The sequence below is a fragment of the Schistocerca piceifrons genome, chromosome 1, assembly GCF_021461385.2.
Source record: "Schistocerca piceifrons isolate TAMUIC-IGC-003096 chromosome 1, iqSchPice1.1, whole genome shotgun sequence".
Lineage (NCBI taxonomy): Eukaryota > Metazoa > Arthropoda > Insecta > Orthoptera > Acrididae > Schistocerca > Schistocerca piceifrons.
In genome coordinates, this window is record NC_060138.1 from 1,163,455,129 (window position 1) to 1,164,031,844 (window position 576,716).

The 576,716-nt window shown below is 42.3% G+C and overlaps 1 protein-coding gene and 1 non-coding gene across 2 annotated transcripts; one reads left to right on the top strand and one right to left on the bottom strand.

Moving 5' to 3' along the window:
• The first annotated feature begins 112,710 nt into the window (after positions 1 to 112,710).
• On the top strand, positions 112,711 to 438,717 carry LOC124778838. Its single transcript, XM_047253671.1, has 11 exons — positions 112,711 to 112,837; positions 129,118 to 129,473; positions 165,722 to 165,850; positions 303,891 to 304,073; positions 325,990 to 326,286; positions 361,164 to 361,658; positions 379,255 to 379,552; positions 382,019 to 382,284; positions 405,858 to 406,082; positions 416,893 to 416,906; positions 438,342 to 438,717. Exons 1-11 carry the CDS (start codon positions 112,711 to 112,713, stop codon positions 438,715 to 438,717), a joined length of 2,766 nt encoding a protein of 921 aa, XP_047109627.1.
• A 32,220-nt stretch (positions 438,718 to 470,937) lies between these two features.
• Trnas-cga lies at positions 470,938 to 471,011 on the bottom strand. The gene has a single exon. It is a non-coding gene; the product is annotated as a tRNA-Ser (tRNA).
• Positions 471,012 to 576,716: the final 105,705 nt, after the last annotated feature.

A 576,716-nucleotide genomic window follows, 5' to 3' on the forward strand; every position in this document is an offset into this window, starting at 1 on the left:
AATGAAAGTGAAACATGGACGATAAATAGTTTTGACAAGAATTGAATATAAGCTTTCGACGTGTGGTGCTACAGAAGAATGCTGAACATTAGATGGGTGATCACGTGACTAATGAGGAGGTACTGAATAGAATTGGGGAGGAGTTTGTGGCACAACTTGACTAGAAGAAATGATCGGTTGGTAGGACATGTTCTGACGCATCAAGGGATCACCAATTTAGTACTGCAGGGCAGCGTGGAGGGTAAAAATCGTAGAGGGAGACCAATAGATGAATACACTAAGCAGATTCCGAAGGATGTAGGTTCCAGTAGTTACTTGGAGATGAAGCTTGAACAGGATGGATTAGCGTGGAGAGCTACATCAAATCAGTCTCTGGACTGAAGCCCACAACAACAACATTATTATTATTATTATTATTATTATGTTCCTGTACGAATACAAATGAATAAATACGCATATTCATACCATCAAGCCTTTAACAGCAGCTATTCAATAATAATAATAATAATAATAATCAATAATAATGGTTTGTACATGCATTTGCCACCACATTCGTGACACGTACTAAGTTCAGCAGATTTGCAGTTTTTCATATGTCTGAGTCATTGGGAAAAGGGGCAGGATCCTGAAGAATATCTTCGTTTTCTTGCAACTCGTCAAACGACGCTGTAATGTTAGAAAACGTACACGGTTCCCTCTTGGAGGCAGCCATTTTACTTTTCGCTTTCCGCAGCAGGGAGCCACTGCGTTTACCATGAAGCGTGGCACCGATGTATATTGAGTGGCCGAGCGGCTCTAGGCGCTACAGTCTGGGACCGCGCGACCGCTACGGTCGCAGGTTCGAATCCTGCCTCGGGTGTGGATGTGTGTGATGTCCTTAGGTTAGTTAGGTTTAAGTACTTCTAAGTTCTAGGGGAATGATGACCTCAGATGTTAAGTCCCATAGTGCTCAGAGCCATTTGAACCATATATTGAGTGAAATTATTACTTTTTCCTGGTGTATTGTACTACTCATAGGCGACAGAGATTGTTCTGTAACTGAAAATATACGGCAGTGGAGCTTGCCACTGTGTTCCCCCATGCTACTCAATTACTTTTGTGGTGTCAGCTAGTTCCTTTATGTTGCGAAGTTTCTGGTTCATTGGAAGAACTACTTGAATTCGGAGAAAGCGTTTTCAGGTTTAAGCACGTAATATTTATGTATCCATTTACTGTTACAGATCCATGGTACGAAGTATGTATGTAATCGGTGCACCATGTTGCGAAGACGTTCATACATTCGTTTCACAAGCAGTAAACGCTACCACTTTGATTTATACGTCAATGCTTGCATTTGAAGTTTTTAAAAAAATGTAAGTATTGGAAACTTATGCTATCAGTATTACAGTGTTCCGAAATGATATTTTAAAAAATAATTTAGTTTCGTGATCGAAACACAATTCAACTCTTTAGTTTTTCCCTTTCAGAAAATTTCATTTTAACCCCGATGTTGGGAACCACTGGGCTATACGTATCTGTGTCGTTTCTGTTTTCTAATGACTTGAGTCGACCTTCCATTAAATGGTTCAAAAATGGTTCAAATGGCTCTGAGCACTATGGGACTTACCATCTATGGTCGTCAGTCCCCTAGAACTTAGAACTACTTAAACATAACTAACCTAAGGACATCACACAACACCCAGTCATCAAGAGGCAGAGAAACATTAAATGGTTATCTTTATTTTTCCCACCTGTTGGATTCCAGCAAAGAACCCCCTTTATCCATCAAGCACTCATTATCTTTTCCACTCCAGTATGTTCCTCATTGATTTGCTTGTGCAAAACTATAAGGGGAGATCAAAAGGTTTCTGTTTGAGAGCGTTGCTCAGCCAATATGCAGCGTAGCGCGACTCCGATGCGGGCATATAAGCACCGACATGTAGGAAAGGGATTAGTGTGGCATTCGAAACTTTCTGATGTGCCTGTGCAAATGCGGAAACGTGAAGTACGCACTACTAAATGCATCCAAATAGTGCCAATGTGCTATTACCTTTTCATTGTCTGCAGAAGTATAAACACTGGTAGATATCCATCGCAGAATGAAGAATCTGTGTGGGGCAGAATGTCCGTCGAAAACCACGTTCGAGGAATGGTGCGTAAAGTTCCGTGCTAGTCGCTACGCGACCCAAAAGAGGGTCGATCTCGGAGGCCAGCCTCACTAGAGTGGGAAACAGTAGTGTACCAGCCCTAGAGCCCTGATCTCTCCCCATTCGATTATCGTGCCTTATGTCCTTTGAACTGTCGACGATACCTGTCTAACGAGTATGTGCAGCACGCAGTTACGGACTGCTTCACGCGGCCGCACACGATGTTTTACCAAATGGGTATCTTCAACCTACTGTGTCAGAAAGATGATTGCCTCAGAGGTTATGGCGGTTTTGCATGTTTAGTGTACTGCTTCTGGACTGTACGGCCTTCAAACGGCAATTTTTTGATCACCGCTAATATTTCACAATCATTTTGGTGCAGGCAGCCCAACTTAACAACATCCGCCCCAGATGCGGATGATGTAAGTTGGGTTGCCTGTCTTAAGGTGCATGATATATTTTCCACATTTTATTTCTCTCTCTAAGGTATCTCTCCATCTCTTCCTAAGTCAGTATGCGTCTACCTTAAGTGAAAAGTGACAGCACAAACCCACTGCATACTTTCCTTTACAGGCAGCTGGGATTCTTCAGTTTGATCATTCTGTTTACTTCAGCAGGAGCACTCGAAACCGTCATATACTCTTCTGTTCACTTCTTTTCTCATCCATGCAGTCGTCTTCAGCTGTCCTACGTACAAATATTCATCAACTTGACCTTATTGTTAATTTACACTATTTACGTTTCGATTTGTTGCTCATACTTTATTTTAGGTTCTTTTGACCTAATTTTCAAATCTACTTGCAAAATTACTCTGTTAAGCTCATCCATCAGTTTCTGGATATCTTAGGCTGCTGAATTCATTGGCACAACTTTTACTTCAACATTTATTTTACGTTACTAGCCAGTTTCGAACCCTGGTAATTTTCAAATACAGATGAACGTCGATTACTTGTCACAGTTAGTGCTATGAGGGAACAGTAATTTGTTCCCTCCCATGGCGAGTTTTCTTCTGTATTAAGCATTATCGAAACTGGCTAGTGATTTAAATGCTGTAATAGTGCAAAATAAATGTTGGAGAAATATTTAAAATTTTTCCAGTACATTAAACAGCCTACGGTAGACAAAATTCTTTTAATATCCATAAAATACACCAAATATGAGGAAAATAATTAAACCAGTATGACGCAGGCTTCCGCTCTTGTCATCTTCACAAAACGTTCCGCCCATGTGTCTGCGTCGTCGTGTTTATAAAGCTAACGGAGGGAGGGTAATGTTCTGAAACACCATTATTTGTTCACCTGACCATTAATTGATATTGGCGCTAATTTGAAGGTTTCTTGATGATTCCTTCATATTGTCGTGCTTTCCTAATCTAGCAGTGTATAATATAACTTGAGTAACAATACACTTTCTGTGTTGAGATTAGTTTACTATTTGTTTCTTTTGTTTTAAAAATTTTAGTTATTGACGCAGAGCTATGGAACGCAAGTATGGAAGGTGAATACTCGACTTCGGTTTATTTCCTAGGAAAGTGTAGCTCATTCATAAAGAAGACTGCACACAGAACACCAGTGCGACCTATGCTTGAGTATACTGCTGGGAAGTCTGGGATTCCCACCAGGTCAAATTAAAGAAAGACATAGAATCATTACCGGGCCCTGCTGCTAGTTTTGTTGCCGGTAGGGTCATTCAACACGCAAGTATTGAGGAAAGGCACCGTGGACTCAAATGTGAACCCCTGGAGGGGAGAAGACGTTCTTCCTGCAAGACACAGCATTTGCGGCTGGCTGCAGAGCGATTATACTGACACCAGCATAAATTTCGCGTAAGGCTCAAATGGTTCGGAGCACTATGGGACTTAACATCTGAGGTCATCGGTCCCCTAGACTTAGAACTACTTAAACCTAACTAACCTAAGGACGTCACACACATCCACGCCCCAGGCAGGATTCGAACCTGCGACTGTAGCAGCAGCGCGGTTCCGGAATGAAGCGTCTAGAACCGCTCGGCCACCGCGGCCGGCTTACGAGTGGAATAGGAAAGGGGAAAACTAGTAGTTATACAAGGCACTCTCCGCCATGCGCCGTGCATATGCTTCCGAAATGCATGTGGATAGAGATGTAGATGATGTTCAAGCACGGATTAATCGTGTAGTGATGTCAGAAGTAGGTATAGTTATCTTCAAAGTACACAGTTTTCAACCTGCGTTGAGTGGTATGAAGAGAAAGCACTGATGAATGTAGGAATATAATACAGCCCTCTGCACGTCTTTCCGAAAGCATCACGAAAAGGAGGCTATACTGATAATACACTCTTTGGAAATGGAAAAAAGAACACATTGACACCGGTGTGTCAGACCCACCATACTTGCTCCGGACACTGCGAGAGGGCTGTACAAGCAATGATCACACGCACGGCACAGCGGACACACCAGGAACCGCGGTGTTGGCCGTCGAATGGCGCTAGCTGCGCAGCATTTGTGCACCGCCGCCGTCAGTGTCAGCCAGTTTGCCGTGGCATACGGAGCTCCATCGCAGTCTTTAACACTGGTAGCATGCCGCGACAGCGTGGACGTGAACCGTATGTGCAGTTGACGGACTTTGAGCGAGGGCGTCTAGTGGGCATGCGGGAGGCCGGGTGGACGTACCGCCGAATTGCTCAACACGTGGGGCATGAGGTCTCCACAGTGCATCGATGTTGTCGCCAGTGGTCGGCGGAAGGTGCACGTGCCCGTCGACCTGGGACCGGACCGTAGCGGCGCACGGATGCACGCCAAAACCGTAGGATCCTACGCAGTGCCGTAGGGGACCGCACCGCCACTTCCCAGCAAATTAGGGACACTGTTGCTCCTGGGGTATCGGCGAGGACCATTCGCAACCGTCTCCATGAAGCTGGGCTACGGTCCCGCACACCGTTAGGCCGTCTTCCGCTCACGCCCCAACATCGTGCAGCCCGCCTCCAGTGGTATCGCGACAGGCGTGAATGGAGGGACGAATGGAGACGTGTCGTCCTCAGCGATGAGAGTCGCTTCTGCCTTGGTGCCAATGATGGTCGTATGCGTGTTTGGCGCCGTGCAGGTGAGCGCCACAATCAGGACTGCATACGACCGAGGCACACAGGGCCAACACCCGGCATCATGGTGTGGGGAGCGATCTCCTACACTGGCCGTACACCACTGGTGATCGTCGAGGGGACACTGAATAGTGCACGGTACATCCAAACCGTCATCGAACCCATCGATCTACCATTCCTAGACCGGCAAGGGGACTTGCTGTTCCAACAGGACAATGCACGTCCGCATGTATCCCGTGCCACCCAACGTGCTCTAGAAGGTGTAAGTCAACTACCCTGGCCAGCAAGATCTCCGGATCTGTCCCCCATTGAGCGTGTTTGGGACTGGATGAAGCGTCGTCTCACGCGGTCTGCACGTCCAGCACGAACGCTGGTCCAACTGAGGCGCCAGGTGGAAATGGCATGGCAAGCCGTTCCACAGAACTACATCCAGCATCTCTACGATCGTCTCCATGGGAGAATAGCAGCCTGCATTGCTGCGAAAGGTGGATATACACTGTACTAGTGCCGACATTGTGCATGCTCTGTTGCCTGTGTCTATGTGCCTGTGGTTCTGTCAGTGTGATCATGTGATGTATCTGACCCCAGGAATGTGTCAATAAATTATCCCCTTCCTGGGACAATGAATTCACGGTGTTCTTATTTCAATTTCCAGGAGTGTAGCATGGACAAATATAATAGAAATGACTTCAAAAATGCTTGTTGGTTGCTGAGAAAATCGAGTAGCTGTTTTTGGAGATTTTTTTTTATTTCCACATTCGCAACATGTTTTGGGCCCAGCTCATCGTCTGTTTTTTCCCCCTTTATTGAGTTTCGATTCCCTCCGAAGGGGATGGGCTCGCAGCAGCCTTGTACGCCGCTCTTCAGCCAACAGAATTTTTAAAACATAAGAAGAAGATAATAAACAGTAAAAGCAGGCCATAAAAACGGTGACTTAATTTGTAAAATGGCGGAAAATTGTGGAAGTTAAAACATAAAACAAACGGTTGGCGAAGCTAAAAAAATACACAGGAAGCAGACAGGTAAAATACTAGACAGGCAATTAAAAAACATGGCGACAGTCTGGTTTCTGTTCGCAAGAGATATAAAAATCACACCCACCGACAGTATGATTTCCGTTCACAACGCTTCGAAAAAGATGCACAACACTTAACACTCACTTGAAACACTGCATTAACAAGTTGGTATGAAGATGACAGACCACAGTCAAAGGCAGATGGGAGGGTGGGGGGTACCTGCTCAGATGAAGGGAAAAAAAGGGGGAGGAGATGATAAACGAAGTGGGGGGGGAGGGAGAACCGACGGAGGGAGAGGACTCATAATGGGGGCAGAGCAAACGCGAGAGGGAGTGGGGAAAGGCAGAGGAGGGAAATGCAAAAGGACTTGGGGGAGAGAAGTGAGGCAGGAAGAGGGTAGGTGGGGAAAAAGCAGGATGGAAGGGGGGAGAGGGAACCCAGGAAAAGGACAGAGGAAGGGAGGGGTAGGGGAGGGTCAGAGCTGATAGGAGGGATAAGTGGAGGGAGAGAGGGCATTATCTCCGAGGGGAGTCGACAGCAGCCACCTTGGGAAAGGAGATGAAGGGTGTAGAGGTGGAGTGGAGGGGGGACACAATAGTGAAGGTGTGGCAGAGGGTAGGAGTTGGAGAGGAGAGGAGAGGAGCAACCAGGGGATGAGGGGGATCAAGGTGGTGGGAGGTTTAGAGGATGCAGATATGTTCGAGGAATAGGAGCAGATGGGGGAAAGGAATCAGGTCGTAGAGGATCTGCGTGGGTGATGGGAGACGTATACAGAAGGTGAGGCAGTGTGCATGGTGCTTGAGAATCTGGAGGGACTCTCAGAATTTGGGGAGTGGGTGTTGGCCAGATATCCAGGCGGGGCTGGCATAACAGAGGATGTGACGGATTAAGGATTTGTATGTGTGGAGGATGGTGGAGGGGTTCAACCCCCACGTCCAGCCAGAGAGGAGTTTGAGGAGTCGGAGGCAGTTGTGGGCTTTGGATTGGATAGAGTGGAGATGAGGGATCCAGGTGAGGTGATGGTCAATGGTGAGGCCAAGGTAGGTGAGGGTGGGGGAGAGGCGAACAGGACATGCACAGATGGTAAGGGAGAAATCTAGGACCCGGAAGGAGTGAGTGGTACAACCTACGATAATTGCCTGGATCTTGGAAGGATTGATTTTGAGGCACCACGTATGAATATAATAAAAATTTGGAGATGTCAAAACAGGCAAAAAGGTCAAGGTGATCCTGAGGAAGGTGTTGGGACTGTTGAAGGGGAGGAGTGAGGGCAAGGAAGGCGATGTCATTGGCATACTGCAGAAGGTGTACTGGAGGAGGGTATGGGGCATATCTGCCGTGTACAGGAGTTAGAGGAGAGAGGAGAGGACAGAGTCCTGGGGCACACCTGCGGAGGGGTAGAAGGTGTGGGAATCGGCGTTATGGGTGAAACTTCCTGGCAGATTAAAACTGTGTGCCGGACCAAGACTCTAACTCGGGTCTCGGTCCGGCACACAGTTTTAATCTGCCAGGAAGTTTCATATCAGCGCACTCTCCGTTGCAGAGTGAAAATCTCATTCTGGCGGTATGGATGGTTAACATAGGAGGGGCGGCGGGAGAGGAAGGAGGCAATCAGACGGATATAGTTGACAGGAAGGGCGTAGGTGTGGACCCATCGTCTGGTGACCTGTCAGTATTCAAAATTTGACATTACAAACTCTTCTCACGATACAAATGAAAGTGTATTCAATTGCAAGGTTCAGAAACGTATAAAAATAATAAAAATTTGGAGATGTCAAAACAGGCAAAAAAGGTACATATTATACGCAATTACATATGCCCAAGAGGCAGCTGTAAATGCCGTACATCAAGAAACGCATATTGCATATCAGGTACAATAACGTTTCACTCGCACAGACAGAAATCAGAAGTACCAGCGCCAAAGCGGCAGTTACCACGCACCGTGACCTGAGTTAATATAATACCATGTGGCGGAACCGCAAGTATCAAAAGGAAATTTAATAAAATTTGTATATCAAGATTACTAAGAACGATAAAATTAAAGCTCAAAGACAAACTCATACAAGATATGACAGCAACTATTACATATGTGACAAATACGGCATATTAAAAAATAAATTTGCTACAAACATCACCGAACATTTCGGGTTATAAACAGTGGCCGCAAAGTACTTTCGATTTTTGCTTCCAGTTGCAATTGGAGACATTATCAAAAATATCAGAACACCAGTCTCTTATTCCACTGGTATGCTCATTAAGCAATCGGTCATGGGAACACCGTCTATGTACGAAAATTTCTAGGTATTCCAAAATATCCAGTTAATTGCCTTTATTCTCGTAATGAAGAATCTGTAATTTGTTTTAGATGTCACGAAGCTGATGATTGCACTGACGTAAATGAGCTAAGTTCACCTACCACAACTAGGGTAACTGTGTTCCATATATCGCGTTCTGAACTCACTCCCAGTCTATCCCATATAAAATGTCTCACGAGGTACATGCTTAATCTTATAACCAACCATTGCAAAACTTATTGACTGGCTGCCCTATACTATGTCTGAGGCACTTGTCCAGTTTGTTTATAGTATTACAACCGACCACAACATTATGCTTTTTAAACTCATTACTAATCTTCAGAGCGGGTGGGCCAACATACGTCATAGTAGTGTATCTAGCTTCTTCGTTCTGCACTCCGGTTTCTTTGTCAGTCTGTGACATAATTTTTTCACCCACTTTCCTAATATCACTCTCTTTCAAATCATTTGCAATTCCTATCTGTTCAATTGAGGCTATTTCCACCTAGGTGGCCTCATAACCAAACGCAAATTTTAATTTGCGGAACATGGAACTAAAAAATGATTTCTTCTGTGATGGAGGATGATTGGAACTCGCAGCAATAATGACATCTGTTGTTGTCGGCTTATCAAACATCTCGTATTCTGAACACCGGCCATTCCTACTTATCCATTAATCCAAAAAGTTAAGAGAACTCTTAACTTCAAACTCCATAGTGAAATGTAAATTATGGTGTAAAGTGTTACAAATTTCTTGCAGCCTTAACGTCTCGTCCTTCCTGTCGTTATAAACAACAAAATATCGTCAACATAACGTTTGTACAGAATAATATTATGAACTAGCTCAGCGAGAACAGTGACATTTAAACAGTCGTTCTTGTCAAAATCCATACGTAATCGGAACGTGAGTATCCCTAACATCTTCATCATGACTGAGTCCGTTGCTACGAAGTTTTTTTTAAATTATTTTTGATTCCTCCAGCTGACATTTTCTTTATTTGATGTATGATTGTATAGTTTCACCCTTAGGCCATTTTCAAGTATGTAAAGCGTAAGCATTACACATTGAATACATCACTATCTCTTGTGAATATAACACAAGAAAAAGTCATATCCCAATGTTACCTACGAAAATTAAAACTTACTTTTTAGAAGAATCGGTGATCGTGCATTAATGCCATATACGTCTTCGCTACTGTGTTGTAATTTTGACTGCACGTAATTGTCATAAAATAAACTGAAAATAGGTTTTCGTTACTATGCGAACACGTTACTTTTGAGCAGTTGCTGCAAAGCCTGTACATATAAAGTCGTTTATTAAAGTACGTATACTAAGAAGATTGTAACTTATTTTGCAGAGAATTAGTTGATTTGGCATTATGCAATATAAGTCCTTGCTCTAATGGATATTTACTTATAGTTCATTGTTGTTGTACATAGGACTGCATGTAATTTCGATCAAATAATTTGGAAATATTTGTTGTATTATTATGGGAGACGACAGTTTTGAACAATTGTTACGAAGATCTCGTGCATAAAGTGTATGTATTCACGCGTATAGATGATGGCTAAGGCATGCTTTTTTATGTAGATGTAAAGTATCAAGACTTCAGTTATAAAGCTAGAGTTTAGAATTTACATTTCGAACATATACATGGTTGTAGCGGTGCTTTCACAGCCGAGTGATGAAGCAGTAATGAAAAACATGAAACTCTAATAAACTTCAATGACCTACTATATCACTATATGATCTTTCACACTGCGCTTACATTTTTAACGAATGTAGTGATGACTAAGCGTTCTATAGTTCTATAATGCTTCGTAGTAGAAACGATCAAAAGTTATCTACAGATTTCCCATTTCGCAGGTCTACTCATTTATTTAAACACACAGGCATATCGGTCATGAAGCGAAGGCTGAATTCAGTTTTAACGGAACTCCGAACAATAATTGCTGTATCTGCATATTTAATAGAGAAAACTGCAACCGCGGAGACTACGTCTGCACCTGAGGAGCAATGTGTTGAAATAGAAGGGTCGTTAACTTAAGTCTCCAAAGTGCTCGAATATTGTAGTATATCTGCATAACCGGGTTCATCTCTTTCTAACATCTGAAATGGGAAAATAGTGCTGCGAAGTTTAAAAGCAAAGAAAAACAGCAGAAGCATTTTATGAATTCAGTATTTAGCTTCTCTGCTTTGCGCTGCAGAAAAAGACCTTCAAAAGAGTTGGTGGAACAGTGAATTCAACCATGCGTTCTAGCAGAAAGAAAAACTCTCTGCTGCAAAAAACGCAAAGAAAAACAAAGAAGGGAGTGCTCTACTAGAGAGAGATCTCTTCACATCGGACTGTTTGCCCCGCCCTCAGTAGAGAGTCAACCCAGCCGATCACGTAAAATAAATGTTTCTTACACCTTACCGGCTATAATTATGAATTCTCAGGTGTTAAATAATAATAACTTATTATGGGAAGGAAAGTCACGTAAGTAATTCTTATAGGCATCATTTTCAACCGTTTCGGTAAACAATGAAAAAATATTAACACAACGTGGGAATTTGAACAAGGATATTTAAAGCATTTTGATTGTTTCCTGCCACTTTAGTTACCTTGGTACAACAAAGACAGTTGAGAAAGTAATGGCCACTATTTTTTCTCACTAAATGTTTAGTTTTAGAATCTACAGTTTGTTAATAATATAAGTCGAATTTTCTTTTAAGTGTACTATATTTCTACATAGCATTCTTCATGTTCTATAGCCTTATACCAGCGTTGTGTAAGAGCATGTAATCCTTCATGGTAAATGCTTTCACTGCATGAATGAGGCTCTCATTGAAATCCCTAAAGATAGGATGGAGTAAGGCAAGGAAAGGATGTAAGGGGGAACCCAGAATAGAATGGTTATTTATTTAACCACCACATAATAGCCTGAATTAAGGGGATACGGAATCGGATTTTGGGTTAAAAAATCGAATTTTTTTTTATTGGCGTATTATATTCTGCCATGTTTCCTCTTTAAAATGACGTATCATACATAGCTCTACTACAATTATAACTATTTTATTTTTATATATTTGTGAGATCGGGTATTGCGCTTTAGTTATACACGTCTCTCGTGGCTGACCATGAACTTTTTGGCAGTACCTTTAAAGTGACATGAATTCAAATATCCCGGTTTCCAGCGACTATCTATACACTAGTTGCCCGAAAATGTTTCTCTCTGGTTTCCTCAAGTTACTCTTTGACTTTGTGGCGGGACTGTTTTGTAAACAGTGTGATATAAGAAAGTAGTTGTTGTTGAGTTATTTCGTATTTAGTGCTTCATTTTTTGCAGTGAAAATGCCTAGAGCTAAAGCAAAAGTATTTAAAAAGCGTGTGAACTGGCAAAAGAAAAGAAATAATGATTCATTAGCAAAGCAAAGCAGGTCATCATCATCACTGTTGGAAAATGTGAATCCACTTATTACTGATTTGCCGAACGAACTTACACCAAATGAAAACAGTGCTTCTCATAAAAAACTAAGAGATTTGGAAGAGAAATATAATTTACTTGATAGAGGGAATGAAGTTTTTGAACTCATTGATACGAATATATTGTGTGAAGCTCTTGAAAACAGTTTGTGCTGCAAAAAATGTCATGGAAACGTTTCTCTGAAAGTAGAATCCCATGTTGGCCTGGCTGCCCAGTTTAATTTAATATGCAGTGTTTGTAAATACAGCTGTAAGTTTCCAAGTTCGGTTTCAGTAACTGTAAATAATGGATACAAGAAAACTGAACTTTATAGTGTAAATATTAGGTTAGTTTATGGATTGCGAGCAATTGGTAAGGGCAAAGCAGCTGGTGATATGCTATGTGGTGTTCTAAATCTTCCAAGTGCACCTTCAAAGTTTGAAGCTTACAATTATGTACTAGGATCTGCAGTTGAAGATGTAGCACAGAAGTCAATGCAGGTTGCTGTGGAAGAAGCAGTGGAAGAAAATGACGGCAGTCGTGACCTCACAGTGGCGTTTGATGGCACGTGGCAGAAAAGGGGCCACACCTCCAACAATGGTGTTGTAACAGCAACTAGTGTTGATACTGGCAAGGTTATTGATGTTGCAATAATGTCTAAATACTGTAGGTGCACAGGCAGGCTGAAAAATGAACACAGTGATGACTGTATTGCTAATTATTATGGTAGTAGTGGTGGCATGGAGGTTGCTGGGGTGAAGAAAATTTTTCATCGCTCTTCACAGTGGTATAATGTTCGCTATGTCAAATATCTGGGAGATGGTGACTCTAAAGCATTCAAAGAAGTTTTGGAAAGCAAACCATATGGGAACAGTGTAAATATAAGCAAACTTGAATGTATAGGACATGTGCAGAAGAGAATGGGTGCCAGGCTGAGAAGGTTAAAATCAGTTATGAAAGGGAAAAAACTAGATGATGGGAAAACCTTGGATGGCAGAGGAAGATTGACTGATTCCATAATAGACCACATTCAGAACTGCTATGGCCTTGCAATCAGGCAAAATACAGGCAATCTTGAAGAAATGAGGAGAGCTATATGGGCTTTGTATTTCCACACCGCATCCACGGATGAGCATCCACAACATGGTTTGTGCCCCAAAGGTGAAAACAGCTGGTGTAAATACAATAGGGGACTAACAACAGGAGAGAAATACATTCACCACCACAGTCTACCATCAGCCATCATGGCAGAAATAAAGCCCATTTTCAGAGATCTGGCTGACAGAAGTCTTCTGATGAAATGTCTTCACGGAAAAACGCAGAACCCCAACGAGTGCTTGAATAGTGTGATATGGCATCGTCTCCCAAAAACAGTGTTTGTCGGAATTAATACACTACATTTTGGTGTGTATGATGCTGTGGCAACCTTCAATCTTGGAAATATAACTAAATGCCAGGTCCTTCAAAAGTTGGGTATGTGTGTTGGTTCCCGTACGGTACGTGCTATGTTCTTTTTAGATCAGCACAGACTAAGGCATGCTGATAATATAATCAAGACATTAGTGAAAAAAGCAAGACAGGTGCAGAGGGGTGCCAAAAGAAGACTTGAAGATGATTATGAAGACTGTGAAGGGGGTATTAGCTACGGATCAGGAATGTTTTAATCTTCTTTCTCCGTTTCCCGTAAGTTTACTTTTTACTTCATCTAGGAACATTATCTCAGGTACTGGTCAACCTAGAAGTCTGAAATTTTTATGACGTAGTGACATAGGTCCCTATTACATACTGAACAACGATTTTTTAATTACTTGATTTACAAAAGACTTAGGGGTGATAGTCTAGTAAAAAGCGATGGAAAAAATTTACTTAAAAATAAATGTACAATATCTCTGTAAGAAAATACTTTGACAATAAACTGTTGTTTCAGTATTGTTGTAACATATGAATGCACATACAGTAAAATTTTTACCTCTCTGTCTCCAGTAGTTTGTGAGAAAATGTTCCCTATAGTAGGCATATATTAACATTGCGGGGATAGGTGATTCCGTATCCCCTTAATACATGCAATAATCACAAATAATTATGAGCGACAGAATAAGGCTAATTAGTTCCACATAGCAATAATCGGCTTTAACAAATGATTTTACCTTAACAAGTCACAAACCACAGTGCCAGAATATATATAAAACAGTAAAAATTTAATTTAAAAAAACCTACGTTCCTTATAAAACAGAACTGCTCACAGGGAAACATCAAAGATATCTTTAAGACAATTTAAGAAAAGGTCACTTAAGTCCGTCAAAGGATTTTGGAAAAACTAATTTTTTTTACTAAACAGGCCCTTAACAAACAAGAGGGAAAGCGCAAATCAGCACAAAATCCACTGACAATTTTATGAAGTACCAAAACAGCAAAATATACTAAGGTTGTCCACATGTGAGGCAAGTAAATTCCCAGTTTAGGCTGAAATTAGTAATTATGGTTAAATTATTAGGAAATATTCACGTAACATAATAATCAAGACAGTACCTTGTGCTTAAGCAAGTTCAGAAACAGCTACGCGAAATTCATAACATTGGCGATACAAACATATTCCAAATGAAGATATATGACTAAGTAAAATTTTAAATAAGGTTTCATAGATCAGAACATTAAGTAATATAGCCACAAAGTCAAAATTTACTGCCGGCCGGGGTGGCCGAGCGGTTCTAGGCGCTACAGACTGGAACCGCGAGACCGCTACGATTGCAGGTTCGAATCCTGCCTCGGGCATGGATGTGTGTGATGTCCTCAGGTTAGTTAGGTTTAAGTAGATATAAGATCTAGGGGACTGATGAACTTAGAAGTTAAGTCCCACTGTGCTCAGAGCCATTTGAACCATTTTTTTAAACTTACTATCAGGCGGTGCGAAACACCGCGCTTAGGTGATCGGGAACGCGCCTCAAAGGCAGCCAATAAACACCGAGGCGCTGCGTAATAGCAACAAGCCCGCTCGCTGAAAAACCGGCCACGGAGCTCAAACGACTAAGTAAGACTTGTAACAAACACCAATTACGTAAAATATAGGCCAAAGAAACAAGTTAAGCAAATCTGAATGGGAACCTTCTGGAGAAATGGTCAGCATAAGATCTCTTAACATGCCACCAAATTTCAAAAAATTATCTTTAACCAAATTTACAAGATACCAAGAATGTGAACTAGTGGCGAAGTAATGTGTCTCAAATCATTTAGCTGAATAAAATTTGATAAAAGAAAACGTAATAAAAGCCCAGAGAATAAGATTAACCTTGTGTGAACCAAACAGTATGTAAGGAAAATGACAAACTTGCCTCTATGGGGCGGTAATTAATAATTAGATCTTACAAACAATTCTTCATTCCGTGATATTTATACATGGAAATCTACAAACACTTTCAAAAATGGTTAAAATGGCTCTGAGCACTAAGGGACTTCATCTGAGGTCATCAGTCCCCTAGAACTTAGAACTACTTAAACCTAAGTCACCTAAGGACATCACACACATCGATGCCCGAGACAGGATTCGAACCTGCGCCCGTAGCGGTCGCACGGTTCCAGACTGAACCGCTCGGCAACACCGGCCGGCAACACACTTTCAACATATTCACTAAATACAGGAAATTTCTGTCAAAGCAAAGCAAACCAAACCAAACTTTAAAAAAAGATTACGTACAAAACCCTTAAAAACGCTTAAAATCATAATTGAACTAGCAACATTTCTGACATGGCTTATTGCCAAAACATTTTCACAGAACACGACAGCACAAGAAAGCCGATATCAATGGGAAATTTAGGATTAAGCTCAAACACTGAATTTAGTCTTTCACATTGCGTACAGCCAACACAAATACATTAAAGTGAAGCTCTCCGTAACACAGAGAAAACCGCAATACTGGCACAATTACGTATACAGCCAAATATTTGACTGATCATAAATATAAATAAAATGAATGAAAAGCGCCTTATCTCAGATAATTACGCTCAAACAAATATTTCTGTAAGCGACCAAACGCAGGCAATAGAAGTGAGTGTATCTTAGTGTGAGAAATACTGACCATAAATGCACGATGTGGCAGGTGTTTGATAATCCTGGTAATATCCAGTGTGGCTCCCAGCACCCAGTCCTGCACAGGGTGGAATATCAAATCAGGGGGCGTAGACAGAAGGACGCCATACTCAGCTCAGTGTTTATAGCTCAGCAGTTACACCAAGTCTCGACATAAACAGAGCTAACGGCGGCCGACTGACCCACTATGTCCGGAGCTCCGCCCGTGGTGCCCTCCAGTCCTTTAGGACTCGCTCCGCCAGAGATAATCAGCGCCAAGCTACAATTGAATCTCGCTGCATGCGAATATTGCCGGAAAGCAAGCCACACGTTGACGACTGTAAGCCCCCTACTGTTCATTCATCATGTTCAAAATGTGATGTACGTAGAGAATACTTAAACTACCCAAACAGATTTCAGTCCGAGAGACTTACTCTTTGCTGTAGGGAGAATGAGCCATTGATGTCCAACATGATTTGGAGATACATTCCTGGGTTCTGTGATTTGCGTACGTGCGTGCGTTGTTGTGCTGGTGTAAGGATTTTTTTTTCAATTCTTATTAGACCGAATATGTCAAATAGTTTATCAGCTTGGAGTTTATTACATATGCTTCTGGCTTAGTGGTTGATCCCTTTGGCAACACTGCCAAAAGAATGACATCATGAATTTACCAAAGGAATGTTATCACGACAGTTGGATTCCCAGCCCGGTCGCAGATTTTCCCCGCTCGAGGACAGAGTGTTGGGTTGTCTTCATCATCATTTCTTCCTTATCAACACGGAAGTCGCTGAAGTGGCGCCAACTAAAAGACTTGCACCAGGTGACCGGTCTACCCGATGGGAGGCCCTTGCCACTCGTACATTTTACTAAGGACACTTGCCTTAAAAAAGGATTGTTAATTTCCTTAAGGGTACAGGGAAAAGTCTGTCGTTTTTGACTGTACTGCCTATGATTAAATTTCAAGAATAATGTGAATTGATAATATAAATATGTCTAATTATTTTTACGCTTATTTTTTAAAACTTTTCTGTGGAAGAATTGTGGCTGCTTCCGATTTTGCTTCTGAAGATATGTATTTATGTGCTTTCTCCATAAAATTGACAACACAATATAAATATGTGTTTTAGATGGGTATTGTGCGGAATTAGTATTTAATTTAGGAGCGATTAGGCCCTTTAACAAGAACATCATACAACAGGATTAGCGTTGCCACAACATAACAAATAGCACCTTGTCCCCTAACGTTACATCAATGCCCGTTCCCAACTGGACATGGTTGATTGGCTAATGTAGATGGGTGCCTTCAATAACAGCTGACACAATTTTACTGATTTACGTAATTTATTAATAATAGTTCACTGAAAAACAAGTCTTAAAACACTTCATAGAAAGGCTGGCTAAATAATTGTTCCTTTGATTAATCGAATAATAAATTGTGAACCAATAACAGTAGCAAACAACATGACTTCCAAATAAAAACTTACAAAGTCGTAATGGTAGAAAGGTACCTTACAGACTTCAAAATTCACTTTCATTTAACACGCAGATTTAAAAACACATCCAAAACTCACAGTTAGCATATTTGTCAAACTCCAGTATTTATAACCCGCTGAACTACAGCGCAAAAATGACAATTTCAAATCTGTCCAATGAATAATCCTGATAACAGAAAATTATGTTTACAAATAAGAAATATTGTCACGTAGAGGAAGGTGTAAGTAGATGAATGACGATCACTAACTTCACTTAACGAAGGTTTATTCAGCACTTGCACATAAAAAAGCGCGGAGCGAACTGCCTCCGGCCAGAATACATACGGTATATGTACAGCTACAGAACATTCCAGTACAATGCTGCTTGCCATTTTTGGATACTTCTAGAATGTACTCGAACCGAATATAGAAATTAAAATTTTTCAGTTCACCCTTCATGCAACAATCTAGTATTAAAATCACTAGACTACGGCGATTATGCTACTCTGCTTCTTCTGCGACAATATAATAACTTTATGACAACGCCCAACCGGCATTGGCCACACTTTTACACAATCATAAATTCCGTTGAAAAGTGACTTTTACTGCTCAATCTCCACACAGTTAAGTAAGTTAACACCACAAAAGTCACTGAAGCTTAATACACGTACCGTATTCCACTGCTTTCTTCTCCAATATCATCACATTCTGGGCGAACATGCTACAGCACAGCGTGTTCAGGTTGGGCCCACGCTGTCTTGTTTATCTGCCGTGGCTGTTGTGGACTGGCAAGACAGCCAATCCACTATAACAGGTAGCCGAAAGGCACGCGTTTAAGCTCACGCAGGCTGGTGTGAGGTCTGGAAAATGACAAGGTCTTTATAGTAGCAAAAATAGTACGTAGCTTCTGGAATACTTAACTTTAATCCATAACTGGTGAACATTGGTCTGACGGTACATGCATCACAAGATAAATAGCAATTGATAATGGCGCCTTGCTAGGTCGTAGCAAATGACGTAGTCTGAAGGCACAGTCTGGTTCACTGAGAGGACCTGATTTACTATAGACAAGTTAAACAACTGAAATAAATCGAAACCAAACAAGTTCACTGCAGAAGAAGAACGAAGGACGTAAAATGACACAAGTTTTGTTTGTCCCTTGTATGTTGCAAGAAGGCTGCACTGTCCTAACACAGGGATTGCTTGTCCTGAATAACTACTTAACTTAACATTTGCGGCACGCAATGGAGGGGTGCCCAGCTGTTTGTACGTGTCATGATTGATCAGTGAAACTGCAGCTCTGGTATCGAGCTGGAATGGTATCACTTTGCCGTGAATGTCCAAGTCGACAAAAAGTTTATTGTCCAGCTGACGACAAGAGCGACTGTCTCGAGCAACGTGAACTGACACTGGTACAAAATCACTTGCGACTTGACGGGATTTCCGGCGATGTCGACGCACACTATTTGTGGTACGAACACAGTCACTGTTAGAGAGAGTGGCACTGGGCGGAGTGGAATGAACTACATGAATTTCCATGGGCGAAGGTTCACGAGCTGGAGTATCCTTGGTTCGATTCCGATTCCGGCGCAAAGCAAAGGGCCTGGAATGGTTGTGAGCGTCCGATCTGAGCTTTTTTGGCAAACATTTTGAACATGTCCTTTTTTATTACAGAAAAAGCAAATAGCCTGGCGTGACGGGCAATTCTCACGTGAATGTCTAGTAGCACACCGCGGGCATGATTTTATGACTGCATTTGCTCGCTTGCGCGGCACACGTGGCTGAGAGCTTGGCGGCAGCTGCGCAGACAGGCGCGGGGGCTGTTTACTGTTCCGTGCAGCGCGCCCGGTGGGCCGGTTAATTCCTGAGCAAAGTCGATCCAATATGTCCATCACTTGTTGAAGAGAGGGGTTGACTAGTTTCAAAATCTGTTCTCTTATACGAACATCAGAAACGTTCTGTGCAATTGCATCACGTACCATAGTATCTGAATAAGGGAGGCCACATTGACACTCAAAAGCGCAATCCCTAGTAAGGCCTTGCAAGGTTGCAACCCACTCCCTATTAGTCTGACCGGCCATACATTTTGTACGAAAGAAGGTATACCTTTTTGCAACTACATTGACTGATTCTTTGAAATATGCATCCAATGCAGACAAAATTTCGTCATAGGACAGAGTGCTATGCACGCGTGGGTTCGTATCCCATCCTCGTTGCCAACTGTTGTGGACTGGCAAGACAGCCAATCCACTATGACAGGTAGCCAAAAGGCACGCGTTTAAGCTCACGCAGGCTGGCGTGAGGTCTGGAAAATGACAAGGTCTTTATAGTAGCAAAAATAGTACGTAGCTTCTGGAATACTTAACTTTAATCCATAATTGGTGAACATCGGTCTGACGGTACATGCATCACAAGATAAATAGCAATTGATAATGGCGCCTTGCTAGGTCGTAGAAAATGACGTAGCTGAAGGCTATGCTAACTATCGTCTCGGCAAATGAGAGCGTAATTTGTCAGTGAACCATCGCTAGCAAAGTCGGCTGCACAACTGGGGCGAGTGCTAGGAAGTCTCTCTAGACCTGCCGTGTGGCGGCGCTCGGTCTGCAATCACTGATAGTGGCGACACGCGGATCCGACGTATACTACCGGACCGCGGCCGATTTAAAGGCTACCACCTAGCAAGTGTGGTGTCTGGCGGTGACACCACAGTGGCAAAACACCCACAAACGACATCGGCCACAGCTCGCCGTAGATTGCGTCCATACAATTGCAGAGCCCACGGCTCTTCGTTCCACAGCAGCGTTGAATTCCCAAGCGTCTCGGTTTCACCGTCAGTTCATTCCCACAGAGTGCCAAAATTATTAATGCACAATTCCGACCATCCGCAACCCAACACTGCCGTCCCGTCCTTTTCGCTCGGTACTCTCCAACGCTCCTCTCCTCGTCGCCAGAGGGCCGCTCGCCGCCAGCTCGGCGCACCAGTATCTCTGGTGAGGTCAATATCGACCTTAACACTCACGGCCGGAACACAATCGTGCCGAAAATCGGCACAGTATGTAAAACATAGATTCTGGGAGGACAAATAAAAAACATTCACCCCATCCCACCGCGCCTCGCCAATGTCCGTGGATGCTGTGAGGAGCGGCTTGTCCGTTATTTGCATCTAATGTTGTTGTTGTTGCATATGTTGTTTGTTGTTACCTGTGTGTGTGTACGTGTGTGTGTTCCAGAGGGGCGCCGCGCCGTGACGGCCTCAGTGCGCACCTCGCCTGACATGTGACGATCACACTCACGTTCACAGGTCAGTAGACTGCTTTAGTACCACCACGAGGGCTCATTCTCAAATCATGCTGCATAAACTGTTTTTATAAACTTCAACTGCGTCTCCCGCTGTACGCTACCGGAGTGATCATGAACAGAATCTCTCTGAAGAAGTGTTTATATTTTATGTTTGCAAAGTGTGCTACAGTATAGATACGTGCAAAGATATGTTTAAATGTGACACGTGTGACAGAAATATGTGAAGTCTGCACGATCTGTCAGCCGAGTAGAGTCGTCGTCTCGTAGCAACGTTTCGATGGAATGCGTCTCCTTCATCTTCAGGCGAAGTTCGCCTCAAGATGATGGAGACGTATTCCATCGAAAAGTTGCTACGAGACGACGACGCTACTCGGCTGACAACCCTTGAAGACTTCATATATGAAATTCGCCGAGAAAGCCTGCACTCACATATAACATGTGACAGAAATCTATACTATGTGCGTGTAGTACATATATAACGACACCTTGTAACACTTATATCGATTAGGAGTACCTTTATTTAAGTAACTGTGTACCTGCAATTTATCAAGTGTGCAGTCTGTGTTGTCTGAAATCCTTGATGTATGGCAAGAAAATTAGAGTTTTGTGATATATATACAGTGGCGGTCAAAATAATAGAGCCACCTGGCAAAGGTTTGGAATAAAGTGCACATTTATTACTAGACATGTTTGAACTATGATGGAAACCATTACAACCGAGTCACATTGTACTATAGTCAGTTATATCGATAACACAACACAAAATAATCAGTAATAATCAATAATATTCAAAAGAATACCAGACCACAGGGTCAAAAAAATAGAGCCAATTGAAACAAATATACTGTACTTGATCTCAGTCTTATGAAACGTACAGGAACAGTCTTTTTTGCATAGGACTGCATTAGTACTTCGTGGGGTAACTCTTATTTTTGAGGATTGCCCTGCACCTCTTACCCATAGAGTCTACTAAACGCCTGCATTCGTCACTACTGATCGCATACCAGGCTCTCTGGATTTCTTCCCACAGTTTTTCTGAAGATGTAGCTTTTGAGCGGTCAATTCTCTTGTCTAAGATCTCCCATAAGTTCTCAATGGGTGATGCGTCAGGGGACTGAGGTGGCCACTCTAATACTTCGATATTGTGCTCTTGAACAAACTGCCTTATGATCCTTGCAGTATGCTTTGGATCGTTATCGTGCTGAAATTTCCATTTCAGCGGCATTTCCTCTTCAGCATAAGGCAGCATCACATTTGCCAAGATGTCTTTGTACATTTCTGCGTTCATTATGCCGTTGATACGGTGTATTGGACCAATGCCGTACCACGAAAAACATCCCCATACCATAACACTTCCGCCACCGTATTTCACAGTTTTTAAAGTGTACTTGGGATTAAATTCCTGGTTTGGTGGGCGGCGCACATAGACTTTTCCGTCTGAAGCAAACCTATTAAACTTGGATTCATCGGACCAAAGGATGTTCCTCCACCAAGTATTAGGTTTTTGTTCATTTCTCCGGGCAAAGGCTAACCTTTTCCGAACATTAGCTTGTGAAACATGTGGCTTCTTTCTTGCAATGCGCCCATTCAATTTTGCAGATCTCAGTCGTCTTTGAATCGTTGAGGTTGATGGTTGAACATCATGTTCGTCGCTAAACAAAATGGCTTTCAGTCGTGGTGTTGACAAAAATGGGTCTTTCTTCACTTCCCTAGTGATGAGTCTGTCTACGCGAGGAGTAGTTACACGAGGTCGCCCCCTGTTCTCCACCTGCGGCTTTGTTTGTTTTGACCGTCTCATGGCGTTCTGGACTCGTTTTCGCGAAACGTGCAAGACATTGGCTATTTTATTCATGGACATCCCACTTTTGAACATCCGGAACATTACTATACGCTCATCTTCACTGGTATGCTTTGCTCTGCCCATCTAGACGAATGTAAACAAAACCACACGTCAATTTACATACAAAACAACTGCATAAAAATCAATTTAAAGGCACATGTGTAAAGCGGCTCTATTATTTTGACCCATAAGATTCTTACCTTTATGCCTCTTTTCACACGTCTAGCTCAAACGCTTCCTTTCGGACGACTAAAGATAGCAGCAACGTCTTCCCTGATGTTGTCTACAAGGGACTGACAACACGGCACTCGTGGCGATTTCGCGAACTAATAGACATCCTAGTTCTTAATCTCGTCAATAGAGGTGGCTCTATTATTTCGACCGCCACTGTATATATATATATATATATATATATATATATATATATATATATATATATGAAAAAAAAGCAAAAGAAGATGTTGAAATTTTAAATTATTGTAATATGAATATGTTTATGAAAGAAGTGTGTTTGTTACAAGCTGGTTCATGCTTAGGGCGCTCGTATTTGTAACAAGAAAACGCTGCAGAGAAGTCCCTTCGCAACGAAAGTGACATGGCGAGATGTAAAAGGTGGGTTTGGCGGTCGAACTGAGCGGTTCCTTTGTGTGAACGGCACGCAGTGTGTGGCTAGCCTTAGCATGGTACACCTCGATGGTGCTAAGAGAGGCAATTGGAAGCTGCATTAGAAGAGATTTGTCTCGGATGTGGATCTGGCTATTATTTAGTATTCACGGAATAATGGAGTGGCTCTAATATGTAAAAAATCCGACGCCAAGAAGAGATTTTATAGAGCATTTGCACATCAAGAGTCTTGAGTACAGCTAGCCGTCATTTCGCCTGCCACTAATCTTCACCACTGCTTCACAGACTTCATATACTCAGTTACGTAATGTATATTGGCATTGGACCAATTAATTTTTGTGTCGTTTCAATAATAACCACATAAAACGTCAATTCGTGTTCGAAACCATCCTGGTCACGAGCCTTCGCTGGGTCCTCACCTAAGTGCTACTATAACTGTGTATCCTGATTTAAATGAAAAATTCTGGCATTCATGTGTTTAAAAGTGATTTTTTTTCTTCTAAAGTATAAGGAGTAGCAAAAGTTAAAGTTAGAGTAAAGTGAAATTGTTACGGTAGGAAGTTTAAGTACAAAAATTTAAAGATTAATCAATGGAAAAGTGAAAACCTCAATTGTTTAAAAACTAAAACCATAAAAGTGAAGTTGGATAGGCTTTCGCTAAAGTATCCTCAGTTTATATATAAGGCTCGCCGGCCATTTGACCATCTTCTTCTTCTGCGCGGATGAACAAACAGCGCCTAAACTCCTACGGGAATCGGCAAAAATCCGCGAGTAATGAGTATAATTAGCAGGGGCACTATGAATACATTGCAGGACAATAAGTTGGGAATGTGGATCATTAGATTGTTTCCTTCTCCTGTTTTGGCCAGTGCTGAAGAGAGTTCTCCATTAAGCGTACAAACTTACTGTCGTAGCATAAAATTTCGACTTTCGATTTCTACACATAACACGGCTGCTGCCACACTTACAGCATTTAGCCAATACAGTACGCTAAATCCAAATCATATTTGCTGCAAGGATGCCAGAAATGTATCCCTTTCGTACTTGGCGAAAGAGGAATTTCTCTGTAAGTAAGAAGTTGTTTCTACAAGTGCCTCTCACAGGCCAAAGTTCTTTTCAATATATGTGTAGTTCTCTTCTTGGATATTCCAAACTTGTTTTCTTCTGCATACAGTTTGACCATCAGCACCACATTTCATCTCCTTTATAACCGGTTGTAAACTGTTTCCTAACACTAAATTTTGTTGTGCTTGGATAATTCTCTGACGTATATTACGGGACCACTGAAATGTTACTGACGTTTTTATGGACTTTCAAATTCTGTATGTGTATTCCAATATATTTAACATTTTTTTGGGATTCCTATTTAACAGGAAACATTTGAAGTAATCGTTACACACAATTCGAGACGAACTGTCAGTAGTTAACATGCAATAAAAGTAACTCAATGAACGGAACGCCGCATCAGACTTTTCATCCACATTGCTTGAATGGTATGAAAACTAACTTCGACCTACACCACATGGCCAATACAGTATGGTGGGCGGAAAAGCCTGCCAATTGTGTAAATAATGGGTCGTAATTGTACGCGAAAATTGCTAACGAGCAACTGTTATGGTTTTAGTTTGTTGGTAATAAGTGTCATACCTATCGTGGAAATTATAGTATGAAAGGTTATAGACAAGTATCGTGGAGTATTCCAACTTCTCATAAAGACTGTGGTTATGTGTGTGGAAAGGAAAGGACAGGACACGTTGGCTACCCAGTGAATTCGACAAGAACCCGGAAGTCGTTTGTTAAGAGCAGCTAAGTTACATGGTGTATTAGAAAATGTGTGCCGCATGCAGTCTGTGATATGCAGAATTACGACGTACGTGTATAGGTTCAAAAATGGCTCTGAGCACTATAGGACTTAACATCTATGGTCATCAGTCCCCTAGAACTTAGAACTACTTAAACCTAACCAACCTAAGGACATCACACAACACCCAGTCATCACGAGACAGAGAAAATCCCTGACCCCGCCGGGAATCGAACCCGGGAACCCGGGCGCGGGATAACTAAACTAAGGGCATCACACAACACCCAGTCATCACGAGACAGAGAAAATCCCTGACCCCGCCGGGAATCGAACCCGGGAACCCGGGCGCGGGATAAGTGTATAGGAAATTATGTCTGTTTCAAAAGTGACACACGCATCATCGACGCAACTGTAAATAATCTAACAACTACAATACATGTGTAAAGATGTTATATACGTGGCTTGTCTATTTACTTGTTGGTATAATTATTAGAGGCATTTTAAAATAGCCACCGGCCGAAACTGGTCATAATGGAATGCCGGCACGGTAGCTCAGTGTGTTCGACCAGAGATGCGCTAGCCCTCTGTAATAAAAAAAGGAGTAAAGGAAACAACGATCAACTTGAACAGATATCCTGTGACGTCCGCCAGTTGAAACGCAACGAACGATACCGAACAAAAAGAAAAGAAAAAGAACAGAATAAAAGATGGATAGAGCGTCTGCCTTGTAAGCACGTGATCCAGGGTTCGAGGCCCGGTCTGGGCACACATTTTCAACTGTCCCCGTTGACTTATATCAACGCCTGAATGCTGCTACGGGTATTCATTTCATTGTAATTTTATCCTCAGTTTATTATAAAATGTAATTTTGTAGGATTACAGTACAAGATTGTGTAAATATTATTGCAAGAATACCTGCTTCACAGGTGATTAAAGTACAAGTACATATAAATCATAAATGAAACTATTTGCGGTAGTACTATGAGAAGTGAAGTTATGCACATTTTCAAAGATAGTGCAGTTTTGGTGCCCATCATGAATGGTTCCTTCTGGAGTTAATTAAGACCAGGGTTGCATTCTATTACCTTGCAAAGTAATTTAAATGAATGATTATCTTTTAGATATAGGTTTTACTTATGGGTCCCCATCATATTGTCCTCCTATTAAGAAAAAAATGAACTATTACTGCTACTAAGGAAAATTGCTACATGCAAAGGAGCTTAAACAGTGTATTTAAGATATTATTTTTCTTGATTTGTGTTATTTATGTCAGTTAAAATAGAAGCACCTAATGCCCAAAATTAGTTCAGCACTTCATGCAGTGATGTTCCAGTATTTTGATTAAGTATACTATTGATTGTGGCCATCATTAGTATGAGTTCGGTGCAGTTTCGCTCCCCATAATTGACTGGTGTGTGTGTGTGTGTGTGTGTGTGTGTGTGTGTGTGTGTGTGTGTGTGTGTGTGTGTGTGTGTCATTGGTAACTGCTGCCACATACAGTACATGTGCACTGTGTCAGTCTGTATCCTGTTTGCTATTCATAGGGAAATCTTAACACAAGTATCTGCAATAACTAATATCCAATTTTCTCAAATGTATATTTCCAAATGAATGTGCCTAATTCGGCTGGTGACTGTCCATTATTTTTCATTCACTTATAATTGTACCACTTCCGTTAATTCCCAAGGTTAAGGCCTGTTTGGTTTTACTGTCAACTTCACAAAATTCGAAATTGTAGTCCGATACCCCTTTACATTAGACACACGCACGCTCTAACTTTGAAATCCTCTCAGACGGTAACATTAGCGTGTTTCACGGCACGATAGTGTTATACGTGACTTTTCCAGTGACCGAACTAAAGGATCAGTTACTAGGGATTAATGTTATAGCCCCTGCATGCATGAAAAGGACCAAAAATGAATGTAAAAATACACAACCATACAGTTTCAAATAGAAATAGATTTAAATGAGATATCAATAATCACAACAAATCTATTAATATATGATAATTAGATAATTTTCTTCGTGCTAATAACTACTGAAGATTCCTGTCACGAATAGGTTGCGACACACAACCGAGACAATGTTTTCAAATATCAACAATATTGTTATCAATGTAACATTATTTGTTAAATCTGTTCATGAAATTATAAAATTTGTTAAATCTCTGTATGAAAAAATGTTTCAAGAAAGTAGTTTCACGAACAGGGGAGGCGTGGGGAGGTGGGGAGGCGGGACGCAGATGGGAGGAAAAATGATGGTGGACGCTTAGCTTCGCCAGCTGTAGCGGGGTCAAGCGAAATCAATGACTTTAAAAAGTTAAACGAAGCGAAAATAAGCTTAAGGAGAGCAACACGACAACTGTTCATTCAATTCTAAAGTGAAGTTTTGCCCAACTATCATACCGAAAATCCTGTAAGGGTAATAAGCGAATTGAAATGTTTTACTCAGTCGCTCACTGAATACACTGGCATCGAAACTAAACAAACAGAGAGGGCTCAATTACTGAATTTGGTCTTTAAATATTATTTCATTGCGGAAAGTCGTAATGCGGTTCGCTCCTTCAGTCATAGCACAAACGATGCAGTTGTATTGTCGCAAATATTGAGATAAATGGTCACGGAATACAAATTCAATTAAAACTGCATAAGAGTGGAAAGGCATCGGGACCGGACGAGATTCTTGTAGGGGTTCGCTGAGATTTTGCCAAAGACCTTGCCTCCCTATAGCCGTAGTTTTTCAGCCGCTGGAGTAACGAAGGATGGAAAAAACGCATATCATTCTCTTTTAGACAAGGGTTGTCGATAGATGCATATAGTGGTGCGTCTATACCATTGTTCACGTTGGTGTCTAGAATCTACGAGTTGCGATATAGCATCCGATTTTTGGAAAAACGTCATCCACACAGTTCCTAAGATCGCAAGACATGACAAGTGCGAGAATTACCACACCATCACCTTAACAGCCAATGCATCCAAGATGCTGACAAAAGAAATATACAGAAGAATGGAAAAGAAAACTGAGGATTTGTTAGATGATGATAAGTCTCGCTTTAGGAAAGATAAAGGCACCAGGGAGGCAGTTCCGACTTTATGGTTGATAATGGAAGCAAGACTGAAGAAAAATAAGACACGCTCATATGATTTGTGGCCCTGGAAAAAGCGTTCGACAACGTAAAATGGTGCAAGCTGTCCGAAATCCTCAGAAAATTAAGCCTAAGCTATAAGAAAAGGCGAGTAGTATACAATACGCACAAGAACCAAGGTAAAGTACGAAGTGCACGGATAAAAAAAGGCATTGACAGAAATAAAATAAAGGTTCAAGAGTGAGATTACAGTTCAAGATGAAAGGATATCAATAATAAGATTCGCTGACGGCATTGCTATCCTCAATGAAAGTAAAGAAGAATATCAGAATCTTCTGAATAAAATTCAAAGTCTGACGAGTACAGAATATGGATTAGAGTAAATAAAAAAAAGACGAAAGTAATGACAAGTAACAGAAATGAGATCAGCGAGAAACTTAACATCAGGATTGGTGATCGCGAAATGGATGAAGTTAAGGATTTCTCCTGCCTATGCACCAAAAAATCTATGACGGATTGGGCAAGGTCTTCATTTGAGGAAAAAATATCTGAAAATTCACGTTTGGCGCACAGCATTGTGTGGTAGTGAAACATGTACTATGAGAAAACCGGAACATAAGAGAATCGAAGCATTTGAGATGTGATGGTGCAGAACAATGATGACAATTAGGTGGATTGATAAGGTAAGGAATGAGGTCCTCCGCGAAATTGGCGAGTAGAGGAATACATGGAAAACACTGACTCTCCCGGTAGAGAACCAATTAAGACGTCAGAGAATGACTTCCACGGTGCTCGAGGGAACCGGAGAGGGTAAAAACTAAAAACTGTAGAGGAAGTTAGAGACTGGGATACATCCATCAAATAATCGCAACTGCTACTCTGATACAAAAAGGATGTAAAAGGATGGCACAGGAGAGGACTAGACAGACAGAGATAGAGTGATTGGTTCGCCTCCATGTTCGAGTGCTCATCGCGGCTGACTGCCGTGTTCAGGACTTCCTTCCAGATAGAACCCAAAACATCCTTAAGGAACAAATTCCATAAATATGAGGGTAACATCAAGAGTGTCCTAAGCAGGTGTAATAGTGCGTATACTGTTCACAGTACATATTAAAGATCCACCGTGAAACTATTCACCGGTGATACACCGTCTTATATGCGACATGATCACCCGTGAATATTCTCATCCATAAGGGATGTGAGATGTAGCCTTCGTACGTTACAGGCGAGTTCCTGAATGTAGCACTTCTCGCCCAAAAGAAATGCCAGGTGCAAAATACACAGTGGATTGAGCGCTGATGTTGCTCTCACTGGATCGGCGCCCATTTCTCCTATCACAACTGGAAACAATTTGCTTATCATTTGTTTCGTAAAGGTGACACGTTTTTGCCTCCTTTCGGCTTCTTCTCCGCCGACCGCTGGCTCTAATATGCATGCAATAAACATTGAATACAGGAATGGCACGTTATTACCGTGAGAATTGTGAAATATTAGCATGAAACCTGATTTTCTTTCTATTTATAACATCACAAAATCAGAAAAACGATTTCTAGAACCAGTTTAACATTAATGTAAGCAACGATGTTCCCGGTCAATAATCATTTCTCGATCACCATAAAAAGTTATAGAAAATTTTAAAAAATACGAGTTCGCATACGTACGTTTTCCGAGGCAACTTACAACAAATAGTTCCTTTTTCACTCGAAATCACACTTCACACGCGGACTAACGTATTGCCTATTGGGAAACCGGTCGTAGACTCCTTGTGAACTATCTTTACTGTTTACTCCGGCAGCTCTTGTGATTGGTTGATTCTGTTCACCAATGATATCAACATTAACTGAAAGTTGAAGATTTTTTTTATGAATTTAGAGATTTTGAAATTATTGTTAAAATATTGCCAAATCAAATAACATCAGCAGCACTGTTGGGGACTTCATGATTGTTTAAACAGCAAATCTTGGCGCGAAGCCTCGTAGGCAAATCACCGCTGTATCTATTGCCTACAACTCGCCCCATCATTCTCACGCTCTGAGACCGCCTGTCGCGTAGTGGTATGGTTAAGTCTTAGGATCCTAACTTCTTGGCAGCGTACAGAGACTGAATCTTCCTATACTCCACAGTGAAGCGTAGTAACAAAACGCAGGAAAATGCCACAAAGGTAGAAACGCAAGAAGACTGTACCAAAATGCAGGAAGTCCTGCAGAGAATCGGCGATTGATGTTGGGACCAAGATTGGCGTCTGAACATAAATAAATATAATTATTGCAAATAAACAGGCAAACAGGCAGTGAAAATCGGATGACACTACCGGGTGATCAAAAAGTCAGTATAAATTTGAAAACTTAATAAACCACGGAATAATGTAGATAGAGAGGTAAAAATTGACACACATACTTGGAATGACATGGGGTTTTATTAGAACAAAAAAAAAACACAAAGTTCACAAAATGTCCGACGGATGGCGCTGGACAGGAAAACGTCAGTAACTGCTACCGTGACGGGTGAGAGGTACGCCGATATGTTACAGAATCGCATCATCCCCAGCCTGGCTGATAAGCACCTGCTGGAACGTACAATGTTTATGCAGGATGGCGCCCCACCTCATATTGCTAGACGTGTGAAAGATCTCTTGCGCGCGTCGTTCGGTGATGGTCGTGTGCTCAGCCGCCACTTTCGTCATGCTTGGCCTCCCAGGTCCCCAGACCTCAGTCCGTGCGATTATTGGTTTTGGGGTTACCTGAAGTCGCAAGTGTATCGTGATCGACCGACATCTCTAGGGATGCTCAAGGACAACATCCGACGCCAATGCCTCACCATAACTCCGGACATGCTTTACAGTGCTGTTCACAACACTATTCCTCGACTACAGCTATTGTTAAGGAATGATCGTGGACATATTGAGCATTTCGTGTAAATAACATCATCTTTGCTTTGTCTTGCTTTGTTATGCCAATTATTGCTATTATGATCAGGTGAAGCGCCATCTGTCGGACATTTCTGAACTTTTGTATTTTTTTTTTTTTGTTCTAATAAAACCCCATGTCATTCCAAGATTGTGTGTCAACTAGTACCTCTCTATCTACATTATTCGGTGATTTATTCAGTTTTAAATTTATACTGACTTTTTGATCACCCGCTACATCTACCTATGTACTCCACAAACTGCTGTAGTGTGCGTCATTTCCACTCGCAAGTAGCGGGGGGCAAAAACCACCATCTATATGCCTCCGTATGAGCCCTAATTTCTCATAATCCTATCCACGTGATCCTTACGCGCAATGCACGTTGGCGACAGCAGAATTGTTCGGCAGTCAGCTTCAAATGCCAGTTCTCTAAATTTTCTCAGTAGTGTTTCTCGAAAAGAACGTCGCTTTCCTTCCAGGGATTCCCATTTGAGTCCCCGAAGCATTTCAGTAACACCTGCGTGTTATTCAAACCAATCACTTACAAACCTAGCAGACCGCTTCTGAATTGCCTCGATGTCGTCCTTCAATACGATCTATTACAGATTCCAAACACTCGAGCAGTACTCAAGAATAGGTCGCACCAACGTCCTGTACGCGGTTCCCTAACAGGTGAACCACTCTTCCCTAAAATTCTACAATATATCGAAGTCGCTCATTCGGCTTTCCTAATACAGTTTTAAAATGCTCGTTCCATTTCATATCGCTCTGCAACGTTATGCCCAGATATTTAATCGACTTGACTGTATCAGGCAGAGCGCTATTGGTAGTGGAGTCTGTACATTACAGGTTTGATTTTCCTACTCATCAGCATTAACTGAAGTTTTTCCACATTTAAAGCTAGCTGCCATTCATCACGCCAACTAGAGATTTTATCTAAGTCGTCTCGTATCTTCCTAAAGTAACTTAACTTCTACACCTTACCGTACACCACAGCATCACCAGCAAACAATCGTAGATTGCTACCCACCCTGTACGCCTAATTATTATGTATATAGGGAACAACAGCAGTCCTACCACACTTCCCTGCACCACTCCTGACGATACGCTTGTCTCTGACGAACACTCGCCGTCGAGGACAACATACTGGCCTCTATTACTTAAGAAATCTTCGAGACAGTCACAAATCTGTGAACTTATTCCATATGCTCGTACTTTCGTCAAGTCTGCAATGACGTATCGTGTCAAATGATTTCCGGAAACCTAAAAATATGGAATGTGCCTTTTGCCCTTCATTCAGTGTTCGCAGTATATCATCTAAGAAAAGGGCAAGATAAGTTTCTCACGAGCACTGCTTTCTAAGACCATGCTGATTCGTGGACATAAGCTTCTCAATCTCAAGAAAGTTTAATATATTCGAACCGAGAATATGTTCAAGGATTCTGTAGCGACCTGAAGTTAGGGATATTGGTCTGTAATTTTACGGGTCTGATCTTTTAACCTTCTTATATACTGGAGCCAACTGCGCTTTCTTCCAGTCACTTGAGACTTCGTGTTGGGCGAGAGATTCACGATAAATGTGGTCTAGCTAAGAGGCCAATGCCCTAGGGTACTCTTTGTAAAACGGAATTTGGATTTCATATGCACGTGGTAATTTTTTTTCTTTCAAATACTTCAGTTGTTTCTCTAGCCCAGCGATGCTTATTACTATGTCGCCCATACGGGAGTCTGTCCGAAGATCAATTGACGGTATCTTTGCACGATACTCCTGTGTGAACTATTTCTTAAATGTTAAATTTAAAACTTCGCCTTTTGTTTCGCTGTCTTCCGCCGGCGCAACAGTCTGGTCAATAAGGGGCTGAATGGAAGCTTTATACTCGATTAGAGATTTTACATAAGACCAGAATTTTCTCGGGTTATCTGCCAGATCTTTTGCTATTAGCTACAAATCACAAGAAACAGTGACTATCTAAAATATCTGCCAGCAGCCATCTGAGCATGAACGACCCCTTTAAAGTTGTGAATGTTAGGAAAACTATTTTACATTCACTGGGAGAATCTTAAGGTAATCTAATTCATCCATGGGATAAGTGGCACACATTAAACCTGTTTGACCAATTGTGCTACCAAGCCGGCCGGAGTGGCCGTGTGGTTCTAGGCGCTACAGTCTGGAACCGAGCGACCGCTACGGTCGCAGTTTCGAATCCTGCCTCGGGCATGGATGTGTGTGATGTCCTTAGGGTAGTTAGGTTTAATTAGTTCTAAGTTCTAGGTGACTGATGACCTCAGAAGTTAAGTCGCATAGTGCTCAGAGCCACTTGAACCATTTTTTGTGCTACCAAGGGTCGTGTGCCAGAGATATCAAAGGTACCTCAAGTAGTACTTTTTCTTCATGTGGATACTTTCTTATGTTCTGGAAGTACAGGATCTGCCACTAATCGTTGTCTCGACTGTAAATGGTGATTTAATGATAGGTCTAGGTGCCCTGTAGAGAGGGACAGGAACCAGGGAAAACTCACAGTGTAACACCCATCAACGGCCATCACCCTAAACACGAATTTCGAAGTGTTGCCATCCACTGAAAATCAAACGGAGGCACGAAGATGCACTGCACCTCTTCAGAAACATTCTGTATCTGTATTGACTCGTTCCATGACCATGGAGACTTCTCCTTAATTTGGTTCCACCGAACAATAAATAAATAAAATAAATCACGTGTCGAAGGAAAGTGCACCCAAAACAGCAGGGGTCTATTAATCATCGGTAGTTAAAATTGCGGCCAATAATGCTGACTCTTAGGGAAAATGCTGCGAAAGACATAACGCAACACGATGTGCACTTAGTGTATATCTCTGTGGACTTCATTCAACATATTGAAGACGAAATGTTGGCTGCGAAAGAGAAACTATACAAATGTGACGGGGTTGAAAAATCAGCCAACCAGTTGCAAAACAAAGATTTATTAGCCCTTGACCGAGGTTTCGATTTTTATTTAATATATTCTTCAAGAGGAGTGGACCTTGTTACACCAAATTCGCTTCATCTAATCTATTGTATCATCATGAGATGTAACAAGGCTCACTCCTTTTGAAGAAGATATTTTTTTAAAAAATATCGAAACCCAGGTCAAGGGCTCATAAACGTTTGTTTTGCTAGTGGTTGGTTGATTTTTCAACCTCTTCATACTGAAGACGTTCTTCTGGCAGCCAGTAATACAACAGGGTGCAGCCAACCCCAGGTAAAAACGTAGTACTGCCTGAAGTATCAACCACCACACAAAGTAAGGACCGCTGTGTATTATTGATATAGATATAGGCAATACAATAATGGGCATTCGGGACGACCATGCCGATTTGCGATCCATGGTGCACCCCACTCCATTCATCCCCGAGGAACCACTAGAAATTGATCAAGGTCAACCAGAGGAACCATCACAAGCCTTAGGCAATTGTGCGAGCTGTGTTCAAGAAGTAACTCTGTAGTCGTCAAGTGACATAAAATTGGCGGGAAACCCCTCTCAGCCAATGGGAGCACAATTAAATGGTGGGAAACACCTTCCCCGTGGGCCAATGAGGATAAAGCATCCCCTCCAACCCCTCCGCATCTTTTTCTTCTATAACTGGGACGCTTTGATGGGCGAAGTTCCTTCAGGAGCTGGCAGTGTAGGGAGAGGATAATGATGTGTGTACTCGTTAAGCCGCAGGGATTAGCCGAGCGGTCTGGGGCGCTGCAGTCATGGACTGTGCGGCTGGTCCCGGAGGAGGTTCAAGTCCTCCCTCGGGCATGGGTGTGTGTGTTTGTCCTTGGGGTAATTTAGGTTAAGTAGTGTGTAACCTTAGCAGTTAAGTCCCAAAATATCTCACACACATTTGAACATTTTTCTACTCGTTAATAACAAATTACGGTAAGTCATAGCTATTCTCCCATAATATCTGAGATGAACACCTTCAGTGTCTAAATTTCCACTTTTATTTTATTTATGCTGAAAATTGAGACGCCTGAAGGTGTTTTGGTATGACACTTACATTCAACAGTCGACGTCAGCAACTATCTTCTACAAAGATGAACTTACAGAGGTCCCCCATGATGCTCAGACCTCGAATGAGGGGGACCTGCGCAGCTGGAGTCATAATGTAAGAAAGTGAGAGGAGGAGAGAGCTCAGTTCCAATTGATTAATTGGTTTCCCGCCACTTTATTGCTCTCCAATTGACTGAGATAGATGGGTAGGGAGTTCCTCGACAATTTTATATCGCATGGCCACTATAGAATTACGTCATGACCTTGAATATAATTTGAGCAATTGTCTAAGACTTTGGTAGTTCCCCTTGATGACCTTGATCAATTTCTAGTGGTTCTCTGGGGAACAGGACTGGGGAGCACGAAGAACATACTTAATAGTGTAACGTGACATTCAATGTCGAGGTCGTCCCTTGTACCCATTCTTAACCCCCGATGGAAATGTAGGTGAATAGGGTCCCATAGGTATTGCACTGCTCCGCTTCACTGACCATATTGCTATTTTAATTGGTGGTGTGTCATCCAAGCTGAATTATTCGTGAGGAATATCTTAACGTGAGATAAGTGCAAGCATATGAGAGACAATAACGTCTCTTTGTCAATAATACTGTACCACAATGGAGAGCTTGTTTGTGGCGGATGCTTACGAGGAAGAACTGCTGTGCCACGAGTAGGAACATTGTTTCCTGAAAGTCTCTACCCGCATATATTTCGTGTGTGAGAGAAAAGGCCCCTCACCAAGTCCTTTCCTCTCAGCTACTCAACAAGCAGCATCTCCTGGTAGTAAGCATAAAGGATGTAATTTTCTCTTGTCACTGAAGGTGTAGATAGTAATCGGAGCAAAGACAGATATCTCTTGTGTTGCTGCAGGCACCCTCAGACGGACAAAGGATGACACAAAATTTCCATTCTCGTCCAGCGGCGGGCGGAAATTACAGCCGGTACCACCTCGTCTGCATACCTGGGGGGACAGACGGCCCACCTTTAATGCAGTCCGCCTGTGTTTGCTTTGGAGCGGTTAACGAGGTGGAAGACGCATTCGGTGTGTGCGCGTGCGTGAGGAGGCGTGTTTGTGCGTACTCCGCCGCAGCGGGCGCTCAAAGCCGGGTAACAGCGTTTGTGGCCTCTTCCTGCGAGGACAGCTTCGACCGTCACAGACACAGCACGTATTGCTGCAAGCGTCGTCAGAACAGTTGTGGGGTAGGCTGTCCGCTGGACGACCACAGCTGTCGCTGCAACAACGATTCTACTGTTATCACGTTAAATACGTCGTTTGTCATTTCGTAGGCTGTCGTACATGTTGTTAATACTGGTCAAATAATGGAATATACTGAGCGAAGTACTTGGTTTAGAAAGGACGAAAGGCACCTGCTAATGGACCTGCGTGTCGTAGGTGCAGTATTGTGATTAAAATTCGTGGTGAAACGATATCAGCGATTCGCTGACGACAGACACTGATGCAGTGTTAGGATCTGGAAATGAGGGCGGGGGTTGAGGGGGTGCCGCGGCGCGGTTCTTTCCGTCTCTTTAAGACGAACCTGCACCTACCTGTGAACATTGTCTCAGCATATCATCAGTAGGGAAGCCGTGGGAAACCTACTGTACTTCGACGTGAATCAGGTTGGCAATTAAAGTCACTAATCTACGTTTCGGGAGAAAGTTTTTACACCAAATGAAAGGTTGGAAATTTTGTCCTTAATTAATAAATTCTGAAACTTAGGTGAACAAGTATTACTGCCAAGCCCGTGGTAGTCTTAACGCAGTCACTCACTATCACTTTCACTCACGTTAGCAAGTTTATGGTGTCGCACTTCCCGAAAACGTAATAGCTACAAAAAGACGTATTGTTTTCAGTTGAGAATGCTCGCCTAGTATTAAGTCTGTCGGTACCAATTGCAGTCACAGTTTTTAGCCACCGACCTGCTCAATACGGCACGCGGAATATATGTCTTTTCTCGTCACAAAATTCACTTAAAAATTCCGAAATTTCTACACACATATCGGAATAATTATGCCGTCACTTTACCACACTTTTGGTGTATGAAACACTGCTAGATCCGGCAACTTATCATTTCCATCGGGACTACTACTACTACTACTACACACGTTCGAACTGTTTCATGGCTAGGCTCCGACTCCTCTCTAGAATACTCTAAGTCTTGTCTACCAGCAGAGAAAAGCGCGCGAAGAATATTGCTTTACCATTGGTCAGTTTACTCAACAGCCAATAGCAAAACAACATTCTCCCGCCGTCAGTCCGCGCTTTACATCAATAACCAATCGCAAAATAGTAAACCTAACGACTGCACTATTTACCGACGTAATTATCTAACATGCTGAAGTTTTAGTTATGCATAAAGTTATTTACTATTTTTATTTATACCTGAATTAACTTCCCCTTTACCATAAACTTACTTTAAAAAATCTATTCTACAAAAATACCCTTTGTCCACATCCATACTTCTTCGAAATGTACCCACACTAAATCCCACTACATAACTCGTTAAACAATTATCTTCATATTAACCTTAAACCACACTCACCCATCATTCATACTGCTAAAACACATTTATAACATTTTACCTACACAAAAAGACATAATAACACTTTATCAAAATACTAGAACAGTTTATGAAAAACATTCTATTACTTTAGTGCACTCTAGTGGCCACAATAGAAACTAAATCAGTCCCCTATCCAATATTGTCCTCTATCGGCTGATACATAAACTACGTGCGCGTCCAGTCTCGCGTCACCATCTGTCACTATCCAGCTCTGAGACACATCTCCCACTGAACCGCCTCCAAGGCAGGATCGGTATGCGGCGCTACGCCTCAGGGTTGTGGGTGGGGGGGGGGGGGGGGGGGGGGGAGTTGGTGTTACAGTATATTCGATTCTCTGACGCACCATTCCTCCACCTCCTCATAAAATCTAACACGTTGTCACGAATACTGTCATAATTCCCCGCCTAGGAAATGAAGAGCATTCGCTGGGCAGCATTACAGCATTCGAGGGGAAAGAGTGGTTGCTGTCGAATTTAGAGGAAGTTGAAAGCTTTTGCGCTCCAAGAGACGAATGCGTCAGCGTTAAATGAGAAGACGGAAGCATCCAAGGAACATTTCTGGGCCCGCTTCAGCGATGTCCTTCTTGAGAATCAGCTACCAACTTACTTCACTTAGCGGCGTTAGGTCTCAAGTATTGTACAGTAGACATTAGCATCGTTTGGGGCTGTGTTATGTGCGGTAGATGATAGGATATATTTGTTTGGTGAAGGCAGCTGCCTTCAGTTTACCACTGAACCTATGCGTCAACATGAGCTGTTCAGGAGGACTTTTATATCTGGCAATCCATCTTTGCCGCTGGCTTTTTACTTTCGACGGTGCCTAGCGGCCTAGAAACGTTGAGTATTATTCTGTAGAACAATATAGAGTTTTACATGGTTGTCAGTGTGTGTATTGTTTCAACGTATTGATTTATTTCCTTGCTTCGTAGCACTTGATAGTGGGATAATATAGTCCCGAAACATGTTGTGGTAAATGTATCACACATTTGAAAACCGGTGCTTAACGTTCTCAGTACTGGTGTACAACATTTCTGTAAATTTAGAGCTTGTTACGAAAAGTTCATAAGTAAGCTAGAATGTTGACGATTTTTACCTTATATGTTGATAAGAATGTAATCAAAAATACATTCTAGGGTTCTTTAAGCAACTCAGTACAGTCACTTTCGCACACTGTGTTATTGCGAGCTTAGGAAGACACAAATAACACATTGCACATAAGAGTGCCTGAAGAATAATACATGGGGCTCACCATCAACCATCTTGTATACAACGGTTTAAGAAGTTAAGTATTTTAACTGTGGCATCAGAGTACATTTGTCGTAGATCACTAGAGTTTATCAGGAACTATGACCTCCATCATACCTTCATTAATCTTCATTAAAATGACCTTATCACAGAAAGGAGTGAATAATACTGCTACCAAAATCTTTGATTACTTACTCGGTGACAATAAATTCCTGAAAGCCAAGGTAAATTTGAAAATAAGATGCTACTGGACGACTTCTTCTGTAGTATAGCAGAATTTGTATTTAGATACATGTGTTATTTCATAACTTATTTTATTAAACCAAATATTAACTTCTGTTTCCTTAACTTGTCTGTGAATGGTCAGCATGCAGACATATTTATGTCAAGATTCTGTAAACTGACTTCCAACGTTTCATTGATATATGTCGTGCAAACTGGACCACAGGACATACATGTAATTAACTTACTCTGTTAGTTGCTCATACTCTGCTTCAGTAAGCATATTAAGCATATCACAATATGTTCATAAAACAGAGTTTCTGTGCTGGTGATGACAACATACTACCCCAAAAAGATCATTTTCTTATTTTAGCTCAGAATTTACTGTTGGTCACATCACTGGACTCTAAAACTCTATACTACAAATAACGACCTTAAAGAAAATCAAAAGATGCAGATCATATCAGTGGAAGGAAACTTACTGACTTCTGTGTGTTCAATAGTATCAGACAGATATCGGTCTTCACTTGAGGAAAAAATTTCTGTGTAAGTTCGTTTGTAGCACGGCATTGTATGGAAGTGATTAGATTAGATTAGTTTTTCGAACCATAGATCCGTGCTGAAGAGATGCTCGTGGATGCAGAACACGTATTTTTTGAAAGCTGTAATAACAATACTAATAGTATGAGTATATACAACACATCATTTTAAAGCTGAAATGTATGAGTATATACAATACATCATTTGTTTCTATTAAATAATTCGTCAATGGAGTAGACGGAGTTGGCCACTAGTAAGTCTTTCAGACTCCTTTTGAACTGATCTTTATTAGTAACTAAATTTTTTGTGTGTGCTGGCAAATTATTGAAGATAAGTGTTCCTGAGTAGTGGACCCCTTTTTCAACTAAAGTAAATGCTTTTAAGTCCTTGTGCAGATCATTTTTGTTCCTGGTATCGAATGTATGAACTGAGCTGTTTGTTGGAAAAAGAGATATATTATTTAAGACAAATTTCATTGAGGAGTAAATATACTGAGAGGCAGTAGTTAGAATACCCAGTTCTTTGAAGAGGTTTCTACAGGACGTCCGTGAATTTACTCCACAAATAATATGTATTACATGCTTTTGGACTCTGAAAACTTTTGGTTGACTTGTAGAGTTACCCTAAAATATTGCACCATATGACATTATGGAATGAAAGTAGGCCAAGTATGCAAGCTTTTTCATTTTTATGTCGCCTATGTCTGCTAACACTCGAATTGCAAATGCAGATTTGTTAAGGCGTTTCTGCAGTTCTGTGGTGTGCTCCTCCCAACTCAATTTATTATCAAGTTGTAATCCCAGGAATTTAAGACTGTCAACCTCTTCTATCTGCTCTTCTTCATACTTTATGCATATGCTGGGTGGAAACCTCTTACAGCTTCTGAATTGCATATAGTGAGTCTTTTCGAAGTTTAATGTCAGTGAGTTGGCTTTAAACCATCTATTAATATCCATGAAAATATCATTACCAAATCTTTCTAGAACTACACTCGACATACTATTTATTGCAATACTTGTGTCATCCGCAAACAAAACGAACTGTGCTTTTGGCAGTGTAACTGATGAGGGATAATTAATGTACACAAGAAAAAGCAATGGCCCTAAGATGGATCCTTGTGGGACACCACATGTAATTTCTTCCCATTCTCATGATGACTGATGATTTAATTCACTAGTCATGTAGACTGTGGGAAAACAGGAAAAGAACAGAATCAGAGCATCTGAGTTGCGGTGCTACAGAAAAATGTTGAAAATTAGGTTGACTGATAAGATAAGGAATGATGAGATTCTCCGCAGACTACGTGAGGAAAGGAATATATTTAAGAGACTGGCAATAAGAACGGACAGGACGATAGGACATCTGCTACAACATCGGGGAATAGCTTCCATGATACTGTGGGTATCTGTATAGGGTACAGACTATAGAGGAAGACAGAGATTGAAATACGTCAAACGAATTATTGAGAATTCAGGTTGCAAGCCCTACTCTGGATGAAGACGTTGGCACAAGAGGAATTCATAGCTGCATCAGACAAGACAAGGCAAGAAGACTGATGAGTCCAAAACAAATCGTCATTGTATGGAAAAGATATCTGTCGAGCAGAGTAAGGGACTTGAAAGTGTAACATAGAAAAATCTGAGACAAAGAAACAGGAAGTATTTGATATTTGAAGCTATTGAAGTATATTAAAACCTGTACTGACGGATCAAGTTCGTAATGTACCAATAAAGGTAATAAAAATTTCTGCACGGAAAAAAATCGGGAGAAGCTCTTGCCAGAAGTAGAGACAGGTTGCTGGAGCCTGTACTGTCGCATCGTACATAAGTAGACTTGAAGGAATCAGTAAATAGAAAAACTGTGGGAACATAAAAAGAGTCCAATATGAAGAAAGTAGTCCCATTTCGGAAAAAAAAGTAGATAGTGCGAGGTCGCATTTGCTCCCACATTATAAATACAACCTCTCGGTTTGAGACAGCTGAGTCGCTAAAAGCGATGGTTTGATATTTTCGGGCTGGGGCAAGCGTTGTTCAACAACGTGTTATGCAGTATAACTGGGGCAAGCGTTGTTCAACAACGTGTTATGCAGTATAACACATTTTATTACCACAAAACTTACTCCTCATTAAATTCAATAGACGTGCATGAGTTACGTATTTCGGAAAAATCTGAATGAGTACGGAGTAAAGCATACCAACAACGAATGTGGGAAGATCTACAGAAGTATGAAAAAATAATCGAGAGAAAATTAATAATTGCTTTAGTGTACATATATACTTTACATTTTTGTGAAATGTTTATTTACGTGTGTTATTAAAGCCATGTGTTAGTGTCTCATTACCAGCAGAAATATTTTCCCATGTAGCTTAATTATACTGAAGGAGAGCATTGTCTCTTGCCGGCATTACGGACGGTCCATGAGCTCAAGCGATCAAAGGTGGGATTAGGTAAAGGCCACTGCCTCTACACAACATTCCCCGACGTGGCACAAACGTTGATCGGGATGGACGCACTGGGAATGGAACCTCCATGGTTTGGATGAATGTCCATAGCCTTACATTAATTGCGGACTGGAGTACCATTGCTGATTGCTGATCATGTGTCCAGCTGCTTAATCCCTGCACATCTCTGATGAGTCGCGAGGTGGAATTGCTCACCGATTAATCATTTGGTTAAACTGTGGCTAATGACTTAACAAAAAAGCATCAGCCAATTTGTTCAGAGAGCTACACGTTTCCTTGCCAGCGTAAGCAATCAGAACTTGGCATTGCAATGCGCATAACAAGCCTAATTTTCAAACCAAAAGTGGCGGAGCTCTTAGACGACCCGTTTAATGTATATTTTACTGACGAAGCATGTAGATTTAGGACTATTGCCCATTAACCCTTCGGTGGGAGCGCCTGCGGCAGATAGCCGGAAGATTTAGTTTTCTGTTAGTATCACAGATAGCTTTACATTTGCGTCCACGTCCAGATAGGTATTTGTTGTTCTCAACGGATGTCACCACTTACTACATTTGCGCTATTCATGCTTTCAGCAGTTTGGTCGCTATTGTTGTTTGAAATGTGAGTGTTGCGTTTGCGCTGTGTTTGCCCCTACGCGCCTTGTGATGTAAGTATTTTCTGTACTTGTGTTTTTCTTTCGCCTCAAGGCATTCTTTCTTTTATATTAGTGTATAATGAACATTCGAATCGAATCAAAGATCCAATATGCAATTTTCATTACTTTTTACAGTTGATTTGCTACAATACATTACTTTTACAAAATCATGTGTTTCATTAGGTCTCATAAAAGCGTTGAAATGGAGAAAACGAAGGCATTTGACAGGCACCGTCGAACTGTACGTCCTGAAGACTATGAGAAAGTACTGCGAGAACTGTCAGAAGAAGTATTACAAGAATTGTCAGATTCGTGTGAATCTGAGTCGGAAGAGGAAGTTATTGAAGAAGAAAACCACAGCAGTGACTCCGAACAATCAACAGTGGAAACAGATGACCACCTGGTTGAAGAGGGGAGACAACAAACAGAGGATTACCAATTTTACGTAGGAAAAGATAAATAAATTGTTTGGATAAGTGAACCACTTCCTTCTTCTGCTAAAACCAAGGCCAAGAACATCCTAAAAGTTTTGCCAGGTCCAAAAGCAAGTGCTGAAATTACGGAAAAGAAATTGATTCATTTTACCTATTTATTACTGATGCGATGATTATTTTTCCATAGGTTAAAAACTAATTGCGGTGAAAAAGCCGCAACTTGCCCACCGAAGGGTTAAATTTACTACTCCAGTTAGCAGAGCACAGTAATATAGGCTAGTTTTACCTATGATGCGTATAGAGTGAGGAACACATTTCAGACTTTCGTCTCTAGCCAGCCCTGTAATAGAAATTTTACACATTTCCTTATCCCTCTTTTAAATGATGGCATCCACTTTTTGTACCTGTGCCGTGCACGCAAGTTTTCTGGCAAGGCGCCGGCGATCGGTAGATCGTATGCCGTTTCCTGATTTTAGCCTGGAGATTCGCCGAGTTGAGAAGGCCGTCAGCTGCCGAAAAGGCGGTTATAAAGGCTCGAGCAGAGGGTAGGTGGAGACAGTGTGGAGGCTCCTCGTCGTGTGTTGGACAGTGCGCGCTGCTCCTAACATCGGCCGAGCGAGGTCGTGAGGAGGCGGCAAATACTAAATACTGGAATAGGCGGTTGTCATGCCGTGGCAGTCAGGCTGGAAAGCCGTTTGAAATTCCACAGACGGCGGCTGAGTGTCAATTTGCCGATTATGTTACAGACTGGACCTTATGGTGAGTATCCCAGCGTCTGGTCATTAAGTATATTTACGTGGGACTTCATATAACAATACTACATACGCGCGAGGCTGCTTTTACCTTATACTACAACACTCAGGCTCCGCCATCGCTCCACCACGACCGGCCCAGCCAACACGATACACCAGACTGCTCGCTAGCAACTACTTACTCCAACTACTACACAGTTCCTACTGCAGTCAACACTGCTCTTTGGTCTCAGATTCTCTTATAGCTTACATATCGCATCGAAATTACATCTGCTCGAGTGCGCTAGCAACAAATTCCTTAATCATGGACCTCTTACATAACCCTCCACTGGGGGGGGGGGGGGGGGGGGGCAAAAATTTGGCAGCGATGGTGAGTCAATTGGACTTGCCATGAGCAACAAATTTTTCTATAAACTATTTAATTTACTAAGTCTAAAGTCACAGAGTATATACAGTATTGATAAGTGCAGAACATATTAAGAAATGAAATAGAGTGCACATGCACTGAGTTCAGAACATATTAAGAAATGACAAAATGTATACGCAATGAATACAAAATATGTTAACAAATTACATAAAGTGCACACGCACTGTAAAACTCTTTAGCATTTTTACAAGAACTGGATACATTAAGAAATGAAATAAAGTGCACACACATTACAAAAGTCTTTAGCATATTTGGGACAACTAATCATATTAACAAATGAAATGAAGTGTACACGCACTGTAAAAGTCTTTAACATTTTGCAAAAACTGAATACATTAAGAAAAGAAAAAAAGTGCACACGCACTGTATAGGTCTCTAACATTTTACAAGAACTAGGAAAGCAATGGGAAGGACAGCATCATGGTTGTAGCGCAGTAAGTTGCACGTAGCTGCACTGAAAGTCCATATCTTTCTACAGAAGCACAACACCAAGTGAGCCACTCTGAAGTTCTCTTCCCTGAAGTATTTATCAGTGTAGCCAAGACACTGAAATGATGTATTAATATTCAATGTTATCATTTTGGTAGTACATTAGGTACGCCAAACAGTAAGACCATAATAACACCTCCATCGTTCAAGGTGGTGGACAGCTTGATGTCAACACCACATTCTTGTAGAATCCATACTCTTACATCAACGTAGAATTAGTGCAAAAACCAAATATAGTGCTCCATGATCATGAGAATGGGCAGGACATACGGATACAGCATTAATTGGTGGTAATTAGGTCAGAATGTGAAGGACATTAAGTCTTATGCTAGTCATCATTTATAATTACATTAGTGTATCAACCGATTTGAATAATTATTGGCACTCATTGGCTAGTTACTAAAGACGTAGTAAGTATTGAGTATTACAAAACACTATTCATAACTCATCTCATTGCAGTAATTATTGGCATAGCATTTATGCATAAGTCATCTCATTACAGTTATTATTGGCATTCATTTATGCAGTGTTACGAAACATCATTCATAAGTCATCTCATTACAGTAATCACTGGCATTCATTTATGCATAAGTCATCTCATTACTGTAATTATTAGCACAGTATTTATGCATACATCATCTAATTACAGTAATCATTGGCGTCATAAGTCATCTCATTACAGTAATTATTGGCACTCATTGGCCAGCTACAAAGCATTTTTTATGCAGTATTCAGAAGTCATCATTCTAAACAAGAGTTAATTATTGACATAGCATTTATGAATAAGTCATCATATTACAGTAATCATTGGCATACCATTTATGCAGTGTTACAAAACATCATTCATAACTCATCTCATTACAGTAATTATTGGCATCATGTCATCTCATTACAGTAATCATTGGCTTCATAAGACATCTCATTACAGTAATCACTGGCATTTATTGGCCAGTTACTAAACATGTAGCAAGTACTGAGTATTACAAAACACTATTCATAACTCATCTGATTGCAATAATTATTGGCACTCATTGGCCAGTTACAAAGTATTCATATAGTTTTACAAAACAGTATTCAGTATTATTCACAAGTCATCATTCAAAACAGGAGTTACTGAGTGTAGCATCAAGCTACTGGTGTTTATACATATATGATATCATGTAAGTGACATAAGACATATTTAATATTTAAGACATCATAACTATTACTCAAGGTCGGTAGTCGACTAATACATAGACATAATGGAATCAATACATCAGAAAAATTTGCATTATATTTAGGACTAGAAATATATCTTAAACTGGTAGCATTATTTAGTTGTATACTGATAATAGTTGTGACTGATAATAAAAAATGGTTTGTACTAGCAATGCATTGCGTTGGGATCGATAGTCAATTGCCGGGGCATGAAAATATTTGCTTTTGACTTATTGCTGGAAATAAGGATTAATAACATCATTCGTCATGAGTCAGCTGTAGCAAGGTTAAGAAACAAGTACAGTATATCTCATCACATTCATAAATGATAGACACAACTGGGAAAATAAAATGCAAGTATTAGAACAGGTTTCATAATAAGTCTTGTAGCATATTAATATCATGAAAAGCTTCTCCTGGAAAAAATACAAAATGGGTTATTGACCTGAGAGAAAAAAATGTATATTATAGTGAAAAGTAAAACTTCGAATTAACAGGTAATGAAATGTGTACTCAATATGTATGTACTCTAGCTGTCTTTCTCAAAACATTCAGTCATTATACAATGCAACATAAGACGTACTGTCAAAACGACCTGCAACAAATACTTAAATAACTACATAGCATTTCTTAACTAATAGAAAATATATAAACTTCATCATTATCATCATCTGCAAAGAAAAACTTCATTATTCATATTACCATATGCTTCATATAACTATTCATCACCATTTATTATCATATGCAAAAAATAGACACTTCATTATTCATATTCATATTACCATTTACTTCATACAACTATTCATAGTATAGAGTTCCTTACTTCTAGCATATTTCATCACTAAAATTAACATGTGTAGTTCTGTCTGACAGCCTGCATAAATCGCCTCGTATTCTGAAAGAAAAATAATTAGTCAAGACTGCTATCATACAGTGTGTATAGTATATTCTTGTTAATGCTTGTTAATTCTGATCCAGTTACTCTTCATGACAAGGTATTGCACTTTCTTTCTTTCATTCCAGTTGTGAAATTTCCATTTCATAGGAAACCACTATGGTTGTATAATTTATTTCCTTTACATGGTATTGCTTTCTGAAAATGATGAATATGGATTAATATTTTGCATTTAATTCATACAGCCATTAAATAAAAACTTGTTTCTCGTGATATAACTAAGCATACAGCATACCATGACAGAAAACGTATTATGTCAAAAACATAGACAGTTTTCAAGTGCAAAAAATGTACACACAGTATCATAATGTAGTAGCAAAAAATGTAGAATAGTCAAGGTATTGAGATATCATAAGGAAAAACGTCAAAGTCAACTGGTGTTTGTTACATCTTAAAGATTTCATAGCGCATGCAGAGAAAAATTCTGCTTTCGGTAGGAAAACAATCATACATACACAAAACACCTGCTAACCTTACCTTGCCGAGCACTTGCCAAGAAAAACAAATACGATCATTATCAGCAAGTAGTCACATAAATATAATTGCATAAGTGGATATATATATATATATATATATATATATATATATATATATATATATATATATATATATATATATCAGGAAATGGCATTACAGTGTGACAAATCATAAAGTACGTTCATTCAATAAAGGGTTTAATATTGGAGACATGGTGATTGCCTTTGCTTTTTCTGGTTCTCAAAGTTTCGACATGTACTACATTGGGATGAGGAATGCTACGAATTCTATATGGACCTTCGTATAGAAGCTCAAATTTACTGCATCTACTCTTTCCTCTGTTGGATAAATAGTGTGCGTACTAATATTTTCTGTCCAATGTGAAAGTCACAGCGTGTACAAAACTGTTTTTGCTGTCTCGTCCGGCGCTCTGCGTCACGTTTGATGCTGTTCAGTGCAATGTCAATTATTTCATGGTGGCGTAGTCGACCAGATGTAGGAAAGGATATTAATTCTTTAATTTTGTTAGGTGGTTCACCATTTTTCAATATAACAGTCGGAGATAGCATAGTAGATTCATTTGGTATGGAGTTAATTACATCCTGGAATGAGAGTATGTGCGTATCCCAATCAATATGTTTTTTATGGCAGTATATTCTACATAGTTGACCAATTTCTTTCATCAGTCGCTCAGAAGGGTTCGAAGAAGCGTGATACTTGGATATGTAGATCGGAGAAATGTTTCTAGCTAGTAACATACGTGTCCATATCGCAGATCGAAATTGTGGTCCATTGTCGGAAATTACTTTCAATACATGCCCTACATGAAATAAAAAATGTTTTACAAATGCATTCGAAATAGATTTAGCCGTAGCTTTGCGTAACGGAGCGAAGGTTACAAATTTCGAAGTGAGTTCAACAGTGACAAAGATGCAGCAAAAACCTCTATTAGATCTGGGAATCTGGCCAAAAATGTCTACAGCGGCCATGTGTCTCAATTTAACGGGTACAATGGGATGTAACGGAGGAATATGTGAAGTCGTGTCTGATTTAGCTTTCTGGCAGATTTTACATGACGCTAAAACTCGTCGAATACGTTTCTCCATGTTAGCAAAATAACAGTTCTGTCTCAGTATAAGAAAACATTTTCTGACTCCATAATGTGCGTAACTTAAATGAGTATACCAAATTAATTTGTTAACAAGTTCGTCAAGAACGCATAATAACCAGTTGTTGCTGTCAGGCTGAGAGCGGCGAAACAGAATGTTATTGCGTACAGTGTAATGGTTTCTAATGGTAACGTTATGCTTATCTTGCTAAAGGTGTTTAATTTCTTTCCAAACGTTGTCTTTGCACTGCTCCTGTGCTATGTCTCGTAATGACGACGAAATGAAATTTTCAAATGCAACTTGTTGGATATACATGACGCTAAAATTTGCTTGGCAGAAGTTGGTTGCGATGTCTTGCTGATTGTTGCTGAGAGAACGGGATAGTGCGTCTGCTACAACATTTTGTGTACCGGGAATGTGAACAATTGTAAAATTAAATTCCTGTAAGTAAAGTTTCCATCTGCTTAATCTGTCATGTGTAAATTTAGCGGAAAGTAAAAACTGTATAGCTCTATGGTCTGCGTAAACGGTAGTATGTCTTCCATAAAGAAAATGCCTAAATCTGGTAAATGCCCGTACAACACATAATGTTTCAAGTTCTGTAGCAGAATAATTGCGTTCAGCAGGCGACAGAATGCGACTTGCAAAGGCGATGTTTTTAATTACTGTATTACCGTCTTCTTCAATTTCCTGAAAAATGTGTACACCTAAAGCTGTGTTAGAACTGTCGGTGGCAATGGAAAAATTTCTGGTAGGATCAGGGTGTGATAAAAGTGGTGCGTTCAACAAAGCTTGTTTTAGATTGACAAATTCAGTCTGTGCTTGGCTATCCCACGACCAAATAGCGTTTTTACCCGTCAACTGGCATAATCTAGGGGTGTCTAAAGCAGAGTAATGAATACATTTACGGAAAAAGTTAATTAAACCCAAAAAGCTGCGTAGTTGTTTCTTCGTCGTAGGAACGGTAATGTCACGTAAAGCTTGAAGTTTTTCCGGGTCAGGCGCAATGCCTTCTGCTGAAATTACATGTCCAAGAAATTTTATGGAAGTTTTGCCAAAGTGTGATTTGCTAAGATTAACTGTGAGTCCTTGTGCACGAAAAGTTTGCAACAGTTGTTCAAGAATCAGATTTTGTTCAGACCAGTTAGCTTCTGCGATAAGAATGTCGTCTACATACGTTGTGATTCTGTCTTTAAGTTCTGTCGGAAGTATAGTATTTAAACCGCGAATAAATGCTGCTGAAGAAATTGTTAAACCGAACGGTAGTTTGCAAAATTGATAACAATCACCAAAACAGAGAAATGCTGTGTACTTTCTGCAGTTCGGATGGAGCTGAATTTGCCAAAATCCCGATTTCAAATCTAATGTAGAATATACAGCAGTACCATGAAATTTCTGTAAAAGTTCTTCTAGTGTCTGTGGGCGATCTGTTTCATTAATAATAATGTCGTTGACATGACGCGAATCAAGCACGAGTCGAAGTGAACCATCCTTTTTCTTAACAATATGGAGCGGATTTATGTACGGACTAGCTGCCGGTTCAATAATTCCTTGGTCTAGCGTAGCTTGTAATTCTTTCTTAACTTGTTCTCTGTGGATATAAGGAATGGGATAATGTTCAGCTTTAAATGTGTCGTGCTGTTTAACTTGAAATTCATACATATAACTGGACATAGTACCAGGGATGTTGTAAAAAACTGGAGCTTGCTGTAAAAGAATATTGCGTAGTTGAGTACGTTCGACGTCTGTATTTGCACTGCTTTGTTTTACTTTATCACAAATCATCTGCATAACGTCGTAGTCAGCTTCGTCTGGTGTATTATAATTGTGCACGTACGTATCTGAACAATGTGGAATGACAGTCTGTGTTACGCGATGTAGAAAAAGACCTGCGTTCGGTTAATTGCCTGTTCATCTGCAGATAAAGCGTGCTGAAATTCTAATGCCAGTTGTACGTTCTCATCCTTTAACATTAAACAGGAATTTTGAAAGTCAATAATTGCGTCATGTTGTACCAGAAAATTCGTACCTAAAATAACGTCTGTTGTCAATAAGGGAACAATCCAAAAATTTGAGTGGAACGTATGACCTGCAATACAAAACAATGAGTGTGTCTGTAATTTTACATCTACTCCTTTACCAGATACTGCTCCTTTTACTTTAGTTTTGCCTAATGATAACGTAGGATAAATATTCTCTTTGTTACATTCGTTGAAGGTTTCTTCATTTATAACTGACATAGGTGATCCAGAATCGATTACTGCTGAAAATGTGGATGATCCAATCTTTACTTCAGTGACAGTGTGGGAAATGGTTTTTTGAATAACTGGTTTTTCATGCAAAAGAGTGTCTCGGATGTCGTCAAAAGTAATAACATTTTCGTGAACAAGAGTCTGTGTGTCAAAAGTATTGCTTACGTTGCTGGAGGTTGCAACCTGTACTGTATCTAGTCAAATTCTATCCGACGTGCTATTATTTGCGGGAGGATGCTGTGGCATTTCGACTATTTATACTGTTCTGTTATTTCGTCCTGATGTATTACGTTCGGGATGATATCTACTGTCTGGTTCATTCATGATAATCTGTTATTGTGGATGATTCTGCTGCTGGTAAGACCGACTGTTACGCTGAAAACTGCTCATTACTTTTACGTCTGTCATTATAATCATTGCTATACGGCGCGTTGCGATACAAGTTGAAATGATGTGTCTTCTGTACGTAGTGATTTCCTTGTTGCTGTGCGTTACTGTTTGGTGTGGCCGACACTATACGTGTAGGCGGCGAAACATTAACGCTTGGTTGACCTTGTAAACCACATTGTTGGTTAGGTATGCTAACCGGCTGGTTTTGTTGCTGTTGTGGGGGAAAGCCTCTATTGTTACCAAAATGCGTTTGCTGTTGCTGATAATTTTGACGGTACTGATAATCAAAATTTTGTCTGCTATTAAAATTCTAATGGTTGTCATTCCTAGATCGTCTATCACCTTTGCTATTAAAATAGCGTGGCTGGTAGTAATTACTGTATGCTTGTTGGCCTTGGTTATGATGTGAAAAATTTTTGTTTATGAAAGAATAGTCTGATTGCTGAACTTCCAAAAGCTTTAGCAGATCTCTAATATTTTCTTTCTGCTGTCCTGTTAAAAGTGATACTCTTAACGATCGCGGTAATTTCGAAATACATAACTGGATAAGTACTGATTCACTGTATGGCTCACTTAAGTATTGGTTTTGTTGGACCATGTGTTCAAAAAATTGCGTGACAGTGGGAAAATTTGAGTTCTCGTAATTCGGTAAGCTAATTAATTGATCCTTGATTCCGCGCTGTGTCGTCTTCGACCAACACGCTGACAGAAAAGCATTCTGAAATTCTTCTACCGAGTAACATTGTCTCGCGATCGGTCTCATACGAGTTGCCGGTTCGCCTTCCAAGAAACTGCAAATAAATTCAAGTTTGTGTGTTACGGGCCAAGTTGGTGGAAAAGCAAAGCTAAATTGTTGTATCCAAGCCAAGGGGTGAATCTGCGTTCTGTCATTCTTAAATACCTTAAATTTACTCACGAATAGAAAGTGCTTATAATCAAAATTATCGTCTCTGTATGACTGAGCGGGTTCGAGATTGTATGATAATCTGTTTGTCTGTGACTGTTCGGAATCTAAGTCACGTACACTCTGTAAATTTCCTAAATTACACTGGCTGTGTGAATGTGACAAATCTTCACAGTGTGGCGTATGCTGTGACGTGTTAGAGGCTGAAACATTCTTCATTTCTGTCACTTCTTGCTGTAAAGACGACACTTTTCTACGCATTGTATTATTGGACGAACGTATCTCACTGATTGTCTGCTGTAAATTTTGGAATTCGGGTGTTTGATTGAAAGAAATTGATGACGTATCGTCTGATTTGGTGTCATTGTTATTTTCGATAACGTCAATACGACTGGACAATTCATAAAATTTTTCAGTCAGTGCTTTTACGTGGTCGTCGTTTTTAGTGTCACAAGCATTAATTTGTTTTTGTATTTTACGTGTGGTTTTGTTCAATTTCTTAACGTCTGCTTTGATGGCATCAGGATCCTGTATTAATTCTAATTGTTCAAGTCTGTTGGTCACTATCTGAAAGGCTACTGTGTGTGTGTCTGTTTTTGTTTTAAGATCGGAGATTTCGTCATGCAATTCGGTGTTCAGCTGTTTGATTTCGTCTGATACTGTAGCAATATTGTTGTCTACGTATGTTTTTGCCTTCGTAAACATTTTACGCTTATCTTCCTGTCTCTGTGTAGTAGTTTTTTCCATGACTTGTTTCTTTACTTTGTTCTGTTCCTGTATGAATTTACGGTAACGCGTTTCACTGTTTTGCAAGTGGTGATTAAAACGTTCGTCAATTAGGCTGTTTTGTTGTTCAAATTTCTTGTCGACTTTCGCGTCCAGCGTGTGTGAAAGTTCTGCTGACATTAATTTAAACTCGTCGCGTAACTGTGTTGCGTTTTCAGAACGTTGTTTAGCGACTGCACTAATTTCATCTCTTAAGTAATTTCATTGTGGCTGCATGTGTATTGCGTATCTCTTCACTATTATTCCTGGCACAGGCCTTAATTTCCTCACGTAATTGTCTTTAAGTTTCACTACATTGCTCCGCAACGGCTGTAATCTGTTCAGTAAGCTGTTCAATAGAGGTGTCAAGTTTTTCATTAATTTGTTTGAACGACATGTCGTGTTTTTCATTCGACTGTTTGAAACTTTCATTAAGTTGTTTGAAATTGTTGTCTTGTTTTTCATTCGACTGTTTAAGATTTTCATTAAGTTGTTGTTTGAGATTTTCATTAATTTGTTGTTTGAGATTTTCATTAAGTTGAAGCAATAGTGCCATAACTCGATCCATGCCAAAATTAGCTGCTGTATTCTCTGTGCTGTGTGATGGTGTATCTGCAAGTGTCTCGTTTTGTGTACCGGTAACCATTTGGTCATTGTCTGATTCACAAAAAGGTTTGCTAATAGTATGTGCACTGTTGGTCACTATATCGGAATCAAATAAATTTGACGTGTTTTGTATATATTGTTCACCTTCGTTAGAAGTATTTGTCTGTTCACTGTGTAAATTTTGCAAATCAGGTGTGTTAAACTGGGCAGCGTTCATTGTAACGGAAAGTGCCGCGTCATCAATTGTTGTTAAATTTACAGTGGACGCCATTGAATTTGTTTGCTCATCATTTAGATTAGAATCATTACTAGTGATCGGCATGCACTGATTATCTGTAATTAGAGGATAATCACTATTACACCGAGTGTCGCTAGTATTGTCGGTCAAATTATTCGAGTCGGCTTTTTCACTCATTGCACATCGCGATGTACTGTTAGTAGTTTTTCGCGGCATTTTTCACAACTCAAAGTTAAGCAGAAAATCAAACAAAGACAAAGCAAAATGGAACAAATACAATTACAACAAAGAGCAATAAATTGCCGATGATCTGTGAAAGAAAGAATGACAAGTTAGTAAATGCGTTGCGCCAGATGCAAACTAGTGTAAATAAGAGCAGATATATGACTGACTACTTCTCATAAATTCACAAAAATACGATCCTGGCTGGTGGTCGCCAAGTGTAACCTCCCCATAGTAAAACACTATAAATAATATTCTAATTTAGTGTAACCTCCCAGTAAATAAATTGCGCAACCTATCAATAATAAAATGCGACTAATCTCCCAATAAAATTGCGACTCACTTATAACCTTTCAGTTATTGACTGTGAATTTAAACTGGTAAATTTTGGACGTCAGCAATGCTGCGTCATGGCCCTGAAAATTCATTCTGAATAAATAGAAAAATCTTACCTTAATTAGGTCGCCGGATAACGCGTATATATCTGCTCCTATAAGAAATTTTTCTGGCGCAGTGCAATGCTGGCCGATAGATTTGTCATGTATAAAAAGAAACAACTGATTTTTCTTTTCAATAATCAGGATGACCAAGGATTGGAGAATATAGTAAATTCTTTAAATTGAAATGAATGATTGTCAAAAGTTACTTTTTATGAGAAAGATTATTATTAAGAGATTTTTTAAAAAACATTTACATGGGACATGATATAACAATACTACATATGCGCGAGGCTGCTTTTACCCTATACTACAACGCTCAGGCTCCGCCATCGCTCCACCACGACCGGCCCAGCCAACACGATACACCAGACTGCTCTCTAGCAACTACTTTCTCCAACTACTACACAGTTCCTACTGCTGACAACACTGCTCTCTGGTCTGAGATTCTCTTATAGCTTACATATCGCAGGCAGCGCGTGAGCAATCCATCGAAATTACATCTGCTCGAGTGCGCTAGCAACAAATTCCTTAATCATGGACCTCTTACAAGCACTTAGAATAAGTGTAATAAGAATATTGGGAAGCGTAAACTGACTTCTATATTTAAATTTGGTTCTGTCAGTTTGTATGTGATGTTACATTATTCTCCCAGGAGTCTTCCCATTCTAAGTTTTTTTTTATAAGTTTATGATCCTTAATGCCCTCTTCCTTATTTACATGTCCCTGAATACACAATTCAAACTTAACGAAACCGGTAGTACTATTAAACGATCATACAGCCGCTGTCTGCGATTTATTTTTCAAGCATCCAAATATATGAGTTGACATATATGACGATACTGTAATATTGGCACAGACAAGGTATCTGAAACCTTTATGGTCAAAAGTGTACAAGCGAAAGAGATCCTATACTGAGAACTTAGATACAAACGTTTAATGGTTGATAACGAATATTTAGTTTTCATATTAAGGCTATAAGCTTTTCAGGGCAATAGTTTAGGTATCGCTGAGTTTACGCATTTGTTGATTACTGATAGAATGTTCAAGTCACGTACGGGTTAATCTGCCAAGTAATATTACAGTTAAAACAGTGCACTGTTTTCATCTCTGCGTAATTACCATTACAAACACATTACTACGGACAGCTGTTCAGTTTCATATAGGACACGATGTTATTGAAATCCCTACTGCCGTTTGATACTTCTACGACTGAGCTACGTTACTGCGTAGGGCAATGAGCCTATTTTTCTACATTTGTTGTTGATATCAAGTCTTCGCTTCCTCTCCGTGTCTTCCGTTCCGGAGACCCATGTCTGTAGCACTTTGAAGGGCTGCACAATCGTTTACATCTTTAGAGTCTGCCGTAGGCGTTAGACTGTATTAGAAAACTACATTCACACGTACCAAACGGTCTCCAACATCAGCAAGTCTGTTAGCGGAATGTCGGAACGCGTACTTCACCGAAATAAAATGGGACGTTTTTGTAATTATATCTAGATTTTCCCAATGAATGCAGAATCCAGACCGTCATTACGAATTCAAGGCTGTTAGAGCTACTTTTCTTATGCAAATGTCTGCCATTTTACGCAATATCTGTGATCCAGTATCTCGTAACCGTTATCGTAGCGAACTATCGAAAAATTGTTAGGAGTGACCACTAGAAAGTTCTGGAATGTGTGGAAACTTCAGGAGAGCTATCATTACCAGACTGCAATCACCATCTTGATAGGGATGCAACACTTAGTGCAATGACATTTGGCGCCATTGGATACAAGTCAGCATCACCTTCCGTTCGCATAGCAGATAATTTGGTAGTTGGAGGCGACTTTAACCTACCGAATATGCAATGAGACATCTGTGGATTCATTGCAGGGACTACAGACAGACAGACAGTCTTGCGAAGTTCTTTTTGATACGCTTTCCGGAAACTGTCTGGAGTGTGTAGTTCATTAGCCCAGAAGCATTGAAAAAAATTTAGATCTCGTAGCTACAAATTGGCCCGACGTAATCGACGGAGTCAGTATAGAGACAAGTGATAGCGACAATGATGTCATCATAGTGGCTCAGGTTATTTAAGTTAGTAAATCAGTCAAGAAGCCTCGGAGGCCTCGGAGAGTTTTTCTGCTAACAAGAGCAGACAGTTGTTAGCATCCCACTTAGACAATGAACAGACATCATTTAGTTCCTTTACGACGGGTGTAGAGGAATTATGGGCAAAACTGAAACGGATTGCAAATAATGCTCTGTAAAAGTATGTGCCGAGCAACTGGATTAAGGACGGAAACACCCACCGTGGTTTCACAACAAAACTCGAAAATGCTGATGAAGCAGAGGTTGTTGCACTCTAGGTTCAAAAGAGAACGCTAAACGGCTGTAACACCTATTTTTGACCTGTTTTGCATCTGTATCGATAGTTCTATGTCTATTTGTAATATTGCTTATTTATACTGTTGTATCTTCATGGAAATTCTTTGAATAAGTATACATGTTTCAGTGATGTGAAACTTTTGAACGATGTTGTTTTAATTATGCTTATGGATTTAAATAACTAATTGAATGATTGTTATGTACTGTAAATGACGTGGTCCATAGTTAGGGTACATAGGGTTGAATGTAAAAGACGTGGGAAAGCCCCGCAACTACGGAAGTAGCCTGGCAGTGTGGAAAAGGTGTGATTGGTGCGCAAATGGCAAATCGTCCTTTGTGAAGGGTAAGGAGTCTGGGCTGAGCAGTGCTGTGGTTAACATTTCGTTAGAAGTAGCGGATAGCTATGGCTCATAATCCTGGAGTTTTGAGGCCAGAAGACCTTAAGGGCAATATTTATGGGCCTCGGATGCTGCATTTGATGATACCATTATCATGGCATGCTTTTTGGCCCTATAAAAATATAATTCGGCAGCGAAGAAGGTATGTAACAGGGCAAGGCCAACAGTATTGCTATGAGTGCATCGCCGCCAGGTTAACACACACTGCAAGTTGCGCAACCAGTGCCATCAGCCTTGCGCTAAATTGTTTATATTTGGCACTCTGTAAATGGACCAAGTATTTATTAAATTTGGTTGATTTTATAATAACAGTCATGGTGTTATTAAAAACTCTATCTTACACCCGTGATTATCCCAAATCACAAACCTGGACAGGAATGCTCTTCTAGTGAATTTAATTCCGAGTGTCCTAATTTATTGTGAGAAAATAGTTGAACTTTAATTTGATGTTGTGTTGTCATTTGCAAAGACAATTATACTTTTTAGTAGGTCAAAAAGACTGCTTATGAAAGCACTTTTGTTATTTAAATAGTTAAAGTTTGTTGTGCTTTACTTAATTAATAATTAATTATAAGAATACTTACTATTTCTCTAACATACTGGTGTAGTTTTCTTAATGAATATGGTTCTTCAAACCATGAACTAGGCTAGTTAGTTATTGAAGTAATGGAAAGGCTCCTTCAGAGCCAGTGTAGTTAGATTTGCCTTATGTCTGGTTGCATCAAACAGAGTTTAAGGAAGAACTATTTACTGTGTTATCTATTCTAACGCACCTTGGTTAATGCACAGGCATAGATACCGTGTAATAAGCAATGAAGCTATAGATTATGGTGATTAGCAGACCCCTTGAGTTAAATTCAGAATCATTTCAAGTTTTTCCCTGTTCAGTATTGTTACTACTTTCATGTGTGTCGGTAATCGGTTTTATAAACTGTTGCACCTTGTTCAATTACGGTACGTGTTGTCGAGAGGCGTATGTTACCGATCACTATTTCATTGGACATTTGTTTGTTAGTAAAGCTTTTATCTGCAAGGTTAGGTTACCGTGTTGTAGTATGAACAGATTTAAGGAAAGAGTTTAGTGTGTGTGTATCAAGGAAAGTTAGGCAAGCCTTAACACTGCCTTCTGCTTTATCATTTTGCTTGACACAAGAATGCCTAATTATGCTGGCGACCGGTTTTAATATGTCACGTTACAACTTGCTTTTGTGGTGGGAGAACGACTGTTCCAGGCCCACCGTTTACTATTGTTTATGCTCTGCTGGAGTGCTTCGGAAGTGAATCCCAGTTTTATTCTTCTGTTTCCATTAGGTTATCTCACCGTCACATCTCAAAAATTCCTCGCAGAGGTATAACGCTAGCATCGATTGCCATTTAAGGTCGTCAGTGGTACCGTTACACGGCGAGAGGCAAAAGTCAATACAAGTTCATGCATCTGTATAAAGATCTAAGCACGAAGCTTACAACAAATACCGCGGTCATACCTTAGCAACAGATCTCGCCGAGAAACCGAGAAAATTCCGGTCGTACGTAAAATCGCTATGTGGGTCTAAGGCTTGTATCCAGTCACTCGTTGACCAGTCTGGTGTGGCAGTAGAAAATAACAAAACGAAAGCCGAAGTTTTAAATGTCGCATGCCGAAAATCGTTTGACCGCAACTGGAAGACTTGGAAACAAGTAAGTCGCCAGGTGCGGATGGAATCCCAATTCGGTTTTATAAAGAGAACTCTATGGCACTGGGCCCTTACTTAGCTTGCATTTATCGCGAATCTCTCGCCAAGCGCTAAGTCCCAAGCATCTGGAAAAAAATTTATGTGACTCCTGTACATCAGAAGGGTAAAAAAAATGAACCCGCAAAATTACAAAAAATGGTTCAAATGGCTCTGAGCACTATGGGACTTAACTTCTGTGGACATCAGTCCCCTAGAACTTAGAACTACTTAAACCTAACTAAACTAAGGACATCACACACATCCATGCCCGAGACAGGATTCAAACCTGCGACCGTAGCAGTCGCGCGGTTCCGGACTGAGCGCCTTAACCGCGAGACCACCGCGGCCGGCGCAAAATTACAGACCAGTATCATTGCCATCGGTCTGCTGCAGACTCCTCGAATATATCCTCAGTTCGAATATAATAAATTTCCTGTCTGCATATTAGCACAGTGTTAGAAAGAATCCCTCTTGCTGAACTCAGGTTGACCTTATCTCATATGAGATCCTGTTTGGCATGGATGAGGGGCAAAAGGCGGATTCCATAGTCCTAGATTTTCGTAAAACATTTGACAGGCGCCCAAAGTGAATAATGTTAAGGAAGGTAAATGCAGACGAAATGGGTTACCAGGTGTTTGAGTGGCTCTAAGACTTCTTAAGTAACAGAGCCCAGTATTTTGTTCTCGAGGGCGAGTGTTCATCAGAGACACGGGTATCGTCAGGAGTGCCCCTGGGAACTTTGATAAGACCGCTGTTGCATTCTGTATACATAAATGATCTGGCGGCCAGGGTAAGCAGCAGACTGCGTCTGTTTGGTGATGATGCTATATTGTATGGGAAAGTGGCACCGTTGAGTGACTGCGGGAGGATATAAAATGACTTAGTCAAACTTTGTAGTTGATGTGATGAATGGCAGCTACACTATGTGATCAAAAGTATCCGGACACCTGGTTAGAAATGACTTACAAGTTCGTGGCACCCTCCATCGGTAATGCTGGAATTTAATATGGTGTTGGCCCATCCTTAGCCTTGATGACAGCTTCCACTATCGCAGAAATACGTTCAATCAGGTGGTGGAAGGTTTCTTGGGGAATGGCAGCTGATCCTTCATGGAGTGCTGCAATGAGGAGAGGTATCAATGTCGGTCGGTGAGGCCTGACACGAAGTCGGCGTTCCACAGCATCCCAAAGGTGTTCTATAGGACGCAGGTCAGGACCCTGTGTAGGCCAGTCCGTTACAGGGACGTTGTTGTCGTGTAACCGGTCCGCCACAGGCTGTGCATTGTGAACAGGTGCTCGATCGTGTTGAAAAAATACAATAAGTGCGGTGGTGCGGTCTGACCTATCTCGTCGTATTCTACGGCCTTCCGTGAACCATTCTCCACACGCCCGTTGCACTAACGAAACACTTGGTCCCAAACGAGCAGCAGTTTCCCGGATGGATGCATCACATTCTGTCATGTCAGTAATGCATCCTCTTTCAGACTCATTGCTTTGGCGGTACGTTCCAGGCATACGTCTACGAGACATCCTGCACTTCTGCTCAAGTCACACTGATCCATTACCTTCGGTTATAGCGACAACGAGAGGAGCACGCACATTTTGCGGGCAGGTGTTGTTGTACCGCGATATCGATGTTTGCTTTGAATCCGAGTGTCGACGTGGTTGAAATGCTAATCGTTTCTGCAGAACATACTAATGTACGTGTCCTGTGAATATGAACGTCCTATATCTAGTCGTTCAAGGTGTTTTGTTTATTTCTGAACATGAATGTATATGTCGCATTAAAAACCGGATACCTGCTAGTCGCTCGCAGTGATCAAGCAGCTGAGTTATCCGAGCAAGCCTCACGTTCTAAGATTTTCCACTCCCCCTTGTCACTGTAGGTTTCAGGGATGGAACTAAGTCTCAGTGTGCGACATATAGTCAACACTACGTAAAATGAGTAAAAAAGTGGAATAACTCCATCTACGTGACAATCCCGAGGCTGTGTCTAAGCCTGTCTCCTATATTACACAATGCTTTCATAGGTACTGCTGTCACGGTCGAGGGGCGGGAGGGGAGGGGATGGGGATGGCTAATTAATGATTTGCGTTGATCTGTGATGCGTATTCAAATGGCACATTCAGTTGTGCACTGGGCACGAAACGAATGCTTCTAGATTCTAATAGCTGACCACCGCACAATTTATCTCGTCATTTACCGGGGTTTCAAGAGCAGTGGTAAATATTTTAGGGTGTGGTAGTATAAACTAATTCAAAAATACTTCAAATGGCTCTGAGCACTATGGGACTTAACTTCTGAGGTCATCAGTCCCCTAGAACTTAGAACTACTTAAACCTAACTAAGGACATCACACACACCCATGCCCGAGGCAGGATTCGAACCTGCGCCCGTAGCGGTCGCGCGGTTCCAGACCGTAGTGCCTAGAACCGCTCGGCCACCCGGCCGGCTAAACTAATTCAAAAAAATTACATGTAACGTGTCCAGTTGTTATTAGTTACAGAGATACAACTGTCAGAATGTAACCCAAACAGTCACAGAATGTGTTAAACAACGGCAAATGATTTTCAAAGTTGAATTTCATTAATTCCGCCGAGTTCAATAAACTTTCGAATCCTCTTGACAAAACCACGTGCAGTTCTTCTGAAGTCATCTTGTAGTCCCTTCGTGAAGGCGCTACTGTTCATAAGCCGAACGATCAATTCGTCTCTGGCGTTTACTTTTTCTTTGTAGATGTCGCCTCTCAAACACGCCCAAAGGGAAAATTCTAAAGGGATAAGGTCGGGGGTCGTTGGTAACCAGAAAGCGTGACAGTTTCTGTCGATCCATGTCCCGGAAAATGTTAGGCTTAATTAGGTGTTACCTGACGACTACAATGTGCTGGCACCCTGTCATAATCGAAGAACACGTCCATGCTTCTAGACAAAGAAACATCTTTCGATCATGCTCGAAGCTCGTTTTCAAGAAAGTCTAAGTAGCGGAGCCCTACAAGACGATGCGGTAACACAACAGGTCTAACCGACTTATTCTGTGTGATACCACACCACACGTTTACAGAGAAACGTTCTTGAAAATATGTCTCCATAAAGGCATTCGGGCTTCCGACGGACCATCGATGTGTCTTACGAGTGTTATTGAATGAAGCCGCCATGAATGGACGTGGTTTCAACAGTAAACAGTATTTATGGATTTAGCCATCCCTTTGCAACTAGCCAATAACAAATTTCCGGTCGTTTACCTAACGTCTTTCTCGAAGATGCTGGATGTGGTGTAAATTACAAGGATAGCGGCTGCGTATACTTAATGTTAGCCAAACCCCTGTGCATGTCATGCCAATACATTTAGAAATTTTGCATGTGCTCCTTGAACTACGTTCTGCCAACTAGCTAATATTTTCCATTGCATCCGTACTCCGCTCATTTACACGCTCTGATGAGATATGACTGCTGAGCACGCATCTCAGCGAAAACAGGAGTGAGCATTCGGAAATCTGGTACTCTGTGATTAGGAAATCGTCTACAGAGTTCTCTACAAGCTGGAACAACAGCCTTTGTATTACAAAGCCCGTCCGCCAATTCCATGTTGGACGTGCAGCATGCTTAGACGAGACGATAGAACTAGCCAACAAGTCACAATCATAGTTGAAAAATTCGGTTTTGTAAACTCAAGCACAACTTAACAATTTAAACTTCAAAATAGAAAAGACAACCGCTAAATGTACCCATAAGAGACTAACAGGCGAAATTAAACCGTCGTAACTTGACATGTCTCCGTAATTAATATAAATTATACTTATTTTATACGTATCCTGGAGATCCAAGTTCTAAACCTAGGCAGGGATGGGGACTTTTCTCTAGCCAGTCCATCGAGGGTGGTCTCAGCTCCGCTCAGTTTGGAGTCAGAATGAGTACTGGCGACTTTTCCGGGAGAGGGGGTGAGGGGGGAGGGGAGGGAGAGGAGGAAGGCCACCACTCCACCCCCTCATAGTGCCTCAACGAATGGAAAGGCTGATCCTGGCGTTAGACGGATAGTACTGTTACAGGATCGTGCCACAGACTTATCTAACATTACCGAATTCTTAAATATGCACTCTTCATTATGGAACACCCTGTGTAAGCAACACAATAGGAAATTCCAATTTATTGGAAGCCTCCGTTTCAATTGAAACATCTTCACTACTATATAAATTGCACCATCAGAACTACCAGTCACATTTTTACTAAGCTATTGTGCAGTTCAGATCCCGATCGTTACCATAGACAACCTTTCCGTGAATTATAGCTTCTTTTTCTTTAATTTCCTTAGTACCATCTGCACGAAACAATTAGGTTATTCAAATGAACTGCTGGAGTTTTACTCCAAGGAACGCGGACCCGTTTAACGGACGTGTGAGTGTTAAAATATTCGCAGAACACGTGATTCAGAGCACCTCATTAATGTGGAATGGGAAGATAAAGAGGACAGTGGGGCGTGACTTTGCATGCAGGGACGGCTCCCATGGCGGGCGGTTAAGGAACACTTCACTGCGTGGTGGTGATCTTGTTCGATAAAGCGCATTGCTCCGTATGATGAATTTTAGTGCAACATACATAGACCGACGAGATTCGATGCTCGTTTGTCTTAACCACCCATACCGGCCAACAATGTGTAACTGTTTTATTCGTATCCGTAACTTTTTGCCAACGTAAATGTTTAACAGTGAAGGTGTTGCAATGTGTGGTTAGAACCAGCAACATATCAGTCTCAAATTTATTTACAAGTATCCCATTTTTTTCTCCTGTGTGAGCTATATAATTAAAACAATGAATTAAATACGCAACTGAATACTTCATCTTTCAGCCGTGCAATCGGCATATAAATATGGGACCGATGACCATGCAGTTCGGTCCCATTAAACTTGAAACCCACCACCACCATATAAATATTTCTTTTCCGATATTTCGGCTGCCAACCTACAACCATTTTCAAGATGTATCGGCGAGTGAATTAAAACCACACTATGGCTTCAATTCAGTCGGAGACTCACATTGCAGATGTTTGTACGATTATCAGAAAAAATATCGGAAGCTGAAATATTGCTGCTCGGGAAGCACACCCGAAAGATGATGCAATATTCACTTCGCTGCGAAAACTTACAGAAACACAGAGCTGAAGTTATTGAATCTGGTACAAAGACCGTCTGGATTTTAGTAACCGTTCATTTGTGCTTTCCCATAATACACTTCCAGGTAAAAATCACTGAAGCATACAGAGGACATGATCAGATGTCGATGTAAATTTGTTCATGGACACACTATCAACAGGTATGTAAATGATTATAGAGATGCAATTTTCTGTGACGAGCAGGGCGTCCACCAGAGTGCAATAGTGTTGTCCCTGTTTACTGTTTTTGCCAGACCAGGCCAGGCCGGATAGGCTACCTGTCAGCGTTTGAAAGGGGTCTCATTGTGGATCTCCTTCCGGCCAGTTGGTCGAATAATGCATTACCCAGATTTGTCGGGCATTTGGATGTTACATTCGCCCAGTGGTGGATTGCATAGGAATCTGAAGCAGGCATACTTGTCAAGTTTCTGGTCGACCTAGTCTCACCACCACACGGGACGACCACCGGTATTGCGCACCAAGGACATTGAAATCCCCTTTATATATGCTTCTCTTGTCAGAAAACAAATAAAGGAGCCTCTGCTTTATTAAACGTCATCTTACACCATTGGTCGCTGACTAACCGGAGCTGGTTTAGGGAATTACTGTTCCATGTCTAAGCTGCAATCAACACCATAAACAAGCGGCCTTATTTACGGTGGTGCCGCATTCTGTTCAGCGATGATTGGCGATTCTGCACTACCCTGGATGTTCATCGTCAGCGAGTATAGCGGCAGTCTGGGGAGAGGTTCGATTCTTCTAATGTTTCCGAGAGGCAGAACAGTGCTACTCCTGGCGTCGTAATGTGGGGAACCATCGCATATGACTACAGGTAGATGCAGAAAAAGAATCATTTCTAGACTGTGATGGAGAAAGTTGGAAATGGCATCCCAATAATATATTTATCCTCGGCTCCTTTTGCAGTATGATATATGGCTGTCATACGTGCAATCACAACGCAAGAGTATCTGTGAAAAGAAAATAGACTTTAGTTCCTCAATAGGGGCATCTGTGTTATAAGTAGCTGTAGTGAAAACAATGATCGACTGTTCTGGTTTCGTAAAGTTAACCTACATAACCTAGCTGAGCTGCTACTGCAAACGGTTGAAAGCAAGGAGGAAGTTAAGCCACCATTCTTCTCAGGGGCATACAGCTGTACTGCGTTGTTAAATATGATGGCATTCTCTTGGGTAAAATATTCCAGAGGTGAAACAGATCCATTCGGATCACCAGTTGGCGTTGTCGTTATGAGTATAAACGAAACTGTCATTCTATGGGTCGGAGAGTGGAATGTTGGATGTCTAAGTGACTGGATGGGCTAGACAATTTATAGGCGAAATGGATGTGTTGAACTTAAATATAGTGAGTATTAATGAAGTTCGGTGGCAGGGTTTCTGGTCAGATGAGGAGGGAGTCTCGTCCGGCACACAGTTTTAATCTGCCAGGAAGTTTCAGTATTTACTTCATTCGCAGACAATTAATTATATCTATTATGAGTAGTATGTGTTTATATCGATTATTACCTTCAGATATGCAACGCACAAACAAGCCATTAATTTTTACTTTACCCTGGGGAACAGGTCAGGTATTGAAAGATGGGCCTATGCACGCAAAACGGTTTGTCTGCACCGACAGCTCCCAGGGCGAGATGTGGATTCTCACCAGATTTGTTGGTTATGAACTCAAGATTAAAACTAAAGAAACTGCAAAAATGTAGGAAATTAAAGTGACGGGATCTGGATAAACTGATGGAGCCAGAAGGTGCTGAGAGTTTCAAATCGAACGTTAGGCAACATTTGACTGAAATTGGGAGAAGGAATACAACAGAAGACGAATGGGTAGCTTTTAGACACGAAATACTGAAGGCAGCGTAGGTAAAATACGTGAAAAGATAAGTTCTAATAGGTATCCCCGAATGGCACAGCAGATATTGATGTAAAAGGCGAAAGAAGAAAATATACAAATGCATCAAATGAAGGGCGAAACGGAATACAGACCCCTAAAATACGATATTGGCAGAAAATGCAAACTGGCTGAGCAGGAATCTCAAAGAGACAGCTGCGATGCTGTGGAACCAAGCTTGACTAGAGGAAAGATAAATGATGCCTACAGTAAAATTAGAAAGAAAGTATATTGAGCAACGATAAGCAGTTTTGTGATAATGAGGTGCTCAAATGGAAAACCAATACTAAACGAATGCGAAAGGTGGAAGGAGTAAATAGAGGAGCTATACAAGTAAATTAAATTGAAGATTACATTGTAGAAAGGGAAGAGTGAGAAAATGAAGATGCAATGAAAGATATGGTACTGTGACAGGAGTTTGACAGTGCACTGAAAGTGAAAGAAAGATTCTGGAATAGATGACATTCCCTCAGAACTAAAATCGCCTGGAAAGCCAACCATGAAAAAACTATTCCACCTGCTGTGCAAGAAACTTGAGACAGACTAAATACCATCAGACGTCAACAACATTGTAATAATTTCTAATCCAAAGAAGGCAGCTACTGACGGGTATGAATCCTACCGAACCATCAATTTGAGAAGTCAGAGTTTAAAATACTGACACGATTTACTTAAATAAGAATGGAAACACTGGTTGAAGTCGATTTTCTGGAAGATCACTTTGTGTTAAAGAGAAGATAAACTGAAGAAAGAGAAACCTATATTCTTAATATTTGTAGGTTTACAGAATGCTGTTGACAGTGTTGACTGGCATACATTCTTTGAAATTCTGAAGGTATCAGGGATCCTTAATAAAGAGCAAAAAGTTGTCAACAATTTGTACAGAAACCAGATGGTTTGAAGGATATGAAAAGGGAGGATTAATTTAGAAGATAGTGAGCATTATAGGCCCTCCCCGGTGTTATTTAATCCGTACTTTGAGCAAACAGTAAAGGAAACCACGAGGAAAACTGGAAAGGGACATGGAGCTGAGGAAAAAAATAACTTTTAAGTTTGTCAAAGTAATTAGAGAGGAGAAAGGATATGGAAGAACAGTTGAACGAAATGGATATTTACTTGAAAGGAGATTATAAGATGAATATCAATAAAAGTAAAATAAGGGCAATGAAATGTAGCTGAATTAAATCAGACGATGCTGAGGGAATGAGATTAGGAAAACGGGCACTAAGAGATAGAGACAAGTTTTGCTGTTTGGCGTAACTAAATAGCTGACGCTGCTACAAATAAAGAGACTGCAAAATAACCATTGGCAGTAGGCAGAATAAACTTTTTCACACTTACAACAAATTTAAATTTTAAAAAAATTTTCTCGAAGTACTTTTCTGAAAGACTTACAGGGACTGAAATATGGACGGTTACGGTGTTTTTTTTTTTTTTTTTTTTTTTTTTTTTTAACTATGGGACTTAACTTCTGAGGTCATCAGTCCCTTAGAACTTAGAATGACTTAAACCTAACTAACCTAAGGACATCACACACATCCATACCCGAGGCAGGATTCGAACCTGCGAGTGTAGCGGTCGCGCGGTTCCAGACTGTAGCGCTTAGAACCGCTCGGCCACTCCGGCCGGCTAGGTTACGGTATATTCATAATTTTTACATATGGATCGTCTGACAGCGACTGAATAAAATACGATTCTAGTGCCATACGCGTTTCGCCTTTATTTTCTGCACGGCGTCATCAGTGGCCTGGAATATGTACATATGTTTGTTATTCAATTTACATTTTGGTGACTGTACCTATAGGTTATAAACAGTTCTGGTGGTTGGTAATGTTTTGAACTGTACTTACAGGTTGCGTGGACGATTTCCTACATATTACGCTCCTGTTGCATTTTTGGTGTTGTTCTTCTTATAAATGCCAATTTGCGGTTTTTTCCCACGTTCCACAGCACTATGAACTAAACACTTGTTTCGATGCAATGTTTTGGTTTCTGTTGCCGACTGTCAGATGTTTTTTCCAAAGATATAATGTTATTCCCAAACTTTCGAGTGCAATTATTGAAGTATCTGCGATCGTATGTTAGTGTATGCATTCGTCTGAGGTCATCAGTCCCTTAGAACTTAGAATGACTTAAACCTAACTAACCTAAGGACATCACACACATCCATACCCGAGGCAGGATTCGAACCTGCGAGTGTAGCGGTCGCGCGGTTCCAGACTGTAGCGCTTAGAACCGCTCGGCCACTCCGCGCGCGCGCGTGTGTGTGTGTGTGTGTGTGTGTGTGTGTGTGTGTGTGTGTGTGTGTGTGTGTGTTTAGAAGGCGAAGGGGGAAGAGTGCTTCTTTTCCTGGTTGTGTAAGAGGAACGTTTGGTTTCTTTTTTTAATATCATTTCTTTTATTAAGTGTATTAGGAGTCTGCGCTGATGTGTGTTTGTTCATTCATCACATGTTTGTTTTCAGCGATGGCTTTCTGAATGTGGAAGTTTTCTTGCATTTGTATAAGATGTTTGTCATGGTTGCTTATTTTCATTATTTTCATTTCTTGTTCCATGTTTGTAGGATGGTGGCTATGGTGTTTTAAATGTTCTGCAAATGTGGTTTGTTTCGTACTTCCAACACCTGATATGTTCTTTGTATCGTGTTTTAAAATTCCTATGTATACTACATCACAACTTTGACATTCACGTTTCTATATTCCTGATTGTTGGAATTTGTCCCTCTTGGTAGCTGGTGTTTCGCTGTGGTGTTGTCATTGTGTGTGTTTGTTGAGTGTGTTTGTAAGTTTTCAGCTTGTGAATTCTCCTGTGTTCTGGATATGTTGTGTTTGTTTTATATTAGTGTTTTTATTTTTTGATTGAGCTTGAGTACTACATATGGGTCATACCCATTGTTCCTAGCTATTTGTATGATTGTACACATTTCTTTTTCATAGTGTCTCTTGTTGAGTGGGATTCTGTTTAATCTATGTAACATATGTGATAGTGCTGTAAGTTTGTAGCTATGGGGATGGTTTGAGGTGGAATGTATTAGTGTGTCTGTGCCTGCAGATTTTGTAAACATATTAAATGTGTGATTGCCATTTTCCTTTTTATTGTAAAACCAAGAAAATTTATTTGATTTTCTTTTTCAAGTATGAATTTTCTGTTCTGATCAGCGTCTTTGGTTTCCGAATGGAGTTTATCTATTTTTTCACTTGGCTCGTCTACCAGACAAATAATGTCATCCACATATCTGTACCAATATATAATTTTGAAACTTTCATCAGTGGTTATCTTTTCAAATATCTGATTTTCTAAATGACTGTTGAAAATGTTTGCTAATGTTCCTGATATTGGGGATCCCATGGGCAGTCCATCACTTTGTAGAAAATATTCTTTCTCAAACTGTAAGTAGTTTTGTTCAGTTGCCAGTCTGAGCACATCGGTTATTTCTTTTATTGCGTCTGTGGTGAGGTTGCTGTGGGATGAGAGATTTTGTTCTATGATTTCTATCGTTCTGTGATAGGGATGGAGGTATACACATTTTCTATGTCAAATGAAATCAGTAATGCTGTGTGTGGTACCTGTATGTTCTGTATGTTTTCTATTAGGTTTCCTGTGTTTATCACTGTTCTGTTGTTTTCTACTTTATAGTGTTTTGTAACTATTGGAGGTGTTTGGCTATGTGGTATGTTGATTCTTTCTTGAAGTTGATAAAAGCTCTCATTGGCATTCCGCTTCATGTACTTTTGGTTGACTGCAGAGTGTTGGTGCTTGTGGGTTTTTCTGTGTTATGTAGTATTTCTGTTTGTTTGTGAGTGTGTGTTCAATGTTTTTCAGTGTTCGTTTCACGTTTGCCTGGAATCGTGTAGTTGGGTCTAACTTCAGTTTTTGTATGTGTTTGGTTTTTATGTATTCCTTGGTTTTGTGATGTATTGCTCTTTATCCTTGAGTACTGTTACATTTCCCTTGTCTGCTCTCGTCATTAATAGGTTATTGTCGGGTAACTTGTATTAAAGACAAGGTGTACCGCAATGACCCCAAAACCAGTGCTGAGCTGAAAACAACCTTTCATCGTGTAACCCCTTTACTATTATTGTAATTTAGTATGCTTTTACCTAAATACCAGAACACCTGTCTCTATGTTGCCATTACCTAAATCCGAATATCTGTAGTGAAGTTCACTTGTTGAATAAAGTGTGTTTATAACTAATTTACGTTTTTTTCGTATAGTTCAATAACTGTCACCCTGTAAGTCATAGGGTCAGTATTGCCTTGCATATTCCTACATTTCTACAGAATCCAAACTGACCTTCCCCTACGTCGGCTTCTATAAGTTTTTCCATTCGTCATCTATTAGAAACTAGAGAGCAAATACTAGAAGAAACAAAGACAAAACACACTCATGCTGCTGCTCCGACTACTGCGTTCCGTAGGCTTATTTGTATAACTGAGCACCAGATGGCAGCGCCAATCAGATAAGACTAGCTCTCACTGTCGAAAACATATTGACGTGAGTCACTTTACCTTCTGCGCCAAATTCCCCCACTCTTCCCTAAAGGCACTAGAGAGGCAGTTCTGACGTTGCAGTTGATAATGGAAGCAAGGCTAAAGCAAAATCAAGGCAGGTACGGTTTGTCGACATAGAAAATCGGTCGACAACGTAGGATCGTGCAAGGCGTTCGAAATTCTGAGAAAAATAGGGGTAAACTATTGGGAAAAGTGCGTAATATACAATATGTACATGAACCAAGAGAGAATATTGAGAGTGGAAGACCGAGTACGAAGTGCTTGTATTGAAAAGCGTGTACGACAGGAACGTAGTCTTTCACCCCTGCTGTTCAATCTCCACATCGATGAAGTAATGACGGAGATAAAAGGAAGGTTGAAGCGTGGAATGAAAATTCAAGATGAAAGGATATCAATCATGAGATTCGCTGACATTGCCAGCCTAAATTAAAGTGAAGAAGAATTATAGGATTTCATGAGTGGAATCAACAGTATAATGAGTAAAGAATATGGACTGAGAGTAAATAGAAGAGAGAGAAAAGTAACGAGAAGTAGTAGAAATTAGATCAGCGAGAAACTTAACATCAGAACAGGTGAAGGAATTGTGCTGCCTAGTCAGCAAAATAACCCATGACGGACGGAGCAAAGAGGGCATAAAAAGCAGATTAGCACTAGAAAAAACAATCATTCCTGTCCAAGAGAAACTAGTATCAAAAATAGACCTTAATTTGAGTAATAAATTTCGGAGAATGTACGTTAGGAGCACAACATTGTATGGTAGTGAAACATGGACTGAGGAAAAACCGGAAAAGAAGAGTCAAAGAGTTTGAGATATGGTGCTACAGAAGAACGTTGAAAATTAGGTGGACTGATATGGAATGAGGAGGTTCTCCGAATAATTTGTGAGGAAAGGAATGTATGGAAAAGGCAGGAAGAAGGAACAGGATGATAGGACATCAGTTAAAACATCAGGGAATGACTTCCATCTCACTAGACGGAGCTGTAGAGGGTAAAAATTGTAGAGGAAGACAAAGATTGGAATGCATCCACCAAATAACTGACGACATACGTTGCGAGTGCTGTTCCAAGATGAACAGGTTAAAAATTACGCCTATTTGTTGACTCGCCATCCGAACTTAGAATAATATACAAAGGCTATTCCGAAATTAAGGAACGATAGGTCGCGAAATGGAAACCACAGTGAAAATCAAAACTGTTTTATTTGCAACAGTTAGCTACAACTTCCATCTACTTATCTCCATAGTCGCTGATCCGACTTAGACGTTTGTCGTAGCGTTGTACCAACTTTCTAATACCCTCGCTATAGAAGGCACCCGCCAGTGCTTTCTACCAATCCTCTACGCTGCCCTACAGCTCGTTGTCTGTGCCAAAATGTTGTCTTCATAGCCAGCGGTTCATGTGAGCAGAGATGAAACTCAGAGGGAGACAGTTACGGGATGTATTGTGGGTAATCAAACGTTTCGAATTGAAAACGATGCAGTAGCATCTTCATTGCCCCTGCAAAATGCGCCTGAGAATTGTCCTGAAGAAGAAACCGCACGACAGTTATGTAATGTTTGCTGCATAGCTTCAGGCGAAATTTCCCACCAGGCCCTCGTACTTGGCGGGAGACACTATTGATCAAGATATCTTTATGTGCTCCCTGTGAGCTCAGAACTAAAAAGAACAACGTAACGTGATCGACGCGCATACTAGAGGCACTGCCCAACACGCCTGTGCAAAACTTCATCGGATTTTCACTGTGGTTTCCATTTCGCGAACGATCGTTGCTTACTTTCCAAATAACCCACGTAAATTTAATTGCAGATGACATGCTACAAATATACGGTAACCAGTGGAAATGGTCTCCTATCGGAGCACAAAAAATGCGAATAGGGTCCTGTTTATTTGAATGACTGATTGAAAAGTGGGGCACCAGTAGCCTTATTCTACCTTGTTCAACATCAACAATATTTCCCCAGTAATCTGGTCATGCGAACATGTTGACGCTCTTTTTAACATTCAGCTCACCTCTCACTCGCTCAAGCTTCCATATATGTAACTCGCTCACACCCTCAAGTCCATCGCTTTAAATTGCTCATACCCGTCCGCTCCCTGTTGCCCTTTCTCACTCACTCACTGAACCCAATTCATTATCATTATCTCTCTGTGGATCTCACTGTCATTGTCTCATGTGTCACAGCCACAGTCTCCTTCATTCTGCCCTACTACTACAGACTCCTCTCATTCTCACGATCTCTGTCACTCACTTTTGCTCTCTCTTACTCCTAACATCTCATTCCTTCCTCCCTATTGCTGCTGCCTCTTCTCACTGTCACAATCTCTCTTTCTCTTTGATACTATCATATACTCTGTCTCCCGTTATCACTGGCAATCAACCGTTACCACTTTCTCTCCCCCCCCCTCCCCACAGCCCCTAGTATTGTCTTGTCCCTCTTTTCCTACCAGTGCTCTATCACTGTCAACTATGTTCCACTGCCACGATATTCCTCTCTTTCTTTCATACTTACGTTCTCAGTTTACTCTTTCTATAACACAGCTTCTGTATATTATCGTCCAGTATATGTTACTTTTCCGTCTCTTTTGCCACGGCCACTGTCGTCTTCTCTATCATCATGAGAAATTGGGAATACGTACGCAGGACAAAATTGTAAGAAAACTTTTAAATAAATAGAAACACATTAATATTTTTTGTGCTCCGATTGGAGCAGTTTTACCCTCGTTTCCTTCTTTTTCCTGCTGCAGTATGGCACTTGAATCATATAGAAAGAAATAAACTGGTCAGTAAAATTTAGGTAGTTTACTTATGCAAAACTGAAATAACGCAAAACTAATTTTGCATCTCAGACCGTATTTTACGAGCAAAAAAGTGTTTCATGTGCTTCAATAATACACTACTGGCCATTAAAATTGCTACACCAAGAAGAAATGCAGATGATAAACTGGTATTCATTCGACAAATATATTATACTAGAACTGACAGGTGATTACATTTTCACGCAATTTCGGTGCATAGATCCTGAGCAATCAGTACTCATAACAATCACCTCTGGTCGTAATAACGGCCTTGATACACCTGGGCATTGAGTCAAACAGAGCTTGGATGGTGTGTACAGGTACAGCTGTCCATGTAACTTCAACACCATACCACAGTTCATCAAGAGTAGTGACTGGTGTATTGTGACGAGAAAGTTGCTCGGCCACTATTGACCAGATGTTTTCAATTGCTGAGAGGTCTGGAGAATGTGCTGGCCAGGGCAGGAGTCGAACATTTTCTTTATCCAGAAAGGCCCGTACAGGACCTGCAACATGTGGTCGTGCATTGTCCTGCTGAAATGTAGGCTTTCGCAGGAATCGAATGAAGGGTAGAGCCACGGGTCGAAACACATCTGAAATGTAACGTCCACTGTTAAAAGTGTCGTCAATGCGAACTAGAGGTGACCGAGACGTGTAACCAATGACACCCCATACCATCACGCCTGGTGATACGCCAGTGTGGCGATGACGAATACACGCTTCCAATGTGCGTTCACCGCGATGTCGCCAAACAGGGATGCGACCATCATGATGCTGTAAACAGAACCTGGATTCATCCGAAAAAATTACGTTTTGCCATTCGTGCACCCAGGTTCGTCGTTGAGTGCACCATCGCAGGCGCTCCTGTCTGTGAGGCAGCTCAAGGGTAACCGCAGCCATGGTCTCCGAGCTGATAGTCCATGCTGCTGCAAACGTCGTCGAACTGTTCGTGCAGATGGTTGTTATCTTGCAAACGTCCCCATCTGTTGACTCAGTCATCGAGACGTGGCTGCACGATACGTTACAGCCATGCGTATAAGATGCCTGTCATCTCGACTGCTAGTGATACGAGGCCGTTGGGATCCAGCACGGCGTTCCATATTACCCTCCTGAACCCACTGATTCCATATTCTGCTAACAGTCATTGGATCTCGACCAAAGCGAGCAGCAATGTAGCGATACGACAAACCGCAATCGCGACAGGCTACAATCCGACCTTTATCAAAGTCGGAAACGTGATGGTACTCATTTCTCCTCCTTACACGAGGCATCACAACGACGTTTCACCAGGCAACGCCGGTCAACTGCTGTTTGTGTATGAGAAATCGGTTGGAAACTTTTCTCATGTCAGCACGTTGTAGGTGTCGCCACCGGCGCCAACCTTGTGTGAATGCTCTGAAAAGCTAATCATTTGCATATCACAGCATCTTCTTCCTCTCGGTTAAATTTCGCGTCTATAGCACGTCATCTTCGTGGTGTAGCAAATTTAATGGCCAGTAGTGTACAAAATGTGATTCCCAGATGATGAGACACTTTACGGCGTATTTCTCCATGTCACGTTACTTTAAAAACTGCGTTTTCGCCTGCTACCGGTCTTTGCGTGCGTATTTTTTGTCTGTATGTAGGGTAACTTTGAACCTCTACACATCGGAAATGGATAAGCGTATTAAGAAAAGTTACAGGGGTATTCCAAATCGGGATCTTAGGAATACATCGTAAAAATTACAGCTATTTGCTGTTCTTGGCCGTCTCAGAAAACGCGGCTGGGTTTCGATACCCAAGCAACACGCTCCTCGGTAATGGACAAAGATTTTTGAAAACTGGATCAGTTTGCAGCGGTTGTTTATTATTTAGATTTCACTTCATACCGGATTTTACGTGTAGAAATAGGTTTACATCGAACGTCTGTATTTTAGAAACGGATAAAGATACCAAGGAAGTTTTCAAGGTTTTGAGAGATCTGGTTCTTAGGAATATATTGTAAAGATTTAAGTCATATGCTGTGCTTAGCCGTCATGTAACCCTCGGCTGGCACGCTGCTCACGAGGAAAATACACTCCTGGAAATTGAAATAAGAACACCGTGAATTCATTGTCCCAGGAAGGGGAAACTTTATTGACACATTCCTGGAGTCAGATACATCACATGATCACACTGACAGAACCACAGGCACATAGACACAGGCAACAGAGCATGCACAATGTCGGAACTAGTACAGTGTATATCTACCTTTCGCAGCAATGCAGGCTGCTATTCTCCCATGGAGACGATCGTAGAGATGCTGGATGTAGTCCTGTGGAACGGCTTGCCATGCCATTTCCACCTGGCGCCTCAGTTGGACCAGCGTTCGTGCTGGACGTGCAGACCGCGTGAGACGACGCTTCATCCAGTCCCAAACATGCTCAATGGGGGACAGATCCGGAGATCTTGCTGGCCAGGGTAGTTGACTTAGACCTTCTAGAGCACGTTGGGTGGCACGGGATACATGCGGACGTGCATTGTCCTGTTGGAACAGCAAGTTCCCTTGCCGGTCTAGGAATGGTAGAACGATGGGTTCGATGACGGTTTGGATGTACCGTGCACTATTCAGTGTCCCCTCGACGATCACCAGTGGTGTACGGCCAGTGTAGGAGATCGCTCCCCACACCATGACGCCGGGTGTTGGCCCTGTGTGCCTCGGTCGTATGCAGTCCTGATTGTGGCGCTCACCTGCACGGCGCCAAACACGCATACGACCATTATTGGCACCAAGGCAGAAGCGACTCTCATCGCTGAAGACGACACGTCTCCATTCGTCCCTCCATTCACGCCTGTCGCGACACCACTGGAGGCGGGCTGCACGATGTTGGGGCGTGAGCGGAAGACGGCCTAACGGTGTGCGGGAGCGTAGCCCAGCTTCATGGAGACGGTTGCGAATGGTCCTCGCCGATATCCCAGGAGCGACAGTGTCCCTAATTTGTTGGGAAGTGGCGGTGCGGTCCCCTACGGCACTGCGTAGGATCCTACGGTCTTGGCATGCATCCGTGCGTCGCTGCGGTCCGGTCCCAGGTCGACGGGCACGTGCACCTTCCGCCGACCACTGGCGACAACACCGATGTACTGTGGAGACTTCACGCCCCACGTGTTGAGCAATTCGGCGGTACGTCCACCCGGCCTCCCGCATGCCCACTAGACGCCCTCGCTCAAAGTCCGTCAACTGCACATACGGTTCACGTCCACGCTGTCGCGGCATGCTACCAGTGTTAAAGACTGCGATGGAGCTCCGTATGCCACGGCAAACTGGCTGACACTGACGGCGGCGGTGCACAAATGCTGCGCAGCTAGCGCCATTCGACGGCCAACACCGCGGTTCCTGGTGTGTCCGCTGTGCCGTGCGTGTGATCATTGCTTGTACAGCCCTCTCGCAGTGTCCGGAGCAAGTATGGTGGGTTCTTTTTTCCATTTCCAGGAGTATACATTAAAAACCCTTTTTTTGTAGTTTTTCGAGGAAGCGCTCTTGAACTAATGATGTCTCCATTAGTCTCATAAAGCCCAGAGTATACCACATGTGATGCAAAAAGAACCAACCGATTTGCTTCTTTTGCCTAAGCAAGAGTAATGTGCATAGTATTCATAATTTGACCACCTACTGTAGGATACTGATACTAAGACGACCCTTCTGTTGCATATACAAACGGCCCTGAGCTCTAGAGTTATACAAATCCCTTGTCGCTACATTTTCATCACCAATAGAAGCGGAAGTATGGGCAACGAAAAATCCCGCTTTTTTCCGTGGCATCTTGGAACAGGTTACGTACGTTTGCTTTCGGATACATACAATGAACAGAGAGGCCTACATAAATTAACAGCGTAAAAAAAATGATAATGACAACACAAAAAACTGTTTTGGTCCTAATTCTTTTTTAAAATGGTTATTAATGAAAACATGTACCAACAATGACACAAATCTGGTGATCAAGTTTGGATTCATATAAACCTGGACATTAATCCAGTAAATTTGTTTGCAAACACGGCTACTGCAGGAGTTTCAAAACCAAATGACAAATAAACCACGGCTTTGCTTAGAATCGTCACGATTAACCTAGTTAACATTTACGGAAAATTCCATCGATAATTTGAGGACCATAGACGTTAATTTTCCACGATGATACTTAATTTATATTTTGGTGTGAACTGGCTTCCGGGATTCTAAGTCATCGTCACATGTCCTCATCGAGAGCTTCTAGCTGTATAAGACTGTTATTTGCAAAGATATGTAACATTGAAGGACTTTGAATCTGCACGAAAATTATTCTTCCCTTCCGGGATATGGAGAATCCGACGTAACGAATTGTGTTGGTACCCGTTAGTCGCTATCTGTATGCCGCAAAATGCTGTTTACTTGTAAATGCACACATTAAACAATGGACGACGGGAACCACACGTCCGTCTCAAAGCATGCTACACTGTACGTGTTAGTCATCGGTGACATAATAGAGTGTGACCACCTATCCGGAATTCCGCAATGGCCAGCGAGTTGGGCTGGAAAGTGGGGTGGGAGGGAGGGGAGCTTGCGAAAGCTAATGCTGAACCCACTACAGGAGGACTGTTTCTTGTCCGTACATTACAGGAGAGATTGTAACAGTAGTACGATATAGGAAAGGGTTAGTATACTACTTCACAAACTTTGCTAGTGTATCATCATTCAACTGCAACTTAGTTCTGTGCCAGTGCTGTGTACGAACTGTAATGACCGATCCTGGATAATGGCCATGCATTGTCATGTACCCTAACAGTCTTAAATAAAACATTCAACATAGATAATTACAATTGGTTTTTAGCGCGTTTAACAGCTAGCTTTACACTATATGTTTTTCTGTGGGAAGAACAATAATTATAAATATCAGTCAAGCTATTTACTCTTTTCTAGTGCTCTGGTAGATGGTTTCGAGGTGTCTACAGTGTTTATTTAAGGCGGGTTTAACGAATTTCCGAACACGATATACAGGGTGCGTCAGAACTGAAGTCATTATTTTTATGTGGCCAACAATATCTTTATCGATCTATACACCTACAAATTCTTTTCTTAATTAGTAGGGGTATTGACTGTTCCGTTAACGGAATGTAGCCCACTAGCAAGACACATTTCAGAATGCTATCAATTTAAATTAAAAAAATTATAACTATATCAGAGTTATTGGTCCCAATCGTACAGATGATTAATTCGGTTTAAAGGTTGGCAAGTATACTTGAAAGTTTGGAAACCAGACTGAACAGCTGTAAATCGCCATAGAAAACCTAGCAGTGAAGGGTGTACAAAGAGGAAAAGGAGCAACTGCACATCTTCTCTGTGATAAACAGTACATCTCCTCTGTTTACTGTTGCCGAGGATATACAACACCAAGCGACAGTAGAGAGCCGTCAAGGTGCACCGAAGCGAGGTCAGGCAGCATTGACCCGCCATCCGACAGCACCTCGCACCGAATAACCTGTGTAACGATCGGCGTTATAAAATTCCCGATTAACTCGTGTCGGCGACCGTGAAAATCCTGTTAGGCGCGAGTGGCCGGCCGGTTATCGCTTTATCGCTCATTACGGCCTGACCTGGCGCGAAGTGCCCGCGGGCGACGCAGCGAATTAGTGGCCTCGCGTGACGCCTCGTTACAAAGTAGAGTACGTCGCCGCCTCTCCGAAACCCCGTCTCCAGTGGCAGGGCGAAGAAATGTCAGGCGATGTTATCGGTCGCTTAATGTAACGATACTGTGCAGAAGAAGGGAAAAGAAAATGAGGGTGTATCAGATGTGTATAAGTTTGTGTTTAAGTAAGTTAAGAGCACGAGGGAGGCTGTTCTGATGCACTTCGTAATGGACGCAAAGTTGTGGGTGAAAGGATGTCAGTAATCAGATTCGTTGATGACACTGCTACCTTCATCAAAACTGAAGAAACCAGACTGAAATTATCACTCTGCAGTGGAATGTGCGCCGATTTGAAACTTCCTGGCAGATGAAAACTGTGTGCCGGACCGAGACTCGAAATCGGGACCTTTGTCTTTCGCGGGCAAGTGCTCTACCATCTGAGCTACCCAAGCACGACACACACCCCGTCCTCACAGCTTTACTTCTGCCAGTATCACGTCTCCTACCTTCCAAACTGCAAGTGCTCTGTTAACTGGGCTACCCAAGTACCACTCACGCCCCGTCCTCACAATTCTACTTCCGCCAGTAGAGCACTTCCCCGAGAAAAAAAAAGGTCCCGAGTTCGAGTCTTGGTCCGGCACACAGTTTTAATCTGCCAGGAAGTTTCAAATCAGCGTACACTCCGCTGTAGAGTGAAAATTTCATTCTGGAAACATCCCCCAGCTATGTCTCCGCAATATCCTTTCTTCCAGTAGTGCTAGTCCTGCAGGTTTCGCAGGAGAACTTCTGTGAAGTTTGAAAGGTAGGAGACGATGTTCTGGCGGAAGTAAAATTGTGAGGACGGGGCGTGAGTCGTGCTTGAGTAGCTTGGTTAGTAGAGCACTTGCCCACGAAAGACAAAAAACCCGAAGTCGAGTCTTGGTCCGACACACAGTTTTAATCTGCCAGGAAGTTAGTTTTAAAATTTAAGATGAATTACAGAATCTGCTGAGTGGAATGAACAGTCTAATGAGTACAGAATGTGGATCGTGAGTATAACGAATAAAGGCGAAAGTAACAGAAAGTACAATAAATGAGATTAGCGATAAATCAAGACAAGAATTCCATACACTATAAAATATATGCATTCATGCACTATCAAACTACAATTCATGCCTGCTCAAGTGAAGAATGCATAAAAATTTGCGCTATCATTTTTGTTCTAAATTAATTTTTTTCACTCCCCTCTTTGCACAGTTAACAACTAACAGCACATCTAAATTAGTTTCTGTGAGGTTGCCGAGCTCACCAGTTAAAATATTTTTGTAGGTAGTCAATGACCTCTCCATAACACAAGATGTTATAGGCGATAATTTGAACGAACTTATTTGTGACAGTATCCTGCGAAGTTCTTTATTCACGCTTCCACCACAAAATGCCTTCTTCACTGAATAAAAGAATCCTTACTTTTTGTTCTTTCTTACGACATAGCCCAATTTGTTCTTTACATCTACTCCCACTTTCCCTTGGACATGACTGAGGCATCTCTGGAATTCAACAACTGACATTAAGTGGCAGACACGTGGCTTCTGATTTTGTCATTGTAAAGAAAAATTTAGAGAAGTTTCTCTTAATGTTAATTAAATCCTGCTAAACATTTTTGCATTTAAATGCTCCTTGTGTATCTCTGATACATACGGCGTCATCTGCCGAGAAACTGTTCACCACCTAAAATGAAAGAAGTGTTTACTTGAAAAATAAGTATTGAAGTATTAATTTTGTTACAATTAACTACGTGTCAGTTTTACTTCATACGAATTTAATGGCATCTAAAACTGTCAGAGCAAAATATTGCAGTTTCCAACCAGGACCCCTGTGTAGTAAGGATGGGCTCAGGGTGTAACGGTAATTCAAGTAGGCCCTTTTTGTAAACAGCTACACGTGGAGGGGCTTTTGAAAACGCCTGTACAGAACAAAATAACATCTATTTTTATAGCTTTCAGACCATTAACACTGATATATCCCTAAACTTCACACATACCTTTTTAGTTGAGTATATCAAATTATTGACATCTGCATCTAAATCTGCATCTCTACTCTGCAGACCACCGTGAGATCCCTGGCAGATAGTACGTCCCATTCTACCAGTTACTAGGGTTCCTTCCTGTACAATTCCCGTATGGTGGCAGGGAAAAATGGTTGTCCAAATGCAGCTGTGTATGCGGTGATTAGAATAATCTTATATTCGCGATCCCTATGTGAGCGATACGTAGGGGGTTGTGGTATATTACTAGAGTCGTCCTCTGAAACCAGTTCTTGAAACTTTGTTAATAGACTCATGATAGTTCGCGTCTATCTTCTAGAGTCTTCCAGTTCAGTTCCTTCAGTACCTCTGTGACGGTTCAAACAAACCTGTGACCATTCATGCTGCGCTTCACTCTATATTTCAGTATTCCTTGGTAGTCCTATTTGGTACGGTTCCCTATGTTATGTTCTTTATATTATTGTTTTAATAAAAGCATTAACAACTGTAAACTAATAAGATTGTAACAATGAGAAGTCTTTTCTGTTAGATTCAGAAGCATCCGACCGACCTTACATTTCAAGGCGGTGGGTTACCCTGTACTGTTAATGAAATAAATAAAATAAATAAATGTTCGGTCATGCAGAAGGAATCTGGAGTAGAAATCAATTTGTCACGGAGAGGGGGGGGGGAGAATGAATGGAGTAAAATTAGAAGAAAATCTGAAGAAAAGAAGAAAAACGAGAAGAGTTAGTGTTGAAGAAAGCTATAACGGCATTCACAATGAGACAGATATTCGATCGACGACCAACAACAGGAAGACTGTTGGGATATGCAAAAGTTGGCCAGATGATAAGAGGGAAGACGCAAATCTCATTTTGAATGCAAGGTAGTGTTGGGGCACAGGGTAGCTACTCATATGGGTATACGGGAGAAAGATTTAACGTTAACCGTAAGTGCACATTTTCTATGCAGTTATGGTATGATGACAAATATTTTAATTGGGTGGTGAAGTACTGAACACAAACGACTAAGAAACCGATGAAGAAAAAGGAGCATGAGAAAACCTCGTCACCTTTTCGGTCGAGTACACCAAACCAGAGCTTAAGGAGCGACGCACTGAAACTAATGAATGTTGCACACATATCATACGCAAGTAGTCGTGGATAGACCAAATTACTTGGGACTTCCATTATTTGTACCGTTTTGAAAAACGTCACTATCTAAAGTACACGGACGCCCTCATGTGACGCGGAATTGTTCACTAGGAGCCACGAAAGGTCAAAAACGAGCAACGAAATCGGACAGTGGATGATTTCGAGCGATGAATCACGCTGCACGCTGTTGTAATCCGATGGAAGGGTTCAGGATTGGCGAATCCTGGAGAACATAAAGTGCCTTCATGTGCAATGCCAGCAGCGAAGTATGGAGGTAGAGGTTTTCGTGATTGGGATGCCTTCCGCTTATTGAGCTTAAGAAAACACGAAATGAGGAAGTGTATGAACACGTCTTACAGCCTTGAGTACTGCGTACCGTAGAGGAACAGTTCCGAGACGATTATTGTTTGTATCATCATGAAAACGTACCCTGTCATATAGCAGCATCCGTGAGGCAACGGTTTGTAGACAATAATATTTGAGAAATAGACTGCCCCGCCTGGCTGCCAACCTGAACCCAACGGAACACCTTTGGAATGGGTCAGAACGTCGACGTGGCCTCAGGGCCCGGCCTCCAACGTCATTCCATCTCTGGTTTCGGCTCTTGACGAAAAATGGGCTGCCGTTCTTCCAAAAACATTCAAACACCTTATTGGAACGTCAGCGAGATTTCAAGTCGTCGTTATGGCGAAGGGTGAACACTCCCCATATTTGTATATATATATTTCATCATATAGCGTATATTCTGCTGCACTAACGACGTTATTAGTTTTCATTTTCCTTCCAGCTAATAATTATTTCTGAAAACATTACTGGAGAAATCAATGATCACAACATAATCCTTGAAATTAATTATAACAGACTAGATCGCAGGGCACATATGTTAAAAGTGACACGTTTCGAATATCACATGATCTTCCTCAAAATAAGGATGGAAAAACAGAGCAGTTAGAACTAATTTTAGTTCTGAACAATCGGTACTTTTCGGTATTTGTTTCGTATAGGTTCTAATAGATTTTTTAATTCTTTATTAATAAATAAGTAAAAATCCGAAATATAAATTTTGCGTTGTTAAGTTAATTTTTTTTTAAAGAATGAGTAACTTTTATTCGTAATGTGTGCATTGGTTTGAAATATTACATTATTATAAAAAACGTGAAAAGTTATCAGTGGTAGTTTAACAACACTGCGGAGAAACACGAGCAACAAACATTGGGATAAGACCAGGTACAGCATTGTTGAGACAATAATGTCCCTGTTTTGTGATTAGGTACCTGTGTGAATGCAGTGTGCAAGACATCTCACCATCTAGTCTATACAGTATGCAGTAGTTTCTCGCTCTGGTCACCGAACATTCATTATATTGCAGAATGGTGCCAACTTTATTGTCGAAATAATTTTATGAAGTGAACGTAGCAATGAAGTACAATGTTTTACTTGCTATAAAAGATTAAAGATTTGTCTGCCATTTCTATTTCTATTAAATAATACGGGGGAAATTATGGTAACCGTAATGAATTAATAACTTGATAACAATTCATTCATAGCATATAATAAAGACAGAAAGCAGGAGATCTGGTGCCTGTGTGACACAATAAGCCTTAATCTGCTTGCAGCCCTTGAAAAAGACAGAGTTCCTCAACCTTAGTTTTCACCGTTTAGCACTGACTGTTCGTAACGCTCAGACGGTGGTATGATCCCACATTTACATGATTTTTTAATAGCGTTTCAAAAAATTAGTAACAGAATACTGGTGATTTTTTTTTTTGTAGCATCCACCCGCAATTGACGAATGGTGGGCGGGCAAAATTTTCTTTTATTTGCCTGTTTAATGTAATATTTTGATTTTATGTATGAGAGTGTAAAAAATTATGAATCTTTGTTCTAGTTATACGTTTATTAAGGAAATAATACGAATAAAAAACCGAAAATCGTTTATTTCAGAAATCGGTTATTCTGAACGGGCGAAAGTCAGGTGAAATTGGCGTGAGAAGAAAACAAATAAACCTAAAACCGATTGTTTCATAGATAAATGCCATAGTTCTGAAGATGATCTTGGGGTGATTGAAACCGGTCACCTTCCAGTAAACCTGCCTTGCGATCTAGACTTTTATAATTAATCTCAAAGATAAACCAAATAAACTGACTGAAATAAAAATTTCACACTTGGAACGCTTTCACTGAATGCTATACAGCTAACACTCCAGTACTTCCACGCCTGAGCAATACGATAACTATAATTTTATCCTTATGCGAGTTTATGTTAATCGCAGAAAAAAGTCATTCCTACAGCTGAAGAATAGTGTGAGCACGTGAATGCTATTGGGGTTCCTAAAGTTACCGGAAATTTTCACGTGGAGATCACACGACAGTACGTTCAGAGGACATGCATGTAAGGCTAACCAGAATGTTGCGGATTAGAGAAAGATCGAATCATTAGCATATGGTATTGGCATTCGCTATAGCCATAGTACGATGACTGGAGGCGATGACATGGATTCTCTGTAGAACAGACAAATGAGTTAGTGGAGTTGAAATCTCGTGTACCAATACGTGGTTTGCCTCTCACATCGTACCAAGAAGAAAAAAGTAATAAAAAAAGAGGAAGATTCGGAAGATGTAAAAGCAAAGTGAAATGGGACACTGCATGGAATTCGGGGGCTTCTGTTTCTGGCAGCGAGAAACCCATACCTGCGTACGGGTAGACGACCTATTGGAAAGGTGACAATAGGCCACATTTCTTGGTTCAAATGGCTCTGAGCACTATGGGACTTAACATCGGTGGTCCTCAGTCCCCTAGAACTTAGAACCACTTAAACCTAACTAACGTAAGGACATCACACACATCCATGCCCGAGGCAGGATTCGAACCTGCGACCGTAGCGGTCACGCGGTTCCAGACTGAAGCGCCTAGAACCGCACGGCCACACCGGCCGGCCACATTTCTTGAACACGTACCTTTCCAGCTCTGGTAACCATCGTGTGGAGAGTTATGATATATATAAACAGGAATGGTTTGGTACTCGATGAGGCTGAATGATTGCCAATATGTGACGAGAATGATCCAATATGTGACGAGAATGATGAATCTTTCTTTACCAGGTTCCCAAGAGAATAATGTAAGACCCCAAAATTCAGTCCCACTACCAGCTATGTGCTGTGTCGAAGGGCACAGCCTTTCTCCCCAACGCCAGCGGTCGTGATCTTGGGAGTGCGGCACTGGTGCTGCATGAGAGCGGCGGATGTGGGAAACGTGATGCACTCGGGAGCCGTCGTCTTGCAGCTCGGACAGTGCACGGACTGCGGTTGTCATTTCGAGTGGGATGAGGAGGAACTGACAGGACAGAGCTGTCGTTGCAATGAAAGCGGCTAACAATCACCTGGCGCGGCGTCTGGGGCCGGGCATTGTCGCAATGACTGACGTCCGATAGGGAGACCGAACCTGGAGGTGTTGGAGTCTGCTGTACAGAGAGGAATCGGCAACGTCGACTTGAGCCGCGTTAGAGGTCGCTGCAGGTAGTGGCTGACAAGTTGTGAGCCAGTGCTGGGGCGTTGTATGGCGCTCTGGCCACACTTGTTTCTCTTTGGCGTTTCTGATCTAAGTAGTTGCCTCAGAGGATCTGTTTCTGATCATGCACAAGGCTGGTCTGTGATGTTGAAAGCCCACGGGGCTTTCTTGTTGTGGGGCCTTGCAAGATGGACTATGGTCAGCACATACAGCGGCCATGCAGTTAGCAGAAAGAGCAGGTGCTGTCTTCTTTAGTCACACACACGACGCCGCAGTGAAAATGAGTAATGGCTTCGACAGATTACAAGGAGCACAGTCAGAGTGTTTTTGCAGTTATTGTTGGTATTTTTGATGAAGTTGGGATCGAGGCATGGTATTGGCTTTGAGCACTATGGGACTCAACAGCTTAGGTCATAAATCCCCTAGAACCTAGAACTACTTAAACCTAACTAACCTAAGGACATCACACACACCCATGCCCGAGGCAGGATTCGAACCTGCGACCGTAGCAGTCCCGCTGTTCCGGACTGCAGCGTCAGAACCGCACGGCCACCGCGGCCGGCGAGGCATTGTATTATGTACAACTAAGTGAAGTTGGATTACATGCTGCCAACTGTATTTCATTGTGCTACAGGGCATGCGATAGTGAATCTAATGTCAGTAAGCAAGGCTTTCAAGTCAGTATTCACTGAGTGCGTGACTACTGACTGAATGAGAGTTTAAATAGCTTTGTTCTGCGGAAGGTGATTTTGGGACAGTGCTGTAATTTGGTTGTGATTGAATTGAGCGTACCGATACTTGTTGTAATGGCTTGTGTGACCGATTTATGGTATGTGTGACTATTTCATTTGGACACAAGCTTGGGTATTTGTGTAGTATTGTTGGCCACTGGTGTCTTTGCTTGGATGTAATTAGTAGTTAGAGAGCAAGCGGTAGTTAGTGGATATGTTACTGTCCGAGATAACTGAATGTTTTCTGGTACGAGTACTCGCTACTGTCGCTACCATTGAGAGAGGAGGGCCATACACTGTTACTTGTTGTGTTGTGTTAATTATCTGTTATAGACGCAGATTTTTATTACATATTTGAGCCGTGCGTGGCTCATGTTCCCGCCATCATATATTTTACACCCTGTTTTTAAAGTACTTCCACCTCACTACGTTAAATTACTGGTGTCACTAAGTTGCTGCTTTGCCTGAACGTGAGCAGCGGTAGCACCGCGTATCAATATGTCCCCTCTCGTAGTATCTTTGCTCAACTGCTATTACTTCCCGGTCGCTGTCTGTCGTAAGCGAGTTCGGGTCGCGAATTCGGGTCTGTCAATCTGTTGGAACGTGTCTGGAGCGCAGTCCGGACCTTCCAGTCGAGGAGTTGTAATGCGGCACTAGTACAGTCGGGTTGGTGCCGTGAGGTCTGCGTCGACATGGCTCGCCCGACCATTGCCGCCACGCATCACTTGAGCCGGGCCACGGTCTCGGTGGATCGGCGGTCGGTCGTCCTACCGGATCTCGCGTTTTGGCTCGCTGATCGTTCATGAGTCGGCTGTGTGCGTGTGCATAGACTCCCGATTTGTCTTCGTGCGTGCTTAATTACTGTTGGGTATCGTTCAGGTCTTCGTGCAAGTGTTCGTCAGGTTGTGTGTGTACTTGGCGTTATTTCCACTGACGAATATTTTAGATGTTTGTAACACTGCGCTATTGGCACACGATACTCTTTAAAGCCTGTACTATGGTAAGTTCACGGGCTTCACCTTAAGAGAAAGGATTTTTGTATAGATTTTGACCGCGTGTACCTGAATGGAGGCAAAATCAGACTTACACCCACTCAGTAATAACAACGATACATCAAGCAAGTCCGAAGTGCAACTACACGTTAGGACGGACAAGAAACAACACAGCAGATGCTACCAATTTGTTAATAATACGGTCGCCAGCCTAATTAGGCATTAACTGAGTTTCTTTCCTGTACAAGTTGGTGTACGTGCATGCAAAACAACACGTAATAACACTGCATAATATGGTAAATTTTAGAACCAGAAAATCTACTGAACTGATAATTTCACTTTCTGTACTAATACGGATGAACCATAAATACATAACATTACACTATAAAGTTCACTACAAAACTTCGTACTGTCCATTGATCTGATTGAAATCGGGCATAGGCTACCCTAGAAATAGCACTTTCGAAACACACACACAATGTCAATTTTGATAAATGTAAAACACTGATAAATTTTGGTTTTATATTGACTTTAACTTTGCTGGTCAAATCAGTTCAGTACACTTCAGAATTCAAATGAATAAGAAAGAGGGCGGGGGGGAGGGGGGGGGGTGACCCTGGAACTGTTATGATCACTGTATTGAAAATTCTGATTATTGAAATCATTAAGCACTCAAGATTACCAATATATGAATTACTACTCTTTTTATCTTATTTCCTGCTCATTTAAAATACCATTATATCTGCCTCAAAATAATTAAACTTCACTACTAAACCAATTTCAAAATTATCTTCCAACTTTGTCAGACCTTTGTTAATTACCTATAGATTCATTAACAACAAAGTTCTTTAAACATCATTCTAACATAGCTAGGTCTGCAGGTAATTATTATTAATTAAAACTTTAAATCTTCATCTCGGGACACTCGGATTGCACAACATGTGGAAAGGAACCTGTCTAGGTTAGTTGTGAGGATAATTAAACGATAGGACAGTTCTGGTAAAATTTAAGTTGTTATTGAACAGCATGGAACAAAAGTAACACTGGTCCACACGAAAACAGTACTAAAAGTTTCAACCTGTTCGTATCGATGTGGCGGTTGGCGGGCGGCGAGATGGCGAGGCACCGAGCACACATACAATCACAGCAATGGCTCTTGATGTATCGGCACTTTGCTTCTTCATAGCGTCGCAATACTTTTCCATTTAGTGCCTATGGAATTTTGCCATGCTGTATAGGCGTCGGGACGGCACATCCGAGGCTCAATGAAACTGCGTCTTCCAGGAGAGCCTCTTCGATTCAAAACGTGTTTTTCAGACCAATGCCCAACTCCGACTACTACTGCTGAGCCCGTTATGCCGTGCAGCGCCCGTGTGCATTTTCCCGCGCTCGCCTGCCATCCACCTTTCACCGCTCCCCTACAGACAGGGTATTCACACGAGGTTTTGCATTCTACATATCCTAATACATTGCCTACGTATGGACCAGACGCACAGTTACAACTTTGACATCTTACAATAGTTTCAACGTTTCTTACATTTCAATTCTGTTACAATATTGCTTGAAATTTGACATAAACACTAATATTCACATCGAAATTTGTTTACAGTTTCCTTAACATAATGGCGTGAAACAAAAAAGAAATGAAATCAGAACATCGATTACACTAATTTATCGAAAGTCAGAAGAAAAAATTATTACGTGTACAATAGTACAGCGTTGTTGTTGTTACATGTTGTCGCCATTCTGAGGGGAGTCGGTCGTTTGGTGCGGACCAGGGAAGTTATCTCCACACGGTGCAGTCGGCTGGGTCCGCTGCTGGTCCCTGCGCAGTGTCGGAGCGTGCGTGGAGCTGTCCGATCGCTACGAGCTTCGTGGCTCACCGACCCAGGACGTCAAAGTTGGGTTAGTGGTTCCAACTACCCAAGCCACCTCCGTTCATGTTGTGTCGTTCTTTCTGGTGGTTAGCTGTTTGCGAGGTTTTCCTGTGAGCAACACCGAGTGTTTGTATTGCTGAAATTTAGCCGCCATGCGGTGGAATTAACTATATTGGTTGATTTCAAATTCAAGTGTACCAGCAGAGTTTTCTGCCTTGTGGCCGTTAGTATACCACTAACGTAATATCAGGCAGTGTCCTTTCCTCACTTGTTGTCACTGTCCAACACGGTGTGTAGTTTGGACAGCTTAATACATATTTCATTGTGGATAATCACGTCCGTAACAGTTTGGCCCTTGAGTTCTCATTTACCGATTGGTGGCAACAATGTCCTTTTGTCAGTCGGTCCGTGGCTGTCCCTTGGTTGCGTTACCGACGGATCAAGTGTAGTTGGGCTCACCACCTGTCTCACCTAAGTGAACGAGTGCAGACCGACCCCCTGGAGGCTTCTGAGTGCTGTTGTCTTTACTTTCTCACCAGTGCTTAATTGTATGTTTATAATCTATCATAGCCAATGATTAAAAAATTCTTGGTTTTACTGTGTTTTATACAAGTAAGTTTGAATCCCGGCAAGTGGATATTTGCTGAAAGGTTATTGTCGTTGTGTTGTCTTTTTAGTCCGGTTTCAGCTACTTAAAACTTAAGGCTTATGGTTATATTTTTTTTTTATTTTGGAAAATTAATTGTGGGCCTTCAGCCTTGGAACCTTATTCTTAAAATTACCTTTCAAGCTTAAGCATTGCGGCTTGGAATCATATTCTGAAAATTACCTTTCAAGCTTGAACATTGCGGCCTTCTGCATTTGAAAGGTTATGGTAATTTATTTTAAAATCTTGAAAATTTTATTGTGGGACTTTGTAGTAGTAGTAGTAGTAGTAGTAGTAGTAGTAGTAGCTTTATTCAACCGTGGATATCTTTTTACAAGGATGTAGGATATGTCAAAGTATTTACAAATTTAGGTCAATTTAAAATAAGCTAATTCGTATTCACATATATTTACAGACGTCTAGTTAGAGACAATCATTAGACTTACTCCTGGTACACAATACTTTTTACAAATAACTTATTATTTAATGTAACGCCACATTGTTCACTCATATCTCACTACCAGTCACTGCACACACGTTGTTTCATAACACTTCACTCACCACACACACACACACACACACACACACACACACACACACACACACACACACTGGTGATCTCTGGTCCATTTTCTGTATGTATTGCATCTTGTTTATGTCTCTCTATCCATCCGTGCCTTGAGGCTTTCAGACTAGCTGTGATATATACTTAATTAAATTATTTTATTTGTAATTGTAACTGCGTGTTTTCAGTCACTTGAAATTTACCTTCTTGGTTTTTAAGATTTCTTGTTTGGAGGCCTTCAGCCGTGAAAGATTTGGAGTTTGAAACTCGTAGTTGTAAAAGTTCGGCTCAGTGCCGCTTGGTTGTAAATATGTTATTAAATTACAATACGTTACAACTTTAAGGTGAAACTGATCCCAACCTTACTTGGCCCTTTCCACAATCCTAATCACCTGTTCTGCCCAGCGGGTTTAGCGGGCGTTTCAATATCGGATATTGTTATTTTAAAGATGATATTTTGTGTAGTAATTCGAGCACTACTGATGTTTTGTGTAAAGTTCTTAACTAAACATTTTTTGTTATGTTAGCTCTTGAAGTTATAATTAATTTGAAATTTTAACTTAACATTTTGTTGATTGTCTTTTTGGTTCTTGAATTTTCACTGCTGTACTGTGTTCACTGCAGGAACTTTTTGTTTAATGGTATAATACTGAACACAGTCCTAGAAATTTAATTAAGTTTGCTTAGTGATTGTTATCTTTTTTGTGGCTAACATTTTCTTGTGCTTAAGGAGTATAATTCATTATAATTTAGCATATTGTGTTATTATTAAACCAATATTATTTTACAGATTACTCAGTCGATGCCACACTTTTATTTTTCAAAATTCAGATGGCTCTGAGCACTATGGGACTTAACTTCTGAGGTCATCAGTCCCCTAGACGTAGAACTACTTAAACCTAAATAACCTAAGGACATCACACACATCCATTCCCGAGGCAGGATTCTAACCTGCGTCCGTAGCAGCAGCGCGGTTGCGAATTGAAGCGCCCCTCGGCCACCGCGGCCGGCTTTTGCCTATGAGACTTCTTGCACATCACAGTTTATTTGGGCTACAAATAATTTCATTGCTTTGCCACTGTACTTTCTATTTTATGCATTGGTACTGTGCTTGTTTCATAAATTGTTATTAAAATTGAGTCCGGCATATGCACAATCACCAGACACAACCCCACTCCTCCTAAATCCCACACACCAGCGAGTTGAGGGATATTTGGATCCTTGACGTACCTTCTGTGTGCTCTGATACGTCTGGGTTGCGATGGAAAGACGTATACCTTAATGCCTGCTTCCAGCTAACAGTGTCCATAAACTGGCACAGCATGTTTCCAGAATGGAATTTTCACTTCCTGGCAGATTAAAACTGTGTGCCGGACCGAGACTCGAACTCGGGACCTTTGCCTTTCACAGGCAAGTTCTCTGCCGACTGAGCTTTACAAGCATGACTCGCGATCTTTCCTCACAGCTTAATTCCTTTCAGACAGTCAAGAAATTCCTTAAGATGACATTCATGCGCTATTTGCTTTTGTACCACCCTAAATACGCATTGTGTGGTGCATGTGGATGATAGACATTATTTTCGAAAGGAATGATAGTTTAATCATCAACTACCTGTAATGTGGTGAGCATAGATGTATAGTTTGATAAACAGCGTGTTGGTGTTTCATGATGTAATAATTTTCATTTCTCTTAGTGTAACATTGTAAGAACAGCTAAATTATGCTACTAACGAAGAGTTATTCTATGGAATGAAAAAGCAGCTAGGAAAAGAAAAGAATTTTCGAAAACAAAAGCTTTTTATTACTACAGCCCATATGGGACTACCTTCTAACGGCATAATTTTTATACAAGCCCACAGTCACTGCGTCATGGCCGACATTCGCCTACTGCCTTCTTCGTCCGCCAGGAGATGGCGCTCACAGTGCAGACGTCTTCCCCGAAACCTATCTGATGGCGCATCGGTTTGTTCGATTGTAGCGCAGGTTCGCGTGTAGAAGCTAGAGCAACCAATTCTGACTGCCGAATCTGATCGGTATACTGAGAAGCCGTCAGGGAGTTCGATTCACATTTTAAATAGCTATCTACGCCGCTTAACCGAATTTCTGTGGCGCAATTGTGTCAGATTTCTTGCTAGAAAGTTTCATATCACACTTCTGGGAACAATAACTGAAACTGAGTAGACATTATGGAAATGAAAACTGTCTTAGATATATTTCTTTATTTTGTTACAGATTGTTTTTGAATGCTTCCGTAGGCTGTTTTAAATTTTACTTATTTTGAACGCAAGGTCGTTGTATACTTCACTGTTATTATGTCATACTTCATCAAAATGTAGAAGCTCCATTGTGTACCTTAAAGTCGCACACTGACGCGAAACATTTAATTATGTAAGGACGGTAGACCTGACTTCTTCTTGACATAGATGTTTTTTACATACAGACTATTGGCTGACAAGAGACGACTTCAACTGGAACTTCGGCTTATGAAGTGTGTAAAGAGCGTTATGCAGGGAATTCACAACGGATAGATAGGTGTTTTTGTTGGTAAATTGATATTACCGAGGGGAACAAAATGTATAATGACACTTTAGTCTACTGCCGATAGTTTACCTAATAAATTACGTAATTTATTTTGCTATGGCGCTGTGTCATCAGCATTAAAGTCCAGACGAGATGCCACTCTAGCAGATACAACGAGTTGGGCGTACAAACGTGCTTTCAGTTCGCTTTACAACCAGCTACAAGATTCACTTGACGATCAGCTGTAAGACAAGTGGAAACGAATTCACGAACATTGTCTTTGTGTCGCACAGGGTAAGACGATAAATGTACAGTGTGCCCCGAAGGTCTTACATAGTACAGGGGAAATCGCGAAGGACATGGCAGGACCATTGTCCCACGAAGAGAAGCAGATCGGAGAATTTACGCAATATACTGGAGACGTAAAGGTCGATATATTTCACAGGAAAAGTGACGAAGGAGTTAAAATGGTGGTGTCGAAGAAGGGAGTGGTATTCAAAAAGAAAGTTACAAGTTATTTTGACACGCCAGGCCACTTTTATTCAATGCCTATAAAGCGACATCCTCCTCTAGCATTACTTTTCCTCAACATTAGTAGTCGATTCCAGAAATATTTTTCGAATTTTGGCCAGATCAATATTATCTCAGCCGTTTTTCTGAAAAATTTCATATAATTTTATACACAATGTTACATTTCAAGTTAAAATTTATGAAAAGGTATCACTTTATTTTCGTTGTAACACTCTATGTGTGTACTAGCTCCGAATGTACCGAATGTACACTTAATTTTTTTTCTTACATTCATTCGAAATTACAAAATATTTGGCACACTTAAAATTTCTATTATTAATTATCAATCTAGTACTTTGTATTATGTTTATTTCTGGGTTTATTTCTAAAACAAGACTCTACTGGCCATTAAAATTGCTACACCAAGAAGATATGCAGATGGTGAACGGGTATTCATTGGACAAATATATTATACTGGAACTGACATGTGATTACATTTTCACGCAGTTTGGGTGCATTGATCCTGAGAAACCAGTACCTCGAACAACCACCTCTGGCCGTAATAACGGCCTTGATATGCCTGGGCATTGAGTCAAACAGAGCTCGGATCGCGTGTACAGGTACAGCTGCCCATGCACCTTCAACACGATACCACAGTTCATCCAGAGTAGTTACCGGCATATTGTGACGAGCCAGTTGCTCGGCCACTATTGACCAGACGTTTTCAATTGGAGAGAGATCTGGAGAATGTGCTGGCCAGGGCAGCAGTAAAACATTTTCTGTATCCAGAAAGGCCCGTCCAGGACCTGCAACATGCGGTCGTGCATTATCCTGCTGAAATGTAGGATTTCACAGGGATCGAATGAAGGGTAGAGCCACGGGTCGTAACACATCTGAAATTTAACGTCCACTGTTCAAAGTGCCGTCAATGCGAACTAGACGTGACCGAGACGTGTAACCAATGGCAACCCATACCATCACGCCGGGTGATACGGCAGTATGGCGATGACGAATACACGCTTCCAATGTGCGTTCACCGCGATGTTGCCAAACACGGATGCGACCATCGTGGTGCTGTAAACAGAACCTGGATTCATCCGAAAAAATGACGTTTTGCCATTCGTGCACCCAGGTTTGTCGCTGAGTACACCATCGCAAGCGATCCTGTCTGTGATGCAGCGTCAAGTGTAACCGCAGCCATGGTCTCCGAGCTGATAGTCCTTGCTGCTGCAAACGTCGTCGAACTGTTCGTGCAGATCGTTGTTGTCTTGCAAACGTCCCCATCTGTTGACTCAGGGATCGAGACGTGGCTGCACGATTCTTTACAGCCATGCGGATAAGATGCCTGTCATCTCCACTGGTAGTGATGCGAGGCCGTTGAAATCGAGCAAGGCGTTCCGTATTACCCTTCTGAACCCACCGATTCTATATTCAGCTAACAGTCATTGGATCTCGACCAACGCGAGCAGTAATGTCGTGATACGATAAAAGCGTAATCGCGATAAGCTACAATCCAACCTTTATCAAAGTCGGAAACGTGATGATACGCATTTCTCCTCCTTACACGAGGCATCACAACAACGTTTCACCAGGCAACGCCGGTCAACTGCTGTTTGTGTAAGTTGGAAACTTTCCTCATGTCAGCACGTTGTAGGTGTCGCCACCGGCGCCAACCTTGTGTGAATGCTCTGAAAAGCTAATCATTTGCATATCACAGCATCTTCTTCATGTCGGTTAAATTTCGCGTCTGTAGCACGTCATCTTCGTGTTGTATCAATTGTAATAGCCAGTAGTGTAATCTAAACCCAAAGAAATACATTTTTTAAGAAAAATTGTAAACCCTTTGGAATATCGTTGTTACCGCAGAGTGAAGTAGTAGTAAGCATGCCTGTGATGTGATGGGACGTGTTTTTGTGTTTAGGACGAATAATGTAATTTCGGATTTGTTAATGTGAAAAGTCAAAAGAGAGTGTCATAGAGTAAAATGTGAGACAAAAATTATCGTGAAATCAAATATTCTGCGAAGACATTCTTCAAAATTATTTAGATGAACCGAACTACGAAATTCTAAAATGTGAGAATTTCAGCTTCAAGCATCAGACCCCTAGACGTGAAGTGGAGCAAATTGTGCGAGAAAAGATAAGTAAAAGGTTTATTGCAAATCTTACTTCTCTCGAATCTTCTAAAAAAGAATTCACCATCGTGAACAGTAGCAACAACAAGAAAGGGAGGGTAGATTACATGCTGCACTAACTTTTAAAGTCACACACACATACGCGCGCGCTGTGTGAACTTCGTCATTGGATAATTTGTTAGCCCCTAGATGTTCTTTCGGTTCGCCGAAAAGATTGAAATCCCGTGGTGGTATATCTGGACTGTATGGCGGATAGTTCCAAACCTCCCATCGCAAACGTTGTGCAAAGGTATGTCTCAATTCCGTGTACGCTTTCTTTGTTGCAGGTTTGAAAAGATGGACCCATGTCTCATCGCTCGTAATGATACCATTTAGGACATCACTTCCTTCCAAGGAGTAAAGCTCAAAAAAAGTCCAAAGACGCCATAAACCGTCGCGACTTTGTGTGCAGCTGACAGCAACCGTGCAACCCAGCGTGAGCACTATTTCCGGTACTTTTTTTCACTTGCTGCTGTTTTCTTTATGACCTACCTGCTGATTGCTTATGGCGGACCGCCATTGTCTTATAGCCCTTCCGCCGTTGCGATGGGTCGTAGTGCCTGAGATGATAGGTACAGATCGTGCCAGGTCCCAACTCCTATGCACCGTTGCCAGTGTCCGCATCGTGGAAGCGGGATTTTGAATGTCTTTTTGTTTTCTTTATCTTTTTTATTTTTTTCTTTATTTTAATTTTGCTTGTTGATTATCTTTCGTTGTTTGTGTCTGCAGCAGAGAGAAACATTAATGAAATTAAGAAAATTTTGAAAAAATCGAAATATAAACCACAACCAAATTTTTTGGAAGAATAAAAACAGAAGATAGGGAATTTGATAGTGAAAGTATGTCCCTTCACCAAGTGTGTATGACGGTGAGTGTCCTTGTATTGCCCATAACAGTTGTCTTTACAATATGTTTTCAGTACGTTCTTTTTCTTCTTGGATACAGAGTTGTTGAAATTATTGTCATTTTTCAGCTATTGTGTTGTCTGTTTACAGTGGGTCTTTATTTTCGTTAATGGTCGTGTCGGGATCAGTATCATCACCTGATTCCATGTCGGTTTCAGTGCTGTTTTCCACCCTCGGGTTTCCTTCCTGTCTATGCATATAAGCTCTTTGTCTCACTCGGACTTACTCTCTATAGGTCGCTTTGGATATATTGTCAGCGAGCGTGTTTAACATGGTTCATTGGTCTTCGTCTCTGAGAATGGTAAATATGGTCTCTTGAATGTTGTTGAAGTTTAAATGTAATATTCATCAATTTGCTTTGCTGCTCCTTGTGTTGGCCGTGTTTGCAGTTAAAATTGTTGGATGTGAGGTCTGCCAGTTATGCAAAACACCGTTTTTTCTCAGTACCCAAACATGTTTCGGCACAACTGTGCCATCATCCATGGGTTTGCGTTTCTATTTCTTCTGTAATGTGAACATTTTTCTTAAATGACTATAAAACTGTGTGGATGTTTAGTTCAAACAATTCATGCACACCAAATGTAAAGGTATTTACAAAAATAAACGATTTATTGTTTGAACTAAACATTCACATAATTTTATCCTGTTAATAATTGGACCATACCGTGGCTGGGATCGATATGTCTTTTAAGCTCTCCCGTACATCGGGAAAGAACTGGTGTAGCCTGCGGCCCTTATCACCTGCAGACGATGTCGGATGATGGAATGAGCACTGCCTAGTCAGATGCGCACGGGCCGAGGAATGTCTGCGATAGTCAGTCTGAAATTCCTGCGAATCGGTTCCTGCCTGAACATTGTCGTCTGCAGTCACTGTCTTCCTTCCCAATCATCAAGAGCCACGTCTGTGAGAACTTTGCCAAATTGTTGGCGCCTTTTCACTACAGCAGGACGCGACATTCCGTTTGGTCCACATAGCGCCAGAATTTCGCGCCGAATCAGTGTGCAATTTAGGCACTATTCCGCCCATTTCAGCTCTCCAGTACGTTCCCAGCTGCCGCGCCATTTACTCAAGGTGCACTTGTTATCCGTACTGAAGAAGAACCGTTTCTGCAGGAAAGTAGGTGCATGCACTGTCTTCCGACAATGTGCCTCTCTTGTTGCTGGGTGGTCTTAGCATGGGACACGTGTGACTTATTTTGTTGCATCTCTACATAGGATCACATGTATTCGGCTTCACACACGGAAATAGACTCTAAAAATAGCACTCACCACAAACGGGAAGCCGGCCGGAGTGGCCGTGCGGTTCTAGGCGCTACAGTCTGGAACCGAGCGACCGTTACGGTCGCAGGTTCGAATCCTGCCTCAGGCATGGATGTGTGTGATCTCCTTAGGTTAGTTAGGTTTAATTAGTTCTAAGTTCTAGGCGACTGATGACCTCAGAAGTTAAGTCGCATAGTGCTCAGAGCCATTTGACCCAAAAAACGGGAAAGGAATAACATGCCACGGTACCTTGGGATGTAACACTCTTTTCTTTGTGCACTGTTCAAAAAATGTTCAAATGTGTGTGAAATCTTATGGGACTTAACTGGTAAGGTCATCAGTCCATAAGCTTACACACTACTTAACCTAAATTATCATAAGGATAAACACGCACACCCATGCCCGAGGACTCGAACCTCCGCCGGGAGCAGCCGCACAGTCCATGACTGCAGCGCCCCACACCGCTGGGCTAATCCCGGGCGGCACACTCTTCCGAAGAAGCTATTTGATAATATAAACAGGTTGCTTGGATTAATAAAGTAAACAGCCAGTCTGTTGCCGGAAACTTATTTATTTAACGCTGATCTATGTTTCAATAATACTATGGGCATCTTCTTCAGAAGTACACGATGTTACTTGATCAAATTATTTTAAGCATGCTGCATGTATCACGTCTTATTAAGTAACGTAAACAAGTAACATGTGCTTGTATTTCTGAAGAAGGTACTCATAGTAGTACCGAAACCTAGATCAATATTAAATAGATAAGCTTCCGGTGACTGACTGGCTGTTTACTTTGTTAATCGAAGCTTACATACAGTTACTGCTAACAGCCATGTTCAAAACTGAAAAAAGCTTGTACTGTACACTTTTCCATTTCTCAACACCAGTCACTGCACACACTTTAAAAACCATACAAACTGATATGCTTGCCAGAAAAACTGAGTCGGCGTTCCTCAGCAATAAGAGAGATGGTGGGCTCACAAAGAGGATAAATTCATTGTCTAAAAGGCAGTAAGTTGTCACAGGAGAAGTCAACGATCCTGTTTTATTATTGTATAAACACAACAATCTAGGTCGCATTTCACTAACTGTTATGACAGGTTTCGACCAGGCCGTTTTTTGATTAATGTTAGAACAACATTAGTTATTTCTTGTCATCTAAACGATTTGTAGTAAGGTACAAGAAAACTAGTGGGGGTAGACACTGAAGCAGATTTGCCACTCAGTGCCTTGATAGTGGAATATTTACCGCAGAATGAGGAACTGAACAACGTGCAATTTCGTGTGCGTTGTAGCGTCTCATGTACGCAGGAGGTTGACAGGAATTGGGAAGTGCCTATAAGCTGGGATCATTAAGGTTCATAGTCCCTACCTGTATTGGTAGCGTCTTACCTAGTACTGGATCTCGGATTCGATTCCAGCCACTGTTACAATTTCGAATAATCAGCAGTGGCAGCGGAAGACTAACGTTTAAGTTGGCTTTCTGATTGACAGATTGATCGATTGCTTTTGAGGAGGGGACCAAACAGCGAGGTCATAAGTCCCATCGGAAAGGCGAAGGATCGGGAAGGAAGTCGGCCGTGCCCTTTCAAAGGAACCATCCTGACATTTTCCTGAAGCGATTTAGGGAAACACGGAAAACCTAAACCCGGATGGCCGGACGCAGGTTTGGACCGTCGTCCTCCTGAACGCGAGCCCAATGTGATGACCACTGCGCCACCTCGCTCGGTGGAAAGAAATTTGGAAATTTGTGGTAAGGTCTTATGGGACCAAACTTCTGAGGTCATCGGCCACTAAGCTTACACACTACTTAAACAATCTTTAACTTACGCTAAGGACAACACACACACCCGAGGAGCACTCAAACCTCCGACGGGGGGGAGGAGCCGAGCGAACCGTGACAAGACGCTCAAGACCAAGCGGCTACTACGTGCGGTAATTGTCTTTCTGCCAATGCCCTTGTGAGAGAGGGAAAAAGAGCAGGCAGAAGCTTGGGACACCCTCTTGTCCTTCGAGTGGGAACATGCTCCTGAAAGATGGAGGAATCTGTGGCATGAGGTTGCAGAAGGCAATGGAAACCAATGCTTTAAAGACACACAATTTGTATCGACAAGGCGGACAGCCTGTGTTTGACAAAGTGTCACGATGATCTCTCCATTGCTAAAACATTCTGGATTAGTTCCACATTCGGAATTATGAGTGAAGACTGCCAAAGAGGATGTGGCCATGGGGAAACGATTGGATAACCAGCAAACGGGTAAAATTCTACGAGTCGGAGAGTGCTTGTGAAAGCTAGAAAATTTAAAAAGGGAAGTGCAAAAGCTCAGTCTCCTCTGTAGTAACAAAACTAGTCACGGGAAAGCGGCCTAAGAGCAGTTAAAATCCTCAAGCCGAAAACCCCATCAGCCATCACTTTTTTCGCGACATAAAATTACAGGCATCGAAAAAGTATAATGTACAACTACATTTCCAACTGCTTCACGAGAAACTAGTCATCAATTCTAATATTGTAGTAAGGAAAGCAAATCTTTTCATGCAGCCACATACGTCATTTTCGAAATTATTACTGTTATTGATCATGCATTTTGTGATTTTGCCCTAGGTGTTACGTTCTCCTTTTAACATACTTACAGGAAGAAAAAATGTGATGCACAACTGTGCTGTGACGAAATTGGGTTATCATATATCTCTCAAAACAGAGAATGTTGGGCATCTTTCAGCAACGGAGAATTTTTAAAATAACGCTTTGTGACTGCCTCAGGAATTTTAAGCCCAGTAGAAATTCCTCTCTTCGAAATACATCCTCTTTCAACGTACGTAAAAGACATGACATTATTCAGGGACGCGAGAAGATACTCATTGTCAGTAAAAGAGTTTGACGCTTCTCAGTGGATGCTGGATCTCGCTTTTCTAACTGATCTGCCATGCAGAGGCAACAATAATCGTCTATATATGTGGTGTATATTTTTTCGTACATGTCCAAAAGCCAGACAACACACACACATTATACATTTGTGGTAAGGTGAGGACGCCCAATGATCTCTCCAGCGCAAATGCACACCTGCCCCGAACTTTTCAGGCCACGAGCGATGAGGATACTGGGCAAGGGGCACTACATTAGTAGCGTGTGGACAAGTTGAGAATTTGGGTTTGACCGGAGGCGTAGTAGGCTAAGCCGTGCAGCTGTGTTGACCACTGTGTGCGGATGGCACAGTTGTTACCGCAACTGCCTAGTAAGCGGTAGATCTGGCTTCGAATCGCGATCCAGCATAGACTTTCACTTACCCTCATTCATTTCATTCAGTGCCCACTCACAACCAATATCTCTAATTCCTGTGCGTCTTGACAGTAATTTTCTCTTGGAACCACCTGGTGTCGAGCACTCCGATAATTAATTCATGTTTGCATGTAAATATTTGCTGTTCAAAAATGGTTCAAATGGCTCTGAGCACTATGGGACTCAACTGCTGTGGTCATAAGTCCCCTAGAACTTAGAACTACTTAAACCTAACTAACCTAAGGATAGCACACAACACCCAGCCATCACGAGGCAGAGAAAATCCCTGACCCCGCCGGGAATCGAACCCGGAAACCCGGGCGTGGGAAGCGAGAACGCTACCGCACGACCACGAGATGCGGGCTAAATATTTGCTGTCGACAACGTGTTTTTCAGGAAGTGCATGTACGCACTTTGCAATCGACGGACTAAATATAAGTGGGAAAACGTCTGCTAAAGGAGTCACTGACCGAATATTTCGACATACTTTAGTCCTACTGTACTGTACGTTCTGAGTGAAAACTTAGACGTGGATTTAGTGACCCAAATCAGTTATAATTTGATATTAATGTTTCCACAATACCTTCAGCACTGGAAATTGGAAAGGCCTCTGCTGAAATACTGTTTCAGCTCATTGAACTTTATTGCAGTTGTATGGAGAATGGAGAGCTTTCGCATTGCAGAAAATTTGATAATATTCTGCGAGAATATCCTCGTGATTGTTTTCCTCAGCGGTTTAAAATAGTCAGCAGTGTGTTCAGAACGAAATAAATGTTGACAACGTCCTCTCAGTAATAAAATTAATGAACTTTTCTCACTTAAGTTCATGTGACTGGAGTAATCTGTATGGTGATCAGTAAATTCAGTCCAAGCATCGAGATGTAAACAAAGAAAGTTGAGTACGTAAAAAAAGTTTTCTCGTTTCCTTGTCAAAAAATTTAACTTCAGATTGTTAGTGTTTGCCGAAACATGTTTCTTGTTTTATCTATCACACAAGATTCTTCCAGTATTTGACACATAGGTGCTCAGTCAGCAGAGTTTGTGCCTTTTTGAAGTCCATACGACATGTATTTTGCAATTCTTTCTTGAATTATGAGCTACCTCCTTCCATTCCTCAACCACTAGTGTTCAGTTATTACAGCCCATCAGTATCACGGTACAAACATGTGCGTTTAGGAGCCTTTACCTGACTTGTAGATTATGGCTTTTGAGATTATTAATTGTCTCTATTTATTGAAGACACATTTTACTGTGCAATTCTAATTGCACTTCTTCTTTATTCTCCATTTCTCGTTGCGTCCCAAGTAAGAAAATGTGCGAACTTCGAGTGTACTGCCATTTACGTGTACCGGAGCGTTGACTTGCCCGCCCTCGTTTTGGACTCGTTTACTTCCCCATGGAATTCTTTTCGAGCTCCATACATTCTTTTTAAGATTGCATCTTCACTGTCAGTTAAGACAGCTGTGTTATGGGCTTATCTGTTCTTTCGCCATGTATTACTGCAGCTACTCCTAAATGTTCTCTGGTTTTCTTAAGTGTTTTCCCGTAGTATATATTAACCAGCAATCTGTGGGGCGGCTGGTTCAGTAGTAAAACAATGCTTCACTGTTTTTAGAAGAGCCTGAAAATTATTTCTGCGGTCAGCCAGAAACCGACGAAGGACATACTGACCATACCCTCCAGTCTGCAAATCCACATTCTTCTTGTGCTCACTTAAAGAAAATGTTCCTACTAGCTATTTACTCAGCAGGATCAGAACTATGATTATAAACAAAAGTTTTCAGTTATAACTGATTAATATATTCAATAAAAGTTGACAACCACCCACATAATAAAATTTCTGATAATAATGATAATAATGTCCCTATCATAAACGGGACTATTAGCAGTTAAAAGGAGACCTCTACGGTAATTTCTCATTAAAATGATCTATCGCACTGACTTCTAATCATCAGAGTTAATTGCTCGCCACAGAAGCGGAAAATAAACTCATCACTTGCCACACGCTTTTGTCAACATTACGGGCGGCACACAAACAGTTGCTTCCGTGAAATCTAAGCGATCCAGGACGGTGTACAGTCCTCGCGAGTTCACGTCCTACTTTTCCCGTAATCGCGCTTGGTGGCTACCTGGCTGTGACGTCATCTGAGGCAGAGCGTACGCCGGCGTTTGACTGACACGGACAGATTGATAGTTCAGTGCGAAGTGTCTCCTCACTGCCTCTCTGGCTGTATTTATCTACGGGCGCAGCAGACCGCCGAATGGAACATCTGTTGTCAACCGCTCGAGGTGCAGTCAGCAGCATCTAAATGGCTGCTCCCTAGGACACGTATTATTTAACGACTCTCTTGTGTATGAGTTTACAGTCTTCATTATTTTTATAGGGATGAAGTTAATTTGTCTTCAGTTGCTGAAAAAGTTTCAGTTCGTCTGCATTTAAATTTTGCCAGCTACAATTTTTAGAACGGAACCGACAGTAGAACATGATCTTGGACTGCTTGTTACGAGGGTCACTCCAAAGGAACTGCACACTATTTTTTTAATCCATCTTTTATTCTCCATGTTTGAAAGTTTTACGGTGTGTACATTCATCCTTTAGGAACAATATTTTCATTTCTCCACATAATTTCCATCCCTCTGAACTGCCTTACGCCATATTGGAACCAGCGGCTGTATATCCGCATTTTAAAATTCTGGCCACTGTTTGGCAGCTTGCACAAGGCAGTCATCATCTTCAAACCTTGTTCACGAAGAGAGTCTTTCAGTTTCCCAAATTGATAATAGTCACATGGAGCCAGGTCAGGACTGTAAGGCAGGTGTTTCACTGTTGTCCATTCGAGTTTTGTGATCGCTTCCATGGTTTTTTGACTGACATGTGGCCGTGCATTGTCGAGAAACAGCAAAACATCCTGCTTTTGCCGATGTGGTCGAACACGACTCAGTTGAACTTAAAGTTTCTTCAGCGTCGTCACATATGCATCAGAATTTATGGTGGTTTCACTTGGCATGATGTCTACAAGAAAGAGTCCTCCCGAATCGAAAAACACCGCAGCCATAACTTTTCCAGCAGAAGGTGTGGTTTTGAATTTTTTTTTTCTTGGGTGAATTTGCATGATGCCACTCCATTTATTGCCTCTTCATCTCTGATGAAAAATGATGGAGCCACGTTTATCTCCTGTAACAATTCCTCCAAGAAATTCGTCTCCACTATTCTCATACTGTTCCAAAAGTTTGCTGCATACCGTTTTTCTTGTTTCTTTGTGAGCTACTGTCAACATCCTGGAAACCCACCTAGCACAAACCTTTTTTATCGCCAACACTTTCAGTATTCTGCAAACACTTCCTTCCCCTATCCCAACGTAGCGTGACAATTCGTTCACTGTGATACGTCTGTCAGCAGTCACCGATTCGTTAACTCTCTGCACATCGTCTGGAGTGTGTGCAGTACGAGGCTTGCCGCTGCGACAATCCTCAATATTGCCGTGCCCGCTTTCATCACGTAACCTGCTTGCCCAACGACTAACTGTACTGCGGTCGACAGCAGCATCTCCGCACACCTTTTTCAATCTCTTGTGGATGTTTCCCACTGTCTCGTTTTCACACCACAGGAATTCTATGACAGCACGTTGCCTCTGATGAACGTCAAGTGTAGCAGCCATCTGCAAGACATGCTGTGACGGCGCCACACACGGGAACAGGTTGAACTAAGTTTGACAACAAGCGGGAAGGATGTATCTACACACTGTACAACTTTCACACATGCAGAATGAAAACTGCATTTTTACAAAAATAGTGTGCATTTCTTTTGGAGTGACCCTTGTATATTGATTGTTATTTACACGTAAGTCTTGAAACTTGGTTCAAATGTATTATTTCCTTAATGTAACCGAGTGCTGTAATTATAACCTTCTATCATAAATTCAAACGATACTTAATCTGTTATGGATAAAGACATTTCTGTTTCAAGTTTAGTTTTTAGTAAATTACTTGGCAACTATTGGGTTTAGCTTAATGGAGTCACATACTTAATGATTTTTTTATGAAACTGAAGCTACATAAGGATATTCATCTTTCTTTTCTAATATTTAGTGTCTTCAATTTTTCTTAAAAATACCGATTTTGACCAAAATATTGCTCCGGTCAAGTTGAGGCTCGTAACTTTTGACTGTGAGATACATTTGCACATTATGTTTAATTTTAGTCTTTCTAGTTTCGTTATTTAGCTCCATTTTTTTTCTTTAGGTAATATTTTTAGTGAAACATATTCATCTTACCCTCCTGATATTTAGTAATTTTAACATTAATCAACTGAAGCATACAATGACAAAGTTTGGAAAAGCTATTTTAATTTTTAATTTCGTTCATAGACTATGGCGCAAGGCTTTGTATGTTACGCACAGGCGCGTTATAATGACGTGGTGCTAGTAGCAGGAACTGGGTTAAGCCCCGGGACACACGCCCGCCACTGTATGTCTCATATGATACAGTCCTTGTTATGCGACATATCCGTCTGAACTAGAGAGTAAAAGAGATATTCACGTCACTGGAAGAAAAAATGATCAGCATTATCTTTTAATGAATCTAACGTTGGCTAAAAATGCGTGAAATATGCAGCTGTGAAACTCTTAGCCAATCTCCCCACGGGAGTAAAATATCCAATAGAAAGGAGAAGTGGTTTCAGATGTAGATTACAGTTGTTTCTTCTTACTTACGAACTTCTTCTGAATAGTACCACAGAGTTCTTAAATAGAAATAATTAGTTATATATACAAATACGCACACACAGAAGTACCCAGAAGTTGAAGAGGAAACGAAATTTCATGGATTGAGAGAGCATGTGATGTTATTCCAATTATTGCAAAATCAAGCCAAAGTTATTAAGAATTGCAAAATCAAGCCAAAGTTATTCAGAACTTGACAGTATATGCTCATCAGTATGATGTTGCACTCCCTCTGGACTGGATGCGTGCATTGTTTTGCTTAGGTAGGGTGCCGTAATGCCATTGTATTCTTTCCTCAGGCAAGATGGGCCACAACTGTTGTAAATGGTACTTTTAGTATCCTCAATACCAGCAGTGGGACGGGGTTGACATCCAACCTGATCCCACATAGGGGAAAGTCGGGAAAGAGTAGGCATATGGGGTAACGGGCGAGTTGTAGCGCCTTGAAAATATACTAAGTTCGGATTTGGCGTGGCCGCACGGGACGCTCGGCAAACCGGGGCTCGTCAGCGACCGCGTGGTGCTGAACATTAGCTGGAACTAGAGGGATAGCCCCAGCACGTGGTTCAGGCCATCTGCGTGGCTGGGAATTCCATGCTGACACTGTGTCGAGGACTGTGCTTTGTGCCGACGAAGGATATTTGTATGCCGGGGTGCCAAAGATGGCGGACTTTGTGAAACCATAATGGCAGACGTTTCACAGTTCATGTAGAAATTAATAATAGCCAGAGGAATCATGATACCTTAAAAAGAAAAATATTCATTACCATTATTTGCACAACGATTCTGATGGTGTAATCAGATTTTCAATATCTTTATTAGTTTAAAGTTTAGTATCTGACTGTAAATTATACAAGTAACATCCAGCAACGAATTTCCAAAATCTAAACGGTTCATCCGATTTTGTCGATCGACGTGTCTTTAGAAAACTATTAGTGTAAACCTAAATTGGTATGAATTACAGGCATGTAACTTGAATAGTACATGCGTTATTGGAGGTCAAAGTGTGGCCAATTATTCTTGATTGCGTCAGGCCATAAGTACTCCACAGTTACACAAAAAAACGGTAGCAGCATGCTTATAAATACATTTATTCATTTATGCCTTTGTTTATATCCTGAATATACTATTCATGAAGAAATTGGTCAAATATTTACTGTGTTTTAAAAAGCACAGAGGCATTAGGCTACTGGCCTACTTTTGTTTCTGTTCCTTTGATATATGTTTATTTAATCTGTTTATGTGTTTAATAATGTGTGTTAGAGCGCGTTTTCGGTCCAGCCGTAGGAATATTTATTTATTTTCAAGTTATTTAAATGTAAATCCAGTATTTTGTATGTGTTTCAATATGTTTGTGAGTGTGCATTGGCTTGAAGACATGGCGGGAGCGCTCTAGCCAATCACAGTTACCGAAGTCAATGGAGAGTCTGTATGGAAGTGGGGGAGGAGCATCGGGTGGCACAGGACGCGGGGGAGTGCTGGACAGGAAAGCGCGACGGACGGTCGCAGGAAATACTTGGATACTTGGAGAGTGCTGAGCAGTTTTCGCTTGGTCGCGGGAGATAAAAATATTTCGTAGTGCCGGCACTTGTGAGATTTCCGTGGCTTCTGCAGTGATGACATAGTATGCGTTCAGAAGTGAATATCTCGCGAGCTATGTAACTAATTATGTGAAGTAGGGATCTATGGTTTCCCTGTTATTCAACCTATATTTTATTTAATTGCTGGACCGTCGACACCAATAAGTGTTTCGCAGAAATATACCGCATTCTCAAAAGTGGTTCAAATGGTTCAAATGGCTCTGAGCACTATGGGACTTAACATCTGAGGTCATCAGTCCCCTAGAACTTAGAACTACTTAAACCTAACTAACCTAAGGACATCACACACATCCATGCCCGAGGCGGGATTCGAACCTACGATCGTACCAGTCGCGCGGTTCCAGATTGAAGCGCCTAGAACCGCATGGCCACCGCGGCCGGCGTTCTCAACAGTACTTCTGCTATTTTGCTCATCATTTAAAGTTGTTTAGATAGTACCTGCAGATTTTATTTAATTGCAATTGTTCATTAATAAATTTCTATCTTACATTCAAAACTGAGTTATAGGAACCTTCGACCAGTCGATTCATGTACATTCGTATTGTATACTGTAGACTCAGCAGTATTTGGCTTGTAATGCGGCAACTACGTATCCCAGGCCCTAGACAACGAAACCAGCCTAAACTTTTAATATTTCAACTCTGTGTGTGGGGGTACATAGCTGAGGCTCACATTTTTTATTCGAAAGCCCACACGCACTTAGTATTTAACCGCTCATATCTAGTAGATAATGAGGTTAAAACAACTTTTCTTATAACGAATTACTGCTGGTTGATTCAGGAACAACATATGTGCATTCTCCATGCCTCCTTTGGGAGCAATTATCAAACTTCATCGAGTCTTCCGTGGTATGCTCCTTGTACGGTTCACTACGCCCTGGGCTATTCAGAATATCAGACCCTCCTTGGATTTGGACCTGGTTGTTCAGTGAAGTCCACATTAGCCACAGAGATTCTACGTTGTTCGTTACTGGTTTTTGTCTATTCATGGTTTCGTTTTAGCTTCTTTTCACAACAATATATTTTTATGCGGAGATCCAGAAAGAATCTCGTAATTTGTTGCCATTTTTTTCTTTGCTGTGGGTCGATCATATTTTAGCAGTGGATAAACACTAGACAGGTCTACATCTGTAAGTACATCAGCACTCTGAGCTTCATTTGTGTCATGTTCTTAGTTTTTTTCCTGCTGACTGCACAGACAAATCACCTCTCACTGAGGAGCAGCATTTGTCCGTGGGCTTCTGTTGAACTCCTTTGCCTTCTTCCGTTGTTGGAAATTCGGCCCTCTAAGTGATTTCTGATGGAGCAAAGTCTTCTGCTGTGAAGACATCAGGAGTGGACGGGAATTTTCTCGATGACTCAAAGGATTTTCCAGCTGTTGGGACTGCGGCTACTCTACAATATGCACCTCGAATCAGACACTCACATCTGCATGCCTGTTGCGTCTTCCAGGATTAGTAACTGATAGAAACAAAGAGGGAGGGAGGGGGGTGGTGGGGAGACGTCAATAGTTCATGCGTAGTCTTAACCGCAATCTTACAGCGTACTCTTAATCAACGCGCCACGCAGTTCAAAAAAACGTAACAAATCGCAGTCACTGCTTGGTTCCTCTGTTTGCCGTGCCTTGGTTTCTTCCCCAGAGAACGGTGATTCTCTTAGCAAATAATTTTATTTTCTAGTGCTTACCTAGATAGACGAATGAGAAAATTGGTAGAAGCCGACCTCGGGGAAGATCAGTTTGGATTCCGTAGAAATGTTGGAACACGTGAGGCAATACTGACCCTAAGACTTATCTTAGAAAATAGATTAAGGACAGGCAAACCTACGTTTCTAGCATTTGTAGACTTAGAGAAAGCTTTCGAAAATGTTGACTGGAATACTCTCTTTCAAATTCTGAAGGTGGCAGGGGTAAAATACAGGGAGCGAAAGGCTATTTACAATTTGTATAGAAACGAGATGGCAGTTATAAGAGTCGAGGGGCATGAAAGGGAAGCAGTGGTTGGGAAGGAAGTGAGACAGAAGGGAGTGAGACAGGGTTGTAGCCTATACCTGATGTTATTCAATCTGTATATTGAGCAAGCAGTAAAGAAAACAAAAGAAAAATTCGGAGTAGGAATTAAAGTTCATGGAGGAGAAATAAAAGCTTTAAGGTTCGCCGATGACATTGTAATTCTGTCAGAGACAGCAAAGGACCTGGAAGAGCAGCTGAACGGAATGGAGAGTGTCTTGAAAGGAAGATATAAGATGAACATCAACAAAAGCAAAACGAGGATAATGGAATTCAGTCGAATTAAGTCGGGTGTTGCTGAGGGAATTAGATTAGGAAATGAGACACTTAAAGTAGTAAAGGAGTTTCGCTATTTGGGGAGTAAAATAACTGATGATGGTCGAAGTAGAGCGGATATAAAATGTAGACTGGCAATGCCAAGGAAAGCATTTCTGAAGAAATTTGTTAGCATATAGTACAGATTTAAGTGCGAGGAAGCCGTTTCTGGAAGTATTTGTATGGAGTGTTGCCATGTATGGAAGTGAAACATGGACGATAAATAGTTTAGACAAGAAGAGAATAGAAGCTTTCGAAATGTGGTGCTACAGAAGAATGATTAGATGGGTAGATCACATAATTAATGAGGAGAATTGGAGAGAAGAGAAATTTGTAGCACAACTTGACTAGAAGAAGGGATCGGTTGGTAGGGCATATTCTGAGGCATCAAGGGATCACCAATTTAGTATTGGAGGGCAGCGTGGAGGGTAAAAATCGTAGAGGGAGACCAAGAGATGAATACAGTAAACAGATTCAGAAGGATGTAGGTTGCAGTCGGTACTGGGAGACGAAGAAGCTTGCACAGGATAGAGTAGCATGGAGAGCTACATCAAACCATTCTCTGGACTGAAGACCACAACAAAAACAACTTAGGTAGTGTTTACTGTTTATGATATACAACTTAAAAGGTTACATAATTCGAAACAAAAACTTATATTTACTTGCTAGAACAAACAAATCTGGCAGAGCTCTTCAAGATTACATGCGATAGCATCGCTATAGAAGCAACAACTGAATGTAGTTTTTCGTTGTCTTCACTGTTGCCTATGTAGAGAAAATGTCACTGCGAATTGTTACCAGATGCGTAGTCTTTCCCGACCTTACCCTATGGTCTATAGGGAACAGATCTGGGTATCTTTTTGATCACGAGAGTACCTCGACTTCACGCAGACCGTTGTTGGAGACATCTACCATTTGTGGTAAGAGAAGTAACACTGAATACGCAGGATTTTCGTTGCGCCACCAGAGTACCCTCAGTCACTAGCTGCCGTTGTAATGTTCTTAAAAAAGTTCTTCTTTGTATTTTATTACATGAATGCCTTAACTGGCTGGAGTTACCGTGTAGCGTGTTGTAACTGCAAGCAGTGTACTTTGTGTTACTGTTAGAAAAAACCTTAAACAAACTGATTGGGCAATGCAATTCCCAATACCAATAAAGAAATACAGTCACTGCAAAATACATTCAGGCCCTTAGGCACTGAATCGTCTGGCGTTGTTCAAAACTGGTAACTTTGGTCCCTGTGCTCATAACAGGTAAATAAAGTTGTGTTACCTCTAAAGCACCAACGGTGGATCGCGATATATTCTGGTCTCTCATGAAGAAGGAAAAATATACTAGCTACAGGCTCAGCGGTGTGCAATGCTGGCAGTATTACTTTGAAATGTACATGAAATTCCTTTGGCTGATAAATGAAAACATTTAAGAAAAATTGAATGTCTTTGAAAAATATACGACCTGGACAGGGGAGTGTTAATGAATTAGGTGAATTACTAACACTGGCCTTTTCAACAGTGAAATTGTATTCGAAGTTGAGCTTGGCCTTCCAAAACATCTGACATTTGAAATTACATTACCCAGAAAAATTACATCGTTTTTACTAACTGAGTCATAAACAATGAGATTTATACAAGTATTATCTAACGTCCCTAAAAAAGCATAAAGACGAATCTTCAGATTGCGTAGATCCATGTTAACAAATCTTAGAAACATCACAAAAGGGAAATATCTAAGTAGCCTTTCATTAAATCTGTTTACGTGGATTCTGAGATTACTCAACATTTGCCAATTATCAGCCAACTCTTGTACACTAACGCGCTGGCAAAACGAGAGTACCTTGCTTGGGAGAAGACTTCTGCTTCCACATTTGTATTTTCAGTAACATACATCCTCGGAATTCCTCCATTATAATCCAACATTTGGTGGTTTCACAGAGCACACCACAAAAACTACATACTGCATCCTCTTTCGCTCACAGACAGCTACCCTCCACTGTGCACCAAGCACTCTCGTACTCCTAAAGCGCAATCTCAGATCAGAAGCAGTATCTTTGGCTCTGCGGTCATGCACAGTCAGCGATCCGCTTTATAGAGCCCGTCAAGGACTTACATCATTAATAATATGTTTAATTTTAGTTTACATTAGTATCATAGTTTACATTAGTATCATTACAATATTCGAGTGTCACATAAAAGTGTACTCCAAAGACTCATTTCACCGTGACCTGAAGTCATACCTTACGACTCCGTTCACCAGGTGACGCCTGAAGTAACACCGCTGTGCGTCCAAAAACATTGGCAGTCTGGGACTTCTCCCCAGGTGGCCGCCGTTTCCTGACGATGGTCGTCCGGGGTAGGGCAGAACCGCGATTCGTAGCTGAGCAGATCGACGCCACCCCAAACGCAGCCGTTTGTGTTGGGGTCTTAACGGCAGCCTACACATGTTACTGTAATTTTTTATTCCGTCTGCTGAGAGTGTAAAAACATAGAATATTGCTGGAAATCGGTTGCTTACTACTGGATGGCAAGGGCAGGTGTGATGGGATTACGAAGTGCCTGATACACAATATGACGGTCCCCTCTCGTGTTGGTCAGACGTGGTCCACCGGAACTTTGACGACGAGATGACTGCCCTCATGTTCCCGTACTGTCTAAAATAGGTCAACTTATCGTATATTTAAAAAATGCAACACCTGAAAGTAACAGAAACCTGAACGAAAACGTCTCCTAGAAAGTATTCGGAATACAAAGGAGAGAAGTCTTTCAAAAACATTCTTCAGATTTTTTCTTAAGCTTAAAATTTTTACTTCCTACTCCATTCCCTTAACTAGCAAAAGAAGAAACTTGATTCATGTGTGCATTTCTTAAGCACTTGACACGTTCAACATCACAACTGTTACCGTGATATTGATCAATCGAACAAGTAACTAACTAACGAATTAACTAACTACAGTCTCGTGAAATCGGAAGAATGTTTTTGAAACCCTTCTCGTGACTTCAAGAAGGGGACTGGTTTTGGCGTTGGCCAGAAATGTCAAGGAAGCTCATGGGGTATCATGTGCGCTGCAGTTACGAGCCGCCCGTTGCGGCAGTGTCCGGAATCGCCAATATGGAAAGGGCGGCGTGGCCGGCTGCGCAATCAAAGGCGGAGGCCGCTTACCCCATGAGGGAGTTCAGTACAGATAGTGGTCCAGGAAGAACATTTGTGTTCGTCAAGCCTGGTGTCTGGACTTACAGTATTCGCTCTGGCTCTGCTCGTGTTCATACACTACTGGTCATTTAAATTGCTACAGAGGCAAAATTTAACCGACAGGAAGAAGATGCTGTGATATGCAAATGATTAGCTTTTCAGAGCATTCACACAAGGTTGGCACCTACAAAGTTCTGACACGAGGAAAGTTTCCAAGCGATATCTCATGCACAAACAGCAGTTGACCGGCGTTGCCTGGTGAAAAGTTGTTGTGATGCCTCGTGTAAGGACGAGAAATGCGTACCATCATGTTTCCGACTTTGATAAAGGTCGGATTGTAGCATATCGCGATTGCGGTTTATCGTATCGCGACATTGCTGCTCGCGTTGGACGAGATCCAATGACTGTTAGTAGAATATGGAATCGGTGGGTTCAGGAGGGTAACACGGAACGCCGTGCTGGATCCCAACGGCCTCGTATCACTAGCAGTCGAGATGACAGGCATCTTATCCGCATGGCTGTAACGGATAGTGCAGCCACGTCTCGACCCCTGAGTCAACAGATGGGGACGTTTGCAAGACAACAACCATCTGCACGAACAGTTCGACGACGTTTAGAGCAGCATGGACTATCAGCTCGGAGACCACGGCTGCGGTTACCCTTGACGCTGCATCTCTGACAGGAGCGCCTGCGATGGTGTACTCAACGACGAACTTGGGTGCACGAATGGCCAACGTGATTTTTTCTGATGAATCCAGGTTCTGTTTAATGCATCGTGATGGTCGGACCCGTGTTTGGCGACATCGCGGTGAACGCACATTGGAAACGTGTTTTCGTCATCGCCATACTGGTGTATCACCCGGCGTGAAGTTATGGTGTGCCATTGGTTACACGTCCCGATCACCTCTTGTTCGCATTGACGGCACTTTTAAGTGGACGTTACATTTCAGATCTGTTACGACCCGTGGCTCTACCCTTCATTCGATCCCTGCGAAACCCTACATTTCAGCAGGATAACGCACGACCGCATGTTGCAGGTCCTGTACGGGTCTTTTGGATACAGAAAATGTTTTACTGCTGCCCTGGCCATCACATTCTAGAAATCTCTCACCAATTGAAAACATCTGGTCAATGGTGGCCGAGCAACTGGCTCGTCACAATACGCCAGTCACTACTGTTGATGAACTGTGGTATCGTGTTGAAGCTGCATGGGCAGCTGTACCTGTACACGTCATCCAAACTCTGACTCAATGCCCAGGCGTATCAAGGCCGTTATTACCGCCAGGGGTGGTCGTTATGGGTACTGATTTCTCAGGATCTATGCATCCGAATTGCGTGAAAATGTAATTATATGTTAGTTCTAGTATAATTTGTCCAATGAATACCCGTTTATCATCTGCATTTCTTCTTGGTGTAACAATTGAGCTGTGAACCTCCCTCCATGGGATTTTGCAAATCAGGAGCAGTTTCACTCATTCAAGTCATTATCTAATTCTTGCTCTGATGAGCAATTAAAGAGTGTAGTCATTCACGCCTTGCTTTGTTCCATTGTTTCCCGACCGAGTTCCATAAGTCTTTCAAACTTCCAATTAGCTATCTCCACGTTGGCTGACTGGACAGAAGTTCTCCAGTCTGGAGTGTCATGGAGCATCCACACCGCTTGCTGAACGCGACGCACTATCACATGCGAATTCCCGACACATCTGCATACTGCGTGATTCGATCAGCCGGCCAAAAGGAGACTCACAGTGAGGCCTCTTCCAAATTTTTTCAGTTGCTTACAGTGTTGTCTCACACGACTCCGTGCCGCATCCTTCATACCGATTATTCAACACCTCACACACTTCACCCCCTTGTACGAGGTCTACTCAAAAATTCCGGAACATTCGTAATGTCGCGCCAGTGGTGCGTTGGAGCGAAATGCGATTGGCATCCCTGCACACGCCTGCGTTTAATGATTAACTGCCTGTAGTTTCATTGCAGCATGTCTGTTAGTTATGCTCAGAGCAACGAGTCTGCATTAAATTTTGCATGAAGGTCAACAAAACCCTTACAGAGACACACCAAATGATGCAGGAAGCCTACGGTGACGAGTGCTTAAGATCTACTCGGTGTTATGGCAGAAGTTAGAGATGGCCTTCGTTCAGGACCCCCTTCGACGTCTGCCGGCAACGCTTATGTCAGGAACGTCAACGAAATTGTGTGTGTCAGCTACAGACTGCTTGTCGCAGAGATTGAAGAAGAATGTTCATATCAGTTCGATCATTTAATGAAATCATGAAAAGCACTTTGGAATGCATCGTGTTGCCGCCAAGTTCGTCCCACGACTCATGAGTGAAGACCAGAAAGACCTTCGCGTCATAATCAGTCAAGAGCTTTTGGATCTCGCAAGCGAGAATGAGATGTTGCAGAAGAGAATCATATATGATGATGAAGACGTGGGTCTACGGTTATGATGTTGAGACCAAGTTCAGTCTTCACAATTGGTCGGGGAAGGCTCTCCAGGATCAAAAGTAAACTCGTCACGTCAGCTCAAATATCAGGGCCATGGTGATAGTTTCCTTTGCCACAGGGACAAACTGTTAATCGATGGTTGCGACGCCTGCGAGAAAATGTGAGAAGGAAACGGCCTGAAATGTGGCGAGACAATCCATGGTTCTCACATCACGATAATGCAACCGTGTAGGCGTAGGTATAAATGAAAAAAGCAGGTAAGTCGACATGCAGTGTTTCAGACAAATCCGATATGTGACGAAACCGAACTGCGGACCCATTGGACATATTTCACTGTGCCACTTACATGCAGTTACCATTGTTATCAAAGTGGTTATCGCCAAGAGTAAACGTCTATCGTTTTCATTTCAGTTCTTGCTCTAAGGAGGAGAGGCAGGCTGCTATCTTATTGATGTACAGAAAATCTAATATATATCAATACTTAAATACACAGCTCTAAAAATAAAAAAAATAAAAAAATGGCTCAAATGGCTCTGAGCACTATGGGACTTAACTTCTGAGGTCATCAGTTCCCTAGAACTTAGAACTACTTAAACATAACTAACCTAAGGACATCACACACATCCATGCCCGAGGCATGATTCGAACCCGCGACCGTAGCGGTCTCGCGGTTCTAGACTGTAGTGCGTAGAACCGCTCGGCCACCCCGGCCGGCCAGCTCTAAAACTGGTAGTATATTTACAATGTGCAGCCGATATTTTTATAGGCCGGTACGCCGCTACTACTTCTCTCGGTATATCGAAAATTATTTTCGATTTATTTTATCGGTAATGATATTTTCTAAAATATCGATATATCCAATTCATGAAATTTTTAAAAAAATATCAACAGTCCTATTATACTCACATCCGACAATACTTTGTGGTTGATTCACTTTCTCTGTCTGGTTGTGTATTTAGTGGTAGTGCACATGCCTGCTGAATTCTTTTCCGAATATGTGCTCTTTGTGTTCATCGCTCACTAATAACATCCGCCACATTTTCGTAAAAGTTCCATGCTAGTTGTCGATCGCTTTAGTTTATTTCTGCTTTCTTCAGTACATCAAACATTTTCCCCTTCCACATTATCAAAGTCTTCCAGTACTTCTTTGAAAGTTACGTACGAGGTGTGTTCAAAACGTATCGGGAGTTTTCATTTTATTTATTCGTCTACATTAATGTTATCTCCTTAAACTTTAAATATTATACTCCGATGCCAACGCTTCTTCCAATCCCCAAAACACTTCTGGGACTCGAGTGTTTAGCTCTTTCAGAAATTCGCTTTTAATCTCATCCATGTTTCTAAAACGAAGAACTTTGTGTTTGGAGACAGCAAACATTCAAGAACAGGCGATAAAGTGTGGTATGGTCATGGAAGAACCGCGATTTGCTTAGCCACAAATCTGGGCGTCTTTCTTCGGACTGCTTCCCACAAACGGCGTTAAACTTGTAGGTAGCATCCCTTGCTGATCTTTTAACCTTCTCCGCAAGTTATAATGATTCACCGTGCCGTTAAAATCGAAGAAAACATTGAGCAAAATCTTCACAGTCGACAGCACTTGCCGAGCTTTTTTCGGCTTTGGCGATCCTGGATACTCCCACTGGGGCGACTGAGTCTTAATTTCGACACCCATGTTCCGTCACTTGTTATGATACGTCTCACTAGTTTTGCATCGTTGTTGGCTCAGTTAGCGACTCCTGAGCAACTTCCGTTTGCCGCTCTTTTTGCACGAAATTCAACACCTTTGGCATAAATTCTTCTGTCACACGTTTCATATCCAAAGCACCCAAAAAGATTTTATGGCATGAACCAGTTGATATGTCAACATCATCAACAACGTCTCTGATTGTGATCATTCATAATCATTTCTTTTGCTTGTTCCCACGTTTACATCGGTTACTGACGTGCTGGGGTGTCCAGAAGACATCCTTGAGCGTCCAATATGCCCACATGAAACTATTTTAGGTATAAATACAAGAATTTCGAGAACATCTACCTGTAACCTTCGTGTCTCACGTGAGTGTATGTTGTTGTTAGAGTTGAAACATTGCTTTAAAACGTACAGCAAAATTTTTCGAATATGAGCTATGCTATAATGAATTTTGTTTGATCAGAACAGGTTCAGATACACATAACAGTACTGTAGAATGGTTTGTAACTACGGTCCTATATTAATGTGTATCGTTACTCTTCCATATCCATTTGAGGATTTATTTTGTATTTAGATTTGAATGTATATTACGCTCTAAATTTAAAGCATGCCATAAGAAAACACTGGAAATTTGGTTTATAAGTTAGTGTAACGACAGTTTAAAACTCGTATAGTTGAGACGCACATGTAAATGGCTTTTGAACGCAAAATAAAAGCGACAGGGCCTCAGCGGCAACGTGTCCCTATCAATGTAATTTAAATTACGAGCCCTCTAACTAAATCGCTTTAGGGGTACGAATTCCAATAATTGCGCTTCAGTTATTTACGGCCTGAAAACGATCCCCTGGGCCTAAGGGCATCACCCAACTTTCTGGGTCGGCAGCTGTGCACATCGAATCTAAACCGGTACGTAATCACTTCCCACATCAGTAAATCGGTCATTAATGTCAAAAGCCGTAAAATTTTTCACAGCAACACACAGTTTTCAAGTGAGACCATGAGCCATTTAACTTGTTTTAAGATCTCAGAAAAAAATGAAGTATTTCCACTGCTATAAAAAGCAATCATCAACAATCTTGTTCGACTGAATTAATATTCGTCATAATGCACAAGAAAGCTTCATTCCTTTGTTAAGACGATCCTCAGTTAGTATGTCAACAAATAAACATTCGAACATGACTTTGCACACGGTTTTCAGGTAGGGGGACGGGGTGGAGGTGCTGTAAAGTGATTCTCGTGTACCACCTCAAATGTTGACGTACGCTTTATTCTTCTGTTCATCTTCTTATCATCATTATACTCTGCCACTAATCTGTTATGCGATTTCCACTCGTCAGGTCTTCCGATCTGAGTTTCCGTTAATTTAAATAGTAGCAGTACGAAAAGAAAGAACTGTTCTACTACGTAATCCCATTACTTTTTCTTTTGTTACGTTCTGTAACGTATCAGTCTAGAAACTGGAACGTCCGTTTCCAAGAAAGCCAGCTTGCGTGATTCTGTGGTAATTCTGATCAACAGAAGTGGTCCAGATATTATTCGAGACAGTCGTCAATTAACAGATGTTCTCCATTCTACAGCTTTCTCTATGTGGCTACCATCGTATAACACTTTAACAGAAAGATGGCATATGTAAAGTAACAGAAATTTGTAATACCCTGTTAACACCATTCCACCGTTATTAAAATAACTGTTTTCGTATTTCAGTGGAATCGAGATTACTTCGGTAGAACAGTATAGTAATACCATTGCAATTAAATGTAGTGTTCGTAGATATACAAATAACGTTCAAGTGTTCTTGCCAGAATGAGAATAACTTTCTTAACTTGTTAGTAGAACGCTGTACGGTTCATGACAAATTTCGATCTACACTATGTGATAAAAAGTATCCGGACACCCAAAAAACATACGTTTTTCATATTAGGTGCATTGTGCTGCCACCTACTGCCAAATACTCCATATCAGCGACCTCAGTAGTCATATACATGGTGAGAGAGCAGAATGGGGCGCTCCGCGGAACTCGAGGACTTCGAACGTGGTCAGGTGACTGGTGTCACTTGTGTCATACGTTTCTACGCGAGATTTCCACACTCCTAAAAATCCATGGGTCCACTGTTTCCCATGTTATAATGAAGTGGAAACGTGAATGGACACATACAACACAAAAGCGTACAGGTCGACTTCGTCTGTTGACTGACAGAGACCACCGACAGTTGAAGAGGGTCGTAATGTGTAATAGGCAGACATCTATCCAGACCATCACACAGGAATTCCAAACTACATCAGGATCCACTGCAAGTACTATGACAGTTAGGCGAGAGGTGAGAAAACTTGGATCTCATGTTCGAGCGGCTGCTCATATGCCACACATCACTCGAGTAAATGCCGAACGATCCCTGACTTGGTGTAAGGGGGTAAACATTGGACGGTTGAACAGTGGAAATAACTTTGTGTAGAGTTACGAATCACGGTACACAATGTGGCGATCCGATGAGAGAGTGTGGGTGTGACGAATGCCCGGTGAACGTCATCTGCCAGCGTGTATAGTGCCAACAGTAAAATTCGGACGCGGTGGTGCTATGGTGTGCTTGCAACCCTTGCTGTTTTGCGTGGCACTATCGCAGCACACTCTGACGTTTTAAGCACTTAGAGCTTCCCACTGTTGAAGAGCAATTCCAGGATGGCCATTACATCTTTCAATACGATCGAGAACGTGTTCATAATGCACGGCCTATGGCGGAGTGGTTACACGATAATAACATCGCTGTAATGGACTAGCCTGCACAGAGTGCTGACCTACTATAGAGCATCTTTGGGATGTTTTTGAACGCCAACTTTGTACCAGGCGTCACCGATCGGCATCGATACCTCTCCACATTGCAGCACTCCGTGAAGAATGGGCTGCCATTCCCCAAGAAACCTTTCAGTACCTGATAGAATATATGATTGCGAGAGTGGAACCTGTTATCAAGTCTATGGGTGGGCTAATACCATACTGAATTCCAACATTACCAATGGAGGGCGCCAAAACTTGTAAGTCATTTTCAGCCAGGGGTCTGGATACTTTTGATCACATAGTGTATGTATAAGCGGCAGAGCACTGAAAAAGAGATGAATGGAAAAATATAAGTTAATTGTTTAGTATTTCGAAATTAATCGCCATAATTGTTAATATTTTTATCCCATTGTGAGATAAGACGGTCAATGACTTCATGGAAAAATGTTTGCAGTTGACTTCGGAAGCATGATTGTACCCAGCGTTCGCCTCTTCTTCTGAAGCAAATCGGCGGTCACGAATGTCTTTCTCCAGGGCTCCGAAATTACGGCAGTCTCTTGGGGAGATAACGGGACTGTATGGGGACTGAGTCAGGGTTTCCCAACGAAACTACTGTAGCGTAGTCGTAACAAGCTGCCAAAAAAATGACCGCCCGCCATGGTGCCAAAGTTGTTTCAACTTTCTGCAGAAGTTTCACTGGGAAGCTCTTAAAATACACCCCCATCCCACTCCTCCTCTCCACAGTCCCAATCTTTCCACATGCGACTGCCATACTCTTAGGTCCTTGAATAAGGACATTGAGAGCCATCGCTTTGCTTCGTACGAAGAGGTGCAAGCCTGGGTACAATCATGGTTCCGTAGGCAACCGTAGACATTTTTCCATGAAGGTACCGACCATCTTGTTTCACAGTGGGATAGATGTGTTAAAAGTTGTAAGTATTGCGTTTGAAATAATAAACAGTTCAGTTACTTTTTTCCACCACTCTCATTTTCTTTCGACTGTCCCCTATACACTGAGGATACCGATACTTGGGATACCGATATGCTCATACACAAATGTCGGTAGTATCACGTAGAAAAGGTGTAAAATGGTGGTGCGTTGGTGGAGCTACCATTTCCATTAAGGTGATGCATGCAAAAACTTCAAGACACGGTTGTGTCAGCACGAAGGGAATTAACATACTTCTAACGCGGAATAGTAGCTGGAGGTTGACGTATGGGACATTCCATTTGGGACATCGTTAGGAAATTCAGTATTCCGAGATCCATATTATCCAGCGTGTGCCGTGAATGCCATATTTCAGGCACTATCTCTCACCCACGGACAACGCAGCTTCCGACGGCCTTCACTTAACCGAGAGCAGGAGGGCTTGCGTAGAGTTGTCAGTGCTGACAGACAAGCAACACTGCGTGCAATAACTGCAGTAATCAATGTTGGACGTACCAGGAACTTATCTGTTAGGACAGTGCGGCGAAATATGGCGTTAGTGGATTAAGGCCTTTGCTAACAGCACGACATCCCCTGCGGGGCCCTTCCTGTTATGTCGGTTGGACCCTAGACGACTGAAGAACCGTAGCCTGGTCAGATGAGTCTCGATTTCAGTTGGTAAGAGCTGATGGTAGGGTAGGAGAGAGAGAGAGAGAGAGAGAGAGAGAGAGAGAGAGAGAGAGAGAGAGGGAGAGAGGAGGAAGTGGATGTAAGACACTGTGCAACAACCTAGTGGTGGCTCCATAATGGCATGGGCTGTGTGTGCATGGAATAGATTGGATCCTGTGGTCCAACTGTACCGATCATTGGCTGGAAATAGTTATGCTCTGCTAACTGGAACCAATTTGCATTCATAGATGCTCTTCGTGTAACAGAGGGGCTGCAGTTGTTCGCAATTGGTTTAATGAACATTCTGGACAATTTGAGCGAATGGTTTGGCCATCCAGATCTTCAGAAATGCATCCCATCGAACATTTACAGGACACAGTCGGGAGGTCACTCCGTGCACAAAATACTGCACCGGCAATACTTGCGCAGTTTCGGACAGCTGTAGATATAGTACGTCTGAATATTCCTACAAGGGGCCATTTGTTGGGTCCGTGCCAAGTTGAGTTGCTCCAAGATACCAGGCAAAAAGAAGTCCGACGCCGTATGAGCAAATATCCCATGGCTTTTGTCACCTCAGTGTACAAGAAAATAAGCTCCAGTTCCAAGGAGATAAAAATAGTGGATAATTTGGTTTAGTGCTAATTTGTAGTTAAATTGAAATACCGAATTTTAGAGGTCTAACATATTACTGTTTGGTTCTCCAAGCGGTTTCTGCTAACGTAAGAGAATCGAGAACAAGCTGTGATTTTCCGGCCTCTGTGGCCGAGCGGTTCTAGGCGCTTTAGTCTGGCACCGCGCGACCGCTACGGTCGCAGGTTCGCATCCTGCCTCGGGCGTGGATGTGTGTGATGTCCTTAGGTTAGTTAGGTTTAAGTAGTTCCAAGTTCTAGGGAACTGATGACCTCAGATGTTAAATTCCATAGTGTACAGAGTCATTTAAACCAAGCTGTCACTTGATTGATGTCACATACGTAGGTAAACAGTTCTACAAATCTTACATCTTCCAAATAAAAATTCTCATTTGTCATTTTATTTGACGTGGATCTTAATTTCGTGTTTCATGTCTATAGGCAACTTGACTGTATTAATGATGTAAGAATTAGGTTGAAGGGACGACACGGCTGTTACAGACAGAAGGAAACGGACGATACACTTTTTAAAGAAATCCTCTCAGATATTCCTTAAGTGATTTACGCTAAGTCACCCACGGAAAAGTTTATATTGGTGGTTGAACGAGGAATTGAAATGCAGTCCTCGTGATTTCTTGTCCAGTGTGGAAACCTTCTGAAGCCACTGATACGTGATTAGACCCCATAAAAGCTACAAAATTTCGGGGGAGTTGATACCTACATTTCACCTAGTGTTCAAAATAATCTCAGATTTTTTCTGTGGGATTAAGTGCCAGTGAATAGTCAGTCCAATTGAGGTGCGATAGGATGCTTGTGTGATTTCAACCAACCTTTGCTACACATACTACTTATTGTCTGGAAAGATGTAATGCGTTTGTAAGAACCACTTAGCTCCCATAGAAGGGGGGAGGGGGGGGAGGTGATAACGGTAACACCTGACTTCTCGGCTGATCTGCAAGAGTAACATGTTGTGCAGGTGGTGTCACAATGAGTTTCATGTGGCACATGACTCGACAGGCATAACTGAACAGTGAGAGGGTGTTAGGAGAAGGTAGATAGAAAGAGTGGGGAGGAGGAGATCGACAGAGGGGGAAGGAGAAAATGGACAGTAAAAGGGGAGCGGGAGTAATCAGGGAGATGGAGAGAAAGAGAGAGAGAGAGAGAGAGAGAGAGAGAGAGGAGGAAGTGGATAGATGGAGGAAGAAGGAGGAGATGGACTAATAAAAGATTGGAATAAATAAGTAACCCACCACCTACTAGTTTATCAGCTAGTACTGAGATAAACATTCTGGTAACCTGAATGAGTAGTCCCTAAGCTGGTCGGTGTGACCGAGCGGTCCTAGGCACTATCGTCTGGAACACCGAGACCGCTAGGGTGGCAGGTCCGAATCCTGCCTCGGGCATGGATGTTTGTGATGTCCTTAGGTTAGTTAGGTTTAACTAGTTCAAAATTCTAGGGGACTGATGACCTCAGACGTTAAATCCCATAGTGCTCAGAGCCAGTAGTCCTCAGTCGTGCTACGAAAAACACCCCCAAAACATCACCGAATCATCTCCAACCTGAGGTACACCCCTCACACACTACGCGTTCAATGTCACATTTGGCTGTCGGTGCACTTGACACCAGTACCACTAAAAAAAAGGGTGGGGAGGGGGGGGGGGGAAATGATGACTGGAAAGATTACAATCCACGCCTCTAGTGCTCAGTTTCGGAGTTGTTAGGCAACTGAAGACATGCAGCATTATAGGCAGCTTTGAGTAATGGAGTTTTTCGAGGTTCCCATCTCCAAATGTACGTTGCAGGCATTTATTTCACAATCTTTACTCGAAAGGCGATTATAGCAGCATTTCCTATTCGGAATGAAGTCGATTTTCATACATGAGTCCTGCCTTTTGGAACCGAAACCCGCAGCTTAGGAGCTTCTTACGAGCACTTCTCTTAAGCCGCGTTAGATGAATATGAAACGTTCCGTGATAGGTTTTTTCTCATCAAACCAACACAACAGAAACTGTTAAGGTATACGTGCCAACGACACAAGCAGAAGATGTGACAGAGAATGTATACATGTATACGAAAACACTGAACAGATAATTCGGTAAGTAAAGGAAAATGATAATCAAACAATCGTGAGGGGTTGAACGTGGTGGTACGAGAAAGAATAGAAGACAGGCTTACAGCAGGATGTGGGCTCGGAACTAGCAATGAGAGAGGAGAGACACTGAGTACTACAGTAAATTGCAGCAAGTAATAGCGAATAGGCTACGTTGTTAAAAAATCATAAGTGGAGGAAGTAAACTTGGAGAAAGCCCCAACGTAGGAAGATCCCAGCTGCAGTATATCATGATGAGACAGACATTCCGAAATCAGATACTGGATTTTAAGGAAACCCAGAGTCACAAATTAGCAATGTTGAAGAGTAGACGGATGTTTAAGAAAATCGTCCGGAAGAATCAGTCAAGAAACACTTGAGATACTGAAGTATTGGACAGTTACGAAATGCATCTGAAATTACATAAGGCTGTAGGTACTGCAATAATGAATGCTACAGCAGAAATATCAGTTGATGAGGAATGGACGTCTCTAAAAATGGAAATCATAGGAGTTGGGCGGGTAAACGTATGTACCTGGAAGGTAATCTAGAAGCAAGTTTGGGCAATAGAAGAAATGCTTCAATTTATTGGCGCAGCTGGGAAGTACGTTAAGGGAAATTCAGGAGTACAGCAATATAAGTCATTTAGCGATGAAATAAATATTAAAGGCAGGGAACCCAGATGTAATAGTTCCAGGAAAAATGTGAAGAAATCGAAAAATAAATGGTCATCGGAAGGAGAGATTCAACGTGTAGAAAAGTCAAAACAACTTCGGTGAAATTAAAATCAAGGGCATCAAAATTAAAAATGAATTTGTAATTTCATTCTTAGAGAGGAAATGGTTGGGAAGAGTGCAATGAAGACCTCTAAGAGGTCTAATGACGTATTGAGAAAAAAATAAACGTCAATATGGAAGACATATGTGATCTAGTATTAGGGTCAGAGTATAATACGGCTTTGGAAGACTTGCAAACAGATAAGGAGCAGGGGTATAGGACTATAACACCCCCTTGGTTTTTCTGAACTCATTAGCACAAGTGGCAACGAAATGATTGTTCAGATTGGTGCGTACATGCGGCCGCGACTGTTTTACTGAATGTTCACATTTTCTGAAAAATATCCACATAATGCCGAAGATAGCAAGGACGTATCCATGAGAAAACTATCGGACAATTAGCCTAACAACTTAGGTATCAATGTGACTCACAAGAATTACTTACAGAATGATAGAAAAAAATATCTCTATATATTAGATGATGATTAGTTAAAGCCACCAGAGAGGGATTTATAAAGTTTTGTTTGGGAAGCAAAGCAAGACAGAAGAGAAATCAAGACACTTTCGTAGGATCTGCCGCTTTAGAAAGAGCGTTAGACAATATAAACTGCTACAAGATGTTCGAAATTCTGAGAAAAAGAGGGCGTAAGACAGGGAAGTAGACACAAATAAAATAAAGTTTCCAGAGTTTGATTAAGAATCATTTTTAAAGTATATCAATGACAAGATGCGTTGACGACTTTGCTGTCCTCAGTGAAGGTGAAGAACAATTACAGGACCTGTTCAATTGGATGAGTAGTCTAATGAGGACAGAAAGCCAAGAAAGACAAAATAATGAATAAAACTAGAAATGCGATTAGTGATAAACTTAGCACAAAAATAGAGGACCACCAACTAGACGAATTTAAGGAATCCAGTTACCTTGAAAGCGAAGTGACAAACGACGGACGAAGCAAGGAGGACATAAAAACGTTAGTAAATAGTTTTGTACGTCGAACACTCCGCTAAGCTTAGATATTTTGAAAGTGGCGTTGATAGCCTTCATTACATTAACAGTAAACAATTTTTAACATCAAAAACTATTTCTCAACATTTTCTGAAACTTTCTTCAGGAAAATGGCGATCTCAGGTATATCGACAAAATTTGCTAAAAACAGTCTTGATTTCATAAGTATTATTTAAATTGGGGACCGGTTTCTATCTATTGTACTCAGATCATCTTCGACTTTGTACAACACAATGGTGATTAAATCTCTCTAGAGCAGCCTGCTCAACCAGTCCATCTCCTGTCACAATCATGGAGTACAAGGTATGAAGATAATTCATGTACAATACATCGAAACCGGTCACCAGTTTAAATAAAATATTTAAGCGATCAAGACTGTTTTTAGCAAATTTTATTTTGCACGCAAATTTCTAACTCACAACCTAGTCAGTTTGTTAGTTATTTGTTCAGTTGATTATATTCACGATAAGTGTTGTGATGTGTAATGTGTCAGCAAAATAAACAAAGAACACACACAGATCACAGATGCTCTCCCTCTCTCTCTCTCTCTCCCTCCCTCCCTCCCTCCCTCCCTCCCTCCCTCCCTCCCTCTCTCTCTCTCTCTCTCTCTCTTTGTCTGTCTGTACACACACAAATTGCTTATATGACTACATGCTGCCGATTTACAGATTTTCCTGTAAGAATTACTAATTATTTCTACTCAAGTATTTGTCTGTTATAGAAGTTGGTATGAAGACACATCCTTAACTAATATTTGAAAAGTCTTCTGCCATATATTCCCGGGATCCTACAGATCATTCTTTTCTTCTAGCGCTGTACTCGTACTTGTGAATATTTGTTAGTCTTAGATGGGCTGTTGATAATAAATTCCATAAGTGAATAAATGAACTAGAATTAATATTTCCAGGTGCCTCCAAGAAATACGTCCGTGAACCCCACACATTATTCCAATTACTTTCTTTTGTGTAGTGAATACTTTTGCTTAAGTGCAGAGCTACCCCAAAATACTGTCTCACAATACGTTAAGTTACAGACTTCCGTATCCTCATTGTTAGCAATTATGTTTACAGCAAAAGTTGCCGAACGTTTTAGTAGTCTACTATCCAATTACTCCAGATTAACTTTTCATCAATATGCACACCTACGAAGTTAAAACTATATAACCTGTTTAATGTTGGTTTGGTGTACTAGGTTAAGAGGAGGTGAGATATTTTTGCTCTACAAATTTAGCATACGTAAAACCAACTCTGAGTATGGGGAAGAGACTACTTCAAATTTTATCTCTCGTACTTTCCGCATCGTCAATTCCGAAGGAATAGTGTGTTTTTCAAGGCGATCTACCTTAGTATCTATTACGTCGATTATGATTGGTTTTTCTACTGTGAGCTTAAGACGGAAAAACCAATGATAACTGACAGAGCCACTTCGCATAATAGTCAGTCATTGGCGATTTGTTTCTGAAGATGTCTCCCGCGCATGGGAACGACATAGTTACTTATTTATTTAGTTAGTATTCCTTGGATCATTTGCACGATAAATTGTAATGACGTGGAACGAGTCATTTTATATACACATCAGAAATTAATTTGTAAATGTGATCACATCCTCAACAGCCGTAATTTCTATTGTTTTTGTTTTCTGTAATTATTATTTATATCAAATATAAATATGTGAGTTAGTAATTTCTCCCCACTACCTTTTACACATTACTATAACAGAAATTGCTCTACAGAATATAAGCGGTTGCCAAGGAGATATTTTTCTAGAATGTTTTCAAATTTTTCTTTGCTGTGTATCAGACATTTTATATCATTGCATAAGTGATCAAAAAATTTTGTTGCAGCATTCTGCCCACCTTCTTGTGCTGAAGACAACCTTAATGTGGAGCAGTGTATGTCATTTTTGCTCCTGTTATTGTAATTATGCACATCATTGTTCCTTTTGAACTGCAGCGAATTATTTGCAACGAACTTCATGAGCGAATAAACAGACTTTGATGCAGAAGTTGATATGCCCACCTCCTAAACAGGTGTCTTCAAAATTAACGTAGGTGAAAACTACATATTATTCTTACAGCCGGCTGGTACCGGCGGAGGTTCGAGTCCTCCCTCCAGCATGGGTGTGTGTGTTTGTCCTTAGGATAATTTAGGTTAAGTAGTGTGTAAGCTTAGAGACTGATGACCTTAGCAGTCAAGTCCCATAAGATTTCACACACATTTTGAATATTCTTACAGCACGTTTCTAAGCAAGGAAGAAATCAAATGGCTCTAAACACTATGGGACTTAACATCGGAGGTCATCAGTTCCCTAGGTTTAGAACTACTTAAAACTGACTAACCAAAGGACATCACACACATGCATGCCCGAGGCAGGATTCGAACCTACGATCGTAGCAGTAGCGCGGTTGCGGACTAAAGCTCCTAGAACCGCTCCGCCAAAGCAATGAAGACTTTCTGTCATTATTGCATGTGACATTATTGAATGAAAATGTGCAACATATGTCAGCTTACTGATTTGTCTTTGCCGAAGTCCAAATGTGATTGGAGGAGGAGATTAGTGTTTAACGTCCCGTCGACAACGAGGTCATTAGAGACGGAGCGCAAGTTCGGGTGAGGGAAGGATGGGGAAGGAAATCGGCCGTGCCCTTTCAAAGGAACCATCCCGGCATTTGCCTGAAGCGATTTAGGGAAATCAAGGAAAACCTAAATCAGGATGGCCGGAGACGGGATTGAACCGTCGTCCTCCCGAATGCGAGCCCAGTGTGCTAACCACTGCGCCACCTCGCTCGGTAAATGTGATTGAACTAAATTGTTGTAGATGTTCCAAAATGTGCCTTTTGCTGTTTAAATTCTCATCAGTATGGACATCTAAGAATCCTGAAGTTACCACCCTATTTACTATTTCTACACCGTGCGTTACACTTATTATTGGTGTAGTACCTGTAGACGTGCGAAACAGAATATGTTGCCTTTTTAAAATTGAGAGAGAGACCATTCGCAGAAGACCAGTCAATGACACTGTTGAGAAGATTGCTTACAACTTCTTCTGTTGCTGGATATACGCTTGGGATTGGTTAGAGTACTAGTATCATGTGCTAAAGGAACTAATTCTGATTGTTGTATATTAGACGGAAGGTCGTTTACATATATGACAAACAATTGCGGACCTAGGATTGAGCCTTAGGGAGCTCCACACGGGATTTCTCCCCAGTCAGAAAAATCTCCCCTGCAGACGCGTCAGGCCACTCCATTGACGTACAAAATCCCAGAAAGAACAAACGCCGTTAGCGTGTAACGGCGCACCGTCTGCAGAGAGCTGCAAGTGCTGCGTACGCCCGCACAGTTCGCGTCCGTTCGTGGGCCACCCGTTGCGTGGACTGGCGGCGACTGTTACGGTGGAGCCGCAGCTGGGCCCCTTACGTAAGGGCCGCATCGACCTCACCCCATCCCACCCCACCAAGCAACCCCTTGTATATTTGATGCGCCGCGTCGGCCCCACGCCCTACGTGCGGTCCCTCCACCCGTTCCTCACCTGCCCGCAGATCAATCACAAATTCACTTTATTGTCACGGAAGGAGCCCGGCCTTGCGACGGGGGAAGACTCATTTATTGATGGCGACCTTGCCAGGAACGACCAGCAGGGAGGCCAGACCTATTTCCTACAGCGGGTCAGGGATCGGTTCGACACTGTGCACTGCTTACGGTTCATTAACATCTGAATCAGAGAATGACACCATTCAGAGCAATCAGTATCTATCGAAAAACGAATTTGTGGATATTAAATTATTGACTTTTATAATGTCGATTTTTCGTTCTTTTTTTACGAAATAATCATTCTCGCAGTTACGAATATGAAATATGTGCTCTAGCACTGAATACTGTCACTTCAGTACATGTTTATTATTACAGGGAAGAACGACAATAAGTAAAGTTCATAAAAGAATTGTAATTTCAGTAATATTTTGTACTAATCCCTATAGTAGTTCCAATTTCGAGGCTTATTGTCTTCATTGTATAGGAATGATACAGAAGTCCTGGATTTTATATTTTGTAGTAAAGAAGCTTTTTTAGAATGAAACAATTCTACAATTTATTTCACATTTCTGTTTATTGTTAGAACACCAAAATTTCACAGTGATAACTCTTTTTATACTAGAGAGAATTTCTCTACAGCTACGGATTTGTCACTATAAACACAATTCACAGTTCACGCATGTCGAGACATGAAGCAATATTTGCACATATATGTTGCCAACTACTGAGTGAGACAAAGAATACGTGCTTACTGTATAAATTACAAAGTAGATGTCATCTCAGGAGAGACTGTGAACCATCTAACACACTTTAGCACGCAATGCGTTCATGGGATTCTGGTATGTTCTAAAAACGGCAATGGTTCAAATTACTATAAGTAATGATTTCCTGTTTTTAAGAGCGAATAACTAAAACAAAATTATATCTTTTGAATTTTATGAAAAAATGAGGATAAATGTCTAAAAGTAGTCTCGAAAAGATTTGAAATAACGCTATTGGCCTTAAAATTGCTACACCAAGAAGAAATGCAGATGATAAACCCGTATTTATTACACAAATATAATATACTAGAACTGACATGTGATTACTTTTCACGCAATTTGGGTTCATAGATCCTGAGAAATCAGTACCCAGAACAACCACCTCGGGCCGTAATAACGGCCTTGATACGCCTGGGCATTGAGTCAAACAGAGCTTGGATGGCGTGTACAGGTACAGCTGCCCATGCAGCTTCAACACGATACCACAGTTCATCAAGAGTAGTGACTGGCGTATTGTGACGAGCCAGTTGCACGGCCACCATTTCTTTTTTTTTTTTTTCAATTGGTGAGAGATGTGGAGAATGCGCTGGCCAGGGCAGCAGTGGAACATTTTCTGTATCCAGACAGGCCCGTACAGGACATGCAACATGCGGTCGTGCATTATCCTGCTGAAATGTAGGGTTTCGCAGGGATCGAATGAAGGGTAGAGCGACGGGTCGTAACACACCTGAAATGTAACGTGCACTGTTCAAGGGGCGTCAATGCGAACAAGAGGTGACAGAGACGTGTAACCAATGGCACCCCACACCATCACGCCGGGTGATACGCCAGTATGGCGATGACGAATACACGCTTCCAATGTCCGTTCACCGCGATGTCGCCAAACACGGATCCGACCATCATCATGCTGTAAACAGAACCTGGATTCATCGGAAAAAATGACGTTTTGCCATCGCAGGCGTTCCTGTCTGTCATGCAGCGTCAAGGGTAACCCAGCCATGGTCTCCGAGCTGATAGTCGATGCTGCTGCAAACGTCGTCGAACTGTTCGTGCAGATGGTTGTTGTCTTGCAAACGTTCCCATATGTTGACTCAGGGATCGAGACGTGGCTGCGCAATCCGTTACAGCCATCCGCCTGAGATGCCTGTCATCTCGACTGCTAGTGATACGGAGCCGTTGGGATCCAGCACGGCGTTCCGTATTACCCTCCTGAAGACACCGATTTCATATTCTGCTAACAGTCAACGCGAGTAGCAATGTCGTGATACGATAAACCGCAATCGTGATGGGCTACAATCCAACCTTTATCAAAGTCGGAAACGTGATGGTACGCATTTCTCCTCCTTACACGAAGCACCACAACAACGTTTCACCAGGCAACGCCGGTTAACTGCTGTATGTGCATGAGAAATAGGTTGGAAACTTTCCTCATGTCAGCACGTTGTAGGTGTCGCCACCGGCGCCAACCTTGTGTGAATGCTCTGAAAAGCTAATCATTTGCATATCACAGCATCATCTTCCTGTCGGTTAAATTTCGCGTCTGTAACACGTCATCAACGTGGTGTACGAATTTTAATGGCCAGTAGTGTATGTGTAAATTTCTTTGAAAGTAACTTAGTGCACTCATCATAAATTGCTTGAAGAATGTACACTGACGGAAAAAATTGCAGCACCAAAAAATAATTAATGTAGAGTAACGCAATTTCAGGAAGACCTTTGTCTAGGTGACATATTTAAGTGATTAACAACGCAAGATCACAGCTTAATGTAAGCGAGCGACGAGCCAGGGCAAATGTTAAATGGTGTACATTAATAATAATAGCTATAATCACCAAAATAATAAATACAAGCACACAAACGGGTGTGTATTGTGTTGTGAGGATGCTAGTTGTCAGTTTTTGAGATGGAGTGCCTGTTGCACGTGGACGGGCGATATGCGGACAGTTAATGCTAATTGTGGATAACGCTGGAGTTGTTGTCCAATGATGGCCCCTATAGACTCATTTGGAGACGGCCAGCAAGTCTACACTCAATAGAGCATGTTGTGTTACAACAGCGGTATGTGGGCGATCGTTACCCTGTTGGAAAACACCCACCGGAATGATGATCATGAACGGCAGCACAACAGGTAGAATCACGAGATTCACGAACTGATTTGTACTCAGACTGCGTGGGATAACCACTAGATTGTTCCTGCTGCCACACGAAACCGCAGCCGAACCATTACTCTATGTGTAGCTGCAGTCTGTCTAGCACGCAGACAGGTAGGTTGGAGGCCCTCAACTGTCTTCCTCCTAACCAATACACGGCCATCACTGGTACTGAGATAGAATCAGGTTACATCAGAAAACGCAACATTACCTCTACCCTATTCTGTCAGAGACAGCAAACGACTTGGAAGAACAGTTGAACGGAATGGTCAGTGTCTTGACAGTGGGGTATAAGATGAACGTCAACAAAAGCGATACGAGGATAATGGAATGCAGTCGAATTAAGTCGGGTGATGCTGAGGGATTTAGATTAGGAAATGAGACAGAGTAGTAAAGGATTTTTGCTATTTGGGGAGCAAAATAACTGATGATGGTCGAAGTAGGGAGGATATGAAATGTAGATTGGCAATGGCAAGGAAAGCGTTTCTGAAGAAGAGAAATTTGTTAACATCGAGTATAGGTTTAAGTGTCAGGAAGTCGTTTCTGAAAGTATTTGTATGGAGTGTAGCCATGTATGGAAGTGAAACATGGACGATAAATAGTTTGGACAAGAAGAGAATAGAAGCTTTCGAAATGTGGTGCTAGAGAAGAATGCTGAAGATTAGATGGGTAGATCACATAACTAATGAGGAGGTATTGAATAGAATTGGGGAGAAGAGGAGCTTGTGGCACAACTTGACTAGAAGAAGGGATCTGTTGGTAGGACATGTTCTGAGGCATCGAGGGATCACCAATTTAGTACTGGAGGGCTGTGTGGAGGGTAAAAATAGTAGAGGGCGACCAAGAGATGAATACACTAAGCAGATTCAGAAGGATGTAGGTTGCAGTAGGTACTGGGAGATGAAGAAGCTTGCACAGGATAGAGTAGCATGGAGAGCTGCATCAAACCAGTCTCAGGACTGAAGACCATAACAACAACAACCTCTACCCTGCCCTTCAATGTGCTCTCGCTTGGCACCACTTATTTAAGCCACAAATGGCGGTGGTTTTGGGTCTATCGAATGCGTGCGTCAGGGCGGCAGGCTCGGAACTTTGAAGTAACTGAGTTGTAGTTCTTCGTAGTGTCACTGTGATACCAAATGCTACTCAAATTGCTGCTCCCGATGCAGGGTGCTAACTGCTGCTCAGATGCAATACGATGCGCCAGAACCATACGCCGAACACGACAATCTTCCCTCTCGGTAGTGCCAGTTGCCGTCTGGAGCCCCGTCTTCTTGCGATCGTACATTCTCGTGACAACTGCCTCCAAGTCTTTTTGCAGTGTGGCAGAAGGAGCATCCAGCTTCCCGTAGCCGTATTACACGACCTCGTTCAAACTCAGTGGGATGCTGTAATGCCGTCTTTGTCGCCTTAAAGGCGTTCTTGACCAACATAAACTCACCACATTCGAACTGAAAGGTAACTAACTCTCACGATCGTTACAACATATGTTTAAACCAAGCATAGTTTGCATCCTCGTGGTGGCACCATTATAACCACTGTTACGCGACTGGCGGGAAGTTTGAATATACATCATGTTTCAGATGTAGGACACACCTACCAGCTTTCGTTTATGTTGCACAACTTCTTTCTGGGGTTGCGATCTTTTTCCGTCTGTGTAAAGTGGCTATTTTCGTGTCATCGGCTACGCTCCTTTTTCACCCCAACCCCAAACCTTCTGAGAAGTAGGTGGTTCTTATCCCCACAGTGGTTCCTTCTGGACCGTAAGTAATACCTGTACCAAGTTTTATTGAAATCGTTCCATTGCTTTAGGAGGAGATGTGGAGTATACATGCATACATCCACTTTTATAATACGTATGGATTCCATAGGTACGTGGTTGCTGTCTAGTCCGGGCGTGAAGATTACTTTAGAGGAATACATGTTCGTTTAATGTGAATCACAAGTACCACTAAAGATTTTCCTAATGGTATCTTGTTATATACCCAAACTGATTAGGTTCTTCTCCTTAGAATCCTTAGCATTTTTCGATCCAACAGAAGCTGCTGTATTTTAGAACACGTTTTGAGTGGAAGGGGTACGTTATATTCGAAAGACGAATATTGTAAGGAACCTCAATTCTAGATTACTCTAAGTTTACTTTGTCTAGTGTTATTGGTTTCTTGTAAAGCATCAGCACTTGAAGTTAGGAGTTCATACCATTGCAATAAAATGCCTCTTACGAAACGTCCCCTTAGAAAAATTTATGAATGACTGTGCTGATAAACCTCTTACATTATTTGCTTTTCAAACAGCTGAGCGAAACTGAACGTACTCAGACATTACTCTCTTTACTTATTCTGATCAACACTAAACTGACACACAATATTTTTAGCGCAACGCAATCTGACTTTCAAAAATCCCTACAAAAGAATGGCCCTGACTAACAGTAACCTATACCTTTCATGAATCAACCGCACAAAAATCTTCGTTACTCGAACTACTGCAATGCAGCGAGGGCTACAATAGCGACTATTGCAACATTGCCCATCAGCCTCAGACTTCACACAGCACAGCCAGTGATTTTCAACAGAGCGCTACGTGGCGTTACCAACATTAAAACCTAAACAGCCTACTTACACACTCTACGTATAGAGCCACAACCATAAACGAAATTCTCTTAATACACGCCTGCCGCATACTGAAATACTACAGTCATACTGTGGAACATGCTGACATACGTCCTCCCGCTACTAGAGAAATATTTTTTCAGTATCGTGGGCGGGATGACAGATTTAATTTTTGTTTTCCACTTTGTACGTCTGCTTGCTTTCAAGGTGCAACCTCCTTATTAGCAATTATTCTCAGTATGTTTCATATCAAAGAATCTCTTCGACGTCGCTAAAAATAAGCGAAAACTGCTCTTTGCATCTACAAGGTCTTAATTAAGAATTGTGCTTTCATCGTTAGCAATACGTCACGTGGCGCAGCTGTTGGTCATTAAACAGTTCTCCAACGTACAGAAAGTCTCATTAAACGTAATTCTCTGTACGCCTCTTTAATTATAAACTTCTCTCTGCCCGCCGTGCTTTTTAATTGTCATTTGAAACGTAATTATTTACCCTCCGCGAGCGAGAAAGCTCATTTAGAAACGCACGGACGAGTAAAATTTCTGACAACGTGTAATACGGTTACGTCAAGCATATACGGCTGATAAAATCGTCACGGGAAAATAACTTTCGCGGTTTCTCCGTAGATAACAAAGTGTATTAATTTCGTGTATTGATATCTAATATTTAATTAACACATCTGGAGTGACGTAGGTCATTACTAGCGCCTAGATTTTAATGACAAGTCATATATTTTTCCTGAACTTCAGGGCGAATTTTACAAAAATTTATGCACGATATAGCTGATGGTTGTTCATATTCGCATCTTCGAATACATTTCATAATGGCTATAGTCGCCGCAGTGCATGCATGTCTTACGGAATGTTGCATCGTAATTGAGAGTAACATAAGACACTGCAGTGTCGTATTAATGCACGAATCCGGCTATTGTAAAATAGAAAAATATGATTTTACTCTGCATATAAAGTCCCACTTTCACCTTTATTAGTAACAGGTCATATAGCGGCTAACGTCCGCCTTTATAATTCTCTTTTCGTCAACGTTTGCCAAAATCCATACGTTTGTCGTATCTTTAAGGACATGAGAATAGTAACATGAAAATGTAACTGGAATGGTAATGTTTCAAGTGACACTCTCACAAGTAAACACAGCAATTACTAGAAAGCTTTGTTTATCAGCACTGTAGTAGACAAGCAGAGTAAAACAGAAGTCGGTTCCTTGACATAAGACATTGTTTTTTGTACGAGGTTGAGAAAACGCTCTCGAAGCCAACAAAGGCAGTTTCCGACATAATAAACTTCGCGCACATGGTCACATTATTCAATCTGAATGCAAACTCGGTTTAGTTCAACACACCGAAAGTGCTCCAACAGCATGAAGTGACGTTTTGTTCCTGATTTAGAGAAAAGTTCTTCAGCACCGACGGGCAAATATTATTTTGTAAACTATGTGATGCCAAAGTTAGTGGCGAAAAGCGTTTTAACGTGCATCAACAATCTAATACCTCCAAAGTCAGCAGTTGTGTGAAGCGGCTGAAAATGACAGCAGACAAACGCTGTTACTTGGACAGGTCCAGCTTCAACCGCGCTATCATTCTTGAAGAACTTACGTGAGACGATGAGATCTTGCAATATCCCATTGGAGAAGCCGAAGAATCCGTGTTTCTTCGAGAAGTACACAACACATCCAGTTCCAAATGAATCTACACTGGGAAAGAACGGTTTATTCTTGTGCTATGGGGTGGTGCTCAGAAACATATGAATTTGTGCTGCTGACCAGGTGGTCAGTGTGTCCGTGGGTGAAACCATCGATGTGTGTGGGGGTTATGCTGCAAATGATGTTGTTGGTATTGTCAAAGTTGACAGGTCGGGATAAATGATTCTCCTAACGAGTGAAGCTCTCGAGAGACTAAAAACAACTTGACAATTGCCATTTTGTTTGACAACCCCAGGAACTGCAGTGGCCGGAGGGTGTGAAGAGAGAGAACATATTTCTGCTAGTAACACATGGTGCTTCATACACGGCTAAAGCAGCCAAGGGGTTTCAGAATCTCTACCACAATATGTTGCGGGTAGTTTGAATTACACGTGGGTTACACATATTTATAGAAGGGATTGGATCAGATTACCCTCATGTGGACGAATTAATTTCTAGTGACAAGAAAATCTATTTGAAAGCTGCTCTGTAAGTGCAAAAGTTCAAGCAAGAAGCACCTTCAGTGCCTTTCCCACCTAAGGATGGGTTTCTTGGCTTAATGCTCCTGAATATTACTGCACCAGCTGCACCAAAATGAAGACAATCTATTGCGAGCTTGTTATAGATGAAGTGCTATCAAAGCTTTGAAGACGTCTTTACTGATACCGTGTCTGGACATGTCGCATACATCAACTTTTCAGTGGTATCAGTAGCCATCATACGACTGGAGGCTGCTGTGACGCCCTGGATACTTGCAACATGTGCGGAATGGGTGGGGTAGAGCTCATGGTCATGTGCCTGACAAAGTGAGCAACAAAATTCAAAGTGTTCTCCAGCGCACTACTGGATATTACACAGTCTCCAAAGTTACTGACACTTTCTGGGAATGCCACAACATGTGAAGATAATGAACCAAAACTGGCCTGCAGTGGTCCCACTGCCTTCAAACCCGTTCTGTGAAGTCTTACGATGTGGAGAGGAGCTTTTCCGGTTGCAAAACTATCCTCAGCGCCAACCGTAGATTTTTAAAACGGAAAACGTGACGATGCACCTTGCGATCCAGTGTAACTTGCAGAAACTGGTGACTGACAGTACGTGTTAAGTAATTTGGAAGTTGAATGGAGTTAAGTAGGCTTTAATTACAGGAAAAGTTTTAGCTATCCTGCATTGAAACTTTGCCGTCTAGAATTTATAGAACGTAACTGACATTAGAATAAGACCCCTGAACTACAACTTTAAGAGACCTTGTATTGATTGTTATTTACATCAAAGTCTTAAAACTTGTTATAGCTCCAATAATTAATGGATTTCATCAGGTACTCTAATCAAAACCTGCTATCATTACTATAAGTGATACTTAATCTACTACAAATAAGGACGTTTTTGTTCCAAATTTAGTTTTCAGTAAATTACTCGAAAACTATCAGTCTAATTTTGTTCCGATCAAATTGAAACTTGTAACAGTTAATTCCGACATACGTTTGCACATTCTGACTAATTTTTGGCTTTGTAGCTTTATTATTTAGCACCACTTACTTTTTTCTTAAAACAATGTATGTAGGGGAAAAAATGGTTCAAATGACTCTGAGTACTATGAGACTTAACTTCTGAGGTCATCAGTCGCCAAGAACTTAGAACTAATTAAACCTAACTAACCTAAGGACATCACACACATCCACGCCAGAGGCAGGATTCGAACTTGCGACCATAGCTGTCGCTCGGCTCGGCCCCAGACTGTAGCGCCTAGAACCGCACGGCCACTCCGGCCGGCTACGTAGGGAAAGATATTCACCAGATCACTCTGAGATTTGACAGTTTCCACATTAATATACTGAAGCATGTGTTGATAAAGTTTGGAAAAGCAATTTTTGTTTTTCCTTTCTTTTTTAAATTATGGCGGAATACTTGTATGTCATACACAGGCGCGTTATAACGACGTGGCACTAGTAGCAGTTGCACTGGGGTACGTCCCGGCACACTCTTTCGCCTCTGTATCTCTGAAATGATACAGCGCTTATTTCGCCACAATCGGACGACAATAAATCGATACACAAAAATTTTAGAATTGTCGTTTTATGGAACTAAATAGTACGGACGGTGCCAAATGAAATTTTCCTTAAAGAATTTCTTCGTTACCATAGTGGAGGAACAATTAGTAGAACAAAAAAAAAGAAGAAATGATACAAAAATAATCCGTAATATGCCTTTGGTCCACGGCTTGGTAGAAGAAATTTAAGGGCCGCGTGGGATTAGCCGAAAGGTCTAGGGCGCTGCAGTCATGGACTGTGCGGCTGGTCCCGGCGGAGGTTCGAGTCCTCCCTCGGGCATCGGTGTGTGTGTTTGTCCTTAGGATAATTTAGGTTAAGTAGTGTGTAAGCTTAGGGACTGATGACCTTATCAGTTAAGTCCCATAAGATTTCACACACATTTGAACACACAACATTTGAACATTTGAAGAAATATGAAGATTCGATATTTCCTTCTGACGTCATCATAAACTAACAAGAAGCTGCGTAAAGCTGTCATGGCTGTAAGCAAGGCAGCTAAAGTCGCTTCTTTAACTTCTTTTTTATTTATTGCTCATTCCGTGGGACCACGCCCGTGAAGTCGGTATATTTTAATCCCATAATCCTCCAGATTCTGTGGCAGCTAAATTTTAATGCCCCGTGTGCACAGAGGCGGCGTCTATGTCGAGTCGTAGCACTGATGGCTTTCAGCCACAAAAAGGAAACCGCTTTAGTGCACATTTAAAGCTCTCGCTGTTTCATCATCCCTCGCAAAAGTACCGCACCGCGGAGCTAATTACGGAGTTTACGGTATCTGGCAGGCATCGCCTGGATGGAGCGCCTCCCCGCTTTTTATGGCTCCCCTGCCTTCGCCATGTCTCCCCTTAGTCATAGTGGAAGACGTTTCAGCATCACTCTGAGGATCTTTAGAGCCAATCTACGGACGTGTCTCGTTAATGAGTTAGCAGGTATCACTACGTATGATTACGACCGCGTTAAGCAGGCGGATCTAACTTTGCCGAACGTGCTGTACCTCTGATGTCAGATTGGGATTGCTCCCAGGAACAAGTTTATCATGTGTTTCATCAGCAAATTAGGCGCGAATACGTAAAACAGTTTCATTCGCAGCGCGCTAGAAACATCAACGTGCTTGTATTATAAGCGATAAGGTGAATAGAAGAAGCAGTAATCATTTGGAGGGTAACATAAATAAATTTGCAATGGAAGCATCCTGTGCTCTTCTGACAACTGTTTACGACCTTTAGAAGTTTGTCATCCATCAACGTGCTATTTGTAACAACTCGTTCCTTTAAGTTTTGTTCAGTGTTAAGTTTTTCACATGCAGCGGCCTGATTCTGAAATCAGTGCACTCGTATGATATGCAGATTTCTTGTATCAAAGATGGGCGTACTTGTCACAGAAAGTTACCCGCAATATTTATTTGTAAAAAAAGGCTTGTTTTCCGTCTTTTGACGCTGTTTCCGGCAGTGTTGCGCGTCTTCAGATCTGTTAAACAATCTAAGCATTATGAAAATGAATTTAACAGAATGATTGTAATTTATTTTGATATTATTTAACAGTATTTAACAGAACTGAAGTTGGGCATCAAGACCTAAAACTGGCCAGTTACATATAATACAGCCGGCTGGAGTGGCCGAGTGGTTCTAGGCGCTACAGTCTGGAACGGCGTGACCGCTTCGCTCGCAGATTCGAATCCTACCTCTGGCATGGCTGTGTGTGATGTCCTTAGCTTCGTTAGGTTTAAGTAGTTCTAAGTTCAAGGAGACTGGCGACCTCAAAAGTTAAGTCCCGTAGTGCTCAGACCCATTTGAACCATTTTAACATGTAATACAAACAACAATCGACACAGGAAACATGTCTATTTTCAATTAAGCTATTGTTTCTGAACGTGATGATTCAAATAATACTGCCAGCTTTGCTTTCGCAAATGACAACTTATTAAGTTATCATGTTTGTTAAAGGAGCCTCAAAATGGTTCAAATGGCTGTGGGCACTATGGGACTTAACTTCTGAGGTCATCAGTCCCCTAGAACTTAGAACTACTCAAACCTAACTAACCTAAGGACATCACACACATCCATGCCCGAGGTAGGATTCGAACCTGCGACCGTATCACTCGCACGGTTCCAGACTGTAGCGTCTAGAACCGCTCGGCCACCCAGACGGCAAAGGAGCCTCCCCTATTAGTAATTTGGAACCAAGTTTCTGACTTACTGTCTATAACTCTTCCTATCTACCGCAACTTCGAGAGGCCCCTTCCCCTTTTGCCTCTTCATGCCCTCTTATTCGCTTCCCCTCCTCCTCATCTCTCCCCTTTCCCTATCTCCCCTTCTCCTCCCTCCTCTCTCTCTCTCTCTCTCTCTCTCTCTCTCTCTCTCTCCCCCCTTCATCTCCCTATTCCAATTTCTGTTTCTCACCCTCTTCCCTCTTCCTGTTCTTTTCAGTTTGTTTGTGTTTCACTTTATTACAAGACTTACATACAGTCCTTACCTATGAATCCATGATTTATATTTGCAGACGCATATTCTTCATGAAATTGAGTAGTGTTGTCGTTTTGGATTTAATTTTTTTCCTCAGTTCTCTGCCGTCTCCTCTGACCATTTTGATGTTTAGTTTGAAGTCATATTTCTTGTTACTGCTCTCCATCATTTCGTATTTCCTTTTATAAGTTTAAGTTTTCATTAGGTTTCCGTCACTTATGTTCTGACTTTTTCTACAATACTTATATCTTCTAAAATTAGCAGTGACAGTAATCAGTAGTCAGTATACAGTCTTGATAATACAGTGGTCTAATTGCAACATTGTGCCATATTCCACTCGGTCATTTGAGTACTATTAGCAACGTGATCTTTCATTTACAGACGAGCGTCGACATACATACACTGAAGCTCGAAAGAAACTAATATAGGCATGAGTATTCAAATACAGAGACATATAACTTGTCAGAAAGCGGCGCTGCGATCGGCAACGCCTCTATAAGACTATAAGTGTCTGGTGCACTTGTTAGATCTTATTGCTGCTACAGTGCCAGGTTATCAAGATTTGAGTGAGTTTGAGCGTGGTGGTATAGTCGGCGCACGAGCGATGAGACACAGTATCTCCGAGATAGTGATAAAGAGGGGATATTCCTGCACGACCATTTCACGTGTGTATCGTGAATATGAGGAATCCGGTAAAGCATCAAATCTCCGGCATCAATGCGACCGGAAAAAGATCCTGCAAGAACGGGACCAACGGCGACTGAAAAGAATCGTTCAACCTGACAGAAGTAAGTCCCTTCAGGAAATCTCTGGGAATTTCAGTGATGGGCCGTCAGAAAGTGTTAGCGTGCGGACCATTCAACGAAACATCATCGGAGCAGAATGCCCACTCGTGTACCCTTGAGGACTGCACGATACAAAGCTTTACGCCTCGCACGGGCCCCCCAACAGCGACATTGTACTGTTGAAGACTGGAAACATGTTGCCTGGTCGGACGAGTCTCGTTTCAAATTGTATCGAGCAGATGGACGTGTACGGGTATGGAGACAACCTTATGAATCCACGGACCCTGCAAGTCAGCAGAGGACTGTTCAAGATGGTGAAGGCGCTGTTATGGTGTGGGGTAAGTGCAGTTGGAGTGATATGGGACCCTTGACACGTCTAGATACGACTCTGGCAGGTGAAACGTACGTAAGCATCCTGTCTGATCACCTGCATCCATTCATGTCCATTGTGCATTCCGACGGACTTGGGCAACTCCAGCAGGACAATGCGACACCCCACACGTCCGGAATTGCTACAGAGTAGCTCCAGGAACACTCTTCTGAGTTTAAACACTTCCGCTGGCCTCCAAACTCCCCAGAGATAAACATTATTGACTATATCTGGGATGCCTTGCAACGTGTTATCCAAAAATGGTTCAAATGGCTCTGAGCACTATGGGACTCAACTGCTGAGGTCATTAGTCCCCTAGAACTTAGAACTAGTTAAACCTAACTAACCTAAGGACATCACAAACATCCATGCCCGAGGCAGGATTCGAACCTGCGACCGTAGCGGTCTTGCGGTTCCAGACTGCAGCGCCTTTAACCGCACGGCCACTTCGGCCGGCCGTGTTATCCAGAAGAGACCCCCACCCCCTTGTACTCCTATGGATTTGTGGACAGCCCGGCAGGATTCATGGTGTTACTTGCCTCCAGCACTAATTCAGACGTTAGTCGAGTCCAAGCCACGTCGTGTTGCAGCTCTTCTGCATGCTCGCGGGGGCCCAACACGATATTATGCAGGTGTACCAGTCTCGTTGGCTCTTCAGTGTATGTCTACCATAAGCCAACGTGACCTCTACACATAGTTGTTGGTGCCTGAATCTCGTATCTACACAGTTTGAAGCCTGAAAGCCTCTTCACCACTTCATGAATACTGCAACCTACTTCCATTTGAACGTGTTTATTGTTATCAAGTCTTCGTTTCCCTCTGTTACTGTTACTCTCTATGATTTCCTTAGCTATCAAATTGACTTTCAGTGATGTTTCCGAGTGTATCCTATAATATAGTCATTTCTGTTATTCTAATTGTGACACAAGCCCCTTCCCATTAAGATTTTTGCTACCATCGTTTCTTTTCTATCTTGTGGCACGGTCTCATATGACGCCTGCGCCCTTTGATGCCCCCCACCGCTCTCAGCAGCTCAGCTCCTCTGGTCAGCAGATGTAACGCACCGCAGCTAAGCCGCTACACGGACCTCCTGCCGCCACCCCTAACCACGGGGTTAGCATTAGTCCCACCACACGTACCACAGCTCTCTCATCCCTTTTGCGCACCACTGTTCCATTATTGAATTCATTTGTCTGACCATACTAACACAAGGGCTCCTGAATGCAAGCACAGGAAACGACTCTCAAGCGCTACGTTGTTAAAGGAGAAGCCATTGTCCAGTTTGCACGCTCTCAAAAATAATTCCCTTTTCGTATTATGAAATTTCTGACAAATGAAAGTTGCCAACTCAGGACTATTGTACAGGTGCTGAAACTGATACGCAACGATACGTCCACCATGCATCATACTATGACTTGCAGAGTTCAGATGATGGTGTAGAAGTAGAACAGACTAGCAAGTCAGGGACAAAAAATCAGAAGGAGAAGCAAAACTTGTTCAGAAAGAAAAGCCACAGATGGAGAACCAGCTACTCTGACCGGTAACAAATGTGATTCTACACACAACGGTTCTTGCTTATTGATGAACTGTATCGTTCCCGTAGTACTGAATGCACACAAATCTGAAGGCTGTAAATTCAGCTGAATACTTAGGGATTGCAATTGCAAATACCCTAAATTGGAACGATGACATAGATAATACTGTGGGTAGAGAAAACCAAAGTCTGCGATTCACTGGCAGAACACTTAGAAGGTGCAACAGGTCTACTAAAGAGACTGCTTACACCACGCTTGCCGGCCCTATTCTGGTGTGTTGCTGTGCGGTGTGGGATCCGCATCAGGTGAGACTAACGGATGACATCGAAAAAGTACAAAGAAGGACAGCTCGTTTTGTATTATCGCGAAATAGGGGAGATAGTGTCACAGACATGATACGTGAATTGGAGTGGCGTTTCTAGTTGCGACGGGATCTTCTCATGAAATTTCAGTTACCAGTTTTCTCCTCCAATTGCAAAAACATTCTGTTGGCACCCACCTACATAGGTGGAAATGATCATCACGATAAAATGAGAGAAATCAGGGCTCGCACAGAAAGAATTAAGTGCTCGTTTTTCCCGTGTACCTTTCAAGAGTGGAACGGTGAAGAGACAGCTTGAAGGTGGTTCACTGAACCCTCTGCCAGGCACTTAAATGTGAATAGCAGAGTAATCACGTAAATGTAGATGTAGATAACTTCTGTGTACACATGTCAACATATCATTTCGCGAATTTTCTGAGAGGAGAATCAACAGCTAAAGACGCTCCCCTTTAAGGGTCCACATACTAACTACAGGAGAAGAGACATAAACTAGAAAGCTGTGGAGGAATAAGCATTGCTGAAATACTGTTTCCTCTGCCTGGGGGACACTTTTATTGGCCATTCGCACGAGTTCCCGTTTCTTTCGACAGTTCTATCCACTAACAGTCAATTCCCTCAATTGAAATAATCCACTGATTATTTGGCGTCGCGTGCAACACGGAAGAACACTCAACGATATTACTCCAGTATTTCCCTTGGAAAGAAATCGATTCTATCCCGTCCCAGAAGCATTTATGCATGTAAATTTACTCACTTACAGTGATTAGGCGAGTTCTGTATCTTAAACATGCACGTACCACGATAATGTAAAACTGAAAACTGCCCTAGCGTTTGCGGAACACGCGGCAACAATTTATTTTAGGCTACAGCATCATACTTTTTCTAAAGAGTTTAGAATGACAAATTCAAACAATGAATCAACGATTTCACTTTGAAAAATAGAGAAAAAATAATTATACGCTCTATAACGTAAAATAAAAAGTGGAAGATAGCGAAAGTTTTCTTAAGCTCTATCCATCTCATATCTGTAAGAGACTTCGAAAATGGTATATAATCAACGAGACGCCATGTAAAATCTAAAACAAAAGCACAGCAGAATATAAGAAAATAGTCGCCTTGGACGTCGCAAGGTATCGCATATGTAGAACAGGGAGTGAAGCCACACAGTGTAGTGAATGCGAGTGAAGTAGGAGTGTAATGTATAGAAAGTGAGATCAGTGGCAAAATTATTCTTGTGGTCTTTATGATCAAGGGGTCCACTTTGTCACCAACACTCACACTTAAAAACGCTGCTCAAATAATTAACAGAAGTGCTGTAACCATACCTAGCGGAGACAGAACACTTCGGTTTGGGTAACTATAAATTTGTTTTATACTTTAATAATCCTAGCTATAATATATCTCTTTCGTGAAATTCAGTTGAAACTCTACAATGCCCCATGATCACTAACAGCAGACAACAGTAGACAACAATAGAATGCAGCCAGCTATCCCCTTTTTTTTTTTTTTTTTTTGCTGTCTCTCAGGGAGATATCCTCAGTTTTTCTGCATACCTTTTATATTACGTAGTTATAAGGTGCTCAAAAGATTTACACAACTACCATTCTTTACATTTTTACTGCACTATCAAACAAAATTGCATGCAAAAATTATAAACGAATGTGACAATTGTATAGCATTTCATTACTGTAATTATCCTTTTTAGTTGTGGAGTTATAGGATACAGGATATGTCATAGCATCCACACGGCGACCCATGAAGTACATGCAGCAAATAAAGATCTAAGTTCATGGAACGTTGTAAACAAAATCGTACATTTCCAAATTATTATTTTTCCTTTTTTGTAGGGATGAAACCTTTTCCTGAAGACAGTCTCCAAATCGTTATTAAACCAAAAATTTCCATACACGTTGCACTTGGAGCTAAACACATTATTTTTGACACATTCTTCTCGGACCTGTCCTGTGAACAATGTTTCACTGATCACGAAATACGGACGGAAAGTAAACATTTCGTGGCGGCATAACATCTCTGACTGGGTAAAAGGAGGATCGCTGCCCTGTGAGGCACGCTCAGTACCCTCATAACGATTACACGAGTTATGTGTATTGTGCTTACCAGTAAATAGTGTGGAAATCGTATCTCTACGTTGTGTCATTATTCTGCTACCACACCGCCGGTACCCCTTTCTCACACATTCTTTCTGACTCAGATCTACCCCATCTCAAGTTCGAACTCCTGAAAAATCACCAACGTATACCAGGTCTCAAAAAGGGTCGAATGTTTTGAGAGAAAAAAATCCAGTAAACATGTGTCCAGAAGCGAATGCCTTCTGAGATATGAGCACTTGTTCATAGTAGGGACCTACAGAAATCTGATAGCGGGTAAGAACACTGTCATTGTGTTGACTCTCGATCAACGGCATTAAAAGAGTGCTTTTACGGCAGTCTAGGTACATATTAATCTGAACATTTGGTGGTCTTCGGTCATTTCCATTGTTCGAGTTATGTAGCATCCTAATTTCATTGGAATTTATGTGTATTATTATTTTGTAAATTCTCGTAAATCTAGATATGTATGATGCTGTCTTACTACCTGCATAAATAATTTCAATTGTTTTCTTATTGTTACAACGATGTGTGTATGCCTTTCATACCCTGTGGCTACAATAGTGCACATTTATTGTGTCTTAGCTGCAACATAAGTATTTATTCCAAATGAAAATCTAAGGTACACATTTGTGAATGTTCAACCTTTCCATCATACGCAAGAGCTGCAAACTGTTGGGCATCACTATTAAAATATCAGCAAGTCAACGAAGCACTGCGCTACAGCTCGTGAAAACTGGAATTTGGGTGTGATTGGTTCGCTACATTGCACTGTATACTTGAATATTGTTGTTATCTTGTATGATAATTATTAAATGATTATTTTACTACTTATTACAATGGCGACTATTTTGTAATTCGATATTTTAGTCCAGAAAATGAAGCCAAGTGTACAAAGTATGATTCGAAAACGGGTACATATTTTTGTATAAATCTTGCATCTAAAATAATTAATAATTAAATCACCACAAATAAAAATTTTCCTTCCTTCATAAAAAAATTCAGATCTGAAAGGGGTATGTAAGAATGGTTCAGTACATTTTTTTTCCTTTCTTAATATTTGCAGCCATTTTCCTCAGTAACTAATAATAAATTCATTTATGTTCTATCATAAAGCTAAGAAATCTTCCGTCCTCTGAAACTGAAATTTATTCTTCAATACTCGATGTGTTTCGCCTCTTCATGTTAGTCATCTATAATGGTCTAAATACATATGCAGTTATTTAATTGTAAATATCTTGGTATGGCTGCGCAGGGAAACAACGAGTTTGCTGTCGTATGCCGCTGTTGGGATGTTGCCTGGCTGCGCGCGGAAAACGCACACTTGCTCTGCGATCTTCTTAATCATTCGCGAAGAACGCTTGGTTTATGCTTAACTATATTCTCGTTTGGGATCGTCAAATTGCTGTAACTCTCATTTGCTGGATATGAGTGCTATATGTGAAGGTCAGTTCTTTATTTCTCTATTTGGCTAGTTCATTTCGAACTCAGTGCATGATCTGCTTGCTATTAATTCATCAGAATGGCAATACATTAAATTTGCTGTCTCTTTGAGTGAATCTTCGTAAATAATTTACGATGTATATTTGACCATACTTGGTCAATTTTCTTGCACTTCGGCCATCTCCAGAGACAGGTAATACTTGTGCCGTTGTGACTCTTTCACTTTGCTGAAATCAATTACATGAGTTTATATTAAAACATTCTTTAAATTCTCCTTGTCATGCATTTTCCTATTTAAGCAAATTAGCCCAGTTTCTATTGAACAGTTAGTACACCGTCACTTGGTCTAAATTCGTGTTACATGACTACCTTCCGTGGTATAACTTCGTGATTTTCCTATTGCAGTTTAAGTTAACAACAGCCGTAATCAATCCGAATATTATTCTTTACATTTCAGTGCATACCTTCAGCTTTCAGCTTGGAACTAATACAGGAAGCAGAGACCCAGTGCATGTACTACAGAAAATGTGATTGTCCAGTTTCTTGTGTTTTGTGTATCACTGCGGCAAACAAGGGCGTACTTACCATTTCAAGGAAAATGCCTATAATACTCGTTCCTTAAATATTTTTATCCTTGTGAGATATCTGGTATGATTGCTCATACCTACTTAGATTCAGCTTCTTTTTGCTTCGACCACCGTAAACCGTTGCATTTGCAAAGTAATTGTTAACTGCCTAGATAAATTTCTATATGTTCTTTGTGGTCAGGCGGAGATCTTAAATTTGAATCATGGATGAAAATTTTTTTATATGACAGGGCATAGTTTCGCAGTCAGGGCATATTCGGATTTACTTTCCAACTTTTATGTCAGCGAGCAGTTATTTTCCGTGCTGCTAGTTCCGTTCGTTTTTTGTTTGTTTCTCCTTTCAGCAGATCCAAGTCTTCCACCCAGACAGAATTTTATGTCGTCTGTGATCCTATGAACATCAGCATTGCACTTTCCCGCAAAGGGCAAAGGTCCCGAGTTCAAGTCTCTGTCTATACACAGTTTTAAGCTGCCTGGAAGTTCCATATCAGCGCACACTCCGCTCTAAAGTGAAAAACTCATTCTGGATAAGCATTGCAGTTTGTAAACTTTGGACTTTTTTTCCTCTTCCGTAATAGGGAACGTATCTTGTAATCAGTACTGTTAAATGATAAATGGTTCAAATGGCTCTGAGCACTATGGGACATAACAGCTGTGGTCATCAGTCCCCTAGAACTTAGAACTACTTAAACCTAACTAAGCTAAGGACATCACACACATCCATGCCCGAGGCAGGATTCGAACCTGCGACCGTAGCAGTCGCGCGGTTCCGGACTGCGCGCCTAGAACCGCGAGACCACCGCGGCCGGCTGTTAAATGATATCAAGTGTCAAATAACCACTAATTTATAGAAAAGTGCAATGTAAGGCGGACGACTTAATACATCCAGGAGAAGAAATACACACGTAAACTGAATTATAAGGAAACACTTGCTTAGGCTGTCGTCGGGTCACAGCTGAATATCGCAATCATAGATAAGGTGACGTGCGACTTATATAGATAGTACTGATACATATGCACGTGATGCTTGAAATGATGAGATACGGAATATTTACAAAAGGAAGTGTTTAGTCTTCATATTATATAAAAATCGCAACATTTAACATAAAACTTAAAACGAATGTAGAATTTGCTATTCTAATCATTTTCAGAACTGTTGCAAAATTTAACAGGGGGGGGGGGAGATAATTATATTGTATTGGGTTTTTTAAAACTAAGCTGCCATTGCGTGCCATATGTTTATTGATCGCAAGTATTTCCGATAGTGTCATTTTTCAGCTATTATCAACAGTATGTAAAACGACATGATACATCGTATGTATGGTTTTCTTTTTGAAAGATATTCTGCAGAGATTGACTATGTCTTTCCTACTCTCAAGTTTCTGCATGTTCCGGTAATCTAAATGCCACAGGTCTGCCTGAACGACCAACATGTATTTCTCCACAATTCTTGGAAGTGAAATTATACACACCGAACTGTGGCAAAAGTTTCATTGTGTCTTCACTATTGTATTATAGTTCAGCTGTGCTGTTGTTACTGTAAAACACCGGTTTATAGTTGCGAGACTTCGATTCCATAAGGCTTTCTAATTTAGCCAACATATGGGATAATGCACAAGTTTGTGTTAACTTTACGAATTTCCTGTTTTCGTAAAATGTCATCAGTCGAGTCACAAATATACCCACCACTGAGAGTTTCGGTTTTAACTCCAGGCTTGTGTAATAGAACTGACGCGCCATCGAATGGAAAGCTGAACTTTCGGTACTTTATGGGTGCTGTAAGGTTTCTTGGATTACGATATAAGTATTTCTTCTTGCAACAAATTTATTAAGATCCTCCCAGTTCCTCTGTGTTGAGAGTTTAAATGTTGTAAGAGTATAATTGGCTAGTGGTGCATGTCCATAAACCCAGAACGTCATTCTTATGCCTTATCCGGTATTCATTAATATTAAAACTCAGTGGTGCTTTCAGTAAGAAAATTTGGTTAAAATTGTGCTAGAAAATTTGAAATAGTTTGTGACAAAGAAAGGAAATCATAGATAGGCCTTCACACTGTCTATAATAACTGCTCTGAAATTGCAAATAATTCTGTTTTACACATATGTGAGTAGCAAAGATTATGTCACGTAATTCTGGAGGATTTATTTCAGATTTGCGCAGAATATCCGTTGAAATATTTACACACTCATCTGAGGAGTCATTTATATTTAATCTAGTGACATGAAGAATTACTAGTGTATAACTAGGTGGGAGCAGATGTCATCCTAATCATAATCATCCTCTTGATATATTAGGATTTGCCTATTACGCCTAGTTAAAAAGAGTAGCGTAAGATATTCAATCCAGTTTCGGGTGTTTCTACATCTCCTCTTCTTGTTCTATTTGTCTAATATTTTTGGTAACTTCATTTCCCTCCTATTTTTTTCATTTGAGACATTCTTAATTCTGCTCTTATTTGCATATTTTGCTTTCTCTCTGGTCTTATTTATCTTGTTATATGTCTGAGAAATCTCACTCTGAGCTCTTAATGTATTCAAGTTGTATTTCCATACATTAAAACTGGGAGTTACCTTGTTTCGAAAAATGTGAAGCGTATCTCTTCCCATACTGCTCTTTACAGAGTTCCTCTAGTATTACTAGCCACTAAGTTAAATTTCTCTATCCGTTTTGAAAATCAGCTTTCACTAATTTGATTCATTGCATCCTAAGTATTTAGAATCTTTCAGTTTCTCTAATATTTCTGAGTCTACTTTTGGACCCAGTTTTGTTTTGACCATAATATTATACCAGCTTTCTCTTGTTATCCGATATCTGCAAGTTGTGTGAAATTTCAGATTGAAAGAGAGGGCGATAGTGGTGGAGCAGTTTAATTTTATTCACACCAGTAAACCTCTGTATCCACCGGAGAATGAGAGTGCAATCCCTCGAAATGAGTTAAGAAAAAAAAAAAGAAGTTGTTTAGTTTGTGCCTCTCGGGATTAGCCGAGCGATCTGAGGCGCTGCAGTCATGGGCAGTGCGGCTGGTCCCGGCGGAGGTTCGAGTCCTCCCTCGGGCATAGGTGTGTATGTTTGTCCTTAGGATAATTTAGGTTAAGTAGTGTGTAAGCTTAGGGACTGATGACCTTAGCAGTTAAGTCCCATAAGATTTCACACACATTTGAACATTTTCGTTTAGTTTGTCTTTCTTATTAAATGGCTCTGAGCACTATGGGACGTAACTTCTGAGGTCATCATGAGGCGGCGAAGTTCCTTCCGTCCCTTTACGATTAACCTGTACCTACCTGTAAACATTGTCTCAGCAGATCATCAGTAGGGAAGCCGAGCGAAACTTATTGTATTTCGACGTCAACCAGGCTGCAATTAAAGTCACTAATCTACGTTTCGGGAGAAAGTTTTCACACGAAATGAAAGGTTCGAAATTTTGTCCTTAATTGATATATTCTGAAACTTAGGTGAACTAGTATCACTGCCAAGCCAGTGCTAGTCTTAACACAGTCACTCACAATCCCTTTCACTCACGTTAGCAAATTTATGGTGTTGCATTTCCGGAAAACGTAATAGCTACAAAAATACGTATTGTTTTTGGTTGAGGATGCTGGCCAAATATTAAGTCTGTCGGTACCTAATGCAGTCACAGTTTTTAGCCAGCGACATCCTCAATACGCCACGCGGAATATATGTCTTTTCTCATCACAAAATTCACTTAAAAATTCCGAAATTTCTACACACCCATCGGGAAAATTATGCCGTCACTTTACTACACTTTTGATGTATGACTAGATCCACTGCTAGATCCGGCAACTTATCATTTCCAACGGAATTACTACTACACACGTCAGAACTGTTTCATGGCTAGGCTCCAACTCTTCCCTAGAATACTTCTTCTCTACCAGCAAAGAAAGGCGCGCAAAGAATATTGCTTTACCATTGGTCAGTTTACTCAACAGCCAATAACAAAACAACATTCTCCCGCGTCAGTCCGCTCTTTTCATCAATAACCAGTCGCAAAGTAGTAAACCTAACGACTGCACTTTTTACCGACGTTATTATCTAATATGCTGAAGTTTTTTTATGCATAAAGTTATTTACTATTGTTATTTATACCTGAATTAACTTTCCTTTTACCATAAACTTACTTTACAAATCTATTCTACAAAAATCCCCTTTCTCCACATCCATACTTCTTCGAAATGTTCCCACACTAAATCCCACTACATAACTCGTTAAACAGTTATCTTCATACTAACCTTAAACCACACATCATTCATACTGCTAAAACACATTTATAACATTTTGCATACACAAAAAGACATAATAACACTTTATTAAACTACTAGAACAGTTTATGAAAAACATTTTATTACTTTAGTGCACTCTAGTGGGCACAATCGAAACTAAATCAGTCCTCCATCCAATATTGTCCTCTATCGGCTGATACATAAACTACGTGCGCGTCCAGTCTCGCGTCACCATCTGTCACTATCCAGCTCTGAGACACATCTCCCACTTAACCGCCTCCAAGGCAGGATCGGTAGACGACGCTATGCCTCAATCAGTCCCCTAGAACTTAGAACTATTTAAACCTAATTAACCTAAGGACATCACACACATTCATGCCCGAGGTAGGATTCGAACCTGCGACCGTAGCACTCGCGCCGTTCCGGACTGAAGCGCCTAGAACCGCTAGACCAGCGCGGTCGCCCTCTCTTATTATTTTACTGGCCAAATAACTGGGCAGATGCCTGCCATAAGTAAAAATAAATGAATTTTACCAGACAGGTGAGTGAAGACAGACAGGCAGGCAGGCAGCTAGTTATAGTTCCGTGGTTGGAGATTAGCTTCGTCGTCACCGAGGCACGGGGACCCACCTAGCCGCGGACAGTTATCGCAGAGCTCCAGCGCCCGGCAGGGGAGGGGGGGAGGCGCCTTTGTGGGGGCGAGATTAGCCGCCAGTGCAGGCGCCTCACTGAATGCTGGGACCTCCCTCCCCAGGCTTTGGCAGAGCAGTCGCGCTACGTCCACCTCAGCACGGTAGGGCCCTCACCGCTTAATTGTCACCATACAGGTCCCAACGGGTGTGTGTGTGTGTGTGTGTGTGTGTGTGTGTGTGTTTGTGTGTGTGTGTGTGCGTATGCTCCAAAGCAGCTACAAGCTCCAGCCTACAGTGTAATGTTCTCGGTACTACTGTCTACTTCTGTTTTCTGCAGACCACTATGACATGCATGGAGAGGGTACTTCAAATTATACCATGTGCTAATACTTCCTAACACTCCATCCGAGTATGGAGCGTGGGAAAAATGATTGCACATGTGCCTCTGGGTGCACTTCCGTTAACCCTATAAATGGTATGAAGGGGCTGAGCACACTTTTATATTTCTCATTTAACACTATTTCTTCGAAACTTTGTAAATAGCCTTTGCTGAATTTTTGACGTCAGTCTTCAAGTGTATGCTAGTTACGTTTCTTCAACAACTCAGTGACGCTCTTCCGTAGGTCAAACAAACATGTGATCATCCATGCTGCCCTTGTTTGTATAGCTTCAATATCCCCAGTTAATTCATTTTGGTATGGATCCCACAAGCCTGAGTTAATATTCTAGGGTGCGTCCCACAGGTGTTTTATAAGCATTTCATTAGCCGCATTGCAGGATATTACACCCTGGTAATCGTGTTGACTTGACTGATTCCAGTTGGGAGTCATAGATATTGTAATACCATAACACATTTCTTCGTTTCTCGAAGTGAAAAATTTTACATTACTGAACATTTAAAGAAAGTTTTCAGTCTTTGCACCATCCTGGAGACTTCTGAGATCTGACTGAATGTTAATGCAGCATTGTTTAGAAATACTTCTTTGTATACAGCTGCGTCATTTTCAAAAAGTCTGAGGTTGTTATTGAAATTGTATACCACTACATCAGTATACAACACTAAACACAAGGGTCCCAACACACTTCCCTGAGGTGCACCTGATGTTACTTATACCTCTGTCAATGATTTTTCATCAAAAATAACAAGCCATCCTCAATCCAGTAAGAACTCTTATTTGATACCATATATAATCACACATCTGGATAGGGCGCGGTAGGCCGATGGCATGGCCTGCACGTTCCACAGTCTTCAAACCCACTGCTTTTTTTTTTTCTTCTTGGGCAAGAAGACCCATTTAGTCTGACGCACTTGATAGCGCGCATCGTGGCAGCCTCAGATGCAATTTCCACTTTGCCATGAGTGTTTGAAAGAGGGCGTCAGTCACTCCAGGCCCGTTGCACAGCTTGTATTCAAGCAGGAGGGCATAATTTCGAGCACTTTTTGTGGCTGTTTTCAAATAAAGGTTATAAAACTTGATCCCGTCTTCCCATTTACCTTGATGCCACAAATACATCGAAAATCGTACATTGCAGAGTTGCTGCCATGACAGCTCGAACGGCGTGTTGTGCGCCTGCCCTCTTGGCGATGCACGATGATGTTCTACGAAGCCTAGCGCCGTAGACTGAGGGATGCGGACAAGGGTTGCTATGTGGGATATGCTTTTTACGACCAGCTCTACCAGCCCTCTCATTTTCTACATTCATTTCAGATAAACCCTGCATAGACAGAAGAAAGGATCGGGAACTATGTAATAGACGAAGTCAGCGACTAATGCTACCTTGGTAGGGAAACGGTACACAGTGGACGAAGCAAGGAAGCCTACTACTATATTTGACAATGTGGTTCATAGTTAAAAGCGAAATCTGGTACAGATGGAAGTGTAAAATAAGAGAAGCTGAAATCTTGCACCAAACATCAGTCCAAAACCGCCTATTTGCAGAATAATAGTGAATTTGTAGGTGACAGGGAGTCACACCTAGTGATACGTGGCTGGCGACCACGGGGCCCCGAGCTGAGTCCTGGCATTGCTTCCACTTACTTATGCCAGGCTCCTCGCTCTTATCTTTCCTATCTGGCCACCCTCGGCCAGCTCTTGTTCTTTTCCGACCCTGACGCTATTAGGTTTCGAGGGCTAGGGGTCTTTCATTTTCCAACCTATACTTCTCATGCAGCGTCTGACCCGGAGCGGGCGGCTGCAAAAGGCGTCTGTATCCCATGTTAGGGGCGGCCTCCAGAACTGCGGAAGGCAACGGAATACCACCGCAGATTATCTTCCCTGCATAATGCAGTCTCCATTTTATGCACAAAAAATGGCTTCCTCTCATGTTAAATCAGTGTCCGGAGGTAAAATAGTCCTCCATTCGGATCTCCGGGGGGGACAACTTGAAAGGAGGCAATAAATCAAAACGAGAATTGGTACCTGGAATGTCAGAACTCTGCTACAAGCAGGAAAACTAGAAAACCTTAAAAGAGAGATGGAAAAGAATCATATGGACCTCGTAGGAGTTGCTGAAGTAAGATGGAATGGACATGGAGAGTTGCAGTCAGATGAATATGTATTCTACTACTCAGGAGGAGAAGTAAAAGGAATTAATGGAGTAGGAATGATTATGACAAAGGAATTGGCTAAATGTGTGGAATATGTAGACTATGCAAATGACTGGGTTATTGGTGTAAGGCTGAAAGGAGCACAAAAAGATTTACTGATTGTCCAGGTGTATATGCCAACTTCAGAACATGATGACCAAATTGTAGAGGAAACGTACAATGTAATAGAGAGAATAATGGACGAAAATAAAAAATGCTGCAAAATAGTAATGGGAGACTGGAACGCCATTGTGGGAGAAGGGAAAGAGGGAAACATAGTAGGCAGTCATGGTCTTGGGAAGAGAAATGACAGAGGTGAATGGTTAATTGACTTCTGCAGGGAAAGGCAGCTGATAGTGGCAAACACATGGTTCAAGAACCATAAGAGGAGGCTCTACACTTGGAAATCACCAGGGGATAAATATAGAAACCAAATCGATCTTATACTGGTAGAAGAAAGATACAGGAATGGAATCAAGAAGGTGCACACATTACCAGGTGCAGATATTAATAGTGACCACAACTTACTTATGGCAGAAATAGAAATAAGAATGAAAAAACTGAAAAAGGCGACAATGGTGAAGAAATGGGATCTAGAGAAGATAAGGTCCAACAAAGAACAAATTACAGAAATGCTGTCTCGGGACTTTCTAAACACATTACGAGACAAAGAAGCACCTGATAATGCCAACGAGTACTGGAATATGCTGAAAGAAGGAATCATTAAAGCAGGACAGCAAAATATAGGATATGTAAAAGGGAAAAGATCAAAAAAACCATGGGTCACACAAGAAATGATTTCCAAGATGGAGGAGAGAAGAAAATTGAAAAACAAGAACACTGAAGATGCAAGAAAGATATACCGAAGGTTAAATAACGAACTGCGAAGAGAAACAGAGCAGGCTAGAAAAAAATGGCTAAAAGAGGAATGTGATGAAATTGAAGAACTGGACAGGAAAGGAAGATATGACTTACTATACAACAGAGTAAACACTATGACATGGGAACAAAACAGAGCAGGAAGTGCTACTATGGAAATTTTGAGTAAAGACGAAGAGGTAGTGTATAAAGATCGTGACGATGTCCTCCAGAGATGGGAAGAATATATAAAAGAGCTATATGACACAAATAGCAAACCAGAAACTCTGGAACTTGAATCACACAACAGTGTAGGTGATGAAGAGAAAGGACCGACCATCATAATGGAAGAAGTAAAGTCTGCCATTGCTGCAATGAAAAATGGCAAAGCAGTAGGTACAGATACAATACCGGGAGAAATACTAAAATGCTTGAACCACAATGGAATAAGAGAAATATTGAGGTTATGTAATAAAATATACACTCCTGGAAATGGAAAAAAGAACACATTGACACCGGTGTGTCAGACCCACCATACTTGCTCCGGACACTGCGAGAGGGCTGTACAAGCAATGATCACACGCACGGCACAGCGGACACACCAGGAACCGCGGTGTTGGCCGTCGAATGGCGCTAGCTGCGCAGCATTTGTGCACCGCCGCCGTCAGTGTCAGCCAGTTTGCCGTGGCATACGGAGCTCCATCGCAGTCTTTAACACTGGTAGCATGCCGCGACAGCGTGGCCGTGAACCGTATGTGCAGTTGACGGACTTTGAGCGAGGGCGTATAGTGGGCATGCGGGAGGCCGGGTGGACGTACCGCCGAATTGCTCAACACGTGGGGCGTGAGGTCTCCACAGTACATCGATGTTGTCGCCAGTGGTCGGCGGAAGGTGCACGTGCCCGTCGACCTGGGACCGGACCGCAGCGACGCACGGATGCACGCCAAGACCGTAGGATCCTACGCAGTGCCGTAGGGGACCGCACCGCCACTTCCCAGCAAATTAGGGACACTGTTGCTCCTGGGGTATCGGCGAGGACCATTCGCAACCGTCTCCATGAAGCTGGGCTACGGTCCCGCACACCATTAGGCCGTCTTCCGCTCACGCCCCAACACCTTGCAGCCCGCCTCCAGTGGTGTCGCGACAGGCGTGAACGGAGGGACGAATGGAGACGTGTCGTCTTCAGCGATGAGAGTCGCTTCTGCCTTGGTGCCAATGATGGTCGTATGCGTGTTTGGCGCCGTGCAGGTGAGCGCCACAATCAGGACTGCATACGACCGAGGCACACAGGGCCAACACCCGGCATCATGGTGTGGGGAGCGATCTCCTACACTGGCCGTACACCACTGGTGATCGTCGAGGGGACACTGAATAGTGCACGGAACATCCAAACCGTCATCGAACCCATCGTTCTACCATTCCTAGACCGGCAAGGGAACTTGCTGTTCCAACAGGACAATGCACGTCCGCATGTATCCCGTGCCACCCAACGTGCTCTAGAAGGTGTAAGTCAACTACCCTGGCCAGCAAGATCTCCGGATCTGTTCCCCATTGAGCATGTTTGGGACTGGATGAAGCGTCGTCTCACGCGGTCTGCACGTCCAGCACGAACGCTGGTCCAACTGAGGCGCCAGGTGGAAATGGCATGGCAAGCCGTTCCACAGGACTACATCCAGCATCTCTACGATCGTCTCCATGGGAGAATAGCAGCCTGCATTGCTGCGAAAGGTGGATATACACTGTACTAGTGCCGACATTGTGCATGCTCTGTTGCCCGTGTCTATGTGCCTGTGGTTCTGTCAGTGTGATCATGTGATGTATCTGATCCCAGGAATGTGTCAATAAAGTTTCCCCTTCCTGGGACAATGAATTCACGGTGTTCTTATTTCAATTTCCAGGAGTGTATGACAGTGGTGAATGGCCTGAGGACTTTTTGACAACAGTAATGATTCCATTGCCGAAAAAACAAGGAACCAAGAAATGCAGCGAGCACAGGACAATCAGCCTCATTTCACATGCAGCCAAAGTGATGTTAAGAATAATTAATAAAAGACTTGAAAAAGTAATAGAGGAGAATCTCGGCGAGGAGCAGTTTGGCTTTAGACGGAATACGGGCACCAGAGATGCTATAGGGCTCCTACGAATCTTGGGAGAAAGGTTTATTGAAAAAGGAAGAGACCTATGTATGTGCTTCATCGATTTAGAAAAGGCATTTGACAATGTGGTTTGGGACAAGCTGGCGACTATTATAAGGGAAAAGAGAGTGGACTGGAAAACCAGAAGACTTATAAACTCATTGTACCTTAATCAAAAAGTTTCGGTTAAAGTGAGAGGAGAAAGTACAAACTGGATCAGACTAGGGAAAGGAGTAAGACCAGGATGCTGTTTATCACCTACTCTTTTCAACCTGTACTTGGAAAATATGATTGAGCAATGCTCATTAGATGACAAAGGAGTAGAAATTGGAGGAAGAAGAGTAGGGTGCTTGAGATTTGCTGATGACATGGTCCTTCTAGCCACAGGGGAAAAAGAATTACAGGATTTGGTGGACACCATTGCAACTAACGGAAAAAAATATGGAATGAAAATTAACACAAATAAAACAAAAGTATTGGCAATAGAAGGAAATAAGGAAATAAAAATTGTGCTGAATGGAGAAACACTAGAACAGGTGCAAAATTTTAAGTATCTTGGAAGCAGGATAGACACCGACTGGAAGTGCACCACAGAAATTAAAACAAGGATAGCAATGGCAAAAGAGGCGTTTTATAAGAAAAGGAGAATCTTCTGCAGCGGTATGGACAGGGAACTCAGAAAGAGACTCATAAAATGTCTTGTATGGAGTGTTCTTCTATATGGCGCTGAAACATGGACTATGAGGAAAAAAGACAGAGAAAGGCTGGAGGCTTTTGAGATCTGGACATGGGGGAAGATAGAAGGAATAAGTTGGATGGACAGAGTAAAAAATGAAGAGGTACTGAGAAGAGTGGGAGAGAAAAGGCAGTTACTAGATGTAATAAAGAGAAGAAAAAGAAATTGGATTGGGCATATATTAAGAAAGAATGACGGACTGATAAAAACAGTTTTAGAAGGTTATGTAGAAGGGAAAAGGAAGCGAGGAAGGAAGAGATTCCAGATACTGGATGACATGATGGACGGTACAACATGCAGCAGCCTTAAGAAGGAAGCAATGGATCGCAGAAAATGGAGAGGCAAAGGATCTGCTAATATAGCAGATAACTGATGATGATGATGAGGTGACAGACGCCAATGACTACAGTACGAACTTAACTGAAGCGCCAAAGAAACTGGTATAGGCATGCGTATTCAAATACAGAGATAAGTAATAAACAGTTCGGTTCTGCGGTCGGCAACGCCTATATAAGACAACAAGTGTCTGCCACAGTGGCAGGTTATCAAGATTTAAGTAAGTTTGAACGTGATTTTATAGTCGGCGCACGAGCGATGGGACACAGCATCTCCGTGATAGCGATGATTTGGAGATTTTCCCGTACGACCATTTCACGAGTGTACCGTGAATATCAGGGAATCCGGTAAAACATCAAATCTCCGACATGGCTGCGGCTGGAGAAGTACCCTGCAAGAACGGAACTAACGACGACTGAAGAGAATCATTCAACGTGACAGAAGTGCAACCCTTCCGCTAATTGCTGCGGATTTCAATGCTAGGCCATCAATAAGTCTCAGCGTGTGAACCATTCAACGAAACATCATCGATATGGGCTTTTGGAGCCGAAGGTCCGCTCGTGTACTTTGGATGACCGCACGATACAAGGCTTTACGCTTCGCCTGGGCCCAACACCGACATTGGACTGTTGTTGATTGGAAATATGTTGTCTGGTCGGACGAGTCTCGTTTCAAATTGTATCGAGCTGATGGACGTGTATGGGAATGGAGACAACCTCATCAATCCATGGACCCTGCATGTCACCAGGGAACTGTTCAAGTTGGTGGAGGCTCTGTAAATTGTATGGCGCATGTACAGTTGGAGTGATATGGGACCCCTGATACGTATAGATACTACTCTGACAGGTGACACGTACGTACGCATCCTGTATGATCACCTGCGTACATTCATATACATTGTGGATTCCGACGAACTTCGGTAATTTCAGCAGGACAATGCGACACCCCACACGTCCAGGATTGCTACAGAGTGGCTCCAGGAGCACACTCCTGAAATTTAACACTTCCGCTGGCCACCAAACTCCCGAGACATGAACATTATTGAGCATATATTGGATGCCTTGCAACGTACTGTTCAGAAGAGATCTCCACCCCCCTCGCTCTCTTACGCATTTATGGACAGCCCCGCAGAATTCATGGTGTCAGTTTCCTCCAGCACTACTTCAGACATGCCAAGTCGTGTTGCGGCTTCTGCGTTCTCGCGGGAGTCCTACACGATATTAGGCAGGTGTACCAGTTTCTTTGGCTCTTCAATGTATTACACTGCATAATACAAACGTATTTGAAATGTAAAATTTTCGATTAAATCTCTTTCTAATTTTACACGTTGCCCATTGTTAGGGAAACAGTAGATACACGGTGGAGCAGTGATATATTTTGGGGCTATTGTAAGCCGATAACGGTATCTAATACGTCAATACGGGTGTAAGACATGGATGTAATCTATCCCCCCTACTGTTCAATCTATACATAGAAGAAGCAATGATCGAAATAATAGATAGGCTCAGAAGTGGGATTAAGATTCAAAGTGAAAGATTCGCCGCTGTCACTGATATCCTTAACAAGACAGTGGAGAAACTGCAGGATCTACTGAGTGAACAGTCTAATGAATACAAAATATGGACTGAGAGTAAAACGAAGAAAGTCGAAAGTAATAAGAAGTAGCAGGAATGAGAACAGCGAGGAACTGAATAGCAGGACTGGTGATGACGAAGTAGAAGTAGTTAAGGAATATTGCTACCTAGACAGGACAGAGCAAGGAGTACATCAGAAGAAGACTAGCTTTGGCAAAAAGGGCATTCCTGGCCAAGAGAAGTGTGCTACTATCAAACATAGGCCTTAATTTGAGGAAGAAATTTCTGAGAATGTACGTTTGGAGCATAGCATTATATGCTAGTGAAACATGGACTGTGTCAAAACCAGAACAGAAGACAATCGAAGCATTTGATGTGTGGTGCTACAGAATAATGTTGAAAGTTAGTTGGACTGATAAGGTAAGGAATGAGATGGTTCGCCGGAGAATCGGCGAGGAATGGAATATATGGAAAACATTGAACACTGACAAGAAGAAGATGGTAGGATATCTGTTAACTTCGATGGTACTAGAGGACCTGTACAGGGTAAAAACTGTAAAGGAAGACAGAGATTGGAATACGTCCAGCAAATAACTGAGAACGTAAGTTGCAAGTGCTACTCTGAGATGAAGAGTTTGGCATAGGAGAGGAGTTCGTGGTGGGCCGCATCAAACCATTCAGAAGACTGATGACTCAAAAAAAAAAAAAAAAAAAAAAAAATTAATGGCCTTACCGAGGCAGCATTGATTCATGTGAGGTTTCTTAGAAAACCCTTAAAAAGGGTACCAAGACGGAGCCACGGATTTAGAGATCCCTATGCGCAGAGGGCTGAAATTTTTTACTGTGTTAACCTAGTATCCTCACCTCGCACAATCTTGAAAATTTATTGACATCATTATCCATTGCCGAGATACAAAGATTCAAAGATAGCCTACTTGTACATGTAAAATACGCACGTAAAGTCCGGTGTGAGGCGAAAATGTAGTGTAAAGAGGCTAAAATGTAATAAATGCTGGGCGACAGTAGACAGTAGACAGTGGTTATGGTATAGAAGGAGCGATAGAGAGAACGGCAGTATGAGAGAAATGGAGGGACACAGTAACAGTGAAACCTAGTTGGCAGTAACAAAACAGTGCTAGGAAAAAAGTGGAGGAGCCAGTGGGAGAGGAATAATGAGAAGGAGAAAGTGGAAGTGGATGAGAGGCAATGATAACGAGAGAGAGAGAGAGAGTGTCTATGACAGTGACAAGGAGGAAGGGAAACAGTGACAGTGAGAAGTGACGGCGACAGAGGGAAGGAATGAGTGAGATAGTAGCAGAAAGAGAGAGCTAGAGGGAGATAATGGCACTGAGAGGAGACTGTAGCAGAAGGACAAGACGAAGGAGACTGTGACTGTGAGAGGGGACAGTGGCAGCTGGAGAGACAGTGAGCTGGGCTAAGTGAGTGGATGGATATGAGGCACTTACAATGATGGTCTACTGGGTGTGAGCGCGCTATAGTTAAGGAATGTAAGTTGCATGTTAAAGAGAGCGCAAATATGTTTGCAAGCCATAATTTTTGAAAATATTTTTAAGGGCGCTAAGGAAGCTAGAATGAGGCAGATGGTACGCCACTTCACTGTCAGGGTCTTGTAAACAGGAGCATATTTGCCTATTCCTGCTGGAGCGTTTCTCCGCTGGTCATTAATCATAAAAAGCGAAGTGCAGCGTGTCTGTATTAAGCAGGCGGCAGACAACGGACGTTAAAGCGTGGGCGCAGGTGCGGCATGCTGGACGCACTGCTGTGAAAATTTCTCGAAGAGGCGGTCCAGTAGCAAGCGATCTTGCTAACAGCACATTCCCGCCGTTGGCTGTTGCTGCGACATGACGGAGTGACCGTCTCAGTTTCCTCCCACGGAGGAGTTCGACACACAGCGTACGTCAGTGCATAGCCCAGACATGGCAATGATCCGCTCAGCCAGTCTACGGAGATGTATATGGTCAGAGCGGACTTGATAGTACAGAAGAATAATTCTGCCACTTATTTCGGTGCTCGAACTATCAGTTTAATAAGTCACAGCTGCAAAATACTAACGCGAATTCTTTACAGACGAATGGAAAAACTGGTAGAAGCGGACCTCGGGGAAGATCAGTTTGGATTCCGTAGAAATGTTGGAACACGTGAGGCAATACTAACCTTACGACTTATCTTAGAAGAAAGATTAAGAAAAGGCAAACCTACGTTTCTAGCATTTGTAGACTTAGAGAAAGCTTTTGACAACTTTAACTGGAATACTCTCTTTCAAATTCTGAAGGTGGCAGGGGTAAAATACAGGGAGCGAAAGGCTATTTACAATTTGTACAGAAACCAGATGGCAGTTATAAGAGTCGAGGGGCATGAAAGGGAAGCAGTGGTTGGGAAAGGAGTGAGACAGGGTTGTAGCCTCTCCCCGATGTTATTCAATCTGTATATTGAGCAAGCAGTAAAGGAAACAAAAGAAAAATTCGGAGTAGGTATTAAAATCCATGGAGAAGAAATAAAAATTTTGAGGTTCGCCGATGACATTGTAATTCTGTCAGAGACTGCAAAGGACTTGGAAGAGCAGTTGAACGGAATGGACAGTGTCTTTAAAGGAGGATATAAGATGAACATCAACAAAAGCAAAACGAGGATAGTGGAATATAGTCAAATTAAATCGGGTGATGCTGAGGGGATTAGATTAGAAAATGATACACTTAAAGCAGTAAAGGATTTTTGCTATTTAGGGAGTAAAATAACTGATGATGGTCGAAGTAGAGAGGATATAAAATGTAGACTGGCAATGGCAAGGAAATCGTTTCTGAAGAAGAGAAATTTGTTAACATCGAGTGTAGATTTGTCAGGAAGTCGTTTCTGAAAGTATTTGTATGGAGTGTAGCCATGTATGGAAGTGAAACATGGACGATAACCAGTTTGGACAAGAAGAGAATAGAAGCTTTCGAAATGTGGTGCTACAGAAGAATGCTGAAGATAAGGTGGGTAGATCACGTAACTAATGAGGAGGTATTGAATAGGATTGGGGAGAAGAGAAGTTTGTGGCACAACTTGACTAGAAGAAGGGATCGGTTGGTAGGACATGTTTTGAGGCAACAAGGGATCACAAATTTAGCATTGGAGGGCAGCGTGGAGGGTAAAAATCGTAGAGGGAGACCAAGAGATCAATACACTAAGCAGATTCAGAAGGATGTAGGTTGCAGTAGGTACTGGGAGATGAAGAAGCTTGCACAGGATAGAGCAGCATGGAGAGCTGCATCAAACCAGTCTCAGGACTGAAGACCACAACAACAACAACAACAACTTCGCTGCTGTTTGAATTCCCTGAGGCTGATCACTGCCCGGAGAATAGAGTCACTATTCAGGATGATACATGCTGTGACTCACGCCTGGATACAGCACTGGATATTGTGTTGTTGCAGACGACTCCACATTCACAATTATCTCGCAAACGGCTGCTTTGTGGACGCATATTTACCAGATCGTTTTTCTTCCTGTTACTGCGTACTTTCATCCACGTTTCGGTAAACGAATCTGGATTGTTTGCGTTTTCCTGACGAGTATTCTACCGACTAAGCTGTCTACGCAGGATTCACAATACTGCCTCATAGCTTTACTTCCACCAGTACTTCTTCTCCTACCTTCCAAACCTTAGAGAAGTTATGTTGCTTGCCTTGTGGAACTCCCTGGAGCAAGTTTCAAAACAGTGCACACTCCGGTGCAAAGAGAAAATTAATTCACGATGCATCCTCCGTAACTCGTCAGTAATGTCATTATTTCCGTTATTAATGGTTCATAACTATACCATAATAAGGATGCATCACCTATAAGAAATGTCCACGTTACCACGCCCTTGAGTAACGTCTAGTTTAGTTCTTTTGTCCACTTGCGTAGCCGAGTGGTCAGCGTTGCTGACTGCCGTGCAGCGGACCTGGGGTGCTGCCAAGGATTTTTCGTTGCTGGAAGGAATGGAACGTGGTCTGCTAAGACTCGTGATGCCAGTTGAGAAGCTACTTGAACGAGAAGTAACTGCTCCAAGGTCTGCGAAGATGAGAAAGGTCGGGAGAGCGGTGTACTGACCATATGCAAATCCATACCGCATCCAAATGATGCCACATGGCAGAGGGTGCTCCCCATTGCCCGTCTGTGTCCAGAACGACGGAGGTACACGACTAAGTATTCTTCTTTTAGTGCTAAGTTAGAGCACTGGTTGGCGGCATTCGAGAGGGCATCAGATCGTCAGTCAAAAGGAGCATGGATGCAGTGTGATCTTTGCACATGGCCCGGCCACAGTTGTTTATGAGTTGTGTGATCATTCAAAAGACTTCGATAGGCAGTACTTGTTAAGACGGGATTGTGCAACAGAGGTGCCTGACTGGTGGTGCGGTGTCGGTGTTTCAGGAGGAGCGGCCCACCGTCAGGGAAGCGGTGATGAGCCCCCTCGCCCTGGGCGTGCCCCTCACCGTGGTCAACGTGCTGGGGCTGCTCGTCAACGGCTACATCCTCCTCGTCGTCCTCATCACCAAGCAGGTCAGTCACCGTGTGCTGTGCTGCGAGGAACGAACCGCATGCCCAATTTTTGTGCTTGACGTTTACGTCTGAATCTACACCAGCATGACTACTCTGCAATTCACACTTAACACTCTGCCGTCTGGTGACACCACAGTAGTGTCGTGCGCGAAATAGTGGTCAATGGCCGGCAACACCACAGAGGTGTCGTATGCATAGTATCGCTCACTGGCTGGCGACACCACAGTGATGTCGTGTGCATAGAATCGCTCACTGGCTGGCGACACCACAGTGGTGTCGTGTGCATAGTATCGCTCACTGGCCAGCGACACCATAGTGGTGTCGTGTGCATGGTATCACTCAGTGGCCGGCGATACCACAGTGGTGTCATGTGCATAGTATCGCTCAGTGGCCGGCGTCACCGCAGTGGTGTCGTGTGCATAGTATCGCTCACTGGCCGGCAACACCACAGAGGTGTCGTATGTATAGTATCGCTCACTGGCTGGCGATACCACAGTGGTGTTGTATGCATAGTATCGCTCACTGGCTGGCGACACCACAGTGATGTCGTGTGCATAGAATCGCTCACTGGCTGGCGACACCACAGTGGTGTCGTGTGCATAGTATCGCTCACTGGCCAGCGACACCATAGTGGTGTCGTGTGCATGGTATCACTCAGTGGCCGGCGATACCACAGTGGTGTCGTGTGCATAGTATCGCTCAGTGGCCGGCGTCACTGCAGTGGTGTCGTATGCATAGTATCGCTCACTGGCCGGCGACACCACAGTGGTGTCGTGTGCATAGTATCGCTCACTGGCCGGCGACACCACAGTGGTGTCGTGTGCATAGAATCGCTCACTGGCCGGCGACACCACAGTGGTATCGTGTGCATAGTATCGCTCAGTGGCTGGCGACACCACAGTGGTGTCGTGTGCATACTACTGCTCAGTGACTGGCGACACCATAGTGGTGTCATGTGCATAGTATCGCTCAGTGGCTGGCGACAGTGGTGTTCTGTGCATAGCATCGCTCAGGGGCCGGTGATACCACAGTGGTGTCGTGTGCATAGTATCACTCAGTGGCCAACGACGGCACTTTAGTATCTTTTGCATTCTGTTGGTGTTTTGTTTAGGTAACAATAATTTAGACACGTCATCAAGTTTTTTTTGTTTTCATAAGTACTTGAGCACTTTCATCATAGCAGAGGAAAGAGACGATACGATTATTTACGATGAATGCGGGAGCAAAACTTGGAGGTTGCCCCTACATCGCGTACGTCTCATCATGATCCGGTTGACAGACTTTCCGGTCACATAATGCATCAACAACTAATAGGCCTACGTATTTACGAAACGAAGAAACGTAATGAAGAAACTGCCATGTATGTTCCAAAACAAAACAAAAAAGCAACAAACTTAATGTGCAAGTTTTGTCGGGTTGCATTACATCTTTGTTTTTCTGCATATCATATGAAAGAGAAATACTAAATACCAAAGACAATGCAAATAAACAAATATACGAAACAAACAAATTTTGTGTTTATTTACATATGTATATCTTCGAAATTTCATGAAAGTAGGGGAATATGGTTGAGAACTTATGAGAACTAACGATGAGATTAGTAAAATGTTAACAAATTATAATCTCCACATAACGTCAAGAACGGCCTGCGACAAGCCAAGTAATCCGAATTAGCGCTGCCGGCGCCAAGCGAATAAATTTGTACGAGACGTGCGGACGACAAAGTGTTAAGTGTCTGGCAGAGGGTTCTTCGAACCAGCTGCAGACTATTTCCCTACCTTTCCGCTAGCTGCGTACAAGGAAAAATGGACTCTTGAATCATTCCATACTAGCTCTGATTTCTCACATGTCTTCCTATGTATATTGGCCACAGTAAAATATTTCCTCATACAGAGAAGGAAGGAGGTGATTCTAATTTCTTGAGACGATCCTGCCTTTGTTTTAATAATTGCCACCTCAACTCACTTATTTCCGTGAAATACTCTCCCCTTTTTCGCGACAATACGAAACTAGTTTCCCTGCTTTAAACGTTTTCAATGGCCTCTGTCAGTTCTATTTGATAAAGATCCCATACAGCCAGCAGTAATCTATTTGAGAATGAACAAGCTTAGGCAGTCTCTTTAGCAGACCTTTTTTCTGCCAATGAAACATAGTTTTTGGTTTGCATTTCGCACTACATTATCTATGTGATCGTTTCAAGTTGTTCACCGAGCGAGGTGGCGCCGTGGGTAGCACACTGGACTATCATTCGCAGACGGTTCAAACCCGCGTCCGGCCATCTTGATTTAGGGTTTCAGTGATTTTTCCTAAATCACTGCAGGCAAATACCGGGATGGTTCCTTTGAAAGGGTAGGGCCAACTTCCTTCCCCAACCTTCCCTAATCAGATGGGGCCGATGACCTCGCTGTTTGGTCCCCTCCAAACAGCGAGGTCATAGGTCCCATCTGATCAGCGAAGGATGAGGAATGAAGTGGTTCATGCCCTTTCAAAGGTACAATCCCAAATCAACCAACCATTAAGTATCAATTTTTAAAATTTTTCTTTATTACTATTCGTTTGCAACCAAACTTTAAGACAAACACCTATTTTCAAGTACTGCCGAGAAATTACAAATTTTAGGCCAGTGTTCGAGAGGGGATCGTGACACCTCCCAATCTATTCTCGATGCCATTGTTGAAAGAATTCCATTCGTGGTCCCGTATCCCATTTTTAGCATTGGTTTCTTACATTGTTCTTACATAGTGTATGTTTCCTCTGTTTGCTTATTCCTGTGCGTTGAAAATTGTGTTTTCCAGATATTTTAATGTCTATACCATATTTGCTTGAGAAGTTGGCGAAGTATATCTGAATTGTCTTTTCTGGATCAAATATTGGCGAAAGAGAGAGAAACAAGTCCTGGTAACCACCGTTGCAGTAGGGAAATGTTACCTTTAACGAGGTTTTGGATGACTCTTGGATTGTCAACTGTGGAGAGTGAAATGAAACATCTTGTCGGCAGTAGATTTGTTTAATCAACTTTTTTATTCCAACCCTCGGCCCGTAGTACTTCAGGAATAGCTTGGTGGAGTCGTCCAGTTGCCTCTTATGCGAAACAATAGACGTCTGGCATTGCTGATAGCGGAAATTGTGGAGCCGCGAGTGGAATCCCTCGAAGGCCGCTGTCAGTGACGTCTCTGGCTGCGACCGTGATGACAGCATGGGAGTGCAGCTGTCAACACCGCGGAGGGGGCTGTGACCTCCCTCGAGCAAGTGGGCGACTATATGCTCTGGCGGTGACTGCTCTCTTAACTCAGGGCTGGCTGCCCCATCCCACGGTCAAACAGCAGAGCCCATACAGTATTCCAGGATGTCGCTCCAGGTGTCACAGGCTCATTCTGTGGGCTGTGGTACTGAGATTGGAATAATTTTGTGCACGAATGGCTGAGTGCTTATAAGCTCCAGACTATGTTCGTTTAGGGCATGTACTCTAAACACTTTCGTGATGGCAAGTGAGGAAAGTCTTCTATCCTTCCACTAATATATTACAGCATCAGCCACATACTATACCGCGCCCAGCTGGGTCTGTTCGCAATGCCTGTTGGCCTTGCTTTGCTTTGCAACGCATAACACTCTTGTCTGCCTGCTGATGGCTCTGTCACAATTCACTTTTGCGCTGGGATTTTTTTAACCGAATATGATCGATAAGCCGCAGAGTCAAAACAGCACATGAGATTTCACCAGTACTACGGCAACGACATTTCTTAGCAAAGGGAAGTATTATTTTTTATCTCTTATTCTGTATTTTTTGTCGCTCTAATCCAACTTGTTCACTCCTTACTTATGCTTGTTGTATTCTATGTTCAATTTAGGTTGGGCGGTATAAACACACTTCCTTTCTGCCCTACTCCATAGCTTCACTTGTGAGAGAGGCTCAGTGGTTTCATGATTGGATAATAGTTGTTCTCAGTCCAAGTGACACCCAGAACTTCATTTTATGAATCATACATGTAGGCAGGTATTCCACGGTCTTTTTTCTTCGTCTCCTTGTCTGTAAAAGTGGAGCACTTGTACATCCTGTTGAAAGTTTCATCAGAGAAAACCCCTTGAAGAAACTGCAAAACTAAAATTTGTGCGTCTTTGGTGTCTAAAAATAGAACTCATTCTCAACACAACCTATGATCCAAGACCAGACAGGCTCGTATTATCATCTCCTGGATTCTTTTCCTTTGCAATTAGACATCTCCATATGCCAATCGACAGACTGTTTCTGAGCAGTAGATCGCCGACTGCTTGACCGCAAAATTGACGGATTTACCATATATAAACTGCTTGAGATAGTGATGACTGTATTATCGAACCATTTGTTCATCATTGCTCAGATAGAGTACATGCCAAATTTCAGAAAGTTTTCGGTTTAGTTTGTCGACGATGAATGGGTAAGTCTTGAAAAGATTTTCCCGTTCTTCTGCTAAAATACCTGAGAGCTCCCTGTTGTGGCTGATATCGAGAAACGGCTTGATTTCAAACCATGTACTTTCCCATGCATTGGATGTCCATGCCACCATCCACACATCAACAGAAATGCTCTTTAGAAAGAAGGTAAAAGGAAGAGTTCCAATGGATTTCTTGATGCATTTCAAAGCTGAAAGATACGCTTGTTCCTCTGTGTGGCAGAAGTCTTAGTCTGCTGGACAATGTGTGAGGCAGTTGAATCATCAAACTGCCTCTGAAAACACTCTACCGGGTTTTTCCCTTGGATTTCGCTAACGAGATCATTTCTTTTTATCTTTACAGCATCCGATTTTCCGCACACTTCTGAGTAACTTTCTTTGTTTTCGTTCAACTTCGAATTTAAAAACCATTTCGGTTTTTGGGAAGTTGTGTGGATGCACTACCTTGTCGATAGTACGGCCAAGTTCACAGGGGATTCATCCTTCTCTGCCATACAGTGAATTTCGGTACCTACAGGAACTATTGGTTCTTCGTCATCGATAGTGTCGTCAGTATCTTTTAAATGCAACGACCCGTTCTGGAGGCTATTCCACAATTAATGTGAAACCATTGTTACCATCGACTTCACAGTCAGGATCCCAGAAGTTTGTGGCATTCACGATACTCTCAAGCTCTTTCAAAGGAAGACTCTGTTATCGAGCTATATCTTGTAAAATGCAGTTTACAAAATATTTGCTGAAAATGTAGTGAGTACCAGACGTGATCCCCGAATGGGGTTTCAAGTATTTGTGTCCATTGTGCCCATATAAATTACACTGATATGAAAAAAGTGCTTTTGCAGTAAATAACAACCACCAACAATCAATAAAAAATCGCGACGACAGACATAAACATCGAGCGGCAACGTCTGATCTGCCTTCAAAACTCCTGTTTCGCGATTACGATAGGTGAGCGGAGCAGGAAAATCAGGAAATGGGCTCTGTTTCAAACACGCACGTAGTAATTTAGATTCGCTGCTACACACGACCTCCTGTGTAACAACTGAACGGTCTAGATTTCTCCTAAACATAGTGTTACTAAAACGGTTCAAATGGCTCTGAGCTCTATGGGACTTATCTTCGGAGGTCATCAGTCCCCTAGAACTTAGAACTACTTAAACCTAACTAACTTGAGGACATCACACACATCCATGCCCGAGGCAGGATTCGAACCTGCGACCGTAGCAGTCGCGCGGTTCCGGACTGAAGCGCCTAGAACGACTCGGCCACCGCGGCCGGCATAGTGTTACTAGGAGGACTAAAGTGTGCGATTTCCCAGTGGATAATGATAATGAGCGTATGGCATTGGTGGCCGGGAGACCCCTCGCGGGGCGGTTCGGCCGCCGCTCCACTTAACGCCACTACGGCGACTTACGAGTGAATGAGGATGAAATGATGATGAAAGACACACAACACCCAGTCATCTCGAAGCAGAGAAAATCCCTGACCCCGCCGGGAATCGAACCCACTACCCCGTGTCCTGGAAGCGAGAACGCTATCGCAAGACCACGAGCCGCGGACTTCCCAGTGGAAATTGGGCAGCTAAGGGATTATTTTGTGGAAGTAATTTCTGAGAATGTACGTTTGGAGTAAAACATTGTAAAGAAGTCACTCGTGGGCTGTGGTAAAAATGGAAAAAAAATCGAAACGTTTGGAATGCGGTAGAATAGTAGGATTGTGAAACTTAGTGTATGGACAGGATAAGAAATGAGGGCGGTTCGAAGCAGAAATGGCGAGGAGAGTACGGGAGGCTGTGGCGTGCCACACAAAATTAGTTAGAAAAAAGAGCCCTCTATGGCGACGACACATCCATTTCTTTAGGAATTATCAATCTAAATTGATAATCGGAAATCTCCAGTAGCATCTAGGCAAAATGCATGGAAAATAAAAAACGCATCAGTCTGAAAGCCCAAACCGACAATTCGCCATTGATAGCTGGAACATGGCCTGGTTAAAAAATGTCAGACACATAAGACTGCACGTAGATAAGCTAACACAGTGCATGTACACTGGAAACATGTGTAGTAAAGGCTTATCTCCTGCCTCTACCCAACATTGAACAGCGGTAGTTTCTCGACACATGAGCTACTCGCTGCTCTGAAAAAAAAAAAAAAAAAAAATTATACTTCCAGCCATCTTCTCGGATGGTTAGTACTGAACATCGTATTTGCGCTTGTCTCTTTAAATGATACGATCTATGCAGAGGACATACACATAAGAAACGCCAGGACGGAATGGCGTCCCAGGTTTCGCGAAGGTCGCAAGGCGAGCAAGGCCACGGAAATGGCCGCCAGTGACTGCTGCTGATGTATTGCTCGCGGCAGGGACGGGCCCCTGTGGGTTCCCCGCCAGCTGCCGGCCACGACTCAATAAGTTACGGCCAATAAATGGACGTGCGCTGGTCACGGTCACCCCACTGCCGACACGCACGGATCCACCGCGTCTCACACACACACACACACACACACACACACACACACACAACTCTGGGACAGGAACGCAGGAAACAGCTGTCAGGTCGTACTAGGAAAACTACTCCAGGAATTCCATCAGAAAGTCCAGACTCAGTCGCGGCAAATCCCATTGCTGCGGTGACTAACGTCCTCGCAGGGTCACCACACATCGTCGTGATGGGGAACATCTTTCCATGCATGAGTCTTGTAGTCTCATGTAGATGTCTTTACTGGTAATACCATTTTCGGTCAAGACTGGAACAGCTAAACAGATGAGATTGCACTCTTTTCAGCCTTATATTTACTACAGCGATGGGTAAGCCTAGTAAAGCCCTGCATTTTCAACAGGAGCTTTCTTTGGAATAGCGGAGCCACATGGAGAACATAAGATAAACTATAATGGAAATCAGTTAAGAGATTTTTCTTGCTTCAACCACTTAACGATAACAAATAGGTTTTTCCCTCCTAAATATGTCGATAAATTTACTTGTAGTGCTAGGCGCACTATATCTATAGTAGGCTATGTTATTGCCAATGAGGAAGCTATCCCATTAATAGAATAATAGAATAAATTATTATTTGTGGGGATTGCAATGTATATTTTCTGAAAGAATCCGATTGAAGGATTGACCTTGAAGTATTACTTGGTTCTTCCAATTTGACATCAGTTATTGATTTTCCTACTCGGGTAGTACAGGAAAGCAGCACACTAACATATAATGTTTTCTTAGACTGAGATAAACTTAATCAAATAAAAACTTTTCCCATTAAGAACGGTCTGTCTGATCATGACACACAGCTAGTTACAGTATATAATATTGTTCCATACAGTAATGCAAAGCCCTCCAAAACAATGTGTTCAGTTAACGATTTAACAATTCAAAATTTTAGGGAAAGCCTGCAACAGTTAAATTGGGATGAGGTGTGCAGGGAACATGATGCTAATTTAGAATTTAACCTATTTCATGATACCTTTGTGGGCATATTTGAAACAGTTTCCCTAAGAAAACAGTGAAACATAGTTGTAAGAAACTATGTAAAAAGCCATGGCTTACTAAAGGGATAAAAGTATCTTGTAAACAGAAAGGGGAAATATATCTTATAGCTAGGAGTGGTAATGATCCCAAAATCGTGAAACATTATAAAAACCACTGCACTGTACTAAGAAAAGATATTAAAAAGTCCAGAAGTATATGCATTATGTCTGAGCTTAGCACAAGTGATACTAAAATTAAAACAATTTGGAATATTGATAAAAGGGAAACAGTTCAACCTAGAGCACAGGAAGACTGTATTTCTATCAAACTCAATGAAAAGTTTGTTAACAAAAAGTCAGTATAAAACATTTTCAATAGTCATTTTTTAAATGTTGTAGGGAAAATAGGATCCAGTTATTCATTAGAAAATGCAAGGCAGTATATGGAAGAAGCAGTATCTATGCAATTTGATAAAACTGAAATTCAGCCCACATCTCCTACTGAAATTAGGAAAGTAATAAATTCACTCAAATGTAAAAGCTCGTATGGAACAGATGGCATTTCAAAAAATAAGTAGGATTCTCACCCACATACGTAGTAGCTGACTGAAACAGGGAATTTTTCCAGATAGAATGAAATACGCTATTGTTAAACCATCACATAAAAAGGGGATAGCTGTGATGCTAACAACTACTGCCCAGTCTCAATTCTGACAGCTTTATACCAAATTATTGAAGAAGTAATGTATTCGAGAGTAGCATCACATATTTGTAAAAATGAAGTACTAATGATTTGCCAATTTGGTTTTCAGAAAGGCTTTTCAACGGAAAATGCTATATACACTTTCACGTATCAAGTCAGATAATTAATTCTGACTTGATCAGTGAAAGTGTATATAGCATTTTCCGTTGAAAAGCCTTTCTGAAAACCAAATTGGCAAATCATTAGTACTTCATTTTTACAAATATGTGATGCTACTCTCGAATACATTACTTCTTCAAGAATTTGGTATAAAGTATTAAATGCATTGAATAACTGAACATCACCCATTAGGATATTTTGTGATCTCTCAAAGGCTTTTGATTGTGTGAATCATGAAATTCTTCTAGATAAGCTTAAGCATTGTGGTATGAGTGGGACATTGCACAAATGATTTAATTTATACTTCATTGGAAGAATGCAGAAGGTTGAAATTAACAGTACAGACAATCTACAAAAACCAGCAGAGTCCTCTAACTGGGGAGGTATCAAGAATGGTGTCCCACAAGGTTCAGTCTTGAGTCCCTTATTGTTCTTAATATATATTGACGACTTGCCACTCTATATTCATGAAGATACAAAGTTAGTTCTTTTTGCTGATGATACAAATATAGTAATCACACCCAAGAAGCAAGAATCAGCTGAGTAAATTGCAAATAATGTCATTCAGAAAATTATTAAGTGGTCTCCGCAAATGGACTCTCACTAAATTGAGAGAAAACACAGTTTATACAATTCTGTACAGTAAATGGGTAACAGCATTGATAAATATAGACTATGAACAGAAGTCTGTTGCTAAGGTAGACTAGTCAAAATTTCTGGGTATGTGCATTGATGAGAAATTGAACTGGAAGAAACACATCGATAATCTGCTGAATCGGTTAGGTTCAGCTCCTTAAGCTATTAGGGTTATTGCGAATTTTGTTGATAAACATATCAGTAAGTTAGTCTACTATGCCTATTTTCATTCACTGCTTTCGTATGGCATCATATTTTGGGGCAATTCGTCATTAAGAGAGAAAGTATTCATTGAACAAAAGCATGTAATCAGAATAATTGCTGGAGCCCACCCAAGATTACCTTGCAGATATTTATTTAAGGAACTCAGGATATTCGCAGTACCTTTGCAATACATATATTCACTTATGAAATTTGTCATTAATAACCAATCCAAATTCAAAAATAACAGTGTAGTGCATAGCTACAACACTATAAGAAAGAATGATCATCACTATTCTTGATTAAATCTCACTTTGGCGCAGAAAGGGGTGAATTATGGTGCCACAAAAATATTTGGTCATTTGCCAAATAGTATTAAAAGTCTGACAGATAGTCAACCAACATTTAAAAGAAAATTAAAAGAATTTCTCAATGATAACTACCTCTACTCAATAGGTGAATTCTTAGACATGAAGTAGTTACAGTAAACAAATAAAAAATAAAAATAAATTAATTATTTTGTGTAAAGAAAACTTATGTTAAAGTGACATGTTCCACATCATCACAAAATGTTGTATTCATTATCTATGAAACAATGATTAATGCATATATATATATATATATATATATATATATATGTGTGTGTGTGTGTGTGTGTGTGTGTGTGTGTATGTATGTACATAAAAGTCTGCAGAGGATATGATGTTAGTACTGATTATTTTCTGGTAATATCAAAACTAAGAATTCCATTGTGTAACAATAAAAGCACAACCAAAAAACAAACAGGAGAAGAAGTCTATAGAAAATATTTTCTGCAAGATCTAAGTATTAGATGGTAACAAAGCTTAGATGAAGTACTAAAACATGTGCAAGAAAAAATAGAACATTAATGAAGAGTTGAAAGAAATAATAAGAATAAAACACATAGCTGCTGGTGAAGCTTTAGGGAAAAGCCCAAAATATAAAAACTAAAGGAGATTCCCAATCTGGAACCAAGTTCTGTCAGACATCATAAAATCTAAGAAACATGGCTACCTGAAATATTTACAATCAAAGAAACAAGAAGACTATATCGAGTATAAGTGACACAAGGCAGTGATTCGAAGAAGGACAAGAAAAAAAAAAAAACAAATCTAGGAACACTTTCTGATTGGAAGGGAACCTGATGTACATAGGAAACAAACTAAAGCCTGTAGGATGCTGAAACAACTTAACAAATATGAAAGACATAGAGTCCAAACTAGCCACATTTCAGAAAATGAATAATTGGATTATTTTCAAAATCTATGGGCAGCTGACGTTAGAAAATGTGAAAAGTGCAGTTAGGGACAATAATGTTGATCTTATATCAGTGGCAGAACTAAAAGCTGTGTTAAAACATCTAAAAACGGAAAATCCCCATGGGAAGACAACCTCAATGTGGAATTATTTAAATATAATTCAGAAAAATATTCAGAAAACTATTGAATTTTGGAAATATTTGTTCGAAATACAGCAACTTAGCCAAGGACTAGCAAACAGCAGTTTTATACCTTTATTTAAAAACAGAAATAGCGTAAAATATGACAGTTATTGAGGTATTAATCTTCTTACCTCTAGATATAAGATAACTGCAAAGCTAAAAAAAAGTAGTCTGGGAAAGGTTTCTTACTGAAGAATGGAATGTGTTTCTTCAGTCTGCAAATTATTGAAAAAAAAACAGAAAATACAATCATCACACATACATAGCCTTTGTTGACTACAAGAAAGCTTTCGATAAAGTTAATAGAATTAAATTACGAGAAATTTTGGAAAAGAATAGTATACTCCAGCGTCTAACAAGAGTAGTTCAAATTATGTATATACACAACAAAATCAAAGTACAAAAAGAAGTTCGTTTGTGAGAAATATCTGTCAGGGAGTGAGACAAGGGTGTCCTTTATCACCCACATTATTTAACATATACTTAGACGACGTCACAAAGACATAGCAATATAAAGTAGCACACCACTGTAAGCTTAATAATAATGTTATAAATATATTCCTATTTGCAGACGAACAAATACTCTTAATGGACTCAGAAGATATATCACAGAGAGCAGTTTGGTCCTTGCACAAAGTAGAAAATATAACATTATAACATTTTAAAAGTGAAAATAAGATAATGGCATTCCATGGTAAGGAGTATTTAAAAGCAGAAATAAAAAACTGCTGATAAACCGGCAGAATAAATAAATACTAATAAATACCTGGGATGTAAGGTCGCATATATCACACACAGTGATCAGGAATACAAACTGCAAAAATTTCAGCAGTTGGTAGGTACTTTTAATCGCACCCTCCTCAAAAAAGTTAGAAAAGAACCACTACTAGGATTGTATAGTATGATGGCAGAATCACTTTCAATGTATGGGTCAGAGCTTTGGACTCTAACCACCAGTCGAAGGAGGAGGATTGAGGCACTGGAGATAAGACTCCTAAGACCTCTAGATGATACAAACTCATAGCTCAGATACAAAATAATGAAATAAAGAATGAACTAGATGTCAAAAGAATACTTCAGAAAATAGAGTACTACAGAGAGAAATAGCATAAACACATTCAAAGTATGTCAGAAGAATGAATACCTGAATTAATACATAAACATACACCTCAAGGGAAAAGGAATATTGGGCATCCTAAGAAGGGTTAGAAAGATTAGCTGCATTCTCCTTGAAAGTGGAACAGTCACAAACGCCTAAACCAAAACTAGATATGATGATGATGCTCTCTTTGTAACAAAATTAAATACAATTCTTCAGGTCATGTGACCACGTTGTCAGTGTGTAATATTGCAACGTTTCAGCCACTGTTGCAAATAGCCATACTCAGGGTGTAAGCAAAACATTGTGAAGAAGGTCATTTCAAATAAGTGGCCGAATAGTTGGAGAATTTTGAACATTGGCAATACTGTCACTTACGCTGAAGGATTTTATTAACACTGACAACAGCTACAGACGTCTAAGCTTACAAAAAAGTAAATGCAGTACTTAGCACAGGTCGCGGTTTCCCTGCTACTGGCATGCCGGAAGCCTCGTGTCGCACGCACACACACACACACACACACACACACACACACACACTCACACACACACACACCAACACACAGAAGCTCTCTGGAGCAGGAAACAGCTGTCACATCACACTAGCAAAACTACTTCAGAAACTGCGCTTGCTGAAACTCCTGACTTTGTCACTGCGAATATCCCATTGCTGCTCCAGACAAACGTCCTGTCACATTCCATATGGTGCATGAATGCTTCCTTGCATCACTCTTAATGTAGCTTCCTGCTGTTAATATACTTCATGATTCAAGGTTCACAGTAGGTATAAATGGAAAGAGGTAAGGCTTGTTGAATAACTGGCTAACCAAGAACTCCTTTATGTAGGCAGGTTAGGGGAAAGCGTTGCACCTTGGAACGCTTTCCAGACTTGCATCTCTAGCCAGCCCTATAGTAGAAATTTAACGTATTTTCTTGTTTAATTTTTAAATTGTGGAATTCAATTTTTAAACTATGTAGCAGCATTTTCCTAAAATTACAAAAATTATTACTCAAAATTAAAATTTTTGCAAATGCGAAAACATATTCTAAGGTACATATCGAAATTAAAAAGCATTATAATCGAGAAGAATCTTATCAATTTCATATCTGTTGCATTATTACTACAAATTAATAACCTGTAAGTGAAACGAAATTAAGCAAAGATACCATCAAAAATCTGTTACAACTTAAATACAGTTTGAAATCAATACTGGAAAACAAAAGAAATTTCCATTTTGAAGACAAGTAAAAGTATTAAAGTATTATTAAGTAAGTATAAGATGTTCCATGGCAAAAGGCCTCCTGTTTCGTGGTGCAAAATGGTTCAAGATCGAAGAAGTATGGTTTAACTGTCCTCACGTTAAATGTATAGTTCTAAAAATATGTAGTGTTTTACTCACCATAAAATTGTATACCTGAAAAAATCAATAACATCCTCCAAACAGCTTTAACATACTATGCAACACTTAAGTATGCAAAACACATTATATCTACAAATGTTGCACAAAACACAACTTCATGGCTAACAACAATAAAAATTGCACAAAATGATGGAAACTGCTCGCGGATGTGTCTAGTGCACATTCCCTCACGTGATTCTAAAATCGGTCACTACACAGAAGTACTAAGCAAAAAAATCTTGTGTTCCTAGATACACTATACTCTAGTTGCAACACTTTCCCCTGTCATTCAGTTCCTCTAAGATGTATCAGGGGAAACAGTGGGGAGCGCCCTCTTCTTGTAGATAAAATCTCTCATCCCCAGATGCCTCTGCAACCAAGTTGAAAAGACGGTGGTTGAAGGATATCGAAACACTCCGGACGAAATGCGGTTCTTTGAAAAAAAGAAGACATAAAATTGCAAAGTATCACACTATACTCTTCGGAAAGCCGATATAATCAGAACGAGAGCGTAGTGCTTTGAAGTTCAGTCTTGATTTCCGTATTACGGTAGCTAGCAAAACGTGTCTGCCTGCTGCGAAGATAACGATAAAATAAACGAGTCCTGTACAACAGTAGGATGTGATTTCGTTTGGTCGGAGAGTTTGGAATTATATTTGTAAATACGACACAGGCTCATATACAAATAAAATTATGCTGTTCGCATTATTAAACTATTTTTTGGCGCGTAATAGTGTGCGACTATTTTTGGACCATAAAATGTATTCTTCCGCTGCAACAAATTTTAAACGTCTTCAACATTTGTAGTTCAGTCGTCCTCAGCTGCGTGTAATATTACAATACGTTGATAATTTTTACTTTTGGACCATCTACTGAACGGTCTGTGTACATGACGACTTTTGTGCCCAACGTTACTTTAACTTTCAAATGAAGATCGCAACACAGCAAGCCCAGATAACATGTACTCCATATTTCGGACTTTTAAGAATCCCGAATCATTGCCATTATAGCCCTACCACTACTATTATAATTTAGTATGCTTTTAACTAAATAACAGAATACCCTGTCTCCATGTTTAGTTTCCAAATAAGGTACACTATGGGAGGATAGTGCTGTTAATAGTAAAAGCTAATCAATAGAGTTACCCTTCTTACAGGACTTGACCATGTGTTGTGTCTAATGGATAAGTAAATCAGGCTATTCAATTCTTTTCCTACTATCTTACCCAGCTTTTAGAAAGAATCGCAGTATGAATAGTATTATATTGAAGCTAGGACAACTCAGTTCCGAGTTCATTTAGTGGTTTAAAATATATACTAACGGTCGCCAACCTGTTCAGGCAAAGAACAGTGATTGAAAAAGCAGAAGTATGACTTTTGCCTACTTTCTTTCTACTCCTTAAGTTGCTTCTTAAAATAAATATTACTCCACGTAAACTATGGTGGTTAGACACTTTTTATACTGAACATTCCACTACAAGAAAATCTCTTTCTTACCAAAATTTACTTTCAAAAGCTATTACTCTCATTATTTACACAAAAACAATTTAAATGTTGCCTCTTTGTATTATGTAGACACTTCATAAGCCTGTAAAACAGGATACTCGGATTAATCAAAACCAGGAAGGAACCCTATATAGGTGTACGATTAGGACGAAATAACAGGGTGAACCAGCTTCTTTAAATGTCAAGAATTTAAATTAATGGTTCACGCTGTACAAAAGTAGAATAAAAAAAATCTTATTTGGTGGCTGTAGGCTTGGGTGTGGCAGACAATTTAGCGGCTATACTACCCCAGTACGGCTTGCAGGTATCTTGCTGTATGAGTTCAATTTCTCTTCTTGGAGTCGTTCAGTTGTACGTACAGTACCCAACAACTCGCATCTATGCCGTAAGCCGTTTGCAGTCTGCATCCGAGGCAATTTTGTGCAAATCTGAAGGCAAAGCCTCTCCTGCTCCACAAGGGTGTTGCCTCAACCCCCGCTGCCTACGGACTGTGCGACTTACTTCCCGTGCTTGCTCTAGGTAGCGCGCCAATTCGCCCTTGCCACCTTTTCCACTGCACAGAGCCACTTTCGTTTCAAACAAAAGCACACTGGCTTTTACGTAACACCTATTTCTTACATTTTTCCTAAGCGTGACCATTTCTTACAATTGTCAAACTTAGATCAACAAGAACAGTTTAAACACACAAATATTATTAAATACAAAATGTCATCAGAAAATTATTTAACATAATAAACAATTCACATATTATTTTACATTCATTACTAAAATACAATGCAAAGAACTTCAACCTCCAGTATAGTACACATTACTTTACGTATACGGAAAATACAATACCGGTATGGGAAAATTTTAAAGCAAAAAATAATAAATTTAGATGAACCGTAAACAAATAGTGTCATACCATGATGAACACGAGAATAATACACAAGAGATCGCACTGTCAGTTTGTTGCAGCACAATGACAATTATCTCTGACGAACTGGCGGATGACTTCACCTGAAATCCGGGCGAATTTTACGGCAGAATATCATGATTACTGCGCTTGTATTTTAGGACGCAAACTTGTCTGCAGACCACCTGGTGGAAGGAAGCAGCGATTCCCGTTAGCCATACCTCTCCAGCTCCAGGAATCATGGAATGGTGAGATACTGAATGTTGCAACAGAACTGATTTGTTAACTGTCGAAGGGGAGTTATGCTCTCCAGTATATAACAAGAATGGTGAACTCTGTTGTGAAGGGTACCAAAAGACGTATTCCAGCAGGATAATGCAAGATCCCACCGTGCAGTTCATATCACACGCGTACGGATCCTCGACTGGTCTACCCAGTCTACTACTTTGTCATCGATAGAACATGTCACCCATAGAACATGTCACACCAGTGTCCTGCCAGAAATATTCATCATCTGACACAGCATCTGTTTGAAGCACGGCAAAAAATTCCCCACGAGGTTTCCGCTTCCACGCCACAACGAATGCAAGTGCGCATTCATGTCTACGTGCTGATAACTGACATGGGTTCCGAATGCACGCAATGAACATCTCCAAAATGATAAAAATCAGTCTGTTGCTTTCTATCTCCGTCAGTGGATGTAATGAATCATTTTTAGAAATTCAGAATCTCAGACTTCGTCATACGACTCCACTGAGCACCCCGGATGTTAGTTTAATTTCCGTTGAACTTTACTTGTCCAGTACGTCATTCAAGAATTCATCGTTCCTTCACGTATCTAGGTATCTATGAAGAAGGACCCTAACTCATCTGTATCCACTATTTGTAAAGTCCCAGGTATGAATAATCCAAAGGTAAGGCTACCGTATTTTCTGCATCCATTTTGAATTTTTTGAGAGAAGGTTCTTCTCCCCCAGAAAATCGTAATATTTTAGCGAGGGACGTTCAATAAGTAACACAACATATTTTTTTCTGGCCCAGTTTCGTTTGAAAAATGGGGAATTTGCTGTGGGACATCGTGGAATATTCCTGCTTCAGCCCATAGAGTTTCGTGAAGTTCCGATAGTCTACAAAATGTCGTCGTTTTTGGAGGTGCTTTCCAAGCAGAAAGCTGCCAGTGAATTTCTTTAGGCGGGAAACCAGAGCATCGCTGATACTCATGGGCGCTTGCTTAATGTCTACGGATACCTAGCAGTGAACAAAAGCACGGTGAGTCGTTAGGTGAGGTGTCTGTCATCATCTCGCGCGTTACGAGGCGGATTGTGACAATTTTTTGTCAAACATATTCACAGGCGATGGGTTCATCCTTCCTAACCAGAAAGAAAACGGCAAATGATGGAATGGCATCATACCATCTCTCCTCTGAAGATAAAGTTCAAAGCCGCTCCCTCAGCTGACAAAGTCATGGCGACGGTTTTCTGAGACTCCGAAGGGGTTATTGTGGTTGATGCTCTACCTCATGATGCAACTATCAAGTCTGAAGTGTATTGTACTACCTTCATGAAATTGAACCAATGACTTCAGTGTGTTCGTCACCACAAAATCGTAAACGAACTTTTCCCTCTCCTTGACAACGCAAGGCCTCACGCAACTCTACGCGCCCGAGAAGAGATCGCACAACTTCGCTTGACAGTTTCGACTCAAACACCCTGCAGCCCCGATCTCGCACCTTCCGACTTCCACCTGTTTGGCCGAATGAAGGAGACACTCCGTGGGAAGCAGTCCATGCTGATTGGAAGGTTACTGATGTAGCAAGACGTTGGTTTCGCCGTCGACCAGCGAAGAGGTCCCATGCGGGCATACAGGCCCCCTCAGTAAGGTGGCGTAAGGCCGTCGCATTGAAAGGTAATTATATTGAAAAGAAGAGTGGAGAATGAAAAGGTCATCCACTTTTAGAATAAAAGTATGTTGCATTTTTTATTGAACGCTCCTCGTACTTAAACATGGACAAATGTCAGTAGTATTTATCTACCATTCAGTGCCTCCACCCTTCTTTTACCCTTTTTTTTGTAAAATACAGTGACCCGCACTCTTTTTCATGAGTGTACCTTGATTAATGTATCCTAAAATAGCTGATTACCACAGCAAACTTTTATTTGCTTACAAAATACGAGGATAATTCGACAAATAATTCCCTACAATTTTTTGTCTGAACACACATATTCTTAAGAGCTGTAATTTGCTGAAAATATCAGCCAACATGTCAATTACATGTAGTATTTCTCTTCATAATCTTTACATTCTATGGTATTTCATCAGTCTTATGTCTCTTGGCAAAACCTCTTTTCCTGTGCTCGTAGCCGTGTCTCCGATTAGTATCCCAAACAGATGGAAGTCCGAGGGCGCCAGGGCTGGACTATAGGGTGAATAAGGTAATGACGTCCAACCCAATTTGCAGATGTGTTCCCTGAGATTTCTGCGTGGGCCAGCGTTGCCGTTGACTCTTGTGAGATCGAGCACGTCGCAAATGATTCTAGCCTTTGTTCCTTCCTCACATTTGCCTGTGAATTATTGTTTGCTCCTTTCGGAAACACATCTACTTGAATGACATCACTATCCCAAAACATTGACTTTGCCAGCTTAGGAAGCTGCATGGGATTTCTTCCTTTTCGGCGATTGCGGTTGGTGCCAGTCCAGTGATTGCTTTTGTGTTTCCGACTCAAAGCGAAACACCCAGGTTTTGTCACCTGTAACGATAGATGACAGAAAGACCTCTTCATGGCCTCAAATTGCTCCAACAATTCAGATGCAATGTTTTATCCTCGAATCTGGTGGTGTGTTGTGACTTTCTGGAACTCATCTTGAGGACACCTTCGTGTATCCTAGAGTCTCAATTATTGTATATGCATTTCCAATGATTACCAATACCTACAAAGCCAACTGTTGAGCTGTTAAGCGCTGATCTGCACGTTCAGTGGCTTCCGCGCGATTCATTATGCCGGGAGTAGTGGCTGTGACATGACCTCCGAATATCGCCGGTCGTGAGAGCTTGATTTCTGCTCTTCTTGACGCTCGAAGTATCTATATCCATTGCCCAACAACACTCCTATCACCTACATCATAACACACGCTGCACACAAATGTTTCTGTGTGTTTTTGCCACTGTTTCTTTTCCAGAAGCAAGAATTCAGTTGCAGGACGTAGTAGGCGCCATTCTGACGTTTCACTGTGTTCGTGCCATCTGTTGGAATTGTTCGAAACTTCAGTCACCTGAAGAAGAAACATTAAATTTGACTCACGTATAAGGACTTTCCTTATATATATTAACGGCTGTAATCTTTTTTATGGGGGGGGGGGGGAAGCATTATTTGGTAAACGACCCCAGTAATATACTGTGATACAGTCGTGTGTTCTTGGTGAAACACAGTGAATTGTATTAACTAAACGAAACACATTTTTACCCTTGTTTCACATATTCCATTTGTACGATAGGACCTAGGTATCGGGTTATAAGACCATTTTTCCGGTACAGAACTGATCCCAAAGACGGGAACCAACCTAAGATAAACAAGACCACTTCTTAATATATCGATTCTTGATTTCTTCTATAATAGGTACCTTTGCTAACGACACACATTGACATAAAGATTTACAAAATTCATTAGCACATCCTTCAAAATAACAATGACTATACATAATTTGGAGTACATTTATGCACGGCAATGAAATTTTTGTCATTATCTACACATGAGTAAAAGCACCAAGGTTCTTATCCTGCATAGAAAATGCAGTAAGGTCCAAATAGATGAATAATAGAACTGAGTTTGTTCAGCTAATAACAAATGTGGGGATACGCACATCTGTCTCTTAATTTCTAATATTTCTAACTGAGATGAAATTATAAACCCCAATTCTCATTAAGGCTGGCTGTTTATCTTTTGAAATAAGCATCTGCAAAGAACAGAGAACACAGATTTAAGAAGCCAGATTCTTCCTCTGCTGAACTTTCTTAAAAGAAAACCACAAAAGCTATGTAGATATACAACCCCTACACATAGTTAAAATGTAGAAATTAAGAAACAAGTGTGTGCGTCCCTACATTTATTCATCAATGAACAAACTCAATTCAGCCAGTCACCCTTTTCAGTCAATGCTACGAACTCTGCGTAGGAGAACCTTTGTGCCTTCTTTCATGAGAAGATAATGACAGACAGCCGCTCGGAGTGGCCGCGCGGTTTCAGGCACCGTGTCACGAATTGCACGGCCGCTCCCGCCGGAGTTTCGAGTCCCCCCTCGGGCATGGGTGTGTGTGTTGTTCTTACCGTAAGTTACTTTAAGTAGTGTATAAGTGTAGAGACTGGTGACATCAGCAGTTTGGTCCCTTAAAGATTCATACACATTTGAACAATGACACACATCCCATTCCTGTGCATAGCTCTACTCCAAGTTAATAACTGTCGTGCTGAAGACCTTTGTAAATCCACTTGTAACTGTCAAAATTGATAAGAGAGACAACTTTTGTAGCTTATTTCAAGAATGGATAGATTAAGGTGTTGACATTTTTATCTTTGGTTGGTTCTTGTGTTTGAGATCAGCTGTGTACTAGTTCGGAATGGACTGAAGTGAGACATGGTAAGGGAAATGTTATTCAGAAAGCAGCGACACTTACGCCTCGATGCTTACTTTCGTGTTGCTTTCTGCCCGTCACAGAATTTATTGAGGCACAACTCAGCTGCAGATCTTCCGCTTTCCCGAGTTTTACGTGAACGCCAAATGCTTCCAGTGTTTTTCTGATAGCGCAGTAACATTCCTTGTTCCCCGAATGTGTGCTACTACATCCCCATTCACTCACCGACCACACAAAAGTCACTGTCGCCGTACGCTATGCGCTCACACCGCTTTGCTTCCCAGCGGCTTTTGGTCTCGCATGAATTCTCGAGTCAGCAGCCAGCCCTCCCAGATTACTGTTCGGCAGACGGCAAGCGCTGTCAGAGCGCGGTGCCAGCAGTCATAACCCATTTTCTCGCGTTTCCAGAAGTTACAGCCCTGGAAAGAAAAATGGGCCGTAAAACGCATGTTGCCGTCTGCCTCATTGCTCCTTTCCACTCTCGCAGAGCGCATGCAGAGCACACCCTCTCTCCCCTACGCATGTTCTGCTCCCGAATAACTTTGAAGCTTGTGACGGGGTGCATGAGAAGTGTTTCAAAAACATTCTTCCGATTTTACGAGACAATAGTTAGTTAATTAGATAATTAGTTAGTTACTTGTTCCATTGCTCAATCTCACGGTAATAGTTATGATGCTGAACGTGTCAAGTGCTTAAGAAATGCACACATGAATCAAGTTTTTTTTTCTTTAAGCTTGAAATTTTTACTACCTACCCCATTCCCTTATCTGGAACAAGGCACAAAATGCATTTATTATACCTATAGATTTCTTAATTCCTATTCGAAACTTCATCTGTATTATAGAAGGGGTTGTCAAGGACATATGATATAAATTTATTTTTGAAACTACTACTGCTGTCTGTCATACATTTTATTCCATCTGGTAACTTATTGAAAAGTTTTACCGCAGCATTTTTTATCATTTTCTGTGCCAAAGATAGGTTAAGTAGAGGATAGTGTGATTCTTTCTTTCTTCTGGTATTATAATCATGAATGTCGCTGTTGTTTTTAAACTGGTCCACGTTGTTGAGAGAAAATGTCATTACTCAGTAAATGACTGTGAGGCTGTTGCACGAATTCCTAAATTTCAAGCAGATGGCTACAAGATGTGCGACTGTGAGTCCGACACGTTATTCTAACCACTTTCTTTTGAGCAGTAATACTTTTTGCCTAAGTGTTGAATTACCTCAAAATATTATTCCATGTGACATCAGAGAGTGAATGTATGCAAAGTATGTTAGCTTACTAATTTCCATATCCTAAAAATTGGCAAATTATTCTGATTGCAAAAGTTGCTGAATCCAGTGGATTTAGGAGATCCAAAATATGAATTTTTCCGATTAAGATTCTCATCTCTATGTACACCCAAAAACATAGTATGCTCTACCCTGGCTATTGACTTTGCTAACGTGTTACATTTATTGAAGCCGCCGTACGCCTTACGGCAGAAAATTGGATGTACTGTGTTTTTTTTCAGTACAGAGCAAGTCCATTCGCAGAAAACCAATTAATAACTTTTCCAAAGACATTATATGTATCATTTTCTATTGGAGTTTCTTTTACTGGATTAATAATGATGTTTATATAATCAGCAAACAGTGTCAGTTTAGCTTCTTGTTTCAGATAAGAAGGGAGGTAATGCACATACAGAAAGAACACCTAATGTAATTTCCTCTCACTTAGATAAAGTGGAAAACTTCTTTAAATCGGTTAAACCATATAAAAAAACTTTTTGCTTCCAGTTCTGTAGATTTGAATTAAACCACTCATATGCTGTTCCATTTATACTGCAGAATTGTGATTTCTGTAACATACCAATGATTCACACAGTCAAATGCTTTGGATAAGTCACACGAAATTCCTGGTGGTGACATTCTACTAATTAAAGACTCTATTATGCTGATAGTGAAACTGTATATTGCTGTCTCAGTGGAACAGCATGTCTGAAATCCGAACTGTGACTTACTAAGTATCCCATTACTGATGAGATGGTTAACCACTCTTCAGTACATTATTTTCTCGATGATTTTTGAAAATGCTGTGAGCAAGGATACTGGTCGGTAATTATTGACATCTGTGATGTCACCTTTTTTGTAGAGAGGCATGACAAAGGCATATTTTAACCTGTTTGGGAAAATAAGTTGAGTTTGTGATGTGTTACATACATTACTCGGAACATCAGCTGGAACTGCTCCACATTGTTTTAATATCTTGTTAGAGATGTCATCTATTCGAAGAGAACATTTGTTTTTCAAAGATTCCTGGTTTCACAAGAGGTTATTAGGAGAAAATTAATGTGACTAAGATTTCTCAAAACTGACCCTTCCACGAACTGCTTGGCTTCTTCTTTTGAACTATTCCCACGAATTCTTTCACCTACACTGCAGAAATGGTTGTTGAATACATTAGCTGTTTGTGTGCTGTTGGTTAAGATTGTCTCATTCTGTTTAATAGTAATACCACCCATCCCAGTGGCTACTTTTCCTGTCTCCCTTCTGACAACATTACATATTGATATCATTTCGTTGGCCGACTTGTTAATTTCATCTCTAACATACATATTTCTTGATTTTCTGACAACTTTTCTCAGTATGATACAGTAATTTTATCGTGTAAAACTACTTCTGGGTCTTTTCTAAATCTTCCTATCTCATACAGTTTTCTTTTTCTTTCTGAAGACACTTTAATACCTGCAGTAATCCAAGGTTTCTTTGAAACTGTTTGGTGTTACATTTAGTAATTTTTACGGCAACAATGTTCAAAAACGGACATAAATTTATTAAGAAATATGTGGTATTTATGATTAGCATTTGACTCATTATGTACATCTCCCCAATTAACATTTCTTGAACTTTCTCTGAAGCTACACTTCTACTTATTAGTTTCTGAACTGTACACCCTGCTATGTACTGTAAGTTAATCAATTGTGTATCACGGTCTGATAATTCATTTGTCACAGGGAAGGCATACATTAGCCTTACATCCTCTTGCTGTACAAATATATTATCTATTAGAGTGCTACTGTCTTCAGCTATATGTGAAGGGAATTCATCACTGATTTAAGTTACGTCTCATTAATAACACTTCTAGTTCACTTTTCCTATCAGAATTGCTTAGAAAGTTTACAATGAGATCACCATAGGTTAATAACTTCTTCTTTTCGTCTGACAGACAGCATAATAGAGAGTCAAACTTTTTTATGAATAGCTAACAATCTCCTAATGCGGACCTGTACATTGTTTCTAACATCAACACTACATTATCTAGCTGTAGTTCACATGTGCAAGCCTCACACTGCTGATCGACACAAAATTTGCTTACTTCTACAGTTTTGTATTTATGCTCTTGTTTTGTGTAAATGGCAACTCTATCCTTATCCATGCTAGAACTGCAAGTTTAATATCCTAAATTATACCTATTTACACTGACACTTTCCATCCTCACAGTTTCATGGTGTTCATACAGACAAAGTATTTCAATCTCATTCTTATTTTTGAGATCATCTAAACACACTAATAGCTCATCTACTTTATTTTTTATTCCCCTGATATTTTGACGAAATAAGTTGATACTACACTTACCTTTATCTCCACTGTACTCCTGCAGCTTCTTTTATTCTATTTTTCTTGACAGTTGTCTCTGGACCTTGGCTTTAACCTAAAAAACCTTTGTGATTTCGGTGCTGGTTTTATCACTGACGTGTGGCCGGGCGCTAGCAAAAAAAAAAAAAAAAAGATAGGTTCAAATGGCTCTGAGCACTATGGGACTTAACATCTATGATCATCAGTCCCCTAGAACTTAGAACTACTTAAACCTAACTAACCTAAGGACATCACACAACACCAAGTCATCACGAGGCAGAGAAAATCCCTGACCCCGCCGGGAATCGAACGCGGGAGCCTGGGCGTGGGAAGCGAGAACGCTACCGCACGACCACGAGCTGCGGACTCGTTAGCATGTAACCGTTAAACATCATTTCTTTGACAATATCGTCGAATTCGACAGCTTCGAGCATGAAAATATTTTGCGATTGCCACATACGTGGCATAACTGACGGTGTTTCAGTGCGGCATAATGCTCACAAGCAAGACACCTTCTGCACAGAAAAACGCACTAGCCACCACTTCTCCTGCTGAAGGCGTACTTTTTGAGTTTCATTTTCTTCGGCGACTTTGCATGATGCCATTTCATCGATTGCATTTTCGTCTTTAGTTCAAAGCAATGCAAACTTGTTTCACCTCTATCACAAGTCTTCCAAGGAAGTCATCTCAAGAATTATTGTACTGTTCCAAAGTTCGCTGCACAATGTTCTGAGCAATCCGCAACATAGAGTTTTTTATCGTGAGCCCTAGGTACCAGCAGCTATAACATATTCTAATGTAAACTTTGTTGTAATTTACACCAGGTTTCTACATACTCGTAGAAGATATAGTCTTGCGAAACAGTATGTGTTGTGTAATCTGACTACCCCTGCAAGGTACATCCCTTCCCACATCGCTGTGCGCCGGGTTGCCGGCCACGCCTGCAACGCAGCTAGCAGCGCCAGTCCGACGGCTGCTCAAAAGAGGTCGCCCTCGGTGGAAGAACAACTTTCGCTGCGGCTCATGCAGATGCCAATCCGAGGCTACGATGACATCCGGCCAAGAAAGCCAACCAGCGAAGAGCTCGAGCTCTTCCATTGCAGCGGCCAATCACGCGACTCCACTGCATTCATCCGTGCAGTTCTGTAACTATGGACCGAGAGCTCCAGTGGTAGACTCTTTAGCAGTCTCATCACATAGTCCAATATGGAGTTGTATCATGGAGTCGCAACTAGAAGCTCTTTAGTCATCGTGGATTAATTGAGAAGCTGTCGGGGAATACACTGTGGTAGCGACTAATTCGTTGTTGTAATCAGCACAGGCAAGTGCTGTATCGCTATTTGAACTTGACCTCAGGCGGAAATTATATTACTGGAAGTATTATGTACTTTTATTCAGAGTTATGAGCCAACCGCTTACAACTTTTGTTTTCCTTTTTTTGTTTTGTTTTGATTTTACATAATCGGACGAAGTTTCGTATTGGGATTTGATTTTTCTATATGATTTTTCTCCTTGTAGAATGAATCCGTGAACTAAATATCTTCCACGAAAGTGCTCTTGCTTGTGCGTAAGAATGCCATTGAAAATTAAAACTGTCTTGACGTTTGGATTTCTTTGACCTCTAGCTTCTTTAAGGGTGCTGAACCACTGGCTAATGTAATGAATGATATAATTTGAGGCAATCTCTAGAGACGCAGATGTGAATTTTATAGACTGGTAACCAGTTTCGGCTATTTAACCAGACGGCTGATGGTGTGATGCATAAATAAACGAAACGCCTCTGAGTAAAACTGACAGTTGTGGCTCTATACTTAACTACGTCGTATATTAAGCCATAGTCGCCTGTTCCATGGTCATGTTAAAATTTTCGTAGGTACACCCCCAAAAACATACGTTTATCCTGTTAAATGCATTGTGCTACCACTTATTGCCGGGTGCTCCATACCAGCGACCTCAGTAGTGATTAGACATTGTGAGAGAGCAGAAAGGGGCGCTCCACGGAGCTCAAGGTGATTGGGTGTCACTTGCGTCGTACGTCTGCACGCTAGATTTCCACACTCCTAAACATCCATAGGTCCACTGTAGCCGATGTAATAATGGAAACGTGAAGGGTCACGTACAGCACAAAAGCGTACAGGCCGACCTCGTCTGTTGACTGACAGAGACCGCAGACAGTTGAAAAATGTCGTAATGTGTAATAGACAGACATCTATCCAGACCATCATACAGGAATTCCAAACTGCGTCAGGATCCACTGCAAGTACTATGACAGGCGGGAGGTCAGAAAACTTTGATTTCATGGTCGAACGGCTGCTCATAAGCCACACATCACGCCGGTAAAGGCCAAACGACACCTCGCTTAGTGTAAGGAGCGTAAACATTGGACAACTGAACAGTGGAAAAACGTTGTGTGAAGTGACGAATGGCAGGTTGTGGGTATGGCGAATGCCCGATGAACGACATCTGCCAGCGTTTGTAGTGCCAACAGCAAAATTCAGAGGCGGTGGTGTTATTCTATGGTCGTGTTTTTCATGGAGGCGGCTTGCATCCCTTGTTGTTTTACGTGGCACTATTACAGCACAGGTCTACATTGATATTTTAAGCACCTTCTTGCTTCCCACTGTTGAAGAGCAATTCGGGGATGGCGATTGCATCTTTCACATAATGCACGGCCTGTTTCGGAGTGGTTACACGACAACATCCTTGTAATAGACAGGCCTGCGCAGATTCCTGATCTGAATCCTATATAAAACCTTTAGGATGTTTTGGAACACCGACTTCGTGCCAGGCCTCACCGTCTGACATCGATACCTCTCCTCAGTGCAGCAGAACCCAAAGAATTGGCTGCCATTCCCCAAGAAACCTTCCAGCAGCTGACTGAACGTATGCCTGCGAAAGTGGAAGGTGTCACCAAGGCTAAGTGTGGGACTGCTCCATATTTACTTCCAGGATTACCGATGGAGGGCGCCACGAACTTGTAAGTCATTTTCAGCCAGGTGTCCGGATACTTTTGATCACATAGTGTCTGTTTTTTTCATGATTATTGAAAACGTAGAGACATTAGTAACAGATATAAAATAACTGATGTCATCAAGAGCGTGAGCAGTACGTGCAAAAACGTACCTCTGATATGTCATCCAGAATGATTTTCTTACGTTTTTCCCAATAATGTAACTAAAAGGTCAGCTTGAACACAACGAAGTACAAAAGTTTATTTAACGAATATCCACAGCTAAGAAGCTTCATGTTGAATAAAAACTCCGCTGAAGCTGTATGCTTAACTTATTACAATTATTACAGAAGATCGGCCGGTTTCGTAACGTTTGTTACATCATCAGGTGAAGTCCTGAATGGAAATAGAACATGAAATAATATTCGAAAGTGCCAACCTTGGACACAAAGGATTTCAGATCTTTTGCCACAAGTAGCTGAATGCAAGTAATATGAAATATAGCAGGGATCAATACTTACAATTACAACTTGAGGCTGGAGTATTTTCCCTCTGATTCCTAGAATTTTACTCCACTTTAAAAATCATATTACCATCAACCTGCCCCCCACCGAAAAAAAGTAAACTAATGCTGAAGGGAATCCTCAGTGGGAAAGTAAAAGTGTATGTAAACAAACGGTTAAAATACGAGGTAATGGTGGAAGGGGGTGAGGGGGACGGATGGAAACAGATAAAAGAACGAACCGGAGAAAACCGTACCGTGTTACAGTGCAAACAACACGTGGCATACAGGGCAGCACCGTGTCTGACCACAGACCAGAGCGGAAGACGTACAGTGGGCCACTAGGCTGGTGGTGCAAGCGTAGAAGCACTAGGCGCCCTCTCGGCGTGAGAAAATTACTAGGAATCGGTTGCACATTAGGTTACCGTGTCAACTACTGCAGTAGAAAGTATAAAATGAAAACTATTGGAGAGCCTAAATGGCGTTCTGTGGGAAACTATAAAAAAACGTTATAATTCTTTGAAAACTAAGAGGAAATGGGTCCATAAAGTATCAAACCATTAAGAGACCGCAGAGTTCTGAGGAGTGGGGTGGGGGGAGGTAGGAGGAAGATTACCCCCCCCCCCCCCTCAGTCACTGCGGTCTTTTTACAGTCTCATACTTTATGGATCTATGCAACGTCGTTCGGACATGCACTTTGTGTTGACTCTTTCTGTTACCAAGCAGTTGTGGTCCGTATGTTTCCACGGTACCTCATAGACAAATAACAGCGTTAACGCCTATTACAGTTATAACACGAATACGTACATTACCTAGAGTAGTTTTGCAGACTGATGATGTAGTTTATACTACGATATGATAACAGTATCTAATACATGGCTTTATCATTTAACGCTAATGATTTTGTATTTCAGCTAACATGAAGCTGTGAATATTTTTATGAACGTGATGGTCAGTCGACCGAAATTGGTTATGTAAATAAATAACAACAGCTCAAAGCAGTCTCAGAGCATATTTTAGAAATAAATCAATAAATAAACAACTACCTAATATACAATATTTCTCACTGTCTTGCTTCCATATCTTTCCACAACTAAAGATATTTGTTGCCAGAAATATTTTTCAGTACTACCACCCACGTATGTGTGCAGACACATATTGCGAGAGTAATTACATCCTACAGACAGATGTTATCATTGTGCCACGTGTGTTATCCGCAATGTATTACTTTTCGTGCTTGAAGCATGTTCTACCCCTCCTAGCTGTACTTGATAGTACAGGAAGACCAGGTGTGTTTCGTATTCAGTATAGTATGTACAGGCAATTCGCACACCCTCCACTGGGGTGTGTCTTTGTTGCAGTTCCCTAATACTTTCATTTCTAGTACTTACTATTGCATCTTACACTTCTATACACAACGAGAGAGTTGGCACAGCGGTTAGCACCCTGTACTCGCATTCGGGAGGACGACGGTTCAAACCACGCGTCCAGCCATCCTGATTTAAGTTTTCCGCGATTTCCGTAAATCACTTCAGGCAATTAACGGGATGGTTTCTTTGAAATGACATGGCCGATTTCCTTCCCCATCCTTCCCTAATCCGATGGGACCGATTGCCTCACGACGACGAAGGTGACGAAAGTCATGGAATACCTTCTAATATCGTGAAGGACTTCCTTTTCCTGCTGTAGTGCAGTAATACTGTTGACATGGACTCAACAATTCGTTGGGAGTCCCCTGCAGAGATACTGAGCCATGCTGCCTCTATAGCCGTCCACAATTGCGGAAGTGTTGCAGCTGCAGGATTTTGAGCACGAACTGACCTCTCGATTACGACCCATAAACGGTCGAAGGGATTCACGTCGGGCGGTTAGGGTGGCCAGTTCATTCCCTTGAACTGTCCAGAATATTCTTCAAGAAACCACGAACAATTGTGGCTTGGTGACATGGTGCGTTATCATCCATAGAATTTCCATCCTTTTTTGGGGACGTGACGTCAGTGAATGACACCAAATGGTCTCCAGGTAGCCAAACATCAGGAGGTCCCAGTGCATTCCATGTAAACACAGCCCACACCATTATAGAGCAAACACCAGTTTGCACAGAGCGTTGTTGGCAACTTGGGCCCATTGCTTCGTGGGATCTGCGCCACACTCCAATCCTACTATCACCCCTTACAGTTGAAATCGGGACTCGTCTGACCAGGCCACGGTTTTTCAATCTTCCAGGGTCCTACCGATATGGTCACGAGCCCGGGAGAGATGCTGCAGGCTGTGTCGTGCTGTTAACAATGGCACTCGTGTCGATTGTCTGCTGCTATAGCCCATTAACGCCAGAATTCGCCATAGTATCCTAATGGATACTTTGTACGTCCACCATTGATTTCTGTGGTTGTTTCACGTAGTGTTGCTTGTCTGATATCACTGACAACTCAACACAAAAGCCGCTGTTCTCGGTCGTTAAGTAAAGGCCACAATTTTGCAAATGAAATGTCCCATGCGTCTAGCTCCAACTACCATTCCGCGTTCAGAGTTTGTTAATTTCCGTCGTGTGGCCGTAATACGTCGGAAACCTTTTCATGTGAATCACCGGAGTAGAAATGACAGCTCCGCCAACGCACTGCCCTTTCATGCATTGTGTACGCTATACTACCGCCATCTGTATGTGTGCACATCGCTACCCAACGACTTTCAGACTTAAGTGTTCAGTTCTATGAATTTGCACACCATGTTGATTGGTTCAAATGGTTCAAATGGCTCTGAGCACTATGCGACTGAACTTCTGAGGTCATCAGTCGCCTAGAACTTAGAACTAATTAAACCTAACTAACCTAAGGACATCACACACATCCATGCCCGAGGCAGAATTCGAACCTGCGACCGTAGCGGTCGCTCGGCTCCAGACTGTAGCGCCTAGAACCGCACGGCCACTCCGGCCGGCACACCATGTTGAATCTAGTTCCAAGTGCATATAAAATTTGATCTCCTAACTTTGCTCTAATTTTTAATTTGACACTGGTTGTTTATTTATTCCATCACGTAGTTTTCACATGGGCAGTTTCATCAGCGTCTCATGTTACTTTCAGGGTGGCTAGAAGCTCACATCATTCTACGGGCGCACCGGCCGTTTTATTGTCCGCTGTCGGTCTAGACAGTGCACAACTTAATTATTTACTGACTCAACTCGTTATGATATCATAGGGGGCGGTTATGCAACATAGCTTTAAACCCATAAATTTATTACAGAATTGTTCATTAACCTTTTTAAGTAAATCGACAAGTCACTGAATAATATATGTATAAATGAACAATATGACTCGGTTAAGTTTTTAAGATTAACGTTTTTGATGAAAACACTGGATTATAACCTAAACAAAACAAATATTTTTTTAATAACATCCACACGTGTGTAATTGGAGGTCTCACACTCATTGCGAATAAAATTTTTAAAAAGTTGACCAGCAATTAACGCATGTAGCGTTAGCGAAGCATAGAATACAGAAACACGGGCGAGCAAATTGCACATTAATTCACGAAAAATTAACAGCAAACGATCTAAGTCCATAGTATCCCGTTATAAAAAAATAATTACGGTTCACCTTTGCCTCAGGCGTGGTAAACAAAGTCAAATTTCGTGAAGTCACGAAAAATCAGTCACCGACAACACAGTCAGATCATCTAAGTGCAGTGAAAATAATTCCAACGAATCGTTAAAGTGTACAAGATATTGCTTCCGTGAGGACCCACAGCTGTAAGTCTTTAATAAAAGACTACATTGTCCGTTGTAGGCTCTTCTAAATAATGCAGTCCACAATGGACAACGTACTCTTTTATTAAAGTGTATAACTCACACGGTTACTCGGTCGCACACTCCTCTTGAGTGAGTAGCCAACAACGACCAACGACAGTACAATGACCACTGACCAACAAAAGACCAAAGATGACATGTACCCTACTTCTTGCCCTTAAATACTTTCTTTTATTTAGTTAGTTAGCTAGTTATATGCTCCACAGATCATCTGAACGATTGTTTAGCGAAATGACGTGGAACGAGTCAGTTTACAGGAAATGTATACGTGATTACGTTAAGGAACACATTGTTTTTAGTACTACTCATGCAACCATGCTTACTTCTTTTTTTTAACGTCACACTATTTCATCGATTCATATACCAGAATACGGTTAAAATTATTGCGGTTATTTTGCACTCTTGTATTGAAATGGCAAAACAATATGGAACACCTTATTAACGAAGTTCACAAAGCATGCCTCCATCGGATAGTACAATGTGACAAAACGAAAATAAAATTATAGATACATACCGCAGATTTTTTTTTTAAACGAGAGTCCTTCTGCTCTTTAGTTTGAATATCTTTTATGTTCATGTTTTATTCATTACAATTGACGTCTCCACAGCTGTTTCCCACAATTTTCTTGATGGCCTTTTGAAACTTTAATGTGCAAATAATCGTCTTAAAATTCGTAATTCAAAAGTGTGTGGTTTTCAGACTTCGATTACGATGTCGGCCACGTATTATGACTTAGAATAGCCTTTGCTACTGTACTTTTGAAAACCACCATCAGCTGCGAAAATTAGTTTTGATTTTCATGGTGCCAATTACTCTAAGCTAAATCTGACATCTGTAAATGAAACTGAACACAAAGAACGGCTATTAACGTACGCAGAATGCCTCCCTCATCAAACAATCACAACACTTTGGCTAATTGTCTCGCACTGAAACTTGTCCTGCCAAAAATGCACCTACCGAACTAAATGAAAATTTTACAATTTTACATTTCAGAAAGCGCGCTTAGGCCCTACAAATATTTCTTGCCTGCAACGGACAGGTCAGCTCTGTTCTGTCTGCTTAACTTCGTAATAAGAAGTACCGAGCTGCAGGGTCCTGAAGTAAATCACTGCGTGGCTAATTGCCTGATCATTTACTTTAAGGTTGTTTTCCCAAATGAGAATTTCGCTATCTTTCCAAAAATGCGGCTAGCTGTCCACCTAGTAGAACAATGCGTGACCGTGACCTAACGTTATGATCTGCATTCAAAATGTAAAGATAAACTTAGCGAAATGTTTGCAAAAAAATGAAAAGGCCGCTTTAAAATGAAATGTTGTTACATTTCTTTTATAGCACTGAAATGGATCAAATTAACTTGAGGACTATATTCTTTTTTCGACATTGTGAACGATGAAAACTGATTCAGTCAAACAGTATTTAAGTTACAAATGTACTCTTTACATTTCCTTCAAAATGCTGCTAACTGAAAGAAGAGGGTAAGGAATAATAAAATACTGCACACACATATCCGATAACTCATCCTGGATACCAAAACGTAGACTTTTTCAACAAAACGGAATCTTTCCAGTACAATAATTACACGGCTAGCGCTTGTAGCAAATAAGTACTCTGTTTATGCTATCCTTTTCAAAACATGCCGTCTCTCCACGAAATCATCTCAGAATCATCCTCTGTCTTCAGTCACACCAGGGATCATCTTACATAAAACTAAATCTCTGTCCAACATGTCCTCGTCCAGAGTTCCTCAGTCAGCAGGCTTCCTAGCATCAACTTCTACTACTAATACAAACTCTGACAGCCACAAGTAAGGTATTAATCAGCTACTCAGGCATTCAAAGACGCTCGTAATGGCAAATATTCCAAACAACTGTTATCTCTCATGATATATAATCCTTTCACATTCACATAACTAATAAATCAGCATATATCAACTAGTAAACTATGAGTATCTATCTACTAGGCAGGTAAGGTAATGATTTGTAAAACACGTGTTGCCTTCACCATGTGTAAACAGTATGAACACATTTGCATATAAACCTTTAATAAACTCTTCTGTAATTCATTTTATACGTGCATGATTTGAACGAAAGCTTGTTGTGATGTTGTCGTCGTCATCTTTCATTTTACTCTCCATCTGTCTATGTCGCTCCACGGGTTCTGTTCTTTGTAATTTTATAATGTATCGTAATTGAAACAATTATAACGTTTGAATGGTGGGCTCCATGTGGTTCCCAAGTCGTGCAACGACCGTAAATCATAAAATTACCAAATATGCAGCAACTAGTCGCAAAATCATGTTTTATTCATTCACTTTTCCAAATCGATTTCAACTGATTAACAGTTATCATTGGTGCTTGCAACACATTTGCCCTGAGTAGTAATAATGTATCACTTTATGTTTGACCTCTGCTTAAGACAGTATTACTATTCGGGGCACATGTGTTGAAAGCATCCATGATGGCTGTTAATCAGTTGAAATCGATTTGCAAAAGTGAATAAATAAAACATGATTTTACGACTGGTTGCTGCATATTTGGTAATTTTAATTATAACGTTCTTAATACCTGTGGTAGAGTCATACATAAAGTTTCAATGAGCTCGTCTCATCACCGGCGATTTTTCTGGTGTACTTGATTTTTCTGTATCATGTCTGTAGGGTCTCTGAAGTAGTTTCGCCATCTCTCGTTTCGTCCACCTTAGCCGCCATTGGTGGTCTCCACCCTTCAGTCAAGTGCGCACGCTCCGACCCCCCGGGGGAAATCCCGCATTCATTGCTCAACCACCCCCCTACCTGCATCTCTCGCCCGTTCGCTAGCCACAGTGCGTGAAAGAGAACTGCAGTGTTATAGATCAAAGCAGTCACCACTGCATCTCGCTCCGACAGCCGGCTTCTCGAAATGTCGCAATCTTTTATATGTGATTCCTAGATGTAAAGAAGCTGTTTTAATATTTTCGCTGAAGCCTCCAAGAGTCTTTCAAATCGGCTTAGGTTTTCAAGAGATGTACAAAAAAATGGTGAACTGTGCACGATAACATCCGCCGTGTCTCCCTCTGATAAAACGCCCACTCGTTTCTCGTATTCATATAAGTGGGCTAAAGAAACTTTACGTCCATGTTTTCGTAACACGCTCCAGCCACGTAAAAGAATGAAATATATTATGCAGGTCTACCGTAGTACGATACAACTTTTCTTCTTTTTCCTTCATTTTTCTGTTCACATCAAAACAGAACTGCGATACTACAGATTTTGTATTGCTGTCTATATGCTAGGTACTTTGGCACTATCATATCACAATTCCCCAAACTTGACAACCATGATGTGTAGACGGGTAAATAACGTGATTTCTGAGAACGGCTTTTGGTGTGTACCATGGACTGTGAACTTGATGCACGTGCAGGTCAAAGCAAAGTCAATTTTGTTATAAACTATTATTTCATAAAATAATGATCTGATGGCTGCAGGGGAGTAGTTCATTTGCTGAGTTGACTGATTTCGAGGTGTAATGCGAACTTTGCACTTAAGGGACGTATAGCTCAAAGTTATTCTCTTTGTAAACTGTTATATTAGAACAATAATGTGCAAACAAAATCAACATTTCACTGATTTCAATGCGCAGTGCGAACTGATAAGTTCAAGTTCAAATATGCTTCCTGCCATGGACTAACATATGATGCATTCAAAAAGAAAGGAACTGGAGGCTGTAAAATGAAAGTCGGTGTACTGGTCGTAATGCCACTTCATAAACGAGAAGGTGTGCACCCAGTGAGACCGGCAAGACGAGAAACTCTCCGCTAGATAGCACACCCACATGAATTTTGTTTTGTATGGGAACAGATCACTATTCGTGTTCCACAGTGTTCAATCATGGAACCACTATTGTTCTTGCTATAAAAAATGACATTCCCTCTCACACTGGAAAGGTAGAAATATACCTCCATACTAATGATACAAGTATCATAATTAAGCCCAACAGAGTTGCACCACTTTAAGCAATGTATAAAATATCCAAAGTACTGTTGGTTGATTAATGGCCTACTACTTAACTTAGAAAAAATTACACGTTTCATTGAATTCAGTACAACCAAGGTACCATTAAAAGCTGTACAGCACGGAAGAAAGAAAATACGTGAACAGTACAGATCTTCTCACGCGTTTAAGTTTGGTGACATTTAAACTACGTGTAATTGCTGGTTGTAATGATGAAAACATTACAGCATTATCTTACTTTGCATACCCTCCCCCCCCCCTCCTCCATGGCATTGTTGTCACATGGAACAGTTTTCTGGGTAAATCTACTCATAGACACAAACTACTCATTTCACAGAAACGTTCTGAGAGGATAATACTTTGAACTTCACATAGGCAACTGCTTAAAAAATTTGGCATGCTAATAACAACTTCGAACTATATTTATACTGTAATGAGTTTCATTGGGTAGACTCAAGCTCAATTAGAAAATAACAGTAGCAACAACACTTCACGTAGGCGACTGGTTAAAAAATTGTGTATAATAACAATAGCATATATTTACCCTCTAATGAATTAAGTTGTGAAGAATCAAGCTCAAATAGAAAATAATAGTAGCATCCATTAATATAGCAATATGAAAAAAATGCCTCCAATATCCACCATTTAACTGTACTCTTGCATAGAAAGAAGCCAGGTATACAGCAATAAAAATGTTTTATCATCTCCCTAGTGTCTTAAAGATGTTGAAATAATTAAAGGTTTAAAAACAAATTGAAATGAGTTCCATTTCACAACTTCCTCTGCTACATGACGTATTTCAGAGTAGACAAAGTTACGGTTACCAAATTTTGTTGTAGATTAAGAGTGAAAGATAAAATTCAGTTCCGTAAATGGCTAGTACGTAGCCGAGTCTTCTCAGAGAATGTGTGCATTATCTGTAGACCTACTGGCATAATCCACATCCTGGCCAGTAAGAAACTAAACTGAACTAGAACCGCCAAATGAAATGAAAACATGAAATGAAGTGTGCCACTGAGACATTTCAGCTTGTACATGGCATGATACTAGGTAGTGATTTTAGTGTGGAACTAGTAGATAGGAGTGCGCCATTAGTAACGTATCGGCCTCGGAGGATAAAAGGTAGCCACAAAAAAGGCTGTTCATATAGTTCTAACAAATTGTCCTTAAAGCATATTTACATTTGCATGAGCAATAACTCTAGCGATGACAACCATCATGCCTGCATGGTCATAATGGAGCCACCTAGCTTCATTCCCTGTAGTGCTGCAACCAGTCCACGATTGATGTTTTTATTTTCATTTCATTTGCTATTGGCTCTTTATAGTTTCAGTACAAAAGTAGCCTGGATACCTGCAGGATCGGTAACCAAGAAACGCAAGTTATTTTTTATTACCTTGTTGTTGCAGAATCTACAGCCTGCACTTCCAGCCTTGTTTCAGATTTTTCCCTGGGAAGCAAAAAATATCTGTTTTGGAAACAGAAGCTGCTCTTTCTAAGAATTAAAATCACGCGTTCTGAAAAAATTATGACAAATTCAAAGGTTGTTTATTATTAGAACTTCTTAAAAATAACATCTACTATTTTTGAAAACTAAAAATTTTTCTGTTCTTGAGGATTACAACATTCTGCGTGGTCCAGTAAACAGCATAGTACTCGAGGAATTTCGTAGGCTCTGATCGCTTTATTCCTTACTTTCCTCGTTAATACGAAATGAGAGGAAAGATTAAAAATTTGTATAGTTCCTCGTAAATGATAGAGGTGTAACAGCAAACTAGTCATATCTGTGTGAGTTTTTACTTCTCAGAGTTTCAGTTGCTTTCCTGCCGAAGCTAGTGGTAGATGTTGTCGAAAGATCGGATTTTCATAGAGAGGTAACACCGCGAAAGTGCACTGAAACATTAAATAATCCTGTAAGAGTCCTGCTCGGTTTAAAGTTGGGTTACTGGTAAGCAAATCCTAACATACCCAAATTTGCAAAGCAGTGCCCCTTCATACACAAAATTTGACCCACGTATTTTATGAGCGCACTCTGACTAAAACACGTTAAAAGAGTTACCTGTGCCGTTGACACTTAAAGAGCGCAACAGTTAACGATGGGCATAGCAATTAGAACTGAATTTGACTGAATATGCAAAATCGTATCTAATATCTGAACAATAATTTGCAATGGGGATGAGAGACCCAGTCTACAATAATAATAGTCAAATACTGCACAGCAAACAAAAGTATATAAACTTCCATGGAACCAAGTCCAAGTTGCACTATCGTCGCAACTTACCTTATCTGCTGAAAAATGGCCGCAGAGAACGGGATAGATATATTCAGAATAGTGGGTGGTAGCTTGATGTGAAGTGTGTGACGATAATCATAAAATGTATCAATCACCGAGGACAAAGATTGCGTTTTTCAACACGCTGTCGCATAATAGCTACAGAACAGAAATCATGCCAAAGCATTTGGAAATTTGTGGTAAGGTCTTACGAGACCAAACTGCTCAGGTCATCAGTCCCAAAGCTTACACACACTACTTAATCTAACTTAAACTTACTTATGCTAAGGAGACACACACACACACACCCATGCCCGAGGGAGGATCGAATGTCCGATAGGGAAAGCCGCACGGACCGTGACAAGAAGTCCTAGACCGCGCGGCTACCCCTCGCGGCCCAAAGCATTCAGATAGCAAATAAGCAACAAGGGGGATTAAAACAAGAATGAATATTTAGATACGACCTGATATAATTACGTTTAGAAAACCATATCAACATGATAATACACATCGTATCAGTGCACACGCAACACCTGGCAGCTAGTATACGTGGTCACCATACAAACAGAAACTCCATACAGATTACAAACGACATAGGAAGCGAATCTGAAGGGATGAGTGACTGAACTGACTCTTCGGATTCACTGACTATGAACAGATTCTGTACGAAGCATCGAAGCTACGGCTCTTCTCGCCCTCCCCCCTCTCTCACCCCCCCCCTCCCCCCCGACCGCCACACTCCAAATAAAAGCGTCGGTAACAGCCACTCGAGCTAGTCATAAGAAGTTCGCAACGTGATGTAGTCAGAGTTTAGCCATGAAATGTAAGTACGTCACGAATGATGATTGAGAGAATAGTATCGCAGATTTTCATTGTCCACACAGAACGCATCAAACCGATTTGCCTATGCCACCGAAAACATGAGAAGAGAATGCATTTGAAATCAAGGTGTAGTATACTCTGCGAGCGGACTGCACTCCCACTCTTAATTATAGGCTGCACCTTGGCCTGAAACATTTTACAATTATAAATCTTGAGAATTATAACTCTAAATAGATTCTCTGATAACGGAGACATACAAAGAAGTAAATTAAGTAGAATAAATCGTGTATTTTCAATCACGTATCCGTACTACTGGAACCCTCACACACTAAACTTCTAAAGATACCAGCGACTCATAATCGATACCTTGTATTGAGTGGTTTTGCGAGATAAATGAAATATAGAAACAATGAAACTGCATTTTAAAAGCGCCTATTTAACAAGCAACTTTCAACACAGTAAATACGAATCGAAAGACTTTGTGGCTACGTAAGCAATTCTTGTACGTGGTCCATAGTTGGCCGGCATCGGCACAAAAACGTGTATATAATTGTAATAGTATTTGGTACCTACTAATATTACAGTAGGAAGCAATACTATTTCAGAACTCGAGCGCCACAAAAAAAAGGAACTATAGTCAGCGATACGTCACTCTTCACTTTTAGAGCGAGAAGAGAGAAGGCCACTCCTCCTGAATGCACGAATGGGACCGTACTTTTTGTGAGGATGCGCCGAGCACTTTGCGTAGTCTCCCTCGCCGAGCAGCGGATACTGAATGCGGAGTACGACTCCACTGTCCCAGACGTCGGACGTGCGCACGCCACGCGCCAAAAGATATGCAAAATGCATTCCGCTCTTGTCGGGAGACAAGTCTGTAGGCGACTCACATCTCGCATGCAGCGCGGAAAAGCACACGAAGTTCTGCAGCAACGCTTCGGGGGTCCGTAGTAAGTTTCGCTGAATCCTAGCTCGGCAGCCAGCGTAAGGCGCATACCTGGCACGAAGTGTTGTTTCGGCCAAGAATCAAAGAGATACGAGTGGGATCGTGACAAAACATCGTGCAAAAGAGAACTCTTTTAAACGATTCGGCAACTTATTAGTTAAACATGGATACAATAATTGTAAGCTGAGCTCACAATGAATTTTTGTAGATAAACGCAGCAGCGAAAGTCCCGATGAATTATTTTCCCTGAAAATGGCATTAAAAAAAATGTTTCACTCAACAGAGTTTTCAAAGGGTTTTCCATGGCGTCGCTAGAAACTTTTCGATAGTCTGCCAGATTCGCTGCTGCAGAATCCTTGAACATACTCTGAGTTTGAATATAATAAATTTTCTTGAGACCGATAGCTTCACGTCCACTAATCAGCACAGTTATAGAAATTATCTCTCGGATGAAACTCAACTTCCCTTTTCTCATATGATAAACTACGCACTATGGATGAAGGGCTGCAGGCATATTCCATTTTTATAGGTTTCCGGAAAGCATTTGACTCGATGCCCCGCTGCTGACTGCTAACCAAGGTACGATCATACAGAATTGGTTCCCAGATGGGACTCATACGCCTCTTAAGTAACAGAGTCCAGTATGTTGTCCTCGACGCCGGCTGGTCATCAGACACAACGGCATCATCAGGAAGGCTCCAGGGAAGTATGGCATGACCGGTATTACTCTTTGCATACATAAATGATTTGGCGGACAGGGTTGGCAGCAATTAACGGTTGTTACTGCTGACGACGCTGTGGTATATGGTGAGGTGTTGAACTTGTGTGACTGTAGGACGATACAAGGTGACTTTGACAAAAAATTGTGTTAGTGTGATGAATGTTAGCTAGTTCCAAGTGTAGATAAATGTAATTTAATTTAATGTGGATGAGTATCAAAACCAAAACCGAACTGTTTTGATACAACGTTAGCAGTGTCCTGAGGGATAAAGGATGGGGACCCTCCACGCCCACGCCATCGTCGTGACCAAACCAAAAGTTCTAGTGTCGCTTCCGTATAACATGTTAGTTTTCGAATCATGAGTCACAGGATGCGGCCTGTGATGTTATCCATGCGTCTGGGTAGAATTACTCATTGACATGGTCCATCAGGAGACGGAAAGTGGACGAAAGCGATCGAAGGGTAGCGGTCTGTAAGGGCAGAGGGAAAAAAGTGCCAATGCGAGCGCCAAGGGAAAAAAACCTCTGCGACAGTAGGACTGGTAGTAAGGGCAGTAGCGGCTTGCTAGCTGCGACAGTGCAAGCAAGGTGTGGTTATGTTAGTGCGAGGTATCGTGCATCGTTACCTTTGTCGTTGCAGAAGCTCGTTGTAGGGCTTGCTGCAGCTGCTGCTCCCCTGCAACAATTCAAGGTCGTCATACATTAGTGGGCGATCGGTCATAGATCAGCTCACAGTGTGGGGGTGTGTCTGGCTGGTTCGGGTGCTGTGTACAGTACGGTTTCCGTGCGATTGCTGTTTTTCGGCGGGTCGAGCATCTGGGGTTGCCAGAAGTAGTTGTGTTGCTGGGGCTCGCCAGTACTGTCGTGTTAGCGTGCTATGGACCATAGATGTTTAGTTTCTTGCTAATAGTGTCTTTGGTCTATTATGTTTCCATCTACGGTTGTGATCGTAATTACCCAGAGAAAGGATAAACAGGTTGCGCGAGAGTCTCGTGTTTCTGTACAGTCTTGTGGAAAGTTTCGGGAATACCTGAAAGATGGTATCTAGCCGATATTCCAGGTGAAGATCCGCGGTGCGTGTGTAGCGAGGAGCGTTGCTTATGATTTTGAGTACTTTGTTCTGTATGAGCTGCAGACGGCGCAGTCGCGTGGGCGCAGCGCATCCCCAGACAAGGGCTGCGTACGTCATCAGGGGTCGAATAAGTGTCATGTACGTGGACCTGGACACCCTCCTATTCAGTGTGCTACGCCTGTTGAGCATAGGGTAGAGGTGTTCGAGCCTCGCGTTTGCTTTGTTGGTCACGTGTTGAATGTGGTCCCCCCAGAGTAGTTTCCGGTCCAGCCGGACACCGAGGTATTTGACCTTCTCACGGAAACCTATTGGGCGTGCATGTAGTGTTATTGGGTTGCAGTTCTGATGTTTGCGCAGTAGTTTTGGTCTTCACACTTGTCGACGTTTACTCTAACACGCCATTTCACCGGCCAAGGCTCTGCCGCTCTGAGTGCAGTCTGTAGTCGTGAGTTAATGTCAGACGGCTTCCAATCTAGCGCAGGGATGGCAGTGTCATCCGCGTAGATTGCCACCGTCGTGTTGTGTGAAGCTGGGAGGTCATTAATGTAGAGGTTAAACAGTAACGGCCCTAGGATACTTCCTTGCGGTGCTCCTGCCTGGATACCATGTCGTGTCGATTGTTTGCCCTGCAGGCCGGTGGTCACGCCGTTTAAATATCTGGGTGTAGTGTTGCAAAGCAATACGAAATGGAACGAGCATATGACAATTGTGTTAGGGAAGGCGAATAGTATGGTTTCTTGGAAGAATTTTAGGAACGTATGATTCATCTGTATAGGAGACCGCATATAGGGCGCTAGTGTGACCTATTCTTGAGTACTGCGTGAGTGTTTGGGATCAGTTCTAAACATTCTGCATGGTGTCTGTTTGTTCTATATCGTATCTCCCTACCACTTTCGCGCAATGACGCTCTGAGCGTGTTTTTTAGGGAATTGACTAGTTTGAACCTGGGACCTGTTGCTGGTAAGGAGACGCCAGACCACACATGACATGTAGAATTCAGAAGAGTTCAGTGAGACTAGCGATGATATAACCAAATACTTAATGATTTCAGCTGTCAGCTCCACTGCACTCCCTGTAAAAGAATCTTAATACTAACAAAATATAGTGGAAGGGGTTCAAGGCTTTCCTATTTTTAGTTAGCTGGTAAAATAACGTCGAAAAAGCAGTTAAGTTTACCATTGGAAATTTTATTCTACTCACAAAACATTGTTTATAAATTGCGCTATTGATAAAAGGAAATGTTTTAATACAGGAGGGTAAAAACCAACTGCGTTCAACAAAAATGTGAACGAAAATTCCCTGAATGGGTTTCTAAGTTCTACAATGGATCAAAGAATGTCCTATGCCATATCACATCTATAATCTAGGTTTAAATTAAGTTTCACAAGAGAGAAAACTATCAAAATGGTCTACAGTGACCCTCAATTATCTTTAATTACTTATCTAACTTGTCGTAAATTACAGTGGCTGATGTGGCTTCTCAATAACTATATAACAGAAAAATCATCGAGTTTCAGATTTTTGCTTCAAGTGGCAAATGTGAACACCATGAGCTTTAATTGACGATCGACACTAGTATTACGTAAAGGGGATGTAACAGATGAGACTTCTGCAGTTCTGAGTGAAGCCTTATGCGCTCAAAAATGCGGCATCGTGTGCGTTCATTACCTTGTCGGTGTTCGTCAGGGGGCGGCGGCCGGCGCAGCTCCGTCCAGCTCGCCCTCTCGGAAGCAACTCTCCCCTAACATCTCCTTACTACAATTTACCGAAGTTGGTTTAAAAAAAAACTATCTGGCTGTGTTTTCATCTGACCAATCAGGGTCTCAATGTTAACCTTAAGCTCCACCTACAAAAATTCTACCTATCCAATGAGAAACGTTATACTTTTCGTGGTGGGGCAATGTTTTTAAAGTTTGCAACGTAACAGAGACGCGAAAAAGTCTCACGCTAAAAGTTGCAGCTGGTGTGGTCCTTTTAGCGTTATCGTAAGATCTATACTGTTGTTCTGGAGGGCTCTGTCTTTTAACATAGGCTGGGGGGGTGGCCCTGATGTAACAGAGACGCGAAAAAGTCTCACGCTAAAAACTTGTGGGTGGTGTGGTCGTAGCGGTTAGCTGGCGACGTGGGTGTCCGTCCCTTATCGTAGGGCCTTCTCGCTTAACACGGTTCTGCTCTCGGCTTCTGTTCTCGTTTCTCCCCTCGGAACTGCGTGTGTCTCACGGTGGGAAGGTATGACATGCATTTAGGCATTCTTGTGTTAGTCTGTGGTATTCCATTTGCTCACTCGTTACTCGTATTACTTTGGTTAATTTAATGTCACGATTTATTCGGAGCTATGTGACATATTACTGGATTTGCTTATCATGTCAGGTTTTTCATGGAAGGTGTTGGATTTGCCTGACACCTTACACAGTACCAGGTCGGATTAAAAGAAGACATGAAAGCAGTTCAGAGGCTGGTTGCTAGATTTGTTACCAGTAGGTTCGAACAACACGAAAGAGTTATGGAGCTGCTTTGGGAACTCAAATGGGAACTCTTGGAGTGAAGGCGACGTTCTTTTCGAGGAACGCTATTGGGAAAATTTAGAGAACTGGCATTTGCAGCTGACTGCAGACCGATTCTACTGCCACCAACATAAGTTTCGCGTAAGGACCACGAACATAAGATGCGGGAAATTAGGGTTCATACGAAGACGTATAAACAGTCGTTTTCCCTCGCTCTATTCGCGAGTGGCACAGGAAACGAAATGATTAGTAGTAGTATAGGGTACTCTCCTGTGCCCACCATATGGTGGCTTGCTGAGTGTGTATGTAGATGTAGAAGTTGATTCTGGTAAAATTAAGCATGACGGACGAAGGAAGTAGGTTATTCGAAGCAGAACTTACAAAAAAGGGCATACTTCGCTAAAAGGGGTCTGCTGTTGTGAAACAGAGGCCTAAAATTGTACGTCTGGAGTAGAGCATTGTGCGAAACTGAAAACAGGAAGAGAATCGAAGCGGTGGTGTTGTGGTCTTACAAAACGGTGGTGAAAATCAGGTGGCCTGATCAGAAGTCAGGAGGTTCTCAGCAGAATTGAGAACTGGAATGTGTGGAACCCATGGAACACAAGGAGGGGCGGGATGACAGCCCGTTTGTTACGACATCAGACAAAAGAACATTCACGGTACTACGCGGAGCCGTAAAGGATAAAACTGTACGTGAAAACGGTGACAGAATTATTCCCAATAAACAACTGTTAGATGTAAGTGCTACATGCTACGAGTCGTAAAACAGGGGTAGATAAACCAATGAGAATGATGCTCCTGAGCAGTATGCAAGCCATGCTCTCTGCTGCGTCATAATAATAAACATTCTAAGCTTCTTAATCAGCATGTTTAACAAATTTCGGGAGGAAAGACGCCAGGTCTAGTGGACTCGAGCGCGTACGCAAGCAGCTGCTATCGTTCGCCAACAGCGTACGCTGCTTGCTAATAGCTGGAAGAAATATCTAAAGAGGAAACCGTCTTGGCCAGGTTTGTTAAAAAGAAACTAAATCATATTATTCTGAGTAAATTGGAGTGTTTCGTCATGGAAGGACTTCCTGATTTTTCTTGATCTTGAAGTATTATCCCGACGTTATTGTCTTCGGTAAGATTGCCGGGGATGTTACAAGGAGCTGCTTTCGGCTTCAGTAGGGGATAAAAGCGGCGTACAATTCAGTGATGGGAATTACAGTACTTCTCCGAGTGCAATCAGATTGCTACACGAGAGTGATCACTAAGGACAGAATTCCGATTACGTAAGTTTGTCCCGAGGGTCAAAACGAAGATACTGACCCTTACCAAAGGCTGTTTCATAAACGCGTTAATTCCGATACAGAGAGCTGATCTCGATCTGGTGATCATTTAACTGATGTAACTGAAGGCTGCGCAATGATTTCTCAGAATGAAGCTGGCACACTGCGGCGATGACGCAATGGAGATTACGTACAATTAACAAAGACGAGCGTGGGCATTACTACACCTTTATCTACAATATTTCTTTTGTCTTTAGAATATATGAGTCTGGCGACATACCATGTGACTTTCGGAAAAATATCATCCACACAATTTCGAAGACTGCAAGAGCTGAGAAGTGTGAGAATTACCGTACATCAGCTTAACAGCTCATGCGTCCAAGTTGCTGACGAGAATAATATACAGAAGAGTGGAAATGAAAATTAATGGCTATCAGTTTGTCTTTGGGAAAGGTAAAGGCACCAGAAAGTCAATTCTGACGTTGCGGTTGGCAATGGAAGCAAGACTAAAGAAAAATCAAGATAAGATTTGTCGACCTGGAAAAAGCGTTTGACTGTGTAAAGTGGTGAAAGATTTTCGAAATTCTGAGAAAAACGAGGGTAAGCTATAGTGAGACACGGGTAATATACAATTTGTACAAGAGCCAAGTGGGAATAACAAGAACGAAGTACTCGAATTAAAAACGGGTGTAAGACAGGAATGTAGTTTTTCGCTTCTACTGTTCAATCTGTACATCGAAGAAGCAATGATGGAGTGTGATTAGAATTAAAAATGAAAGCATCTGCCCTGAGCGAAAGTGAAGTTGAATTACAGGATCTGCTGAATGGAATGAACAGTGTAATGAGGACAGAATATGGACTGAGAGTAAATCGAAGAAAGATGCAAGTAATGAGAAGTACCAGAAATGAGAACAGCGAGAAACTTAACATCAAGACTTATGGTCACGAAGTAGATGAAATTAAGAAATTCTATTGCCTACGCAGTAAAATAACTAATAACGGCGGTGCAAGGAGGACATGAAAAGCAGACTACCACTGACAAAAAGGGCGTTCCTGGCCAAGAGGCTTTAATTTGAGGAAAAAATTTCTGAGAATGTACGTTTGGAGCACGGCAGTGTACGATAGTGAAAGATGGACTGTGGGAAACCCGGAAAAAGGGAATCGAAGCATTTCAGATGTGGCACTACAGACGAATGTTGAGAATTAGGTGGACCGATAAGGTAACGAATGAGGAGATTCTGGGCAGAATCGGAGAGGAAAGGGAAATGTGGAAAACACTCACAAGGAGAAGGGACAGGATGATAGAACATCTGTGAAGACATCAGGGAATGACTTCCATGGTATAGAGGGAGTTGCAGAGGGCAAAAACTGTAGAGGAAGACAGTTTAGAATACATCCAGCAAATAACTGAGGTTGCAAGTGCTACTCTGAGATGAAGAGGTTGGCACAGATGAGAAATTAGTTTTGGGCCGCATCAAACCAGTCAGAAGAGTGATGACTAAAAATAATCTACAATTTTTTGTATCTCTATTCCAGATTTACTTTCTAAATTTCATGTACAGAATGTGTCACGTCATAAATTGTCCCCATACCATAATGGCAAAAGTCGGATCGCTGTGCTTTTCCAAAACATGGGAAGAGTGGGATCTGTCTGCAGGGCGCCGACTTCCTCACCGAGAACTGGCATCCAGGGTAACGCACAATGCACCGCTCCACTTCAGTAGTCCATGATTCGTGGTGACGGCATCACTGCAATGACGGCCGCTTTTGTTATGGTTTGACGTAGCCTACAGTTGTCGCGGTATTTCCCCAGTCCGGCTGCGGCAGTGATGAGGTATTACACAGAATGTTGCGTGGAGTCCATTACTTTTTCTCGGGAGGCAGGCCCGGATGTGAACGGGTTACGATATGCTCGGTACACAATACCGCGATCTTCCCATTTGGCGATCTGAAGTCATCGAACGGAGCCTTGACGCCGGCCCCTGTGACCGAGTTGTTCTAGGCGCTTCAGTCTGGAACCGCGCGACCGCTACGGTCGAAGGTGCGAATCCTGCCTCTGGCATGTATGTATGTGATGTCCTCAGGTTAGTTAGGTTTAAGTAGTTCTAAGTTCTGATGACCTGATATGTTAAGTCCCATAGTGCTCAGAGCCATTTGAACCATTTGGAGCCTTACGATGAGTATATGCGTGCCCTGACGTTTCCATGCAGCTCAAAATCGGGCCACTGTCAAATCCAAATACCTCACCAATGTAGATACTGTAAGATACAACCACTAGGTCAAAGGCGCACAAGGCAGTCCTTTCAAACTCTTTCATATGTTGATAACACTGAGGCACGGGAGTGCGCGACATCCCCGTGTCCTTCAAAATCATCACACCTGACACTCCTTGTGTACCGTAGCAGTCCTAATGGTCTCTGGTAATAGTACTGCCTCTCACAGAAAACTACAACTCTAATACTTTACATAGCTTCCAGTTGTGCGTACATATACCAGGTTTCATTGACATCTAATCACGTCGTCTAAGTTCAAAAATGGTTCAAATGGCTCTGAGCACTATGGGACTTAACATCTGTGGTCATCAGTCCCCTAGAACTTAGAACTACTTAAACCTAACTAACCTAAGGACATCACACATATCCATGCAGGATTCGAGCCAGGATTCGAACCTGCGACCGTAGCGGTCGCGCGGTTCCAGACTAAAGCGCCTAGAACCGTTCGGCCATCCCGGCCGGCGGTAAATCACAATACAGTTATTTCTCATACAGAAAATCGACACTTTTGCACCGGCCGCTGTGGCCAATCGGTTCTAGGCACTTCAGTCCGGAACCGCGTGACCGCTACGGTCGCAGGTTCGAATCCTGCCTCGGGCATGGATGTGTGTGATGTCCTTATGTTAGTTAGGTTTAAGTAGTTCCGAGTTCTGGGGGACTGATGACCACAGATGTTAAGTCCCATAGGGCTCAGAGCCATTTGAACCATCGGGTCGCCTACACTTAATGTAATAAGTACTCGCTCCCTTGTCGTTTTTCACAAGACTCACTTAAGTTTTTGTGCGGTGAACCTCCGGCAAAGCAATTCATTCGTTCAGTTCTTTCCTTAATCAAACACTTCCTGTGTACTTGTTTTTGTAATCCGAACTGTTCACGTTACACTCTTACTATCCGGTCTATCAACTAAAGAAGAGCAGTAACATTCTCCAGCATTATATGACGTATCTCCATGTTTTAGTAGCAAACGTCGTTACCGATAGAAGTACATCGACCTTTTTCACACAAAATTGCTTTAAATTGAATGAGCTCTTCATTGCTTTAATTTGTTACATTATATCATTCTGGACTGATGTATCTTCAAATATGGTAAGACAAAGTAATTATGACAATAGTGCTCTGAAAATTAATTTTCGTTTTTCCTGTATGTTCCATATATCCCCAGGGCAGAGCTGCGAGAGAAGTCAAATGCTCAGTCTCCCCTTTAATACACAAATACACACTTTTCCCTATGTTTCACGAAGTTCTTTTCCACACGATGAGCGTTTCATAAGAAATTAGATTGTAACCGGAAATCCTGTTTGTGTCCAATAAAAGTTTGTGAAACATAGGAAAAGCATACTCAATTTTTTTACAATCGCAGTGGTTCACAAAACATATTAAGTTTTGATGTGACCCATGATAATCCCATTTTTTTGCTTACAGTGGCATTTTCCCTGGTGGCGTAGATCTCGAGGAAAACTAATATTTGTCTTAATCTATTTATCTGACTTTCCACTTCACATCTCCTTCCTTTGTAACTGTTCTGTGAAAACTTATCTATCTCAGTGTATTGCCACATCTTATGTCCTCTGTACTTTTGCATTTTCCTACGTATATTTCTCCTGCATGTTGTTATCCTCCGTTGTCCTCTCCTTAAAAGAAAAGTAAACTGTGACAAAGCGGAGCATTTGGACACTCTGGTCACCATATGAATAGCATGGAAGAGCGTACGTCACAGTTACACTAAGAACGGTCCTTTTCGGTTATTGCGTCTTCTGACCTCAGTCTCCCAGCGTTAATGAGGAGTGACTGGGCTAATAGAGATGGAAGAGAATAAATGACGTTAAATGCCAAAAAACAACGTTACACAAACTGGAATCCTTAGGGCACGCGTTTTTAGTCTAACGCACTGCTTGACTTCAACACATCTGCTGTCAACCTATCTCCTGTGGCGAGTTTGTCCCATGAACCTGTTTTCTAGCACGTACTGTCCAGTAACACTTCACTGACGGTGTACAGGGAGCCTGGTACATCTGTGACGTAGCGCGATGGTGCACGCCCCGACAACTTTTATTGCGGCCGATGTTATCAGAGAACAGTTACACAAGGGGGGCGAGTATCAATCCTCTGCTAGACACGTGCAGTTCTCTGGCTCGCGTGTGGCCGTTAGGCCACCATACCTCTTCCCCTATCTCTGCACATGTGTCACAGTTTTCTGCGCTATGCTTCTTCTCTGCTGCTCAGGCTTTATCTACTTTCGTTTCTAACTGCCTAGAATCATAAAACATGTAAGAGTGTTCAGGTCGCTATTACGGTCGAAAATAAGATGTGATGAAGCAACAGACAATACTAGTGTTTACTGAGAAGAGACTAAAACAATAATTTATTTCATAACATCCACCAAATACAAATATCAACAGACTGAGAACTCTCCACGCAAGTAGTTCGAATCTTTTAGAGAGTTCTGATGTAGTTTCTCTTTTTACAATGGTACCTCTTACTGATTCGTTGGCACCGATTGGTAAACAGTTTCGGTCGGGCATCACTGTTTTGTTTCGACACTCTCTTTCCTCAACCTATTTTATGTTTAACCAAGAATATTTTGAGCAGGCTGACGTCATCGCCATGGGCGGCCCCTCTTCTCCCATGGTGGCTAACTTTTTTAGGAGGATTTTGAAGATAGAGCACTTGACTCAGTAGCTCTTAAACAACTGTTCTTTGGAGGTACGTCGATGATAATTTCATCGTATGGCCCCAAGGACAAGATAAGGTAATGGAGTTTTTACGCCATCTTAACTCCATTCATGAGAACATTCGATTTACTGTAGAATTAGAGAAAGATCGATGCCTGCCATTCATAGATGTTTTGGTTAGACGGAAGAGTTTGGGCCTCTGGGACATTCCGTTTATCTAAGTGCTCTCACGTTGATCTGTATTTACAATCTTCAAATTGTCATCACCCATCGCAAACCATGAATGTTCTTAAAACCCATGTACACATGACCCATACAGCTTCGGATGCAGATAGTTTACCTAAAGAACTTGCACGTTTAAGGACAGTGTTCAGCGAGTATGGATAATAGACCCTGCAAATTAACACGGCGTTCTCAGCTAAAACCAAGTACCCGAAAGCGGATAAAGAGGAGAGCGCGCAATCAAAGCCCATACCTTTTCTTCCCTTCGTTGGAAGAATCCTTAGAAATTTTCGGGTGAAAGAGATTTTCTATCCGCCGTCTAAGATTTCGGACATGCTGGGATCAGCGAAGGATAACTTGTTATTGCGGAAGGCGGGAATTTACAAAATTCCTTGCCAGCATGATGTGGCCTACATGGGACAAACAACACGCACAGTGGGACAAAGTTGCACAGGACATAAACGTTACACTCGCCTTCTGCAACCCAGAAAGTCTGCGGTTGCGAAATGTCGTATCTCCAACGGACTTTCAATGTAGTATGACAAAACATTAACTTTGGGCACAGCAACATCTTCTTGGGACTCCATTGTCAAAGAATACGTTGAAATACGCATCGCGGAAAATCTAATGAACCAGGACAGCGGCTACAAGCTAGATAATGCGTGAAATCCCGTCATCTCCGAGATTTTCTCCAGATGAAGACGCCAGAGTACTCCGATGGCTACAGCGAGCGGCAGCGCCTAAGACGGCTGATCCTTGCAGTTCTGCCAGTGAGGGCGCTGTCGCTGGGAAGTGTGGTCCTTCTGTAACCGTGACTCTGACGCGTGTGCGGCAATACTATCAGCGCGCTATATAAGGCGGAGCGGAGAACGTCTTCGTCAGTCTTCGATGATGACTGGCAGGTGTTCAGTTAAAACGTGATGGAGTGAAAATTAGGACGACCACCTGCAATCCCGAAATCTATTCGAACAATCCAACTAGTCCAGCGTTGTTCCAGTGTTTCTAGTTCCATCGGAAAATATATTTATATTCAGCTTTGCACTATGTTGTTTTCCTTACCTTAAAGTCACTTTCAGATATTTACGCAGTGATAATAGCACTTTGCAATGACACTTGCATTTCCTACGAATTACATATAGTACGAGGTGTTTGAAATAAGCATAAACTCCGTCCACAGGCCCTGGCTACCCTATTGGTACAGACCGACCGCCGTGTCATCCTACACCAGTTGCATCATTAGCTGCGGAATGGAGGGGAGAACCCCGCTGTCCCCGTCGTTGTCAGTTTTCGTGACCTGGAGCCGCTACTAATTGCCCAAGTAGCTCCTCACTTGGCATTACGAGGTTAAGTGCCCAGCTGATTGAGCTATACGTTCATCCACGGCCTATCTTACCAGATATATGACACTGTTTCAGCACATTACATGTTACAAGGTACTATCATGTGACAGGCAAGGTATTCTACAGGTCGTATTCCCATTTGGACGCAATACTGTACAGATCTACGAGCTACGAATTCCTTGAAACCCCCCTTGATTATTTCGTAAACCTTGACGTCACTGTACAATTCGCTTCTCCGATTCTTCAGTCCTATAAATTGGAATGTTGTGTTTTACAGAAGTGCTTTAAAGATGATCTCAGACAAATAAAAAGAGAGATTTGAGCTCGGGTCGTGTTGGCGGCCGCGGTACAGGCAATATCTGACCTATCCATCTTGATAAATTTAGACAACATCGTCCGTCGAGAGCAACAATCTAGTACTATACTTTAGTTAATACAAATAGTCGAGATGACCGGTTTCGGCCTATGTTAAAGTCACCCTCAGATTTTTTGGGCCCCCTATAGGTGATGCTAGCGGCTCCTCGGTTTTTCACCTGATGCCACGATCATACAGCGAAAAACAGCCATAGGGGGCCCAAAAAATCTGAGGATGAGTTTAACATAGGCCGAAACCACCCATAATAATAAAAATAATGTTATTGCGATCTCGACTGTTTATTTTAACCAAACTATCCATGTTTTACTGTTTGGATGTCACCTTTCATCACGACTAAACTGTCCCAGAGCCCCTTCTCACATCTTCCACATACCCTAACCATGGGCCTTGAGGTTGGCGATAAAGTTAACATTTCAAATAAACTGTCTGACCAGAAAATAGATGCACACAGAAGTCGTGGTTGGATGTTGTCTAACTTCGTAGACGCACACAACATCGAAGAGTTTCGAAATGATTAGGACTGTAATTATCTGCAACACATATAATGGCCACCAGAGTAGCGTCAGTGTTGTTCACGTTTATTTTTGTTACTAGGCTAGGAATGGAATATAAGTGGAGTGAACAACGTCAGGATTTACTGTGAAAGACACGGAAATGCCGGGTACGCGTATGAGACAGCAGGTGTTCTCTACATCTGAAATATGACGCCTATTCAGATGTAGCACCAGTATGAGTATCCACATCTGGTTTGCTTTACACGCTTTAACGGACCGTGAGCATTATTTACCTTTAAGATTGGACCTGGTGAGTTGATGTTAGTCACGAATGCCTTTAAGGCGGCTAAGACGCCGTTATCAGCACTTCATTAAGTTTGAATGAGATCTTGTGATAGGGCTACGAGAAGCTGGATGGAAGACTTGGCAGGAATGTAGCCACTGTACATGACTGCTGGCGGAGGTGGTCACGTGATATTAACGAGGGTGAAGACCATCGTGTTCAGTGCATGGCTCTCACAACTCGTATTGCATCTGCAGCAGCAATTTGAGCAGCAGTTGGCACCACAATTACATTATGAACTGTTACAAATCGTTTACTTCTAGGAGAACTTCGAGCCAGACGCCCTGTGGCGTACATTCCACTGAGCAAAACAACCGTCGCTTGCGGTTTCAATGGTATCAAGCGATAGCTCATTGGACGGCGGAGTGGAGGTCTGTTTTGTTTTCTCATGAAAGCTTATTCTGCCTTTGTGCCAGTGATGGCCATGTGTTGATTAGGAGCAAGCCAGCTCAGGGCTTGTTAGGCACACTGCACCTAATCCTGGAGTTATGGTCTCAGGTGCAATTTCGTATGACAACAGAAACACTCTCTTGGTTAACCAGCGCATTTCGACTGCAAATTTATACTTCAGTCTGGTTATCTGACCTGCTGTACGGCCTTTCACGAACAGCATTCCTGGACATGTTTTCCCACACAATAACGCTCGCCCACATATCCGTGTTATAACCCAACATGCTCTACAGTGTTTCTACATGCTGCCTTGGCCTGCTCGATCACCAGACCTGTCTCCAGTAGACCACATATGGGACATCATGGGACAACAACACCAGTGTCATCCACAAAAAGCATCCTTGCATTGACCGACCAACTACAACAGGCATAGAACTCAATCCCACATATAGATATCCGCACCTGTACAACACATTTCATGCACGTTTGCATGCTTGCATCAACTTTCTGGCGCCTACACCGATTATTAATGTACCAGAATTCCACTTTCTTAGTGGCCTATCTCGAGCTTAGATTAACCTGTGGTCTTGCAGTAATAATCACTGAAATATGTTATCCAGCAAGTCATTACTCTACACTCATAACTTTTCGGTGTTGCAATTTTTTATTCCGTCAGTGCACGATTAGTAACGAGGCTTATTAATGGACAACCCGCAGACATATGCTCTCTGCAGGTTGGCAGACGTCGGTATACAGTGCGTGGGGTCCGCAGGACCGCCGTAGCTGCCTTCTCACCCGATGGCTGGGCAGCGTGCCGATGCTTGTCACGCGCTTTCTCCAATTACTTTTCATTAGCGGCGCTTGTTGTTGCCGAGTTCTTGGAGGATATTGGCTGCCGACCATTGCGTCCGCTTCCTCTCAAGGCTCCGCCTCTCCACACGCAGACCAAGGTCGAAAACTCACAAGCTCTGCCGAGGAAACCAATACTCTCTTTCCTGGTCTCTTCCACAACTCATCTATTCGCCTTTCGATTGGTTATTCAGTTCTGCACCTCTTCGTATATGGAGTTAACCACTCAATCAACGTCTACCTACTACACACAGTATACTACACACATTTTATGTGTTGTAGGTACTTCTTAAAATAATTCATTTTCGGTCACAGGACTTTTTTAACATTGCAAATAAATATTTTATTTCGTCAACAACGATTAGTTAATTTCGCCCCATCATCAAACTACGGCACAATAAAGATGTTATTCTTGCGACATGTTATGATCTAAGCAGAACGGTGCGATTTTTTTGTTTCTCATTCGACTCTCTGCTCGAATGCTTAGAGGGGCTGTTTGTGATCTGTTTTATTACACAGTCTGGAATCTTTTCAGTCAGATACCAGGCGAGCTCGTAGGAGCCAAGGTACTCCCAAATGGGAGTGACTAAATAAAAGACTACAAGAGATTATGAGTTCCAGCATTTGCCTAAGAATCTACATCCACATCTACATCTACATTTATACTCCGCAAGCCACCCAACGGTGTGTGGCGGAGGGCACTTTACGTGCCACTGTCATTACCTCCCTTTCCTGTTCCAGTCGCGTATGGTTCGCGGGAAGAACGACTGTCTGAAAGCCTCCGTGCGCGCTCTAATCTCTCTAATTTTACATTCGTGATCTCCTCGGGAGGTATAAGTAGGGGGAAGCAATATATTCGATACCTCATCCAGAAACGCACCCACTCGAAACCTGGCGAGCAATCTACACCGCGATGCAGAGCGCCTCTCTTGCAGAGTCTGCCACTTGAGTTTGTTAAACATCTCCGTAACGCTATCACGGTTACCAAATAACCCTGTGACGAAACGCGCCGCTCTTCTTTGGATCTTCTCTATCTCCTCCGTCAAACCGATCTGGTACGGACCCCACACTGATGAGCAATACTCAAGTATAGGTCGAAGCCACCTCCTTTGTTGATGGACTACATTTTCTAAGCACTCTCCCAATGAATCTCAACCTGGTACCCGCCATACCAACAATTAATTTTATATGATCATTCCACTTCAAATCGTTCCGCACGCATACTCATAGATATTTTACAGAAGTAACTGCTACCAGTGTTTGTTCCGCTATCATATAATCATACAATAAAGGATCCTTCTTTCTATGTATTCGCAATACATTACATTTGTCTATGTTAAGGGACAGTTGCCACTCCCTGCACCAAGTGCCTATCCGCTGCAGATCTTCCTGCATTTCGCTACAATTTTCTAATGCTGCAACTTCTATGTATACTACAGCATCATCCGCGAAAAGCCGCATGGAACTTCCGACACTATCTACTAGGTCATTTATATATATTGTGAAAAGCAATGCTCCCATAACACTCCCCTGTGGCACGCCAGAGGTTACTTTAACGTCTGTAGACGTCTCTCCATTGATAACAACATGCTGTGTTCTGTTTGCTAAAAACTCTTCCATCCAGCCACACAGCTGGTCTGATATTCCGTAGGCTCTTACTTTGTTTATCAGGCGACAGTGCGGAACTGTATCGAATGCCTTCCGGAAGTCAAGAAAAATAGCACCTACCTGGGAGCCTGTATCTAATATTTGGATCTCACACGATCGCTGTTTCCGGAATCCATGTTGATTCCTATATAGTAGATTCTGGGTTTCCAAAACGACATGATACTCGAGCAAAAAACATGTTCTAAAATTCTACAATAGATCGACGTCAGAGATATAGGTCTATAGTTTTGCGCATCTGCTCGATGACCCTTCTTGAAGACTGGGACTACCTGTGCTCTTTTCCAATCATTTGGAACCCTCCGTTCCTCTAGAGACTTGCGGTACACGGCTGTTAGAAGGGGGGCAAGTTCTTTCGCGTACTCTGTGTAGAATCGAATTGGTATCCCGTCAGGTCCAGTGGACTTTCCTCTATTGAGTGATTCCAGTTGCTTTTCTATTACTTGGACACTTATTTCGATGTCAGCCATTTTTTCGTTTGTGCGAGGATTTAGAGAAGGAACTGCAGTGCGGTCTTCCTCTGTGAAACAGCTTTGGAAAAAGGTGTTTAGTATTTCAGCTTTACGCGTGTCATCTTCTGTTTCAATGCCATCATCATCCCGGAGTGTCTGGATATGCTGTTTCGAGCCGCTTACTGATTTAACGTAAGACCAGAACTCCCTAGGATTTTCTGTCAAGTCGGTACATAGAATTTTACTTTCGAATTCACTGAACGCTTCACGCGTAGCCCTCCTTACGCTAACTTTGACATCGTTTAGCTTCTGTTTGTCTGAGAGGTTTTGGCTGCGTTTAAACTTGGAGTGAAGCTCTCTTTGCTTTCGCAGTAGTTTCCTAACTTTGTTGTTGTACCACGGTGGGTTTTTCCCGTCCCTCACAGTTTTACTCGGCACGTACCTGTCTAAACGCATTTTACGATTGCCTTGAACTTTTTCCATAAACACTCAACATTGTCACTGTCGGAACAGAAATTTTCGTTTTGATCTGCTAGGTAGTCTGAAATCTGCCTTCTATTACTCTTGCTAAACAGATAAACCGTCCTCCCATTTTTTATATTCCTATTAACTTACATATTCAGGGATGCTGCAACGGCCTTATGATCACCGATTCCCTGTTCTGCACTTAAAGAGTCGGAAAGTTCGGGTCTGTTTGTTATCAGTAGGTCCAAGATGTTATCTCCACGAGTCGGTTCTCTGTTTAATTGATCGAGGTAATTTTCGGATAGTGCACTCAGTATAATGTCACTCGATGCTCTGTCCCTACCACCCGTCCTAAACATCTGAGTGTCCCAGTCTATATCTGGTAAATTGAAATCTCCACCTAAGACTACAACATGCTGAGAAAATTTATGTGAAATATATTCCAAATTTTCTCTCAGTTGTTCTGCCACTAATGCTGCTGAGTCGGGAGGTCGGTAAAAGGAGCCAATTATTAACCTAGCTCGGTTGTTGAGTGTAACCTCCACCCATAATAATTCACAGGAACTATCCACTTCTACTTCACTACAGGATAAACTACTACTAACAGCGACGAACACTCCACCACCGGTTGCATGCAATCTATCCTTTCTAAACACCGTCTGTACCTTTGTAAAAATTTCGGCAGAATTTATCTCTGGCTTAAGCCAGCTTTCTGTACCTATAACGATTTCAGCTTCGGTGCTTTGTATCAGCGCTTGAAGTTCCGGTACTTTACCAACACAGCTTCGACAGTTGACAATTACAGTACCGATTGCTGCTTGGTCCCCGCATGTCCTGACTTTGCCCCGCACCCGTTGAGGCTGTTGCCCTTTCTGTACTTGCCCAAGGCCATGTAACCTAAAAAACCGCCCAGCCCCCGCCACACAACCCCTGCTACCCGTGCAGCCGCTTGTTGCGTGTAGTCGACTCCTGACCTATCCAGCGGAACCCGAAACCCCACCCCCCTATGGCGCAAGTCGAGGAATCTGCAGTCCACACGGTCGCATAACCGTCTCAGCCTCTGATTCAGACCCTCCACTCGGCTCTGTACCAAAGGTCTGCAGTCAGTCCTGTCGACGATGCTGCAGATGGTGAGCTCTGCTTTCATCCCGCTAGCGAGACTGGCAGTCTTCACCAAATCATATAGCCGCCGGAAGCCAGAGAGGATTTCCTCCGATCCATAGCGACACACATCATTGGTGCCGACATGAGCGACCACCTGCAGATGGGTGCACCCTGTACCCTTCATGGCATCCGGAAGGACCCTTTCCACATCTGGAATGACTCCCCCCGGTATGCACACGGAGTGCACATTGGTTTTCTTCCCCTCTCTTGCTGCCATTTCCCTAAGGGGCCCCATTACGCGCCTGACGTTGGAGCTCCCAACTACCAGTAAGCCCACCCTCTGCGACCGCCGGATCTTGCAGACTGAGGGGCAACCTCTGGAACAGGACAAGCAGCCATGTCAGGCTGAAGATCAGTATCAGCCTGAGACAGAGCCTGAAACCGGTTCGTCAGACAAACTGGAGAGGCCTTCCGTTTGGCCCTCCGGAATGTCTTTCGCCCCCTGCCACACCTTGAGACGACCTCCCACTCTACCACAGGTGAGGGATCAGCCTCAATGCGGGCAGTATCCCGGGCAACCACAGTCGTAGTCCGATCGGGGGATGCGTGGGACGAGCTGGCCGTCCCCGACAAACCCCCATCCGGACCCCCACAGTGATGCCCATTGGCAACAGCCTCAAGCTGTGTGACCGAAGCCAACACTGCCTGAAGCTGGGAGCGAAGGGATGCCAACTCAGCCTGCATCCGAACACAGCAGTTGCAGCCCCTATCCATGCTAAAAAACTGTTTTGCAAAGAACGTCTGAACTAATCTACAGAGAGCGCAAACAAATCGACAAAATTTAAACGGTTATTGAAATACAAGATTGCCTAGTAAATGCAGTAATGCTGCTACTTGCGCACTGCTGACACTGCTCGGCGGCGGAAGGAGACTACGCGAATTTACACTATTCAGGTACTAAAACGCGATGCTACAACTCTCAAATACTATAATACGCCCGAAATTTATGAATTAAACAATGCAAGTACCAAAAACACGCAAAGAAATTAAGAATTAAACTATGTAACAAATGAGTGAGCTAGGAGTATACGACTTGCTGCTGCAGCAATGAAGGGAAAGCTCTAAAACTTGGTTAAGACGTAAATTCGATGGTTTGCTCAGCAAGTGCAATGTACTTTCCCACCCCGTCTCCCCACCCTGTGCATTGGAGTGGGCCCTCAGCGGCCATGTTGCCGCACTTCAGCCATTGATTTTAATGTGTTAATTCAATAACTCAATAAGCATTTATTAAGGTTAAATTCTAAATGATACTGTTTGTGACGCGATGTATGTTCTAAATCGCAATGTGAATTACATGATGTGGGAATTGGAATGTGGGATTTATTGTGGGAGGATGTTGGCTGGAAAAGGATAAGGGATGGCTTTGTTGGAAGGGACCGATAGAAGGGATACAAGTGTTAGGATTGGAGTTGGATGCCAGCCGGACGAGGAAAAGGTGAATTGAACCTTATTTGGAATGGGTTGGTAGGTTAGGTTATGGTTCGAAGGAGGGGTAGATCTTTGGGACGAGTTTATGAAATTACAGGGGGAGGCAATTTAAATTTCGCTGGGGAAGGCTATGAGTCTATGGGCTTGGAGATAAGGTGGGACTTGTTGATAGAACCCCGTTGTCTTTCCACTTTTGTTCATCCTCCTCGCCCCATATGGACGGCGGGTAGCGCTGCCAGCGGTAAAATACATCACTGGTCAGCTAAAGGCCTTTAAAATGTAAACAACTACAATTTCGTAATTTAAGGATGAAAATGTAAACACGTCTTCCAAATCTATAGGGAGATGACAGTCTGATGCTGTTTGCCTAAACGCAAAGCTCTTTTGATTCCCTCTTTAAATTAAAATAAAAAAGACAGATGAAAATGAAAAGGAAAAACAGATATAACTCCAATGACGGTCATTAAAAAGGAATACCGCACTTGCACGAAAAGGCTGAATGACTTGCACTAGAGAAGGAGAATCGTGTGGTGAGACTACGTTAAGTGTTCTGTAGCGGGGAGGGGACCGTTGCTTAATATCTCCGAAATGTAAAAGTGTTAGCGTGGATAGTGGGAAACCGGAAAGGGAGGAGGAGTCTTTTTTGAGTAGGTAGGGTGGTACTATGGAGAGGGAAGAGGGAGAGGGCAGCCGTGATGTAATAGTTGGTAGGACGGATAAATATAAGGACAGATTTCACTCCTTAGGAGAGTGAGTCGGTTGAACTTGCTTTGGGATAGGATAAAGAGTGTGTGTGTGTGTGTGTGTGTGTGTGTGTGTGTGTGTGTGTGTGTGTGTGTAAGGTGTAGGGATGGTAGGATGCATTTGTAAAGGCGCAGTAGCATACCAGGATTGGTAATCAGAAGGAAAAAGATGAGCTGAGGACAGCGCAGGATATGTGAAGCTGTTCGGTGCGGGTGGGGTGGGTGGGAATGTGATAGGATGCTGTAGGATCCATGTGGTGGAACGTAACAAAATGCGAAATCCGAGGTGGATTGAATGACGTTCATTGATTTGGAGGCTATGATAGAACAGGTGGAGCGAATATCCATGCAACATTTGCATAAGAAGATAAAGGTTTTATAGGTGTGGAGGACAATAAAGGGGTCTAATACCCAACTTCGGCCAGTATGTATTTATTAGCTTTCTAATGAAATAAATTCTTAAATTCTTATAATTCTTCGCATTAAATTCAGTTAATATTATTATCTTTCTGTTGGAGATGAAATTTCCATGTTACCTGCCGGTCGGGGATTCGTCCAACATGGTTCACTTTATTAGTTGACTGGATAGGACGATTGTAAATGATGAGATAGAAGTCATGTAGCCGGAGCCGCTTCTTTGATGGTCTTCCTAACGAGTTCAACACTATCATAGCAGGTATTAACAAAACCATTGCATATATGAAGCCCAAATGCAAGACGATAAATGTGATCCAAATGCGGGTTTTGTCGCTGTACCAGGCTAGATAACACAGTAAAATGATCAGCGTGACGCGCTTCACATGTAACAAGGATATGATCCTCTTTCACCGAATGCTGTAGTCAAAAAATTCCTCACAGTTTGAAGCTCGCGGTGGACAACGATGACCATAAATGTCACGACTGTGCTATTACTACCAACTAATTCTACATCTACATCTACATGGCTACTCCGCAAATCACATTTAAGTGCCTGTCAGAGGGTTCATCGAACCACCTTCGCACTCTTACTCTGTTATTTCACACCTGAATAATACGCGAAAAGAAAGAACTATATCTATCCGTGAGAGCTTGAATTCCCTTACTTTATTATGATGATCGTTTCTCACTATATAGGTCGGCGACAACAAAATATTTTCGCATTCGGAGGAGAGAGTTGGTAATTGAAATTTTGTGGGTAGTTCCCGTCGGAAAGGAAAATGCATTTGCTTTAATGATTTCCACACCAAATCCTGTATCATGCTCGTGACACTCTCTCCTACATTTCTCGATAGTACAATACATGCTGCCCTTCTTTGAAAGGTCTCAGTGTACTTCGTTAATCCAAAAGAGGACAGACAAGCGTAGTGTAGGCAGTCTCTGTAGTAGATCTGTTGCATCTATGAGTTCTGCCAATAAATCTCAGTCTTTGGTTTGCCTTTCCCATAACATTTTCTGTACGTTCTTTCCAATTTAAGTTGTTCGTAGTTGTAACTCCTAGAAATTTAGTCGAATTTACGGTCTTTAGATGTGACTGATTTATCGTGTAACTGAACTTTAACGGATTCCTTTTAGCACTCATGTGGATGACCACACACGTTTCATTATTTAGGGTCAGTTGCCAATTTTCACACCATATAGATATCTTATCTAAATCGTTTTGCAATTAGTTTGGATGACTTTGCTAGACGATAAATAACAGCATTATCTAAGGCAGCTGCTCAGATTGTCTCCTAAGTCGTTTTTGATAGTAACAAACAGCAGAGGGCCTATAACACTACCTTGGGAGACGCCAGAAATCACTTCTGTTTTACTCTATGACTTTTCATCAATTACTGCGATCTGTGGACTACCTGACAGGAAATCGCGAATCCAGACGCATAAATGAGACGATATTCCATAAGAACGCAGTATGATTTCAAGCCACTTCTGTGATAATGTGTCAAAAGCCTTCTCGAAATCTAAAAATACGGACTCAATTAGGAATCCCTTGTCGACAGCACTTAACACTATGTGTGAGTACTAGTTGTGTTTCAATAGAATGATGTTTTCTGTGTCCGTGTTCACTACCTGTCAATAGAGCGTTCTGTTCGAGGTAATTTATAATGTTAGACCACAATATACGTTTTAAAATCTTGGTGCAGATCAACGTTAGCGTTATGCACCTGTAATTTAGTGGATTACCCTCATTGCCTATTTTGAATGTTGGTGTGACCTGAGCAACTTTTAAGTCTTTCGGTACGGATCTTTCGTCCAGCGACCGGTTGTGTAAGATCGTTAATTATGGAGCTATTGCACCATTATACTCTGAAAGGAACCTAACTTGTATACAATCCGGACCGGAAGACATACTTATATTAAGTGATTTAAGTTTGGTCACTACTCCGAGGATATCTACTGCTAAGTTGCTCACGACATTTTGTTCTTGATTCGAATTCTGGAATATTTACTTCGTCTTCTTTGATGAAGGAATTTCAGAAGGCTGTGTTTAGTAACTCTGCTTTAGCAGCACTGTCAACTATAGTATTTCCATTGCTATCGCGCAGACAAGGTGTTGATTATGTCTTGCCGCTAGTATATTTTTAAAATGGCTCTGAGCACTATGGGACTTAACTGCTGTGGTCATCAGTCCCCTAGAACGTAGAACTACTTAAACCTAACTAACCTAAGGACATCACACACACCCATTCCCGAGGCAGGATTCGAACCTGCGACAGTAGCGGTCGCGCGGTTCCAGACTGTAGTGCCTAGAACCGCTCGGCCACCCCAATCCCTTTGGGTTTTCTGCCGGGTTTCGAGAGAAAGTCTCGTTGTCGAAACTATTATAGATATGCGTGCTAACTGTCGAGTACCTGTGAAATTTTGCGTTCATTTAAATTTGGTACGCTTTTTTCTTTGTTGCTACAATAGTGCTCTAATCTGTTTTGCGTACCATACAGGATCAGCTCCGTCGTTTGTTAATTTGTTTGGTATTATCTCTCAACTGCTGTAGATACTGTTTCTTTGAATTCAAGCCACATATGGTCGGCACTTACACAGTTAATTTCGAAGGAGTGGAGGTAGAGTCTAAAGATGACGTCAAGCAGAAATTTCATCTGCTTCTTTGAATACACATATTTTTCGTTTATTTTCGTGGGGAGTTAAGGTATTCAGCCTCGCTACGACAACCCTGTGTTCACCATTCCCAGTAAAAAAAAAATGTAAATTTGTGGTAAGATCTTGTGGGACCAAACTGCTTAGATCATCGGTCCCTACGCTTACACAATACTTAACCTAACTTAGATTAACTTACGCTATGTACAACACACACACCCATGCTCGAGGGAGCACTCGAACCTCCGACTGGAGGAGCCGCACCAATCCTAGTATCCATTTTGATCCTCGTTATTAGCTCACGATTATTTGTTGCTAAAATGGCAAGCGGATTGTCACAAACGTTTAGCATGCAGACGATTCTATTTACTTGTGACATGATTTCAACAACTGGCGTAGGCACTCCGCCCACGACAGCTGTGCGTAAGAATGGAAGGCATTCCGTTTCTGCAGGAGGCAGTAGTCCTAGATGCAGTCCATTGCTTGTCAGACGACATTTTGGCATACCTGGTTTAACCGTTGGCAGTGGAGAAAAATTGAGCGAGAGTGGGGTATGATGAAAAAAAAGCCGCCACTAACAAATAGTCCAAACAAACCTGGCCGTCTTATAATGGACTTCTCCAAGGCCAAATGAACATAACAGCTAAATGTGGGACTTCCTTTTTGATCATCAATCTTGTGACTGTTTTGATGCGGCAAGCCACGAATTCCTCTTCATCTCAGATTAGCACTTGCAACCTATGACCTCAATTATTTGCTAGATGTATTCCAGTCTCTGTCTTCTTCTACTGTTTCTGCCCTCTACAGCTCCCTCTAGTACGAAGGAAGTCATTCCCTGATGTCTTAATAGATGTCCTATCATCCTGACCCTTGTCCTTGTCAGTGTTTTCCACATATTCCTTTCCTATCCGATTCTGCACGGAACCTCATCATTCCACCTAATTTTCAACATTCATCTGTAGCACTGCATCTCAAATGCTTCGATTCTCTTCCTTTCCGATTTTTCACAGTCCATGTTTCACTAATATACACTCCTGGAAATGGAAAAAAGAACACATTGACACCGGTGTGTCAGACCCACCATACTTGCTCCGGACACTGCGAGAGGGCTGTACAAGCAATGATCACACGCACGGCACAGCGGACACACCAGGAACCGCGGTGTTGGCCGTCGAATGGCGCTAGCTGCGCAGCATTTGTGCACCGCCGCCGTCAGTGTCAGCCAGTTTGCCGTGGCATACGGAGCTCCATCGCAGTCTTTAACACTGGTTGCATGCCGCGACAGCGTGGACGTGAACCGTATTTGCAGTTGACGGACTTTGAGCGAGGGCGTATAGTGGGCATGCGGGAGGCCGGGTGGACGTACCGCCGAATTGCTCAACACGTGGGGCGTGAGGTCTCCACAGTACATCGATGTTGTCGCCAGTGGTCGGCGGAAGGTGCACGTGCCCGTCGACCTGGGACCGGACCGCAGCGGCGCACGGATGCACGCCAAGACCGTAGGATCCTACGCAGTGCCGTAGGGGACCGCACCGCCACTTCCCAGCAAATTAGGGACACTGTTGCTCCTGGGGTATCGGCGAGGACCATTCGCAACCGTCTCCATGAAGATGGGCTACGGTCCCGCACACCGTTAGGCCGTCTTCCGCTCACGCCCCAACATCGTGCAGCCCGCCTCCAGTGGTGTCGCGACAGGCGTGAATGGAGGGACGAATGGAGACGTGTCGTCTTCAGCGATGAGAGTCGCTTCTGCCTTGGTGCCAATGATGGTCGTATGCGTGTTTGGCGCCGTGCAGGTGAGCGCCACAATCAGGACTGCATACGACCGAGGCACACAGGGCCAACACCCGGCATCATGGTGTGGGGAGCGATCTCCTACACTGGCCGTACACCACTGGTGATCGTCGAGGGGACACATCCAAACCGTCATCGAACCCATCGCTCTACAATTCCTAGACCGGCAAGGGAACTTGCTGTTCCAACAGGACAATGCACGTCCGCATGTACCCCGTGCCACCCAACGTGCTCTAGAAGGTGTAAGTCAACTACCCTGGCCAGCAAGATCTCCGGATCTGTCCCCCATTGAGCATGTTTGGGACTGGATGAAGCGTCGTCTCACGCGGTCTGCACGTCCAGCACGAACGCTAGTCCAACTGAGGCGCCAGGTGAAAATGGCATGGCAAGCCGTTCCACAGGACTACATCCAGCATCTCTACGATCGTCTCCATGGGAGAATAGCAGCCTGCATTGCTGCGAAAGGTGGATATACACTGTACTAGTGCCGACATTGTGCATGCTCTGTTGCCTGTGTCTATGTGCCTGTGGTTCTGTCAGTGTGATCATGTGATGTATCTGATTAAGGTCTATGTTTGATACTAGTGGTCTTATTCTGGTCAGCAATGCTCTATTTGCCAGTGATAGTCTGATTTTGATGTCCTACGTGCTCCATCGGTCACTACTTAGTTTGCTGCTAAGTTGCAGAATTCCTTAACTTCATCCACTTCTTGACCATCAATCCTACAGACACTCGCTTCTCTCATTTGTTGTACTTGTCACTACTTTCGTCTTTGTTCCATTTACTTTCAATCCATATTCTGTTCTCATTACATTGTTTATTCCATTCAGCACATACCGTAGTTCGTCTTCACTTACACTCAGGAAAGCAATGTCATCAGCGAATTGATATCCCTTCACCTTGAATTTTAATTCAACTCCTGAACCTGTTTTCTATTGCCATCTTTGCTTCTTCGATGTACACATTCAACACTAAGGAGGAATGACTACATACCTGTCTTACACCCTTTTTAACCTGAGCACTTCGTTCTTGGTCGTCCAGTCTTATTATTCCCTCTTGACTCTTGTACATATTGCGTACTACCCGTCTGTCCCTATAGCTTATCTCTATTTTTCACAGAATTTCAGACATCTTCCATAATTTTACATTATCGAAAGCGTTTTCCAGATCTACAAATCCTGTGAACATGTATTGATTCTTTAATATTGCTTCCATTATCACCCACAACGTCAGAATTGCTTCTCTGGTGCATTTACCTTTCCTGAAGCCAAACTGATCGTCATCTAAGAAATTTTCTTTTCCATTCTTATATATATACCGGGTGATCAAAAAGTCAGTATAAATTTGAAAACTTAATAAATCACGGAATAATGTAGATAGAGAGGTAAAAATTGACACACATGCTTGGAATGACATGGGGTTTTATGAGAACCAAAACGAAAACCACTCCATATTGCTAGACGCGTGAAAGATCTCTTGCCCTCGTCGTTTGGTGATGATCGTGTGCTCAGCCGCCACTTTCGTCATGCTTGTCCTCCCAGGTCCCCAGACCTCAGTCCGTCCGATTATTGGATTTGGGGTTACCTGAAGACGCAAGTGTATCGTGATCGACCGACATCTCTAGGGATGCTGAAAGACAACATCCGACGCCAATGCCTCACCATAACTCTGGACATGCTTTACTGTGCTGTTCACAACATTATTCCTCCACTACAGCTATTGTTGAGGAATGATGGTGGACATATTGAGCATTTCCTGTAAAGAACCTCATCTTTGCTTTGTCTCACTTTGTTATGCTAATCACTGCTATTCTGATCAGATGAAGCGCCATCTGTTGGACATTTTTGAACGTTTGTATTGTTTTGGTTCTAATAAAACCCCATGTGATTCCAAGCATGTGTGTCAATTTGTACCTCTCTATCTACATTATTCCGTGATTTATTCAGTTTTCAAATTTATACTGACCTTTTGATCACCCGGTGTATATATAATGTGCGTCAGCAGCTTGAATGCATGAGCTGTTACGCTGATTGTGCAATAATTCTTGCACTTGTCAACTCTTGCAGTGTTCAGAATTATGCGGATGATGTTTTTCCAAAAGTCAGATGGTATGTCGCTAGACTCATACATTCTACATACCAATGTGAATAGTCGTTTTGTTGCCTCTTTCCCAATGACTTTAGAGATTCTGATGGAATGTTATCTATCCCTTCTGCCTTATTTGAGCTTAAGTCCTCAAAACCTCTTTTACATTCTGATTCCAGTTCTGGATCCCCTTCCTCTCCTAAATCGACTCCTGTTCCTTTTTCTACAATATCAGACAAATCTCCCTCATACAGGCCGTCAGTATACTCTTTTTACCTTTCTGCTCTCTCCTCTGCATTTAACAGTGGAACTCCTGTTCCTCTCCTAATGTTACCAACCTTGCTTTAATTTCACAGAAGGTTGTTTTGACTTTCCTATATCCTGAATCACTCCTTCCGACAATTATTTCCTTTTCGATTTCTTCCCATTTTTCATGCACCCATTTCGCCTTAGGTTCCCTGCGCTTCCTGTTTATTTCATTCCTAAAGGACTTGTATTTCTGTATTGCTGAAACTTCCTGAACATTATTGTGCTTCCTTCATACCTCAGTGTACTGAAATATTTCTTCTGTTACCCATGGTTTCTTCACAGTTGCTCTCTTTGTTTTTCTTTCTAACGTTTCTGCTGCCTTTTTAGAAACGTTCATTCCTTTTCAACTGTACTCTCTACTGAGCTTTTCCTTGTTGCTGTACCTATAGCCGAAGAGAACTTTAAGCGTATCTCATCATTCCTTAGTACTTCCATACCCACTTCTTTGTATTGATTCCTCTTGACTAATCTCTTAAACATCAGCCTACGTTGTGATCTGAGTCTATATCTACTCCTGGGTATGTCTTACAATCCAGGATCTGATTTCAGAATCTTTTTCGCTCAGTTATGTAATATAACTGAAACCTTCCCGTATGACCCGGCCTTTTCCAAGTATACCTCCTCCCCTTGTGATTCTTGTACAGGGTATTCTTTACTTTGTAACGCCGGAAATGCGTATCCTCCTATTTCCATCTATTGTACTATAATCTGTTTTCCTTATTTTTGCTGCCTGAATATATGATATTTCTGTGTCTTTACATATTGTAATTGTTTTACTATTTGTATATATTTATTTATGCATTTATGTCGATGTATAATTGGTTTTTTTGTGTAAAGATTATTTGTATTTTTACGCTGGGTCTTGCCTAGGGAAAACTGCTATCGAACGATTACATCGATAGGTCGTGTGAAGAATCAAAGTGTGTAGGATCTTTGGTAGTGTTAACTCTGCCGCGTGGAGCGCGGGCAGGGCAAGAGGGAGTCCGGCTGGAGTAGCGAGTGGAGCAGGTGTGTTGTGAGAAGCTCCCGCGAGTTGCCGCGCTTTCGGGGTTTGGCAGCATGTAATTGCGCTCGACTTGCGATGATAGTTTCTGACATGGTGTCGCGGACGGGAAGCATTAGCTGGCGCACATCAAGAGCCCGTTTCGCCTGGTGACCGTGTCGAGAAGAAGGCGCGCCAACATCCAGCTTCTGCAACAGCGACGGCCGACAATGAGTGACTGTCGTCACATCCTCGATCGACGGCTTCAAACCTTCAATCAACCAACAAGGAAGACTGGAAGCACGTAAAGTTTCAGAACTGTATGGCAGACGTCAGCTTTTCAAACTGTTCCATTTGCCTCGGCAAATTATAGCAACTTAGCATGAACTTTTGTTGCTCATTGTCCCAATTGCATTACCAAGCAGGGTCCCTTCCTTTTCCGAAATGAACCCGAGTGTCGTTGAAGTTCAAACGCCAGCATAATTCCATTTCACTGCTTTAATTTCAAAGTTCAGTTTAAATATTCATAGCTGGCTACAATATTTAGATTACGCAAGCACAAATTAAGAGTGCGAGTTTAGTTACCGTATTTTAGCTTACCTGTGACTGCAGCTCAGCTTGGTACGTACTAAATCTTACTATTGTTAATTGTTCAGAATCATTTAATTCAAGTTCAAAGCTAAATCTCTTATTTCTAAATTGCGTAGATTCAAGTAGCCTTTGAAATGATTGTTGAGGTAGTCCAAGACTAACCGTATTTTACTGAATTTCGACGTGCTTCAGAAAGATTTTCCGGTTTTATTAATTCTTTTGCTAAATTAAGTCAAAGTGCAGCGAAAGTTATTACTTCTGACAAACTTTCAGTTTTCACACTACACGTGTCAACCTTCAGTTGCCACGCTTCTAGTGCTAATTATATGTGTAATTACCTTTCTTTTTCAGTTACTATAGTAATTGTCCTTAGGACTGGCGACTGTAATTTCCCCCAAATCTCAAATATCTAATTACCGCTAGTTAATTGTTAACGTAACGGCCGCACATTTACTTTCTTCATTAACTTTACCCCTTTTCAAAATTAATTTTCACCAGTTTCATTTGCATTTTTCCTTTCATTTAGATGTAACCCTTTCCTCCCTCTTTACCGACAGATTAACTTCGGTGACGATTGCTTTTCCCAAATTTCCATTAGGTACACGCGGTTTAATTTTTCACTGTCATTAAGGTCGATAAGTGAGGGGGAGGTTACAACTTCTAGCTGAAATTTATTAAAGAACTCAATTAGACTTTCTTCTCTCTCATTCCTTGTCCGAAGCCCATATTGTCCTGCAACCTTTTCTTCTACTCCCCCTACAACAGCATTCCAGTCCCCCATGACTACTAGATTTTCATCTTCCTTTATTTACCGTATTAACATTTCAATATCCTCATTTACTTTCCCTATCTCTTCATCTTCAGCTTGTGACGTCGACTTGTACACCTAAACTATCTGGTCAGAACAACCCTTTCATTGAACTCTTCACAGTAATACACTCTGTCCTATCTTCCTATTCATAACGACTCCTACACCCGTTACACCATTTTCTGCTGCTGATGACATTACCCTATACTCACATGACGAGAAATCCTTTCACCTCACTGATCCCTACTACATCTTTTCAGATTTTATAGCTTCCCTACTACGTTAAAACTTCTGATATTTCACATTCTGACTCGTAAGGACGTTATCCTTCCCTTGTTATTCAATGTTTTTCTCATGGTCACTTGGCAGTCCCCTCCCTTAGATTCGAATGGGGGACTATTCCGGAATCTTTTGCCAATGGAGAGATCATTATGATAATTTTTCAGCTGTAGCCACTTGTCCTGTAGATACACGTTATGCAGTCGTTTCCATTGCCTTCTGCATTCTCTTGCCGCTGATCACTGCCACTTCTTCCGCCATGAGAGGCAGTTCCCCACCCTAAATCCCTGTCCGTCCCTCCGTCTTCTTTACTGTTGAGTAAAATAGCATTAGGAATAAGCACAAGATCTTGTTTTAGCAGACAAGGATTCTAGCCCATGTTAGGTACCAGTGAAACTTATTCATCAAAGAGGCTATTGAAATTTCGCTGAGTGGAAAAAATTCATGTGATACCTCCTAATGCCGTGTCGGACGCGACTCAGCGTGGACTCGACAAGTCGTTTGAAGTCCGCTGCAGAAATATTGAGCACATCTGCCTCTACAGCCGTCCACAGTTGCGAAAGTGTTGTGTGTTCAATGGGATTCACGTCGTGCGATCTGGGTGGCTAAATCATTCGCTCGAAATGTCCAGAATGTTCTTCCAACCAATGGGGAAGGGTTGTGACATAAAAATTCTATCGTTGATTTGGAACATGAAGTCAACAAATGGCTGCGAATGGTCTCCATGAAGCCGAACATAACCACTTACAGGCAATCATAGGTTCACTTGGACCAGAGGACTCAGTCCATTACAAGAAAACACGGCCCACACAATTGTGGGGCCACCACCAACCTGTACAGTGATTTGATAGCTTACTGTTAAGCAAAGGCCCTCGCGTCGATCGTCTGCTGCCGTAGCCCATTAACGCCCGATTTCGCCACACTATCCTAACGCATACGTTCGTCATACCCCCCCCCCCTCCCCCACCCATAGATTTCACGCAGTGTTGCTTGTCTGTTAGCCCTGACTAATCAGACGCCTATGCTCTCCGTAGTTAAGTGAATTCCGTCGACCACTGCATTGTCCGTGATGAGAGTTATGCCTGGCATTTGGTATTCTCTGCATAGTCTTGACGCTGCGGATCTCGGAATATTGAATTCCCTAACGATTCTCGAAATGGAATGTCCCATGCGTCTAGCTCCATCTACCATTCTGCATTCAAAGTCTGTTAATCCCAGTCGTGCGGGCACAATCACGTCGGAAACCTGTTCGCATTAATCAACTGAGTACAAATGACAGTTCGGCCAATGCAGTTTCGTTTTATACCTTGTGTAACTGGTACTAACACCATCTGGAAATGCGCATATCGTTACCCTCGACCTTTTTCGCCTCCCTCTTCAATGTGTGTCAACAGCTTTCACAGAGACACTGGCTACGTACTCAGGAATGCATGAAAGTGGACACTTCATACGGAGCGACTGCATACGAATATGTCCTTCACTACCCATCGTGATCTAATCAAAGCCGCGGCGGAGGATATTTCATTGTTCGCACCATTGTAATATCTTGGGGGCTGCTTCATGTGTGTCATCTATGTGATTCCAATACTTCTTTCATTGTTTCTTTCTTAATGAAGATGTCTATGGGCATTATCGAAAGCTCGCATTTTAAAGCGACACATGCACCGAGAACATTTAATACGACTACTCTGTATCGGTAGATCTTGTGGTTACGTCCCTGTTTGTACCGCTGACTTCGGTCAGGTTACATTGTAATACAGTAGTAGCTTGTAAGGATTGGAAACACATGGGTCAGTACAGGTACCTACAGTGAGCTACCTCTCAATGCTCAATAAAAGACGTGGAGTGTTTGTTGTATTATTTTTAACTTAGTCATAAACACATCGTATTCCCATAATATCACTAAGTAGCCACACAAAACAATTGTGATCCATAAGAGCCCAAAGCACAGAAACAAAGTTTGAGAAAAACAAATGTTTGTGAAAATCAAATTTGTAGACAAACTACAAGTCTCAAAGATCTGATTTTTTTTTTTTTTTACCAAGTCTCAGAAACCTGTACTTCAATATTTCCATTTATAGGCTAGTGTCTCTCTACAGCTGTAAAGTTTATCACTCTCTCTCTCTCTCTCTCTCTCTCACACACACACACACACAATATGTTATGACGTGTTCCAACACTTCATGGTCCCCTTTTGCCATGCTTTTCATAAAGCACATTCTGTGGCTTGCTGCCAATACACCTCCGAGTATGAAGTATTATTACTACGTACATGATGCAAACACTAAATTATGATGTGTACACTAGACAACAATTGAGCACTGGAGAAAACAAAATTTGTACTTTGGACCAATGTTGTTGTGGTCTTCAGTCCTGAGACTGGTTTGATGCAGCTCTCCATGCTACTCTATCCTGTGCAAGCTTTTTCATCTCCCAGTACCTACTGCAACCTACATCCTTCTGAATCTGCTTAGTGTATTCATCTCTTGGTCTCCCTCTACGATTTTTACCCTCCACGCTGCCCTCCAATACTAAATTGGTGATCCCTTGATGCCTCAGAACATGTCCTACCAACCGATCCCTTCTTCTGGTCAAGTTGTGCCACAAACTTCTCTTCTCCCCAATCCTATTCAATACTTCCTCATTAGTTATGTGATCTACCCATCTAATCTTCAGCATTCTTCTGTAGCACCACATTTCGAAAGCTTCTATTCTCTTCTTGTCCAAACTATTTATCGTCCATGTTTCACTTCCATACATGGCTACACTCCATACGAATACTTTCAGAAATGACTTCCTGACACTTAAATCTATACTCGATGTTAACAAATTTCTCTTCTTCAGAAACGCTTTCCTTGCCATTGCCAGCCTACATTTTATATCCTCTCTACTTCGACCATCATCAGTTATTTTGCTCCCCAAATAGCAAAACTCCTTTACTACTTTAAGTGCCTCATTTCCTAATCTAATTCCCTCAGCATCACCCGACTTAATTAGACTACATTCCATTATCCTTGTTTTGCTTTTGTTGATGTTCATCTTATATCCTCCTTTCAAGACACTGTCCATTCCATTCAACTGCTCTTGCAAGTCCTTTGCTGTCTCTGACAGAATTACAATGTCATCGGCGAACCTCAAAGTTTTTATTTCTTCTCCATGAATTTTGATACCTACTCCGAATTTTTCTTTTGTTTCCTTTACTGCTTGCTCAATATACAGATTGAACAACATCGGGGACAGGCTACAACCCTGTCTTACCCCCTTCCCAACCACTGCTTCCCTTTCATGTCCCTCGACTCTTATAACTGCCATCTGGTTTCTGTACAAATTGTAAATAGCCTTTCTCTCCCTGTATTTTACCCCTGCCACCTTTAGAATTTGAAAGAGAGTATTCCAGTCAACATTGTCAAAAGCTTTCTCTAAGTCTACAAATGCTAGAAACGTAGGTTTGCCTTTCCTTAATCTTTCTTCTAAGATAAGTCGTAAGGTCAGTATTGCCTCACGTGTTCCAGTGTTTCTACGGAATCCAAACTGATCTTCCCCGAGGTTGGCTTCTACTAGTTTTTCCATTCGTCTGTAAAGAATTCGTGTTAGTATTTTGTTGGACCAATATGGAAATGAATATGCAAGAAATCGGTCAGGCAGCTTTTCGTAAATGTTCATACATACAGTGTGGGGTTACAGATATACTCGTAGATAAAGCCGGTTCACGACAAGACAAATGTCAGGAACATCCATACATGCTAAAATCTCAAAATCGATGACAGTGTGCTTCAGGCCCTTATGGTTGTCAGAGCTTCAATTCATGAACGATTCGGAACGAGTGTTTCTTCCCATACTCCTAGATATTTAAAGATCGTAAGCGATTCCAAGAAACAATCACTCACACAGTCTTCTGTTTGATGCTTTCCATTTGTTTTTGATGCGAGTGAGTTGCGTCACACGTCGAACTTCCTCAGGTCTTCTTTCTTTTAGTTAATATTTTTAGTCGCTGCGACTTCCATATACTTGAGAAACAGGCCGTATTGCTTTGTCTGAAAGAATGAAAAGCGGTTCTGGAAATATCTTCCCTTAGGAGTGCCACAGAGCTTGCCTTATGCTCACTTTTCTTTTCCTTTTATGTCAATGACATTTCGTGGGTTCTGTCTTTCTGTACATATCATTTCTGCGCCGACGATCTCCATCGCTGCCTAAGTATCATACCTAAAGATATAAATATGACCGACTGCCTTTATTGGTGGCGAGAGTGAAACACCTGGGAATTAAACTAAATGCAAAAATGTCGCAAGTAATCTTAGTGGCCCATCATAAATTAATAACACCAGATTTCCGCGATAAACTGCGCCTCATTACACCTGACGGTAATCGAACACGGTATCTGAAAGCAGCGAAACACTTGGGTGTAGCTCTCGATCAGCATTTTAACTGGGCAGAGAGTACTGCTGCCATGCGGAATGGTATAAACATACTGTCATTTGAACGTCGGACACACCCTTGAGTGGGCGACATAGCAGTAAGCGTACCTGGCGAAGAGAATCAACTTAAAGATTTGAAGCAAATAAATCACAAGGTCCGGATAGAATTCCAGTTAGATTTTACAAAGAGTACTCTACACCATTGACCCCTCACCTAGCTTGCATTCATCGTGAACCTCTCGCCCAGCAAAAGGTCCCAAGCCACTCGAAAAAAGCGCAGGTGACTCCAGTATATAAGAAGGGTAAAAGAACGGAAAAAAAGGAAATTCGTGGTAGCGTCTTATGGGACCAAACTACTGAGGTCATCGGTCCCTAAGCTTACACACTACTTAATCTAATTTAAACTAACTTACGCAAAATGCGACACACACACACACACACACACACACACACACACCAATGCCCGATGGAGGACTCGAACCTCCAACGGGGGTAGCCGCGCGTACCGTGACCGGACGCCCTGTAAAAGAACGGAATCACAAAATTACAGACCAATAGCCTTAAATTCTGATTGCTGCAGGTCCTTGAAAATATTCTCAGTTCGAATATAATAAACTTTCTTGAGACTGAGAAGCTTATGTCCACGAATTAGCATAGTTTCAGAAAGCATAGCTCACCTTCCCCTTTTCTCACATGATAGGCTGCAAACTGTGAATAAAAGGCAATAGGCAGACTCCATGCTTCTAGATTTCCAGAAACCATTGGCAAGATGCCCCATTGCAAGCAATTAACGAAGGTACGAGCACATGGAATAAGTTCACAGATATGTGAGTGGCTCGAAGACATTTTAAATAACAGAACGCAGTATGTTGTTGTCGACGGTGAGTGTTCATCAGAGAGAATGGTATTGTCTGGAGTGCCCCAGGGAAGTGTGATAGGACCGCTGTTGTTCGCTGTATACGTAAATGGGTTGGCGGAGTTCGTGCGACACAATCTGCGATTGCTTGTTGATGATGCCGTGGTGTACGGTACGGTGTCGAAATTGAGTGATCGTAGGAAGATACAAGACGACTGAGACAAAATTTCCAGTTGGAGTGATAAATGGCAGTTAGATCTAAATGTGGAAAAATGTAAGTTGATGCGGATGAGTAGGAAGATCAAACCTGTAATGATCGGATACATTATTATAAGTGTCCTTTTTGACACAGTCACGACGTTGAAATATCTGGGACTTGCGTTGAGTCTGGAACCGCGTGACCGCTACGGTCGCAGGTTCGAATCCTGCCTCTGGCATGGATGTGTGTGATGTCCTTAGGTTAGGTTTAAGTAGTTCTAAGTTCTAGGGGACTTATGACCACAGATGATAAGTCCCATAGTGCTCAGAGCCATTTGAACCATTTTTGAGCTTACGTTGAAAAGCGACATGACATGAAACGAGCATGTGTGAACTGTGGTAGGGAAGGCGAATGGTCGACTTTGATTTATTGGGCAATTTTAGGAAAGAGTGGTTCACCTGTAAAGGAGACTGCATATAGGACGCTGGTGCGACCTGTTCTTGAGTACTGATCGAGTGTTTGGGATCGGTACCAGGTCAGATTGAAGGAAGACATCGAAGCAACCCAGAGGCGGGCTGCTAGATTTGTTACCGGTAGGTTCGAACAACACATGTTACAGCGATGCGTTGGGAACTCATATGCGAATCCCTGGAGGGAAGGCGACGTTCTTTTCGAGAAACACTACTGAGGAAATTTAGAGAACCGGCATTTGAAGCTGACTGCCGAACGATTCCACTGCCGCCAACATACACTGCTCTTAAGAGCCACGAAGAGGAGACACGAGAAATCAGGGCTCATACGGAAGCGTATAAACAATCGTTTTTTCCTCGCTCTATTTGCGAGTGGAACAGGAAAGGAAATCACTAGTAGTGGTAAAGGGTACACTCCGCCACGCACCGCGCGGTGACTTGTGGAGTATCTATGTAGATGTAGATGTGCCGGAAGACTTTCGCTTGCCTCTGTGATCTCAAAACGTTTCGGACATACACTCCTGGAAATGGAAAAAAGAACACATTGACACCGGTGTGCCAGACCCACCATACTTGCTCCGGACACTGCGAGAGGGCTGTACAAGCAATGATCACACGCACGGCACAGCGGACACACCAGGAACCGCGGTGTTGGCCGTCGAATGGCGCTAGCTGCGCAGCATTTGTGCACCGCCGCCGTCAGTGTCAGCCAGTTTGCCGTGGCATACGGAGCTCCATCGCAGTCTTTAACACTGGTAGCATGCCGCGACAGCGTGGACGTGAACCGTATGTGCAGTTGACGGACTTTGAGCGAGGGCGTATAGTGGGCATGCGGGAGGCCGGGTGGACGTACCGCCGAATTGCTCAACACGTGGGGCGTGAGGTCTCCACAGTACATCGATGTTGTCGCCAGTGGTCGGCGGAAGGTGCACGTGCCCGTCGACCTGGGACCGGACCGCAGCGACGCACGGATGCACGCCAAGAGCGTAGGATCCTACGCAGTGCCGTAGGGGACCGCACCGCCACTTCCCAGCAAATTATGGACACTGTTGCTCCTGGGGTATCGGCGAGGACCATTCGCAACCGTCTCCATGAAGCTGGGCTACGGTCCCGCACACCGTTAGGCCGTCTTCCGCTCACGCCCCAACATCGTGCAGCCCGCCTCCAGTGGTGTCGCGACAGGCGTGAATGGAGGGACGAATGGAGACGTGTCGTCTTCAGCGATGAGAGTCGCTTCTGCCTTGGTGCCAATGATGGTCGTATGCGTGTTTGGCGCCGTGCAGGTGAGCGCCACAATCAGGACTGCATACGACCGAGGCACACAGGGCCAACACCCGGCATCATGGTGTGGAGAGCGATCTCCTACACTGGCCGTACACCACTGGTGATCGTCGAGGGGACACTGAATAGTGCACGGTACATCCAAACCGTCATCGAACCCATCGTTCTACCATTCCTAGACCGGCAAGGGAACTTGCTGTTCCAACAGGACAATGCACGTCCGCATGTATCCCGTGCCACCCAACGTGCTCTAGAAGGTGTAAGTCAACTACCCTGGCCAGCAAGATCACCGGATCTGTCCCCCATTGAGCATGTTTGGGACTGGATGAAGCGTCGTCTCACGCGGTCTGCACGTCCAGCACGAACGCTGGTCCAACTGAGGCGCCAGGTGGAAATGGCAAGGCAAGCCGTTCCACAGGACTACATCCAGCATCTCTACGATCGTCTCCATGGGAGAATAGCAGCCTGCATTGCTGCGAAAGGTGGATATACAATGTACTAGTGCCGACATTGTACATGCTCTGTTGCCTGTGCCTATGTGCCTGTGGTTCTGTCAGTGTGATCATGTGATGTATCTGACCCCAGGAATGTGTCAATAAAGTTTCCCCTTCCTGGGACAATGAATTCACGATGTTCTTATTTCAATTTCCAGGAGTGTATTTCCGTAGGATTTTAAATTGCAAAGTCCTTCCATCATTGGTTCTACAGAACTGCTACTATTGTGATGTAATTCAGCATGGCACGAGTAGTGAAAACACAAGACGGTTAGATGTAACATGAATGCTTGTGTGCGATACAACAGTGGCATACGTCGACATGGCCACGCCAGCGCTCCATATGCCAAGTAGCCAGAGGAGTTACGGGACTCCCACACACCGTGCCTACTTCAGCGGCTGCTCAGGCGCAAGCACCCCAGTATCTCGCCTCAGAAATTAAACACCTTTCAAGCCGTCGTAATCGAAAAACAATATCTAAGTTATATAATGGGCAAGGGCACTATGAATATAGTGCGGGACAATAAGTTGGGAATTTGTGTCTCACGGGAGGCGTGTCAGAGATGAGACCCTGTAGTCGCACTGTCCTCTGTGTCCTCGGTGGCTCGGATGGATAGAGCGTCTGCCATGTAAGCAGGAGATCCCGGATTCCAGTCCCGGTCGGAGCACACATTTTCAGCTGTCCCTGTTGACTTATATCAACGCCTGTATGCAGCTAGGGGTATTCAATTCATTGTAATTTCAATCTCTAAGTTATCTAGTATCCAATTCGGGTTCACTCCTAGCACAAAAACATTTGGAAACTCTTTCGCGTCGCTGCCGTCCGCCTGTGAAATGAGCTGCCTTGCTCTCCTCGCACAATTCGAAATCCCGCTACTTTTAAGAAGTTGAAGCAGTACCTTCTGTCAACGTCACAGCGTCTCTACAAAACTTGAGGCATATGGCCAATCTTCTCTCTCTCAAATGGCAAAGCGAATACTCCTAGACCTCTTTCTCCCTTCCCTTCTGGTACGAGTCATGTCACCTTCTCTTCCCATGTATTCATTAACTGTATGTTATCACATTCCTCTTTGCCTCCCTCCTCTACCTCTTTCTCTATTCCTATTTTCGCTAGCACTTATAATTAAAAATCAGCTCTACCGTAATCTCTAATTCTTGTTGTACGTATCATGTTCGAATATAAACTGTATTTTGTATGTGTGTTTTTGTAGTTTTTAATTTTCTACGTTTAGTACAGCATGGATATTGCAATACATGCAACGTAAAATATGCAGTACGCTTGGTTAGGTCTAAGACAGGGGCCTGATGGCTCAGAACTTGCCAAGTTAAATAAATAAATATGTAACGACATCATCCATGATCAGAATCATGCAGCTTCCGACGTTACCCCTATCTACATTACGAATAGTTAGAGTCTTAATAAAACTAAAATCATCTTCTATTCCTGACGATTCCTTCCGGTTATGAACAGACGTTCTGAATTGTACTTGCTTGTCTTACCCAGGCACATACCTGGTCCGATGTTCCGTAAGCTCGAATTTTGTTCAGCGATCAACAATGCTGTCCAGTTTAGAAATCTTTTCGAAATTCATGGGCAAATAGAGTGCGCTGAGTTCTCTAACATCGTTATCTGTATAATCTGTATTAATCTCTTCATACAGTATTTTCATTCACCAAAATAGTTATAGCAAGCGAACGTAAAACGTGTCCTATAAAATTTTCGGGTTAACTCTTCGCCTGCATGAAGTCATTTGATTTGATAGAAAAATTCTGTGTATAGCTAACAGGTTGAGTTATCGGACATCAGTTCATGTCAGGAATACGCCCATTTCCATGTTACATAAATTCCCTTTCGTCATCCGACGCAAATCGACGCGGCGTGAATTATTTATTCCTCTTTCGCCGACGACAGTGATGACGTCAGGGTCACATTCATGCCTATCGATCAAGGTTAGCCGTTTTGAAGCAAGGAGTGAGGGAGGCTCACGTCGGAAGGTCAGTATGAGAGTGGAAGGCTGCATTCCCGCCAGTCCTTAAATAGCATGGCACTGTGGAAACATTTTGCCCTAGTAAGCAGATGCGTGGATAAATCATTTCTCTGTATAGTTCGGCATTAGGCAACGTTGAAAACAAGGCTCTTAGAAACGAAAGCGATTTTAAAAGCTTATTAGTCAGAAAACGCATATAGGTAGCTCTAGCCAAGTAGTAGGACAGGGTTTCGTCCGTCACTCACAATAGTTAGCTTTTTTTTCGTCAATATCTGTTTTGTACCTTAACTGTTACTATTTAGTGGATTTGTCTTTGATAACTACATCCAGATTGTATTTCTAATGACAGAGTGATGAGAGATTGGACTGTGATGATACCACTCAGCGTTGCTACCTGACACGCCTTTTGAAATTATTGCTTACGAACTGGAGGGTGTATAAATGAATATACGATCTATTTTTCCAAGTTTTGGAGTCTACGTAACTGGTAAACGCCAGATTCCTGGAGAACTTTGGTCGAATACAAGATACCATAGAGCTTTGAGGTTTTTATTTTTTTTTTTCGTTCGAATAACCCATTTGGAGGGTACGATAAATCAACTTTGGCTACTCTTCATTGTATCAGATTTCTTCAGTTTCCAAATTTCCTTCATCCTTTTAGGGTGTTGTTCCCTTTCTTCTTGAGTCCACTTTCGTCTAGTTATTTTCTTTCTCTCCTGAAATTCTGCCTTTTGAACTGCCTTTCTGAAATGTGTTCTGTTTTCTATTGTGACTATCGTAACTCCAGCATTTTCAAAATCCTTTTCAGCCTCTATGAACCATGCTGGCTTGGATTTGTAGCTATTGAGTAATGTGAATATCCGCTTGGTTAGTCTGTTGTTATCCATTCTGAATATATCTCCAAAAAACTGTAGTCTCCTCTTTGAGGTTTTATTAGTTAACTTCACATACTGCACTAACTGTATATACTGCTTTGCATTCATCTTGCATTCCCGCAGGAATACCCCTAGATGTAATGCTGCGTAGCTCAAGCAAGCGCACTGTGTTGGTTTCCTTCTGTTATCTGTCTCTTTACAGCAAGTGAAAGATAGCAAAATTATAGTGTATTTAAACTCTACCGTTCGTATGGTCTCTTGCCAGTTTGCTTTACATTTGAGGTAGTCATTCAGCGACTACATACTTCAAATTGTCTTACAATCGATAGAACTTAGAATATCTTTCTGCTTTCTGGTCTTGGGTTCCATGTCTTGTATGATTTTGCATTACGGGATTACGACCAATAACGGCTGACTCATCGTAGTACTTCTATTATACACATACACTGATCAGCCAGAACATCATGACCACCGACCTAGTACCGATATAAACCCGTCCAGGCGATAGCAGTGTCACATAACGAGGAATGACTGCTAGTCAGACACACGCACGGTGCCTGTAGTGTCACAGAGCTTGCCGTCCATATCTAGAAAGGGGAAGACGTGCGATCTATCAAAGTTTGACAGTGGGTAGATTGTGATGGCCCGGAGGCCTCGGCATGAGCATTTCGGAAACTGTAAGGCTTGTAGGGTGTTTGGAGGAGTGCTGTGGTGAGTGTCTTCAACACGTGACAATACCAAGGTGAAACCACGTCCAGGCTTTGTGGGGTTGGGCAACTACCTCTCATTACAGATGTGGGACGTCGGAGGGTGGACCGACTGGTAAAACAGGACATACAGCGAACTTTTTGGAATTAACATCAGACTTTAATGCTGGGCTGAGTGCAAGTGTGTCTGAACACATAGTGTCCTGAAAACTCCTAACGATGAGCATCCGCAGCCGACGATCCATGCATGTGCCAATGTTACCACCACGACATCGGCAACTACGACTGAAATTGGCACGTGACTATCGTCACTGGACGTTGTTGCAGTGGCACAGCCTTGCATGGTCTAATAAACCACGACATCTTCTTCACAGTCACGGCACAGTCCATTCAGCTCAGGATATTGAACAGAATCTGTGCCTGTATGCTGGGAGGATATCGGCGTAATAGTGATTTTCGAAATTATTAAGAGTTTCGTGGACTTCCAGTTTCTCCCCTCCCACATGCAGTGCAACGCTTTCCGTCTGTGTCTCAGATGAACGTGACGGAATAAGACCTCTTTCCTTTATCTCCTTTATCACAAACGATTACCTCAGTAACGCAGTCTCGAGTGCATTTCCGGTCGTTTTAAATTACTGTTCTACTAAATATAAAAATGGAGTGTTAGGGGACCACTTGACGTTTAGTGTGGATGTTCTGCTTGTTAAGGTAAAGACACGATAAACAAAGAGAAACAAAAAGTTTTCATTGAAAATTTCAGTGACATTTCACCGTTTACGTAAAAATATCCCGAGCATTCCCTAGGTTTTCCTCATACCACACCTTTTATCATAAAAAGAGTAAGAGTGGTTGCATAGTGATATCCTTTTCCTATACAACCACGTCAACATTGAATTGTGTGGAATATATTTGCTCTTTGTGTGCGCTCTGTCGGTCATTTTTCACCACCTGTTCGTATATAAGAAATTATTCCGTTCCAATAAATTGGATTGATAGTTCATTTGGTCGTATATAAGTGTTATCTCGTCGCAATCATTAATGCAACAGGTAAGGAAAACGACCAAAGGAAGCAAAGGAAACTACGTAAGAAAAGGTTAAGCTTTCAATACATTCATTAACATGATGACTTCTTCTCGGGTTATCAGCCGAGTGGTGGCGTCGTCTTGTCGCAACGTTTCCATGAGTTTCGTATCCATCATCTTCTCGGTCCTTCGCCAGAAGATGATGGGTGAGAAACTCTTCGAAACGTTGCGACAAGACGACGCCACCACTCGGCTGATAACCCGAGAAGAATTCATCATTGGAATACGCCGAGAAAGACTGCAATCTCATACATTCATTAATATCTTTGTCTATAATAATAATTCTTTCCAAAAACTTCTGAGTGTGATGATGATGCTAGACAAAAACAGTTGCTGTAAGAAATGAATATGTGTATGATTTTTTTCCTTTCTTTTTACTCATTTTCTCCATAAGTGAGCAGGACAGGCAGTTCTAGAAGTGTCGGATCTCTCGACCCACGTCCCGGTGAAGTGGCAATGGGTCAGTAGGATTACCTAATGGGATCTTTTGTAAGGGTGTTGCCTGTTCCGGTATTTACCTCCTAACCGAGGGAAACAACCCGAAAACTATCGTCTGAACAGGGATAAAGGAGATAATTTTGTTTCTTCAACTCTAAATCAGACGAAGTTCAGCTTATAAAAATCTTTACAAGTCTTTTTGTCTTTATACACATGTGAAATTATCAAGATTATATATATATATATATATATATATATATATATATATATATATATAGAGAGAGAGAGAGAGAGAGAGAGAGAGAGAGAGAGTGTGTGTGTGTGTATATGTGTGTGTGTGTGTGTGTGTGTGTGTGTGTGTAAACAATATTTTTTTTTTTTTACTTTATTGTTATTTTAAAACCTGTACAACAGGCAGGCTGTCAGCAGCACACTACGCTGCTCTTCAGCCATAGAAGACACAAGCAGCAAAAACAGTGAGAAGACACATAAGGCACAGAGCGGTGGGCAATAAAACAGGAGACACATAGAGACAATCACGGAGCCGTTCACACTCGTCGATAATCCACACTGCTAGCTGATGAGACGATGCACAACCACTGAAGATGATGATGGCACTGGTGAACGATGGAGGGGACGGAGAACACTAAACACTAAACACTAAACACACAAAACACTGATGGCGGCGACCTCCGGCGCGCGAATGTCCACATAACGTGTGCGAGTCCGGGGACCTGCCAAGAGGGGTAGAAGGGGGAGGTGGGGGAGAGGGGAGAAAAAGGATGCCAATGGCTGAGGAGTCGGGGGCAGGAGGAGAGGAACAGGGGAGGGGAGGCCTGGGGGAGGAGGGGGGCAGAAAAGGAGGAGGGAGGGAAAAGGGAGAAGAGGGAGGGAGGGTTCCCGGAGGAATAAGTACAGGAGGAGGGCGGGAGGATCAAAGTTGGTAGGAGGGGTAGATGGAAGGGAGGAGGGCATCATCAGGGAGGGGGAGCTGGCGGAAGCCACCGTGGGAGAGGGTAAGGAGGGTGGAGAGATGGAGACCGGGTGGGACGTGCGAATACAGGCGCGGCAGCGGGCGGGGGTGGGAGAGGATCGGGGAGACGAGCGGGTGAGGAGGATCGAGTTTGCGGGAGGTGTACAGGATCCGTGTCCTTTCAAGGAAAAGGAGGAGGTGGGGGAAGGGGATGAGATCGTAGAGGATCCGCGTGGGGGAGGGGAGACGGATGCGATAGGCGAGGCGGAGAGCATGGCGTTCAAGGATTTGGAGGGATTTATAAAAGGTAGGGGGAGCAGAGATCCATGCTGGATGGGCATAACATAGGGCGGATGAGGGATTTATAGGTGTGGAGGATGGTGGAGGGGTCCAGACCCCACGTACGGCCGGAAAGGAGCTTGGGGAGACGGAGGCGGGAACGTGCCTTAGCTTGGATTGTCTGGAGATGGGGAGTCCAGGAGAGGCGACGGTCGAGGGTGACGCCAAGGTACTTAAGGGTGGGAGTGAGGGCGATAGGACGACCATAGACGGTGAGATAGAAATCAAGGAGGCGGAAGGAAGGGGTGGTTTTGCCTACAATGATCGCCTGGGTTTTGGAAGGATTGACCTTGAGCAACCACTGGTTGCACCAAGCGGTGAACCGGTCAAGATGGGATTGGAGAAGGCGTTGGGAGCGCTGTAGGGTGGAGGCAAGGGCAAGGAAGGCGGTGTCATCGGCAAACTGGAGAAGGTGGACGGGGGGTGACGGCGGCGGCATGTCCGCCGTGTACAACAGGTACAGAAGGGGGGAGAGGACAAAGCCTTGGGGCACACCGGCGGAGGGGAAAAAGGTGTAGGAATCGGTGTTATGGATGGTGACATAGGAAGGACGGCGGGAGAGAAAGGAGCCGATCAGACGGACGTAGTTAATGGGAAGGGCGAAGGTTTGGAGCTTGAAGAGGAGACCGGAATGCCATACGCGGTCATATGCACGTTCGAGGTCCAGGGAGAGGAAGATTGCGGAGCGACGGGAATTAAGCTGTTCAGATAGGAGATGAGTGAGGTGAAGGAGAAGGTCGTCGGAAGAGAAGGACGGCCGAAAGCCACACTGGGTGACGGGAAGGAGGCGGTGCTGGCGGAGATGCTGGTGGATGCGACGGGTGAGGATAGATTCCAGGACCTTGCTGAAGACCGTGGTAAGGCTGATGGGACGGTAGGAGGAGACGGCGGACGGCGGTTTGCCAGGTTTAAGGAACATGAGGATACGGGAGGTTTTCCACAGGTCGGGGTAGTAACCGGTGGACAGGACTACATTGTAGAGCCTGGCCAGGGTGGAGAGGAAAGAGACAGGAGCTTCACGAAGGTGACGGTAGGTGACACGATCATGACCAGGAGCGGTGTTGCGTTTGGTGCGGAGTGTAACAATGATATCCTGTGCAGTGATAGGGGCATTGAGTTCCATGTGTGTAATGTTGTCCAAGTACTGGAAACCAGGAGCGAGGGGAGGGACAGAGGTGTCAGTTCGATCGCGGATATCCGGGAAGAGGGAGTAATCGAACTGGGGATCGTCGGGGATGGAGAAGACATCGGAGAGGTAGGAGGCAAAGTGATTGGCCTTACTAAGGGTGTCAGGGAAGGGGTGATCATCGTGGAGAAGAGGATAGTAGGGGGAGGGTTTAGTTCCGGTAAGGCGACGGAAGGCCGACCAGAACTTGGACGAGTTGATCGGTAGGGTTGCATTTAAACGGGTGCAAGTCTGTCGCCAGTCCCGGTGTTTCTTAGCCGCGAGCAAATTACGAACGTGTCGCTGGAGTTGCTGGTGGCGTCGTAGTGTGTCCGGGTCACGCGTGCGGAGGAAGGCACGGTAGAGACGACGGGATTCACGGAGGAGGAGAACGGCCTGTGGGGGTAAGGTAGGACGGTGGGGGTGGATGTCGACAGTAGGAACGTGGGCCTCCACGGCCTCAGACAAGGTCTGCTGGAGAAAGGAGGCGGCATGGGTGACATCGTCAGGGTGGTGGTAGGTGAGAGGGTGGCTATCGACCTGGGTGGAAAGGGTATCCCGGTAGGCATTCCAGTCGGCTCGGGAATAGTCGTGGACATACTTAGGGGGAGGGTCAGTACGAGGGTCGGGGCGAAGGCGACGACCGTCTGAAACGGTGAGGAGGACAGGGAGATGGTCGCTACCAATAGGCTCCAGGACATCCACCGTTATGCGGCCAAGGAGGTTGGGGGAGGAGAGGATAACATCAGGAGTGGAGTTGGATTCAGGACGGGTATGCCGGGGGATGGGGACGAGGTCACCTTGAAGGGTGGAGAGGAACCGATGCCATCGCCGTAACTGGGCAGCGGAACGACTATGGATGTTGAGGTCGGCGGCGATCACGTAGGAGGAAAAGGTATGATCGACGTGGGAGAGGAAGTCGAAGGGAATAGGAGCGTTTGGGCGGACATAGATGGTGGCGCAGGTAACGGTAAGGCCGGGGAAGAAGAGACTAAGGATCAGGTGTTCGGTGGGGTCGGGAAGGAGAGGTTGGAGCCGAACGGGGATCTGGCGGTGGTGACCAATGGCAACTCCGCTACGCGCAATTGGGAGGGGATTATCGGAGCGGTGGAGGAGGTAGGGCAAAGTGTGAATGGTGTGGTGGGGTTGGAGGAAGGTTTCATTAAGGAGGAAGGCATCCACGCGGTGGGTGGCAAGGGTGTGCAGGAAGAGGTTCCTGTTGGCGGGTAGGGAGCGGATGTTGTTGAAAAGGATACGTTGCTGTCGCGCCATGATAGGGATTTAGACGAGGGTGTCGAGGCGGGAGAAGGTGAAATGGGCCTGGTTGTTGGAGTAGGTGGCGTACATCTTGAGTTGGAAGATGGAACGGGCGGCGAGGGAGATCTGTTGGAGGGTGTGTGGGCGCTGAAAGGGATGGACATTCTGGAGGACGATGGTAAGGAACCTGATGATGTCCTCAGCGGTGGGGGGGGGGGGGGGGGGACGAAGGGAATTGCCAGGAGGGGTGGGGGCGTCCAGGGGACGGACAGGGACGGTGAGTTCAGGAGTGGTTGGAGGGGGTCGGGCTTTACACTTTTGGGAGGAGGTGGGATGGGGGAGATTGCAGGTATTGCAGGAAGGAGGGGACTGGAGGTTAGGGCACTGCCTGAGGAAGTGCACTTGCCGACAATGCGGGCAGGTGGGGGCCTCGCGGCGCTCAGCTGTGGGGTGCGCGTTATAGCGCAGACACCTCTGGCAGCGCAGGGATTGAGGAGGGGAACGGGAGGGGTCGACCTTGTACCGCTGGTTAAAAAGGAGGGCACCCTCCTTCAGGAGACGGTCAATGGAGGGGGCGTGCTCAGAAAAAACCTGCATAAGGCGGGTGGGGCCGGCAGCGTTATGTATGCGGCGAACCGCACGCACCTCCAAATGGGGATGCGCCTTGAGCTCCGCCAACACCTCCTCCTCCGCGATCACTGGACTAAGCCAAGTGATCACAGCGGTGAGAGTTGGCGGGCGACGCGGAGGTTGGGGTTGGCGGTAGGGAGGTGGTGAAGGAGCAGGGGTGAGAGAGGCATGAGGGCCAAAGCGGGTGACAGGGATGCGGGAAAGGAGGTAGGTGTGGAGGGTTGGGCTGGGGGAGGAGATGAGGACTGAATCTCGGCGAGGAGTGAGGAGGGAGATGGGGGCACCAGGACAATGCTGGCGAAGGAAGAGGGTGAGGTTCCGGGCTTCAAGGAGAGAGGGATCAGGACGGGAGAGGAGGTAGCGGTAGGAGGAAGGGGGAGAGGAGGAGGATGAGGGGGCAGGGACAGGCGGGGATACTTCCATGGCATCATGGGTGGGGGAAGGAGGACGAGGCGCAGCCTTTTTGGAAGCAGAGGAAGCAGGAGTGCCACTGGGGCGCTTGACGGCGGTGGAGGAGGTGTGGGGGATGGGAACAACGGGAATGTGGCGGGGAGGGGCAGGTCCCGGGGCCGGAGTCGGCGCCGGAGATGGTGACGGTGACGGTGAAGGCGATGGCGACGGCGACGATGACGATGACGGTGGCAGTGGCGGCGGTGATGGCGAAGGTGACGGGGAGAGCTGGGCGTGGGCAGTGGCCCGACGGGCCACCACCCGAGCCGGAGCTGCAGTGACAGGCCGGGGGAGTGGGGGGAATGGATCAGAACGAGAGGAGCGGGAGGAAGAAGCGGGAGAGGGGGCGACAAAGATAGAGGGTGAAGGGAGAGTGAGGAGAGGTGGAATGGAAGGAGGGGGGTGGGACTGGGCACACCAAGTTATAGTGGTGGAGGCGGCGGAAGGGGAGGTATAGACAATGGCGGTGGTGGTAGTAGTGACAGTGGTGGTGGGGGCGGACATGACGGTAGAGAGAAGCAATAACGAATAGAACGAAGAGGAAAGGACAGAAACTGGGGACAGACAAAGACGAAGACGGATGAAGACGAAGACGGCCGTAGACCAGGATCAGGACGGCGGCGATGGCGGCACCGGATGGCGGCGGCGGCGGGCACCGGCTGGCGGCGGCGAGCCCCGGCAGGCGGCGACGGCGGCGGCGGCGTCGGCGGCGGCGGCGGCGGCGGCGATCAGCAGGCGGCGGCGGCGAGCACCGGCAGGCGGCGACCAGGCGGGGGCGGCGAGCCCCGGCAGGCGGCGACGGCGGCGGCGGCGGCGAGGACCGGAAGGCGGCGACCAAGCGGCGGCGGCGGCGGCGGCGGCGAGCACCGGCAGGCAGTATGGACGGCAAGCAGACGACACGGCAGGGAAACGGCGGGGATCTTCCACGTCGAAGGTGCACCCTGAGAGTAGCCCAGGCAGTGAAACTCTTCGGTGAAGAAGAGAGGGAATCCAACCCTCGAATGTGTAAACAATACCTTGCAATGCATTTTTACGCTGGTTTTATGTGACATGTAACTTGAGTTTTTATACGTCAGATAGGTTTTTTTAAGTGTGTGGTCAAGCAATTTTTAACTTTTATAAACTTTCACGCACTTTCGACAATTGTTTCTTAAAAATTTAACCTTAATAAGTATATTTGCCACGAGTCTGTGTGGCGCTCTTTGAACGTGCAGCGACACGGCTACGTCGCCTGGTGTGGCCGGAGCACACAGGGCGGCGCTGGCCGTGCCTTGGATGGTACTTCAACAGTTAGGGTCGAGCTGTGCAGCTAATGCTCCTACCCGTTATTCGTCATACTAGTAATGACAGTATTTGACGTCTTCATCGAAGCCTCATATATTTGTTTATAAAATGTATGTATTTTTGTATCAAAAAGCGTTTTGTTCTTGAATATTATTCGTGTAGAATTGACTTTTGTAAGAAATTTGCGTTTATGTAAAATTTGTAACATAATATCTGTTGTTTCTGTTTGCTTATAAGAGGCAGTTAAATGAAGGGTTAAACCAGCAACGCATTAAGACCGTTAATAAACAAATTCAGAGAAAGCCAACGACTGTTTTTAAACCACTACGTACGTTTTTTAAATTGCTACCAACGATAGTTATTTTTCTTGTTATTTTCCAACCAAAAAAATGCATATATATATATATATATATATATATATATATATATATGTGTGTGTGTGTGTGTGTGTGTGTGTGTGAGTAACGAGCTGTGCAAATTCGAAGAGTATTTTAACAGGGTGTACTTACGAAAATACTGCTAGCTACAATTTATATGTTCTAATTTTTGGTAACTTGGAATTTTTTCCGCTTGCCATAGACTCTTCTCGGTGGGGTCTATGCATCACGATTCCTGTAGTGCCATGTAGTACTCAGTGCATACCAACACATACTAATGGTCTCGTTTAGCCTATGTGAGTAAACTAAGCGCAGAGATTGGGTCTTGATGTTGTGAAGAATTACAAAGTTTCTTAATACTGCGTCTAAGGGCTGCCGAGATATTAACAGATGGGCTTGCTACGTAACACCTGCCACATTACGAAAATATATGCCGGCCATATTTCATCTAAATAGCGTTACGACCCAAGAACAATCTGCGGCAATTTATTAACAAATTTCAGAGGTAAATATCAATTTTGGGTAATAATACCGTAAGTAGCAGTCATCGTAAAATGTTTTGCGCAGTTCAGACTAAGCGACAAGTCATATTACTTTTATGAATTTATCTTAACATAACAGTTTCTCCTAAAATGATGGCGTTGTCATAAGTTTTCAAAGTGTTCAAAATATGTATACATAAACCCCTCTCTAAAAGCAGGAATTTTAGTGTATGTGTTCCTCCAGAATAATGAAAAAACTCGATCTACGCAGTCAGGTATGAATCGAACCATGTACGTTCCGCAACTGGGAAGAAAAAATATAAACGTTATGCTTTCAAAAGTTGTTGTCACGCATAAAGGAACACCATCAGCCTCAAATGTATGCAAATGAGAAAATTCGGTAGAACAGGAAATCACCTTCATCAACCATTTGCCATCCATCTCTCAATAAGTCCTCCTCCAGACATATCCACGAATAGTTAAAACTTTAAGCCAGACATGTAAAAAAGAAAGAGGGTGATACGAATGAAATACAGAACGGAACACTAGTTTATCACAAAAGTAACACATGTCACGAGGAACGAGGCACCAGCAGCTAATGTCATCCGAGTTTTCGATAAAATAACGATGTGATTGTACTCCTCCAGTAATAGTTATTCAGTCTGGTGTACGAAGTCTGAGCAGTGGGGCAGTCAGTAGTGCTCAAAAAATATTTTCGAACGATGAATATGAACGGTGAGGAGGTAAATCTAAGAATTACATACGCTTGCTGACACTGGTTTTATGCCTGCAGAATCAATGTTACCGAGGGTGTAACTACCGATCGCGAAGTTCTGAATTATTGATAATAATTACATAGTTAGCAACATAACTGAAGAAGTGAGAATTAGGAGAAAGGTGAAGCGAAAATTAACGTTTAAAATTCCAAAAATACTGCACCAGATGTTTAAAGAGAAGCAGGTCAGAGTACAGACAGTAAACAAGTGAGAAGGATAAGAAAAATAGTGAGACATTAGGTTGTGAAAAGTGATTAAGAAAGGAAATTCACCATTCCTAGTTTCGACGTTATTCTGAAGAGATAATGAATGTGGTGAGAAGTTGTGAAAACGGGTACTAGTGGAAAGGTATGACAAGGGAGGACGGCACGGCGTTTTTGTCGGGTAGACTCCGAGAGGTTCTCTTACACAACGCACAACGCTTCCTTCCCTCAGTGTGGTATGTGAAGTCTTGAGTACATCTATTGAGTGTGATTGACGGCAATGAGTGTGTGTAGAGTAGTGTCATGTATGGTTTATGTAAGTATGGGAGAAGGAGGAGTCCGCAGCTCGTGGTCTAGTGGTTAGCGTTGCTGCCTCTGATCACGGAGTGCCGGCTTCGATTCCCGGCTGTCTCGGGGATTTTCTCCGCCCGGAGATTAAGTGTGTGTGTGTCTCCTCTCATTTCATTATCATTCAGGGAAAATAGTGAGACTAGACAGTGAAAAGATTGGGAATTTGTATAGGCGTTGATAACCACACCGTTGGGTGCCCCACGTACCAAAATCATCATCATCATCAGGATGAGAGAAGGAAGAGGGTGAAATCAGGTGTCGGCGCATTGCCTTCTTGCTCTTGAGTACCACCAACGTCCCCATCCGTCGGATGGATCACCATCAACAGTGCCACACACCCTAACCCATAAGACACTGAGAAGAAGTTTTGAATTTAATCAACGACATTAGTGAAAAGCGTGGTGATCAGGAACTTGACATCTCTCCTCCCCTTTCCGACCAAATATTGACACTGAAAAATTCTGTTGCCATCTCGATTCGAATCGATTACATCCGACAAGAGCTTAAGTTGTCTTTCTCAGACAGGGAGGCGTGTTTACAAATACACTGAGATTCGGGAGTAACATTTTTATTGCTGGCTCGGAGTAGATCCGCGTAAACTCGAACGTAATTAAAAAGTTTGTGCAGTTTTCGCTCCATGGTGGAAATTGTTTGTGAGTCGGCGTTGTTCCAAAGCTAGGTGCCTCTCCATGTGGTGTAAATGTATCCCGAATAGTCCAACGACACCGCTGTAAATAACCGCTGTGGTGCCGTGGTTCCTACGCTCCTCTGATGTCTGTGACTGACGTCGACTAGAAAGGGCATAAGACAACGGTACCAAGTGTTCCCAGGTGGTCATCCATCCTAGTATTAACTGGACCCGACGCCGCTTAACTTCAGTGTTTGGGAGAGAATTTGTGCATCCAACGTGGCAAAGCCATTGGCTAAACTGGGGGTGGAAGGATATCAACGATAACCTTCACTGATGACATTGGTATCTTCAGTGAATTTGAGCGAAAACTACAAAACGTTCTGAGTGGTACGAACAGACTAATGAGCACTCAATATGGAGTGGGAATACGATGAAGAAAGTCCAAAGCAATGAAGAGTAGCAAAAATGAGACTGGCGGTGAACATGAATGTTCACGAACACGAAGTAGACAAATTTAAGGAATTCTGCGTCCTTCGAAGGAAAATAACAGATGCTGGACGAAGCAAACTAGTACAGGCAAAGGAGACATACTTACCAAAATAAACCCATTCTCAAACGTAGGCTTATATTTGAGGAAGAAAATACTGAGAATCTACGTCTAGAGAACTCTATTTTATAAGGGTGAATCGTGGACTATGGGACAACAAGAAAGAAGAGTAGAAGCGTTTGGGATGCGGCTCTACACAAAAATCTTAAAAACTAGATAGACTGTTCAGACAAGAAAAGAGGATACTCTCCGCAGTAGTGGCAAGGTGATGAACATGTGGGTAACATTGACAAGAAAAAGGGCAAAACATGTTAAGACATCAAGGAATAACCTTCTTGGTACCCGAGGGAGCTGTAGAGGGTAGACAGTGTTGGGGGAGACAGAGACTTGAAGTTATACGACTACTAACTGCGGACGTTGGTCCGAGTGCTAACCATCAGTCATCGCAGAACGCGTGAAAGATACGGTTGCTGCACCATTAAACGTCATACACGTAGGCTTAGTGATGCACACGAACTGCCTAAAGGCTTTGCGAATGACGATAATTTTAGAAGCTGCATAGCACTGGTTAGATTACCAGATAACCATATGGAACAAAAGTTTCTCTGTTCAATTAGCGTCGAGCAGGTTTAGTCAAGAGAAATTTGACAAGAACTACGGGACTACTCAAAGAGAAGTAACGGATTTGAAATATTTATTGCTTCCAAACTACAAAAGGTAGAAACACAATTCCAACGTTCCTGGAAAGAGAAAAGTTCAAATTTGTGTTGCATTCAATGTGAGCGCCTTGTGTTACATAACAAATATCAAAACGGTGTTTCATTTCCTCCACACACGAAATATCTAGTCTCTCGTTATCGAATTCACAGCTTCAGCAATGCCATGTTGCAGACTTTCAAGAGTGTCGGGCATTGGACGGATAAAAGGGCGGCGTTTCATGAAATCTCACAGTTAAAAGTCACAACGTGTGAGATCTGGAGAGCTGGGAGGCCACCGGCGATGACGTTAATCTCCTGCTCCTTCTCCTCTAACCCAGCATCCTGGAATGGTGTCATTCAGGTAGAGAAATTCTGTAAGCACGAAGTTACCTGAATGACACCATTCCAGAACGTTGCACTGGAAGAGGAGGAGCAGAAAATGAACTTTATCGCCGGTGGTCTCCCAGTTCTCCAGACCTCACACCGTGTGACTTTTATCTGTAGGGTTACGTAAAAGACCGCGTTTTTATCCTAGTGGGTACCCTCGGTAATTCTGCGGGATAGCATTGCTGAAGCTGTAAATTCGGTACCGAGAGACCAGCTGCTTCGTTTGTGGCAGGACGTGAGCCACCGTTTTGATATTTGTCATGTAACACATGGCGCTCACATTGAACTCAAAAATATGTGAACATTTCTCTTTCCAGAAACGTTGGAATTGTGTTTCTATCTTTCGTAGTATGGAAGCAGAAAGTATTTGAAATTTGTTCCTTCTTTTAGAATAGCGGTGTATATTCAAATATCCTGAAAAACATGAGCATGCTGCTTTTTAATGAACGTATTAGTACGAGGAAACATTATTCACTCCGATGGAATGCAACGTATTTCACGAGATTACTTTTGTGCGGCGATATGAACTACAGAATTTTAAATTAAACGAAGCAGACAGTATGGTTCTTGGAGTTTACTGCTATAGACAGAATAGTGCATCATTTTCATGTGTGTATCACAGTCCATCGTTGGTGTCCTTAACGCATGCCCCAAAAATAGTGAAAAAAGACACTGTCAGAATTTTCTTGGCTACTTCTTAGTTGTAGATCTCTAACCTTTTTTTGTCTACGGGCAATAAATTTTTGAGATATCGTCCAACTGAAACGCTCTTCTTCTTGGGAAAACAAAATTCTTAACTTAGCGCCAGAGCTGTAAACGTTCTGCAAATGTTTTCTTCATCATAGTAAAGAGGAACTATACAAAGAAACTTTTAGAATAGAACATCGATATCAGTTTGTAAACTGCAGAGCTATTTCCGTTGAACAACACTGTATCGCTCTGACACTTATTTCGAAAGTTTGGTTCTGTATTTTTTTGTGAGCCGCGAGGCAGTGCCTTAAAGTTCCCCACCGCTGCTGTGCGATAGACTGCCGCATAAACATTTATCTACGTGCTCACAGGCAGGAGAAGTACCGTAAAATAAGCACGTGAGGAACGCTTCGGCCGGTTACCATCCGTTCAGGGCGTCTGTCCATTAGCTAGTGGGTTTCTCGTGGCGCGTTTCAATTCGTGTAATGGTTGTTGGCGTCCCACGGTTTACATACTAGAGGAAATAGCCAGAAACAAAAAATACTTGCGTTGCATAATTCTTTCCCTATATAATAATCTAGCTCCCACAAGCAGCCTGGTATTTTTTTAGGATAATTAAATGTACTGTCTGTATTCAATCTACTTGTGACTTGTTGTTCGAGCAATTACATTGCTCTTTTTTTTTTAAACATTTATTATAAAATGAAAGGAATAACCCTACAGTACACTTGTGACAACATAACGTTGAGCCTAGAATTTTGTGTAAACCGATTCGATCCATTGAACGATGATATTTAGAGCTGATTATTCACAAGTTGTGAAAAGTCAAAAGGCATCTAGCATTTTTGAGTAGCATGGTGGATTCCACGGGATCTTGTCCCAAGGGTAGTACAGTGCTGTTCTGTTTACTTTATAGCTTATGATCATGTTATTTTTAAAGAATTTTAGCGTTTTGCAACTCGAGATTAATCATTCCTGGCGATGATCATCAAATTTGATCGAAACTAGTTATCAAGTGTGACTAATTGCAACTGACGCATTTACAATAAATATTTAAAAAATACTCGTACAGTTACAGCATCTCTCGTGACAATACGTGAACCTTTATTAGTATTATTTGGTGTATTTCAGTGACGCTATTCTCCATCAGATGCCGTGAACATTTAACACAGTAGCTGAAAACTGTTGGCCGCTTTCTATGCAGACATATTTTTCTTAAAATCTTAACAGAGAGGCAAGTACGCACTACTAAATTGAACACTATACTGCTGATTACATGTGTGAGCGTACACAAATCGCAGAGTGCCGAGGTGCAATTTTGAAGACGGTGGTTCAAATCCTCGTCTGGGCATTACTGTAAGTCTTAGGTTTTCTCGGTTTCCCAAAACTGCTTCAGAAAATGGCGGGATGTTTCCTTTGAAAAGAACACGTGTGATTTTATTTCCATTCTTTCCCAATCCAAAGATGATTTCATATCGTCTTCTGGACATTAAACCGAATACTTTTTCATGAATTACAATTACAGGATGCTTTCTCACTCTGGAAATTAAGTTTAGTGCACTCGTGTTTCAATTAGAGCCTCATGAGTCATGCCTTGTAGTCATATGCGATTTACATCTGTTCCTAGGGCTTGCGCAGATCCTAGATGGTTCAAATGGCTCTGAGCACTGTGGGACTCAACTGCTGAGGTCATTAGTCCCCTAGAACTTAGAACTAGTTAAACCTAACTAACCTAAGGACATCACAAACATCCATGCCCGAGGCAGGATTCGAACCTGCGACCGTAGCGGTCTTGCGGTTCCAGACTGCAGCGCCTTTAACCGCACGGCCACTTCGGCCGGCTAGATCCTAGATGAGCCCATGTGCGATCAATATTGGTTGCTGGAGAACTGCGACGATCTACTTGCGAGTCTTCCATACGTCTTATGTAGAAGGAAGAGAGTAATATTAGCTTTGAGTGTCCCGTCGACGACGAGCTATTAGAGACTGTATACCTTATATATTGAGACTGGCGCATGTTCGGATTGGCGAACGACACCGAAAGACATCGGCCGTGTAGTTCCATCCTGGAGTTCGTTCCGGATTTACTATCCTCCCCGGCATTTTCAATGGGTCACTTATCAGGCGAATCAGTAAGACAGGCAAACAGTAGACCCGTCTGTCTTTGGTACAATTCTCGCTGACTGAGGCCGTGTATTCTCTAGCTGAAATATGCTCCCAGGATGTTTGTAAAATTTCATGAAGATGTTCATTTGAGACACATGTCCGTCATCAACGTCAGAATGAGGTGTAATTCACATTCGTTGTGCCATGGAAGTAAACAGCCTCTGACTGTCATCTTGGAGAATTTCTTGCCATGCCCGGACCACAAGTTGTGCCAGTTCATGGAGGTTCGTGGCTGTGGGATGGCATGAAAGCATACGCCCTCCCTTCGGATCCTGAATATCCTCTATGGGTGTAAAATCGAGGAACTGAACCAACTGGTCATGAATTCGAACATTCCTGAGTGCATTTTTATTGTGTGTTACGGTTTTATTCTCGTATTATCTTCCTGGAATAAACCAAGGGTGTGACAAACCGCGTTTATCGTTATTGTCACATACTGGTGGGCATTCGAGCTCTCTTTATACCAGCTCAGTCATTCGCAAGTCCAGTAGCTACCTACAACGTGTCCAGGATTTGGAAAGGAGAATCATTGCTTCCTGTGACCTTTCACTTTGTTTACGGACACAATGGCGTCTATTTGCCTGCTGAACGCAACAGAACGCCAATCGTTGCCCCACATGCCTCTATTGTCTGTGGTACAGTGTCCGCGGTAAACTTCAACCTAAATTCGAGGACTCTTTTTCCCGACGGTTCTTGTTGACATTACCTATAACTTCTGCCTGGACTACAGCTGCTGGCATCAGTCAGTCAAATAATTCTTTGATCTTATCGCTGTGTGGCCTTCCTGAAAAAATCGGTGTCTATCCTTCTTCCCATACTGTTGTCCTAAGTCCATCTTGTCACGATTCGCATTACTATTATAGCGCTACAGCCAATTCTCTGTGCGATCCGTCGCGTCCATCACACCAATAATTCGACCTTTCCCAAAGTCTGTAAGATGGCTAAAACGTGTACGTGAACTTGTCTGAGCAAGCTGTGCCGTGATCCTCATCTAAAAAATGCCAGTAACGTTACATAAATAATTTATCCATCGTGTAATGACACCACTCGCATTGTGTAGCAATGCATTTTTATTTCCTGGTAATATTGGAGATAAGCTAGCTGTTGCGTCACGAGCTAGTGTGGAGCATTGAAATGTCTCGCACTAATGCAGCAAAGCGACGTCATAAGAAGAGAGGTGCCATCATTATGATGACCACACGCTGTGAAGTAAGAAGACACATTAGAGTACAAGAGTATCCATTCAGTATGGCGACGGTGCAATAAGGCCCAAAACCGCTTCTGAAAAGTGACACCTTTCAGCTATGACAGGGCATCTAGAAAATCTCTACGAATTAGAACCGTAGGTGAAGTGAGATCACTATTGTTTCATGGCAGTGAGCGAGCACACTAACATGTTTTGCTTTCCAGGCTACAGCGCTGCCGAGAGGAAAATATTAGCTGGCCTGGTTCACATAAATATTACTTGAATGAGACCCTCTCGCTCATTGTGCCCGTATTTTCTCAGACAGTATCCACCGAGCTATGCTGCCAGCGTCAACCTCTGCCTTGAAGACGCAGACCGTTTGAAGTACCGATGATGCAGCCAGTCAGCTATGTACTCTGAACTTTGGCTCCAGAAGCTGTAGGCACCTGCCTCACTAGAAGACTGTCTGTACATCTGAGATATGAAAACACACATATCCTGCGTGAGACACATAGATGTGATTCGGCTACTGTAAACTGTCAAACAGTGTTTAAAATAATTACATGCAATACGTAAATTTCTGAACATTCTTGGGCGTTATCCTTCGATGAAGAAGAATAGACTGTCTGCTAAACTAAGCTTCTGAAGATTACAATTAATTTGTCGAAACCGGTACAGCATAATAAAATTTATTTGCAGCTGGTGACTCAATTAGTATGTTGTCCTGCTCCTCGTGGAAAGTGCTCTCTCAAAGTTTCAATAGTAAACCCATCAGTGATGCACAATGCCTCTCTTTTGACGTCTGCTAATGGAGATTGCTGAGCATTTCTGTAACTCTCGCGCGGCGGCTAAACGATACCTTGATGAAACGCGCCGCTCTTCGTTGCATCTTCTCTATCTCTTCTATCGGTCCTACCTGATAAGGATCCAAGATAGATGACCAATTCTCAAGAATCGGTCGAACAGGTGGCTTGTACGCCAGATCCTTCGTGGATCAGTTATATTTCCTTAAGATTCTTATAATGAATCTGAATTGGCATCTGCTTTTCCCACTATTTATTTTATCTGGCCATTCCACTTAAGGTCGCTATCGAGAGTTGCTCTTACAAATTTTACAGCAAACACTGTTTCCAAGAATTTGTCATCAATAGTGTAGTGGTACAGTGGTGGCCTTCTTTTCCTCTGTAAGCGGTACATGTTTACATTTATTTCCGGTCAAGGTCAACTGCCAGAGCCTGCACCATTCATCAATCCTTCGCAGGCCATTCTGCAAATCGACACTGTCTTCTGGCGTTGCTGCTTTCTTATAGGCAACCGCATCATCTACGAACAGCATTACAGAGCTTCCAACGCTCTCTACTAGATCTTTTATACACATTGTAAACACTACCGGCTTCATAACACTTCCTTACGGTGCTCCGGAAATTACCATTACATCTGCCGATTTCGTTCCGTTAAGAGCGACGTATGTGTCCTACCTCCAAAGATGTCCTCAGTCAGCTTGCAAATCTACTCCGATACTCGGTGAGCTCGTGTAATTTTTTTACTAAACGGTACTACATTTTTCCGCTAGTCAAAAATGTGAATATATAGATTGTGGCCACCTCGTGAGTGTCTAAACCGTGTATAGGATAGATTGTAGTGGTATTCGCCCTAAAGCCACCAGCGGCCTTCAGGTGACGGTTGCAGTACGGCGCATTGTGTATTGTGCACGGTGGATGTAGGACACAATGCGGTCCACACACTTCGCAGCTTAAAGCTGATGTTGTGGACGATGCTGTAAAGCCTTTCGCAGTTAGGTGCAGATACGTAGCATAGTACCTACTCGTCGCTCCCATCCTCCTGTCCACACACGCAGCTCTTACGTCACATCACTTTCTGACCTAGCAGCAGCGTACCTAAGCACACCGATAACGTGACGCTAATACCGTGTAACACCGCCTCTAGCCATACTAATAGCATGACTTCCAGGGAGAAAGACTCAAAAGGTTTCTTCAGATGCGCCATATCCGACTGAAGTTACTCTAATACTTGTGCAAGAAAAACTACCGAATTGCGGGGGTACTGACTTGAGCGTTTCACCTGTTGTGTAACGACGAGACATCTGAACATTATTTCTTTCCAATATAAGTTGTTAGTGATTGTAATTCCTAGGTATTTAGTTTAATTTACGGCCTTTAGACTCGACTGATTTATCGTGCTACCGAAGTTTAACGGATTCCTTTTAGCACTCATGTGGACGACCTCACAAGTTTCGTTATTTGGGGTCAGTTGCCATTTTCGACCATACAGATATCTTTTCTAATCGTTTTGCAATTTGTTTTGATATTTTGATAATTTTATTAGTCGATAAACGACAGTGTTGTCCGCAAACAACCTAAGACGGCTGCTTATATTGTCTTCCAAATCGTTTATATAGACAAGGAACAGCAAAGGGGCAGAAATCACTTCTGTTTTACTCGATGACTTCCGTCAGGCACTACGAACTGGGGCCTCACTGACAGGAAATCATGAATCCAGTCACATAACTGAGACGGTATCCCATAAGCACGCAGTTTCACTACGAGCCGTTTGTGTGGTACAGTGCTAAAGCCTACCGGAAATGCACAATCAATCTGAAATTCCTTTTCAATAGCACTCAACACTTCATGTGAATAAAGAGCTAGTTGTGCTTCACAAGAACGACGTAAATCCATGTTGACTGTGTGTCAATAGTCCGTTTTATTCGAGGTAATTCATAGTGTTCGAACTCAATACATGTTCCAAAATCCTGTAGCATATTGACGTTAATGATATGGGCCAATAAGTTAGTGAATTTAGTCCCAATAATTTTCTTGAATGTTGGAGTGACCTGTGCAACTTTCCAGTCTTTGGGTACGGATCTTTCATCGATTGTTAAGTATGGAGCTATTGCAATAGCATACTCTGAAAGGAACCTAATTGGTACACAGTCTGGACCAGAAGACTTGCTTTTATTAAGTGATTTAAGTTGCTTCGCTACCCAGAGGATATTTACTTCTACGTTACTGATGTTTGCAGCTGTTCTTAATTCGAATCCTAGAATATTTACTTCGTCTTCTTTTATGAAGGCATTTCGGAAGGCTGAGTTTAGTAACTCTGCATTGGCAGCACTGTCTTCGATAGTATCTCCATTGCTATCGCACAGAGAATACATTTATTGTGTCTTGCCGCTAACATGCTTCACATGCAGCCAGAATATCTTTGTATTTTCTGCCATGCATTCTACGATGCTGTATCCGTGACGGCCGCAAGCGACGCCTGGCTGCATTACGGCGGTAGATGCCCGACACGGCGGGATGCCAGTCTGACGGCGGCTATCGTACACGGGGTGCGATCCGCTGCCACCTGGGCAGGAATTTGCCGTGCTGCTGGAGGTGACCTGGGATGGCCAGCTGCACCATGGCACTCTCTGGAGGGACATGGTGCGTGGTGCTGTTGTCCTGCCGTGGCCTCGAACCAATGACACCTACTGGCAGGTTCATATGGCATCCTCCTCCGGCACAGTCCCGTCATCCTGTTTGGGCTGCGAGACTCAGAACAATTCTGTTACAAAATGACCTGTACTTGTTGTCGGAAGCAGCGTGCTTGTTGTGCATATGCGTCACTACAATGGGTACGCACAGCGGTGGCTGCCACCAAGGAGAGACTGAAAGTGGTACAGAACAGCGCCCATCCACTGCACGGGAATAACCCACACATCAACGCCTGAGCTCGCGAAAGAGCTTCCTGAGGACATCCGAGAAGCTCACCGTTTCACCAGAGACGGCAAGGCTGGAGTTATGGAAGAAGTCGACGTCAAACCTGCGCGGATGGACGCCAGAGCTGAAGTAGTACTACCTCGACACGATGAAAGGTGGCTGGTGTGGAAATCTTTAAACAGATTGAGACCAGGAGTTGGACGATTCAGAGGCAATCTGAAGAGACGGGGTTCATTACAGAATACACGTCCTCTGATTGTGGACAAGGACAAACTACAAGCCACATGCTTCAGTGTCCTTTGCGCCCTACATGCTGCACGAAGAATTATTTCCTGCAAGCCACTCCAAGCGCCTTGGAGGTTGCACAGTACTGGGCACATGTAATATATTCTATATCTATATATATATATATATATATATATATATATATATATATATATATATATATATATATATATGTGTGTGTGTGTGTGTGTGTGTGTGTGTATGGTTACTGTAAATTTGTATGTTTCTTACTCGAGAATAATAATAACTACCAGCCACGAATCCTGAAGAGTCACTCCCACTGCCAGTCTGGAAAGCTGCCTTGCTCCTTGCTGCAGTATCGCTGACTTCGCAGTTTTCAGCAAGTTCACTAGCTTCACAATATTGTAGGTACTGTTTAATTATTACAGTTACAACGTTCTGCGCTAGCCTTTTGTCAGCACTGCATACACCATTCAGTCTCACATGAAATATAATCGTGTATGGTCGTTACGCTGCACATCTATTCTTCCAAATAGCCCCATACATTTCACGCTGGCGTGGAGATAGGACGATTTAGCGTGCCATTTGAGGTACAATAAGGTCCCTGAGCGTTCATCAAAACTCTAAGGTTTGCGCGCATCCCTGTGGGCACGGTTTGTAACACCGAAATGCAGATAAATTAGCCTCTGCACCGTCCAAAATTTTTCCCCGTTTAATATCCGTTGATAACTTATAATACGCTGCTAATTCTGAGTCTGTAAGTTTTATTACATAAACTATATTTACACGTAATGGGTGTAATAGTTTATTTTTGAATGTATAGAATTGATTCTAATTATAATGTATATATTGTAAATTGCTGGGTATCGATAGCAACGACGAAGTGGCAGTAGCTGTGCCGTTACTTATCTTTGCGTATCGTCAGTCTCTGTTACGCTGCGAGCAGGGAGGGAGCAGAGCAGCTTCAGTCTTGAGAAAGTGCGGAAGTGTTTGTTGGGTGCTGCCGCAGACGCGGTGTGCAGCTATGATCACGCCTGCGTTTGCACACCTCCTTTGTTAACACACGAGTATTCAGAGCACGGTGGGAGTGGACGGGCGGAGGAAGCTGCGATTCTAACTATTGGCTGTCTGACAATCATCCGTGTCTCTGGAAACGATCCGTGGTTCGCAACCAGCAGCAACAGCAGCAGTTCAGCATTATCATCGGCTACATTCTACGTCGCCCGCGTAGCTACAGCATCGTAAGACAGTTAATGGGCAAAGTATAACTAATATTGCACATGCATTACCTAGTGGCATTTCTTTCACAAACTTTAGTAACTATCTTTCTTGAATAATAGCCTGCCATAGTTAAAACTGCCAGGGTACCTGTGTTGTCATTGTCCTCAGACATTATCACCAAGCATTGTCCCTTCCCTTTCCGTGCAAGCGCTGGGTGTCGTAAGAATATGAACACCGATTAACTATATAGCGCCAGTTTTGTTTGTTTGCTAATGACCAGTTTCAGTCTAAAATTTGCTGCCTCAGTAACTGCGCTCATTCTTGTATTGCATAACAGAGGTTTAATTAATTTACAGTTTTGAGTATTAACTTCATTCACTTAAAGTTAGATAAAATTTCGCTGGCGAAACTAATAACTAAAGATACAGCACAAATTAAGAGTGCGCAATTTCATTTAATCTGTATTTAGCTTAGCAAGTGTCTTCTGCTGGCTTGGTATGTATTTTATTGTTGTTATATTAAAAGTAACATCAGTTGATCATTTGCTTAAAATAAATTCAGCTCGTTCTTTCAATAAACAAAAGTAAACTGAAGTTAAAATCTTCTGGGTTATTAGGCCGCGTCATATTTCTTCTAAAATGATCGACGTTTCGACCCCTCTGCTGGGAGTTTCCTCAGGATCTTCTGGTGTCCACTACTGCTAGAACACCAGAAGATCCTGAGGAAGATGAGGGGTCGAAACGTCGATCATTTTAGAAGAAATATGACGCGGTCTAATAACCCAGAAGATTTTAACTTCAGTGACAACGGCCACGAAAGCCTGTACACTTACACAAAAGTAAATTGCTGCCTTTTATAAATTTTGCATTACGTTACACTAAGGTTACTGAAAGTCATTTTTTACATTATAAAGCTTCAGTTACTGTCAGTTATTTATTTAACCAGCAACTTCATGTAACTTTTCTTTCAAAATTTAGTATTTCAGATTAAGTAAGCGTAAACTCAGTGTTTTCTGATTCATTTATTTGTTCGTGAAGTGTTATGTTGTGGAAAAGCGTAACAACCCTCTGTTGCACGCCAGTGATTATTTCCATAATTTTCTTCGCCATTATCTTTGGATATTCTTTGCCCTAGTAGACTGGCGACTGTTTAATTATTCCTTTTTTGCTGATCAGTATTTTTTGCATTAAATATTACGTGGTACCCTTTTTCCCCACTGTGAAGTTCGTGAGCAGTTGCACTATATTCCACCACTTCACTATTGTCAATATTTAGATTAGCTTTATATTAGATTATTCCTTCAGAAGAGTATGTTGTACACTTTGCTCCTACTAATCGGCATTATTTTCCTTCGGTAACGATAGCCTTACTCACTTTAAAATGTAATTAGGCACACGCGATCACGGTCATATATATCCCAATCCAATAGACCAATTAGAAAGGGGGAGGTTACAGATTGTCCTCATTTTGGAATACTGGAGTGTCCACAACATACTTATCAAGAAGATGATCAAAGCGTACCACCTGGTCGCCGAGAATGTTGAAATAAATACCCTGCTCTGCATCCACTATAATCTGAATTAAAGGGACTAACTTATTCTACGACGAAAACCCCCAAAACAACACGGAGCCGCCTTCGGTGCACTCGATGCCTTCCATCACATGAAAAAAATGCCAAACAGCCCCTCGTCGCTTCACACAGCATGCCTCCAGCCAGATATTGCTATCTAGTTTTTGTATCGTTTGGGCCATTGAAGACGTGCCGTCTTAACAAATGGCCTTTGGAACGGCAATACTCTTGTCTTGGTTACCAACATATTTTTTTGTTTATTATGTCTGTATGTTTCGGGCTAATCCATCATCAGATCTGTGTTGTGAAAGATATGACAAGATATGGAAGGCATACATTGTAACAACACAGCGAAACTGAGAAACGTACCTGTCAGAATCGGTACAAAATATCCTGTCACCTCCTACTCCATTCCGCAACAGCATCAGTGTCTCAATTAACAGAAGCAATTCAATATTGCACAAAATAAACAATTTCGCGTGTAGGTGGCGTTAGTGACAACAGGCAATGTGTTATATGACAACGCTTGCTAATCAAGTACATGTATTTTTGACAAAGGAATTGGATTGTAATACAGTTACATTGTTACATTACACATTGCTTGATTTTGGACATACAGTTCGAAATCGCTCAGTGTATAAATTTCACCAGTGCTACAACGCGCTTCAGAATTACATATTGCTCAATAAAAGTAAACATTAAAAATGTGGAATGAGCGAGGAACCCTGACATTTATGGCTTATAGAAGGTACTGCTTGTAACATCGAGATCAGTCATTACCATTGCACTCTGAAAGCTGTCAGTAATTGCAGTTACAAATTGCTACAACCAATGACACAGATGTACCGCTTCAGACTGTTGGTTTTGAACCTAGAAATACAGCATATACACGACAGTTCAATAAACCAATTTCAACCAGTGGTCTTTTGTCAAATACTCTTGCACCAATTCCTGGTAGACATGAAACTGTTGTGAGGGGTTAACTGACAATTAGTATGTTACCTCAATACGACTGGGTCAACGCAATGTCAGGAACAGCAAAGCAAGGAGGAAACCAAATAGACACACATTTATTCGAGCTTTCAATCTCAGAAGAACATAATACAAAGAAAGTTACGAAAAGGCTTCAGACCAGAGGTCCAAAGACTCCGGCTGCAGAATCACTAAAGAACACCAAAATATCAGAAGTGCAAGGCCCATGTTAATATGCGGGAACGGGCTTTAGCGCTCCGATGCGACGTGGCAGTGAACTTCGAATTCGGTCAGGTACGGCGCGATAATTTGTTTTCTTGCTTTGCGAAATAAGAGTACTAGAGGATAATATTTTTCATTTATACGTTTTGGGTGGCCCTGGTAGTTATGTGTATCTGGTTGCAAAACACAATTTGCAGTTTCGACCGTGTGACTACTATCAAGTGGAAATTAAGTTCCTCATTACGATCTTCTTGTGCGCATTGTACTCTTTGAATATCCTTGTAAATATGTTGCTCTCTTCCGTAATATTTGGTGGGGTAAATAAGGTACTGAAGTACACCAAAGCCAGATAGGGTAACAGAGAAAATAAGAGAAAGAAACTTGATTGCTTTCAAATTGTGTGATTATGTGTTTACGTATATTCTTACTGCTTATGAATCTGTATCGGAACTGCTCGATTTAAATACATTGCTAGTATTCTGCATTATTTTATTATTTTTGTTCCCATCCGTTTTTCGTACTCGTGCATTTCATGGAGACCACCGAAATATTCACTGACTTCTGCTAAAATATACTGTTTCCAGTACCTCCAAACAATGTGTGAACGCATTTGCGTAAGTACTGTTGTATTCTTAGCATTTACAACAGAGAATACTCCAGTCATCAAGACTATATAGCATACTCATCGATGTCTACATCCATACTCCGTAAGCCCCTGTGGAACGCACGGTACTCAGTGGCAAGAGCAACACCATTCAAAGTAGAATTACATACCCATTCCGTGACAGGATGAAATAAAGTTTAATAGCAGTACTGTCAAAAACTGCTAACATGGAGTCCTGCATTACATGTAAGAATGCACAGGAAACGAATACGAACAAAAATAAAGTAGGATAAAAGCAGTATAATTAACATGCATTTAAACTGAGCAGTTCACACACAGATTTGTATTCAGTAGCAAATATACAAAAGTTCACAGAACACCATCAGACGAAACTAGCTTCTATTTTGTATGAAACAAAAACAAATATGGAACCGTTTACGCCACCAAATATTTTGGACACGAGCAGAACACAGTCAGAATACGAACAACATAGTTACAATGCAATTCAAAAAGCACAATACACACGTGAACTCATAATCAGAAGCACAACTTGGTATCTATGAAATGAGAACAAACATGGCAGACTAAAAATCAGCCAATAAGAAAGCGAGATGATGGACTGATAAACTTGCAGCGCTCTAGGAGGCATGGCAGCGAACCAAGGTCGTGTTACCGAAAGTCCCTATACGAGATTCACCACAGTCTAATAAATTCAGTCACGACACTCTCTGTTATCGTTTGACAGCTGGAGCGACACTTGTGCTCCAAGAGGCGAGAAAACTCACGTTCATATGCGCCGTAAGGGCAATATTCATTTTTAATTACTTCCTACCTAATTAACGAAATAGTTGTTATAATTGTGCGTTCGCTGCATTAGTAAATTACCAATTAAACCAGCCGAATTATACTGATTCAATGACATAAGCTACAACTTATTCATGAAGAAATGTTTCCGAATATGTGTATATCTACAGCTAACTCCGCTGAGAGCAAGAGAATGCAAACATATATCTCATGCATGTGGAGACTATGTTCCTTTTTTTCTATTGTTATCATCATAAGCACTTCCCATTTTCATGCAGTCTAATGATTTGCACTTTCTTACGCTTCAGTTGGCTTCTAAAAAAACAAATAATTTTGTAAATGTAATTAATTTTGCTTCAAAATAGAACGTCTTGAAGATTCCTGCCGTTTGTGGCTCAAATGTAGCAACAATTGTGGAATTGGTTTCTTCTGTGCTGGGAAACAGTTGTGTAGGTTTTGACGATTTATTATCACTGTGTCTGTTACCCTCAAGCTACACCTGTGGTTGCTTAGTTCCTACATAAAATAATCTAGGTATTACATTCCATATAAATTTCCTATTTTGAAAGTCACTGATTTCGCTGAAAGCGCAGCAACAAAAATGCACTTTGTCTGGTAGATATAAAATGTCTTTCTGCAAAAGGGCAGGTCTTTCGGAGTTTACTAGTAATTTCTTTTTTTTAGTTTTAGAGGAAAACGACGCTATTCCGTAAATATCTTTACGTAATAAGAGAACAGTAAATGAATTGTTCTGTAATGCTGTAATGTACCGTTTCGTACCTTCTAGGGTCCTTAATAAGATAAAGAACGACAAATGTGGTGTCATTCTGTAGGTATTGCCGATTTTTATTTTTACTACATAGACTCCCTATTGTAAAGACTATGTTACAAGTCAGTATAAATATCACTATTCGGACTCACGCGATATCGTATTCAGAAGTATCACTTGCTGGCCGCTTGAGGCACTGCTATCGCTGTGGGTAATAAAAAGGCGTCGCACCGTAGATGTCTTCCGCAATGAATGGTCACGCCTGCGATGTAGGTCGTCGGTGGCAACAGGACGTGTGGAGGGATATCGTCCGGCAAGGCGCCGGGATGTAATAGAAACCGATGGTCGGTGACTTGTCGTGAAAGTCCTTTCCACCATTCAGTCACTTCTGCTCGTCGACCCAAATTACTACATTCATTCCCTAAAACTGACTACTAAATGCTCACCACCTCACTGCCATGACTTACATCAGCGGTGGAGTGTCACATGACCACTTGGTACCAGTTGTACACCATCTGCATCTTTCCAAACTGACCAAGATTCTCTTTCCATGGCTCAGCCAATATTCTATTTCATAAGCTTGCTTCCTGTTTATCTATCATTCTGCTCGTTCAGTTTTACTAATGCCGTGAAGTAACGCCCTGTAATTTGGAAATTTGTGGTAAGGACTATGACCTGCTGAGGTCATCGGTTCCTAGGCTTACACACTCATTAACCTAACAACCTAGCTTAAGGTAAGGACAACACACACATCCATGCCGAAGGGAGGACTCGAACCTCCTATGGGGGTTAGCCACGCGAACCGGGACAAGACGCCCTAGACCGCGCGGCTACCCCACACGGCTAACGCCCTCTAATGACGACTCATACTGGCATTTATACTCTACGACAAAAAAAAAAAACACCACTGAGGAATCATCCGAATGTAACGGAAATCGGTAGATGTGACGTTCAAGTACAGACAAATGATCACCGCTTCAGAAAAATTGGATGATTAATTCAAGAGGAAGAGTTTCTCAAATTGAGATAGTCAATAACACGTTTGTTCCACCTCCAGCCCTTATGCAAGAAGTTATTCGCCTGGGCATAGATTGAATTGATAGATGTCCTCCTCAGGGATATTGTGCGAAATTATGTCCAATTGATGCCTTGCTAGACGAGTACGAAGACTAACAGTAGAAACCCTCGCTCTGTGCGAGCTGCTATTATCTTGCTGAATTGTAAGCCCGGGATAGGTTGCTATGAAGGGCAATAAAACGAGACGTAGAATATCGTCGATGCACCGCTGTGCTGTGCCAAGGCTCGCATTTCAGCAAGATAATATCCGCCCCCAAACGGCGAGAGTTTCTACTGCTCGTGTTCATGCTTGCCAAATCCTATCTTGACCAACAACGTCACCACATCTCTGCCCAATTGAGAACGTTTGGAGCATTATGGGAAAGGTATTCCAACCAACTCTGAATTGTCACGATATAATAAACGGAATTTGGCCCCACATCTCTCAGGAGCCCTCAGGAGGACATCCAATAACCCTATCAATCAATGTCCAGCCAAATGGTGTGACGTTGCCCCGGTATCTTTCTTTTTTTCCTATGGCGTATTCTAATTTTTCATATCGTCTTCCGCCTCTTCACCAATTTAGCAAGCCGTTACGCCTTTCTGTTAACACACGAGAGAAGTGAGGTCGCAGTCGTGTCTACCTATACGCCACCTGTCATTAGTTTTAATGTTATTCGTGGTACAGTGTTACACATGCCTGATGCTGGATAGTCCGGACTACTTTTGTTGTTATGCCGATTTTTACATACTGCTGTTGCATCCATTTCATGCACACACATGGCTAGCACACCCACATCATTCAGACGGCCGCCAGTTAGCTGTAAATATCTACGATGTCCCACTGGCAGAAGTACGCTTCAAACGTAAACATATTTAGTAAGGAGGAGAGTAATCCTCTCAGATGAACTTACATGAAAAATTGTCAGTTAACTGAATATTTTGTAACATTATTGTATCGTGGTCAAACATGTGAAAACCTTGTAACAGGAAGTGGAAATATGTGCTGCAGAAGCAATACGAAATGAATGGCAACTGGAAAGCACTTATGGAAAGTCCATACTAAGAATAGGTTGAGGGAAGTCGAAGCCCTATGTAAAGCCTTTTATCAACATTGCATTTACATTAGAAAAACCAGCAGAGGGGATACACTGCAGAGGTTCGAAAAGGTATCTTACTCAAAGTACGGAGAAAGTTTGGTGTAACAGATAGATAGACATTCAGCGATCACAGGCCCTGCAGACCACGCGCTGTTTCCACAAACTGCCTCCATTCCTTTCTGTTTTGTGCCCGATTCCTCCAGGCACAATTCCCAGGGCTGCTAGGTCCTTCGCCAGGTCATCCATCCAGCCCTGCCTTGGTCGTCCAATGGGACGTTTGGTGATTGGTTTTCCCGCTAGTGCCATCTTCACCTGTCTTCCATCTGGTATACGGGCCACATAGCCCACCCATTGTATTCTTTTGCTCTTTATCTTCTGTGGGATAGGTTGTCGCATCAGAAGGTAAATTTCCTCGTTTTTCCTCCTCCTCCATTCTGCTTTATCTAAAACGGGTCCCCATATCTTCCTCTTTACTCTTGTTTCAAATATTACTAGTTTTTCCCTTTCTCGCTTAGTCATGCTCCATGCTTCTGAACCGTACATTACTGCTGTGCATATCACTGTGTTGTAGATTTTCATCTTAGTGTTCACTGAGATCGATTTAGAGCCAAGCGTCTCTCTGAGGGTATACATGAATTTCGTTCCAACTGCTATTCTTTCCTTGATGTCCATTTTTATGTTGTTGTCCGTGGTAAACCACGATCCCAAGTATTTGAACTGGTCTACTCTCTTGAACCTCTTGCCATCTATCTCAAGAAATTCTATCTGCTCTTGTCTTCTTCCTAATTGCAATTGGTGTAACAGGGGAAATGATTAATACGGGATAAGAAGAAATAAAGGACAGCATTACATCATTCCGAAGCCAGAGCGGGTAAGAGATCAGGAAAAGACAGATAAATATACATGTTAACTCTCAGATCATATGATTGATGAATAAAGTGATATATATTTCTCCATACGAAAATTTTCTGAATAAAATCATCAGATTCCTTTTCGTCCCAATAAGGAGTTCTTTATTGATCTCCCCGCCGAAAGGTATGAGTAGGTATGAGATTTTACGTCAACTTCTTCAATTCAGTTACAATTAAGTTTTCTGTAACTGTGGAAGTAAAAATTGTATCTCGTTTATGGCTATACTTTTGTTTTCGTTGGCCGTTACGGTTTTTGCCCTACGGTAGGTTTAATTCCAAACGGATGTTCTTGTTTTCTCAGACAGTTAGACACCAGTCCACCAACGTCCGGTGCAGAGGTAAAGATGTTCGTCCTGTGGGTAGTGTCCACTTGATGTTGACACTGTTGCCTCATTGGCAAGAGCGGAGCAATACTACTGCATTGTCCGTTGTACACAGAGACCTCAGCAAACTCTCCGGCGTTGTTTGCACGCCGGTCTGTCTGGGTCCTTCAGCCGAGACTTGAGAGCTCCTGGCACTACCCTTCATATCGATCGGTCTCCGCTGCTTCACGGGTAAGTGCTGCTAATAATTGTTTCTGCGCCAAGGAACGGCCACGGACTCGCAGACATGTGAATCCGTGCTATGAAAGGTGATTACCAGCCACGGTAGCATAGTATCAAACGTCCCATCTGTCTGCTTAGGACTTGTCTGGGTACCTTCGTTTGGTTTACAAATAATTCCATGGTGGATTCGCTATCGAGACTGAAGTACAGAAATATTGCACAATAATCCAATATGTATAACATTCGTTTGCGACCAACTTTATAGTATAGTATAAAGTATAAAGCGGCAAATCTGTAAGGACTATTTACAATATTACACTACTCAGAAAAGTATAAATTTTAAAAAAGACGAATAAATTAATATTATTAGAAGAAAAATTCCGTTTTTGGAACTGAATATTTATTTTATTTTTAACCAAACCCGTCTCGCTTATTCATACGAGACATGATCAGTGATTTTTATTTTTGTATTCTTTTTGTATGTCAAATGGCTCTTCTGTACGCACTAGACCCACAGAGTAGATATTTACAGTTGATAGTGGATCATATTTATACTTTTCACTATACGTAACCTTTCGTATTACACACTGAACATGGGCTTGCTCATTTGTCGTAGGATTAAATATAAAATGAGAACCACTGATGTAACTTAGTATGAATAGACGAAACATGTTTCGTTAAAAATAAAATAAAAATCCAGTTGCAAAATACGGAATTTTCTTATCTAGATGACTAGCATATTTGAATGGCTGCAAATATTAAAGGTCGAAATGACTAAAGATCAGAGTTTAACGTCTCGTGGATGACATGGTCATTAAATTAAATATTGACCATAATGGGAAAATCGCTTTATTTCTCAAAGTACCCATTCCGATATCCATATTAATTATCTGTCCGCCCCTGGTAGCTGAGTGGTCAGCGCGACGGAATGTCAAACCTAATGGCCCGGATTCGATTACCCCCCGGGTCGGAGATTTTCTCCGCTCAGGGACTGGGTGTTGTGTTGTCCTTATCATCATTTCATCGGCATCGACACGCAAGTCGCCGAAGTGGCTTCAACTCGAAAGACTTGCACCGGGCGAACGGTCTACCCGACGGCAGGCCCTATCCACACGGTATTTCCATTAGTTACTTTACAGAAATCGTCATCTTCGGACGTGTAATCATTATTGATTTTCTCTTATTATGATTTATTGTAATCGTGTGTGGAAGGAATCAAGAGGGCCACAAGCATGACAGATTGCTTTATGTTCTGAAACTATGTTACCTTCTTAATTTGACATTCCATTTCTCCTTCTACGATCAACAGTAATAACTGGTATCTCGGAATTCCTATGTTGCCCAAATAAGCAGATTTTCTTTTCCCTATTATGAGCCACAACCTCTTTTTTCATTTGCCGTAAAATTTTTTATATGTTATTCCCACTATCAGTACGATTTTTAGCAGCCGAGGATAGATTCAGATCTCAGATGTTGTTTACTTTCTCATACCGGAAAATTTCAACGTCTTGCCTTTCGAACCACTATCGATCATACACAGCATTTTAACTGTTCAATGCTGGCAGCTAGTCTGAAATCTGTATTAGCGAGCACATACTTAAATTCCAAAAAATGTAATACGAAAAACTTATATAATGTCCAGTCACACATAGCAATGTGCCAAATCAGTATCAGTTGCCAAAGTACGAAAAGACAAGGGGATATGAGCAAATAACTCCTTCAGTCTTATCACAAATTTTGTTTTACATTATCGGCATCATAATTGCAACACCATGAAAGTGGTATACAACAAAACTCAAACTGGTATGAAATATACTGCGAACTTCGACGTGAAACTTACTGAGTCTATTTGTGGGTGTTGCATACTACTATTGAATGGAAATGGCCATGTAGCCAAAGAACACTAGAACTTTGTTAACATAACACTTCAAACAAATTCAAGATACAGCAGCTTCAAGTAACCCAAGTAAAACATCGTCCAGGTGTTATACGAGAATACCACGATAGACACTAACAGTTTCTCAGAACGCACGACCCAGATCGTTAAGGCTAATCGCAGTCACCAAGTTAAGTATACCTGTCTGTCCTAAGGGGACTTTCTGGTCTATAAGTTTCAAACAAACTACTTATAATTGCATATTTAGATACTTTATATTATGGAGGATATGGGGGCGAAACAGTTTTGCCCGTAAAGTAACGGACATAGTCGAAATACGCGGTCATCAGACCCGCAGTCCCGCGTCGTCGACCGCCTACGGACGACGCTCAGAGGCAATCAGACCTGTATGCGACTCAAAATTATACCATCGGCGGGATTCGAACCCGGGATATAAAACGTTTTGATTATGAATCAAAGACGCTACCACTTTTTTTATTTTTTTAAATCTCATTTTGTTCGATATTTTTCGTTGCATTTGTTCGGTGCGGATGTCCCATGACATGCCTTCAAGTGCCGGCCGAAGTGGCCGTGCGGTTCTAGGAGCTACAGTCTGGAGCCGAGCGACCGCTACGGTCGCATGTTCGAATCCTGCCTCGCGCATGGATGTGTGTGATGTCCTTGGTTAGTTAGGTTTAATTAGTTCTAAGTTCTAGGCGACTGATGACCTCAGAAGTTTAGTCGGATAGTGCTCAGAGCCATTTGAACCATTTGCGTTCAAGTTCAGTGTTCAGCCGTTGACTCAGTTTTTTATTACAGAGGGCAGCTAACCCTCTGACCAAACACGCTGAGCTACCGTGCACGCGCAGCTCGTCATGTTATTTCCTTCGATTCACATCCCCACAAGCTCCTCAAGTACCGCAAGTCTGAAAGTCTCGAGACGCTACGCCCCTAGACCATAACTGAGTTTAAATAACACGCCTTGACTCACAAAAGGGACCCAACGAACCCAACGAAGCGAACAAGCGTCTGGTCATTGATGGCGGGATGGGGAATGTCTGAGCCACGTGCGAGATTCGTGACGCGTCATAAACCTTAGCAAACCGGGTCCTTTGCAGCATGTCCAGGGTTCGGAGTCGATAGTCACAGAGCTCTGCTCGGATCCGTTGTAATAAGCGCCTACTGTTAAGGGCCACTGATCGCCGCAAGTCTGCTGTAAAATCAATACCCGGACATCGTATCACGTCGCAGAACCTGCAGGGGAGCGAAGCATCCACCGGACAGCCCACGGCGTATGGGCAGTGCGCGAGATTTGCCAGCATTAAGGACGCAGTCCGAAGCAGCACCTTAGGACTCCACCCAGTCCAGCCCTGCCTGAACATCGTTGCCGTTGCGCAGGAAGAGGACCAGCTCGTCCGCTTAGGCCGTGCAACAAAAAGTGTGTCCGCCAAGAGTCATCCCGGTGAGGCGTTGGCCGAAGCCGCGTAGTAACGGTTCCATGGCGAGAGCGTACAGGAACGCAGAAAAAAGGCATCCTAACCGTACCGATTGTTGCACGAGGATTTGAGGCGTTAGACGACCATTCTACAGAACCCTAGATGTCGCGCCCCGGAGTAGATACATTATGACCTCCACAAAGCTGTCTGGAAATCCAATTCAAATGGTTCAAATGGCTCTGAGTACTGTGGGACTTAAGATCTGAGGTCATCAGTCCCCTAGACATAGAACTACTTAAACCTAACTAACCTAAGGACATCACACAAACCCATGCCCGAGGCAGGATTCGAACCTGCGACCGAAGCAGCAGCGGGGTTCCGGACTGAAGCACCTAGAACCGCTCGGCCACAACGTCCGGCTGGAAATCTCATATTGCGCATCACCGCTGTCAGATAGAAGCGATCAACCCTGTCGAAGACCTGACTGAAATCAAGGGAGGCAGAACCCCAATGATGCGACGTGTCCGCACACGCGCTGTGTTGTCACGGTATCGACATAATGCACTCCGCATGTTGTGATCACCTCTTAAAGAGGGCTGATCGTGGGGCACCACGTATAGGGCGACCTTCCTGAGACGCGCTGCCAAAAGCGGGGTAAAGATGTTCATACCACAGTTCAGGAGCGACAGGGAGCGATAGTCACTGACAGAAGCTGCAGATGTCGGTCCAGGCAGGTGTCAGTAATGAACCGTCAATTAGGGCGGCTCACAAACAACAACTCAAGCACACATGTTATTCCAAAACATTATAGTGGAAGTAGGGGCCAGGAGTTGCTGGTGAAATAACACACACTGCTAAAGATACCTTTTTATTTCAAAAGACTTATTCAATAATAAATTTTTACGTCTGGCATTTTTTTTAAAAAATAATTTCAATAACACTTTCCAATATCTGACAAATTTTCTTTATAAAAAGGAGATTGCAATGTATGACGTTAACAATGTCCCAATAATAAGATTTTAAACTTGACGTATATATATAAAAGACAACAATTTAAAAAAACTCTTTTAAACAGCTGGCAAATTTTCTCTATGTAAAGATATTGCAAGCTATGACGTTAATAACTTTCCAATAATAAGATTTTAAACTTATCATATGTAACACTTCCTTAAAAAAACCTCTAAGTAGCTAGTTTGTACTAAAGTTAAAACAGTTGCCTCTTGCCAATTAAATAGCTTATATTCCACCTGCTAGTTGTTAGAAGATAAATGTGAATAAGCCGGCACACAAACCTTCACATTAAAGGCAGTTCCCCCCAAAATTTTCCTTAGCTCGGTGAGGGAGTGACACGCCTAAAGGGCCCCAGATTACAATAGTCGGAATAGTTATTGGTGGTCTGCAGGGCCACAGTAGATCAGCCCCAAAACTTTCATTACAAGCCACCATCTCCCCGATTCACCCAAAACCAGAAGATGTAGCAAGGGCGGTGTGTGCACAGACTCCGAACTACAGAGACACGCGACACCGAGCCTAAATCACCCAATCGAGCTGTGAATGAAACGGCCCGACCAAGGAAGCAATTACCAAACGAAAACTGTGGTGAGAAGACCCCCAACAAAACCACTGGTGAAGAAACTCATACACTTCACTAAAACTTGAAAAACCCCTTTATATAACGCTGTTACATAAAAACACTACTCAACGTCTCACACTCCACCACAGCGCAGGGAACATGTTGCACTTCCAAATGCTCGTCAGAGCCAACTGCTGTCAGTGGTTTCAACGGCCGATAAGAAGACATACGGCCCCACGCGCTGATCTCCTGCACCACGGCTTCTAAGCTTCATAAGCTTCATAAGCCACGTACATGCGGGTAAGGCAGACTTAGCCCCTGACAGACAAGAGGTCGGGCAAAGCACATGGCGAGCAGTTGACGACCCCAACAACAGGGCCCCGCTCGCGTCACCACCTCTCTCGGTCACCGCCCACTACGTACTCCACCATCGTCATGCCACCGAACACTTGCTCCACCTCCCGCCAGAGGGCGGTAGCGATCCAAATAGCGCGCCAAACCGAAAGCGCCACCTCAAACACTAGACGCGAAGCGAAAGCACTCCGCCTGGGGCGCTTTCCGAAGAGCCGGACACAACTACGGCTCAAGTAATTGGCAGTAGTTCCTGTAAAACTTTAAAGGGAGGAGTCCTGGAGACTTGAGACGCGCTGGCCAGTGTAGCTGCAGTGACCTCAGTCAAGTCCTCAAGTAACGCCATTTGCGCGTCCCGCGGTAATGTGCCATACTCAAGGCGAGAGATTTCTTCAATCGCGTCTGGTGGATGTTGGTGGTCCGCAAACAGTTGACTATAGTGAGCGTGGAGAACATTTCCGATCGCACGTCGTGTTGCGACACAGCGACCGTCGGCTAAATTTACAGCATGAATCAGCACCTGTCGCCGATGCCTGTGTTCCACGATGGTGTGATACATCGACGGCCCTACGTGGTCCATTGTTTCCATGGTGCGCGCACGAGCAATTGTCCTTCCGAGGTGCTGCCTCGTGAGTGCTGCGATCCGCATTTTTGCGCGTTTCATTGGTCGCTGATGGGCAGGTGAGTGCGCCATTGCGGAACAATCACGCAGTATACGGTAATAAAAATCTAGTGAGCGGCGATATCCCTGGCGTGCCCAGTCAACACCTTCCTAAGAAACCGGCTAGGCGCATAGCAGCCATCATGAGAGTGCGGTCAGGTAAGCCTCTCGTCGACGAACGGATGACGTCCACGTTGCCTCCATGAGCTGTCAGTGAATGTAGGGGTGTCACATTTAGTTTCCAAGGGCCTTTGTAACGCCGGAAATGCATATACTCCTATTTCCATCTATTGTACTATTATTTTTTTCCCTTGTTTTGTTACCTCAAGATATGACATTTCTGTCTCTTTATATATTGTAATTGTTTTACTGTTTGTATATATATATTTATGCACTCATGTCGATGTATAATTGGTTTGTTTCGTAAATATTATTTGTATTTTTACGCTGGGTCTTGCCTAGGGAAAACTGCTATCGAACGATTACGTCGATAGGTCGTGTGACGAATCAAAGTGTGTAGGATCTTTGGTAGTGTTAACTCTGCCGCGTGGAGCGCGGGCAGAACAGTGAGAGTGTGGCGGGAGTAGCGAGTGGAGCAGGTGTGTTGTGAGAAGCTCCCGCGAGTTGCCGCGCTTTCGGGGTTTGGCAGCATGTAATTGCGCTCGACTCGCGATGATAGTTTCTGACATGGTGTCGCGGACGGGAAGCATTAGCTGGCGCACATCAAGAGCCCGTTTCGCCTGGTAACCGTGTCGAGAAGAAGGCGCGCCAACATCCAGCTTCTGCAACAGCGACGGCCGACAATGAGTGACTGTCGCCACCTCCTCGATCGACGGCTTCAAACCTTCAATCAACCAACAAGGAAGACTAAAAGCACGTAAAGTTTCAGAACTGTATGGCAGACCTCAGCTTTTCAAATTGTTCCATTTGCCTCGCAAAATTACAGCAACTTAGCATGAACCTTTGTTGCTCATTGTCCCAATTGCATTGCCAAGCAGGGTCCCTTCCTTTTCCGAAATGAACCCGAGTGTCGTTGAAATTCAAACGCCAGCATTAAAATAATATGATTAGATTTCACTGCTTTAATTTCAAAGTTCAGTAGCTGGCTACAATATTTAGGTTACACGAGCACAAATTTAGAGTGCGAGTTTTGTTAGCATAATTTAGCTTACCTGTGACTGCAGCTCAGCTTGGTACGTACTAAATTTTACTATTGTTAACAGTTCAGAATCATTTAATTCAAGTTCAAAGTTAAATCTCTCGTTTCTAAATTGCGTAGAGTCAAGTAATTTTTGAAATGATTGTTGAGGTAGTCCAAGACTAACCGTATTTTACTGAATTTCGATGTGCTTCAGAAAGAAAGCTCACTATTCACTTCAGTCACTAAATTAACTTTCGATTTTCCGGTTATTAATTCTTTTGCTAAATTAAGTCAGGGTGTAGCGAAATTTATTACTTCTGACAAACTTTCAGTTTTCACACTACACGTGTCAACCTTCAGTTGCCACGCTTCTAGTGCTAATTATATGTGTAATAACCTTTCTTTTTCAGTTACTATAGTAATTATCCTTAGGACTGGCGACCGTGATTTCCCCCAAATCTCAAATACCTAATTACCGCTAGTTAATTATTAACGTAACGGCTGCACATTTACCTTCTTTATTAACTTTACCCCTTTTCAAAATTAATTTCCACCAGTTTCATTAGCACATTTCCTTTCATTTAGATGTAACCCTTTCCTCCCTCTTTACCGACAGGTTAACTTCGGTGACGATTGCTTTTCCAAAACTCCCATTAGGTACACGCGGTTTCATTTTTCACTGTCATTAAGGTCGGTAAGTGAGGGGGAGGTTACACGTGGCGACCTGGTGACAGGACAATCTTCAAATTTGAGGTTGTTCTGGACACGAATTTTGCATTGTGCAAATCTCGTAACAAAGTACTGGTTACGTACAGGCCGTTACGTCAGCGAGAATAAGTAGTGGGAGTAATCCTAATTACATTTGAGATTTGTCATTTATATTGAAAATTATTAAAATGAGTGAAGGCAACAATTACCAAAATTTGGTAGACTTGGATACGGAATAATCGGTCGAACAGTGGGAAACGCGCACGGCGGTTCCCATTGTTCAGGGGCAGTCGCCTAGCATGAAAGACGCGACCGCCGAAACGCAACAAAGAGCAGAAATGGAATTCCAAACTTTAGAAAATGTTTCGGAATCGGAAGCGAAAATCAAATCTGTACCCCTTGATGATGAATACGGGGGAACATGTATAGAGGAACCAGCTACGGAAGTAAAACCGGTAGTCTCCGGGAATTTAACTGATTTATTGAATGTTTTGATTAATGAAATCAAGAGTCAATCGGCAGAAATTATAGCTCTGTCTGCCAAGCAAGAAGCTCAGTCTGAAAAGATTGAACGAAAGCTAGACAATCAGAACAAAGCTATTAATGTTGTTAACAACAATGTTGGAGTTGTTAATACAAAAGTTGATAAAATCAAAGAAGATATTGTTGTAATTAATACCGAAATCGGTAATCTTAAACAGGAAATAATAGGCGTTCAGGCGGAAATTGCGAGCATAAATACTCGTTTTGATTCCGAAATTAGCAGAATCGAGAAAAGTGTAGGAGAAGCAGTTGCTCCGATCATCGAGAATAAGGTGACGGAACAAATTCAATTAGTGAAAAAAGAGGATCAACAGAAGGTGGAAACTTTAAAGGCTTTAGTGTCCGAAGTAGACACTAAAGTGAGGGAGCAGGCTAATACCTGCGAAGAGAAAAAGAGGGAAGTGGAAACGCTTGCGACAACCACTTGCCAAGTAATTACGAGAGTGTCGGAATTAGAAAAGAAACTTGACGAAAAACAGAGCTATGTGCCAATCTGTGCACATAGTTCGGAATTGTTGACGAAAGAGGAGCGGTTCGACCCCTTGAAAAAAGGCGGTATACACGCGACGGATTTCATTAAAAATTGTGAAAGAGTTTTACCCAGATCATGGACTAATGAGAGAAAAATTAATGCGGTTATTGATGTGCTGGCTGGTGATGCCAAGCGTTGGGGCTTAAACCTCGACATTACGAACCTGACTTTTGACGAGTTTAAAAATTTGTTTCTGGCTGAATACTGGTCAGAGCAAAAACAGCAAAGTGTCTGGCGCGAATTTGTCGTATCGAGGCCTTACGATGCGAATTCGCGCGGTTCGATGAGGGAGTTTTGTGAGGGCTGGATCCGCAAGTTGGAATATTTGCGTGATCGCCGCACGGAATCCGAAATAGTCTGGGAACTCTACAAGAAGCTTCCAGATGATACAAAACGCTACGTAGGAACAATCAATGATTTCCTGGAAAGAGTTGAGGACGAGGACAATTGGCGCAATAATCGCGACAGTGGTAGAGGCCGTGGTAACAACAACGGGTACCACCCCAACCATAACAACGATAACCATGGGAATAATGCATACCGCAGCAATGACAATAATGGTTCGGACCGTAATAACAATCGGTACAATGCAAATAATAACCGGAATGACGGAAACCAGTATCATACTAGCGTGATACGGGCTGCGCAGAATAGTAATAACGCCAGAGGGTGTGACCAGCCGCCTCAGCAGTATCCGGGGAGCGTATCTGCTGGGACGAGACAGGGAAACCATTAGCCGCGCCGGTGAGGGGCCGACCGGGCGTGGAGAAAGTTTGGCGGCCCAATAACAGGAGAAAACCCAGGTGTCGTCGTTATGAAAATTCCGTGTGGAATAATCAACGGCGGGAGAGTGTGCCAGTGTTAAGAGAAAGGAGTGCGCCCACAAGTAGTAGATCAGCTGTATACACGGCAGTAGAAGGTACATTCACTGTCAGTGAGAACAATTTAAGTAGTGTTCCGGAAATCGATTATAAGGTGCCAGCTGTAATACCCACAGCGGAACTGGAGATTGAGTTTAAGAATGATTCGCAATTGTTGAGAGAAGATCAGATGTCGGATAAAACGTCCGTCATCGAGCGAGGGGATGCAGAGAGGGATGAGGTCTGGTTAAGGCAGTTCGGTCGCTTATACGACGAACTAAGAGATTATAGGGGTCTGTGTGGGAGAAGTGTTTATGGGGAGCGCGTGCAGTATTTGCCGCGTCTCGTCCCACAGGAAGATAGTATTTGTGAAGTGATGGAAAGTTCTGGCCCTAACCGGCAGACTTTACCAGAAATAGTTGATGTTAATGGGGAGCACGAGCAAGATTCGTCGTGTTTCGTCCCGCAGGAGTTAGAAGTTGAAGTAGTAACGGAAAGTTCTGGCCCTAACCGGCAGACTTTACCGAAAGTTATAGTAGTAGAAGTAGCCGACCCATCCGACGCAAACCTCCAGTTTAAACATTGCGAGAGTATTAAGGAGAAAGATTACGAAAATTTTAGTGATAGCCGGACACGATTGGTAGAAAAGCACGTAGATTACAGCGTGTATGAGGTTAGAGCTGACGTTATACGGTCAGACGGTAGCAGTGTGGGTTGCGCAGATCCAGAGGAAGTAATTTCAGATGCTACTGGGCACATTCTTCCAGGTAGATTGGCAGATGAGATCAATCTGACCAAAGTGGAATCAACGAAGGTGACAATTAGTGAAGTGATAGCAAAGCAGCACTCACTAGTTGACGAGTTACAGGAAAAGGTTTCGGTATTGGAGGCGAAGCTACAGACTAAGCCTCAGGACAAACGTGTTGAAATTAAAACTGTATTTGAACAGAGGCTGAAAAAGCCGCCAGATAAACTGGATTTAGGATCAAAGCCGGATGGTTTTTTCTGGAATGACCTGGATATAGACGAGGATTTACTGTGGGAAAATAAAGAAACAGTCGAGGACAAGTGTAGACAGATAGTAGTGTCTGTTAATATGCACGACCTACAACTAAACGTGTTGATTGACACCGGGGCAGAATTGAGTGCTGTATCTGGGAAAATATTTGAGTTACTGAAAGACAGACCTGGCATCGTAGTTATGCCAGTAACAGGAGTGAAAATTATCGGTGCTACTGGGAAGGCCAGTAAACCGGTCACAAAACAGATTTTTGTCAACTTCGAGATATGTGGGGCACGATTTGAACAAGAGTTTGTCGTCGTGCCAGACTTAACTACGGAAGTAATTATCGGGTTAGATTGGCTATTAAAGTACCGTGCAGTGATTAACTGCGAAAGCAAAACTTTGACATGTATGTCACTAGATAAAACAATGGTAGTTGGTTTTGACGAGGCAGGAGACGGTGTGCATAGGCAATACCAGCCTATACACATTGTTAACTGGCCGGATGACATTGACATAGGAATGAGTTTGAACTGCCATAACATGAGGAATTTCGGCATTGACAAAAGTGTAGAAAGTGAATTGGAAGAGATAATCAAATTCCCTCCACGGATTAACATTAGTATTGGTGTGAAAAGGGATCGTTTGCGAGAAGTAATGAAGCTAAAAGGCGATGCTCGCATACGTCGTCATGACGCTAAAGCGCGTTTTGCTAAGTTTGCAATCGGAGACTTAGTACTTGTAAAAGCTCATGAGAAATCGAGCGAGATAGACAATGAAATCTCTAAATTTAAGTTTGTTTATAATGGACCATATAAAGTCATTGGTATACCTCACACAAATGCTTATTGCTTAGAGTATCCAAGCTCTGGAAAGCTATTAGGTATACGAAATATAATAGATTTGAAATTGTACCAACCTAGGATCGATTAATACCACACAATATGTAGATATAGAGTGTAAGATTTAAGGATGTGCCATGTGGTGATGATTTTGCCTGACCTAGAGGTCATTAAAGAAGTTGTAATTAATAAGTAATTTATGTTGATTAAATGATTTAAGAGTTACTGAATATTAATCAATTTAAAAATCCAAGCTGCTAGTTTAAGTTTTCAGCTGAGTCACAGTAGATTAAGCAATGTAAATATGATTTTGTAACTAGCTGTAAGATTTCATGAATATGTGTTTTACTAGTCATTGCCGATGTACTTAGACGCTGTTTTAAGTTTCAGACTAGTACATGCGTGTGATGATGGACAGTGTTGAGTTATCCACTGTGATAGTATTAAGGGACTCCTTGAGATTACTCGGGAGTGAGTTTTTCCTAAAGAATTCAGTGAAACGGACGTTCTGGAAACGCCGTCACAAGGGCGAGTGAGATCAAGCGTGCCGCACACGCGGGCGCAACAATACTGGCGAGGCGAGCCGCTGTCGGCTCTTGTGCCGCTGTTGGCTCTTGTGCCGCTGTCGGCATTCTTTGTACTTGTGAGTACGAAAGGCGGAATAGTTTTTCTTCCCGGACAGCTGATGTGAAAGAATTCTGCTGTCAATATTTATGTTTTTTTCGATCTACTGAATATTATTTTCTTGTTTAGCGTTAAGTGGAATCTCATGACGAGATATTAATTATGAAAAGGTTATGTAAAAATGTGTATTCTATGTAATTAATTATTAATTTGCGTATTTTGATCTACCTGTTTTTATTACCATGTACTCTGATTAATTTTGCAAATAGTATTCCATTTCTCATAGTGTTACGAATTTTAATGATTTTGGAATAGCTAAACCATTTTCTATATCTTCTATGAATTTTAATATGTTGTCAACCTGTTTTATTTTGTGCAAGATGACAGAGTGGAATAAGATTAGGAGTGTCCCCACTCAATTATTATGGTCTAAAAATTGATTTATGATTAATTAGACGAATGCTAAATTTTGTTGATGTTTTGAGCATATGCATTTCCGCTGTTTCTTTTTTGGGACATTTTCTGAGTCTGTTTACGTTACACGAACATCCTCAGACAATGTGGGGCACGTGTAACGCCGGAAATGCATATACTCCTATTTCCATCTATTGTACTATTATTTTTTTCCCTTGTTTTGTTACCTCAAGATATGACATTTCTGTCTCTTTATATATTGTAATTGTTTTACTGTTTGTATATATATATTTATGCACTCATGTCGATGTATAATTGGTTTGTTTCGTAAATATTATTTGTATTTTTACGCTGGGTCTTGCCTAGGGAAAACTGCTATCGAACGATTACGTCGATAGGTCGTGTGACGAATCAAAGTGTGTAGGATCTTTGGTAGTGTTAACTCTGCCGCGTGGAGCGCGGGCAGAACAGTGAGAGTGTGGCGGGAGTAGCGAGTGGAGCAGGTGTGTTGTGAGAAGCTCCCGCGAGTTGCCGCGCTTTCGGGGTTTGGCAGCATGTAATTGCGCTCGACTCGCGATGATAGTTTCTGACATGGTGTCGCGGACGGGAAGCATTAGCTGGCGCACATCAAGAGCCCGTTTCGCCTGGTAACCGTGTCGAGAAGAAGGCGCGCCAACATCCAGCTTCTGCAACAGCGACGGCCGACAATGAGTGACTGTCGCCACCTCCTCGATCGACGGCTTCAAACCTTCAATCAACCAACAAGGAAGACTAAAAGCACGTAAAGTTTCAGAACTGTATGGCAGACCTCAGCTTTTCAAATTGTTCCATTTGCCTCGCAAAATTACAGCAACTTAGCATGAACCTTTGTTGCTCATTGTCCCAATTGCATTGCCAAGCAGGGTCCCTTCCTTTTCCGAAATGAACCCGAGTGTCGTTGAAATTCAAACACCAGCATTAAAATAATATGATTAGATTTCACTGCTTTAATTTCAAAGTTCAGTAGCTGGCTACAATATTTAGGTTACACGAGCACAAATTTAGAGTGCGAGTTTTGTTAGCATAATTTAGCTTACCTGTGACTGCAGCTCAGCTTGGTACGTACTAAATTTTACTATTGTTAACAGTTCAGAATCATTTAATTCAAGTTCAAAGTTAAATCTCTCGTTTCTAAATTGCGTAGAGTCAAGTAATTTTTGAAATGATTGTTGAGGTAGTCCAAGACTAACCGTATTTTACTGAATTTCGATGTGCTTCAGAAAGAAAGCTCACTATTCACTTCAGTCACTAAATTAACTTTCGATTTTCCGGTTATTAATTCTTTTGCTAAATTAAGTCAGGGTGTAGCGAAATTTATTACTTCTGACAAACTTTCAGTTTTCACACTACACGTGTCAACCTTCAGTTGCCACGCTTCTAGTGCTAATTATATGTGTAATAACCTTTCTTTTTCAGTTACTATAGTAATTGTCCTTAGGACTGGCGACCGTGATTTCCCCCAAATCTCAAATACCTAATTACCGCTAGTTAATTATTAACGTAACGGCTGCACATTTACCTTCTTTATTAACTTTATCCCTTTTCAAAATTAATTTCCACCAGTTTCATTAGCACATTTCCTTTCATTTAGATGTAACCCTTTCCTCCCTCTTTACCGACAGGTTAACTTCGGTGACGATTGCTTTTCCAAAACTCCCATTAGGTACACGCGGTTTCATTTTTCACTGTCATTAAGGTCGGTAAGTGAGGGGGAGGTTACACCTTGTCCATGCCATACCAATCTGGCGGCGTAAGGCGACTGTGCATATATAGGTCGCATGGTCGGAAAAAGCAGCGGGCCACATTTCAGCGGCCCGCGTGCTCCGAACAATGGTGCAAGAGAGATAGTGACGTGGAAAGTGTTGGATTAGTGTCCACGACGGTAGTCATCACCTGCAACGGGTCGCACGGAAGATCGGCAGTTGGTGCTGTGACCGCTTCTTAGGTGACAGGAAGAACTGTGGATGGCGCAGTGGAAGCACCGTCTTTGGGTGGTGTCTGCGCAATCCAGCGCTGGAGACAGTTTCGGCGCGCATGCCCTTCCTGACCGCAGCCAGCACAGGTACGGGGCTGTTCGTCATACATAATGATGGCTCTGCTTACAACCAAGTAAGACGGCACATGCTTCACAAATTGACGGACGCCGTTGAGTACCCCGAGTAGGTTAAAAAAGGTTTTCCATTTTTCAGATAGGTTACTGAGTACATTGCCAGAAGGCTTAAAAACCGACATGACGAAGTCCGGCGGGACTTCGAACGGGAGTTCAAAAACCCTGATCGTACGCAGGCCATAACCCGTTTGGTCAATCATTACGTCACCTATATTCCCGTCGGGGTGCTTAAACTTGAGGCTTCGCTCGTGGTGGCTCGCAATTTCGGTACATATTTCTCCGGTGCGAATCCTGACATATACGGTATGTCCAGTGATGGAAAAGTGGATGCCACTGACATTTACATCCATACTCCGCAAGCCACCTGACGGTGTGTGCCCGAGGATACCTTGAGTACCTCTATCGGTTCTCCCTTCTATTTCAGTCTCGTATTGTTCGTGGAAAGAAAGATAGTCGGCATGCCTCTGTGTGGGCTCCATCTCTCACATTTTATGCTCATGGTCTCTTCGCGAGATATACGCAGGAGGGAGCAATATACTGCTTGACTCCTCGGTGAAGGTAAGCATCTGCTTTACCGACGATTAATTTTATATGGCCATTCCATTTTAAATCACTCCTAATACCTACTCCCAGATAATTTATGAAATTAACTGCTTCCACTTGCTGACCTGCTATATTGTAGCTAAATGATAAAGGAAATTTCTTTCTATGTATTCGCAGCACATTACACTTGTCTACATTGATATTCAATTGCCATTCCCTGCACCATGCATCAATTCACTGCAGATCCTCCTGCAATTCAATACAATTTTCCATTGTTACAACCTCTGGATATACTACAGCATCATCCGCATAAAGGCTCAGTAAACTTCAAATGTTGTCTGCAAGGTCATTTACAAACATTGTGAATAGCAACGGTCCAAGACACTCCCCTGCGGCACACCTGAAATCACTCTTACTTCGGAAGACTTCTCTCCATTGAGAATGACATGCTGCGTTCTGTTACCTAGGAACTCTTCAATTCAATCACACAAATGGTCTGGTAGTTCATATGCTCTTACTTTGTTCATTAAACGACTGTGGGGAACTGTATCAAACGCCTTGTGGAAGTCAAGAAACGGCATCTATCTGGGACCCCTTGTCTATGCCCCTATGAGTCTCGAGGACGAATAGCGCCGGCTGGGTTTCACACGATCGTCTTTTTCGAAATCCATGCTGATTCCTACAGCGTAGATTTCTAGTCTCCAGAAAAGTCATTATACTCGAACATAATACGTGTTCCAAAATTATACAACTGATCGACGTTAGGTCTATAGTTCTGCACATCTGTTCGACGTCCCTTCTAGAAAACGGGGATGACCTGTGCCCTTTACCAATCCTTTGGAACGCTACGCTCTTCTAGAGACCTACGGTACACAGCTGCATTGAAGGGGGGGGGGGGGGGGGCAAGTGTCTTCGAGTATTCTGTGTAAAATCGAACTGGTATCCCAGCAGTTCCAGCGCTCTTTCCTCTTTTGAGCGATTGTAATTGTTTTTCTATCCCTCTGTCATCTGTTTCGATATCTACCATTTTGTCATCTGTCATTTGTCTAGAGGAGGATCCAGAAATCGAGGTAAGGATTATCCGGCATAAAGTTCTCAATTTCGTAAGGTATTGGTCGTGCATATTCTGCTTGGAAAGCGATCTTGATCGTTGTCCGACGGTAAGTTTGTGACGTGGTTCTCTCGTAAAGCGGACTCAATAAACGAAAACGCGGCGAGGAGCAAACAATTACTCGCTCGAGATCCTCAACAGCGGACGTCCACGCCTCACAGTTGCGCGAGCCGAACTTCACGACGCCATTGCTCCCTAAGGCTCAGCTATGTGGAACTTGCTGTCCTTGAACCGTTCACTGTTTCTATTTTGCTTCTTTCACAGTTCAGTAAACCTTCTTCTTGTTTTCAATCTTGATTTGTGTTCAGTTTTTGAAGGTCTGTCCACTGGGCCATGTTACCACTAAATCTAACGAGGCTGCGAGGAGGAGAATGAGGAATTCTGCCTGTTTCTATACACTTTGTATTTAGTGGGACATGTGTGCCCCTGAGAACCTTACAGAATGTGGAAAGCTTTGGTGTGTGATGTGTCAAAACTATTCGAAATTTTATGTCGGTAATTTGTTTCCGAGTGTTTATAATTTTCATTGTCACCAGAATAAATGTGTTTCAGTAATGATTTGTTATATTTTGTCCACATTGCCATCGATATAAAATCACTACACAAACAAAAGTTAACTTTGAAAATCCTAGGCTCGTATGAAAATATGGATGTACGAGGTTGTTAGGTATGTGGGACACATGGGTCCCACTTCACCTATTTTCTAAGTCATCATCTCAAAATTTTCTGAGAGTGTGTTATTGATCATAACAGAAGGAGTTTCCAACGTTTTTATTTTTCACATATATTTGAAATAAATTTTAACCACGAAATGATTAACAATAGATATTACTTATTTGCAAAATAGAGTACATACGCTATATCCAAAACGAAGGCAACGATCATCAACTGCGCTATTAGTTTAAGTACATAGATTAATATGAACTAACCTACAACTAAAGATTTTTCAAATGAAGTTTAAAGCAACAAAGACACAGTGTCTGTTCTAGAACGATCGTTTTAAATGTCTGCAGTGGAGGGAGGGGGGAAGGGGGGGGGGGGGAGAATGCCAAATTAAAATGAAAGCATCTAAGAAATGGCCAAGGAGTAGTTGTTCTTTAACTGATGGCATCAAATACTATTCTAAACCAACGTATCGGAAACGACAAAACACATCGAGTGATTGTGGCAAGTAAAGTGTCCATTTAGATCTTTGAAAGAGCCATAGCCGTACCATCAAGTACAATAACAGTCAGTCTGATTTAAAGAAACTTTTAGACTTACTAGCGGTAGCACTGAATGTAAAGGGAGACACCGGTTTAATGGGAGGTACTCATGCTACAGTACGTTGGAGCTATATCAATAACCGTAAAGCTCCCGGAAATAATAGCCCATTGCTTTTGCGTCGTTTGTTACCAATCTTTCCTAAGATCTTTTCTGCGTCATACGCGCAGCCAGTAACGGGCTGTGGATCGCTCACAGCCATTCAGTAGAAAAGTATCCACGTTACATTGACTGAAACTCATTACACGTCAAGTTATCAGGTTTTCTTGATATAAAAGCCGATCAGCTTGGCTCTTCATCAGGTTTAGCAGTTGTTGGTGCCCTGACAGGACTTCGGATAGTGAATCGCACTGCCGAAGGACGCGTTTTGGCTTTAACAGCATTTCTGCCATTTCCATATCCTCTTGAGTTCATGCTGTCCCTTTGAGCATCGAGTTAGCTGACTCACTTGGACATTTCTTTTTCTACTTCCTAAATGTGATCTAATGTGCGAGCCAAAAAGGAGCAGAATGCACTGAAAAGTCTGTGGCAGCTTTCAGCCTAACTTGGTTCAGCGACAAGTTACACACGCACGTAACTAAAATAATGCTCCTGGAATTTACATAAATCTTCGAAGATTTATAGAATGTATACGGACAAGAACGCGCATTCCATTCCGTTTCTCAATGAGCAGGGAACAATTTGTCACTTGGGTTAACTCTGTAAATGAACTGTGCTGGAACACCAACAAAGTAAGCATTAAGTGCTGTATCTGTAGAGAGCACCATTAACTTCCATATGCTGTTTGTAAAATAATACGCGTAGATTTCAAAACAAAAAAGATCATTCCAAGAAAGATGGATTTACTTACAATGACAGCTAATAGATACAGCAGTCGATAAGTGTAAGTAAAGAAAACCTATGCAGTCCTTATCGGTGCTCACAAATACCAAAATGCAGCTGGATGTTTCAGAAAATTCTGGGACTGATCATTCAGGAGTATGGGATACACAATTTTTTGTTAGTTATTTGTCTTAATTCGATGCGGCCCACCACGAATTCTTTGCTTATGCCAATATTTTCATCTCAGGGTAGCACTTACAGCCTAAGTTGTTAGATACATACATCAAAAAAAGTTTTGCATCACTTCGGTTCCGAGAGTTCCGGAGCCTGGAATTGAGACCAACATAAGCATCATTTTCGCCCTTTTCATTGCTCATTAAGACCACACATTGCATGTTGTACGACCATACAGCGAGACCTTCAGAAGTGGAGGTGCAAATTGCTGTACACACCGGTACCTCTAATACCCAGTAGCACGTCCTCTTTCATTGATGCGCATGCCTGTATTCGTCGTGGCATACTATCCACGAGTTCATCAAGGCACTGTTGGTCCAGATTGTCCCACTCCTCCACGGTGATTGTGTCCCTCAGAGTGGTTGGTGGGCCACGTCGTCCATAAACAGTCCTTTTCAGTCCATCCCAGGTGTTGATGTCTGGAGAACAAGCTGGCCACTCTAGTCGAGTGACGTCGTTGTACTGAAGGAAGTCATTCACAAGATGTACAAGATGGGGATGCGAATTGTCGCTGATGAAAACGAATGCCTCGCCAATGTGCTACCAATATGGTTCACTATCGGTCGGAGGATGGCATTCACGTATCGTACAGCCGTTACGGGGCCTTCCATCACCACCAGTGGCGTACGTCGGCCCCACATAATGCCAACCCAAAACATAAGGGAATCCCCACCTTGATGCACTCGCTGGACAGTTCGTCTAAGGCGTTCAGCCTGACCGTGTTGCCTCCAAACACGTATCCGACGATTGTCTGGTTGAAGGCATATGCGACACTCATCGTTGAAGAGAACATGATGCCAATCCCGAGCGGTCCATTCGGCATGTTGTTGGATCCAACTGCACCGCTCTGCATCGGGTCGTGGTTGCAAAGATGGACCTCTCCAAGGACGTCGGGAGTGAAGTTGCGTATCATGCAGCCTATTGCGCACGGTTTCAGTCGTAACACAATGTCCTGTGGCTTCACGAATAGCATTATTCAACATGGTGGCGTTCCTGTCAGAGTTCCTCCGAGCCATAATCCGTAGGTAGCGGTCATCCACTGCAGTAGTAGCCCTTAGGCGGCCTGAGCGAGGCATGTCATCGACAGTTCCTGTCTCTCTGTCTCTCCTCCATGTCCGAACAACATCGCTTTGGTTCACTCCGAGACACCTGGACTCTTCCCTTGTTGAGAGCCCTTCCTGGCACAAAATGACAATGCGGACGCGATCGAACCGCGGTATTGACCGTCTAGGCATGATTGAACTACAGACAACACGAGCCGTGTGCCTCCTTCCTGGTGGAATGACTGGAACTGATCGGCTGTCGGACCCCCTCCTTCTAACAGGTGGTGCTCATTCGTGGTTGTTTACATCTTTGGACGGGTTTAGTGACATCTCTGAACAGCAAAGGGTCTGTGTCTGCGATACAATATCGACAGTCAACCTCTACCTTCAGAATTTCTGGGAACCGGGGTGATGCAAAACTTTTTGATGTGTGTGTGTATATACCAATCTCTGTGTTTAGGCTCCATAGCGTACTCTAGTAGCATAGAAGTTACTCGCTGCTGTCGTTAAGACAGATGTTGTAGCATCCTGTCGCTCCTTCTTGTCAGTGTTTTCCATATGTTACTCTCCTCTTCGATTCTACTGAGAAGCTCTTCAGATCTTATCTGATCAATCCACATAATTTTATCCTTATGTGAACTCATTGTCAGTATGTTCAGTGCACAAAAATGTCATCACTGCAAATGAAGATTAATGTGAGTACCTGATGGCCAATGCGTCTGCCTAATGTTACCAGAACTTTACAAGTGTACATCGCAACACAGCATGTACAGAGGACGTGCACGTACAATTTATCACCGTGTTTCGCACTATGAAAAAGGCTGAATCATTGACACGGGGAAGATGGGAGTATCGTAACCAAACATCATACAGACAGTTTGATGTAGTTAAACGATGTACTACGAATGACTGTGTGGTGACAAGAGCAGACACGAGTTCTTCCAGAAGGATTACACCACAGAAAGGAAGTAAGATTGTTCGATTTTCTGTGAAGAATAGACGGATGACAAAAACTGAAATCCCGGAAGAGGTTAGAGACGTTCTCCATGAACAGTCGAGACTCGGGCACAGGAAGCTGGATTGAGCAGATCTCCATGTTTCATGCGTCGTTTGCCGCTGACACCATACCACAGGCAACAGAAACTGCCGTAGTGTAGATCCGGAATACATTGATTGGTATTCCGTGGTTTCTGCTAATATGCCCGTTGACAGCCCGGAACAGGACACACAAAGCAGTGATTCTCGAGACCCATTCGTTTGCATCTCCTCGAATCATAGTGTGAGGAGGTATTAAAGACGACTCCATGTTTTTGGTGTTTGTTGAAGAGGTCCTAAATACTTTCGTACCAGCCTACAGGCAGCAGTATTCATGAACTGATAGAATGTGTGTTTACGGCATGGCAACAAATCCTTCTGGGTGGCTTTGAGAGGCTGTTTGCTTCTCTGCTACTACAAGCTCAAGAGAGTATTCCTGATCATGGGAATCACGCCTCATACTCATGATGTGGTGAGCCTAAGTTCCATGGAATGAATGTTTAATTATGTAAGGCTCGTTGTGTGACGAACATCTCCATGAAGTTTGTTTAATATTGTGCATCATGGTATAGCGGTTTGCATTTCCGTCATTATTACCCAAAAAATAAAAAGAAACACGGATAATGGGAGGAGGAAACGAAATAAGACTTCACGGGCTGAGAGGTTATGCGATGTTATTTTGATTATTACAAAATCTATTGAAATTTACAAGCGGCTTAGGAATATGACCCTAAGTATCCATATGAAGTTGCTCCCCCGCCCCTCACTCTCCCCGCCCCCCTCTGTCATGAATGCGTGTACTGATTCAGTTGGGAGGTATCCTCACCTGGGGCAATCTGGCCCACACCGGTCTTTGATATCCTGGATATTGGCACTGGGACACAGTGGATGTCCAAGCTGGTCCTACATGTCTTCTGTCGGGACAGACCTGCAGATCTTGTTAGCCATAGGATTGCCCCTGCCTCAGGCAAACAGTTCAGTGCCATTTGCCACGTGTATACGAGCATTGTCCTGTGGAAAAATGATACTATGTGTCCTAACACAGTGGAAGATGGACGATGTACGTTAGGTAACGCTGTGCCGTCAGAGTTCCCTGGGTGACTGATAGCGGTGGCCTGAAGTCAAACCTGATGGCTAGGGATCCACACCAAGTTGCCAAGAGTAACACTGCTGTGCCTTTGCAAAATATTGGCAGTGGGACCTCTCTACAGGTCACTTCTGACTGTCATCTGGGGTGATGCAGGACCGCGATTCTTCTCTGAACACAATGCCATGCTATTCATCGACAGTCCGTGCTTCCTTATTATAGTACCGTTCCAAACGCAGCCGTTTATGGTATGGTATTAACACCTACTTAGATTTGGAATGCTAAGTCCTTTGCCCAGTTACTGATAGTCTCCGACCAATGATACAGGATGACCCATAACGTCGCAGGGAGTCGATAACTTGTTCTCGGATGGCAGATGCATCAGTGGAAGGGTTACGATGCCCTTGGTGGGTAATACAACAATCTTCCCCTTGTGGTGATCACACATTGTCGGACGGAACCTTGACAATTAGCATGGCTGCCCTCAAGTTCCGCTGCAGTCAACCATCAGGTCACTGTCACATCTGATTGTCTCACAATTATGGAAACTGTACGATTCTACTAGCCAGCCTAATGTAGACCCATGCTGAGGCACCTTTCATATTCTGCCTCACAGTAGTATGGTTGTCCACACTACATGCGGTATAAATCTGTATATTGGACAATTCAGCCGGCCAACTGGAGACCAGCAATGGTCACTTTCAAACTCTGTCAGGTGCCGGTAAAGGCGTCTCAGACAAGTAAAAGGTATCTTTCTCTCTTTCACAGTGATCATTCATCATCTGATGCTGTTCACCTCCCTTATATATGTTACTATATCTGGTAACAACGTTAAACAATACTTTAAAAGTGGACACAGGCAGTCCTGACTGCAAAAACATTTATATCAATGGTAACCGGTTTCTGTCAGCTTTCGCCATCCCCAGACCCTGATACTATGTTGGTAGGCGGTGGTGGTGAATGGAGCAGGTGTTGTAACGCCACGAAAGTCAAGTGCTGATGATAAAATACCTGCTCCAACCACTATGGTACAAGGTTCTGAGGATGGTCAGAAATAAATGTTTTAGCGGTCGATACTGTGTCTGTTTTTAAAGTAATTTTAGCCAAACTGCTGTTTCTCCACGAGAAATGTTGTAGAAAATTATTAAACAGTACATTCTTGTGGTCACACAGATATAATATGAATGCATTGTATCTGTCCTTCGGGCACGTCCGAAAGAACAGACGCCACGTAAAATCCGCTGCTATGACACGTATTATGAAAATTGAAGACAGAGGCGGGAGACAGGAAAGGAAAGAGAAGAAACTATTGATCTCAGCTACATTGAGACTTTATGTGGAAGCAGTAGTGGCAAGTGGAAAAGTGTGCCAGACCGAGGTTCGAACCGGGATATCCTGCTTCGTAGGCAGCTGCGTAGAACACTGCACCGCACAGACACAGTGTTTATCGCAATTACGTTGATTATTTCGGCACGCCTCTCCGCCGCTTCACACTCTCACCTAGCACCACCTGTCTGTATCCCCTGTCCGTGTCCTCCATACACGCTGATTTGAGACTGTTGCGGGAGGTCGAACGTAATAGTGCATCCGTACTGAAGGTCATGGATTCATAGCCTGTCACAACACAACTGCCTAGTAAGTGCGTTCGAGTCCCAGTACGGCACAGGTTTTCACTCGTTGCCATTGATTCCGCATAAAGTTCCAATGCAGCTGACATCAATAGTTCCTTCCCTTTCCTTTCCTCCTCCTCGCCCCCTGCAACTTTAATTTACGTAACTTTTACAGAGAATTGCAGCTCCAGTCATTTACATACACGCCGATGGTATGTACGTGAGGGAAGTTGTACTGGCATCCGGCTCTATCTTCTGAATGCTTCACTTTCTTTGACATGCTGTGTATTTGAATATTTTAGCTGTCGCATTTTAAACAAAGGGGGGCAGCAGCAGTTCGTAATATCTTGTTTTGGAATTCAGATACTACACGATCCAAGGTTATCCAGTTACCTGGAGATGTGGACACACTGGCTGCTCGTGTGTGTACATTATGGGTGTTCACAATTTTTTTGATTCAGATAAATTTGAGAATACGAACTTAATAGCATCTGCTGTACAGCAGTTAAGCTTATCAACAGGTTTATACACCTACAGCCACTGCCAATAATAACAACAGTAATAATAATATGCATAACTTATCTGACCAAAGAAACAATTGTTTTTGTGGAATTTCGTGCATAATTATGTGCAGTTTAGGGCAATAACGAAATAATGTGTAAGCTTTCGCAACTCTCCATTTCGCATTTTTCTGTAAGTGGGAATTTTCGAGCTTTTCCACTTCTTTTGAACAATGTGCGAGATCCATAACAGATGTATTAGTTGACCTATTTACTTGTGGGCTGAATATTAGACATTCTTATGCTGCACCCACATAACTTTTGCAAACTGTACACTTCTTTGTTGAATGTTCGCTCGTAGTCACGCTTATTTGAATCCGTCACTCTCTCGATCAAAGAATCTGTCCTCGGAAGCCCTAATTCCTTTGAGGCTAACTTTTCCTTGTAATTTATTCTTCTGTTTCCATATTGAGATTTTCTCTCTGCAGAGGGGTGTGCGTTGATACGAAGCTTCCTGGTAGATTAAACTTGCGTGTACCGGACCGAGACTCGAACTCGTGACCTTTGCCGTTCACTGGCAAGTGCTCTACCGACTGAGCTACCAAAGGACGATTGACGACCCATCCTCATAGCATTACTTTTCTGTTAGCATTTAAAATAGATTCAACGTAGTTGACGTTTACACTGCCCACAAAAATCGATCCCTGCACAGTAAACAACCAGCTCCAAACGCAAAGTACAGTTTGTGGAAATGATTAAACTCAAGTAATGTCTACCAACATAGTGAAAGACACGCTGAGATTCATAAGGGCCTAAAGCACACTGCCGCCGCTCCCACGTTTAACGGAATATCAGAGAAACCAGTGACATAGCTTTGTGTGACTTTTCGTATATACAGTGTGGGCCCACAGCACAGATAAACCCAACTCACATTAAGAACAATAGATTTCAGATGCATGAATAAATGCGACAATCCTCGACGGATTACTGTAGGACAAAATTCATAACTTAACACACTACAACTCCTTCAGGAACCCAAAAAATAAGTTTACTGTCAGTACATCTTTAACATATACTGACGTCGATATAATTTTACAACAGTATGTAGTGCGTGAATTAGTTTATCTGAGGAGTGTGGACTGATGACCAAAGATGTTAAGTCCCATAGTTCTCAGAGCCATTTGAGGAGTGTGCTGTCATCTAGCAGAATTTGTGCCGAGCGAACGGGGATAAAAGCCTGGTGCAGTGCGCTACCACCTGGTGGCATTGAAGTAAACTGCTAGTTGAGTGCAAGGATTACCTGTTCACATCGTTAACCGTGTACATTGTTTAGCAAATCCGTATATATTTGGCACGTAAGGCAATTACGTCTCGCGAGTTGCGCATGCGCAAAAGCTCCTCAAAACGTGTGCAACTGAAGATGTGCTGCCGACCCTGAAGCCAAGATTCACAAGTTTACAGCAGTAGTGCGTTGGATTGAAGTGCCGTATCTTTCAGATTGCAGCATCTACACTACTGGCCATTAAAATTGCTACAACAAGAAGAAATGCAGATGACAAACGGTTATTCATTGAACAAATATATTATACTAGAACTGACATGTGATTACATTTTCACGCAATTTGTGTGCATATATCCTGAGAAATCAGTACCTAGAACAACCTCCTCTGGCCGTATTATCGGCCTTGATACGCCTGGGCATTGAGTCAAACAGAACTTGGATGGCGTGTACAGGAACAGCTTCCCATGCAGCTTCAACACGATACCACAGTTCATCAAGAGTAGTGACTGGCGTATTGTGACGAATCAGTTGCTCGACCACCATTGGCCAGACGTTTTCATTTGGTGAGAGATCTGGAGAATGTGCAGGCCAGGGCAGCAGTTGAACATTTTCTGTATCCAGAAAGGCCCGTACAGGGCCTGCAACATGCGGTCGTGCATTAGCCTGCTGAAATTTAAGGTTTCACAGGGAGCGAATGAAGGGTAGAGTCACGGGTGGTAACACATCTGAAACGTAACGTCCACTGTTCACAGTGCCGCCAATGCGAGCAAGAGGTGACCGAGACGTGTAACCAATGGCATCCCATACCATCACGCCTGTGATACGCCAGCATGGCGATGACGAATACACGCTTCCAATGTGCGTTCACCGCGATGTCGCCAAACACGGATGCGACCATCATGATGCTGTAAACAGAACCTTGATTCATCCGAAAAAATGACGTTTAGCCATTCGTGCAATTAGGTTCGTCGTTGAGAACACCATCGCATGCGCTCCTGTCTGTGATGCAACGTCAAGGGTAACCGAAGCCATGGTCTCCGAGCTGATAGTCCATGCTGCTGCAAACGTCGTCGAAGTGTTGGTGCAGATGGTTGTTGTCTTGCAAACGTCCCCATCTGTTGACTCAGGGATCGAGACGTGGCTGCACGATCCGTTACAGCCATGAGGTTAAGATGCATGTCATCTCGACTGCTAGTGATGCGAGGCCGTTGGGATCCAGCACGGCGTTCCGTATTACCCTCCTGAACCCACCGATTCCATATTCCGCTAACAGTGATTGGATCTCGACCAACGCGAGCATTTATGTCGCGATACGATAAACCGCAATCGCGATAGGCTACAATCCGACCTTAATCAAAGTCGGAAACGTGATGGTACACATGTCTCCTCCCAACACGAGGCATCACAACAACGTTTCACCAGGCAACGCCGGGCAATGCTGTTTGTGTATGAGAAATCGGTTGGAAACTTTCCTCACGTCAGCACGTTGTAGGTGTGGCCACCGGTGTCAACTTTGTGTGAATGCTCTGAAAAGCTACTCATTTGCATATCACAGCATCTTCTTCCTGTCGGTTAAATTTCGTATCTGTAGCACGTCATCTTCGTGGTGTAGCAAGTATAATGGCCAGTAGTGTATGTTGCGTGTAACAGAATCCAAAGAAAAATTACCAATAAATTCGAAAGGCGTCGAAAAGGCGTTCTCTTACACAGCAGCCGCCACTGTGTGGGCGTGCCCTGTCGCTCCCCGCTGCCCCACGGTGCTAGTGCCCCGCCTACATGTAGGTGAGCAGGTTCGCCACCTGTTGTTGCAGGCGCACACGGCCAACAGCCTGCTGCTGCTACACCTGGGCGCCGTGGACGCGCTGCTGTGCGCCGTCTTTCTGCTCTTCCCGGCTCCGGGACTCCTGCTACGCTCCGGCACCGGCGCCGCCTGGCTGGGGGCCGGGTCTGCAGCCTGCGCCACGCACGGCTTCCTCATCACGCTCCTACACCCGGTGAGTACCTGCTGCACAGCTTCCTCATCATGCTTCTACACCCGGTGAGTACCGGCTGCACAGCTTCTTCATCACACTCCTACACCCGGTGAGTACCTGCTGCACGGGTTCCTCATCATGCTTCTACACCCGGTGAGTACCTGCTGCACAGCTTCCTCATCACACTCCTACACCCGGTGAGTAACTGCTGCATGGCTTCCTCATCACACTCCTACACCCAGTGAGTACCTGCTGCATGGCTTCCTCATCACACTCCTACACCCAGTGAGTACCTGCTGCACGGCTTCCTCATCACACTCCTACACCCGGTGAGTACCTGCTGCACAGCTTTCTCATCACACTCCTACACCCGGTGAGTACCTGCTGCACAGCTTCCTCATCATCCTCCTACACCCAGTGAGTACCTGCTGCACAGCTTCCTCATCATCCTCCTACACCCAGTGAGTACCTGCTGCACAGCTTCCTCATCATGCTGCTACATGCTGTGAGTGCCTGCTACACCACCCCACAGTCACAGACGCTTAATTCATAGTAAAATTTATGCAACGAATTTTCTGTTTGTTTGCAGCTATATGCTTGCGGTCCTCGTGCACATTGGGATCCATGCCGCACAATACCATAGCAAACCATTTTAGGAGCTACAACGAAATGGCGGAACCCATAGATAAAACAGATGGCATACACACCATTTTGTTTTGGTTCCTTTGGTGGCGTACTACGATACTGTGTAGCAGGGTTTCCAATGTTCAAATAACATACGGGTTTGCTGGCGGGTGACATCGTCGACCACCGCCGATATTTCGACAGGAGCACACCCTGCCATTCTCAAGGCACAACTGCAAGGAGGAAGCAATGTGCAAGGGAATTAAATACCTCGGTTCACAGAGGAGAAACATGGAAGATACCACACACAGAACAAGTAACCGCAGAGTCAACACACAAACAAAGGTAACCAACATCAGAAATATCGATAGTGACTATTAATCAACAGATGAGGTAGCACTAATTCTGTCCCTCTGTTTTTTGATGACAGACAGAACCGGATTCCAAGCAGCATTTAAACAAAATTCGCTATCTCTGTTTATAAGGTTGCTTGATAGTTTGATTTCAACAGCTTCCTTGTTAACACTATCCCAATAGCTCGACGTGCAAGTCAGAATCTCCGTGTTGTTGTATTCCATAGGATGACCGGTGTCAAGGCAACGTTCTGCAATAGCGCATTGGCTCTGCTGTTGTAAGCGTGTGTGACGCTTATATTCAATACACTGGTCTTCCACAGTCCTGATTGTCTGACCAATATATGACATGCCACAACTGCAAGGAATACGATAGACACCAGCCTTACGCAAACCAAGATCATCTTTTACGGACGCCAACAGGGCCTTAGTCTTAGAAGGTGGTCGAAAAACACATTTCACATCACATTTCCGCAAAATACGGTCAATCCTGTTGAAAATGCTTCCTGCGTAAGGCAAAAAGGCCGTAGACTTAAGTGCCTCTTCGTTGCTATCGTCACTCACCCGTTGCACAGAAGGCTGATAGCGCAACGCATGTTTGATTTGCCTCTCATTATAACCATTCTGACGAAAGGTGACTTCGAGATGTGATAGCTCAGCTGCCAAACTTTCAGAGTCTGAGATAACGTGGGCCCTGTGAACCAAGGTACGAAGTACTTCTTCACGCTGAGCTAAATGGTGACAACTATCAGCTAACAGATACAAGTCAGAGTGAGTGGGCTTCCTATAAACAGAATGTCCCAACGTACCATCAGTCTTCCTTCTGAGAAACAGGAAGGGAAGACATCCATTCTTTTCCACCTCCATAGTGAACTGAATATTCGGGTGGATTGAATTCAGGTGTTCCAAAAACCGGTTTAAATTCTCACTACCATGAGGTCAAACAACAAAAGTATCGTCTACATATCTCAAAAACCTCTCCTCTGTGAGCCGAGGTATTAAATTCCCTTGCACATTGCTTCCTCCTTGCAGTTGTGCCTTGAGAATGGCAGGGTGTGCTCCTGTCGAAATATCGGCGGTGGTCGACGACGTCACCCGTCAGCAAACACGTCAGTTATCTGAACATTCAGTTCGCTGAGAAAAGTTAAGGTCTCACAGGGTTTCCAACGTCTAGTGGCACTGCAGGCATGAGCTATTAGACGGCAGTATTATCGCATCTGGGTCCAGGGGCGCTTCGGTCGGCTTGTCCCCGGTTTTTATCACAATATTGCACAAGGACACTCTGAACCCTTTGATAGTATTTGCCCAACTGCCTTGAAAACATTCACAATGCGATGCGTTTTCCTTAGTCACCACTGTACTTGCTTACTGCAACGCCATCACATGTTTCTGACAATGGCCACAGCAGGCCAAGTGCAATAATACTGTAGTCGGGTAGTACTAGCAGGATGGTTTACCAGTAGCTATATTCTGGGCAGTGGAAGTAATTGGGATTTACGAGGTCGCAAAAATATTTCTAAAGACACACAGATTATTACCAATTAACTTTCACATATACCAAAAATGAAGAAAAGCAACTCTATGAAAGGTATATACCGAGATGAACACATAAAAACCGTTATAATTGAATCATAAATGAAAAACAAATTTTTGCGTGGTTGTCTGTAATTTCAATTCCCATATCAATTCTGCGACTGAACAAACAGTCATTAACTATGATTCATTTAACTGCGTAAGTAAATCACACTTGAACAGAGGTCGCAAATCCTCAAAAACAAAATAAATAAATCAAAATAAGAACATTTAGCAACGTACTCTGTAACAAGGACAGGAAGTTACACTACTGAATAAAGAAACACAACAATTAAAAAAGGAAATTAAGTTCTAGTACGAACCGGCTATCATTGTGAATATATTGAGCATAAATCGGTCTACATCGCTATTATTTTTTTACTTATTGCACATTTTTGGCTGTTGCTATCATCTGATATCTGCAGTTAACATTAGGAGGGACGCGAAGAGCAACAGGAGTTTTTTATGTTACAACGAGGTACAAAATATGAAAAATTAAAAAGTTAAAAAAGTCTTTAAAAGTATACTCACAGAAAAGCTTAGAATTTGCATAGCAAGGGTCAGTGACAGTATTAAAATCTATGCCCTATTGGAACGTCAACTAACAGATGGCTCAAAAATTTGTAGAAGGCTGCAAGTCCTAGCTGGCAGGTGGCGCTACTGTGGGGGACGTTCCCTTCAAATTTCATTTCATTATTTAAATTTTCCTCTCTCTTCGTACTTATAAAAAGACAGATAGTCTTTAAAAAATAAGCATTCGAATTCAAATTTTAATAGTGATCTAGACGGTTTCACTCACAAAGTACAAAGCCATCGAAAAAAGTATTCATACTTCTTTGTTCATGTACAATAAATTTATTTATTGGGCTTAAAGATCACAACCAGGTAGGTTATTTGGTAAACGAACAGTATGGATTTTCCTCCATAGTCTGCATAAATACAGTAACTAAATTAGCTTTCTGACATGATATATACAAATTCTGCCCCAGCAGGTTTCACGCTGTGTGGAAAAAGGTATTCATATATTCGAAGAAAATCATAAGGTATGTAATTATAATGATGATGTATAATATATAATGACAACGTAGGCAGTCCTCTCCTTTCTATCATTTCTGTTAATCAGTTTGGCATGGAATAAACCAGTTTTTTGGTAGTCTCTGAGTTAACATTTTGCCATTCTTGTTGTAGACAATGTGTAAAACAGTCTTACTTCGTATTACATGTTTTCTCACTATTCTTTCAACCGAACCCCTAACATGTTCTGAGGGACTAGTGACTGAACTCTGTAAGAAAACTTGAGAACATGTGGCGTATGGTACAACACCCACAACCAACAATTTCCGCTGTATGCTTAGGGTTACTGTCTTGTTGAAAGTAGTGATCCGTGCCTAAATCTATATCCGTGTTAACCTTCAACAAAATTAAGCTGCTCGTCACCAGATGTAGCCATGCATCCCCATGCAATAATTCCTCCACCATCGTGCTTTCCTGTGGGTTCAATGTGTTTCGGATCGAGCACAGTAACTGATCGTCTACACACCAAAACTCTGTCACCATTTAATTTCTTTTTTTTGACTGGTTTGACACGGCCGCCATGAATTCCTCTCCTATGCCAACCTCATCATCTCAGAATAGCACTTGAATCTTACGTCCTAGATTATTTGCTGGGTGTATTCGAATCTCTGTTTTCCTCTACAGTTTTTACCCTCTACAGCTCCCTCCAGAACCATGGAAGTTATTCTGTGATGTTAAACAGATGTCCTACCAGCCTGTCCATTCTCCTCATCAGTGTTTTCTGTCTATTCCTTTCCCTCAACGATTCTACGCAGAACCTCCAGTCCACCCAATTTACGACATTCTTCTGTAGCACCACATCTCATATGCTTCTATTCTTTTCTTATCTCGTTTTCCCACAACCATGTTTCACTACATCCTCAAATTAAGGCGTATGGCTGAGACTTCTCTTGGACAGAAATGCCTTTTGTGACAGTGCTAGTCTGCTCTCCATGTCATCCTTGCTCTGCGCATCATGGGTTATTTTGCTGCCTCGGTAGCAAAATTCCATAACCTCATCTACTTCGTGATAACCAATCCTGATATTAAGTTTCTCACTGCTCTGATGTTTGCTTCTTCTCAGTATTTTCATCTTTCTTCACTTGCGGTCTTCGATGTACACACTGAACAGTAGGGATGAAATACTAGATCTCTGTCTTAGACTTTTTTACGCCGAGCGCTTCGTTCTTGGTCTTCCACTCTTGTTGGTTGTTCGTTCTTGGCTCTTATACACATTGTATATTACCCGTCTTTCCCTATAGCTAACCTCCATTTTTGTCAGAATTTCGAACATCTTGCACTATTTTACATTGTCGAACGTTTTTTCCAGGTCGACGTATCCTATGAACGTGTCTTAATTTTTCTTTATTCTTGCTTCCATTATCAACCTCAACGTCAGAACTGCCTCTCTGGTACCGTTACCTTCCCTAAAGCCAAACTGGTCGATATCTAACACATTATCAGTTTTCTTTTCCATTATTCTTGTAGGCAGGTTGGATGTTGTTAAGCTGACTGTGCTATAATTCTTACACTTGTTATCCCTTGCAGTGTTTAGAATTGTGCAGATGATATTTTTTCCGGAAGTCAAATGGTATATTGCCAAACCCATACTTTCTACACACCGAGGTAAATAGTCGTTTGGTTGCCACTTTCCAAGTGATTTTAGAAATTCTGATGAATGTCATCTGTCACTTTTGCCTTATTCAATTTTAATCTTTCAAAGCTCTTTTAAATTCTGATTTTAATACTGTATTCCATATCTCTTCTATATCTACTCCTGTTTCTTCTTCTATCACGCCATCAGACAAGTCGTCCCTCTCAGAGAGACCTTCAGTCTACTCTTTCCACCTTTCATCTCTCCCTTCTGCGCTCAACAGTGGAATTCCCACTGAAATCTTAATGCTATCACTTTTGCTTTTAATTTTACCGCAGGTTATTTGACTTTTCTGCATGCTGAATCGGTTCTTCCGCTAATCATTTTTTCTGGTTTCTTCACTTTTTCATGCAGTTCCTATATATTTCGTTCCTAAGCGACGATCAACTTAAGCATCTCTTCTGTTAGCCATGGTTTCTTTACTGTTACCTTCTTTGTACCTATATATTTCTTTCTTATTTCTGTGAGTGCCCTTTTTAGAGATGTACATTCCTCTTCAACTGAACTGCATAGTGAGCTACTCCTTCTCGCAGTATCGACAGCCTCAGAGAATTTCAAGCACATCTCTTCATTCCTTACAATGTCAGTACCTCATTTCCTTGTGCACTGACTAGTCTCTTAAACATCAGCCTACTTTTCATCACAACTAAATTGTGATCTGGCTCTATATCTGTTCCTGGGAGTCGCCATACAGTCCAATATCTGATTTCGGAACCTCTGTTTGACCACGATGAAACATAATAGAAATCTTCCCCTATCGCCTTTTCCTAATATACGTCCGCCTCTTGTGAGTCTTGAACAGAGCATCCGCTATTATAAGCTGAAATTTATTGAAGAACTCCTCTCTCATTCCTAATGCCAAGCCCATATTCTCTTGTAAGTATGTCATCTACTCCTTCCCCTATAACCGCATTCCCTTCCCCCATGACATATTTTCACCCCCCTTTACAAATATGTCAAATTTACTTTCATTTGCCAACAGTAGCTTATCCCAGAAACTGTATTCTTGTTTATATGATCTCGATCACATTCAGGTCGCAAATTTCTTGTTCTTCTTACTGACGTATGGTTCCTTGTAGGTAGCCTAGCTCCATAATCTGCACTCCTTCTAATAATTGAACAGCTATTGGAGTGATTCTCTTCCCGAACTGATCGTTAACATGTGCAGGCAATGCAGAAGCTGCCAATTTAGCATCTTCTTTGATCATCCTTATTAATATATTTCATAGACTTTGCATTAACTTCTGTGGTCGACCCCTTCTTTCGCTATTAATGAGAGAATTTCTTTTTCTAAATTGCTATATTATGGCCTCCACGTTTTCCTGGCTTCTTCCAATAATGTCAGTTATTTCTCGAAATGGTTTTCAAATTGGGAGATAACTATTTGTCTTTTCTGTACAACTGTTTCCTTCCATTTTCCGTCCACGGCATTCACCGCATGTCAGAACCAACATGCAGGATATGCAGCTTGCCTCTGAAGGTGTTCCTTGATACAAGTGGTTCGTTAGTCCTTTCTATGTTTACATTTCTAGTAGTGAATGAATACTTTTGTCCTCGCTGTACGAAGCCAGCAGGTACGAAATTTTCATTTTACTTTTAGCAGAAGCCTAACTTATTTAATGGGAGACAGGAGGCAAACGAGCTCAAAAAATCGGTTTTTAGTTTTTTTCATATTTGAAATGGCGCTATTTACTGCGCAAAGCAGCTTTTGTTTCGTGTAAATACAGCAATTTTTCCGTTAGTTAGGATGGTTCTTCTGATGCCCTGTGCGATCTGCCATTTAAGTGCCACGCATTCTTTTTTCCACCATGCAGAGATAATGCACAGGTTTCTCTTACTCCTTGTACGTTGTTTCCTGCTTCCGTTGTTTTATCTTGTCAAAGTTTCCTACCCTGTATCTACTATCGATAAGTATCGTTCCTATCGTGTTTGTTATCGTTTTCGAGTGCTATTGGTTGAACTAAGTGAAGTCTGTTGCAAGTGAAATAAGTGCAGATTTATATTTTCTATAGTTTCGCACGTTTTCATAGAAATATCGCGAATAAAGAAATCTTCGCCTAAATTAAAATTCATAGGAAACAAATACATAAAGATAAATGAGGTTAACGGATCAAAGGAACCAAGAATGTTAGTCGTAAAGACGATCAGCACCTCAAGAAAGTAACTGCAGTGTCTTCACGCAGTTTCCACTCAGTCATCTTGTGGAGAGAGACACTTGTTTGGAAATACCGTGGCGAACATTAACATGCTCTGTGATTTCATTACCAAAAACGCTGGATGCAGATATGTGGTGGTGGCGTATCCTTGGGAGAGAAACAGTGTCTTCGCAAAGGGTCGTGTCAAACGTGTCGTTGAGTTGTACAAAATGTGGTGCAGTTGCTGTAACAATGACATCAGAAATGGCAAATAATAATTTTTATCAGAAAAACATGATTCTAGTTTATGGCCTCAGATTATGGTAATGGGATGGAGGCAGGCAGACTTATGTGCGTTACTTGACTTTCCAAATCTACCTGCGAAATTTATGACTTACAATAAAACTATTAGCGTTGTTGTTGCTGAAGTTTGTAACATTTCAATGAAGGAAGCAGTTATGGAAGCACTCAAGGAAAGTGAGGACAGTGAAAGTGAGGAAGAGGATGAACATAACTGTCAGATGAATTAAGCTGCTCCAAGTGGTGGGACGGAAGAAGCAAGAGTTCTCAGGATTTTTACTCGTTCAGTGGAAAACAAAGTTGGCAGATACACAAAGTATTTACGGGACAGTGACAGCACTTCTTATGACTGGATATGTGCAGAACAACCCTACTGTGCTAATGTCACAATTTCTAAATTATAATGCATTAGTCATGTCCAGAAGGGAATGGGGTACAGGTTGATAAGATTATTAAAAGATAAATCAAAAATAGTACTGGAAGATGGTAAGAAGATAGGTGCTAAAAGTCGTCTGACAAATGTTGAAATAGATAGAGTACAGAATTATTATAGCTCGATTGTAAGAAGAAATATTCAGAATGTAGGAAACATGGAAAGAGCTGTATGGGTATCTTTTTCCATAAGCTTTCCACAAATGAAAATCCTCTTTACCTGAATGATACTGGTAATTGGTGCAAGTACAGGAGAAGTGCAACGTACGACCACAAACATTCTTCACCTGCAGCAGTAATGATTGAAGTTAAACCTATATTTAGAGATCTTTCTAAAGAGACATTGTTGAAGAAATGGCTTCATGGGGAAACGCAAAATTTAAATTGAAGTGTGAATTCTGTCATTTGGACCCGGTTACCGAAAATTGTATTTGCTCGGATTACAACCCTAAAATTTGGAATTCATTATGCTATTTTATGCTTCAGTGATGGCGTAACAAGAAAACGGGAGGTTTTGGAGATATTGGGCTTAAAATGTAGTGGAAATACTGCAGTACCCTTGGTGCAAATAGATAAAGAGAGAATCTGCAGAGCATAAATTGCAAATTTAAAATACACTAAAGAAGCTAGACAGAAAAGAAGAGGGACTAAGAGAAGAAATGATGATCAATATCATTTAGATAATGCTCAGTATGGTGCAGTAAAATATTAATTGTGATTAATTCTCATCATTAACTGTACTATAACTGCAATATTAAACTTTAAATTGACTTTTCTGAAAATCACTTTTATTTTACTTTCAGATATCATTATTTTCTAAACTAATTGGGTTAGTAATATGAAATTTGGCCAGTTTCTATTCAGGATGGTAATAATTTGCTACAAGTAAATTGAGAACCACCAACCCAACAGAAACTGTTTTATAGTAATTAATGTGTTTTAAAAACTTAAATTTTATTAGTGAAAAAAAATTTCTTCAGGTCCGTAAGAAGTATTTTGTTAATTTTACTTGTAAATGCAGCCATGTATGTTGTGTACATTCACTGGAAGTTTCATTTTTTCTTATCACTCATACTTCTTTTGAAAAGTGTACCTATTCAAAGGGAGAAAGAGCATTGGTAGAATAGGGACAAAAAATTGCTAATGTCTTTCGTTAACCCTTTCGTATATACAGATTAGGAGGGAAACCCATATTCTTAATTTACCAAGTAGCATATCTGGTTGTGATCTTTATTTATTTATGCATTTATTTTACCTGGCAAGATTACGGCCTTCAGGCCCTCTCTTATACCTAACCAGGCATACTCAGATTGGACGAATTTCAGTTTCTACAGAACTTTAAGGACATATAACGTGTTATACAGTATTAATGTTAAAGAAAAAAATAGAGATTATAATAGTAGTATAATGATAATTATGACAATCAAAGAAATAATTATAACAATCAATAATAATAATAATAATAATAATAATAATAATAATAATAATAGTAATAATAATAATAATAGTAATAGTAATAACTATGTATATGAAAGTAAACATATTTTTCTTTTATGAATGTCAGCCCTATTGCTAGTTGGGAATTTTCTCGTTATGTTCTTGCAGCTTGTGAGTTATTCTCATCGAGAAGAGACATAAGACGATAGAATGGGGTGAAAGAGATATAGAAGAGGTAGATAGGTTAAAGGAAGAGAAATAGAATGGTAAAATTCGAAGCTATGATGGAGAGGAGAAAGAAAGAGATGAGAAGGGCACAACAATGGTGGCTATACCGACCCTAATATGTATGTTTTGATTTCCATCTTGAATGTTGAGTGGTTCTGGATAAGACGCAGATCACAGGGTAGCGCGTTCCATAGTCGTATGGCTGAGATGGAGAATGACACGGAGAAAGATTTTGTGTTATGTAAAGGTACAGCCAAGATGCTAGACGTATCCCATCTGGTATTGCGGTTGTGGAATGATGATAGGTGTTTAATGTGAGAAGATAAGTATTGGGGGCACCAGTGGCTAAGAAATCGATGAAGTAAGCACATCGTGTGGAGATCGCGTGCCTTATGTGGGCGTATCCAACCTAGCTGGGAGTATGAAGGACTGATATGATCATACAACCGTATATTGCACACGTATCTAACGCAAGCATTCATCACTTGCTCGATGCATCTCGAATTTTCACTATTTGTGCCGTGTTGAACTACATCACAGTAGTAAAGATTAGGCAAGACTAGTGTTTGGACTAATTTTTGTTTAACATGGGTTGGAAGTATTTCTCTAAATTTTTGAATTGCATGTAGGGAGGAGAGCGATTTCTGGCAAGCTGTGACTGTTTGTTCTTCCCAGTTTAGGTGTTCATCCAAGATTATTCCAAGGTCTTTTACTGTTTTTGGTATGGTATTTGGGTACCATTGAGGAGTATTTGAGGGATTGCTTCGCGAAAGTACCAGCTGATTAACTTTGGATGAGATATAAGTATGACCTGGGATTTCTTGGGGTTTAGTTTCAGACGTAGGTTCTGTGCCCATCGAGAAACAGAGCAAAGGTCTGCGTTCATACTCGCTACTGCGTCAGCAATGTTCTTGGGGCTTGCACTTATGTACAGTTGGATGTCGTCGGCATATAGATGGTAGCTGCAGGAGTGAATCACTGAAGAAATATCATTAATGTACAGTGAGAAGAGTAATGGACCAAGGACGGAGCCTTGGGGAACTCCAGAGCGCACATTTTTCCATGATGACTTTTCCGACCCACAAAAGAGTTGTTGACTTCTGTTTTTGAGGTAGCTGTCGAACCAGTGTATTGCGCTGTTTGAGAAATTTACCTGTTTCATTTTAATTTGTAATATATCAAAGTCAACTGTATCAAAAGCCTTGCTCAAGTCAAGCAGTGTTAGGATGGTAGCTTCACGTCTGTCCATAGCATGTTTAATGTCATCAGTTACTTTGATTAATGCAGTTGCTGTACTATGGTGCTTTCGAAAGCCTGACTGATATTTGTCATGGATGTTATGAGTTTTGAGGTAATCCGTCAGCTGTTCATGGTAGTTCGAATACATAAAGTTATTGTATATGAATATTTTTTCCATGGCTGTAGGTAACATAGATAACACTGCCAGGTGACAAAGGCAGGCAATTCATTGTCTGAGCAGCAAAGCAGAGTCTGACGTGCAAAAAGCACAGCACAGGGCGCGGTCCCTCCTCTTGCACTTATAGCTCGGGCATATCGAGCACCAGACCAACAGCGGCCGGGCGCTTCTCCACGGAGTCGGCTTCGCTACCTCTTGCTGTACTCCTGCTCAGCCGCCAGCGCCTATTGTCTTCATCGGCTGTTGTCCCCAGCTCTCTGCGCGTTCACCTCTTCGCGGTCATACTGACCTCGGACCCCGCCCCCCGCCCAACCCCCACCTCCTTAGTCACTCAACTCGTCGACAATGGCTGCATTTACAGCAGGCTTCTACGGCGTCTATGCCCACTCGCTGCAGGGTCAAATTCAAGCGCTGCCTGCTGTGAGTGGCGGATCTTGAACCGTGTTCTAAATCACGGCGCAGTACCTACAAACAAACAAAATATTCTACATCTACATCCATACTCCGCAAGCCACCTGACGGTGTGTGGCGCAGGGTACCTTAAGTACCTCTATCCGTTCTCCCTTCTATTCCAGTCTCGTACTGTTCGTGGAAAGAAGGATTGTCGGTATGCCTCTGTATGGGCTCTAATCTCTCTGATTTTATCCTCATGGTGACTTCGCGAGACATACGTAGGAGGGAGCAATATACTTCCACTGGAGTTTATCTATCATCTCCGTAACGCCTTCGCGATTTCTAAATGATCCTGTAACTAAGCGCGCTGCTCTCCGTTGGACCTTCTCTATCTCTTCTATCAACCCTGTCTGGTACGGATCCCACACTGCTGAGCAGTATTCAAGCAGTGGGCGAACAAGCGTAGTGTAACCTACTTCCTTTGTTTTCGGATTGAATTTCCTTACGATTCTTCCAATGAATCTCAGTCTGGCATCTGCTTTACCGACGATCAACTTTATATGTTCATTCCATTTTAAATCACTCCTAATGTGTACTCCCAGATAATTTATGGAATTAACTGCTTCCAGTTGCTGACCTGCTATATTGTAGCTAAATGATATGGGATCTTTCTTTCTATGTATTCGCAGCACATTACACTTGTCTGCATTGAGATTCAATTGCCATTCCCTGCACCATGCGTCAATTCGCTGCAGATCCTGCTGCATTTCAGTACAATTTTCCATTGTTACAACCTCTCGATATACCCCAGCAACACCAGCAAAAAGCCTCAGTGAACTTCCGATGTCATCCACAAGGTCATTTATGTATATTGTGAATAGCAACGGTGCTACCACACTCCCCTGCAGCACACCTGAAATCACTCTTACTTCGGAAGACTTCTCTCCATTGAGAATGACATGCTACGTTCTGTTATCTAGGAACTCTTCAATCCAATCTCACAATTGGTCTGATAGTCCATATGCTCTTACTTTGTTCATTAAACGACTGTGGGGAACTGTATAGAACGCCTTGTAGAAGTCAAGAAACACGGCATGTACCTGTGAACCCATGTCTATGACCCTCTGAGTCTCGTGGACGAATAGCGCGAGCTGGGTTTCACACGACCGTCTTTTTCGAAACCCATGCTGATTCCTACAGAGCAGATTTCTAGTCTCCAGAAAAGTCATTATACTCGAACATAATACGTGTTCCAAATTCTACAATTGATCGACGTTAGAGATATAGGTCTATAGGTGTGGCACAGTCTGCGTGGAGGTGGCGTATTTTCAGCATTCAACTTTGTGCCAGTGACGACTGAGACACTGCAACTGGTGGAATGTACCGAGCCACGAAGCAAATCGCAGCTGCCACGTGAACCGCAGGTAAAGTCAATAGTTATTGCGTGTCGAATTCTGAAATTCCCCTTCAAGTGGCCTCTTAAAGGCGATCCATGGCGTGACGATTGATCAGGTTTGTTTTTATTTCACAGCTATAGTACAAATAAAAGCATTGCTATTAACAACACCCAACAAGCAGTCGGGCAGTTGCTCCATTTGAAAGAGAAAAACGGGACGAGGAAACAGGTCTAAAGGCCGGCTTTGTAGTTTGAACAGTAAGTCGGCTACAGGGAAGAGTACATCAACTAGAGTCGAACAAGAACGTAGATTTTTGTTTTTCAAGAGTTTATAATTTCTAAACTCTTCCAGCGATCAAAACTGGGAGCACTTGGCCAGTAATATCGAAAACCAAAACCATCATCTTGTAAAATAAACACATTTTGAGTAATGAGACGGATACTGGCTACAACGATTACAAGAAAACTGATTTAGATAAAGACAAATTTGAAAAACAGTACTTATAGCTTATAGCATACAGTTGTATTTTCTTCTTATATTCAAACAATTAATTAATAGTAATGCTAATTTTGTCTGAAGTAAGTGAAGCGAAAAAGCCGACACCACGTAAACTCTGGTGTAATTCTAGTACAGACCGACATGTAACACATGTGGTAGCGATAAGTTTTAATACAGCACATGTTCATTGAAAACTCTGCGCTTGGCAGGCGAGCGATAACATACAAAATTTACCTGTGAATAATAATGAAACTGGCGTTTTTTGCGAAATGTTAAGAGGCATCAAAGCGTATGCACGGTTTGTGTTGTATATTTAGATGTACGGTTTTAGTAATGTATTTCTTGTGGCTTGCAGCTACAAATTGCCGGTTTTGTGAGGCCCGCGACCGTATTGGTCTCCAGCAATCTGTTTTATGCAGTCAACGAGGTAAAACATCTCTTAGTGAAAAAATTGTAGACGTGCAACCTATCAATCGCTTCTAAATGTGTTTAATGTTTCTCGAGCGACAGTTTTAGGGGCTGCAAAATTTCGTAGTGTGATAGCGAACTTAAAGTTTTCTACTGTAGATTTTGCCAACTCATCACTATGAACTGATTCAACACTTAGTATGTTCTTTCACGAGTTTGCGGATTTGTAATACTTTCCGAAGTGGTTTCAACAGACATCACAGATCATCCGGGTGGAAAGAACTTATTATTCACACAAAATGTTGTGTGATAGTACTTAAATGTGGATTAAAAGGAAAAATATACATCTGTCATTGCAATTATAGTAAATACAAACGAGTGAGGTAAATAAATTTAGTGAATTGCAGCCATATGGCAATGAGGACGTTTATACTCCGCTAGCCATATTGTGCCTTCTGTTAAGCAGCTTCCTAAAGTATCTGAACAGTAACTGGCCAAAGTAGCAAAGCAGAACTGTATACTTATACGGATATGGTGTCTGTTCTTTCGGACATATCCATATAAGAATATAGTTCTGGCAATACCGAGCGTGACCTCCTTCTGTGCGGATGCACACATATTCCCCGAACTCTTACGGGACTTCGTAAGAATGTCTTCCACGAGTGATGAGTGTGTTCGGGTTGGACACTACGAATGTAGTGTGAGCACATATAAGGAGAGAATGTGGGTCTCGCGGGAGGAAGCATGCGCGAGATAGTCCCTGCAGTCGTACTATCCTCTCAGCCCTCGGTGGCTCACATGCATAGAGCGTCTGCCATGTAAGCAGGAGATTCCGTGTTCGAGTCCCGGTCGGGGCAGACATTTTCACCTGTCCCCGTTGATATACACTACTGGCCATTAAAATTTCCACACCAAGAAGAAATGCAGATGATAAACGGGTATTCATTGGACAAATATATTATACTAGATCTGACATGTGATTACATTTTCACGCAATTTGGGTGCATAGATCCTGAGAAATCAGTACCCAGAACAACCACCTCTGGCCGTAATAACGGCCTTGATACGCCTGTGCATTGAGTCAAACAGAGCTTGGATGGTGTGTACAGGTACAGCTGTCCATGCAACTTCAACGCCATATCACAGTTCATCAAGAGTAGTGACTGGCGTATTGTGACGAGCCAGTTGCTCGGCCACTATTGACCAGACGTTTTCAATTGCTGAGAGATCTGGAGACTGTGCTGGCCAGGGCAGCAGTCGAACATTTTCTGTATCCAGTTATGCCCGTACAGGATCTGCAACATGCGGTCGTGCATTATCCTACTGAAATTTAAGGTTTCGCAGGGAGCGAATGAAGGGTAGAGCCACGGGTCGTAACACATCTGAAATGTAACGTCCACTGTTCAAAGTGCCGTCAATGCGAACAAGAGGTGACCGAGACGTGTAACCAATGGCATCCCATACCATCACGCCGGGTGATACGCCAGTATGGCGATGACAAATACACGCTTCCAATGTGCGTTCACCGCGATGTCGCGAAACATGCATGCGACCATCATAATGCTGTAAACAGAATCTGGATTCATCCGAAAAAATGACGTTTTGCCATTCGTGCACCCAGGTTTTTCATTGAGTACACCATTGCAGGCCCATCTGTCTGTGATGCAGCGTCAAGGGTAACCGCAGCCATGGTCTCCGAGATGATAGTCCATGCTGCCGCAAACGTCGTCGAATTGTTCGTATAGATGGCTGTTGTCTTGCAAACGACCCCATATGTTGACTCCGGGATCGAGACGTGGCTACACGATCCATTTACAGCCATGCGGATAAGGTGCATGTCATCTCGACTGCTAGTGATGCGAGGCCGTTGGGATCCAGCACGGCGTTCCGTATTACCCTCCTGAACCCACCGATTCCACATACTGCCAACAGTCATTGGATCTCGACCAACGCGAGCAGCAATGTCGCGATACGATAAATCGCAATCGCGATAGGCTACAATCCGACCTTTATCAAAGCCGGAAACGTGATGGCACGCATTTCTCCTCCTTACACGAGGTATCACAACAACGTTTCACCAGGCAACGTCGGCCAACTGCTGTTTGTGTATGAGTAATCGGTTGGAAACTTTCCTCATGTCAGCACGTTGTAGGTGTCACCACCGGTGCCAACTTTGTGTGAATGCTCTGAAAAACTAATCATTTGCATATCACAGCATCTTCTTCTTGTCGGTTAAATTTCGCGTCTGTAGCACGTCATCTTCGTGGTGTAGCAATTTTAATGGCCAGTAGTGTATATCAACGCCCGTCAGCAGCTGAAAGTATTAATATATAATTTTAATTTCGTTCTAGACGGCTGCAGGTCAACAATGGTGTCTGTTCGTTCGGACATGTCCGACTGAGCAGACACCATATCCATATATGTATATACCTCTGCACGAAGTCAGATTAGCTGTTGCGAACCGGTGAAGCGTCTTCCACGCTAGTAAAGCATTATTAGAATTCAATCATTTATGCACACTGTTTACAATTCATCGTCCTTCCGCACCTGTCTCATTCAGGTGCGTGTTGGATCCTAGATGATGTCTGTCGAGAGCTCAAATCTGCATACGCAGGCAAGATGTTAGCAAACCTCGGGCCACGATAGAATGCCGCCGAGCAGGAATGGTTGTTGTCCAATGTGAAGTTGTTTCATGCTGGCTGCTTGAATATCCTTGGTCCCACTACAAATTCTATGATGACCGTGCATGACCCATCAGCAGTGTACCTGGTGTCCGTAGTGTGTAGTCGGTTGATCTACTGCCTACTGGCTTGGTAGGTTTCAGCACCTCAGAGGCGCCTTGATGTTGAGGAGGAATGCAAACCCCAAGGGGCCCTGTTGCTGGCTTCCACGTTGAAGTTCTGTGCCGGCAGCACCCTGAGATATGGTGTTGTCAGAAGACAGTAAGTTTTACATCAGTAGATGATAGTTGGCGAGCAGCAGGAAGTTGATCAGATGACCATCATCTTGAGTACATTTTCAGTTAGTTCAAAGCCCGTGCTGTAGCACCTGGGATATAGATTCACAACAGTATCATAACCATGGAATCAAGTGCTATCACTGTGAATGCCATCGATCCCAACACATCATGAAAACTTGAACGCTGGAGTATATAAAGGGAGGTAGTGTGAGACTATGACGTGGTTTGTAATTACCGCAAGTGTCCACCTTATTCTGCTGTCTTCAAGCTGTTAATCCTCACCTATGTGTAAAGTGTGCTAACCACTAATAAAAACTTCCTGGCATATTAAAACTGTGTGCCGGACTGAGACTCGAAATCAGGACCTTTGCCTTTCGCGGGCGAGTGCTCTACCAACTGAGCTACCCAAGCACAACTCACGCCCCGTCCTCACAGCTTCACCTCTGCCAGTACCTCCTGGAAACCACTAATAACATTGGCTTGTACCATTTCACTGTTGTTTTAGAGTTGTGATTCCTTACCCATTCCTTCATTATTGCTTTAGTTAATACTGTGATGAGTTGTGTTGCCGTGTGTCCAACTGAGTAGCAGTAATACAAAATAAACGGCATGCTAGGTGACAAAAAAATTTATGATATGTGCAAGAAAATGCTCCAGATTCCGAGCTAGCAGCACAATCCCACAATACCAGTTGTCTGTGAGATAATTAGGGAGTGAATAGATGTTAGCAGGGATCTGATACAACTCCACTGTTTAGTGCTCTGAACAAGTTACTAGGTTGTGGTAACACTTGTATCCAATAATAGAATGATGCAATGAAAGTTTGTTTTATTATTGTTTCATTTAACACTAATTCAGCTCATATAATACAGATTTATTTTATCATTGTTTGGTTAAACAGAGATACAACTGTGATTTTCCTCATACATGATTACGATCTGTTCTGTACATAGTTCCGCGTAGGCAGCGCGTACACAACTTTCCCACTAGAGCGCAACTAAGCACAACAGCGCAGGCGCAGCGCTCGTCCGCCTCCGCACTACGAGATGGCGCTGCCATAGAGACGGACCAAATTCTGCTTCCGCCGATCCACGTATTAATAGGTAACGCAGCCAATGAGATTGCTGCTAATGTAGAACATTTTCTCCTTGCGGATCACACTCGCGCAGTGATACATGAACGCGCGAGGTATTATAACAAGTGACAGACCTCCAATTAGTCAGTCTGCATTAGTTGGTACAAGTCTGTATGAGTTCTACATTTGTCTGTACCAGTCTATAGTCAAGTTTCAGTCTGCGCCTAATAATATTACCATATTCCTGTACGTAGCCATGAAGATAAATGTATAGACACTTTTGTCAAGTATCCGAGATATATGTGAGAATAAGATTAACGTACCAGTACCAAAGGAACTTCAGACTGTCAATTGGAAATAGCATCCAGAGCCAAGTTAAGTAATTTTTATGCTTGTTATTATTTTAATAAATGTGGGTGCATTATTAATCAAGTTCTGTTTAAAGTTGGTCACCGTCAATCTGCTACTCTAAGCGTGCAAGTGGCATTTCTGTCGTCTGACCTAATGGCAGAAGATAAACACACCATGATAAGACCACGAGACATATTGACGACACTCACCTACTTCGTTAGAGCGACAAGTCAAATAATCTGATTGTGTGTGTACTGAAGGTCTTACAGTACGCACACCACACCATCACAATATAAAGACAGTTATTCTCCACATGTATCGAAAGTATGCTATGCTTCTGCTGTTGTTACAAGGGTTAACTGCTCTGTCAGTTCCTCACGGCATCCTGTTTTGTAAGAGATAGAGCTTCTTATAACAGGTCCTGCGAGCTAACGAACGTGCTTCTCTCGCTTCCTTTGGTTTTCTGTCACAGCCTTCTTTCAGCTGAATGCCTATTCTCACTCGGCGTGCGGTGTCGTAATGTGTTGAGGCCCTGACTCACTCGTGACATACTGGCTCGCTTCCTACTGGTGCCTCTGTCTCTGGCAGTCTTGATTTTGCCTTTTCTCCTAATTTCTTTCCCCTTAGTGATCTGTGTCATAGCAGTATAAACGTGACTTATCCTGGTGATGAGAAATTTACTGCCCGGTACGCTTACAAGGGAACCACCCCATTGCACCCCACTCAGATCAATCGAGAAAACAGGAAGAAGTTGTGTGGAACAACGAAAAAAAAAAAAAGCAAAATATACAAACTGAGTAGCCCATGCACAAGATAGGCAACATCAAGGATAACGGGAGCCCAGGAGCGCCGTGGTCCCGTGGTTAGCGTGAGCGGCTGCGGAACGAGAGGTCCTTGATTCAAGTCTTACCTCGAGTGAAAAGTTTAATTTTTTATATTCAGACGTGATCGTGTGTCAATTATCAAAGTTCAGGCACTCACACATAATCAACTTCGCTCTCCAAAATTCCAGGACATGTTCAGATTTGCTTGGAAATATGCAGGATTTGACGGTCTACACACGGAAAAATTTGAAAACGTTAAAAAAATATGTTTTGACAGAGCACAGGGAAAATTGTGCGACTGTGAAACTGTTGCAGTTTATGTAACAAACACTTATGTTTTCATTCACTTTTTTGGGAGTGATTATCACATCCACTAGAAAACCTAAATCTGGCAAAGTAGAAGAATCTTTTTACCCATTCGCCAAGTGTACAAGTTAGGTGGGTCGACAACACATTCCAGTCATGTGACGCACATGCCGTCACCAGTGTCGTATAAAATATATCAGACGTGTTTTGCTGTGGAATAATCGGCTGACCTATGACCTTGCGAACAAATGTTTTCGGTTCCCATTGGAGAGGCACGTCCTTTCGTCTACTAATCGCTCGGTTTGCGGTGCGGTCGCAAAACACAGGCACTAAACTTCTTACAGTGAACAGAGACGTCAATGAACGAACGGACAGATCATAACTTTGCGAAAATAAAGAAAGTCTAACATTCTGCGTGGTGTCTGTTTGTTCTAAGTCGTGTCTCCCTACCACTTTCGCGCAACGACGCTCTGAGCGTGTTTTTTAGGGAATTGACTGGTTTGAACCTGGGACCCGTTGCTGGTAAGGAGACGCCAGACCACACATGACACGTAGAGTTCAGAAGAGTTCAGTGAGGCTAGGGATGATATAATCAAATACTTAATGATTTCAGCGTCAGCTCCACTGCACTCCCTGTAAAAGAATCTTAATACTAACTAAATTTAGTGGAAGGGGTTCAAGGCTTTCCTATTTTTAGATAGCTGGTAAAATAACGTCGAAAAAGCAGTTAAGTTTACCATGGAAATTTTATTCTACTCACAAAACATTGTTTATAAATTGCACTATTGATAAAAAGAAATATTTTAATACAGGATAATAAAAACCAACTGCGTTCAACAAAAATGTTAACGAATATTCCCTGAATGGGTTTCCAAGTTCTATAATGGATCGAAGGATGACCTATGCAATATCATATCTATAATCTAGATTTATGTTAAGTTTCATAAAAGAGGAAACTATCAAAATGGTCTACAGTGACCCTCAGTTATCTTTAATTACTTATTTAATTTGTTGTAAATTACAATGGCTGATGTGGCTTCTCAATAATTATATAGCAGAAAAATCATCGCGTTTAAGATTTTAAACTAGACTCGCATTCGGGAGGACGACGGTTCAATCCCATCTCCGGCCATCCTGATTTAGGTTTTCCGTGATTTCCCTAAATCGTTTCAGACAAATGCTGGGATGGTTCCTTTGAAAGGGCACGGCCGATTTCCTTCCCAATCCTTCCCTAACCCGAGCTTGCACTCCGTCTCTAATGTCCTCGTTGTCGACGGGACGTTAAACACTACCCACCACCACCACCACCACCACCACCACAGATTTTAACTTATGTAGCAAATGTGAATACCATGAGCTTTAATTGACGATCGACACTAGTATTACGCAAAAAGGGGGTGTAACAGATGAGTCTTCTGCAGTTCTGAGCGAAGCTTTATGCGCTGTTATGCGCCATTGCGTGCGTTCATTACCTTGTCGTTGGTTAGGCAGCGTTGGGGGGTGGCGGGCGGCGCAGCTCCATACAGCTCGCCGTCTCGGAAGCAACTCTCTCCTAACTTCTCCTTACTACAATTTGCCGAAGTTGGTTTAAAAAAAACTATCTGGCTGTGTTTTCATCTGACCAGTCAGGGTCTCAATGTTAACCTTAAGCTGTGCCTACAAAATTCTGTCTGTCCAATGAGAAACGTTATACTTTTCGTTGTGGGGCAATGTTTTTAACGTTTGCAACGTAGCAGAGACGCGAAAAAGTCTCACGCTAAAAGTTGCAGCTGGTGTGGCCCTTTTAGTGTTATCGTAAGATCTATACTGTTGTTCTGGAGGGCTCTATCTTTTAACATGTGCTGGGGGGTGGTTCTGGCGGTCAGCTGGCGACGTGGGTGTCCGTCCCTTATCGTAGGGCCTTCTAGCTTAACACGGTTCTGCTCTCGGCTTCTGTTCTCGTTTCTTTCCTCGGAACTGCGTCTGTTTCACGGTGGGAAGGTATGACATGCATTTAGGTATTCTTGTGTTAGTCTGTGGTATTCCATTTGCTCACTCGTTGATCGTATTACTATGGTTAATTTAATGTCACGATTTATTTGGAGCTATGTGACATACTGCTGGATTTTCTTATCATGTCGGGGTTTTCATGGAAGGTGTTGGATTTGCCTGACACCTTACAAAAGTAAACTTTTCACTCGAGGGAAGACTTGAACCAGGGACCTCTCGTTCCCCAGCGGCTCACGCTAACCACGGTACCACGGCGCTCCTAAGATTGACTATCATTGCTGTTGCCTATCGTGCTCATGGACTACTCAGTTTGTATATTTTGCTTATTTTTTTCATAGTTCCACACAACTTCTTCCTGTTTTCTCGATCGATCTGTGTTCAGTTTTTCGAGGCCTATCCGCTGTGCCAACTTATAACTAAATCTGAGGGGGAGGGTGCGATGGGGAGGGCCTCTTGTTGGAAGCACTCGCTTTGCTCTGCCCGTGTCGCGCCTCGGCAGACGAGCTGCGCTGGTACCCGCGGCTGCCGGCAGGTGGCGCTGTGGACGGTGTGCGGGCTGCACTGCGACCGGTACTGCGCGATCGCGGCGCCGCTGCACTACGGCGCGCTGGTGAGCGCGCGGCGCGTCGCGGCCGGGCTGGCGGCTGCGTGGGCGGCGTCGCTGGCGCTGGCGCTGCCGCCGCTCTTCCTGGCGGCGCCCGCCTACCGCTACAGCGCCGCGCAGGCCGGCTGCGCGCCCGACGGCGGCGCCGCCCTCTGGTACTCCGCCGCCTACGCCGTGCTCGCCCTGCTGCTGCCCACCGCCGTCATCCTCGCCTGCAACGTCAAGGTATGACGCACACCAGTGTAGTGTAACGACGCGTATTACTCAACGATTTTTAAAAAAAACTTCCTGGCAGATTAAAACTGGTGCCGGACCGCGACTCGAACTCGGGACCTTTGCCTTTCGCGGGCAAGTGCTCTACCAACTGAGCTACCCAAGCACGACTCACGCTCCGTCCTCACAGCTTTACTTCTGCCGGTACCTCGCCTCCTACCTTCCAAACTTTACAGAAGCTCTCCTGCGAACCTTGCAGAGTGAAATTTTCATTCTAGAAACATTCCCCAGGCTGTGGCTAAGCCATGTCTCCGCAATATCCGTTCTTTCAGGAGTGCTAGTTCTGCAAGGTTCGCAGGAGAGCTTCTGTGAAGTTTGGAAGGTAGGAGGCGAGGTACTGGCAGAAGTAAAGCTGTGAGGACGGGGCTTGGGTAGCTCAGTTGTTAGAGCACTTGCCCGCGAAAGGCAAGGGTCCCGATTTCGAGTCTCGGTCCGGTACACAGTTTTAATCTGCCAGGAAGTTTCATATCAGCGCACACTCCGCTGTAGAGTGAAAATTTCATTCTAGAATCAATTATTTTTGTTTGAATATGACCATGTGCAGACTTCCTCACCTACGTCGTTTACAAATCACTTCAAAAAAAATTATTTAAATTCTTTTAAAGTTCTCTATAAAAGATTCTTGAACTAAACTGTAATTAAAAACCTTCAGTTGAGTCGTTTGTGCAAAATTAATTCACTCAGTCCAACTGGTTTGCGCCAACTTTTGAAATTTAGATGTCGTTTGTTTCTTCTAGGAAATTATATTCTTGCAAGTTATCTAATTTCTCCCCATATTAAAATCAGACTGTAAAACCTTTAAGATCCAGTGAAATTTTTTAAGTGCCTTATCTGAAAGCTACCTTGCGCAGTTAAACAGAGAATCGACTCGTGGCGATAACATATTAGACCTTCTGGTGACAAACAGACCCGAACTATTTGAAACGGTTAACGCAGAACAAGGAATCAGCGATCATAAAGCGGTTACTGCATCGATGATTACAGCCGTAAATAGAAATATTAAAAAAAGGTAGGAAGATTTTTCTGTTTAGCAAAAGTGACAAAAAGCAGATTTCAGAGTACCTGGTGGCTCAACAAAAAGTTTTGTCTCAAGTACAGTTAGTGTTGAGCATCAGTGGACAAAGTTCAAAACCATCGTACAATATGCGTTAGGTGAGTATGTGCCAAGCAAGATCGTAAGAGATGGAAAAGAGCCACCGTGGTACAACAACCGAGTTAGGAAACTACTGCGGAAGCAAAGGGAACTTCACAGCAAACATAAACATAGCCAAAGCCTTGCAGACAAACAAAAATTACGCGAAGCGAAATGTAGTGTGAGGAGGGCTATGCGAGAGGCGTTCAATGAATTCGAAAGTAAAATTCTATGTACTGACTTGGCAGAAAATCCTAAGAAATTTTGGTCTTATGTGAAAGCGGTAGGTGGATCAAAACAAAATGTTCAGACACACTGTGACCAAAATGGTAAAGAAACAGAGGATGAGAGACTAAAGGCCTAAATACTAAATGTCTTTTTCAAAGCTGTTTCACAGAGGAAGACTGCACTGTAGTTCTTTCTCTAGATTATCGTACAGATGACAAAATGGTAGATATCGAAATAGACGACAGAGGGATAGAGAAACAATTAAAATCGCTCAAAAGAGGAAAGACTGCTAGACCTGATGGGATACCAGTTCGATTTTACAACAGAGTACGCGAAGGAACTTGCCCCCCCCCCCCTTCTTGCAGCGGTGTACCGTAGTTGTCTAGAAGAGCGTACCGTTCCAAAGGATTGGAAAAGGGTACATGTCATCCCCGTTTTCAAGAAGGGACGTCGAACAGATGTGCCTAACTATAGACCTACATTGCATGGGGGCTTAATAATTTATTATGCAAATACTTTTTAATTTTTTGATTTAATAGCTGTATGTCCGATTACGTAGTATCGTAAACGGTTGGCCCTGACTAGTTTTAGTACGCAATCTGACTGCATAGAACAACAACAAAGAATGAAATGAAAATTTCCGTTAATACAATCAATTAATTAAGTCCCCAGCAACTATAAAACCTACGAACCCAACAAAGCACAAGTATAACTGTTCTGTGTGTGGAAGTGTGATTCAACGTACGCATCTGGCACGGTTCTTCTTCAATAAGACAAGAAATTTTAAATATCATTTATACTGAAGTAATTAAAAAATAGAAATACTATAATTGCGCAAGAAAACCAGAATTACACTCTAATACAAGAACACAAGCCAGATGCTTTGTTGACTGAACCTGTAATGACGCATTATTCAAGATATTGAAATAATGAGAAAAAAAACGAGTTTTGTTACCTTCATATATACTGACGAAAAGCACTCTGATCATTACAACATCTCCATTAGAACAACATCTGCTATCTAGCCCATCAAATAACTACATAAAACATGGAACAAGCACTCACTACTACGACATCTCGACAACAACTTTTCACTACCACATCTCAGCAAGCACTGATTACTACGAGTTCTCAACAAGCACTGCACTCCGCTACTTCTCAATAATCACTGCCAGTGGAGGCGGCCGAACAAAACTCTCTGGCGCGATCTCTGGCGCTGTGGCTCAGTGTAGCCACCTTTCAACATCTCAAACGTCTATCAGTTGTAGAATTTTGGAACACGTATTATGTTCGAGTATAATGACTTTTCTGGAGACTAGAAATCTACTCTGTAGGAATCAGCATGGGTTTCGAAAAAAGACGGTCCTGTGAAACCCAGGTCGCGCTATTCGTCCACGAGACTCAGAGGGCCATAGATACGGGTTCACAGGTAGATGCCGTGTTTCTTGACTTCCACAAGGCGTTCGATACAGTTCCCCACAGTCGTTTAATGAACAAAGTAAGAGCATATGGACTATCAGACCAATTGTGTGATTGGATTGTAGAGTTCCTAGATAACAGAACGCAGCATATCATTCTCAATGGAGAGAAGTCTTCCGAAGTACGAGTGATTTCAGGTGTGCCGCAGGGGAGTGTCATAAGACCGTTGCTATTCACAATCTATATAAGTGACCTTGTGGATGACATCGGAAGTTCACTGAGGCTTTTTGCAGATGATGCTGTGGTCTATCGAGAGGTTGTAACAATGGAAAATTGTACTGAAATGCAGAAGGATCTGCAGCGAATTGACGCATGGTGCAGGGAATGGCAATTGAATCTCAATGCAGAGAAGTGTAATGTGCTGCGAATACATAGAAAGATAGATCCCTTATCATTTAGCTACAAAATAGCAGGTCAGTAACTGGAAGCAGTTAATTCCATAAATTCTCTGGGAGTACGCATTAGGAGTGATTTAAAATGGAATGATCATATAAAGTTGATCGTCCGTAAAGCAGATGCCAGACTGAGATTTATTGGAACAATCCTAAGGAAATTCAATCCGAAAACAAAGGAAGTAGGTTACAGTACGCTTGTTCACCCAGTGCTTGAATACTGCTCAGCAGTGTGGGATCCGTACCAGATAGGGTTGATAGAAGAGATAGAGAAGATCCAACGGAGAGCAGCGCGCTTCGTTACAGGATCATTTAGTAATCGCGAAAGCGTTACGGAGATGACAGATAAACTCCAGTGGAAGACTCTGCAGGAGAGACGCTCAGTAGCTCGGTCCGGGCTTTTGTTAGAGTTACGAGAACATACCTTCACCAAAGAGTCAAGTAGTATATTGCTCCCTCCTACGTATATCTCGCGAAGAGACCATGAGGATAATATCAGAGAGATTAGAGCCCACACAGAAGCATACCGACAATCCTTCTTTCCACGAACAATACGAGACTGAAATAGAAGGGAGAAAAAATAGAGGTACTTAAAGTACCCTCCGCCACACACCGTCAGGTGGCTTGCGGAGTAAGGTTGTAGATGTAGATGTAGAAGATTCAAAAAATCGATATCATACTCTTCTGAAAATTAATATCTTGTAAAAATTCTGTAATAATTCTTCCTCAATATAATTCTTCATAAATAATTCTCGAACACGTATTTAAGCTTTAGAGCATACACTGTTTTATTGTCTTCGTATATGCTACATTCAGATGTGAACATCAGACTCGACAAAACAGAACTGAACAAAATACAACATGAACTAAACATTCTGTGACGTCATTACAGTGGAAAATTTCAAATTTTTATTTATTTGAATGTTGGAGGTTCGACGCAACAACCCGGTCACAGCATCTTCTGCTGCTCTCTGGCCGTTGGCCCGCGACTTCCAGTGGCCAGCAATTTTCTTTCTGGTTCCGGCAGTGAAGATGCTGTTTCCGCGAGTTGCGATGCTCTCTCCAAACATGAAAGATTCAAAACAAAAATACAAAACTTTAAATATTTTACAAACATAACAAAATAAGTTCTATAAACATAGTAACTACTTTATTAATTATTACTGAAGCATATTTATTTGTTAGACCTTATTTTGGTCGTATGTGTAGGTGGCGCACAGATTTATCTATTAGTTTGCTATCTCATACAAAGCTACACGTTGATCTTGCCAAAAGCCGAGAAGCGATTCTTCTTGGTGTTTTAGCTCACTGGGGCACTCTGGGCGTGAGGTCGGTCGCTTGACGGCGCGTTTCGGCGCGGGCCCGCCCGTTGCCGGCGCGCCGTAAGGCACGAAAGCTCGCACTGGGGCGTATCGCTTCCAGTCGGGCGTGCCGCGGCAGTCCTCACTCGGGGAAGTGAAGCGTCTCTCATAGCCTCTCCTTCGCAAGTGGCTCTTTCCGCCTTCCCGTGGTGCCAGATGTTAAGCTCGGCATTTCGCCTTGCGTCAAAAGGGAGAGCTGCGACCCAACCCGATGCGAAAGCGAAGGGTGCGTGTCACAGGGGGAGCTGTGTGCAGGGACCGAACATCAGTCCCTTCTGTTCGCAGGGTACAGACCAGCACGTGCTCTGCAAGCCGGCGATCTCGTTTGTCGGCGTGGGATCGCGGCGCGAGTCGGCAAGGGCGCTTCGCCGCGCCCCTGGGTAACCAGGGCGTGTTCTGCCAAACCTAGGAGGTGGTGACATCGCCTGGGCCAGGTTAGATGGGTTCAGACCGCCGAACGTCCGGGGGACCGGCCCGCCACCTGAGTAGGAGTGGGTCCTTGGTCAAGAGGTGGAAACTCGGGCAAGTAGGCGGCGAAGGGCGAGAGGTGCATCCGCCTCTCCGGAGTGCGGGGTGCAGTTGCCGAGGAGCGTCGCGTGAAATCGTCGATGACGGGGACACCGAGGAGGACCAGTGCACAGGCGACGGTGCGCTGAACCTGGCAGCTCGGAAATGCCCTTGACCTAGGGGCGAGGTCGGTGGGCGAGCTGCAGAAGTCCCCCCCCCCCCGCCCCCCCAATGCCAGAGGAGCCGGTCCGGGGCAAGAGACGGGCTCCCACCTTTTTTCATCACTCGTTCAATCATGGCTACAAACGAAACGAGTGATTCGTGTGCGCCTCAACGGGCTTCCGCTGCGCCTGATCCCTCTCCCCAGGACGAGCAGGGACAGGCAGAGAATGAGTCAGTAATGCAAAGATATACTAGAATCACGTCGCTCATGGAGCAACAAATCAAAAATGGCAAGATAAGCCAAGCTGGACTTGCCATCATTAAGAATGAGCTGGCAGCATGGGCTATTGCCCACGCTAAACTTGAAGGTAGGGTGGAAGAACTTGAAAAGGAGAATGACAGACTAAGGAGGCAACTAGCAAAGACGTGGGCGGCCGTGGCCGCGCAAGCGCCCACTAAGCGCCCACAAAACACGACCAGAGACACTACCGACAAAAGGACAAAAAGAACAGATACAGCTGTCTTCCTTAGGACACTGCCTGGGCAGGATACAAGTGTTAAGAAAATTCAAGAATTATTCACAAAATGTATAGACCCCGTAAAAGATAAAATCAGAATTAAAAAGGTAAAACCGAGCAGAAATTCCGTTATAGTTGAAGTTGCCTCTGAGGAAGATAAAGACAAACTGCTGAATAACCAAAAACTGAACTCGGTGGTCAAATGCGAACCACCGAGGAAAAGAAATCATCTCGTTATACTATATGACGTTCCCACAATCATGACTAACGAAGAACTCCTAGAAACAGTTAGACAACAAAACTTTGAGGAAATAAATGAAGAAGAATTTAAGAACTGCTCTAAATTAAAATTTAAGACTGGGCCACGGGGTCGTGATGTTGTTCATCATGTCGCCGAGGTGTCAGCGCAAATGTGGAAGAACATAACAACAATGGGCAGATTATATGTTGGCTTTCACGCCATAAATACAAGAGATTATGTCGTGGTACCTCGTTGCCACAGCTGTGGTGACTTGTATCACGTCTTAAGGCTGTGCACCAGGGAGCCGGCGTGCTCTAAGTGTGGAGAAAAAGGTCACAGCCGAAAAGACTGCAAGGCGGCGGCAGTTTGCATACCATGCAAGAATCGAGGGAAGAAGTCTTGCGGAGCCACAGGCAGGAATTGCCCGACATACAAAATGTTGGAGCAGAGATTAATCTCCAGAACTGACTATGGTTGAGCCCGGCATACTCTGTCTACAGGAGCCATACTCCCTGGCTGGAAAAAGAGCTTTTGCTGCAGCGAGCTGGCAAATAGTCAGCAGAGGGGATGACCCGAAGGCGGCGATTATAATCATAAATAAACTCTTGAGAGTCGCCACACTCTCACAATTCACAACCAGCCACTGTAACGTCGTGGAGCTGCAAACCCCTATGCGAACCATAATTCTCATAAACATGTATTTTCAGTATGGGGACAACATAGAACACTACATAGACCACCTAGCGAGAGTTACCATGGCGTTGCAGGGAATAAAAGTTGTAATAACAGCTGACATTAATGCCAAATCCCCCCTGTGGTACAGTGGCACAAGAGATGCTAACGGTGAAAAAGTCGAGGAACTTATAATGGCATCACAACTTGTGGTGGCAAACAGGCCTGGCAATCCTCCTACCTACGGTGCAGGAGGAGGACAGGGCACAAATATTGACGTCACCCTTGTAACTCCAAATACGGCTAACATTATTCAAAATTGGAGAGTCACAGAGAATGCCACCACAAGCGACCACAATTTGATACCTTTCACCTTGGGAGAAAGAGAGTGCCACTGGGCCACGGGGTAGGAGGTGCAACTAAATTACAGAAAAGCCGACTGGGAACGCCTAGCGAGGGAGTGTGACATTCCTCCATCACCGGAAGGTAACATGCATCTGGACATGGACGTACACCAGAGAGCAGAGGAACTGGTGAATGCAGTGACAAGAGCGGTGAAGGCAGCCGTACCTACAAGGAGGAGGGCCATGGCGGCTTGGTATTGGGCCAAGAAGGGAAATTATGAGAAGATTGCGGATATTATGTGTATTAGGGTGGGGGATAAAAGAGAGATAAGGAAACGAGGGGAGGAGCTCTGGCAGGAAATTTGGGAGGTAGAAGAGGCTGGACGAAGAACCTTCCAGTTTCTACCTGATGTGAGGGAACGACTTGGACTGAAGTACTTTGAGCCTACACGAGGTCTGATCCACTTTCTCACTGGCCATGAACCCTACCCGACTTATCTATGTCGATTTGGGAAGAGGGCAACACCATCGTGCGACTGTGGCGATCCGGAGGGTACACCCGAGCATGTAGTTTACGAATGTCCCCTCTTCAATGATATCGCAAACACACTACGAGACAGACTACCCAACCGTGACACATACCAACTACTCAGACGAGAGGAAACTTTTCAGACCTTAAACACCTTGGCAAACGAGGTATCTCGAAAAGTTCTACTTGACTATTTAGTAGAGATACACTAAAATGTCAATAACCACCGATTGCGTCCAAGAGCCCTACTTCCATGCCGCCTGTGCGTGGACTGTCCGACTACATCTAAGTTGGAATCCGTCACGTGCAGGACTAGGGGGAGTAGGGAACAACCACCGATTGTGACACACACCAGATCTGACGTAGGATAAGTTAGTTAGTAGGACTTAGTTATAGGAAATTAAGATAGGGACTGCAGCGAATTAACATCGAGGCCTGCCCAGTGCCAGGGGCATGCTCTTCGGGGTTAGCTCGAAGAGCAAGGCATGTGAAAGTAGGTTTATATCTTCACTGGCACACATGTGACGCTGCAGAATACATATACAAATTAAATTAGTTATAGGAATTAGGTATAAACAGTATATGTAGATATTAGATGCCATTGTTTACTAATAACTGTAGCTCACTTACTAAAACTAAACTAGCTGCAAATTTTAATATAAATGTATAACTGTTAGGACCCACTAATGGATTAAGGAAGTGGGTTAATTTGTATAAATATAATGGTTTAATAATAAAGATTTTTTTTAAAAAAAACACATAAACAAAACACTAAATTAAACTTATATTTACCTGCAAACTGAGCTGATCCTTGTGGATGGGTGACGCTTTAATTCCGCGTGCCATTACACCAGCTCATTACTCTGTAAACCTGGCGCAATAAATATTTTGTGGACCTTGAGATAGGCAACCCAACTTACGTAATCAACGAGGTAGCATATGATGTAAGTTGGGTTACCCATCCTAAGGGGGGCGAAATGTGCTCTAAGAAAAAAAAGAAGCCGCACAAGGAAGGAATTATCCGAATGGGACGGAAATCGTTAGTTGTCGCGTAAATATACAGACAAACAAACGATAACAATATCAGAAAAAATGGATGATTTATTCAGAAGAAAGAGCTTCACAAATTGTGTTGATCAGTAACACATTGGCCCACCTCTAGTCCTTACGCAAGCAGTTATTACTCTTGGCATTGATTTATATGCACTACTGGCCATTAAAATTGCTACACCACGAAGATGACGTGCTACAGACGCGAAATTTGATGAGCTTTTCAGAGCATTCACACAAGGTTGGCGCCAGTGCTGATATGAGGAAAGTTTCCAACCGATTTCTCATACACAAACAGCAGCTGACCGGAGTTGCCTGGTGAAACGTTGTTGTGGTGTCTCGTGTAAGGAGAAGAAATGCATACCATCACGTTTCCGATTTTGATAAAGGACGGATTTTAGCCTATCGTGATTCGCGACCTTGGTGCTCGAGTTGGTCGAGATCCAATGACTGCTAGCAGAATATGGAATCGGTGGGTTCATGAGGGTAATACGGAACGACGTACTGGATCCCAATGGCCTCGTATCACTAGCAGTCGAGATGACAGGCATCTTATCCGCATGGATCTAACGGATCGTGCAGCCACCTCTCGATCCCTGAGTTAACAGATGGGGACGTTTGCAAGACAATAACCATCTGCACGAACAGTTCGACGACGTTTGCAGCAGCATGGACCATCATCTCGGAGACCATGGCTGCGTTTACCCCTGACGCTGCATCACAGACAGGAGCGCCTGCGACGGTATACTCAACGACGAACCTGGATGCACGAATGGCAAAACGTCGTTTGTGCAGATGAATCCGGGTTCTGTTTACAGCATCATGATGGTCGCATCCATGTTTGGCGACATCGCGGTGAACGCACAATGGAAGCGTGTATTCGTCATCGCCATACTGGCGTATCACCCGGAGTAATGGTACGGGGTGCCATTGGGTACAAGTCTCGGTCACCTCTTGTTCGCATTGACGGCACTTTGAACAGTGGACGTCCCATTTCAAATGTGTTACGACCCGTGGCTCTACCCTTCATTCGATCCCTGTGAAATCCTACATTTCAGCAGGATAATGCACGACCGCATGTTGCAGGTCCTGTACGGCCCTTTCTGGATACAGAAAATGTTAGATTGCTGCACTGGCCAGCACATTCTCCAGATCTCTCACCAATTGAAAACGTCTGGTCAATGGTGGCCTAGCAACTGGCTCGTCACAATACGCCAGTCACTACCCTTGATGAACTATGGTATCGTGTTGAAGCTGCATGGGCAGCTGTACCTGTACACGCCATCCATGCTCTGTTTGACTCAATGCCCAGGCGTATCAAGGCCGTTATTACGGCCAGAGGTGGTTGTTCTGGGTACTGATTTCTCAGGATCTTTGCACCCTAATTGCGTGAAAATGGAATCACACGTCAGATCTAGTATAATATATTTGTCCAATGCATACCCGTTTATCATATGCATTTCTTCTTGGTGTAGCAATTTTAATGGCCAGTAGTGTAGTTGTTGGATGGATCCTGAAGGATATCGTGCCAAATTTTGTCCAATTGGCGCGTTACATTGTCAAAATCCCTAGCTGTTTGGAGAGCCCTGCCCGTAATGCTGCGCAGTTCTCGGTTAACAAGAGATCGTGCGAGCTTTCTGGCCAAGGAAGTGTCTGGTTAGCTAGAAGACGAGCATAGAAATTCTCTGCGGAAGGGCAATATCTTGCTGTAAGATGTCGTCGACGTACCACTGTGCTGTAAGGGTGCTGCTTACAGCAGCCAAAGGATTCCTGCTATGACAACTCCTGGTTGTCAGGCCGTATGGTGGGTGAAGATCAGATAGTCAGGAAGTATCCCACAACGGTCCTGGTCGTCTCAAGACAAGGCTCGCTAGTCATCGGATCCAATTCAAAGTGACACTCATCACTGAAGACCATTCTACGCCAGTCGATAAGACTTCAGGCACCAATGAAGAGTTAAGACATTTCTGGAGACACCCTGACACCCATGGAGACGGAAAACCACGTGTGATGATCTGCAGTATCATTTCATTTTATAGCATGATCCCTATGGTCGTCATCTGCGCACCCTTTCAGCATAGAGGTACGTTGATGATGCTCTACGCCCCGTTTTGTTACCTTTCATGTCAAGCCATTCTGGACTTAACATTTCACCAAGACAATACCCTTCCACACATACTGACAGCTTCCACTTTTTGTCTTCGTGCTGCCAGAACCTATCTTCACCACCGTCCCGTCCCATTCGGATGATTCCTCCTTGGTGCTTAGTTTTTCTCGTGTTTTTGTAATGCCCAGCCTGCACATACTCCTTAAGCCACCATCCACAGTCCCTCCCAAAACGTTCGAGACCACAAGGGTGGCAGCTTGAAATATCAGTTGTAAACAACCATTGTGCAGTCGATCAGTCAGTTGCGAGTAGGCAGTATTAAGCAGTGGAATTTCGGCCATACTGTGTCAATGTTGTTATGCCACAAATCTCAGTGGAGCAACATCTCTGAATCAAATGTTCAAGACGCCCTCTAGAATATTTTGAAGATGAGAAAAGTGTGTGGAAAGTTTGTTCTACATACATCTGACTTCCGAACAAAAACAACGACGTGTTGACACCTGCCACGACTTGACTGAAACGAAAAAGACGAAAAATTCTGTTCTGGAAAGACTCGTTAGCTGTGAAGAGTCATGGTGTGATAAATATGAACCTACTATAAAACGCAAAATTGCAGTAATTCGCATGAAGAGCCAACGCTTCGATGACATAACCGATATTCAAGCCAACGTGACGCGCGAGTCGAACAACATCCCAAAGAATCTCCTTTACGACTATTTCACACAGCTGTATGAAGGTTCTATGCGTTGTGCGCCAGTGGGGAAGACTATGTAGGCCACCTGCAGTATTAACGCCACCGTCTCACCATTCCTCTATTTTTTATTAATCCAGTCTTGAAACAATTTGTGCTGGCGGGATACGCTACATGGCGTAGCATACGTTGTACCACTGCCGGTCACTTCATTTTCTGTTCCACTCGCTCGCAAATGGCTCTAGGAAAAAGCGACAATGTTCTTCTGTATGAACCCGATATCTTCACTTTCCTTGAGTGAGGTGTATACTGTGCTAAAGAAATGATGGGTCACTTTTTCAAACCATGTCATATTTTCCCATTAGGATGCAGAAGTATGAAATTTGGATTATAGGTGCCTACAGTCGACACATGGGGAAAGAAAGGCCAGAACTCAGAAAGCCATCGGAGGAGCAAGGTGTCTTAATTACCCGTGTCCTCGGAGTCTTTCACTGTGCCAAGCTTGAATAAAGTATAAGCAGAACACCACGCCAGACCCGACAATCAACGTTTTTAACTCCTTATGACGTTGGCGAAGACAACTGTCGATAGTTCCTGGGGGTTTCAAATGGCTCTGAGTACTATGGGACTTAACATCTATGGTCATTAGTCCCCTAGAACTACTTAAACGTAACTAACCTAAGGACAACACACAATACCCAGTCATCACGAGGCAGAGAAAATCCCTGACCCCGCCGGAAATCGAACCCGGGAACCCGGGCGCGGGAAGCGAGAACGCAACCGCACGGCCACGAGCTGCGGACTCCTGGGGGTTTATTCGAAGTAATTTTGGTGGGTTAATGATTTCACGTTAGCACCAAATTTCACTACTATTCTGACCAATACTACCTTGGACATCTCACGTGATGGGAACGTTGTCACATTTCCCCACAGCCGCTCATAATCGACGCTAGAAGGTCTCAGGAGGTGGTATAAAGGGCGTTAACAAAACCACCTCTTCCATTGGGGGAGTTCATTTACACACATTTCGCTGTCGAAAAAGATAGTTTGCAGTCTGAAGTGCAACAGAATGACGTTCTGAACAACCTTCGACATCACTGACATCTCCCAGACGATTCACCCCTTTTCCAAGAACGTCGTAGTGATGCAACCCCCTTGACTATGATCTGACCCCTTGTGGTGTAATGCGACCACAATTCTGGGCGTGGTACACAGTAAATATTCAGTTAGTAACAGCAAATACTCTGTTGAAGAACCACAAGAAGACGATGTATACTTGAAAAAGGCCGGGAGATACGGGAAGATTACAGTTACACAACATCGCCGTCAGGCATCAGATATCCTAAATCGGATACTGGATTCTAGGGTGTACTCAGGAGTAGGTATAGCCTCAGATAATTTAGTAATGATGAAGAGTACGCCAAAGTTTGAGAGACTAGTCGGAAGAGTAAATGGGAGAAGAAGTGGAATGCGGAAGTACTAAGGAATGAAGAGATACGCTCTCTGAGGCTATAGATATTACGAGAATGAATTGGTCTGTACGCAGTTCAGTTATAGAGGAATGGACATATCTAAAAAAGGGAATCACAGAAGTTGGAAACAAAAACGCAGGTACAAGGAAGTTAACAGCAAAGAAGCCATGGATAAAAGAAGCAATATTTCAGTTGAAGACATTTAGGACTGAAATAAATAGGAAGTGCTGAGAAGCTAAGGTGAAAGGGCTACATGAAAAAGCAAAGAAATCGAAAAAGAAATGATTATTAGAAAGACTGCCCCAGGATAGAGAAAAGTCGAAACAATTTTCAGTGAAATAAAAAGCAAGAGCGGTAACATTAAGAGAGGAATGGAAATTCCTCTGTTAAATGCATTTGGGAGAGCAGATAAACGGAGAAAGTACACTGAAGATCTGTGTGAGGGGCAGGATTGTCTAATGACGTGATACAAGAAGAAACAGAAGTCGATGACACAGAGATAGAGAATGCAGTATTAGAATCACAATTTATACTGAAGCGCCAAAGAAACTGGTATAGGCATGAGTATTCCAATAAAGAGAGATGTAAATATGTAATACGGCGCTGTGGTCAGCAAGGCCTATATAAGACAACAAGTGTCTGGAGCAGTTGTTAGATAGGTTATTGCTGCTACAATGGTAGGTTATCAAGATTTAACTGATTTTGAACGTGGTGTTACAGTCAGCGCTCGAGCGAAGGGACACAGCATCTCCGAGGCAGCGATGAAGTGTGGATTTTCCCGTACGACCACTTCACGAGCGTACCGTGAACATCAGGAATCCGGTAAAACATCAAATCTCCGATGTCGCTGCGGCCGAAAAAAGATTCTGCAAGAATGAGACCAACGACGACTGGAGACAATCGTTCAGCGTGACATAAGTTGCTGCCGATTTCAGTGTTGGGCCATCAACACGGGTCAGCGTGCGAACCAGTCAACGAAACATCATCGATATTGGCCTTCGGAGCCGAAGGCCCACTCGTGTATCCTTGATGACTACACGACACAAAACGTTACACCTCGTCTGCACCCGTCTACACCGATATTGGACTGTTGATGACTGAAAACATGTTGCCTGGTCGGACGACTTTCGTTTCAAATTGTATCGAGCGTATGGACGTGTACGGGTATGGAGACAACCTTATGAATCCATGGACACTGTATGGCAACAGGGGACTGTTCAAGCTGATGGAGGATCTGTAACGGTGTGTGGCGTGTGCAGTTGGAGTCATATGGGACCCCTGATACGTCTAGATACGACTCTGACAGGTGACACGTAAGTACGCATTCTGTCTGTTCAACTGCTCCATTCAAGTCCATTGTGCATTCTGCCGGACTTGTGCAATTCCAGCAGGACAATGCGACACCCAACACGTCCAGAATTGCTACAGAGTGGCTCCAGGAACACTCTTCTGAATTTAAATACTTCCGCTGCCCACCAGACTCCCCAGGCGTGAACATTATTGAACATGTCTGGAATGCCTTGCAACGTGCTGTTCGGAAGAGATCTCCACCCCCTCGTACTAGCCGGCCGAAGTGGCCGTGCGGTTAAAGGCGCTGCAGTCTGGAACCGCAAGACCGCTTCGGTCGCAGGTTCGAATCCTGCCTCGGGCATGGATGTTTGTGATGTCTTTAGGTTAGTTAGGTTTAACTAGTTCTAAGTTCTAGGGGACTAATGACCTCAGCAGTTGAGTCCCATAGTGCTCAGAGCCATTTGAACCATTTGAACTCCCTCGTACTCTTACGAATTTATGGACAGCCCTGCGGGATTCATGGTGTCGGTTCCCTCCAGCACTACTTCAGGCATTAGTCGAGTCCATGGCATGTCATGATGCGGCACTTCTCCGCACTCGCGTGGGCCCTACACGGTATTAGGCAGGTGTACCCGTTCCTTTGGCTCTTCAGTGTAAAAGGGCTTTTTAAAGACTTAAGACCAAATAAGGCAGAAGGGCCAGATAACATTAATTCGGAATTTCTAAAATCATTGCAGGAAGCGCTCCAAAGACCGTCCCCATGCCATGGATTTGGACGCTTAGCGCAAGCAAAGACGTAAGCTTGACGCTTTTAGGAGCGCAGGATCGGCATTTTCAAAGGTGGTGCCGGCCGCTCGCACCACGTGACGTCACTCTGTCCTGGGCAAGGCCTACGAGAAAGACAGGCTGCGTCGCATACGTCACGAAGGTAGTCCTGCGCTCGCTCGCTCAGATCAGCAGACAAACTACTATTCTACACATGTTAACACGTAATTAGGCGTGTCTGTACAAATGAAAACTGAATCTTCTGCTGGAATCCGCTGTTATAGAATCTTACTTTTATTAGTCCTAGAATAATGAGAAGTCCACGTGTAACCTCCCCCTTACCAATTGACCTATCCAGCTTGCGATATAAAATATGACCGTGGATCGCGTGTATACCTAATGGAATTTTTCTAATATTATAAGACTATCTTTCCCGAAGAAGTAATACCGATAAGTAGGGGGAAAGTGTACAACCGATCTTTCTGATAGAAAAGTCTACTAAAAATAAAAATAAAGTAATTAAACCGAGCAGGGCTACAATTTGGAAAAATGAAAGTTATTTTGTGCATTCACTCGCGAAAAACACTGGACAGAAAAGGGGTGCCACTGGTCATGAATCCAAAAGTTACACTAATGAACGCCCACTAGGGCGATTTACATCCAAAATCCTGTACAAGATGATGGGAAAGAAAAACATTTATTATTAAACACTGACGTGGCAACTGAAGGTTGTCACGTTTTTGACACTAATTTTAAGTGAGTATGTAATGATGAAGAAAACTGAGAAGTCACTTTTATGTTAAGTTTGTCATTAAATTTTGAAAAAGGCAATCGAGTAATGATTTGAAAATATCCACTTAAATTGTATGTTAGTATTGAACTTCGTTACGTGAAGAATGACTTTCAGAGACCTCAACATAACGTCATCAAAGAAATTTAGAGAAAGGCAAACCCTTTTTACTTTGCAGTTACTTAATTTTCAAATTGGATTTCATATTATTGTCTGAACAACTGAGCCTTTTTTTTTACTGACTTGAATAGAATTAAATACTACAATACGTACCAAACCAAAGAACCATGTGCTTCAAGCTATAAGTAAAATAAATAAAACTTCCGCTGTCTCAATTTGTGCGTTTTCTTTAGATCTGTTTTTTCCAGTGATAGATTCTCAAACTTCGGTTAGCATATAAGGAAATAAGGAAACAACGACCCTGCTTGGTAACAATGTCTGGGGGCAATGAGGACACAATCGCCCTAAATTTAACTGATTATTATTTAAATAAAGTTCATTAATCAAATCAAATTCAGTTGTGCTGCTGGGTTAGTCGTTAATACTTTCTACCAATGAACAGTCTTACTTCAGTGCTGTGCGTGCGACGGAACTCGGAGCCGACAGCGAATCTGTGTTGCTGGAACTTCTGGTGTTGTTGAAGACGGTAGCACCTTGTGGGGCCACAACTAATTACAGGAACGGGCAATTGTAATTAATACAGCCTCTTCCGCCTGTCCACTGCCCTTCCTCCTGCAACTAGTCATCTGGCCGGCGCGCGTATATGAAGCCGCCGAAATGGTACTCTCTACTGCGAGAGTGTTAACACCACACTTCCGCACACTACAAGCGCTGGAACCCGTCTCCCGGTCTCTCCGCGCGCTCTGCGCAACAACTCCCTACCCAAAGACTTTAAAAGCACCGCTATTATCGTTGCTACTCGATGCAAATAACAATTCCTTTGGCTTTTTCCCAGAGCTTATAAGTTTTACAGTAAAATACAATGAAATGTCAACAGACTTCTACCTAAATGTAATACAGTGAAGCAATGTCCTTGCTTATTAAAAGAAAGCATTTAAATTACAAATATTTACATACAATTTAAAAAAATTGTATATCGGTAGCAGGCGCCATGCATCCTGCATTTTCGGAGCTACACATGGGCCCACTTACAATTTGTCACGGCTGTAATGGTGTACAATAAAATAAAATCATACTAAAATGATTATCAGTTGCGTAAGGCACCACTTCCAGCATGTAATGAGTACTGTTAGCAGAAGAGACTAAATGCTATAAACAAGCCGTTATACCATTTATATCGGGTACTGAAATTAAATTTTGCTGTAGTACTGTTAATCAGTAAGAATTCATAATAGCAGATTCCAATGGAAGATTCAATTCTCGTTAGTACTTACACGCCCAGCTGCAAGTTAACAGGTTTAAAAACGCATTGTGTCTGCTGAGCTGAGCGAGCGAGCGAGTTCAGGCCTACCTTCGTGACGTACGCGCCGCGGCCTGTCTTTCTCGTGGGCCTCGCCTCGCGCCCGGGGCGGGACGCAGTCGCTAGGAGCTGCTGCCCAACACGCCTTCCGCGCATGCGTCACACTGGCCCTCTGTGGAAGGTTCCAGACACTGCCGTTACATCTGTGTAAGCAGAACACCGCACTTGCCCCGGCAGCTAGTGATTTCAAGTCGTGATGGGGATGGCGGAAATAGCAGTCGAAAACTCGAGTGTGTTATTCGAAATCTCGCGGCTTGTAAATAGAGATTTTATTGTACATGCTTATTGCATTAAAATAGATACAGAAACTAATAACTTGTTTTGAAAAGATTTATTTTATTAGATCACTTGACTTAGTTAAGCAGAACGAGCTATAATACCGTATTTTTGTTGACGAAATTTCAAAGAGAATAGGAGATACACTCTGAGAGTTTGCATTTTTTTAGGGGAAGCAACTGTTTCCTTCAAGATCTCTCAAGCAAACAGTACGTACATGTGCCTCTATTTAAGTCCAGTAACTCATTACAAAGTGAAAAACAGTAATTCATTACAAAGTGTGTAAGCAACACAGTGTAGAGTGCTTACTTGATACCTTCTGTAACATCAGGTCCGCTGACTGCGCCTCATGCGCTCACATCTTGCAACTAACTCGTCGAGCTTGTTCACTCGCTAACTTTCGAGTTAGCGCCTCGTCTAACTGATCAACTCCGGGACGTACTCCCTCCCGCCAGACGCGGCAGTCGAAGGAAAAAAAACAGAGCACAGGTTAAATCTCACTTTGGAAACAGAGAGTGTTCGGCTTACCTTGTTTTCAGTTACTTTCTCGTTTGAAGCGCATCTCTCTTTTCGACTATGTTGCAATCCTCTATTCGTGAATGGATGGCTGCGAGCCGTTTACAGCCATTCCCGAGAAGATATGGAAGGGTAAATGTGAGATCTGTGTTTGCGAAAGTATATTGTGTGGAATATATCACCAAATTACTAAATAAAACCAAACATTGAACCTGGGAAACGGAAGAAGTATGTACAAAGATTTCTCAGTATTTGTTTTACTTTAAGCATCGTTCTTATACAAGTGTCCCACACCAATGTAATTTCTCAAATGAGTTGGGCTCAAGCTGGGAGTTGTGCACACGTGTACTTAATTTTATAAACAATTTACTGAACATAAATATTCTTCTTGACAAATGACTATAAGTGATACAACTGAAGCTACTCTGCAGCGCCGGCCGGTGTGGCCGAGCGGTTCTAGGTGCTTCCGTCTGGAACCGTGCGACCGCTACAGTCGCAGGTTCGAATTCTGCCTCGGGCATGGATGTGTGTGATGTCCTTAGGTTAGTTAGGTTTAACTAGTTCTATGTTCTAGGGGACTAATGACCTCAGCAGTTGAGTCCCATAGTGCTCTGAGCCATTGAACCATTCTAGGGGACTGATGACCTCAGATGTTAAGTCCCCCAGTGCTCGGAGCCATTGAACCATTACTCTCTAGCCAAATTATAGTTTTTGTAGAAAGGGGTGAAAGTAACCCTAAAAGGGCCTACACCATTTTTTTGGTTTCTCAAAAAATGGCTCTGAGCACTATGGGACTTAACATCTGAGGTCATCAGTCCCCTAGACTTAGAAATACTTAAACCTAACTAACCTAAGAACATCACACGCATCCGTGCCCGAGGCAGGATTCGAACCTGCGACAGTAGCAGCAGCGTGGTTCCGGACTGAAGCGCCAAGAAACTCTGGGCTGCAGCGGCCGGCTTGTGCCAACAACAATATTTTACAATATATGGCCTTTGGCCGGATACACCCAAGCAGCAAATGGAAACAGCTTCGCAAATATCCATTATACTTACATTTGCAATTAGCACCCAACCAAATCTACTACCATCACAAATAACGCACCAGGACAGTACTAGTATCAACTCGCTATAGTGCTACCTGTGCAGCTATAATTTCCTATACAGTGGCACATACGAAATCAATCACGCTGACAGCGTAATAATGACAAAGTGATTAGCTATATAATGATACACACACACTCTATCACTCTGTCAGGGTAATAATAATAAAGTAAATTTCCGTAAGGCACATACAAAATCAATCACTCTCACAGCGCAAAATTAATGGGATCTATATAGCTTTCGCTTAAGAAAACACTCGCACACGCAGTTTGCCATCCCCAGAATAAAAACAAGCCGCACTGTACACAGGGACTTTCCTTATGAAATATTACTGACAATGGGTTGCACTGAATGCAGCGCCTGCACTCTTTACTGTACGCTATGCTGCATCACTCAACCGATCAAAATACTGCTGTCGGTCGCTAAAGCACGCTCCTAGTGCTCCACTTGCAATGTGGAAGCCGTTGTCTGAATCTCCTTTGGAATCGCCGTCCTCTCGCCCGGAAAAAGACACGAATTTCCCCACTGGGTTGCTTGTGTCAAAACAGTGGCCACACCCCACACTGAGCGTCAGTGAAGTCCCGTACGTAGCTCCCGGGTGCACCAGCTTTGGAGGAGACTTCCCGTACTTGGATGGTCTGCGGACTGATTTCATGGTCAACTTCTCCTCGTGCCTCGGCCCCAGTGGCGCTCGTGTCATTCACGTGCGAGGGCAGCCCATCCCCATACGGTGCACCACAGCGACAAGCCGACAAGCTTAACTCGGGCCCATGCAAAATACACGTGCCGCTCGGCACGGTATCATCTCCCTCTCCCCCTCCCCCTCCGAAACTCTCCCCTCCACCCCTGCCAACTGACTAACAGAGCCACCACATTCTGTAAAGCAATAATGATACAAAAATGATGTGTTGGCAGAAGAGCCAACACCGTATTGCTAGAGGAGGCCGAAATGCACGCGTTTACGCTCACGCAGACTGGCGTGAGGTCTGGAACAATTAAAGGAGTTGAGTCTAATAAATAAAGAACGTAGTTCCTGGAATACTTAACTTTAGTCCAAAATTGGAGAACATCGCTCTTGTTGATACATGAATTATAATCTCAATATAAACTGGTAATGGCGCCTTGCTAGGTCGTAGCAAATGACGTAGCTGAAGACTAAGCTAACTATCGTCTCGGCAAATGAGAGCGTATTTGTCAGGGTAGCATCGCTAGCAAAGTCGTCCGTACAACTGGGGCGAGTGCTAGGAAGTCTCTCTAGACCTGCCGTGTGGCGGCGCTCGGTCTGCAATCACTGACAGTTGCGTATACTAACGGACCGCGGTCGATTTAAAGGCTACCACCTAGCAAGTGTGGTGTCTGGCGGTGACACCACAAAAAAATTGTGCCAATATAACAATGTCGCACATTTCACTTGTTACGATATAACTCACTGATCATATGTCGCTTTAATTGGTGATGTACGTATTTTATATTCCCTTGCTGCAGAAACGTAGTTGAAACAGTGACCGAGGCCACACCGAATAATTTCAAAAGTCCACTTTAAATGTGGCAGGCCCTTTCCCATCAGCATGGATTATCTTTTGCTCATCTTACCGAAAATTCTGATGTACATCCGGTCCCCAGCTCTAAACGGATTAATGCGTCTTTTTTTTTTCCTTGGTCATCAGTCTTCTGATTGGTTCGATGCGACCCTCCACGAATCCTTCTCCTGTGCTGACCTCTTTATCTCAGACCAGCATTTACTGGATGTATTCCAAACTCTGTGTTCCTCTATAGGTTTTGCCCTCTACAGCTCCCTCTAGTACTGTGGAAGTCATTCGCTGATGTCTTAACAGATATCCTGTCACCCTGTCGCTTCTCCTTATCAGTGTTTTCCACATATTCCTTTCCTCTCCGATTCTGCGCAGAACGTTCTCATTCTTTACCTTATCAGTCCACCTAATTTACAACATTCGTCTGCAGCACCACATCTCAAATGCTTCGATTCTCTTCTCTTCCGATTTTCTCGCTGAACTTGTTTCACTACAATACAATGCTGTACTCCAGACGTAGATTCTCAGAAATTTCTTCCTCAAATTAAGGCTTATATTAGTAGACTTCTCTTGGCCAGCAATGCCCTTTTTGTTATCGCTAGTCTGCTTTTGATGCCCTCCTTGCACCGTCCATCGTGGGTTATTTTGCTGCATAGGTAGCCGAACTCCTTAACTTCATCTACTTTGTGACCATCAATCCTGATTTTAAGTTTCTCGCTATTCTCATTTCTACACTTTTCATTACCTTCGTCTTTCTTCGATTTACTCTCAATCTATACTCTGTACTCATTAAATTGTTCACTACGTTCAGCAGATCATGTAACTCTTCCTCACTTTCACTCAAGACAGTAATGACATCAGCTAATCCTATCATTGATATTCTCTCACCTTGAATTTTAATTCCACTCTTTAATCTTTCTTTTATTTCTGTCATTGCTTCCTCAATGTACAGATTGAACAGTAGGGGCGAAAGGCTACATCCTTGTCTTACACCCTTTTTAATACGACCACTTCGTTTTTGGTCGTCTACTCTTAATACTCCCTCTTGGCTGTTGTACAAATTGCATATTATCCGTGTCTCACTATAGCTTACCCCTAATTTTCTCGCCGGCTGAAGTGGCCGTGCGGTTAAAGGCGCTGCAGTCCGGAACCGAGCGACTGATACGGTCGCGGGTTAGAATCCTGCCTCGGGCATGGATGTTTGTGATGTCCATAGGTTAGTTAGGTTTAACTAGTTCTAAGTTCTAGGGGACTAATGACCTCAGCAGTTGAGTCCCATAGTGCTCAGAACCATTTGAACCTAATTTTCTCAGAATTTCGAACATCTTGCACCATTTTACATTGTCGAACGCTTTTTCCAGGTCAACAAATCCTATGAACGTGTCTTGATTTTTTTTTTTTTTTTAGTATTGATTCTATTGTCAACCAAAATGTCAGAATTGCCTCTCTCGTGCCTTTACCTTTCCTAAAGCCAAACTGGTCATCTAACACCTCCTCAATTTTATGTTCAATTCTTGTATATATTATTCTTTTCAGCAGCTTGGGTACATGAGATGTTAAGCGAATTTTGCGATAACTCTCGCATTTGTCGGTTCTTGCAATATTCGGAATTGTGTGATGATGTTTTTCCGAAAGTCTGATGGCATACCGCCAGTTTTATACATTATACACACCAACGTGAATAGTGGTTTTGTTGCCACTTCCCCAGTTGTATTCTTTCCACCTATCCGCTCTCTCCTCTGCATTTATCAGTGGGATTCCAGTTGCACTCTTAATGTTATGACCATTGCTTTTAATGTCACCGAAGGTTGTTTTAACTTTCCTGTATGCTGAGTCTGTACTTCCGGCAATCATTTCTTTTTCGATGTCTTCACATTTTTCCTGCACGTCCTATTTACTTCATTCCTCAGCGACTTGTATTTCTCTATTCCTGAGTTTCCCGGAACATTTTTGTACTTCCTCTTTTCATCGATCAATTGAATTATTTCTTCTGTTACCCATGGTTTCTTCGCAGTTACCGTCTTTCTACCTAGGTTTTCCTTTCCAACTTCAGTGATGACCATTTTTAGAGATGTCCGTTCCTCTTCAACTGTTCTGTCCACTGAGCTATTTCTTATTGCCGTATCTATAGCCTTAGAGAACTTCAACCGTATCTCGCCATTGCTTAGCACTTCCGTATCCCACTTGTTTGCTTATTGATTCTTCATGACTAATGTCTTATACTTCAGCCTACTATATTGTAATCTGAGCATACCATACATCTGTTCCTGGGCACACCTTACAATCCAGTGTCTGATTTCGGAATCTGTGTCTGACCATGATGTAGTCTAACTGAAATCTTCCCGTGTCACCCGCCTTTTCCAAGTATACCTTCTCCTCTTGTGATTCTTGAACAGAGTATTCACTATTACTAGCTGAAACTTGTTACAGAACTCAATTAGTCTTTCTCCTCTCTCTTCCCTTGTCAAAAGCCCATATTCTCCTTTAACCTTTTCTTCTACTCCTTCCCCTACAACTGTATTCCCGTCACCCATGACTATTAGATTTTCATATCTCTTTACAAACTGTATTACCCTTTCAATATCCTCATACACTTTTTCTATCTCTTCATCTTCAGCCTGCGACGTCGGCATACATACCTGAGCTATCGTTGTCGGTGCTGGTTTGCTGTCGATTCTGATAAGAACAATCCTTTCACTGAACTGTTCACAGTAACACACTCTCTGTCCTACCTCCCTATTCATAACGAATCCCACTCCTGTTATACAATTTTCTGCTGCTGTTGATAATACCCTTTACTCATCTGACCAGAAATCCTTGTCTTCTTTCCACTTCACTTCACTCACCCCTACTATATCTAGATTGAACCTTTGCATATCCATTTTCAGATTTTCTAGTTTCCCTATGACGTTCAAGCGTCTGACATTCCAAACCCCGACTCGTAAAACGTTATCGTTTCGTTGATTATTCAATCTTACCCGATTGTAATCCTGAGTTCCTTGGTACAAATCGCCAATAAATTTTTCCAGGCCATACACCATCTCTCTCTCTGATCTGCTTGCGTGATATGTTACTAAGAAAGAAACCCTCAGCTGACCCGTTTTAGTGTATCCAGAGGTAGATACTGACTCGGATCACAACTTGATAATGATAAAATGCAGGCTGAAGTTAAAGAGTGTAGTCAGGAATAATCAGTGAGCAAGGAACCGGAATATGGGTATTCTGAGGAAAGAAGAGATACGCTTGAAGTTCTCTGAAGCTACAGATACTGTAATAATGAATCGCTCAGCAGGCAGTTCAGTTGAGGAAGAATGGATATATCTATGAAGAAGAATCGCAGAAGTTGGAAAGAAAAATTTAGCTATAAGGAAGGAAACAGCGGAGAAACCATTTGTAACAGAAGAAATCAATTTATCGATGAAAAAAGGAAGTGCAAAAATGTCCACTGAAATTCAGGAATAAAGACATGCAAGTCACTTAGGAATGAAATAAATAGGAAGTGCAGGAATGCAAAGGCACAATGGCTGCATAAAAATGTGAAGAAACAGAAAAGGAATTGATTGTCAGAAGTGCTGACTCAGCCCATACGGAAGTCAAAACAACCTCCGTTGAAATTAAAAGCATGGCCGGTAACATTAAGAGTGCAATGGAAATTCCACCGTTACGTACAGAGAAGAGAGTGGATAGGTGGAAATAGTACATTGAGGGCATGTATGAGGAGGAAGACTTGTCTGATAATGTGAAAGAAGAAGAAACAGGAGTCGATTTAGAAGAGATAGGAGATCCAGTATTAGAATTGGAATTTAATAGAACTTTGGAAGGCTTAAGATCAAATAAGGCAGAAGGGATAGATAAAATTCCATCAGAATTTCTAGAATCATTGGGGACCGTGGCAACAAAACGACTATTCACGATGGTATGTAGAATGCATAAAATTGACGATATACCATCTGACTTTCAGAGAAACAACATCCACACAATCCTGAATATTGAAAGAGCCAACAACTGCGAGGGTTATAGCACAATCCGCTTATCAGCTCACACACCCAAGCTGCTGAAAAGAATAGAACACACAAGAATTGAAAATAAAATTGAGGGTGTGTTAGATGACTATCAGTCTGGCTTTAGAAAAGGTAGAGGCACCAGAGAGGCAGTTCTGAAGTTTCTGTTGATAATGGGAGCAATACTGAAGACAAATCAAGACACGTTCATAAGATTCTACGACCTTGGAAAAGCGTTCGACAACGTCTAATGGTGCAAGATTTCGGAAATTCTGAGAAAAATGGGGGTCAGCTATGGGGAAACACGGGTAATATGCAATATGCATAAAAGACCACATGGAACAATAAGAGAGAAAAACAAGAGGAAAGTGCTGGGATTAAAAGGGTGTAAGACAGAGAAGTAGTCTTTTGCCCCACTGTCCAGCCTATGCACCGAAGAAGCAATGACGGATATAAAAGAAAGTTTCAAGTGCGGAATTAAAATCCACGATGAAAGGATATCAGTGGTAATACTGCTTCTCTCAGTGAAAGTGAAGAAGAATTACAGGATCTGCTGAATGGAATGAACGATGCAGAATATAGATTGAGATTAAATCGAAGAAAGACGAAAGTAATGACAATTAGGAGAAATGAAAACAGTGAGAAACTTAACATCAGGATTGGTGATCACGAAGTAGATGAAGTTAATGAATTTTGCTACATGTGCAGCAAAAATCCCACGACGGACTTAGCAAGGAAGACATAAAAAGCAGACTAGCATTGACAAAAAACGCATGCCTGGCCAAGAGAAGCCTTCTAGTATCAAACTAGGCCTTAAATTGAGGAATAAATTTCTGGAACTGTACGTTTGGAGCACAGGAGGGAGAAATTTCTGAGTCTGTACGTTGGGAGCATAGTGAAACGTGGTCTGTGGGAAAACCGGAAAAGAAGTGAATAGAAGCATTTGAGACGTAGTGTTACAGAAGAATGACCTAATAAAGTAAGAAATGAGATGGTACACCAGAGAATCGGCGAGGAAAGGAGTATATGGTAAACACTGAAAAGTCTTTTTGACAGATGGTAGGACATAAGCTAAGACATCGCGGAATAACTATCATAATACTAGAGGGACTTGTAGAGGGTAAAAAACTGTAGAAGAAGACAGAGATTGGAATACATCTAACAAATATTTGACGATATAGGTTGCATGTGCTACTCCGAGTTGAGGTTGACACAGGAGGGGACAAACTAGTCAGACGGCAGACGACAAAAAAAAAAAAGAAAGAAAGAAAGAAAGAAACTCAGAAAAGTACCGGAAACTCGCTTGACCCAATACATCGTAGCTTGTTTGGTCACTGATCTAACAGCAAACAACCAAGAGAACCTTGAAAAGGCATCCACGCATACCACTGGATACTTGTTTCCCGCACGCGACCTGGGTAATGGACCTTCGAAATTGATATACATCCACCTCGGAGTGTCTACAGGTTTCGGAGCTAGCGTACTATGTTTTGTATCCTGTGGGGGGTTTAGTAACGCAACAAGTTAGGTTACCTTCCATTCGGAAAGTGGATGCACTCAGCGACTTTATATGACTTATAAATTATAGTGTGCAGCAATCTAAAAAGGACGACTGATTGCTGCACTCTGTAATTTATAATGCATCAGGTTTGGCACTCTTGGCTTGATGTCCTAACATCACCGTCCATACCCTTCTAAATGAATTCTTTGCGGATCTTAGCAATTCTTTTTAAAAAAGTAAGTGCCTTCTACCTCGCTGCTGTCCTCCCGCCGCCTCTCTCTCTCTCTCTCTCTCTCTCTCTCTCTCTCTCACACACACACACACACACACACACACACACACACACACTCGAAACCGGTGATAACAGGCGAATAACATTGGTACAACGTCCGCGGGTACTGCTATCCTGGGTCGACCTGTATCCCTAGTATTAGCCTACCATTCCTCAAAGTACAGCAACATTGTCACTCCTGCTGAAATGTCTGACCTCAAACTGAAAGGCTGAAATTCGTGAAACCCACCTGGCGATGTGGCCCGTGCATCTCGGCCAGGCCAACACCCAGTTCAGTGTTTGACTGTATCTAACTGCGAGGGTTAAAGTTCCAAATAAAACCTGAATTGTTTCAGAGTGGACATAACCGCCAGTGATCCAAGTTCACAAAGTACTTCCTCTTCAAACGCTTTAGTCCTCTAAGAAGCATACGATTCGGCCTTCTCCTTTCTGGGTACACTTAAAGTAATACAGACGCTTCATCAGCGTCTACATCTATGTCTATACTCCGCAAAGCATCGTGAAGCACTTGGCAGAGGGTACGTCCCATTGTATCAGTTATTAGGGTTTCTTCCCGTTCCATTGACGTACGTAACGCTGGAAGAATGATTGTTCGAATGCCTCTGTTTCTGCTGCAATTATTCTAATCTTACCCTCATGATCCCTATGTGAGCGATACGAAAGGGGCTGTAATATATTCCCCGAGTCATCATTTAAAGACGGTTCTTGAAATTTTATTAATAGACTTTCTCTGGATAGTTTACGTCTACCTTTAAGAGTCTGCTAATTCAGTTTCTCCATTATCCTGTGACACACTTCCACAGATCAAACAAACCTGTGACCATCCGTGCTGCTCTTCTCTCTATACGTTGAATACACCCTGTTAGTCATGTTTGATACGGGTCTCAAACACTCGAGCAATAGTCTAGAACCAGTCCCACGAGTAATTTCTAAGCAATATCTTTTGTAGACTGATTGCACTTTCTAGCAATAAACCAAAGTCTACCACCTGCTCTGCCACATGACTGTGATCATCCCATTTCATCCCTAAAGAATGTTACACCCAGGTATTAGCGCGAATTGACCGATTCCAACAGTGAATCATTGATATTTTAGTCGTAGAACATTACAGTTTTTCGTTTTGTGAAGTGCCCAATTTTACATTTCTAACATTTAAATCAAGTTGCTGATCTTTGCACCACTTTGAAATCTTATAGAGATCTGTTTGAATATTTATGCAGCTTCTTTCGGACAGGACTTCATCCCAAATTGCATCATCTGCATAAAGTCTGAGGTTAATATTAATTTATATTTGTGACTAGGTGGGGCCTTACAGCTGCAAATAACTGAAACTTCATTGTACACGACCATCAGCTGCTTATTTTTATGTTCGGTGCTACCGATTTCGTTATCAAGACGAATCCTAACATACAGATACAACATTTATAATGCACAGGTTCCAATATGCTCACAAAATAAAAATTGTATCGTTACATAACTTAGGAATTACTTTAAAAAGCATAACCAGCTTGTCACTACAACATTTGAAGTGAACAACTTCGATGTAGGTAGAAAAACGTAGCTTCTGTTACAATAAATAATCCCCAAAAAACACAGATATGTAGAAGATGCACACAAGACTATCACACATTGCCAACTGAAGAAAATTGTAACTAAATAAAATATTTAAGAGCGAAGAACAAAGACAAATGGCTATGAATCTAGGAAGAGATCGAAATAGAGTGTCTGTAGCCGTGACATCGATAATATATACATATTACAGGTGCATTTGAGATCTTTGTAGTATTTTGTGATACATCGATTTAACAACGATGTAAAGAATGAAGTGGCTCAATGGAAAACTTAATTAACAAAGAGTATCAGCAAAGCATAATCATAAAAAATCATATAGTAAAGTGACATGTATCGTGAAGGAAAGCGTTACACAACAATCAATTCAAATTAATAAAAATAAACAAAAAAACATGGAATTAAACTCTTTTGGGTTATGTGCCATACTTACGTGAATTTGAGGGAACTAGTGTTTTTCAATCATACCAATCAAATGGGTACGTAAAAAAAATAAAGGTTAAATCTATGGACTAACTGCCTTCCTGGAAATATATAGGAATGGTTAACTACACAATGTGTGGTAGGTTTATAAATAAGCAGCTTTTAAGATGCCACCCTGTGTATGTGACCTCTGTTTCCTGCTCTAAAACTGCTTTTTGTAAGCTAATTTTGTCTTTCCCTGTATGTTTATTGCAATTGTTATGACAAAGTTTTATAAAATTTGGAATTTAGTACTGTGCGTTAACAAATGTTATAACGAGTACAGAATATTATAATACACTATCATGTACCTCTTAACCAGTTAGCTAAATGTCTACGTCTAATGTTAAAGTTGATTGTATCTTTACTTTTTGTCATGGTTGCTACAACAGTTACTTTTTTTTTGCTCAATGTTGCAGTACGTGTGTAACCTGTTCTTATTTATTGTAGTATTTATTATTTTGTTGAACCACAGCCCTCTCTGTAGGTTGTTAATGAGTAATTAGTGATCTTATTATAGCAAACTAATAGATGCCTCCTTTATTTTATTGTTTATAGATATCTTCTCTCCCCCCACACTTTTTCACCTCTCATCACCTTCCCCCCTCCTCATTAGCAACATCTCCTTATATTTTAACACATTTGTTATTCCTTATTAAGCTCATCTTTGATTCCATAACATACATTCCTAACTATTAAATATTTCTATCACAGCCACCCGTCTCCCCTTGCATCTACATTTCATGCTGTATTTAATTTTTCAGTAAATAATTGTCTAATTCATACAGTAACCTTTATATACAATCTCTAGCCCCTCATATTCAGGTTTTATTTCTGTGACGTGGCTTTATAGTTGTTATACGATGTTTTATTACATTTTTTTGACATTTGTTTATGTAAGGTATCCCTTTACAAGTTTCCTATTTTGAATATGTTATTTTAACACATTTTTCAATAGCTAATTGACTATTTCAATTATTAAGTAACCGATGTGATATAAAATCCCTTCATTGTTTGTGTGGTTGTAGCTTTGTTAAGATGACACTGTTTGAGACCCAACTGTTGACATGCTCGTTTGATATGAATAAAAAATATAGCTTCCCTCAGATTTTCTTCTGTATGACACATAGCCTTAAAGGAGGTTAATTCGATGCTTTCTCATTTACTTCTTATTAGTTTGACCTCGCACGTTGTGTAAAGCACTATATGCGTCTTTATGATTATGCTTTGTTGATACTGTTTGTCAACTACTAAATATCTGTGCCTTATGAAGATTATTTATTGAATCGGAAGCTATTTTTTTCTGACTGCATCAAAGTTACTCACTTCAAATGTTGTAGTGACAAGCTGGTTACGCATTGTAATTTCTTTGGTATTTACGCCATAATTTTTATTTTGTCAGCATACTATAACCTGTGCACTTTAAACGTTTCGTCTGTCGGTTAGCCTTCGAATTGATAATGGTCTGCTGACCGATAGCATTGAACATAAAAATAAACAGCTTTTGGTGACCTACATCGAAGTTTTGCAATTACTGTTAGTAATGTCAACAAGGTCATTAATATACACCACGAACAGCAAGGATCCCAACACACTTCTCTGAGTCACACCTGAAGTTACCTCTACGTCTGACAATGTCATCTCTTCCCACTAAAAAGTCCTCAGTACAGTCACAAATATCACTTGATACCCCATATTATCGTAATTTTGACAATAAGCGTAGGTGTAGTACTGAGTCAAATGCTTTTCGCAAATCAAGAAATACTGCAGCTACCCGAATGCCTTAATCGAAAACTTTCAGAATGTCATGTGAGAAAAGTGTGGGATGGTTTCACAAGATCAATGTTTTCGGGTTTCATGCTGGTTGGCACTGAGGTGGTCACTGTATTTAAGATACCTTATTTGAGCTCAGAATATGTCCTAAGATTCTACAATGAACTGATGTCAAGGATACTGGGCGGTAGTTTTATGGATCACTTCTACTACCATTCTTGTAGATGGCTGTGACCTGTGTCTTTTATTTTATTTTATTCTTTTCAAGAACTGGCCACTACTTTTCGCTCGAGGGATCTACGACAGATTATAGCAGAGGAGCTAACCCAGCCGCAAACTGATTATAGAACCTCACAGGGATTGCATCGGATAATGGTGCTTTGTTCAATTTTAACAATTTCAGCCGTTTCTCAAGACCACTGACACTAATACTGATTTCACTCATCTTTTCAGTGGCACGAGGATTAAATTTTCGCGGTTCTCCTGGGTTTTCCTTTGTAAAGCAACATTTGAAAACGGAGTTAAGCATGTGAGCTTTTTCATTGGTACCCCCAGTTGCAGTTCTGTCTCAGTCGACAGGGACTGGACAGTAACTTTTGCGCTACTAATAACCCTTACATGCCCCGCTAGGCTAGCCGCGCGGTCTAACGCGCTGCTTCCCGAGCGGGAAGCCGTGCCAATCCCCGGCACGAATCCCCCAGTGGATTAGTGTCACGGTCCGAAGTGCCGGCCAGCATGTGGATGGTTTTTAAGGCGGTTTTCCATCTGCCTCGTCGAATGCGGCCTGGTTCTCCTTGTTCCACCTCAGTTACACTATATCGGCGATTGCTGCACACACTGTCACAGAAGAAAACACACCGTAATCATTGGTGGAGACTTTAATCATCCAAAAATTAATTGGGAAAATTACTCTACCACGCAAACATTTGGAGTTGGAGTTACACTTGTCTGGTATGAGACGTTTCAGGGAGGGGAGGGGGGTTGTCCACCGGGGGCCGAACCACACAATAACCCTGGGTTCGGTGTGGGGCGGCGGTGGAGCAAATTGGAAATTTGTGGTAAGTTCGATGGGACCAAACTGCTGAGTTCATCGGTCCCTAGGGTGACACACTACTTAATCTAACTTAAACGAACTTACGCTAAGGACAATACACACACCCATGCCCAAAGGAGGACTCAAACCTCCGACAGGGGCAGCCGTGCGAACCGTATCAAGGCGCCCTAGGCCGCACGGCTACCCCGCGTGGCAGGAGGTGGAGCAAGTGGACTGCTGCGGCCTGTTGTGGGGTTGTGAACCACTGAGGGCCACGGCGGGACGAAGGGTCTTCGTCGTTTCTGGGTCCCCGGTTCAATACAAACGCCCACACACACACACATACACACACACACACACACACACACACACACACACACACACACACACACACACCCTTACATGCGACCAGAATTTCGTTGGGTTTTGTGAAATATCATTTGATAATATTCTGCTACAGCAGTCATTGAAGGCATCTCACATTGCTCTCTAGACGGCCAAACGCATTTCATTCAGCATCTTTCTATCTATAGCCATCCGCTTTGTTTTACATCTGTTATGCAGTAGTCTCTGTTTCTTTAGAAGTTTCTTTACAGGCTGTATACCGTGGAGGTTCCCTCCCACTATGAACTATTCTACTGGTTACATATCTGTCCAGTTCATGGTCAACTACTCTTTTAAATTTGACCCACAGTTCCTCTACACGCTCCTGCCCTGTGCTGAAAGTTTCTAGTTCCGCATTGAGATATAAGAGTATTGATTTTTTATCTTGTTTACTGAACGTATGTATCTTTCTGATAGTTTTAGTTGTTCTTTGTACTTTGTTTATAATTGTAGCCAGAGTTGCTTCCTGATCATTGATACCATCCTCAAGGAGATCAGGTCTGTTTGTTGCCATTAGATCCAATATATCTTCATCGTGAGTGAGGTTTCCTTCTATCTGTTCTAGGCAGTTTTCAGAGAAGGCATTTAGTAATGTTTCAAAGGATGTCTTACCATGCCCACCACTAACAAAACTGTAATTTTGCCAGTTAATTGTTGGATAATTAAAGTCTCCACCAATGATTACAGTGTGTTTTCTACTGTGACAAATACACCATCTCCATTTCCCATTTGCCTGCCCTTTCGATATACACTTAAATCTTCCCCAGTCTCACTTATGGCAATTTTAGGGTTTAACCGGCTATCTATACCCAGCATTATGTGAGTTTCAGTGCTTTCAGTCGTGCTTCGAACTCTGGTACTTAGTTGAGAATGGTTCGGCAGTTAACCACTAGGATTTTAATTCTCTCACCTGTGGGAGGCGTTCCTTTCGATCTTACACTGATACCTCTGGATTTCCTGCAACCATCGTTATCTATATTGGACGGAGAGTAGCCTAACCTACAAAAAGCCTTATGTGCACCACACACACACTCAGCTACCTGAGTAGCAGCCCCTGACCCATTTAGGGGGACCCTAGAGTTCTCAACTCTATGGCACTAGTTCAGCCTAGCTTGTGACAGAACCTTCTAAGGCTCTGTTTCAGTCCTTCCACTCGACTCAGAACCAAAGGTCCACAATCAGTTCTGGGGACAATACTGCAAATTGTGAGCTTCGCTGAAACTCCATGCACAAGGTTGATCTTTTCAGCTTTCTCTTCCAGTCCCTGGAATGACCCAAGTACGACCGCAGGGCCCAGATGACAGGCACCATTTTTTCTAACGTGCGCCACAATCTGCTGTTGGTTGCATGCTGTTCCCTCAGTGGCTGCTGAAGTAGCCTCTTCGGCATGTTGACTGACGACCCCAGGCATACACACTGGGAACACCTGGTGTCCTTTCCTGTCCTTGGCTGCCATTTCCCTGAGGGGTACTATCATTCGCAATAATTTGAATTGTTGATGATTAATAGACTCCTACCCGTTTTTGTTTGCTTCCTCTTCTCACCATACAAAACATGTATCCCCAAAACAAGTGAAGTGAGTCCCACTGGTTCGGATTCAGTCAAAGACAGCACCCCACACTTGCTGGTTAGGGGGATCAGTACAAAACCCTGAGTCCTTCCTGGTCAGCATCCACCCTGTACAGGACGCCTAGATATACCATTGATATGTCACTCGCATTCAGATCCTGTACTTTTTTGCCGGGGAGACGGGATCCACAGAATATGATAATACTTGACGTACATCTGGTACTGGTGTCACAGGTACACGCCGGGAGCTCTTCCAGCAGCTGCCAATCGTTTGATAGTAGTCCTGGCGGAATCCAGCTGCTTACGAGCGTCAACCACCTCATCGAGTGTTCGAAAGCAACATTCACAGTGGGGCTGGATTTTAGTTGGTGCAACGTATTACAGGGAAGTGAACAAGTAACTTAACCCGCTAACTGGTCATCGAGGCATTGATATGCATGATGAATTCTTTATCGAAGATCGGTGTTGCTAAGAGGTGGGCACCTATCAAGGTCTCCTCAACCTCTCCAATGCTGCTTGCTGGGATTCGCCCCACTCGGTCCCTAAGTCTACAGATGGGGACGTTTGCAAGACATCAATCATCTGCACGAACAGTTCGACGACGTTTGCAGCAGCATGGACTATCAGCTCGGAAACCATGGCTGCGTTTACCCCTGACGCTGCATCACAGACATGAGCGCCTGCAATGGTGTACTCAACGACGAACCTGGGTGCACGAATGGCAAAACGTCATTTTTTCGGATGAATCCAGGTTCTGTTTACAGCATCATGATGGTCACATCCGTGTTTGGCGACATCGCGGTGAACGCACAATGGAAGCGTGTATTCGTCATCTCCATACTGGCGTATCACCCGGCGTGATGGTATGGCGTGCCGTTGGTTACACGTCTCGGTCACCTCTTGTTCGCATTGACGGTACTTTGAACAGTGGACGTTACATTTAAGATATGTTACGACTCGTGGCTCTACCTTCATTCGACCCCTGTGAAACCCTACATTTCAGCAGGATAATGCACGACCGCATGTTGCAGGTCCTGTACGGGCCTTTCTGGATACAGAAAATGTTCGACTGCTGCCCTGGCCAGCAGATTCTCCAGATCTCTCACCAACTGGTCAATGGTGGCCAAGCAACTGGCTCGTCACAATACGCCAGTCACTACTCTTGATGAACTGTGGTATCGTGTTGAAGCTGCATGGGCAGCTGTACATGTACACGCCATCCAAGCTCTGTTTGACTCAATGCCCAGGCGTATCAAGACCGTTATTACGGCCAGAGGTGGTTGTTCTGGGTACTGATTTCTCAGGTTCTCTGCACCCAAATTGCGTGAAAATGTCATCACATGTCAGTTCTAGTACAATATATTTGTCGAATGATCAACCGTTTATCATCTGCATTTCTTCTTGATGTAGCAATTTTAATGGCCAGTAGTGTACCTCCGAATGAGTCTTCTCTACTACATAAAGATACAATAACAGTTGCCGTCTCATGATCTGTCGGAAGAGAGACATAAGGAGATACGTCATCGCGCTTCTGTCCGTGACATAGCTGCCAGTGTGTGCTGAAAGTGTCGCCAGCACAGCATGACGTGGTGATTCCGTGTCGGGCAGGTGCTGATGATCGCGCGCTACCACCGGCACCGCATCGCGTCGGCCATCTTCGAGGTGGCGCTGTCGGCGCAGGTGACCATCATGCACCAGCGCAACCCGCTGGCGGGGGCGGCGACGCCGGCGGCGGTGGCGGCGCGCAGTCTCTACCGGGGGCGCAACGCCGTGCCCACGGTGCTGCAGCTGGTGGCGGCCTGCATCCTGCTGTACGTGCCCTGGCACGCCGCCATCCTCTGGGAGGCGGCTGCCGCCGCAGCCTCCGCCTCCGCAGCCGCCTCCGCCGTGACCACCGCCGCCCCCGGCGCCGCCTCCGCCGCCCCCGGCGCGGCCGCAGTGGCCGTGCGGCCGCCCCCGCCGCCGCTGCTGGCCCTGTCGGCCGCGCTGCTGGCGTGCGCGCCCTCCGTCAACGGGGTGCTGTACGGCGTGCGCAGCAAACTGCTGCGGAAGACCTTCCAGAACTACTGGCGCAAGCAGATGTCCAAGAGCGAGATGAACCAGGTAACGCCGCGCTGCTGCCTCGAGCTGTGCCAAACCACATGGAGTGTATCAGGCAAACCGACCTGCGTTTACACAAGCCACGTATACAGAATGTTTCATAATGACGTTTTAAAAATTTGGAGACAGGTTCCTTACACTAGCAGGAAATTGTCCAATCGACATACACGCACACACTCACTGGTCATACCGGACTCGAGAGTCCATTACCGCAGCAACGTATTTTTGCCATCTGTCCCTGTCTTGGGCTATTTCCTTCCATTCATCTTCAATACCTAGGTTCCTCAAATCAGCCTTCACATTGTCCTCCCATCTACGCCTCGGTCTCTCCACAGGACGTTTTCCCTCCAGGTGCCCTACCAGTACTCTGCGCGCTGCCCTGTCCTCATCCATTCGAGCTACGTGACCCGCCCATCTCAGCCCACGGGATTTAATAATACTGATTAGGTCAGGGTTTGAATAGAGTTCGTGAACCTCTTCGTTATGCAGTTTTCGCCACTCTCCGCTAATGTCATCCCTTTTTGCTCCGAAAATTTTCCTCAAAGTTTTGTTTTCAAATACTCGAAACGGCTTTTCATTTTGCACAGTGTCAGACCAAGTCTCACACCCATACAGCATAACTGGTAGAATAATAGTTTTGTATATTCTAATCTTTAAACTCTAGACAATATCCGTGATGAAAGTAATTTATTCAGTAAGAAGTTTAGATCATCTACATACCCTAATATCTTAATATTTCTATTTAACTCCACACCCTCTGAATTATCTGCTGCCATTCGTACAATATATTCTAGGAATAAATTAATAAGTAGCGGAGACAGGTCATCTCCCTGCTTAAGTCCGTTCTTTATTACAAATTCTTCTGATTCCAATTTCCCCACGCGTACTCTGCCTTTTCCTTTTTTCAAACTTGCTTCCATAAGTCTAACATACTTCTTTGGCATTCCAAGTTCCAAAAGAATTCTGTACAATTTTGATTGCAATACTGAATCATATGCTTTTGTAAAATCTATGAAAAGATTGTTAATTGTATTCCCATTTCTTTTCCAGAATTTGACACAGGATGAATATTTGATCTATAGTTGATCTATTCGTCCGAAAGCCAGCTTGGTAATCCTCCACAATTTCATCTGGATATGGTGTAAGCCTGCTTGGCAGAATATTCGAGAAAATTTTGTAACGTACTGGTAATAGCGATATCCCTCTATAATTACTACAATCCATTTTGTCGGCCTTCTTAAAAATTGGGATCAGAATCGACTCCTGCCACTCTTCAGCTATCATCTCTGAGTTCCATACTTTAGTTATCACTTTGTGAACTACTTCCACCAATTTCTGTCGCCCATTTTTAACTAATTCTGCAGTTATGCAATCTGATCCTGGTGCTTCATGGTTTTTCAATTTGTTGATTGCATCTCTTACTTCCTTTAACGTTTTAAAACTTCATTCTCAACCAACCTACATTTACTATGCCGTCATCATAACTGTCAGAAAAAAAATCTATAAATTTTAGCACTAATAGGTTGAACAACACGAATCGATTCTTGACGATGTGGACTACCTTTGCAACTAGATGGAAGGCACTCTGTTTTGTGCAACATGCGTTTCGCTTCTTTTTATTTGTGAAGCGTCTTCATTGACTTGTAATACATGTTTGTTTCGTGTATATGATAACTGCGTTGTATAATCATTTGAGATACGTTATTATATTACAGCTTTTTGTTGTTACTGTTAGATAAGAAACAACTTTTGGAGCACTAATTTTGTATGGTTGAATTACTATTTGGATATGATTAAGATTTTGTTATCGTATTATTGTATATGTGTCGTCCTGGAGTTGTACTTAGATGGCCTGCAAATGCCAGTCTTTTAGATTTTCGGCTTTCTTAAACACATCTCAGTTGAACACTACACTTTCACTGTCTGTTGGTTGTGTGTTTCCTGTGTATAGTGTTGCAAACTGTTGCTGTGTGTTTAGCGTTCCTTTTTGTTTGTTTGTGTTGTACTGTCTGTATGTATTTTGTATCCGTTTGTTTGTCATTAGTGCGCTTGTGTTATCGCATGCAGTGAGGCCTGTACTGGGACAAGGTGAGAATCTGTAGCTAACGACAAACATCATCTCGAAGAACAAAGACGCAACTGAGGAACAACAGAAAACATAAAAAATTGGCCAGTTGACAGTAGGACTCGCGCACTGGGGCTTCCGTTCAAACTTAATTATGTACATAAACAGCTCATCCTTTCCGGGAATCGAAGATCTCGACCATTTTTCCCTGTTATCGACACTGATACAGGCAAGATAGTAAATCCCAGATATTCCAAGAGTTTCGAGAATGATTTCATTTCAAGTTTGAAGACAGATAAAAAATGACAAAAGAAATACTTTTTTTCGTGTGATAGAAATACAAATTAACAATTACCCGTTTTCCTTTACTTGTATCGTGAAACCTTCCTTCTTGCCACATTTTACGATTGTACGTCAAGGGGAAGTACCCTTTAAGTTTTAGTGATTGAGTTTGCAAGTATCGAAATATGTGACATGAATCACCATATCTTTTGACTGCATTGAGTTACAACCTTAACGTTTTTAAAGTACCAAACGCCTATAGACCTCATTATGTGGCACACATTTAAACTTGATACGTCTACCCATTCCTTAGGAAGAAATGGGCTTATAAGACTAAGGACAGACAAATGACAAAAAAAATTTTTGTGCGATATAATTACAAATGAACAATTTTCGGATCTTTTTTCTTCGCCTGTAGTGTGTAACCTTCCTCCTTACCAAATTTAATGATTATGGGTTAACGGGAAGTACGTTGTAAGTTTTGATGACTGAGTTTGTGAGTATCAAAGTGTTGTTGTGGTCTACAGTCCGAAGACTGATCTGCTCTCGATTCTACTCTATCCTCTCCATCTCCGAATGTCTACTGCAAGCTACAGCCTTCTGTATTGATGTATTGGTCTCCCTTTACGATTTTTGCCCCCACATTTCCCTCCAATATTAAACTCATGATCCCTTGAAGTCTCAGAATGTGTCCTTTTCAACAGATCTCTTCTTTTGATCAAGTTGTTTTTAATTTCACCGAATGTTGTTTTGACTTTCCCATATACTGAGTCAGACCTTTCGACAATCATTTCTTTTTCGATTTCTTCACATATTTCATGCATCCATTTCGTCTTAGCTTCCCTACACTTCCTATTTATTTCATTCCTCAGCGACTTCTATTTCTTTATTCCAGAATTTTCCTGAACATTTTTGTTTTTTGTTCTTTCACTGATCAACTGAAGTATTTCTTCTGTTACCCGTGGTTTCTTCGTGGTTACCTTCTCTGTTCGTAGGGTTTTCTTTCTGACATCTGTGATTGCCCTTTTTAGAGATGTCCATTCCTCTTCAACAGTACTGCCTACTGAGCTATTACCTAGTGCCGTATCTGTAGCCTTAGAGAACTCAAAAAATGTTCAAGTGTGTGTGAAATCTTATGGGACTTAGCTGCTAAGGTCATCAGTCCCTAAGCTTACACACTACTTAACCTAAATTATCTCAAGGACAAACACACACACCCATGCCCGAGTGAGGACTCGAACCTCCGCCGGGACCAGCCGCACAGTCCATGACTGCAGCGCCCAAGACTGCTCGGCTAATCCCGCGCGGCCCTTAGAGAACTGCAACCGTATCTCGTCATTCCTTAGTATTTCCGTATTCGACTTCTTTGCTACTACTCTTCATCACATCTACATTGTGATCTGAGTCTATATCTGCTCCGGGTACACCTTACAACCCAGTATCTGATTTCGGAATCTTTGTCTGACCATGATGTAACCTGACTGAAATCTTTCCGTATCCCCCGGTCTTTTCCAAGTATCTTAAACAGATTATTAGCTGTCACTGCCTGAAATTTGTTACAAAACTCAATTAGTCTTTCTTCTCTCTCATTCTTTGTCCCAAGACCATATTCTCCTGTGACTTTTTCTTCTACTTCTTCCCCCTCCAACTGCTTTCGAGTCCTCCATCTCCCTTTACGTACTGTACTACCCTTTCAATATTATCATATACTTTTTCTGTCTCTTCATTTTCAGCTTGCGACGTCGGCATGTACTGCTTAGACTATCGTTGTCGATGTTGGTTTGCTGTCAATTTGAATAAAAGCAACCCCATCATCGAACTGTTCACACTAACACACTCTACGCCCTACCTTCCTATCTCTAACGAATCTTCCTTCCGTTATACCATTTTCTGCTGCTGGTGATATTACCCTATACTCATCTGACCATAAATCTTTGTCTTCTTTCCGTTTCATTACACTGACGCCTACTGTATCTAGATTGAGCCTTTTCACATCCCTTTTCAGATTTTCTAGCTTCCCTGACACTTTCAAGCTTCTGACACTTCACGCCCTGATTCGTAGAACGTTATGTTTTCGTTGGTTATTCAATCTTTTACTGATGATTACTTCCCCCTTGGCAGTCCTCTCCTGGAGATCCGAATGGGAGACTATTCCGGAATCTTTTGCCAGTGGTGTGATCATCGTGACACTTTAATTACAGGCCACATGTCCTGTGGATACACGTTATGTGTCTTTAATCCAGTGGTTTCCATTGCCTTTGCATCCTCACGCAGTTGACCATTGCTGATTCTTCCGCCTTTGGGGGCAGTTTTCCATACCAAGGATAAGAGAGTGCCCTGAACCTCTGTACGCTCCTCCGTCACCTTTGACATGCCGTTGGCAGAATGAGAGTGTCTTCCTATGCCGGAAATCTTCGGCCGCCAATGGTGATTGTGAATCAAAGTTTAAGCGATAGCGGGTTTCGAACCGGGGACCAAGGATGTTTTGATTACCAATCAAAGACGCTACCTTTTCTATCTTCAGTTTTTTCGGTATCGTTCGTTGAGTTTCGTCTGGATGGACGTGACACGACATCCGTTCAAGTTCATCGTTGACTCCTTTGCTCGTTTTCCTTTTCTTTTTTTTTCATGTTTGAACATGACTCCTGTTTCTTTCTCCAGGATATTTTGCTCTTATTTTCCCACTGTTTCTACCATGTAATCCTAGTAGAACTGACACACTCATGAGGAAAATATTTAATTTTTGCTTATTCTCTTTTTGTTTTGTTCAGTCCTTAACCTCTTCAATCCGTATTTTGTCAGATCGGTTTTTTTCTCCTCTATTCATCTACTAATTCTGATATACTCCGGTACTGCTTCATAATATCCTTTGAACTTAACATTTTCCTCATATTTGTTTCATTAGTATTTCTAATTTATCAATTTGTAATACTCTGCTAATCATTTGATTAGCAGAGTTCAGTTTTACAGTGTGTTGTTTTTTAGTTTCTCAGTATATATATAGCTAACGGTAAATATTTTTGGTCATTCCGAATATAAAATTCTCAAATTTGCTATCCTATCATTGTGGCAGATTTTTCTAAATCACTTTCTAGGATTTCTTCTAACGTTTTCGACACTTTCTACTTCTGAAATGTCTTTTGCTAAAATTATTCTGTTCTTTAGATATTCTTAAGCTATTTATTGAACTCTGCACAAAAATTCCAATAGTTATCATAATTCCTCCTTTTACCAGACACTGATTTCAATTTCTGCATCTGTTAGATTTTCTGAAACTATGACACACCATTCCTTAACGAAGTTTTCTTCAGATATTTCACATTCTCGCCTACAATTGCATAAAGGTTTAGCCAATAGGCTGTACGCCAGAAGCGGGTTGGCATTCGATGTTTAGGAGATGGTTGCAGGGTATGAAATTAGAAATGCCCATGTTTACTATTGAAACTGAATAATGGGAGGATTTATTGCATATGTCTACCCCGATAACTGAGTGGTCAGCGCGGCGGTCTGTCACAGCAAGGGGCCCGGGTTCGATTCCCGGCTGCATAGGAGATTTTCTCCGCTCAGGGTCTGGGTGTTGTGTTGTCCCCATTATCATTTCTTCACCATCAGTGGAAGGCAACGGGAAACCGCCACTGGAATCATTTCCCTAGACGCTCATGTGGTGGACCTCTCTGACGAGGCTTCCTTCATGAGAAGACCTGCTGCGAGGTAGAACACAAAGTTTTTTATTGCACACTTCTTAGCGGTACAGAAATGAAGTCTGAAATCTTTTGTAAAAGGTGGGGACCTCACGGCCAGACGGAAGCAAAAGGTGGACCTGAACAGTCCGAGAGCTGGACAAGAATAGAGCAACAGAACTTCACTCGCTCACACTTCTCCGACCCCTCCTCTTCCTGTGATTGGCTTCGCCCAGTACACTTGGTGGTTTCACGGCGTCAGCGGCGCTTCGTCGTAAAACGACTGTTCACTGATTTATTCGTTTTGCATGCAGGTTATATAGTGAATTAAAACAAACTAGATAGAGAAAAAGGAGTGCAAGGGGGGGGGGGGCAGTCGTAATAGACAATAAAATGATTTATTTCTTTAAATTGCCCTGTCAGCACAGCTTCACACTTGCACCACGTGAACAGAGCGTAAAGTGAATGGCATCCGACTAATATCAGGTTTCAGCCAGCCCAGGCTCTCCTGCAGCTTAAGAAAAACTTCACAAGCTATCCACGAACGAAAATCTAAAGAAATAAATCATTTTATTGTCTATTATGCCTGCCCTTCCCCTTTTGTACTCCTTTTTCTCTTTCCAGTTTTTTTTATTCACTATATAGCCTGAATGCAATACGAATAAATCAGTGAACAGTCGTTTATACTGCAGTGATTCATTCCTGATCATCACTTGTGATAGAAAACCGTGTATGTAGAACGGTCAATACTTCTTCATTAGGAACTGAATTTAATAATATGATGTGAGCCGGTTTAAGGTTTCGATGCTAGATGTTTAACGAGTTCTTTATTACTTAATTCCAGATTTTGAATACGACCGATTATCAGCTGTGAACTCGTAGGTATTCTTGCAGTGACAAAGTTCCATCAATGTTTTATAATTTTGTGTATCTATTTAGAGAGGTCATTATTGTTACTTTATTTTATTTGTAGATCAAATATTACAGAAACTAGTCAGCCACCACATATTTCGTGCAACTGTAACAGTAAAAGTAAATACTTCTTAAAATATATTTTCTGTACCATTACCTCTCTATACGAATGTCGTCGATTTTTTAAAACATATTTTCGCCCACAAATTTTTCTCCATAAGATATACGTCTAATTTTAATTAGAATAATGAGTATGTGTGCACGAATAGTTTCTAGTAAGAGCCAAGACAGTGCACTATAGCAAAATAGATTTCTTACTATCCTCATGAAACGCAAATGAAAAGTAACGAACTTGCAGGAGAATAATAATGTTTTAGATATTTTTCGAATAGATCTGCAGCGTAACTGAGCGTCTTTTGTCATATATAGGGTGGTCCATTGATAGTGACCGGGCCAAATATCTCACTAAATAAGTATCAAACGAAAAAACTACAAAGAACGAAACTCGTCTAGCTTGAAGGGGGAAACCAGATGGCGCTATGGTTGGCCCTCTAGATGGCGCTGCCATAGGTCAAACGGATATCAACTGCGTTTTTTAAATAGGTAAATAGGAACCCCCATTTTTATTACATATTCTGAAACGTCCCCTTTGAACAATTATACATGACTGTGCTTAAACTGACACACAATATTTTGTTAGCGCAACGCAATCTGACTTTCAAAATTCCCTACAAAAGAATGGCCCTGACTAACATTAAACTATACCTTTCACAAATCACTTACCTCACAAAAATCTTCGCTGCTCAAGCTACTGCAATACAGCGAGCGCCACTACTGCCAGCTAGATAAAAGATTCAAACTATGGAAGGCACTAACTACTGATAGGGATAGTTAGCAAATGAAAGATATTAATAGAGAACAAACAATGTATTTACCTTGATATCATCATATATAAATATAGCAGTTCATGACAAATTTCAAAACTCCGCCATCTCTCTCTCCACATCCACCACTGCTGGCGGCTCACCTCCAACTGCGCAACGCTACGCGCTGTTCACAGCCAGCTGCCTAACACTACAATGGTGAGTATTACAACAATGCAAAGCAGCCACAGACTGCACACAGCACAGCCAGTGATTTTCATACAGAGGTGGCGTTACCAATAAAAAAACCTAAACAGCCTACTTACATAGCCCCCATGCTCCCCACAAAAAATTTTACAAATTGGATTGGGCAGTGGCCAATACAGATTTGAAAATTTTTTTTCATAATTACAATAACAAAGAAATCAAATGCACACACTTATTGATACAATGTTGGTCAAAAGCTAAAATTGTCTGACAGTCCATAAAGACAGTCCTAATCGTACATAACAGGAGAATAGCAGTGTTTTTCTCAAAGTCTGAGCAGTAAAAGAAAATGCACATGGAAGTAGTGGATTTCCATGCAGTCTTGAAGAAGTAGTGTTGTCCTTCCAATGGAAAGACAGTGCTGACTCTCGACATGCAGACAGGTAATGGGCCACAACAGAGCAAACCCACAGCAGAGTCAGTCGAAATTTTGAAGAGTATTGGTAGGTAGGTCATCACAGAGGAGACCCACTGTAGTCCTGGTAGAGATTACGGTATTGGTGGGCCACCAGAGGTGCAGACCCACTGCAGTCCTTGTAGAAATAATGGCGTTGGTAGGTCATCATAGATGCAGACCCACTGTAGTCCTTGTAGAGATAATGGTATTGGTGGGCCACCAGAGGTGCAGACCCACTGTAGTCCTGGTAGAGACGGCCAGCAGCCATCCGTTGCCACTGTGCAGGTGCACAATCACCGTTGAAGAGTCTTGCGGATAATATAGCAAGTCCATAAACCACCACTTGTGCACTCACAAAGTTTTTGAAATTGTCCTTAGAACCAGCAATGCTGTTATCCAGTCCCTTGCTGAATCATTAACACATGTGCAAACACTATCAGTCCCTACTTCTCACATATTGTCCATATACTATGACCAACAGAAACGTGTGCAGTGAAATGTAACTAACTAGTTAATAATATCATGAACTGGTGACAATTACAATTTTATAACATAAGAATACAATAACAAAGGTACAAAACACATCATTAAAAACATAATAATACAGATAACGTTTGTGGTAATAGGGGCTTTACAAAAGAATAGAAATAAACATATACATCAGTGTTACAGGAATTATGACATAAGTAAATACATAAAAGATCAGAATAACTTTTGAAACATCAACTTTACACATGAGCATTAAAACAAAACAGAATTAATAATGTCTAACATCTTTACAAAGTAAATAACATATTATTAACGCAAATTATATTTGAGGATAACAGTATTCCTCATCATAGTTCATGTAGCTGAGTATGAGAAAAATTCTACAACAAAAGTCTGATGAGGTAAACATATAAAGACAGGAAGAACATATATACACAAGGGTACCCAAACACATAGTGGGATAACACAAAAGGAAAGGACAGGGTTTGTTTCATTGCAGTATTTTGCAAACAAAACTTTCTTTGCTCCTTGGAGATCTCCCATCATTCATCATTATTCCCAAAAGTCCTATCTAAGCCTGTCTTCTGTATTTCGTTCACATCCTCTGTCAAAAATAGTTTTTCTCTCTGCTTTCTGTATTCTGTTCACATCCTCTGTCAATAATAGTTTTTCTCCACTATACAGTATCCTTTTTATTTTGCCAGACCATTTTCTGATAGCTTCTCAATGCATTTCTTATAAATTTATAATAGTTAGTTTCTTATATAGTCTCCTCTTAAGCTAACTTAAATCTACTGAGCTCAGATACTAAACTAAGGGACGAGGCAATGCAGCAGCACATAACAAATTAACACAAACAGCAATGCAAAAAAAATGGAAAATTGCAAAGCAAGCTACAGTAAATATAAATTACCAAGCAATGCAACATTACAACTAATATGAGCCAATGCACAGTAGCAAGAAAAATAAGTCAGTAGTAAAATTAGCTTAACAGAGTAACACAATTTAAAATTCAGTAGCACTATGCCTGGCAAACAGCAGCAGCAAATATAAAAAATATAAAAAATATAAAACTTATATCTATACATGACAAAGCTCAAGCAGAAAAAATATTACAGTAAAAACAACAATGCAGATAAGGGAAATGTATATTCACATCTTAATATCTATGTAATTAAAGTGGTGCACCACAACAACTGATTGTAAAAAGAAATATTACCATGTACTTGAAAAGAAAATTATGTGTTACTGTTACTAGTTCCTTCTTATTGTTCTTTCCTTTCCAAGTGCTCCTTTTTTAAAGAATGTGGATCATAAAATAATTATTTAATAGATCTGTTGACAGAAAGTGTTCACATTAGCAAATGCATTTTATTTTATAAAAGCAATGCTGCAACACAGCTGGAAACCAGATATCAAGTGAAATAAGCAACTACGAAAAGCAAAGCATAAAAATATCATTCAATAGTCATGTGGCATTTCGTAAGTCAGTAGCTCTCAACTCTCATAGAAAGACACTTGTCATAATCAGGTGTGCAGATGTACGAATATTTCCCATCAATTCATAAGCATTGCAGTAATTAGCACAAAGTACGAGTAATCATATGTTTTCAGGTAATGAGCGTGTAATATTTGCGATGCTTTCTACAAAGGAACGTCAATAGCAAGGTTAATGGAAGTAATGAGGGTGTCGCATTTGCAATATTTTCTCTAAAGGAATGCCAATGGCGAGGATAAAGGCCTGCCTTTTTTTCTTTTTTTTTTTCTACCTGTGCTTCTGGAAAGGCACACCCTAATGGCTTGTTCTCCAGGTGTTTGACACAGCTGCGTGCCCACGACGCATTACGTGCAGGTGGTCACTTAACTTTCTTACGGAAATATTTACGACACCAGTTTCCGCTACAGTGACAGTCTCACATAAAAATATTTCACAGGTCAAGAATTAGCGTTACAAATCTGTAGAAACAAAATGCTATTGATATAACAGTGTCCAAAAAAATTTTCGTCTGCATTGTAATACATTCACGCATATACACACACATTTCATAACTTTTAAAGTACGTTTCTTGGTTTCCAACATCCTTTTCATAAATCAGAGTCCCTAAACACTACTCATTATTCCTTACCTCATTATACATATACATATTCGTCGACACTTCTTCAATATTTCATCATGAGAAATACGTAGCATAATAAACATTCCTCAACAACATAATACACATCGTCGTCGTAATAATAACACCATAACACTTCAGTCAAATCTCAAAATCGTCGTAACTTCCTCCAATAATTTCTAAGCCTAAAAAAATTCTATGCTCATGTCAAAAGTGTCAGCTGCCTCAAACGTACTTTAAAAATCATGATCTCATACCAAATACATCATTCAAAGCTCTCATAGTATCACAATGATTCCGAAAAAATATGAACAGTTTACAAAGTACAGACAAAATACAGTTTCATAAGTGTGAAGTTATCCAACTGTGTAATTACGTAAACATCTGTCACTGATATAGTAAAATAAATGTTTGTCTCTTTCAGTTAAATGATCAGATAGCTGTGTAATTTGTGTGTTAGAGAAATATGGTACCAATGTTTAAAGTTGTATAAGCAAATACCATATTAGCTAGGGTTCGTTGTGCTTGCCAAACACGTGGTACACAAAGTAGGTGTGTACCCCCCTGAGGATTAATGTAATTATACCCTCAGGTGTTACAGATTACAGCAATAGAATGAAGTGTATCACGGAAAACTTTCTTTGTAATTCAAAAATCTTGAAAAATAAATGGCTTAAGTACAAAATCTCTCAAATGCGTGTCCTGTAGCGCTAAATGTGCGTCTTGCTGTAAGATAATTCTGTGGAAGTGTCGTACTTATCGTCCTCTGAAAGCTAAGTTCTGCAGAAGTCAATGTACTTACCTCATGATAAACAAAAGTGAAATGCTTTATGTATAGATATCTTAGTTATTACGCTTATTGCCATGATGAAGAAAGTACTGTGCTGTAACGTATTGTTGTGCTACGGAAAAGGCAATCTCATTATAGCTATACCACAAAAGTTACTACTAAAACATGTTTTACTTTGCAGAATAAAACAGAAAAACTGTGCAGATATAAAACAGAAACACCGCAAAAGCAACATTGTATATTGTCACTCATTAGTAGCATCGTGATAAAATCGTGCAGCTGTCACATAAACCAACCACCGTGTCATCTGGTATCTCACAGAATGTACTTTAAATCCAGAATATATTTTCAAGTAAACCGAAATGTTGCATTAGAATCTCATTAGCAGTACCAGTATATGTTCGAAGTATGTGAGCCTTATAGATGTTACGTAATCGTGCAACTAACAGGCAAGAATGTACAAATAACAACATTGTGTCGTCTGTTCACTATAACAATGCATTCATAATTTCTGTTGAAATAAGTTCTCTTGGTTCTTGATTGGATATTTAACTTCAAACATTGTTGTATGTTAACAGATTCTAAGTCTGACAAAGCGTACTAGTAGCGTCAATTGAAAAGTTTTATGGCAAAGACAAAGTTAAAAAGCAGATTATTTTTCAATAAACGGTTTTACATGTGAAATGTGGTGTAAACCTTTACTCTTCATAGTACTCAGAGTTTGAACTTGAATGCAATTGTCATGCGGTATACGTCGGTAAAGAATACTGGAATTTTTCTCAAGGTTAGCGTCTATGTTATTTTTCTCTGAGCCAGCCGGCGCACGCGGATGCCTGCGGTGCGAGTCATTGTCTGTTCCTTTGTTGGCGCGCGTCATTATTGGGATTTGGAGACCTAACTTCTACAAATTCACTCTGACGAGAAGGCCCTGCTCTGTTTGAATCCCGCCAGTTCTGATGCAATTCAGGTCTGTCGTTACGATCACATCGTCTGTCGTCATGTCGGTAGTTCCTGTAGTTTCTTTCTTGTCGGTTAAGTGGTGGAGAATTTCTCCCTGAATCGTAACTGCGCGCTGGACCGTTGCGTCTAAAGTTATTCTGTCTCCCGTAATAATAATTATTTTGGTTCCCATATTGTCTGTTTCTCTGATTGTCTCTGTAATAGTCATTACTGCGGAGAGGTGATCTTTCCCTGTAATTATTACTACTCTGCCAACGGTTGTCATACGGGTGGTGTCTGTTTTGGTCACGATTTGTGTGGTGAGAATAGCCTTGTCGCGTCCAGTTATCATTTCTGTCGTCACGGAATTGTGACGGATGTGACCTGTAGTGATTGTTTTCCTGTTTTCGCATCCCGCGACTGTCAGTGTCAATTTCCAGCTCTTGTAACAGTCCCTGAAAAGCTTCAATGTCGTCTTTGCAACGTCCTGCCAAAATAATGTGTCGTAAATGTTCAGGCAATTTGATTAAGCAAATGCGGATAAGTTCTGAGGGGCTGTATGGGTTTGAAAGATACTGATTGTTATGCAACATGTCTTCAAAATATTTGACAAGACTGGAAAATTCAGATTGTTCAAAGTGTTTCATCATCATGATGCTATGTTTTACACGGTCTTGTGTGGCTTGAGACCAATATGCTGAGAGGAAGGCATGGTAAAACTCTCCTTCACTGTGGCAATCGTGAATTACCGATCGCATTCTTACAGCTGGTTCATTCTCCAAGTAGCCACACATAAATTCTAATCTGTGTTCTAATGACCAGTTCGGAGGAAAACAATGAGAGAATTGTTGGAGCCACGCTTGTGGATGAATGTCGTTGGCAGAATTCTTAAATGTTTTGAATTTACGTGTAGTAATGAACAGCTTATAGTCAAAGTCATCATGTCGGCGAGTCGCATATCGGTCATTGTTACGTCGTTTCGGCGGTTCCATTTCAAAATTCGGTGCACCTTGCCAATTTCTTTCATAACTTTCGAAGTGTCCTGTGTTATTATTTTGTGGTTGTTCCGTATTTCTATGTCCCTCTTCCCGTATTGGAGCGCGAGTGGCCTCTGAAATACGTAATTCTTGTATTACCTGAGTCAGCTGATCTTGTACTTCCCGGATTTCTCTTTGGTGTTGCGTATTAATTTGATTCTGATTTTGTTTGAATTTCCTAATTTGTTCGCACTCTTCTGTGTCATTAAAGACTACCGGTTTTGTGTCGTTCAGATTATCGTCTACCTTCGTAGATAAGTTAGTGAACTGATCCGAAAGTTCGGCTACTTTCTCCGATAGTGAACACATTTCCTCAATGTGTTTTTCTGAACCAAGTTTCAGAGTGTCCATTTGTGTTGAAATCGAATCTACTGTGTTCTTTAAGTTTTCCTGAGTTTTTGCAAGTTGCGTAACCGAATCGGTAGATGCAACTGAGTCAAATTTAGCTTGCAAGGTCTCATGATTTTCATGAACAATAATTTGCAGTTCTTTTATGGCTGCTTCGTGATTCTGTAATGCCTTTTCATGCCGCGAAAAAAAAGGTTGAAAATGCTCACAAATTTGAGTTTTTACGTCATTACAGACTTTTTGACATTTCGATTCAATGTTATGTAACTCAGTAGTTAAATCTTCACGCGTTTGTTCAAGAGTTTGTTCCAATGAGTCTAACTTTTGAAGCTGTTGCTGTGTTTGTCTCTGATTTTGTTCCAGTGTGTCTAACTGTTGCTGTGTTTGTCTCTGATTTTGTTCCATTGTGTCTAACTTTTTAAGATTTTGTTCCACTGTGTCTAACTTTTTGAGATTTTGTTCCACTGTGTCTAACTGTTGCTGTGTTTGTCTCTGGTGTTGTTCCATTGTGTCTAACTTTTCAAGCTTTTGTCCCATTTGTTGCATTAATTGTAATAACAATGCACTGGTGTCTGAAACATGTTCCTCAGTGCTTTTCGGCAGTGAAGTTGCACCGGCAACATTCACATTTTGACAAGCGGAAAATGTGTCTTTACTCATTTGAGAAAACGGTGAGAACCCAAAACCTGAGTCTGCAGTATTTGCAATATTGTGTTCTGTCATTCCCGATTCCTGAGGCGAGCTGTTTCCGACCAATCGATCGATAACGCTTCCCTGTTCACTACCTGTTTCACTGTCTACACCATTGTTTGCCGCCCGCTCCATTTCCCTATGCGCAATTACCAAATTACTACTTTGAACATTAGTTAATTCATTACTCTGCGGCGCTAACACACTGCTTTCGTCTTCACTGTCATTTCTCAGTTTACTTTGGAGCCTAGTATTACGTTTTTCACACGCCATAGTTGTCACAATATTTCACACGATAACACAGAAAAGCACAATTTGAAGAGCAAAATAAAATAACATAGCAATGGAAATAATGTCTACTTAATTGCCAGCGCAGCTGCGAAATACTTGGTGCAAATCTACATGCATGCCACAACTGTTTTACTGTACAACAATGAAAAACTACAACTACAAAGGAAATTCTCTCTATGATTACGCGCTATCAATAAACAAAATCTACACTAATTACACAAACTACAAGAAAAAAAATCAGAAGATTCCAGTGAGTTATCCTCGGCTAAGGGTCGACATATGAAACGTCCCCTTTGAACAATTATACATGACTGTGCTTAAACTGACACACAATATTTTGTTAGCGCAACGCAATCTGACTTTCAAAATTCCCTACAAAAGAATGGCCCTGACTAACATTAAACTATACCTTTCACAAATCACTTACCTCACAAAAATCTTCGCTGCTCAAGCTACTGCAATACAGCGAGCGCCACTACTGCCAGCTAAATAAAAGATTCAAACTATGGAAGGCACTAACTACTGATAGGGATAGTTAGCAAATGAAAGATATTAATAGAGAACAAACAATGTATTTACCTTGATATCATCATATATAAATATAGCAGTTCATGACAAATTTCAAAACTCCGCCATCTCTCTCCCCACATCCACCACTGCTGGCGGCTCACCTCCAACTGCGCAACGCTACGCGCTGTTCACAGCCAGCTGCCTAACACTACAATGGCGAGTATTACAACAATGCAAAGCAGCCACAGACTGCACACAGCACAGCCAGTGATTTTCATACAGAGGTGGCGTTACCAATAAAAAAACCTAAACAGCCTACTTACAATTCGTGTAGTACGTAAAGAAATATGAATATTTTAGTTGGACCGCTTTTTTCGCTTTGTGATAGATGGCGCTGTAATAGTCACAAACGTCACCAACAGCGGTAACGTAAACCGGCATAATATGGACTGTTGGGCAACGGAAAATCCACGATGGCTGCAACAAGTGGAACATCAGCGACCTTGACGAGCTAATGTAAGGTGCGGCATTATGGGAGGAAGGATAATTGGTCCCCATTTTATCGATGGCAATCTAAATGGTGCAATGTATGCTGATTTCCTACGTAATGTTCCACCGGTGTTACTACAAGATGTTTCACTGCATGACAGGATGTCGATGTACTTCCAACATGACGGATGTCCGGCACATAGCTCGCATGCGGTTGAAGCGGTATTGAACAGCATATTTCATGATGGGTGGATTGGTCGTCGAAGCAGCATACGATGGGCCGCACGTTCACCGGATCTGACGTCCCCGGATTTCTTTCTGTGGGGAAAGTTGAAGGATATTTGCTATCATGATCCACCGACAACGCCTGACAACATGTGTCAGCGCATTGTCAATGGATGTGCGAACATTACGGAAGGCGAACTACTCTCTGTTGAGAGTAATGTCGTTACACGTATTGCAAAACGCATTGAGGCTGAAGGGCATCATTTTCAGCATTTATTGCATTAATGTGGTATTTACAGGTAATCACGCTGTAAGAGCATGCGTTCTCAGAAATGATAAGTTCACAAAGGTACATGTATCACATTGTAACAACCGAAATAAAATGTTCAAACGTACCTACGGTCTGTAGTTTAATTTAAAAAAACCTACCTGTTACCAACTGTTCGCCTAAAATTGTGAGCCATATATTTGTGACTATTACAGCGCCATCTTTCACAAAGCGAAAAATGTGGTCCAAGTAAAACATTCATATTTCTTTACGTTCTACACGAATATATAATAAAAATGGGGGTTCCTATTTAAAAAAACGCAGTTGATATCCGTTTGACCTATGGCAGCGCCATCTAGCGGGCCAACCATAGCGCCAACTGGTTTCCCCCTTTAAGCTACACGAGTTTCGTTCTTTGCAGGTTTTTCGTTTGACCCTTATTTCGTGAGATATTTGGTCCATATATATATATATATATATATATATATATATATATATATATATATATATATATATATGTATATGTGTGTGTGTGGGGGGGGGGGTGTATTTGTGGACGGTGAAACAGAAATTGTGTCTACTGCGTTTCATCTAGTCTTTGTCTTCTTCACACGTCAACGTAATGAAATAAATTTCTCATTTTCTGACGTTTCATGAAAACCAAAAAAACACCTCTTGTTTCGGTCAAGCTAATGACGCAACACATTCATTGAGGCACGGTTATTCTGAAGCACAATGTGAAGGCAGAAGGCATTGCCTGCGTTGTCAGCAGCCCCCTCGTCTGCTGACATTGAGTGTAACAAGTGCTGGTGAGCGAGATGTTGACTGGCGCCAGTAGTATATCCAGGAGTGCATGCTTTCCACCTGTGACTCACAGTGATCTTTCGCTGACGCTAACTATGACAGGTGTTTGTGAGTAAGGCGGTGTGTGTGGTGCCGACAGGAGATCCAGGCGCGGACGCCGTCGGCGTGCGGCTCTCGCCGGCCGTCGCTGACGCCGCTGGGCCTGCTGACGCGGCCGTGCGCCGCCACGCTGCAGCGCCGCCTGTCGGAGGCCCTGCTCGACCCCAGCCAGCGCACCAGCCCGCACGCCAGGGACCGGCCGCGCATCCAGCGCATCGCTTCAGAGCTCGACTGGCGGCCCGTCGGGCTAGCCGCCGGTAATCACACCACTCCTCAGTTTTCCGCAGATTTGTGTATACAGGGTGTTCAGAAGTTAGCATTACAGTTGAAACCTGGTGGTAAGGGGCAGGCAGGATTTGGTTACGATTGTGGACGGGGCTGCAATCAATTACTGCTGGCTGCCTTTTACAGTTACACACATTTATTTTTAAAACAGTAATTCCAGACTCAACAATAAAAAAATACCACACGTTATTAATGAAAGAATAAACAACTGTCTAAATAATAGTGCTTCAATGTGTTACAATAAAAAAAAAAAGAGCCACTGTGATCACGGCTGAAGGCCTTACACTCCAAGAATGGCAATATATTAAGAATTTTTAAGAACTCGCTGCAGTTACAACATACAGGTATTGAAATATTAAAAAGTAAGTGGCCACAAACACAGCAGAGGGTATCAGAGGCCAGGAATGGCCGGTAACTGGAGAGTTAGCGGCCACCGGGCAGGGAAAATACCGCTGGTTGTACTTAACAAATTGTAACAAGCTGAGGAAAGCTAAACAGATCCGCTTTCCCCAAGCACTCCACTCGCTGCTCTTCGCCTCGGCGACACTACGAGCTGCAATACGAAACCAAGTTGGAAAATCGCGAGATGTCACAATGGGTGAGGTTTATCTACTTGAAATGAAATGCACTCATCTTAAAACCTGCATGATCTAGTTTACGACGGGATCGCGCACCCTCGTGACCACAGCCATTACATTATAAAGTTTGCCGATATTGTAATTCTGTCAGAGGCAGCGAAGGACTTAAAAGAGTAGTTGAAAGGAATGGGTTATACCTAGGAAAGTGACTATAAGATAAATATTAGCAAAAGTGAAAGAATGGTAATGCAATGTAGTCGAATTAAACATTGTGATTCTAGTAAAAGAGACATTAAAAGTACCAGACGAGTTCTGCTACGTGGACAGCAAAACAACTGGTAAGAGCCGAAGAGTGCAGACTGGAAATAGCAACTATTTCTGGAGAAGAGAAATCTGATAACACCTAACATCAATGTAATTTTTTTAAAGTATTTGGACCATAGCCTTGTATGTAAGTGAGAAGTTGACGATAAGCTGTTCATAGAAAAAAAGAATACAACCTTGTGTAGTAGTATAGAAGAATGATGAAGTTAGATAGGTAGATAGAATAACAGATGAGGAGATGAAACTGCCTGGCAGATTAAAACTGTGTGCCGGACCGAGACTCGAACTCGGGACCTTTCCCCTTCGCGGGCAAGTGCTCTACCATCTGAGCTACCCAAGCACGACTCACGCCCCGTCCTCACAGCTTTATTTCTGCCAGTATCTCGCCTCCTACCTTCCAAACTTTACAGAAGCTCTCCTGCGAACCTTGCAGAACTAGCACTCATGGAAGAAAGGATATCGCGAAGGCGTTAACACACCTTTCAGCACCTGTCTTCTTTGAGACTGGATGGTATTTTGTAACCCATATTTCCAGTACCCTTCTGCCTCTTAGTCAAATGTTCTGTATCCTTTATGTATGTGTTACCCTTTCTCACGTGGGACTGAAAGAGAGAGGCCAAGTGTTTCTAAACAGAAACAGTCTAGGGAATGTTTCCAGAATGAGATTTTCACTCTACAGCGGAGTGTCCACTGATATGAAACTTCCTGGCAGATTAAAACTGTGTGCCGGACCGAGACTCAAACTCATATCAACGCACACTCCGCTGCATAGTGAAAATCTCATTCTGGAAACATCTCCCAGGCTGTGGCTAAGCCATGTCTCCGCAGTATCCTTTCTTCCAGGAGTGCTAGTTCTGCAAGGTTCGCAGGAGATGGTTCAAATGGCTCTGAGCACTATGGGACTTAACATCGGAGGTCATCAGTCCCCTAGAACGTAGAATTACTTAAACCTAACTAACCTAAGGACATCAGACACATCCATGCCCGAGGCAGGATTCGAACCTGTGACCGTAGCGGTATCGCCGTTCTAGACTGAAGTTCCTAGAACAGACCGGACAGCTTCGCAGGAGAGCTTCTGTGAAGTCTGGAAAGTAGGAGACGAAATACTGGCATAAGTAAAGCTGTGAGGATGGGGCGTGAGTTGTGCTTGGGTAGCTCAGATGGTAGAGCACTTGCTCGCGGAAGGCAAAGGTCCCGAGTTCGTGTCTAGGTCCCGAGTTCGAGTCTTGGTCCGGCACACAGTTTTAATCTGCCAGGAAGTTTCATATCAGCGCACATTCCGCTGCAGAGTGAAAATCTCATTCTAGATGAGGAGATGTAGGTTGCGGTTGTTATACAGAGAAGCTTGCGCGGTATAGACTATCATGGAGAGCCACATAAAACCTCTTCTCGGAGGCAAGACCACAACAACATCCACGAAAGGAAAGGTGTTTGGGAAGCGTGATAATGCTGGTACACCATGAACTGTCTGTGAAGAGTAGATGTAGGCGGTCTCTGCAGAAGCAATATGCCGGCCCCTTAGGAGAACAGACAGATTCTGCTACGGAAAGGGACAGAGCTGGCTGCGTGTGCTGCAGTGTCAGTTTCCTAGCTGAAGCACTGCGCGCATGCCTGCAGGCCTGGAGCGCGGCGGCCGCGCGCACGCGGCGTCTTGCAACACGCTGCGGGTGCCGGACAGCGAGGCGTCGCCGCTGACACTGCAGCCGGTGGCCGCCCCCGCCCCCACGTCCGCCCCCACTCCACGTGTCACCGTGAGGGCCGCGCCGGCCGCCTCCTGCGGCCCGGCCAACCTCTTCCTGCAGAGGGTGTTCGGCGCCGGCGCAGCCGCCGGGACCGGCGGCGCAGACAAGGAGGTCTCGCTCAAGAGAGCCGCCGCTATACAGGTGACTCACCTCATCACACTCCTCGTCATCACCATCATCATCATCACCATCAACTGCTGCTGCTATTAACTGACGTCCACTGCTGGATGACCCTATCTAGTATTCTGCAAGCATTACAGTTCTATTTTGGATCTGCATCTCTTGTCTTTCTTTCCGTATCTGCAATTGACTTATACTATATAGATATCCGCCTTTTTGCAAACACACTGTACATCCCGTTTTTCCTTTTTGCCCAAAGATGTTTCAGCACCTCTGTGCCATCACCAGTGGGTTTTTGTTCAAATGGTTCAAAATGGCTCTGAGCGCTATGGGACTTAACATCTGAGCTCATCAGTCCCCTAGAACTTAGAACTACTTAAACCCAACTAACCTTAGGACATCACACACATCCATGCCCGAGGCAGAATTCGAACCTGCGACCGTAGCAGTCGTGCGGTTCCAGACTGTAGCGCCTAGAACCGCTCGGTCACTCTGACCGGCGGGTTTTTGTTTATTGAAAACTGTACATTTTTTAGGTTGTAACTGATTTAACAAAGTGAGGCCTAAAGAAATTTTTTGTTACGTTTTGCTTCGTACCATGATTTTACATTATATGGTTCTGCATGACGACTGTATGGTGTCCTACACCGATAGTTGGTCATCTACAAACCAAATGACGTAAATGTGAAATTCGAACTTTCTTTACTCCTCTCTTTGTTAGACCAGTTACAATCTAAAGTATGTTCACTTTTTACAGTTTTCAATAAACAAAAACCTGTTGATGATGGCACAGACGTGGTGAAACTTGTTGGGGTTAAAACGAAAAACAAGGTGTTTGCAAGAAAAGGCGGAAATCTATATCCTACAATTATAGTCCTCACTTACACACATCCACCTTGTGAAGCCTGAGATTTTCCAGGGGTACAGAATTTTCAAATAACTTAATGGAATGCAGGCTGGTAACACATTCGACAACCGCCGTTTTTTCGATTTTTCAACCTCGGTTTGCAGAGCACACACACACACACACACACACACACACACACACACACACACACACACACACACACACACTAACGACAACACAAAACCAAAGATGATCTACTCAAAAGTTATCGACAAGGAGTGAGGCATCAGTACACAACCAACGAGTGAGCTATCAGTAACTCTGTCCCTCGGCTTTTATTGTTATTATTATTATTATTTATTTTTTCAAGGGAGAGAGCAGCTTACACGCTTAATTTAAGGAAAAACCTTCATCTCTGTTTATATGGTCACTCGCTAATTCAATGCAACTACTTCCTTAACAACATTATCCCAATAGCTGGAATGCATGCCAGATTCTTTGTGTTATGTTTCGTAGGATGAGCGCTGCTACTAAAGCAGTGTTCTGCAGTAGTGGACTTGCTCGGCTGTTGTACGCGTGTGTGACGCTTACGCTCAGTACACCGCTGCTACACGGTCCCGATACTCCAACCAATAAATGACATGCCACAGGCGCGAGGAATACGATAGATATCCGCCTTACGCAGGTCAAGATCAACCTTTACGGTTCCTATAAGTGCCTTAATCATAGGTAGTGGTCGAAAAACAAGTTTCACATCATGTTTCCGCAGAATACGACAAATGCTGTTGGAAATGCTTCCCGCGTAAGGCAAAAAGGCCGTAGACTTAGATGCCACCTCGATACCAACACCACATGCACGGTTGATAGATAGGGCAACGCGCGTCTGATCTGCCTTTCATTGTAAACGTTCTGACGAAGTGAGACTTCAAGATGGGCTAACTCAGCTGACAAACTCTCAGCATCCGATATGACGTGGGCGCTGTGAACCAGGGTACGAAGTACCACTTCACTTTGGGTCAGATGGTCACAGCCATCGGCCTGCAGATACGAGTCGGTTTGAGTTGGCTTCCTATAAAAAGTGTGTCCCAACATACCATCAACCTTCCTTCCTGCAAACACATGAAGGAACGGAAGGCAGCCATACTTTTGCACTTCCATCATGAAACAAATATTCGGGTGGATTCAATTAAGATTCTCTAAAAAGCCACTTAAACGCTCATTACCATAACGCTACACAACAGAAATACCGTCTACATATCTGCAAAAATTCGCAAGTTTCAATGCCGTCGACTCCAAAACAGCTTCCTCAGAGTCTTTCATAAACAAATTGGCAATACTAGCTGACAGCAGGCTTCCCGCTGCAACTCTATACGTCTGTTTGGACTACTAGCTATAGAATAAAAAGTAAGTGTAAGTCAACACATACCGAAATACGTTCGTCAAATCAACACCAAACCTAACTCCAATTAACCGAAACGAGTCATAAGAACGCTAGTGACGGGAGAGACCACATCGAAACTCACTAAAATATGACAGTCATCCAGACAGAATCCCTCTAATAATCGTAAGAAATCCGCCGAGTTCTTAATGTGATGCTCACGCCGACCTACTGGTGGGCTCAATGGAGTAAGAAGATGTGTTGCTACACGATATGTTAGAGCACTGATGTTACTCACAATCTGCCTAAAAGGAACACAATCCTTGTTGATCTGTAGAACATATGATCTAGGGACGACGCCACAATAAGAGTTAAGACTTGTTAGCTTTTCTCTCAACACATTTTGTAGGGTTAACATCGATACTAGAATACGTTGGATCAGCTCTTCCTTGCTGCTTTTGTGCCTTCAAAATGACAGAGTGTGCGCCTCCGAAAGATCGGCGGTTGTGGAAGGCGTCACATAGCTGCATTCCCGTAACTTATCTGAACATGAACCTTGGTTCTACAAGTTTTGGAATGCAATCTACTGCCGTAAACTGGAAATTAATCATGGCATGTAAATATTGCTCAAACGGTATAAATTCAAATTAATAACGCAAGGAAAAAACTAGACTTATTATTATATACTATTCGACTGTACAAAAAACTTCACGGCCATTATGACTGGGTACAGACACCACTGTATTTCATCACATGACCGAATTGGTGTTATGTGCAAGCGTGGGCGGCTGCTGTAATGTCGGCACACGCGACAATCTCCTGCTGAATTCCTCTTTGTATCCCGTAGGAGTGGACTGACGGGCAGCAGCTTTCATCTCCGTGTACCGTGGCTTTAGAGGAGACGCTCAGAGCAGCTTAACGCCTTCCTCATTCTGTGTTTTCCGCCTAATCACTTTTCCTGTAGAACTCCGCCCAATAGCCGAAGAGGTACTATTGTCCTCGCCGGCCGCTAATAGCATTTATTGTCTGCAGTAATGAGATTGCAGAGGCGGTGTCAATGTTGTAATCTGAAGTTGAGGTCAGACAAGGGGAAAATTGTCGGCTGCTTAAAGATTCGAGAATCAGATCACAAGAAAGACTATCCGACATTGAATGAAAAATGAGGATGTCACAGTGTGACCGCAGACATCAGAATGAATTCAGGTATCACACTCTGAAAACCGAATAGTAAAATGGTGACTTTTTCTCCAGAATGCAATGTCAGAAAGCTTTATGCAAAACAACAATGAGAATCACTTGAGAAGATGCATGAGAATCTCCTGAAAGGATCTCCTGCGCAATCCTTGAACCACCCCAAAATGAACTCTCGCGGATCTCAGAATGCTCTTCCAATCATCTCCGAGTCACAGTGTCACATTGTGAACTCCAAACCATCTCCGGAAAACTTCCAAATGACAAAATCCTTTAAATCTTCTATGATTTCACAATGCCCCACTTCGAGGATGCCCCTGTTCTGCATTTTTGTTCATTTGTAGATTTCTCTGATGTCCACGAGGTCGCATCGTAAGTTTCCATAATACTGTATTTCAGTAGAGAGACATGTTGTCATTTTCATTTTTCAATATTTGGCTCTGAGTACTATGGGACTTAACTTCTGAGGTCATCAGCCCCCTAGAACTTAGAACTAATTAAACCTAACCAACCTAAGGACATCACACACATCCATGCCCGAGGCAGGATTCGAACCTGCGACCGTAGCGGTCGCTCGGTTCCAGACTGTAGCGCCTAGAACCGCACGGCCACTCCTGCCGGCGAATGTAAGGAATGACAATGCTGGGAAAACTCTTACGTTATTTGATTTTCAAACAGCTGAGCAAAACTGAACGTACTCAGACATTTCTCACTTCACTTATTCTGATCATCATTAAACTGACACACAATATTTTTAGCGCAACGCAATCTGACTTTCAATAATTTCTACAAAAGAATGGCTCTGACTAACAATAACATATACCTTTCATGAATGACTTACCTCACAAAAATGTTTGTTACTCGAACTACTGCAATACAGCGAGCGCCAATACTGTCAGCTAAATAAAAGATTCTAACTACTGAAGCCACTAACTACTGATAGGCATAGTTAGCAAATGAAAGATTTTGATACAGAACAAACAATGTATTTACCTCAACAGCGTTCAAAAGTCATTATATATAATTTTGTGACATGCAGTTAACGAAATTTCCTTTTTCTGCCTGATACACGTCCAGATCGTGCTCTCATAGTAACCTCTCAAAACTCTGCCATCTCTCTCCCCACATCCACCATTGCTGGCGACTCACCTCCAACTGCTCAACACTACACTAGCGAATATTCCAACAGTGAGTCCAACCAGCCACAGACTACACACAGCGCAGTCAGCGATTTTCATACACAGCGCTACATGGCATTACCAACCTAAAAACCTAAATTGTCTACTTACACCATGAACAAATTCGCTACAACTGGTGATAAGCGACGCACCAAGACGACGCTGTCCGTGTAGTCATAATAATTCCCATTGCACAGGAAGTAAGCTGAATTGAATACAAACTCAGGTAGTTTCCAATATTTCTCTTATCACTACCATTGATAGCCTTAACGGTACCCTTGTGATCTTGGACACTACTTCAAAAATCAGGCCACTATCATTGAGGAGAAGTTCTTGTACGTGTGTTACGGATGTGATGTTGGCTTTTCACCGCAGATGGAGAGCAGTCAGATGTTTGGCCAAGCCGTATGCTCTGTTCCTATATTGATAATGATAGGCAACAGTGATAAGACTTCTTTGAGGACTTTTGACATTCCATAAAGTCTCAGTGGAGCAGCTTGCGGTCGAAGTTTCTTGACATAGGTCGCGCGAAGACGTTCGGTAGTTATTCCCTGAAAGCAACTTGACATGTCTTCTTCTATTGTATGCTTCGTCATTGAGAATATAAATTTTCTGAGGGCAGGAGCAACACCGAAAAGCACAGCACGACCAAATTTGATTCGTTACACAACTCGCGGATGGCCGCTCTTTCCTTCTTTGATACGTTGCTCTTGGGTGGTGTGACTCTGGTGAGCACGCAGGACGTTTCACGGTGTATTCCCTCGGCCTTGTTGATTCATCGAGCGTAGGTGGGCTGTTCCACATTGCTTATATGTCCACGGTCGATAGTGATGTTGGAGTCGGCAAAGTTGAGTCCTTTCACGCGCACCGACACTGCTGCATCGTTGATTGCCTTTTAAGGTTGAACACAGTTTGCTCAGGTGGTGCTCGCATTGTTTTATGTCAAGCTACAAGACGGTCATACTGCGATGTCTTTTTCGTTGTAGATTTTCTTCGTTCGTTATTGGCCAGTGCTCAAGTAAAAGCGTCCACTCAGGCCCCAGAAGGGGTAAAGAATGTGAGGCTACCTTCAAGTGACCACTTTATAGGCTGCTCGGCCATCGATTGTTTGTTAGTTTTCCGGATGGTTCGAGCCTTCAACACTTCCAGATAGGGGGAGCATCGCCGAAGAATTACACTTAGGAATATTGTTCCGAAGGAATGGGTACTGTGGTCGCGATACTGAAAGAGCGTTGCAGTAAAAATCAAGTACGCCTGAGTAAAATGTTGTAACTGCGATTGCGGAAGAGAAGCCAAACCCTCCAAGCTCTCCCTTATACTGGTCCAGTCTCCTGGAGGATCGGTAGACTTCTGCGGCAACATGACATCCATAGTATTTCGCTCACTTCGTATAAGATTGTCTTCGCAAGTTGCGACATTGTCGCGAATAAAACAGTGACCCGTATGTACAATAAGTTTCCTTTAATTTACGTCTATGGTCACAAACATAGGACTTCGTTTTTATAAAACAGATCTGATGCTGGACATTATAGACTGAAACCGGTAATCTGTTAGCTCAAATGGTTCAAATGACTCTGAGCATTATGGGACTTAACTTCTGAGGTCATCAGTCCCCTAGAACTTAGAACTACTTAAACCTAACTAACCTAAGGACATCACACACATCCATGCCCGAGGCACGATTCGAACCTGTGACCGTAGCGGTCACGCGGTTCCCGACTGTAGCGCCTAGAACCGCTCGGCCACACCGGCCGGCAATCTGTTAGCAAAACGTTTGTGGCCATAGACGTAAATTAAAGGAAAGATTGTCTTCTTTGTAATGTTTGACGATGTAGGCCAACGAAGCGGTGTGTGTGTGTGTATGTGTGTGTGTGTGTGTGTGTGTGTGTGTATTGAATTCCAAGCAACGTGGCATGTTTTTGTGGGGCAAACTATCAGAACAGTCGAGGAGTAATACAAAGAACACAGTGACAAATCTGGCTAAAACAAAGAAGCAAAAAAGCTTTCTGAGGGTATTTTCATTCTATCGTTGCAACTACAAAAAATGCGTGTTTTTTCACCAGATGCGTTTTCCTTTATTGAGGTAAAGCATCATCACTGGTCTGTAACTTGCGATATTTATAATTTTATTTGTTTTTAAGATCGAAAAACATTTCGTTAAAAATATGTTGCTTTTTACTAAGGGTGATTTCCATTTGGTTTCTCCCCTACATCGGGAATTGCTGTCTGCTAGCACATCCTTGTTGTTTTCCTTCGTTAGACACTGTTACTTGTAGTCTAATTTTTAGTTACTCTGCTGAACTATGCATTTCTCACGTTTTACACAGCACATGATTTCCCACACCATTGTTTTCTGTTTACTTTTATACTTCGAAGTACAAATTGGTTTGTGTTTTGTAATATTTCGAAAATAACATTGCCACTAGTTTGTCATTGACCTATACTCCTTTTTTGTATTTTGATTGATTGTATTTATGCAGTTCTATTTCATTATGTTGCTGTTTACTTATATTCTGTGTAAGGGTAGTGAACGAATAGTGACGCTTTTTTGTGGGGAGGGAGAAGTCATGATGAGTGGACATAAGTGTATAGTAGTGTGATAGATTGCGAGTTGGAAATTAGACTACAAGTATCAGTGTCTAACGAAGAAATACGCCAAAGATGTGCTAGCAGACGCTATTTCCCGGCGTTGGCGAGACACCAAACGAAAATCACAGTAAATAAAAAGCTGAATATTTTTAACTAACTGTTTTTCGATCTTAAAAAACAAATCAAATTATAAATATCTTTAATTAGAGACCACTGATGACGCTTTACCTCAATAAAACGAATCGCGTCTGCTGAAAAAAACGCGCACTTTCTTGTAGTTGCAGCGACAGAACGAAAATACCCTCAGGAATTGTATAGCAGCTGCGGCCAATATGGCCACACAAATGAAGAAAAAAAGTTTTCGCGGGCAGTCACTCAAACATAATTGTGAAACGAAATACGGTGAGACCAGAATCGTATGGTAAACACCTAAGTTTCTGAGACAGCATAATTAAGGGCCCAATCGAAATAAATCTAATCTGTCCGATTAGAAGACTCCGAATCTTTCTCAACAGTATCTAGGTTCTCGTATTTCTCTTCCAAGACTTCATTGCTTACTAGTTTTATCAGTCCAAACTATCTGTGTAGTTATCAAGAGAAAATAAGTATATATTGTGTCATGAGGAGTGAACGTCTAATTTTATTTTCAGTTATTTATATTTCCCCAAGGAAGGTTGCAATTCTGCTGCACGCGCGGCAGGCTCACAAAGCTTCAACACATGACTTAACATTCACTTGCTTTCATAACCTTAAACATATTAGCAAACGAGTTCATTCCTCCTCAGCTTTTCTTGTGACTGCATTATCTAGTATTTTTTTTACGCTTAACTGTTTGCCAAGAATGTCTCAGATAGTAATAGCTTTTGTTTCCGACTGTTTGCACTCAAGAAAAACTTCCTTTGTCAAGGGACTTAAATTAATTTTTCTCACAGTGGTTTACGTACGCTCCTCTTCTCTGAAGTTTACATTTTCTCTCTCTCCCTCCCTCCCTCTCTCCCTCTCTCCCTCTCCCTCTCTCTCCCTCTCCCCCTCTCCCTCCCCCCCCCCCCCTCTCTCTCTCTCTCTCTCTCTCTCTCTCTCTCTCTCTCTCTCTCTCTCTCTCTCTCTCTCTCACACACACACACACACACACACACGCACACCACACATACACACACTCACACAAATGCAGACTCTTTTGTAAGCTGAGAGGGAAAGAGAAGTGGTGTATACATATGGAATCTGGCACTGTTGCATCTCAAGCAAGCAAACGAAAAAGAAGTGTAACAGAAGACGTGGGGTTGTAGTTCACAGTGAATACGTCTTTCCCTTTAGCTCGGTGTGTGTTTCTCGTTCATTTTAAGGGGGGAACGACAGGATGACGAACCAAAATATTGCTCAAATTCGGGATATTTCTCTACATACTGAAATGTAGTAGACAATTAGTTTTGCTGCAATGAATGAAGAAAACACTGAAGTTTTCATTGGCATTTGTATTCAAAAACACAAATATCTTCACTGTATATTTGGGGGTTTTCAGGAGGCAGATCTGAAAGGAGGTAGTTCGACGGTTGTCGCCGTAACTCCGGTTGTGGTTATCTGAAATATGAAATTATCATATCACCCTGAGCCTTACAGATGTAATTTTAGTTCATCGTTGGGCTATGCAAAAAAAAAAAAAAGAATTGGTGGAAATTATAGATATTTGAAAAAAATGACCGTTTTATGATTCCTCTATTCGCCGAAATAAATACTAAGTACCAATATAAAAAATCGGCTACGGTGAACCGAAGGGAATTCAGTTTGCTTCAAGGGAGACCAAAAATCATTAAAATCGGATGAAAATTGTAGCGTGGTCGACGACAACCTTGCTGAAAAACATTGTTTTGAGAAAAATGTATTTAAAGTTCGAAGCATAAGGGATATAATCGATGCGCGGTCCATAACAACTCTCTCTCCGGCTAGTGGATGGCCGCTTCTTTCTACTTTGACCTAATAAACCCTCCTTTTCGTCTTCAAACCCATTTTCGTCGCTGAGCGCATCGCCGCTGGTGTCTCTGTTTTCACAGAATCGGCGCATTTCATCGCCGATTGTGAATTGAAGGGTATTTACCACGTGCATTAATGCAATATGGCCTACATTGAATAGACAAATTTGAAGCAATGTTGACAATCTCGTTTTTCTGAGTGTTACTTTTGGAGCGTGTCTCCAAATGAGACTACTGAAACTTTCGTTCACATTTTGAGTAAAACCACCCAAACAAAGCTCCAGCAAATCAGGTTTACTCAAATCGGTATTAATAGGTGTGATGGCATCGGTAGCGATTTGTGGCAACCGGTTCTCTAACGCCGAGCGGCGTCATACACACTCGGCTTCAAATGCTCAGAGAATTGTTACTCTTTGGAGTTCGCGCATGATATTTTGGGCAATAGTTCCTCAATGTATATACATTCGAATTGCGTAATAAAAAAATCCAAGTTTTTTCGACCGCCACCCAGTAGTTCCCCCTTAAAACTCCAACTCCATGGAGCAATATGTCTCAATTTATAGTACTGCGCACGCAGTTTGTTGAAATACAACTTGTGGTGTCACCGCCAGACAGCACATTTGCTGGGTGGTAGCCTTTAAATCGGCCGCGGTCCGTTAGTATAGGTCGGACCCGCATGTCGCCACTATCAGTGATTGCAGACCGAGCGCCGCCACACGGCAGGTCTAGAGACACTTCCTAGCACTCGCCCCAGTTGTACAACCGACTTTGCTAGCGATGGTTTACTGACAAAATACGCTCTCATTTGCCAAGACGATAGTTTAGCATAGCCTTCAGCTACGTCATTTGCTACGACCTAGCAAGGCGCCATTATCAGTTACTATTGATATTGATTCATGTACCGTCAAGACCGACGTTCTTCATTAACGGATTAAAGTTAAGTATTCCACCAGCCACGTCCGTTTTTCTAAATTCTAGTTTCCTTGTCCTATTCCAGACCTCACGTCAGCCTGCGTGAGCTAAAACGCGTGCCTTTCGGCCTCTTCCTAGTAACACGGTGTAGGCTCTTCTGCCAACCAAAACACAACTCGCATACTAGTTACTCACTCTAGTGTTAGGGTTCCAAACATACTTCACTGCGCAGTGATAGCAGTGTTGTGGCGCAGTGTGTACACGGCGAAAGTAACACCGAGCGCAGTGGTGCGATCGTAACACGCTGGATTCGCCTTCGGGCGGACAGCGATTCGAATCCCCGTCTGACCGTCCTGTTTTAAGTTTTCCTTGGCTTTACTAAATCGCTTCAGGCAGGTACGTGAGTATTTCTTTTGAAAAGGACAGAGCCAATTTCCACCCTCATCCTTCCTCAGTCGAAGATTGTGCTCCGACTCTAACGACCAAGTTGTCGACGCGAAGTTTGATCCACATCAGATTTCGAAAGAAATATGTACTTCTTATCCTATCGTATGGCATATTGCAATTGCCAAATCTTCCTCTTCGTTAAGCGCGAAACTGGTTACCTTCCATTAAAAGATTGTAGAGACAAAAAAAAAATCCTATTTCACAGTTTCTCATTAGCTTCCCAGATACACGCCAATTTTTAGTGCGACATGCACCAAAAAGTAACAAAAAGAAGTCTTGAAACAATAAAGATCTTCTTATTACGAGAACACGCTCAAGAAATAATGATTAATGTTCAAAATGTGGAAATGTGTGTGAATTCCTAAGGAACCATACTGCTGAGGTCATCGGTCCCTAGACTTACACACTACTTAAACTAACTTATGCTAAGAACAACACACACACCCATGCCCTAGGGTCGAATCGAACCTCTGGCGGGAGGGGCCGCGCAATCCGTGACATGGCGCCTCAAACCGCGCAGCCACTCCGCACCTCAGTGGTTAATGCAATTAATTGCAAGTAACTAGCGAAGACTGTACTGTTCACCCGGGAAGAATTGCATGAAACGTACCAGCAGCTTAAATCAGATGTTAATGGAAGATTATAAATCAGGATAAAATAAATTTTCGTTACTTGTGGTAATTTAAGTCAAGAGGCTGCCGCCTGAAATTTTTTCTTGACAGGAGGAGATATGTGCACTATGCTACTGACCATATCTTTCTCTGGCCGGAATGGTGCATTCACATCTCAGTACTGTCCAGAAAAGCATCTCAGTGCATGACAAGGGCTTTCTCTGCCCCAGATTCTTGCAATCATTGTGCAACTGACCTGTTAACCACGTGATACAAACTTTCCTAGATCCATTACGGATTACATTGCACTGCTTGCTAACAAGGGAACCTCCCCATCGCACCCCCCTCAGATTTAGTTATAAGTTGGCAAAGTGGATAGGCCTTGAAAAACTGAACACAGATCAATCGAGAAAACAGGAAGAAGTTGTGTGGAACTATGAAAATAAGCAAAGTATACAAACTGAGTAGTCCATGTGTAAGATAGGCAACATCAAGGAGAATGTGAGCTCAGGAGCGCCGTGGTCACATGGCTAGCGTGAGCAACTGCAGAATAAGAGGTCCTTGGTTCAAGCCTTCCCTCGAAAGAAAAGTTTTTCTTTATTTTCGCAAAGTTATGATCTGTCCATTCCTTCATTGACGTCTCTGTTCACTGTAGTAAGTTTAGTGTCTGTGTTTTGCGACCGCACCGCAAAACCGTGCGATTAGTAGACGAAAGGACGTGCCTCTCCAATGGGAACAGAAAACACTTGATCGCAAAGTCATAGGTCAACCGATTCCTCCACAGGAAAACACGTCTGATGTATTCTATACGACACTGGACAGGAATATGTTGTCGACCCACCTAACTTGTACACTTGGCGAATGGGTAAAAAGATTCTTCTACATTGCCCGATTTAGGTTTTCTTGTGGATGTGAGAATTACTCCCAAAAAAGTGATGAAAACACAAGAGTTTGTCACATAAACTGCAACAAATGAATCCAACAGTTTCACAGTCGTACACTTTTCTCTGTGCTCTGTCAAAACATATGTTTTTAACGTTTCAAATTTTTCCATGTGTAGACCGTCAAATCCTGCATAAGTCCAAGCAAATCTGGAGAGTTTCTGGAATTTTGAAGATCTAAGTTGATTATGTGTGAGTGCCTGAACTTTGATAATAGTCTGAAAATAAAAAAAAATTTCACTCGAGGGAGGCTTGGACCAAAGATCTTTCGTTCCGCAGTTGCTCACGCTAACCACGGGGCCACGGCGCTCCTGTGTTCGCATCATCCTTGATGTTGCCTATCTTCGGATGGACTACTCAGTTTGTATATTTTGCTTATTTTTTTCATAGTTCCACAGAACTTCTTCCTGTTTTCTCGATTGATCTGTGTTCAGTTTTTCAAGGCCTATCCACTGTGCCAACTTATAACTAAATCTGAGGGGGGTGCGATGGGGAGGTTCCCTTGTAAGGAACACCTGACACTTGTTATGCAACAACTGCCAGTTGCAACGAAACAACCGAATATTGCTAGGGGCACCCGGCCAACGACAATAAAAGGAAATGTAGAAGTTGAGAAGTGTTAACTGCAGCGAATCCTGGGCACGAGCGTTCTGTATGCCTTCAACAGTTCACACAGTGCGGTGTTTGACGAAGGTTGTTGTGGAACCGATGATTACGACATTTCGCGTGGTGCGGCAACATGTCTGCAAGACATGATTTGAGTGTATTCGATGGTGGACCACCAGCTGGACGATCAAAGTGTGGGTGTGTGCAAAAGTGTCATCTCGCTATTAGAAAAGGCCACTGAATGTATAAATGCTATACAAAGCATGCCCGTGATCACAGACGGACCAACGCACAGCAACAGAGTCGACACGTAGCCCTAGTGACGAAAACGAACAGACATCTAATTTGTAGTCACATCGCTACAGACCTTGCAGCTGCTATCGGTACACGTGTCTCTGCCAGAATCAATTTACGGTGACTAAATCAGGCTGGTTTGTATGCCTGGAAGACTGTTAAATGAATCTCACTTCAAAGTCGCCACCGTCGAGAAAGTGTTCGTTGCTATAGGGAGCAGTTTGGTTGGACTCAGCAACAATGTTCCAAAGTGGTCCAACTAAGCCCGCTTCACTGTGAGGAGTGGTACACTATGATACATTTTTGAATAGGTCTTTAGGAGAGGAAATGAATTGCCGAATAAAAAACACAGGGTATCATTTAAAAAAGTCATACCGCTGTTCATATATTTGTAAAAAACAAAGCTACAACGAAGGCCATCATACTGATTGATGTCCCCCTGATGGCTAAAGAACATTTGCTTGAAACATTTTTTTAATTTTCATCTAGACAAACAGTTATTTAGGGTAGTCAAGATAAATGGGACGCCCTGTATATGCAAATCTGCAATCATCTGAATTCCGCAAGTAATTTCATCCATCCTTCAGATGTTACATTGTCACAGTTGGTAAGCAAACCGGTATTCAATTCCAGAGTTTCAGTCTTATGCCTGCCTGTCTGTAGAAATCAGCCTCTATTTCTGATGACTACTTGTAACGGGAACGACAAAAAGGCATGGTCATGTGGAAAACGCCATACAGACAAGTAACTTACAGGCATTTCACTCTCTCTTGTATGCTCACATCGTGCAGCATTGATTACAAGTTGTAAGAGACATTCGTCGATGGCAGATTTTCCTACATTTCTGGGTCTACCACCAGCCACAAGCACAGGCAGTATTAAGGGTGTTTCATACACTACTACTGCTGCTGCTACTACCCAGCCAGAAATACTCAGCACGTTCATTGTGGTCTGCGTGGAGAATACTCCGGGTCCAAGCGTATTTTTTCGTATCCAAACCCATTTGCTGTACGATACATCGACGGCATGTTCCTTTATGCACGGTTTGAGAACACATCATGTTTCACGTGTGACCAGCATCTAGCCGTGTTGCACTGCTCACTGCTAGTTACCCTTGCGTAACTGTGTTCTTCCCCTTTGCACTTGGCATACCGTTAAAATGAATGATCACAGGTTCCATATTATGTGTAGTACACACCGAGGCCCGTTGTTTCGTATTGTATGAGTGGTGGCACAGCCGTCTCCGCAACAAATGTATTGTCGTAGTAAAATACTTAAGCATGTTACTAAACCACCTTTTCTTTAAACGTTTGTCGATACCTGTCAATAAACGACATATAATCATAGGAAAAGTTTTACTTCTATTAGTCGTGGGCATAAACACAATTCCCCTCAGTTGTTTGACAAATGTTTAGAAGCACTTCGTACAATTTGAATGATGGATGTAACATCAAGAAGTGGGCAGGCTGCTGAAAATTATACATCGAATCATGTTGTCTGGCAGCTTTGTCGAAGAAAAGGACGGTGTAGAATTTCACTAGATAAAAGCTTCTTTATGCGTCATTTTCTGTTGATGCCACAGCTTCGTTTCAGTTACACTGGCGCTATACCGCCCGAAATTTCTCTCGGAGAATAGACCCCTTTTGCATCTTAATGAACGATCAGCGTAAGGACGAGAAACTGGTAGGAGAGAATGATGCTTCTGGCTGTATCACTAGATTAGCTGTTCCCCATGGCATATAAAACGATGGACACCGTTACCCCACGTAATTCAGAACGATGCAACAAAATTCCTCCATTTATACAAGCCTATTAACTATAGAAAATTCACATATTCAAAGAGAGGTGGAAATTAAATTTACTCCCCGTAATCACGCAATCCCTGAATGCCACAATTGCAATACTTCAGTCTGTTATTCTATTTTAAGACCAATACCTTTGTGTTGAACTGATTATATTGCGAGTCATTTGTTGTCCAGGTAGTTGCTCAGTAGTTCTATTACCAAGTGAAATACAAAGCCTTGTATGATACAGTTAGGTGATTCTACACTGTCATCGGTACAACGAGTTCGGACGGCACACCGTTTTCGTATGTCTTCACTCTAAGTGAGAAGCGTATTCCTATTTCTGCATAGCAGCTTCAAAGAGCTGATATTCCTTTCATAGTAACAAAGATTGTGTCCCCAAAATTTTAATAACGAGTCTTCTACTAAATTCGCGCATCTGTATTCCTCTTGGCAGATGCATCTGTAGGATAATATTTGTGTTGACGTCCTCATCTTGGTGAAATCTGCATCTGCCCCTTGAGGGGCTGCCAGAGTTTCTGAAAAATATGAACTGATGGACAGTCAAAGAAAAAGCCTCATATCTTGCGAAAACCGGCTTAGAAAATTCTAAGAACAAATTTACTGGCACGATTCTATGAATGTTCTTCAAAGGCCTTATTAATTCACGGAGTTCTCTGCGAAGTCACCTGAAGTTAATCAAGTCGTGTACTTTGTGCGCCACCTAAACGCGATGTAGGAAAAAGCAGAAAGTAACATTCTAGTTTTTTAAAGTATTTACAGATTTATTTTACTTTTTATTCTATTTTACTCGCCCAGTACCGTAGGACCAAATTGAGAAGAAAATCCGCAGGGTCATGTAACAATTACATGAAATTAACATCAGAGAAGCTAATAATAGAGAAAATAGAATTTACACGAATCCTATGCAGACAACGAGCTATTGACTATATACTAGGAAAATCAACAATATAGCACAGGAATTTTCTTAGTTTTTTTCCAGGTACTCAGCGACAAAACAGGAGGAATGAAGCATCAGGAAAATCTTCGAATAGGGCTTGAAAGTGTGAGGATTACTGCTAAACCTTTTTTCATTCTTGTGGTAACCTTAATGAAGCATCAGGAAAATCTTCGAATAGGGCTTGAAAGTGTGAGGATTCCTGCTAAACCTTTTTTCATTCTTGTGGTAACCTTATGAAAATGAACGCGGCAGAATAATGCGCGCCTTTCTGCTCAAGAGTTACGGAGGGCGATCCAAATATAGATAGGAATCTATAGATTGGAATCTGCCTAGTATTAAATGAGTCAAAGCTGCTAATTCTTGGGAATAAGCTCATTTTGTTATCAACAAACGACATTAAAGGAAACATTTGTTGAGAACAATTCGCAGACTCATGAGGAGGGATCGACAAGAGGTTCGCGAACTTACACCATATATTGCTCGAATTGACAATTTCTGAGCCAGAAATACCATTTAAAGAGTTCCCTTTAAATATAATGCCGTTTTTCAAAGCGAGTGAAAGTAAGCAAAGCAGAATAATTTTCGTGTTGGACTTTCTGTTAAAATAAATACAGCAACATTAGTTTTTTGAACAAGATTCCTAACATGGGCTCTCGGTGACAACTTACGATTTATCTCAGTGGTTGCCAATCTTTCTTGCTATGAGCGAATACTAACATTATTGGATGAGACATCGGGCCGCGCGTATACTGACATTATTAATTGGTAACCTACATAAATTAGTATGTTATGAGTCGCCGTTAGACTAGCTATCGTGAGGGTGCGATAAGTTGGTCCTCGATCCCCAAGTACTGATCGTTAGAAGTCTGCCCCATTCGGGTCGACTGTTCTCCGTTTCAGATTTCTGCCAGCCTCGGTGATTTAACGGTTGTGACACTATAGTTGCGTGGCGAAGTGTTGGTATTTTTACTACGTGCGCGAATTGCTTTGATTAATAATAGTATTTGTACTAACATTTAAATGCACTTCTAAGTGTAAGAAGCCATCACAAAGGTTTTATGAGCGATAAAGGCCATTTTTTTATACTCACTGCATTGTATTACAACAGTCTAATTGCTTTAGTGCTTCTTGCTACAAATAAGTACCGCATTTGAAGATGAGTGTCTCTGTAATAACGCACTCACCAAACGTAGTTTGATCGGTAAGAGTCGCGCACACGTGTGTGTTGTCAGTACTGGAAAACAAGCAAAAAATCGTTTCTCCCTATCACATCCTCTAGCCCCGCAGTGGTCGCCCTACTTACCCCTCTGCAACTCAGGTAAGCAGTGAACTTTACTTACCTCAGAGACTAATTTACGAACGTCAATTTAAAGTAGGCACATCTTAAAGTCTTAGCCCCTCTAAGTACTTTCGTTCTTTACTTAATAGAAAAGCTACATTCTTAAGAGGCTCATAGCGTTAGTTGATGTTTCTATCGACTGCTAGTTACCAGACGCATATCATAAAATACGGTTAGAATAGTGGACCGCATGAAGACTTGACTCGGGCTGTATGTGGTACTGATCTTTATGAGCACCTGGGGATTTGGACTGTTCAGACTCATTAATCACTTGCCCATTCTGTGTACTCATAATGTTAGTTTTATTTGAATTGCGTGTTAAAAACTGTAAAAACTGAGTCATGCTTTGATTTAGTATCAATTTATTTTGTAGAAGCCACGAACTTTTATCTTGGAATGCACTATGTGATATTGCCTATGCTGCACTCAACATCCTTCACTACGAAGTTAGTCTCATCAGCAAACAGCAATATTTTAAAATCACGTGTCATGTTAGAAGGCATCTTATAAAGTAGATGTCCCAGCACCTATCCCTGAGGCAGTCCCAGTCGTACGCCAACTCATAGCCGTTCTCATTAATGTGGTTTTCCCCTCTGTTTTTCAAAGTATGAGGCGAACCAGCTATCAACTACGACACTTATTCTATAATGGTCCGTTAACGTTTCATAATCAACACAATAAAACAAATTTTTTAGATCACAGAACATGCCTAGTGTTCACAGCTTTTTGCTTAATTCATCCAGTGTCTCGCAGAGAAAAGAGGATATACCATCTTCAGTTGTTAAACAACTTTTAAACCAAACCAAACTATACGTTCGACAGTAAATTATGTGAACCAAAATGATCAAATACCTTTGTGTATCTAGCCTTTGCAATAGCTTTTGGTAACACTGGGAAGGTCTAAAATTATCTACAATACCCCTTTCCAACAATGGGTGCAAGCCCCCTCCACGAAAAAACACGACCACACCGTAACACCACCGCTTCCAAATGTTACTGTTGGCACTACACACACTGGCAGATGACGTTCACCGGGCACTCGCTATACCCGCACCCTGCCATCGGATCGCCACATTTTGTACCGTTATTCGTCACTGCACACAACGTTTTTCCACTGTAAAGTCATCCAGTGTTTACGCTCCTTACACCAAGCGAGGCAATTGGCATTTATCGGCGTGATGTGTGGCTTATGAGCAGCCGCTCAACCATGAAATCCAAGTTCTCTCACCACCCGCCTAACTGTCATAGTACGTGCAGTGGATCCAGATGCAGTTTGAAATTCCTGTGTGATGGTTTGGATAGATGTCTGCCTATTACACATTACGATCCTCTTCAACTGTCGACGGACTTCGTCAGCCAACAGACGAGGTAGGCCTGTACGCTTTTGTGCTGTACGTGTCCCTTCACTATACATCGGAAACAGTGCACCTACGGATGTTTAGGGGCGTGGAAATCTCGCGTACAGACTTATAACACAAGTGACACCCAATCACCTGACCACGTTCGCAGTCCGTGAGTTCCGCGGAGCGCCCCATTCTTCTCTCCCTCGATGTCTAATTACTACTGAGATCGCTGATATGGAGTACCTGGCAGTAGGTGGCAGCACAGCGCACCTAATATGAAAAACGTTTGTTTTTGGGGTTGTCCGGTTACTTTTGATCACATAGTGTAAGTGGCAAAGTCTACTACAGGGCGTGCTCGCGCAAAGTAAGTTGGCACTTGCGCAGAAAAGCATTTTCGTTCACATTACTGACCGAGCAGTACTGACCGGGCAGTAGTACCCTCAAGTTTTATCAGCTGATTCGGTGCTCTGGTCAGAGGCTACTGAGTTACCGAGTTCGTCATGCTGACGTAACCTGTTAATACTTATACAATAGCTTGCAAACTCACTAACTTCAAAAATGGTTCAAATGGCTCTGAGCACTATGGGACTTGACATCTGAGGTCATCAGTCCCCTAGAACTTAGAACTACTTAAACCTAACTAACCTAAGGACATCACACACATCCATGCCCGATGCAGGATTCGAACCTGCGACCGTAGCAGTAGAGCGGTTCCGGACTGCAGCGCCTAGAACCCCGTGGCCACCGCGGTCGGCAAACTCACTAACTGTAGCTCAGAAGATCCGCTTGTGAATAGGTGTCAGCGGTTCACCTGCACATCCCCTCCCGCTCGCTGGTCGCACACAACGAAGCCCCCACCTCCACCTTCGCCACCTCCTTTATAATACCGTCTGCGCAGGTACGGGCCAAGTTATATTATGCACGCACTATTGTCGGCCTACTTCATCAGTGGAGCCACGATGAATAATGGCCACTTGTCAGGTGCAGTATATGAGACTCAATACGCATATTGCAACTTGGTGAGTGAATGACTGCCGGAGACAGAGTTAGCGTCTGTGAAGTGAATCAGTATAGCTGATTAGAATCTCCTTGCCACCTGACAGACCAGAAATGAAGTCTGTGTACTGCCTTTAAACTTAAAAACGAGTCATCTCCGAATTCGCCGTCTGCGTCCGCTTCGAGACCCGATTCGCCTGCTCATTTAACTGAAAACTTTTCGCTTGCGACTGTTATCAGGTACGTGTGGACTATAGCAAAGCAGAAAGGAAAGCGATTACAAGAGATCACAAGAATAACAAAGAATTCGTCGCATTGCCATTACATACACAATTGGCCACCAAGACGATTATTATTTAGAAATATATTGATCAATTGGTTCGCAGTCAATATTGTTATGTTCATATACCCTGTGTTACCAATGAAGGGCAGATTTTTAATGTGTGTTACCTTGATGTGCACACACACACATCAACATGTTGGTTGTTCTTTTCTCTGCATCCAACAGTCTTCCCGCAAATACCTCATATATTTTACTACCGCATGTTGTTAAGACTATCGTGACTACACCAGTAAGTTTCACCAACTGCGACATAATCGCGTATAGAGACACTGATCCAATACTGTCAAATGTTTTTTATTCCAGTCTCTGATCACAATAGCAATTCTTTAGACGATGATCGGTTTCAGTCCGTAATGACCATCCTCAGATCTAAAATATATAAATATATACATCTAGTGAGCAGTGTGTCTTTCAACATAAAGCAGCAATATGTATCACAATATACTGTCATACAACTAGGGAAATGTATAGATAAAATATAGTACAAGATACCTGTTTTACACCATGTTCTAAAGTGATAAGGCCATAATGGCATCGTCAAAACATATAAATATAATCAGCACAGCATCGTCACATATATCGAAAATAAGGTGTAGAATAGGCCACATCGTCCACATAGTGATTATTGCTACTGGCTACTGAAGTACAGTAGCAACCAGAAACCTGTTTGCCTACATCCTCCCTAGATGTCGCTACTGTGGGCTTACTTATATGTAGTCATCATTTATGCAAAAAACATAATCTGATTAAAACACATTAAGTAAAATGCATGTAGCAGACTTCTTAAAATTGGTGACTATCACAGAAACCAATTGTAATACGTTAAGAGATGAATGCAGTTACCCATATAAAATTATTAAAAGAAAATATATGAAGAGAATAGGTCCGATCCTTTTTTATGGTGAATTTACGGTCAACAATTAATATACGTAATACATTGCCTTTGGCAACCTATAAATTGCTTATGAAAGATACAATGTCTATATGATAGCTGAAAAAGAGACAGATCAATGATCAGCGCCCTCTGTTGGGTCGGCCGCTAGGATGTTATGTAGGTGCGCACCGATCGTAGAGAATTTAACCACTAGAGGGCTTTACATACATCGTGACATGTCTCCCACAGAAAACGTTTAAACAACATATAAGCAGTCAATAAATAAAATTATATAGTCTGGCTATACATTCCATGAATAGGTAGGAGATTATCAGTTACAGAATTAGAGCGACTACTGTGCGGAAGTAAGGCAAATGCCTTCTGTTCTCAACATAATTCATCAAGTAAGGCTAGGTATAAGTACGCGAGGAATTATTTGGTTATCTGGTTGCTCCTCTCCTCTCCCATCCTCGCCCCCTGCCCCGTCTTCACCGTTGTGTCCCCCCTACCCACCATCTCTACACCCTCCATCTCCTTTCCCAAGGTGGCTTCCGTCAACTCCCCCTCCCGGATGATGCCCTCTCTCCCTCCATTTATCCTTCCTATCAACTCTGATCCTCCCTCCCCCTCCTTTCCTCTGTCCTTTCCCTGGGCTCCCTCTTCCCCCCCCCTTCCGTCCTGTTTCCTCCCCACTACACCTCTCCCTACCTCCCTTCTCCCCCCCAGTCCTTTTGTATTCCCCTCCTCTGCCTACCCCCCTCCCTGTCGCGTCTGCCCCCCACCCCTCTTATGGGTCCTCATCCTCCATCAGCTCCTTTCCCGGTTCCCCCCCCCTTCGCTTTTACTCTCCTTTCCCCCCCTTTTTGTTTTCCCATCTCCTGTTCAGTTTCCCCCCACCTGCTCTCGACTGTGGTGTCACCTTTGCCGACTTTTTCGTGCTGTGTTCTAGTGACTATTCAGTGTTGTGTTGCGAACAGAAACCATGCTGTCGCTGGGTGTGCGTTTTATATACTTTGCGAACAGAATCCAGACTGTCGCCGTGTTTTTTTTAATTGTCTATTGTTTCCCCTGTCTGCTCCGTATGTATTTTTATTCGCTTCATCATCCCTCTGTTATTTGTTTTCATTTCCCCATTTTCTTTTCACCTTGTTACTCAATGAGTCCCCGATTTTATCGCCTGTTTTTTATTATTATTTATTCTCCTGCTCTTTGTCAGAAAACCTGTAGGCTGCAGAGCGGCGTCCTAAGCTGCTGCCAGCCCGCCCCCTTCGGGGGGAATTGAAATTCAATAAAGGAAAAAAAAAAAAAAAAAATATTTGGTTATCGTAGTATGTTATCAAATAAAGCAAAGTAGGCACTGAGCACAAAACCGCTTCGTAGATTCAGTATGCTAGTGGGTCATGCTTTTTGCCTTTGTAAATCTCTAACTGCTTCAACAAGTCGAGAGCGCGACCCTTCTCTGCACTGTGTAAAATACGCACACAACTCTCGATATTGCCTACAGTGTGGCCGTTTTCTGTTAAATGCATTCCTAATACAGTTTTGGTCTGTGCTTGCAAATGCTCCCTGAATCTAATTTTAAAAGAGCGGCCAGTTTTGCCGATGTAAAATTTGTCACAACTACTACAAATGATTTTGTAAACCCCAAAACCGTCAAATTTATCAGAGTCTTTACTCATACTATGTTTAAAACGGAGTTTCAGAGTGTTGTTAACTTGGAAACCACATCTAACATTAGATTTATTGAAACACTTTTCTATTTGTTGGGACATTTTTCCGTAAAATTTTATTGGGATAGTTTTCAGGTTTTCTTTATTCTTTCTTTTTTCTAGATGATTGTGGGTCTGCCTATTATTTACTTTCTGATTTTTATCCTATTGGATGGGCGCATAACATCTTTAGCTGAAAAGACGTTGGCTACTGCAATTTGCTTTCATATACTAAGTTTTTGGCGTATTTCACTGTCGGCCAATGGTAATCTAAATAGTCGGTGGATCATAGAGGTGAAAAAGGCGCTTTTATATCGAGATGGATGCCATGAACTGGCTCCGATAATAGTATCTGTACATGTAGGCTTTCTGAAAATCAAAAATTTATGTCTGTTATCAACCTTCTTAATGGTAAGGTCTAAATAGTTAATGGAACCCGCGTCTTCTATTTCTGTAGTAAACACTATTTTTTGGTGCATGTTGCCTATGGCTTGAGCAAATGCGGTAACCTCATTTTTCGTCCCCCTTTAACAGTAACAAGATGTCATCGAAATAACGTTTATAATTTATGGTCTTGTCTTTCAGTCGTGGGAACTTAGCAAAGAACTTACATTCTAAGTCGTTCATGAAAATATCTGCAAACGTACCAGCCAAACTGTTACCCATCCCAATACGATCTATTTGTTGATATATGTTGTCATTGAATGTAAAATAGTTACAAGTTAATGCAAATTCTAAAAGTTCTATTAATTCTGTGTATTCTGCAGTACTAATCTTGTTATGAGTTAGCAGATTACGTTTAATAATCTGAATCGTTTCCTTTATGGGGACACTACTGTAGAGGTTTTTTACATCTAGGGAAACTAGTGTCCCATTATTTGGAATAGGTATATCCTTAATCGCCTTAGCAAGGTCAGAATTTTTTTTTGAGCCCAAAATTGGTAGAGAAAGTGTACACTGCTTCAAGTTTGTTGTTAAGAAACTTATTTAGTTTACAACATGGTGATGACAAATTTTTAACAGTTGGACGGACTGTTTCCTTTCTTATGTATCTTAACCTGCGATCTCAGTTGGGGGAGCTTAGGATTCATCATTTTGGCGATTTCTTTTCGTAATCGTTAAGCAGAAATTGGGAAGATGCTCATTACGGACTGAAACTGGACATCGTCTAAAGATCTGCTATTGTGATCAGAGACTGGAATAAAAAACATTTGTCTCGATTTATCACGTATGCAACCCTCAACACCGGACTCGCACTTGCACCGTACCGCTACTGACTCGCAGACGGTCCTGTCGACGCCGCGACGCTCGCCGCGCATCCTCATCACGCGCGCCTTCTCGGAGGAGAGCGACCACTCGCCGCCGGCGTCGGCCGCGGCCGGCGACCTCGGCGACGGCGGCGCCGGCGTCGGGCTGGGCCGCAAGTACTCCACGTCGACCACGTCGCTGCTGGACCGCCGCTGGCGGCTCGCGCTCGACGCCAAGGAGCGAGAGGCGGCCGCGGGCATGGTGGCTGCGGAGGCGGTGGCGGCGGCGGGCAGTAGCGGCGACGACCAGAGCTGCGGCAGCGCCGTCGCCAGCAGCGACGACGAGGGCGACGACGCGGGAGCGGAGGAGGCGGGGGCGGCGGCCGAGGCGGAGCGCCGCTGTCTGCGGTGGGGCGACGCGGCCGACTGCGGCAGCGCCAGCGGCTCGCTCGTGCTCAACGACTGCGACGCCAGGTAACGGCCAGCCCGTACCCAAGTGGCGGGCTCAAGCCGTCACGTTAGTTTGTTTATGACCATTGCCGTTTTTGTGACGGCTCCCAACCCAAGGTCCTCGGTGGTACTTTTGGGGCAGCCACCACAAATTGTATAAAGCGTGGGTAGTGACCAGGATGTAGCCATATCTGTTGGCCGAAAAATAATTAGTGACAAGAATTGTGCCAGCTAGAATGAAGAGATAACTTATCTTTATTTCTGATGAAACGTGCACCAGCAATACAAGTCCAAGTAATATCCAGGAGTAATCCGTGTACTGAGCCTAGTCTAATGTAATAGCAAATATCACACTGCAATGGCTCCGCTGTAAACTCCACGAAAGGCTAGCAATAGACAATCGACAGTAGACTGTCCGTCTCGGGGTTTTTTTTTTTCTTTATTGTTATTTTCAAACCCGTACAAACAGGCAGGCTGTCAGCAGCATGGTACGCCGCTCTTCAGCCGTAGAGGAGATAAAGAAAGAACAGAAAGAATACACAAATGTGACATAACGGTGGGTAATAAAACAGTAGACACATAAAGACAAACACGGAGCCGTTCACACTTGACGAGAATTCACTAAAAACTGTTGTCACGACGCACTAACACTGAAGATGGCGATGGCACAGGTGAACGATGGAGGATGACGGGAACACTGAACACGAAACACGACGGCACTCACGAGACACTGATGGCGATGATCTCCAGCGCGCGAATGTCCACTCAGCGTGTACGAGTCCGGGGACCTGCCAAGAGAGGTGGTGGAGGAGGAGGAATGGGAAATGGGAGAGGGGAGAGCAGAGACGCCATGGGCAAAGGAGAGAGGGGGAGGGAGGAAGGGGGAGTGAAGCCCGGAGGAGAGGGTAGGAGGGAGGGGGGAAAGGAAAGAGAAGGGAAGGGAAAGGGGGGGGGAGGGAGGGTGCCTGAAGGAAAGGACACAGGAGGGGGGGGGGAGGATCAAAGTTGATAGGAGGGGTAGATGCAGGGGAGGAGGACATCATCAGGGAGGGGGAGCTGGCGGAAGCCACCTTGGGAGAGGGTAAGGCGTCTCGGGGCCAGCGCTCCTCCTTATATGCAAAAGGCACAGGGCGCTGCGGACTCGAGCTCAGCCGTGGCGCGACCTCTTCCGTCGGCGGTAACGCCCTGAGACGCCGACGGCCGCGACGGGAACTGTGGCCAGCGACGTCACGGTCAAGGCGCGCGTGCGCGAGTTGGTTGGTTGGTTGGTTGGGTCCGTGGATACAACAGCCGTCTGCTAAGGGCTGACAAATTTTAAATAAATGGATAAACTTAATTCAATAGTATGTATGTCACCCAGTAACAGACTTTTTTTTGTAGTAAGTGTAAGTAGGCTGTTTAGGTTTTTATGTTGGTAACGCCACGTAGCGCTCTGTATGAAAACCACTGACTGTGCTGTGTGCAATCTGTGGTTGGTTTCCATTGCTGGAAACAGCCTACTTACAAAAGGTGTCTTGAATGAGACGTCCCCCAGGCTGTGGCAAGAGTTATGTCTCCGCACTATACTTTCTACCGTGTCCTAGTTCCGCAAGTTTCGCAGGGTAGTTTCTGTGAAGTTTAGAAGGTACGAGACGAGGTACTGCGGAAGGAAAACTGTGGGGACGGGATATGAGCCGTGCTTGGGTAGCTCAGTTAGTAGAGCACTTTCCCGAAAAAGGCAAAGTTCCTGAGTTCGAGTGTCGGTCCGGCACAGTTTTAATCTGCCAGGAAGCTTCAAAAAGTATCTTTATAAGAAAACACCCATTACATACTAAATGAGAAAAAACATAGAGGAGACTGTTGTACTGTGAAACTCTTTTCAGACATACTCTGTAACAGAATTTCCTGTAATAGCAGTTTTATATATTTTTATAACATTTTGAAATGACAGCATTCATTATAAGTGTGCAGTCTCTTTCTGAACTCACAAAATTCAGTCTACAAAAATAAGTACAAGGTACAACTCGGTAATGTACGATCTGACATATAAAACCTGGCCGCTAGCTAGCCACAGCATACACCAGGTCTGAGCCTTCACTTCAGGCAGCAGTAAAACCAGCTACCCCTTCAAACTTTTAAGTTCAGCCATATTCACGATTTCGCAACTCTGTAGTATACGGAAGGGTCTGGAGGAAGTGTTGTCTTCTTGTTAAGTTGTTGCACTGCTGCATCACCTCGTGGTCTAGTGGTAAACGTCATGCATTGTAGCTACAAAGTCGTGACTTCGAGTCCACACCTTCCTCTATATTTAACCCAGTTTTCGGCTGTCTCCTAAAGCTGCTAGTGTGATATAACTACAAAGAAATTCGCTTCACTTCCTGACCCAACAGTAGGAGCAAAAACTTGTAAGATTGATACTTTAATTTGCTATGATGAAAGCGGTACTGATGGACAATAAATGCGAGTTAAAAGCTGTGAGCTGTCTGGGGAAGTTAACCTTGCATTACTGCGCAACTGTTTCACCAGGTAACTAGTCTAGGTTTACCAAATTTCCAAACAGACTAACATTAATTATAATCTTTTAATAGTCATACAACTTCCGGTAATATATATATATATATATATATATAAAAGGAGAATTTAAATAAAAAGAAAGAAATCGGTTTATATTTGGAAATTTATTTTAAGATTGATCATTGAAATTTCAGCATATTAAACGTGAGTTGTAACTGAGCTGGTGCCTTATTTAGGATTGTGAAAATATGAAATTGTAATCTTACGGAACACATAAAATATGGAGCCAAGATTGTGAGACTGCATACAACACTGCATTCATAAAATAACACATGAAGAACGTTGAAAGATAAGCAAGAGGAAATTAACCACAACCAACCGATTCAGTTTTTACCCAAAGAAATTACGTTCGTAGCACAATCCTGTCCGTCATGTAATTACCACACACTGGTATACTAAATTCATACTAACTCTCTGTGAAATCTTCCCAAAAAGAATAGCTGAGGGCTACTTTAATGATTACACCACATGCTTCACGTGGTCAACTTGGTTTATACAAAGCGTATAACTCCACAATAATTTTGATAATTAAAATAAATTTACAAAAGAAAAACCTCGAACTGGTTACTATCGTCTTACTATTAACCTGACGGGTCAAACAATTGTATAGGCACGTGGTACTGGCCTCACAAAGTACGCCCCACGTGGGTTGAACATAAAGAAAAGTTGGTATATTGAAAAATATTGTCAAGACGAGACGTTATAATCAGACTAGCATGCGCATTTAAGATTGATGATCTTAGTTAGAGTTACTGATCAACACGTGGTTCCACTTTACTCACAAAGTAGTGACAAAGCAACTACCGGAAGATATTCTGAACTACTTCACACGCGAATTACACTGCGTTGCAATTTAAGATAACATTAGATATTTTAGAGCTAAACCTGAAATAAAGGTGATTAAATTTTCAGTTAGGCTGAACTTAAGAAATCCATTGTCCTACGGACTTAGCAGACACGCGCTTAGCCGGAGATCTTACCACTTCAGACGCTCGCCACGGACAGACTGACCTGCGCTCCTACCGAGCGTGTCTCCCAATTACCAACGGAAGTGACCAGAGGGGCAGCTTCCTATACCAACATGACAAGGGATGACCAGGACCATGCTAAGAATGGAAACCTCTCTGCTTTTAGAAAGCGTAGCTACCTGTTCCGACGTTGGTCCTACTGTTCTCTAGCAGACAGGCTTGTCTGCTACCCTCAAGCATGCAACTAGAAACACATTTGCTCATTCATCCTCTCACACAGAAGGGAAGGGGGATGACAGTATCTTATCATATACAGTATATACAAGAAAGCGGATGTAGGTTCCGTATGAGACTGTGTGACATGAATTACATATAAACTGTGTTTTAAAGTGTAGTAGTGTGACAGATCGTTCTTGTTTATGTGTAAAAGTAACACGTTCCACTACTCAATCTCCACCCAGATAGTCAGAAACGCCACAGTAAATTTAGAAGAGGAATTTATGCCGTAAATGACAACAGATTTAAGAAATCAAACATGAAAGGAATCCAACAGAGACCTTTCATAACCCCAACGCTCCGGGAAAAGACTGTGCAGGGAATTTTCTGGCCATGCCAGGACATTCCCAAGCTGGCTTCTCACACCCTACTTAAACCAAAAGTGAAAAGAAAAGGCAAAAGGTCACCAGCTACTTGCTAAAACACAATAATTTCAACAAATCTTTAAAATCTACTAATTTCAAACAGAAAAAAAGAACACAATCTGTGACACCTATTTAAAAGATAGTGTAGACCTAATTCGGTCAGCAAGTAAAAACAATGGTTCCTGTGTCATTAATATGAAAACAATTTGTGGTTGTTACCCTTATGGAGTTCACCAGTATTTGCCCATTGCAAGAGCCAACTGATCACAGGAAAATTTATGACTGTTTATTAACAAGCAAAATTTATGAAAATAGCAAAGGTTCCACAGCAATTAAAAAAGAACATCAAATAACATCGGTATTAAAAAGCAGAACATTACAATGCACAATCCGCAAAAGCGAAAAAAATGATAAGAGAAAAAAAACATGTTTTACAAAGTGGTTATCGCAAAAAATTCTATATCTTATAAAACTAATAATTTGTAGAATTAAAATAACTATGTGGCACTAATTTAATCACTCTACTATATTTCAATTAGTTAGCAAACAATGAGCACTATGTCATTATACTGAAACTACAATAATTATGTGATTGTTACCCTTAAGGGGTTCCTCACAATAAATATGCCCCATGCAAAGGCTAATCGATCACAGTCCAATGAGAATGAATAGCAAACTGACTGATAAACGAAGCAATGCCACTTGAATGAATTTACGAAACAAAATATCACCAATCTAATACATCACACAAGAACAAACATTGATCAATAAAACAGTACAATAGTCAACATCTAAAAAAAACACCAATAAATAAAACACCTGCAAAATACAAGAGTCAAAGTCTAAAAAAAAAACAATAAATAGAACACCTGCAAAATACAAGAGTCAGTCTAATAAACACCAATAAATCGAACCCCTGCAAAACACACGAGTCAAAGTTTCTGTGACAGAAACACACTTATATGCATTGAACTAAGAACCGTATAATCACTGTTCACTGACACACTCAGTAGTTCCACTGTTCCGAGGCACAATATAAGGGGTAGGGAGGAGGGTTCGTCGCCGCAGCTGTCAGTAGGGATTTTTTTTTGTCCATCTGTTGCGTGCAATCCCGCCGTCTCTGCCCTCTCATGAAGTTTCTGTTGGTGGCCCGTGTCACGTACATCTCGATTTGGTTCCATGTTTGTGTTGTCAAATTCGTGCGGTATCCTCGTTTGACACGCCAGGTTGATATTCCTGGGCAAGGATGACACTTAATGGCTCTTCTTTTGTGCCACCCTTAGCGACCAGAGAACATCGAACCATGATTTACTGTCGCTTGACAGTAGGCATCCGTCAGGAAATGTCGATAGGCGTCGTTGACGTCTGCAAGTTTCTCTGGACAGTACCTGTCAAAAGGCTCCACGCCCCTTGTGTTGTTTCACCGCGGCCGTCTCGTCACGGTCGCGTGCGTGTGTTGCGTTGCCAGCAGATGGATTTCTGCGCGGTGGACCGCTCGCCCATCTCAGGTCATCGCCTCCACGACTGGGGCGGCCGCCCATTAGCTCCAGGTGCAAGGGAAAGTGTTTGTCGCGTGCCCTTCTTTTGTTGTCGACCGCGCTCCCGAAGTGGCCTGGTTGACAGCGTGTCCTGCTGGGAAACCCGCTAGTTTACAACTAGCCCTTCTCCTCGCTGCTCCCGCTGTCTCGTAAGAGTTTAGTCGGTTTGCTTTCACGTTCTCAACTGCATTTAAAGACATTGTTCATCATAGTTATGTGATTACAAAATGTCATACATAATACCGCTTAGTATTGTATTTCACAATTTTTAAGAACGAAAGTGAGACTTATTTTTAAAAAAAAAAAAAATACATGAATCGACAATATAAAAATAAAAGTTAAATGACTTGACAATATAAAAAAATAAAAGTGAAATGACTTGACAGTATGAAATAAAAATTAAATGAAATGACAATATAATATTTAAATCCACATCACTAATGTGGTTCACTTACGTTTTAATAAATCAAATGCTACTTATTAATTCACTAAAATGAATAGGATTATGCCTTGTGCAAGTATAGGTCAGGACAGCATAGGGTTCACATGTTACTTACACACACACACACACACACACACACACACACATGCACACCTGTTGTCTATTCTACAAACTAACTACCCATAAACATGCATTACTCAAAATTTTACTTCAATCCACTACTAGTTAAGCCAATAAGCTACTTCAATGCTATTTCAACACCGTGTATATACCACTACAACATAGTTCTAATTCGTCCTCTTCTTGACGCTCGCGGCATACGTCTTGTCACAAGATAAACATGGAGAAACGTTCCTTAAACATACAAAGTAGAAAGAACAATGGTTATTTGCAAATCAAAACATTTATACCAGTTAACACACCTGATAAGAGACTCGCAATTATACATTTATCATACTTATATATTCACACATAAAACAGTAAGAAAATTTCATCTAAAATTACGTTATCACAAGAGTTAATCACGCAGATGACTCTGAGAAGGTTATTTTTTTTTTTTACCCATTTTGTTCCAATTTCGTTCCTTCTTTAAGTTACCTTTCGCTTCCAAATCAGTTATTTCGCCTGTGGTGGTTATTCTGGATTCATTTCTCATGAATGGCAAAATAGTGGTCTCCTCTATTCTGTAAAACAGTTTCATCTTAACATATTGAACTTACAACAGACACAAAAGATCCGAATCCTCCTGTAGTTTAAATGACAAATGTTTTGCTTCATCCTTATTACCTTAAACCAAGCTTTCCTTCGGTCCCATAATCAAAATTATTTAATCTTCCTCTACCTTCAAGAGGGAAATTTCCTCAGTACAAATCACATAGGCTGCAGTGCATCCCGCACCCGCGAAAACAGTAAGCTGTAATGCTCACAGCATCAGCAAAACACATAAACGTCTCTTTTCTTGGACAAGTATTAACGCAGAATAATTTTTCAGGCTTTGGCTCAACATCAATCAAGACTACAGAAGGGATCCATATTTCTGTTCCATTCTCCATTTGCTGAAAAACTGCTCGTATTTGACTACCACAATAATATTTCAGGGCGACGTAAATTACACAAACCACAATTCTTCTTTCACCTTGAAGGGAATCAATATACTTACGAAATCCACAGACAGCACTTTACGTACTCAGCTATAAAGAACAAAAAAAAAAGACATATATCATCAATATTAACATATCATCACATATTGGGAAGCCAGTGGTTTAACAATCGTATTATTGCATCCTGTTTTCAAGATTCCAGATTTACTCATTCCTTTCTCAGAGTTCTCCTATCTTAAAATATTCATACAGCACGCATACTATAGTAAGAGATCCTCATTTATACTGACAGATATAGAACAGTAATAGATAGATAGTAGCACTGAAAGCAGAAAATCGGAAACACGGCTACTAACAGCTGGGGACCTGGGTTTGCCAGACCCATAGTACCCACAGATCGGATATTCCCCTGAGTTTTGCATTAATTCAACACAGATCTAGCTTCTCTCAGGAGCGACTCTTTTCAATTTACACAAAAAAAAACATAAACAGCATTTCACTCGTTCACAAAGAAACCTTTTATCTTCACATTTGAACCAACCTAAATCCTAATTACACAAGGAAAGAAAAAAAAATTAAAACATAACTTCAATCAATCACATAGAAACATCTTTATCATTTTTACCAACATATTATTCAAAATGCATACGTCACAAATTTAAACTAATCAATTCCTTCTCCTCACCGTCCTCTCTACTTCTCGCTGTCCTTTCTACTCATTTACCATGTCGCTCACTTGTTCCGATTGGGCGCCTTCTGCGCTGATCGTTTGTCATTGCCGGTTTTGTTCATTTCCATTTGCTGGATTATGTCTGGGGTTAGCCGGCCGAATTTCAACATCATGAGGTGCTCCGCCTGCAGTCCTATTCCCACCGTGTTCATCGTAGTATCGATTCTGGTTGCCGTAACTGTTGCGTTCACGATTCTGTCCACGTCCTCGATCATTTCCGTTGTTCCACCTGTGTTCGCGACTGTTACCCCAGTTTCTATACGGCCGGTCCCGATTATTGTTCCGTTCGCGTCGCGACGACCAGTCACGCCGTTGATTAGTACGACGGCCACGACTGCGATCGCGCTGCTGTGCCCCATAATAACTTTGTGCCTGATTAGGCGGGCATTCTGCTGTATTGTATTCCAACTCTTGGAGAAGCGTCTTGAACGTTTCCACGTCCTCTTTGCATCGTCCCGCAAGAATGACGTGGCGCAAGTGCATCGGCAATTTGGTGATGCATATCCTAATTAGTTCCGCAGGCCCGTATGGGTCGTATAAAAATTGATTTGCCTGCAGCATGTGGTCGAATAGGCGTGCTGGGCTGCCGAAACCAGACTGGTTCAAATTTGGCAGCATAATTATGCCATGCTTGACCCTATCTTGTGCCGCTTCCGACCAATAGGCGGAGAGAAAGGCTTGACGAAACTCCCGAGTGAAGTTGCAGTGACGCGCTGCTGACCTCATGCGAATCGCCGGTTCGCCTTCCAAATAGCCACACATATATTCTATCTTATGTGAACTTGCCCAGTCGGGGGGAAGACAAAACTCAAATTGCTCGAGCCATGCACGTGGATATATTCCTTTTTGCGAATTTCGAAATATCTCAAACTTTCTCACCGTAAGGAAATGTTTGAAATCAAATCCCCGCATTTCCTTCCGGCGAGGCCCTTGTATGTTTCTATTCGTCTCATGTCTGCCCCTCAAAATACATTCTTCCCTATCGTCAAAATCTCCCTCATGGCCGGAGTGCTATTGGCGAGTTCGGAGTCACACGCCATGCGGTTTTCCAGATGCGCCACGCGTTCTTGTAATTCGCCTGTTACAGCTTTGTGCTGCCTGTTCACTTCGAACTGTCCCTTCTGAAATCTAAGAAGCGAACGCACTTCTTCGGTCTCTGCGGCCGCTACCGGTGTAGTATTGTTCTCGCTTTCCGTCAGCTTCATAGTGCCTACAATGTCCGCTAATGCCGCAATCTTATCATGTATTTGTCTCTTGTCCTCCACCCCAGTCTGCTTCAATTGTTCTACTTGCTGTTTCAACGCATGAATCGCTAGACTGTTGTCGCTATTGTGTTGCTAACGGACGTGGGACAATGCGTTTCCGCCTCTTGGACCCTCGAGAGTACCTGCTGGTGTTCCCTTTGGCATTCTTCTCTCAGCGCCTGGAAATTCCTCAGTAGCTGTTCTTCGCTCTCTTTAGATTCGGCATCGCCACTCCGCTTGCCCTGTTCTAAGGCTTGCAGACGGTCATCGATTTGTTCAAATGTACGGCCTAATTCTTTCATAATATCACTTTTTATTTCACTTGCCAGATTGTTTATACTTTGTGAGATATCATCGGACACTCTCTGCATCGACTTGTCGGCTTTATTTGTCTGCTGGATTAGTTTTTCGTCTATTTGTTCGCCTAGCTCTCGGATCGATTTTTCTGATTTCTGCGTCATTTGTTCGCCTAGCTCGCGGATCGATATTTCAGATTTCTGCGTCATTTGTTCGCCTAGCTCTCGGATCGATTTTTCTGATTTATGCATCATTTGTTTGCCTAGCTCGCGGATCGATTTTTCAGATTTCTGTGCATTTTCTTTGTTTTGTTGCAATAAGGCAATGAGTTCTGCCAAATCAATTTGGTTAGTAGGAGGCAAATTTATTTCTGTCTCCGCTGTGAGCCCGTTCGTCCTGTTTTGCATTTCGTCTGAAGTATTTCCCATTGTATTTTCGGAACTGTCCGACGCATTAACATTCGAAATCAAATTATCCCCTCGGTCCATGTTGCTTAAGTTGTCGGACCGCTTACTTTTAGCTTGGTTACGTGTCTGCATTAGTGCAATTTATACCCGGTACGCGACACACTAATCAAAATAAATGTGTCCCCCAAAATTTACGACAGTCACACGAAAGATACCCAACCGAGTACGCACTTCACACGCAAAACAAATTTTTATCTTTGATCGAAACAGTGGAATTTACAAGCGAGAAAAAAAACACACACACACACATATAAAACACACAAATATAGAAAACGAAACAACAAGACAAACAACACAACGCCGTTCAACAACGCAGTGAATATTTTGAAAGTCTCCTCAGAAACAACGCAGAAGTTGTTTGAGTGCTGTAGGGAAAAAAATTAAGATTATACAACGCTTGCAATCTAACGTTCCAGAGATTCCAGAGTCTAGCGGAATCACAGAACAGGATCGCCATGTGTAAGACTGATACTTTAATTTGCTATGATGAATGCGGTACTGATGGACAATAAATGCGGGTTAAAAGCTGTGAGCTGTCTGGGGAAGTTAACCTTGCATTACTGCGCAACTGTTTCACCAGGTAACTAGTCTAGGTTTACCAAATTCCCAAACAGACTAACATTAATTATAATCTTTTAATAGTCGTACAACAACCGGTAATATATATATATATATATATATATATATATATATATAAAAAAGGAGTATTTAAATAAAAAGAAAGAAATCGGTTTATATTTGGAAATTTATTTTAAGATTGATCATTGAAATTTCAGCATATTAAACGTGAGTTATAACTGAGCTGGTGCCTTATTTAGGATTGTGAAAATATGAGATTGTAATCTTACGGAACACATAAAATATGGAGCCAAGATTGTGAGACTGCATACAACACTGCATTCATAAAATAACACGCGAAGAACGTTGAAAGATAAGCAAGAGGAAATTAACCACAACCAACCGATTCAGTTTTCACCCAAAGAAATTACGTTCGTAGCACAATCCTGTCCGTCATGTAATTACCACACACTGGTATACTAAATTCATGCTAACTCTCTCTGAAATCTTCCCAAAAAGAATAGCTGAGGGCTACTTTGATGATTACACCACATGCTTCACGTGGTCAACTTGGTTTACACAAAGCGTATAACTCCACAATAATTTTGATAATTAAAATAAATTAGATCGAAAAGCAATTTACAAAAGAAAAACCTCGAACTGGTTACTATCGTCTTACTATTAACCTGACGGGTCAAACAATTGTTTAAGCACGTGGTACTGGCCTCACAAAGTACGCCCCACGTGGGTTGAACATAAAGAAAAGTTGGTATATTGAAAAATATTGTCAAGACGAGACGTTATAATCAGACTAGCATTCGCATTTAAGATTGATGATCTTAGTTAGAGTTACTGATCAACACGTGGTTCCACTTTACTCACAAAGTAGTGACAAAGCAACTACCGGAAGATATTCTGAACTACTTCACACGCGAATTACACTGCGTTGCAATTTAAGATAACATTAGATATTTTAGAGCTAAACCTGAAATAAAGGTGATTAAATTTTCAGTTAGGCTGAACTTAAGAAATCCATTGTCCTACGGACTTAGCAGACACGCGCTTAGCCGGAGATCTTACCACTTCAGACGCTCGCCACGGACAGACTGACCTGCGCTCCTACCGAGCGTGTCTCCCAGATACCAACGGAAGTGACCAGAGGGGCAGCTTCCTATACCAACATGACAAGGGACGGCCAGGACCATACTAAGAATGGAAAGCTCTCTGCTTTTAGAAAGCGTAGCTACCTGTTCCGACGTTGGTCCTACTGTTCTCTAGCAGACAGGCTTGTCTGCTACCCTCAAGCATGCAACTAGAAACACATTTGCTCATTCATCCTCTCACACAGAAGGGAAGGGGGATGACAGTATCTTATCATATACAGTATATACAAGAAAGCGGATGTAGGTTCCGTATGAGACTGTGTGACATGAATTACATATAAACTGTGTTTTAAAGTGTAGTAGTGTGACAGATCGTTCTTGTTTATGTGTAAAAGTAACACGTTCCACAACTCAGTCTCCTCCCAGATAGTCAGAAACGCCACAGTAAATTTAGAAGAGGAATTTATGCCGTAAATGACAACAGATTTAAGAAATTAAACATGAAAGGAATCCAACAGAGACCTTTCAAACTTCCAGAATCAATTCCGCAAAGTAACTTGTGGCAGCTTCAACAGCAGAACAGTCCGCATTCGAAGTTTCCTCGCCTTACAGCGACCTCCGGCTACTGGCGACACAATCCTCGCCAGCTGATACCAGGCACCATCTGACCACATGGCCACAGCGTGGTGCTATGAATGTACACTAACAGGAAAAAGAATAGCCGACCCAAAAATAATTAAAGTACAGTAATGAATTTCGATAATATATTTGCCTAGTTAACATATTTAAGTAATTAATATTGCAATATCACAGGTTACTGAAAGCGTGAGATAAGCCATCGCAAATGTAAAATGTTTTTATATTAATAATTTTACATTAATAACTGGCTTAACCGCAAACATGCAAAGCTGCATGTTTTGTGTTGTACAGTATCGGATGTCAGTTTGTGGGATGGAGTTCCTTGCCTGTTGCACTTCATTTCAATACAGGGACGTTTAACGCTGGTTGTGTATGACGGTGGAGCTGTTTTCAATAATGTCACATATGTGCTCGATTGGAGACAGATCTAGCGATCCAGCACGCTAAGGCAACGTGTCGACGTTACAACAGCAGTATGTGGGCAAGCTTTATCCTGTTGGAAATCACCACTTGGAATCCTCTTCAAGAATGGCAGCACAACAGGTCGAATCACAATATTGACATACAAATTGGCACTGGAGCGCACGAGAGTGCTCCTGCAGTCATACGAAATCGAACCCCAGTCCATAACTCCAGGTGTAGATCCAGTGTGTCTAGTATGTAGACAGGTTGGTTGCAGGCCTTCTAACCAACACGGGGCTATCACTGGCGCCGAGGCAGAACCAGATTTCATAAGAAAGGACAGCAGACCTCCGCCCTGCCCTCCAATGTGCTCTCGCTTGACACCACTGAAGTCGCAAATGGCCATGGTGTGGGGTCAATTGAATGCACACTACACTGGTTCGGAGCTGTCCTTGAAGTAACCGATTTGTAACAGTTTGTTGTGTCCCCATGGCGCCAACTGCTGTTCAAACTGCTGCTGCACATGCAGTACGATGCTCCAGAGCCACAAGCTTAACACGTTGGTCTCTCCTCTCGGTAGTGTCACTTGGCCATCCGGAGCCCGGTGTACTCGCTAACGCACATTCTCGTGACCACCGCTGCCAGCAAAAGTATACACTGGCTACATTCCAGCCAAGTCTCTCTGCAGTATTGCAGAATGAACATTCAGCTTCTGATAGCCCTATTCCATGACCTCGTTCAAACTCAGTGCGGTGTTGATAATGGCGTTTTTGTAACCTTAAAAGCATTATTGACCAACATCATCTCAAAGGTAAATAACGCTCACAACCGTTACTGCGCGTATTTAAAACAAACCTGATTTGCAACCTCTGAGCCGGCCGGGGTGGCCGAGCGGTTCTAGGCACTACAGTCTGGAACCGCGAGACCGCTATGGTCGCAGGTTCGAATCTTGACTCGGGCATGGGTGTATGTGATGCCCTTAGGTTGGTTAGGTTTAAGTAGTTCTAAGTTCTAGGGGACTGATGACCTCAGAAGTTAAGTCCCATAGTGCTCAGAGTCATTTGAACCATTTTGCATCCTCTGGTTTGCACTCTTATGCGACAGGTGTGAAATTTTAATAGACTCATGCTTCAGATATAGAAACATGTCTACCAACTTGCTTTTATATCTCACTGTTCCTTCTTGGTTCTGCGATTCTTTTTCCGTCGCTGTGTTTATCAACTGGCCTTTTCTTATTTGAAGATCTAGTATTTATGTTGCAGTTACGTTTGCGTACTTGAAATTTATGATTGTTGTTTAAGTAATTTAAAACAGTCGCAAGTGGATAAAGATCTAACATTTGCGATATACATTTAGCTTTGGGTTTGATAGAGGGGTGAGGGCAGCGGAAGCTGCTAGTAACCTTTTTATGGTGAGTGGGGCAAGCAAAAAAAGGATTTTCTGTTTTGAAGAAAGATCGTTCTGGAATGAATGATTTTCCACATTTAGGAAATTTCGATAACTAATAGATGTGATGTACTGCAACCATTTAACCGTCGGGCGAAATTTGGATTCGGTAGGCAAGTTTCAGAAGTTGGTTGTAGGAGTATTGCAAGCTCTAATTTGAACTAACAAATATTAGATGGGTAACACTGCATTTTTGCTTGAATTTCATCAGTTCACTCATTGACTATTTCTCTGTCAGTGTGAGAAAAACCACCAACAAAACTGCATTGGGAAGTCATCCCTTACGCACATTTTATTCTGATCCTATGGACTAAAATGTTTCCCTTCCCGGCTCCTTATCAAACAGCTGCCAAGAAAATTCCTTTTCAAATAAAAATTAATTTCAAACCTGCTTTGACGACATTTTAACTCAGAACCAGTAGGTTTCTACGGCGTAGCATCGGTCAACTGCCTGAGGATTGTGACACCGATTTAGATAATATGAGAGACTGCAGTGTTGAAGATTAATTTCTCTCTGATGTTTACTCTTGTGGTATAATTTATTATAAAACGCTTTTAAAATACGCACAGTACTAATGAAAATGAAATACAACTTACTACGATAGCCTTACGATGAAAATGTATTTTAATAAAACATAAAGTATCTGTAACACTTGCGTGCCTATAATGGTATAAATTAGTAATATACGAGGGTAAGTCAATTATTATCCGCAAAGTAGTTATAAAATTTTATTGTATCAAATAGAAAACTTACAAGAACATCATTTTCCGACATAGTCTCCTTGCATTTCAACGCACTTGGTGCATCGTTGTATACAAGCTTCCTGATGCCCTCATAAAAGAAGGTTCTCGGTTGAGCTGAGAACCAGGAATGCACCGCTTCTTTCTTCAAATTTGAGTTTCTGGAGCGTTTCAGCAGTGTGGGCAGCAATATCCGAACGGGAATTGTCGTGCAACAACACAACAACTTTTGACAGCAATCCCCGGCGTTTGCTTCGAATTGCAGGCTTTAGCCTGGCAGTAAGCATCTCACTGTAACGTACACTGTTTATTGTTGTGCCCCTTTCCCCATAATGTTCCACTGCTGGACCTTGTGCGTCCCAAAAACCGTAAGCATCAGTTTTCCTGTGGACGGTTGGGTCTTGAGCTATTTCTTACACGGCGAATTTGGATGTTGCTATTCCATACTCTGCGTTTACTCTCCGACTGGTAATGATGGATCCATGTTTCATCACCAGTAATGAACCTGTCTAAGAAGTTGTCCCCTTCGTTACCATAGCGATCCAAATGTTTTTCGCAGATGTCCATGCGCGTTTGTTTGTGCAATTGTGTGAGTTGTTTTGGGACCCATCTTGCACAAACTTTACGAAAGCCAAGTCTGTTGTGGATGATTTTGTAGGCAGAAACGTGAATAATTTGCAGACGATGTGCCACTTCGTCTGCCTAAGAGAATCATTTCACGTGAATGTTCAATGGTTTCTTCATTTGTGGCGGTAAACGGTCGTCGGGCTCCTTCATCGTAACACTTGTGCGACCATTTCGGAATTTTTCAATCCAATCGTAGATATTCCGTTGTGGCAAAACACTGTTCCCGTACTGTAACGAAAGTTGTCGATGAATTTCGGCCCTTCATACGCCTTCCGACCACAAGAAAACGGATCACTGAACGTTACTCTTCTTTGGTGCAAATAAACAGCGGAGCAGCCATGATTAACAGCACAATACCGATAACGAAACTAACCTGGCAGCTTCAAAATTGCATAGATATAACAACAAATAAACAAAGCATGTGTCATCAACGTAAAATGACAGTATTACCAAAATAAACAAAAATATAACTAACCTGCGGACAATAATTGACTTAGTTGCTGTCTTGCGTGATACTCAAATACTATTGAAATGTGATTTTTCATAAATAAAATTGTGTATTCTCAGAAGTCAAAAATTATGTCGGCAGAATCGGTAGGGGCATTGTCATTTGTTTAGTATCGTTAAGTTTTTTAGTCTATGAAACAGAGCGACGTGACACGATGGTTAGCACCGGGCTCGCACTCTGGAGGAGGAGAGTTCAAACCCACGTTCGGCCATCCTAGTTTAATTTTTCCGAGGTTTCCCTAAATCGCTTCAGGCAGAACCCGGGATGGTTCCTTTGAAAGGGCACAGTCGACTTCCTTCCCCTCCTTCCCTAATTCGATGGGACCGATGACCTAGCTGCTTGCTACCTCTCCCCAAATCAACCATCTAACCAACACTGAGATACTGGAAGTAGCGAAACAACTTTTGGTGAAGGAGTTTTCTTAGGATTTCATTACTGACTTTCGACGTAGCTGCTTGTAGCTCAGTAATACAACAGCTAAATATCTGGTCTTCAGTTAGACTATTTACGCGAGTTCCTATTAAGAGCTGTATAGATCTCCTCTCCCAATTATCTGATAGTACAGTTGTGGGACTGTTCGAGGACACGTTGACACCGTCTTATTTACCCTATGGCGGAGAGTGTTTCGACCAGTTGGACGACGTGGCGATAGGAAGTCTGTTAGCTCCATCCATAGCCACCCTTTCTATGGATAAATTTTAAGACATCGCTTTGGACACGACTCCAGTTAAGCCAAGCTGGTTTTATCGTTACGTCAACATTTTTATCATAGGGCCCAATGGAAGTAAGAAACTGGGAGATTTCTGAGGGCACCTGAACGGCATTCACGACCACAGTCGGTTTACCATGAAAGTACAGATAGATGGTACATTGCCCTTTATTGACGTTCTCCTTCGATGGAATATCAATGAGCATCTTCACCAGACACAAGGGTCAGTATCTGCACGTTCTCAGCAATCACCATCCGACACAAAAACGTGGCATTCTGAATACCCTAGTTCACCGTGCTAAAGTCTCTCAGACGATGGAAATCTACCCATGGAACTAAGCCATCTCTGAATAGTCTTCCGTGAAAATGTCTACGATCACCGCTAGATATCATAAGTTATTTCTGGTAAGACACACAAGAAAAAACCACCAAAAAAGGGAGCAAGAAAAGAGTTTTTGCCTTTCTATACACAGTGATGGAAAAGATTTGCCGGCTACCGAAGAGAAACAACACTTAATCAGTGTTCGGACCACCAGTAAAAATAAGACAGCTCATGAACAGAGTTGAGGGTCTGAATTAGAGGTTGAGGCGGTTCTGCGACCATGCAGGTTACATGTACCTCGACTTGCGCCATGGAGAGGTGAGTTTCCGGGTTCCGCTAAATAGGCCAGGAGTCCATTACACACAGGAAACGGCTACAGAGTAACGGGCACTGAGTGGTGGGACTGGGCGGCTTTTTAGTCAGAAAATCTCGAGGAAGTGCAGAAGGGACTTCTGCTTCAAACGGTGCAGGACGAACACAGGATCAAGGTAGACACAACAGTAACCACTATTGTCAACCGGCGTAGCTGTACTGGAAAATAACAAGAGCTCCAGGTGCTAATAGAAAGCACAGAACCTCAACTCGTTATATGTATGTAAAGGAGGCTGAACGGACGATTTGGATGGGATTCGCTTAATGAAAAGGGGACATACAATTCAAGGTTTATTTCCCCAAAACAATTAATTAATTGTAATAAATTACACTGTGGCTTACAAATTACAGTGACACAAACAAATCAAGCTGCTTACAATATGAGGTAATAAACATGTTATATACCACAGGTAAACAGAGAAACTTCAAAACTGTTTACAATTTGATACATTAACAAATAATGGTAGTGCATTAAACTACATACTTTCACCTAATACAGTTAAATTTTTAAATGTGAAGCACAAATGTATAATTTACAATTAAATTTTTAGTTGAAGTAACTTCTTCCTGTACCTTCCTTAAAAGAGTGATAAAATTTTCAACAGATATCTCAGTTAAAAATGCCCTAAAATCCTTAACACAACAACACGTACATGACTAAATATATGTACGGCAAAGCCCAACATCAACAACGCAAAACACAGTCAAACAAAACATGTTACGACTACAGCAGCGGGCAAACTTACATAGGTAATAACACAGGCCACCTAGCAATTTTGCCAAAATCAGTTTACACGAAGGACGAAGAAGTTGGGGGGGGGGGGGGGGGGGAGGGGTAAACACCCAGACTCCGGCTAAAACGGAATCACGCATAAAATATAAACAACAGCTGAAGTAAGGTGAAACGAACCCCGCCACGCAGACCGGACAAACATACAGAAAACCTGCCCTGCAGTCCTTACAACTCCTGGGTGCGGAAACCCAAGCAATATCGTGGCACCCTTTTCAGAGGCTGAGAACCTCAAGCGATTTCGTGTGGGAATCCATCAGCTGTCCACTACACCACATCATCAACACGCCACACTGCCCAATGCCCAAATCAACGAGGCCCGCCAACAACGAGACCACACCTCCGTGCCGGGGCGGAAGGAGCTAAGCGTAAATAAAATGAGTGTATGGCATCGGTGGACGGGAGGCCCCTATTCGGGGAAGTTCGGCCGCCACATGCAAGTCTTATTTCATTCGACGTCACATTGGGCGACTTGCCCGTCGGTGATGAGGATGAAATGATGATGATGACAGCACAGCACCCAGTCCCAGAGCGGCGAAAATCTCGAACCCGGGCCCGCTTGCATGGGAGGCGAGAACGTTACTATCCAGCTAAGCAGGCGGACGGAACTAACCGTGTTCGGCAAGGATAGATTAAATACAGTTGGGGGTGGAGTGTTTATTGTTGTCAGAAGTAGTTTATCTTGCAGGGAAACTGAACTATATAGTTTCTGTGAGTTAGTAAGGATAGAGGCTATACTTGACAATCGGAATAAATTAATAATAGGTTCCTTTTACCGACTCTCCTCACTCAGATGATACACTTGCTGAATAGTTCGAATAAAACTTAAGTCTCATTTCAAATAGGTATCCGATTCATACTATTATAGTTGTTGGTGACTTCAATCTACTCTCGATATGTTGGCGAAAATACATGCTGAAAGTCAATGGAAGGCACAAAACGTCGTACGAAATCGTACTGAGTGCCTTATCAAAAAATTATATTGAACAGTCAGTTCAGGAGACCACTCGAAGTGTAAATGGTTGCGAAAACATGCTTGATGACTTAGCAACAAATAATATTGACCAAATTAGGAGCTTCATGACAGGTACTGGGATCAATGACCACAATGTTGTTGTTGCTAGACACCCAGACCTACCAAAAGTAAACGCAAAATACATGTATTTAAAAAGCAGAAAAAAGTCCGCTTAACACATTAGGAAAGAGTCTCCACTTCTTACAGTCTGGATATAAGCGTAGACCAGATGTGGTTTAAATACAAATAAATAGTATCGACGGGAATTGAGAGATATATATACCAAATAATTTAATAAGATGTGGTCCTAGTCCCAATGGTACACAAAACAGGTTAGAACGTTGTTGCAGAAGCAACGAACAAAGTATGCCAAATTTATAAGAACGCAAAATCCCCGAATTGGTGAATTTTACCGAAGCTCGAAATTTAACACGAACTTCAGTGTGAGATGCTTTTGATAGTTTCCACAACAAAACTCTGTCTAGGAACCTGGCAGAAAACGCAAGGAGATCGCGGTCGTACGTAAAGTACACCAGTGGCAATACGCAATCACAGCGCGACAGCATTGGTAATGTTATTGACGACAGCGCCACTAAAGCAGAGCAACGAAACACGGTTTTCCGAAATTCCCCCAAAAAATACGACGAAGTAAACTTCCAGAATTCAAATCAAGAACAACTGCCAACAAGAGTAACTTAGATTTCCTAGGTGTAGCGAAGCAGCTTAAAACACTTAAGAAAGACAAGGCCTCCTGTTCATATTGTATACGTCACCTTTTTTTCAGAATATGCTGATACAGTAGCTCCACACTTAGCAATCATCCACAACCGCTCGCTTGCAGAAAGATCCTTACCCAAAGACTAGAAAGTTCCCCAAGTCACACCAACACCAAAGAAAGATAATAGGAGTAATCCGCTGAATTGCAGACCCATATCGCTAACGTCGATTTGCAATAGGATTTTGGAACATTTATTGTGCTCGAACGTTATGAACTACCTCGAAGAAAACGATATATTGGCAAATAGACAACAGAGATTAAGAAAATACTGTTCATTATTCTCATGAAGTAATGAGTGCTGTCGATAGGGGACGTCAAATTGATTCCATATTTTCATTTTCCAGAAGAATTTTCACTCTAATTCTCACACGCAACTTCTAATTAAATTGTGTGCTTACGGAGTATCGTCTCAGTTGTGTGACTGTATTAGTAATTTCCTGTCAGAAAGGTCACAGTTCATAGTAACTGATGAAAAGTCATCGAGTAAAACAGAAGTAATATCTGGCATTCCCCAAGGAATTACAGGGTGTCCCACTCAAACCTCCCTGATTTCAAAGACCCGAGTAAAAAACACAGTAGAGACGACAATCAAAAATACACCACATTGTAGAGCATCTCAAAGATGTTCTTTGTAACGTTTGTAACGTTTCCTCTGTTATTGTTGCAAGCGCATTAGTGATACGATCTGGCAATTTCGGAATATCGTCCACTTTGGTCTCATACACGAGGTCCTTCACAAATCCTCACATGAAGAAATCAAGCGGCGTAATGTCGGGTGAACGTGGTGGCCAGGCAATGGGTCCTCCGCGTCCGATCCAACGATTGGGAAATTTCCTATCCTGGAACTTGCAAACAGTCGTTGACCAATGTGGCGGAGCTCCATCTTGCTGAAAAATTATGTTGGGTTGCAAGTCTTGTATCTGAGCGTACACAAACTGCTCCAATATGTCCACATACACTGACCCATTTACTGTTGGTTCCGCAAGGAAGATGGTCCAACAATCCTCATGTGCATTAACCAGCATCAGACGTTTAGTTTAGGGCTATCATGAACATGTTCAATGACAACGTGAGGATTTTGCAAACCCCAAATCCAAACATTATGCCTATGAACCCTTCCTGATAGATGAAAGGTTGTCTCATCTCAGAACAAACATCTTTCCAGGAAGCTGGCATCCATATCAATACACTGCAGCATATCCGCAGCAAGTTGTTGTTGGCGTGGTTTGTCGTTCGGCGTCAACTGTTGCAGAATTTGCACTTTGTAAGCGTCCTCTTGGGTAAAATATTCCGGAGGTAAAATAGTCCCCCATTCGGATCTCCGGGCGGGGACTACTCAAGAGGATGTCGTTATCAGGAGAAAGAAAACTGGCGTTCTACGGATCGGAGCGTGGAATGTCAGATCCCTTAATCGGGCAGGTAGGTTAGAAAATTTAAAAAGGGAAATGGATAGGTTGAAGTTAGATATAGTGGGAATTAGTGAAGTTCGGTGACAGGAGGAACAAGACTTCTGGTCAGGTGACTACAGGGTTATAAACACAAAATCAAATAGGGGTAATGCAGGAGTAGGTTTAATAATGAATAGGAAAATAGGAATGCGGGTAAGCTACTACAAACAGCATAGTGAACGCATTATTGTGGCCAAGATAGATACGAAGCCCACACCTACTACAGTAGTACAAGTTTATATGCCAACTAGCTCTGCAGATGACGAAGAAATTGAAGAAATGTATGATGAAATAAAAGAAATTATTCAGATTGTGAAGGGAGACGAAAATTTAATAGTCATGGGTGACTGGAATTCGAGTGTAGGAAAAGGGAGAGAAGGAAACATAGTAGGTGAATATGGATTGGGGGACAGAAATGAAAGAGGAAGCCGCCTGGTAGAATTTTGCACAGAGCACAACATAATCATAACTAACACTTGGTTTAAGAATCATGAAAGAAGGTTGTATACATGGAAGAACCCTGGAGATACTAAAAGGTATCAGATAGATTATATAATGGTAAGACAGAGATTTAGGAACCAGGTTTTAAATTGTAAGACATTTCCAGGGGCAGATGTGGACTCTGACCACAATCTATTGGTTATGACCTGTAGATTAAAACTGAAGAAACTGCAAAAAGGTGGGAATTTAAGGAGATGGGACCTGGATAAACTGAAAGAACCAGAGGTTGTACAGAGATTCAGGGAGAGCATAAGGGAGCAATTGACAGGAATGGGGGAAATAAATACAGTAGAAGAAGAATGGGTAGCTTTGAGGGATGAAGTAGTGAAGGCAGCAGAGGATCAAGTAGGTAAAAAGACGAGGGCTAGTAGAAATCCTTGGGTAACAGAAGAAATATTGAATTTAATTGATGAAAGGAGAAAATATAAAAATGCAGTAAGTGAAACAGGCAAAAAGGAATACAAACGTCTCAAAAATGAGATCGACAGGAAGTGCAAAATGGCTAAACAGGGATGGCTAGAGGACAAATGTAAGGATGTAGAGGCCTATCTCACTAGGGGTAAGATAGATACCGCCTACAGGAAAATTAAAGAGACCTTTGGAGATAAGAGAACGACTTGTATGAATATCAAGAGCTCAGATGGAAACCCAGTTCTAAGCAAAGAAGGGAAAGCAGAAAGGTGGAAGGAGTATATAGAGGGTCTATACAAGGGCGATGTACTTGAGGACAATATTATGGAAATGGAAGAGGATGTAGATGAAGATGAAATGGGAGATACGATACTGCGGGAAGAGTTTGACAGAGCACTGAAGGACCTGAGTCGAAACAAGGCCCCCGGAGTAGACAATATTCCATTGGAACTACTGACGGCCGTGGGAGAGCCAGTCCTGACAAAACTCTACCATCTGGTGAGCAAGATGTATGAAACAGGCGAAATACCCTCAGACTTCAAGAAGAATATAATAATTCCAATCCCGAAGAAAGCAGGTGTTGACAGATGTGAAAATTACCGAACTATCAGCTTAATAAGTCACAGCTGCAAAATACTAACACGAATTCTTTACAGACGAATGGAAAAACTAGTAGAAGCCAACCTCGGGGAAGATCAGTTTGGATTCCGTAGAAACACTGGAACACGTGAGGCAATACTGACCTTACGACTTATCTTAGAAGAAAGATTAAGGAAAGGCAAACCTACGTTTCTAGCATTTGTAGACTTAGAGAAAGCTTTTGACAGTGTTGACTGGAATACTCTCTTTCAAATTCTAAAGGTGGCAGGGGTAAAATACAGGGAGCGAAAGGCTATTTACAATTTGTACAGAAACCAGATGGCAGTTATAAGAGTCGAGGGACATGAAAGGGAAGCAGTGGTTGGGAAGGGAGTAAGACAGGGTTGTAGCCTCTCCCCGATGTTGTTCAATCTGTATATTGAGCAAGCAGTAAAGGAAACAAAAGAAAAATTCGGGGTAGGTATTAAAATTCATGGAGAAGAAATAAAAACTTTGAGGTTCGCCGATGACATTGTAATTCTGTCAGAGACAGCAAAGGACTTGGAAGAGCAGTTGAATGGAATGGACAGTGTCTTGAAAGGAGGATATAAGATGAACATCAACAAAAGCAAAACGAGAGTAATGGAATGTAGTCTAATTAAGTCGGGTGATGCTGAGGGAATTAGATTAGGAAATGAGGCACTTAAAGTAGTAAAGGAGTTTCGCTATTTGGGGAGCAAAATAACTGATGATGGTCGAAGTAGAGAGGATATAAAATGTAGGCTGGCAATGGCAAGGAAAGCGTTTCTGAAGAAGAGGAATTTGTTAACATCCAGTATTGATTTAAGTGTCAGGAAGTCATTTCTGAAAGTATTCGTATGGAGTGTAGCCATGTATGGAAGTGAAACATGGACGATAAATAGTTTGGACAAGAAGAGAATAGAAGCTTTCGAAATGTGGTGCTACAGAAGAATGCTGAAGATTAGATGGGTAGATCACATAACTAATGAGGAAGTATTGAATAGGATTGGGGAGAAGAGAAGTTTGTGGCACAACTTGACCAGAAGAAGGGATCGGTTGGTAGGACATGTTCTGAGGCATCAAGGGATCACCAATTTAGTATTGGAGGGCAGCGTGGAGGGTAAAAATCGTAGAGGGAGACCAAGAGATGAATACACTAAGCAGATTCAGAAGGATGTAGGTTGCAGTAGGTACTGGGAGATGAAAAAGCTTGCACAGGATAGAGTAGCATGGAGAGCTGCATCAAACCAGTCTCAGGACTGAAGACCACAACAACAACAACAACAAGCACAAATACGAATACGCTGGTGAACTACACGGTGCAATGTTGATCGAGGTACATCAAGTTGCCCAGATGCTTGACGAATTGACTTACGTGGGCTTCAAAGAAACGTTTGTGTGATATCCTCCACTGTCTCTTCTGAAACTCCTTAGTGTGCACCACCAGAGTGTTTCAGAACACTGTCTATTGCCGGAAACTTCCTACACAATTCCTTAATTGTTTTCACATCAGGTGGATCAAATTCATACACACGACTATAATTTCTTTGCACAGAATCGGCGATTTTGTTTGTGCTAAAGCACACTACTTCTTGCGCGCGCTGCTGTGGAGTCGCCATTTTCACTTCATGCGACCATGCTGCACTTTGGCGACGAGACTTTGCACTTCTGACGCGGGAATATAAATTCTTTGAGATGGTCTCCAATGTGTGGTTCATTTTTCACTGTCATATCTACTGTGGTTTTTCTGTCCTGGGTCCTTGAAATCAGGGATATTTGAGTGGGACATGCTGTATTATAGGCCCTCTGTTATTTTTGACTTAGATTGTTTGCTGTTATGTATCATCTTGCAAAATCATCAGAGGATCAAAACGAGTTTAAGTATGATTTAGACAAGATATCTATATGACGCAAAAAGTGACAGTAGACTCCAAATAATGAAAAGTGTGAAGACATCCACATGAGTACTAAAAAGAATTCGCTAAATTTAGGTTACACGAAAAATCGCACAAACCTAAAGGCTGTAACCCCAATTAAATACATAGGCATTACAATTACAAATAACTTAAATTGGAATGATCACATAGATAATGTTGTGGTCAACGCAAACCAGCAACGCAATTTATAGGCGGAAAAATGTAACAGGTGTACTACAGACACTGGTTGTCCCCAGTTTCAGGGAGCATTGCTGTCCGGTGTGTGTCGACATCAGATAGGACTGACCGAGGATATCGAAAAAGTTCAAAGAATGGCAGGACATGTTGCACTATCGCGAAATAAGGAAGAGAGTGCCATGGATGTAATACACGAATTCGGGAGGCAGTGATTAAAACAAAGGCGTTTCTCGCTGCGTCATGAAATTTCGATGGCCAGCTATCTCCTCAGAGTGCGAAAATATTTTGTTGGCGTCCACCTACATAGGGAGAAATGATTATCATAATTAAATAAGAGAAATCAGAACTCGCACGGAAAGATTTAAGTGTTCGATTTGGCCGCGCGCTGTTCAAAGTGGTTCAAATGGCTGTGACCACTATGGGACTTAACATCTGAGGTCATCAGTTCCCTAGAACTTACAACTACTTAAACCTAACTAACCTAAGGACATCACACACATCCATGCCCGAGGCAGGATTCTAACCTGCGAGCGCAGCAGCCGTGTGGTTCCAGACTGAAGCGGCTAGAACCGCCGGCGCAGTGCTTATTTGCTCGCTGACTTCAAACAGAGGCGGTGTGGTCATATTAATGCGACTTGACCTACACTGAGGTGACAAAAGTTACGGAATAACTCCTAATATCCTATCGGACCTTCTTTTGCCCTCGTAGCGCAGTAACTCGCCGCGTCATGCGCTCAAAAGGTCGTTAGAAGTCCCTTTTATAAATATTTATCCATGCTGCCTCTATAGCCGTCCATAATCATGAATGTGTAGCCCGTGCCGGATTTTGAGCACGTGTGATCTCGCAATTATATCCCATAAATGTTCGATGGGATGCATGCTGGGCGATCTGGGTGGCCATTTCATTCGCTCGAATTGTCCAGAATGTTCCACAAACTAATCGTCAACAATTGTGGCCCAGTGACTTGGCGCATTGTCATCCACAAAAATTCCATCGCTTTTTGGGGGCAGGAAGTCCTTGAATGGCTGCAAATGGTCTCCAAGTAGCTGAACACAACAACTTCCAGTCAATGCTCGATTCACATGGACCATATGACCCATTCCATTCCATGTCAACACAGCCCACATCATTATGGAGCAACACTGAATCGTTGACAACATGGGTCCATGGTTTCGAGGGGTAGGCGCCACTTTGGCGCTCTACCATCAGCTGTCGCCAACTGAAATGGGGACTCATAACACCAGGCCACGGTTTTTCAGTCCGTCCAGGTCTAACCGATACGGTCACGAACCGAGGAGAGATGCTGGAGGCGATGTCGTGCTGTTAGAAAAGGCACTGGCGTCCGTCATTTACTGCCATAGCCCGCTAACCCCAAATTTCGCGCCGGCCCGAGTGTCCGAGCGGTTCTAGGCGCTTTAGTCTGGAACCGCGCGACCACTACGGTCGCAGGTTCGAATCCTGCCTCGGGCATGGATGTGTGTGATGTACTTAGGTTAGTTAGGTTTAAGTAGTTCTAAGTTCTAGGGGACTGATGACCTCAGAAGTTAAGTCCCATAGTGCTCAGAGCCATTTTTTTGAACACTCTCGACACTGTGGATCTCGGAATACTGAATTCCTTGACAATTTCCGAAACTGAATGTCCCATGCGTCTGTTAATTCCGGCCGTGCGCCATAGCACCCCGGAAACGTTTCCACGTGACTCATCCGTGTACAAATGACAGCTCCGCCAATTCACTGCCCTTTTCCACCTTGCGTACGCGATACTACCGCCATTCGTATATGTGCATTTGGCTATCCCATGACTTCCGTACCCTGTGTGTAAAGCATATATGGAAAAAAACCTTGTGAAAGTGTCTGGTGTCGCATATTTGTGTTTCCTATGTGTGACAATTGGAGGCCGGGTTGGGGTTGTGGTGTTTGGGGGAAGAGACCAAACAGCTAGGTCATCGGTCTCATTGGATTAGGGAAGGACTGGGAAGGAAGTCAGCCGTGACCTTTCAAAGGAACCATCCCGGCATTTGCCTGGAGCGATTTAGGGAAATCACGGAAAACCTACATCAGGATGGCCGGACGCGGGATTGAACCGTCGTCCTCCTGAATGCGAGTCCAGTGTGCTAACCACTGCGTTGGAGGCCGGCGCTGAAGGAAAATGATGGCCTGTGTGGCGCGGCCGACGAAGGCAAAATTGGCGAGCGTAGTGTGGGACTGTGAGGGGGAGGACAAAGACCCTGAAAAAAAAAAACAATCGGTTGAGTACTTGCACTTGAAATCAAAGGATCCAGTTTCGAGGTTTGCACAGTCTGCCAGAAAGTTTCAGTTCTGAACCTGTTTCAGTCCTTTGATTTTTGTAAAGTGGTTCTCAGAACTTTTTTTTTAACATACGAGGGTTGCCCAGAAAGCAATGTGCCGCATTCCTTTTTCTCAGCCGAAAACAATACTACGAATGCGAAACGTTACGTACGCATTATTTGAAGTCTCCTGAGTGAGTGGGCCAAGTTTCCGTCACTTCCGACAGATAGGAAGCAGATGGCGTCTGTAGGAGGACGCACGTCACTAGCAACGTGCCGTCATTGAATTTTTCACTGCGGAGAAAGAAGCTGTGGGGAATACTCACAAACGCTTGTGCAAAGTCTGTGGAGCATCTGCTGTCGACATAAGTGCAGTTAGTCGCTGGCCACGGAGGGTGAGGTCTTCAGAAGGCGGTTCGGCGTAGCTCCACGATTTCCGCCGCGCGGAGTGGCCGCGCGGTTTGAGGCGCCATGTCACGGGCTACGCGGCCCTTCCCACCGGAGGTTCGAGTCCTCCTTCGGGCATGGGTGTGTGTGTTGTTCTCAGCATAAGTTAGTTTAAGTAGTGTGTAAGTCTAGGGACTGATGACCTTATCAGTTTGGTCCCTTAGGAATTCACACACATTTCAACATTTTTCCACGATTTCCAGCGGTCGGGGAGACCATCCACGGCTGTCACACTTGACGCACCTGACCTAGCGCCCTCGGACTTTTACTTGTTTGGGTCATTAAAGGATACCATTTTTGGAAGACATTTTGAGGACTATGAGGAGGTGATCCACACAGTGAAGCACTCGTTCCGCCACCAGGACAAGGATTGGTACCGACGGGGCACAGACGCTCTTGTTTCGCGCTGGAGGAAGGCCATAGAACGGGATGGCGATTATGTGAAAAAGTTGGGTGTGTAGACAAAACACCATTCTTCCGTATTGGATAAAATCAGTCTTGGTTGCAATTTTAGTTTTCTTTTTTTCTTTTTTCTTTTTTTTTTTTTTTTTCAACTACGCGTTTCGCCTTATTTAGGCATCTTCAGGTTAATCTTAATTTGGTATTTCTTAGAACGGTCCTTTAGGCAAGGTAGCCAAAGGGCATGGACGCGAGTGAGAGTAATCTTACTACCTGAGCCCCATCTTATTCTGTTACTAGCTCCTATGAACGGGAACGCTTTATGCAGATCTTGGAGTCACTAGCGTCCATCTAGAAAAGTTTTTACTGAGTTTAACGAAGGCGTTTGTTGGCATGATGTATTCGACGATGCCCTTTGGCTACACTGTCTAAAGGATCGTTCTAAGAAATACCCAATTAAGATCTACCTGAAGATCCCTAAATAAGGCGAAACGCGTAAAAAAACTAAAATTGCAACCAAGACTGTTTTTAACCAGTACTGTTAAGTGCTGGTTTGCTGTATGCCACATCTGGATTGGAAGAATGCCATTCTTTCGTGTGTGTAGTTCTCATTATGTTCAGTAACGAATTGTTGGAGAAAAAGATGCGTTGCATTACTACTTAATGGGCAACCCTCGTACGTCCATATTCCTTGACTTCCGGAAAGCGTTTGACTCGGTTCCCCACTGCAGACTCCTAACTAAGGTACGAGCATATGGGATTGGTTCCCAAATATGTGAGTGGCTCGAAGACTTCTTAAGTAATAGAACCCAGTACGTTGTCCTCGATGGTGAGTGTTCAACGGAGGTGAGGGTATCACCTGGAGTGCCCCAGGGAAGTGTGGTAGGTCCGCTGTTGTTTTCTATCTACATAAATGATCTTTTGGATAGAGTGGATACCAATGTGCTGCTGTTTCCTGATGATGCTGTGGTGTACGGGAAGGTGTCGTCGTTGAGTGACTGTAGGAGGATACAAGATGACTTGGACAGGATTTGTGATTGGTGTAAAGAATGGCAGCTAACTCTAAATATGGATAAATGTAAATTAATGCAGATGAATAGGAAAAAGAATCCTGTAATGTTTGAATACTCTATTAGTAGTGTAGTGCTTGACACAGTCGATTAAATATTTAAGTGTAACATTGCAGAGCGATATGAAGTGGGACAAGCATGTAATGGCAGTTGTGGGAAAGGCGGATAGTCGTCTTTGGTTCATTGGTAGAATTTTGGGAAGATGTGGTTCATCTGCAAAGGAGACCGCTTATAAAACACTAATAGGACCTATTCTTGAGTACTGCTCAAGTGTTTGAGTTCCCTATCAGTTCGGATTGAGGGAGGACGTAGAAGCAATTCAGAGGCGGGCTGCTAGGTTTGCTACTGGTAGGTTTGATCGTCACGCGGGTGTTACGGAAATGCTTCAGGAACTCGGGTGGTAGTCTCTGGAGGAAAGGAGGCGTTCTTTTCGTGAATCGCTACTGAGGAAATTTAGAGAACCAGCATTTGAGGCTGACTACAGAACAATTTTACTGCCACCAGCTTGTATTTCGCGGAAAGACCACAAAGATAAGAGAGATTAGGGCTCGTACAGAGGCAGATGTTTGGGAGTGTATAACACTCCTGTCCGCTACTGCTATACCATAACCTCGAAGCTGGAGGCAGTTTGCAAAACAGAATTATTTTGTTAGAGTAATTATGGTATAAAGCAACAGAGCAGTGTTACCCTCTGAGAGGAATTTTGTTATGTTGACCGTGTTGTATCTAATGGAGATGGCTTATCGGAAATAAAAGTCAGAATTACGTAAATATTCGAACAGTAACAAACAATATTTTTGCTTGTCTACACTGTTTAAAGAATAAAGAAAACGGTCGCCAGCCTAATTAGGCAAGAGAATGATTAACTTTCTTGTTTAAGAAAATAGATATGAGTAACTTCAACGGACAAACACAACCTATATTTTGCCACACGCGAATGCAATGAACTCTGACACCTGCATATGTTCGCGGTTAAGATTGGAATCTGTCAGAGGACAGACTATTTGCATAAATATAACAGATAACGGAACACACTATTACTTTTAGGGCTTATTCAAACCGAATAAGTTTTATAACATTACTATTAATATTCACTGCAGAATCATTAATTGGACATTATTGCTCAAATATTTTCCTAGCTGACATAAAATTATAAATGTAGTTCACTGCATTATTGTGAACTGGTCACAGGTTAAATATCTCTCAACTAAATACTATTCCATTTAGAATGAAAGTTAAATGGAATTCACTAACAGGTTACTTCTGACTGTCTTTTGAATAAAGAAATTATGGTTTTCATAAATAGTGGTCTTCCTGTTACTTGTTACATAGCATTAGCACAATAGACAAACTGTGGATCCTGTTATACTATTAATATGCACTTCCAATACACAAGAGAGACAAACACTTAGCAATCATGAACATATAACTTTCTACTATTGCAGTTTTCCACTTTTACTACAGTGAAACACAATGTTGACAAATTTGCAAGAAACTGGCTCACCTTTTAAAATTTACTACAGGCAGCACTATGATCATTAACTAAGCAAAACTTTATAAGCCTCAATTTTAAGAACTTTTAATCTTTAAAAGAAACAGCAAATTGTCTTTATTACCACAGTCTTCTATTTTCAAGTAAATGATTAAATAGGTGACTTTGAAGCTTCACAAAACTACATTTACTACCTCCCACAATTTCACTAAATCCACAGTAAATCTGAATATTCTCTTCTTCCCAAAGGTCAGACAACGTTATTTGATTAAATATTTGGCTTTGAGGCTTTCATTTTTTCCCCTATCTAGGACACTCGGTAATCATAGTTCAAATGGAGAGGAACCTGAGAGGTGTTGTGATAGGGAAAAAATCAAGGTAGGTACATGAATTCATTTATAAGTTACCATATATTTGTGCACACTAAAACATCCAACAAGTTGATCCTTCACTGTACTTATTATAGTATTCCGTTACAGTGATTGCGCAATGTGGTGGCAACTGCATGTTGGTAGGTGAATTTGCAGGCAGAATTGCTGGACTCTGTCCCTTCTTGGTGGCGATGATGGATACCAATTCCAGAATCGTTCCACCTATTTATCCATCCATCCGAGGCATCGGTAAGCGGCAGGAAAAGCCTCTCTCGGAACCAGCACAAATACAACTTTTACATGGCAGTGCACAGTTTGGTAGTTCGTCCCGACTGACTCTTGTTCCACCTTTTCTACCTAAGCCAACCACAACTTGCCCGCGCTACTCAGTTCCGTTCCCGAGGGGAACGACTCTATCCCTTACATAAAATTTAGCTAAGAACCATAAGTGAAGGTCAGCAGTTTACATAACAGAGAACAAACATTTTAAATAAAACAGAACCTTTGCACATATTGACATTCCTAAAAAAATTGTTTAAACAAATTCCAAATATATACAGTAAGTTTTGTCCCTCTCCAACTGGGACAAAGAATTTAAATGACAGATATACTACATTGCTTAGAATCAAACCATGGCATCAAAGTTTTTACAAAGAGAGGAGTATATAATTCTGTGTTATCGATTCAATCAAACAACATTTACAGAATCTCAACAATGTAACATTAAATAAGAAAACAAAATAAGCCAGTAGAGTATTAGAGATATGGTGTTACAAGTGGAACAGGGAGAGAAGAAGCTAGTTGTGGTACGAGGTACCCTCCGCCACGCACCGTATGGTGGATTGCGGAGTATGTATGTAGATGTAGATGTAGATCGTAGCCACCGAGTACCTGTAATCCTGTAATAATACCAGTTAATTCCGATATCCTCCCCCGCAGATGTATCGACAGTTCGTCAGACGACGAGTGCGACTGCTCTGACGCCTCGTCGGGGCGGCTGTTCTTCTCGCTGGATTGCGCCTCTGGCGCCAGCACGACGCCGCTCGTCCCCAACAACACGACCAGCAGCGCCAGCAACAATAGCAGCGGCTGCGGCGGCGTCGCCACCAACCACGTGCAGCTGCAGCAGCAGGCCGCGGGCGCTCCACCGCCGGCGCCCAAGCGCCACCAGCTGCAGCTGCAGCTGCACGACCACGACCAGGGCGGCGTGGGGTCGTGGCCGACCGCGCGACGACCCGCCCCCGCCTCCCACAGCATGGTGCAGCTCGCCAGGAGCCTCAACGACGTGCCCAGCGCGCCAGAGTTCGTGCTCTAGCACAGGCGGACGCCCAGCACGGGGACCGGCGCCAGTCCACCGCGGCCGCCACTGTCCCAGCGTCTCAACAGACAGTCCAAACGTTCCGTCGACGAGTGTTGGCTTTGAAGGCAGTGCACGGTGTTCGTCACAGCTACCACAGGACGATGGCAAACGGACGACGACAGTGTCTTTGGGACCCACTATCAATACTCAGCAGCTGTACCAAATACGAACGTGGATGTCCAAAACAGCCATTGGGCTGCTCTCAGGGCAGTGGGATGACTTGCTCACACTCTTTCAATACTATGTATGACCATTTCTAGTGGAATTCAGTGAGACTCTCCGCAACTAAAAGTGGCGCCAGAGAGTGTCTGTAGTTTCAGCTACATCAGAGAAACTGTTTAGTGCACTACATACTAGTTACAAGTTGGACTTCAAGACGGGAACGTAGTCATTAGTCTCCACTTTGTCTGAACAGATCACGTTCACCACTTGACGGAGTAACTCGATATAATTATGATTTCCTTCCGTCCCGAACCTCAGTCCTTCTCTATCATGTTTTGAACCATTCAACTTCACTCTAATATTTTCGCTTTCATTGACATTTCATTCTTCCGTACTCATGGAGAGTGAGACAACTTTATTACCTATGTCATGCAGTATACTTCCGAAAAAAACTACACCTCATAAAAATCATAAATATCTAACAAGAATATTTCATGGAGGGGGTAACTTCTCAAATAAAATGAGTAATCGAGTTGAAAATTGTACCTGAAATGACTCAGCTGTCTGTTGCAAGACTTGCCGTGTGCCTGAGTCGTATTATACGAGCTGATCAAGCGTCTCTGTATGACATTCTGCTTACTTAGTATTGATGAAGATAATCGATTGACATTATTCTTAAATCCGCTACATATAGCGCAAGCCTCCTACTGTGGATGGCGCAATATTGCTACTTGTCTGAGAGTCAAGAATCTTAACCAGTTTAACCTGTTTCTTTCGTGACAGTACCAGGTAATACTGTATTATCCATTCCTCGTTGACGGCCTATTATTATCATACATAGCTGTCGCTAGTCTCACCTTCATCATCTCATTCCGTTTGTGATGTCTGTGCCAATCAATATTTGGCGCTATTCTAGAATACATGACGTAAGAGACGTATTTACAAAAACTTACCTCTTGCATGGATTAGCATGACCTCTTTTAAAGTTTGATATTAAGTATTACAGTCCGTCTGTATAAATTTCCTTGATCTCTACTCTCCTATTGGCAGTGTGAATGTCATTGAGTCATTGACTGAAATTAAAAGCAATCAATACCGTGTTCCTCAAAAGTATACTCTCGCTAATATTATCTCAAATTAATAAAAGTTAACTTTCTCAAAAATTAGGAAATGCAAGTGATGGGATTTTCTGGATAAAATTCAATGAATTCTTGTCAGGAGAAACGGTAAAATGTCAAATATTTGAAATAGGAGAGATGTGCAGCAAATTTAGCTTGATTGAGCATTACAAAATGTAGTACCTTATTATTTCATCAGATCTCAATAGATAATTTCAACCATACTACGCACTAAGACACAGAAAAAACGACGCATCACGAAGGAATTATTCCAATAGGACGGATATCGGTAGATGTGACGTATATGTAGAGAAAAACAAATTATTACAAATCCAGAAAAGCTGGATGATTTATTCAAGACGAAGAGCTTCACAAATTCAGCTAGCCAATAACGAGTTGGTCCACCTATGCGCCTTATGTAAGCAGTTATTCGATTTGTCATTCATTGACGAAGTTTTTGGATGTCCTCCTGCGGGATGTCGTGCCGCATTCTATCCAATTGGTGCGTTACATCGTCAAAATCCGTAGCTGGTAATAGGGCGCTGCCCATAATGCTCCAAACGTTCTCAATTAGGGAGAGATCCAGCGACTTTGCTGGCCAAGGTAGGATTCAGCAAACATGAAGGCAATCAGTAGAGACTCTGGCCGTGTGTGGGCTAGTTTATCCTGCTGAAATGCAGCGTAGAATATCACCTGCATACCGCTGTGCTGTAGGATGGCTCGGCTGATAACCAAAGGTGTCCTGCTATGAAACGAAATTGTAGTCCCACTCCATCACCCCTGGTTGTAGGACCGTATGGCGGGCAGTATTCAGGTTGCTACCACAACGCTGTCAGGCACGTGTGCAGACACGTCTTCGGTGGTCATCGGAGTTCATTTCGAAGCGGAACTCATCACTGAAGACAATTCATTTCCAATTCATTCACAGGCTTCAGAGCAGTGGGGCATCGGTCTGACTGCCGCCCGCTATTCAGTCTGACAACCAGGAATGATGGTCTGCGTACAATTTTATTTATAGCAGTATGCCTTTGAATAAATCATTCTTTGGCCTATACATGTACATCATAACCTATTTCCGTCCCATTCGGAAAATTACTTCGTGATGCGTCTTTTTTTCCTTTAACGTATATTCAGAATAAATGAAACGATAAAATGACTGCATCGATGTTCGGGTATTATCCCACATACAGTAGCATTGTACAAATTTAACCCTAGCTCCAACCTTGTAGATAACTTTTTCTCGATGGAATACATATAAAAGAAACGTATTAATTCCTGATGCCGAAAATGGAGCAGTATTTCTATTTCTATTAACTCACAAATTAACTTTGCGTATCAGATAATTAAAGGTAGGAACTAGATCCGCCCATATCAATTTTCTTAAGGAATTAGTACTGTTTTTATTCACTTACTCAAACATTTTTTCGAAAATTTTATCAAATATCCCTGGCCAGTTGCCCGTCTGATGCAGTTTCATGAATAATTAGACATATAGGCTATAAAAATTAGAGGGTAATTGACATTAAATAATTGTTTGTCATAACAAATTCCGAACTCATACCGATGAATAAAAACACGAATGGCTATATCTAATCACCAATACGCTGACTTCATAAAAAGCTAGATTTCTGTCATAATTGACCTATGTCACACAACTATCCATCAACATTTGTGCCTACCCTAGAAACCACCAGTAAGACTTTATTTCATATATCTAAAGTCATCCAAAAATTCATAGCCTGTTACAACAAAAATGGTCTTGCTAGTATTAACATTTGATTAATTCATTTCATATAATTACTTATCCAGACTTCAGTATGTACAGGCTATAACAAAGTTTACACAAAGAATAAGTGGTTACATATTAACTTAATTCGAAATGCAGTGTGTGCGGCATATTCTCCAAACGAGCGTAACTTTTTAAAAATACCAGTTGCTAATTCTGTTAGGGGTAACTCCTAACTCCATAAATTACACTTTGTTACCATCTAGATGTCGAAACGTGTATTTCCGTGTGTTGTTACATTTGCTTCATACCAGTATCACGTTATCATTGTCTATTGAGCTGGATTTTATCTCCTATAATTGCCTTTATTTATTCATTCCGCCAGCCCTTCATTCTGCAGCTTTTATCTTTTATTTTTATCTGCGTGTCTTTCGTCCTTCCCATCACCTGCCAAACCCCCCCCCCCCCTTCCCCCGGGCGATCTCTTTCTCTTTACCTCTGTCCATTATTGACATTATGCAGCCTCTTAATTATTTACACTGCTGTCCCATTCTTTAACTCTGTGAACATCACTGACTGGCTCTTTAAACTGTTCCCCGTTGTCAGTGATACTGCTAAACTGTCCTGGCATCGTGCCTCTAGTCCCAGTCACTCTCTTGAAAACTGTTGCACTGTTCTTTACAGTCCCATGCAGTCTTTCGGCTCATTCTATAGTAATAGAAAGCTTCCTGGCGCCAGTCCTTGTCCCCACGTTCCTACTAGTGAGGAACGCCTCTTCTCATGTGGATGTGGTTTTCTCCTCACAGTCTCTTCTCTGACGTCACGAATGAACCATGATGCCCCAACCATTAGTCAGCAGCTTGCAGTCGTTTTTTCTACGTTCCTAGTGAAACAATCAGGAGGTAGTTAACGATTTTTTGCCCTCGCAAATGAACTTCTTATTCGTATATGACTAAACGTAATTAGTAGAACAGGTCATTGAGAAGAACATTTTTTAAGAAATACACAGTATAATTTATTTCTATCAACAATTGTGTGAAAGTTTCAGATATTCTGCGTTTTATAAAAACTGTGCTTTGCTTCTGTGCCATGTGTCATGATAAGGAAAGATACTACTTGACAATGATGTATTCAGTTCAGAATAGGAAGAATATGGAACGACGTTCTCAAACAGCATGTATTGGAGACCCAAAGTTCGTTTGGTCACAGCAAATGTTAGAAACGAGCTGTTTCATAAAATCTGATGTTTGAATGTGTTAACTGTAGTTGATGTTCGACAATCGCGCGATAACTATTCGTCCGAATAAAAGTGTAATAGCATATGTGTTTTAGCACTACTTGCTGCATGATTCCTTTGATGTTCTAGTCACAACTAGCTAAAGCAACACTTTAGAAGCTTAAGAAAAGAAGATAAACTAATGTGCATGTCCGAAATAACTGAATGGCAGGTAGAGTAACTGCTTCTGAAACAACCATCCGTCACTTCAAAAGTTGTGCTTCTGTATTAATTTCGCATTAGAGATCAATGGTTGAATCCCATGATTGTGAATGTTAGAATTTAGAGATGTGCGCAGAGGCGTGAATGTGAAGTTGTTATTTTTGTAATGCTCTTTTTATTACAGGGTAATCAGCAAGAACTTATTTATTTTGACGAGGCATCCACGTTGTTTCCTACTACCCAAGCGGACCCACTGACATATCTATAGTATTTTTGTATGTTAGATTATTGTTGAAAGTTGAAAATTCTAGTCCACTGTAAAAAAAAAAGAGTTTATTTTTACCTCCGCATATGTACAAGAATGAGTGCTGTGTTAGTTATACGAGTGAATGTTCAATGTTTCCCACATTCCTGGTATAAGTAGACGCTATTTAATGTGCAGACGTTATGTGAGATTATCTTCAAATACAACCACATTATTTTTCAAAATATTTATTGTGGTGTGTAATAAATAAGGCAGCTTTAATTTTGTCTGCAAATAAATGAAATGGTATTATTTAATTAAATTCCTGTTCCTAAGTGCCCTTGCTGCTGGTGAAAAGGACATCAACGGACATACTTCTAATTCTGTACAATAGTACTGTATTTTGTATCCCTCAAAAATTGATTTTACTGATTTTAAGTAGTGATATTACTTAATATCTATGATTGCATTTTTGATTTACGATTAGTATGGTCTGGAAAGAGTATTCGTAAAAGCTATGCCAACGATACAGTCGTAGACTTGGTATTACGACTCAGTAGATTAGTGTCCAATTTGTACTGCTGTTGGGGCATTGCGATCAACCCAGTTTTGATAGTGATGTCAGGCAAGTTAATATAGGACTTGAGGCTAATGACAGCTGACAAAGCACAAATTTCAGTGGTGCCAGTTGAGGTTATCCATAGGGTGGGTCTTACATACACACGGCATACAACTGAATCGCACCGGAAAAGTTTTGATGACTAAACTTATATGTAGCAGTACAGATGGTGGATCAGGCCTCACTCAGAGCCTGTGATAGCATGTAGAGGGGCAGGAACGTTTTTTAGAATGACTAATAAAGGATTCTTTAACGCTTCAGTATAATTTAGTAAATGGGAAATGCGGATAAGAAGACTCGGCAAGCTTATTTCATCAAAACATTATGGGAATTAGAGGTAAAATAGATATATTGCTAATATCTCTTAACTCTGACCCTATCTGTGTGTCGGAGCATCATTTATGTGGTGAAGAAATACTAAAGCTTCTCTTGTAAAGTACATCTTTCTGATTTCTATGCAAAGAGTGAGTTGCAGGTGAGAGGCATGGCCACTTACGCCAGATGTAATTCTCCATTCAAAGTAGCTGATTTACCAAATATTGTCAAGGCTGAACCTTTGTAACCTTTTACTATAAACTGACTGCGCATGTTTGATGACAGTGATGATTTCCAGGTAGCCTTCAAGAACATATTTACTTGGAAGGAGAAACAGTCTTGGTCGTATTTTTTTTTTTTTTTTTTTTTTTTTTTTTTTTTTTTTTTTTTTATCCGCAAAATCGATTTTCGGTCACTTAGTGATCATCCTCAGTGCTAGAAGTTAAAAATTTCACATAACGATCAGAGAGTATAAAACAGAAAATCACAACTACACCTGCGTATGAACATAACAGTCGGTAGGAACATACCTGTAAGATACAACTAAAATTGTTAGGCACTGGTATTATCAAGCTTAGAGCGATCACATAAACTGAGGCCGCTGTTTGCATGCACCTGTGGTAATATGTGTGTTAATATCTCGCAAAACCGGTAATATTAAGTTTTCACGTGACACGTGTCACATAGAGGGCGTTCCAAGCCCTGGCACACAGAGGTCTGCTGAACAGGTGCAGAGGTCGAGAATTTGCGTTGCAAATGTGTGGATACAAAATCTTATGAATATAACAGTGTCCAAAAAATTTTCGCCGGCATTGTGATACATTCACGCATTTACACACATTTCATAACTCTTAAAGTACGATTCTTGGTTTCCATCATCCTTTTCCACAAATCAGAGTCCCTAACCACTACTCATTATTCCTTACCTTACTCGTCGACACTTCTACAATATTTCATCATAAAAGATATGTAGCATAATCAAATAACTCATATAGCATCAGCTTATTGATCATAAACATACCGCAACAGCATAATACACATAGTCATCGTAATAATAACATCATAACACCTCAGTCAACTCTCAAAATCGTCGTAGCTTCCTCCAATAATTAAAAAAATTCTCTGCTCATGTCAAAAGTGTCATCTGCCTCAAACGTACTTTAAAAATCGTGATCCCATACCAAATATATCATTCAAAGCTCTCATAATATCACAATGCGGTCTCCTTTACAGATGAACCACAGTTTCCTAGGAGTCTCCCAATAAACCGAAGTCGACCATTCGTCTTTCTTACCACAATTCTCACATGCTCCTCCTATTTCATACCGCTCTGCAACGTTATACCCAGATATTTAAACGACGTGACAGAGCCAAGCACGACACTAGTAATTCTGTATCCGAACACCACAGGTTTGTTCTTCCTACTCATCCGCATTAACTTACATATTTGTACATGTAGAGATAGCTGTCATTCATCACACCAAACAGAAATTTTGTCTGTCTTGTATCCTCCTACAGTCACTCAACGACGAACCTTACCATCCAGGACAGCATCATCAGAAAACAACAGCAGATTGCAGCCCATACTCACCGCCAAATGATGTATGTATATGTATGTATGTATGTATGTAGAGAATAACAGAGGTCCTGTCCCACGTCCCTGGGGCACCCTTAACGACACGCGTCTCCCTGATGAACATTCTCCGTCGAGGACAACATACTTGGTTCTATAATTTAAGAAGTGTTGGAGCCACTCACATATCTGTGAACCTATTCAGTATGCTCGTACCTTCTTTAACAGCCTTCAGTAGGCAAACGTGTAAAATCCTTTTTGGAAATCTAGAAATATGGAATATGCCTGTTGCCCTTCGTCCATAGTTCTCAGTATATCATCGCGATGAACGCACATTGGAAGCGTGTATTTGTCATCGCCATACTGGCGTATCACCTGTCGTGATGGTATGGGGTGCCATTGGTTACACGTCTCGGTTACCTCTTGTTCGCATTGACGGCACTTTGAACAGTGGACGTTACATTTCAGATGTGTTACGACCCGTGGGTCTACCCTTTATTCAATCCCTGCGAAACCCTACATTTCAGCAGGATAATGCACGACCGCATGTTTCAGGTCCTGTATGGGCCTTTCTGGATACAGAAAATATTCAACTGCTGCCCTGGCCAGCACATTCTCCAGATCTCTCACCAACTGAAAACGTCTGGTCAATGGTGGCCGAGCAACTGGCTCGTCACAACACGCCAGTCACTACTCTTGATGAACTGTGGTATCGTGCTGAAGCTGCATGGGTAGCTGTACCTGTACACACCATCCAAGCTCTGTTTGACTCAATGCCCAGGCGTTATTACGGCCAGAGGTGGTTGTTCTGGGCACTGATTTCTCAGGATCTATGCACCCAAACTGCGTGAAAATGTAATCACATGTCAGTTCTATTATAATATATCTGTCCAATGAATACCCGTTTACCATCTGCATTTCTTCTTGGTGTAGCAATTTTAATGGCCAGTAGTGTAGATACGCGCGCGTAGAACACGAGAGAATGGTCAAATACGACGGAAGTTGACACAGTACCCGTAACGCGGAAACAGACGGCGTTGCATGGCTAGATGCGCAGCTGTCTGCTGCGCATCCCCGGCCCAGATGCCATAAATGCTGACGTGGACTGTCCCTCCCGCCACTGCTGACGCCCTCGCTGCATATGAGCGACAATAGTGCCTCTCGTGGCTCGTGCTAGCATTTAGCCTCTCAACACATTTCAATGGCAATAAACTGTACAAACAGCCGTACACTCAAAGATATTTTATTTTATTCTGAAAGCAACCAGTTTCGGCAATTCATTTTTGCCGAAATTGGTTGCTTTCAGAATAAAATAAAATATCTTTGAGTGTACGGCTGTTGGTAAAGTTTATGGACGTTGAAAAGTACATACTAGCCGATATCCCCTGGCCGTGATGCACCAACAGAAATTGTCAACACATTGTTCGTCAGTACTGTGTCCACAACGCACAAACGTACTACCGAGGTACGAATGCAGTCCGAAGGAGTAGTACCTGCTGCCCTTAACAGCTTGTTCCTGGCATTGTACCCGAAGAAGGAATTTCTGACGAATGGCCGGATACTATACAAATATTTGAAGACGAACGTTTGAAAACGGTGGGTGAGGGTTTTAATTTTCAAGCAAAACGGTTAATTATATGCCTCTAAAGATCCTGAAGGTCAGACTAAATAGTTTTATTCCCACGACCTGAGAATGTAATAGGCTTGGCGTATGTTTTTGTGGGAATTTCATTATAATGTTATGTTTTTATGGATTTCATTATGATCACTGTCACTGATCTGTCTTGAAATAAAAATGTCAATGAATTTACAACGTGGTACTGACAGTGAACATTCCAACACGAGTTCAAGGAAACAAGGCTACAGACACAGGCAGTATCTTCATAGACTGTTCTCTAGTTGATTGGCAGAGTACGATAAAGTTTTTTATAAGGCAGATGTACAGTTTTAATAATCAGTCAGTTTGGATATCTATTGCTATGTTGTATTGAGAAAACGGGAGTTGTATAATATGTTAAGCATATTAACAGACTTGTTCCAGAATATCACTACAGAGTGCAAGGTGCTAAAGAATGTCATCATTCACCTAGGGAATAGAAAGCTCTCTGACAAAAAGTAAAAGAGTCAGCTTTAAAAGACTGGAATGAAGGTGTTCAATATGTTACACCTAACACGTTTGAGAATGAAACTGTTAGTTATGACTCAAGTTATATAAAATATTAAATAATCACCTTGTGTCAATGGTCAGGAGCTATCATCAAAATGTTATTGGCAAAAGTGTATGTGCAGAACTCTTAAAAGCCGATTTTTTACTTATACCACACGCAGCTGCATTACGTATGCAGACAGCTACATTTATTTGAGGACATAAAATGTACCTCTACACAATTTCTTTTCCAGAGTACTTTTCCAAGTCTACATGGGGATTTTTTGACATCTTGGGATGCACATCTTGCAGCATGCCTTACCACCGCCCTTTCTCCCCTCTCAGAAAGGTGATACTTCAAGAGAAGACACACAAAGTTCAGAGTGAATGAAGATCTTGACCAACAACGCAAGAGGAAAATGAAACAGTGTTGGCAATAACTCAAGCATCTGGTTCCTGTGAGACATTGGACGTTGCTCAGAATACTAAGTTCTTAGAGGCCTTTTAGACATTACACACACCTTCCACTCACTGCTCTATTCTATTCTGAATTTATTTATTGCATCGTAACATGTTATCTGTAATTCAAACACAGACTGTATTCTTACACAGATTCTCACACAAAGTATCCAATATACATCATTATCTCCTACACAATACTACCTCCTATCACCATAACTACTTCTATTATTAATAGTAATAATAATAATAATTATTATTATTATTATTATTATTTATCATTATTATTGGTGTTTTACCCTTAAAGAGCGCAAGCGCAGTTGGACTAAACTATATGCCCAATTCCTTTTGCTGCCGTCCTTGCTGCCCGAACTTCCCTCATCCGCTCGCTGTGTTTTTGTTTCCGGTCCTCTGTCCATGCTTCTTGCCGCCTTCGTGTCTTCGGCTTCGTCTTGATTGCCTTTTTGGTTGCCCATATTTCTTTCATCTTCCGGCTGCGATCTTGCTTGCGTTCTTCGGTCCATTTTAGGCCTGCTCGTTTGTCACAGTGTATCACATGTAGTTTACTTTTCTTAACGATGTTTCTGAATTTTATTCTGTCGTTTATTGTGTTTGCTGTGATGCTGAATTTGTTCAGGTCATTTTATACCTCTGCCACCCATTTGTTGTTTGTAGTGGTTACCCAGTCAATGATCTGTTTGGTCAGTCTGTGTGATGGCATTTTGTATAGGTGTCCATAAAATTGTAGTCTGCGTTTTATAATCTTTTCTGTGATTGTCTCCATACGTTTGTATAGTTCCTCTGTACGTTTCTTGATACACATTCCATTGTTGTTAGTTGGACCAAATATTTTCCTAAGTATTTTCCGTTATACTTTTTCTAGTTGTCTGATACGTGTATGCCCTAGGTTAGTGTAGTCTCTGCTGCACATAGTGCCTCGGGGAGCACCACCGTATCGTAATGGCGTAATTTGGATTTTTGTGAGATAGACTTCTTGTTGTAGTGATTCCACACTACTTTGTATGGCTTGTCCAGTTTAGTTTCTCTTTCTTAGTTTGAGTATCTGTTATGTCCGCTCATTTTTATTGTTTCACAGAGATATTTTAAGTTTGCCGTTTTGTAAATCGTGCAGAACTTTGTGTTCAGAGACGAGAGTTTCTTTGTGCTCATAAACTGTCTTTTCGTAAGAGATCTGTAGTCCACTTTTGGAAGCGATTTCGTGTAGTTTTCAATGGCGTCTTTTGTTTCATTTATACCTTTCGTGAAAATGGCCAAATCGTCTGCAGAAGCCAGGCATTTAATCTGTAGGTTTCCTAAGGTTATCCCCTGTTGTGATATTTCCCACTCTTTTACTACCTTATCTAAAACTAGATTGAAAAGGAGAGGTGAGAGGCCATCACCTTGTCGGACACCTGTGCAAATTTCAAAGGACTCTCATAGTTCCCCGCAGAACTTTACTTTGGAGGTCGTGTTGGTCAAGGTTTGCTCTGTGACAGTCCGTGTTTTGTTGTCTACTTTGTGTTCAGCTAGAATTTTGAAGAGAGTTTTCCGGTCGATAGAGTCGTAATGACAAGGTTCTGTTTGTGTTGTAAAATCATTTTCAGGTTCCAAATTTGTTCCGCACAAGACCGCCCTTTACGGAAGCCTGCTTGGTATTCCCCAGTCAAGTGGTCGGTCTGGCATTCTAGTCTGTTTAGTAAAGCTTTAGAGAGTATCTTGTATGCGACCCGTAGTAGTTCGAGTCAGTCGTGTCACCTTTGTTGTGTAGTGGGTGTATCAGGACAGTTTTCCAGTCGTTAGGAATTTTCATGGCCTCCCAGATATCTTCCAAGATCCTGTGGATGTCTTTGGTGAGTTCTGTGTCTTGTAACTTCCAGATTTCCGCAATGATGCCGTCTTCTCCTGGTGCTCTACGATTCTTGAGTGAATTGATTATTTCTTTAACTTCCTCCAGAGTTGGAGGTTCACTACCTGGATTGTACGTGGTTGTTTCTGTCATCATTTCTTCCATAGGGGGGTCTTTGTTTAGGAGTTTTTCAAAGTACTTTGCCAGAATGTCACAATTGTTTTTGGTATTGGTTTCTAGGGCTCCATCCAGTCTTATGAAGCACAAGTTGGGTGGCTGATATCCAGTCATATTTTCTCTTAACGTTCTGTAGAAGTTTCTTGTATTGTTCTTCGTGAAGTCCGATTCGATCTCCGTCAGTCGCCGTTTATCATACTGTCGTTTTTCACTGGAAATGATTTTGCTTGATCGTTTCTGTGTTTACAGGAAGTTCGTCCAGTTCTCTGCGGATTTATGGCTACTACTTTTTTCCGTCACTGATTCGTTGGTCAATAGCTTGGTCACATGTGTGGTTCCACCAAAAGTGTTCCCTTTTGTGTGGTTCCATGGCCTCTCGGATTATTCCTAAAAGTTGTGTCCCGTCTGCCGTTTCCTCCATTTTAATTTTGTAAAATATTTGTGTCTGGTTTAAAGTAAGGTATTCTGGATCTGGTTTAACAATTTTGTTCTTTTGGAGCTTTTTCTTGGGCAAAAGACGAATCCTGATCTGTAGTAGGTGGTGGTCTGAGTCGAAGTAGTCTCTATGTTCAAAATTTCTTTTTGTGAGTCTTTCTGGACTGTTACGTGGTCTGTTTGTAGTTCTTGCTTTCCGCTGGGGAATTTCCATTTGGTAAGTTTCCGTGTTGGTTTCTTGAATTTTGTTGACATAATGGCGAGGTCGTGGTTTTTTAAAAGTCTATCAGGTGTTTTCCATTTTTGTTTGTGTCCTTGTGTGGAGTATGTTTTCCTGTGGTACGTCTGTATGTCTTTTCTTTTCAGAGTTTAGCGTTGAAGTCTCCCAGTATTATTTTGACTATAAGTGCAGGAATTTTTCTGATAGTTTCTTCCATTGTCGTCCAGAAGTCATCAATTTCGTCCGGATTTTTCCTGTTGTAGTCATTAGTCGGTGCGTTATTATTATTGTTAGAAAGATTAATATGCCTACCCTAAGTAAAAACATTTACTACCAAATCTAACTGTATCTATTATTATTATAGTTCCTGTCCGTCACATTTTATGATGCACTCCATCGCTCCCCAGTCCTTAGGCATGCCCCACCGTTTCCCTGGGCGCTATGGAGGCCATTGTTGTTGCAACTGCCTCATCCGTTTTTTCTCAGCTCCTTGGTTGCACGAGACGATCACCCTGTTCAAAGGGAGCATCGATGTTGCCAGTAATGAGCGCAGCCACGCGCCAACCACCACCCACGTCGCCCCCTTGTTCCTAGGGGGTGATAAATGGCGAACCGCTGCATTTCTGTCTGACTTCGTTTCAATGGCCATACGCAGTTTTGACTGTTGTTGTGCCGCAACTGTCGACATCAGCTGCCTACACTGTGTTACTTCTGCATCTTCTAACTCGACCACTCATAGTAAAGTAGTTGGGGGTTTGGTTGATAAGGTAACGCACTGCCCAAGCCTTATTTGAAATAGCCTCGACAGTATTGTCCAAGATCTGCCATTCTGTCTCGCAATACAGTATATCCTTCATATCGAGTCTTCTGTGCTGATTCAGTCGTAGCCGATCATTATGAGCTTTATGTTCTAGCGTACCTTATTCGCCACAGGCACAACGGTAGAACCTCTACCAATTCGATGCCAGTAGGCAGCGTATGGCCACTAAAGAAGTGTGTAAGGCCTATTGAGGGATTCAGAAAACCACAGGTGCGCCTCCCTGTTAGGAGCGTCATCCCATCGTTTCTGTTATAGGTGGAGGATCTGATTGAGAACTTGCTGCTTTCTTGTGACCCATATTCCTGTTAAACTCCGCAATTCGAAATTATTGTTCTTTCTTCAGCCAATAAATCGCCATTTTTCCGTATCTGAAGATCGAGTGGACATATCCAAGTATTTCTTGTGACGCCTGAACTAACACAGTGCCAGGGGCTCCTGTCAACCACAGAAGTATTCAACGTTGCACACTTTTAACTAGCCGTGCTGGTGTTACGAGCAGACGTCCGTGCACCAAAGCACTCGCACACTACCCCAGGGGAGCGTTGTCCTAATTTCTTATTGTTTTCATTGGCAGATTGCAAAAGTAACTGGCCCGCCCTCTCTTACTCGCTTCTTCAATATGTCCACTATAATCTTTTCGTTCGTCCTAGAAGATACCTTAAGGATCTGTTGACAGACTTCCAGTTTATGGAACTGTCACTTAATTTCATGATCGCGTCTTTTAAAATATTATATTTTCACAGCATGACGTTTTCTTTTTCAGGCGCAACAGACAATTTGAGCTCTCGGCACCACTGACGTGATTGTTGAAGGACTATGTTACATCCACCTTCAGATTGTTTCCGGAGCTTTCCTTCACAAGGATCGTCAGGTCGTCGGCTTACGCCACTAATCCCACGACCTCTTTGTTATCCTGTGGCTTTCCTAAAACCGGACCAAGTACCACATCCAGAAAACAGGGCCGTTTATGTTGCTGATCCCTGTGGACAGCCTTTTGAAATTTATTTAGTTGCGGTCTCTTCTGGATACGACAGTGTTTCCAGAATAATTCATACACCAGATTGTAACGCGCGCGAGGAGCACACAATACACTTTAAAGCCTGTACTATGGTAAGTGAGTGGGGTTCACCTTACGAGACAGGATTTTTGTATAGATATTGACCGCGTGTACCTGAACGGTGGCAAAACAGACTTACACCCACTCTAATTACAATGATACGTCAAGCAAGTCCGAAATGCAACTACACGTCAGGACGGACAAAAAGCAACACAGAAGATGTTACCAATTTGTTAATAATACGGTCGCCAGCCTAATTAGGCATTAACTGAGTTTCTTCCCTGTACAAGTTGGTGTATATTCATGCAAAACAACACGTAGTAACACTGCATAATATAGTAAATTTTAGAACCAGAAAATCTATTGAACTGATAGTTTCACGTTCTGTACTGATATGGAAAAACCATCAATACATAACACTACACTATAATGTATACTACAAAACTTCGTACTGTCTATTGATCTGATTAAAATCGGGCATAGGTTACCCTCGAAACAGCACTTTCGAGTCACACACACAATGTCAATTTTGATAAAGATAAAACACTGATAAATTTTGGCTTTTATATGGACTTTAACTTTTGCTCGTCAAACCAATTTAGAACACTTCAAAATTCAAATGAATAAAAAAGGGGGGGGGACCCTGAAACTGTTATGGTTACTGTATAAAAAAATTTGATTACTGAAATTATTATGCGCTCAAGATTTCCAGTATATGAGTTACTACTCTTTTTATCTTATTTCCTGCTTATTTAAATACCTTTATATCTATCTCGAAATAATTAAACTTCATTACTAAATCAATATTAAAGTTATCTTCCAAATTTTTCAGACCTTCGTTATTCGTTTACCGGTTCATTAACAAAACAGTTCTTTAAACACCATTCTAACATAACTAGGTCTGCAAGTTATTATTATTAACACCAAATTTAATTTTTCATCTCGGGACACTCGGATTGCACAACATTTGGAAAGGACCCTGTCTAGGTTAGTTGTGAGGATAATTAAATGATGGGAAAGTTCTGGTAAAATTTAGGTTATTATTATTCACTCTATGGTCCATACGAATACAGTACTCAAAGTTTCAACCCGCTAGTATCGATGCGGCGGTTGGCAGGCGGCGAGATGGCGAGGCACAGAGCACACATACAACCACAGCTATGGCTCTTGACGTATCGGCACTTTAATTCTTGTTAGCGTCGCGATACTTTTCCATTTAGTGCCTATGGAATTTTGCCATGCTGTGCGGGCGTTGGAAAAGCATACCCGAGGCTCAGTGAAACTACGTCTTCCAGCAGAGCCTCCTCGCTCCAGAAGGTGTTGTTCAGACCAATGCCAAACTCCAACTACTACTACTGAGCCCGTTGTGCCGTACAGTGCCCGCGTGCATTTTCCCGCGCTCGTCTGCCATCCACCTTTTACCGCTCCCTTACAGACCGGGTATTCACCCGAGGTTTTACATTCTACATATTCTAACACATTGCCTACGTATGGACCAGACGCACAGTTGCAATTTTAAACATGTTACAATAGTTTCAACATTTGTTACATTTCAATTCTATTACAATTTTTCTTGACATTTGACATAAACATTAATATTCACATTGAAAATTGTTTACAGTTTCCTTAACATAACGGCATGAATCAAAAAAGAAATGAAATCAGAACATCAATTACACTAATTTATCGAAAAATCAGATGGAAAAAAAATTCACTTATATGTACAATAGTACAGCGTTGTTGCTGTTACACATGCCCCTGTTTCCAGTAAATTTCACTAAGTGCAAATTTGATGGGAACACTAAACTTTATATTTATACAGTGGTTCTGAATCTTTGAGTGAATGTACCATCATAAAATTTTGTATCACTAAACTTCCTTTCTCTCACATTATAGAGGTCTATACTTTTTAATATATCAAGAGCATTTAGCTATCGTTTGCTTATATGCCTTTGGCACAGTCCAACCTCCTATCAGAACATGATTTAAATAGCAAATTACTTATTATTAAATTTCTCAGAAAAATAAATTCAAAAGCTGAAACACAAACACTTAACTACAAAGCATATACAAATCCCTATATACACTACAAGACAATTTGTTGCTGCTTGCATTGAATGGCAGTCCATTTCCTTATTTACTAATAAACACACAATAATATTTAGAAAAATCACTACATATATTTGCTGCCTATTATTCAGATTTGGGCAGTTCATTTCGCATCATTTTATCACATCACTTGTACCACACTTACAATTTTCCTTTGACTATTTATCTGCCCTCTTTGGTTTTTGGCAGTCCCATCGTTTATTTGGCTTGCAGCATTTACCCTTTCTTTTCAGCCCTTTTCTCCATACATCTCTACATTTATAATACATTTGGTAATCTGAAACTCACATAAGTACATTAGCACACTGACATTGGTATACATACATTTACATAGATTTGTTACATTTAGAATAAAATAATTTCATCATTAGATACAGCACATTTACTGCAGATTGCTTTCTGAGTGTACTTAGGTCACTCACTCCTAGGAACATACAGCTTCAGGTCCACAACGTTTCTTACACCTAAAGGTCTCTTGGATTTTGGGTAGATCAGGTAGTAAGCATTATCATGTGGAATGTACTGTATTATATACGGTCCATTATAAATATATTTAAATTTAGAAATTTCATGGTTCAGTTCACTAGATTTTTCGTGGGTTTTTAAAAGAATATAATCTCCAATTTTAAATTTTGAAACTTTCAGGTTTTTATCGTGTCTTTTAGATCTAGATTCAGCTTTTTGCTTTGCCCTTTTTCTGACTAATTCTTTCTTTTGACTCAACCCCAAGCCTGTACAAGGTGGAAACTCTAGTTTTTCCTCAATTAAACTTTTACTTCTGCTGCCTAACAAAATTTCTTCTGGTGGGAACCCAGTAGCTTCATGGTGTACTGTTTTCATGACATTCTCAAAGTCCAATATAAATCTGCCCCAGACTCTAAATCATACCCCTTCCTGTTTTTTTTTTTTTTTTTTTTTTTTTTTTTTTTTTTTTTTTTTTTTTTCCGCAACGCACTTTGGTCGACTGTGACATCGTCCCAAGATACGTTCCTGATCTGTGAACCATTTATATCTGGTGGCTTTCTCGGTTTCTGGCGTTCAAAGTCTTTACTTACTTGAACTCTTTGCAAAATAAACACTGAGTCATCAGGTAGCTCTTTCTTTCTGTGTTCAGTCTCAACATCTGGGTTTTGTTTTGAAACTTCGTGATCAGTAGGTACGATATCGCAATTAGCTGTATCCCCATTATTTTCACTAGTACCGAAATACTCGTCATCTGAACTATCGTCCGAACCTGACCATTCTGGATCGCTTTCAGGTTCTAACATAAAAGCTTTTCTGAGACAGGCACTAAGTTCTTCCTCTGCATTTTCGTCAGGCTTTGATTTTAACTCAGTATCCTCTTTTGACAAAACGACCTCATTATCAGCTTTATTCATATCCACTGTTAATTCATATTTAGTGTAATCCTCGTGGACTTCCGTTACTTGTAGGTAATTACCTGCCTCTTCCCCACAGTGCCTTTTGGTAACAGCTTGTACTGTTGGCGGATCATTAACAGAAGTTACTTCCTCGTCAATGCTTAGGATTTCATCCTCCAATTCCTTTCTATCTTTAACCTTCGTCCTATCGGCAGCACGTGTACTTTGCGCGGCGCTATTTACTCTCTCCTCTTTAAATTCGGGCTACGTCAACTTATCGACGTCCCTACTATCTCCTTTTTCACTAATTAACCTCCTTACCTCATACTCCTTCTTAAAACCCTCCCACTCACACTGCTTGAGGCCCTTGTACAGATCGTCGATCTGCACACGCCAATCAGTTACTTCTGCTAATTCATTCTCACCATTTACTTCATTGCTAACACTGCTAATCGCACCTCTCTGTGTATCCACTGGTCCATCTACTATTTCCTTCGCCACGGAATTACCACTCGTAATTTATTCACCGGCTCTTACGGCAATGTTCGTACCTAATGCTGCCACATTGCTAGCGCCTTCTCTCTGAACAGCTGTTCTGCTAGGCTGGGCCGTTGCCCTCTGATGCTCCACTCGCGCGGCGAAGATGAGTCATCTGCGCTCGCACCTGACGCTTGTTTCGCTTGTTTCGCAACAACACGTTGCGTCGTTTCACGCCTGTCTCTAAGCTGTCTCATAACTTTACTGTCAGTCCGGTAACATTTCTTAAATCGGGGCCAGTATGTTCTGTCCGCTTCCGTTTGGCCCGCAACGTTCGCGGAAATCAGTTTCCCGCATCCTTATTATTTTGCGCGGTGTACCCTCTACCGCGACCTAGATAACTCCCTCTTCCTCTGCCTCTACCTCTCTGTATTACGTTGACGCCAAACCCATCGCCGTCATTTCTCTCGTCATTATTGCGGTTATTCCTGTTACTAAAATTCTGATAATTGGCACGACTTTCGCGCCAATGATCCTCGTCTTCGACCCTTTCGAGGAACGCTTGAAAGCTACGATGATTGCTTCCCACATATCTCTTCGAATCTTCTGGAAGCTTTTTATGTAGCTCCCATATGATTTCAGAATCGCATCTTCTCCCTCTTAAATGTGTCAACTTTCGGTACCAATATTCGCAGAAGTCTTTCAAAGAATTCCTTCCCCTGTTATCATGAAGTTTGGCCATGATAAACTCGCGCCACAAATGATCCTGTTTTTGTTCGGACTAGTATTCTTCCGTAAACTTTTGTTTAAACTCTTCGAACGTCATTAGTTCGGTATTCAAATTAATTCCCCAGCGCTTAGCATCACCTCCTAAGGCGCTAATTACTACGTTTATCTTTTCCTGACCAGACAAGTGTTTAGGAAACATCCTCTCGCAATTTTTGATGAAATCTAATGGATGCCATCCGTTATGTTTTTTGGCGGAATCGAAGCGCTCCTCACCTTCCAACAGCTTCGTAAGTGGCGTGCCACTACAGACAACTCCAGGCCTATCTTTGATTTTACTCTCGAGATCGAAAATTTTGCCTTGAATTTTCGATGTATTTTGTTCACACTTTTGCACACATCCGATAACTTTTTCGCCTAAATTTCTTTCAGTATCTGAAACTGCCTTTTTCAACTGTAAGATTCCATGTTGGCATTCGATTACGACCTCAGTTTTAAGACAGAAAACTTTTTCGTCTACTTTTGTTACAACTAGAGGCTCTACTTTCTCTTGGATGTTGAGAATTTCAACATCAAACATACTGTTAATGTTGTCAATTTCCCCCTGCATAGTATTCATATTTTTATTAATTGCGTCAATTTCAGACTTCATAGTATTTACTGCAGAATTTAAATTACCCACTTTTTGTTCTACCTGTTCTATTTGTTTACTAATTTTAATTCCTTGTTTTTCGACCTGTACTTTAAGCTGACCAACTTGTGTTTTAAGCTGCTCGTCAACGTGTGTTTTAAGCTGATCATTCTGTCCTGCAATTTGTTTGGTTAATTGTTCAAATAAATCGTTCATGCTTAAAATTTTCATACTGTTTTGTTCTACGGAATCGGTGTGTCCCGATCCTACATCAAAATTTTCTTTCGGTTCTTTCTTTATCTGTGGTGAATCAAACATGTCAGTGGATTCGTTCACGTACCCACTATCATCTACAAAGTCATCCTCTACTTCCTGTTTTATTCCTTGCTGTGTTCGAGGCGATCTCGACATTTCAATCTGTTCATTAACATGTTCGTGATATTGTATGTACGCCAATTGTCTTCCGCTAACGCCATCTATTATCTGACCGCGTACACTCCTGTCATTCCCAGCTGCATTTTCCATTACGCTCGTCCCATCTACTGTGTCTACGTTCTTGTCCATACTGAACACAAATTACACCTCACTACCGTACTTGACGTTCACTGCTATTTACTTTACTGAATAATATTGAAATTCGTGCCACTGAACATCCACTGTTCGGTATTCCCGTTAATTTGTAACCGACAACAACTGGATGTCCTGTCACCGGGAGCCACTTGTAACGTGCGCGCGGGGGACACAATACACTTTAAAGCCTGTACTATGGTAAGTGAGTGGGGTTCACCTTACGAGACAGGATTTTTGTATAGATATTGACCGCGTTTACCTGAATGGTGGCAAAACAGACTCACACCCACTCTGTAATAACAATGATACGTCAAGCAAGTCCGAAATGCAACTACACGTCAGGACGGACAAAAAGCAACACAGAAGATGTTACCAATTTGTTAATAATACGGTCGCCAGCCTAATTAGGCATTAACTGAGTTTCTTCCCTGTACAAGCTGGTGTATATTCATGCAAAACAACACGTAGTAACACTGCATAATATAGTAAATTTTAGAACCAGAAAATCTATTGAACTGATAGTTTCACGTTCTGTACTGATATGTGAAAACCATCAATACATAACACTACACTATAATGTATACTACAAAACTTCGTACTGTCTATTGATCTGATTAAAATCGGGCATAGGTTACCCTAGAAACAGCACTTTCGAGTCACACACACAATGTCAATTTTGATAAAGATAAAACACTGATAAATTTTGGCTTTTATATGGACTTTAACTTTTGCTAGTCAAACCAATTTAGAACATTTCAAAATTCAAATGAATAAAAAGGGGGGGGGGGGACCCTGAAACTGTTATGGTCACTGTATAAAAAAATTTGATTACTGAAATTATCATGGGCTCAAGATTTCCAGTATATGAGTTACTACTCTTTTTATCTTATTGCCTGCTTATTTAAATACCTTTATATCTATCTCGAAATAATTAAACTTCATTACTAAATCAATATTAAAGTTATCTTCCAAATTTTTCAGACCTTCGTTATTCGTTTACCGGTTCATTAACAAAACAGTTCTTTACACACCATTCTAACATAGCTAGGTCTGCAAGTTATTATTATTAACACCAAATTGTCCGCCCCGGTAGCTGAGTGGTCAGCGTGACAGACTGTCACTCCTAAGGGCACGGGTTCGATTCCCGGCTGGGTCGGAGATTTTTTTTCCGCTCAGGGACTGGGTGTTGTGTTGTCCTAATCATCATCATTTCATCCCCATCGACGCGCAGGTCGCCGAAGTGGCGTCAAATTGAAAGACCTGCACCAGGCGAACGGTCTACCCGACGGGAGGCCCTAGCCACACGACATTTCCATTTCCAACACCAAATTTAATTTTTCATCTCGGGACACTCGGATTGCACCACATTTGGAAAGGACCCTGTCTAGGTTAGTTGTGAGGATAATTAAATGATGGGAAAGTTCTGGTAAAATTTAGGTTATTATTATTCACTCTATGGTCCATACGAATACAGTACTCAAAGTTTCAACCCGCTAGTATCGATGCGGCGGTTGGCAGGCGGCGAGATGGCGAGGCACAGAGCACACGTACAACCACAGCTATGGCTCTTGACGTATCGGCACTTTAATTCTTGTTAGCGTCGCAATACTTTTCCATTTAGTGCCTATGGAATTTTGCCATGCTGTGCGGGCGTTGGAACAGCATACCCGAGGCTCAGTGAAACTACGTCTTCCAGGAGAGCCTCCTCGCTCCAGAGGGTGTTGTTCAGACCAATACCAAACTCCAACTACTACTACTGAGCCCGTTGTACCGTACAGTGCCCGCGTGCATTTTCCCGCGCTCGCCTGCCATCCACCTTCTACCGCTCCCTTACAGACCGGGTATTCACCCGAGGCTTTACATTCTACATATTCTAACACATTGCCTACGTGTGGACCAGACGCACAGTTGCAATTTTAAACATGTTACAATAGTTTCAACATTTGTTACATTTCAATTCTATTACAATTTTGCTTGACATTTGGCATAAACATTAATATTCACATTGAAAATTGTTTACAGTTTCCTTAACATAACGGCATGAAACAAAAAAGAAATGAAATCAGAACATCAATTACACAAATTTATCGAAAAATCAGATGGAAAAAAAATTTACTTATATGTACAATAGTAAGCGTTGTTGTTGTTACAAGATGCATAATGCTCATGGGCAGTCTAAGTCCCTCGGTTTTGAGGAAGTGCTGGCCGCCCTAACTGGTCGAATGGCCCAGCGATGTCCACCGTTAAGACTACAACACATTTATGAGGACCGTCTCCCACAAATCTTATCACCTCTTACAAGCGTCTGGTGTTGATTATCTGCTTCTGAAACCACTGTTGGAAGTTAAATCCATGGATAAATCTTTTCCCCTGTTGTCAAACGTATAGTAGCTTCTCCTAAACTTTCTCTACGATTTCAGGTCTGTAGGACTTGGGAGCGGGGTGAAGTATTCACCTTTCTTGAAGGGAATCACATTTTGTTTTCTTCCATGTTTCTGTTACGCCACTAATCCCACGACCTCTTTGTTATCCTGTGGCTTTCCTAAAACCGGACCAAGTACCACATTCAGAATACAGGGCCGTTTATGTTATGGATCCCTGTGGGCAGCCTTTTGAAATTTCTTTTGTTGTTGTACACTGTCGTTCATTTAAGGAGTATGTGGATGCGTCGGACACGTCGGACGTGGAAACCCCGCGGGAAATTGTCTGTATATCGTCGAATGAGGATGTACCGGAAGTTTCGCGCTGCACACCCGAGGCGTTGGATACGCCGACGGACGAATCTAACTAGTCCTATATTTCGTCGTGTGCGTAAATGGCGTACGGAATTCACACAAACCGATGGTGTTAGGTTTGAGTACGGTAAGATGGCCGCAACAGACAAGCGTTGTAGAGTTGGCACAAATATAAACCTATGTGGATGTGAAGGGCATGCAGAACTCTAGCAGTTTCAGGATTTCTTTCGTCGCCTCCTCTTTCGAAAATGAACCAGCTATCCCATCTCCATGGTATGCTTCCCTGTTATTGTTCTGCAGTTCTCTGCGTTCATCAGATACTTCCTCTGCTGTGTCCTCTGTAAAAAGAATGCGCCTCCGTAAGTTTGCGGATTGCCGCTAGTTTTCTGCCCTGCTGCCGTCTGCTCGTTCTAAAGTTGATAACATAGTGGGAGTTTATATCTTTTGGCAGACGATTTCATACGGTGTACAGCATGGGTCAAGATGTAAGCTCTGTTCCACGAATCTGTTCCAGCTCCCTGTCCTTGCCTGTCGCAGACAGTCTTTAAATTGCTGCTTAAGGTCTCTGTTTCTGCCCAGTTTGTGAACTCTTTCTTCATCAGTGCGGCCTTTCAGGAAGGATCTTCCCACCCCTCTCACTTCTCGTTATTTGGAGACCCGCGTTCCACGGTAACCCGTATGCCTTCAAAATGTACCCCAATTTTGTCTCCATTTATTCAAATGGTTCAAATGGCTCTGAGCACTATGGGACTCAACTGCTGAGGTCATTAGTCCCCTAGAACTTAGAACTAGTTAAACCTAACTAACCTAAGGACATCACAAACATCCATGCCCGAGGCAGGATTCGAACCTGCGACCGTAGCGGTCTTGCGGTTCCAGACTGCAGCGCCTTTAACCGCACGGCCACTTCGGCCGGCGTCTCCATTTATTGCCACTATCCGAGAGTGACTATTTACAAAGTGCCTGTTGACTTCTGTCTGGGTTCTTCGGCCGACGTTTGTCTGATGATTTTTCTGACGTTTCGCCAGAACGAGTGGCTGACATTGCCAAAGCTTCACCTTTCATTCCTGGTGGTGGACGGGAGCCGATCTCGCGGCAGCAGACTATATGCACCTGGCGCGCCAACGTCTTGCTACCTGCAACTGGCGTTCGCTGCAGCAAGGGAATCCAGGATCTGTTCACCTTGAGCCTTTCTTCTTTCTTGTTGAAGCTATTCTCATGTTTGTAAATTTCTATAGCTTCTCTGAACAAGTGGGTGTGATAGTTTTTCTCTACAGCCAGAATTTTCGTGTCGGCGAATTTTGCTATGTGGTCGGCCTCACACAGCGCGTGCTCTGCCAAGGCCGATTTTTGCACCTACCAAATACGCACTGAAACAGCCAGGATACTGCGGCGAGCCAAACCACCAGCTCGTAACCTAAAAAAGAAGAGGCACAACCTATCAAGTGTCTTGACACCGACAAGAATATAATGGCACTGCCTGCCGATAAGGGAAATGCGACCGTCGTAATGAAGACCAAAGATTAATGAGCAGAAGTGTGGGAGCTATTAGGTCTGACGATGTATAGAGACAGAAGTCAACAGGCAGTTTGTCAACAAATAGCCACGAAAGCCTTTACAATTTTGAGTCGCTGTTTAAATCTACTCCTTGTTTGTATTTATTGAAAGAAATTCCTGAGACTGGCATAATAATTATTGACGCTTTGCTGTGACAGCGTTCACACACTTGAGGAACATTGCATATAACAAGTGCTACTGCCCAACAAGCACTAAAGCTCTTACAAATTGTTGCCCTATTTTTCTTTGTCAAACTTTTCAAACAATCCATGCATAACTTCCTAACTGTTAAAATCTTCCTTACCTCTAGGAATGACATATACAGCACTGGCAATGCCTACACCTAGTTGAGCCTTATATTTTTCTAACCTGTCAATTAAAGAAAAGTCAGAACGCTTCACTAATCTCTCTCTTTACAATTGAGCTTTATCAAACTTTTTCGCCACGTTACACTATATTTCACTGCCTTTCTTCCTAACTATCCTCATTAAACAACAGATACCCAGTATCTTTGTGCTATACCTGTTCTTCTATTACAAAACATTCTACTTTCAACTCCCTTTATCGCTTCTCCTTGGTGGCTCTCATACTCCTATACTGCAGTCCACCACGATAAGTGCCACCCCAGCTTCGCTGACAAAATTCCTTTTAAGGTTCATGATGCCTCACGTCATGTTTGTATGGCAGTCTTCATGACTTTGCGTTGTTATTGTTTAGAGAAGAACCTTTATTTACCGTTTATTGTCACAAAACTCTCCATTATTACACTGAATTACATGTAAATCTGTCTCCTGAATTTCTTCTTTATCGGTTACGGTTGAGGTATTACATGTCATGTGTATTAATCGGTCTACTTCCCGCTTCGCTGACACGAGTTGCAATCCTCTGCCGCCAGAGGGTTCCAAATTGTAGTGCGTAACATGGCGGTGTGCAACGTAACTACGTCGGTGCCTGAGAAACAGCGTGCTGTAATCGAATTTCTAGCCGCAGAAAACGGGTCTGGAGCTGAAACTCGTAGTATACTGTGTGTAGTCATGATTGTATTGACGTCGGTAATGTCATGATTGTATTGACGTCGGTAATGTGCGACGTTGGGTTGTTCGTTGTCTTAAAGAAGGAACCGGTGGAGCTGATCTCAGCGTGAGTGACAGAGATCGCACTGGACGAGAGTCATCGGAAATGCGTTGATGAATTCATCAGAGAAAATTGTCGTATAACACAATCACAGATCTCAGGTAAGTGTGGCATTTCACGAGACCACGTACGGGCTGCCATTGCAGAACTGCGGCACAGAAAACAGACTGAACAGTAGGTCCTTCTCTAATGTCTGGCTCTTACGCTACAAGATCCTTAATTCCCACCCCTCTCTAATTGAAATTCACGTTGAGGTGGTTAGCGAACAAGAGATAAAAATTATGTTCCCATCTGCTTTTGCTACAAGCCCATGTGCTGTGGCTTGTATCTGCTTTTAATTATTTTAATAAAGTCTTTATTTACTTAAAATTTTTTTTAGTGAATATTCACATTCATAACTAGGCTCATCATCTGTTTGGTGTCGATCCGTTTTTAAATTTTGTACAAACGTAATTGAAAAATGATAATCTGTGGAAATGGCTTTAATCTGAAGAGCAGCCCAACTTCTTTTACAAAATTTCGCAGGTTCTATATCGGAATTTCTAAGAAAATGAAAATAGAGTAATCAACAACGAATTTGTTAAAATTACGAATCGATTCCGTTTATGAAACACGGCCACATTTACATTTATTTAATAAATCATTGAAATGACACGAACTTTAAATCAGTAACGCGACAGAAATTTAAACCAACTGTATTTTTATTTCAGTTATATTAATCACCATACAAAGGATGACTCCCAGTACAATACAAGGCTTTAATCAGCTCCACAGTCAGAGTTAGAGAAAGTTCAACATTGATAGCGTTATTCGTTTTATAAACCAGAAACAAAGATCATTTCTCGAGGTGTAACTACACGAACTTTGCTTTTCTATTATCTCTTTGGGTATATTATGTTGATTACTGTCCTTTGAGATTTATGTTATAAAATATGTATGTTATATATGAGAAGGGACGTCGTAAAGCCTCCTTGAATTTTGTGAATAGACGGGCTCTCTTCTCTCATTCACAGAATTCAACCATAGCGACAGCATCATTCTACAGTTTCCTTACATAGGTGGAATTACATGGTCTTTCAGGCTGTCACGAGTAATCAGTTCGTTTTGAGCCCCAAATGTTTGACACTTTTAGTTATCCAGTTATTACAGATACATGGATATTTCGTTGTACCTTCATACTTGATAATTACGGGAGTGTCGTTTGTTAAACTAAAGTCTGAAATTTATCATGTACTTAGATCATTCTGTTGCCTCCCCATCCAGGCAGGGTCCCTCAGAAACTGAGTAAGAACTCTAGGAATGGCCACGACCTTTAGCTCTATTCTATATTAATGACATTTTTAATATAACCATTAGTTGTGTCGAAATATTTGAGTTTAAATAAAAGAATTTACTCCTTTTCTGGTCATTTATTTACTCTAATACAAGTACAGATTTTATAAAACTGAAGCATTTCTTTATATTTCTACATATACGGGGCGAGTCATTAACTGTTGCCACCAAGAATAACTCCGAAAGTTAAAAGAAAAAAGAGCTGAAAAAGTTAGTGGGACTAAATTTTCATGGGACAACGGGGACCATAATATGACGTTGGCGTTTTATTGCTAGGAGGGTTCGCGTCTGACATATGAAGGTCAACTTCGTTTTTTTTTAAACGGGATGTGGGACTTAGGGAAAGCAGGAAAGGAGTGGATAGGGCCTAATCAGTTACTGTTAAAAATGGTTCAAATGGCTCAGAGCACTACGGGACTTAACTTCTGAGGTCATCAGTCCCATAGACTTAGAACTACTTAAACCTAACTAACCTAAGGACATCACACACATCCATGCCCGAGGCAGGATTCGAACCTGCGAAAGCAGCGGTCGCGCGGTTCCAGACTGTAGCGCCTAGAACCGCTCGGCCATCCAGGCCGGCAGTTACTGTTAACACATACGCTTTATTTTCAAAAAACAAAAACTCTCAACAATCATTTTTAAAAGATTTTACTACACTGGTGGCTGAAAGCCTTATTAGAATAATTGTAAGTTATTGTCAGCTGAAGGCCACAATCAATGTTACACACAATCGACGACTGAAGGCCTGATTAAGATGGCTCAAGATCATTCGTCGGCTGAAGGCAAGAAGCAATTTCTAAATACACAACGGCTGAAGGCCTGAATTACCAATAAGGTGGACAATTACACGTTAAAAATACTAAAACCCTTTCTAATAATCTTAATAACTTGTAACAAGCTATAATGACGACTGAAGGCCTCACTAAAACAGGATTTAAAATTATTTGTTGGCTGAAGCCCACAAGCATTGTTACAAACAATTAACGGCAGAAGGCCTGATGGATTCAAAGTTATTGGGGACTGAAGACCACAAGCAATTTTCAGAATACTCAACGGCTGAAGGCCTGAATTACAAGTAAGGAAGGCACTTGCATGTTAAAATACTAAAACCTTTTTAAAACAATCTTAACGGACTGTAACAGGCTATAGAGCTGCAGAGCTTATTAAGAGAAAATTGAAAATAATTTATTGGCTGAAGGCCACGAGCAGTGTTACAAACAATTAACGGCTGATGGCTGAAATTACAAGAAGGGAAGGCAGTAAAATGTTAAAACATTAAGGCAGCCAAGAGTTGTATTCATGTAACAGGATGGCAATTCACTCTAGGGGTAGCTTAAGCGCCGACCGACCGACTAACCAATCCGCCTAACGTCAGATCACCGGTAAAACGCTGGAATACTTTTAGGCAAGGGCGAAGAGACAGACAGCACCACAACTTCAGAAACACACCCAGTGCCGAAGGAAACAATAGAACCAAGGTAGACCTTCCAAAAACATATCCACAGTACAATTCAAGAGGCTGTCGAACTACACGCTGTGTCGGACGGCATGAACATGACAAGGAAATGTACACTGCAGGAAAGGTACGCTAACCTCCAGGGCAGGTAACTGAGGGGGTGGGGGGGGGGGGGAGGGGCGGTTAGCGGCCACAAGGTAGAAAATACCGCTGGTCGCACTTCACTGATAAGAATAATACTAAATCCAAACTAACATCAAGGAGCAGAAGGCGGTTAACAGCTCCCTCCAACCTGACAGACTCCACTTGTTGCGGTTGGTCTCACCGACCCTGGGGGCAACACGCAAACAATAGCGATAGCTCAAACAGTGGAGGTTTCAGTAATGGATAAGGTTCACTCAACTTCAAACGTCCTGGGTTCGGTCGTCGGCTACAGCCCCTCGGTCTGACAGTCCTTGCACGCTGCCTGCAGTCCTGGCCTACCCCCGTGCTACGGACCTCCTCGCTGCTCCGTCTAAACCGCACTGATCTCCGTTCGCAACTCTCCACCAAATCCAGTACGCAGATAGCATTCAAACAACTGCTCATTCAAAACCACAAAATACACACGGCTGCGGGAAAACAATTCCACCAACAACTCACAATACTAAAACGAGTCACTGTGAAACAACACGGACGAATTAAAAGTCGGCACAAACACAGAGGAGCCAGAAGCGGTCGGAAGACCAAATGCACGTCGTCCGCTGCGACGACCAACCGAACGACCAACCAACGGTCGTCCCCACTCAAGTCAGGCACGGGAAAGATCCCAGTATCAATCGTCGACTGACAACTTGTAACCTCCCCCTCACTTATCGACCTCAACGACAGTGAAAAATTAAACCGCGTGCACCTAATGGAAATTTGGGAAAAGCAATCGTCACCGAAGTTAATCTGTCGCTAAAGAGGGAGGAAAGGGTTACATCAAAATGAAAGGAAAAATGCAATTGAAATCGGTGGAAATTAATTTTGAAAAGGGGTAAAGTTATTAAAGAAAGTAAATGTGCGGTCGTTACGTTAACAATTAACTGACGTTAATTAGATATTTGAGATTTGGGGAAAATTACGGTCGCCAGTCCTATGGACAACTACTATAATAACTGAAAAAGAAAGGTTATTGCACATATAATTAGCACTAAGAGCTTGGCAACTGAAGGTTGACACGTGTTGCGTGAAAACTGAATGTTTGTCAGAAGTAATAAATTTCGCTACACTCTGACTTAACAAAAGAATTAATAAAACCGGAAAACTGAAAGTTAATTTAGTGACTGAAATTAATAGTGAGCTTTGTTTCTGAAGCACTACAAAATTCAATAAAATAAGGTTAGTCTTGGGCTACCTCAACAATCATTTCAAAAGCTACTTGAATCTACGCAATTTAGAAATAAGAGGTTTAACTTTGAACTTGAATTAAATGATTCTGAACAATTAACAATTGTAAAATTTAGTACGTACCAAGCTGAGCTGCAGTCACAGGTAAGCTAAAATATGGTAACAAAACTCGCACTCTTAATTTGTACTTGTGTAATCTAAATATTGTAGCCAGCTATGAATACTTTAACTGAACTTTGAAATTAAAGCAGTGAAATGGAATAATATTACTTTAATGCTGGCGTTTGAATTTCAACGACACTCGGGTTCATTCCGGAAAAGGAAGGGACCCTGCTTGGTAATGCAATTGGGACAATGAGCAACAAAGGTTCATGCTAAGTTGCTGTAATTATGTGAGGCAAGTGGAACAATTTTAAAAGCTGAGGTCTGCCATACAGTTCTAAAACTTTACGTGCATCCAGTCTTCCTTGTTGGTTGATTGAAGGTTTGAAGTCGTCGATCGAGGAGGTGGCGACAGTCACTCATTGTCGGCCGTCGCTGTTGCAGAAGCTGGATGTTGGCGCGCCTTCTTCTCGGCACTGTCACCAGGCGAAACGGGCTCTTGATGTGCGCCAGCTAATGCTTCCCGTCCGCGACACCTTGTCAGAAACTATCACAGCAAGTCGAGCGCAATTACATGCTGCCCAACCCCGAAAGCGTGGCATCACGCGGGAGCGTCACACAACACACCTGCTCCACTCGCTACTCCCGCCACACTCCATCTGCCCGCGCTCCATGCGGCAGAGTTAACACTACCAAAGATCCTAAACACTTTGGTTCTCCACACGACCTATCGATGTAATCGTTCGATAGCATAGTTTTCCCTAGGCAAGACCCCGCGTAAAAATACAAATAATATTTACAAGACAATTATACATCGACGTAAATATAAACAATTACAATATATAAAGACACAGAAATGTCATATATTCAAGTAACAAAATAAGAAAAACATTTATAGTACAATTGATGGGAATAGGAGGATAAGCATTTCCGGCGCTACAAACTTATTGCCATGATGTCAGTTCGACGGGCGGTCACACAAACACACACACACACACAAGTGAAAGTTGCACTACTCGAATGTCGTGGTCCATTCAACTAAAACTCGCTGCATCCGGTCCTTGACGTGGTCGTGTAGTCTCGCAACCACTTCCTTCCGTCGCACAGTGCATGTGTGTCGCCAGTGGTCGGGCAAATATTGGCTGTCTGGACCTTACTGCTGCTCTGTCCCAACTCAACACGCTCGACACACGACGAGCCAGAAATACTAGAGGCCGCTCCAAAGATCATATCACAGTACGCGCTATCGATAAGCGTTGGTGCTACCACTCATGGACAGACAAGACGAGCAAACGTAGTGGCGCCAGTGAACACACTAAGAAAACGAGACGCCACTATCGCTAATACAAGATGCCATGCTATGAACGGCATCAACGTGAGCCGCTCACGGCTCAGGATGCTATAATTTGGTACTTATTTTCTGATAGCGGCTATCGAGACGAATCCAACGATGTGCAAAGTAAGGTCTTTGAAGGTCAACGAAGGTCACAAAGGTGGCATGAATGTCCATTTACAGAAGGTGTTCGAAGTATACTTGACATTAATTTAAAATTACTGGGGATAGTAGAGCGGATGTGGTTGGCATCCCTCAGACCTAATGTAGCCAATTAAGTTAATGCGTCCAAGCATATTTTACGGAACTCCAAGGGGATGCCTGCTATGTAGGTGCTTGGGTGATAAGTGTTTTTTTTTGTTTTTTCGTGCAGAAGCACGTGGGGCCTCAAGCCATCTAGTTTTACTAGATAACTGACTTTGAATTAAAATCATTGTGACCACCCAGTGCAACCAGTGTGTTTCTCCCGATTTCCCGCATAGAGAGAAACCGTAGCACGTCACAAATGGTTTTCTCGACCCAGCGAAGCTCGCCAATGGGTATTTCTCGTCCATAGTAGCTCACAGTACCTATATTATTAGCTAACTGAGTTCATTTATTTACTATGCAGTTCAGCAATTAGATTCCAGGGTCTTGCCCTGTGATGCTACCAGCGTTGCCAACTTGACGGATTTCCCCTCAAATTTGACAGAATTTCATGTTGTGTGACGGGTAATATTTAGTTTTGACTGTTAGTTTCACTCAGTGTGTTGAAAAAATTGGCCATATTTCTGATTTGTTCATTCATATTAAACACACCGAGGATATAAATGAACATTCAACTGAAATTAACTACTTAGGTTTCCTTCCTATTGAGCAATGTACATGTCTATTTTTTAGATAACAATATCAAACATGAAACTTCCTGGCAGATTAAAACTGTGTGCACCGACCGAGACTCGAACTCGGGACCTTTGCCTTTCGCGGGCAAGTGCTCTACCATCTGAGCTACCGAAGCACGACTCACGCCCGATCCTCACAGCCTTACTTCTGCCAGTATCTCGTCACCTACCTTCCAAACTTTACAGAAGCACAGTTTTAATCTGCCAGGAAGTTTCATATCAGTGCACACTCCGCTGCAGAGTGAAAATCTCATTCTGGAAACATTCCCCAGGCTGTGGCTAAGCCATGTCTCCGCAATATCCTTTCTTTCAGGAGTGCTAGTTCTGCAAAGTTCGCAGGAGAGCTTCTGTAAAGTTTGGAAGGTAGGAGACGAGGTACTGGCAGAAGTAAGGCTGTGAGGATCGGGCCTGACTCGTGCTTCGGTAGCTCAGATGGTAGAGAACTTGCCCGCGAAAGGCAAAGGTCCCGAGTTCGAGTCTCGGTCGGTGCACACAGTTTTAATCTGCCAGGAAGTTTCATATCAGCGCACACTCCGCTGCAGAGTGAAAATCTCATTCTGGAATATCAAACATCTCTGATGACTGGCAAACTCAGCGAAACAAACATAACGCGGTAGCAATTAGTTCTAATTTCTGTTGTAAGCAAAGATACAATAGTAAGTACGAGTCCCATACTCACGAAGTGAGCATGGAGAACAGAAGCAGGAATCCTGAAACACCATCCTGGGATGGTTCCGAGAGGAGGTGGTTTGCCATTGCCCTCCCCCGACCTCTTACGAAGTCCCGAGCGTGTTTTTGTACATGGGGCATGTCAGTGATGAGTGCTCGCACTGTGTGGTGTCGTGTTTGTGTTTTTGTGGATGGGGACGGGGAGGTTGAAACTCGGTGCTGCACATAGCGTAATACCCTCGAAAAGCGTCAAGGGGGCCGCCATCCGACAGACGAAGCACCATCAACAGTGCCACATGTCCTCTGTTCACGAGAGATAGTGGAGAGGTTCAGAATTTAATCCAGGACATTGACGCAAAAACTGGCGATCAGGAAGTTTAAAACTACCATCCCTCCTTCCCCGGCCGAGCGAAAGTATCATCCACCACCAAGATTCAAACTGACGTTAAATATACGATATGTGCCTCTAGCACCAGCAGCACACTAACAAAAATATGCCGCGAAATCTGGATAGCGAGCGCAATACTTTAGTGTACGGCACTTGTCGCGAATTATAACTTTCCATCTGTCGAGCGGGGTTTGTGGGCGGAGGGATGAGCGGACAAGTGATGCTGCGTGGAGTGATGGGTGCTAGGGGAAGAGAGGGTGGAGGGGGGGGGGGGGGAAGGAGAACAAACTCCACCTCCATGTATTGTAAGCACCTAGTGCAGGGAACAGAAACCTGTGCTTTGAGCTTCTATGAGCTCCTGATAACCGGCTTTATTTTCCGAAATGGTGTAAAAGATAGCCCCCGTGATAAGCCAGCGAGCGCATCATCACTCATTTTCGTAAAAATCACAATGAATATAGCGCAACAAAAGACAGACAGCGACGGACAGCTCATCTCAGCAACAAAGAAGACGACAGTGCAGTCAACACCGGTTAATGGTTCGCTGCGCTTTTGACAACGAACATCTTATATCACTAGGGCACGAATTCTCCCAGCTGCTGCCGACTGCATTCCAGGTTACAGACTACAGTGTTGTAGTGAGCTATTGTGTGTTTAACAACTACTGTCTAGTGCTATTTTTGTTTGCTTTTACAACTGACTGAACATGTCTGAAATGAATGTCAAGCGGTGTACGACATTTTAGAAAAGAATGGTTAAGTGATAAACAGTTAAAGGATTGGTTGTTAGAGGTGCCGGGGGAACGTAGTAGTGCGCGGTGTAAATATTGCCAATGCAACCTGAATGTGCGTTTGTCAGATTTACTTCTGCATGGAGAAAGTAAGAAACATTTAAAAGCAGGTGAATCTTTTTCATCTTGACGACAGTCAACATTGCAGTTTCAGTCTACCAAACATACGTACGAATGTGCAGCTGCTGAAGCTGCTCTTACTTGTTTGTAACTAATCACTGTGCAAATAGATCTGTTGATAATTTTTCACATCTAACCAAGAAATTTCTTCAAAGTGCTGACCATGCATCTCTTTTACGGCTACACCGTACGAAGAGCAGTGCTTTGAACAGGAATATTCTCTTCCAGCACTTGAATCAGACCTACAGAACGATGCTGGTAATGGACATTTCAGTCTTCTTATAGATCAATCTAGACATTTCTGTCACCAAATTGTTGGCTGTGAACATTGCGTATTTTTCAAAACAACAAAGCAGAGATATTGCCACCTTTTTAGGAATTGTTGCACTAGAACAGAGGAATGCTGAATGTATTGTTACTGCAGTAACGTAATTACTTTCAGATTATGGTCTAGACATTAAACAAATGAGAGGAAGTGGTACGGATAATGCTTCAGTAATGTTGGGTATTAACAATGGGGTTTACCAGAAAATGGAATGTGAGGTCCCTAATTTTGTATTGATCCCCTGTGTTCGCCATTCAGTTCAGTTAGCAGTGTTGTCTGCTGCCCAAATGCTACCAAGGAATCTTGAGTTTTTAATTTTTGAAACTTATTCTTGGTTTTCTAAATCTTCTTCTCGACAAGCCATGTATAGGGAGTTGTTTAAAGCAATAAATGATGGAGCCGAACCCCTTAAAATTGTACATCAATCATGCACAAGGTAACTAACGATCGGAGTTGTTGTTAATCGCATTTTAAGTCAGTGGCTTGAACTACAGACACATTTTGAAATATCGAGACCTGACACAACTGAACTATTTTATAGTACGTACTCTGATGCCATCAATAAACTTTGCCTTCTGTTTCTTAGACCAACTCCAGAAGAATGTCAGAAGGTCATTCCAATCAACTGCATCAGACCGTTCAAAGCTACTTCAAGACTTAGTTCTTCTTATTGTAGCTCTTACGAGGCGTGTTGTTGTCCCCGGTTATAAGGGAGATTTGCTAACGGTAGACGTTAGAAAATACAAATCCCCTAATATTTATCTTGGCCATGAAGTAGAGGTTTCATTGATAAATACGATGAAAGAGCATAAAATTAACGCAGAAAGGGGAAGAGCTTTTCGCAGTAGATGCGAAGATTTTCTGCTTTGCTTAGCAGAGGAGCTCCAGAGACGACTGCCGAATAATGTGAAGGTTTTGCAAAAAGTGAGCCCAACTGATCCAGGATGGTGAAAGAAAGTATAATCCCGCTAGCTCAGGAATTTCAATTACCTGACACGGGAAGAGGAAAAGTTGACTTTCAGTGGTCAAAATTAACTACTGTTCGATGGAAAAATGTCGACAATACAGTAGAACTATGGTAAAAGATCGCATCATATAAAGACGCTACTTCCCAAAATCCATTTCAGGAGCCCTCATATTTTGCAATCATGCTTTTGGTGTTACCTTGGTCAAATGCTGAGGCCGAAAGAGCATTTAGTATGCTCAATAATGTGAAAACGTCCCCCATGAATAGACTTAAAACCAGTCTGGTAACCCAGTTCTCACTGTGCGGGCCGGGATTAGGCGTGTGAACAAGTGCTGTTATAATTACGTCTTACCAGAGCAGGCTTCGAGGCAGATTGGCACAATGGCTGTATGCCCAGGAGACCAACAATGCAGCACGTCAACTGAAGAAGAGACAGAGGACGATGTGGATGAACTGTTACTATTTTAATCAACGCAGGCCAGTAAATATTCTTAAATTTGTAAATCTTCACGTTTTAGTGGCTCAGTCACTGTACCATTAAATTTAGGGCGTGCGGCGCATAATTTTGGCTCCTTCTAATATTTCGACTGTATATTGTCTGTCGGCTCATTCTGAAGATGACTGGACGATATACAGCCGAAGTATTAGAAGCTGAATACGTGCGACTGCACGCCCGAAATTTAATGGAGCGTATTTAAATTTGCTTGTTACTGTTCCGTTAGAGTGTGATGTAGTTATATAATAATATATATTTTATAGTCTGACTGAGTTTGGCGTATTTTCAAATGTTTGTCCGACTCGTAAATTAGGTATAACGTTTAAAGCAAATTTTAATTTCGTCTTTTTATGTGCAAGAAAATACGGAGATATGTGATTTTGACGGATTTTGGCGGCTTTTTAAATGTTTACTCGATGCGTAAACAAAGTAGTAAGTGTAATGTTTTAAAATAAGTTTCATTTTTTTTAGTTTTGCAAGAAAATATGAAGATATTTCATTTTGACGGATTTTTGTGTGTTGGCTCGACGGAAAAAATAATCACGTGTTGGCATCATTGAATGCTACTTGTAGATCTTGCATATGTTTAGAATCAGGTACGTACTTGGTGCCCTCGTTTTGGGTTATCAAAAGGTTACCTAGATATGGTACCTCAGTACCTACGAACTTTAACCTCTAACTCCCGACAAAACTTATCATGCCTTGTTTTCGTTTTAATTAAGTGCAGAACAGGCGCCTTACATCAACTTTCTCAAAACACTTTCCTCCAGAGAGGTCGATCTTTGCGTACCCCTCTTGCAAATACCCTATACCAAATATTGACCTGACTGACAAATTATGGCACCTACTACTCGACAATTCTGAGCTGGTAATCTGGGTGGTGTACCCTTCTCACATTTTTGCATTTCCTTAAACAAGCAAAGCGAAAGGACATTAGCCTATGCACCTGTGTGTTTAGTTACTACAGCAGTTACTTTATCTACTGTGGCAGCAAACGCAGCTTGAACTAAAGTATACTTTTGTTTCGTTACGTGCGTTTGTATCAGAAAATACCTAATCATGTACATCTGTTCCGTCATTGTATCTGATCAAATTAATTTGTTCACATGTACTGCGTCCTACGCAGTTCCCGACGGCTGCCTGAGGGCACGATGTGGCCGACTTTAGTTTATTAAATTGCTGTTTGTGGGTTGGTTATCCTCGGCTTCTTGTGTGAGAGTCTAGAAGAGCGCAGCGTTCCAAGGGATTGGAAAAGGGCACAGGTCACCCCGTTTTCAAGAAGGGACGTCGAACATATGTGCAGAACTGTAGACCTGTATCTCTAACGTCGATCAGTTGTAGAATTTTGGAACACGTATTATGTTCGAATATAAAGACTTTTCTAGAGACTAGAAATCTACTCTGTAGGAATCAGCATGGGTTTCGAAAAAGACGATCGTGTGAAACCCAGCTCGCGCTATTCGTCCACGAGACTCAGAGGGCCATAGACATGGGTTCCCAGGTAGATGTCGTGTTTCTTGACTTCCGCAAGGCGTTCGATACAGTTCCCCAGAGTCGTTTAATGAACAAAGTTAGAGCATATGGACTGTCTCAATGGAGAGAGGTCTTCCGAAGTAAGAGTGATTTCAGGCGTGCCGCAGGGGAGTGTCGTAGGACCGTTGCTATTCACAATGTACATAAATGACCTAGTGGATAACATCGGAAGTTCACTGAGGTTTTTTGCGGATGATGCTGTGGTATATCGAGAGGTTGTAACACTGGAAAATTGTACTGAAATGCAGGAGGACCTGCAACGAATTGACGCATGGTGCAGGGAATGGCAATTGAATCTCAATGTAGACAAGTGTAATGTGCTGCGAATACAAAGAAAGAAAGATCCTTTATCATTTAAATACAATATAGCAGGCCAGCAACTGGAAGCAGTTACTTCCATAAATTATCTGGAAGTAGGCATTAGTGGTGATTTAAAATGGAATGATCATATAAATTTGATCGTCGGTAAAGCAGATGCCAGACTGAGATTCATTCGAAGAATCCTAAGGAAATGCAATCCGAAAACAAAGGAAGTAGGTTACAGTACACTTATTCGCCCACTGCTTGAATATTGCTCACCAGTGTGGGATCCGTACCAGATAGGGTTGATAGAAGAGATAGAGAATATTCAACAGAGAGCAGCGCGCTTCGTTACAGTATCATTTAGTAATCACGAAAGCGTTACGGAGATAACAAACAAACTCCAGTGGAAGACTCTGCAGGAGAGACGCTCAGTAGCTCGGTGCGGGCTTTTGTTGAAGTTTCGAGAACATACCTTCACCGAGGAGTCAAGCAGTATATTGCTCCCTCCTACGTATATCTCGCGAAGAGACCATGAGGATAAAATCAGAGAGATTAGAGCCCACACAGAGGCATACCGACAATCTTTCTTTTCACGAACAATACGAGACTGGAATAGAAGGGAGAACCGATAGAGGTACTCCAGGTACCCTCCGCCACACACCGTCAGGTGGCTTGCGGAGTATGGATGTAGATGTAGTGTAGATGGAGAGTCTAATTGGCTGATTCCGGGGTCTCCAATTAGGGTGATCACCATTACCACTGTTACCATGATCTGTGGTAGAATTTTGTTGGTTGACATTCTGGTGCCAGTTACCTTGCGGCCTGTCATGCCAAGTACCTAACCTATTATTACTGGTTTTTCTATAACCGGGGTTAAACCGGTTGTCATACTTCTTTCTCTTTTTGTGTGGTGGCCGGTTATTACCATCATTACCACGACTGGGCTTAAGGTTCTGTTGTGGTGAGGCCCTCCCCGTACTATTGCCATTGTGGTTAAGGTGGTAATTATTATTGTGAATCACAATTGTGAATAAATTAAAAGGCAAATTGAGGAATGATTCTCACGTTTCCATCACTACGAATGGTTGGACGCCCCCAGCAACGACGCCTATTAGTCAGTTATGGTAAACTACATCGTAAACCGGGAAATGAAGTCTACGTTTTTAGAATTGAGACGTGGAAAAATTGCTCTTTTGAAGAGCGCGCCGCAGCGCGTAGTGTGAAGCAGTCGCCCTCCGTTTCTGGCGGTGGCGCCGATGTGGCAATCGCAGCTTTGGTGTCTCCCTCTGGTGGGAAAGGGGAAAGGTTGCCTGTTCACATGCATTTAAGGGGCGCTATGAGCTCGCGAGGGTCAGTTGGTCAGTCGGAGTCAGTCTGGGAGTCGGTGCAGTGACTCGACAGAGCCAGTCAGAAGGCAGACACTCGCATTTTAGTCAGTCGGCTGTAAGTCTCATTCGCTGTTGGGTTGTGGACTGAGTTGGGTTCGTCGTTACTCCGCCGTTGGACGAGTTGGCAGTCAGCAGCAGGCAGGTCCGCACGGTGCAAGCACGCGCCGGGACCGTGGCCGGCGCAGGCGGAAGGCCGTTGGTCGATCGGTCGGCTGGTCGTCGGATGGCGACATGTGGTCTGCTGAGCACTGGCACCAGTATCAGTCGGGAAGAGTTGGCAGCCAGCAACAGTCGGGTCCGTATGGTGTTAGTATTCGCCGGGACCGCTGTCGGCGAAAGCGGGCTGCCGTTGGTCGTTTGCTCGGCCGGTCGTCTTAGTCGACGACGTCTTGGATCCTCAGGATGAACACCATTTTCCGAGTCGGGATGTGACTGGACCTTGTTGGTTCGTTGTAACTGAGCAGCGACGTAGTCTCCACAGCGCGAGCACGCGCTGTTGCAGTTGGAGGCGCTAGCTGCGAGAGCGACTTTTCGCTTTCCTCCGAAGCAGGATCCTCAAGTTGAGTAATTAGTTACTTCTTTTTAAATCTCGACTGTTACAATTTGTTCGTTATTTGTGGATTGTTGTTTCTTCAGCCGTTCACGCGTGTGATAACAAGTGGTGTGTGTTGTTGTCTAGAACCCTCAGCCATCTTCCGTAGTGATTGGACAGTTGTGAATTGTGTTTTCTGTATTATTTTAAACTTGTCTTGAGTGGTGTTTGATGCCTTGATCTTGGTGAGGCAGAGTTCGGAGCTGTAGCTATCTTCGTTTACTCGACATCGGCCGATATTCTCAGTTATTTGTGCAGTTGTATCTGACGGTTGGAATTCGGTCAGATTGTCGGTCGGAGTGCTAATATGTCTGTCGTTCGGAGCTGCCTCTGTCATGTTTGTCGGATTCGGTGTGTCAACGAATTTATTTCTTGGAGTGTAAACGCCTAATTCCTAAAAAAAAATTTTTTTATCTTGCCTTTCATCTTGAGAGGCGGTGTATGTGTACTGTAGAGCATGTTAACCCGTTTGGCCAACCGTGTATAATTTTATATAAGATTGCATTTCATGGGTTTTTATTTTAAATGGTCATTTTAGTATATAAAGTTGCCATCCTTCCATCGTAAGACTTTTCTTAGAAGTTAAAATCAAGTTGCACCTTCGGTGGCAAGGTCAGTATTTTAACTTTAGTGTTTAGTACCATTTCCATCCCTCCTACGGGGTGCGTAGTTTGTGTGCTTGCGTGAATTCTTAAAACTTTTAGTTTAAAGTAATCTGGTGTGTTGCAGATTTGCACCCGTGTAGTCTTTCAGAGGTTGTTGTGAGCGGTCGTGACTACGGCCGTGTCAAAAGGGAGCGGCAAAGTTCTCAGCCCGAAACCTCATACAGTCAAGAATTTGTTTCTTTCTGCTCTGAATAAATTGTAACTTGATATTTAGAGGGTGATTTAAAAAAAGCTTTAGGAATAAAATTCCCATTTGTTAAAGCAATGGATTTTTTTTTAAAAAAAAAACTTGAACCGGAGGTTTCTGTAAGAAAAAAATTACTTTGTCTCTTTTTCACATTTTAAAATGTTCGGATAATAAGTTGCCGTCTCTTTATCTAAGAATAGATGATGAATGCAGCTAGCTTCTATCTCAGTGTATTGCCTTGTCTATATAGACGTGTATCTGTTGCCTTTAAGATCCCTTCACCTTCACACATAAATCTATACAGTAAAGTAAGGCCCCCCCGTTCTTGGCTGATCCGTGATAAGACAGGCGAAAAATTAGACTAATGGAGGATTATTAGTATTATCTCTATTTTCATTCGCTCTCTCTCTCTTTTTCTCCTTTATCTATGTACAGTTTTTATTATAATTTTTCATTACGTGAAATCAGCCAAATAGAATCTTTGGTGGAGTCCTTCTTCTTGGTAATCTGCGGCTGGCTTGCTGTAATAGATCTTTAAATTTATTATTACTGTTAAACACTGCAGTCAGTCGGGAGAATCAATCGTGTGGACAATTTGTTCCTTTTACGAAAGATTGCGAATTCCAGATGTGTACGAAGCCTTTTTGGACGATTTAACACAGACTCAGTGATTGCAGGTTCTCTTCGTCACAGCTGAAACTTCCCCACTAATTACAGGGCCAACGTGAGCATCAAATGATTAAGAAAAAAACTCATTCGTTCATTCACTCAAGAACAAAAATGTCACAAACCTTATTTATGGAGGAAATCGTGTATTAAATCCATCTCCATTACATGTCCAGATCTCCGGTGATTCCACGCCTTAATTATTTTCCTTTTACAGTCTCTTTCTCTTCAACAAACCGCTAGCGGCACGAATGTTAATTGGCTCGCTTTAGCGAGAAGAAAAGCAGAATATGTATCTCTCAGAAACACGTCAATCCCTCAACAGATACTCCTGAAGGTGTCCTAGTTACCACTCTAACAACCATGGAGAATGCATATATACATCCCTGTTATTTCAAAGAATAAACGCACTAGAAAATATTTTGGCGTCGTCGAGCTGTCGCCGCATATATCACGAGAAAATCAGATCAGATAACTTTTCCAAAGTGAATGAATGTGGATGGTTTGACTGAAAATGATTAATTGGTGCGTGGTAGAGGGTATTTTCTGTGGGGACATTACATGTTTGTGTAAATATAAATTTAGGGAATATACTGAAGTCCTGTTCAGTACCGTCAAGGAGACAGACATTGGCTCACAATCAGATAGCCTTACCATCGCACCTCCACAAGAAAACAGTGAGTAGATTTTTATTCAGAAAATTCACGAAAAAAGCTACCCTGATCTTTATAATACAAGAAGAAACCTCACACAAGCAGAAAGCGAAATTTTTAGGGTTCCGATGAATTTTAAAGGGTGTGTGTCTTGTAGCAACATTCATGTTTTGATAAAATGTTAAAATCCATTTTACCAAAGTTTGTTTTCTAAGGTGAGTGCCATAAATATTGACCAACCTGAAAGAATTTTTTGCAAGAAGTAGTCTCGATGCGTTTACATCCTTCTATGCATTAATATTAACGAAACTGTAATTTATTTATTGTATCATCAAATGTATGTATCGATAATTAAAGAAAACTTGAGGCTGGAATTTGAAATAAATATTGAAAACAAATTGTTAATATTTCTCATAAAATGAATGCGCAGAACCATTTAACTATGTCTTGTGAATTTACCTACAAAATCTAGTATGTGAAAATTGTGGTGTGTGTAGCAAAAGTCGGTTTTCAAGAATACTATTAAAATTGAATATTCAAAACTCGAAAACCAACGAATGTACGGACTTCAAAACTTGGGTATTTCTACATATTTACATAAGAGGCACGATTTTAAAGTCTGGTTGCCCGAAGTTTCTTTAAAACCTTTCCAGTCGTTTCGTCAGCCTTCGTTGTTTACCTTTTTTTCTTTTCCCACCAGAGTTTAAAATTAGTAGGTTAAACTCGTGGCCGTGGTACTTTGCATCTTCTCGAAGATTTTTCACTAATTGGTAAACATTCGGATGAACTTTTGTTACAAATATTAATGTATTTATTTTGCGGTTCCATCCTTCTGAGATGTTATTAATGCGGTGCCGCCTTCCACTGCAGTTCCACATATTTTTGGCACGTGTTCGTTATCGAGGCACTAGTCCACTAATTAGTCATAAAAGTCCTGAAGCTTTTCGTTTTCAGACGTGCTCTCCTCAATACTCAGCCAAGCATCATCCGACAATTCCAGAGGAAGAAGCGCTACAGCAGAACATGTTCTCATGTGACAGCGTAGTTCCTCGTCTACCTCATAGACTGGAACGAGGCCGCAACAGTGAACTCGTCTCAACATTGATTAAAATTATAACTGCAGCCAGTAACATATGTTCCAGGAAAGACACTGTTAGGTGTCTTGACGACGGCAATCTCGCGTCCGTCATCAGAGATGCCGGTTCCGTCCAAGCACGTTAGTTTTAGTTTTTATAAACAAAAGAAACATTCATAAGATTCTCAAATTTTATTTGGCAGCGGAGTGTAAACAACTGGAGTGGTTTTTGTTTCCTCCCAAGAAGCATTAAGGTCAGCGTGGAGTTTAAACTGTCCAAACTGCTTGCTCGATGTTGTCAACGTACCGTGCACAAATAATAGCTCGTAGTTCGATAAACACGCTTTTCCCTTTTCCCTTTTCGCTGGCAGACACCAGTATTCTGCCATTCCGTCACCTCTTATCATCTGCAAGAAAAATATTGCTACTATCACTCATCAGTAAATTATGTTCTTGGAAGAATATTCCTCAAGAACACGTGGGGTCTTGTGCCTAATATCGTGTGGGGCCCCCGCAAGCACTCCAAAGCGCCGCGACACGACGTGGCATGTACACGACTAATGTCTAAAGTAGTGCTGGAGGGAACTGACACCATGAATCTTGCAGGGCTGTCCATAAATCCGTAAAGTGTACGGGGGGGCGTAGATCTCTACTGAACAGCACGTTGCAAGGCATCCCAGAGATGTTCAATAATGTTCATGTCTCGGTAGTGGCAGCCAGCGGAAGTGTTTAAACTCAGAAGAGTGTCCCTGAAGCCACTCTATGGCAATTCTGGACGTGCGGAGTTTCGCATTGTCCTGCTGGAATTGCCGAAGTCCGTCGGAATGCACAATGGACATGAATGGATTCAGTTGGTCAGCCTGGTTCGTGTCACGTGTTAGAGTCGTATCTAGACGTGTCACTCCAACTGCACACGCCCCACACCATTACAGAGCCACCACCAGCTTGCCCACCGCTGACACGCAGGGCCCATAGATTCATGAGGTTGTCTCCATACCCGTACACGTCCATCTGCTAGATACAATTTGAAACGAGACTCGTCCGACCAGGCAACATGTTTCCAGTAATCAACAGTCCAGTGTCGGTGTCGACGGGCCCAGGCGATGTGTAAAGCTTCGTGTCGTGTAGTCATCAAGGGTGCATGAGTGGACCTTCGTCTCCGATGATGTTTAGTTGAATGGTTCAAATGATTCAAACGGCTCTGAGCATTATGGGACTTAACATCTAAGGTTATTAGTCCCCTAGAACGTAGAACTACTTAAACGTAACTATCCTAAGGACATCACACACATCCATGCCCGTGGCAGGATTCGAACCTGCGACCGTATCAGTCTCGCGGTTCCGGACTGAAGCGCCTAGAACCGCTCGGTCACCGGGGCCGGCGTTGAATGGTTCGCACGCTGACACATGTTGATGGCCCCGCATTGAAATCTGCAGCAGTTTGCGGAACGGTTGCACTTCTGTCACGTTGAACGATTCTCTTCAGTCGTTCTTGACCCGTTCTTGCAGGATCTTTTTCCGGCCGCAGCGATATCGGAGATTTGATGTTTTATCGGAATCGTGATATTCGCGGTCCACTCGTGAAATGGTCGCGCGGAAAAATCCCCGTTTCGTCGCTACCTCGGAGATGCTGTGTCCCATCGCTCGTGCGCCGACTACAATACCACGTTCTAAGTCACTTAAATCTGGATAACCTGCCATTGTAGCAGCAGTAACCGATCTAACAACTGCGGCAGACACTTGTCTTATACAGGCGTTGCCGACAGCAGCGCCGTATTCTGCCTGTTCACATATTTCTCTATTTGAATACGCATTCCTACACCAGTTCCTTTGGCACTTCCTCGTATTTTCACCTAAAGCGATGTTACGATTGTTTCGCACTTCTGTGTGATGGTAATGACGTTAGTAAGTCGTAGCCTCGATTGAAGAGCTGCCCTACTTCTTCAACGTAAACTGATGAAACTTTAGAGTCTCTTTCTTTTGCCCGCTTCTTTTTGTTCTGACAAAATGTTTTTGCAGTTCATTTGCTGCTTCATCTGGAACACAAACATGGCTGCTTTCCCTAAAGACTGCGTTATGAAAGTTTACACAACGCCAGTAAGTCACTTCTTGTTTGTTTATGTAGCCCACTACATACCGATGCTTGTTGTAATCACTAAAGGCTTCTCTTTGATCGTCCCGGTGAATTCCATTATCTCAGCACTAAAACACGGAACGCTACTTGCCAGTCAGAGGGCAGCTGCAGTACTGAACTCTGGCAGAATGCCACGCACACTGCGAGCTGGTGTAGGGACAGGGAACTATGTGCAGGAAATGAGCTCTGGCCTTACCCAGAATACGTCGCAGGTAGAGCTGTACCCTACTTCAGGAACACTGTTCACTACCTACAGTACCCTCGGCTCCGGGCAAATGTCAACACATTCCCTCTCCATACAAGTGTCATTCAGTAAAATGTAAATGTCGTGTGACTAGGGCCTCCCGTCGAGTAGACCGTTCGCCGGGTGCAACTCTTTCGATTTGACGCCATTTCGGCGACTTGCGCGTCGATAGGGATGAAATTATGATGATGATTAGGACCACACAACACCCAGTCCCTGAGCTGAGAAAATCTCCGATCCAGCCGGCAATCGAACCCGGGCCGTTAGGTATGACATTCTGTCGCGCTGACCTCTTAAGCTACCGGGGGCGGACGTGTCATTCAGTGAAAGTGTCAAAAACTCCGTTTTTCCCACTTCTCCCATTTCCATGAATTATGCCGAAATAATTGAATAAGAAATCTTCACTTATTCTCACTAATAAAAATATAACTCAATAGGAATAATACTTCACTTCGTTAATATCGAAAAAAAATCTAACTACGACTCGATATCATGCTTTTGCCGCAACACAACTTCTTGTGGCGCGTAACAGTAAAAGACAATCACTGGTAAATAACATTCCACTCACTTTTTTAAAAATCACAAAAAGAAGGAACATCTACTTTTGACCTAACTTCGGGGCACAAAGATTTTTGTCTTGAATTACGGCTCTCCTACGCGAAGTACTGCGATCGACAATCTTGCATAATTTTCTTGGTATTTTGTATTCTTTTAATTTCCTTTTCTTCATTTTTTAGTTTTTTATCATTGTTGTGAGCTGCCTCATTCGTCGGAAGATACACAAAAAAGAAGACACATAACAAAATTTTGTAACATTCAATTTTACAGTCTGTATACAATACATATTTTCGTAGCAATCTATATTTTACTGGCAGTTCTCGTCCGAGATCGCCAATTATAACATTACCGCCTGTAATGACGAGAAATTTGCTTTATATTTTGAGTCTGATAATCGAGACTATTGAATGTTACAAAAAAAAATTTATTCGAACTCTGCCTTTAGCGGTAAAATTACAATAAATCTAGGGCCTATTTTTATCTTTGATTTAATCTCATTTATTTTCGTGAAAATCAAGAATGATAATAATACAGTTAACTTTCATTAACTTTAAAACTGCAAAATAACAACAATCCACTGTTAGTTTGGAAAGAATTCGTTTGTTATTTCACTGGCCGTGGAAAGAAATTGAATTTACTTTCCTAACAATCGCACTCAGGAATATTATACCTCGAGAAAAATAAAATACTGCATGTTTTAATGTATGTAATATGCAAATGGATATTACACACAAAATGGTTTTTGAAATAACCGCGAACCAAACGGAAAGCTTTCGCAGTTAATCTCCCCACCCTTAATGAATGAAATATATTTTTGATTGTTATCCAAAATGAAGGAGGATCTTCACCTAATAGAGTCGTAATGCCCAGTTTCTTTTTTTATGCTTTAATGAACAGTCTATCTACAAACTTAAACATAACTCACATTTAGTAATACAGCGCAGGGAGAGAGATCAAGGAAGACCTATTTCCCAACAAGACCTATTCGTAAGCGATTAAAAGCGCAAGAGAGAAGCTAAAGAACAAGAGGGCTTTCCGCACTCGTACGTGCCGTTTTATAATATTCCAACAGTCTTATCTTTGCGTAATTTTTATCTCAGTTAGAAGGTTCACGCATCGCTGCATTGAATAGATGTTTGAATCACTAAAATTAAATATTGTTTCATTTAAGCGTACTAGACGCTGTCATTTAGTTATTTTTGCTCTCGATATGGGAGAAAATTCGGGAAGACTGGCGGTGACGCGAGTAGAACGGTAGTACTGCCACTAAAGTTTCGGAACACACGTTGAGCATACACTGTTGAACATCGAGCTCCGTAGCAGACGAACCCTACGTGTTCAAAAGGTCATCCAACGACATCATCGGTTGCAGTAACGGCGGGATCATCGAGCTTGGATCGTGTATCAATAGGAACGTATCGCCCGGTCGGATGAGTCACGTTTCTTGTTACATCAGGTCGATGGTCGCGTCACCCACACGAACGACTGCTCGAAACATGCATCGATCTGCAGCCACTGACGTATGGAGGCAGTATTCTAGTATGGAAGACATTCACCTAGGCTTCCATGAAATATGTGGTAGTAACTGAAAGCCCCATGACGTTTATGGAAAACGTGAACATTATTACAGGCCATCTGCAGCTCTTGGTGCCTGATAATTTCCCAACAGCGACGCCAATGTCAAACAGGAAAATCGTCGCTACTAAATGGCCAGAATAATGCTGCAGAGGTTATGGGACCCTTACTGTGAACCTACGTTGATGCCTTGGCTACGAAACCCGATAGAAAAACTCTGGGAAGATACCGGGAGCCATCTACGTACCTACAAACCACCGACCCGTAATTCACCCAAATTGCGCGACCTGTTTGTAGACCACATACCTCCGGATACCAACGAAGGGAACGTCGAGGCCATGTCATGCAGAATTTACGCTGTAATGCGTTCCAAAGGTATACTAACGCGCTATTCCGCAGTTAGTCATAATGCCCTTCTCATCAGTATATGTTCCAGAAGAACCGCTATTTCGAATATTGTTTCCGTAGGAACGTTCATGTAGATGAGATATAAAAACAGATTTCTGAAATTTTTAGTGACTACTTCACCCACCCTCTCCTACTTTAAATCACTTCTTTGTCCGTCGGGCTCAGTACATTTGTGAGCAAGTACACTGATGAGGAAAACATTGTAATCACTGCCCACCTCGAGGTTGAATGCCCCCTGGCGATGTTGCGGGCATATGCTGGAAGGAAAGAATGTGAGCAGAACAGAGGCTAATGAGTCGTCATTGAAGCGAATTTGGAAATCAACTTATATATATATCGTTTGACAAAGACCGCATTATTGTGGCGCTGCGGCTGGAAAAGAGAATCTGTGAAACGGCGAAACTGGTCGGATTTTCGCCCACTGTTATCATTAGCACGTGTGGAAAGTGACTAAAGTGAAATAGCGAGTCAGTGGTGTTGGTTTGGACGTCACAAGGCGTAGTTGTCGGAGGATCGCCCGTTACGCAACTCAGAATACGCAGCGATCTGTGGCACATGTGACGTCAGAGTACAATCCTGCTGCAGGCACAAGTGTTTCGGATCGCACCGTCCAAAGACCGTTGTTGAAAATGGAGCTCCACAGCACATGATCCCTACGTGTTCCCGTGGTGACCCAACGACATCGTCAATTATGATTGCAGTGGCCAGACCATCACTAAGCTTTCCCCGTGAATCGATAGAAAAGTGTCGTCTGGTCGAATGAATCGCATTTCTTGCTTCACCAGGCCGATGGTTGTGTCCTTACACACGGTCATCCATACGAATGGGTGCTTGTAACATGCACCGCGCCACGGATACAAACTGGAGAGGGCAGAATAACGCAATGGAGTACATTGATTTGGGCTTCCATAGAATCTGTGGCAGTACTCGAAGGCATCATGAGTGTTATGAACTACACGCATCGCTTCATGCTTGGTCTCCCTCAACGGCAGTGGTTGCCAACCTTCCTTAGACCATTCCCCCTGAGTGTAATCAGACTTCAGCTCGTACCCTCGCCCTCCTCCCCCCCCACCTTCCTGCCATCTGTTGTTCCCCCTCCCCACATAATCACCGACCTTAGCATCTAAATAAACTGCAGAATGAAAGACCTTTCTTGGAACACTATTACTTTTAAAATGATGAAAGATGAATGATATTTAGCTTACTTGTGTGTGTGTGTGTGTGTGTGTGTGTGTGTGTGTGTGTGTGTGTTAGAATGAATGACGAAGAAATTCGTGGTGCAACGCAAGTGCAATCCACAACTCCTTCTCGGAAAAGAAAGCCAGTGAGGGTACACACATGTTACAAATCATGCTTCCCCTGCATTATTCCTCTCCATCGCCGCATTTGCTTGACCTGCACACTGCAATCCCATCTAAAAACAAACAAGTTCAGGTGTGCGCACTATATTTCTTGTTCGTAAATTACTTCATTGCTGTACTCCTTACTTCCAAACTGCCAGAAACTGGACGACTTTAGGCTGTTATTGCTTTGTGACCAACCATTCTAATAACTATAGTAATAAAATTGTGCGCAGCACTATAGCAACCTGAAACCTGGTAGTCAAGGGAAGGCAGGATTCGGTTATGATTGTGGACGGGGCCGTAATCAGTTACTATGGTTCCCTTTTGCAATTACACACATTTATTTTAAAACGGTAATTCCAGACTCAGCAATAAATAAAAATGTCACACGTTATTAATTTAGGAATAAACAACTGTGCAATTAATAGTGCTTTCAGTGCGTTATAATTTACCAAATGAGCGTAAAATACAGACACAGCAAATAATGTTTTAAAAACAATCCAATGTGATCCCAATTATAATTTTAAGGCAAATAAACACAGTCACGGCTGAAGGCCGTTAACGCCAAGAACGACAATTTAAAAAAATATTAACAAACATATTGTGAAACAGCAATACAATGGCAAGGTTAATTTAAAAAGACAGGCAACTGATCACCAAACGGGTGAGACAAAATGATGGTAAACGTGGCAGCACAACCATTTAAACCTGCTGTAATGCCAAGAATGGCAATTATATTACACAGATTAGAAATATACAATAAAACATCAAATACAATAATAAAACACAAGGGCCAATCACAGACGGTGCACCAGGAATCGACCTCTGAGTAGGTCCGGCAAAAAAAAAAACACTCTTGCGAGCAATGAGACAGACAGCAAAGAGTTGCATTCACTTCACGAGATGGTAACTCAGACTAGTGGCACTCTAACGAATGACTAATGATAATGTTGCTGAGGCTACCTGACGTCCAATAAACCAAATGCTAAGATGTAAAAATACGCCAGTGGCGGAACTGGCGGTCTGGACTCCGTTCGCAGAATACTGTGCTTAGTGCGCCCGGAACGAGAAAGGAATCACTACCACCAGAATAGAAGAATCGCCAACCAACCTACAATCAAGAAAGCTGTCAAAACTACACGCCTCACTGGACAGCAGCGGCAAGGTGAGGGAACGTACACTGCCGTTACATACACTAACCCCCAGGCCAGGTAACTGGGGCGTTACCGCCCAAGAAGCAAGAAAAATAACGCTGGTTGAAATTAACAAATAGTAACCAACTGAACGCAATGAATAATAACTATAAGTCTAGGAAAGCTAATCAGATCCGCCTTCCCCAAGCACTCGACTTGCTGCTCTTCGCCTAGGCAACACTACGAGCAGCAACATGAACCCAAGTCACTGGAAATCGCAAGATCTCACAATGGTGGAGGTTTCTTTACTTGAATCCAAATGCACTCAACTTAAAGCTGGCGGGATCCTGTTTACGACGAGGTCGTGCACCCTCGTGACCACAGGCCTTCGATCCGGCAGTCGATGCGCGCCGCCAGCGGTCCCGACGTGTTCGCGCAGTGCGCGGACCTGGCTCCTCCTGAGTCCCCAACCGAACTGCACACTCACTCGACCCGGAAGAACCACAAAGTTGCCCCCAAAGATAGGGCCACAGTTACTACATATCGATAACCGCCGCTGCTGCCACTAGCGGACAGTCAACACGAGAAGAAGACAAACAACAGCAACCATGTCAACTAAACGATACGGTCTGGCCTCTAACAGAGGACAGAAACCTACAAACAGCACCAACGCAATCCGCAGCACGGCTCACAGCCCTTATGTAGTTACTGCAGTGTTGTGCTGTCAATTCATTCATTTATCTGTTTCGAAGCGAGTAATGAAGCAATTTCTGGACTACTGCAGGTCCTATCCACAACTTGAAGAAGAAATTTTCTTGAGATATTTAGCATTTGTTACGTATATGTCCCACCTTTATCATCAGCAATGTACGGGACAAAGCACAACATACGCGACTGGACTATGGGAAGAACCTGTAACCTCCACCGGATTAATGCTACTAATCGAGAAAAAGTAATTATTGATAACTTATATAATCAGTATTAGAGTCCTACAAAATTGTGATAACAGTAATGATATTTTGAAAATAATTTAGTTTAGTGAATGAAACAGAATTGAATCGTTTAATTCTTACCCATAAGAAAATTCAATGTTACCTCTCAGGGGTTAATTACCCCCAAGGTTGGGAACCACTGCCCTACGGCGATGATGTTTTCAGCAGCACAACTGTCCACATTGCAAAGTCCGACGCTCTACATTGGTTTGGCGGGCATTGTAATGAACTCATACTGATGTCTTGGTCACCAAATTTGCCTGACCTGTACCGATTGAAACGCATATCTAGTACAAGCTGCGTTCTCACGAATCATAATCCTGTAAGTCATTGGAGTTTCGTGACATGTGCGGAGACATTGTAACGTTGTTGCTTTAATTTGAGGTGTAAGCGGTGCTGATATTCAAGATAATAAAAGCGGGTTAAAGGCTGTGAGCTGTCTGGGAAAGTTAACCTTGCATTACTGAGCAACTGTTTCACCAAGTATCCAGTCTAGCTTACCAAATTCCCAACCAGACTAACATTAATTATAATCTTTTAATAGTCATACGACAACCGATGATTATATATATAAGAGAATTTAAATAAAAAGAAATAAATCAGTTTACATTTGGAAATTTATTTTAACATTGATCATTGAAATTTCAGCATATTAAACTTGAATCATAACTAAGCTGGTGCCTTATTTAGGACTGTGAAAATGTGAGTTTGTAATCTTACGGAACACATCAAATATGGAGCCAAGATTGGGAGACTGCATACAACACTGCATTCATAAAATAACACACGAAGAACGTTGAACCATATGCAAGAGGAAATTAACCACTACCAACCGATTCAATTTTCATGCAAAGAAGTTACGTTCGAAGCGCAATCCTGTCCGTCATGTAATTACCACACACTGGTATACTAAATTCATACTAACTCTCTGTGAAATCTTCCCGAAAAGAATAGCTGAGGGCTACTTTGATGTTTACACCACATGCTTCACGTGGTCAACTTGGTTTACACAAAGAGTGTAACTCCACAATAATTTTTATAATTAAAATAAATTAGATCGAAAAGCAATTTACAAAAGAAAAACCTCGAACTGGTTACTAACGTCTTATTATTAACCTGATGGGTCAAACAATCGTATAAGCACGTGGTACTGGTCTCACAAAGTACACCCCACGTGGGCTGAACATAAAGAAAAGTTGCTATACTGAAAAATATTGTCAAGACGAGATTTAAGTGGTTCCACTTTACTCACAAAGTAGTGACAAAGCAACTACTGGAAGATATTCTGAACTGTACACTCGAATCACACTGCGTTGCAATTTAAGATAACATTAGATATTTTGGAGCTAAACCTGAAATAAAGGTGATTAAATTTTCAGTTAGGCTGAACTTAAGAAATCCATTGTCCTACGGACTTAGCAGAGACGCACTTAGCCGGAGATCTTACCACTTCAGACGCTCGCCACGGACCGACTGCCGTGGTCCCTTCCTGAGGGTGGCTCACAAATACAAACGGAAGTGGCCAGAGGGGCAGCTTCCTATACCAGCATGACAAGGGACGGACAGGACCATACTAAGGATAGAAACCTCTTTGCTTTCAGAAAGCGTAGCTACCTGTTCCGACGTTGGTCCTACTGTTCTCTAGCAGACAGGATTGTCTGCTACCATCCAGCATGCAACTAGAAATACATTTGCTCATTCATAATCTCACACAGAAGGGAAGGGGGATGACAGTATCTTATCATATACAGTATATAAAAGAAAGCGGATGTAGGTTCCGTATGAGACTGTGTGACATGAATTACATATAAACAGTTTTTTAAAGTGTAGTAGTGTGACAGATCGTTCTCGTTTATGTGTAAAAGTAACACGTTCCACTACTCAGTCTCCTCCCAGATAGTCAGAAACGCCACAGTAAATTTAGAAGAGGAATTTATGCCGTAAATGACAACAGATTTAAGAGATTGACATGAAAATAATCCAACAGAGACCTTTCAACATCTTCTGCCACATCCTTCTGGAAACCTATCAAGGACTTCTAGAATCCAAGCCAAGCAGAGCCGCTGCTGTATTGTGTTTGAAAAGTGGACCAACACTCTATTAAATTGCTCGTAATTTTTTGCCTCGTTGGTGTATATTAACTTGATGAAAGATGATTTAGGAGAAATCCATCACTCTTCGCAAGTCTTTTTCATCCTGTTCCATCTAGAAGATGTGCGTAATATTCGTCACCTACTATTTTCACCCTTGCTGGCCAATAGCATAAAGAATTGCATTTCGCATCCCGGTAACCACTGACTATAACAGTTTCGACTGATGAAATTATCTTCCCTTTTTCGGGCATTGCTAACGTTCTTGCCACTAGCGTGAAATGATCTTAAGCACAGTAAAAATTTTGTGACGAAAATCAGATGGACTATTTTCAAAACGGTCAAAACGTTGCTGAGAAATCCATTTTCTGCTTCCATTGTCTGTGGGCCAACAGAAGCAATGCTGGTACTGCACAAACAGCCAATTCTTCAAGTCCTCTGACTTGCGCAAGGCTTCAGCTGCTTTCTGCCCCCTTAACAGTCGACCTACCAGTGGCGTGTTGTTCACTGACGTCATTGAGGGGATCATCTCCAAAAGACCTTTGACATATTTGCGTTCAGTCGCTCATTTATTAAATACTCTAAATGCACTGAGGTGGTCGACCGGTGTGGCCGAGCGGTTCTAGGCACTTCAGTCGCAGGTTCGAATCCTGCCTCGGGCATGGATGTGTGTGATGTTCTTAGGTTAGTTAGGTTTAAGTAGTTGTAAGTTCTAGGAGACTGATGACCTCAGCTGTTAAGTCCCATAGTGCTCAGAGCCATTTGAACCACACTGAGGTGACAAGTCATGAGATAGCCGATGGCGGTAGTTGCGCAAACAGAAGGTATAAGCAGTGCATTGGTGGAGCTGTCATTGCACTCAGGTAATCCATGTGAAAACGTTGCCGACGTGATTGTGGTCGCACGACAGGAATGGTAGTTGGAGCTAGATGCATGGGACATTCCATTTTGGAAATGGTTGGGGAATTCAATATTCCGAGTCAAGAATGTGTCGACAATACCAGATTTCAGGCAGTACCTCTCATCACAGATAACGCAATGGCCGACGGCCTCCATTTAACGACTGATAGCAGCGGTTTTTGCGTGGAGTCGTCAGTGCTAAGCAACAAGCAACATTGCTTGAAACGACCGTGGAAATAAATATGAGACGTATGCCAAACGTGCCCTTTAGGAAAGTGTGGTGAACTCTGCATTAATGGACTACGGCAGCAAACGACCGACGCGAGAGCCTTGCTAACAGCACGGTATCGCCTGCAGCGCCTCTCCTACGCTAGCGACCATATCGGTTGGACACTAAACTACTGGAAAACCGTGGCCTTGAGAGATGAGTCCCTATTTCAGTTGATAATAGCTCATGGTAGCGTTCTAGCGTGGCGCAGACCCCACAAAGCCTTGGACACAGGTTGTTAACAAGGGACTATGCAAGGTGGTGATGGCACCAAAATGGTGTGGGCTGTGTTTACATAGAATGGTCGAACTGGACCGATCATTGACGTGCAGACCGTTTGCATCCATCATTCATGGACATCATGTTTCCAAAGAACGCTGGACTTTTTATGGATAACAATGTGCCACCTCTCTCTCTCTCTCTCTCTCTCTCTCTCTCTCTCTCTCTCTCTCTCTATCTGCCTCTGTCCGAACCGGCCTCGAAAGGCCCACCGGTGCCGACCAGTCGCTGTGTCTTCCTGGGCCAACAGGATCACTGAATGCGAATATGGAAGGGCATGTGGTCTGCACCCCGCCCTTCCCGCCGTTGCGTTTTCATGTCCTGAACCGTTACTTCTCAGTGAAGTGGCTGCTCAGTCGGCCTTACAAGGGCTGAGTGCAGCCCGTTCGCCAACAGCGCTCGGCAGACCTCGACGGTGACCCATCCAAGTACTAGCCAACCCCGACAGCGCTTTACTTCGGTGATTTGACGGGAACGGCATTATCACTGCGGCAAGGCAGCTAATGCGTCGTGTCAGCGCGCCACAATTGTTCGCGATTGATTTGAAAAACATTCCGAACAGTTCGAGCGAATAATTTGTCCACCCAGATCATGTGACGTGAATCCTGTCGAACATTTATGTGACATAATCGAGACGTACTTTCATGCACAAATCAGGCACCGACAACACTTTCGCAGTTATGGAGAGCTATTGGAGCAGCATGGCTCAATATTTCTGTAGGGGACTTTCAACGACTTGAGCTCGTACCACGTCGAGGTGCTGCATTAGGCCGGGCAAGAGGAGGTCCGACATGAAATTAGAAGGTATCCGTGGCGTTTGTCACCTCAGTGTAAAATAACAGATTTTCTACAAATCTGCACCAAATTTTGGTTCATCTTTGTTGGTGTGAACTGTTACTTAGGAAGTGGGGATGAGGGGCACACCTAGGATGGGAGGTCAAGGCCCCTGTGCCGGCCGGAGTGGCCGAGCGGTTCTAGGCGCTTCAGTCTGGAACTGCGCGACCACTGCGGTCGCAGGTTCGAATCCTGCCTCGAGCATGGACGTGTGTGATGTCCTTATGTTAGCTAGGTTTAAGTAGTTCTAAGTTCTAGAGAACTGATAAGCTCAGAAGTTAAATCCCATAGTGCTCAGAGATATTTGATTTGATCAACGCCCCCGTAATGTCACTCACTAAACAATAACTACCAAATTCATTGTTTATTCAAAACAGTTAAGACACAACGTGGACATATTTTTATAAAATATTACAGATATCTTGCTTCTCAAGCAAGAGAGCAGATAACAATTATCAACAGACTTAAAGAGATGACCCACAGAGATTTAAAATAAATTACATTATGAAACTGACTTTAAAAAGTCACACTTTATTTTTAAAAAAATTTACAATATGAAGTTAATTTACCAAAAGCATCAGTTCGTTTGGAGCCCCCAAAAACCAAAGCAGCACAACACGTGACTATAATAATTCATATTCAACAATTTTATAACCCTCTTTTTTAAAGAAAAAAAACGAACAACACATGAAATTTATCAAACGGGAAGTGACCCCAGGCTGCCCTGGGCGAGGGTGATTTAACTTAAATGCCGGGAGCAACCGACCAGCCATCCAAACAACACCTAAACTTCGGGGATCAACCGGGAGTCACTTCCCATTAGACGGCACGTCAAAGCTTCTGTGCACCGAAGCGGGACGTGCCGCCGCACCCACGCACCCCAACTCGCAGAAACTGGAACACAAACAGACCGCAGAAGACACGGCAAACACCAACCAAACATCAATCAATATACGTTAATAAATCGATAAAATACACAAACCAATTACTGTTGAGTGAGCGCATTCAGTAAGTGCACGTATATAAGGAAGTGCATATAAACGAGTAGGTTTTCGAAATACAAGTTTACTAATAACAGAATAGTTGCTTGCAAATTATTTTTCTTTTACAGTAATATACCCGGGACGTCGCTTGATGACAATAAACCCCAAATCGCGCGCACGCCTTCGTGCTAATCTGCCTTTTAATAGTCATCAAACCAGCGGATTTTAAAGCAAATAGTAACTGCTGGTCTGCATACAGTCACACAGACTCTGCCGGCTGCCAACCGACCAACAAGTTCACTCGCTGCAACACAAATCGTTCGACGAAACGAAGGCACCAAAACCACTTACACGTACGATGGAGAGCGTTGTTCGAGATGGTCTAGAGGGATGGGTCTCTCCGAGAAAACAGGCCCCCAAAGCAATGCTACGAGCGGCGCCCGAAGTTGACATCAGACAGGTCCACCACAAACTCGCGACCGTCTTGCAAGGTAGACCGGCCACACCACCACTGCCCGAGCCCGCGTTTTTGCTGCGTCATCCCCTCAAGCACGTCCTAGAGCCTCATAGCGAGTCCCGGCGACCAACTCCATTACCGCAAATACCCGCCGCCAGATCACAACAGGGGCAAAGATAGTAGTAAAGCCAGGTAATCGATAGTACTGCCAAAGAAAAGGCGCACCAAGGCTCAAAAATAAAGAATTTTATACGGGAACAGTGTTACGGTTTATCGATTTGAACGAAATACACCCACAACGATTGCTAGTGAAAGCTGTATAAACATTTGATCTATTTTATGCGACATGATCTAGCAACACTGTCCTACATCTCGTATGAACATCTATATTCTGAGACGATAAGAAAATCGCAGGTTGCACTGTTTACGCTCTAACTCACAAGAGCAGTTGAACGGAATGGACAGTGTCTTGAAAGGAGGGTATAAGATTAACTTCAACAAAATCAACAAAAGCAAAACGAGGATAATGGAATGTAGTTGAATTAAGTCGGGTGATACTGCGGGAATTAGATTAGGAAATGAGACACTTAAAGTAGTAAAGGAGTTTTGCTATTTGGGGAGCAAAATAACTGATGATGGTCGAAGTAGAGAGGATATAAAATGTAGACTGGCAATGGCAAGGAAAGCGTTTCTGAAGAAGAGAAATTTGTTAACATCGAGTATAGATTTAAGTGTCAGGAAGTCGTTTCTGAAAGTATTTGTATGGAGTGTAGCCATGTATGGAAGTGAAACATGGACGATAAATAGTTTGGACAAGAAGAGAATAGAAGCTTTCGAAATGTGGTGCTACAGAAGAATGCTGAAGATTAGATGGGTAGATCACATAACTAATGAGGAGGTATTGAATAGAATTGGGGAGAAGAGGAGTTTGTGGCACAACTTGACTAGAAGAAGGGATCGGTTGGTAGGACATGTTCTGAGGCATCAAGCGATCACCAGTTTAGCACTGGAGGGCAGCATGGAGTGTAAAAATCGTAGAGGGAGACCAAGAGATTAATACACTAAGCAGATTCAGAAGGATGTAGGTTGCAGTAAGTACTGGGAGATGAAGAGGCTTGCACAGGATAGAGTAGCATGGAGAGCTGCATCAAACCAGACCACAACAACAACATAACACGCCCGGGGTTACAAATGGCGGGGGAGTCTCTTGTCGCTTCTTGACCGTGCGCACTGTCCACACTACGTACCTGATACTCCCACGGCGGTCGTATTGTTCTGCTTCACACTGCTGCTGGCTTGCCTGAAATTATGTATCTAAATATGCAAGTGGGTTAGGGGAGCCACTCAATATCAAACACAACACTGTCCTACATCTGTTATAAACAGCTATATTCTGAGACGATAAGAAAATCGCAGGTTGCACTGTTTACACTGTAAGTCACAAGTGTTTATGCCAATTAACATATTGATGATTTATGTGTCCACAATATCACTTGTACGAGGGTGCGCGTAACCGTCGCGGCGCGGCTGATTGTTGATGATGCGCAAACGCGATGACCGAACGCGCGTTCTCACGCTCGCTACAAGACACTGGCACTTGTTTGCACTCTTTTATGTTAACAAATTTTTACCGATTCACGTTAGTTCATTCTGAGAGGCCGAACACGGCGCGGATGTTGACGTACGGTGCGATACGCAACGAGAGAATACACAAATACGTTACCGGCGGCACTGCGCATTTTTAATTACATCATTATGGACTTTCCTCTGAATCACTTCCATATTTCATCACTTTACTGTAATAGCACTTGTAGCAACACTTGAACTTCCATAATAACAATGTGTTGTGTACATAGTTCCGCGTAGTCAGCGCATACACAACTTTCCCACTAGAGCGCGCCCCGCTAAGCACAACAGCGCAGGCGCAGTGCTCGTCCGTCTCTGCACTACGAGATGGCGCTGCCATAGAGACGGACCAAATTCTGCTTCCGCCGATCCGTGTGTTAATATGTAACGCAGCCAATGAGATTGCTGCTAACGCAGAACCTTTTCTCCTCGCGGATCACACTCGCGCAGTGATACATGAACGCGCGAGGTATTATAACGAGTGTACAGACCTATGATTAGTGAGTCTGCATTAGTCTGCATCAGTCTGTACCAGTCTACATTTGTCTGTACCAGTCTATAGTCAAGTTTCAGTCTGCGCCTAATAAGGTTACCATATTCCTGTACATAGCCATGAAGATAAATGAATAGACACTTTCGTCAAGTATCAGAGATATATGTGAGAATAAGATTAACGTACCAATACCAAAGGAACTTCAGATTGTCAATTTTGGTCACCGTCAATCTGCTACTCTAAGCGTGCAAGTGGCATTTCTATCGTCTGACCTAACGGCAGAAGATAAACACGCCACGATAAGACCACGAGACATATTGCGGACACTCGCCTACTTCGTTAGAGCGACAAGTCAAATAATCTGATGGTGTGTGCACTGCAGGTCTTACAGTACGCACACCACACAATGCCTCTCACATGCAGAGCTACCCACAACACAACATAACAGTTCCGTGTTCCGTGCTCGACCCTGCAAAAACGCGGCCGCTCGCAAAGATACTCCGCAACCAAGCCAGCGATATGACAATACGCTTACAGTAAGTCATTAATGGTCAACTAGCAGTAATGTTGTCCCGTCCTACTAATAAGGCCTGCACCGAATAAAATGTCGATCGAAGTCCAACACAATTACCTGCAGGCTGCAACACCAAGTCGGTCATAGAAGTACACAGGGAACCGCATACCGACGCGCAAAATAACGCCAAGCGCAATGCTATGTCGATTTGGTATAAAAGATGTACTCAAAAGCGTTCATCTAATATCACAAGATTATATTCTCTACATTTCCTAATTTATACACCTCAGCATCGCCTGATTTACTTCAATTAAAGCCCATTATCTTTATCTCACTTTTAATGACGTTCATCTTACAACTTTTTTTTTCAAGGCATTATACATTCTGTTCAGCTGATCTTTTAAGTGCTTCGCTCTCTCAAACACATTTACAAATTCATTGGCTAGCACTAAGGATTTTATGACTCTTCCCTAAACCGTAATTCCCCTTAATTCAGCAGAAGGATAACAGGCAAAACGTCTGTGGCTAAAAGGTAGTCGCGTCAGAAAGTAACTGGGATGCAACAAGTGCTAGTAGTCGGAGGTGTTAACTTACAGATACCGCTATTATGTAAATATGTCTCTCCATGCAAATCAGGCCCGGACTTTCTCGTCTGTCCACGCAGGGCGCGGTGTAGGAGCGACGCTAACACGAACAGTTATGCGCAATTTGCATTTTAACAGCGGTCGTAAAATTAGGCCTACGATCTCCACTCGCCGGCAGTTAATGTCGGGGCAGACTCACAGCTGTTTCCCGAGTAGCCCCGACACGAGAGGCTCCGATTTAACGCCACACAGGCGACCCCTGGTAGTCGCCACTTCTTAAAACACGCGAATGGGGATGACTAGAAACGTAAGCCAGCGGGGACAGAGTTGTAACATCGCACTTTGTGTGACAGTTTTTCCTCGTTTTGTCTATTTGTGGCTGTTTTACACATGCCCCTGGCAACAGTCAGTTCTTTCATAAGCTTAGGGTGCTTAAGTCAAATTTGAAGGTTGCATATACAGGCTGGCACACGATAAGTCAACTGATTTGTTTCATGAATAAAACGTTTGTTGTTGACAAGATTTTTGATTTATTGATGTAGAAGTAAAGAATACAGCTTGGAAATATGAGAGTCATTCCAAAAGAAATGCGCACTATTTTTGTAAAAATACAGTTGTCATTCTGCATGTGTGAAAGTTTTACAATGTATAGATACATCCTTACCACTTGTTTTCAAACTTACAAGGGGAGGTCGCCAATTGTGAAATTCAGATTCAATTCATACTGCGCATAATAAAAGCTCATGGCCAGAGGTGTAATGTGGCAAATCACCAAGATGCACTTCTCAGCCGTTGTCGAGAAAATCGACAGTTAAAATAAACCGTTGCGGTGAAATACTCTCAACGATTAATAATTATCGACAGCGTCGTGGCGCAGCGGTAAGCGCTCGGGTTCGTAGTCCGAAGGTCGCCGGATCGATTCTCGCGCCATGCAATTTTTTCTTTTTTTAGTATTTGTCTTTTGTTATTCAAATGTGTCTATACACACACACACACACACACACACACATATATATATATATATATATATATATATATATATATATATATAATTTCCGGCAATCAGTTGCAACAATTATGCATATAATAAGTTGTTGAAAGTCGTTTGTCGTGGAAAAACTGGCGACTTCGAACATCATTATGTTTTCCGCAAACAAAGTTGTATTTCACAAATGTTATTAATTGTCTCCATAATGTTAACCACGTATAGTTAACGGAAGACGTAGAAACGATATTCCGAAACGAATACGTATAGCGTAAGTCAAACGTTCGAATTAGAATAGAGACCCCACGAACACAAATTTGCTGTGGCAGGTATGAAATATAAGCTCCGTTACTCGCTCGTTACACTTGAAGGACAGATGTTGAATGGGCCGAAACTAGCCGCCGCATAAAAGCGTAGTTGCCTGCTAACTTCGAAAGAAGGTAGATGCGGTCCCTAGCGCAACTTATAACATCGTCGAAAATCCGTGCGGACGTGAGAGCTTTGGTACACCCTGTTAAACAAACGGAAAAATGGAGGCGGTACAATTGGAGAGCGATCCGCCTTCACCAAAATGCATAAGCAATTCATTAATAGTTATATATATATATATATATATATATATATATATATATATATATATATATATATAATTACAAAAAACTAATAATAAAAAAAAATGTTGCATGGCGCGAGATTCCATCCGGCGACCGACCTTCCGATTACAAACCCGAGCGCTTACCGCTGCGCCACGACGCTGTATAGAACTATTAACCGTAGAGAGCATTTCACCGCAACGGTTTCTTTTTTTAACTGTCGATTTTCTCGACAACGGCTGAGAAGTGCATCTTGGTACTTTGCCACGTTACACCTCTGGCCATGAGCTTTTATTATGCGCAGTATGAATCGAATCTGAATTTCACAATTGGCGGCCTCCCCTTGTTAGTTCAACCTGTTGCCGTGAGTGGCGCCGTCACACCATGTCTTCAAGATGGCTGCTACACTTGACGTTCGTCAGAAGCAACGTGCTGTCACAGAATTCCTGTGCTGTGAAAACGAGACAGTGGCAAACATCCACAAGAGGTTGAAAAGGGTGCATGGAGATGCTGCTGTCGATCGCAGTACAGTTAGTCGGTAGGCAAGCAGGTTACGTGATGAAAGCGGGCACGGCAATATTGAGGATTGCCCTGGCAGCAGCAGGTCACGTAGTGCACACGCTCCAGACAATGTGCAGAGAGTTAACGAATTGGTGACTGCTGACAGACGCATCACAGTGAACGAATTGTCACGCTACGTTGGGATAGGGGCAGGAAGTGTTTGCAGAATACTGAAAGTGTTGGCGTTAAAAAAAGGTTTCTGCCAGGTGGGTTCCCAGGATGTTAACAGTGGCTCACAAAGAAACAAGAAAAACGGTATGCAGCGAACTTTTGGAACAGTACGAGAATGGTGGAGATGAATTTCGTGGAAGAATTGTGACAGGTGATGAAACATGTCTCCATCATTTTTCACCAGAGACGAAGAAGCAATCAATGGAGTGGCATCATGCAAATTCACCCAACAAAAAAAAATTCAAAACCACACGTTCTACTACAAAAGTTATGGCTACGGTGTTTTTCGATTCCGAAGGACTCTTGCTTGTGAACATCATGCCAAGTGGAGCCACCATAAATTCTGATGCATATGTGACGACACTGAAGAAACTTCAATCTCGACTGAGTCGTGTTCGACCACATCGGCAAAAGCAGGATGTTTTGCTGTTGCACGACAGTGCACGACGACATGTCAGTCAAAAAACCATGGAAGCGATCACAAAACTTGGATGGACAAAACTGAAACACCTGCCTTACAGTCCTGACCTGGCTCCATGTCACTATCATCTCTTTGGGAAACCGAAAGACTCCCTTCGTGGAACAAGGTTTGAAGATGATGACTCCCTTGTGCATGCTGCCAAACAGTGGCCCCAACAGGTTGGTCCAGAATTTTACTGTGCACGTATACAGGCGCTGGTTCCAAGATGGCGTAAGGCAGTTGAGAGGGGTGGAAATTATGTGGCGAAATGAAAATATTGTTCCTAAAGGATGTATCTACACACTCTACACACTGTAAAACTTTCAAACATGTAGAATAAAAGATGGATTTAAAAAAAAATAGTGTACATTTCTTTTGGAGTGACCCTCGTACAGCCTAATGAATCACATGTTCACTATGACTGCCGTTTTGTTTTACAACGTCTTCAAGTCGCACACGTGCATTAGTGACGACTCTCCGACGCAAATCTTCTGGAATGGCGCGTCATAACTCCACAAAGAAGGCCCTAAGTTGTACTGCATTTTCGAGTTTTCTATGGTACGCCTTCTCTTTAAGGAACCCCAAAAGGAAGAAGTCACATGGATTAATGTCAGGGTTGTTGGGCGGCCACATTTCTCCTCCTTCATAACGTTCTGGAAATAAGTTTGACAATACCCTGAGGCCAAGTCTTTCGTGTAGGAAATCAAGCACAACGTTGGCAGCATAGGGGCGTCCTCCATCCCGCATGAACCATTGTGTCTGCAATGGAAGGCATGATGCCGCCGTTGAGGAAATAGCTGGTTTCACAGCATGTGTAAATAGCGTTCACCGGTAACTGTAACATCGAGAACGGACCGATGATTCCATGGCTTCACATCGCGACCTACACGCACAGTTTGTCCCCATAAGTGTCTTTCGTGTGGATTATTCGGGGAGGTTCACGTGCCCAGAATCGAACGTTCTGTTTGTTCACAACACCGTTCACGTAAAAATAAGCTTCGTCAGAAAACCATGTGTTGTGTAGCACTGCCTCTTGGTGTTGTTCGATTGAACACCTTGCAAACTGCAGTCTCCGCTCCTTATCTCTCGCAGTAAGCTTATGCGCCACAATAATCTTGGATGGATACAAGCGAAGGTCGGATTGAATAATTCTTAGTACAGATCGGCGTGAAATTCCCAACTCGGCACTGGCTCTCATTGTTGATTTACTCGGATTACGATTCAAAGCCACTCGAACTGCTTCAATGTTCTGCGACGAAAGTACGCTACGTGCATGTGGCCACTGACACTCCATTTATTTATATAATCTGCGTATTGTCTGCATGGGAGCTCACCGTGTGCCGAAATGAGCACAAACCTTCTCTGTGTCAACGTAACGCTGTTCGTCGCCGCGAACACTGACACAATCTTCGTCTTTTGTGCGACAGTCAACCGTCCTTTGTCCGCTATCGCGGCAATCTTAAATTGCACACTCAGAATGGAAGCCACGAAATCGCAACGACATCTGGCGTAATTTCTGTGAACTGCATAAAGTTGAGCGCACAATTTGAAAGCTAACGTCTCAATAGTATACTTGTAGGATCAAAATTCAATCGGATGACTAATCGTGCGCCGGCCGGAGTGATGGAGCGGTTCTAGGCGCTTCAGTCTGGAACCGAGCGATCGCTACGGTCGCAGGTTCGAATCCTGCCTCGGGCATGGATGTGTGTGGTGTTCTTAGGTTCTAGGCGCTTAGGTTAGTTAGGTTTAAGTAGTTCTAAGTTCTAGAGGACTGATGACCTCAGATGTTAAGTCCCATAGTGCTCAGAGCCATTGAACCATTTTGAGTAATAGTGCGCCAACCTGTAAATTGGGTTGGTGCGCTAGTTCGTAGCGTTTGTCCACAACAGAGACTGTTTTTGGAAATTGGTGGTAAGTTCCTATGGGATAAAACTTCTGAGGTCATCGGTCCTAGGCTTATATACTACTTAATCTAACTTAAAGGACAACACATACACCAATTCCCGTGGGAGGACTCGAACCTCCGACAGGGGGAACCGCGCGAACCGTGGCAAGGCCCCCTAGATGGTTCAAATGGCTCTGAGCACTATAGGACTTAACATCTACGGTCACCAGTCCCCTAGAACTTAGAACTACTTAAACCTAACTAACCTAAGGACAGCACACAACACCCAGACATCACGAGGCAGAGAAAATCCCTTACCCCGCCGGGAATCGAACCCGGGAACCCGGGCGTGGGAAGCGAGAACGCTACCGCACGACCACGAGCTGCGGACGGCCCCCTAGACCGCGCGGACACCCCGAGCGGCTGCAGAGACTTTAAGTCATCATCAGTAACGTATTCTCCTTCATTAGCCTACTTACAACAGTCTGCTAATGCTGGGGAAACTTTTCGAATCTGCGATTGTAGAAATCATGTGGTTTTGAGGTGAAGAACTCTTCCAGCCATGTTCGTAGCGCATTTTCATACGGAAATGAAGTTCCTTGAAGGATTTTGGTTAGATAGAGGAAAAGATGAAAATCTGAAGGCGCAAGATCAGGTGACTAACGTGGTTGCGGAATGACTTCCCAACTCCTGTATAGCGTTTTTCGTCACTCTACCGAAATGCTCGCTGCCGTTATAGTTTTGAGTAGTACCACTTCACGCAGTCGTCCTGGTCGTTGTTCTTCAACTCCGTCTGAAAGACGTCTCAGTTACTGAGAATGAATGTCAGCAGTGATTTTTACACCTCGTGACTGCAATTCGTACTACACCACAACGTCGCTGCTCCACCAGATGCATAATATAATCTTTTGTGGATGCCCGCAGGTTTTTGTATGGGGATTTACTGTTTTGTTTAAGCTCAACCATTCCTTTATTTTCCTTCTGTTAGCCTAAAAGCATCATTTGTCGTCATCAGTAAAGATACAGGATAGGAATCGTCGGTGTTGTTCATGAGCCAATTGATGACGAACAAGAAGAATTGCACGTATGACAACCCGCTGATTTTTGTGATTTTGGATTAGAGCATGCGGTACCCATACTCCCGATTTTTGAACCTTCGAAATTGCATGCGAACGTCGCACTATGATGGAATGATCAAAGTTCATCACACTTATCTGTTCTCGAGTACACTGACGTGTGTCATTATGCACTGATGGTTTTAAACGTTCTTCAACAAACCTCGAATGTCTTCCTGAACGTGAAGAGCCACTACTATCAAAACTATCCTCCTTAAAACGAGAAAATCATTTTCTTGCCGTGCTCTGTCCAGTGGCATTATCCTCAAATAAGGCCCAGGAGTTTCTGACTGTCTAATCTGCTGTCACCCCTCTACTGATCTCAAACCGAGGAACATGTCGGAAATGTTCCGATTTCTCTACTTGGCGCTACATTTGCTAGCGTCCACAACTCCACTCACTATCTCCCAGTGATAAAATCACTATATACAATCTCAAATAACAACAGCGAACTGCAAAAAAAAAGAGAATCGATAAATAAATCCATAGCAACCGGAATAACAAAATGGAAAACAAAAACGTTCTTTATTAATGCACCAACCGAATATTTTAGAAGTAGTTAACCAATTTATATTTCATTCATCCATCTACATCTACATCTACATTTATACTTCGCAAGCCACCCAACGGTGTGTGGCGGAGGGCACTTTACGTGCCACTGTCATTACCTCCCTTTCCTGTTCCAGTCGCGTGTGGTTCGCGGGAAGAACGACTGTCTGAAAGCCTCCGTGCGCGCTCTAATCTCTCTAATTTTACATTCGTGATCTCCTCGGGAGGTATAAGTAGGGGGAAGCAATATATTCGATACCTCATCCAGAAACGCACCCTCTCGAAACCTGGCGAGCAAGCTACACCGCGATGCAGAGCGCCTCTCTTGCAGAGTCTGCCACTTGAGTTTATTAAACATCTCCATAACGGTATCACGGTTACCAAATAACCCTGTGACGAAACGCGCCGCTCTTCTTTGGATCTTCTCTATCTCCTCCGTCAACCCGATCTGGTACGGATCCCACACTGATGAGCAATACTCAAGTATAGGTCGAACGAGTGTTTTGTAAGCCATCTCCTTTGTTGATGGACTACATTTTCTAAGCACTCTCCCAATGAATCTCAACCTGGTACCCGCCTTACCAACAATTAATTTTATATGATCATTCCACTTCAAATCGTTCCGCACGCATACTCCCAGATATTTTACAGAAGTAACTGCTACCAGTGTTTGTTCCGCTATCATATAATCATGCAATAAAGGATCCTTCTTTCTATGTATTCGCAATACATTACATTTGTCTATGTTAAGGGTCAGTTGCCACTCCCTGCACCAAGTGCCTATCCGCTGCAGATCTTCCTGCATTTCGCTACAATTTTCTAATGCTGCAACTTCTCTGTATACTACAGCATCATCCGCGAAAAGCCGCATGGAACTTCCGACACTATCTACTAGGTCATTTATATATATTGTGAAAAGCAATGGTCCCATAACACTCCCCTGTGGCACGCCAGAGGTTACTTTAACGTCTGTAGACGTCTCTCCATTGATAACAACATGCTGTGTTCTGTTTGCTAAAAACTCTTCAATCCAGCCACACAGCTGGTCTGATATTCCGTAGGCTCTTACTTTGTTTATCAGGCGACAGTGCGGAACTGTATCGAACGCCTTCCGGAAGTCAAGAAAAATAGCATCTACCTGGGAGCCTGTATCTAATATTTTCTGGGTCTCATGAACAAATAAAGCGAGTTGGGCCTCACACGATCGCTGTTTCCGGAATCCATGTTGATTCCTACATAGTAGATTCTGGGTTTCCAAAAACGACATGATACTCGAGCAAAAAACATGTTCTAAAATTCTACAACAGATCGACGTCAGAGATATAGGTCTATAGTTTTGCGCATCTGCTCGACGACCTTCTTGAAGACTGGGACTATCTGTGCTCTTTTCCAATCATTTGGAACCCTCCGTTCCTCTAGAGACTTGCGGTGCACGGCTGTTAGAAGGGGGGCAAGTTCTTTCGCGTACTCTGTGTAGAATCGAATTGGTATCCCACTGTAATTTATTGGTTATGCGTAACATTTTTTTCCCTTATTGTCATTTACGTTCCTAGTCACAGAGAGACACAATGCTTTTAGCTACCAGAGTTTAAAAGGACTAAGATGAAACAATTTTTTTAGCGATTGATCGGTATACAGATATTTTAAAATACATAAAAGGCGCTTTTCATTGACGATATTTCAAAAACACATAGTAAAACGTACTATGGCGTTTAAAAACACTGATTTGCGAGTAAGTTAAAACCTCTTTACCATTTGATTTTAAAATTTTATTGAGATACTTGCTTCAGGTATGTTGGGTCATGCGAATAGGCGTAATGTGGAAGAACGGTTGGAAGGAAAACATGGGATTCGAGAAACAAGCCGAGTCATGAGAGAGGATGCGGAAAGTTGGGAACCTTCATATCAGAAAGAATGGGGTGGAGCGAATGTCGCGGCGCAGTATTCTAACGTGTACACTTCTGTGGAAGTTGTTATCGTCTGACACCTGAAACAACGCTAGCGCCCCTAGCGTAGTGGAAGAAATCCAAAAGTATAATGTCTGTTTTTTAGTTATGCTACTACTTGATTCAGAGCATAGGAGATGTATTTTCGCGTTCCAACTATCCGTAAATTATCAAGAGATATTAATGACCTTAAAATATATTTGTACGAGCCAAATCTCACTGATTCAGTGACATAACCTACAACTTGTTTATCAAGAAATACTTCCTCTTATTCTGCTGAAATCAAGAGAACGTAAGCACAGAACATATTTCTGTTCGCACTTTCTTATATGTCACTCGACTCTCTAATTCACGAATGTTTTGTAAATAAAGTTACAGTACTTTTGTTTCAAAAGCAAACGTGTTCAACTTTCTGGCGATTTGTGGCTCTGATGCAGCAACAATTGTGGAACTGATTTTTCCTGTGTTGGGAAACAATTGTCTTCCTTTTGGTGTTCATATCATCTGTATGGTTCTCCTTTCAGGTGCAGTTATGGTGGTTCATTTAGTACGTTTAATAATGTGCATATTGTATTTCATACAAGTTTCTCACTTTCGAATTCATTGATTTGACTCAACCTGTAGTAATCAGAACAAAACTTCACGTTGTTGTGTAGATGTACTCCTTTCTACACAAAATCAGGTTTACTACTTATGTTTACATCTACATCTACATGATACCTTGCAAATCACATTTAAGTGCCTGGCAGGCGGTTCATCGAACCACCTTCACAATTCTCTATTATTCCAATCTCATATAGCGCGTAGAAAGAATGAACACCTATATCTTTCAGTACGAGCTCTGATTTCCCTTATTTTATCGTGGTGATCGTTCCTCCCTATGTAGGTCGGTGCCAACAAAATATTTTCGCATTCGGAGGAGAAAGTTGGTGATTGGAAGTTCATGAGAAGATTCCGTCGCAACGAAAAACGCCTTTCTTTTAACGATTTCCAGCCCAAACCCTGTATCATTTCTGTGACACTCTCTCCCATATTTCGCGATAATACAAAACGTGATGCCTTTCTTTGAACTTTTTCGATGTACTCCATCAGTCCAATCTGGTAAGGATCCCACACCGCTCAGCACTATTCTAAAAGAGGACGGAGAAGCATAGTGTAGGCAGTCTCCTTAGTAGGTCTGTTACATTTTGTAAGTGTCCTGCCAATAAAACGCAGTGTTTGGTTAGCCTTCCCCACAACATTTTCTATGTGTTCTTTCTAATTTAAGTTGTTCGTAATTACAATACCTAGGTATTTAGTTGAATTTACGGCTTTTAGATTAGATTGATGTATCGTGTAATCGAAGTTTAACGAGTTCCTTTTAGCACTCATGTGGATGACCTCGCACTTTTCGTTGTTCAGGGTCAAATGCCACTTTTCGCACCATTACTATCCATTGTCTGTTCTTAAAAGAAAACGATAACCTTCTGTAAATATCTGTAGGTTACTGTTTCATACATCAGCAGGGTCCTTAAGAAACTAATGAAAGACTAATGTTGCCTGTTCTTTTTGTTGTTGCTGAAATTCATAGTGCTACAGACACTCCTGTATCTAAAAAAATTAAAAAATATAAAAAATAAAAGAAACCTACCTACAAACCAATACGAAAGTTTACAACTCGCTTTCGTTTTCACAAAATTCTGCCGAACCCAACAATATAACTTTTTGGTTCCTCGGGGCGCTGTTATGGCAGTGGGCGACAAAAATGAGTCGGCGTATTACGGTTGTTATGTTTGACTAGTAGAATTAAGCATCATAATAATATCTTTGCCTCTTTTTGTCCGTGGTCCAAATAATTGTTTTTATTGTTGTGAAAGCAAGCGGCACATCTTACCTATTTAACTTGTGCCACAGTGAATATTTTGTTGCTGAATCCTGGGAAAAAGTATGACTGCAGACGACACATATAAGAAGTTATAAGAGCAACACTTCTATCTTTGTAATAAGGAGGAGCAGCCGCGCAATCATATTAAGGTATCATGAGCAACATTATATTCACGCTTGCGAAAAGGGACTGATTCACACCTGGTATATAATCATAGCTGTGCACAAGACCGGAAATCGTTAACTAATTAAGTTAACTTTTCAAGTAACGGTTAACTTTTTTGTTAATTTTGAAAAGCGTTAACGGAATCCTTAACTTCGGTCAACATTCTTTCAGTCTGTTAATCGATAGTTAAGAACCTACTAATTCTGACAAAAATAACCTGCGGAAATCATGTTATGTCGAGTTCGGGTGATGCAGGTATGTGGCCACACAGAAGTGAGTGCGATTGATGTAAACAATCGAATGCGAGCGAGAATAATTAGGTACTGGCTGTTTATTGTTATTTCTTTACTAAGCTCGCCTTAATTACAACTTTATGTTAGTGGACTGAGAGTGGAAACAATCATGAAATAGGATTCTAGCTCTATAACTGATTAAAATCCGTGTCGCCTTTAAGTGTTTGTTAATTTTTTTATCCACATCGAGAGGACAAATATTTCTCCATTGTAAACTATGCTTGCCTAAAAAAATTACCAATTAGAGCTCACATTTCGAACCTTAATAATTTGAAACAACAGTGAAGGCAGGGTCCGGTCGAGGAAGGCCACAAAAGAAAAATCATTCTTGGCCATCCTCATTAACAAATGTAACCAGATGTACTTTTTCATTGAAGTTCAAACTAACCTACCTACCAGTATTTGACGAGTACGAGTCATTACTTTCAAATATTTATTCTTGACTACAAAGAAAATCTTTTATTCTTATAAACTGTGGTGTTCTCTTTCACGTACACAACGTTCAAAACCTAATGTAAGCACTTTAACATTATAGATATTACGATTATTACGAGCTCTTTGGAATAAGCAATTACAAGTTAACGATTAACTTTAACTTCTGATAAATCTCCTTTAAAGCAACGCATTAACGTTTGATGAAGTTTACTTATTAAGCAACGGATTAATGATTAGCGAAGAACTTATGGTTGACAAAATATGAATGTTTTACTTGGACAACTTTTTCCGCTTTGTGATAGATGGCGCTGTAATAGTCACAAACGTATAAGTACGTGGTATCACGTAACATTCCGCCAGTGCGGACGATAATTGCTTCGTGATACATTACCCGTGTTAAAATGAACTGTTTACCAATTGCGGAAAAGGTCGATATCGTGTTGATGTATGACTATTGTGATCAAAATGCCCAACGTGCGTGTGCTATATATGCTGCTCGGTATCTTGGACGACATCATCCAAGTGTCCGGACCGATCGCCGGATAGTTACGTTATTTAAGGAAACAGGAAGTGTTCAGCCACATGTGAAACGTCAATCACGACCTGCAACAAATGACAATGCCCAGGTAGGTGTTTTAGCTGCTGTCGCGGCTAATCCGCACATCAGGAGCAAACAAATTGCGCGAGAATCGGTAATCTCAGAAACGTCGGTGTTGAGAATGCTACATCAACATCGATTGCACCCGTACCATATTACTATGCACCAGGAATTGCATCGCGACGACTTTGAACGTCGTATACAGTTCTGCCATTGGGGGAACAAGTGAAATTACGGGACGATGACAGATTTTTTGCACGCGTTCTATTTAGCGGTAACGGCATAATATGCACTATTTGGCAACGAAAAATCTACGATGCCTGCGACAAGTGGAATATCAGCGACCTTGGCGGGTTAATGTATTGTGCGGCATTATGGTAGGAAGGATAATTGGCCCCCATTTTATCGATGGCAATCTAAATGGGGCAATGTATGCTGATTTCCTACGTAATGTTCTACCGCTGTTACTAAAAGATGTTTCACTGCATGACAGAAAGGCGATGCACTTCCAACATGATGGATGTCCGGCACATAGCTCGCGTGCGGTTGAAGCGGTACTGAATAGCATATTTCATGACCCGCACGTTCACCGGATCTGACGTCCCCGGATTTCTTTCTTTGGGGAAAGTTGATGGATATTTGCTATCGTGATCCACCGACAACACCTGACTACATGCGTCAGCGCATTGTCAATGCATGTGCGAACATCACGGAAGGCGAACTACTCGCTGTTGAGAGGAATGTCGTTACACGTATTGCCAAATGCATTGAGGTTGGCGGACATCATTTTGAGCATTTATTGCATTAATGTGGTATTGACAGGTAATCACGCTGTAACAGCATGCGTTCTCAGAAATAATAAGTTCACAAAGGTACGTGTATCACATTGGAGCCGGCCGCGGTGGTCTCGCGGTTCTAGGCGCTCAGTCCGGAGCAGCGCGACTGCTACGGTCGCAGGTTCGAATCCTGCCCCGGGCATGGATGTGTGTGAAGTCCTTAGGTTAGTTAGGTTTAAGTAGTTCTAAGTTCTAGGGGACTGATGACCACAGATGTTAAGTCCCATAGTGCTCAGAGCCATCACATTGGAACAACCGAAATAAAATGTTCAAATGTACCTACGTTCTGTATTTTAAAGTAAAAAACCTACCTGTTACCAACTGTTCGTCAAAAATTGTGAGCCATATGTTTGTGACTATTACAGCGCCATCTATCACAAAGCGAAAAAAGTGGTCCAACTAAAACATTCATATTTCTTTATGTACTACATGGATATGTTATAGAAAATGGGTGTTCCTATTTTGGAGGACCTGCTGTCAATTGTATTGGTGGAGGACCAAGTATTAGCGTTGTCAACTTCAACTGGAGCCAAATCCGGACTACTCAAAAATTTATTATTATTATACTGTTATTACTATTACTTACAACACAATACATATAGGAAGCATAGATTTATTTAACACGATAATGTTAATACTGCGAATCCAGCCATCTCTGCGAGCCTCTGGTTTCTTTGCTAGTCACATTTTGAAGTTATTCTTTTCTCTGACTCCTTTCCTGACAGACTTTCCCGTTGTCAGATCTGACAAATTTAGCAAATTAAGCACATTTCATACGTTACTTAAAATTCACAAATAATTCGGCTTTCACCATTTCCAATTTCAAAAAAATGATTCAAATGGCTCTGAGCACTATGGGACTTAACATCTGTGGTCATCAGTCCCCTAGAACTTAGAACTACTTAAACCTAACCAACCTAATGACATCACACACATCCATGCCCGAGGCAGGATTCGAACCTGCGACCGTAGCAGTCGCGCGGTTCCGGACTGCGCGCCTAGAACCGCTAGACCACCGCGGCCGGCTTTCCAATTTCAGTCTGTTTGTTTCATTGCTCCAGTTATTTAGCATCACACTGAAAACACGTTGTAGAAACGCAATGCTCTGTGTCACTGATGGTACGTGTTGAACAACTTTCAGCAAATTATGTGCTTTACATCTCTTAAAAAAGTGTCACCCATTTGTTTGAAATGTTTGTGTCTCGTAAGTCCTTAATGAATGGCAATAGTTCGTCACCGTTTATATTTTTGTTAAAATAATCTAAAAGTTTCATTATGTTCGCCTTTTAAGGAGCTCTTCAAGATTTATTTCGGAACTAAGCTTGATAACTGAATCTTCACTGAAGTCAAACCATTTTTCTAGACATTCCATAATTCTAGAACAGACTTGCTGAGCAGCTTTTTCATATAAATATAAATATATGAAAGCTAAGCCTCTCTGACAAATTTCGCATGTTTATATTGCGGACATTTTTCAGCTCTTGTAATACTTTGAATCCGAAGAAAATATTTCTTCATCTATTAATAATTTCTGTATGCAGCTTCAGGAATATAGAATATATTTCAGTTAACTGTATATAATCATTTTCCACATGTTTTATGGTTGTATTAAATAAATACAGAACACTGTAGAGAAAATGAACGTAAATCTCTAGCAGTGTTACATCACCGTCCACTTACTTTCACTGTCATTCTCATGGCCTACGAATGTCCAAGTATGTTTGGCAGTATTATCTTCACCCTGGCTTAGAAAATATTACTTAACAATGGCCAGTTCTGGAGTAATCTGTCTACAGCAGAAAAAAAGACTTAAAAAGCGTAGAGAAACATGCCGAAAGTAGTGTGGAGTACTCTGACTGCAGGAACTCAAGATCGTTCTTCAGCTCACTCACCTTCTTTGCACTTGAAGAAAACTCATTAAATATCTTAAACACTAAAAATTCAACATCTATGACAGAAATTTTAGTCCATATTTCGCAGTGTTTACAGTATATGCATGTGACAATGTTCTTCAATAATATGTGGTGCTTCAAACATTTTTTCAACTCCACGAAAACTTGTTGGTTTTCCCCATAGTTCCGTAATTGGCGGAACAGTTGTCTGTACCATACACAACTAGTTCTGACCTCTCTTAATGAAGCTCCCTTTAAGCTTCTTGGCTATAGAAGTTGATTCTTAGTCAACGTCTTCGTAAAAATCTATAACAGATGAACTCGTTCCCATTTCGTGGCTGATTTACCAGATAGCAATAGGAAATAATTTCACTTCTTTTTCATTTGTAGCTATTGAGAAGGGAGCTGTACCAACTTTGCAGAATTTGTTCCAGAGAATGTGGAACAAATATATTCTCTACTTTAACTTAAGCTTTAGTCCGTCCACAGTGGATGTTGGGCTATAGTTTCGAATCTATGATGTTTCTCTTCATGATACGTTAATACTAGTTCCGTTGCTGACATTTCCTCTTCCTGGCTAGGTCTCACTGGCCCGAAATACCTTTGAACTGTGGAATTTCTTGACACATCCCACACCTTACCTTGATAGTGGCATAATGCTTTACCGCTTTCACTGAGTCGTATTTCACTGTAAAACTTACACGACATGTTTTACAGCAACCGGTATATTCATCTTATTTCGAAAGCCACCCCGAAAAGCCTGTTTCTTGTAGCCATTTTTAATTTAAATGAGACTCGCGAGGCTGTTTTTCAGCCTGCTGCGATTGAAAACCTCACTATAGTACGATGTTACACAAATCAAAAAAAGTTTTGCATCACCACTGTTCCGAGAGTTCCGGAACCTGTACAGAATATTGGAGTAGAGATCAACATAAATATCATTTCCATCCTTTTTATTACTCATGAAAACCACATACTGCGTGTTGTACCACGATACAGCGAGACCTTCACAGGTGGTTGTCCAAATTGTTGTACACACCAGTACCTCTAATACCCAGTAACACGTCCTCTTACATTGATACATGCCTGTATTCATCGTGGTATACTATACACAAGTTCATCAAGGCGCTGTTGGTCCAGATTGTCCCGCTCCTCAACGGCGATTCGGCGTAGATCCCTCAGAGCGGTTGGTGGGTCACGTCGTTCATAAACAGCCGTTTTCAATCCACCCCAAGTATGTTCGATAGGATTCATGTCTGGAGAATATGCTGGCCACTCTAGTCGGGAGATGTCGTTATCCTGAAGGAATTCATTCACAAGATGTGGACGATGGGAGCGCGAATTGTCGTTCATAAAGACGAATGCCTCGCCAGTATGCTGCTGATATGGTTGCACTATCGGTCGGAGGATGGCGTTCACACCTATCGTACAGCCGTTACGGCGCCTTATATGACCACCAGCGGCGTATGGCGGCCCCACATAATGCCAACCCAAAACATCAGTGAACCTCCACCTTTCTGCACTCGCTGGACAGTGTGTCTAACTTTCAGCCTGACTGTGTTGCCTCCAAACACGCCTCCGACGGTTGTCTGGTTGAAGGAATATGCGTCACTCATCGGTGAAGAAACTTGATGCCAATCCTGAGCGGTCCATTCGGCATGTTGTTGGGCCCATCTGTACTGCGCTGCGTGGTGTCTTGGTTGCAAAGATGGACATCGCTATGGACGCTGGGATGGAAGTTGCGCGGCATACAGATTATTGCGCACAGTTTGAGTCGCACCACGACGTACTGCAGCTGCACGAAAGGCATTATTCAACATGGTGGCGTTGCTGTCAGCCATAATCCGTAGATAGCGGTCATCCACTGCGGTGATAGCCCTTGGGTGGCCTGAGCGAGGCATGTCATTGACCATTCCTGTCTCTGTATTTCCTCCATGTCCAAACAACATTGCTTTGGTTCACTCTGACACGGCGGGACATTGCCCTTGTTGAGAGCCCCTCCTGGCACAAAGTAACAATGTGGATGCGATCGAAATGCGGTATTGACCATCTAGGCATGGTTGAACTACAGACAAAAATAGCCGTGTACCTCCTTCGCGGTGGATTGACTGGAATTGATTGGCTGTCGGACCCCCTCCATCTAATAGGCGCGGCTCATGCACGGTTGTTTACATCTTTGGGCGGATTTAGTGACATCTCTGAACAGCGAAAGGGACTGTGTCTGTGATACAGTCTATCTTCAAGAGGTCTGGGAACCGGGGTGATGCAAAACTTTTTTTGATGTTTGTGTGTACATATCCAAATCACTTCACTACAATGCCTGTCTTAAACAACTCAATTTTAAACTAAACGTATGCCGTGTACGGTTCTCCTAATACAGCTATGACAAAATATTTCATTACATCAATCAGGTGTGCGCATCAATGGGTATACTTGGCTTGTTCATTTGTTTAACAGAGGAATTCTTTTTAAAATTAGTAAGTCTTTATTCCAAGCACCGATAAGAAAATGAAAATGCGACAATGTCATGGATTGTTTAATTTGTTGGTTATTGACACTATATAATACAACAGTGCAGAAGAACAAATGGACATGAATTAATAATGTAACTCCGCTTTAATGTCCACGTGGATGTGACGTGCAGTTGTCATAAGAAAATACAAGCTATTATTGGCCTGTGTTTCCTAGTTGATTATTACTGAAGTGGCCTTCAAGTGGCTTGACGACAATGGACTCTGTGGTGTAATAACAATACGTTGCCTCTTTGACCCTTTTGTCCGCTCACCGGTATCATCACTTCTGACAGCATCTAAAGGAAACACACTGAATCCATATCATTTACAAACAAGAATAATGTGATCCCTTCGGCCAATGCAGTTACTACAACAATCAAATTAACGTCTATTAAATTAGAGGCCCTCTCGGAAGACGTAAAGACGTGGAGAGCTGGTCTAGATCTCAGGAACAGTTTGAAAGCGAGGTATGTAAAACCCCCTTTTGTCCACTATTAAAAAGTACAAAATGTAGCCGCAATTGCGAATATGAACAACCGTCAGCTCTACAATAGAATGACGACAAGGAACGTTTGTGCAGGTCCGGAACTCGAACCCGGATTTTTCGCTTGTCGCGAGTGGTTGCCTTGCCACTTGGCTGTCCGATCATGATCCATGGCCAGACCCAAGCTTCCATGTGCCGTCAACCATGTTTCCACAACCTGCACTCGTATATCCATTATGTATATTCCCGTACAGAGAGACGTTTTACTTGAATGTCGCTTGCCCTGGGTCGGCATGCATGTCCGAAGGAACTTTGCATCGTAATTCCGAATAACACAGGCATTGCAATATAGTATTAATAGGTATATCTAGCCTTGAGGTTATCTCTAAGATGAATCTAAGATGGTCGACGATGGGATCGCCATAACCGCGTCCACTTACGAGGATGCAAAGAAAATTCTGCAGGAACGATAAGGAGATATAAATGTAATCATTCAGGTGCACCTAGATTATGTGGAAGCGACTGCGCCTATCCAGGTAGTATTTCCTGAAAATCTCAATTTAACATTCATAGAATGTAACCGAAGAATACAGGCTTTGAATCATTAGAGGAAGATGTCAGTGCCCAAGGCAGAGTCTCAGTTTCGAAGATATTGAGCGCCTTCCCAGAAGAAATCTTTATTCATTGGATTTCTCCAAAGCAGACGTTATAAAGTTAATGGAGTTTCTAGGAAAGAAGTAGACGGAGCGATTGTCAGAAGATCCGCAGGTAAGTACAACCAAAGTCAGACGCATTATCCTCGGCTTCAGCTCTTAATATACAATCTAAACAAACTCACTCTAAACGCAATAATAAGCGGACACAAGAACCGAATTGCGTGTTCTGCGCAGAACGTGGTCTTTGGGTTGAGGACTTCCAAACTTTACTGAACGCACAAGAGCGTCTCCTGTAATCTATGTTTCCCTTCCCTTTCTTTTCTTCCACTGGAAAGAAACAGAGGTTATTCCCGTTTTCAAGAAGGGCCGTGGGAAAGATACACGCAGTTATATGTTAGTGGACTGACAGTGGAAAAAATCACGGAATAGGATTCTAGTTCTAAAACTGATTAAAATCCGTGGCCGCGTTTAAGTGATTATGTTAACTTTTTTGTCCAGATCGAGATAATAAACATTTTTCCATTGTACACTGTGCTTGCCTGAGAAATCAACAATTAGGGCTCACATTTCCAGCCTTAACAATTGGAAACAACACATACAAGACAGCGCATGAATTTCGGTATGCATAGTTTGAAACAACAATGAAGGCAGGGTCCGATCGAGAAAAGCCACAAAAGAAAAATCATTCTTGGCCGCCCTCATTAACAAATGTAACCAGATGTAATTTTTCATTTAAGTTCAAACTAACCTACCTACCAGTATTTGACGAGTACGAGTCATTACTTTAAAAATTTATTCTTGACAACAAAGATAATCTTTTACTTTCTTAAACTTTGATGTTCTCTTTCATGTACAGGACCTTCAAAACCTAATGTACAAACCAGGCCCCCACAACCGCACGAGTGGTCGACTGTGAAGAGCGGACAAATTGAATAGCTGGGCGGCGGCCATTAGAGTGGTAAACCGGCGCGCGGAGTTCGATTGTTTATACATCGCTTTTGGTTGTAAAATGCCTTCCCTTGAGTTAGGTCACAAACATAATGCCTCATTTAAATACGTTACTACAATATACCTTTTAATTTATGAACAAACAGCAACTAGTTACTGTTTATGAATTTATCTTACGTACTACATGGAATCTGCCGTTGCTAAACGTTATGTACTGGACCCCTAGCATTTTTCTTAGTTCATTTACGATAGATGTACGCAAAATGCATCAAAATACTCGAAGATTTCCCCACTATATTAATAGATATTTTCTGACTCTACCTTGTTTTAGATTTTATGACGAGAAGTGCGTTATATATGGCATAGTGCTTTGGCAACTCACGACCAAATTATCAAGTTTCAACCTAACCTAGACCATGAAAACACTACCGATCAGCCAACTTTCTTCAAAATGATCAGAACATATAAAAAGTTATTCTGTCGGTCGGAAATCTTGCCTCCTGACAGCGTGTAACCATTTTTGTAACAGCTGTGGTTTTGAGAAAGGAAACCTGCAAATAAATGCACAGACATTATGCTAATACCGTGTTACAAAAACATTTATTAAGCAGGTGCACTGACATACAAAACAACTTAAAATATCCACATACCTGTGAAATGTAATATTCGTTCCTTTCTCGAATTTATTTGTACAATTAATCGCTGCACAACTCTTCGCCATTGTACTTTTTTTGATTGGAACGTACAGACAGTAGAATTACGAGTAACAAATACTGTATGTACGCCCCAACAAATATACAACGTTGAATAAGTGTCTTCATAAACAACAATACTACACAACACATCAGACTACAACCACTATAATGGCGTCCAGCCGAAGGTTCAAATTATCCCGCGACTGCAGCGCCATAAGTGAGTCTAGTTATTTTTTACAAGGTCTTTGGTATAAACAGACATAATTTTGACATCATAGATATTACGATTATTACGTGCTCTTTGGAATAAGCAATTACGAGTTAACGATTAACTTTAACTTCCGATAAATCTCCTGTAAAGCAACGCTTTAACGTTTAATGAAATTTACTTATTTAGTAACGGATTAACGATTAGCGAAAAATTTTTATATACTCCTAAGATCGGCGTAGCTCGCGTTTGTTATTATCTCGTTGATTTCCGCACTGCTTTTGTGACCAGCAGCAAAATTACACATTCTGAAAAGTAAAGCTCATCACAAATCTAATATTACTCGATTCGTCACCTCGATTGTAGAATTCACAGCTGAGCCACTGTTCTTCGAATTTAGACACTGCAAGGCTTGTTTGGAGGACCCACTGTCAGTTGTACTGGTGGAGGAGCAAATCTTAGCGTTTTCAACTTCTACTGGAGCCAAAACCTGACTACTCAGAAATGTATTATTATTATTATTATTATTATTATTATTATTATTATTATTATACAGTTATTATTATTACTCACAACACAATATATATATATATATATATATATATATATATATATATATATATATATATATATATATAGGATGCACAGATTTATTTGACACGATAATCACTGTTAATACTGCGAATCCAGCCATCTCTGCGAGTCTCTGGTTTCTTTGCTAGTTACATTTTGAAGTTATAGTTTTTTTCTGACTTCTTTTCTGACAGACTTTCTCGTTGTCGGATTTGACAAATTTAGCAAATTAAGCACATTTCATACGTTACTTTCAGTCTGTTTCTTTCATTGCTCCAGATATTTAGCATCACATTGAAAACACGCTATACAAACGTCTTGTACGGTGTTACTGCTGGTACATGTTGAACAACTTTCAGCAAAATTTAGTTATTTCGTGTAAGTCAGTGAAGATTGCTATGTGTGGTTTGAATTACGCGCGCAGGCGTCGTTCGCAACCTCCTGCAATGATAAATAATATAACGTAGTAGTTTGAACACTGAATATTGTATTTGGAATGCCACGTATATTTTGAACGAGAGCAAATGAGTGTTACTATACGCAGCTGGACGTAATCGCAATACAAAGGCAACAAGTTACTTATTATTAATGGAAATGTTACGCTCTCTACCAACAAATGAGAAAGTAACGTAACCTGGAACTAACCCAGCGATAATATAGAGCATGAAATGATTTCTTTTCCCAGCAAATTAATCTAATGTTATGCAGAAAGGAAGAAGGGTACAAACACCTGCGTGTTAATGAAATAATTGCAAGGGAAACACAGATTACAGGAGACGCTCTTGCACGTTTAGTAAAGACTGAGTTAACTTTTAATCCTTTGAATTAACTGACAATATTTTAAACCAGAGGTGAAGCGTCACCTAAGCCTTGCGGTGTTAAATCGCTGAATAAGTTTCGTAATCAAAAATATTATCTAACCTTAGTATTGAAAACTCATTATAAAAATTCATAAAAGCACTTAGGATTATTTTCCATTGCGAGTGAAGCTTGCAAACGATGACATTTTCTTTAGTACACGTAATGGTGGACTCAGCGCCAACGAAACAGTCGAAGCCAGATGGGCAATCGACAGCAATATTATTATCTTTAAATAAAATTCACGTGCAGAGAGAAAGGTATTTTTGAAAGGAAATATACTTTCAATTAACAATATATTCTAACTTTAAAGCTCATACAATTGTACAGACAGCGAGTTACACGCACATCGACCTACAGACGAGAAAGAACAAAAGGCGAAAAACAGATCAATCAGAGGCGAGCAATATAGCTCTTGTGTATATATATTGCACTTGAAGTTCCATGCTTTCATGGAACGCATTGAAATATCGTATTCCTTATATTTATAATATTTGTCACAAAATATTCTCAGGCTCGACAAAACGACTCATAATATTACAGGCATTATTTTTTCGGTTTTCATTACATTTATATCGGTTGAATAAATCACATCATACATTAGATAGGCTTGCAGGTGACGCCACAATTGTCATACTGATAAAAACAATAATCGTCTCGGAAGTTTTCCTGTAATAGATACAGTAAACAATAATGTAAAATGTTTTCACATCCTTACGCATTTAGCGTCTGTTTAAGCGCAGTAAGTGGCCATATCCTAGTCACCAGAAACACCTCCGTATCGCAACACCATTCATCTGTGCCTCATTTTCGCATTACAAATGTGCAGATGATGACAGTTAACGTTCACCAAGCATTCGTCAAACCCGAATCCTTCCATCGAATTGCCACAGGGCATAGGGTAATTTGTCACTGCAAATCATTCGCGTCCAGTCATCCATTGTCCAGTGTCATCGGCCTCCACACCATCTCAAATGTGTGACATATTAGGAGCTGCTTGACCAGTGTACTCCATTCTTTTTTAACTCCCTACACACAGTCATTGTGCTAGTTGGACTGCTGCTAACTCTTTGGAACTCCATTGATTACATGCGATTTCTTACTACCATCCTCCACAAAGGTACTGTCTGTTCGTCAGTATATGATGTCTACCTGGTCTTGGTTTAGCCGTGGGTTCTCCTCCACGTTTACAATTCACATCCGCAATTGTCAGCTAGATTGGCTTTATAAAGTCTGAAATGACCCACATTCGAAGTCATTGAGCTCTCATGACAGACCCAATGTGCTGTACCCGCGTCTGCACTGACAACACAATTCTCCCCGCTCCTTTTATACAGGTGGATCTGCCTCTGGTGTCATCTAGTGATCAACTACGTACTGCATAGGGGTCTCCTGATATTTTTCATCAGTCGGTGTAAAAGTCAATTCTAAAGCTGTCAAGAGAAATGTAAGAACCAGACGAGGATATTAGACATCCCTAAACTATTCCCAGTACCCATGTCCTCAGCTCGTGGTCGTGCGGTAGCGTTCTCGCTTCCCGCGCCCGGGTTCGATTCCCGGTGGGGTCAGGGATTTTCTCTGCCTCGTGATGACTGGGTGTTGTGTGATGTCCTTAGGTTAGTTAGGTTTAAGTAGTTGTATGTTCTAGGGGACTGATGACCATGGATGTTAAGTCCCATAGTGCTCAGAGCCATTTGAACCATTTTTTTGAACCCAGTACCCATTGATATTTTGAGATATCTAAATTGGGAAATCGGGAAGGTAAGTGTATTGATGGATAATGGGTATCGTACCCGCAACTACAATGAGATTTTCACTCTGCAGTGGAGTGTGAGCTAATACGAAACTTCCTGGCAGATTAAAACTGTACCGGACCGAGACTCGAAGTCGGGACCTTTGCCTTTCACGGGCAAGTGCTCTACCATCTGAGCTACCCAAGCACGACTCACCACCCGTCTTCACAGCATCAATTCTGCCAGTACTTCGTCTCCTACCTTCCAAACTTCACAGAAGCTCTTCTGCGAACCTTACATATCAGCGCACACTCCGCTGCAAAGTGAAAATCTCATTCTGGTAACATTCCCCAGGCTGTGGCTAAGCCATGTCTCCGCAATATCCTTTCTTCCAGGAGTGCTAGTTCTGCAAGGCTCGCAGAAGAGCTTCTGTGAAGTTTGGAAGTTAGGAGACGGAGTACTGGCAGAATTGAAGCTGTGAGGACGGGTCGTGATTCTTGCTTGGGTAGCTCAGATGGTAGAGCACTGGCCCGCGAAAGGCAAAGGAGTTCGAGTCTCGGTCCGGCACTCAGTTTTAATCCGCCAGTAAGTTTCGTACACGCAACCATTTGCACGGGAAAAGTTTAGTCAAACCTTTAGCTAGGTTTCGACAGATTTAAACCTGTCCTCCTCAGAAGAAGTAGTAAACCTAAAGATTGGTCATGTTAGAACCAGTATGTGGAAGACATATGTGAAACAAAAAAAGAAACATTCAAAATTTCATGTAGGGGAAATATAAAATAAACTTACATGTTACATATTGTGTGAAAAGAGAAACGAAGCCATAAGGCTTAGACAACAGTAAAATGATCCGTATAATGCTATGGCATATTATAACACTTAGTCAACAGTAACAATTACCCATGTACAAAGGGCGTTCAAAAAGTTTTTCACAGCTGCCTCTAATTTTTTTATTTTTTTGTTGGAGGAGAATGAAATTTTTTTGAATATACTTGGAACATTCACCTATAAGTTGCTGCTTAAAAGGGTTTTCTTTTATTTACAGGTGAGCTACAATGGACCGTGAAGTAGATCTCAGGTTGCGACAGTGGTTGGTGATGGAGTTCCTCTTCAAGACCGGCGATGACTCTGCCACGTCGATTCACAGAAAGTTACTCCCTGTTTATTGGGTGGACACAGTGGATCGCAGCAGTATCAAGCGGTGGTTGCAGAGATTTAAAGAAGGTGATTTCTCTCTAGTGGACAATCCACGATGCGGTAGACCATCGACGGCAGTGAGTGATGTGAATAAGGAGACCACTGATCAAATCATTGAAAGTGACAGATGTCATTAACCGGAACCGTTACTGTTTATCATTGGACAAGCTGCGACGTGCCATCAAGACCCACAGACCACAGTTTCAGGGTCAGTTCATTAGACTACACTATGACAATGTCAAACCCCATACAGCCATTATGATGCATGAGAAAATCAGGAAAATGGGTTGGAAAATTGTTCCTCATCCTCCCTACAGTCCGGACTTTTACATCTTTGGTCGTCTGAAGGCCCACCTTCGCGGTAAAACATTTGCTGATGAGAAAGACCTGCATCGCTTCTTACGTGAGCGCTTCCTGGGCGTAAGTTTTCTGCTGGCTTGTCTCTTCTGTCCTACTAGTTGTGTGTGCATGATGCACGTCTGCCTTAGATTTTACAAAGGGCGTTCAGAAAGTTCTGCACAGTCGTCTCTAATTTTTTTTACTTTTTGCCGGAGGGAATGAAATTTTTTGTGAACGTACTTGGAACATTTAGCTATACATTCAGCCTACTCAATGCAGCCCGCATTAGCTGTGATGCATCTGGCCCAACGTTCTTTCCGTGATGTAAATGCACTTTGGTAAAATTCTGGGGATTGACACTGTGTCAAGCGATGGTGTAAAAGCCCGATACAGGCCGAAAGCAATCGAAAAAGTTTCGGTTTTCAAGCTGCAATTAATTATTAAGAATAAAGTCCCGTAAAACAAATTTTGCTTAAAAATTTGAAATTCCTCCAGTATGGCCAATTTAAAACCACTTTCTTCCCCACGCAAAGTCACAGTCTCTTCCAATTTAATAGGAGAGTGTGCACATCATAATGATATTCTCCGCGTAAGTAGAGCTACTTTAGCCATTAAATGTTATTTCAGTCTAACTTCGAGTGCTCTTCCTATCTGTCCTTTGTAGAAACAGGGACAATCGTTACAACTTGTTTTACAGACGCCAGAAGGAGAAAATGATACCTCAATACGCTTCAACGCACGAACTGATTTCTTCCTAGACTGCTATTAGTTGAATACGAAATTTTAGAGCCATATTTCTTGGTTAGAAGGCGGCTTATCTTGTATGAAATACTTCCTAAAAGCGGCATCGAAAAGAAAGTCTCTTTCTCTTTATCCTCTTTTTTTCCAGTTTCTAACCTTCTAGAGTGGAACATTTTTTATCGGTTTTATTGTCCAATATTCGGTCTACTAATAACAGTTCGTAGCTGTTATTACTGCCTGTGGTTTTAATCAGGTTTATCTCTTCCTGAAAATTCTCCGCGGATAGCAGAATAACCACAGCACAATAAGTGCTAGAAAGGAAAAAGGCCAATTTGTGCGCTTTGCGGTAAGCCGAATCAAACGGGATAATGTTATCTGAAAACTTTTTCCTAAGAAACATTCTGAAGTCAATTTTTTCGTTTGTACAGTCAAACTTAGATCGAAGAAACTCGTCTAATTATTTTATTTCTGCAGTTCTGTGGTGAACACCATTCTCTCAAGAAACTGACTGAAAGTATGAAACAGTCGATCTAATTCTTCATAAGCACCTTCGAATACAATAATTAAATCGTATACGTACCGAACATAGGAGCTAACGTTACTTTTTAGCTTAGAATTACTCGTGAAGAAATCTTTTTCGACGGAATTAACGAAAATATCAGCTAAAATGCCGGCTAGGGGTCTACCCATGGCCAAGTCAAAAGGCTGCATGTATAATTTGCTGTTGAACACAATGAAATTGTGTTTAAGCATAATTCGAAGCAACGGCCTAAGTTCAGCAATTCAGGATGTGTTAACGTTTTGTGAAGAAGCAAAATTTTTCAACGACCACCAAAGTAGTGTCATCTGCGACATTGGTATATAAATTAACGATAGCAAAGGAAGCCAGATTGGCCTGCAGAGTACAGCTGAACCAAGTATGTCTTGAAGCTTCCTGATAGATTAAAACTGTCTGCCGGACCAAGACTCGAATTTGCTATCCAAGCACGACTCACTGTCCATCGTCACAGCATTACTTCCGACAGCACCTCGTCTCCTTCCTTCCAAACTTGTGAAGACGCGTCTTGGGTCGTACTTGGATACTCAGTCTGTAGAGCACTTGCCCACAACAAGCAAAGGTCCCGATTTCCAGTCTCAGCCCGGCACAGTTTTGATCTGCCAGGAAGTTTCGTTTTAGCGCGCACTCCGCTGCAGAGTGACAATTTCATTCTGGACACATCCCCTAGCCTATGGCGAAGCCATGTCTGTGCAATATCATTTCTTCCAGAGATGCTGGTCTTGCAAGTTTCGCAGGAGAACTTCAGTGGAGATTGGAAAGTAGGAGACGAGGTACTGGCGGAAGTAAAACTGTGACGACGGGTCGTGAGTCAGGCTTGGGTAGCTTAATCGATAGAGCATTTGGTCGCGAAAGGTAAAGGTCTCGAGTTTGAGTCTCTGTTTGGCACGCAGATCTAACGTAGCAAGAAGTTTCATTATCAGCACACACTTCACTGCAGAGTGAAAATTTCATTCTGCAAGTTTGTTTTGCTGCTGACACTGTCCTCCTTGCCTCCGGGTTGTACAGTGTACCGTTCACCACGCTAGTTTGCGAGCCCGGGAGGCGAACGAAACCCGGGTCGAATCGGCGCTGTGGATTAACGATTATTGTGTGCCAGTGTGTGAATTCTTATGGGACTTGACTGCTAGGGTCGTCAGTCCCTAAGCTTACACACTACTTAACCTAAATTATCCGAAGGACAAACACGCACACCCATTCCCGAGGGAGGACTCGAACCTCCACCAGGACCAGCCGCACAGTCCATGACTGCAGCGCCTAAGACCGCTCGGCTAATCCCGCGCTGCTTAACGATTATTGGTGGGGTATCCCGATCAGACTGAGTGCCGTTCTTAGGCGAGATTTCACCCTCGGTTAGGCAAATTCTGTACCGACCATCAATCTCCGTCACAGGAAAAATGCCTCAGTCAAACAATTAAAATATGAGTAACACATCATAGTTGACAACAGTGTTTACAGCAGACAGAGGGTGCAGACGACATCCTCTCCTGGTTAACTGACATCTGTGGTGACTGAAAGAAATAAAATAAATTTGTCACATTACGGTACCTCACATATGACGACAAAATCCATGAAAGAGATTGCGTGTTTATGAGAAAGAGAGAGAAAGAGACAGAGAGAGAGAGAGAGAGAGAGAGAGAAAGAGAGAAAGAGTGAGTGAGTGAGTGAGCGCCTCTGGAGCACATGACCTAAAGAGAGTGTGGAACAAACTGATCCAGCAAATTAGTAAGCGAGCCGAAAATCAACTTTAAAGGGACTATAATAATGTGCAAATTACACGTGGAATAGGGAAATGTCATGACAACAGTGAAACCGTACGACGAGTTGACAAGTTTTGTGCACTGCGCAAAGAAAAAGGTATCATGAAATTACAATTAAATCACTACGCTTAGCTGCATCACAGGCGTTGATGTACAGGGTGGTCCATTGATAGTGACCGGGCCAAATATCTCCCGAAATAAGCGTCAAACGAAAAAACTACAAAGAACGAAACTTGCCTAGCTTGAAGGGGGAAACCAGATGGCGCTATGGTTGGGCCGCTAGATGGCGCTGCCATAGGTCAAACAGATATCGACTGCGTTTTTAAAAATTGGAACCTCCATTTTTACTACATATTCGTGTAGTACGTAAAGAAATATGAATGTTTTAGTTGGACCAATGTTTTCGCTTTGTGATAGATGGCGCTGTAATAGTCACAAACAAATGGGTCACAATTTTAGCTAGCAATCAAGCTAGACGAGTTTTGTTCTTTGTAGTTTTTTCGTTTGATGCTTATTTCGTGAGATATTTTGCCCGGTCACTATCAATGGACTACCCTGTATGACAACGGGGACTGCTGAAAATGTGTGTTCCGACCGGTACTCGAACCCGGGATGTCCTGCTTACATGGCAGACCCTCTATCCATTTTTTTAAGATCTCATTTTTTCTATATTGTTCGTTGAATTTGTTCGGGGCGGACATCCGATGACACTCGTTTAGGCTCTTTGTTGATCCGTTCACTCAGTTTTTTTTATTACAGAGGGTAACTAACCCTCTGACCGAGCACGCTGAGCTACCGTGCCGGCTAAAATGAAGATGATTAGAACAACACAACACCCAGACCCTGAACGGAGAAAATCTCCGACCCAGCCAGGCAATCGAACCCGGGCCCTGTCGCAGTGACCACTCAGCTACCGGGAGCGGACATCCATCTGAGCCACCGAGGACATAGAGGATAGCGCGACTGCAGGGACTTATCTCTGGCACGCCTCCCGTGAGACCCACATTCTCAACTTATTGTCCCGCTCTATATTCATAGTGCCCCTACCCATTATACTCATTACTCGCAGCTTTTTGCCGAATCTTGTAAGAGTTCGGGCACTGTTTGTGCATCCGCACAGAAGATGATATATATATATATATATATATATATATATATATATATATATATATATATATATAGTTAAGGCTCACTGATCATCTGACCATCTTTTTCTGTACAGATGCATAAACAGTGCCCGAACTCTTACAAGATTCGGCAAAAAGCCGCGAGTAATGAGTATAATGGGCGGGGGCACTACGAATGTAGTGCGGGACAATACGTTGAGAATGTGGGTTTCGCGGGAGGCGTGTGAGAGATAAGTCCCTGCAGTCACACTATCCGCTGTTTCCTCGGTGGCTCAGCTGGATAGAGCGTCTGTTATATAAGCAGGAGATCCCGTGTTCGAGTCCCGGTCGGGGCAGACATTTTCACCTGTCCCCATTGACACGAATCAACGCCTGTATGCAGCTAAGTATAGCGATTTAATTGTAATTTCATTCTAAAACCATTGATTGCAACGTCACCGATGGTATCTGTTCCTTCGTACGTGTCCGAAAGAACAGATACCATCTTCATGTATGTATAAAAAGGTATCGTTTTACAAAACCCAGTAATGTCTCCCATTGCGACGCCGAAGTTTGCATTTTGGCTCAAAGGTGTCTAGAACGATCTTCTGTAAGGGTCCAAAAGTGTGGCACTATGCGACGTCAAACTTGGACTCTGACGCTTCAGACAGCAAAGTGTCGATACACGCGAGAAAAAGGCCACAGCTCAGAAGTCCATGTGAGGTGTAGGGCAGCTTAATGATGTCACATTGGCACCACAGTTCTGCCCAACGCCACCGTGCATGTCTCACACCATGGGAAGGCCGTCGCACAGATTATAACCCACATTTCACCCCTTCTTTTGCCGCTTCTGTGGTGGAGGTCAGAACCTCGACATCCAGCGTTGAAACCAGTGCCTCTGGAAAACACTTCAGACACACTGTCGCTCAGAATCGGCACGAAAGTGCTTTGGCGAGGAGGGGGGGGGGGCATTAAGGGTGTCAATGAAACCACCCCTTCCCTTGGGAATCGTCCCACACATTTCGCGTTCGAGAACGACAGTTCGCTCTGCTATGAACTACAGTATGACGTCCTTGACGACGTTCCGCACTGCTGACATCCCCCAGGACGATTCAAACCTACTCTAACGACATCGAGTGGCTGAACGCCACTGAATGTGTAGTGATGCTTTTGGAGTATAGAGCGACCGCAGTGCTCGCTCTGGTACACAGGGTGAAACCACTAGGGACCTTTCCAAACCATTCGAAGAAATTTGAGCGTGATCGGAAGCGACGAATGCTGTTTATGCTTTCTCAGCCTTCTCGTTTCGCGCCTTCTTGTTACTAGGTCACAGAGGGGTGCAACATTGACATGTTCTTGAACAAAACGAGAAGGGGTCTTCGGTGCCACCCATGCACCTCTGTTGAGTACGTTAACAATGTTCTTGTCCGAAACTTTGAAACCCATCCCGCTGTTTGACACCCTCTCCGCTGTTCTGTAACTTGAGGGCGGCCTACCTCTTTCACACCGCCTTACGTATTTACTGATGCTCATTAATGACTACCTAACTGTAACAAATATCATTAGGTGTACTGAGCAACGTCACTCACTCTAATACTGTCTGTCATCAGGTTTTGTGAGGCAAACACCCATGGCTGATCACTGTTTTATAATAATTATCACTTCAGAAAGAAGTTGGTAACTGTAAACTAACAAATAACTCTTTTGCAGTACCAATTGGCGAATGTCTAAAATACATGAAATATTTGTTAACACAAAACAAATTGTAGTAATCACTTTTGTCAAAATTTATAAAAAAAAATCGCTAAACTCCTCCCGAACAGGGCATATGGGCCCAACGGTACTGACCGGCCGCCGTGTCGTCCTCACCTCATAGGCGTCACTGGATGCGGATATGTAGGGGCATGTGATCAGCACACAGCTCTCCCGGCCGTATGCCAGTTTCCGAGTCCGGAGCCGCTACTTTTCAATCAAGCAGCTCCTCAGTTTGTTTCCCAAGGGCTGAGTGCAACCCGCTTGCCAGCAGCGCTCGGCAGACCGGATGGTCACCCATCGAAGGGCTAGCTCACCCCGACAGCGCTTAACTTCGGTGATCCGAGGGGAACCGGTGTTACCACTGCGACAAGGCCGTTGGCGTCAAAATTTAATATTCACTTTAATTTACCAGCCGTTTAAAGTTACTTTTACATTGCACAGTTTTTATTTAGCCGCTGATAGGTAACTGTATGAGCGCTACAAAGTACAATGACCATTCCTTAATTATTACTGCACCTAGTTTAATTAAGCGATTGAATGTAAGTTAATTGGAAGATGGAATTAAATTTCTCTCAGTTGAAATAGTACGACCTCTCTCTCTTATCACTCAATCACTCAAACCCATTCAAAAATGGTTCAAATGGCTCCGAGCACTATGGGACTTAACTGCGGCGGTCATCAGTCCCCTAGAACTTAGAACTATTTAAACCTAACTAATCTAAGGACATCACACACATCCATGCCCGAGGCAGGATTCGAACCTGCGACCGTAGCAGCAGCGCGGTTCCGGACTGAAGCGCCTAGAACCGCTCACTGAAGACAATTCTACCCCAGTCAATGAGATTCCAGGCCGAATGCCTCCGACGCCACTCAAAACGGTCCTGGTGCACAGAGGTCAGCCGTGAGTTCAGCCCCCTTTCTGTGAGAGGACTATTAATGGTCCCTGTGATCACTGAAGCACCAGTTGTGCGTCAGATCGATGTTAGTGATGAAGGTCTGATTATTGCTCAGTCCTCAAGTTCTATCGTCTCTATAGGTCGACAGGTTCCTTCTTGATGCTGTGTTCGGCTATGGTTCACTCATTTCTGCCAGTACGTCTTGCAGTGCCATCGCTTCTGTTGAAATGTCGAGCTACTCGGCGATTACTGCTAGCAACTCCTTCGAGCCCTGCTACACGTCCCCTCTCAAATGCTGACATCTGCGTATGTTGTTCACGCACCTGCCTACAAGGCATAGTTACTGTCGAAGTGAGTACACGGAATGAAATTCGCAAAGGCTTTGTGCCCTAATAGCGACATTTCCCCTGTTTACTATCCTCTCCAACTGCGCCTCGAAATTGCTTTGCAGCGTCACATATTCATCCATCGGCCGCCAAAGTTTACAATTTTACCAGTACAAATATCACTTTGACACGAATTTACATAACTTTTCTTGTCATAGAGCGCATTATGGTCGTTTAAGTAGTGAACATTGACATTGTTAACAAACTACATACATATCGAAGAAATTACATCAAGATTACAGAATTAATTAATTGGTAATTATGGGGCACTATGTTGGTGATGTGACCGGGAACATGTAGCCGGGATGCTGGACGAGGGAGCTCTGCTGTGTTCCCAGGAGTAAGAAAGGGCAGGCTGGATGACGTCACAAAACATGTTATAACGACATAGATGCGCGTAGATGAGGCCTGCAATGCGTCCAAAGGTCTAGAGGTGTAGAGTAGGACTTTGAAAAATGTAGATAGCTTATGAAACGATGGTGATGATTTATTTATTTTATTTACACATCAAGTTCCGTAGGACGAAATTGCAAATCTCCAAGGTCATGGAACGTGTCAGTACATGAAATTACGACATAAAAGTAATAACAGACAAAAATAAATGCTTATGAAACCGAAAAAAAGACAGTCCATAAGTCTAAGCAAATGAAATCAACAATACAATGAGAATCAGCTTAATTACTACTGAGTACTTTAATCGCTCAGGAAACCGACCATTCCTAAAGGAAAAATTACAAATATTGCTAAATACAGGGCTAACATGCGCAGCACAGTACTTTAATATTCTGCTAGACACTCCATCATAACCATGAGAGTCCTTAGTCTTCAGTGATTTAATTATTAACTCAATCTCCCTCTTGTCTGTATCACAGAGGGGTATTTCAGACATCAATCTCGGAAAGACTTTTGCCAAGAAAGTTATATGATTCCATGCAGAAACTATATTTTTTATTTAATTCACCAGCAATGCTTAGAAAATGATTGTTAAATACTTTACATACATCTGATTTATCAGTAAGAGAAATATTTTTACTGTGAACTGACTTTATTTCGTCAACCTCGTGCTGCTGACCAGACACTTCCTTCACAACTGAGCAAATGGTTTTAATTTTATCCTGTGAATTAGCTATTCTATTTGCATACCATATACTCTTTGCCTTCTTAAGAACATTTTTAAGCACCTTACAATACTGTTTGTAATGGGCTACTGTAGCTTGAATGTGACAACTTCTAACATTTTGATATAATTCCTGCTTTGTTCTCCAAGATATCCTTATCCCACTAGTCAGCCACTCGGGCTGCCTGTTACCGCTAGTACCCCGTTTACAACGTTCTAATAGAAAGCAACTCTCAAAGAGCATGAGAAATGTGTTAAGGAAAGCATTGTTATTTATCATCTGTGTTATTGGCATTTTAATCATCCTGCCACTCTTTGTTCCCCAAAAAGGTTTAAAAACTCTCTATTGCTGTTGGATTAACTTTCCCGCATAGTTTGCAATTAAATATGACATTTGTTTGAGTACAAAAGCTTTTTCGTGTAAAAATGTTTGCATCATGGTCTGAAAGGTCATTCACGCTCTTACTAACAGAATGCCCATCTAGCAATGAAGAAATGATGATGACGATGACCGTAATGTATTCCGAATACAGCGTACAAAATAAATGATACCCCATTTCCAAGTTACGACTCGTCGGTTTTATCCAACATCAAATTCTCATGACATTATTATTATTATTATTATTATTATTATTCGCTCGCTACGACAAAGACAGTAATATTACCTCCAGAACACTTTCTAACGGCAGCTATGACCGAACTCTCGGTGCAAACGCGTGAATAGCTTTAAGGAAACCACACAAGAGCTTTCACTTTTGATGACAGGCAGCATATTGCTACCGAACAGCAGTAAACGGAAGGATTTTTCCCTCCAGCTTTCTGATGCAATCAGTTGTCTACAGCTGACATCTTCTAGCAGCGTATAGAAGGTGGTTTGCCTCATTCGTTGCGTATGTAGCTCATTGCTATCGTGACTGTTTTTTGTTTCTCCCTGGAATCTTTAATCTAACAAATGGTTCTGTAAAATACCACACAAGTGAGTTATTTTCCAGGAGAGGTCGCCGCCGAAGCCATTAGTCGGCGAGTTCTGACGCAATGTGCCTCGCCAGAAGGCAGAAGCAAAGAAAAGCACACACTCATTTTTTTCCTCCCCCACCATCTGTGTGACGTCGCTTCCTGCCGGCACGCGTCTTATCTAACCAGACGATGCAAGACGACCCGGCACTGAAGCAGAGACTTTGACCTTTGAGCACCCGCTGGCTTAGGACGGATGATGAAATCCAGGCCGCAATGAGATGTGTTAATCATACTATCTCCTAGCTATCCTGGAAATAATGTCTGAGAGTGATACGCAATGAGCTTCTACTAAACATAAGCGAACGAGGTTCCACAGTGTGCGGCGTCACAAAATGTGAACTACGGCACTAATATTTCTCCCTATTCAGTAAAACCTGGTAATGAAAACAAAGGTCACATTTATTCTATATTATTGTTAATCCTTGTAAAGCTTTAGGCCTCATTTCTCGCTTTTTTCCTGGTGTTTCATGTCCGCCGAATGAGGTCGCGGCGAGCGTAATTTACGTATAGAAACGATCTTTCCTTCGTGGGGAACAATAGTCATTTAGAATTTTATGAAAGAAATTTCCACCATTGTCTGTTAAATGTGCAATTCGTGCTCAATTCACCAAGCATTTTGCATGTGCAGTCCGTCTGTCCATTTTCTACTGATACCCAGTGGGTTACATTAATTCCAAACACAATCCGAAGAAGCTGTGAGGCCAATTTTGTTTAATTTCAACGTCCGAGAGCGCCAGTAATGATGATAATTTATGGATTGTTTGGCCTCATGGATCGACGTCCTTATCACTCAATATTAAACATCGAAACTGTGCATATTCGGACGCGGATTCTCATTTGATAAGTAATTATTTAAACCAGTATCGCCTACGGCCGAAATTCGACCAATTGAGTCACTGGAGCTGATCTGTGATAAAAATTTTCATGTATTTTAAAGTGATACACTGCACATAAAACTGTGTCTAAAATTTTAGCCTTAGAACTGGTCCATAGCAAATGCTATATTGTAGTTACGAGTATTCTTGAAATAATTCTTTGATTTCTCTTCATTTGTTCAATCATTTGAAGTGACTCTTTGATACAGGGTATTTCAAAATAAATTTTGTGTTAACGGCGGCAAATTAACTTTTCCCTTATGACATTGCTTTATTAATGCCGCTGTATCTCGTAAAGTAATCCTAGATGCGAAATGATTTGCGTTACAAAAGCTACAATGTAAATTCTTCAAACTTCAATTAATACTCTCTAAATTATTTGAAATTACGTTCAGCGCAAATTCAAATTTATCTTTCAAAACAATAATAGAAATACACATTACTCCTATTGATATGTGTACAGAAAACTTGTGCCACTTCGTCTTTTAGTCCGACCCGTTAGTGTTCTTCTTAGAGGTCCAGCCTACAACAAATATAGTTTCCGTATAATAAGGAAAGTCTTAGCTATTCAAAATGAAGACATTGAAAATTAGGAACGGTTCAGATTTTGTGGTGACAGCGGCAAACCAGTATAAAGTTGGTTTAGTTTATTCCTAGGTGAAAGTAAGTGAAAAAACACCGCTAAGAAACATAGTTTATTGTCTCCGACGACTTCGTTGCTATGTTTCGTTTTGCACTGCTGACAGCATCAACGATGTAACATTTTAGCTGCCCGGTAAGCGTGTTACCGCAAATGAACCAGCTGCAACATTTAAACATTAACGCCCATAGAAAGCGATTTCACAAATCGTTGTTACTTTCGCGTCTCATTTCTATCATAGCACCTGATCGGTACGCAGGGCAGATTGTGGCCGGAAGGTATCATTAGAGTGACGAATATGAAAGCATCTACTTGCTTTCCACCCCTCTCAACGGATACGTACACACATAATTTTTTCTTTGTGCACATCTATGGCAAAATACCTCTTGAATTATATAAGTTTCATTGGCTTCCTTGTATAATTAATATTAAAAATTGGTACTTTAATTTTCGTGCTCACGTATTAAAATTAAGATAAAAATACGTTCTTATATCAGACTAAAGATTATAAATAACGCCCCCTAGCCCCCATACATATCCATAGTTCCATACAGACAGTTCTGAAAATTCGTGATTGCAAATTTTATATAGCTATGAAAATACTTTTAAGATCTACAACGAAAAATGTGGTGCACATGAACGGATAATAGTTTGGAAGTTAAGTATGCATACATCATAACTTTTTTTGATGTAAATCTTACAACTATTTTCATAGCTATAAAAAAACTACAATCACAAATTTCGGGAACTAGTTCTGAGGGGTAAGGGATCTTTACGGCGCTCAGCGAAATTAATTTACACTTTTTAGTCCAGTATAAAAACGTGTTACATTAATAATTTATTTTTATTTACATAATTATTTCCTGCGTTTTATTGTTGTGGGTGTGAAATTTTTCAGTCGATCTCAGACATCTTGATGAGATTGCAACAGGGACGTATGGTAAGTAGTCTACCGATGCGCTGCCTCCTCGTACATACACCTCGCGCAAAGACTAAAAGTAAAAATTAGAGACATATGAGCTGACACGGAGGCTAACCAGAAACCGTTCTCCCCGTGAACATTTCGTGAGTGAACTGGGAAAGAGAGTAAATGGCTCCAGCATACAAAATACTCTCCGCCACAAACCAGACAAGAAAGCGAATTAATATTGCACTGTCATCCATTTCTGAGTAACAAGGAAGATTTCGTCTCATCGAGAAGCTAGTTTAATATCAACTACAAAATTTGTCTCGAACAAGCAGAACACACAAGAGAACAAGTTAATAAAAACGTGGTAAAATGAGTCATGTATAAGCCAAATTTGGTTGAAATTGCTGCATGCAACCCTGAGTTACGGTCTTATATCACCCTTTTCACCCCATCCCTCAGCCGCAGTAGTTCTAGGATGGGGCTGGGGATAGAGAGGGGTGTTATTGTCACAATATTTACGCCTTTACACTTGCAGGAGCTGTGACGCAAACTGCTAAGCGCAGCCATCGTGCAGGAACTCCAATTGGAAAAGGGGGTGCTCCGCTGTACGCTTCTTTTATCGCCCCGTTCTCACTGTCACCCACCCCTTATTGCGAGTAGGTGCTTCTTATCCCCGCATTATTGCACTGTCATCCACTTCTGAGTTATGTGTGATATTTCAAGTCTTTAACTCATCCGGAAGTTTGTTTAAAATAAGTTGCAAAATTTATATCGAACGGACAGACGAGAACGCTACATAATAAAAACGTATTAATGATTAGCTTGCCAACATGCACAATATACTAAGCGTTGTTCGTGCTTTTTATACTGAGAGTAGGGCACGAAGATATATATGCAATAAATCATCGCCGTCAGAGCTCGTGTAATGTCATTGTAATACGAGTATATTAAAACAAGCTGAAAAATTTATGTGATTATATTCAGCAGACTAGACGGAGAAGCTGTAGTGTCATCCCTCACTGAGGAATTTGAAACTTTCAGCTTAGAACAGGAGCATGTAGAGGACCTATGACTCAAGTTCAGAAGAATAGTTGGCCATGCACTAGATAGATATGTACACAGTAGAATAGTTTATGAAGGGAGAGACCCTCCATGGATATAGTCTCTGTAAAGTAACTTCTATAGAAACAGAGACTACTGAAAAATAAGTATAAAACAAATCATACGACTGTAGATAGAGAGATGCTGAATGAAATACGTTTGGCAGTCAAGAGAGCAATGCATGAACTCTTCAGTGACCACTGTAGCAGGATGTTGTTGAAAGATCTTTCACAAAACTCAAAGAAATTCTGATCGTATGTAAAGGCTGTTTATGGTAGAAAAGTTGTGTTCAGCCACCCACGGATAAGGCAGGAACTGAAATTGAGAGTAGCAAATCAAAAGCAGAAATGTATAACTCTGTTTTCAAATGTCCCTTCACAAACAAAAACTGAGGAGAATTGCCCCAATTTAACTGTCGTGCCACAGGAAACATGAGTGAAATAGATGTTTGTGCCAGTGATATTAAAAAACTGCTGGGATCGTTAAAATTGAACAAAGCCCCAGTGTCCGATGGACACCCAATCTGCGGTTATCAGCCTCTCTGTTTCCTATGATCTATCATAGACCCCTCGAATAATAAAAAAACTGTGCCCAGTAGCTGGAAGATAGCAAGGTCACAACTGTCAAGAAGAAGAGTAGCGGAAGTGATCAACAAAATGCAACCGCACGGGTTGTATGGGAATGTGCATGTGGTGAACATGATGAAATAAAATACAATCTCCCTCATCAGCTCGCCGGAAATGCTCGGAGCCCCCACGTGCTGCTGCAGGAAGAGATTCACCCACACATTAAACAGCACTAACACATCAGTAGCCCCCCGTAAACGTGGCTAGACTTACAAGTTTGGCTACATTTCGTCTACAGGGCGCCAACTCACATTCGTAGCAATATACCCAATTTTCCCCACAAGTAATTATATTAATTACTTGTGGGGAAATGCTAGCAGGATTTGCTACGCAAAAAAATCAGGTTAACAGTCATGTACTTTTAAAACTTCACAAATTCTAATTTATTTCCAATAAGAACATAGAAAAATCGAAAGTCACAGTTCACAATAAATTAATTTGAGAGCCCGGCCGAGTTTCTTAAACAGAAATTTTCCGAGAAATATTACGCTGTTATTAATTTTATCAGCCTTAGTTTATTTATAAACGATAATTTCTATGGTTTCCCTCCATTTTCGGATTTATAAGTGTCAATATTGACAAATAATTTAAATTATACATTAATACATTTATCTAAAGTTTGCAACATTCCCCTACTTTGAATGTTTCTATCTTTATTTACTAAGAAAAGCTGTTTTTAATTGCGGGAAATATACTTTTTGGGCTCTCATTTAAATATGTGAATAATTTCAGTAAGCACAGTCCGATACAGTTCTACGAGATGTATCTGTAGACCCCTCGATTATTGCAATCACATAATGGTTTGCCGAGCTATTCACTTTCACGGGTCAAGAATTATTTATAACATTTAGCTTACAGTAACTTATAAACTGATGCGGATATCGAAGGCGCGTCTTCACATGTGTAATCGTTATTGTTTCCCGCTTCAGTTAAGAGTACTTGCTCTTTAGTGACGCATATGGTCCAATATTTATTAATTTTAGGGTAAGCTTAAATTTTGCACTGGACGCGCAAAGCGGCCATGAGAGACGAGCAGCCATTTTGCTGCCCAACGGACGGGTTTTCCCATTCACGCAGTCATCTTAGCGGCTGGTGCAAGTTCAGAGACAACCCCATCTGTGGAGCGTAGTATAAAACTGGCCCTCCATGTGCTGCTGTGAAGCTGATTTCCGCTGCCAACACGAATATAACCCGTTCTTAGCCGCCGTCTGTGCGTCTGCGGCAGCGTGTTTGTGAATGAATAAAGTGTCTCTTCCTTTTACAATAAAAAAGGTCGACATTTGGCGTTCTGTCACACACAAATCACGGAATTTAACATTAAACTATTCCCTTACTTTAAAAGTCACCCCATTTTTATGGAAAATGCTATAACATCATTAATTTATAAATGCAACACATGAGATTCACTGACTGTTCTCACGAAACTGACTGTAACTCTACATTAATGGAATCAGCCTGCTCCACCACTTCTATAAGCTTCCCTAGGTGGAGTCTATTGTTCGCCTGGAGCTGACATCTCGCATGTACAGTAACACCTATAAGATAAGAGAGTTGAGGTTGGTTGCTTGAAAGGATGGTCTCCAGCTGCAGGGTAAACCACATACGATATGTTTATATGTCAAATCACAAGCCCAGGAGTGAGCAGTGGTGTTGGTAATCACTATATAGACTTTTATAAAATGTTCAGATATGCGCCTATAGGAAACTTAAGCCTCCCTTGGCTGAAGAACATGGTATTACCAGGCTGGAGGTCACCACAGAATGGATTGTGCGTTATATCAAATGCTTCAAATGGCTCTAAGCACTATGGGACTTAACATCTGAGGTCATCAGTCCCCTTGACTTAGAACTACTTAAAACTAACTAACCTAGGAACATCACACACATTCATGCCCGAGGCAAGATTCGAACCTGCTGCCGTAGCAGCAGCACGGTTCCGGACTGAAGTGCCTAGAACCTCTCGGTCACAAAGGCCGGCTGCGTTTTATCACTGCACACGACTGTTTAGGTATATAAACAATGATTTGTATCTTTCTTTCTATCTACTATATTTTGGAATATAATTACATTACTACATTGTAATTCTGTGAGAGACAGCAAAGGACTTGGAAGAGCAGTTGAACGGAATGGAAAGTGTCTTGAAAGGAGGATATAAGTTGAACGTCAACAAAAGCAAAACGAGGATAGTGGAATGTAGTCGAATTAAGTAGGGTGTGCTGAGCGAATTATATCAGGAAATGAGACACTTAAAGTAGTAAATGAGTTAAGCTATTTGGGGAGCAAAATAAATGATGATGGTCGAAGTAGGGAGGATAAAAATGTAGACTGGCAATGGCAAGGAAAGCGTTTCTGGGGAAGAGAAATTTGTTAACATCGAGTGTAGATTTAAGTGTCAGGAAGTCGTTTCTGCAAGTATTTGTATGGAGTGTAACCATGTATGGAAGTGAAACATGGACGATAACTAGTTTGGACAAGAAGAGAATAGAAGCTTTCGAAATGGGGTGCTACAGAAGAATGCTGAAGATTAGATGGATACATCATATAACTAATGAGGAGGTATTGAATAGGATTGGGGAGAAGAGAAGTTTGTGGCACAACTTGACAAGAAGAAGGGATCGGTTGGTAGGACATGTTCTGAGGCATCAAGGGATCACCAATTTAGTATTGGAGTGCAGCGTGGAGGGTAAACATTGTAGCGGGAGACCAAGAGATGAATACACTAAGCAGATTCAGAAGGATGTAGGTTGCAGTAAGTACTGGGAGATGAAGAAGCTTTCACAGAATAGAGTAGCATGTAGAGCTGCATCAAACCAGTCTCAGGACTGAAGACCACAACAACAGCAACTTCTACAACGATGATTGGTAACTGTCCATCACTACTGCTGTAATCACATTATGTCGCCTCTGAAAATCAGCAATGCCTTGTTGTCACTCTGCAGTGTTGGTGATTCATTCTATAGAATATTGAGATGCACCCACCATTTCTGATATTACGTTAAATTCCCTTTGCATCAGTATTCAGTATCTGGCGATCCTTGATGGCCGCAATGTCTGTAGATGATAGGAATGATTCTCGCACAGTGTTGGTGAGTAAAGTATGTAAGGTGGCAGTAAAAAAAGTGTGTAGTTTATCGTAGCGTGGTGAGCAAAGTATGTAATTGGGCAGTATAAAAATTGGGGAGTTTATCATAGCGTGTATAGATTAAATTAAACTACCGTCCAGAACAAGACCTGGTATTTTGCGTCGCCTCTCGCCACAAATAGTGTAGTTTTAAGTGTGGCACATCTGACAGACGGTACGTCACCTAACGAAGTGAGATATGGGTTGATGTGACGATACAATTAGTTATTTTGGTGGTGTTTTTATTTGTCTGCAGTGCAACGGCATACTTAGACGGGGACCGCCGTTACGATTTCCTTTGTGCAAGAAGTAATGATCACCACGTGGTGTTGAATAAGATGAGTCTTCGTTTACCTGCTGCCTGTCGAGGCTATCCCCCTAGTTAAGTGATATTTTTCGAAATGTTTGTCCTCCCGTGCAATTTATCTGGTCCTCGTGGTGCCAATTGCTGAATCACGTGTTGCAGTTCCTCCTCCAGGATTTAGAACGTTTCCTCCCATAATGCCATTGACAGCCCGCTGTAGTGTGATGGAGTACATGCGAGTTCACTTGTAAATGTGAAATTAGATAACCCTATAATCATCAGATTTCCGTATGTTGTTGTTGTTGTTGTGGTCTTTGATGCAGATCTCCATGCTACTCTATCTTGTGCAAGCTTCTTCATCTCCCAGTACCTACTGCAGCCTACATCCTTCTGAATCTACTTAGTGTATTCATCTCTTGGTCTCCCTCTACAATTTTTACCCTCCACGCTGCCCTCCAATACTAAATTGGTGATCCCTTGATGCCTAAGAACATGTCCTACCAACCGATCCCTTCTTCTTGTCAAGTTGTGCCAATCCTATTCAAGACCTCCTCATTAGTTATCTAATCTTCAGCATTCTTCTGTAGCACCCCATTTCGAAAGCTTCTATTTTCTTCTTGTCCAAACTAGTTATCATCCATGTTTCACTTCCATACATGGCTACACTCCATACAAATACTATCAGAAACGACTTCCTTACACTTAAATCTATACTCGATGTTAACAAATTTCTCTTCCCCAGAAACGCTTTCCTTGCCATTGCCAGTCTACATTTTATATCATCTCTACTTCTACCATCATCAGTTATTTTGCTCCCCAAATAGCTTAACTCATTTACTACTTTAAGCGTCTCATTTCCTAATCTAATTCCGGCAGCATCACCTGATTTAATTCGACTACATTTGATTATTCTCGTTGTGCTTTTGTTTATGTTCATCTTATATCCTCCTTTCACGCCACTGTCCGTTCCGTTCAGCTGCTCTTCCAGGTCCTTTGCTGTCTCTGACAGAATTACAATGTCATCTGCGAACGCCAAAGTTTTTATTTCTTCTCCATGGATTTTAATATCTACTCCAAATTTTTCTTTTGTTTCCTTCACTGCTTGCTCAATATACAGATTGAATAACATCGGGGAGAGGTTACAACCCTGTCTCACTCCCTTCCCAACAACTGCTTCCCTTTCATGCCGCTCGACTCTTATAACTGCCATCTGGTTTCTGTACAAATAGTAAATAGCCTTTCGCTCCCTGTATTTTACCCCTGCCACCTTCAGAATATATCTTACCCCTTGTGAGATAAGCCTCTACATCCTTACATTTGCCCTCTAGCCATCCCTGCTTAGCCATTTTGCACTTCCTGTCGATATCATTTTTGAGACGTTTGTATTCCTTTTTGCCTACTTCATTTACTGCATTTTTATATTTTCTCCTTTCATCAATTAAATTCAATATTTCCTCTGTTACCCAAGGATTTCTACTAGCCCTCGTCTTTTTACCTACTTGATCCTCTGCTGCCTTCACTACTTCATCTCTCAAAGCTACACATTCTTCTTCTACAGTATTTCTTTCCCCCATTCCTGTCAATTTTTCCCTTATGCTCTCCCTGAAACTCTGTACAACCTCTGATTTAGTCAGTTTATCCAGATCCCATCTCCTTAAATTCCGTATATCGGACTGCATCTCAAAATTGGATGCCCTTGAAATCATGTTTAAATTTATGCCATTAAATTTAATACCGCCGTAGGGCGAATTTAATTTTACTCTGCATCATTCAGGGTTTGACACGCCAAAAGACAAGGCGAATGATATATGCAGATAACAAATGCTAATAAATTCAAGTTAGTTACAGAATTATCTTTCAATGTTGATGAATCCCTTATGAGTATGGTTGTCCACACATCTTCCTTGAGAGTATCAGGAAGTGATAAAGAAGATCCACGTTTAGGTCCCTCATGGACAGAAAGTTGTTCCGTTTCTTTATTTGATTAAATTTAAAGAAAATTTATCGAATATTGTATCTAAAAGAAATCAGTGTGTCTCATCCATGCTACCCTATGTAAAGTCGTTATCCGTTACCATTTCAATATTCCTAGCTAGAAACATTCACTCACGCATTAAAAGAATAGGAGGAAAGTTTCAAAAAAATGGCCCAAATGACTCTGAGCACTATGGGGCTTAACATCTGTGGTCATCAGTCCCCTAGAACTTAGAACTACTTAAACCTAACTAACCTAAGGACATCACACATATCCATGCGCGAGGCAGGATTCGAACCTGCGACCGTAGCGGTCACGCGGTTCCAGACTGAAGCGCCTAGAACCGCACGGCGACACCGGCCGGCCAGGAAAGTTTCACCGAACACTGAAAAGAGAGTTTTTATCGCGGTGGGAGAAGTTGCCTATCGACGAATAAAACTAAAACTGCTATGTAGGATGACTAAAAATGTGTTTCCCCTCTAGCAGTGTAGAACAGTACACGAGATTTAAGTACATTTTAGTATATATGCCGTTTTGCGTTAGTATTGTTAGTATCGCATATCTGCTTACCACGTAGTGTTAATTCAGTCTGGAAAAATAAAACATCCCCCTGGCCTGTCTGTGCCCTGCATAGCCAGTGATTCATAAGCGTGACGTAGAGAGTAGATAGCTCTTCGGTTTGCAGACGTATGGAGGAGGGTAATGCAATCAGCATCCAAGCTTTCTTCGCACTTTTACCCTACACCGTCTCCCCCCCCCCCCCCCCTTCTGCTTCTCACAACCCTCTTAAGCCCCAAATACTCAATTTTACTCTTAATACGCTCTATTGCATTTCACCGTGGTTCACACATTTAATATTTGATTATAACGAACATCATTTAATAATAAACATTGATTTTAGACCACTAAAATCAATTTTTTATTAATCTACCATTTTTCCATTCCCATCAAACGGGAAACTATTAATCCTGAAGAGAAAATCAGTGGTATCTTTTTTGTAGAAAATTAAATGAAGTTTAATGTTATAGTGCGAAACATTTTCACTAGAAGCTGTGGTTTTCAATTTATTAAAAAAACTTAAAAATTTGACATTAAAACGCCCTCTCTCACCCAGCAGCAGCGCTCACACCCCAGTGGTCAGGATTTTTAGTGCGTCGTTCGCGTCACTCACTCATACCAATGTACAAAAGTCTGTGACTACCCGAATTTTTTCGCCTAATGGACTTTCTTTGGTCTTCGTTGGCTGGGCTGTTCGGCCTTGGCGCGGCTGCAAGAAGTGGCTGCTGCCGTGTAAGCATTCCACTCCAACGCATTCCCTTACGGGACCAACAAACAGGAAATTCCTAGTGTTTAATCCTCGCGTTAACGTTACTTTATTTCCTAAACTAAGTCGAGCAATGGCAACACATATCAACGCCTCCTGAGATGCTTTTTATTAGATCTCGATAAATTTACTACTTTTTATTGACAACAATAACGACTCTCGAGTTAAGGGTACGTTACTTTGACACTATCACCCATAAAAGTACAATTCGAAGAAGATAAACAACAAAAAATAGTAAACAAAGTACAGGATTATTTTCACTTCTTCCACGCTGTACCTTCACAAAAACACAGTAAATAAGAACAGAACAGTGAAATCAAATGTAAAATATTTATTTATTCAAAACAATTCCAAACTCAAATGAAACAATTTTTAATGAGCGTAAACGTAAATTAAGTTGAGGAGCTGACTTAACTGGGAAAGGAAGCTTTGTTCTTAGTGCCTTGAGAGACAGTGATTTCCCTTTAATGGCACAGACCTTCTTTTGACTAAAAGCCCTTTCCTTCGGCGGGCCGGTCGCTGTGAAAGCTGTTTCAATGAGACAGACCTTCTATTGAGTAAACGCACGTTTCTTCGGCAGGTCTGTATTTGTTAAGGCTGCTTTAAAGGGGCGGAACTTCTTGTAAGAAAATGCTTTCTTCCTCGACGAACCACTAATATACAAGCAGTTTCTGTTGGAAAAGGCCCTGTTTTATAAGACTTTTTAAGGGCTACACTTTCATCAGCTGTAAAAAAGTGTTAACGGCAATAAAAGAGGTGGTGGATTCGTCCATTTAGTTAGAGGGCTTATCGCCGTCTATGCCTACTGTGGTGTCACCGCCAGACACCACACTTGCTAGGTGGTAGCCTTTAAATCGGCCGCGGTCCGTTAGTATACGTCGGACCCACGTGTCGCCACTATCAGTGATTGCAGACCGAGCGCCGCCACACGGCAGGTCTAGAGAGACTTCCTAGCACTCGCCTCAGTTGTACAGCCGACTTTGCTAGCGATGGTTCACTGACAAATTACGCTCTCATTTGCCGAGACGATAGTTAGCATAGCCTTCAGCTACGTCATTTGCTACGACCTAGCAAGGCGCCATTATCATTTGCTATTTATCTTGTGATGCATGTACCGTCAGACCGATGTTCACCAATTATGGATTAAAGTTAAGTATTCCAGAAGCTACGTACTTTTTTTACTAGACTCAACTCCTTTAACTGTTCCAGACCTCACGCCAGCCTGCGTGATCTTAAACGCGTGCCTTTCGGCTATCTCCTAGTGGCTTGGCTGTCTTGCCAAGTCACAACACTTACCACATGATGTAGATTGGTAGGTTCAGCAGCTCCCTCTGACTTGTGTATTGCCACATCATCAGCTACGAACAACTTGCAGAGGTAGTATTATGGGATCAGGTAATCTTTCTGATTCGTGCGTCACCTCAAGAGCTAGTATGGTGGCATCAGCAACTCTCTCCAACTTGCGTGTCAGCTCATTGTCATCTATGCTCTGACTAGTATATTGCCTCATTGCCATCTACATTTGTCAGCTCATTGTCATCTATGCTCTGACTAGTATATTGCCTCATTGCCATCTACACCCATCTCGAGAGCTGGAAAGGCGGGATTAGCAGGTTTCTCTGACACATGTGTTCACTCATCACCATCCACATCCACCTTGAGGGCTGTGGTGATGGGATCAGCTGCTTCCTCTGACCCGTGTTCAGCTCATCACCATTTATGCCCACCTTGAGAGCTGGAAATGTGGGATCAACTGCTTTGGCTCACATATTGGCTCATCGGCATCTGTGCCCACCTCGAGAGCTGGAATGCTGGATCAGCTGTTCTCTCCGACTCATGTGTCACTCTTTGCCATCTAAGCCCACGTCCAGAGCTAGTAGAATGGTGGCATCAGCTGCTCCCTCTGACTCGTGTGTCCACAAATCCCCATCTACATCCATCTCGAGAGCTGGACATGTGAGGTCAGTTGCTTTCTCTGACTTGTATGGTAGCTCATCACTATGTGCACTCATCTCAGGAGCTGGAAAGGTGCGAACAGCTACTTTTTCTGAATCATGTGTTGTCTCTTTTTCATCTACGCCCATCTCCAAAGCTGTAATGGTGGTATCAGTTGCTCTCGCTGACTTGTGTTCGCTCATCATCGTCTACGGCCACCTCAACGGCTGGAAAGGTGGTATCAGCCACATTCTCTGACTTTTGTATTGTGTCATCACCATCCACACCCACCTTGAGAGCCAGAAAGGAGGGTTCAGCTCCTTTCTCTGACTCATGTTTTGGCTCATTACCATCAACACACCCCTTGACAGCTCAAGAGGTGGGATCAGCTGCTTTCTCTGACTCATCTGTTAGCTTATCGACATCGAATCCCACCTTGAGACCTCAAAACGTGGGATCTACTGGTGTCTCTCACTTCCTTTGGTTCATTGTCAGAATCAGCTGGCTCTCGTGTTCTCAAGAGCTTGAAAGCTGGCATCATCTGCTTTTCTAACTCGTGTGTTGGCTCATGTCAACCTAGGCCCACCTCGAGACCTGAAAAGGTGGGATCAGCTGCTTTCCTTGAGTGACTTCAGTCATGTGTTGCCTCGTTGCTGTCTACACTCTCCTTGAGAGCTGGAAAGGTCTGATGCACATGTTGGCTCAATGTCATCTACGCCAGCCTCGAGAGGGGTAAAGGTTGGATTAGCTGCTTTCTCTGGCTTGTCTATTAGCTCATCACTATATACACCCATGCCGAGAACTACAGTGGTATGGTCACCTACTTTCTCTGGATTGTATGTTATCTCATAGTCATCTACGCTGACTATGAGCTGCAATTTGGAATCAGCTGCTTTGTCTGTCTCATGTCTTCACTCATCATCATCTACACCCACCTCAATGGCTGGTAAGGTGGGATGATCTGCTTTCTCTGACCCATCTGTCATCTCATCGTCATCTACCCCCACCTACGGGCTGGAAAAAAAGGTTAACTCCTTTCCGTGAATCATGTGTTGACCAACACACGATTCATGGAAAGGAGCAACCCTTGTTTTTCCAGCCCCTAGGTGGGGGCATATGACGATGAGACGACACTTGGGTCAGAGAAAGCAGATCATCGCCATCTATGGTCACTTTGAGAACTGGAATAATGGGATCAGCTACTCTCTTTGACTTGTGTGTTGGCTCATTGGCATCAATGCTCTAACTCGTGTGTTGACTCGTAGCCGTCTACACCAACCTCAAGAGATGGAAAGGTGGGATCAGTAGCTTCCTCTGACTCATGTGATAGCTTATCGTCATCTATGCTCACCTTGAGAGCTATTAAGTTCAGATCAGCTGCTTTCTCTAACTTGTGCATTGGTTCTTCTGCATTTACACCCATCACAAGAGCTGGAAAGATGGTAACAGCTGCTAACTCTGATTCGTGTGTTACCTTAATGCCATCTATGCCCACCCTGATTGCTGCAAAGATCAGACCAGCGGCATTCTCTAACTCATATGTCGGCCCATCGCCATCTACGCTCACCTCGAGAGCTGGGAAGGTGGGATAAGCTGTTTTCTCTGTCACATGTGTTGGTACATCAATGTCCACGTCCACCTTGAGGGCTGTGATGTTGGGATCAGCTCTTTGTCCCATGTTCGCTCATCGCCATTTACGCCGTCTTTGAGAGCTGAAAATGTGCGACCAACTGCTTTCCCTTACTTGCACATTTGCTCATCGCCATCTACGCCCACCTCGAAAGCTGGAATGATGGATGAGTTGCTCTCTCTGACTTGTGTGTCGGCTCTTTGTCGTCTATGCCCACCTCCTGAGCTAGAGTGGTGGCAACGGCTGCTCTCTCTGATTCGTGTGTCCGCTTATCGCCGTCTACGTTCATCTCAAGAGCTGGATGTTTGGGATAACTTGCATTCTCTGATTCAGGTGATAGCTCATCGCCATCTAAACTCACCTCGAAAGCTGGAAAGGTGCAGTCAGCTGCTTTCTCTCATTCATGTCTTCATTCATAGCCATCTACAGCCACCTCAAGAGCTGTAAAGGTGGGATCAACTGCTTTCCTTTACTCGCGTATTGACTCATCGCCATCTACACTCATTTTGAGAGCTGGAAAGATCGGGTCAGCTGCTTTCTTTGACATATGAGTTCGCTCACCACCATGAGGTCCCACATTGATAGCTGGAAAGGTGGGATCTGATGCATTCTCTGACCCTGCAAGAGCTAGAATGGTGTGATCATCTGCTTTCTGCTAACACTCACCAACCATCAAACACGATTTTTAGAGTGTTGTTCACGCCACTATCTCTTAGCAGTGTACAAAAGTTTGCGACCATCTGAATTTTTTCAGCTAATGGACCTTTCTGGAATTCGTTAAATGGGCTGTTAAGCCTTAGTGTCCTGCAAGAAGTGACTGCAGCTGTCTAAGCATTTCACGCTAATGCACCCCCTCAAGGAATCAACAAACAGCAAAATTCCTAGAGTTTAATTCTCACGTTAACTTTACTTTGTGTTCTAAACAAGGTCCAGCAATGTCCGCGCATATCAGCGCATCCTAAGATGCTTTTTGTTATATCTTGATAAATTTTCTATGTCTTATAGACAACAATAATCACATTTCAGTTAAGGCTACAATTTGAAAGAAAATAAATTACTTTTACTTCTTCCATGCTATACATTCACAACAAAAGAAATTAAACATAATATTTTGATTTGTTCAAAATAACTCCAAACTCAATTCAAACAATTTTTATTGAATATTAACGGAAATTTAGGTTATGGTCCAGTTATAATAAACGCTCACTTAACTGGGAAGGGAATTTTCTTTCTCAGTGGCTTCAGAGACAGTGATTTCTGTTCTATTCGATAGAAGGGTATTTCTGGTAAATGCTTTTATCTTTGGTGGTCCCGTGGCAATGAAGGCATTTTTAATGGCACAGACCTTCATTTGAGTAAACTCCCTTTCCCTTTCCGGCGTTGTAACTATGAAGACTGTTTTAATGGCACAGACCTATTGAGCAAATGCACGTTTCTTCTGCAGGCCTGTCACAATGAAGGCTGTTTTAAATGGACAGAACTTCTGGTGTGAAATTGCTTTCTTCCCAGGTGCACCAGATTTTTACAAGCCGTTTTCATTGGAAATGGACCTGTTTTATAAGTTATCAGCTGTAAAAACTGTGTTAACTACAGCAAAAGGGGTGGTGGATTGCTCCATTTTTTCAGCAGCCCTAATGGCATCAATGCCCACCATTGGTTGTAGAATGGTAGGTTCAGCAGCTCCTTCTGACTTGTGTATTGCCTCATCAACATGTACACCCATCTCGAGAGCTAGAATGGTGGGATCAGCTGCTCTCTCTGACTCTTGTGTCGGCTCATATCAGTCTGTCCGCTTCAAGAGCTGGATTGATTGGATCACCTACACTCTCTGACTTGTGTGTTGGCTATCACGAACTATGACTCATGGGGCTGGCCAGGAGCTGGAAAGGTGGGACCATCTACTTTTTTCTAAGTCGTTTATTGGTCCATTGCTATCTAGGCTCACTTCAGGAGCTGGAAAGGTGGTATCAGCAGCTTTCTCTAACTTGTATGGGGGCACATCATCATCTCTACCCCCTTGAGATGTGGGATAGTGAGGTTACCTGCTTTCTCTGACTCATGTGTTGGACCACTGCTATCCATGATCTGAAGAAAATGTTTGTAGAACCATTCACGTACTACAAAACATTTCATAGAAGCTTCAGTTTTCAAGCGACTAAATAAAGTTAAAAATTTGACATTAAAACGCCCTCACTACCCCAACAACAACACTCACACTCCATCAGTCACTCTGAACATTCACAACGCAACAACTGAATAAATAAAAACAGAACAGTGGAATCAGACACAAAATATTTATGTATTTAATTATATCCACACTTAATTCCAACAATTTCTAATGAGCATAAACGGTTCTCAGTGGCTTCAGAGACAATGATTTCCTTTCTACTCGATACGAGAGAATTTCTCGTAATTACTTTTTGTCTGGTGGCCCAGTGACAATGAGAACACTTTTAATGGCACAGACCTTTTGGGTAATTAGCCATTTCCTTCGCCTGTCCTGACTCTATGAAGGCTGTTTTACTGGGACACAACTTCTTGTGGGAAATTACTTTCTTCCTAGGAAGACCAGTACTACAGAGTCCATTTTCACTGGAAATGTCATTGTTTTAAAATATTTTTTGGGGCTACAGTTACATTAACTGTAATGATGATGAGGTCCCATACTCCGAGGAGCATAGGGGACGATACGGGAGATCCACACTGCTGTATTAGGCAAGGTCCTAGTGGAGGTAGTTTGCCATTGCCTTCCTCGGACCGTAATGGGGATGAATGATGATGAAAACGACACAACAACATCTAGTCATCTCGAGGCAGAAAAAAATTCCTGACCCGCCGGGAATCGAACCCAGGACCCTGTGCACAGGAATCGAGAAGCTACCGCAAGACCACGAGCTGCGGGCACATCACGTGTAAAGGCAGCAATAATTGCAATTAAAGCGGTGGTGAATTCCTCCACTATTTCAGCTGGTCTATCGCCACTTATACCGTCCACAAGATGTAGAATGGTTGGTTCAGTAGCACCCTTTCACTTGTGTATTGTCTTATCGTCATCTAGAGTAGGATAGCGGGATAGAGTAGAATAGTGGGATGAGCTACTCTCTCTGACTAGTGTATTGGCTCATAGCCATGTACATCCACCTCGAGAACTACAGGAGCGGGATCAGCGGCTTCCTTTGACTCATGTGTTGGCTTATCGCAATTTGTGCCATCCTTGAGAGACGAGAATGTCAGATGACCAGCTTTCTCGGATTCGTGTGTTGTTTCATCGCCATATAGGTCCACTTGCAGAGTGGGAAAGGTGGGATCAGCTGCTTTCTCTGACAGCATGTTTCCTCATCACAATATACGCCCACCTACAGGGTTGGAGTTGTGGGATTAGTTGCTTTCGTGGCCAATGTGTTGGCTCATCCCCATCTAGGCCCACCCAGAGAGCTGGAAAGCTGGGATGTTTTCTTGATTTGTGTGTTGGCTCATCGCCATCTACACTCACCTTGAGAGCTGTAAATGTTCGATCTGTGGCTTTCTCTGACACGCGTGTTTCCTCAGTGCCATCTATGTCCACCTTGAGAGCTGGAATGGTGGATCACCTGCTTTCTCTGTCTCGTTTGTTGGTTCATCATCATCTATGCCCAACTCGAGGGGTGAAAAGATGGGATCAACTGTTTTCTCTGACTCTTGTGTCGCCTCATCGCTATCTACCCCCACCTCAGGGGTTGGAAAGATGGAGTCACCTCATCGCCATCTACGCTTACTTCGACAGTTGGATAACTGGGATTAGCAGCTTTCTCTATCTCGTGTGTAGTCTAATCATCATCATCTGCACTTACTTCGAAGGCTGGAAAGAATGAACAGGTGCTTTCTATAACTAGTTGGTTCAAATGGCTCTGAGCACTATGGGACTCAACTGCTGAGGTCATTAGTCCCCTAGAACTTAGAACTAGTTAAACCTAACTAACCTAAGGACATCACAAACATCCATGCCCGAGGCAGGATTCGAACCTGCGACCGTAGCGGTCTTGTGGTTCCAGACTGCAGCGCCTTTAACCGCACGGCCACTTCGGCCGGCTCTATAACTAGTGTTTGGGCTCATCACCATTTACACCCACCTTGAGAGGTGGATATGTACTTTCTCTGACACATATGTAAAGCGTTCCGTAGAAATTTTTTGTTGAAAATTTAATATACTGCAGAACCCATAAACTAGAAGTTGCGGTTTTCATGTTACTAAAAAAACTTCAAAACGCTCTCTCTCCCCCAACCATAACGCTCACAAGCCATCGCTCACGATTTTTAGTGCGTTGTTTATGTCGCTATCTCTTACCAATGTAATAAAGTTTGCGACCACCTGAAGATTTTCATCTAATAGACCTTTCTTGGCCTTCGTAGACTGGGCTGCTGATCCTTAGCGCGGCTACAAGAATTGGTTGCTGCCGTGTAAGCATTCCACGCTAACACACCACCTTAAATGATCAACAAACAGCGAAACTTCTAGTCTGAAACTCCCATGTTAACGTTACTTTGTTTTCTAAACCAGCTCCAGGAATCGCAGCTTATATCAACGCATTGTGAAATGGTTTTGTAAGATCTAGATAAATATACTACATTTTGTGGACAACAGTATCCACATTTGAGTTAAGAATACGTTACACTGGCGCTATCATCTACAAAAGGATTACTTTGAAGAAGATAAACAACAAAAAATAGTTAAAATATTCAAAGTTATTTTCAATTCTTCCACGCTATACATTCACAACAACATAGTAAATAAAAACAGAACAGTGAAATCAAACATGAAATGATGATTTATTCAAAATAATTAAAAACTCAATTCAAACAATTTTTAATCAGCATAAACGAAACTTTAGGTGATTGTCCCGTTATAATAAACGCTGACTTAACTGGGAACGGAATCTTCGTTCTCTGTCGACACAAGGGAATTATGTTGGAAATGGCGCATTTTACAAGATTTCTTAGGGGCTACAGTTAACACCCGCTGTAAAAATAATATGAACTGCACTGAAACCAGCGGTGGATTACTCCATTCTGTTAGATGGCCTATCACCATCTATGCCCACCACATGATGTAGAAGTGTAGTTTCAGCAGCTCCCTCTACTTTGTGTATCGCCTCAATACCATCTACGCCCATCTCGAGAGCGAGAAAGAGGTATCAGCTGCTCCCTTTACGTCATGTCTTGGCTTATCGCCATCTACGCTCTGACTTGTGTTTTGGGTCACTGCCATATATTCCCACCTCGACAACTGGCAAGTTGGGATCAGTGGCTTTCCCTGACTTACGGGTTTGCTTATCTATGCCCACCTTGAGAGCTGCAAAGGTCAGACAAGCTCCTTTCCCTGGCTCTTGTATCAGTTCAAAGACATCTACGCTGACCTCGAGAGCTGTGAATGTGATATAACCTGCTACCACTGACACATTTGTTGGCTCATCACCATCCACATCCACTGTGAGAGCCGTGGTTGTGGGTTCAGCTGCTTTCCCTGTCTCTTGTACTGGCTCATCAACATCTACGCCGACATTGAGAGCTGGAAAGGTAAGATTAGCTGCTTTCTCTCACTCGTGCATTCTCATCGCAATGTACGCCCACCTCAAGAACAGGGACGGTGGATCAGCTGCTCCCTCGTTCCTCTATTGGCTCATAGCCATCCCCGCCCAGCTCCAGAAATGGAATGGCAGGATCAGATGCTATCTCTGATTTATGTGTCAGCGTGAAGACATCTGCGCTATCCATGAGAGGTGTACATGTGTGATCAGCTACTTCCTGTGACTCATTTGATGGCTCATCACCATCTACATCCACCTTTAGAGCTGGGGTAGTGCAAGCAGGTGCTTCCTTTGGCTCACCAGTTGGTCCATCACCATCTACACCCAACTTAAGAGCTGCAAAGGTGGGATCAGTTGCTTTCCCTCACTGATGTGTTGTGTCATTGTTGTCTATGGCCATCTCTAAAGCTGTCTAGTGTATCGGCTTACATCACCTACATCCAGCTCGAGGACTGAAAAGTTGGGATCAACTGCTTTCTCTGAACGTTTTGCGGCCCAACGTCATCTACGCTCACTTGTAGAACTGGGAAGCTGTGATCAGCTGCTTTCTCCGTTTAGTGTGCAGGCTCATCACTGGATATAATTACATCGAGGGCGGAAAAGTAGAATCACCTGCTTTCTCTAACTTATGTTTGGGTCCATCACCACCTGTGCCCACCTTGAGGTGTGGTAAGGTGGGATTAGGTGCTATCTCTGACCGACACGTAGGCCCAATGCCCACATCGAGAGCGTTTTGTAGAGACTCTTTTGTAGATAATTTAATGTACTATCAAACATTTTCACAAGAAGGTCGCGGTTTCCAAATTACTAAAAAATCTTAATAATCTGACATTAAAACACCCTCTGTTCCCCAATTATAGCGCTTGCATAGCCATTTGTCACGATTTTTAGCATGTTATTCACGCCACCATCTATTACAAATGTAGAAGAGTTCGCGACTACCCGAATTTCCTCACCTGATAGACCTTTCTGGTCTTCGTTAATTGCGCTGTTAGGCCTTAGCGTTCCTGAAAGAAGTATCTGATTCCGTCTAAGCATTACTCGCTAACACACCACTCAAGGGATTGACAAACACTAAAATTCCAAGTGTTTAATTCTAAAGTTAACGTACTTTGTTTTCTAACCTCTGTCCAGCAACTGCAGGGCATGGCAACACCTCCTTAGATGTTTTTTTATAAAATCTCCATAAAGCTACTACGTTTTGTATATAATAATAATAATCACGTTATATTAAAACAGAGCTGTGAAATCAAACATAAGATATTGATTTACTCAAAATATTTCCAAACTCAATTCAAGCAATTTGTGATGAGCATAAACGAAGATTTAGGTGATGGGATCATTAAAATAAACGCTGACTTAATTGCGAACGGGTTTTCGTTGTCAGTGGCTTCAGAGACAATGATCTCTGTTCTACTTAATACAAGGGAATTCCTCGTCAATGCTTTTTTCTTCGGTGGCCCCGTAATATCGAAAACACTTTTAATGGCACAGATCTTCTTTTGAGTAAATGCCCTTTTCTTCGGCAGACTTGTCACTATGAGGGCTGTTTCAGTGGGACAGACCTCCTATTGTGTAAATGTACATCTCTTCAGTGGGATTGTCGCAATGAAGGCTGTTTTAATGGGATAGAACTTCTTGTGAGCAAACGCTTACCTTGTAGGTGGACCAGTACCATAGAAGCCGTTTTTAATGGAAATGATACTTTTTTATAGGATTTTTTAGGGGCTACAGTTTCATTCTCTGTGAAAACAGTATTAAGGAGTGGTGGATTACGCCATTTTTTCTGCAGGCTGTAGCCATCTATACCTACCACATGATGCAGAATGGTAGGATTGGAATCTCCCACCCACATTTGTACTGCCTTATTACCATCTACCCCCAAATCGAGAGCTAGAATGGTGGGATCAGCTGCTCTCTCTGACTCGTGTGTCAGGTCCCTCAATCTGCGCTCTGACCGATATTTTGGCACAGTGCTCTGGACGCCCAGCTCAAGAGCAGCAAGCCCGAGATCAGTGGCTTTTTCTGACTCTCATGCTGCCTCATCGGAATTGATGCTCGCTTTGAGAGATGCGACCCAGATCAGCTGCTTTCTCTGATGTGTGCGTTTACTCACCTTGAGATGCGGAAGTGTTGGATTTTCTGCTTTCTCTGACCTACATCTAGGACGATTGTCATCCCAACCCTCCTCGATCGCGTTTTGTAGAAATTTTTTTGTAGAGAATTTGATTATTGCGATAGTTTATTACTGGAACCGCGGTTCTCAAGTTAGTAAAACGACTCAAAAATTTGACATCAAAACGCACTCTCTCCCCCAACCATAACGCTCGCAAAGACATCATTCACGAGTTTTGGTGTGTTGTTCATGCCACCATTGCTTACCAACGTACAAATATTGGCGACTACCTGAATTTCTTCACGTGATAGACCTTTCTGGTCTTCCTTAACTGGGCTTTTAGACCTTAGCGTGGCTACAAGATTTGGCTGCTTCTTTCTAAGCATTAGACGCTAACGCACCCTACCAAGGGATCAGCAAACAGCAAAACTCCAAGTGTTTCATTCACAAATAAACAATTCTTTGTTTTCCAAACTATGACACTGCAATAGCAGCACATATCAATGATTTCTGAGATGCTTTTTTTCAAGTTATTGATAAATGTAAACATTTTGTAGACAACAGTAATGGCATTAAATGAAACAGAACTGTGAAATCAAACATAAAATATCGATTTGCTCAAAATAATTCCAAATGTCCCGAGTTTGAGTATCGGTCTGTCATACAGTTTTAATCTGCCAGGAAGTTTCACAATGACTTCTGTTCTGTTCGATACAAGAGAATTTCGTTCCAACGCTTTTTTCGTCGATAGCCGCGTGACAACGAAAGCAAGTTTGATGGCAGAGATTTTCTTTTGAGTAAATGCCCATTTCTTCGACAGGCTTGTCACTATTAAAGCTGTTTCAATGGCACAGAACTTCTATTTCGTAAATGCATATTCCTTCGAAGGAAGTCACTTTGAAGTAAGACAAAAAAAAGGTGTAGTGTAGGCACAAGTATGGTATCTTTACAAAGAGAGTTTGTTGTATGATAGGTAATGAAGAGAGATAGCATATGAAATGACTAAGTTTGAAATATGAACTGAGTAACGCCAGAAAATCGCGTAGACAATAGATTGCTGCCAGTTAATTACAATGCACGTAATTTACCACACACACACACACACACACACACACACACACACACACACACACACACACAAAAACACAATAACTTATCTTAGGAATAATACAAGTATACATCCAAAAGAAAAAAATTACCGTTGCGGTACATTAGGTTGCTATATTTACCTTTCTTCGTAAATTTACGTAATTAAGCGTTAAACGCGTAAGTGAAGTGACAAAAAAATGTAAAACAAGGAAAATAGAGTGTTGCAAAATTAAATCGGTTAATGGCGAGGAAAATTAAAGAGACCTTTGGAGAAAGGAGAACCACTTGCATGAATATCAAGAACTTTGATGGAAACCCAGTTCTAAGCAAAGAAGGGAAAGCAGAAAGGTGGAAGGAGTATATAGAGAGTCTATACGAGGGCGATGTACTTGAGGACAATATTATGGAAATAGAAGAGGATGTAGATGAAGATGAAATGGGAGATATGATACTGCGTGAAGAATTTGACAGAGCACTGAAAGACCTGAGTCGAAACAAGGCCCCCGAGGTAGACAACATTCCATTAGAACTACTGACAGCCTTGGGAGAGCCAGTCCTGACAAAACTCTACCATCTTGTGAGCAAGATGTATGAAACAGGCGAAATACCCTCAGACTTCAAGAAGAATATAATAACTCCAATCCCAAAGAAAGCAGGTGTTGACAGATGTGAAAATTACAGAACTATCCATTTAATAAGTCACAGCTGCAAAATACTAACGCGAATTCTGTACAGACGAATGGAAAAACTGATAGAAGCCGACCTCGGGGAAGATCAGTTTGGATTCCGTAGAAATGTTGGAACACGTGAGGCAATACTAACCCTACGTCTTATCTTAGAAGAAAGATTAAGAAAAGGCAAACCTACGTTTCTAGCATTTGTAGACTTAGAGAAAGTTTTTGACAATGTTGACTGGAATACTCTCTTTCAAATTCTGAAGGTGGCAGGGGTAAAATGCAGAGAGCGAAAGGGTATTTACAATGTGTACAGAAACCAGATGGCAGTTGTAAGAGTCGAGGGGCATGAAAGGGAAGCAGTGGTTGGGAAGGGAGTGAGACAGGGTTGTAGCCTCTCCCCGATGTTATTCAATCTGTATATTGAGCAAGCAATAAAAGAAACAAAAGAAAAGTTCGGTGTAGGTATTAAAATCCACGGAGAAGAAATAAAAACTTTGTGGTTCGCCGATGACATTGTAATTCTGTCAGAGACAGAAAAGGACTTGGAAGAGCAGTTGAACGGAATGGACAGTGTCTTGAAAGCAGGGTATAAGATGAACATCAACAAAAGGAAAACGAGGTTAATGGAATGTAGTCGAATTAAGTCGGATGATGCTCAGGGGATCAGATTAGGAAAGGAGACACTTAAAGTAGCAAAGGAGTTTTGCTATTTGGGGAGCAAAATAACTGATGATGGTCGAAGTAGAGAGGATATAAAATGTAGAATGGCAATGGCAAGGAAAGCATTTGTGAAGAAGAAAAATTTGTTAACATCGAGTATAGATTTAAATGTCAGGAAGTCATTTCTGAAAGTATTTGTATGGAGTGTAGCCATGTATGGAAGTGAAACGTGGACGATAAATAGCTTGGACGAGAAGAGAATAGAAGCTTTCGAAATGTGGTGCTACAGAAGAACGCTGAAGATTAGATGGGTAGATCACATAACTAATGAGGAGATATTGAATAGAATTGGGGAGAAGAGGAGCTTGTGGCACAACTTGACTAGAAGAAGGGATCGGTTGGTAGGACATATTCTGAGACATCGAGGGATCATCAATTTAGTATTGGAGGGCAGCGTGGAGGGTAAAAATCGTAGAGGGAGACCAAGAGATGAATACACTAAGCAGATTCAGAAGGATGTAGGCTGCAGTAGGTACTGGGAGATGAAGAAGCTTGCACAGGATAGAGTAGCATTGAGAGCTGCATCAAACCAGTCTCTGGACTGAAGACCACAACAACAACAATGGTGAGGAAATTAGATTGAGAAATGAGACACTAAAAGAAATAGACAAATTTTGCTCTTTGGGCAGCAAGATAACTGCCGATGGCCGAAGTACGAAGCAAGACAAGCGATTCTCTAAAAGAGAATTTTTTGAACACTGAATATGAATTTGTGTGGAAGTCTTTTTTCCAAGTATTTGACTAGAATGTAACTTTATTGGGAGCGAAATATGGACGATAAACAGTTCAGACAAGAAGAGAATATAAACACTTGAAATGTAGTGTTGTATCAAATCAGTCCTCGGACTGAAGACAACAGCAACAACAACAATAACAGCAACAACAACAACATACAGTGATGAGCCGAGATACCCAAAGTATCAAAGAATGATTTCTTGGTGGTTTCTTGGTACTGAATCATGTGTAAAATATGGCGTAAACGTAATGAAGCAATCATGCAGGATAAGATGGTAACAGTTCGCATAGATCGAAAGGTCCGATTGTGTTAGACGCTCCAAATTTGCTTATTTAAGGTGAGTGTCGTTTCAGGACTTATTAATTTATTTTTTCACTTCTAAGATGTAGAACTTTGAAATTTACCTGTGTGAAGCTGTCATTTCGTCAACACACTTCAAACTGGAAGCATTCGTGTGTTGTAGGACTTATAATGTTCTCATGAACACAGCTGTGATCGTATTTTTTTCTGTGGCACTTGTGACTTCTTGCGATTTTATTTGGATGTGAAACGTACTTAAAAACCTGTGTCGTTTTTCTTCCACGATAGCTGTTTACCCGAGATTGATGCCATTTAGTGACTTTCTCCACTCAAGAACTTAGTTAAATTTGTGATGAAACTGACTCTGAACTTCATAAATTCTTCTGTTTGCGCGAATTATTGCTAGGTATTCCACATACCAGCCCGCTTTGTGTTGCTGTTATTGTGGTCTTCAATCAGAAAACTGGTTTGATACAGCCCTCCATACTATAATGACCTATGCAGGGCTCATCATATCTGCATGGCCACATTGCGATGTACATGCACTTGAACATAATTATTGTGTACATAGTCTAGATCTCGTTCTAATGTTTTTACCACTCCACACTTCCTTCCATAACCAAATTGACCGCCGGCCGCTGTGGACGAGCGGTTCTAGGCACTTTAATCCGGAAGCGCGCTGCTGCTGCGGTCGCAGGTTCGAATCCAGCCTCGGGCATGGATGTGTGTCATGTCCTTAGGTTAGTTAGGTTTCAGTAGTTCTAAGTCTAGGGGACTGATGACCTCAGATGTTAAGTCCCATAGTGCTTAGAACCATTTGAACCAAATTGACTGCTCCTTGATGCATCCTGTTGTGTACTATTAACCTGTTGCCTTTTTTTAATCTAGTTTCCCCATACCGCTCTTTTCTCCCCAATCCGATCTACCCATCTAATCTTCAGCGTTGTTATGTAGCACCACATTTCAGAAGCTACTGTTCCCTTTCTGGCCGTTCTATTAATCGTCCACGTTTCTCCTACTCATAAGGGGACCCTATAAACAAATACGTTCAGAAAAGACTATATAACACTTAAACATCAATGCTGAGTTTCCTGAGATATACTCGGGAATGCGTCCCCTTCAAGTTTTTGAAAAAAAAAATTACATTTTATTCACATTAAAAGGCAGAAAAATCGTACGTCAGTGTTATCATTAACAAACGCACGTATAGATATTAAATTTCGACTATATCTGAGGCATTTGTGAATAGTTAAATGTCAAGGCAGCGAATCTCAAGGGTCTTTCGAAACGTGACTAGAGTATCGACCTGTTTAATATTACTGAAATCGTTGAATATGTGAATACTAAGAACCGCAGAAATAACTAACAGCCGTATATGGTTTGATTTTAAGCTACATTCCGAGGTGGCACTGCTTGCATTGTTATGCAGTGATGTCGTACTATCTTTCTTCTTCTCACTGTATACTTGGGCTGTTTCCATGGTGAATACAATATGTCATGTAAACGTAGACACTTGTAAAAATGTGCATTTTTAATACATATCGCGCATTTTAAGAACTAACAAGCCTCAGTGGCGAGAACACGCTTATTTGTACAAGGTGGTCTTTATTTGTATGTGGTTCTACTCACACCTTTGAGAAACCAGTAGATAACGTGCTATGTGTTCTCCACCATATTGACGACAGTAATAAACTCATGGTGGAACACCATTTATAATAAAACAACTTCTTAAAGATCCGAAGATGACAGTTTCAACTGTTGAAACAGGTCACCATTAATAAATATTAATTAACACGATCTTGGTTGTAAAAAGGTTTTTCCAAGTTAGGTATAAGATCGCTCCTTCCATTTTTGTGAAATGCGAAACTTCAGTTGAAACCTATAGGATACTTCCCGATGACCTAGAATCATCAAATTTGGCAAGAAGCAAGGTTTCACAGTATAAGTAAAAAAACATCCACCAAAGTTTTAATTTCTAATTATATGACACGAAAAGATATCTTTTTTTTTTCATTTGTCATCCATCTGTCTGTCCGTCCTTCTTTTGAGACCGTTTTCTCTTAGGAATGGGTAGATGTATCATCAAGTTCAAATTTATGTCATATACTGTGGTCTGTGGTCGCTTGGCCGTTGAAAAAATTGTTTCTAAGTCAATCAGTAAAAAGGCACGACGATTTGTCTCACATATTTTGATATTCGCCAACTGACTCATCAATGCCTGTACGGTACTTCCAGTTGAATTAGAATCATAAAATTTTGCAAGAAGCAAGGTTGCACAGTACAAGCAAAGGACAAAATCCGAAAAATTTTAATCTGTAATTATATCACACAGAAAAGATATTTTTTTGTCATTTGTTATCGGACTATCTGTACGTTAAGACTTTTTTGTTAGCAGTGACAATAGTAAATTCGAAATTGCCCGCCTGGTTACCCGTGCGGCCTAACAGACGGCTTCCCGGATTGGTAAGGAACGCCTGGTCCCCGGCACGAATCCGCCCAGCGGATTTGTGTCGCGGTCTGGTGAGCTGGCCAGTCTGTGGATGGTTTTTAGGCGGTTTTCCATCTGCCTCGGCGAATGCAGGCTGGTTCCCCTTATTCCGTCTCAGCTACACTATGTCGGCGATTGCTCCGCAAACAAGTTCTCCACGTACACGCACACCACCATTACTCCGCCACGCAAACATAGGGGTTACACTCGTCTGGTGTGAGACGTTCCCTGCGGGGGTCCACCGGGGGCCGAACCGCACAATAACCCTGAAAAAGTGGTTCGGTGTGGGGCGGCGGAGGGGTGAAGTGGACTGCGGTAGTCGTCGTGGGGTTGTGGACCACTGCGGCTGCGGCGGGGACGGAGCCTCTCCGTCGTTTCCAGGTCCCCGGTTAACATACAATACAATACAAATGCGAAATTACACCAAGGAATTAAACTTAAAACTAAAACATGTTAGAAATCCTTGCAATTCCCAGGACTGATATCTTGCCATTATAGACACCGTTAAAAGGAAAAAATCGTCGACATTCTCTATTCCCGGGATCGGTGAACTATCTGTGCACATACTTAATTTTGTAAGGGCTCTTAGAGTGCGAGTCCTACTCACTTGGCCAGTTATTTTATAAAGTTCTACTTCCGAAGTAAAGAACAATTGTTTTCTTCTTCCAAACGTTATGTTTTTCCGGTCTTATTGCTATAATCCTTGTTTCCTACATCCCATATTAGGGAACAACGTTCTACTTCAGTACGAAAAGTTCCAGGCCGAAAGTCCTTTTTTCTGTAAAAAGGAACAAAAATCTTTAGAACGTCACAGGATAATGAAGTTATTCAACAGTCGTGAAGCGCTAACAAAAGCATCGCCCCGTGAAATGAAGCGCTAAGACCAAAATTATAAATCACATTGGGCTACTTGGCAAATGTTGATAGCCTGAAATCTTTGCAGTATTTGTGCAGATTTCCTCACAGCAAAATATCTACCTATCTGCCAGATGTTTACCAAGCAATTTACAATATCTTGGCACCATTTATCAACAGAATGTTTATATGTTCACCATATTTATTCTAAATACATTGCTGTAGGTTAAGTGAAGAGATACATTTCAGTACAAAACTTTATTGCCCTTATTAACATTTTCCAAAGTTTTCTAAGTTTAGTTTTCGGATTTACCTTAGCAACAAACAGGAGTAATAAAAATAAACTTGGATCACGAACATAAAAAATCATTTCGTAACGTTGCTACTAAAGGCGGACCCCATCCTAAAACATTTGTATCGTTCATAATCGCCTGTTGGATAGGGTTCGTAATCATTTGACTGTATTTTGTGTGTGTGTGTGTGTGTGTGTGTGTGTGTGTGTATACGTGTGCGTGTGTTCATCTTCGTAATACCAGAGGGAACAAGCTGTCAAGTAGGGGCAGGTGATGGGGTAACTATTGAAAGGACAGCATGGTCATATGTGAGTAAATGAAGATACAGTTGTGTGTGCTCTTACGTGAGGAGAAACCTAGGTATTCAGTCTTTCTTCAATGATGAGACTCTTTATTTTGTCCTGAAGTATAATAAAACTTTTCGTTGCATTCTGAATTGGGATATAAACTGCATCCGAAAATGATCTTATGCATCTTGAGTACCATATTGTGATGTCATTCCTGTGGTTTCCTGAAATTTCCAGCACATTTATTCAACTTTCCTTTGGACACCTTTCGAGCCGTTAGCTACTGTTGACTGTTGAGGAACAAGCTGACTGAGAGACTTAAGCCATATTATTTGCTTGACGAACAATAGACGACTGTCATTCATAGGGATTTCATCGCTGCTGTTAGCACCATCATATGTCATGACAGACATAACATCCTGTGAATAAATAACAGTACCAGAGTGTAGAAGCACGTTTACAATTAACGGTGAAAATGTTGGTGAGCAGTCGGTAAAGAAGCTGGATCAAAGTATACAGTAACTAGTGGATTGTCAGCCTGTCTCAATCAGATAAAAATATCTCTCTAAATAATTTATTGTTGAGTGAAGCCACACAGCCAGAGACAACTTTCACTGGAAAAACAAAGGGGGCGATGGGTCAGTGAAATTGGTTTCGGAATACTGGCTACACGATTTCATATCTTTGGAAGGCCACTTGATTTGAAAGTTGAGACAACACAAGTGGTCGTGAAGGTCGACTGTGCCCTCCACAACTGGCTGCGCATGACAGTTGCGAGAGATTATTTCCCAAGCAGACGTGTTGATGAAGAGTATTTGAATACTGGCGAAATTAACGCGGGACAACGGTCGCAGGAGGTGATAATCTGCTTCCATCGTTCGTTTATATTTCACGAGGTACAAACATTGTCTTGTCAAGAACAGTACGTGAATAAACCAGTATCAGCTCTCGAGATGAATAAAATATAGGTGCCACGCTTGTAGACTGATTCCAGAGGGGAAGGGGTGCGGTTGGGGGGGGGGGGGGTGCGGGGCACAGAGGAAAAATTGCATGGATGCTTTGGGGTGAGCGAACACAAGAGGACGCGAGAGGCGAAATGTTTTCACTTTTCTCTCCCAGGGCTGACAACTTACGGACACCTTCAAGCAAAATGGATCCGTGAATGTGCACTGAAGACATAAGTCAGACATCACACATCTTTGTATTAAGAAAGATGAAATTAAAATAAGATCTTTCTAATAACACGCAGCTGGTAGTGCCACAACTATTATACAGCTGACGTTGGCAGCAATGGGCAAAGGGTTTATCACGATACATATGCTGTCAAAAGTTGATGGTAGGTGAGAGGACATCACAGTTACAGATAGTCTGCATAAAACAGTTATGCTGGCCACTGATCCATCGTATATATTGTATGAGGTCCATGACTAAGGAATTTATTGCTAGCGCAGTCGAGCAGATGTAACTTCGATGGATTGCTCACGCGCTGCCTGACATGTGTAAGCTACGATAGAATCGCAGACCAGAGAGCAGTGGTAGTAGCTCGCAGTCGGGTGGTTGGGTCAGGTCGCTCTTAGAGAGCATTGTTCTAGTTGTATAGCTCACAGAGGGCACTTGTGTCCTGTATGGAATTACCAACGCCGGTCGTGGAGAACGGTGGCGGTGCCTGAGCGATGTAGTATAAGGTGAAAGCAAAAATTATTATTATTTATTGCCGCGCGCATATGTAATTTGCAACAACTCATTTTGTACTATTGTTGTATCAAAGTCACATGGTCACATGTCAATAATTTTCAATATTTTTACAATAATAATCTTTCTTATAAAGATAACTTTTGACAGTCATTCTTGTGAATTTAAAGTTTTTACTAATTTCTCCTATCCATAATCATGCCAATTATCGTAAATAAAATCCGTTATTTTTCATACACAACAAAATCTAGTGGCCAGCATTGCACTGGGCTGTGCCAGAAAAATTTCTTATAGGAGCAGATAAATACGCGTTATCCGGCGACATAATCGAGGTAAGAGTCTTCAGTTTATTCAGAATGACTTTTCAGGGCCATGACGCAGCATTGCTGACGTCTAGATTTTGCAGTTTAGATTCACAATCAGTTAATTATTGAAAGGTTATATATGAGTCACATTTTCATTGGGAGATTAGTCAGATTTTTTTTCCGAGGTTACGGAAATTATTTGTTGGGAGGTTACCACATGGATCGTGATAACCTCTTCAACACCAACTAAGGTCTGAAGGTGGCGCATTGAAACGCCGAAAATGGTAGCCACACAATAAATAAGACCATAGAGACGGCTGTAGACGTTTCAGTTTGATACAATAGTGATCGGCCGTGGTCCCCCAGACCGCCAGTCAAAAGAATGGACGTACATAAATGTTTCCTACCTGGTTCTCCATCATGATGACAAAGAAACAACCAAAACAAAACCAATGAACAAACCAAAAAAGTCCGATAGCAAGAGAGAGAGCGACTAGCGATTGAGCTGTCAGACGAGGGGACAAATGAGCTGCATAGCGGCTACTAGGTCATATGACAGCCACACGCAGGTGCTAGAACTGAACACGCTGAATTCCTAAGGTTTTTAACATGGCTTTCAATCAGCGTTATCGCCAAGCGTGAACACGCATCATTTTCCTTTCAGTTCTTGCTCTAAGGGGACAGGCAGGCTGCTAGCTTTCTGAGTTACAGACGATCTAATAATAAATCAGTGCTTAAATAAACAGCTCTAAAATCGGCAGTATATTTACAATGTGGGCAGGTCCATCGATACTTCTTCCCTGACATATCGATATATCGATTTCCATACTCGAGAGGTTCTTAAGATGTTCTTTTAAATTTCGATAAATCGGATTCCCGATATTTTTAAAAAATATCAACAGTCCTAGACAGTAGCAGCGAGTGCGTTATCGCTATCGCTGAAGCGATTAATCGCTGCTGTTCAAGGAGACAAAAATCGTCCCGTGTGGCACAGCCTTTAAGGGGCGTCCTGCTTCGAAGGGAAGTCCATGAGGAGCTGTTTCTCTTCTCAGAAAGCGATCAGCAGGGGAACTGCGGCGCCGTTGTCTTTGACGCCTCATGCTCAGCAGAAAAGTTATGGCGATGCGGTAGTATTTGGCGGAGAAACATCCAGATGTTCTGTGGCGACAAGCACGCAGAATGGCGGCATCTTTTATCGTGGAGAGCCGTTAGCAGTCAACAAATCGTAACGCGCAACGACTGCAGACTGCTTCGCTTCGCTTAGCGTTGTCGCGCTATCGATTGAATGGGTCAGATGTAGGTCGATGTGCAACTTAGAACGGTGCCACAAATGCTCAGAGATGCAGATGCAGACGATAATGCGACTTGTGAGCTTGTGGCGTTTTCCCTTTACGGTACGGAAACTGTTTCTGCCAGAACCCTGCTCAAAAAAATATGTGTGAGCTCGTAGCTCCGGAGATTGAACAGTGTAGCAAGGGCAGAATAACTTACAGGAATCTTTGTAAGGGTCACAGTTATTGAACTATATGAAATAAAATCTCATAACATCTGAACACTTTGCGTTAGGAGGTTCAAACTGCACGGTTGGCAGCGGGGCACAATGGGAATTAATATGCGCATCGTTTGGTTTAGCCCACTTTCATTTGGATGGGTTCGTCAATAAGCAAAACTGGCAAGTTTTGAGGAGTGAGAATCCGCTTTTTCGAATCGAGAAGTCTCTGCACCCCCAACAGGTGATTGTGTGGTGTGCAATGTCCAGTCACGGAATAATCGGTGCGATATTCATTGACGGCACAGTAACTACTGAATGGTGCGTGAACGATTTGGAAAATGATTTCATCCCCAATATCAAAAGTGACACTGATTTCGACAAGATGTGGTTCATGGAAAACGGAGCTCGACCCCATAGAAGCAGGAGAGTGCTGTCCTGTAGGAGCACTTTGGGGACCTCATTCTGGCTCTGGCGTACCCAGAGGCCACTGACATGGGCCTCGATTGGCCGTCCTATTCTCCGGATCTAAACACATGTGGCTCCTTTTTGTGGGGCTATATTAAAGACAAAGTATACAGCGATAACCTGATAATCGTTGCTGGGCTGAAAACGGCCATTCAGCAGGTCGTCGACAGCATCGATGTTCCGACACTTCAGTGGGTGATGCGGAATTTCGCTATTCGTCTGCTCCGCATCATCGCCAATGATGGCAGACATATCGAACATATCATAACCTAACGAAAATTGGTACTGTCGTTCTCGGCCAGAAACAAAGAAATATGTGTTTCGGAGTTTTTGGAAATTTAACCCCTCTGGAGGTGAAAACATGAGTTCAAGTTTTTTTTTTTAATAAATATGAAAGTTGTTATTCAACTTCTCGGTTACAAATAAAAAAATTGATAAACTTTATTCCGTTCCATCTTGGTGTGCCGGTAAAGCAATCTTCTATTGCTGATATTTGAAAAAGAGTCGTAGGTTGCAGAATGTTCTTTATTAACTTAAGAATGACGCGTTTTGCCCGGACGGGGCATCATCAGGTTATCTGAAAATACAAGGGGGCGACGACATTACAATAAATCCGGCGTGGTTCCGCCCTACACTATTATAAAAGCAAAATGAGCTTCAAGAACCGACCGAATAAAAATAAAAATGAATAAAAAAATTGATGTTTCAGTGTTTTCGAAAATTCAGCTCTTAAGGCGGTCAAATAGGTGATGAAATGTTTTATGAGGATATTTCATTATGAAAGCATTTTTAAAGCAAAATCAAATTTAGAATTAAGCTTCTCGATTGGAAATAAAAAATTACGTGATTCGGTATTTGTGGAAATTTAACCCAAAAGGGCTTGAAAAATGGTTCAACTGGCTCTGAACACTATGGGACTTAACAACTTAGGTCATCAGTCCCCTAGAACTTAGAACTACTCAAACCTAACTAACCCAATGACATCACACACATCCATGCCCGAGGCAGGATTCGAACCTGCGACCGTAGCAGTCCCGCGGTTCCGGACTGCAGCGCCTAGAACAGCACGGCCACCGCGGCCGCCAAAAGGGCTTGAAATAGGGCGTCGCTGATTCAGTGACTCGTCATTGCCCAGTCCAAACCGTTGGCATTGGGAAAGGGTGTTGACGTTATAACGTAGGCAACATTTATTGCTTGAAATTCTTTCACTAAGGGGGTGGGGTAGGGATGAAAGTTTTTTTGAAAGTATGTCGATATTAAGGCAATTTTGAGCTACAACTTCGAAATCTGATATTTGATTTCTCGATCAGAAATTTAAAAATTAAAAACTATACTTCAGCATTTTTGGAACTTCAACTACTAAGGAGTAAAATAGTACGTAAAAATTTATTTTGAAAATAAATCATTATTAAAATGTTACTGATGCATTTAAAGTTACGTCTATGAAAATTGGCATCTGACTTCTCGGTCACAAGTAAAAATATGGGTGTTGCAGTTTTTTTGGAAATTGAAACCCCAAGATTGAGTGAAATTGAGGATGAAAATTTTTATGAAAATATTCCATTAGGAAAGCATTTTTAAAGTAAAATCAAAGAAAATTTGTATTTGCCTTCTTATTTTTTATTTGGCTTTTTGGTTAGAAATCAAAAATACGAGTTTCAGGTTTTTGGACATTCAACTTCTAAAGGGGTGAAATAGGGGATGGAATTTTTAACGAAAATATTTCGCTATATTAAAACGTATGTAAACCTAAATCTATGAAAACTGGCGTTTGGCTTCTAATGGAATATATATTAGGGAATGAGAGTTTTATGGAAATATCACCACAAGAACACAAAAGGTAGGATTAGCAAAGACCCTCCATTCTAGCTACCAGAATCGCTTTTTGGTCAGAAGTACATTCAGAAAAGCCCTTAGCTAGCATGAAAAGTTAAGAAAATCTACATCTACATGCGAGAGTTGCCCAGAAATTAATGACCCGCATTTTTTTTCCTCAGCCGAAAACAATGCTATGAATGCGAAACGTTACTTATGTGGTACCTGAAGTCTCCTGAGAGAGCGCTCCAAGTTTCCGTCACTTCCAACAGGTAGTGTAACTTCAGGACAGTTTCAAAATGGCGTCTGTAGGTGATGTACGTTTCAAGCAACGTGCCGTCATTGAATTTCTCACTGCAGAGAAAGAAACTGTTGGGATTCGCAAACGCTTGTGCAAAGTCTGTGGAGCATCTGCTGTCGACAGGAGCACAGTGAGTACGCAGGATGAGGTCATCAGAAGGCGGTTCGGCGGAGCTCCACGATCTGCAGCGGTCGGGAAGACCGTCCACCGCTGTCACACCTGACATGTTGCTGCGGGCCAATGTAGTCGTTCGCGAGGACAGACGCATTACGACTCGGCAGTTGGCGCTGCATCTGGCAATCAGCAAAGGAAGAGTGGATGCAGTTATCTTTCCTCTTGGATATTCAAGGATTGGTACCGACAGGGCATACACACCCTCGTTTCGCGCTGGAGGAAGGCCAAAGAACGAGATGGAGATTGCGTGGAAAAATAGTGTTTAGATAAAACACCATTCTTTCGTGTGTGCAGTTCTCATTATGTTCAATAAACAATCGTTGAAGAAAAAAATGTGGTGCATTACTTTCTGGGCAACCCTCGTAGATATTCCACAAGCCTCCGTGCATGGCGGAGGGTACCCTGTACCAGTACTTCTGCTTTCCTTTCCACTTCCACTCGCAAATAGAGCGCGAGGAAAACGACAGTCTATATGCCTCTGTATGAGCCCTAATATCTCCTACCTTATCTTCGTGGTCCTTGTGCGCAACGTATGTTGGTGGCAGTAGAATCGTTCCACAGTGAGCTTCGAATACCGGTTCTGTAAATTTTCTCAGTATTGTTTCTCGAAAAGAACGTCGCCTTCCCTGCAGGGATTCGCATTTGAGCTCCCGAAGCATCTCCGTATCTCTTACGTGTTGTTCGAACCTACCGGTAACAAATCTAGCAGCCCGCCTCTGAATTGCTTCGATGTCTTCCTTCAATTCGACGTGGTTGCAGTTTGTGAATAACACAAAAATTCGATAGAGGAAAAACAAAACAAAAAATCTGTGCAGACTATACAGTCTAAGCGAGTAATTGTTTTACTTAAATTCTCTTTGTTTCTCCAGTCCATTTTACCACCACTTTCATAGCAATTTCGTTCTCCGACTGCACCTTCCTTCTGTTAAAATTTTGTAGATGATTCTATTTGTTTTGAGTCTGTGGATGATTTCATAGAATTTTTTGGATGACCGTCCGATTAGTTGATTAATCTGATGTTCTCCAAGATTTTAGTTTTCAGCAATGTTTTGTTGTGTTTGGACCGAGAACCTTATTCAGACTTTTTTTCGTCTTACAGGAAGTTTTTCATATAGTCTTTAATGTGAAGTTTGAAACTCTTAGGGATTCTGGGTTCATAACAGTTCGATACGCCTGATGACTGAGAGGTATTGAAATCTGTCCAGCATAAATTATTTAGGAAATTTTAAATGTTGATTTGAGTATATTTTATAGGAAATAAACACGTTAGTATCTATTAACATGCGGCAATAAAGTTTTGCTTTTAGTGTTTTATCCATCCTCAGTGACTATAGCTGCATGTATTGAAATAAGAAGCAGTCAGCTGCATTAAAGAAATTTCATTCCTTTACTGGTTTCGGGCACTTAGTCCCCTTCCTTACAAGGTTATATCTATCGCATTATTTTCGAGTGTCAGTAATAAGATGCACACAGAAAAATGCCGTGATCATGTAGTTTATAGTTCATGTACAAACATAGTATTTACGGACACTGTTAACCACGTCACCACGGTATTTTGCTGTGTGCATCTTATTACTGACTCTCGTAAATAATGCGATAGATATAATCTTGGAAAGAAGGGGACTAAGTGCCCGGAACTGGCAAAGAAATTGAATTTCTTTTATGCGACGTTTTGAGTACTTGTACGGCGTTTTAACGAAATATCTCTTGATAATCCCTACACTCGTGAGCTAGGCTCAGTTTTTTCTAGTGGTAAATTCTGTAAAACCTAAAACCTTGTTAATAGCACTTGATCTTATTATATTTTGCAACGAAGGTATGCCAGACGGGCGACTTGTTGACGTTCTACACTGTATTTTAAGAAAAATACGTCGTGTTTACTTGAGTCTCCAGTATACACGATGTAAGCATAATTCTCCGAGAGTTATTCACGATAAACTTTTTAAATAAAATTTCTGCATCAAACTTCGAGAAACACAAGTAAACGCTAATTCATTCTACTTTCGTGATGCATTCAAAGTCGTAAAAAAAAAGTGATGACTAACTAACAACCTCAGCTGCCTACAGGTGTTGTTGACATACCTCGATGTGGACAGCTGAAAATGTGTGCCCCGAGCGGGACTCGAACCCGGGATCTCCTGCTTACATGGCAGACGCTCTATCCATCTCTCTCTTTTTTTTTTTTTTTTCGTTGCGAACGTCGCAAGATATCCTGTTCAAGTTCGGTGGTTGATCCTTCCGCTCAGTTTTGTTATTACAGAGGCCAACCGGCTCTCTGACCGAACACGCTGAGTTACCGTGCCGGCTATCCATCTGAGCCACCGAGGACACAGACGAATAGGCACCTCTTGTAGAAGTAGGTGTATGAAGTACGCAGCAAAATCTAGCTGTGATTAGGACGCCGAAGAGCGTGAAAAATATTAGGAAGAAGGAAGTATAGATGCTCAGAAGTAGCCATTAGCGACGTATAATCTCTCAGTTGCAGGAAATTCTGTATCAGAGTACAAGGTCACCAGGGTTTTTAAACCTAGAATTTGAAACCTAGTATAGGTCTGAGTCAAGTGACAGAACTCTTAGAGGCATTATGAAGCGATTTCGCAAGTGAGGATTGCGGTGGTAATAGTGGGTGAGGTTGGAAACACTTTGGATAGGGACTTGCCTTATGATACAAGTGTTGGCCTGGAAAAGATAGCTTCCCGGACTTGTGACATCTATGAGTTGTTCCAGTACTTTGATCAATTATGCCTAAATAGTGCTGTAAAGCGAGTTAATGCACGCCGAAGGATGACAGTTGTGAGGAATGCTTTTGACGTGTTGCATTGGTACCAGTTCTGACTGTTAAGATTGAGTGCGGAACAGGGAAGGAGACGTTGGCTGAGCTACTTAGTGGAAGCTTAGTGGATGGCTGTCGGACCACACATGGTCAAATGTATGTTGTCGTGGGTGGAAGTAGTATGCCACTACTAGAATGAACGAAGACAACAGATGACGCTACTTAAAAAAATGTCACCACTAGAGTAGAAACTTCTTCACTATGCTCACAAAACAATGATACCAACACAGCAGAAAGCTTACTTACTAGGCATCAGAACCACGAAGAAGCCACAAGGGGAAGTAACACTTAAATTCGTACACACCTAACAATCATTAATGAAAACATTCAGTGAGTAAAAAATATCCTACAGTCTTTAAACTGTACAGTGATTTGCATCACAGAAAACTGGTTCAGAGATACGGAAATCCACCACATAGCAGTCCTATTGTTGAAGGAGTACCTTAAATGCGGAAGGAACAGGTATAGATACAAAGACAAAAAACAGATTAAACTCAGACATGACCTTACTACAGAGAGCGATTACAAGTTTTTTTTTTTTTTTTTTTTTTTTTTTTTTTTTTTTTTTTTTTTTTTTAATGTCTGAGGTTGCGGTAATAGAGACTGAGATATTTTTAAAAATCATTTTTTTGTGTGTACCAATCACCTAGTTGTAATACAGATACCATTTTTAATAAATTAATTGAGGTTGTGGGACAAACTTTCAATGGCTAATAACAAGAAAATCTTATGTGGAGACATAAATACAAACACAAATATCATGGATAAATCCAATAGCAGTCTCATAAATATTCTCCGCAGTTTGACATATGACAGTTGATGAGTGCTGTAACAAGGATTATAAAAACATCAGCTTCAATAATCGATTTTAATAAAAGTAAAAACTGTATAGGATTATCCCATCAGACTGCAGGCATGAAAAAGATATCTTTCAAAACTTTTCAAGGGTAAAGTTAAACAAAAGCTGGGATGAAGTTAATACCGTGAATATTGTAGATGCAAAATATTCTAGTTCTGCGGAATATTTGTAATAATCTTTTGTCAGCCATTCTCGTAAATATCCGCATCTATAGTAACGCCCATAAAAACAAGTGGATAACAACAGATAAAAGGAAGTCCTACAATACTATCAAAGACCTTAGTTCCATAGTAAAAATCTATAGTGGGAAAGATTTATTAAACTGTTATCGAAGATACAAAAGATTTACAGGAAGCCGCAAAAAGTCCGCAAATACTTAAAATAAAAGGAAACCAGTCTCGCAAGTTATAAAATAAGAAACAGTAAAATTGCAACAGAATAACAATCACTTACAGATAAAAGAAAAAAATAGCATATTTTTTGCATGAATGTTTCTCGGATATAGCAGAAAAACTTCAAGAAAAATTACAAAAATTAAATGTTGCTCCAGTAAAAAGTCGTGCTGCAAGTACAACGGTGTTGTTATCAACTAAATAGTAAGAAGTGACGAAAGGAAGTTTTTTTTATCTTTCTCGTTGTTATTAGACTCCTGACTGTTTTGATGCAGACCACCACAACTTCCTCTCCTGTGCCAACTTCTTGATCTCAGAACAGTATTCACACCAAATCATTTGTTGGACATATTGCCATTTGTGTCTTCCTCTACGGTTTTTACCCTCTACAGCTCCCTTTAGTAACACAGAAGTTATTCCCCACTGACTTAACTTACGTCCTATTGCCCTGTCGCTTCTTCTTGTCAACGTTTTCCATATACTCCTTACTTCATGGATTCAGCAGAGAACATCCTCATTTCTTATCTTATCAGCCTATCTAATTCTGAACATCCTTCTACAGCACAACATCTAAAATGATTCGACTCTCTTATGTCCCGGGATTCCCACTGTCCGTGATTCATTTCCTTACAATGCTGTGCTCCAGACGCATTTTCTCAGAAATTTCTTTCTCTAATTATAACTAATTTTTGATACTACCATAGTAAACTTCTTTTCGGCAGGAATGACCTCTTCACCTATGCTTGTCTGTTTTGATCGTCCTGCTGTCTTCATCTGTAATATTTTCTTTTGCTTCCGAAATAGCAGATTTCCTTCATATTGTCTTCTTCGTAATACCAAATTTGCTGATAATTTTCAAACGAATCTCATTTTTGTTGCTTCTCTTTACTTCCTCCCTTCTTTGGTTTACTCCAAGTCCATATTCTGTGATCAGAGAACCGTTCATTCTATTCAGTATGTCCTCTAATTCTTCCTCGGGATAGCAGTGTCATCAGCGAAACTTGTCATCCTTAATATTTCAGTCTGAATTTTATTCCCACACATGAACAATTTTCTATTTCGATCATTGCTTGTCCTAATTACAGATTGGACAATACATGAGAAAGATGTAAGTACGAGAAGTATCAGAAATGAGTTAGACAAATACTTAACATAAAATTTGGGGACTTAGAAGAAGACGAAGTGAAGTATCCCATCATTTTGGAAACAAAACAACGGATGAAGGACGAAGCAAGGGGGACATAAAAAACAGGCTTGTACAGGTAAAGGGGACATCTCTGTCTTACAAGATTTTAACTAAAGCACTTCGTTTTCTTGTAACCTCCCCCTCACTTACCGACCTTGTTGTTGTTGTGGTCTTCAGTCCTGAGACTGGTTTGATGCAGCTCTCCATGCTACTCTATCCTGTGCAAGCTTCTTCATCTCCCAGTACCTACTGCAGCCTACATCCTTCTGAATCTGCTTAGTGTATTCATCTCTTGGTCTCCCTCTACGATTTTTACCCTCCACACTGCCCTCCAATGCTAAATTTGTGATCCCTTGATGCCTCAAAACATGTCCTACCAAACGATCCCTTCTTCTAGTCAAGTTGTGCCACAAACTTCTCTTCTCCTCAATCCTATTCAATGCCTCCTCATTAGTTACGTGATCTACCCACCTTATCTTCAGCATTCTTCTGTAGCACCACATTTCGAAAGCTTCTATTCTCTTCTTGTCCAAACTGGTTATCGTCCACGTTTCACTTCCATACATGGCTACACTCCATACAAATACTATCAGAAACGACTTCCTTACACTTAAATCTACACTCGATGTTAACAAATTTCTCTTCTTCAGAAACGATTTCCTTGCCATTGCCAATCTACATTTTATATCCTCTCTACTTCGACCATCATCAGTTATTTTACTCCCTAAATAGCAAACTCCTTTACTACTTTAAGTGTCTCATTTCCTAATCTAATCCCCTCAGCATCACCAGATTTGATTTGACTACATTCCATTATCCTGGTTTGCTTTTGTTGATGTTCATCTTATACCCTCCTTTCAAGACACTGTCCATTCCGTTCAACTGCTCTTCCAAGTCCTTTGCTGTCTCTGACAGAATTACAATGTCATCGGCGAACCTCAAAGTTTTTATTTCTTCTCCATGGATTTTAATACCTACTCCGAATTTTTCTTTTGTTTCCTTTACTGCTTACTCAATATACAGATTGAATAACATCAGGGAGAGGCTACAACCCTGTCTCACTCCTTTCCCAACCACTGCTTCCCTTTCATGCCCCTCGACTCTTATAACTGCCATCTGGTTTCTGTACAAATTGTAAATAGCCTTTCGCTCCCTGTATTTTACCCCTGCCATCTTCAGAATTTGAAAGAGAGTATTCCAGTTAATGTTGTCAAAAGCTTTCTCTAAGTCTACAAATGCTAGAAACGTAGGTTTGCCTTTTCTTTATCTTTCTTCTAAGATAAGTCGTAAGGTTAGTATTGCCTCACGTGTTCCACATTTCTACGGAATCTAAACTGATCTTCCCCGAGGTCCGCTTCTACCAGTTTTTCCATTCGTCTGTAAAGAATTCGCGTTAGTATTTTGCAGCTGTGACTTATTAAACTGATAGTTCGGTAATTTTCACATCTGCCAACACCTGCCTTCTTTGGGATTGGAATTATTATATTCTTCTTGAAGTCTGTGGGTATTTCGCCTGTCTCATACATCTTGCTCACCAGATGGTAGAGTTTTGTCATGACTGGCTCTCCCAAGGCCATCAGTAGTTCTAATGGAATGTTGTCTACTCCCGGGACTTGTTTCGACTCAGGTCTTTCAGTGCTCTGTCAAACTCTTCACGCAGTATCTTATCTCCCATTTCATCTTCATATACATCCTCTTCCATTTCCATAATATTGTCCTCAAGTACATCGCCCTTGTATAAACCCTCTATATACTCCTTCCACCTTTCTGCCTTCCCTTCTTTGTTTAGAACTGGGTTGCCATCTGAGCTGTTGATATTCATACAAGTGGTTCTCTCCTCTCTAAAGGTCTCTTTAATTTTCCTGTAGGCAGTATCTATCTTATCCCTAGTGAGACAAGCCTCTACATCCTTACATTTGTCCTCTAGCCATCCCTGCTTAGCCATTTTGCACTTCCTGCGATCTCATTTTTGAGACGTTTGTACTCCTTTTTGCCGACTTCATTTACTGCATTTTTATATTTTTCTCCTTTCATCAATTAAATTCAATATTTCTTCTGTTACCCAAGGATTTCTATTAGCCCTCGTCTTTTTACCTACTTGATCCTCTGCTGCCTTCACTACTTCATCCCTCAGAGCTACCCGTTCTTCTTCTACTATATTTCTTTCCTCCATTCCTGTCAATTGTTCCCTTATGCTCTCCCTGAAACTCTGTACAACCTCTGGTTCTTTCAGTTTATCCAGGTCCCATCTCCTTAAATTCCCGCCTTTTTGCAGTTTCTTCAGTTTCAACCTGCAGTTCATAACCAATAGATTGTGGTCGGAATCCACATCTGCCCCTGGAAATGTCTTACAATTTAAAACCTGGTTCCTAAATCTCTGTCTTACCATTATGTAATCTATCTTATACCTTTTAGTATCTCCAGGATTCTTCCAGGTATACAACCTTCTTTCATGATTCTTGAACCAAGTGTTAGCTATGATTAAGTTATGCTCTGTGCAAAATTCTACAAGGCGGCTTCCTCTTTCATTTCTTCCCCCCAATCCATATTCACCTACTATGTTTCCTTCACTCCCTTTTCCTACTGACGAATTCCAGTCACCCATTCTCCCTCCACTACCTGA

What these genes read in the sequence shown, in the direction of transcription:
- LOC124778838 (XM_047253671.1), top strand. Translation starts at nt 112,711, where the DNA reads ATGGAAAGGGCGGCGTGGCCGGCTGCGCAATCAAAGGCGGAGGCCGCT. An exon ending in TCCTCGCCTGCAACGTCAAG is followed by an intron (nt 326,287 to 361,163) that starts GTATGACGCACA and finishes CGTGTCGGGCAG; the next exon opens with GTGCTGATGATCGCGCGCTA. An exon ending in CCAAGAGCGAGATGAACCAG is followed by an intron (nt 361,659 to 379,254) that starts GTAACGCCGCGC and finishes TGGTGCCGACAG; the next exon opens with GAGATCCAGGCGCGGACGCC.